We start from the raw sequence: 576,716 nt of genomic DNA, 5'->3' as shown, positions 1-576,716 counted from the left end.
CCAGCTCCCAGGCATTGGTAGGCCCAAGGCAGAGCGCACAGCCCTTCTCTCTGCCCCGCGCCACTCCCTCTCTGCCCCAGTGGTCCCAGTCTCCTGGTCCCAGGCTTCTCAGAACATTGAAGATGCCTGCATGTGTACATTTACCCCAGACCTCTCCCCTGAGCGCCAGACTCCCCCACTTAGCTCGCCCCCACGGGGGCTGGAAGGCGTGGGACAGGCTCCACACTCTCCCTGGGCTCTCCACCTCACCTCACCGCACCTGCTCTTCCCAAGGTTTCCCTGCCTCATTAAATGAGCACTTCTTCTTTTTGCTGCAAATGGGAAAAAGTGTTGCCTCCTCTTTTCTTCACACCTGATGTTCCATCTGCCAACCAGTTCTGTCCCCTCCCTCTGTAACATGCTCAGGCTCCCGAGCCTCCCCCTCGCCCTGTGACACACCTCAGACCACTGCCTGGCACCCAGGGCTGGGTCAAAGGCACCTTCATGTCACTTCTCTGCCAAATACCTTCCTGTGGCCTCTCAGTGACCCCTTAAGACCCCTCTCAGTCTTAAGAGTGACCTACATGCGAGTCCTTTCCCCTATCTGGTCTCATCCCTCTTCTTCCCCTGCTCCCGGGTCCAGAGCCCCAACATGCCTCCCTGGAAGACACTCAGAGCTCCGCACTTGCCGACCCCTCCCGAGCTCTTTTGCTGAGTCCCACAGGGTCTGTTATCTTCCTCCTCATCTGGGGCCGCCTAGGAGAAGCTCCCAGTGGCCACCAAGTCGACAGCTTCCCCCCTGCTGCCCGCCCCACCCTCCTTGCCCGACATACAGCTTACAGGGTGGCCTGTTTATTCCATCTCCCACTAAAACGGCAGCTGCGTGATGACAGGGATTTTGCCTTTACAAATAACTGCACAAAAGCTAGGCTTAGCCTTGCCGAAGCCCTCCACCTCACCACACCTTCAGGAGATGCTTTATTCATTTGGTGGCAAACAGAAGAAGGGGAGCTCAGAGGCTGGCAGGGCATTTCTCTGCCCCAGTGATCCCCCAAATAAAATATCCATATAAGAGTAGGTGAGCCCCTGCCCAGGACCATGGTTGGATCTCGGCGTGAACCTCAAGGAACTCCAGGTCCCTCCCCGCCTACCTTCTCCCTCCATCTCTTCTGCCTCGCCTCCTTTCTTTCTCCCTGCTGGTCATTCCTCTCCTGCCCCAGCCGCCAGCCTGCCGTGCACACCAGGGGCATGCCTAGCCCTGGGCCATGCTCACAGGTGGAGAGCCTGAGCGGTCCTCAGGGCACCGTGCCCCTATCCTTCAGGCCTGTTGTGTGTTCACAGCCCTCCTCACCCAGCGAGCCAACATCGCAGTTCCTGAAACTTTAGAAAGCCCAACCCAGGAGCCAAACATTTTATCCATTCAAGGACCTCTGAGCTCTGGCATTCCGAAGCCTGGGGTCCTGGGGTGTCCAGGTGGAGCAGGGACACAGAAGAGGCGCCTGCTGAGAGATGCTGCGGAGCCAAGGAGGAGACGTGGGCAGGGACCTTGGGGCGGTTCACGCCGAGCCCCTCTTGCAGGCTTGGGGCACCTCTGCAGGGGAGGCCAGCATGCCAGGCCCAGGGGCAGGAGGAGGGATGGCTTGGAACACCAGGGAACAAAGGGCGGGAGGGCGTCTGGCCACACTCCAAGACTACATCCTGCAGGCCTCGAAGGGTTTTCAGAAAGAAATGAAATATTGTCCTACGTATTTTAGAAAGAACATTGGCCAGAGGATCAGGGGAGGTGAGATAAGGAGCAGAGGGAGCAGCTAAGCGAGGCTGCTACTCAGCACAGAGCAGGAGGAGGGAGGCTGGCCAGGGCTGCGGGAGTCGAGGACATGGACATAGTCCCAGGATCCATATGCAGTTGCCTGTCTTCTGAAGTAAGGTTGGAAAATAAGGTAGACTTTGCTGAGGATCACAGGGTAATTAATGCCAAGAAAGCAGATAGCTGTTTCCACTTTGCTGGTATAAATATGTGTGCCTCACACATCTGGTAACACCTAGATGCTGCCTACATAGCCTGAGCAGGTCAGGGTCAGAGGAGCTCAGACGAACACTCACAGGAGCCTGATATGTGAGCCAGGAAGACCTTATTTCATTTCCAGTGGGGGACAATTCTTCATGGGACTGGGCTTTTCTCCCTCTCTGCTGGCCAGTCCTTTCCCATACTAAGATAATGAAAAAATCAAATTGTAGGACATTTTATAGGCTTAAAGGCGGTTTCATCTAAACTCTGGGAAGGGGTAACAAACCAGGGGTGTGAGTGAGCAGAGGTCCCGCGGTCTCCGAGGGGCTTCCCTGCTTCTGCAGGCAGGATGTCCACCGTGAAGGCATGAGGCCCACTTTGACCTGGCCTCCCCTTTGCTGGCCCCTTGCTTCCCTGCCCAGGCAAATGACCTCCTGAGGCCGAAAGGAGCACATGAAGAGTAAAAAGCTCTCGGGGGACCTTGGGACTTTTCTGACACCTGGCAGCACCGGGAGTTAGTGGGAGGGCTGTGTTCACTGCCAGGCCTTTCCATTTCCCCTTTTCTCGGAAGAGGGCTTCCAGGTTCTCCTCATTCAGAGAAGTAAGATCTTTGGACAGTGGGGTGTAAATTCTGACCACTTCCAAGGAGAGGTGGGAAAAGCCAGCAAAATCCAAGTAGCCTGCCTGGATGAAGTGGCCCACTTAGCAGACACCTCGTTAGAAAGTCTGCTGTCGTCATCCTTGCACATCCAGGCTTTGTGTTAAACCACTGAGCACAATCATTTCTTGGCCTAAAAGAATTTCTAAGTTGTGGGAGATGATCTGCAAATGGCTATTGGAGCCATGGAAAGTCTGAAAGTAGCTTATTTAATGTTGGTTAAATCTGAAAATAAAGATTCAGAGTCCTCTGATTTGTTGAGCTGGAAGGAACATTCTGAAGAAACGACCCCTAAACCCAAAATTCCATGTTACAAATGAGGCAAAGGAGGCAAGCCATGTAGCACGGCATCCAGTAGCAAGGCTTTGGAGGAGGCTTTTCCTTAGGAGGAAGAACCTTATAGATGTGCAATATGTTTAGGTTTTTAAACTGTTATCATATAGATGCAGAAATGTTAGGGACATCATACTGTTCCTCTTCTTCCTTAAGTGTAGCAGGCTTAGTTCTCCTGAGTATTTCATCCATTCAGATTTCATCACTCACATTTTTTTTTTAGATTTTTCTTTGAGTATAATTTCAAATTTATAGAAAAGGTGCGAGAATAGAAACAAGTACAAATAATGGCCATACACCCATTACCCAGATTCCTCTCTGGCTAACTTTCTACCCCCATCTGCTCTGTCACTTGCGTGTGCTCTGTTTTTTTAATCAGTTGTGAGTGAGTTATATACCTCTTGGTCCTTTACCACCAACATGCTTCAGTGTGTATTTACCAAGAATAACATCTTTTTCTTTGTATAAACACAACACTGTTGTCAATGTCAACAAATCAGCATGACTGGCACAGTCCCTTTATTGAACCTCCATCCATATTCCCCCCATCAATCCAATGTCTTTTAGAACATCTATCCTCACACCCCAAGAACAGAACCCAGTCTGGGGTCACAGATTGCATTTAATTGCCATATTTCTTAGATTCCTTCCATCCAGAACATTTCCAGCAACTTTCTTTACCTTTCATGACACAGTGATTTTGGAAGAACATAGACACCCCCCTTCCTCTATTTTTAAAAAATCTCTCTCAGGGTGTGTGTCAGATGTTTCCACACGACTAAGGTTCAGGTCATGCACTCTCAGCTGGAATACATGCTGCAGGGAGGGAGGCTGTGCCTTTCGCAGAACATTACGTCAGGAGACTCTGCTGTCCATTTGGATCTCACTGGTCATCTGCATCAGGGTCTTGTCTGATTTCTCAACTGTGTAATTACTCTTTTTGCTTCATTTGCGACCAATAAGTAGTCTGTGGGGAGACACATGCACGTGTGGTGAGCATGCCACTCCTCACTGCAGTCTGGCTGGAATCGGCTTCCACAAAGGTCCTGGCTGAGTCCTTGTGCTTGACGGCTTTGGAACTCACCAGCCCTGGCACAGCCAGGGCCTCTCCCATCCCTCACTTACTGACTTAGGAGTCTATTAATAATATTATGAATAATAAAATAGAAAATACTCATAAATTCACATTTTTAATAGTTTATAATCCATTTCCTATATGTAATTATTTCACTCATACTTAGTGCATTGAAAGGGTCAAGGAGAGCTCCTTGAAGCTGGCTCCTGCATCCTCTACTCAGGCCTCATCATTTTCTGAACTCTTCCTTACTTTCAATACAGCAAGATCTTTTAAGTTCATCTTTTACCACCTTGCTCCAGCCTGGAATCAACCATTTCTCTAAGAAACGCTGTTCCTTGTAGTGGTATTAGAAAACAATTTCTGGGTGCCAGGGTGCTCACTGCTACTGGGTGTCTTTTCTTCTTGGTCCTTGCAGCAGACAGATTGAAGCAATAACTGAACACATGCATGGACACACATGCACACCCCTAGATATATACACATATACACGTATGTAGACAAACATATGTGTGCACATACACATGCACTCAAAATTTTAGGAGGTGGGAGTCCTTCCTGCCTTTCCCCAGGGCATCTAGGTATGTCCCTTTTATCACAGCTCCAAAAACATCAACGTATTTGCCCACAGCTTGACCCTATAATGGGTCTAAAAGTTTCCCGGTGGCTTTGCCCTTACCACTACAAATACAAACTACTAAAGGAAGTCAGGATTTGTCTGTGATTCTTCCCCCAACACCTCTCACCAGATGGCACAAAATCCAGAGGATCTGTAGTCACACACTGTGTTCATGTGATATTCGGATGTGTTTTTTCTTATTTATTTCCCTTCCATTGTCTTTCACTTGAAAGATGACTGGATTCATGTGCTTAGGCACCCTTTCAATTTTAGGGGCTCTTCCACTTCCCGTATTATTGATTAAATTTGATTGTTTCAGTATGTATTTTTGCACATGCTTCTGAAAGTCAAAACTATACTTTCAGATGTGCAAAGAGATGGTCCCTCTCTTCCATAATCCTCCTACTCCCCCTCTCTTTCAGAACCCTTGGAGGAAGTCAATTTCATTGTTTTCAGGTTGATCTTAGTTCCGTTTCCTTTTGTAAAGGTGAATAGTTATGTTTGTTTTCTTATTTTCTGGAGTTTTGTCCTCCACAAAGCTTATACTATATATGATCCTTTGCAGTTTGCTGTTTTTCACCTGATTTCATCTCCTAAAAATCACCCCCCATCAGTCTTGGGGAGTGCATCACTTCGTATCAGATGCAGAGTTGTTTACTGTGTGAATGTGCCACAGTCTGCTCGGCCAGAGCAGACTGCTGGGATAGGCAGGCAATTTCCAGCACTTTAAGATCAAATAGTGCTGCAATACATCCTTCTGTACATTACATCATCATACGATCAGAGGTATAACTTTAGGGTAAATTCCTAGAACTGGGGTTGCTGGGTCACAGGGTAAGTATAAACATAGTTTGACTAGAGATACTTTCAAATTCTTCTTCAAAGGGCTTGTACCAGTTTATAATTCACAATCATTTTCTTTTTAAAAGAAGGATAAGTCAAATTTCTAGAGGGTAAACAGAACTATGTTACTGAAAACACATTTAACATGTCTTCAGAACGTGATTTGGTTCACTGAATGGGAACGGTTAGGGTCTCGGGGCCACTTCATCCTCAGGCAACTTGGGATTGTGATAGACTTAACAGGATATAACATAATGTGCACTTTTATAACCCTTGTCTGCTAAACTGAGCATATAAATATTGAGCCTGCTATCCCTCTGTATTATGTGATAAATATACTGGGAAGAAATCACTCAGAACCAGGCATGGTTTCTGTTCTTAATTCTGTTCTGTTTTTCTCTGTGAATTGGGGAAAGTCATTTGATACTACTAAGATTCTGCTTCCTTAGGGCAAATATTTTCATCCCTATTTTTACAGATGGGGATAAAAATATTAGCCCTAACCACATAATAGTTTGGTTTAAGGATCAGATGTGCGTGTCATTTACAGATGTGGATGAAGAAGTGCTATTTATCTATTCATCTATCCATCTATCAATCTGTCATCTATCTATGTATTAATCTATCTACCTAGCATTAGTCTGTCTATCTGTTGTCTCATATGTCTGCAGTCTTTGAAAAGTCTCCCATCCAAGGTAGTGAGGGGAAGGAACATTTAACTGAAATTTAAGAAACCTGTATTTTTTGTCCATTTTCATCTTCACCACTGTTCACACACTGTTTAATTCCAGAAATGTTATTTCATCTTCCAGGATCTTATCTTCCGTCTTTATACAATGAGAGTTGAACCCCTTCACCAGTAAGATTCTTTTCAGTCCTAAAACAATCTGATTCTTTAGGTAACCTCCATAAGGCTGGCAGTGAGAGCCCCAAAAGGTTTGAGGGAATGCCACACCCCCTCTTTAAAGATCTTCACTTCACTAAGAAATTAGTTCCTTGAAAATGGAACTTTTAACACTGTTCCACCCTGGAGGTGCAGGGCCAGCCAGCTTTGATCCAGGGGGTACTGGGTTTTTTTTCTCCTCTTTCTATAAGATCTGGCATAATTATTTTGAGTTTAGTTGGCTAACAAAAGAAGGCAGTAAAAAAAGAAAAAGATAGAAAGGAGAGGATAGTCTACACATCGACTCCCCCTGTCACTTCTAACACCTAATTCAGGTGACCAAGAAATAAAGGAAATCCCTCACCCGGCAGGAGGGAAGTAAAGAGAGAAGTCAGGAAGGAGAGAGAATGTATCATTATGGCTGACTGATAATTTAAAAACCCATCTTCCTCAAAGTCCTGGAGCCCTGATTCTAAAACAGCAACCTCTTCTGGAATAGGGTTCCCCTGACCGCACTGGCCAGGCCAGGGACCACTGCTCATCCCGTGAGATGGCAAGCAGCCGGCTCCTCTCTTAGAGCTCCCACTGAACGGATTTGGCTCGTTGTCCCTGTGAATTAAGACTAGACCCTGGGTGTCTCTGCCCCCAGGTATCCCTCAGGCTGCCTTCTCCCCGCTGTCCCCACCTCTCCGTCTCCACCGGCTTGGCTGAGGCCCTCATCATTTTCAGCTTAGACTTTATGGAGGTCGCCTAACATCCTCTTCATGCTCCTCCTGCCCCGTGTCAACGTATTTTCGTGAAATGATGTCTGCCAATATCGTGTCCCAGCTTAACATCGCTCTGCTCTCCTGGAAGGACAAAGCCAGCTGCCTCCCGGCCACAGGCAGCCCTGAGATCCGGCTCCTGCTCACGTCTCCAGACTCCCCTCCCCCATGGCCTCCTTGTTCTCTGAAAACACCTGATGTCCCCCAGACAAACCAACTCCTCCAGACCTCCCCACCTTGACCAGTGGCTGCTCTTCGCTCTGCCAGGACCCCCTGCCTGGATGCTTGCCCCAGGCCAAAATCTGCCAGGCAGCTGGTTCCTTCTTCAGTGCTTAGCTCAGGGGCTGCCAACCTTGGGATCCCCCCCAGCTCTGTCCTCCTCCCTGGGATGAGGTGGCATTCCATCCTCTGCATGGCCCCCGCCCCACCTGTGTGGGAGCACCCTTCACTCCAGGGCATGGCTGTGATCAGGGTGTGTGCATCGTAGGAATGCGCTCTGCTAGAAGCAAGGGACCTCTTGTCCTCACGGAACAGCGAGCCTGGAAGTGAGCAACTGCTGCTGGTCAGCAGCTCAGTGATGCCGGAGGCGCCAGCTATCCTGGCCTTTGCCTCACGGGCAAGGTAGCTGCCCAGATCCAACTGCCATTTTGTGTTCAAAGCATGCAAATGAGAGAAAAAACTGATGCCACCTGACATCTGCTTCTTTTACCAGGAAAAACAGAATCTTCCCCAGAGCTTTCAGTGGCTTGCTTGTGCCCCATTGGCCAGGACCGCGCCACAGACCATCGCCAGCCACAGCAGAGGGAAAATGACTGCTTCACCCAGGGCTGGGCACACTGCCCCCAAGACAGACCAACCTGTTAGAAAGGGAGAAGCAGGCAGGACCTAGGAGTTCAGTCAGTGTGTGCCCCACCTCTAGCCCCTAACGCAGCCCCTCGTGTACCCTGCGTGCCACCCATCCTGGCTCACGGATAATCAGGATTGGTCAGATGGGAGTCCAGGGGGTTCTGGTTTCCCCACTTAAAGAGCCTTCTGTTTTAGCACATCATTTTTCAGTGGTTACCAGGCAGGCATTTAATACAGTAGGCATTGTTCTAACATACCGAACATGTTTTAATTTGGTATAAAGTATATTTTATTTTCTCAACTTCAATTGTCTCGGGAGACTTTACTCTTGGTCCCCATTAGTGACTGCAGATGTTGGCCAGTGTGTGAAGAGAAGAACTATCATATACAAAAACATCTTGGTTTTTTAGAATAGTGACTGATAGGCCATAACAAAAGCAGTCCTCACAAATTAGAGACTGAGACTCTTAGAAGAACTGATAGAAAAGTTGGCAAAGAAATAAAAAAATAAAAGGATTGCTGCACTGAGCCAAATGCCAACATAAAATTTTTCTTTTCCTGTATATAACAAAAAAGGTGGCATTTTGTTCCTACCTTAAGTTAAATTGGGAACAAATATGTCTTTTACAATACGTAAGCAGGTACACAAGTGCCCTTGGATGGAGTCAGGGCTGTGTGGGGACATTCATACTCTTTCCTGATCAAGAGCCCTGCTTGCCAGCTCCCCTCCCACTGTCAGCAACAGCTCAACACCACGTTTTCTCACATGAAGAATAAGCTATAATGTCATGGAAAGCTGCGAGGTTGCCTCACTGAGACTGAAGACAGTCTCAACACACCAAGGTTGGAAGTGTTGGAGATTCTCTTGCAAATATGGAATTTTCCATTGAGAAATGCCAAGAATTTGACTGATGTACCAATAAAAGAACATGCTGTTGCAGCATGTAGCCCTTTACAATTTGATCTTTGATCAAAATTTTTTTCAATCACTTATTTTGGTAACCATGGCAATGTTAAAATATAAATGTATAGAATGAGTGTTGTTAAAGGGTTATTATAGTTTGTATAGCACATGTTCAACTTGCATGAAGATCAAAGAAAATTTTACACAGCCACATAGCTGAGGAAATTCTACAGAAATTAAGTAAGGATGGCAATGAACATTTCTAATTTATTTCAAATGTATCAAGGTCCGTTTTTTAAAAAGTTTCTTGTGTCTGTCAATTGTCTTATATCTTGAGACACATTTATCTTAAATACATGCTGAAAATCACTAATACAATGTTTCAACTGCAAATAATCGTGAAAGGAAATGATACAATTAGCAGAGTTCATGCACATGATGGAAAATGGGAAACATAGTGAACGTGGGAGGAAAAACGAGAAAGAATAAAGGAAATGAGAAGTTGGACTGGGGATGATAGCCTCCACAGGCACGAGGTAGACCCATCCTCCCACCACTCTCAGGCTTGCAGCAGCCATCCCTAGCAATCAAGAGCTTAAATCTGAGCACCAGCCGTACAAACCAGCACACACCTACATCTGTGCTTCAGCTCATCCCCGTCCCCACGATCTCCTCTTTCGTTCAGTCATAGAGAACATGCGTATTGAGTGTTACCCGTGTGCCAGGTACTATGCACAGCGCACAGGAGAACAGGCTGGAAATAAACCGCATGGGTGCCTGGTGGAGCTTACCACCCTGGGGCTGGTGTGCGGGGCGCTGTGAAGGGGATGACGTATCCATGTGCTACTGGAAGCTCTAGTTTGTGCTCTGGAGGAACACTAACAGTGTGTCCGTAGAGCACAGCAAAGCTATGTGTTTGTGATTGGGATGTCTTTGAGGGGTTATTTCTAGTAGGACCTCAAAGCAGAGTGCGCACTGGCCAGGAGAAAAGAGAGAGGAAGGTGGTACCGGGGGAGGTTCTGGGGAGACAGAGCTTCAAGAAGATGAGCTCAGTGCAAGAGAATGTGGGGCCTGTAATCAGCCCTCAGAATTGGGTTTGTCCTAAGGCAACAGACAAGTGGGATCCAAGGGTTTTCAACAAGCAGGCTGGAGTGTCAGGTCTGCCCTCCTTTCCCCAAGGGTCTGGCCGTTTCCCCTCCTTCCTGCCCATGTGGTCCTACTGAGATTCCAAGTATTTAAAGATAAAACTGAGGATTCGGTGCAGTCTCCCTGCTTTGTGCCAAAACCTAGAAAAGGAGAGAATGTGTTTTTAAAAACCGTTTCATTATGGCTGCACTCGGGGGGGGGGGGGCGGGGGGAAGTACAGCTAGGACCCCCTGAGAGCCAAAGCCAATGGGCTTAGGGAGGACGGCCAAGGAGAGCAGGCCCGGAGCAGGCGGGCAGATGGGGGCTGAGACCATCCACAAAATCCACCCTCCTCTCCTGCCCCATTAGGAAAATTACAGCCTGACACAGGGCCGTCCGTTTCCCAGGTTCCTCACAGTTAGACGTGGCCACACGGGATGAATTCTCCCGAGAAGCAGGAGCGGAAGCTGATGTGCACCAGCGCAGGCCACAGCCCATGAGAGAGCAGGTGTGTCTGCTCGACGCTTCCTTTTCCTTGCGGCAACCTCAGAGCCCACGAGCTGCCAGGACCCAGGACCGTGACCTGGGAGAGAAGTCCATGTGTGAGGCTCGAGTCACTTCATTGTCGGGTTGCTCGTTATAGCAGCAAAGCCTTCCGGGCTGCCTAGTGAGGGTGAGAGCTGCAGCCTGTGTGCCCCTTGCCCCCACGTAGCGCCCATTGCAGGAAACTGAAACAGTCTCCACCCACAGCAGCGCTGGGGCAGCAAGAGCCGTGCTCTGGGTGGGGAGCCGAGCTCAGAATAAAAGACCAGCTGCAGAGACTCCCAGCCAGGCGGCATATCCCGTTCACCGGCGACCGGCTGGATAAAGTCACAGGTCCCATTGCAAAATGAAAATGCAGGGACTTCTGCTCAAAAATTATACAGAATTTTTAAAATGTCACAGCCAAGTAATAACCAAGCCTGAGGCCCTCCTGAGAGCTGGGCCCTGTGTGACTGCAGGGTCTGCTCTGCACCCACCCTCTGTCCATCGAGCTCACACCGGGCAGCTACATCTGACCCCGTCCGCAGCAGGTGGCACATATGGCTGGGGACTGTCTACCAGAGGTCCCAGCTGCAAAGATGAGCTCCCAGTCAAGACTCACCACTCACGGAGGAGTAACTCAGGGGTGAGGGAGTGACAGAGCCACCAGCCCAGGTCTCTGAAATAGGTGTGAAGCCAGCCAGCTAACAGCCATGAAGGAGAACCTCAGTGCCTTTCTCCCCTAAATGTAAGTTGTGAGCAAGCTGGCCAGCACCTCTGAGCTCAAAATACTCCCTAATTTAATGTCATGAATCTAACACATGCTGGAGTGTGGTCAGCAAGATCTGGCTCTCATCCCCAGCACCTGTGACCGTGACACCTGTCCTGCAAATGGGACTTTGCAGTGTAATGAAGGGTGTGGACCCCAGATAGGGAGAGTGACCTGAGTCACCCAGATGGGCTTGGGCCAGTTCAACCACATGGTCCTTGAAAGAGGAGAACTTTCCCGCTGTGAGCAGAGGAGGAAGGGGCCAAGGGCGAGGAAGGCAGATGCCCCTGGAGGCTGGGAAAGGCAAGGACCAGACTCTGCACAGAGCCAGCAGAGGGGCACAGCCCTGACCTCTAGATCCGTAAGATGGTAAATTCCTGTTGTTTCCAGCCACTACATTTGTGACCATCTGTTACAGCAGCAATAGGAAACTAGTACCTCACAGGTTAGCAATAACCAAAATGATGCAATTATTTTTCAAAAAAAAAACACATTATATTAATGTGTGTCGTGGTAGTGTTGGGGGCAGAGCTCCATCTCAGGGTGTTTTTGGCAAAGCACTATCAAAGGAAAGTTCTAGAAGGTAAGGAATTTAGTCCACTCCCAAACATTCTCACATAGACATAACATCTTTTTGGCAAACTGCAAAAGGGCAAGAAAGCCCTTAGTGATTTTAGGGTCCTGTCTCATTTTGGTTTTAAGGCAGCAGAAGGCACGGCAAAACCTAGCAGCAGGCCCAAGGGGACATGGTTCTCAGAATCAGCAATTTGAAGAGGAAACCTGGTATTTCTAAGAGACATTCTTGTTTGTTTTCTATCGTGATAAAATACTCATAACATAAAACTTACCATTGTAACCATCTCTAAGTGTACAATTCAGTGGCATCTATTACATTCACAATGTTATGTGACCATCACCACTATCCATTCCCCCACACTTTTCATTCATCTTCCTAAACAGAAACTCAATCCCCTTTGCACACTAATTCCCTGTGCCCCCTCCCCTGCCCCTAGCACCGGCCATCCACTTCCTGTCTTTATGAGTGTGGTGACTCCAGGTCCCTCACATAAGTGGAATCACACAGTGTGTGTCCTCTTGTGCCTGGCTTATTTCACTGAGCATAATGTCCTCAGGGTCCATCCACGCAGCAGCAGGTGTCAGAACTTCATTCCTGTCTAAGGGTGAGTAAGTATTCCACTGCATAATGGACCACGTTTTGTTCATCCATTTGCCAGTTGATACACTTGGGCTGTTCCGTGTTTGGCTATTGTGAATAATGCTGCTGTGAACACTGGTGTACAAGCATCAGTCATTCGTGTTTCTAATTCAAGGCATACCTAGGGTTTACTACAGATGAGAAGGAAGTTACAACAAGAGGGCTTTCTCACTCTCCCTCCCCACTGGGGAGGATGCTGCTGGCAGCAGGTGGGCTGCAAGCTCCAAGCCACTAACACATTCTGAAAAACAGATGGCCGCGCCAATGAGAGTAGAGCAGAAACAAACGTCAGAATTTAAGGCTGGAGGCTGAATTGTGGCTGCCAAGTTCCGGCCTATCCTGTAAAATGAATTGTGCAGCACATTTAGAGAGGAAAACTGGGCAAACTTATCCGCGGGAGAATGCGAGAAGGCCACTGGTCTGGAAATCCCGATGTTAGGAGCATGCAGTCTTTTGCTTGTTTTAACAGAGAAGCAGTATTTATGTTTAAGCCACAACTGCGTCTGCTCGGGCTGTCTCAGCGCCCAGGACCCCACACCTCCTGGCCGGGAGCAGGTCTCTCCAGGCTTCCCCAAGGAGGGGGTCAGGTACAGAGTTTTCCCTGAGGAAACAGGCGTGGATACAAGGGCGCACAGAGCCCAGCACCACTAACCTTTTTTCCTGTCCTGACTTTTTTTAACAGAAAAATAACCTTGACTCCAGGAGGCTCTCAGGCCATGTACAATACACAGTTGCTGGAGAGGGAGCTGGGGGGGAGGGTGATGTCAGGGGTGGCACCAGAGAGCAAGGGGTTCCGGTGACGGGCGACCCCTGAGGTCTTGGGCATCAAGCTCCCTAGGGAAACGGTGCCTCCCAGCCCCAGACCTTCTCCCCTGGGGGCTGCGATCCACGCCCCCACCTTCTGCCCGGGTACCCCTCCCCCTCCTCCACCCTGCTGTCACGGAGGGGGTACTAGGGGTGCCGGGATCGGCGTGGGGGTGGCACGGGAGACTGCAGAGAGGGTGCGCAATGGGGAATGGCAGGGTGCGACAGGGGGATCGCGGGGTACGGCAGGGGATTTCGGGGTGCAGCAAGGGCGCGCGGCAAACCCCAGGAGAGTGCGAAGGCGGGAGGTGTGCGGTCAGGGAGGCACACAGGGGCTGCAGTGGGGGGAGCCGCGAGAGGTGCGGGGGTGCAGCGCACGGAAGCGCGCGGCGGGGAGGGCAGCGCCGGCCGTCCGTCCCTCGTGCGCCCCCCGCGGGCCGCGCGCCCCCGCCCGCTGCTGCCGTCAGAGCTGCCTGCGTCAATGCCGAGCTGACACACGCGGCTTTTTTTCTGCGGCTCCTTTTTCTCAATGAGAGGAGCCTAATGGGATTTTCATTATCAGACTCATAAATCAGCGGCTGCGGCCGCCCCTCCTGGCGCGCGCCCAGCCCCCGCGGATCCCTCCTTCTGGGGAACAGGGACACTGGGCGCGCTGGCGGCCGGGTCTGGGGCTCAGCGGGCCTCGGAGGGCTGGCGGCCCTGCAGGCGCTGCGCACCCCAGAACAGAGGGAAACGGGGGGTGCCAGGCAAATGGGGCGTTCGGAGGGGCTGCGACACAGTGGCTGAACGTCGTGCCGGGTGGGGGGTTTGCGGCGCACGGCACTGGCCTCCGCTCCCCGGCCTGCTTTGCATGGGTGTGTTGACACAAAACAGGACAGCAGCCACGACTGCACGTCGAGGGGCAAGTGCGTCAGCAGCCGCAGGGGCAGGTCTCGGTGTCCCAGTGCCCGGCGCGCGCCGCCTCCCAGCAGATAACTAGGCCGCGTCTAATTACTACCGGGCAGCGGTGCTGGCGCTGGGAGCTGCGGTCCAGGAGAACCCCAAGGGGCGCGTCCCGGGAGCCACCCCCTTCCTTCCACCGGAGGGTGAGCCAGGCAGGGAAGCCCAGCAGCCTCTCAGGGAGTTAGCCAGCGGGGCGGGGTCCCCCGGGAGGAGTCCCAGCTTCTAGGAGTCAGCCTGCCCTCGGGAGCAGCCGTGGTGGTCGGCCGGCTCATTCACAGAACTGGGGAGGCTGAGCTGGGCCCTCTGGGGCCAGGTCCCAGCCAGCGCCCCTGACAGCACCGCCCCACCTCCTGGCACTTCTCTGGGCAGCCGGCGCAGATGCAGATGAAAATGCTGTGAACTCACCTCCTTCCACTAGAAGGGGGTGCCCAGAGTACAGTGGCCTCGGAATAAAGTAGCTACAAAGAGCATGGCCTAATCTTCTGTAAATTCATAATAATTTAGCTGTCTTTTTCCCAGCCTGTGGCCTCCATTCTTCCAAATTTTTTCCATGGCCATAAATAGCACCCAGGAGCAGAGTGGTTGTGTCTGTTCTTTCAAATTCCAGACCTTTCTCATCCTGAGTCATGGTTTTCTCTGTTGCCAGTTAAAACCAGCAGAGGTCAGAGCGGGCGACCCAGGCGGCGCACGACCACGAGGGAGTGGGGGTCGGGGTGCTTGTTTGCTTGCTGGCCACTGGGATCACTGTGTGCCCAGGCCCCAAGCGGCGGCCACGCCATCCACTTCTGCATTAATACAGCAGAACCAGCTCCCTGTGTGTGTGAACTCCATCCGTTAATAGGCCAACTATTGCCATCTAAAGGAGGCAGGTCATCTATTTTAAGGGGTGATCACACCAATTCTTTACCTCCCCCATTCTTTCACTCTAGCAAGGATAGAGAGAACAGCCGAGAAGAGAGGCATGGAGAGCAGGCTCAGGAAGGCAAAAGGAGGGAGACATGGAGAAGAAAAATGACCACTTACAGCTGCGTGTCACTAGGATGTAAGCCGCAGATGCCCAGGATGGCATCCTTCATATAGAATGTGGTACCCAGCAATGCGGGGCACACGACGACAAAGGAACCTGACTCAGGGCATTGTAACCCTAGGAGTCTGCTTTCAATATAACCTCCGTCCGTCTAGGCCAATATTCCCATATGAATGATAACTGTGCTCAGCAAAAGTAGATTAGGTGCAACAAATACAAAAACCTGTATTAACATGTTGACTGATGGACTTCAGTGGACGATACCACTTTAGGCAGCTTGCATATTTCCTAAAATAAGTTAAAATTGTTCTACTGCAAAACGATTTTTTATCCAAAATTAGAGAGGCAGACAGAAGGGATAGGGATACTACCAGAGAATTATTAGCTCACATTTGGCATACAGAAATGATACACTGTGCAAATATTTGAAGATACAGATGTCAATGGATGTCAGTGACAGAAAAGGGAGGAGGCCCTCTCTTGCGGTTAAGGGGAGGAGCGGGTCCTACCCCGACATTCAGCAAGGACAGAATGCGGCCAGAGGCGCCTACCAGAGGCGGGCTCCGCCCCTGCGGCTGCGGGGCGAGTCCCGGGAGAGGCGCCGCCCTGCCCCGCCTTGCCAGCACACCAGCTCCCAGGAGCCTGGCCAGGCACCGTCCAGCTGCCGGAGAGACCCGCCGAATCAGCGCATGGCTGCGAAGCCTCCTCGCGCTGCCGCAGGACAGCAGGACTGCAGGACAGCGCTGGGGACGCGCAGGCTCTGGACGCGCGCCGCATGCGGTGGGCGTGGTCTGCGGCTCCGCCCCCGGGACGGGGAAACTCTGAGGACCGCGCTGTGCACGCGCCGCAGCAAAGCTAGCTGCCAGGTCGCTCCTTACCCTTCAGGAGGACTGTACGGTGTGCGTGCGCGAGCGTGTGTTTCTGTGTGCACGCATACACACTCCCAAAAACATGCGTAATCCTGTGTAAGGAATATGAGTATAGAAAACATGTACTGCCTGTAATTTGTTCTTCAATGCATGTGGATCTTTTAGGTAACTCAGTACACATCATTTTTCATCACGCTCCGCAGTGTGTGGAGGGAGGGCACACGGGAGCAAAAGATGTAATCTGTGCGTTAGGAGGCGTGTGGTAGCTCCGCTGACGTCCGTCCCGCGAGCTTTGTTCCGTTGCAGTCAATCCACCCAACTGAGGCTCCCCCACCGCGGCAGCACCCAGGCACGGGGAAGAAAATCCTCACCCTCGGCAGGGCTCCAGCCAGACAGTCTTGCCATGTTTTAATTTTATTAATTGAAAGAAAGGGCTAGGAGGAGAAAGGAGCAAAGGAAACATGAAAGGATTTCAGGATTTTTTTTTTAATGCCCTTTTACAAAATGAAAGACAGACACAGTAAGACTAGAGATTTCACCGCTGAAGATGTTTTTTGCTGAATGGAGAGTCAAACGGAGTTCTGTGGAATTGTGTCAGTGTTCCTTTCCTGGAAGACACACGTCTCTTGGTGGTAAAGCTTCTCTTCTCTTTGTAAATCATTGTTTAAAATTTGGAGGAAACTGTTTTTAAGATGTGATGTCAATCCACAGTTTTTATTCCTCTTAGTTATTTTTTCAGGACTTCACCACTTACATGTGATTATATTTGCTTTCTAGTGCATTTCATTGTGTAAAGGTAACAGGAGATATAATTAAGCACAAAAACAGCCATGGATGGACTGCAATGAAATAGCTCTTATATTGGGAATGCAGACATGCCAAGGCAAGCTGTCAGAGTCCCTCTGCAAGGGCTCGAGGTGGACCTGCTGGAAGTGATCATAAATCCTGCTCTGAGAGCTGGGTATTGGTCCCAGGTACCCCAGGACTAATGCTCCTGGATAAGGGGAGTCAGCAGACATTTCCTTGAACCTTGAGGAAGTTTTCAGGGGTGGATATGGGGAGACAAGCAGTTTGGCTTCTGTCCAAGGAGCCCTGAATAGGTGGCAGTGTCTGGTGCAGGTCAGATTGCTAGGGCCACAGCCTGGGAGGCCAACACAACAGGAATTCATCCACTCACAGTTCTGGGAGCTGGAAGTCCCAGATCAGGGTGTGAGCAGGGCCACACTGCCTCTGAGACTGTGCGCAGAAGCCTTCCTGCCCCTCCAGCTCCTGGCAGTGGTTGCCTTTCCTTGGCATTCCCTGCCCCGCAGCTGCACGGCTCCCATCTCTGCTCCACGGCCACATGTCCTTCTCTCTGTGTGTCTTCTGATTTCTTAGAAGGGTGCCAGTCATACTGGATGGGGATCCACCCAAATGACTTCATCTTAACTTGACCACATCTGCAAAGACCCTAAAATAAGGTCACATTCACTGGTAGCCAAATTAGGGCTTCAACATATTTTTTTAGAGGACACAATTTGACCCCAGCTGATGCTTTGGGGTTGGATCATTTGGATGGCCTCCAACTCAGTCCATAAAGAACTAGTCTTGTGTTTCTCAAAAACACAACAAAGAGTAACAGAGGGAATAAATACAGAGTTTTCACCCTGTCCAGCATTACAGCGTTTCATGCCCGATGCATTAGCAGCCTCAAGAAAAACCAGGTCAACATTAGCAGCCACGGGGATATGCTGATCCTGGGGCAGGTACTGAAGAAGGAACAGATCTGTCAGCAGTGAGGCTGGCTTCTCAGACCACCAGGAAAACACAGGGGAAGGAAGGGGTCCTGAGGGTCCTTAGGTCCCAGAGACCCCAGATGGGGCTCAGCTCCAGCAGCGCTCACTGCCTCTGCCCTCACTCCTGTGCTGCTCCAGCTGCCCAGGTCTGTGGAAGCAAGAAGAGCACCCACACACTGAGCCCCAAGTTAGCCAGACGCAGGACAGGCAGGGTCTGCACTTCATCCTGAGTATGCCCTCTGCTGTAAAGTCATGAGTGACTACGATGTGTGTTAGTTTATAAAAACAACCCTCAGGTAAGTATAGCCAGGCCAGGGATTTCCAACTGGATTCTACAAAATCCTAGATTGGGAAGAAGTTCCCCAAGGAACACAGCAAGGAAGAAGGGGATGGAGTACCGAGCCTCCCAGCTTGGAGTCAAAAATCAGCACTTCACTGTCATTAGTTCTGTATACTGAGAGTATATATGAATTCTGTGGATTGCATTTGGGAAAAGAGTTGAACAAATTAAATAAGTAATGAACACATTTATTCATTGAACAAATACATAGGGTGCCTGTGTTCCAGACTCCATTCTAGATGTACAGACAAAATAGGCAGTTCTGTTGGATGAGGGACATGCAGTTAAGGATCATAAATAAGAAAAATAGAATCATGATGGAAGATGATCTGTGCTTTGGGAAAAAACTGATACAGCAGTCTCACGGGATGGTAGGGTAGTAAGGGTAGGCTTTACCAAGAAGATGGCATCAGGGCAGAGTTGGAGCTGGTGAAGGGGTCAGTAACATGGAGTATGTGCAAAGAATGTTCCAATCAAAGGGAAGAGCCAGAGACTAGGACATGAGGTCATGACAACAACCTGGAGGTCATGCAAGGACTTCACTTTTTACTCTGAGTGAAATGGAGGGCTGGCTATTCTTGTTAGTTAGAGGAATGGAAGAATCTGACATGCTGGCTACAGGGCTGGAAATGAACCGGAGGGGACAAAGGTGGGAGTGACAAGACCAGTGGGAAGACACTGCAGAGCCCCAAGTGGGAGGTGATGCCTCTTGGAGCAACTGGGTAGTGGTGAGAATGCTAAGATGCTATCATAGTCTGAGTATACGCTGAAGATGGAGCCGACAGCATTTCCTTTCCGCTTTGATGTAGGATGTCGTAAAAGAGGAACCCAGGATGACTCTAAAGAGATAAATTTTAAGCATGAGCATTTTAGCAGGACACTGAATAGGAAATGTAACACACAATATTTGAAGAAATAACCAAAAATAAATCTGGAATTGAAAAATGCAACAATCAAAAGCAAGAAGTCAGTGGATAAGTTTAAAGAAGTCAATGGATAGACACAACTGGAGAGAAATTATTAAACAAGAAGATGCCTCAGGAGAAAGAATCCAGAATATGACACAGAGTGACAAATTATGGGGGAAATCACAAAAGGGTAAGAAATATTAAAAAGGAATAAGTGAGTTTTTCAAAGTCTCAGAAAGATAGAAGTGATCAAATGGGATAGAGGTAATAATTGAAGAGATAATGGCTGATAATTTTCCAGAACTGATGAAAGAAATGAATCCACAGATTCAGGGAGCCCAGTAAATCTCAAACAGGATAAGTAAAAGATATCCTCACTAAAGCATAAGATATGAATAGAAAATAGCCAAAGAAAAAAATTTTCAAAGGAGGGAAAGACTAACTAGTAAATTCTCAAAGACATTAGAAAGGAAACCTGAGGGCAAGAAACATCCTCAGTGGACGCACTAAAAAAAACAATGGCCAACCTGGATGATGAAAGACGTGAAGACATTTCATTCAAGCAGTAACTGAAAGTGTGTCACCACAGATCCACACTACAGGAAATTATGAAGAATATACTTTAGGCGAAGTAAAATGAACCTAGATGGAGAGGCAGAGACATCCAAAGGAATGAAGAGCAAATAATGAATATTTATTCATGTATTTATGAATGGACAGTGATAATAATGACAAAAATCTACATTAAGTGTGACTTTATAGTCCAATAATAATACTGTGTTATGGGGTTTAAATGTAGAAATAAAATTCATGAGATAATACCAGTACAGTGAGAGCAAGATAAATGTAGTTAAATTATTCTAGAGCCCATTTTATTTACTGGGGGAGGATAACGTTACTAACATTAGACTGTGATTAGATATACATGGATTCTGTCTTATCAGAGCAACATTTCAGTTCCCTCTTAAATTTCCATTTAAGTGGGAAATACAGGGAATTGCACACTTGCTCTGGCATTCGCCAGAAGTGTTATGTAAATATTACCCCATGCATCCTTAACCAATCTCAGACTTACGTTATCCACAGCTTTCTTCTTCATTTGGCATTACATCTGCATGAGGACTTGAGCAAAGTGCCAGGGCCCTGCCTCCGCTGGCCCCCAGGTCCTGGGCTCTGCCAGGCCTGCCCAGCCCCCGGCAGCAAGGATGGCTGAGTCAGCCCACCCCCACTCTGAGGCAAGCCTGCCCAGATCCCCTTTCCAGAGCAGTTGCTGTCTTAGAGCTTCGGGCAACCTTGGTTGTAGAGGCCCCAAGCCACCACAGAGCAAACACTGAAAATTCACCACATCCCACATTAAATATACATGGGTTTAGTTAAATTGCAGGGAACCAGTTGGCATGATATTGTATTTTGTGGACATTTAGCTAAACATTTACTTATTTCAAGTTTTCCATGTTTTTTCCACCCACAAATTGCAGCCAATTCTTTCTCTTTGTACTTAAAAACCCCCAACACTCCAGTACCACAGGGCCTTTGTCCCTGCCATAAAATCCTAACACCTCAAATGGCCTCTCCCCTCACACTCATGCGTTGCCTGCCTGCTCAGACTTTTTTAAAAAACTTTTATTTCATTTAAAGAGAGCACCCCATGGAGAACTGGATGGCGTGGGAAGGCATGGTGAGCTTGTTCTGTGCCAGCCCTGGTGCCACACATGGGAGGAGACAACCTGAGCATGGTGCCCGGAGCCCTGGGCCTCTGGCATCGGCCACCTGGGTGTGCACCTTATTCACCTGCCAATGCAGGTCTGCAGTCTGCCCAGAGACCCTGCATTTCCAACCAACTCCCACCGGTGCCATGGCCTTAGGCTGGGGTCCTTGCCATATAGCCTGAGTCCTCAGATTCCCATCTAAGTAGTTAGTGAGGGTCCCCAGAGGGGCTGCCAGGAGGAGAGAAGCAGTACACATCCCAGAGGAGTGGACCCGGATGTGTGGTCAGCAATACCAGCTTTGACCTGGAGTGAGCGCTCCCCTCTCCCCACGGAGCTGCTCCCCTGGGGTGGGCAGCTCCCAGCCATTCAGTATGTTCCCAGGAGCCGGGGCCCAGTAGAGGGGCCCTGGAGGACCACGCTGAGCAGAGCTCTGGTTCCCGAAGCCAGTCCGGGTCTGCGGCCTCAGCTGATGCACATCTCTCCACCACTGTGGCTGCCAGGATCTGCCCCAGGACAAAGGTCAATTCCAGGAAGCATCCCTTCCTAGGGATGCCAGCTGCAGCCAAGTATGGGACATCCAGAATTTTAGCTAGAGTTTCATTGGCTTTAGCTCTCGCCCAGCACTGAGTGTGTGCAGAGTACTTCTCCCTGTCCTCTGAGCAAGGGAACACCTAGGGTAGCCCCCACAAGGCCTGCACACCCTTTAGCACCCTTACCTGGGCGGGTGCTGCCTACCCCAGGAGACCCAGCCACACACCGGTGCCCCCGAGAGCCCCGCACCAGGGGCTTCAGTGGCCAGGAGACCTGCTCCTCCTCTGGTCATACACTGCAAAGCAGAGCTCTTTGCAACCCTGCATCAAATAGAGTTATCGGTGAGACATCCTTTTTGGTTTTTACATCATCCCCTGTTTATGGGAAGATGAAATCCTGGTAGAGGGGGAAAACAGAGTATTTTTCCGAATGATTATAATCTCAGAATGCCCCCATTCCTACACCTGTGGTGGGTAAGGACGAAGGAGCAGCTCAGTCTGTCTGGGGAAACACCTCAATCTCATGCACGTCAACTCCTGATGGTGGCCGATGCTACAGTCCCAGAAGGGCCGGCTGCTCCCGGACGGTGCCTCAGGCCCACGATGAGAGAGTGGGATTCTCATCCTGGCCATGGTGCAGGAAGCCGTCATGAGTAAATCCTTTCTTTCTCCCTCTCATGTTTTCCACCCGAAGAAACAACTTCATCTGACTTCATGAAATTTAGCAACTCTTGATTTCCAAAATCTCTTGGTTTCCCTACTCAACACAGGAAAATATTTAAGGAAAAATCATCAATATATTTGAAAACAAAAGAAGTCATAATATTTTGTATTCCTGTTGTCTTTCACAGAATTGCACAGATAGGCACATTCATTTTCCTTCTCTGTAAGAAGAGCTGAGAAGAAACTGCATTCGCTGGGTAAGTTTTGCCCAAAAGAAGGGTCTGTTCAGCCTCAGGTTCATGCCCTCATAGTATTGCTTCACCTCTGGATGTTTTATGATCTCAACACAGTTTGGAATCCTAAGGTTTTTCTCCGCTTGAGACAAGCTTCCTTCTACTTCTTCAGATTCCTGGGTCCTTTTATATTCATAGTTTTTAAAAACCAACATGGAGGAAGAAGGCAGGAGAGAAACAGGGGAAGGGCTGTATGTGTGCAGGTGTGGGCACCTGCTGCAGGAGGTCTGCTGGGCAGGTGAGGGCCTGGCTTCCCTGCGGAGCCAGGAGTTGCGAGCACTCTGTTTGCAGTATTTCAAAGCCCTCTTTCTAGAGAATTGTCTTGAATGCCCAAAGCTTGTTAAGACAATCCAATACTAGCCGACCTATTACTGCTTATATTTCTGTCCTTGAATGAGTTAGAAATTGCTCCCATCTGCCTCTCTTTTCCCGGGTCTTTATACTCTGAGAAGGAGGAACATATTCACTAACAATTAGATTGAAAACTAATACCAGAAAATTGAAAAACACCATCGAATCCTCAAGAGATAAACCCCCTCCCCCACTCTCTCATGTGAAAGTCATAGGTATTGCTTGTACGACCCTGCCTGTAGACATTCTTTACATCCTGTTGCTGTTCCTCATCTGCACACAGCCCTCCACCCTCTGGCAAGGCCCGCATATCCTCTGCTGGCTTCACAAGGATTTGATCCTCGATGTTTAGTTTCCAGAGGAGCAGATGGAGCTCTGCTTCGCGGAGGCCTCAGCCAATCCTGCAGGGAGCCCTGGAACTGGGTGGACCCTACGCAGGCCTCCAAACTGAAGTTGAGAGGTCAGCACCCCATCCTGGGCTTTGCGTTCCTCGCAGGCCAGGTGGCCCCATGCTCGCGGCCCTTGTCCAGAAAGGATGCAGCTCTGAGCCGACCACAGCTGGCATTCCCAGCACCAGGCACAAAGCGTCCACAGCATTGTCCTATTGATAGTTTTTTAGATTTTAGCTGAGAATCACTGAATTCTGACAACCTAACTGGTCATGGCCTGAGATGGGAAGACATGACCTAGCTCATGGCAGCTAGCCCCTGGCACTGCGCTTGACCCAGCTGGTGACAGCGCCACTTACAGCCCCTGCCCCCATGATGGAGACCCAACACCTTCTCTCCAGTAGCTCAGGCCAAAAACGTCCAGAGGTGCTTGGCTCCTCCTCTCCCACACCCCACGCCACTTCCCCCACACCTCCAGCCGGCTCTTGTGTCTGAGCACCGCTTCACTTCTGCTGCCCCAGAGCAAGCCTCCACACCCCCACCAAAGCAAGCCTTTGAAAATAGAAATCAGATCACATTACTCCACTCCTCTGCTCAAAACCCTCTGACTGCCCTCCGTACCATTCAGCCAAAGGCTAAGAATTGACAGAGGTGCATTAGTCCCTGTGGGGCTCCCACACCCTCTCTGAGCACATCCGCTCTGTCTCCCTGCTCGCTGCCCAGCAGCTTTACTGTTTACTGTTGCTCCAGGAACATGGACCGAGTCCAATCTCGGCCCCTTCTCCTGGAATATGCTTCCCCCTGGAATGCTCTTCCCCTGGAATGCTCTTCTCCCAGGCAATTGCATGGCCCATTCTTTCACCTTCTCCACCCCGCTGCCCAGTGACTGCCTGGGAAGAGGCCCACATCGCTACCGTTCTATCAGAAATCGCAGCCTGCCCCGCCCCTCACCAGCACCTCTTCCAAGTCCCTTTCTTTGATCTATTTTCCATAGCAGGTCCATCTCATAGCACACTAAACAATTGAAGTATTTATGTTTTATTTGTTTTGTTTTGTTTTTTCTGTCTCCCCCACCAGGCTTTCACTCCCATGAGGGCAAGGAGTCGTCTTATTCACGGATGTGTTTCAAGTGCCTAGAACCCAGCCTGGCCGGCAGTTGGTGCTCAGTAATTGCTGATGGACTCCACTGATCGTTAATGTAGAAGCCTGGGTGACTGACTTTGACTTGTCTTTTCGCCAAGCCTTACCCCCATTTTTAAAACCCAATTCTCATGCACATACTGGAATGTCACTTTCTTGAGCCTTAAAATATGAACTTACAAAGTGATTTGTTTTCTAAGGTTTTAACTCACTGATTTGCTTACCAAGTTCAAATCCTGTTTGAAATTAGAAATTTTTTCTGATTTATGTAGCTGACAGACATGAATTCAGGGCAATATCCTTTCTCATAGGAATTTTATTTCCAAGGCTTTTGCTGGCACTGAAAACAGTCTGTGATCCTAAGAGACTATTCACTGTCCATGACCATATCCAAATATTTTAACACCAAGCGCACAGCCTGCACAGTTGGGTAGCCCAGCTGGTCTGCAGGATGTGGGGGAGGCTCGTGGCAGGCTGACGTCAATTGGCAGAGCCAGTCTGAAGAAGCTCACGCTCAGCCAGCCTCCCATAGGTTTCTCTCTTTTCCATCCAGGGTTATCAGCTAACTTTTGTTTCTCAGGATTCAGATTCCTCTTCCACAGTTTTCTCAACAAGGAAATCTGTGGCTTTTCTAGATTCTTTGGTCATGTCATTCTCAACCTATGACTATGTCCGTGAAAACTAGAGGAATGGAGTATGAATTGTTACAATTAATGACACTTCTAGGTATGCATTTATTTCTCAAGATATTGTTCATTTTTAAAATACATCTGAACCTATTCTTTCAAGGGTTGACATCTTTTATCTGCAAGGTGATGCAGATTTCTGCAGAGAAGAGCTGTCAGGCAGTGCAAAGCAGCAGATTGCAGACATTATGAACACTGGTTTATCAGCTCTTTCTTTGCATGCAAAGGTCTATGAATTTATCTTTTGTTCTTCAGTTTGTGGGAAGGCCGGTAGCTGCCTGGCTTAGGCTTTTTGAAGGGGACATCTCTTTGTCACTACAGTGTACAAATACAGCAAATGGGAAAATCACATAGCAGAACTCATGATAGTGTAATGTATAATTGGGTGGAAAAAAACAAAACCAGCACAGTTCATGATATAAATAGGAAATGTTTTCTTCTGCTAACATTTACTTTCATCTGCAATTTCTTCTGCTGTGTCAGCAATCTAATTTAATTATAGGATCCTAGTGCCTAAGCTTCCAAAAATAGAAACAGGGAAAGGAGGCGTGAAGGCCGGCCAGGCTCCAGCGCCCGGATTCCTCAGCTTCTGCACTGTGTGGGCTCCGCACAGACCTCCCCCAGGATGCTCTCGCCCGCGGTCCATGGGACAGTTCGGCACCATTTCCTGTCTCCTCAACTGTCCTTGTTTTCTCCCTCTGCCACCATCTTCTGGGACTTCTGCAGGTATTTGCTGACCATTTTTGAGTCGAATAGTAAAGTTAGTAACTTGCTGGTTTCTCCTATATTTCGCTCTTCCCTATTTAATCGTGAGCTCACCTCAACTCACCTCCTGCACCTGCTTCCAGCCCCATTTTGCTCTCAACTCTGAGACTCACCACAGCGTTCATTTCTTCAGTCTTTGACTTCCACCGCCTCAATGATTCCTCTTTCTTCATTCTTTTAAATGAAGTACCAACCTCAACCCTCTCACATTTATCCACACCCACCTCGAGCCTTAATTCGAACACTATTTTTTAGGCTTGAAGATTCCAAGCAGTAAGCCAGGCCCCCTCTCACTGGCGTCCCCCCACATCCGCTCCTCCCACGTGCTCCGGGGCTCCACCAGGCTGACTGTCATTGAGATCTTCCCATGGAAACAACTCCGCAGCCCCCAGCGTCGCCTCCTCATCCAGATCTTGTCTGCATGTCTTTACACAGCTTTGTCAGAAAAAGCGTCTGTCCATGAAAGCGTGTGCACTGAGTCACACTTTCTCACTAATTTGCATTTCCATTTCAGACATGCACTCCTAGAGAAAGAAAATTACCTTAAGGCATAATAAAAATCACATAAACAATCATGGGGTTTACCTCTTACTTTATTGATGTTCCTAGTGCGCTACCCTTGTTTACTAATGGAAACCATGTCTCGGTAGGTTGGCTGACCGTAAAGATTGGTGGATCCGCAACAAGTTCAGTGAGCTGATTAGTGGAATAATGCCACGTGAGCGTCAATACAGTCTCAGAAGCATGTCTTGAAAGAAAATAGTCTGCTTGTCACATGCATTCAAAATAGAAACCTCTCATGGATTGTAAATGTCTAAAAAAGCAAATGAAACAAAAAAGTAAAACCTCAGGAATCTGAAATATTGGTCTAAATCCAAAACAACGAATTCCGTAAGTATCATACCAAGCCTTGCACTTGAATTGTGCACCAGATTAGCACTACTTAAGAGCAGTTTATCATTAAAGAATTTTAGGGTTTAGACACTCTAAAATCCCAAAGGAATTCGTGGCATAATCCACTGGCCCAAACCCCAAGTCCCTGTGTTCTAGGGCTGCATTAAAAGAGGTTCTGGAAGAAAGGGGCACATCATTCCTGAGCCAGCTCTTCTCACAGCACGTGGAAAGACGGGCAGGTGAGCTTTACAGTCTAGCACACTTCTGTAAGTCCAGGTGGGAGCCCCAGAATCCAGGGTGGGAGGGGAATAACAAAGTCAGTGTTTCTTGGGAAGGCTAAAGAAGCTGGTGATGTTCCCCTTACAGAAGAAAAAATGACGTGTGATAGTGGAGCCCTGGATTACAGCAGGTGCCTACACGATGAGCACATCCAGTCTGGTGTTGGTGGCATTTGGTGTGTACACGGTGGAGCCACTGGCACAGTCAACATCTCCATCACCCAGACCCCCCAGGGCTGCGTGGCCATCCTCACCCATGGCCAGGCCACTGCGGATGTGCTTTACACCATCATAGGTTAAGCTTTTCTTCTAGAACTGCATCTAAATGGAACTATTCCCATGCAGGCTCGTGTCTGCCTTTTGATCAAGGTAGTCCCCTTCATCCCCATCCCCCACATCCCTTCCCTGCCCTGAGATTTGACACGTGTTTGATATGTAGCCAGGAACTGATAAGAACTCCCTGAAATGTCTCCATATCTGTTGGTAAATAATATAATGATCAATATTTCAGTCTAACTTAACAACATAATGTAGTCTAAGTAAATAACATAAAAGTGGTTTACTCAATATGATGGTTAGTTTTACATGTCAACTTGACTAGGTACCCAGTTATTCGATCAAAGAAGAATCCAGGTGTTGCTGGAAGATATCTAACCATATCTGTAGTGAACATCTACAGTCAGTTGACTTTAAGCAGGAGAGAATATTCTGGCTGATGTGGGTGGGCCTCATGCAAACAGTCAAAGGCCTTAAATGCAAACGCTGAGGTTTCCTGGAAAAGAAGGATTCTGCCTCAAGACTACATAGAAATCCTGCCTGAACCCCAGCCTGCTGGATTGCCCCATAAGTTTCAGACTCACCAGCCTGCACAATCATGTGAGCCAGTCTTTAAGATAAGTAAATAACTGATAGAGAGAGATGAGAGAAAGAGATGGACCTAACCTATCCCTTGGTTCTGTTTCTCTGGAGAGCTCTGGCTGACTCACCCGGTAGGCATATATGCACTGTGGTTCTGCAGCATGGTTCTGGTGTGCGCCCTGGAGTGTTGAGCAGGGGGCAATTTTTATACTTTCATGTTTTGGGGTATTGCCTCTGGCTTCAAAAGTTCTGGAGAGAACCATTGAGGCCACACAGCTGAGCTTAAGGGGGCTTGTTCTGGAAGCTCCTCTGAGACAGATGCAACCCTGCCAGGGGGATGCTGAACACAGACCCAGCAGCAGGGGGCTGCCCCACGGGCTGTAGGCACAACCCATTGTTGGGACAGGGCACCTGCTCCCTCTGGGGGGGTTCTGTTCCCTCAGGTGGCATTGAGGACCTTTATGGCTGCTTATTCCCTTACAGGGCATAGCTGCTCCTGTGCAACATGAAGAAACCTGAGTGGACAGAATCTGTTGGAATCATTACTGGCTGCAAGGGCTCAAGGGCCCGCAGAGACCCAGGCCCCTCTCTGCTTCTCTCCCAGCGCCTATCTTCTCCCTCACGGGCGGACAGAGCCCCCAGGGAGACTCACCCAGCCTGCTGTCCTGCTCTGCCTTTCCTTCTCCCCTGCGTTTACCACCTTAGGAGCCAGGCTCAGACCAGCTGCTGCCTCAGTAGGTTGTGTCTCGTGTTGCCTGGGGGGCATAGTACCCTAGGGGGCATGGTACCCTGGGTGGGCATGGTACCCTGGGGGCATAGTACCCTGGGGGGCATGGTACCCTGCAGGGCATGGTACCCTGGGTGGGCAAGGTAAATGGCAGATGTTGGCTGTGCTGTAAGTCTGGAAATGTGGCCGGCCCTTGCCCACCCCCTCCCCTTCTCTATCTTCTTCAAGTTTGCTCCCAGCAACTACTCAAGGCATGGGGCCAGTTCCCCTCCGGTGAGACCTTGAGCAGTGGTGAGAAAAGACAGGATGGCAAGAGAGGAAAGGAAGAAAGGGCAGCAATGGTAAGAGGTTAATGCCAGGCACATGGACCCAACCCAGCGCAGACAGCATGCCATCAACCTATCACCTGACACCTCCGTGGAGAATCCTTCAAGGAGTTTGAGGCTCTTCCTACATGAAATCATGGTCGAGACAGGGAAGCCATCCAGCTGGGATGTCCACACTAACAAAAAAGATTGCTTCAACAAGTTTTCATGAATCAACAGATCACAGAATATTATTAGTAATTGGGCAAATAATTATTCCTCTCCATTGTAACCTACCACCTGGAAGGCAGTTTACAAAGATGTATAGTTGGAAGACTAAAGGGAAATGTGTTTCATTTCTTGATTTATGCATGAATTTATATTACCTTTTGGTTGTAGGTACTTTAACATGACCAATAGCTGTATGTTCTTTGCTTGTTATGTCTTCTCATGAAATGAGAATCATTGAGACGTGTGTATGTGTGTGTGTGTGTGTGTGTGTGCATGCACATGCATATTCTGATCTCCATGTGTGAGACTAGGCTACAGCTCCTGCTTCGTGTCTTCTCTTATTTTCTCAGCAGTATGTTTGTAAGACCTATTCATTTTCCTTCTATCTGGAAGGCACAGCAGTTATGGGTGCCCCACATCTGTCCATCACTGACTCCAAATTCCTGGCATGAAGACAAACGCAAAAAGGAACAACCCCGTGTATGTTCCATTGTGAATGAACACATGTGAAAATATCTTTAGGTAACCCATGTTATTTTGACTAATATTGCCAGGTTTCTCTTCACAAGTGGCTGCACCGGTCTGCACATGGAATATCCTATATCCCCAGTCTGCCAAACTTGGCACTATTCACCATATTTCTAATTTGCCAACCCAACAGGTACCAAATAATATCTCATAGTTTCTTTTTGTCATATATGTCAAGTGAGTGTGAACACTTCTTACAGCCTGTCATTCTTCGGGTTTCTCCTCTGTAAATTGCCTGTTTATGGAAGAGTGTTGTCTCCTCTTTCTGATCCTTATTTCTTTCTTTCTTTATAACATCGGTCAGGAGCTGAAGTACAAATGTCAAATAATAGCAATGATCACGGATATCTTTACCTTGCTCACAGTTTTGGAGGAAATATTAAAATATCCTTAATAAATAAAAAGTATGCTGTAACTTTCAGGGCATACAACTTTAACGATTGAAGAAGTTCCTTTATATCTTGTTAGTTATTTTCACTATGTGTTGAATTTATCAACAGTGTTCTCTGCATCAACTCAGATAATCGTGTGTTTTATACTTGAATCTTAGTTAATGTGGTGAGTCCATTGGAATGCTTCCTGACGGTGAACCATTTTGCATTTGTAAATAAGTCTTATTTAATTATCATGTCTTAGTAAAATACACCATTGGATTTTCTTAGCTGTAGCTTATTTAAGATATTTATATCCATATTCAAAATAAACTATGCTTATAATTTTCTTCTTTTTTAAACATTTTTTTAAATTTCATATTGAGGCACATACAGTAAAATGCACAAATCTGAGCACACAGCATGATGAATTTTGGTATGTGTATGTACTCACGTAACCATTCCCCAGATCAAGATATCAAATGTCCTCACTATTTTTCCCCCTTCATCCATTTCATATTTTTCTTGAATTTTTTTCTCTCCAATTGTCCTCATCTGTCTATAGAATGAAAAGTACAATTTTTGGCCATTTTTTGTATTTGGAGGAAATAACATCATAAAATAGGAATTATTTCTAAGAAGTTTAGTAGAACTTAAAGATAAAACCATCTGGGCCTTAGAATTTTGGTGAGGAGAAAGATGTTGTTTTTTAAATGTTGTATTTATAGATATGCACTGGGTGTCAACTAAAATAAGGTTATAACAGTTTCAAAGGCCCTGGTTAATGGGGTCAATGAAGCACTCTCCTTGGTATAATCTGTTCTGTACCTTTTATTCCCACAGATCATATAAAGAAACCCTTCTTTATATTCCTGCATGAGTCACACAGCTGGCACCTCGCTTGAATTGCACTGATCAAATTTGGACACCTGTCATCATTTGCCTCCTTCCTGGCCAGATGTCTAGCGGAATCTACCTGCCTTCTCTCACTTAAAATAGTCGGCATTTTTCTACCCCAAACAAATTCTCCTGTAACATCTCAATCCTCAGACATGAGAAACAGCCAGCTGAAACCACAGAAGTGGGTCTGTCATCACTTTAAGAATTTCCATCACATACTATCCCATCCAAAAAGGAAATAAAATTAGCAAGATGTGGCTTATTGCTGAACTCTGAGTGGATATGAATACACACATTACACCCACGGCCCGTCGGAGAGTTCCCGCCGAGGTCTGTCTGTCCCTTGCTGGCAGTGGACTGGACTCGCCCTCCGGCTCCCACGTCCCCACGAGCCGTGCTGATGCCAGGCTCCACTCAGGTCCTGCTCACACATGTCCCCGTCCACTGAGAGGCACGGAGTGCACATGCCGTGGGGGCAGCGGGCCACTCCCTGGCTGTGGGGGACAGAGTATCACTTAAACTGAGAACACCACCCTTTTCCAATGTTCCTCAGCCCTCCATCTCCACACGTCCCATATCAGAATTGTTTAATCTCTGTTGTGGATTTGATGTTCGTGTCTTATCCAAATCCATGTGTCGAATCTTAATCCCCCAGATGAGGGTGTTAGAAGGAGGGGCCTCCTGCAGGTGATTGGCTCATGAGAGCTGTCCCCACTTGACCAGGATTAGTGCCCTCATAAAACGGCTCCCTCCCCCTTGCAGCCGGTGAGCACAAATGGGAAGTGAACAGCCTACGACCCAGAAGAGGGTCCTCTCTCAACAGAACCCAGCCTCACTGGCACCCTGATCGCACGTGTCTGGCCTCCAGAACTGGGAGAAATAAATGTCTGTTGCTTGTAAGCCCCCACCTGTGGTGCTTTGCTGCAGCAGCCCAAACAGGAAGACAACATTGCAGCCAAAAAGCTGGCTCTGCTGTCATGCTTGTAAACCTTTATGACTGACATTCGGGTCACAGGTCCCTTGGACTTCTCTGCTCAGTGTGAGCTGGAGGCGCTCATCAGGCACCAGGAGAGGCAGGGAAAGGAGCATTGACAAGGGGTTAGTCCTGGGGGGGCCTGCCACCTTGCTCACCGCACTCTTCCGTCCGGGTTCCCTCCCGCTAAGGCAGGGGACAGCAAGACTTTTCCTCCCAGCATCGTCTTTGGGTAAAAATAGAAAGAAGAGGGAAAGGAGACAGAAAGGTAGGAAAAGGATTCTTAAAATTGTCATTGGAGAGGAACTTGACATTCCTGGCCTAATCCAACTTTTTCCAAAGACATGGAAAGAACTTTTGTATGAAGTGGGTGGAAAATTGTCTGCAACACTTGAGGAATTTTGTAAATCATGGAAAAACATGTAAATCAGCTTTTTGTTTTCAAAGTGGACAAAAGAGAAGATAATTTATGAGTAACTTGATCCCAGGCCGTTCTCTCTTGTGTTATTAATGTGTGTATTCACATACACTCCAAGCTGAGCAATAACCCACATCTTGCTAATTTCATTTCCTTTTTGGATGGGATAGTATGTGATGGAAATTCCTAAAGTGGCTGCCACTTTAATTTCTTAAGGATGCTGGAAGCAGCTAAAGATACTTCAGCTGCCACACAGATCACCATACACAACAAATTTCTACTACTTCAGAATAAAGAGTATGCTGAGTGTATATGCGTAAAAGTTAATTTTAATCTAATGCCTAGGAGGGCTTAGCTAGTAGTTAGCTAATCAACAGTCTACACTTTAGAGGTGGCTGAAGCCTGATTTTGAGGAACTGTTACATGCATTGTTCAATCTGCCATAGAAATTAACAAGCAAATTTTCCTCAATGAACTAAATGGTTTTCAAAAAATACAGTTGAATAGGAAAGTTTACAGGTTCCACTGCCCTTGCACAGACAAGATGCAAAAACCTGCTAAACCCAGTCACCTAACATGTATGAAGCATGCTCTGAATCTGGGCTCTCCACCCAGCAAAAACTAAGGACAGGCTGCCCCCGATCCAGGGAGACTGACCCTGACATGGGCACCACTGGGCTCACCATTGCATGGAGGACACACGGACAGGCATCCACAGAGACCACAAACCCAGCTTCTTCTATTTGCCCTGGGGTCTGCCTGTTAAGAAATATATGTGCAGCAGAACTGAGTCCTAGTCTTCTTCAGTTATAACAGCTCACCTGGTGCCAGGTGGCCCATCTCTAACCACCAACAATCAGCAGTGTTTCCAGAAGAATCTGAAAGCTGTTTGCTAAATCTTGCTTTATACCATGCAATCCACCGTCCGGCTATAAATGACCAGACCAAACGTAAGGGTCTGAATCTGGCAGATGTCTTCCAGAGGGCCTGGGGCCAAATTATCCCAAGGGACCTCCACTGAGGTCTTTTCTTGGGGAATATAAATACAAGTCATAGAAGACAGTGGGCCGAAAGAGACATAGCACCAGGAGAGAGAAGTCGGTGGAAAGCCCGAGACAGTGGATAGAGATGGGCAGAGGTGGTGGTTGGCAGGAGTGGTGGGGCAAGGAGGAGTCGACGGAGGAAGCAACATGGCCCTCCAAGCTGCTGGAAACCAGGGCCACTGCCAGACAGCCAGGGCCCTGCAGGGTCATGAGGTGCATCTCAGGCCATGGGGTGGGCAGAGAACACAGCAGAATGTCTGACCTCCAGACAGTGTGGTCCTGGTAGACCTGTTATCCCCATAGCCTGATGGTTGGTCCATAGGTCAAACCATTAAGCATTTTGTCAGGATATTTTTAAAACCTACAAATGCTCACATGCACATGAAAGGAGAATGATAGTCTGCTCTGAGCCTGCTGAGAGTATGTTAGCCGACCTTCCTTAGGAAATACACATTCTTCCCAAAAGGCTGTTCCTGTGTTCAGGCCTAATTAGAACTCTCCCCAGGACCCTCAGATCTGTGCTTCATCTGTAGGAAGTAAGAATCAAGTAGGAGAGAGACTTCAATTCCAACACTTAGAAGAGAGGAACGACTGGGGAGCCTGACTCTGTGCAATGTGCATGGGCTGCCTTGATCTGAAAGGCTTTTCAGGTGATTTAAAAAAATGGTACACCCCAAACAGCCAGCCTCCTTCAGAACTTTTCAGGATGAAAGACAGTGTGTGATATAGGAGAGGCATAAACAAAACATTTAAATGTAGATAAAGACATGCTGGTGTTCTCATATGAATCATTCTTTATTCAGGAAAAATATTCTTTCCTAAACCTCCATGTAATTCACCCTTCTTTCTTGCTCTAATGAAAATCTCTCCTAAACTCTTTATTTGATCAAGATTTCATAGTGATTGTCAGTGTTTCCTGTGTCTTAACCACTCATTAAATGTATACCCATTACAATAAGCAAGGTTAGAAAGGTCCAAATATGAAGTTTTGTTATTAACATGAGGACAACATTGAGTGGAAGGTTTTCAGAATAAATGTTTTCTCTTACTAATAGCATTAGGTAATGATATATGCATGAAAGGTGCCTGTCAAGGACAAAGCCAACACACAGGAAATCAAAAGCAAACGATAGAACCAGAGACAGATTCTTTACTTGATCAACCACTCCCTACAGGAAGCCAATAACCAAGGGCCAATAAACTTAGAGTGAGCTATAGTAATTTTTATTTATTCAACATTTGTCCTGTCATGGTATGAGGGCCATTCCTGCCAATATAAAACAAACAATTGGGAAGCATTCCATTATACTGGTTACATCTTGGAGTAATATATAATCCACAATAACTTTCTTTAAAATTTTGAAATTATTTTCATAAGACTATCTAAACCTGGTGACTTTGAAAAAATTTCTTCTATTGGTTATAGGTATGATGGACAAGTAATTAATTTTTCAAGGTGGAACAATTTAAACATTAAAAAGAGTGTTCACCGGATGGATGCCAAGAAAACAGACATGAAACAAGATATTCCCAGGCAAATAAGGCCATGGTGGGGGTCTCAGGAAGGGAAGGGCTCCCCGGGCTCTGTGACTCACTCCTCCTCTGGAGGAACCAAAGAAGAAAGAAAGAAAAGAGGAGGGGAGGGAATGGGAGGGGAGGGGAAGGCAAAGAAAAGAAAAACAAGAAAGAGACCCAGTCAAATTTTGGAAATGTGCTCATCAGACCTCCTCAGGATAGTCACTAGTGGAAAGGTACTGGACGGCCCGCATCCACAGAATACTTTTAGCAAGTTGCACCTGGCCTGCTTAGGTTGCATGTGATAAACATAGGATTTATAGGTTTATAACACATGGAGCCCTGAAAAATACCAATATCAAATACATAATTATTAGAATATAATACAGAAATATTTCATGACTGAAGTGGCCCCCTTAGGGAGAGCAATGCCTTTTGCGTGCCCAACTGGGAGCCTCAGACGATAAATCTCTGCAAGCAAGGACCTGAGAAGTGAGCTGCTGATCTTAGATTTCCCCCTGATTCCCCAGGATCTCATGAATACCTGTGCCTTTTGGGTCACAGTAAAGCTTAATAGTGAGAAAAATTTCTAATTCTTGAGAGTCTAATATTCTGACCATATTTCCTAATTTGTTATATAGGATTGTACAGAATGTATATTTATAATTTTCTTAATCTCTTCTCTCCTTTGACTATCTAGAATCCTCAAACCTAACATCATGTATGTGTGTCTTTTCTCTGTGTCTGGATTGCCCATGCCTTTAGAATTTTGCCTACACCTGTTCTGAACAATGCCACAGACATAACACCACTTTTACCCATTAATACTTTGGTGTGCATTTCTTAAAAAGAAGTATACGCTGTCATCTAACCAACGTGCAATGATTAAAGTCAGGAACTAACCTTGAGACAGTACTGACCCCTAACTACAGAACCTTTTTAAATTTTGCCAATTGTTCCACTACCACTCTTTATAGAGAAACAAACCAGCCAAGTCCTGGTTCTGGCTCCCGTCCAGGACCACATGCTGCCCGTGGTCACCCCATCCCCTGCCCTCCTCAATTAGGAACATCTCCTTGGTCTTTGTCCTTCACGACCTTGATTTTTTAAAGGCTGTGTGGCCTGTACAAGTTTTCAAAAGACATTTTTAAACAAGATGCTAGACTTGAGGGAGAATTTACCTCTTACCAGTTTTGTCAGAATAATTTAATCCTATTGAAAGACAGAAAATGCCTTTCAATTGACAGGGCTATATTAAAAAAATGCCAAAAAGCAAAATCCAATCAAAGAATGTATGTAAGGTTTTTATTTGTATTTGTTTATTGTTAAACATTGAGATCAAAATAACTCACTGACACATGAACAAAAAAAACTTGAATAAACATATCACTACTGAAGAAAAAGGTAAATTTTCTGAGAACCAAGTTTTCTCACCTTACTCAGGTGATGTTGATCAAAACACAAATTTTAGGGTTATTTGTTCTCATTCTGTGAGAAATGCCATTGGTATTTTGACAGGGATTGCACTGAATCTGTAGATTACTTTGGGTAAGAGGGATATTTTAGTAATATTAATTCTTTCAATCCATGAACACTATATATCTATCCATTTATTTGTGTCATCTTCAATTTCTTTCATCAGTGTCTTACAGTTAAAGATCTTTCACCTGCTTGGTTAAATTTATTCCTCGGTATTTTATTGTATTTGATGCAATTGTAAATGGGTTGTTTTTTTTAATTTCTCTTTCTGCTACAACTTAACACACACACACACACACACAAATAAATAAATAGTCCAATTTAAAAAATGGTCAGAAGACCTGAAGAGACATTTTTCCAAAGAAGACATACAGATGGCCAACAGGCACGTGAAAAGATGCTCCACATGAGTAATCATCAGGGAAATCAAATCAAAACCACGATGTCATATCACTTCACCCCAGTCAGGATAGCTAATATTAGTGACATAGGAAATAACAAGAGCTGTTAAGGATGTGGAGAAAAGGGAGCCCTCATACACTGCTGGTGGGAATGTACACTTACATAGCCACTATGGAGAACAGTATAGAGAGTTCTCAAAAAAATTTAAAATAGACATGCCATATGACCCAGTAATTCCACTTCTGAGTATTTATTCACAGAAAACAAAATTACTACTTTTCAAAAAGATATAGCCACTCCTATGTTTCTAACAACATTATTTGCAATAGTCAAGATATGTAAGCAACCTAAGTGTCCACTGATGGATAATGGATAAAGAAGATGTGGTATATATATACATTAGACACACACACACACACACACACACACACACACAATATGGAATATTACTCATCCATAGAAAAGAATGAAATCCTCCATTTATGGCAACATGGATGGACCTAGAGAGTACTATGCTCAGTGAAATGTTAGACAAAGACATATAATACCATATGATTTCATGTATGTATAGAATCTAAAGAGCAAAACAAATGAACAAACAAATAAATGAAACAGAAATAGACTCATAAACAGAACAGTCTGGCGGTTGCCACAGGGGATGCAGGTGGGGAGCTGGGCAAAATAGATGAAGTGGATAAAGAGGGACAAATTTCTAGTTATGAAATATATAACTTATGGTGAAAGCAGGGCAGGGGGAGTATAGTCAATAATATTGTAAGTAATAACTTTGAAAGTAGTAACTTTGTGTGGTGGCAGATGGTAACTATACCCATAGTGGTGACCAGTTTTGCAATGTATATAAATGTCAATCACGTTTTTTGCATGTATCATTTTGTAATGTACATAAATGTCAAATAACTATGTTGTACACCTGGAACAAATAATGTATATCAACTCCACTTCAATAAAAGAACATTGTAAGCTGTTTGGACGCCATACAAGGCCAGCTGCGCAGGGGGGATTCACAGACCTCTGAATCAGGGGCAGAAGAGAGGATGGAGCCCTGGGTCTTTCCTTTGTGAGTGGCCCTCCTCGTGAGGTAACAGCCCATCTACTTTACAATTATTAAAGACTGCTCACTGACACCAGCCATCGGTTGTCTGTTAGTTCTCACTTGGGCTGCTGGCTTTACAGCCTGTCGGGTGCCAGGTTCGCTCTGAGTCCTTTATTTGCACCTGAGTGGACAGTTCTGAAAGAGAAGAGGACAGAGAGCGAGGGAGGGAGAGGGGGAGAGAGGCATGGCGACTTCTTGGCGTTCCTTTCGCCAGACCGAGGGATGTACAGGGATAGTTGGTCAGTGTTCTTATCTCTCCTGCTCTGTTTTCTACCCCCCGTCCAAGTGCCAATGGTTTGGGCTTCCTTAAGTGGCCCAGGGACTGATGGAGACGTACCTTCCCACAGCCCACAGCCAGCCTGTTGGGGGACCATCTGGTAGCTGTTTCCAAGGGCTAGGGCTGCAGCCTCCCTGCGGCGGAGGCGGTGTGCGCTGGGCGTCCAGCCCCCAGGGGAGGCCCCGCTCCAGCGGAAGCACAGGCAGAGAGCAGACCCACCTCTGGACATGCCGGCTTCCCCCAGGATGCTGCCAATAGTCTGCATTTTCTTCCTTCGTCTGAAGAAGGACACTCAGATTTTGATCCCACCCCCTTAATGAGTGTAGTTTTTAAATTCTATTTTATTCTCAAAAGAAAGGGAAACAAAACCATCAGTTACATGATTCGTAAATAAATCCCTGGAAAGGAGTTTGATAAAGAATCTCTCAATCGAAATTCTTTTGAGAAACACATGTTGTCAGCCAGGTGACGTTTCAAACCCAGAACAAGTTCCAACACACATGGATGCAATTTCCTTTCATTGAGGAGGGAGCTGGCTTGTTGAATTGACATCTCATAGATGAGCGCCAGTGGCTGCCACTAGTAGGCGCTGTGTCATCAGGTCCCAAGGCCGCCCCTGGTGCCTGTACGAACGACTAAGTGACCCTTTGGTTAAAGCGGTTGGGGCGGCTGGGGACGATGCCCACAGACCTGTGGCTACCTATCCTTTTTTTTGCACCTTTTTTGGTTAAGGACCATTGGCACCAGCACCCAAATCTGAGGAAATGTCTATGCAACTTTCTGAATTAAACATGAACCCAGGGAGCCACCTGCTGATAGAATCCGTAGAGCGTCAAATGGAAGGCCCCGGAGACCGCGCTATTGCGGCCTTAACTGCGGCGGTCACAGTCGGGCTAGACTCAGGCGGCCAATTGCTTGCCTCATTCTTTTTCTACCAAATAATGAAACTCTTCTGTGATTTTCCCACACTATTCACGATAGAATAGTGTCTGTCTACATACTCTCCTAGAGGTCCTTCATATACATAATTTTCAAAGTTTTTGACAAACTAAAAATTCCAACAAATGCCATTATTAAAAAGCCATTTCCAAGCTATATGAAAGCACTCGTACAACTCAACACCAAAAAACATCTGATATAAAAAATGGGAAGAGGACTTGAACAGAAACTTCTCCAAAGAAGACACACAGAGGACCAATAGGCACATGAAAAGATGATCCACATCGCTAATCATCAGGGAAATGCAAACCAAAACCACAGTGAGATGTTACCTTCACACCAGTCAGAATGGCCAATACCCAAACAACAAGAAATAACAAGTGTTGGCAAGGATGTGGAGAAAAGGGAGCCCTCCTACACCATTGGTGGGAATGTCAATTGGTGCAGCCGCTGGGAGAAATAGTATGAAGGTTCCTCAAAAAACTAAAAATAGAAATACCTTATTTTTAGCTTTCTGGGGATTTACCCAAAGAAAACAAAATCACTAATTCTAAGAGATTTATGCACACCTATGTTTATAGCAGCATTATTTTCAACAGACAAAATGTGGAAGCAATCTGTGTGTCTATCAATAAGTGAATGGATAAAGGAGTTGTGGTGTATATATATAAATATACAATGGAATATTATCCAACCATAAAAAGGAATGAAATCTTGCCATTTGTGACAACATGAATGGACTTAGAGGGTATGATGCTAAGTGGAAAAAGTCAGAAAAAGACAATTGCCATGACTTCACTTATATTTGGAATCTAAACAGCAAAACAAGTGAACAAACAAAACTGAAATAGACACAGAGAACAGAATGGTGGTTGCATGGGGAAGGAGATGGGGGAAGGGTGAAATAGGTGAAGGGGAAAGAAAATCAGTGAGAATGTGTGATATCTTGATCCGCTATAGTTACATGAGTGTACACATGCCTAAATTCATCAAGCTGTACACTAAGATTTGTGTGTTTTATTGTAAATATTTCAGTATTAAAATTTTTAAATTGAAAAAATAAGTCATTTCTCTGGGCACTTTTTTCCTTTCACTATAGAGTAATCTCAGAATATACATTCGTAAGCAATTTCTAATAAGTATCCATATGTCACAACAAAGTATTGTGAAATAGGATATTTCTAAAAATCATAAATACAAAAAAGTGTGAATGCCAAAGATTTCAACCAGCAACCACTTTTTTCCACAGATTTTTCTGGACAAAAACTCCTGCAGTTAAAATAATCAGAATCATATGTACCTCCAAATTTTGTAAATATTTTCAATTCCCTGGATTTCTTCTCTTCCAGCATTTCCAAACCAATTCTTCATGAGAACACAAGGAAATGCTAATGTGGGAGGTGAGCACATGTTCTCAGCTTACATTTTGTAATCCGGATTTGATATATTTCAATGGCATGTTGAAATGACTCATTGAAAAATATCGTACATTCGACAATTTCAGCATTTATACATGAGAAGGGATCAGAACCAACTAGCTCTCAGGAAACTCATGCCTATTAAATAATTATTGTGCTGAGAGCATCCGCACAGCTGAGAACAATTTACTGAACCAAAAATCTAGACACATTTTACTGAAAGTTATCATTAATTCCTATTATAGTAGATACATTTTTAAAACTTTTTATAATTTAGCTCATTATTTTAGGGGTATACAAAGCAAATAACACAGAACCATAGCAGGCTTCTTGAGTAAGCAGGGGGCTCCCTGCTGCCATGTTGACATAGATGGAATTTCTCTGGCCCAGTCTTGGTGGGGCAGCAAGTATGGCCGGGGCCTGGCGTGGAAGGCCTCTGCATCAGTGTCCTGGGGCCACCACGACGGAGGACCACAACCTAGGTGACTTAGAACAACAGATGCCTATTCGTGCCTGGCTCGGGAGGCTCAAGTCCTAAATCAGGATGTCTGCAGGGTGAGCTTTCTGCGGACTCTGCAAGGGAGCACCTGCCTCTGCTTCTCCCAGCTTCTGGCAGGTGCCGGCGATCTTTGGCATTTCTCAACTGGACAGAGTGTGTGTCCAACGGGCCGTGTGTGCCCCGTGTGCGTTCTGGGTCTTCACATGGTGTCTCCTCTCTGTCAATCAGCATCCCAATTTCTCTCCTCTCACAAGGACACCAGCCACTGGATTAGGCCCACCCCAATCCATACAATCTCACATCAACTTGACTACTTACATCTATAAAGACCCTATTTCAAATAAATTCACATTCTGAGGTGAATTTTGGGGGACAGCTTTCAACCCAGGAGAAGCTTCAATTCCAACCGAAGGCCCTTGGATTGTTTTACACCACGTAGTTGCCCCAGGAGTGGGGGTCAAGAGAGGGATGACGGCGTGCGGACCTCCTCTGGGGATGAGTCAAAACTATGCCCCCCGGAATCACAGCCGTCTGGGCATCACTACATGACACAAGTGGCCGTGACTTCTCGGGCGACCTACATCTCTTCGCCAACATGTTGTGCAATAAATATTTTTGGCCTGGATACAGGCTTGAAAGAAGGAGTAAAAGGAACCCGGGAACAGCAAGCAGGTACTGAATGTGCCCAATGGGTCCCGCCCTGTTCCCGCATGTCTCCCTAGGCCTCATTAGACCCGCTCCAAGGCAGGGAAACTGACAGGCAGGGAAGTCCAGAGACCTGCCAAGATCACACACAATAAACAGCTCAAATGTTTTGCTTCCTTGATGGAACCTGAGCACATGCCCAACGGCCCTTCACAGGGATGGATAGGAGACAGCAAGGACCCTGTCCTGCAGGAGGGGTCAGTGTCGCCACTACCCCAGGAATTTGGCCTCCCGTAGTGTACTTTGAGGAAGGTTATTTGAGACTGGATTTCCTTCCCAATTATTTTTGGTTGCTAGACTGCGCCTTTCTAAATGCAAGTGGGCCACATGGCCACCGGAATTTAGGAGTGATGTATATAAAATGTACATTAAAACTATGCAAGAAAACACTGTTTCATGGAAACAGATCACTTTTTTCTTCCTTCTGCTTTTCTGAATCTTTTAGTAAACATCTTTGCTTCTATAATATAAATGAAGAAGCATTAAAATTAGAAAAGAGTAATTTTGACTTTGGTATTTTAGGTCAGGACCTGAATAAGTATTTCAGCATCTATTGGCTAAGTGGGGCTATGTCACTTCATGATCATCTTTGCCCATATCTATAAATACATATAAAAATAATATTTACCCCCCCCCAGAGTTATGTAGACTCAAATAAGATCTTGAAAACCCAAGTGCCTAGCATAGCACAAAACAAGAATATGTGGTGACATATATGCAGCTGCCATTTAATCCCGTCCCTGCGGGAAACAAGCCCAGTCCCAGCAAGGTGGCCACAGCTCATTCAGGCCCCCAGGGACAGCACCATTCTGGGGCATTGCCCTGGTCTCCTCGCAGAGATTAAACTTCATTAAAAGAAAATAAAATGGAGACCAGGTTTGAAAATCCCCCAAACTAAGTCAGGTCAACAAACTAAACTAACTTATATCATAAACATAAGCAAAACTTAGTTTATTTCTTATAAATGCTTCTGATAACCATAAACATAACTTAATTCACCTCCTAAAATGGCATGAGAGAATCACTTCTAACCAATGTCCAGTTGTCTGGAAACTGTCACCAAAAAGCCAACCACTATAAAGGGTCAGTGCCCTCATTTTCACTGGCTGGGCCATCGCTAACAGTGTACCCCTTAGCTCTATGTCACTTTTAGGTTTTAAAGCTCCCACGGTACTTATGTGAACAATAAACTCTTACTAAATACTATTTTACTGATCTGGTAGCTTTAATTTTGACTGTTTCTGGATTTTTGACACTTTAAGAGAAGATGCTTAGATACAAAAAAAATGTAGGGGTTCCACATATAAGTGAAATCATTGGCAGTCACCATGGGGAGGGGCTGGGATAGGATGAAATAGGTGAAGGGGATAAACAGGCACAGAATCTCAAGCATACTGTAAATTAGTCACAGGGATGGAAGTGCAGCATGGAGGATACAGCCTGTGGTCCTGCGACATCTTTCTGTGTTGACAGACAGTCACCACTAGGTGGGGTGAGTGTTTGATAACGCGGGTAACCGTCAAATCGCAATGCTGTACACCTGAAACCAATTTAATATTGTATATCAACTATACTGCAATAAAAAAAATCAAAAAATGTAGGGGAAGACATGAAAAGGGGGAAATTAATTTTGAGCCAGATATTCTACCTCCAGATAGAGTCCTGAAACACACAAAAATTGTTTTAGAGTTTAAGCTCCAATTCTCTTGGAAAACAGAGAAAGGCTCCTTCACACTACATTGTCATAAGCAGAGTTCTTAGTGTGGATTGTTGGTTTTTAAACAGCCTGTGATTAAACACCCATGCTCCGCTGTTTGCTGAAGCTTACAACCTTACTCAGAGTGGTGGGCAGGGCGATACAGAGGTGTCCACTAAAAGATAAAGCTTTGCAAATACACCAGACAAGGTCTGTATGTTTTTGATTCTTTAGCAAGTACCCATAGCCTGATGGAAATCACACTTAAAATTTTTGAATAAATCAATCTCCAAAATAGTACAGAGTAATCTAAGGATTTTAAATTTTGGCAAAGACCCCTTTTGCTTACATCAATACAGAAAAGCATGTGCTGCTGTGTCATACACTACACACTCTCAGACTTGCAAAGGCAATAAAAAGCTTTTCATTTCTAACTGCACCATATCCACTCTAATGAAAAAGAAAATCAGATTCTATACTGCTAAGTAACAATAGAGTAACACACCTATTTTCTACTTCCTTTTTAATGGTAGTTTTTACCTATATCAAGCATTTTGTAAAATCTGGATGCTAATAAACACATAAAGTATTCTGCCCATATATTTTTGAGCCACTGGGGACAGTAGCAGATCATTCAAAACCATAAACATTAAAAAAACAAGTACTTATCCAGGCTTTACTGCTTATCGATTAGACAGAAAAACTGATTATCCAGTGTAAGCCCATTTGCTCACCTATAAATTTGAAATAACAATCCCTCACTTGCAGGATGACCATTAAGGATTACAAACAGTAGTGAATATGTGAGTGGCTCCTGCATCTTAGGGGGGTGCACACACAGAGAGCACGTCCTTACAAATGTTAGTTCAGGAAAGAAGTAACAATATAATTGGTGTTTATAACATAATATTATAACAGTAACAAAATAATATGTTTGTTTTGGGACTTCCATCCCAAGTCCCTTCCTACACGCTACCTTCAGCTGAAGAGCCTCAAATGATATGTCTTCTCTAACCTTCTATTTTTCCCTTTTTCTTTCTCTTCTGCATCTGTTTTTAAGAGAAGATAAAACCTTTAAGTATCTTTAAGATACTGCTGGGATGATTAGCAGCCTCCTCTGACCAAATTAGTTGACTGTTGAAACAGCTTAGGGAGAAAAAATTGAGTTTTCGAATAAAAATCATAAACCTGACTGCCTTTCCAAAACTTTGACAGCGTGCCCACAGCCGTTATGGTGGGTGGAGAGCCAGCTTGTACCTTCCCTGCGGAAGAGGCCACATGCCTCAAGAGACGCGCCGTTAGGTTCTTCCATAAACAGGTGTTGGTTCTCCACTTGCAAATGTAAACAACCCAACTTCCCCCAAACCTATCATTTCATGATTGGTCTTTTTCACAAGCCTCCAAATATCATTCGGGGTAAGTTTAGAGACGAAAATCTGCTCTTGCTCGAATCACTTGATCACCTTTTCTTTAAAGGACCGTCAGAACAGAGAAAAGCCACTTCTGCCCCACACACAGGTGGGCAGGAGTAACCTGCCGAGGGGCCCAGGTCCTTGGGAAACATCGCACACCTGCAGCAGCTGAACAGGGAGCCAAGCGAGACGGGTGTTGTGACAACAGCCACATTTCAGGTCACTGGCAGCCAGCCTGTGGTTTCCACACTGTCCTGGGCTCTCGGGGAGAGAAGCATAATTTACACATTCCAGGCTCAAGGTGGGTCAGAGACGCACTTCAGAGAGTCAGAGCATCACATGCAACCAGGTGACGGCAAGGACTTTCAGAACACCTGACGTCTCGTGGGCCCATATATACCTATTACATACTGTCTGCACCTCTCACTCTTATATTTGAATGCATAGTGAGGGTTGCTTTAAATTTATATGGACCATACAATTGAGTAAAGTGGCAGCTGCACCTTGTTAACAGAAAAAAATCAAAGTACTTTGATTTCAGGGATAAACTCTTGCTCTTAGGAATAAATACGTTTTCTCAGTGCTTCAGTTCCTTGGTTCATAAAATGGGTGACCAGATACCAGCACTTTGTAGAGTGTTGTGAGACAGAAAAAAAAATTTAATTTTCAAATTTCATGCACATACAAATCACCTGAGAATCTTGTGAAAATGCAGATTTGGCTTCATCCAGTCTGGGGTGAGAATAGAGACTCTGTCGCTCACTGGCTCCCAGGAGGTGCTGACTGTTCACCTGGGACCACACTGGAGAGCAGCAAGGTGACAGAGCAGGAAGGCCGCTCCTGGGTGGGTGGACGGCTCTGTAAGGCTTGCTAGGGTGACCTAAGCAGGTAAGTCAGGAGAAAAGGATGGAGACGTTTTAGCCGAGATATGAAAGAAACCTAAGCATCCATCAGTAGGTGAATGGATAAAGATGTGGTACATATACACAATGGAATATTATTCAGCCATAAGAAGAAAATGAATCCTACCATTTGAAACAACATGGATGGAGCTAGAGGGTATTATGCTCAGTGAAATAAGCCAGGTGGAGAAAGACAAGTACCAAATGATTTCACTCATCTGTGGAGTATAACAACAAAGTAAAAGCAAAGGAACAAAACTCAAAAAAGCAGACTCACAGACTCCAAGAAGGGACTACTGGTTACCAAAAGAGAGAGGTGTGTAGGGGTGTGTAGGGGGGAAGAGAGGGAGGGAGAAGGGGATAGAGGGGCACCTGATGGGCAATCACAATATAGATAGGTCACAGGAAGGCAGTACAGCAGGCAGAAGAGAAGTAGTGACCCCGGCCTCTCACTACGCTGGTGGACAGTGACTGCAGTGGGTGGGGGGGACTCGATAATATGGGTGAATGTTGAAAGCACAAGGTTGTTCATGTGAAACCTTCATGAGATTGTACATCAATGATACTTTAATTAAAGAAAGAGGATGGAAACATTTAAAAACATTTTAAAGTGAAATGTAACACAAGTGTCCCGATGATTATCAGAGCCAAACCACCTGAGATTCTGTCAGAAAGAAGAGGACAGTGGGGAGGCCGCGTCCAGCTTTCTGTCCACTCCCCCCGCTTCCTGGGGCCCAGCCTCCTGCCCTTCCTTCCAGCTTACATTCAGTTCCTGAGGGTTGTGAGGCATCGCAGGGACCAGGCCTGGGGATGTGGACGTCACCACCCTGCTGGGGAGAGCCCAGTCACGTGGGTCCCCAGCTGCAGGGACTCTGGCCTCACTGTATGACCAGGAGGGAAGAAATAGCATTATCTCTGCCTTGTCACCTAATCCGTTTAAACTGTCGCTGGGTGGGTCTGAATGGTGACGATTCACTGAGCTTGAAGAGCAGGAAATGTAGCAGAAGGTGAGGCCCAGCGGGGCTCCGAGGTCTCAGGGCAGTGCCTCCTGCAGGGGAGGAGGGTGTCTGCAGACCTGCTAGCTCTGCAGAGCCAGTGAATACCAGCAGTGCAGCGTCCCAGAAAGTCAAGGGGAGGTGCAGCTGGGGAAAAGCCCTGTGCTTATGGAACGACCCTCCCAGTAGTTAGAGGTGGAGTTACAATCCTCCAAGTTAGACACACTGGGAATCAGGGAACACTGGCCGGGAAGAGGGGAGCTGGGACCCATAGCTCTGGTCCTCTCTGGGGCACACTAACAACTGACACCACTTGGGTCCTCCTGATGTGGAGGCAATTCGTCCACAAGCCTAACTAGACTGCCCAGGGGCTGAGGGTGTATATGTGTGTTTATGCAAGTCTGTGTGTGTGGTCTAAGCGTGTGTGTGCGCCATGTTTCTATGTGTGTGTGGTTGTGTGTAAAGGGTGTGTGTGTGTGTGTCCAGGAAAGATGGAAGAGGCTGGTCACAGTTAACGTGTATGTCACACTCAGGGTATAGCCACACCACCAAGGTTTCTATCCAGTTATTTTTCAAATTCTGAACATGGAAAATCTAACCACATGGAAACACTGGCTAACAACACAAAAATGTTTTTTTCATAGTTTATTGAAAGTATGTGCTACTAAGGCCGACTTAGGGCACATGATCTCCAGTTTAAATTCGAATGGAAATGACTGACCATGGTGCCAGCAGAGGTCACGCAGTGCTGCATCAGAGGTGAGTGGTCTTCATTTCTTAATTATGTTGTGAATTTTCAATTTGTGTAGTTGCATGTGTGAAATAAAAGCCCTGATATTCAGAAAGAATCACATGGGCAGGCTAACAATGACTTTATTTTCTTGGGTTTGAAAGAACTAAGCCAATGGCAAGGGAGACAAATTCCCCCTTTGGAAATTTAATTTACATCCAGAGGAAAATCCATTGCCTTTTGGAAAATCTCAGGTAACATCCAAAACATTAGCAAATGGTTTAATCACAAACAGACACCATGTGGAAATATAAGGCCAGGCCAGGCTTGGCAGCTGCCATCCTCCACATGCTCCTTTGTCCCCCCAGAACCGGCCTGGGGAACCCTCCTCACACTCCCCAGAACCTGGGAGGAAATGCAGGATACCTTAAGGCTTCACTTCACACTTGCAAATCTTTATTTGACAAAGATTCAGGGATCACCCTTTTTAAACCTGAATGTCTTGTCACAACAAATACAGCCTTAGAAAAATGTGATGGGCCAAGAGAGGCAGCGATGACAAAGTAAAGGAGAGAGTCAGTTTCCCCGAGAGGCCAGCGCGCCACCTGGCCCATCAGCTTCCAGGAGAAAGCGGGGAGGGATGGACGGTGAGCCGGGAATCACACACACAGCCAGCATCGTGGGCATGCTTACAAAACACCTTAGACTCAAGTCTGAGTAGCTGGGGGCTGGCAGGCCTGGAGGGTACTTTATGCCTTCACCCGGCTCTTTTGTTATTATAGTTTAAAGCTATTCCAGTTGAAAACTGGCCACAGCTTCCAGTCTCAAATTAGGAAAACTCCTTTCCATGAGCGGAAGGTTCTCTTGGGGTGTCTGGTTCTGGCTCCCATCAGGGCCCCGCTGAGCGGCAGGTGCTGCAGGCAGGGGCTGGGCAGGTGAGAGGGCAGTGGGCTGGCCTCCGTACCCCTCCTGTCCACGGCCATGGGACCTGCCACTTGGCCCGCAGCCACGGGCGCCTGCAGAGAGGCCTGTCATCAGCCTCCCACCACTGCCCAGGGCACAGCCATGGAGGGAACAGCCTCATGGATGACACAGTTGTGCCAGGAAGCTGCCCTGCAGGGTGAGACGCATCTGATTCCAGCATGTCTGCACCTACATGTTCCCAAAGAGGACACACAAATGGGCAACAGTACCATGTATGGAAAGGGACTCAGCATCACTAATGATCAGGGAAATGCAAATCAAACTCACACTGAGAGATCTCCCCACTCCAGTCAGAATGGCCACAATCCAAAAGACAAGAAATAACAAGTGCTGGCGATGGATGTGGAGAGAAGGGAGCCCTCCTACCCTGTTGGTGGGAATGTCAATTGGTGCAGCCACTGTGGAAAGCAGTGTGGGGGTTCCTCAAAAAAATAAAAATAGAAATACTGTATAATCCAGCAATCCCACTTCTGGGTGTATACGCAAAGAAAATGACATCCCTGTCTCAAAGAGATATATGTACTCCGTGTTCACGGCACAATTATTTACAACAGCCAAGACGTGGGAACAACTAAGCGCCCTTCAATGGATGAATGGAGAAGAAAACGTTACATATATATATCATATGTATATAACATATATATTACATATAGATATTCACACATACACACAATGGAATATTATTCAGCCATATGAAGAAAGAAATCCTGCCATTTGTGACAACTTAGATGAATCTGGAGAACTTTGTGCTAAGTGAAATAAGCCAGACAGAGAAAGGCAAACACTGTGTGGTATCGTTTATATGTGGAGCCTCAAAAAAAAAGATTCAGAGGGGGGCGGAAGATGGCGGCGTGAGTAGAGCAGCGGAAATCTCCTCCCAAAACAGCATATATCTATGAAAATATAACAAAGACAACCCTTCCTAGAATAAAGACCAGAGGACACAGGACAATATCCAGACCACATCCGCACCTGAGAGAAACCAGCGCCTCGCGAAGGGGGTAAGATACAAGCCCCGGCCCCGCGGGAGCCGAGCGCCCCTCCCCCCAGCTCCCGGCGGGAGAAGAGCAGGCAGAGCGGGAGGGAGACGGAGCCCAGGACTGCCGAACACCCAGCCCCAGCCATCCGGGCCAGAGTGTAGGGCCCTCGATACTAGGAAAACAGGGCAGAAAGAACAGTGAGCAGGCACTGGAGGCTGGGCGACAGAGGACATAAGAAAAGCGCGCGACCATTTTTTTTTTTTGCTTTTTTGCTGCTTTGTTTTGGCGAGCGCTTTTTGGAAGTCTTAAAGGGACAGGGACCCCAATATTAGGGAAACAGGGCAGAAAGACCGGTGAGCAGAGGACTGAGGCTGGCACCGGAGAATAAAGAAAAACGAACGACCACCTTTTTTTTTTTTAATTAAAAAAAATTTTTTTTTTTTTTTAATTAAAAAAAATTTTTTTTCTTGTTTTTTTTGCGGTCGTTGTTTTGTTTTGGCGGGTGCTTTTTGGAAGTCTTAAAGGGGCAGGGCGGGCCACTTAATCCAGAGGTAGGGAATCCGGGATCTCTGGGCACCCTAACCCCTGGGCTGCAGGGAGCAGGGAGGCCCCTTACGGAGATAAATAGCCTCCCAGCAGCTCCTGCTCCAACGCGACTCCACCATTTTGGAGTAGCTGCCCGAGCCAGGCCACGCCCACAGCAACAGCGGAGATTAACTCCATAGCAGCCGGGCAGGAAGCAGAAACCCTGTCTGCGCGCAGCTGCGCAGCACAAGCCACTAGAGGCCGCTGTTCTCCCAGGAGAGGAGGGCCACAAACCAACAAGAAAGGAAGTCCTTCCAGCCGTCACTCGTCCCAGTTCTGCAGACTATTCCTATCACCATGAAAAGGCAAAGCTACAGGCAGACAAAGATCACAGAGACAACACCAGAGAAGGAGACAGACCTAACCAGTCTTCCTGACAAAGAATTCAAAATAAGAATCATAAACATGCTGACAGAGATGCAGAGAAATACGCAAGAAAAATGGGATGAAGTCCGGAAAGAGATCACAGATGCCAGAAAGGAGATCGCAGAAATGAAACAAACTCTGGAAGGGTTTATAAGCAGAATGGATAGAATGCAAGAGGCCATTGATGGAATTGAAATCAGAGAACAGGAACGCATAGAAGCTGACATAGAGAGAGACAAAAGGATCTCCAGGAATGAAACAATATTAAGAGAACTGTGTGACCAATCTAAAAGGAGCAATATCCGTATTATAGGGGTCCCAGAAGAAGAAGAGAGAGGCAAAGAGATGGAAAGTATCTTAGAAGAAATAATTGCTGAAAACTTCCCCACACTGGGGGAGGAAGTAATCAAACAGACCACGGAAATACACAGAACCCCCAACAGAAAGGATCCAAGAAGGGCAACACCAAGACACATAATAATTAAAATGGCAAAGATCAAGGACAAGGAAAGAGTGTTAAAGGCAGCTAGAGAGAAAAAGGTCACCTATAAAGGGAAACCCATCAGGCTAACGTCAGATTTCTCAACAGAAACCCTACAGGCCAGAAGAGAATGGCATGATATATTTAATACAATGAAACAGAAGGGCCTTGAACCAAGGATACTGTATCCAGCACGACTATCATTCAAATATGACGGTGGGATTAAACAATTCCCAGACAAACAAAAGCTGAGGGAATTTGCTTTCCACAAACCACCTCTACAGAACATCTTACAGGGACTGCTCTAGATGGGAGCACTCCTAGAAAGAGCACAGCACAAAACACCCAACATATGAAGAATCGAGGAGGAGGAACAAGAAGGGAGAGAAGAAAAGAATCTCCAGACAGTGTATATAACAGCTCAATAAGCGAGCTAAGTTAGGCAGTAAGATACTAAAGAGGCTAACCTTGAACCTTTGGTAACCACGAATTTAAAGCCTGCAATGGCAATAAGTACATATCTTTCAATAGTCACCCTAAATGTTAATGGGTTGAATGCACCAATCAAAAGACACAGAGTAACAGAATGGATAAAAAAGCAAGACCCATCTATATGCTGCTTACAAGAAACTCACCTCAAACCCAAAGACATGTACAGACTAAAAGTCAAGGGATGGAAAAACATATTTCAAGCAAACAACAGTGAGAAGAAAGCAGGGGTTGCAGTACTAATATCAGACAAAATAGACTTCAAAACAAAGAAAGTAACAAGAGATAAAGAAGGACACTACATAATGATAAAGGGCTCAGTCAAACAAGAGGATATAACCATTCTAAATATATATGCACCCAACACAGGAGCACCAGCATATGTGAAACAAATACTAACAGAACTAAAGGGGGATATAGACTGCAATGCATTCATTCTAGGAGACTTCAACACACCACTCACCCCAAAGGATAGATCCACTGGGCAGAAAATAAGTAAGGACACGGAAGCACTGAACAACACAGTAGAGCAGATGGACCTAATAGACATCTATAGAACTCTACATCCAAAAGCAGCGGGATATACATTCTTCTCAAGTGCACATGGAACATTCTCCAGAATAGACCACATACTAGGCCACAAAAAGAGCCTCAGAAAATTCCAAAAGATTGAAATCCTACCAACCAACTTTTCAGACCACAAAGGCATAAAACTAGAAATAAACTGTACAAAGAAAGCAAAGAGGCTCACGAACACATGGAGGCTTAACAACACGCTCCTAAATAATCAATGGATCAATGACCAAATCAAAATGGAGATCCAGCAATATATGGAAACAAATGACAACAACAACACTAAGCCCCAACTTCTGTGGGACGCAGCAAAAGCAGTCTTAAGAGGAAAGTATATAGCAATCCAAGCATATTTAAAAAAGGAAGAGCAATCCCAAATGAATGGTCTAATTTCACAATTATCGAAATTGGAAAAAGAAGAACAGATGAGGCCTAAGGTCAGCAGAAGGAGGGACATAATAAAGATCAGAGAAGAAATAAATAAAATTGAGAAGAATAAAACAATAGCAAAAATCAATGAAACCAAGAGCTGGTTCTTCGAGAAAATAAACAAAATAGATAAGCCTCTAGCCAGACTTATTAAGAAGAAAAGAGAGTCAACACAAATCAACAGTATCAGAAACGAGAAAGGAAAAATCACGACGGACCCCACGGAAATGCAAAGAATTATTGGAGAATACTATGAAAACCTATATGCTAACAAGCTGGGAAACCTAGGAGAAATGGACAACTTCCTAGAAAAATATAACCTTCCAAGATTGACCCAGGAAGAAACAGAAAATCTAAACAGACCAATTACCAGCAACGAAATTGAAGAGGTAATCAAAAAACTACCAAAGAACAAAACCCCCGGGCCAGATGGATTTACCTCGGAATTTTATCAGACATACAGGGAAGACATAATACCCATTCTCCTTAAAGTTTTCCAAAAAATAGAGGAGGAGGGGATACTCCCAAACTCATTCTATGAAGCTAACATCACCCTAATACCAAAACCAGGCAAAGACCCCACCAAAAAAGAAAACTACAGACCAATATCCCTGATGAACGTAGATGCAAAAATACTCAACAAAATATTAGCAAACCGAATTCAAAAATACATCAAAAGGATCATACACCATGACCAAGTGGGATTCATTCCAGGGATGCAAGGATGGTACAACATTCGAAAGTCCATCAACATCATCCACCACATCAACAAAAAGAAAGACAAAAACCACATGATCATCTCCATAGATGCTGAAAAAGCATTTGACAAAGTTCAACATCCATTCATGTTAAAAACTCTCAGCAAAATGGGAATAGAGGGCAAGTACCTCAACATAATAAAGGCCATCTATGATAAACCCACAGCCAACATTATATTGAACAGCGAGAAGCTGAAAGCATTTCCTCTGAGATCGGGAACTAGACAGGGATGCCCACTCTCTCCACTGTTATTTAACATAGTACTGGAGGTCCTAGCCACGGCAATCAGACAAAATAAAGAAATACAAGGAATCCAGATTGGTAAAGAAGAAGTTAAACTGTCACTATTTGCAGATGACATGATACTGTACATAAAAAACCCTAAAGATTCCACCCCAAAACTACTAGAACTGATATCGGAATACAGCAAAGTTGCAGGATACAAAATCAACACACAGAAATCTGTGGCTTTCCTATATACTAACAATGAACCAACAGAGAGAGAAATCAGGAAAACAACTCCATTCACAATTGCATCAAAAAAAATAAAATACCTAGGAATAAACCTAACCAAAGAAGTGAAAGACTTATACTCTGAAAACTACAAGTCACTCTTAAGAGAAATTAAAGGGGACACTAACAGATGGAAACTCATCCCATGCTCGTGGCTAGGAAGAATTAATATCGTTAAAATGGCCATCCTGCCCAAAGCAATATACAGATTTGATGCAATCCCTATGAAACTACCAGCAACATTCTTCAATGAACTGGAACAAATAATTCAAAAATTCATATGGAAACACCAAAGACCCCGAATAGCCAAAGCAATCCTGAGAAAGAAGAATAAAGTAGGGGGGATCTCACTCCCCAACTTCAAGCTCTACTATAAAGCCATAGTAATCAAGACAATTTGGTACTGGCACAAGAGCAGAGCCACAGACCAATGGAACAGACTAGAGAATCCAGACATTAACCCAGACATATATGGTCAATTAATATTTGATAAAGGAGCCATGGACATACAATGGCGAAATGACAGTCTCTTCAACAGGTGGTGCTGGCAAAACTGGACAGCTACATGTAGGAGAATGAAACTGGACCATTGTCTAACCCCATATACAAAAGTAAACTCAAAATGGATCAAAGACCTGAATGTAAGCCATGAAACCATTAAACTCTTGGAAGAAAACATAGGCGAAAACCTCTTAGACATAAACATGAGTGACCTCTTCTTGAACATATCTCCCCGGGCAAGGAAAACAACAGCAAAAATGAGTAAGTGGGACTATATTAAGCTGAAAAGCTTCTGTACAGCAAAAGACACCATCAATAGAACAAGAAGGATCCCTACAGTATGGGAGAATATATTTGAAAATGACACATCCGATAAAGGCTTGACGTCCAGAATATATAAGGAGCTCTCACGCCTCAACAAACAAAAAACAAATAACCCAATTAAAAAATGGGCAGAGGAACTGAACAGACAGTTCTCCAAAAAAGAAATACAGATGGCCAACAGACACATGAAAAGATGCTCCACATCGCTAATTATCAGAGAAATGCAAATTAAAACTACAATGAGGTATCACCTCACACCAGTAAGGATGCCTGCCATCCAAAAGACAAACAACAACAAATGTTGGCGAGGCTGTGGAGAAAGGGGAACCCTCCTACACTGCTGGTGGGAATGTAAGTTAGTTCAACCATTGTGGAAAGCAGTATGGAGGTACATCAAAATGCTCAAAACAGACTTACCATTTGACCCAGGAATTGCACCTCTAGGAATTTACCCTAAGAATGCAGCAATCAAGTTTGAGAAAGACAGATGCACCCCTATGTTTATTGCAGCACTATTTACAATAGCCAAGAATTGGAAGCAACCTAAATGTCCATCAATAGATGAATGGATAAAGAAGATGTGGTACATATACACAATGGAATACTACTCAGCTATAAGAAAAGGGCAAATCCAATCATTTGCAGCAACATGGATGGAGCTGGAGGGTATTATGCTCAGTGAAACAAGCCAAGCGGAGAAAGAGAAATACCAAATGATTTCACTTATCTGTGGAATATAAGAACAAAGGAAAAACTGAAGGAACAAAACAGCAGCAGAATCACAGAACTCAAGAATGGACTAACAGGTACCAAAGGGAAAGGGACTGGGGAGGATGGGTGGGTAGGGAGGGATAAGGGGGGGAGAAGTAGGGGGGTATTAAGATTAACATGCATGGGGGGGTAGGAGAAAAGGGAGGGCTGTACAACACAGAGAAGGCAAGTAGTGATTCTACAACATTTTGCTATGCTGATGGACAGTGACTGTAAAGGGGTTTATAGGGGAGACCTGGTATAGGGGAGAGCCTAGTAAACATAATATTCGTCATGTAAGTGTAGATTAGTGATAGCAAAAAAAAAAAAAAGGGCAGTTCCTGTGTGGTAACCTCCAACGAGTTCTACACAAGGGTATAAAGGGTATATAAAAGTGTAGGCAAAGGGTCTGTTTGTGTTTATACAGAGGATCAAAGCCTAATTGGGCTACCCCGAAAATGAACTAAGATACGATATGAAAAAGAACTTCCAACATCTGCACCCTCTGGAAGACTCATGCCAGAAGATGATCATCAAAAAACCCCAACAAAGATCCACGCACTGCTACAGCTGTAGATGCACTCATCCCACCAGTTCCTGGACCTGCCATGGGAATGAGGAAGGAGATATCTAAGCTGGCCTGTGCATACAGTAAAACAACAAAATTGGACTGGATCTATACTGTTGGAACTCAACCAAGAATTTGGAGAAGTGCAAATTGTAGCGCTCCAAAGTCTTACAACTACAAACTATTTATTGTTAAAAGAACATATGGCATGTGAACAGTCCCCAGGAATGGGTTGTTTTAATTTGTCTGATTTCTCTCAGACTGTTCAAGTTCATTTGGACAATATTCACCATATCATAGATAAGTTTTCACAAATGCCTAAGGTGCCTAACTGGTTTTCTTGGTTTCACTGCAGATGGCTGGTAATTACAGATATGCTTTGGTTATGTAACTATACTCCTATTATGTTAATGTGTGTGTGCAATTTAAGTAGTAGCTTAAAACCTATACATGCTGAAGTTACTCTACAAGAAGATATATCAAAGAAATCATCAATCTTCCCATGTTTTCTTCCGCCTGCTACTTCTATAGCTTTTCTTCTTCCTTCCTAATTACAACCCTTAAATAGAATTCGTGCCTCATATCAAATTTACCGAGTATCATAATTCTTCCAAGTGGTAAAGATACCTCAAGACAAATGCTGGGCATAGAAGCCACAGGGCATAAATATGCAAAGAAGTAAAAAGTTAACTTTTTCAAACAATAAGGCTTCTCTCTCACTTACCAACTTCACATTTCCCTGTATGGCCCCGGAAGATGACTGGTTAGCCAGAGACGGGTAAGATTCCTCAAGGGAGGAACAACCTAAGACAGGCACAGTCGCAGGGGGGCCATCAGGTGAGAAATTGGGGATCAACAGAGGTGAGGCTTAGAACCTCACCCCCCCGTTCTGAGAGAAATCTTCTGCATACGTGGATGTTTTATTGCCCTGGTCTAGCTTGGATTAACACATAGTCTACAGGCACACACCTGATCATCTACATGTGCTCTCTTACAACACTAAACTATGTTTTCTACCTTTATCTTGTATCTACCTACCACTTCAGCATTTTATTAAAAATAATAATAATAAAGAGAGAAATGTGGTATCCACATATAAATCAAGTATAAAAACCAAATGAGTATTCATATTTGAACTGACTGTTTATAGTTCATAATGCATGAGCAAAACCGAAAGTTTCTGTGATGACTGCCCTTGTACTGTTCACTATGTAACTTATTCATTATGTAAGAATTTGTTCTACATGTAAAAACTTGTTTGTTATGCCTCAGAAGATTGGAGACTGAGAAAAATTAGGCTTGGGGTGGAATAATGATTGTGCATTGAGCATTGACTCCCCTATACAGAATTTTATTGTCGTTAACAACCATTTGATCAATAAATATGAGAGATGCCCTCACAAAAAAAAAAAAAAAAAAAAAAAAAAAAAAAGGACAGACTTCCAATGGTAAAATAAATTAGTAACCGGGATGTAAGGTATAGCATAAGGAATATAGTCAAGATATTGTAACAGCCTGGTAGGGTGATAGCTGGAACCTAGAATTATGTATATAAATGTTCTACCACTGTGTTGTACACTTGAAACTCATGTAATGTAATAGTGTGTGTCAACTACCCTTCAATAAAAAATAATTATTAAAAAAAAAAAAAAAAAAAAAAAGATTCATAGCAAAATGGGTGTCTTGCCAATGGGTTTCAGCCCCAGGCAAGTTTGCTATGGATTCAGTGTGACCAAAGAAAATTGACAGCAGAATGCTCTTTGGGGTGAAAGGGTTACACCCAACTTGATTTCCAGGTGGCAGGTCAGTCACTAGAATCCTGTTCACTCAGAGCAAGTCTGCATGCAGCAAGCTGGTCTCTACCTCTGGGACCCTCTGTCCACACAGCCGTCCTCTGGGCCTCTGTCCTCGGTGCTGCCACCGCTCCAGCCTCTGCTCTGCTCTCCGGCAGCCTTGCAGCCCTGCCACCGTGTCGTGCCCAGAGCACTGAGTGGAGCTCTTTTTATAGAGTCAACAGCCATGTAGTGCCCACAGATGTGCAGTGAGCTAGTCAACCACAGCCTTGTGAGAATCCTGGCCACAGGAACTCTCATTTTATCCACAATGGGGTTATCATGGGCCATAAATCCCTGGGTTTGGAAGCTGAGACCCTGCTTTCCGCAGGGCACATTGCACACATGATCTCATGAATCAGCATGGTTCCAAATGGTAAACCATTAACCAACATTATTCAAGGTCATTCAGAAAGATGTTACAACAGCAAATCCACAAGAGGGAGTTAGAAACCCAGAAACAGCCCCATTTCAGGGCTCCAGTATCTGAGATAAAGCGTACACTGCTCAGAATCACAGAGGCTTCTGGAAGCAAGAGTCAGTGAGACAAACGTGTTTCCCACTGTGAGCACCAGGGAGGAGGGAGCGGGCAGAGGTTAAGTCCCATCGGCTCTCAGATACAGCCGCAAGGGCTTGGGGAGTAACCTTGTGGAAAGGATGTTACATTGCCCGGATTCCAGAAGAAAACAAAACAAATATTCTTTAAAGTTGGAGGAGTAGGAGGTGAGCTCCAGGTCAGTGGTAAATTTCTTCTTTCAACCGAGGAAACGTTACCCAGTCTACTCACAGTGTGATATGGCATCACACACATTAAAACGGAGTAATGTCATTATCTTTCCTTTCTAAATGCCTTACAATAAACCTGTTGCACAGATTTTTCAAATCAATGAAATGACCCTAGAGTTCAATTAATCTCGTGGTTTCTATGGAACTTAGTTACTAGGATCACTGAGTGACATATTGACCAGACCCTGGGAGGTCATGATGCCACTATAATCATTATTGAATATATACGTTGAATATTCATTACTTTTTAACTCTTATAACAACGGAGAGGCAGACAACTAGGGAGGCCCTGTGGCCCAGTGTTTCAGGGAACTGGTCCCAGACTGACTTTGCGACGTTGGGAAATCGTTTTACCAACAGCGCGGAGTTCAGGATTCCGTGGGCGGGTGTGTGGGAAGCACTGAGCACAGAGCTGCTCTCGGTCAACACTGAACATTAACGATCACGGGATCACTGCTTGACAAGGGGAACCCAAGAGTCCTCCAGTGACATGACTTACCCAAGAGCCCTGCAACTGCCAGGGCTGAGCTCGGGTTCAAATCCAGGTCAGGTCTGGTTCTTAATTCCTAGTCGCTTCCTCTCACCTGCTTCTCAGCTGCCATTTCCTCACTGTCTCGCCGTGACGACATCCCACAGCACACCTTTCCCTTGCCCAGAATACTGGCATAATACCCCATGGTGTCACAGGCCTCTTCCTTGATAAGCTGAGCATTTTCTCCGTTACTTCGATCTTCGGTGGTCCCGTCAGTCTGCTCTGCTGGGTAGTTCCCTCTGCTCGCACAGTCCCTGACAAACAGAGCACCCGTCCCCTCCTACCTCCCTGTCACCTCCAGACCCATCTTGCCCCTTCATGGCACACGCACACTTGCAAAGTCCTCTGCTACTCACCCCATGCCAGCCCCTCTTTGGCCCCTCGCTGTCCTCCTGTTATACTGAGACAAGGGTCCCAGTGATGATCCCGATATAACCCAGAAAGCTCTCACCTTGCCCTGACTTTGCCTCAAGACCCTGAAGATTCTTCTCTCCCATGACAGCCCAGTTCCTAAAACTGCAGCTCATAAAATATGCTTTCTTATTCTCCACAGTCCACACTGAGCCCATCCCAACTCACCTACAGCTAAACTCTGAATCTCGCTTGTCTGAGAGGATCAGCACAAAACACAGGGGGCCGCTCATCCCCTCCACTTCTGGAGGGGATGCAGGCGGTCGGATGAAAAGAGGCCCCAGAAGGATGGCTATATAGAAACACAGATTCATGAAGAAAAACTAGATTCATGCACCAGAAGGAATCCAGCGTGAAGCAGCGCCTCCGTAAGCTGTTGAACCAGTGCGCGGTTTAGTAGGCGGATGCTCTACACCCACACGCAGAAGACGGTGCCCCAGCCCGGGCTTCTGAACACGGGGACCGCGGTGGCTTTGCCGATGTCGTTTCGCCACCGTGTGGCCGTGTAGACCATTGCAGATAACAGTTCACAGCAGCTAGGCATTTGCACAAATGTCCAGATGAGGATAATTCTTGCTGTTCGTCTCACTAGCTGATAGAATTAAGTCGGAAGCCAGTATGACCTACTATGCTCACCTGCTTCTCTCCTACCTCTCTGTCTGTACCTGTTTACATCCCTTCGATCTGGCATTTCCCTGGGGTCCATTTATGGCCTCTGCTTTTCTCTTGGGAAGTTTTTGCTGCCCCATTATACTTGCAGGCTGACTGAGTGCCCACCTCAGTCATAGCCCCACACTCAGACTCTCCTCTGAAGCATTTAAAGCTATAAGCTTTTCTCCAAACCCAGCACTAGCTGCAGCCCACAGACTTAGAGATGCTTTATTTTTGTTGTCTTGCAGATAAAAAATGTTTTCTAATTTCCCCTTGACTTTGTTTTCAGCCCACGAATTATTTAGAAGTGTGTTGTTGACGGAGGGGGGAGTCCTAGATACTTTATTGTTATTGATTTCTAGTTGAATTCCATTGTGTTCAGAGAACACACGTTGCAATATTTTGATCCTTTTAAATTTATGAAGACTAGTTTTATGTGCCAGCATGTTGTCTATCTTAGTGAATGTGTCACGTGCACTGGAAAATATTACGTATTCTGCAGTTGCTGGATGTAGTGTTCTATAAATATCATTTGGATAAATTGACATTTATCAACAGATAAATGAGCTGTTCAGATCATCTAGTCTTATTTTTTGTCAACTTGTTGTATCAATTGAGAAAGGGATATAATCACTCTTAACTATAATTGAGATGTCTATTTTTCCCAAATCTGTTCATTTTTGCACTATGTGTCTGCGGTTTCATTATTGAGCATAGATACATATTTAATTGCTAATCTTCCTGATGAATTGTTACTTTTATGATTGTGATATAAAATGTCTCTGGTAGTACTCTAATATTACACTAACCATTCAAGCCTTCTTCTGATTATTTTTTGCTCATGATATGTATTTTTTGTTCCATTTCTTTCAACTTATCTTTGTCTTTATATTTAAAGTGTGTCTGCTGTAGCCACCATATAGTTTGGTCTTGTTTTTTTTATCCACTCAAACAATCTCTGGCTTTTAGTGTGTTTAGACCATTAACACGTAATATGAGCATTCACATGTTGGATTCAGGTTTTCTGTTTTATTATTTATTTTCTGTTTGTCCCCTCTGTTTTTGTTCCTATGATCATCCTTTCCCCCTTTCTTTGGACAACCTGAATTTTTTAATGTTGCATTTCAATTTGTCTATGAGCTTTTCAGCATATCCCTTTGTGTTGTTAGTGGTTGATCTATGGATTAAAATATGCATACCTAACTTTTCACATCTGACTTAGAGTTAATATTACCCCACTTCAAGTAAAATATAGACTTGCTGAGTTATCAGACCCTTTACCACCATCATCCCATGGACCTTTACCTTTTGTGTCAGAGTATGATGTCCACACAGGCTGAAAACCCCACCAGACAATACCATACATTTTTCTTTCATTAATTATAAGTATTTTAAGGAACTTCAGAGGAAGACAATAGGCACATATATCATCCAAGCTATTTATCATTGCTTTTCCTTTATTAGTGAAGATTCAAGTTTCCCTTAAATGTTGTTTTCCTTCAGCATGAAGTTCTGCTAGTGATTTTTTAAAGTTTTCCTTCATCTGGATATCTTTGTTTTGCCTTCATTCCTGAGGATATTTTTGCTCCATATGGCATTCTGGACTGACAGTTTTTTGTCAGCATTTTAAATATTTTGTCCACTCTTTTGTGGCCTTTGTGGTTCCTATTGTGACATCTGTGATAATTCATATTATTGGTCCCTGATATGTAATATGCCATTTTTCTCTAGTTGTTTTAAAATTTTCTCCCTAAAAAAAATTAGAATGTTTGATGCCTTGACTAGAGTGATGGTTACATGAATGTATACACATGTGTAAATTCACTGAGCTGTATATTAAGATTTGTGCATTTTATTGTATGCATCTCAATAAAAATACATTTAAAATTTTTTCTTCATCTTTGGCTTTCAACAATGTGATTATAAAGTATCCAGGCATCGTTTTCTTTGAATTTATCATCTTTAAGTTTCACTGAGCTTTTCGAGTCTGTAAATATATAACTTTCACCAAATTTGGAAAGTGCTCAGCCATTATTTCTTCAAATATATTTTTCTCTACCAACCTCTTTTTCTGATGCTCTGGGACTCCAGCAACACATATCTTAAATGTTTTGACATTTCCATTAGCCATCTCCGTTTCCCTGAGATTCTGTCTTTTTTTTTCAATAATTTTCCCCTGTTCTTCAGATTGGATTATTTTTATTGATCTACATTTAGGTCCACTGACACTTTATTCTGTCCTCTTTATTCTGCTCTTAATCACATTCAGTGATTTCTTTTTAACTTCAATAGGTTTATTTTTCAGATCTAAAATTTCCTTTTGATTTTTTAAAAATAATTTATTTTTCTTTGCTGTGGACTTCTATTGTTCTGTTTATATCAAATGTGTTTGCCATGCTTCATGAAGCACAGTGATAATAGCTGCTTTAAAATCCTTGTCTCATAATCCCTTTATCTGAATATCTTGGGATTGACATCTATATATTATTGTTTTACTTAAGAATCAATCCTGATTCTTTTATGTTAAGTAATTTTGCATCATATCATGGACATGTGGATGTTATATTGTTTTGACTCTGAGTTCCATTATAACCTTCTGGAGAATATTGATGTTTTGTCTTATCAGATCAAATAAAGACAAGCTCTAAGAATGTGTCTTTTCCAAGGACCTAGAGATCAGACAGTGTCAATTCTCTTGTTTGCTTTCAGATTTGGAAATTATGAATAAAATTCCTGTAAGCATTTGTGTGACTTATCTCTTGAGAGGAATTCTTCACTAACAGTATATGATCACTACTGTCTGTTCTCCTGCTGAATAAAACTGATCTCTGGACAAAATATAAATGGTAACTACTTTGAATTTTGAAATGTAAACAAAAGCAGGTAGATTGTGAAGGGGAGTAAAAAGAGTTGGAGAAAATACATGAAATGGACTAAGCTTCCTGTTAATTTTTAACAAGGATACCAAGACAATACAATGGGGAAAAATACTCTTTTAAACAAATTGTGTTGGGACAACTAGCTATCCACATATAAAAGAATGAAATTGAACCCCTTTCTCACACCATACACAAAGATTAATTCAAAATGTACCTAAGATCAAAATGCAATACTTAAAAGTATAAATCTCTTAGGAGAAAACATAGGTGTCAATCTTCATGACCATGGTTGGGCAATGGTTTCTTAGATATGATGTCACAAACATAAGCAACAAAAGAAAAAAATGGATAAACTGGACTTCATAAAAATTTAAAACATTTGTGAATCAAACAACATCAAGAAAGTGGAAAGACAACCTACAGAATGGGGGAAACATTTGCAAATTGTGTATCCAACAAGGGACTTATATCAAAATATATAAGGAACTCTGACAGCAGTGAAAAGACAAATAATTCAATTTTTCTTACTAGGCAAAGGATTTGAATAGACATTTATCCAAAGAAGATGTAGAACTGACCAATATAGCACACTATCTTACTCTGGGCTGCTGTAAGAAACTACCAAGAACTGGGTGGTTTGAATGCAAACATCTGTTTCTCACAGTTCTGGAGGCTGCAAGTCCGAGATCAGGGCACTGGCAGGCTGAGCATCTGGCAAGGGCCCCTTTCCTGTTTCACAGACGACTGTCTTCTTGCTGCATCCTCATGTGGCAGGAGGGGCAAGAGAGCTCTCTGGACCCTGTGATAAGGTGTTGATCCCATTCATGAGGGTTCCACCCTTATGACTTTATGACCTAGTCATAAGGATTTGGCTATATGTATTCATACAGAATGATCTGTAAGAAATATGGTTGGACTCACAAAATTTGAAAAAAGTCTGTGGTTTAGTTAATGGTATCGTATCAATGTTCATTTCCTGATTTTGATAGTTATATATGGTTATATAAGTTTTCAGTGTCAGAGTAAGCTGGGTGAAGATGCGACTCTCTATACTATTTCTGCAACATTTTTGTAAGTCTAAAATTATTGCAAAATAAAATGTTAAAAATACCATACATAGTTTTGGAATAAATACATATGCTGTCAAATACAACTGTTTATGTGGAAAAGAACACCAAATTCAAGATACTGGTTTCTCACAGTCAGGAGTATGGAGAATACAATCAGGGAGATGTACAGAGAGGTGACTTCAACTCAAAATAGGGCAACTAAACTTGCAATATTTTGCTTTATAAGCTACATGATAGATGTTAAGGAGTCTATTCCATTATTCTTTGAAATGTTTGTGTATATGTTTTCATAAGAAATAATTAAAAGGAAAGTGCACAGGGAAAAAGAGAAGATAAAAATTGTTGCAATCCATTTCATGAGTTTATAAATGTCCCTGACTCCCTTCTCCCCCATGCAATCCAGTCTTAATGCTCTTGGTTTGAAGAATGTTATGTTGTTGGTAAATCCATTTGCTTCTCAGAGGTGCTTTTTACTCCACTGCCAGATGTGTCCAAAGAAGGAATGTTTCTCCTAGGACACCCTTCCGTCCCTGGGGAGGAAGGAAGGGGAGCGGGACAGAACAGAGAAAGAGGGAAAGCCCTCCCCAGCGCCTGGTCCATGACCAGAGCTTCCCGGTGTTTGCAGGGAGCTGCCATCTGCCCGTTCGGGAAGGTGCAGTGAGATTTTCTGCCTGGGCTCTGCACTCTAGTGTGAACTATTTTCTCGGCATCGATGATTCACAGCCTCCGCTGAAACAGCCAGTCCCTAGCAACCACGCATCATTTCCCCAGACAGTTCCAATCTCTCTGGGTCCCCGTGGAGACCGTTATTTTCTTCTTGCTTCAATCTTTGTGTGACACAAGACAAAACCTTCACAACTTTTCCACTTTCTAATCTGTGGAGTGGATGTGGATTGAGCCAAAATAATAACCAAGAAACAGTTGTGAATGCGGGTCCCTCCAGCAGCCAGCACAGCTTGGACTTTTCAGACCTCAAGGGACATCGTTGCAGGAGGAATCTCAGCATCCTCTCGGCTTTTATTACCTGTTTCTCGGCCACGCCACTCGGAGTCCGTGTGGCTCCCGATTTTGGAGGCTGATGCCGAACATCCAATAAAACACAAGTGACTAAGTGTGCAGGTGCCTAAGAATAAACAGAAAAAATGAGCTGTTTTTCTAGCGATTCTTCTACAACAGCTGGTCCTTGCCAATTCACGTCCCCCAGTCAGTCGTGTCTCATGAGCCCCTGCCCTTTGCTTGGGTCAGAGACGCCCTCCTGCTGCCTGGTCCTGTGCGCGGTGGATTGCCTCACGTCTGGCCTCTCCTCTTGCCCTTTCCGGTGGACCCACCTGGGAGTGGTGGCCTCGGATTTCCAGGGAGCCTCTGCAGGGCATGACTCCTGCTCTGCCTGAGGTTCTCAGCCAGTCCTTGCCTTCGTGAGCCCCAGCCTCCATGCCCAACCCAGGCCCCTTCGAATGGCTATGTGACAGACCCAGTAGAAAATGGCACAGACACATCAGACTATGTCTAAAATGGGCCCGTCCCCAGCGTGTCCTCCACCAGCGCTCAGAGCTCCATGCCTCCTTGTCCTAAAGCACCTGTGTGTCATTCTGCTCCCTTGTCCCTTGCCTCCGATCTCCAGCAAGTTTTGGTTACTTTCCATGGAGATCTCCCCATGGGGCCAGCATGCCAGTGCCAAGGCTCAGCCCACGAGCAGCATCTGGACCCCCAGTGTTCAAGTGGCTGGGCCAGGGAGGGCGTTTCCCCTGGCGCCACTTGAGGGGCTGTGAGAATGGCACCACACTCAGTCCTGGGTGGCTGCCAGAGTGAGGGGGGCTGGGACCTTTGCATGGAGTCCTGCAAGGGCTTCACCTGGGCGAGGGGGCAGCTGCTGCAGAGACTTCCTGGACCTTCCTCAGAGCTGGGGCAGGTGTGCTGCAGAAGGGTGCCCAGCACCACGCCCTTCCCGTCTGGGCCTGGGTGACCCTGGAAGCCAGGGATGCAGCTGTCCCTCCGCTCACTTGGGCCAACTTGCGTCTTCCTCCCCTAGGTAAAAAGTGTTTTCACAGCATGACAGCTGTGTGGAAAGTAGCACCTTCCTCAAACAGCTGAGCCCAAGCAGTCTCCTCCTGACCCCACAGCCAGCCACCCCGGTTTCTGAGGAGCGCAGCGGAGGGCAAGCAGTTTAGACACAAAATACGAAAACTCCAAGAAGCCAAGCTGCCTTCTCAGAAACACAAGCTCCTTGTGCCTCCCATCTGAGGAGCCATGTGCAATCAGCACATGGGACAACTGGCAAGCTTCTGCCCCCAGATTCCAAGGGGCACCGTGGGGCACAAGACTGGACACAGAGAAGCTGAGTCATTGCTAAGAGGGTGGTGTACGTGACACATGCCAGGTCTGATGTGGAGAAGGAGACAGGACTGCCTGGAGGCACAGGACAGGGGGCTGTAGGGACACACGAGCATGTGGCAGCCCTTACCAAGGCTCCAGCGTGAGCCCGTCAGCCCCGGGGCTGAGCAGGTGGTCCCAGGAGCCCAGGGTCAAGGGCATGGGCCACACTCTAGGACAGGCCCAGCTGTCTAAGTACTTCCCCAAAGGGAGCTCCAGACTTATAGACACGGAGATTAGGACTACAAGGTTAATTATTAGTTAACTAATATTAATTATTATTGGTATTAAGCAAATTCCTTGCTATTTTGGAAACATATTTTCCTCATTGGCAAAATGGGGATGAGAAACACTTGACAAGACTGTAATAAGGATTAAAACATATGTGTGAATGGATATGTGTGTATGCATATGAATATGTATGTTATGTATATAAATACGTTTGTGTGACAATGCATGTATGTGTATTGTATAAATGTGTATGAATACTCATATGTATTATATGAATTTGTGTGTGTGCATATATACAAATATGAGTATGCATTTATGTATATGTATGCATATGTGAATATACTGTAAGTACATATACAAATATGTATATGTGTGCATGTGTCTCTGCATTTGAGTGCATGTGTATGTATATGAGTATGCAATGTGTGTGTTTGTGTGTCTAAGTATACACACGAGTATGTATATTGTACACAAAGTGACTACCACATGTCATTCCTTGTCCCCCACCCCAGCTGGACCACTCCTCCCCCATGGCTCACAGCGCCCAGGGCAGGAGGGCCCTCCCAGAGCCCCCAGCCCTGACTGAGGGGGCAATGCCCTGAGAAGTTTGCCATGCCGGGGTGGGCACATCAGCCTTTAAAGGACCCAAGTGTTGCCAGCATGCCCAGACCATGCAGCTTCGGCTAATGACCCTGCAGCCCCACAGGTCCTTGTCCTGCACATCCTGGCCTCTTGCGTCCCAGGGGGTCCCCGCCCAGGTGCCCCACTCCCCGCTTGGTGCACTCCCCCACAGCCTCCCACTGCACATCTGGAATCTCCCTTTTGGTCTTAGGTCTGCATCACGTTACTGGTGAATAAGTGATACATAATAAACTGTACATATTAAAACTGTACCATTCAATGAGTTTTGGCATGTGTGTACCCCCATGCGGTCGTCATCACCACCAAGATCACGAGCATGTCTGTCACACCTCACATTTTCTCACACTCTGTGGAATCCATCCCTTCCTCCAACTTCCATCCTGCAGCAAACACAGATGTGTTTTCTATAACCAAATATTAGCATGTATTTTATATAATCTTATATAAATGGAATAATATGCTATGTACTTCTTACTGTCCCACTTCTTTTATGCAACATAATTATTTTGAGATTCTTATCAATAGTCTGTTCTTTTTTATTACTGAATGTACTCCATTATGTGGATTTACCAAAATGTGCTTATGCATTCTCCTGCTGATGGCCATGGGGCTGTTTCGTTCTTGGGTATTATAAACACAGCTTCTGTAAACATCATGTGTCAGTATTTCTGTAGAACAGAATCACCACTTCTCTTGGGTAAACATCCAAGAATGGAAAGCCTGGGCTGCATGGTAGACATTTCTAATTTTTTAAGAAACTGCCAAACATTTTCCAAAGTAGATGTACTATTTTACATTGCTACCACCAGTGTGTGAAAGTTCCCACATCTTTGCCAGTCTTTAATATGGTCAGTCTTTTTAATTTAAGCCATTACAGCAGGTGTGGAGTTTCACGTTGTGGTTTCAATTTACGTTTCTATAATAATTAATTATATTGAACACATTTCATTTTTTGTCATCTATATATCTTGTTTTGTGAAATATCTATTCAAATCTTCTGTCCATTTTTACTGAGTTGTTTGTTTTCCTGTAAGATAGTAGTAAGAATTCTTTGTATGCAAAAGTCCTTTATTGGATATATACTTTACAAATATTTTCTCCCAGTCTGTGACTGACTTTTCATTTTTATAGCAGTGTATTTTGAAGAGAAAAAGTTTTCATTTTGAAGAAGTCAAATTCATCAATTTCATTTCATTTCTTATAACTAGTGGCTTTGAGGTCCTTTGAAAGAAATTTTTGCTAAACTCAATCACTACAATTTTCTCTTCTGTTTTCTTCTAGAAGCTTTATAGTTTTATCCATTACATGTGGGCCTGTGAAGTATTTTAAGTTGATGCTTTACATTGTGAGAAATAAGAGTCTATATTTTTTATTTTGTTTTTATATGGCCACCAATTGTCCCAGAACCATTGTTAAGATTGTCCTTGAATTGCCTTGGCACCTTTGTCAAAAATCAATTGATTATAGATATGTGAGTCTATTTCTGCATTTTTTATTTAATTAATTTTTTTTTCTATTTAATTTATCTTTAAACCAATATCACAGAGTTCTGGCTAATGTAGTTTTATATCTTGACATACTACAGGATAAATTAGCCAAATCTGTTCTTTCTCAATGTCTTTTTTCCATATTAGGTCATGTTCTTTTCCATTTAAATTTTAGAATTAGCTTTTCAACAACTAACAAAACAAATTCTCTGAGATTTAATTGGACTTGCCTTGAATCTATAGATCAATTTAAGGAGAACTGGCATCTTATCAATTTTGAGTTTTGGCATGTGTCTACTAATCCATGAATATAGTATGTCTATTTATCTAGGTCTTCTTTTATTTTTCTCAGCAATGTTTTGCAGCAAGGCATTATAAATAAGATAAATATCCATAATAGGGTACCATAAACTATAATGCATGCATGTTTTATTAGTAAGAGACATGTACTATCAGATAAAATAGAAAACTCAGATTACAGTAGATTAAAAAGATTGTGTTTAATTATTTAATGTACACATCTTGAAGGAGGCAGTTCAAGGTCTCTATGGGAGATCCGTGATGGTCTTAGAGGCCCAGGTCCTTCTATATTTTGTCTCTATCAATCTCATCACACGACTTCCACCCATGGTCAGAGAGACCGCAAGAACTACATGCATCATAATTCAGAGAGAAGTTCAGAGGAGGAGGTGTGTGGGAAGGAAACTGCCTAAAACATAGTAGGGATGCTTAAGACACAACTAATGAAAGCAAACCAAAAAGAGTGGAAATGCATAGTAATTTAAAGAATTAAAGGTAAAAGTGATGTATTCAAATGGCACATATATGGGACACAACACAATGAGTGTCCCCAAAGGGAGAACCAAAATAACAGAACAGAATGCTAAGCTGTAAGTTATAAGCTAAAGAAATGAAAAATACATGTTTTTAGGTTGAAAAGCCCACTGCAACCATTGAAAAACAGAAACAGAGCAATCCACAACTTACTGAAAATAGTGGTAAAGAAGAAACCTTTAAACATCCAGACAAAAAAGACTAAGTTTATACTTTTATAAGAAAAATATCAGACAGTCTCCAGAATAATTCTTACCAATATTCCATCTATCAGTGGAGCAATCACTACAGATTCTCAAAGAAAGAATGTGTGACTGATGAATTTTCCAGCCAGACAAATCATGATTTAAAGCATAGGAGGATAGACTATGAAGTATAAATGGATGGGAATAAAGCAACTGCCAGAACAAAGTACGAATGTCCAGTTTACTATAAGTTCACACATAAACCAAAACAATAAAAACAAACAGATCAATTTAGTGGAAAATATGTTTAAAATAAGCAATAAAAGTAGTGAAAGTGACAAAAATCATGATGAAGTAGGTATTAAAAATATCCTCCATTAAAAATAAACATAACTGAACTAATTTCGTTTTTAAAATATAGACTCTTGAACTGGACCAAAAGGCAAAACCTAATATGTACAATATATTAAAAATGCAAAATGAAACCTGAAGTGAAGCACTCCTGATGAGAAACTGGTAACAGGGATTTCTCCGGAGGAATGGGGCCACCCTCTGAAGTGAGTCGATGTTTGTCTTCCAGGGATTACACTGTGTGTACAAGGGTCGTAAATTCAGTTTCTTCATGACCAGGAAGGTAGCCAGTGTTGAACAGGCAGTAAACAACAGCTGCCACTGATGGGACCTCTCTGGGAAAGGCATCCGAGTTCTGTGCCCAAACAAGGCATTTCTGCAGGTCACAGGAAAACAGTTTCTGATCTTGATGTTTTCACTCAAAAGAAAAAGTGTTTACATGGGAGGCAAAGTAAGGAAGTTAATTCATTGTTGTAGCAACGGGGGGCGGGAGTGGGTTCTGAATGGGGCAATCTGGGGGCTGTGTGGGAGAATGGGAGCTGAGCCATGCGGAACAGGCCAGCGGGTGGAGGTGCTGGGCTGCAGAGAGGGCAGTGAGCAGAGCAGGTGGGCATTAGCATCCTTTAAGTTCAGTCGGTATCCATCCCATTACACAGCGACCTCCATATGATTAGTTCCTTGTCTTAGAAGAGAGACAGCCTAGAGAGACGTGTGCAGTCAGATGACGGTGGGTTCCATCCCAGCCAGTCACTGCAGCCCACACTGGGGGCAGCTGTGCCGTCTGACTTGCCCCAAATACATTAAGATGCGCGATGCACCGAGAACAGTACTTCGGATTCTGATGTTTCTCCTTAGGACTTTATAGTTATCATTTCTACTTGCCAGTAAGACCCAAAGTCAGGCAAAAGCAAAGGCTTTGCCTCCCACCACCTCCGCTGGTGCTGCTGGGCATCACTGCCCAGGCCCTGCCTGGCCCATCTGGCCTCTGACTACAACTCCGCTGCCACTTTCCATCAGCTCAGGGTTGTAAAGTTTCCCTTGAGCTGGGAGAGCGTCAAGAACAAGGGGCCGAACAAGAGAACCACTATTAACTTGCGCATAGTCACCCTGGCAAGCCACTAACCCCGCTGTTTGCCTTTGGAGTGCTAAGGTCAGACCTGTTTACCTTCGTGATGACCGAGCACTCAGAAACACACAGGGATTCTGTTTGCCTCATCTGGGGGGATGTTCTCACCGTTAGCACTGCAACAAGTGGGTCATAGGTCACCCTCCGCCCCTGACATTTTTGATTCACAGCCAGCAGAGAGGCTCTGAATGGCCAGTTACAACTAATTAAAAGTTATGGGACCTAAAAGGGGTTTGGGAAACAAATGAAAATCCATCTTAAAGAACCCTAACTCACCACAGTTTCTTTCTAAAAATTTCATCAGAAATTTTCATGAGTCGTCTTCATGATGTGGGGCAAAATACCCACACCAGAGCTGCAGGCAGATTAGCTCTGATGGGAGAAATCTGTGCCCACACAACTCTCGGCTTGCTGGACAGAAAGCACTGAGTCAGCAGCCTGGGGGCTATGGCCTGCATCAGCCAACAGAGGGGCACCAGCCTTCACGTCTGGGACCCAAGGCCACCTGCTGGGCCCATCCCCTTGGCTGAGAATGCAGAGTGGCACCACGGGGTCAGAATCCCTGTGGCTTCACCTGTAACAAGTTGGAAAAGCATCTCAGTAAATATGGTTCCATCACAAATTCACGATATTTAAAATCATTTCTGTGATTTTAAATGAATAATTTAGATGAAGATATAGAGAATGACTTCAAAATTATCTGGACTAGACCAGCCATTTACAGGCAGACCTCAGACTATTTGAGTTTCAGCCCCAGATCAGAGCAATAAGGCACCTATTGTGCTGCAGTGCATCACATGAGCTTTTTTGATTCTCAGTACAGATCAGAGTTGTATTTACCTACACTGTAGTCTATTAAGTGTACAGTAATACTATGTTTTTAAAAACTATGTACAGAGCTTCATTTAAAAATACTTTATTGTTTTAAAATGCTAGCCATTATCTGAGCTTTCAGAGAGTCATGATCTTTTTGCTCGTGGAAGGTCTTGCTCCATGTTGGTGGCCTCTGACTGATCAGGGTGGCGGTCGATGAAGGCTTGGGTGACTGTGGCAATTTTTAAAAATAAAACAACAATCAAGTTTGCCACATCAGTCAACTCTCCCTTTCATGAATGATTTCTCTGTAACATGGGATGCTGTTTGATATTATTTTACCTATGGAATTTCTTTCAAACTTGGCATCAATCCTTTCAAACCTGCTTCTGCTTCAGGTTTCTAATTACACGTAAAACTCTCAGTCATTCGTGGTCATTTCAGCATCTTCCCAGCACCCTCACCAGGAGCAGATTCCGCCTCAAGCAGTCACTTTAGCTGCTCACCCATAAGAAGCAGCTCCTCATCCATTCAAGCTTTGTCATGAGAAGAAGCAATTCAGTCCCGTCTTCAGGCTCTACTTGTAATTCAGGTTCTACTGCTGTCCCCCCACGCCTGCACTGACTCCCTCCAGTGAAGTCCTGAACCTCAAAGTCCTCCAGGAGGATTGGAATCAACTTCTCCCAAACCCCTGTGAATGTTGATATTTTGACCTCTTCCCATGAATCATGAATGTTCTGAATGGCATCTAGAATAGTGAATCCTTCCCAAGAGGTTTTCAATTTATACTTTTCCCAGATCCATCAGGGGAATCTCTGTCTATGGCAGCGATGGCCTTGTAAAATGTGCTTCTTAAATATTAAGGCTTGAAAGTCTACATTGTTCCTTGGTCCATGGGCTGCAGAATGGATGGTGTGTGAGCAGGCAGGAAAACAGCGTGAATCTCATCCGTCCCCATCAGAGCTCTTGGGTGACCAGGTGCCTTGTCAGTGAGCAGTCATATTTTGGAAGGTGTTTTTTTTCTGAGAAGTATGTCTGAACAGTGGGCTTAAAATATTCAGTAAATGGATAATTTATAAATGGATGGGCTGTCATCCAGGCTTTATTGTCCCATTCACAGAGCACAGGCAGAGTACATTTAGTGTAATTCTTAGGGCCCTAGGATTTTTGGAATGCCCAGTGAGCCCGGGCTTCAACTTAAAGCCCCAGCTGCCCTCGCCCCCGACGAGAGCCAGCCTGTTCTCGGACGCTGTGGGGCCGGGCACTGACTCTCCTCTGCAGCTGTGGAGGTCCTGGATGGCGTCTTCTCCCCACAGAAGGCCGTTCCATCTGCCTGGGAAACCTGCTGGGTGGCGCAGCCACCTTCACGGAGCCCCTCAGCGGGGCCTCGGGACACCTGCTGCGGCTCCTCCACCAGCCCCTGTGGCCTCACATGCCCTCGGATGCCGTGGAGACGCGCCTTTCCTGGAGCCTCAGAGCCAGCCTCTGCCGGCCTCAGACTTTCTCCTGCGGCTTCCTCCCCTCTCGCAGCCTTCGCTGCCCTGCAGAGCCGGGGTGAGGCTTTGGCTTCAGGGGTGCTGGCTGGGCTGATCTTCCACCCAGACCACCAAGGCTTGGTCCCGCCAGCACAGGGCTGCTTCACCTCCCTGTCACTGGAGGAGCACGTACATTTCCTTCCAGACCTTCACCCTGGCTGGCTGGTGGGTGCAGGAGGCCCAGCTTTAGGCCCGTCTTGGCTGTGATGCCCTTGCTCACTCAGCCTGATCATTTGCAGCTTTCGGTTGAAATGAGAGACGTGTGCCTCTCCCTTTCACCTGAACACTCACATGCTACTGTGAGGTTATCAATCAGCCTGATTTCAATATTGTTGTGCATCAGGGAATGGGGAGGCCTGAGGGAAAGAGAGCGAGACAGGGAACTGCTGATCGGTGGGGCCCTCAGAACACATGCATTCATGGAGGGAGTCCACTGCTCTGTACGGCACCGTTTGTGGCACCCAAAAACAATTCCAATAGTAACATCAGAGATCACTGCTCACAGATACCATGACAAATATAATAAAAGTGAAAATGTTTGAAATATTGGGAGAATTACCAAAATATGATACAGAGAATTTAATGTGGCACAGAGACATGAAGTGGGCCAACGCTGTTAGAAAAATGGTGCCCATAGACCTGCTGGATGCTGGGCTACCACGAATCTGCAGTTTGTAAAAAATGCAGTATCTGTGAAACAAAGCCAAATGCAATATAGCGAGGCAATTTTAGGTCAGTCACACAAGTGGAGAGGGACCATGTTTCTTGGTGACCGTTTTGTCCCAAGGAACGAACATCCTGAGCGGGACACACTGGGAAGATCGTGGGCTGTAGAGACAGATGCAGATGCGGGCTCCCCTCTCAGTGCTGCACCAACCCTGTGAGCCCCAACAGCATCTGGAACTCCGTGCTGCGCTGAGGTCAGAAAAGCAGTTGAATGACAACTGCCCTATGGAGGCTGCTGTGGTGACAAACAGCTATGGGAAGACATCTCTCTAGCATAAAACTCATCTGCTGACTTCCCTTTTCCCTCCTCTGGTTTTCCGAAGTTCATCTGGAATTCTGGAGTGTATGACAACCTTGAGGTCCTATGGTGTCTGCTGTGTGAAGTGTGTGCAGGGACAGCCCTGGCCCCAGGAGTTAGTGTGGGGGTGAGATGATAATATGCTTTCTGGCAGAGATTAAGTCAGTCTTTAGATGTTAGCCATATGATCATGTTTTTTCAAAGTCCTGTCAGACTTTTTGAAGGGTCAGTAACTGTAACAGAAACAGACAACAGAAGTGTGGGAGAGATGCTGTGAAAAGTGTAGGAAATGAAAAATTAGAAAGGGACAACTATCGATATTATGGAAAGAAACTGATTCCGACCAAAGAAAAAGCCATGAGAGAAATAATTTTTTAAAAATTGAGTTTATATGAGTATACTTAATGTGCTTATCCATAAAGATGCTAATGCAGAAATAAAACAAGGCACATGAAACCATTCATTAAGTCTTAGGTCATTTTGCTAATATATTTCTTGCAAAACTTACACATAATATAGTAGACACATCTTCAAAACCAAAAATTGGAGCATAGACTTAAGTACTGCAACAAAATATTTTATTTCTGGAAATACAGTAAACTAAAAATTTCAACAAGTAATCGATTCATTAATGAGTGCTTACAATGTTCCTAATGAGAGATTTTTTTTAATGCAGTTCCTTCTTGCTTTTGAATACTCTCTATATAGTAGCATTCATTTGGAAAAGACAAAACTAGGTTATTTGTGATTCTAAAATAATGCTCGTGTGCTCTTTTAACGTAATTTCAATATATTGAATCACAATATGAAGTCATCTTAGAAACATTCTTAGTTCACAAATGCTGTCGTTTGGGTTTGTTCTTGAGGATAAGCAAATCCCCCAAAATGTTTGCCCTAATACAGAAGTAAATGTGCAAAACAAATCACATGAATGCCAGCTGTAGTTTTTATAAGAGACGTTTTGTAAAGAAGTCAAATGTAAGTCATGGTTTAATCACAGTTAGTTATCCATGTCAAAAACAAGTCTTTTAGATATTAATTAAGATGTGCCACTTTCTTCAAAAACATGTACCACTTAATTAGTATACACACTGCCTCCTGTTTTCTGTCCATTTCCATCAATCACTCCGACCCAAGGAATTTTCCTCAATGCTGTCTGAACTATGTGTTTTTCCTGATGAGAAGATTCTCCTACATAGGTGAGGAATGACACTCATTTCCCACACTTGGCCTCAAAGAACAGAGCACACAGAAAAAAACTGGGACAGAGACACCACTGCTGCCAGAGAGTGAGTGATACCTTCCCCAGAAGAAACACGGGCGGCCCTCATCTCAGCGAGCTGGCTTCAGGGCAGGCCTCCAACTCCTACCCAAGGGAGGTCTCAGCTCTTCCTCGGGGGAGAGCTTTCTTGTCTATGTAATATGAGTCAACAACAACTGTTTTAACAAAATCTTGATCCTCAAGGAGAAAGTAGCAAGTTCAAAGATTGCCATCGAAATGCTATTGTTTGTTGTGGGGGAGGTTGCCTAAAAAAATACCAAATAGTTAGAAATACTCTGGAAGCCCTCTCTGGACTGGAGGAAATTAGAGGAAGAGCAAAGTCATGAAAGAAATCTGCTCCTATACCTCATGTAAATTTTCAGACCATTTTTGGTTTGTCTTCTAGTGTATTATTAAGCAACATTACTAAGTAGAAAAAAGATGGAGAAACCCAGGTATCACTTCAAAGCAAGGAAAAAGGATGAGGACAGAGGCACACACACAGCACCGTCCAAGGAGAAGCAGGTAGAAGGCTCCACTGATGGTGGTGTCGTTCATGAAGAACCCCAAAAGATGCTTCCTCGCCACCATACTGTTTTTTGACATGTCAACAACCATGTGATATTGAAATTTCCATTACCTAGAGAAACTTCAATAATCTGCTGCACATGTAATTAGTTTACTCAACCCTCTTTTACCTTGTAGGCAACTGTCATGGAGGTAAGCGTTCTTTCCTCATCCTTTTTGAGCTTCCCATGGAGCCAGAAGCAGCCGCAGATACAGCTGTGGCCAATGAAACATAGACAGCTGGTAGGGGCTGCTCGGAACAGGGACTAGAAACCAGGAAATGCAGCAGCCCCCGACAAGGTGCAAACAGAAGGGTGCATTCTAACGTGGTAAAGGTGGTGGGGCAGGCGGAGAAAGGAATCTGTGTTCCTAACAGCAACATGAACCCTCATCTTATCTCCTGGACTCCCCTCACCAGTTTTTCCTTATGTAATACAAAGAAAGTCTGATTTTTACTCAGTCTTGTTTGGTGGTTTTTGCAAAACTCATACCAGACTGGAGCAGATTTCAGCAGATTTTGGAGACATACTGCTTCAGGGCTCCAGACTGATTGACACACCAAGCTGTACCCAATTGTGTGCACATGGACCTGGCCGGCCTAGCCAGTGATCTCGTACCAGCTGATTTCTACACGGCTGAAGAGCCGATGTGATGGGCTCAACCCAAGAACAAGGCCTCAAGGGTCAGAAGGAAAGAGTAATTTTTCTATGTTATAGTGCATGTCTTGATCCATACCTATATCACCCCAATGTCTGCACCTTAGGGGTTAGGTAGTTGTAAGGATTCCTCAAAGCAGAAAAAAACCATTTTACTAACTCTTTCAGTCCTTGAGTAACAAACAGACATGCTTTGGAGCTTCTCCTGGTGAGTATAAGACGGAAGTCTGGGTGGTATGTTTCCTCAGGTATGCCAATCATCTTGTGTATTTGCCACTGCAGACGCTCCACCACCAGCGTGGTGGCCCCCACGCAGGGACGGCTCCATGAAAGGCTTCCGTGTCCAGCCAGAGATGTAACACTGGACAAGCGGCGGCTGGCCAGACCCTCTGACGGAAAACCATACGAGTCTCCAGGTGCAGTCCACGAGGTCCATGCTGTGTGGAATGGTGCGGGGTGCCCACGTGGGTGCCCAGACGGAAACAGGTCACACTGAGACCCAGCTTGCTCCCCGTGCTGCCTGCCCTCCAGCATGGCCGCATCACCCAGAGCCGGCTTCTCATTCTGGTGTGACAAGGATTCCACGGGGGCTAAAGCCAGCCCTGGGGACACCTTCCGGCTGAGGAAGCACAGTGCCTGAAGACTCCTACAGTTACGTAAGAGAAGTGTTGTGTCACGTGGAATACAGCCTGAGTGCCTGAGAATGAGGCATTAGGTTATAAGTTATCTTACTGGACCCAGTAGTGTCTGGGTTATTACTCTGGTGAGGCCCCGGAAACTCGGGTTACACGGTCAATGTGACTGTAGCATGAACCACCATACACTTAATTACAAGCTAAATTACATGTTTCAGAAAGACATGCTTGAGAAGTTCAGAATTTTAAGTCATGATCATTAGGATCTTAAAAGTCAAGAAGTTCAGCTGGAAATGTGCAATACACAGACAAGTTATCTCGGGGGAATAAGTGCTTCATAAAAACAGAAGGAGGGTAACACAACATCACAGCCACTCTGCATGTGCCTGTCTCCATGGGACACACACACACCCACATCTGGGGACCAAGGCCAGTCCCTGCTAGTGTAAAGCACGGCCTTACTCTCTCCATGGCTGGCCAGGGGAAGAAATCACTTCATTGAAGGATGAGCAATGAAAAAGGAACCTCAGTATGCTTTTCAAAATGAGAAAGGAAGCTCAATTTCTAGACATTTAAATCACAAGTAAAAGGAAATCAGAGGATAGAAAAAGGAAAGCATTTGATGTACAAATGACACATCAGAAGAGTTTCTGCTATTGGTGTGAATAAAAGACAAGTTGTCTGAGACCATGGATTTCAACTTAACAAAAAGAAGGAGATAAGCTAGAAATCTGCAGCATTCGTTCAGGCTCCTGAGGTCACACAGACAGGTCCGTGGACTAAACCCTGGAAAGTAACAAGCCTCCCGTAGGAGGGAAGATGCCCAGCAATGCTCTTATTCGCGGCAGAATGACAAGAATAGGATGAGCCACCATGGATGAGGGCAAGGAGAAACGGCCAAATGTTCTACATCTGCATGTGAGTGGGAGTGACTGGCTGGAATCCTACGTGACAGGCCCAGGGACACACACCTCACTTATCTTCGCAGAGCCAGACACACACAGGTAGAGGGTGTGGCCCCCCCACTCAGGCGCCTGTGCCAGTATGTTACCCCCACACACCAGCTGTGAGGCTGTGGACCCCACAGTTCCCACTCTGCACCTCCAGTTCCTTTTCTGAAATGAAGATGGTTTCACAGCAGGTCGGATGGCACGTGCAAGGCCCTCAGCACAGTGACAGGTGCGTAACAAGCACCACGAACGACAGCAGTTACCCACTGCCCAGACTAGAAACTGGCAGTCAGATTGGCCACCTTATCCTGCGGAGGGGGGCTGGAACCGAAGTGTCTGGCTGCCGGGAAGTGAGCATCTGCCACCACGTGGCTTCTCAGTGGCATTTGCTGGGGGGAGTTTGGGGGCCTTTACGATGCCCTAGAATTGAATGATTGTCTTGTCGTTTGATGTCCAGAGGATTTCACACCTGAGTCAATGGAGGTCCTGGTCATCGGCAGTAAACCTCCCCTTTTAAGTGGAAGAACAGCCATAGTGACAGGGTGGGAACCCCCACAAGGACCTTCCTGAGCAGATCAGCTCCAAGGCAGAGCACACATGGACATGAGGGTCTGCAAACATGTGTCACCCCACATTTCACCAGAGAAAGGCACTCTGCAGAGAAAGTGGGTGGGGTGCTCCACGCTAGTCCTACCATGGGTCAGACATTCACCAACATTTACCTAAAAGGCATCTCACCCTCTCACATAGGAGGATCCAGCTCTACATTTTGTTTGGCTTTGTGTTTGTTTCCTAAGGGATTTCGCTTTCTGCATTAATAAATTTCTTTATAATCGCCTTCTTCTCCTTCCTATTTTTAGAATCGAATTTCAAGGAGAATAATGTTTATAAACACAGAATCTCTGTAAATCAGTGGTTTTGGTAATTATAGGTTAAAAATGAAGGATAAAGGGGGATAAGATTTTCTTTTACATGGACTGCTGGATAGTGTATTTTAATGACATCTGAGGTCATTTGCCAAACATATGAGGCACATGAATTAGAACTGAAACACAAATTTTTCAATAATGAACCTGAGAAACCAAAACATGCAGCTGTCACCCCATTGCACTGATGTACAGCTTGGCCATGTGGCTTGATTTGGCTAATATAACATGGGGGAAACTTAAAGCTTGCCCATCATGAGTAAAGGGTTTAAGGAGCATGGAAAATTTCTGCTGGATCTGCAATCGCCCCCATTTTCAACCGTGAGAGTGGTATACACAAGCAGTGTGCCCCCTGAGACTGGGGAAAACCCATGGACCAGATTTAGACCTTTCCTGCCTGGAGTGGAGCCACATGATACACAGACTGAGCAAGAAATAGGGATTTGTTCTGTGAGCTCCTGAGATTTTGAGATTGTTACACAGTATTATCACATCAAAAACTGATTAACACAGCGTAAGGATGGAATTAAATTCTACAGAATTGGAAGACCTAGTGATCAACATGAAACTCACTAGGAACATGGAAGCACGTGCAATTCTCTGTCAGAATGAAGTACTTGGTCCCTGCAGCCACTGGAGGAGTGTGCAGAGGCTCTGTCAGAGGCAGATGTCTGTACAGACATCAAGTACAGCACCCTAGGATCGGGGGACCCCATCCCTCTGCTCAGGTGCAAGTCTAGGCTTTGTTTTAAAGCTGGGTAGGAGAGCAAATCTACCAGTGAGTTCCTCTTTCCTTAGGGATGGATTATTTGCTCCTTCTGAGATAGTAGAAATAACAGAATAAAGTCTTTCCTGAAATAAGGCCCTGAACAAACTGATTTGGTCTTCCAGGTCCAAAAGTTATCTACTGTTAAGACGTAAGGCCCTCCATAACCCCAAACTATGCAAATGAAGACTAAAAAGAGAAACACCTCCAAGCTACTTCCCATTGAATGAGAAAGAGAATGTGGGCTGACTCACAGTTGGGGGCCAAAGACCCTATTGACCACCCCTAACTCACCAACCGGCACGAAGAGAGACTGTGATGTCTCCAGGGGGCACCCATCAGCGCATCTCTTGGAGAGGATGTAGAAGAGAAAAGGCAGTGTGTACGTCAGCAGAGGACAGAGTGCCCACACTCAACTTTTGGGGGTGACCAAAAGAGGCCCCCGGTTACTGTTATTCAAGGAAGCAGAACCAGGGCTTGGAACACAGGCAGACGATTTTTCTAGAAAACTCTGATGGCCACCTACATGCAGGCAGAGGCCAATGAGTGGGCCTCCCTTAGTCTCAGCTGTAGAAGAGCTGTTGGGTCTGTGGTCAGTGGTTGGCGGGTTGGGGTCCCACACTGAAGGGCAGAGTGGGGGAGGCACCTTCAACTAGGAAGTCTCTCAGTGGAACAATTGCATGATCAGATCTTTCTGAAACCGGGTTTCTGTCTCTGAAGTACTGTCACCTTTTATTTGTAGTGGCCTGTGGCTCCGGTAAGCAATGTGCTCCCTCTGCCCAGCAATAGCTCTTCCCTGCAGCGTGGGCAGCAGGCCAGTAATCACAGGCTCTTCCTAAAATAAATACCTGATTATTGTTAAATATCTTTTCTAAAGTTTGCTCTCCATCTTCAATTTGTCTGTTTACCTCTTACAGCTTCTGCTCTTTCCCCCCATCACAATCTTACACTCTGCTGCTTTTTGCAAAGCCAAGCCAGGTCTCTGCTCCCACAACTCCCTAAGAGACTCGGGCTTCAGGAGCGGGCATGTCCCTCCCCTTCCCAGGTGAGTATTCACCAATCAAACGGAGCAAGATTCACATGGCCCTTGCAGAATGGAAACCTTTCTTCACTGAGTTCTGGTTACTGGCTCTCTTAGCTTCTGTTTCTAATAAAGTTTTACCCAGAAAATATTTGTCAGTTTTTCTTCTTTTTCTTCTTCATTTTTATTTTCTTGCTCCAGGGATCAGCCACCTTGGTCATGAGTGAAGGGTTTAAGGAGCATGGAAAATTTCATCACTTTCTTTCTTTGCTTTATTTTTGCTCCGACCTTGAGAATCAAGATGCAGCACATCCGTTTTCATCCCCGATGGAAACAAGAGCTGTCTTGAGCCTTCCTGAGTTGTCCAGTAGTGTCTGGTCTGTTCTCCAAGCTCTGTCTGGAGCTGACTATGCTTTCTGCTCACGGTAGCAACTGCCCCATGCTTTTGTAGTCTGATATATTCTTCTGAGCCCAAAGGAATTCATATTTAACCTTCTCTTAACTCATTAAGATATTTTTATTCCTTTAGTTTTAAAGAATTCTTTGTAGAGCCTTACAACATTTCTATACATCTCTGATTTTTCAACACCATGTGTTTTTTATTAGCTGCTGATCCTTACTTTCAAATGCAGTCACACTTTTATTAGCTTCACATGGGTTCAAGTCCTCTGCTTTGTATTTCCAAAAATAAGCCAAACTGTTCCATCAGAGAGTCATGTTTGGTTTCTAGATATCTCTTGGGATTTTGTTCAGTATTTTTTTCATGTTTCGTTAATATTCTAACATTTACCATCAAGTCCTTTCCAACTTGATGGCTGTCCTCCATCTATTTTGAGGCCACCCTGTTGTCCCTAACAGCTCATGCACTCAAAGGCAGCTCCCCATCCAACTGTTTGAAATTCTCTTCAAACACTTCATTCCAATAACGCCTACTTCTGCATTCCCTGGTGGCCTCTTCCTCTGGTATGAGACAACCCTCTCTTTCCCTGTCCACTATTGATTAAAATTCCTGGTGTCTTTTACGTTGTGTTTCTTCTTGTTAAATAGATTTCACAGCATTTTTCAATTGGCCTACCAGTAGCCAATGGGACAAGTGGCTGCCTTGAAGAGTGTGTGTCCCTGGTAAAACCAACCCATGTTTTTAACACCACCCAGCTGACTGGAATCTGGCTTTATCTCTGCTAAATCTTGGGTGTGTGGCTTGGAAGAGGGAGAAGGCTGGTCTGAGACTTGGTCACAATATCCACCTGGCTCTCTCTCTTAATTAACTTCAACTTGGATTCCATGCAAGATTCCTCTTTTTGGAAGAAACGTTGGGATTCAAAATGTTCCCTGAGTTGGGTAAAGAGATGTTTCCTGCTCTTGTTCCTCCTTTCTGGGCGCCCCTGCCTTCATACCCTTTCATCGCAAGCTCAGCACAGACGTCATGCTGAAAACTGTGAAAACTCCCATTTCCTTTGATGATAGATCTCTGCTGCGCATGCCCAAACTTTTATGCTGGGAAAGTCATCTGATTTATGATGGGACACTCAGGCTACATGGTCACCTGGATATATCAGGCAGCTGTGAGACCAAGCCCCTAAGATTTCAGATCCTTGTCCAGCTGGAAGAGTTTTCGAGAATCCCCCATAATCCTTTCAAAAGTCTTAGCAAAGTTTGTGTCCACATCGACCTTGATTTGTCTTTGTCCTGAAACCATGTCCTGGTGGCATTGCTCTTGATTTGGTCTTGACACCTGGCTTCACAGACTGGACGTGAGGAATTGTTTTATTTTCCCAGCAAGTTCTGCAATCTCTAAATTCCCTCTAAGCTTCAGTTGGAAACTTGACCAGCTCCTTTGAGGTGATCTCTCTTTTTGCCCTTCACAGATGCGCTAAAAGAAGCCAGGTCACACATCCAGCGTCAACTTGCCCAAATCTTCAAGTTCATTAGACACACTTTCTGTTTTCCTGGTGATGGCAGGTAAATAGTGCTGTCCTAGTGAATACAGGCATCTATTTCCCCAAAGTTAAAAGTGTCCTTGTCTCCCATCAGGCATCCCAAAGCCAATACCACGTATTTTAGGTTTTGGCTTCAGTGGCACCCCCGAGTATGCCAATTTCTGTATCAGTTTGCCTTCCTGCATCATAAGCACCAGAAGATCTTAGGCACTTGAAACAGTGTTCATGCGTCTGCAGAGGAAGCTGTTTGGCACTGCAGGTCTGCAAGTCAGGGAGGTGGCTGTGCTCCTTGGATACCTTCTGCTCAGAATGAAAGGGCTTAGCTCCCAGGGAAGTTCTCAAGGAGACGGCAGAAGCCTGGTCTCAAAACCAGCATATTGTCACTCTGACCCACAGTCCACTGGGTAAAGAGGGTCACGTGGCTGACCTCGGGAAGTGAAGAAGTGGGGAAGGAGATTCTGCCTTTTAAGAAAGAAGCTGGAAAATTCCGTGGTAGGTAGAGAGCATGGATACCATGGATACCAAGAAGAGCAGAGATTTAGGGCCACCAGTGCCAGCTGTCACCGTCCTCCGTCTTGGAAGCAATTCCTCATAGTATCAGGATTAAAATCCTGACCGACCTGTCCCAGGCCCAGACGCAGCTCACTGGGAGCCAGAATCCTAAATAAAGGAAGGCTTCTGCCCCTACACCCTACAGTAGACATTCCCATTGGAAACCTGGAAGGATCAGAGAGGCAGCCAGTGCCAGGCCCACCCGCAGTGTCAGCGGGCCCTCTGCCCCGGGGTGGGGGCGAGCCGGGCAAGGCTGAGCTCTGTATCTGACCTGGCTCTCCATCCTGTGCCCCTCGCCCTCCTGACTCTGAAACCTGATTGTCTGCTATTGACACCAACACTCCAGCTTTGTTCTGACTGGCTCTAGCATGGTGCATCTTTTTCTATCATTTTGTTTTTAACCTGTTTGTGTCTTCCTGTTATAACTGCATTTTTTACAGGGAGTGTACAGTTAGGTCTTGCATTTTTATCCAATCTGACAGTCTGTGCCTTTTATTTGCTTAGACCATTTACTATGACAGTTGATGTGGCCAAGTTTAAAATTACCCTCTTGCTATTGGTTTTCTAATTGTCCCATCTCTGTTAATTTTCCTCTTATTCTGACTTCCTTTGAGTCAAATATTTCCTATGATTCCATTTTATTTCCTTCATTGACCTATTAGCTACATCTATTTGTTATTGTAATGGTTGGTTGGAGTTTATGGCAGTCGTCTTTAACTCACCACAGTTCATCCTCAAGTGATATTCTACTACCTTCCACAGAGTGTGAGAGCCTTATGCTATTATAGTTTTCCTCCCCTGCCACCCTAAAGCTATGTTGTTGTATGTTGGCTTAAACACATGTTATAAACACACACTGCATTATTATTTTTATATAAAATTTCCTTCATAAAAATATTGAATTTGCAGTCTAATTATATAATAGTTATATAATTATTTAATGCAAATTTGTAATTAATTTTTTTACACAGTCAGAACAAGAGGAAAGTCTTTAATCTCATCTTTTTAATGAAAAAAAATTAGAATTCTAAGCATATTTAAATATAAGGAAAAAAAGCTTTTCTACTCAGAACTATAGCCTTGGGGACAGGGGAAAAGGATTTTAATAACAAACTGCTCTTAGGTTTCCAGGTATATTACCATAATCCAAGGATAGTCTTTTTATTATGAAGCACTGTAATTTTTGAGTTTATTAATACATAACTTTTTAATAATATGATATTATGCTAAAAAATAGAATTTGGGGTTTGTATCTCTAACTTTATGTTAACTTATAGTCTTAATTATGCTATAATTGTCTCTGATTTTAATCTCATTACAGATGCCTCATGCTAATCTTGTACAGATATCCTTTATTCACTTACCCACATTCCCAGTGAGGAATATTTTCATTAAAATTTCATCTTTTAAATATACGTTTCAAAAGGTATTTTTCTTTTTTTTTTTTAACTCTCTCAAAGTAATTTTTTTTATTTTGTTATCATTAATCTACAATTACATGAAGAACATTATGTTTACTAGGCTTTCCCCTTCACCAAGTTCCCCCAACAAACCCCATTACAGTCACTATCCATCAGCAGTATTTTTCCTTTTAGAAGCCCTAATCCCTATCACACCACCAGCTCCCCCAAAAAAGAAAAAAACATATAATAAAACAATCAGGCCACACATACTAAGACAGTCACAGGGAACATTTTTCAAAAGGTTATGTTCACCTTATATACATACAGAGGGGTTGGTGGTTGGTCCCTCCTCCAACCCTAAAGACATGGAGCTCAGAGTGTCTAATTCCCTTTTTAAAATTGGGCTACATAGTTTTTGTTCACAGATAATTGCCAGCCTAACTGAATCTTAGTAGAGAAATAACTCATAGGCATTTCCCTCCAGATGTGAAAGAAATTTGCATCCCAAATCAGGACAGATGACCTAGGCTCTTGACTGCGTGTTCCACATATTCAATGTCTTATAAACTTCCTTAAATAGAGCTGGAGCTACACCTCATTTTATTGGCCCGGAACCCTAACTACGATGTCTGCGGTACACATTGCTGTTTTCACCCACTTTCCAAGATCATTATTTCTTTCATTTCTCATAACAACCCTGATGGATATGTCTTTTCTTTCCCCTGTCTTCAGATAATTAAGTTGAATTTCTGGAGTGGATAAGTAACTTTCCTGGGGGCCACAGCAAGTGAGGCAAATGAGTACTCAACTCCAGGTCCTCCGTACCCAGCTGTAGCCTCTTGCTCCACATGGCTGCCACTACCCCAGTACGTGACCAGAAAGATACTGTGGGACTCATTAAGACTGTGGTTCTTTGACTATGAACTCTGGGTCACCTTCAGAAACTCAAATGTGAGTCCACTTTCCAGCAGAACAACGGAGGAAGGGCTGTGTGACTCAGTCTCCCTCTGGCAGCCCCGGCCCAGGATGGTGTCATCCAAGAACAACTGCTCAAACCCGGGCAGGTCAGTCCTCAAATATTATCACCCAGGAAGGCCTGTGCAGGGCAGGTGCTGGGTGGACCACAGGAACACAAGATCCCGGGCCATCCTCGCTGAGCAGTCTGGGACTGGGGGACACTGAGTTCTCAGGGAGGCAGACCCAGACCCGGGGACACAGCAGGGCTACCCCGTCTCTCACAGGCCCCAGCCAGGCAGGCCCTTTGTCTGGGCTGGGGAGGGGCCAGAGTCTACACCGGGGCTGGTTTTATCTCCCAATTCTACTTGGGCAGTGGTTTATTTAAAAGATATGCTTTCAATATGTTTATGTCAGTAAGTCTTCCGATTTGGAGTATTCCTACCTGAGTAGCAATAAAACCTAGGAGTAAAAACCAAGAACTTAGAGCAGCAAATCGTTTACAAGAAGCATGTCCCACTTGGAGAGCAGGCACAAATAAACTAAAAATTCAGCGATTTATACTTAAATTCTAGGTTTACATGCAGCAAGGCAAATGAATTACTTTGTGTCCTAGAAGGACTGGGTGGAGTCAAAAGAATTCAGCCCACTGAGCAGCTGGCAGCGATGCCTGAGACGGTAAGTTAGCACTGCTGACTTTAAAAAATGACCTCTGCCCCTCATTTTCTCACTTACCCTTTACAGTCCATATCACCACATATGTCCATGGTGCCACTCTAAGCCTGCACTCGGACTGGCCATCTGTAACCTCTGGAACGCAGAGGTTCAGAATATCAAACTCAAACAAGTAGTGTCATAAGGACTCTGCCACTAGATGGAGAAACTGCCCCAGTCGATGGCAGGAGAGAGCTGACTCCCGCCTGGGAACACCTGGCGGGGAAGATAATTACAAGTGCCACACTGTTTGGGCCACAGTGGCAACTGCATTTTACCATTATTATAAACTAACTTTTTGACAATTCATTGTGTGTACTTTCGCTTGAATTGGGTGACATCCCATATTAACCTCTATAACATCGGAATGTTCAACATTCCATCATTATCTGCGTTCGTACATGATTCAGCGTTGACTATTTAAATTCCTGGAAAGTTATGAAAGATCTTTTGCATATTTGAAGCAATTAGAACTGAGTTAATATATGCAAATTTCACTTTCAGTTCTGCAGCTGATTAGACAAATATTAAAGTTCATAATAGATTAAAATGCTCCTTAGGGACAAGGTCCTTTTCAGAACAGCACAATCTCACCTCAGAATGAATGGTTTGAGTAATAACTAAAAACCAAACAAGTTTTGCATATTGCCTTTATTTTGCAGAAAACGCTTTCTGCTGATTGTCTCTGGCTACTTTTTCAAAAGAAAAATACAGTTGTCAGTTTAACAATACAAGGGATTAGCTACCTATGCTCCAAACAAACATTCTAGTGGGCAGAGCAGGCAAACTTGCATTTCAACTAAAATCTGCTGCCCTTGCCTAGGACGTCCGCCTGTCCTTCACAGCTCAGCTCCATCTACGAAACCTGCCACCACAGGGCCTGAAAACTACTGGAAAGCAACAAGGAAGAGATTTAAGGGTGTGTTTTTTATCTCCTGAAGGGAAGCTGGTGGAGTTCAGATTCTGACGTGCCAAAGCCGTCTGTGTGCTGCATGAGAAATCAAACGCTCTGGACCCTGATGAACAACTGCTCCTGTGAATCGTGGTGAAGCTGGGCCCCTGCACTGCTCCTGCACTTGAACTCGCCTGCAGCAAGAAGGGCCCAGGCACGCGGCTGCTGCAGACCACGGTTGGTGGGGCGGATCGTGATAAAGGGCAGACCATGTTTACTTCCCTTATCTTAAAGTGAGGCTTATAAGGCCTGTTCCCTGCCTGGACCCATGAGACTGCACCTGGAACCTAATAAATCAATCAGATCGACACTTGGCCACAACAGAGAAGCTGCTGTGTCTTCTGAGACGCAGGCCTTGCCTCACATGGAAGGTGGTGACACGGGGGTCCATGAGGCTATGAGGCGGGCCTGGGCCGAGGCATCGTACTGGCTGTCGGGAATGTCTGTGGCAGTGTGGGCCCCTTCATACAGAGGGGATCCCGAGGAGGAGGAAGCCGAAGCTGGGTGGGTGAGGGGCGCGGGGTGCGTAGAGGAGCTCCGGAAGAACGGGGTGCCCAGCCCGTTGGACACCCCCGCCATCTGTGCACCAGGTGTGGTGGTCCCATTGCTCACAGACCATAGGCTGGGGTACTGGCTGCAAAGGAAAAGTGGAGAGACTCAGACTGGTGGGAGACAGAGAAGAGGTGCCAGGCCCTGTGCTCTTGCACATAACCTGTCTATGAGGCATCTTTCAAACGTCCATCTCCTATTAGGAGACCACACTCAGGTGTACAGGAGTTATCATCGAATCTGTTCACAAGAAACAAAATCACCGGAAAAGCTGGTTAAAAAGGTTGTTTGCACGCACGCAGCTCCTGGCAGAGCACTGTTAAGTTTAGCTTCTAAAAACTCCTGGCCAGTACTTGAGAGCTCTGTTCAGGGTCAAAACTCCCACGACACGGAGTCACACATTTCAGAGGATGTCGGTAAGCATGTGTTAACCCCTGCAGCAGTTCCTGGGATGCAGACAACACCCTCCTGAAGCACGGGGCTGTGAGAGGCATTCTGCATGGCGACTCCAGCTAGGCACTGCCCCTGCCCTGCATGCTGTGAAGCCCTAAGTGTGTTAGCCTGACCCATTGCAGAGAAATGACTTGGGAGTCTGACCTGGAAGCAAATCTGCCCTTAACTACTTGTGTTGCCTCAGATTGGCCTGTGCCTCCTTTGGAGGCTGCTTCCAAATCTGTGAAAGGAAAAGTTAGAAATAGGTATTAAATCCTTCAGTCTAAGAACATGGGCTTGGACAGCATTAAGCTATGCTAATACTGTTTTTTAAAAAATCCCTTGTCACAGAACAGTCCTTCTATAAATAAATAATGAGACCTGTGCTGTATTGCTCTGTATCATTTACCCCACATCCTGTATTTCAGATGCATATAAACTTGCAGTAAGCCAAGGTAGGTCACCATTCCCACTTCACAGATGGAAAGAAGTGAGGCTCTGAGATCCAGTGAGACCTACCTCAGTGGGGCACCCCTGCGAGCAGGTCATACCAACTGCGTGCATGTCTCCAAGTGACCTCGGAACCCTTGAAATGTTTGCTGGTTTGCACATTGCTAACTTTATTTTAAAGAGTAGGCCATTAGACTCTTACTATAAAGGAATTGTTTCCTCGACAAAATAATTCAGATGACATTCCACATACAATAAATTGCATTACTGTTGAAGTCAAGATAACTTGTCTACAGACTCACTCTGCTGTGAGCCGACACATTTACTCTAATTTACTATCTTTGAGCCCATTTCCTTATTAAAAAATGAGTTGATGTCTAGATTTCTGTTTTTTATTATAACAATCCTATGAAGAAATGCAACGTATTTACCGGTCAGCTTGATCTTTTAAGACAATACCCCTCTACGTAATTTTCAAGTTAATAATAACATGGGCATCGTTCTTTACTAGTTACAAGCATATATGTTAAGGACTTTGGTAACTATATATGCAGAAAGCCAACAATTTTTTTTTCCTTAACAGCTCCTATCAAAATAAGTTCTTCACAATCCGTCTGCTGACCAACAAACCTGTAAAGACAGCTAAAGCCATGGTCATTTAGTGACTTTTCTTGGAGAAACAGGGCTCAGAGAGTTTATGAACCAGTAAGTGCCAGAGCCAGGATGGGGCCCTGGTTTCCCCTCATTACAGCCCAGCTCCAACCACCCTACCCTGAGAGGGGCCATGGAACCCCCTAAACCCTGGACAGGGGCTCAAGGCAGTCCTGCAACCTGGGGAACCCGGACATATCTGATTAGTGTAAAACTAAAATAAAAACCAGCCACCCACAGACAAAGGCCAATGAATGGAAATGGCATGATGTCCGGGGCACTCGGGCTCCCAGGACCATTTACGTCATGTCCCAGGTATACATTACCTGGAGCCGGTAGGTGGGCCGGTGCCGTGACTCATGGGGAGCATGCTGGTGTGGGCGGGCATTCCGAGGCTGGACCAGTTGTCATGGGACTGGAGCATGGATAAGCACGCAGATGAACTGTCAGAATAGGCTATGGGATGAAAGAAAGCATCATTGTGGTGGTGGGGGAGGGGGGGTCTTCTTCCAAGAAGCAGTGAGATACTACCAACAAGGGAGCTGATACAAATATGGGCTCTCTGAGCGTGTGTGATATTGAACACAGAACATAATCCATTAGCCTGCTTATTTGGTCATCAAAGGCAAATACTTATTGCCAGGCTTTTTATCATGAGACCAATAGATGCCCTGTAGAGACTTAATTCTCCAGTCACTTGATTGGGGATTAATTATCTTTAAAATAAAAATAAATGTAACTTTAACCAGCCTTTTCCAAAAGCATTATTTTTTAAGCACTGAAAGGGCTTTAGAAAAGATTACTCCAGGCAAAATTAAAACTATGATCTTCCAGCCCCAGTGTCCAGCCTCTGACTGAACAAGCCCAATGACTATTTCCTTGCCAAATGAGCTCCTTTCGCTTCAAATCAGCTTTAAGTGACCAATTGTTTTATGGTGTTCATTAGCTATTTTGGCTCATTTGGAGCCAGACAAAATTAAGTCTAGGTATATGTGGTATTAGAATTAGGCAAAGTATCTTAATAGTCTAGTGCAGTGTTCATAGTACTTAAGCAGCCTCAGGATCACTGGACAGCTTCTTAAAATGCGAACTGCTGAGCTGCCCCCGGGGCTTCTGACTCGTAATCTAGGGCAGTTCTCAGGGGTGTCCCTGCTGCTGGTCCAGGCACCACATGTGAAGAAGCATACTTGGTGGCCACTTGGAGAATCATACCCAGGGCTAGTCGGGCCACAAGTGCTTATGCCTAGCTGACTCAACACCATCACTTAGGAGTGGCTCATGACATGTCCAGACCTGGGCGCCTACAGGTGGACCCACAGCTCTGGAGAAAAGAAGCTTCAGCAATAACTGAGCCATGGTCAGCACCGAAGCCTGGGTGGTGACCTCCCTGTGGGCAAACCAGCATTCTGGGCATGAAATGCAGGCTCCTGGAGCTACTAGAGCTGGCCTGGGTGTGGCCCCTGGGCCCCTGCACGAGGCCTTTCCAGAAACAGTCTTCCAGCCACCCCCCAACCCCTAGCCTGCTTGGTCCCGTGACTTACTTGGAGAATTGTTCCGATGCGAGTAGGGGCTTGGGTAGGGGGACGGACGGTGGCTCCGCAAGGCAGGGTACCTTTCACAGCCATGTGCAGAGGGAAGAGGGAGGGGGCCTCCAAACTGAGGGTGGGGGTTGGCAGGTGGACACAGGGTGCTGGTTCCAGGGATAAGCCACCCCCCTGCTGTGAGGAAAGAATGCTGAGTGACTGGCATTTGCATGGCCTCCATCATTTAAAGGACAGGACTAAGGCTATCTCCTCAGGGTCCCTGAATAAGTGAGGGTAAGGACCTGACACTGAGCACCCAGCCCAGTCTGAGGTGCTGCGGCCTCGGCTCTGCACCAGAGGCCACAGCTTGACCAAGGTCTCCAAACCCACGGGGCACCACAGGAAACTGGGAGACCCCAGCGCCAGCCGGCCCGGCTGCTCCCAGCCACTCCCACTCAAACCTGCCCCAGTCCTGCCGACCTCCATGCCAGGCTGCCCAGCTTTCAGCACCCAATACGGAGCATGAATGAAAGGTTAAAAAACAGGCAAAATCCAGAACCACGCACACTGGACAGTCAGCGGTGGCCACGCAGGCTGTGCGTGCTCCTCCCCTGCACCTCCCTGGGCCCACAGCACGAGGAGGACACCTCCTTGCCATGGCTACTCGGCTCCCTTCAGGGGCTCACGTTCTCACATGTGCATCAATCAGAAACTCATTACAATTCTGTCCTGCCCTTGAAAACTCCAATTTCTTCCCCACTCTCTTTTTCAGATTGTTGGGCTTTTTTTTTCTTTTTTCTTTTAATGCAGAAAAGCAAGCTGTAGGGGGACAAATACCCTGGCTCCAATTTGCAAAGCACAAACAATTCTTCAGATATTTAAATGAGAGAACATGCTCACAGAGCTCGGTGGCCCCATCATTTGCCCCAACAGTTGCTCATATTCTACTCTTATGTGGCCACCCATGAGCCACCTTAGAACGGCTGTTTGCCTTTTTGTTAAATTAGCCCAGAAGATGATGGAAGGAAGCAAGGAAGAAAGAAGGGAGGGAAGGAGGAAGGAAGGTATAAAAGAAAACACAACTGTTTCAGGAGCATTCCATGCCGACCATCCAGCCTCTTGAAATGACCAGCAGACACTAACTTTCCTCTCCCCATAGTGTCATCACCTAAACGCATCCCCGCCTGTCTGCAGGGGTAGGCTAGACAAAGCACTTTCTCCTAACAGACGCCCCGACCTGGGCCTGCATCGCTTTACTCTGGCTCACAAAACTCCAACAGAAGCCAGACCTGAAGCAGACCTTCCCCATTCTATGCTCCACCAGTTCTACAGAAACCAGCATGAATTAGTGGACCACTCCCAGAACCGAGGTGGCTCAAACGAAAAGCCACCCTTGCTTATAGGCATCCCCCTAAAGATGATGATTCAGTTTTCAATCACTAACAAAAACAGAAACATCTCAAGGCGGATATAGCAAGCTGCATTCTCCCCCTGCCCAACCCAGAAGACTATACACCTGCCGCAATCTCAACAATCCTCCCAGCCGCTGGGACACAGGAGCCCAGGTAAATTTTCCCCAGACTTCTGCGCCAGAGTCCCACGGGCTGGGTGAGATCCACAAGCCCACTCAGACCCCCCAACACAGCTTCAACACCACAGAAGGTTAGTCTGCCCCCTCCCCAAACCTCTCCCTGCTTCATATCCAGCTCCCAGCTCTTGGCTTCTAGTCCCTAAACTAGGCACGTGGGGCAAAGCGCAACAAACCGTACATTGGGAGTACCCGGGCTGCTGGCTCTCGGCGGGCTCTTCCATCAGATCTTTGTGATCACTTCTGTCAAAAAAGTGTATTGAATTGTCAAAAGGACAACATTCAGGAAAGGCACTTGCAGCAAGGTCTCATCTTTCCCAAAGGACATATGTAGAGAATTCTCTCACCTTTCCTTTGCATCAAGGAAAGCTTTTGCAAATGGATTGTATTTAATCTTAAGAGCTGTGATCTGGAAAACAAGAAATTGCACTTACTAGTATATTGCTTATTAGCCAGAGGATTTAATTTGGCACCAAGAAACTGGGAAACATCAGTACCTCCCTTTAAATATTCAAATATAATCAGACTTCTTTCCAGGTGTGTTTTTCTATTTGGGTCTGAAGTGGCTGAGTAATTATAGTATTTCATAAAGAATAGCACATTTCTGAAAAGAATTCACAATAAATTTAACCTACTACCAACAGCATTCTGTGTGCACATATCAAACAAACATGGCTCAAAACAGAACTGGGACTGCTTGGGAAATAGCGATCTGTTTCTAGTTCGTGGTCAACACTGACAACTTAACCATAGGATCACAAAGAGTCTGTACTTTGGGGAAGGACTTACAAATTTAAGGGCACTAGACAGTGCTTTGTACCTAGTTTGGAGGGATACCCCCTTCCCTTTCAGGAGGATTTCCAAAGTAAGGTGACGCCCCCCTCTCACTTAAATCTTGTTCTTAAGAAAATCCCACAGCAATTAATCTACTAGTTTTATGCATGTTTTCGTTTTGATCATTTAGTAAATGCCTTCTAGTTTTAGACAGTTACAGAAAAATAAAGGGGGAAAATGCTAGAAAGATAACTTATTTTGAACTGTTCTCCCCTCTGTCCCAATTTTACAGTTGTGCTGAATTATTTGAAAAGGCATGGATTATCAGTCTAAAGTCCGCTCATCACAGATGAGCTCCTCCTTTGCAGAAATCTCCAAAGCAACAGCCCCCGCACCCCCACCGCTCCCTCCCGCCACCACCGCACCTCCTCGTTCTGATAAGCAGTCACAGCTATGAACTGGGTCTCTGGGAAGCAGCGGCTGGTGATCATGCGCTGCGGACCCCCGACTCTCACGATGTGGATTCGTGGCTCATACTTATGTAAGGAGTTCAACATAATCTGAAGGAGACACCAGTAAGGGAGTGATGACAAAGCCCTACCGTTAAGGCAACACAATGTCCATTTGTCCTGCTGGTGAGGAGAAAAATACATCCCTGATGCAGAAAATCCCGCAGCTTGCAAGAGAGCATCTGGACCACTGAAGTTGGTGAGTATCCCAGGACTAATTTGGAAAAAGGAGTGTGAGATGCTACACACTATTAAAGGCAATGAATGTGCATCGTGAAATCCTCTGACGGTATAGAATAAAGTTCTAAGGCTTCCAGGATGATTACGGACAGCTTTAAATGCCTGCGCTTGATTGCGCTTGCTGTACAAGTCGTATAGATGTTCTTCAGAAAAGGACAAATTTACAAATTGGTTCCGTCTTCAGGCAGTAAGTACAGTGGCATCTACACACCATCAAGGCTATTTTCTACGCCCCTAGGAAGGGTGAAGGCTAGAACGCCTAAGTTCCCCAAAATGTCCCGCACATGTCTGTCTTCAAAGGCGAGGTGTTGCGTCCTCTCCCCGCCGCACCGCCTTGGTGTTACCGTCATCAGTTTACTATAAACAACACCGAAGGCTTAATTGAGGAAGGCTGTGGCAGGGTCTCCAGGACAAATGTCGCCTCCTGTGCGAGCAGCGTCCCTAGCAAAGCTCCGCCGCGGGAAGGTGCGGCCCGCGCGCGCCCGCCCCCGGCCCGGTCACACCTACCTGCCCTCCCCCGTTGAGCTTGTTGGTGAGCTTGACTTTGCTGAAGGACACCGGCGCCTTCATCCAGTGGGCCCCGAAGTTGGGCGAGTCGGGGTGGATGTAGACGCAGCTGGGCGCCTGAGGCTCGGGCTTGCCCCCGGGCACCCACTCCCCGTTCACGTACTTCCAGCGGTGGTTGTCGGCCGCCACGAAGTCCAGCAGGAAGGAGTACATGGCGTTGGGGTCCAGGCCGGACACGTTCACCTTCAGCACGGGGAACATCCTCCTGCAAGAGGAGGAGCGCCGCAGGAGGACCCGGACCTGACCCGGCAGAGCCACCGCAGAAAGCACGGGACGGAGGCATCTGTCATTGCGGGGCGAGGAGGAGCCCCCTTCAGAGCTTACAACGGGACGCCCAAAGCCCCCCTTCCCAGAGCCCTCCTAGGTTCCCAGGCGTCCCCTACACTATGCCCGGCCTCGCAGGCAGGGGCGGAGAGGACCCAGTCAAGGGTTTCTGTCCCTGGGTCAAGCTGGGTGGGGCAAGCGTGGACAAGGTGGGGGGGCCTGGGGACCCCTCCGACTTGTCCCTCACCCCAATCGTCCGCGGGGAGAACCCCAGAAGAGTGACACTTTGAGGCCACAAGACCCCGTTCCAACCTGAACGGAAACGAGCCAGAAGACCCCCACTAGGAGAACAGTCGCTGGACGGTCGGGACCCCCGCAGCCCCGGCGCCCCGCGCCCCGAGCGCGGTCGGCGCGCTACCTGCCGTTCTTGGTCACGATCATCTCGTTGGTGAGCTCCTTGAAGCGCAGCCACAGCTCGCCCTCTTCCAGGCCCACGCGCAGCTCCCGCTCCGTGGGGTCGCCCTTCTCGCTGCCGGCCTGCAGCTCGCTCTCCACGGCGCTCAGCAGGTGGTCCACGCGATACTGCAGGCTCTTCCCCGCGCTCTCCGTGCCGGGGGAGCTCATCCTCCCGCCCGCCCCTCCCCGCCGCCCCCCGAAGCCCGACTCGCTACCCGAGAGCCACCTTCACCCCCGTGGCGGCCGCTTTTCCCGGGAAAGGGGCCGTTGGGGCCCAGACTCAGCGCGGAGCCAGGAGGAGGGCGAGGGTGGGGGAGGGGCGGGGAGGGTGGGGGAGGTTATTCCACTTGAACTCCCGCAAGGCGCAGCTAGAGTGGGTCTCTGGGGTGAGAAAACCGGGTCCCCTCTCCATAAATAGAGCCGCGGCGGCAGCCGGGGCGGACAGCGGATTGGGCCGCGCGCCCTTTGAAGCGCGGGGGCCGCTGCCCATTGGCCGCGCGCGGCCATATCAGACCCGCCGGGAGGGCCGGCAGCGGCGGCCAACAATGGGCTCCCGCGCGGGTTTCAAGTAAATCCGGGCCCCGGCCCAGCCCCTACACCTCCGCCCCCTCCAAAAGTTTGCACCTCCATCAAAGCGGTGGGGCGGGCCCCGTGGGCCGGGAGGAGGGCCGGGGGCGGGCTGGGGGTGGAGGGGCCGGGCGCCGAGCTCGTCCCGGAGCGCACGTCCCCGAGGGGCTACCGGCCGCCCGCGACGCTCCCGACGCCTGGCTCTCCCTGCGCGCCGGGGCCGGCGGCGGTGCCAGGCCCGCAGGCACACGACGGCGCCCCCCGGGGCCCGCGACGGGCGCGCACAGCCCTGCTCGAGGGCGCGTCTCTCTGCCGCGCGCACCGCGCTGGCCTCGCCGCCTGCAGGGCTCCGCGCTCCTCCGAGCCGTGCGGTCCCGACGCGTCCCTCGCCCCGCGGCTCTTCAGGGCCCTCCACTGACCCCTGAGACTGGCCAGCCCGCCGGCGATCCGCGCTCCGCGAGGCCTCCACCCTCCGAGAAAGGAAGCCCTGCGCTCGGAGTCTCTGCAGAGAGAGGGAGAGGGGCGGAAATCAATCAAGAGACCCCTTTTAGGACGTTTTCTCGCTTCCCGTACAAACACAGGAGCTCGATGACGAGGGCTGCTCGAGCCCTGGGTGGGATCCGGAGTCGTGGTTTGCTGGACGTCTGCTGGCTGGGCTTTGCGGGAGGCGGGAGGGGAGGGCTGGCCTGGGACTCCCGGCCCGCAGGGCTCGGGTGCGCTTTCCCGCCCTGCCCGGCAGCCGGGGGAGCGGGCGGTTTATTACCTCTCGGTGAGAACCTCCGCCAGGAGAGCGCAGGAAAGGTGACAATGAGCAGGAAATAGTTCAATAGGGTCTCCTTAAACAATAACATTCCTCCTAAAACGGGAGCCCAGGAAGGGGGAGGAAGCAGAAGCCCCGCGTCGAGTGCTGGCTGCGCGCCTGCAAGCCCCCTGCCGGCCTCTCCAGAAGGAGGGCGTGTGGCTCCAGCCTCAGGTCCCCGGTCTCCTTCCTTCGCACCCCCACGCCCTCTGGGAAAAGCCAGTGCCCAGGTGGGGCATCCCTTGCAGGACAGCCCTACGCCCCAGGAAGAGGTTTCTTCGGACAGGACCTCCAGGCTGCGCCCCGCGCTAGCCCTTTCCTGCCCGGCACCTGGCCGCTCCCTCCGGGGTCTGCAACTGCGTGACAAGCCACCGGAGGGATCCGGACCTGGGACATGGAGGGCCGCCCCTGCTGCGCCTTCGCAGACCAGCCGTGGGGAGGGCGTCCGCTGTGCCGCCGGAGGGCCAAGCACACCTACAGGACCGCTTCTCCTCCCCTCTCCCCATGGGACGGAGTCTGGAGCCTGGGCTACCTCGTTCCTGTCCGCGTTTCTCTGGTTCTCTTGTCGTCTACGAGCATGAATGCCCAGGGGGCTGACCCGAGGCCCACCAGAAGGACCTCATTTGCCCGCTGACACCCGGACCCTCCTGAGTCGCCTTCCACCCGACTCTTGGGGCCATGGGCTTTTTGGAGCTTGTGTTTTCCGGGGGAATAAAAATATCTAAAGGGTCATCCCTGCGGCCTTAAGACGGCCCTGTGCTCCGCACTTGGGGAAAGGTGACAGGGTGGGTGGCAGGCGGCGAACGAAGAACTCTGGGTCCCAGGCCACAGAGGATCCGTGAGATCCCCGGCGCGGGGCGAAGCTGCTCACGCCCCTTGACCCCCACGGCGGGAGCTCCCCGGGCGCTGACCGCCTCGGGGAGGGTTTCCCCGAAGTCCAGAAGAGCTCGCGGATACTGGAGGGCTGACCACGTCGCTCCAGAACCGCGGGTCTGATTGCAGTTCGGCTCCACAAACCAGAGGGAGCAAGACCGATTACGAATAAAAACCCGGCTGGGAAGACCACGACACCTCAGAACACGCGCAATGACCCGTCTACGCTTCGCAGAGAACCAGGGCAACGCTCCAGAGCAGATCGAGAACTTGCACCGCAGGAGCCGGAGGCGTAGGCGGCCACTGACCACGCGGTGGCCGGAGCGCCCCGGCTTCGCCACCGCGGCCTTGTCCTCTTCTCCCTGCGCCCGGGTTTCTGCATCTTTGTGCCCTGGCCCTCGGGACAAGCGTCTCCCACCTCTGGGCCTTTTCAGAGAAGCCTGTAGTGCATGACAGTTTACAGCCAAAAGCTTCCTCCAGCCCGGCTGTAAAGAATTCCCCGTTAATCACAATGTGCTTCCTAGCGGGGGAGGGGTCGGCGCTTCCAGCTGTTTCTGCCCCAAGGTCTGATGCCTGGGAAACCAGCCATTAGGGGCAAATAAGACCTTATGGTGGGGTCTCAGGATGCAATGGTTCCCCCAAAGAACTTATGAAGCACTTTACAAGAAACTACACACACACACTCACACACACACACACACACACACACACACACACACACACACACACCCCTCAATTCCCAGGAGGCAGTTTTCCCCAGGCCAACCCTTCTTAAGGAACAAAACCATTTGTCTTGTAGGAGCAGGTCTCCTTGGTGCAATAACAGGCTCAAGGCCAGCAGGAGCAGGGGACAGCTCTGTGGGACCCTTACCATCACTACAGCTTCCTTCTTTTCTGGAAGAAAAAAATAAATTTCTTTTGATTATATAATTTGTGCTCGTATAGGATACACTGTGTGTGTATATACATATGTGTGTGTGTGTGTGTGTGTCTGCATATACATAGTGTGTGTGAGAGAGAAGATACAAGCACTAGTCACAGCTCACTGCGGGTCTTCCTCACCTTGTCGCATTTTGTCCTGCTGAGCTCATTCTCCCAGGCTTGACAAAAGTGTTTGCAAGTCCCAGATTTAAGACAGCATATAAAGGGTGCTTAATAGCAGATCATTCCTGTCGCCAGTCAGTTTATTTGTCTCTTCTATTGAAAGAAATCCAGTGAATTTTGTTATGGTTTTTAACATTGCATAGTATAATTCTTCAGACTCATTACATTGGATTTTTACAGGCTTTTGGCTTGTCCAGGGCACCTCTGGTTTATGGGAAAGAACAAAGACGCGTGTTGTAAAGCCTGTTCTGGAGTGCGGAGGCCGGGCTGTGGACGTGGCTGGTCCATGGCTGCCAGCACCAGAGAAGGCAGTCAGGCTATGGCATGGAGCCTGGGGAAGTCTCCCCTGAACTGCCAGGTTTTGGGGGGGCCTCTGCTGCTGGCATTGGATGGCTACCCGCCGAACCTAACCCACCCTCTCCACGTGTTCTGAGCTGCCAAGCTGCGTCACACATGGCAGTGTACGGGTTTGTGACCGGCATTCACGCACTCCAAACAAACAAGCACGCCGGAGGCTTGAGCTCACGGCATTTCTCCTCAAGCCCACAGGCTGCTGCCCCAGTGCCTTTACAACCGCAGCCTGCAGAGAGGTCTGTGGGCAGCCGCAGTGGAGCAAAATGTGTGGCCCCTTGCGGTGGGCAGCCTGCCTGCTTTCCAGTGCTGGCAGTTCACCAGTTTCCTCATGATGTCTCTGTTCTGGTCTCACTTGGGAGCAGCAAGCCCTTTCCACGGCCTCTTCAGTCACAACACTGCGGTGGCTCTGTCTGTTTTGGTGTCTACCCAAACCCCAACACCCTGCCTGTCCTGAGCACCTCCGCGCTGCCTCTCTTTGCCCTCCCGCGGTGCCAGCGGCCTGCTAGGTGGATCTTCCTCACCACTGTCCAGGCGCCGCAGCGTCACGCGTCCCTTTTGTGTTTTGCTGCCTCCAAGGCAGATTCCATATGGCGCAGCTTCGGTTTCCTGTTGGCCCTTGTTCCCTGGGCCCCTGTCGTCCCACCACCACAGCCTTCCTACTCCTCCAGGCTCGGCTGCTTTTTCTTGGAAGCCAGTCTTCTGTGTCCTACTGAGAAAACCAGTTTTCTGAATTTGTCTTCAGGTTCCTCTCCTTCGTTGTTCCCCAAGGCCACTTTCCCCCCGAGTTCCGAGACCCACACTCTGTCCCTCTGCCCTTGACACTCGGCTCTGTGCTAGTGTCTTTTCCTGCTACCTGCCCTTGAATAGCGGGTCTCCCTGGCCTGTCTGGAGCCCGTTCTCTGGGGCTACGGTGCAGCCCCCACCCCCACCCCATGGCTGCACTGTGAGGACAGAGGCAGGAACTGTTCACTCCCCGTGAAACCAGCCCTCGGCTCCTGGGGGCACCTACAGGTACCTGTTGTGGGACTGTTGGCAAAACTGAAGTGCAGCTGGCACGCACATGTGTGAGGAGCAGGAGCCCCAGCTCTCTGAATCCCCCCAGGGGTGTGCTGCGGGGGCTTAAACGACAACACCAGATGAATTGTCAACTCTCAACATTTACTGAAATGCAAAAGAAGCTAGAGTCACACACTCATGGACTCAAATAGTTGATTATCTTAAAAATATTAAATTCCCTGTGGAAACTGTGTGTAACATGAGACCCAAAGAATGAGTAGAAATAACTCTTCCAAGAGAAGTGGGGACTAAGAAGCGAATGTCACCCCAGGCTTAAAATTACTCAGGAAATCATGACTGGGGACTCTGCTCAGTCATTTAATTCATGATTATATGTAAAATACCAAGGGGTCTCTTCTTTCTCCTTTCTCTATATTGTATTTTGGAACATCCCATTTTGGCAGGAAATGGACTGTGAAGTCCCAAAGTAACTCTCTTGTGGAAAGAACGTGGAGGTAAGGCAGGCTGCGGTCATCTGTGCATGCTTCTGGGCCAGCTCCTTGTCCACTTCATGTGTGGCAGGAAAGGTGGATGCTGTGTCCCAGATCACCGCAGGCTGATCACTGCCCAGAAAGGGACTGGAGCAGCAGGCTCTGGACTCAGAGGTGCGGGGACCAGACACTTGCCTGGAGGAAGCAGAGGTGGCCGGGGATGAGGGGCCTGGGGAGAGGGCAGGGTTTCAGGCCCTAGAGAGGAAGGTGGTAGGCAGTACCAATAGACAGGCTGGCGGGAGAATGTGGGGCACATGGAGCCCACGGGGTTTTACTGTGCCTGATCCAGGGCCAGAGGTGAGAGTAACTGAGGGTGCACTTCTAACGCCAGAAGAAACCCCCAAAGCATATCACCTTTTTAATAAGAACAAGTGGGATGTAAAGACTGGACAGCCAAGCCCGCGGGAAATCTCATAGGGAGACAGGCGTGCAAAGTGGAGCGAAAGATGGAAACGGAGGGCAGGGACCAAGCAGGTGGGTGTGGGCAACTGGCCCTGGAATGGCTGGGACTTCAGCATCTTCCAGGACAAGCCAGGAAGAACTCTAGACAGGGTCAACCATATACCCTAGGAACCAGGGCTGCTCCTTCTGGGGTACCCTGGAGAAATCCCCAAGATACATAGGCAAGAACAAAGATAAGAGAGGGGTCAGACTGTACGAGTATTTTGGTGAGGGCTATCTGGGGGCAGAGGAAGAAGTGGAGATGAAGCAGAGCAGCAGAAACCTGCTGGAGGGCTTGGATGGAGGAGGCTGAGGCTGGGGGGGCTGGGGAGTGACAGACAGATGGGCCTGAGGGACAGCTCGCTGACTGAAGGACCAGCGAGAGGAGCTAAGATATGTCCTCCCTACATTATCGAGTACCAGACTGATAGTAAAAATGGGACGAAGGGGAGGACTTAGCACATCTGTGAGAGGAGATTCCCGGTCAGCAGTTCCCACCTCGGGGACTCTCCCAGCTGAAAAGAAGCTGTGGAGGAGGAAATAGGCTGAGCACATTCTACAGCCTGACTTGCAGCTTCCAGGGTGCAGCCTGAACCAGCCCCAGAACACAGGGAGAGGGGTCACGTTCCCGAGGCCTGGGAGATGCCAGCCTGGGCATGCGCATCATCCCGCAGGCGCCGCTCTGCAGGGCACAGCACCCCCTTTCATCCAGGCAGACAAGGCTCGCAGAGGGAGTGAAAATGGAGCAGCATTTGGATTTCTGATTTGTCTTATTTTGAACACATCTTATTTCCACTAGACTAGGTTAAATGCATGACAAGTGGAAACAAATGTATTTTTCTTCCTCCCACCCCCTACATTCATATAATCGTCTGTGTGTTTGGAGAGGGAAACTGGTTGGCTTGAATACTTTTGAAATCTGAGCAAAAGCGTGGTAACGTAAAGAATGACAATATGCTAGGAGCTGGAGCAGGGGAATCTCGTCACTTCACCAGCCCCCGGTGGAGGGCAGATGCTGGTAATGAGACAGAACAGCACAAGCCAGGGAATACATTCTCCTAACCAGGTTTCCCGAGAAGCCTATGGAAGTCATATATATCCTTCATCCTTAAAAAGGTTCACAATAAAATACAATGTAGGTAAGAGGGGTAAAGTGTCCCCAGGGTCACACAGTCAGTGTGGAACCAGAATTTCAAGTCATGCTAGTGGACGATCCATAATTCCAGAACAGGAATGGGAAGACTCCGGTGACGTCCCTTGGCCTTTTACCAGCTCCTCACATGACTGTCAACTTGTATAACTTTCAAATATCATCACTGACTTCAGAGGCTGCCTCTAAAAAGACCATACTTGTACTATAGCCCTATCATTTGGGTTTTAGAGGGATTAGAGTATTAAAGGCACTGAAAGAAAACCCTGGGGATGCCAAGGGAACTGTGCACAGGGCTACCTGCTGGGGTTTGGATGCAGGGTGAAAATTCTCATATATTTCTCATGTTTGGGGACAGAGAAAATTGGGTTAAAAATTTTTAAGCCTAAGGATGTGGAACACTTGTTAAATTTTTTTTACAACAGGACATAATGTGAAATTCATCAAATCCAGGCCTGCAACGTCCACTTATCTGTATTTCTTGGCTGCTTGACTCTTCCTGATGATGGCACAGTGATGCAGACAACATGGAGGCTGAGCAAATGGGCTCAGTAGCTGCCTAGAGAGTAAATCATATGAGGAGCCCTGGACTCGTGAGCCGGCGTCAGCAGAGAAACCCGAGGGCAGCCCTGGGCCCCGCTCCCTCGCCCCGGTCTCCTCCTCATCCCAATAACTTTGGAGTGAATCCTAGATATCAGATCTTTTCACCCAAAAAAGAAATATTACAGCATGTGTCCCTAAAAGATAGGCTTTGTTTTGGTTGAATCTAACCATAAATACCATTCTCACAGCTAAGAAAATTAAAAGTAGTCCTTAATGTCATCAGACAGCTAATCAGTGTTCAAATTCCCCTGTTAGTCTCGTAAGTCCATGAGAAAATTCTTTTACAGATCTCTTGATGCCCATGTGCAAGAGTTCCCATAGGTGTGTTATAAGCCTAGAAAAGGAATTTCTGGATAATATCCATTTTCAGTATTTCTATAATATGCTGGTTTTCCAAAGAGGTTGGATCAATTTTATATGTCACATGCATAAGGGTCTCCTTGCTTTGCATGCTGGCAAACACTTGATATCATCAGACTTTATAATTTTTCTAGTCTGATGAGTATAAAAAGGAATGTCATGGTTTTAAGATGCATTTGCCTGTTACTAAAGATTTTGAAGTATCCTACTGAATCTTTTAAAATTCAGTTACGGAAGTTCTATTAAAATGCTGGTACTAATCATTGATTGATTTTATAAGTAGCAAAACATTCTCCCACTTTGTGACTAGTCTGTTCATATCCTTGGTGATATTCTTTTAGGGACAGAAATTCTCAACTTTAACATGTCAAATATATCACACTTCACTCCATTTAACTCTTTTTGTGCCTTTAAGAGAGTCATTCCTATACTCAAAATAGTTTCTTGTATTCTCAGGGATGTATAATTCTTTTTACTTTTAGTACTTTAGTCCACATAGAACTGACTTCTGTGCCATAAGGTGAGACAGGGACCAGGCTCAGTGCAGCAAACAAGCCTAAGAACCTTTCATTAAAACACCCCTTGTTTGGCCAAAGACAGCAGTAAGCCCACAGCACACACTTCCCCTCGGCATCTGGTTTAGGCTCTCTGACTCAGGCTCCTTGATCTAATTCACTGATTCATTTTCATAGCCTCCTAGTCCTTGCACATATTCTCAAATTTCTTTTTAAAATTTGTTTAATGACATCAACCATATTTGTATTTTCTGCACCTGATAATTTCCATTATCCTGATTCTCTGTGAGTCTGATTCTACTAACTTTTATTTAGACTGATTCTCATTCACAGTTCTGTATTTCTGTCCAAAAAATATTTCATTACTAATGAGTATAATATTTATTTGATGGCGTCATCATTGTTTACATATGTTGAATTAAAGAAAGAGAAATCTGCCATTTGATCGTTTCTTCATCTTTTTCATCTAGGTAGCATATGCCAGCTTATTCCTGGTCCATGTGGCTAGTCCAATAGGGCCTCATTGCCATAACCTCCTAGAAAGAAGAAAAAGGGGAAAACTATATAGATGAAAACTCTGATGGCAAAGAGCGCTGGGGTGTGCCACCCAGCACCTCTTACAGTTCTGATTCTTGGCCATTTGCTCTTATTCACCAGGGAGTCGGGAGAAAATTCATCCCCCCAGCTCCTGCTGTTACCCTGGGAATCTCTGTGTCCCCAGTTGCTCTCCCATCTGATTCTCCAGCCTTGAACTCCGCGTGCCCTTCGCCCCCTCTCCACCAAGACCGGGCTCTCCCTGCCTTGCCTGCGGATGGCACCCAGAGCTGCTCTGACCACAGCGTCCCATCCTGCGGTCTCCTGCTTCCCCCTGTGCCTTGACCTCCAGAGGAACCGCATCAGCCAACCCTCTGGGCAGAGGGAAGAAGGAGCCAGCCACAGTGTGGTGGGTCTGAACGGCTTGTACCAGGGTCAGGGGTGCTGGGGTTCCGGGTGCTGGGGTAGCCCCAGGAGGATCACGCTCCCCCTCCCCCATGCTCTGGAAGGTGAGTCCTAAAGGGAGAGGCTGCTCTTAAAGATTGTGTGTAAATTGTTTTTCCACACGTAAACTCTTTCAATAGTGTTAAAGCCAATGCATTTCTTTCTGCAAACATAAGTTTTTTTCCATTTCACTGAACTCCATGACATTAAGCTCTTTTTTGGATCTTAGACCTCCTTAAAAGTCTATTTTTAAAAAAAAAACAGTCTATGAATCCTTTCTCCAAGAAAATCATAAGTACATGATCATATACAACATAGTCAAGGGGTTTATAGCCCCCCAGCTCATAAATCTTAGGTTGAGCACCTCAGTCTGTTTGCCAATACACGCCCCCATTCGGTGGCCCTCTGAAGACTGTTTCACTTATAAATTGTTCACTGTGCATCCATCTCTCCCTAAAATCCTAACCTCTTTCCCTGATCATATGAACCCTCAAGGCTATATCATATCTCAAGCTGAAAATTTCGACCACTGGAGAAATCATGAAAACATTCTTCCAAATTTTGGAAATAAAGCTCATAAATTTTGGATTAGCATTTCACACTCAACAATCCTGTGTTTGGAACATGTTCTGAGAGCCACAGATATTGGCTAAGTAAAACAGTATGTGCTTCTAACAAGAAAAATTAATCTTCGCTAAAACCAGTTATCAGAGAAATGAAAACAATTGACTATTAACAAGTGTGTGAGTGTGTGCATGTGTGTGCAGGAAGAAAATAGTCTCTCCTGCACTTTGCATAGAAATCCAAATGAATGACTCACGAGTGCACATCTGCTTTATGTGCTGACTTGAAGTCAATATTCATAAAACATCTACAAGTCAATAGAATTTGCCCAGGAAAGGAGACGAAGGGGACACTTGGTGTCAGATAATCCTTTCCTGTCTTCAGTTTGGGGTCTACACCCAGGTACGCAGGAGAACAGCATCCAGGTTGTTTCTTGGAGAACAGAAAGCAAGGGCAACTTGAAATGGAGAGAACTAGCAACTCCTTTCCAGCCAGATTCCTCGGGCTTTCTAAAAATTGCCTGCCTCTGTACGAAGCTGCATTTTTATTGTTAAAAGATGGAGGTGGGTTACTCTCTCAACTGCAAGGTGCATTAATTCAAGTATTATCTCTGTTCATTTCACTCAGGCTGGAAAGGACTCCCAAACAAAAGTGGACGTTAACAAGACACCAAAGTAATGAGACCAAACCCCAGTGTCATGCCCCAAAGTCCTGCAGGCTTTACTGCATCAAACTGGACTAAGGCTGAAAACACCTGTCCCACAAGCGCAGCTGAACATAATCAGAGGCCAGGAGGCTTCTCCCTAGTTGGAGGCAGGCTCAGCAGTGCTGCTCCAGCTCTGGACCTGGAGCCCCTCTTTCCCCCTCCTTCCTGGGGTTATGGGGAACGGCTGCAAGGTGCCTGGCATGGACGGCATGTTCCATCATATACTGGACACTCATTACGACTGTTCCCTGAATGGGTATAACTCATCTGGTACCAAAAACTTGCCACTTAAAGAGCTGCTACCATGTGCCAGGTATCAGGTAACACACTTCACCTACGCCACTGAATGTAGTCCTGGCCACAGCCAGGGACAAGTCACTCCTGCACCCACTGTACAGTCTGAGTGAGACCACGAGGGCACAAAGGGACAGGCGGGTGCATCCAGCATGGTCAATGGAGTCATGTCACCTCAGAGTGAGGAGGGGAGGGGGCGCTATGTGGATTGTATAGGGGGGACTGAACCAGAAGCCCATTCATTCATTCATTCATTTATTCAAGAAAAATTAACAGAGCCAGTTACTAGATGAGCAGCAGACGCTTTGGTGAATAGGGCGGCCCAGCCACTGCTGGGTTCCAGCATGGAGGAGCGCGGGGCAGAGATAGGTAGACAGGCAAGCCAGGGCCGGCGGGCGTCCTGGGCACAAGGGCAGGAAAATGTGGGGGTGGGAGCCGGGGCTGCCCACCCTCCTAGGGGCCCCCTGGGAGGATTCCGGTCAGAGTGGTGTCTGGGCTGAGATTATGGCAGGGCTGACCTGGGCCTCACATTCAGGCTTCTTAGACCTCAGCGCCCTTCCACTGCCAAATTCTTCTCAAAAACAGCAGTTGGCTGGTTTGCAACATTGCTCACTTTGGGCATTTTTCTAGACTATTCACACGCCACATCGGCCATGTGGTGTCTCCCTGCTTTCTGACTGGAATCCTTTTTCCTACCGGCCCAGCTGCCGCATTTCAGGAGGCTGAGGGCAGGCAGCTGTGGCTGCTGACCTGCCGGCTGCCAGGCTTCTGTCCTGCTCCCCAGGCTGCCCTCTGCGAGGCCCGTGTCCCCTGGAGAGCATGTAACCCAGCTTTCAGAAGCAAACATTGCCTTCATTTTTTTGTTGTTACTGTTTTTATTACGTTCAAAATGTGAAAAATAATTTTTTAAAACAATTTGGTAAAGTTGGACTAGTAATATGTGTTCATTTGTTCTTATTTAAAATTTTTCATTCTATGTTCTTTGATATCTTAGAAGACAGTGCTGAGAAATACTGTCTGAGTCTGGGAGCCCATCCCCTCTGTGACAGCCCATCCCCTCTGTGACGGCCCATCCCCTCTGTGACGGCCCATCCTTGCGGCAGCTTGCTGGGCCTTGTGTGGCGACGGAGGGAAGGGGCAGGGGAGTTTGACCACAGACAGCAGGTGCTGCTCTGGTTTCATATTGGCATCAAGTTAGAATCAGGATATTTTTATGTCCATTAAATCAAAACGAATCTCCCTGTCCTCTGGTCACCACATCCAGATCCAGCCTGGAATGTGTCTTTGTCCTTATGTCTCAATGGTGGCCACTGCTTACAGGCAGGCCTCCTGTGGGCCTCCCACCTGTGCCAGGATGTCTCTGGAGAGTCTGCCCACAGCAGCAGGAAGGACCCGCCTCGCAGGCAAACCTCCAGGGCTGGCCCCACGTCTGCGCACCCCCAGGTCTAAGACAGAGCGTGCCTGTGTGGCTTCCAGACCCAACAAGGCTGAGCAGACCTCGGGCTCTGCCCTCTCGGCCCTGACCTGCTCGCCGCCTCCCCCGCTGGCACCCCGGTCAGGTAGCACCAGGCAGAGAAAAACAAACAGAAGCTGTCAGGCCCTGCACCCCTTCAACACACAGTGTCTCCATGTTTCCTCCTCTTGCAAGAAGCAGTGGTGAAGCACAGCCCCAACCCCAGGCACTAGGCTTCCATACATGAACGAGTTACATGTATGGATTTTGTATGGAGCATGTTGACATCCACCCATTATTACAGCCCATGAAACCACATTTTCCTTTTATACCTACAGAGTGTTAAAAATAAAGTGGGCCTAACCTGGGAAGTTGGGGGCCGATGCGGTACCCACGGCTGCAGGGGTGCCTCCTGGATTGGGGACTCCATCTCCACCAGGCTGCTTGCTGGCGTGGACCCAGGCAGCTCACTAGCCTGTGGGCCTGTTTCTGACCGCAGTACGTGATGAGAACTCCTTACTCAGAGGGACGTGCGAAGGGTCCACACCCAGCCGCGGAGAAGCTTGCCCTGCGCCTGACACAGTGGGCACTCACTAGCTACAACTTCTCTCTCATTGCTAATGGCAGATGCAACATTTGTTGCCACACTGTCCCCTCCCCTTGTGTGCATCCTGGACTGCCATGGGACTTCGGGGACAGAGGCAGGGGCACTATGCCTTGGGGGGGATTCCCTTCAGGCCTCCGCCAGCTCTGGAGGCTGGGGGCCTGCAGGCTCCCTTTGGACCCTATCCCAGCTCAAGTTGCAGACCCCACACTGGCAGTTGCAAGGAGTCCCCTCCATCTAATGAATGTGATGACAGCTGTGGACCCTACAGGCTCTCACCTGGTTCTCACAGCAGCTTAGAGAACAGGAGTAATGACTGCCACTGCAGTCGCCTCTGAGGACACAGACTCCAGGGCCAGCTGAAGAGCTCCTCAGCATCACCCTTTACCAACGGCGGCCCTGGGCTAGGCCCCAGGGGTCTCTTCTCCTGGTGAGGCCAAGCAGCTGAAGCAAAGGGCAGGGTGAGCCCCCAGCGGGGCCCTGGGGGCTCTGAGCAGGGTGGTTCACAGGCAGAGGAAGCAGGCACCACTATCCCCCTCGGGTGCCCTCTCATGTGGATGAGGCATGTGCCCCAAGTCCTGTTGCCATTCATCCCCTCACAAACGTACAACAAACACTGGGGTAGGAACAAACAGCCTGTTGGCAGCTCCTGGGGAGCAACTGCCTGACAAATTGCTTTTCTTGGAAAAGTACTCAGGCCCATGGGAGATACACAATAATTAGAAGACGTGGTACCTGAGCACTTACAGCTAAAGAATGAAACCTGAGGAAGGGCAACCTCAGTCCCAGCTGAATCCTGGAGTCCCTCCTAGAGGAGGAGATGATTAGCTGACAAGAGGGAGGAGGTAAAGGAAGTGGGTCAAACCCCATCTCAGGAGAGGGAATTCACCTGGCCTCTAAACTGGAGTGGAGGGGGAAAGGAAGCTAGCCTATGCATTAGCCAGAATAGTCAACAGAATGCAGTTCTGTGTGCATAGATGTCCTCACAAGGTGCCCTCTGCCACCCTGCACAGTCCACAGCAGTGGCTGGATCTGGTCTTGGGCCGAGCAGGGAGAAGCATCGTCCAGTTAGCTTGTGCCTCCCCTGACCTGGGCCTCGGGGTTTACACCACCTCCGGGTGCCTTTAGTGGATGCCCAGTGAGGATATTTGGCCAACCCTGCTACCCCCCATTTGGCCCAGGAACTGAAGCCCTGAAGTGCTGAAGGCACCCCCAGTGGCCCGAGGTCCTGCCCAGCGTCAGTGTGCACAGATGCAAACCTCCCTGAGCCCTGCTCTGCATTTGGCAGCAAACATGCCAACTTTGCAAAGACATTTTTTTACAAGTGGGTTTTCCTTAATCATATGTGTTTCTAAGACTCCTAAATCTTCATGTCTCTACATGTACCTTATAAGAAAATGGACCTTAAACTAACAGAAAAACATAGCAAGCTCAGCATTTCTGAAAACCTGGTTTTCCATCTTTTTAAACTTAGCATTTTGCAGTTTTTATTAACTACCAAAAGTGAACGGCATGTCCTCAGCGTGTAAACTAAGTATGATAAGGTGTTTCGAGGAAGCGGGGGGCTTTGCCCCTGGCATTCACAACGCTTTCCACTCTCCCCCTGGGACTCCACAGAGCCTTTGGCCTTAAGGAAACCCGCATCAGCCACAGAAGAGAGGCCTTTGACCACCAGCGTGTCAATCCAGTGCCTTTGTGTTTGCATAATTATTTAGACTGGTTTAATCCAAGCCAAGAGAGTATTTGGAAGACAGAGCCAGTTTCTGATTGTTAGGACAACAGACCACAGGACCCCTGCCCTCAAGGAGCTGCCACCCCAGATCAGGGGCTTCCGTGGGGAAGCCCTGGAGGGGGGCCGCATTTGCATTTCCGAGGCCAGACCACACGTTTCCTATACGTTGCCATTTCCCAACTATTTGACCTGATTAAAGGAGGATGGAAAAGGACTGAGGCCCCTAAACTGCAACACCAAAGGCTGGGATTCTCCCTTCAGTCAGAACAGCAAGGCCGCCCGATTCAAATGCTAATGGCCAGGTCTGAACCGGTCCCTAAAAGGAGATGCTTTCCCTGCAAATGACCAGAAAGTCCCTCCTCTGCCTCCAGAACCTGCAGGATTCTTCAGCCTGGACCTTCTGTTAAATGGCTGCGTGGGAGACATGGCAGCGGCAGTCGGCGTGCCCAGCCTTCCTGGGCAAGAGCAGAGGCCTTTGGCCGGGAAAGGCTCTGACTACAGAGGGCGACTCTCGGGTGACTCCCACCCCGTTACACGTCCAGGGAGACATCTGAACGCACCTGGCACAACTTGCATATTCTTTGCCAGAAAGGCCACGGTTTTAGGGTCAGTTGCCACCGCCTTAATTCCTCCTAATTGCGAGGTGGCTTTGCTTCCCTGCGCTCTGTAGGAAGGAAGGGGCTCCTCAGCAGCCTACGGCCTCATTTCCCTGTCCTCCCACGGGGCCTCTGCTTGCTAGGAGAGCTGGAGGGAGTCTGGCTTGGGGCCAGAAGGTCCAAGTTCAAGTCCTACCACTCAGGGTATGACCTCGGGCCAGGTAAAGGGCTCTGCACACCTGTGTGCCTGCTCAGTCTCAGGAGACGAGGACACTGATACCAACCTCCTCCACAGGTGAGGACAGGGCACAGACCGGAGGCCGTCATGCCTCCAGCACTGACTGACCTTGGCCAGGCGAGCCAGCAGGGGAGCCTGAGCCCCACCTGGTTACAGTCCCGCTGCTCTAACGCTGGCAGCTGCTGGGTAAGGGTGAGGTGCTAGCCTGCTGGGAGGGCTCTGGGTGGGTGTGAGGATGCAGAACGGGGGCAGGGGCAGAATCAGGGTAGGTGATGAGTGGAGGCTTTGAAGCCGGCTCTCCTTGGTCTCTGTGGCTCTCTTTTGCTATTATTCCAGTCGTTAAACCTTTTTCCTGTTAGGTTTTGTGTTAGCCTCTCAACCACGTATGCAGTCACACACATTTTGACTTTGCACCTACCCCGTGCCCAGCTGGGGGCACGCTGCTCACTGAGGGATTTGCTCTGGCATGCCTCGGTGCACTGGCGAGACTCAGTTCCCTCTGCCAGCACGTGCATGTTTGGTAGGAACAAGGCTAGTTAAAGTTCCTATGGGTGGTGCTTCACGGAGTTCTAGTCCCCAGGGAATTGGTATACAACCCTCGGAGGTAACACTCCCTCTACTCCCTCTACGTCCTGACAGTCCCGCAGCACAGGCCACTTGAGTTTGCTTTTGAAATTTGCCGCACGCCAGGTTCTCTCTTACCAGTGAGACTCCAGGTCTCCCGCAGGCCTGCCCTGGCCAAGCCGCTGTGACATAACAGGTAACTTTGGAATTCTGCTGCCAGCTCTTCATTTGAGGCCCTTCCTCTACTTCCCTTTTTGTATATGAAATGTTTACTTGTTCTTCTGTCGCTTTGAGGTAACTGAATTGCACTTACGATTCCCAATGAAAGTCTTCAAAATCTCATTGGTGCCATTCATGTTTCTGTCTCTTTTAGGCACTGAAAATCATTCCTAGTTTCAGTTTTGGAGTGTGGCTATTATTCTGAAAGACTTCATCTTTGTTGAAGTTTACGTTCTCTTGCCAAATTTCTTCTTAAAACTGAAAGTAGATTTCTCCTTTGCATTTTGAAATTATGTTTCTGGGGTATTTCAGTTCTGAAATTGGTTCAAAGTTCAATTTTATTCTTGCTTCTTATGGTAATGACTTAGGAAAGAAAAGAATTTGCAGTGTTTAAGTGCTGCTTTATGTAATACATCAAAGAACCTTTAATTTTACTGAGTACATGAGATTCCCTTCCCATTTGCACTCTGAGCTGCTCTTTACTATAATATCCTAATTAATACTGAGTATGGCCAAATATACTTGGAACTCAAGCACAGAACATTCCTCATGTTTGGATAAAGATGCCAGTGTGTTCTAAGGACTCGATAGGAATGGATACTCCATGGAGAATTTAGACAAGACCCAGTTACGGCTGGTGTGGGCAGCACATTCCCCTGCCCTGTTTGTGGTCGGCACCCCACAGCCCCACTGTGCCCATGTGCTTGTGCGTCCATCCCATCTCCTCTATGCTGACATTTATTTTCTTTGAAAAACTTCACTAAACTCTATTAACCTCTAGCAAGACTGACAAAAATAAAAAGACATACATTACCGTATCAGGATTAAAACAGGGACTATCACTACAGATCCTTCAGCTATCAAAATTATAGCATGAGGATACTACAAATTTATACTCATAAACTTGACAGCTTAGAAGAAACGGACCATTCCTCAGAACCCACAAGCTACCAAAACTGAGCCAAGATAAGAAAGATAACCTTAATAGTGCTATAACTATTTAAAAATTTGAATTTAGAAATCTCTGTACACTAGATGATTTCACAAGATAATTTTATCTCACGTTTAAGGAAGAATTAACACAAAATTTGATGCAATCTCTTGCAGAAAATACATGAGGAAGGTGTACCTCCCAGCTCATTTCATGAAGTTAGCATTACCCTGATACCAGAAGCAGAGAAAGACAACCCACCCCCAAAAAAGAAACTATAGACCTCATGATGTCAAGTCAAAATTTTTCATGAATGTCGAGTCAAGAATTCTCAGCAAAATATTAGCAAATCCAATCTAGCAATATGCAAAATTAATAATATACCACAACCAAGTAGAATTCCCAGATATGCAAAGCAGTATTCAGAAATCAATGTAAACTCCAAAATCAATAGGCAAAAAACTCAGTTTATGCAAAAAAATGCATTTGACCAAATCCTTTACCCAGTCATATAAAATCTCTCAGCCAACTAGAAATAGACAGGAACTTCTTCAAACAGCATCTATGAAAAGCCTACAGCTAGTATTCTATGTAATGGTTAAAGACTGAAGACTTTTCCTTTAAAATTGGAAATGTGGCCAGGATGTCGGCTCTCACACCTCTTATTCAACATAGAATTGGATGTCCTAGTGCAAATCTGGGGAAAAAAAAATATAAAAACCATACAGATTTGAAGAGAAGAAATAAAACTGTCTCTATTGGAGAGATATGGTTGTCTATGTAGAAAATCTCAAGCAATCTACAAAAAATCTCCCAGAACTAATAAACGAGCTCAGTAAGATTACAGGATACAAGATACACAAAAATCAATTGCACTTCTAGATTCTAAAATTGAACAAGTAGAAATATAAATAAAAAATGAAATGCCATTTGTAATTGCTCCAAAGAAAACAAAATCTTACGTATAAATCTATCAAAACATTCACAGAATCTGTTTGCTAATAATGAGAAAGTGCTGATAAAGAAATCAAAGAAGACCTAAGTAGTTGGAGAGACTTGCCATGTTCCTGGTTTATAAGGTGTCAGTTCTCCACAAATTGATCCACATGTTTAATGGAATCTCTATCAAAATCTCACCAAAATTTTTGTAAACATAGACAAGCTTATTCTAAAATTTACATGGGAAGGGAAAGGCCCTAGAGTAGTCTGAAAAAAATGGAAAAAGACTAAAGTGGGACGAATCACTCTTTCCAATATTAGCCTACCATATAGCTACAGTAGTCAACACTAAGATTGATATGATATTGGTATGATATTGGTAGGGGGTTAGAGAAGTAGATAAATGGAACAGGCCAGAGAGCCCAGAAACAGGCCTACTAAATATGGTGGACTCATTTTTGATGTGCAAAAGCAATTCAATAAAATATTAACAAAACAAACCCAATAACATGTAAAAGAATTACACTGTGACCAAGTGGGATTTATCCCAGGTATACAAGCCCGGTTCGACATTCAAAAATCAGTTAATGTAACTATTACATCAGCAGATGAAATAGATGCAAAATGTCATTTGACAAAATCCAATACCCATTTGTGATAAACACTCCCAGCAAACTAGGAACTGAAGGCAACTTGCTCATTGATCAAGAACATCCACAAAATCCCTACAGCTAACCTCATACCTATGGTGAGAAACCAGATGGTCCCCTAAGAACAGGAACAAAGCAAGAGTGTCCCCTCACCACTCATAGCCAATGCTGTTCTGGAAGTTCTAGGAAGGAAGAAAAGGTATATAGATTGGGAAGGAAGAAATAAATCTATGTTCAGAGATAACTTGATCATCTATGTAGAAAATGCCAAGAATTGTTCCAAAAAAAATGCCCAGAAGTAGGTGAATATACCAGACTTACAGAATAAAAGGAAGGTTAATAGGCAAAGTCACTCACTTTCCTATATACCAATAGTGAACAATTGGCACTTGAAGTTAAAAAGACAATACCACTTACATTAAAATACCATTTACATTACCTTAAAAAGTGCTTAGAAATAAACCTGACAAAATAGGGGTAAGATTTTTATGAGGAAAACTACGAAATTCTGATGAAATAATTCAAAGAACATCTAAATAAATGGAGAGATATTTCCTATTCATGGATAGGCAGACTCCATACTGTTAAGATGTTTTATTTTTATTACTTTAACCATAGTAAAGATATTGCATGTCACGTGGCCTGGTTCTGGATTCCCCTGATTGTGCTCGAGTTTACCAGGAGTGACGCAGTGAATTTGTTTCACATACGGTGTTAGGTCTATAGCCTCATCCCAGGATCGCTTTCTGCCAAAGCTCTCACTTGGCAGAATGACCTACTCCTGTAGTTGTACTTTCAGTGATTTTCTGTGATTTTTTTAAAGTTATTCAGTCTTGAGAATGTATTTTTATCATACACACGCATGTGGTGATTCAAAATGTTTGAAAACCGGTGTTGCGTGGGCCCCTCCCAATTGCACGGAGGCTGGAGTCATGGGGTTCCGCTGTGCACTGTGGGGTGGCCCAAGCGGTGGATGCGGGACAGGCTCCCTTGGGGCCTGGGCTGTCCCCCAACCTGCAGAGAGGTATTTTGATGTGCTCACAACCCCAGGTACTTCTCACCTCCATGTGCTGATGCCTGCATACAAAACAAAATTCTCACACTGGAAATTTGTTGAAAGACTCATTCTTCAAATCTTCACAAGGTTTCCTAAATGTCACCTGACAGCATGTGCATCAGGAATACATTCTCCTTTGTCACCTTACTGTTTTCTGTATATTATTTTGCCCATTTTAATCTCAGCTGAAAGACCAAGCTTTCGCAAATGACTCGTGCCCGTTGCATCTTTCTCTAAGGAGGCCTCTAAATGACCCTCCCCAAGTTGGTGGAACTGTCAAGTATTGGCAGCAGTGGACGTGATTTCAAATGTCTTGAGAATGTGACAGTTAATTGGAAAGTTCCCAACACTTGTTTTAAATATCTTCCTAAGTCACAAACTCATGGGGTTATCAGCTAATGCTCTGAGGGAGAGTCAGCCTGAATGGCAGTGTGGGATACAAATCCACACGTTTTGCAGGCTTTTTATAACTTTTTTTCCCTGAGTTGGTCAAGCCACCTTTTCAGGAAGCCGACCAAGAGCTCATCCCAGACCCCGAAGACAGTCCCTCTGCCATTTCCCATGGCTTCTTCTTGCTGCTTTTGGAGCATCACCAGTGCATGGAGAAGCAAAATCTGTCAGTTCACTTAACCCAACACACGAAAACTGCAGTGTGTCACAGAGCTGAAGGGGTGACGCAAGCACTGCCTGTCCCACTGGGCGGCCTCGGGACGCTTCCCTCAGCGGTATGAATTCTTCCTGATAGAGAACCCACCTCTGTCCCAAAAAGTGTATATGCTGTAGGCCCCCCAGCCCACACCCCGCCCTGGCACCGTACGACCAGCTGACACACAGGACAGTGAGCCTGCTTATTAAATATCAGCTACACTTAAATTCCTTTTCATTTTTAGAAAAAATAATATAAACAGATGTTCTCTCCCACCCCTAAGTGGGTAATTTTGAGCAGCCTATTTTGGAGAACACTGACACACACCCTTGGATTTCAGGATTTTATGTCCTTTCCCAAGGGAGGGAGTTCTTACCCAAATGCCCACGAGGGTGGCAGCCGGCCCTCTCCGAACCAGGCACTGGGGGGACCCCACAAACCCCCACCTGTGAAAAGCCTCCCAAGGGGGTGAATTCCGTCCACTAAGTGTTTCAACAAATCTGCCCCATTTTGAGGAGCTACAAAAAGAAGGTAAGTTCTCTGCCCTGCAGGGGTCTGCAAGCAGCCAGCAAGCCGGCAAAGGAACACGAAGGTGAGTGGCAATGCCAGGTGGGCCGGAGGAAAGGGGTGAGTGACGTCAGGAACTGGGGTGACTGGTCAGGGAAGCGGGGAGGCAGCGTCGAGGGGGTGGGGCTTTGCGTGGTCTTTGAAGGAAACGCTTTGAACAGGTGAGGGTGGGGGGAAGGGATAGGTGGTGGGAAAAAACGTCCTTAAACCCTGGAATGCAGACATGGAAGTCAGAGGATGGAGAAGAGCCCCCAGCCCTGGCTGGTGGCAGTCTGGCTCTGTCCCAGGGGGAGCAGAGGGTGGGCATGAGCTCCCTGTCCAGGGCCCTGACTTGGCCCTACAGGCAGCAGGGTGGAATTTTGAGCAGGATGGTAGGCTATCAAATAATCGTATTAGGGGATTAGATTCTGTGATGTGTACGCGGCGTGGGAGGAAAGGTAGTAAACTGGGGGAGGTTCTAAAAACACCCGGCTGGGGACCCCGGTCAGGGCTGAGGGGTCCTTAAGGACGAGTGAGGACCTGCCCCCGCCCCCACCACCCCTGCCCCAGGCCCTTCACATAAGAAGTTTGGAAACTATAAATAGTAAGTTCCAAATCTCCTACTAACTGTTGATACAATTAACCAGTGAATCTCTTAAACTTTCCTCCTTCAGGTACGTGTCTCCCCGCAGTGAACGCAGCAGCTGATGTAAATACGGGGGCCGGGCCCTTTCAAGGTGGGTCCCTTCATCAAGCCCAGCAGATAAATGGTGTGGAGGGCCGTGCTGAGGGCAGGCAATCCGGCCCCGGGCTTCCTGTTGTTTCAGCATTAACATATCTACTCTCGGGATCAAAGGCAGCCTAGTTCTGTCCCTGTGTGCTCCCAACAGGGGACAAAAAAGTCTAATATAATTAAAAATACGCTGCAATTTGGTATAATCTGAAACTGTGACACTTTGTTACCAAGAATCAAGGTTTATGGAGGGCGGGACCACTTTAGAATATGCCTGAAACCCCAACCTTTTCGGTAGGGAATTTTCTACCTTTGTATCAACTAAGACATTTTCTCATATCCCCCGCTTCCCATGCACGATGTCCCTTCTAAGGTGGATGCCATCTCATTTCCTTCCCACGTACAAGCAGGTGGCCCAAAGCTGGAACTTCATTTACTAAGTAACGTTATCCTATTCGGTTCACTGCAAGGATAGGAAAAAGGAAGTAAATGTGCGAAGGGGCATTTTACATATCAGACTCTGTTAGAAGGCTTACCGCATGTATTCATTCACTCCCTTATTCGTTTATTTATTTATTAACCATTTAATGAGAGTTTGCCCTGACCCAGCACCAGCCATGGGGACCTAACGGTGGGCGACAGCTGGGGATTCCGGCCCCCGAGCCCGCTGTTCACCAGGGGGTGGAAGTTAACCTAACACCACAGAAGGGCACTTGCAGCTATGGCTGGTGAGTGCCCCGGAGGACAGGACTCCGTCCCTGGGAACCCACAGCTGGAGGACAGACGTGTCCGGGGCGGGACACGGCCCTGTGGGTGTGAGGTGTGGGCCAGCACGGAGACGCAGGGAGGGGTGAGGCGGGTGGACAGCAGGGCCAGGGAGCGCATGTGCCCGACTGGGGAAGAGATGCGCCCTCCATTTCAGGAGCCCAAAGGCCAGTGAGATGGAAGCTGAGACACGGCAGGTCATTCCGGACCTTTCTGTCACGATCAGGGTTCTTGTCTTTATCTTAAGGGCACAAGAAGACATTTTTTGAAGAGGAGGCTGACATTATCCTAGAGGCATTTTTTTTTTAATTAGGGTATCATTGATATACAATCACATGAGCAACATTGTGGTTACTAGATTCCCCCCATTATCAAGGCCCCCCCCCCACATACCCCGTAACAGTCCCTGTCCAGCATAGTAAGATGCTATGGAGTCACTACCTGTCTTCTCTGGGCTATAGTGCCTTTCCCGTGCCCCCCCTACATTATGTGTGCTGATCATGATGTAGAGACATTTTGAAATCACTCCCCCAGTAATAATCGGTGTCAGAAAAGCAGGACGCAGCACAGGGAGGCCACTGGTCCAGGCGGCAGAGAATGGCGGTCCAGCCCGGGACGGGGACAGTGAGGAAGGCTGCGGGCCTACGCAACATCGGACATCCGGGACATTAGCACCAGCCTGGGGTGGGTGTGATGCAGGAGGAGGAAGAGGGTGAGACAGGGGATAATCCCCAGGCCTGCATGGTCGTCCCTTCCTAGCGCCACAGTGCTGAGCATGCACCCTCGGGGGGCACTGGCCGGTCCAGGAAAGAAGTGACCCGCCCACCGTGGGCCCCCCCGCGTGCTCAACTGCCTCTGGGCGGGGCTTGCCTCCTAACGCCATGCTGCCCCCTCTCCGGGCACCCAGGGCCTCCCTGAAACCCCGCTGGATCCGCTGCCCAGATCATCCCTTGACCCTTTTTGAAATAAACAGACGGCCCCCCAGGGCAGGCAGAGCCGAATGGCAGGCCCTCCAGGTGTGGCCGTGGGGCTCGACCCACCACCAGGTCGATGACATTGGGCGCGGTGTGTGTGTGTGTGTGTGTGTGTGTGTGTGTGTGTGTGTGTGTGTGTGTGTTCCATACAGAAGCCACGTGTAGTTATAATCCGAGTTTCAAAATTTAGTGAACTACTTCTGTAGTCTGGAAAAATATGACCATGAAAGAAGTATTTCTAAAGAAAAAACAAAACCACCTGCTAAGTGCTTTGCAAAGACCTGATAAAGGTCAAACTGCCAACACACGGGAAGGTAAGGGTGAGAGTTTGGGGGGGATTCTGCACTGGGGCTGAGCGCCAGGGGTGTCGAAGTAATCACGTGACCCGACGTCTAAAACATAGACTGCTGCATTCAAATTATAAATGATGAAAGAAAAATTATAAATGATGAAAGGTTGGATCAGCAGATCCAACCTCAGTGGAAAAGCCTTGACCCCCTCAAAAAGTCGTGTAATTAATGTATGGTTCTACATATAGCTTTGAACATATTTACATTAAATGATCTGAGGATAAACCCACTTTAAATATTAACTGACTACCTACTGATCCAAATGGCTCTATGAGTCATTTGTGATTGTTTGATCATGAATCTGTAGGTTCCCCCTACTTAATAAACCAAAATTTATGAGTGCTATTTAAAATGCAAGTTCCACATCTAGAAAAGAAACTGGGAGGCTTCTTCCTATGTGACACGGTACAGGACTGTCATGGGGATCAACTGGACAGAAGAGAAAGTACCAAACAGGACCCACATATATCTGAAAATAGAGTATGTGATAAAGATGGCAGTCCGAATGAATTGGGAGAGAGTGGACTATTTAGTGGTTTTAAGATACATGGATAAATATGTCCAAAATATGCCATATTCCCTACCTCATAATCAAATAAATGTAGAAAATGAAATTATAAAAGTACTACAAAATAAAAATCAGTGGCTTTCCAGATAGGTTGTGCTGCGGGGTTACCCAGGCAGCTGGGTTGGTCCTAAGCATTCAGATTTTTTCAAGCTCCTTAGAGGACTCCAGTGTGCAGGCAGAGTGAAGAACCACAACATAGGTCGATATTTAGAAAAGGTTTGCTTTGGGAAGAAAGCATGAAGGAAAAGATTGAAATATTTAAATACCTAAGAATTGACTCTATCTGTTGCTTCCATTAACTAAAAATATATATATATATATATATATATATATATATATATATATATATGCATTAAAAGGTAAATGACAAACTTGTAATTTTTGCAACTCTATGACTGGCATAAGGTTAATATTCTGATAATGAGATCTTACAAATCAAAAAGAAATTGGGCTATCAATACACAGGCACCCCCACACATAACAGAAGTGACTGATAATGAAAGCAACACATGAAATCTATAGTGATGAAATAATGAAAGTGTTTTCTTTCTCAATAGTCATAAAAGAAATGCAAAACTAACCATGTTTTACTTACAATATTGGTAAAAAAAATAAATTTAATCAAAACTTCCAAGTGTTGGCTAGAGTGCTAGAGTGTGGAGGACGGAGCTCTCACATCGCCCTGGAAGGACCAACTAGAACATCCGGACGCTACACCATTCCCTTAGCTCAGCAATTCCTCCTCTGAACGTTTATGTCATTGTGTTCTGACCATTGCACGCTGGCTCTTATCCCCGACTGAGGACCAGCGGTTCCCGTGGGAAGGTGACCAGCTGCTCCCCTGTCCCGCCCGATTCAGGACCCCCAGCAACCTCTGCACAGCTTTGCTCACCAGTCTCCACCCTGGGTACTGTGGAGCACAAGGTGCCCAGCCTGCAGCCACAGTGCTTGGTTATCTACACTCTCAGCCCGTCTCACAATTCCTGGCACACGGCAAGTGCTCACTGCATGTGGAATTCACCCGTGGTTCTAGGCAGAGCTGGTGTCTAACATAAATAACATCAATAACAATGACTCCAGCGACTTGCAGCAACAAGGGAGAGAAGAAGAAGGTTGAGACTGGGGCACAGCAGCCTGGTGCGGCCTGCGGGTTCTGTTTCTGGCTGTAAACTGTTGAGACACTTCAGTTGTAGAACCGTGTGCCTGGATGGGGGGCCGTCACTCTCCTCTCGGTCCGATTCAGTAACCACTAGCCCCACACAGACACTGAGCAGTTGATACATCACTGGTGCAGCTGGAGAACTGGAGTTTCAATGTTACTTCATTATATTACACTTGTAATCGCATGTGACCAGTGGCTACAGCATTGGCTACAGAAGAAGTCTAGACCAAATCACCTGTTTTTCCAAGTGGGGAAACTGAGTCTGAGGGAGTGATTGTTTTGAAGTAGTGAGAGATCAAGCACTTCAGCAATGGAACCATCAGGACCCAGCAGGGGGTTCTAGGTTAATTTCTACCATACAAGAAAGGGTGCGGCTTTAACACTTGAAGAAAAAGTGTGAGAACTGTGAGAGTCACTGTTCTCTCTAAAGTTTATGCTGGCCTCACACATCAGAGATTTGATCCATTTTGCCTACACTCCATTAAACAGAAAAGTAAGACCATTGTTAAAATGAAAGAGTTCCATCTGGAAATCACAAAGCTGTCAAATATGAGGTGTGCTGTGTAATTTGAAAAGAATCATTACGCTTTTCTCACATGCATGGTTCAAACTGGAGCTGAGCCCCCGCAGTCCTGCGAGTCTCCCAAAGAGCGATGCAACTGGATGCACACACATGCTTGCACACGCATGCACACGCATGCACACACACATCTCGGGGGCATTCATGCTCAACTGTATTAAAGGGACAGAAACGAAAATACAAGAGTCCTTTCTTAAACAGAAAGAGAAAAGTACTGAAAGCAAGTGGAAAGGAAAATCATTAATTGGAGAATAAAATTGAGATATGAAAACAAAAGGAAAGCACAAAGCCAAAACTTGAATTCAGTCCGTAGTGCTCCCTTTAAGGATAAAAGTGAGAAGAGCTGGGGGTGCTTAGGGGGCGGGGGGCAGAGCCCATGTATGGAGGACCAGGGCCAGTCCCTTTTAACCTTAAACTTGAATCCAGAGAGCTCTCTGTATAGGGGTGACTGTGTACTCCGGGGCACGTCCTTGTTACCCATTAACATACACCTTTAGCTGAAATCACACTTTCCATCTGCCCCTCACAGATGCCCCCGCCCTGGAGCCCACCCAGCACTGGATTCAACGCTGAGAATCACGCAGCCCCAAGTGTTGGGAGGAAGTGGGCCTTTCCTTGTAAAGTTAGCTGATAGTTCTCTCAACATACCTGGGACACCAATTTAAAAAGGAAAAAGGAAGTGGTCAAAGTCATGCTTTTTTGTAAACTTCAAAGGTTATCTCTCCCTCCCCCCTCTTTACATTTTACTGTCTGGTGAGCTGACTCGTCTGCAGCTGTTGGCAGAGACTGTGTTCCGTGGCGTCAAACCTGCCTCCTCACGGCCCATAAAATTACAGCAGGGAACCAGGACCGGCAGGTGTGGGAGGGAGAGGCCAGGATGCCCCTTAATGATTTCTCTGACACCCCATGCTGAGGTGCCGCGGGAGGCGCTGGGAGAGACCCGGGCCTGCTCTGCTTGTGAGGGTGCTGCCGCTAGCCATCTCTATGCAGCGAGGCTGGCGGCTTTCGGCTCCTGCGGCTGTGCCTGAGATGACCGGGTTTCACGCCCTGTGTAAGGCTAGCCTCATAACTGCCCACAGACACATCCTGCGCACACCTCCACCAAAAGCAGAGAGAAGCCACATTAAGCAAACATGGGAAAAACCAAGTTTAAAAAGATGTCTTCAACAGCACCAACTGCTATAACAAAATGCTTCTAAAAATCTACAAGCCCAAGTTCTTTTTCCTCCTAAAATTGGGAGCGATACATAAAAATCATTTATGTTTTCAAAGATGTCAGAGCTCTGTCAGAGTTTAATAGGAAGAAAGTAATACATTTTGCCCTTTTTCTCTTCTCTGAGTGATAGAAGTTAATAATCACAGACTGCCCGTTAGTCTATCACAGTGGAACTGCAAACTACAAGCTCAGTATGTCTTTTGGTTTGGTGCCAATATTTTGAAACAGAAAATCAGTTTATTTGGGAAACCTTAAATTGTTTATATATTTTTTATTTGGCAGATTGAGAAGTACACACATTTCCTTAAAGAAATGGAAAGTGAATTCATTCAGAATTGAAGTCAGCCTTTCCGTACCATAGGATTAAATGAAAATAAGAAATGCTCTTTTTGGCAAACATTTTCTGACACCCTACCATATGTCAGGCATTGGGCTAGGATCTCTGCATATAAAGATTAAACATAATAAGGTATGTGGTTTATGCAGAAGAATATAAGATCATAATGAAGGTGGCTTTGGTACTTTCAGATTCCAAAAGATGCATGACATATTTGAATTCATTTTTCTGTAATTTCAGTTCAGAAAGGAGAACCACCAAGCTAACATCCCAGATCAGAGGTCTGCAAACTCCAGCTTGTGGGCCAAGACTGCAGTTTTACCGGTTTAAATGGCATTTTAAAAAAAAAAAAAAAAAAGGAAGAAAGAAAGAAGGAAGAATATGGCACAGAGACTGAATGTAGTCTGTGAAGTCTAAAATGACTGCTATCTAGTCCTTTCCAGAAAATGTTTGCCTAGTAAAAAAGCCAAACTTTCTCCAGCACGCTATTCCTTCCTGTTCTTTGAGTTTTCTGGATTTCAGACATTTGAGGGCTCTATATTTAATTTCAGTAATTTTAACTTATTCTTGAACTCCTGGTTTAGCAATGATTATGTAATATTTTTCTTAGTGAAATCAATACATTAAACATTTAACAATATTCAAATGTTGATTTCTGAAAAATGTTGATTTCTGGACACTCCATCATGCTTAATCTGCTAACCCAGACATTTAATGTTTTGCCTTAGATTTTCCAAGATACTGGAAATGAATATTGGGGGAAAGGAATATTGAGAAGCATGCATTTTTAAGAACCATGGTTTCTAATTGCAAGTTAAATCACAAGGATTGTTTCATTTGGGGACAAAATTATCTTTCAGGTACAACTGAAGACAAGTCTTTATTTAAGCACCAAATTATGTCTTGTATTCCCTAATAAAATATCTGGTTGAAGCAAAATTTCATACTATGTTGATTTCTACAAGAGTGAACAGTGAAGCTATGTAAACTTCCACTGGCAAATTTACGTGTCGTCCTTATCACTTACTTGGTTATGGTAAACCACTCATATGCTGATGCTGGAATTTTTAGAATACTTATTTTATACATTTTATATTATTTTTAAGCATATTTGGGAGTGAATGGAAATTCATGCATTTTTGGGAAATTAAGGCAAAACAAGACAAGCTGGATTTATTCATGCTTATCTAGCATATCTAAAAAGAAAGCAAATCAGATGGGGAAATTTATTTTGGATTTTCCTCATTTTATTGACTAAATATTGGTGCAATGGAAACATAGCAAAACACATTTTCCTGTAATGAGGCAAAATAAAAGCTAGATCCTTGATCTAAGTGAAGTTCCTAAAACCAATGACTCCATTTGGCTGATGCTCGTTTGAGGTCATTAATGCCATTTGTACTACACAGAGCTGCAGTCACATTTCACAGCTGGCTGGACCCTACGGGGACAGGCACTGAGTTACATATTACAACTTACCTGCAGGTCCAGCAGGGTCTTGCTGACTACCTGTTGCCCACCACAGTTAGGCAACTGCAGGTAAAATTCCCAACTGAACCTGCAAACCAAGGGCAACACAAAGTCGTTTCAGAACCCACGTAGCAGCAAGAAGTTCTGTCGCTTCAAAAACAACTTTCCCCAAAGTTTGTGTTTTTGAACTCTCTGCATACAATGTAGTATGACACATCTTTGTGGCCCAGTGGATTCTGCCAAGCTGCAAAGTTTGGGGGGAATATGTAACAAAATGGACAGAAGTAATTATTTATGAAAGATTACTGAAATAAACTTGAGGACCAAAGACTGCCTTAATGCTCCAAGAAACTGGGGGAAAAGAAATATTGAGAAGCATGAATGTAACTTTCCTTATTAAGCAAAACCAGTAGCATTTGACCTGCCCAACAGCTATCTCCCTCAGCGAGGGCTTCTGCTGGGCCCCCAAGGACCCACCGCCCAGAGGAGGAGGGCATGAGACAGAAAAACAGAAACATTGACATCTTGTATCACGTCTGACTTGACCATGTCTATTGCCCACCAAGCACATCTTTCCATCCCTGCTCTCACAGCAAAGAGTAAAATTGTGCATTAGATCCATGTGCTAGGGAATCATTTTTTAAATTTATAAGACAATTAGAGAAAGTAGCTCTGGCATTACCTGAATATTGAATTCATTCTGAATCAGGATTAAATTAGAAGCTGAGATACAGCATAGACTACTATTCTCTTTCCATCATTTTTGACTCTTTACTTGATATCCCTATCCAAATATTTACCCGAAACAGAGGGACAGTCACCAGAATGTTGCAAACGCTCAGCAGCTGAAGGAGAACCCCACTTTCTACAGCAGCAGAGCAGCATAAAGATTCATCTCACACAACAAAGAACCTGTTCCCGAATCCTGGCTCCTTCCTAACATCATGGAGGGAGTTAGCAGGTCCATTTCCAGAAGCCACAATATGGGAGTCCTCAGTAGGCCTTTTAGGCATTAGAAAATCCCCACCGCAGGGACCCTCTGGCAGAGGAGCCCAGGTGCCAGGCTGAGTTGAGAGTGTGCATCAGTGCTGCTCATGCACCAGTCCTGGATAGATGCGGAAGGGGAAGAGCTGGTCCATTCCCTCAAGGCGCTGACAATCTATTCAAGGACTGAATTGGGCTGAAGCTGGCTTGAGAGGTGGTGACATCGGCGGGATTCACCCAGGAAGTTTGCAGAGGAGATGAAGCATGAACTTGGCCAAGGGAAAAGACTGGACAGGTGGGCAGTGGAAGCAGAGGGATAGCGTGGGCCAATGCAGGGAAGTCCCTGGGGAGATCTGGGGGATGCATGGCCCCTGGGGAGCTGGCAGCCAGACTGCCAAGGCCTAGAGCACTGGGTCTGAGCACATCTACTGCTTACAGTTCCCTTAGCCTACACTCACGGTTCAGAAACCATATGTACGTAAATGAAATGAAAAGTATTGCCAAGGAAAATAACACTTCTTAGAAAATTCCCTAATCTTTTCATTAATTCATTGAGTATTTATTGAATGTCAGGCAGTTTTTGGACACCAGAAATATATAGAAAACACTACAAAGGCAGAGAAAGATGCTCAAAAAGATAACTAAATAAAATGTCTATTGTGTTAGATGGTGATAAACACTAAGAAAGAGAACAAAAGCCCAAGGGTCATGTAATAACAGAGCAGGTGTGGCCACAGTGACCAAGAGTCAAATAGGATGGGCAGTAAAGACGTGGAGGGAGGAAGGGCATTAGTGGGGGTCTTTGGGGAAGGACATTCCTGGAAAAGAAGCCACATGTGCAAAGGCCCTGGGGTAGAGGGTTGCTCTGTATTTGAGGGTCAAGCATGCCAGAGCTCCTAGGCACAGAGCAGGAAGTGACAGCAGTGGGGCTAAAGCTCTGGAAACAGAGAGCAAAGTTTGGGGGGAATATGTAACAAAATAGACACAAGTAATTATTTATGAAAGATTACTGAAATAAACTTGAGGACCAAAGACTGCCTTAATGCTCCAAGAAACTGGGGGAAAAGAAATATTGAGAAGCATGAATGTAACTTTCCTTATTAAGCAAAACCAGTAGCATTTGACCTGCCCAACAGCTATCTCCCTCAGCGAGGGCTTCTGCTGGGCCCCCAAGGACCCACCGCCCAGAGGAGGAGGGCATGAGACAGAAAAACAGAAACATTGACATCTTGTATCACGTCTGACTTGACCATGTCTATTGCCCACCAAGCACATCTTTCCATCCCTGCTCTCACAGCAAAGAGTAAAATTGTGCATTAGATCCATGTGCTAGGGAATCATTTTTTAAATTTATAAGACAATTAGAGAAAGTAGCTCTGGCATTACCTGAATATTGAATTCATTCTGAGTCAGGATTAAATTAGAAGCTGAGATACAGCATAGACTACTATTCTCTTTCCATCATTTTTGACTCTTTACTTGATATCCCTATCCAAATATTTACCCGAAACAGAGGGACAGTCACCAGAATGTTGCAAACGCTCAGCAGCTGAAGGAGAACCCCACTTTCTACAGCAGCAGAGCAGCATAAAGATTCATCTCACACAACAAAGAACCTGTTCCCGAATCCTGGCTCCTTCCTAACATCATGGAGGGAGTTAGCAGGTCCATTTCCAGAAGCCACAATATGGGAGTCCTCAGTAGGCCTTTTAGGCATTAGAAAATCCTCACCGCAGGGACCAGAACCCCGCATGGATGTGACCCCAGCTCCATCCTGTGGGCACTAACTCAGCCGGGCGTGGAATGCCCACAATGCTGCCTGCGGGGTGCACTCCAGCCCTGCTAGGGAGGTGGGTTTCTTTTAAGAACAAACCCTAAATAAGACATTTTCTCAGATATGAGTGTGGTGTGCCCCTGTAAGTGACAAGCGGGGGCTGGGCCAGCCTGATGCGACAAGACAACCATTGAATTTGAAGCCAGTCTGAGAACACTGCTCCCAACAGAGATTCAGAGAGTGGAATGTGGACCCAAGTGGCATAGCCTGGAGTGGGTCATAAAGGGGCTAGAAAAAGTGGCCCCTGACCTCACTCACCACTGTCATCAGCAGGAGAAGTCGCCGGGTCCCAGGGGTGCCCTGAAGCTCCCTAGGACCAGCACCCCGGCTTTTTCCAGGACAGGTTGAGTCTGGGTAACAAAAATGAAGATTCTTTTTGGCACCACTGTCCACAAGTGCATTTGGCAAAATGGCATCAACTTGAAACCTGAAGTGAAATAACTGGAAGTATTTACAAGCCGAGGCAAATGTTCAAAGGGAGACGCAGACGCAGAGAACATATGGCTGATGAGGAAGCTGCCCGCATTCTGCCCACACCCACAAAATGCAGATTTGCAAGTGTTTACAGTCTGAGCACCCAGGACTCAGCCCCCGGGCTCCCTGACAGCACACGGGGGGCTTTCTTACAGCACCCACACTGCCTCCTGGGAGGAGCAGCCCACCCAGGCTCCCGAGGAGCTGGATTTTTCATGAAAACATCATCTCTATCTTGTAAAAATGAGTCTGACTCTTCCCACCTTTTATTTTACAAGGTGAAAAGGGAAGAAACTATTTGCAGTTGATGATTTGTGGGCTGAAATAGCACGAAAAACGAAACGGAAAGGCCACCCCCATCCCCTAATCTCCTGTTTCTAGGGGGTTACCCAAACCCTCAGGGATCTTGGAATTATGAACATTTCTTTAAAAGTCTAATTATAGGGTCTCCAGAAGGAGTACTGTATATTTTTTTTGTCTCTTAGGAATATCTGCAAAAATAGTTCTAAACCATTGCTTCTACATCTAATGAAGAAAGTTTAGAGTGGGTATTAAGTACAGATGGAAGTATGTCTATAGTAAAACAAAGGAAAAACAGAAACACTGAATGCCAACAGTCAATCAGGGAGAAAATAAGGAAAGAACATGTATTTTCACTGAAATTTTCCCATCAGCTGTTATTTTTGACCCCTTTAGACACTTTCTTATATTAGCATTATAAAGGAAAAAACCAGCAAAATCAAATCGTGCATACACGACCATAACCAAAAATTATTCTACCACTGCTTCTAAAACCCCAGGCAAGTTGCAGTGTAATGGATGCTAAAAATGTCCCCAAATGTCAGTCATTTAAGGAGCTAGCTCCTCCATCTCCTCACCTCTCTCAGACTCTAGTTGGTGCATTTGCAAATGTGTTTGTTTTTATTATAGATAGATGGGTGGATGGATCATGGTATTTGATGAGGATTAGAAGCAAGCACCTGATTTTTAGAGACTCATACCCTCCATATACAGAACAATAGCCTCTCCTAGTAAGAAAGACAGCCGAAAAACACAGCTAGTTTCATCTTCACAGGGAAAGGCTTTCACAAATACAATCTCCTTGTCACACATACCCAAACTTAGAGATTCTACCATTAATGTCCTCGGAACGAAGACCATTTTTCACCACACCCAGTCCTGGTTTAATTATCAGGTTGATAAGTAACCTTAAGATGTCAAGGCCACACTGAAGATTCTCATGTAGGTTAGCCGAGGAGGGGAAGCTTAGGTCCTCACGTTTGAGACAGGGAGGCAACTGGTTCTGAGGACTGTCTGGATCTGTAAAGAACATTAAATGTTCAATACCAATGAGGAAATACCTCATTGCACAAAGGCATTTCACAAAAACAAAACACCTCCTATTTGGAGCTATTACTACGTATTTCAATACTTCTGGGATGAAACACATATTCTTACATATGTATTTGGTACCTGGCATAACTTTTCCCCACTCAGAAAAATATAGTCTTTTATATCTGTCTGGATTCTCAACATACAACAAATGTCTGCATATACCAAGATGTCCATATGTGCTATTTACCATTATTTTGTATCCTTTTTTAGAGGAAAATGATCTTTGGTTCTTGAAATTTTCCTTATATGTGAATATTAGTGATTGACAATATATGTGAAACAGCACCCAGTATCCAGAAGCTGTATTACTTTTTGCTCCTCAGAACATCTAGTTATGCTTTCAGCTCAGTTTTCTGGTCAAAATAAGGGTGGGCAGACAGGCTGTCAAGAAAAATCTTACAATTGGGAAAATTGAAATAGTATTTTTTTTTGCAATTTCATATGCATTAAAAGTGGTAAAAATCAAATCAGTCTAAGTTTAACATAAGGAAAATTGTTTTGTCTTTTCATTTTGAAGCTCTCAGTGTTTGCAGGGTTCTTCCTTCACGCCCGACACTGCTCTGGGCCTTGAGGACAACAGTAAACAAATGGGTAGAAATGCCTGCCACCAGTGAATTCAAGTGAAAGGAGACAGACACACAGACAACCAAATAAACAAAGCGCCCCTGTGGGTCCTGACAGCCAGGACCTTGGCGTTTGCTGGCTTACATCCGTGGGGGCTACTCTCCGAATGGAGCCCCAGCTAGCCCATCTTCATACCAATATGTGGCTGCTCCTATCGGGAGGTGAGAATTCCCTGCCCTGGGCAGCTGTGTGTCCCACTTTGATTCCTGGAATGTGACAGAGTGAAATTCTGGGACTTCCAAACCCAGGCCTGAAGAGGATGACCAGTTTCTGCTTCCCTTTCTTAGAAGACAGCCGCCATTCAGGAAACATACTACCCTGTCAGAGAGAGAAAGAGACAGACACAAACCAGAGACAGAAACAGAGAGGGTGAGAGAGGAAACACACACACAGACCCAGGAAGACAGGCAGAGAGCCAAGTCCAAAGCCATCTCAGAGGTAGTAGACTCAGCAGCTCCGCATGGCCACTGACTGAGCCTTGGGGGGACTGACCAGAGAAGCCTCCACCTGGGCCCCAAGTGGCCCTCAGAAATGATGCAGAGCTGTTGTTTGAGGCCACTAAACTTCGGGGCATTTTGTTACACAGCAATAGCTAACTGAACCCCAGCACAGAATTACTCTGGCTCTCCGACTAAGCCTAGACTACGTGGGGGTGTGTTGGAGCTACACGGCAGCAAGACCAATGAATTTGGCTGGAGGAGAGCCTGACGTGGACCTGGATGGTCTCAAATCATAGATGTGGTCAGAAGTGGTCTGATTCTGGAGAATGATTCCATTTACATGGCGTTTAAATATAGGCTAAACTAATGTGTGGCTTCCTCTGGATGCAGTCTGAGAGAAGGGCCAGCATGGCCGCAGACAGACGGAGTGTGAGGCACGACAGAAGGCGAGTCGGGGACGCCTGACAAGACAAGTTGACCTCACCCCCTGACACCTCATTCTTCCTTGAAAGCATCAGGCACACAAACCCCTCCAAATTCTTCCTCGGCAGGTGCACGGTCTCACGGTTACAAGGACAACCATCCCCGAGAGGGGCGGTGCGGGAGGTTCTTGCACTCAGCAGCTAAAGTGTGCAGGAGCTGGCAGTGAGCAGAGCTGGCAGGAGCCCCCGCCCCTGTGAACACACAGGTGATCAGGAATTCCTTACGGCTCCACGCACAGGTGCTGGGACCATGAGGTGGGCAGAAGCGAGGCTGATCACCTAAGACGGCCAGTCATCAGCACTTGCTTGGAGATAAGTAGGGACCTCAGTTTCTCTCTGAAAGCTGAACAGTGGCCCGGGTCCCTTCTCGTTCTCAAGAAGCAAGTCCCGTTTATGTGCTCACAGAGGGGACACAGCATCGAAAGAGAGAGGAGCCGTCAGGGAGAATGGGTCATGCATGGAAGCCTGGTGTCACTGGGACTTCAATCTGTAAACAGCTGTCACGCCCTCAGCCTGCTTCTCCCTGGACTTGACCCCAAGAGAACAGCCTCAGCCCTCTGGCGCAGCCAGGGGTGCTGTGCCCGGGCAGGCCAGTCAGAAGGCAAGAGACACAGGCTGCTGCAGACTTGGGTTCGTGGTTCCCGACCACACCCTGGGCCCAGAACCACTGTGCCCGTCCCCAGGGGGTCCCGCAGCACCCCGCCGGCCTGGCTGGGGAACAGGCTCCTACATTCTGTTGGTTTTCCCTGTGAGTCAGTCCCTGACTCTTCACAGGGTGCCTACCATGTGCACCTACTATGTGCCTGGCAGCATTCTGCTTACTAGTTATCTGAAAGAATTCTTCATAAAGATCAGAACACAGGAGTTCAAATCTGGCTCTTTGAAGAGTGTGAAAAACAAGGTCTATGTACATAACTATTTGTAATATAGAAAAATCAGTAAGGTGATAATGAAATAAAGTATCAAGGGATCAATCAAAGGTGCCCTCCCAATGTATTCTAACCAGCAGTCCAAAGTTTGACTGTCAAGGAGGCAGCTCCCCCAGGGACCGGCACTTATTTTTTCGTGGTCAACCAAATCCTTAATTCTCTCCTTAAAATGCCACCGAGGACAACAGTGTCTGAGTTTCTGGGAGGTGACATGTTGGTGTGCAAATGGGACCTATGGCAATGTGGGCCCGGCCTGTCCACGGTCCATGTGACCCAGTTTCAGTATTTCAAGGACATTGTTTCCAGGGTTTTTGAAGTTCAAGTAATTAAACAGATGCGAGCTTCAGTGGTTAAATTTCACCAAGCCTGTCAGTGCAGTGACCACAGTCACATACCCACGTGAATGGCATCGGTGACAGAAACCACAACCCAGGGCAACATGGTTGGGGAAAGAAAACATGAAACTACACTGGCCAAAACTGTCACAGAAGACACAGGAGTCCACAGATACCACGACAGGTCAGCCACGTTCTACCCTTATCTTCTATTTTCCTTTTACTTTCTCCACAGTCCTTCCCCTAAAGCACAGCTTGCCAACCTGTCCTCTCTGACACAGTGTGAGAGCAACCACCTTAAATTCATTTTGATTTAATTTCAAGTGGCACTTCTCCTTTTTGTGTTGAAAGGGTCTTACCTCATTTCGCTTTTATTTTTCTCACCTTTCTGTGAACAATCTCCTCCTTCAGTCTGCTCTGGGGTAACAGTGTTGCGGCACAGATATGTTTGCCTAAATGCAGGCAAACCAAACAGTAGCTCCTTGTGGACAGAGACCCAAGGGCGACATGAAAGGCCGGGAGCTTTCTCACAGCTTGGTGTGAGCCACACCGCTGAGCTCCAAATTCACTCGAACCGTCCTTCCACCGAAAGGTTTCTGCTGAAAATCACTTGCACGCAGCAGAAACCAATAATCAGGAGGGGACTTTCGGACTTGAGAGTCACTTTTCATCATTTTTTTAAACTGGAAAATTTGGAAAGAGGCCGTTTTATTTTCAGCATATTATAAATGTTGTGTTCAATGGTTTATAGTTTTGTTTTATTGTTTTTAATGAAAACTTTATTATTTTAGACAAGTTTTAGATTCACAGCAAAACTGAGGAAGGTGCAGAAACATCATGGAGCCTCCCCACTGTCAACATCACCCACGAGAGATGCACTTGCGTCACCACGGATGGACCCACATTGACGTGAAGTCTGCAGTTTACCTCGGCACCCACTTTCGGTGGTGTACATTATACGGACAAATTGTATATAATGACATATATTCAACAATATAATTTGAACAAAGTTTTCACTGCCCTAAAAATCCTCTGTCCTCTGCCTATTCATCCCTGCCCCTTCCCCCAAATCTTAATCCCTGGCAACCTCATATTTTCACTGTCTCCATAGATTTTTGCCTTTTCCAGAATATCATTTCACTGGAATCATACAGTATGCAGCCCTTACGGACTGGTGTCTCTCACTTACTAATACATATTTAAGGTTCCTCTATGTCTTTTTCATGGCTTGAAACCTTATTTGTTTTTAACATGAATGATATTTCATTGTCTGGATGTACCACAGTTTACTTATCCACTCATCTACCGAAGGGCATCTCAGTTGCTTCCAAGTCTTAGCAATTATGACTAAAGCTGCTGTAAACATTCGTGTGCACGTTTTTATGTGAACCTAAGTTTTCAACATTTTGGGGTAAATAACAAGGAGCATGAATGCCAGATCCTGTGATTAAAAGATGTTTAGTTTTGTAAGAAACTGCCAAACCATCTTCCACAGAGGCTGTGTCACTTTGCATTCCCACCTGCACTGAATGAGAGCACCTGTTGCTCCACATCCTTGTCAGCTTTTGGTGTTTTCAGGGTTCTGAATTTTGGCCATTCTAATGGGTGTGGTTAGTTATACCCACGTATTTCATTTTAATCTTATTGTTGTTTTAATTTGTTTTTCCTTGATTATATATGCTGTGGAGCACCTTTTCATATGTTTATCTGCATCTATATATCTTCTTTGAAAAGCTGTCTGTTATAGTCCTTGGCCTGTTTTTAAAGCTAGTTGTTTTCTTATTGCTGAGTTTTATGACTTCTTTGCATATTTTGGATACCAGTCCTTTATCAAATGTGTTTTTTGCAAATATATTCTCCCAGTCTTGTGGCCTGTCTTCTAATGCTCTTGACATTGTCTTCCTTAGAGCAGAAATTTTTAGCTTTAATGAAGATGACTTTATCAATTATATCTGTCATGGATCATATCTTTGGTGTTGCACCTAAAAGTTGTATCTAAACACTAGGATCACCATACAAAGTCCATCTAGGTTTTTCCTATGTTGTCTTCTAGGAGTTTTAGTTTTGTATTTTACATTTAGATCTATGATCCATTTTTGGATTCCACTTGCTAGTATTTTGTTGAGGATTTTTATATCCATGTTCAAGATGTTGCTCTGTAATCGTTTTTTCTTGTAATTTATATCATTCTATCAATATACATTAATATTGAAATTGGTGGACTAATGTTCACTGGTTGTCAGGGTAGGTTTCTTCTGGGTGCATTCACTGTTTCTTGACTTTGTGTTGTAGCCTGGCAGGTGCGAGCCACACCGCTGAGCTCCAAATTCACTCGAAGCGTCCTTCCACCGAAAGGTTTCTGCTGAAAATCACTTGCACCCAGCAAAAACCAATGATCAGGAGGGGACTTTCGGGACATTGTTTCCAGGTATGGCTGGGTCTGTGGGCTCTGGAGACAGGTCAGCTTTGAACACAGTGTCCGTACTGTACTGATGTATATAGAAGTACTGTGCTGGGCAAATGAGTTATCGATTACCTTGTTTCCATTCCCTCATCTATAAAATGGGTTTGCTAAAAAGAAGTAAGTATATCATTTGTAAGAATTAATGTGGATAATACATATACAGTGCTTGAAATACCATATCAAATAAATATGTAGTTATTCTTTTAATCATTTGCCTAGCTCCTATCTATTGCTTTATTATAAGGTAAGAACCATTTCTCTCATTATAGTATTTTATATAGGACGCTTTTTATTTTTATTTCATCCCCCAGAAGTTTTTAGTTTATTCTTTTCCCATAGCACCACAAATATTACAGATTAATGCCTGTAAGTCATTTAAATTCAGCCATGTTTTTTTTATATGTAAAGTAATACATGTCCTAAATAGCTATAAAATGGAAATTGCATAGCAGGATTACATGTTAACAAGCACATGTGTATGGTGGTTTCTGGTTTCTGGACCAGTGTATGTACTCCAGCAGGTCTTTGAAGAGGGAGTTTCTATATAGCGTGTTTGTTTTTCACATTGTGTGTTTTTATTTTTCTAGTTTGTGTTTTCTCTGAGTTTAGGTGATTATATATTTTGAATTGGAAGGAACATTAATAGCCACCTTAGAGAATCCCTCTCAAAACTGAAACCCCTAGGTGGGGGTGAGGAGTAGGATGGGGGCAAGGGGGGGAGGCAGCGCCGGGTGAGGCCTACACACTCCCAAGTTACCAAAGTCAGCCTGGACCAAGGGTACATCTTTAGTCATTTAAAAAATTCCCTCTTACTGAGCTCACATTTACTTCTTTATGTTTACTTCCCATTGGTCCTAGTCTGGTCTCTGAAGCTACTTAGGAGAAATGTGAAATGTGCTTACTGGAATATCAAGTGAAACATGAAATCCATGAGCACCCCATGTCTGAAGCCATGTATGATCCCCTGAGATGTGTCTTCCCAGGCTCAGGTAAATCTGTTTGAGACTTTCCTTTGTAGAAGTTTCTAGTCGTACCAACCAGCCCAGATTTCTTTTTAAAAAGGAACTCCATTTTCATCCTTCATCTTGAAAACTGCACAAAATATTGTAAGTAATCTACCAAAATCTTTCCCACTCTTGCCAGTGTAAATACTTCTATACACATGTACATGCAGATGAAGAAACTGCTCTCAGTTCTTCTCTGAATACAGAGGGGTGACCACAAATCATGAACATCAAAAATACTTCTAACTTCTTCAGTTTTTGCAGATGATAAAACTTAACTTCCAGGTGCATCGTTATCTCTTTTCCAGAAGCTCCACATTTATAACATTACTGGGAAAAACCACCTTTTCTAGTTCAATATGTAAGATTCGTCTTGATTGGGAAGTGTGAATAGAACGCCCGAGTCCACAGCCGTGAGACCAAGCTGCCTCCTCTGCAGGGAATGCGGCGCACGAGTCAACTGTTGGCCTCTGCACGCACCCGCCAGTGGGTCCCAGCACCACTGCCCAGCAGCTCCAGGGTGAGCGCTCCCTCCTCGCAGCTGAGTGCGAAGGCCCAGCCCCGAGCTGGGCACAGCGCAGGGCACCCCGGGCCTGGCAGGGCAGGGGGAGACAGCAAGCCAGAACAGCCTCCTTCCTCCAGCTTTGGTGTTCATATGCACCTGAACAGTTTTCTGGTCAAGACAAAGTTCAGGACCCAACATACTGAGTTGTTCAGGAAAAGGATTTGATAAAACCACAACAAAACAAAACATATTTTAAATAGCATACATCCTTCATTTTTATCTTTACACAAATTTGTGCCAGGCAATTCCCTCTAAGATTCCCTCACAATAACCCCATAAAATGGGCATCATCACCACGTTCTAGATGAACTCGGGAGGTTGAGGACCTGCTCGAATCACCTGGGAAGGGGCAGGCTGGGGAGCCAGAGCGAGGTTCCCGCACACCGCTACTGTGCCTGAGTGCGCAAATCAGAATCCGACAATTAGGCCAAATATTATCTTAATTTTGAAATCCACCCGGTATAATGTGGCGTGAAAATACATTCCCTAACATTCTCCCTGCTGTCCGGGACCTTCTGCCTGTAGTTCCCCAGCGGTGCCATGCTAGCTTGGGGAACTCAGCGTCGGAGTCTAGGGGAAAATGCCACGTAGTGAGGGCACAGAACAGCAGAAGGAGGAAGAAGGAAGCACGAGGCCCGTCAGAAAGCCCCGTTCCCGCGTCCTAGCAGCACGCTGCAAAGCACACAACGCACCAGCTCAGAGCAGACGCCCGGGCCTGCGCGCACTGTCCTTCCTCTCCAGGAAGGAGACGCACAACCCCGCTCTCCATTGGAAACCTCCTCTGTTCACACTCACCCTGACTGTCTGTGATAAGAACAAGGATGATGTATTTTCTTTCTCTCCAAACTTGTGCTTCTCCCTGGTGATTGTGTTCTTCTCCTTGAGTCATTTTTACTGTACGTTGTGCCTCCCCAGACACTATACTCTCTTTGGAAGCAGGAGTCATGACTGTCTTCTCTTATGTCATCCTAATGAAGCCATTTGGATGATGCGAAACATTACATTGCATGCAACAGGAGTTTTAAATGCTTATTACATGAACTACTTTACTGAAATGAATATTTTAATTCTAAGTAATTAAAAAGCTTTAAACAGGCAAAAAATATTCCCTAATGGATATTTAAGTCTAGCATTAGGAAACACATTTTTCACCAGTATGAGAAATCTCGCCTGTTTCCTCTGATCAGTGTTGGCCCACAGCCTGGTTCCTGGTCTCCAAGGAGCAGAGCCTGGAAAGAGAGATTTTAGAGTTGTGAAGGACCAGTTTGCTCATGTGGTATTAGAATGTGTCATTTGATGTTATTTTTTCATTATCCTACAAATAGGGAACCATATGAATTCACATTGAGAATATACGGCTTAATACTTCAGATCAACTAACGTTTGAACAATAAATTTGGGCATAAAACTGGAAATCTACAACACTTTCAGGTATGCAGGATTTATTCTGGTATTTTAGCATTTCATAATGCTATTTATCTACATAAGTGCTGGTGGATTTTCTATTTATCCTTGTAGAAAAAATGATATCAACGTGTTTTAATTCTTAAAAGTCTGAGAAAAGTTTAACTTATGTTGTTAGACAAAAACACATCTTATATATACCATTTAAATATTCCAAAATATAGTAAACAACATTTGTAGACACTTATTTAGATCAAAGCCTTGTATTTTCTAGAGAATGGTATTATTTTTCTCTTGTGAATATGTACGCACAGCCTGCTGGCCTGGGTGCCCGGTCTCCACATTAGACACCCAGTCTAGTCTCCCCACTGGAACCCATCTTTGATGACCAAATGACCGTCAAGCCTTCTAGTCGTAATCGGAACACCTTCTTCACACGGTCCGTAATAGACACAACACAACTCCCGCCGCAGGGGAATGTTTTGAGGACGGATACTCTTCCGAGCTAATGGCAGAACTTCATATACTTCACCTTCACAAGTACAAAATTCCTTGCAGCCCTACTTTAACATGTCACGTTCTCAAACCTTAACAGTGTAAAAAGAAAGGTTTCTCGTCCCACCTCCTATCTCCAACGTAAAACTTTTATTGAGATGTACCAGCTTTCTGTATCCATTCAAGAAGATCCACAGCCTTTAGTTCCCAGGATTTAAGTCCTGTTTGTATAAACCAACAGGCAGTTCAGACTTACATGCATAAGCCATGCATTCAGTGACCAGCTCCAAACTGTGCCTCACTCCTTCCTTACCCTGGGAGTACTCTCACCTTTCCATTAATTCCCAGCTAGAGGAGCTTTCTCAGCAGGCTTTGGCACACCATTACCTCCCTTCAGGAGTTCTGCATGCACATGAAAAAGCAAATAGGCCCTTTTGCTCCAACTCACCACCCCCAAATTTGCATTTGAATTTTTCCATTCTTAAAAAAAAGCCATTCTACTAACAGTGTTTAAATCTTCCCTGGAAGACAGCTTTTCATGTTAAGTGGATTAAATGCACAAATTACTTAAGAAATCTGCAAGTCTGAACAAAATTTCTTCAGATATTTTTAGGGAAAAAATATCTGGAGTAATGGGAAAGATAATGTTGCCTATAAAAACTAAACATAGGTTAGAAGGAGAGAGCTTAGAATATTCATGCAGGATATCAATGTGAGTGCATAGTTAATAAAGGGTGATGCTCAACTGAAAGTACTTTGCTTCAGCATTTTACCCGAAGAAAAAGGTGTGAATATCAGCCTGTGTTCGCCAGCTTTGCTTAGAGCAGTATCAGGCACAGTGAACATTTAATAAATATTTATGCGAGAATCTGAAAGGACTTTGTCATACCACATGCAGACCTCGGAGACGGCATTCATCTACCAGACTCGACAATGTTCTTCTGCGGGTCACCTGAAGCATCGATTTCTCTGGAAGTGCCACAGCCTCCCATGGTATTGGTATGAGCTTCATACACTTGCAAACTTTTGAGATTTCCCACTCATTTAAAAATTCTGCTTCCATAAGCATGGATGATACTGCTGACGTGAACCCACTGCCTTATATCATTGGTCGGATGACTGGAGAAAGTAAATTTAATCTACAAAATTTCTTGCAGCCCCTACTTTAAAATGTCGTGATGTCAAACCTCAAACGCTTTTTTAGGAACACTCGTTTTTCATCGTTCAGCTATTTATCACGTCTTTTTGCGCAGTTCTTCGCAAGACGTAAATGTTCAGCACTTCCTGAAATGAACTTCTTCACCGTGGTGAGAGAGGCAGCCCAGGCAGTGCACCGGGCAGAAGGGCGTGTAAGCAGCTTTTCCTCGCTCTGAACAGGATTTTTTAATCTACTTGAGTTCCCCTGTTTTCACAGGTCTTAGTACGCTAGAGGAAAATATCAGGTTTAAGCTCTACTTTACAGCGGTTACTTTGTTTTAAAGAGTATATTAAAAATTAACATAGCTTTCTAAATAGTTTAAAAATCTTCAACAAAACAGCTCTCCTATAATATTAACCGAACTGGAAGACACAGTATATCACTCCTTCTCAGAATTAACTGCTAAAAAGTAAACGCATCTATCAATACCCAGGAGAAAGCACAGGAAAAGTACAAGCCTTTAAACTTTATATTCTGGAGCTTTGGTTTGGTGTCTCCTCCACAGGTCCCCTCCTGGGTCAGCTTCCAGATTCCTCCGAGTGGCGCATGCCCTTCAAACTTCCACATTCAGTCAATCCATTTTGCAACCCTTATAAACTTATTTTCAAAGAGAACAGATATGTGCATATTTCAGTGACTTTTTAATGGCAAATTGTAAGTCAGCAGATAGTTAGAAATCTAAAATCCCATTTCTAAGCATCAGAGAATAACATCTGGATAAGCTGCAGCTGTCTAATTATAAAAACTGACACCAAAAAAGTAACAGCCTTGAGCATCTCTGTCCCTAGACTCCAGGGTTCCTTTATATTTAAAAATTAAAGGGAACAGTTTGAAGGAAGGTAAACTGTTTTTCTTTCTTCTTTTTTAAATCCTAAATCGCAGTAGCTAGGAGTGAATATAAGGGGGATTCTTTGGGGGGGCGGTGGGGGGAGGAGGAGGGCCCGAGAACGGAAGGGGGCGGGGGAAAGACAGGGCTGAGGACAATGGCAGGAAGTAGATAAAGATGCCCTTCCCCTAAAATTCAACTTCTGATTTTCTCTCCCTTTGACATGGAGACTTTAGAATTACCTGCCCTGCCGACCAGTGTTCACATGGGAATATGCTGCTTGGGGTAATAAATTATGTATTTGCTGGTCTAGTAAAAGGCAGGCGTCAGGATTCTCACCTGTTAGTGTCAGTTCATCTCTCAGAAACGGGAGCGCATGTCATGCTGCCAAGTCCTGCGTTAGGAAGTGCACCTGGATAGATGCAACGGCTTCCTTAAAGCGGGGAACCCACCCCACCCCCGAACTCCCCGATTTACCCAGGGATCCATAACTTGAGAGTGGAATTTTACATGCTCAATTCAAGGAAAATAAAATCAGAAAGCACGGGGCTTTAAAGAGGGTGGGGGATGTTTTTGGAGGAAGCAAATGCAGCTTACATCAGCACTAATCAGACAATTTTTCAGTCTAATTCTAGAGGAATCCTCTCATACGTGACGCGCTTTTGTGGAGAGGTGGACTTCCCGGTGACCCGGGCGGTGGCCCTCGGGGCAGGTCCCACCCCCTCAGCGGGAAGGGCATCCTTCCCCCAGCTGTGCTCAGACCGAGTGACAGTGCACTGCACGGAGCCTGCCGCGGACTCATCACTAGTCCACACAGCGGCACCCCAGGCCGCCCCCGGGAAGTTGGGGGGCGGTTTGGGGCCGTGGTGTTTGCGGCTCCCCCTCTGTTCGGCTCCCAGCATTTTCCGTGTGCGGGAGGGGCAGATGGGCGCCGGCATTGCTCCCACCTAATCCTGGGCAGAGGGGCTCCCAGAACAAAGCCTGCGAGGCCCCGGACCCCCCATTTCCTAGGTCGTTTGGGCCCCGAGGCGCATTTCAGAGGGCACACGGAGAATGCGCGACCGCGGAAGCGCCGGGCCAGATGTTCTCATCCCTGCACCCCGCTGCCCAGCGTCCCACCAGGCCGGCGCCAGGGCGCGGGGTGCATGCGGGGTGTGGGAGGCGGTGCCCGGGGGGCATTGTGGGGGCGGGGTGCAGGCGGGGCTGGCGGCTGCACGCGGGGAGGAGGTGCATTGGGAGCACGCAGGGCACGGGGTACACGCGGGGTGGAGCGCCCGGGGAGTGGGGGGTGCGTGGGGGCTGGGGGTCGCCTGTCTCCTGGAGCGCGCTGCAAAGCAGGGCAAAGAGTAGAGGTCGGCCTGCGGTTCAGTAGCGGGAAACAAAGGCGAAAACAAATGACAAGTAAACACCCAGCCACAGGAAGCCATTAAGGAGAGTGGGCGCTAATGAGCGCGCAGCGGGGCCCCGCCGGGGAATCGCTGCGGGGCCCCTACAGCCCCGGATTCTCGCCGGCAGGCCGTAAACCCGCGGGGCTCCTCTATCCCCCTTCCAGCTGTGCCATTAGAAGCCGCAATTACTGGCACCCCCAGTAAGACTCCAGGAGTAAAGAGAAAATTGGGATTCTGTGATCCCGCTCATTCCCACGTCTTCCCTTAACTAGCCGCGGTGAATACGAAGGTGTATCAACCCACTTTCCAAGGGGTCTTATGAAATAGTTTCTTGTACAAATCAACATTTTTGAATAACCAAATATTCTTTTGTGCTCCCTTCCATCTTAAACCATTAGTTGTTTTGTTTTTTTTTCAAGTAGCAGTGGTTTGTCAAGCAAGGGTTAACGGCCTCACGTTAGCGTTTCTGTCTGGGTCCTAAGATATCTGACAGTAGCTCTGGTTTTGGGGGTGACGGTGCTTCCCCGGGTGGATGGGTGCGGAGAGGAAGCTCGCGGCCGGCACAGGTGGCGCCCCGGCCCTCGCGGCAGCGACACCTGGCGGCCAGCCGCCGCATCCCCGCGTCCAGGCGCCGAGCCCCCCAGGGTCTGCCCTGCGCCTGAGCAGCCGACCACACACAGAGGGGCTTATGGACTTAGGGAGCCGCGCGGGACCTTCCCAGGGAACCGCGCCTGGAACCTGTTTACCTTAAACATCGTAGGAAGTAAGTGGGAAAGTGGTTTCGGTTGCATTGCAGAGGTCGGCTCTAGGATTCGCTAAGCATTACCTAGACTTGAGAACTCCGTATGGTTTATTTATGTGTGGTAAGAAAAGGAGAGTATACTTAATCATAAATATGTCTTTACAGATGCATAGGAAGATACAGATATCGGTAAAGCTTAAGGAGAAAACAAGAAACTTTCAGTAAACCTAGGGGGAATCCCAAAGGCGGCGCGGTAGTCCCTACCAGGGCGCGCGCCTTTGTGTTTCTGTCAGTCTTTCTCAGTGAAGATTAATTCAAATATATTTTCATAGTTAGAGTTCATGTGTTGTACCCTGAATATTGAATTAGAATAGCTTGATTAAACTTGAATAATGAAATCACTCCATCCCATTCATTTTTAACGGAATTGGAAACACATGAATTCAGAATAGAATATATAGACATTCTACTATTTTTTAGTTCTAAACCAACATTTTTGGTCCTGACACTGAAACTTCTCTATAAAATGAGTTGGATTATATAGATGTTGTTTAGCACGCCTGCCCATGGATCATCTAGGAGAATATATTTGGTTGGAATCACTGTTCTGCTCATTTAATGATGTTACATGTTGAGGTATAGATTTCTGTCCATTAGAGATGCTGATTTCTGTCCAGTGGAAAAAGATAACCCCAAAGGTAATGGCTAATTGTCTTCTAGGACACTAACCAGTTTTGTATCTGATACAAATTCATTTCAGCATTTCTCTGACCCAACTAGTATATTAAACTTTGTATCTGAAATTCTCTTTTTAATCAGTCTTAACATCTTACTTATCTCTTATTAACTAATTAGGTGAATTATATCTTTGATACATTTTTTTTCACTAAAAAAGACTAGGCCCTATTCACACACTCTCATCCCCCAGCCCCCTGCTCTAGTGAGCGACCACCAACTGGTCTCTGTGAATATTTTAGGTTCCACATATAAGGAGAGCACAGGTTTTTGTCCTTCTCTGTCTAACCTGCTTCTCTTAGCATAACATCCTTGAGGTCCACCCATGTTGTCACAAATGGAAAGATTTCATTCTTTTTTATGGTGAAATAATATTCCATGATATATATCAGAATATTATATATAGACCCCTCATCATCTTTATCCATTTATCTATCAATGGACACTTAAGTTGTCTCCATATCTTGGCTTTGTAAGTAATGCCGCAGTGAACATGGAAGTGCATATATCTTGTTGAGTTAGTGTGTTTTTTTCTTCAGATAAATACCCTAAAGTGGAACTGCAGTATCATATGGTAGTCCTATTTTCAATTTTTTGAAGAACCTCCATGCTGTTTTCCATAGTAGCTACACCAATTTACATTCCCACCAACAGTGCACAAGGGTTCTCTTTTTGCCACAACACTTGTTATTTCTTGTGTTTTTGATAATAGCCATTCTACAAGAGGGGTGAGGTGCTATCTCGCTGTGGTTTTGATTTGCATTTGGTGGTGAGCGATGGTGAGCGTATCTTCCTGTTGGTCATCAGTATGTCTTCTTTGGGAAGATGGCTGTTCAGATCTCCTGCCCCTTTTGAATTGGATTGTTTGTTTTTTTGCTACTGAGTTGTATGAGTTCTTTATATGTTTTGGACATTAGCCATTATCAGATAGATGGTTTGCAATTATTTCCCCCCATTCAGTCTGAGTCTCCCATACAGGAGGTTGCACTTCCATTTTGTAGGTGGTGTCCTTTGCTGTGCAGCAGCTTTTTAGTTTGATTTCGTCACACTTGTTTTTTTTGCTTCTGTTGCTTTGCTTTTGTTGTCAGATTGAGAAAATCATTGCCAAGGCCTGTGTCAAAGAGCCTGCTGCCTATGTTTTCTTCTAGGAGTTTTATGGTTTCAGGTCTTTAACCCATTTTGAGTTAATTTTTGTGTGCAGTATAAGATCATGGTTCAGTTTCACTCTTTTGTATGTGGCCGCCCAATTTTCCCAAAAGCATTTATTGAAGACCCTATCGTATCCCCATTGTATATTCTTGACTCCTTTGTCACAGATGAACTGACTATATATATATTCGGTTCTAGTAATCTAAGCATCTTTTTATACCAATACCATAGTGTTTTAATTAGTATAGCTTTGTAATATGGTCTGAAATCAGGAGCATGGTACCTCCAGTTTTGTTCTTTTTCAAGATTGCTTTGGGTATTCAGGGTCTTTTGTGGTTCCATACATTTTAGGATTGTTTTCCCTATTTCACTGAAAAATGCCATTGGAATTTTAATAGGGATTGCATTGACTCTGTATATTGCTTTGGGTAGTATGCACATTTTAAAATTATTTTCTTCCAATCCAAGAACACAGAATAGCTTTCCATTTATTTGTGTCTTCTTCAGTGTCAACAGAATAGAGGTCCCAGAAATAAACTCATATAAAACAAAAATGTCTTATAATTTTTGGTGTACAGGTCTTTCACCTCCTTGGTATTTTATTCTTCTTGATGCAATTATAGATGAGAATGTTTTCTTGATTTCTGTTTCTGATAGTTCATTATTAGTGTATAAAAGACAACAGATATTTGTGTATTGATTTTGTATCCTGCAGCTTCACTGAATTTGTTGATCAGTTCTAACAGTTTCTTTATGGAGTCTTTAGGCTTTTTATTTATAATATCATGTCATTTGCCAATAGTGACAGTTTTACTTCTTCCTTTCCAGTTTGGTTCCCTTTTATTTCTTTCTCGTGCCTAATTTCTCTGGCTAGGACTTCCAGTACTCTGTTGAATAAAAGTGGCAAGAGTAGGCATCCTTGTCTTGTGCCTGATCTTAGAGGAAAAGCTTTCAGCTTTTCACCATTGAGTATGATGTTAGCTGTGGGTTTGTCCTATATGGCCTTGATTACGTTGAGGTACAATCCCTCTATACCCATTTTTTTGAGAGTTTTTAATCAAATTATGTTGAATTTTGTCAAGTGCTTTCTCTGCATAATTGAGATGATCATATGATTTTTATCCTTTGTTTTGTTAATGTGATGTATTACATTGACTGAGATGTGTGGATGTTGAACCATCCTTGCATCTTTGGAATAAATCCTTAATATACTGATTAATCCTTGTAGTGATACATCCTTGATTATATATTGTTAAAGTAGGTTTGCTAATATTTTGTTGAGGCTTTTTGCATCTGTGTTCTTCAGGGATATTGGCTTGTGATTTTCTTTTCTTGTGGCATCCTTGTCTGGTTTTTGTATCAAGATAATGCTGGCCTTGTGAAATGAGTTTGGAAGAGTTTCCCCTTCTGTTTTTCAGAAGAGTTTGAGAAGGATCTGTATTCACCTTTGAATGTTTGGTAGAATTCACCAGTGAAGCTATCTGGCACTGGTATTTGGCCTGTTGGAAGGTTTTTGACTACTGATTCAATCTCTTTACTAGTAATTGGTCTGTTCAGATTTTCCATGCTTCCTGCTGTCACTCCCCAGCTCCTGTCCCCCTGGAATGAGGTGGTAGGGAAAGGGTGCTCCCCTGTCCATGCTCAAAGCTCTGCTAAACTCATGGGCAGCTCTTACAAGTTTCTGAGGGCTCAGGTGGAATGCATATCAATGACATTAAATATCAGATTTCTTCTGCTGTTGATCAGTCCACTGCTCTGTCCTTCACTTCTGGGGACATCTCCAGGGTGCTCCTGGGATCCTATTGGTGCCAGAGTCCTCCTCACAGTTCCCCTGGGGGGTCTTGGCTTTCACATGCCTCATCATCTAAGAGGCCCCTGCAGGGCCTGCAGAGCCACAGACATAGGACACATTACTTGCCTCTCAGCCACACTGCAGGACCGTGGGTGACTCTTCTGTGCTTTAGTGCAGTGACAATCTCAGAGTTTACACTAACGGGCCATTCCCTCACCCGTGGTCTGTCATCCTACTGCTTTTTATGCTTCCCTTAGTGTTTTAATTCACTACTTGTAACCTGCCATAGGCTTAGAAATCAGATATGCATTCCTGTTACAACTGGAAAGAAAATAAGGGTTAAAAAAGCCTATGAGTAAAATGACTGTGTTTTATAAACAACAAAACAGGCCAACTATGTAGACAATAAGAAATAAATACCCCATAAAGTCCTGATGAATGTTTATCCTGCCTAAAAGGAAAATGCATGAGTTTACACGAATGCCTTAACCCAAGAGACCATTTGAAAGAAGCTAGAATCTAGAGTTACCTCCATTTTCCTCATCTATAAAATGGACTTGAAAATAACAGCACCACACTTATACTTCTTTTTTTTTTTTTCCCAAATTTTTTTTTTTTTATTGAAGGGTAGTTGACAACAGTATTACATTACATTAGTTTCAGGTGTACAACACAGTGATTCAACATTTATATACATGATAATTCTAGGTACCAGCTATCACCATACCAAGTTGTTACAATATTTTGACTATATTCCTTATGCTATATATTACATCCCGGTTACTTATTTATTTTACAATTGGAAGTGTGTTTATATATATATATATATATATATATATATATATATATATATTTTTGTGAGGGCATCTCTCATATTTATTGATCAAATAGTTGTTAACAACAATAAATTTCTGTATAGGGGGGTCAATGCTCAATGCACAATCATTAATCCACCCCAAGCCTAATTTTCGTCAGTCTCCAATCTTCTGATGCATAATGAACAAATTCTTACGTGGAGTACAAATTCTTACATAGTGAATAAGTTACATGGTGAACAGTGCAAGGGCAGTCATCACAGAAGCTTTCGGTTTTGTTCATGCATTATGAACTATAAACAGTTCAAATATGAATATTCATTTGATTTTTAAACTTGATTTATATGTGGATATCACATTTCTCTATTATTATTATTTTTAATAAAATGCTGAAGTGGTAGGTAGATATGAGATAAAGGTAGAAAACAGAGTTTAGTGTTGTAAGAGAGCAAATGTAGATGATCAGGTGTGTGCCTGTAGACTATGTGTTAATCCGAGCTAGACGAGAGCAATAAACATCCATGTATGCAGAAAATTTCTCTCAGAACATGAGGGGGGAGGTTCTAAGCCTCACCTCTGCTGCTCCCCATTTTCTCACCAGATGGCCCCCTGCGACTGTGCCTGTCTTAGGTTGTTCCTCCCTTGAGGAATCTTGCCCGTCTCTGGCTAACCAGTCATCTTCCGGGGCCATACAGGGAAATGTTAAGTTAGTAAGTGAGAGAGAAGCCTTATTGTTTGAAAAGGTTAGCTTTTTACTTCTTTGCATATTTATGCCCTGTGGCTTCTATGCCCAGCATTTGTCTTGAGGTGTCTTTACCACTTGGAAGAATTATGATACTCGGTAAATTCGACATGTGGCACGAGTTCTATTTAAAAGTTGTGATTAGGTAGGAAGAAGAAAAGCTATAGAAGTAGCAGGCAGAAGAAAACCTGGGAAGATTGATTATTTCTTTGACATATCTTCTTGTAGAGTAACTTCAGCATGGATAGGTTTTAAACTACTAATTAAATTGTGCACACACATTAAAATAGTCACTTATACTTCTTTTGCAAGAACCAAGTTAGTTGGTACACAGTCCATCAATGCAAGCCAGCTGCAGTAAATCCCATGTAAGTCCTTTGCTGTTACTGTATTTTTATCAGGATGTCAACAATTATGATTATGTAGAGCATAGACTCTGCAATATCTGTTTTGATTCTTTAAGGTCACCTAGCTTATTTCCTGCTGTCACCAAAGTTTCGGATGGCTAAGGGTGCTGGATGGTTAGGTTCTGTAGAGGACAGCAATCACTGCAAATGCTTCAGTGATGCATTAATGCTGGATCCCTTTTCAGGCCTAAAACTGGGGGCCCTAAAATCCCAAATCAGGTTCCTCTTTTCTGGGCGTGGAGGTCAGGCTGGGGCTGCTATCCTTCCTCTGGGCTCCGGAGCACTGGCCGTGCTGGGCTCTATGTGGCATGACTATCGAGCTCGTTTAAAGGAGCCCTGACATCACAGTCCTTCCAGAGTGGATAGGCATTTGCCATGGCCAGCTCTTTCTATAATACCTCTCTGCACTTGTCTAGCGCTTCCCTCTAAACTGGAGGCTTCCTGCTCTTAACAGCTGATGCCTTCAGCAGTACGCTATGGATGGGAAATCAGTGGCACACATGCTAATAGCTCCTTGGAAAGAGCGGGCTTCAAATTCTCCTCCCACAGATAGTGGTGCCCAGGCAATGCACTGGCAGGCCTGGTCTGGAATAACCCAGTATGGGCCCTCCGTCTTAGGGACTTCAGGGGACTGAGGAGACAGCGGGCGGGAGGTGCGGCCTGCTCCCACTCAGCATGCTGATTCTTGCAACTACACTTGTTTGCTTTGCTATTTCCAGTCTGCTTATTGTCAATATCTATTAATTTGGTTAAATGTGAAAGTCTAGGTCCTTTAAATGAAGGAAAAATCAAAACCTGGGAAAAGTGAAAACTTCAAATTCAAATTCAGCCATTTGGCAAATGTAGCACAATAAAACTCATAATTACTAACCACTTCATTACATCCTACGTCTCTGGCAAAGAACTTCAGATGGAAACACTGAATGAAGAAGTGTTTCTTTATTCATGCAATCAAGAGAATAATCCATCTTTAAATTTCAACTAATTCAAACCAACATACATTTTACTAAGAGCATGAGATATATTCCTGTCATTAGTGTAACTAAGTAATGAAATTAACACGTATTTTGATATCGTTGTCAGACTACCAGGATAGCAACCCCAAAGCACGCCCACACTATCTTATGAGGTCTCTCCAGCTTTCCAGGTCAGTTCCTCTACCTGAACAAGGTTGGTGTTTTCCCGAACTGATTGAAAATTTCTCCTTCCCACTTCCTCATAAGCCCTATGAACCAACCGCCTTCTCTTACTCATCTTTATGTTACACCAGCATTAACTAAGGTGAGTGACAGTGATAAAAATAATTCTATGGTCCTTCACCATACTATGAAATATGCATTTTTCTATTTCAGTGTCATACATTTAGGTTATCCACGGAAAAGCCAATGTTTTGCCTTTTGCCAAGTGACAACACATTCTGTTAGATAGGCTTTTATTGTCGATGTGACTCATTGTATAAAAGAGATGTATTCTGGAAATCTAGATGCCGTGTACATCAGATCTAAAATACATGAGCAAGGAAATGGTGGTTCATTTTCTAGGTTGGAAATTCACTCTAGTTATGTTTCTTCTAAACAAAACCATACAAAATCTGCCCAATCCCTTAAAAGTCAATTTTTAAAATGCATTTTAAAGTGAAGGTTCTGCCCATCAAAAACTGAAGCCCTTAGCTTTTGTGCCTGAGGAAATTACATGAAAATCTGGTAAGGCAGTCATGGGCTAACAAACTCCACACTACGAGGTTATGTGAAGAGCATCTGGGAATGTGACAGCAAGGGAGACCCAGGGCTCACCCTGCCCCAGCCCTCCACCCCCGCCCTCCCTGCTGCTGGCCTGTCCCATTTGCCAAGAAGGAAACCAGGGCTGAAATGGGTGGGGATGAGGAAACCTGAAACTTAGGATCCTAAAATTCAAGTGTCCTCTCCACGGTCTGATTAACACAGACTTTCAAGTCTCCAGGATGGTTTTATGAATAAGTGCAGGAACTTTTGAGATGCGTGAGCCTTGATTAGACTGGTATAAACTAGGCCCTTCCCACATGGAGGTAAATATTGCTGATAAATAAATGGGCATTCCATTCATTTCTAAGTAGTAGGGAAACAGATTCCTTTAGGGATCAAAAAATGGTAAATACTGTTGTAAAAGAATTACTTCTGAAGAATCTGGTTCAGACAGACAGCTGATTGTGGACAGAGCTTTGGTGTGGAAGCTGAGCCAGCCCAGCCTGCTGCTGCTCCCCTGCACCGCCTCTTTTACCTCCTGGGAAAATAAAAGCTTGGATGAAATGACTTCTAAGCTCTGTTTAATTCTACATTTGAACAAATTTTAAGATGTTCACATCTTTGGTCAAGAGAAAAAGAAGATAGCCCATTAAATTAAAGCCTTTAAGATCTTTAATAAACCAATCTCAGAGACAGAACTTTTTTTGTCAGAAAAAAAAACCCTATGTTGACCTCTTGAAGCAGCACAAATTTACCTACAATATTTGCTGAACTTTATTAAACCCTTTAAACCTCGGCACTAGAAGTGGGTTTTTCCCCCCTATTTTTGCTCCTGGCAGCATTTTAAAATTTACTTTAATGGTGGCATGCTATTTTCAGGGGGAAATCCATTCTTTAATGTCCATAAATATTTGATTAGAGATCCTCTTATTTTATAATTACCTCACTGGAAGGCTGCTCCAGGCCTGCTGCTTTTGGGTAATTATTTGCCCTGCGCCAAAACGTAAGCATAGCCAGGCATTGGTATAAATTCCACGCACACTGCAAGTCGTTTGTAATGATTAAATTTTCTCAGAATATTTTCTGAAGAGCCTCGCCTACAGCCTTAAAAAAAGGACAGGAAAATGCCAGCTGCAATTTGCTGGTTCTCATTAAGGGCTCCCTGTCTGAAATTGGTTAAGGAGAGGGAATAAGGGGTAATTTTCCTTTAAAATGGAGAGGTGTTTCTTTTAGGAAGGAAATTTCCTGAGGAAGTTGTTTTAAAACAAATAACTTAAGGAGGAAGCCGGCAAAAGGTGGGGAGAGCGCCTCTTTGATTTCCCAGTCTGTGTATTTGGGCTCAAACGCAGACAACATTTTATGCACATATTAATAGAATGCTAATGCGCCTCCTGCCAGGACAGTGGCATTTGACACGAAGTATTGCCAACAGCAAGGTTTTTGGAGTATTTCTTAAATCCCATCAAGGAGCCTAGGCAAGCAGCGCCGGGAGGTGGGAGTTCCCAGGGCCTGGGAATGGGTTGGTGGTTTGACGCCAGGCTGGTGGAGAGCAAAGCGATTTACGGAATTATCTCCACATCAAGAAGCCTCCCGGAAGGGCGCAAGCGCCTCCTCCAAAGCCTCCGGGGGGCTGGATTACTTACCTCACTCGGCGGGGAGCAGCCCTCAACCTTGAGTGGCGTGGGGGTCGCCTGGGGGCGCTGACGGCCCTGCAGGCTCCCCAGGGGCTCCCCGGCCTCCGCTGACTCCCAGGAAGGCTTCCCCGCCCCTAACAGGCGCAGCCCACGGGAGCTTCCACCCAGGGTGGGGAGGCGCTGCCACGCCTTCAGTGCCAAGGGGAACCTGTGGCTCCCCGGGCGGCCCCCAGGGCCGGGCCGGGGCGGGCGCCGCGGTGCCTCCTGCGCGCGGAAGCGCTCCGGGCGCGCCTGGAACAGCCGTGCGCGCAGCTGCTCTGCGCGGCGCCCGAGGACTCCAGGCTGGACGCAGGCTGCTCGCCCCTCAAGCGCCCGTTCCTTCGCCCAGGAACACGGATGAAGTGCCTGCTCTGGGGCGGGCACTGTTCTGGGCCGGGGGCTTCACAAAGCCGATGGACTCCAGCCCCCGGGGGCCGGGCTGGCAGAAGCCGCACAGAAACTCTGAGAAGGCCAGGCAGCGTGTTGGAGGCCGCCGGGCGCTTCTGACGACGAACAGGCAGCGAGGCTTGGGGGTCGGGGAGCAGCCGGGGGGCGGGCAGAGGGGTCGGCCGGGCCCGTCGGCGGGGCGGCAGGGGAACACCCACCGACCCTGATGAAGGGTGCGGCGGTCTGGGCACAGGTCCCGGCTTGGGATCTGCCCGGATTCCCAGGAGGCCACAAGGGGGCCCGGAGGCCACTGAACAGGCGGGAGCGGCCAGCGCGGGGGGCGGGCCTCGGAGGGGGCCACGTCCTGGGGCGGACGGGGCAAGGCGGCCAGGGCGACGGGGCTCGCGTCTGATGGGCCGTGAGGCTTGCGTCCGGAGACAGCTTGCTCGGGTCCCTTGGCACAGGCGCACACAGAGGCCCAGGGGCATCCTGCATGGTCCCTGGACGGTGCTCGTGTCTCAGTGCCGCCGTAACGAAGTAGCACAAACTGGACAGCTCAGCACAAACTGATGACCCTCACGGTCTGGAGGCCATGCTCTGCCCAAAGCTGCGGGAGGCGCCTCCCTTGCCTCCTCTGGCCTTTGGCCCCGTGCACAATCTTGGCGTTCCCAGGCCCGGGGAGGCGCCTAGTCTCTGCTCTGCCTCCCGTGGCCTCTTTCTGCGTGTCCCCTTTTCATGGGGACACCAGCCACAGTGGATCAGGGTCCCCTACTGCGGTGTGGCTGCGCCCTGTCACATCGACCATGACCCTGTTTCCCGAGATCACCGCCTGGCGTGCTGAGGTCGGACTTTAGCACGGCTCTGTGGAGGGGACACGGGGCTTGTTCACGGCGCCCCTGATGGAGGGTCCCTGCTCCTCTGTGGGAGCCCTCTCTCCCAGGCTCACCTGCCACGCGCCCTGTGTGGCGTCTGGCTCCCAGCGGCCCCTGGGCAGCACAGCTCATAAGTGTGAATCCAGGCTGGAGTTCTCTGCAAATGTGTCTTTCGTCACCTCACAGGTACCCTGCCCTGTCATGTTAGGGTTAGGAGCGTTTCAGACATATTCCAGCTGCTGATCACACAATGTTAAAAAGACACAGAATGCAAGCGCGCCCAAGGACACCCGCACAGCAGCAGGCAAAGACGCATGGAAGCGTGAGCCTGGACTCTCACGTCGGGAATTCCTAACAGTGCTGACAGCCTGGGCTGCCCCACTGCCAGTACCTTGCGGTGGCTCCTTTTGACCCAGAGTAAAAGGCAAAAAGCCCTCTCTGGGCCCTATAGGCATGTTGTCCCCACCCCTGTCCTCTGACTACTGCACCTCTGACTCTGTCGCCTGCCTCTCTGACCCCCAAGCACACTGGTGCCCTCACTGTTCCTGGAATGCCATGTACCTCCAGGGCCTTGGCACCCACTGTCTGTCCTGGGCAGACATACCCAGAGACCCACAGGGCTGCTTCCCTCTGCTCCTCTGGGGCCCTGCACTGGAGCCAACCCTGGTTGCCCCATTTAAAACCACAGCCTCTATCCAGGCCCCCAAGCACCCCATTTTTCATGGGACATATCCTCTCCTATCACACTATCTAATTTATTTTTCTTTTTATAATTTTTTTAAATTATTTATCTCTCATTGGTACAAAGTAAATTCCACGAAGGCTCCGAGTACGTTCATTCATGGGACCTGAGGGCTTGGCAGTAGCATTCATGGGCCCCAAAAAAGCAGTTTTGTGTGTGTTTGGGCTGTCCTGGCAGTGGATGGAAAGGTACTTTCTAAATAGGGTGGGATGGGGGTCGCCCAGCCTTGCTGATGCCAGGTGGGTGATCAGGAAGGAAGCTTGAGTGACCAAAAAGATAAGTATTAGAGCTTAAATATGTTTGAGATGTTCACACAACCTCCTTGGGGAGCCTTGAGAAGGAAACACAGCGAAGGAATTCAGAAAGGGAATCCGGAAGTTGCCAACCTCTGCATCAAAATGGGCGCCACCGGGCCCTGGGCAGGGCTGAGAGGGCCTGGGTCCTGGGGCCTTGCTTGGCCATGGCAAGGGGTGGCCCTACTGGGCTTGAGCCCGCTCCCACCCACTGTGTCCTGGTCGGTTCTCTAATCTCCCTGACCTCCAGGTTCTCGTCTGTGAAATGGGTTCACTAGAACCCAAGCAGAAGGGCTCTCGCTCTCCAGATGACAACATGAGATGAAGAGCCACTGGGCATGTGCTTGGAACAGAAAGGCTGAAGCACTTAAAGGCAGCAAACCGCAGTCGGCATGAAAGCCCAGTAACAAGATCTCTCCCTTCTTTCCCTTCTCAGGGGCCTGCTGGAGGCCACGCACTCTCACCTGCATGAGCAGCTTCTTCGTTTTCTCATGGAGCAGACTGATGAACTTCTCCCGGGTAGCATTTCCCAGTCTGGGCGTGTCCTTGAGGAACTCCAGGTTGTAAGATAAATTCCAGCCAAAATAAGCAGGCAAAGAGAGGCAACAAAGGGCCAGGTAATTTATTTGAATACCCCCAGGGGGAGGTTCTGTGGCCTTGCTGTCACAGGCCAGGGAAGTCACCCGAGGCAGTGAGTTTTTAAAGAAGGTTCGAGGAGGCAGAGCTTAGATTTACAGTGGCTCAAGGATTGGCTAGCCTAAGGCACATTTTTCAAGTTGGGAGGGGGCAGCAGCCGGGGACTCTGGCACGTCATCAGTGTCTGACATGTTCACCCCTCCCCCCAGTGCCTTCAACCTTACAAAATGAAATAGTGTTTTTAATCTAAAAGCAATCATTGCTGATCTCACCTGAGTTGGATGAAATAATCTCTCAAATCTGGTTGAGACTATGGATTAAGCCTTTAGCTTTTCCTGCTGTGTTACAAAGTAAACTTATTTTATGATACTGTTCCGTCTGCAGCCACAGAATGACTCCCCTGTTTCACCACTGAAACTGTGCTGTGGCCATTTGGTTTCGCCATCTTCTCAGTCTTTGTGTGGGGGAGGGGGGGTGTGCTCATGCATGTGCCTATGCCTGTGTCTGGCTCCTGTGTGTGTGTGCCTGTTTGTCTCATAAGTTTCAGGGTATAGTGGAGGAGCATGAGGTACTGAGGGGAAGCAAGGCCTACACTTTTTCCAATATTAACATTTTGGGTTCATAATATTTTTTTGAAATTTTTGGCTCTCCATCAGTATCTTTTAATTTATAAACAAAATAAGGGGAAATGTTAGTTTGCTTAACTGGGGATCCAACTGCCTGGAGATAATAAATGAGAAACAACAGCTGAATTAGCTGCTTTGCCCATGTTTTGTTTCAGCTGAAGCCACATGAGGACAGTGGCCGTTGTCACTGAGCTCCACTGTGTGTGTGGTTCGCTCTGCCAGCACACCCCCAGAGCCCCCTCTAGACTGTCTCTAACCCCGATGTCTCCATCATTCCCATTGTCGTCACCCTCATCTTTCCTGTAGCCTGTTGAGTGCAAGATCAGCTGTAAGTGGTTTATAGAAATAAGCTCATTAAACCTGCATGGAGACCAGAGGTGTAGGTATGAGTATGAGCCTAATTTACAGATGTTAGCACAGAGGGGTTAAGCAATGCTGCCCAAGCCACACAGCACAGAGTATGAACTGTGGACATCACATAGAGAAAGAGTAAAGGCCACAGATTCACTTTGCTGACACAGTTGCCACCTGTTCCGACAGGATCCAAATCTTTGCATTCTAGTCATGACCCCAGCCTCACCTGGGCCCCGCTCGGGCCGGTTCGTGGACTCACTCTGTGCAATGGTGTTTCCAGTGTCGTGCCTCCACCCACGCGCCTCGGCTGCAGACCTGGCCCTGCTTCACAAAGGACACAGGAGGCTTCAGGACGTCCTCAAACTCGCTCCACCAGTTCCCAGGACCTGCCCGCCCGCCCTCATGTCCTGAAAGCTCCTGTGGTCGTGAGAGGAGGGGCTATCTGCCTTCTCCAGGGGCTGGCCTCAAGGTCCAGGGTAGGGAGCAACTCCTCTGGATTTCAAGTTTCTCAACTTTAATTAAGGAGTGGATTTAGGAGACCCTGGCACTTTTACAGCCCAGAAGTTCTTGCAGCCTGAAATGTCTGCGCCCATTCACGCGGATGTTGCCAGGGCCACGTGCGGGGGCTCATCTGGTTTCTCGGGAGCACCCCTGCCCACCCCTGCCCGCCCCTGCCAGCCCCGGAGGTCCAGCCGGCCACCGCGCCGCTTCCCCTCTCCTCCTCTAGAGGGCGCCGGAAAACAAGGAGCCGCAGCTCAGGGCGCCTCCTGGTGCGGGGCCCTTAGAGTTCAGAAGGGTTTAAAGCGCAACAAGTGTATGGGTTCCCCTTACTACGGGTTGAATTCAATTTGTCATGTTCTCTTCTGTGACTGTGGATGACCAAATGCTGCGTGAATTTTTCACATGCATTCATGTCAAAGAAAACTGACCTTTTTCTAAAACCTCTGTTAGTAATGGCAACTTCAAATACTCCGAGTTTTGATTTTGCCTAGATTATAGGCTTTTAATATGCACTGTGGTATTTTTTGCCACTAATAACACCATGTTGTCAGATCTGACCTGTGAACACCAGAAAGGCAGCAATGGTCAGGACCCCGCCAGCCCCACGTGGCTCCCGCCGCCCCAGGTCTGCTGCCCCCTCTGTTCTGTTCGTCAGCAGTAGGGGAGTGTTTATCCCTGAGCTGCTTCCCATTAGCCTTTGTCAAGAATGGTTTCTCAGCCGCACCTCGCAATGTTTGTACTTTTCACGAACATCAGAAACATAATCACTAGTTGTGCAGCCCATTATTACATCTTATTTAGTGGTTTTGTAGTTCATCCATGTGGGCATTACCAAACTTGTCTAGAGCTGCATGTGTGCATGTATGTACATGGACACGCCATGTGCATGTGTGTTCGTGCATGTGTGTTCTCTTCCCACAGGACTAGATCATCTCCTGGTCGTGAGTGGTTTTGTCTGTCATTCTCACAAACCATATATATAGTTTACTTGTGCAGAATTTTAGATATAGTTTCATAAATGATTTACTTACTTACCTGGCTTCCTAGCTGTCTCCAGGGACTTGGGTGTTTTGTCCACTGTTTGTATCCCTACCACCAGAATGCGAACTGCCACACAGGAGTTTAGGAGTTTCTTGATAAATATTTGCTCAACTGGATGTATATTATGATAGTCAGAGGTAGAAAAAATAACTGATGAGCTGATAAAAGTCATGGCCATTTTAATTGGAATGATAATTTAAATTTAATTAGTGATCATTTTAATTGGAAGAAAGAAGAAAATGAAGGGTGGTACTTCAAGCCCAAGGAATACAGCACCTCAGGATGTCTTAAATGAAATTGTTTTAAATTTGATAATGAAACAATATAGTTGAAATCTCTTGACGTCAACTTGACTCCATGCTTTAAAACAATTACTCAGAGCACTTGAGATCTCAACAAACTTCTTCCTAACAACCAACCTTGGACTTTTCCATGGTAACAGAAATTGGGGAGGGCACTTTGAAAGAAGAAAATCTTAAGACAGGAGCAGATGGGAAATATTGCACATGATTAAAACATATATAGACATGAAGCTTAAGGAGCAGTGATGCATCAGATGATGTCACAAAGTTTTACAAAAAAGAAATTGTCATCATCATATTGAACCCAAACATTTCCCTCCCGGTGTTGCGTCAGAACACAATGGACTGGTCAAAGCATGGTGGCTTGACTGAGGCCTTCCAGAATCACATGTTTTAACTTCACAATTTTCACAAAGCCAGCTGCTAAAATCAGAATTAACCTTTGAAAATCAGAGGTCTTGAGCTGTGTTATGCTAAAAAGTTGCTGTTTAAAAAAGAAAGATACAACTACATTTGACCTTACCTCTCGTGGGTTGAATTGTGTCCTATGTTGATGCCTCAGCCCTGGCACCTGGAATGTGACCTTATTTGCAAATAAGGTCAGTGGAGATCTGATTAATAATGGGGGAGGGTGGGACTCTAACCTCCTATCCCTGGCATCTTAAAGATGGGGAGATCTAGACGCAGGCACACACACAGGGCGAGAGCCACATGAGGATGGAAACAGAGCTCTTGTGATGTGTCCACAAGCCAAGGAACACCAAGGAGGGCCACCTGCCACCAGAAGCCAGGGGGGTACCTGGAGCAGTTCCCCCACACCTGGTCCTAGACTTCTGGCCTCAGGTACTGAGAGACCATCAATTTCAACAAAGTTCTCAGTTTGTGGGACTTTGTTACAGCAGCTCTACCTGACTGATACAATTCCCAAGTCCAAAACCCAAGTATGTTTATCTGTTTCCCTGGGAGGGGGAAATATTTTAAAAATCATAGAATATTAGGGTCAAACATTGGCCTGAGAGTTGGTGCGATGAAAGCCACTAATCTAAGGGGGGAGAAACCTAAACTATTAAGATCTGAGGACAAAAAAGTAAGATGCCCCAACAAGAAAACTGCAGTTCCGTTTGTTAGGTGGGCCCAGGGGCACGTGCGGAGCCAGACCTGGCAGGCCCAGAGGCACATGGAAATGCTGGGTTCTGGGGACGCCACACCTGCTCTAGGCAAAGTCCCCAGGCCACTGGGCATCTCTTCCTCCTGGCGGACAGCGGACACACTCAGCACAGGAGAATCACTGTCCTGCCTGCTCAGACAGTCAGCAGCATGTAAACGTGTTCACACTCTGCCGTGGCAAAAACAGAAGGCCAAGGTGCAGAGCGGCTGCGCCGGGCCAACCTGGCTTCCTCCCGCTAGTCCGCAGGAGCGCCCCCACCCGGACCCTCGTCTCCACCCTAAAGCTGCACACCCTGGTCCGCATCCTACATGTGCGTTGGGCACCACGGTCCAGACACCACGACTGCTGCTGCTGCGCGCTGCCTGATGCCCTCCTGTCCCTGTGCCGAGGTTTCTTCTCTCAGCACCGCCCAGCGGAGGCTCATGCCTCCTGGCTGTGGCTGGCTGGCCCTCCTCCACGCCCGCAGGACACCGGGGTGTCGCCTCCCTGAGCAGCGCCTCCAGCCACACGGCAGCTCCGGCCAGGACCCCTGGGCCTACCCAACCCTCGTCCCTTCCGCGTGGGTCCAGGCCCTGCTACCCTCACTGTCCCCGCCACCCCGACATTAGGTCCATCCATGGCTCACCTCCAGCCTCCCAACCAGTCCCTACATGTCAGGGCGGTGCCTCTAGGATGCAACCCTCCTCGTATCGCCGCCCTGTGTAAGAACATCCCATGCTCTCCCGTGTCCCTGAGGATGATACCCAATACTTGGTACAACCTGCACGCTGCCTTTGGGTCTCCCCCTGATTACTCCCCAGCACCTGTCTCTGGTGCACGCCCTTCCACCCCTGGAACAGACCCCCATTTGTCGCCTCTTTGCTCCATGCCACCTTCATGGCCACCAGTCTCCCCCCAGGCCATCACCCGCTTCCTCAGGGAAGCTGTCCTCTCGATCCAGGCATCCGTGGGACCTCCAGGTTCCCAGTCACTGCACATGCCACATGCAGGGGCCTCTGCACTGGCGCCCCTGCCCCCATCAGAGCACAGATTCCACGAGTCAGGGCCCTGATCCCAGACCCCAGCCTCCGCCTTTCCTGGAAGGCCAAGTGGTTTCTGCTCTGGTTAATACCCCCTGAGTCATTTTTGTTCTCCACCACTGGGCTACCTCACATTAGCCCAACTGTGCAAAACAGTGTTATACAGTACATGGGAGAGTGACCGTGAACAGCCATCAGCTGCAGCAGGGGCCGGGGATGGCGGACAGCTTGGAGGAGGGTCACAGAGCTCAGAACTGTGCACAGATAGCCCATTTCCCAGGTTTCTGCCCACTGTGGCTGGGCTGTACCGAAATCCCCCATCCTGCCCCCGCAGGTCCTGGGAAAGCAGCACCAGAGGACGGGGCCGAGAACATCCAGGGAGACCTGGGAGGACAGCCCCTGCGGTGAAGCCAACCTTGGATGCCACTTGCCCTGGCCTCTGCGGCCAGCCTCCACCACCCTGATACAGAGAGCATTAGAATCAGAAGCAGATGGAGTCCACCTTGAAAATGCCTTGAGCAGACAAGATAAAGTTACTCATACAGAGCTTGATTTAGCTTACTTTGCAAGACTAACTTGACCCGGGTCATTTCTTGCTTATGCCCCTGGAAATGATAAGCAGAGCTTGAACTGTTGCCCAAGGTTGATAGGAGGCAACCACTGACCAGGTCCCTGTCGTCCAAGGAAGTTCCGGTATTAACGGAGCGGTAGTGAAGGATCGGTGGTCAGGGTCACCGCCTGCTCGTGTGCCCCGAGCCTCACCCCGTCTTTGCCTGAGAGCTCCTGGGGGGTCAAGCCTTTGGTGTGCATGTAAACCTTTCCTGATCACTTCTTCCACAATACATTGGTTTTACTTCTGCAATTTCTGAACATTTGACAAAACAAACGCCTGAAGATAGATGTTGGGATCCATGAGAACCCCTGAGGCGTGTCGCTGGGGCACAGGACCTAAAAGGGCTCAGAGATGCCGAGCAGCAGCTCCTGGCACCCCCGGAAAGGCCACTGGGGTCTTAGAGGGAGGTGCCCTCAGGCTAAACCTGTTCTATTCCCAGCATTTCTTGAAAGCCTGCTCCGGTTTTCTTCACGGAAGGAAGCCCCCGCCCCAGCCCACGAGTCCATTGTGCATGTCTTCAGAATTCAGTTCACAGTAACTGAGAAGTAAGACCCCGTGCAGTCATGCACCACCGTGGTGTGGGCTCAGCCATTCCCACACTTTCCTTGTCACCTCAGAGTCCTGAGTGACAGCACATGTTCCTTGAGTCCTCTGAGCCCGTGATGATGCCACACAAGCAGCTCACACAGACCCTGGCCACCGGTCCCCCTCCACATGCCTGCCCTCTGCGTGCCCGGGGCTGGCCACCTGCCCCCAGGCTCCGGCCGCCATGGTCCCTGCAGGGAAGCTCACCCTGGGCTCCATCATCACATCGATTCATTTAAGAAAACATCAGTTTTTCCTTTTCTCCCAACGAGATCCTAAGCCAGATCTACTCATCAGTCCTTACAATCTTGCTACAAACATAACGCTCAGTCGCCGCAGATACAAACCCCCAGGCAGCCTCCTCGCTAGTGCGAGTTAAATGTCACAGGCAGCCGCACGCCAGGCGGCTTGGCTGTTTCCCTTACTGCCTCCACTCTGCCAGGAAGGGCTTCCACCCTGAGCTGCTGGGGCAGAGGCGGGGGAAGGCCAGGGAGCCCCAAACCGCCGGCAGGGCAAACAGTGCCTAAATGTATGCAGGGGGCGCTTCAAAGGGAAATGACCACAGAGGCTTGGATCTAAACACACTCTGAATTTTTGCTGCTGTCTCCGCACTGAGTGAGGTTCCAGGCAATGCCTCTGAGGAGCATTAATTACTGCAGTAGCTGGATCTAAGTGACGACTTTAGATCCCTCATTACTCCAGGATTCTGGTCCTGGGCTTCCCAGGGGAGACAGGGAGCTGTGGGCAGGCTCTGTTCAAGAGGATTATCTGTGACCTTCCCCAGCGTGTCGGAGGACGTGCTGACTGGCAGCATGATGTCTGTAAACTCTCACGGCAGATTTCAAGCTTCCAGTGCAAGGCCAAACAGCTCAGGAAATGATAAACCATTAACAAAGGTCCTGCCATACCCAGATGTTGTTCCTTATCCTAAATCCCAGGACACGCTCTCTGGGGCTGGAGGGGAGCCTCTTGGGGAGGCAGGCCTGGATCACAGAGTTCACCTCTGAGGATGCACACGTGTACCCGCCTGGCCACGTGTGCAACTCTGAGTACCAACATTCCACTTCCCAAAACATTAGCACAGCAAATTTCTCAGGACTCTGCCCAGGGGACACAAAGCTCCCAGCAGGAGGAAACCAGGCTTTGAGGCCACTTTGTGCTTCTTAGGACAACGCTGCAAACTGCAGATCTGCTTCTGCCACAAGCTGCCATCTTGGGGGTTGGGGGTGGCGAGGGAGGGCAGGAGGAACTATGAGCACGTGTAAGACGTGTCACCTGTCTAAGCGGTTAGCACTCTGGGTTCCTTTGACTCTCCTAATAAAGGAGTACGTGTGTGGGTCTTTCACTGCGATTCTCCAGATTCTAAATCAAAAGCGATGGATGCCGCCTTATGGGGTTTCTCCGGGGCTCCACTTCAGGCAGGTGGCAAATTCCCAATGGTGGTGAGCATGGCCAGGCACGGGGGAGCAGGGCTCAGAGGGACCTCTCTCCCCCACCCCACCCTCCAGGAAGGTGAGCTCAGAGCCACTGCAGCTGCCCCTCACGCTCATCAGAAAGCCTTGTTCTCCCAGAGAAAGATGGCATTGTTATCCATTTTGTCGCATCGAACTCAACTTTCTCTTGCCAATCTGCCGAGCATTTTATGTCTTCATTTTAGAGGGAATCTTTGTAAATGGTGCTGTGCATCACCAACAGCCCACTCTCTCAAGGCTGGCGGGGCCAGGCTGGCTCAGCCATCCCCGCAGAGCTCCCTGAACCAGGCCCACCGGAGTGGAGGTCAGAGGACAGGAGCAGGAACTGCACTGGACCAGAGCATGCATGCCACACCGCTGTTCAGAGGGGGCCAGCACACTTAGCCTCAGGGACGCGTGCAGGCAGAGGGAGAGACAGACTCACCAGGGACTGGAGAGCAAAGGAGGGAGGGAGGGAAAGAACCAGGAAAGCACAGAACCAGGTTTTGAATTTTAGCTCTTACGCATCTTTGTGAACTCTCATAGCTCTGTGTTTCTTTGTGGAGTTTTATTTCTTCAGTAAGTTAATTGCACTAATGGCTGTGGGCCCCTCCTGGTTCACCATGTGGTCTAGTGCCCAGAATTCAAACATTTCTGGCACTAAATTCTAAAAGTAGAAAGAAAAGTTTTAAACTGTATGAACTCAAAGTTTAAAAAAAAAAAGAAAACAGAGGAATTTAGTAGCAATGCTAGAGAAAAATGCTTTGACTGTGTACAAAAACTTTCCAAACTGGAGGAAATCCTCCCAGAAATTTTTCTGAACTTTGAGGTGAATTGCTTTGGGAGATTTTGAAATCCTAAGAATGTTAATGCTTATCCCCCCAAAACACTTTTATTTTCTTTTTAGAAAGGGAGAAAAGGATACTCCTGTGCCTCCCCACATAGGTAGAGCCTTCAAGCCAAGGCCATGGCAGTTCAGTACTGGTATCCTCATCACCCCCCAGCCCAGGCAGAGACATGTGCTAATTTGCCCACGCCATGGTGATGTTCTCTTTTGAGATTCCTTCCTCCAAGGAGGCTCCTGAGGTCTCAGGTCTTGGCTCTTGCCTGGAAATGATGGGCACCCAGAAGCAACCTGTAAGTTTGCATTTTAAAAATCTGCCTGCACCCATGATAGTTAGAATTACACTAAATACATAGCCTGATTACCCCTAACTAGGCTAAATAGCTATGGAAATGGAAGTATTTTCTGTGTTTATTATTCAATCAATTGCATCATTCCATCTTTTCATGTGCTTGCAGAATCCTGGCTCCAGAAGGGAGAGAGTGTGACCTGGCCTAAGTAGGTTGGGGAAACGGTGGCTGAGTCCCTATTTGTGGGGCACATGGCCCAGTGATAAGGAAATACAACTGAAGTTACTTCCTTGTGCACTTCATTTATTTACTCCAACAGGGAGGTCAGGAGGCCCCGCCTCTGCTCGCTAGTCTAGCCTTATCCACCCAGGCCTAGGGGCCAGAGCCAGGGCAGAGTGCTGACCTGACAGGAAGAAAATAAAACAGTTTGGGATGAATTTCTTTACTGGTTGTAAAACTACAAGCCCACTTCCCCCTGTTCTTAAAGCCCTTGGCAGGTGCGTGGACAATCGTCAGGAGCCGGCCTGCCTAGGATTCATCTCAGCAACCACAAGTGCTGCTGTGTGACTTGGGGCAAGCTCATCAGCCTTTCTGGGCTCAATCTTCTCATCTGAAAAACAGTGCCTATCTCCCAAAGCTGTCAAGAGAATAAATGGGTTCATCCATGCACATTTGGTGTCAAAAATGTAATGATCCTGGCACGTGGTAAAATGGTATCGAGCACTGAAGGTGAGGGGCAAAGACTGTCACAACAGGGGAGGTCGGGGCACCTCCATGCAGAGCCGGGCCAGCCGGGGATTCAGAGCCGAGGAGCAGAGCAGGCCCGGGGCCCGGGAATCCCAGGGGAAACACCAGGCTGGGGAAGCAGTGCCCAGGGCAGCCTGGGGTGGTCGGTGTCCAGGGCGGGGAACCCCCCTTAACTGACTGACAGGATTCGTGCTACCACCAGACAGGGTAGGCCGAGGACAGGACACAGGACCAGGTGTCATCTGAAGCAGGCTCGGAGGAGCCAGTTTCCAGCTGGTCAAGGACAGTGTGTCATTGGAAACAAAGCCTAGTAGATATTAAATACTTCATAAACACTTGCAATTATTGTCATGAATCATGTGCTGAATATTTTTAAAACAGCCATGGTAAACAATTCATTAAAGAAGAAATACAAATGGTCACCCCGTGGAAATAAAAAAAAAAGTTTTTTACTATTAATCAGAACAATCCAACAAAATATATTTTTTCTTTTTTTTGGCCTTCCAAATTAACATTTTAAAAAATGATCACTATTATGTTAATGTGTGTACACAATTTAATTAGTAGTTTAAAACCTATACATGCTGAAGTTACTCTACAAGAAGGTATGTCAAAGAAATAATCAATCTTCCCAGGTTTTCTGCCACCTGCTACTTCTATAGCTTTTCTTCTTCCTTCCTAATTACAACCCTTAAATAGAATTCGTGCCTCATATCAAATTTACTGAGTATCATAATTCTTCCAAGTGGTAAAGATACCTCAAGACAAATGCTGGGCATAGAAGCCACAGGGCATAAATCTGCAAAGAAGTAAAAAGCTAACCATTTCAAACAATAAGGCTTCTCTCTCACTTACCAACTTTACATTTCCCTGTATGGCCCCGGAAGATGACTGGTTAGCCAGAGACAGGTAAGATTCCTCAAGGGAGGAACAACCTAAGACAGGCACAGTCGCAGGGGGGCCATCAGGTGAGAAAATGGGGATCAACAGAGGTGAGGCTTAGAACCTCACCCCGCCCCCCCGTTTTGAGAGAAATCTTCTGCATCCGTGGATGTTTTGTTGCCCTTGTCTAGCTTGGATTAATACTTAGTCTATAGGCACACACCTGATCATCTACATTTGCCCTCTGACAGCACTAAATTATGTTTTCTACCTTTATCTTGCATCTACCTACCACTTCAGCATTTTATTAAAAACAATAATAATAGTAATAATAATAAGGGAGAAATGTAGGATTCACATATAAATCAAGTATAAAAATCAAATAAATAATCATATCTGACTTGATTGTTTATAGTTCATGATGTGTGATCAAAACCGAAAGTTTCTGTGATGACTGCCCTTGTACTGTTCACCATGTAAGAACTTATTCACTATGTAAGAACTTGTTCGTTATACTTCAGAAGATTGGAGACTGTTGAGAATTAGGCTTGGGGTTGATTAATGACTGTTCATTGAGTCCCCTATACAGAATTTTATTGTTGTTAACAACCATTTGATCAATAAATATGAGAGATGCCCTCTCAAAAAAAAAAAAGATCATACCACATACTTACAGGGAAAAATGGAAAGGACATTCCTAGGCACCACTTTGGAGTGAACAATGGTACCATCTTTCTGGGGAGTCATCAAAATCATATCCAATATGCTCATACCCTCAGCTCCCTTTTCCAGAAGCCCATGCCAAGAAAAATAAGAGATATACAGAAAGATACCTGAACATACCTGTTCACTGGCCTGTTATTTACAGCCCATAGCTATGTGAATCTGGAAGACATAGCCATTCACTCCCGTGGTGTTTCAATGCCCCGCACCAGGGAGGGAGCAAACCAAATGTCTGTTTAGGAAATTTGTTTTTAAAATTCTGGTAATAGTGGAGAGCTACACAGCCCATAAAATCATGTGGTAGGAAAACACTCAATATGTGATAAAATTCTCATGTGAATTATTAATAACTCTCTTTGCATATGCAAACCTACTAAAAGGGAAACGCACAGAGGTGAGGGGAGAAGCGATACCCGAAGTGTGGGCTTCTGAATGATTTTTATTTTGGGATTTATGCCTCTCGGTCTTCTCCTAGGTTTTTTTTGCAGGCAGGACAAACCTAGTTATTAAAAAAGAACAAAAGTTCCTCATTGTGCTGTCGTATTTAGAAGAAACCATCAATCTATGCTAAGAGTTCCTTAGTACCAAGGATGATGGGCAGTCCCGGCATCATCCTGTCCCCTGGTGTGTGTCACACCCCTTGTCAAGTCCCTCACCTCCTAAGACATAAGGTCTTTTTACCCTCCACCCGGTACCTCTGTCGCTAGAACAATGAGACAAAACATGAAAATGCTCTGAATGCTTCTGTCCGGCAGCCAAGTGTAGGGCACTGTCACGGCTTGGGGCAGACCCTCACCCCGCTCAGAAAACAGGTGCCATGTTTAGGAGGGTCAGAGCCTCCGGGGTGGCTGGCTTGGTGCATGCTTGGCGAGCTTACTCACTTCCCCAGATGAAGGTGACAAATGAGTGACTGACATGGATAAAGCCATAGCATTTGTCTTGATAAAAAAATTAACTTATTTTTCTCTTTTCCATCCTTAACTGCTTTTTAAAAATAGTTCACCTTCCCTTAAGCTTCCCCTGAGAAAGCTTGGCAGCCTAGGCGCCAAATGAGCAGCTCGCTGGCTACCTGGAGGGCTTTACGGAGGTGGGTACGGTCCCCAGGGTTGCGGTGATGCTCACGGAGGGCTGGGGCCTTCCTCGGGGGTGGAAGGCAAAGAATTCCTTAGGTTTAACTGTCAGCTCTGCCACTTACTATCTACAGAGACTGGGGCGAGCCATGTCTCAAAACGACCGACCCTGTGCTCACAGGGCCCCACCAAGACCCACACACCCCGTGCAATCCCCACCCCTCCTCTGGGCTTGCTGTCATCCCCCGCTCAGGCTTCCTGTGGCTTCTTTTGGCCACAGAGCTGACCCCACCTGGCCACGGGCTCCAGTGCCAGAGCGGCCAGCCCCTCACCTCCTCGAGGTCTTGGCTCAGACTCACCTGCTCCAGGACACCTGCCTGGCTATCTGATCAACACCGTGACTCGCCACCACCCCTTTGCACTGGAGCTGCCTTTTCCTTTCCCATTTCCTGTGGACAGAGTCCGTCATTTCCTCATGATTTGGGGGTCCCACCAGAACACAGCCCTGTGAGGACGCGCAGGGTACACCCCAGCTCTCAGGCCAGCACCGGCCTGACTGCACATGGTTGGGGGGTGCAGGGCATCCACATAGCCCACAGCAGCAGGGCCTGGGGCCGGGAGGCGCTCCAGTGCCTGAGCTGCAGGGGCACTTAGCATCCACCAAGCACTTCCCCGCTCAAGCCCCCTCCTTTCCTGGCCCCAGTGTGCGCACCGGCAGGGAGGGAGCCCAGGAATAAGCAGGGTCTTTAGGAGCCCGACAGACTCCCCAACCTGGCAGCCGTGGGCCCCCCAAAGCTGCTCTGTCCCCACCCTCCCCAGAGCCCGCCCCTGCAGCCTTCCCTCCCGTTCTTTCCAGACCCCATTTACCTTCCCAGACTTTCCTTTTTGCTCAAGTAGAAGCAGAATTGATTTCTATTTTTAGAAATCAAAGAACCCTAAAAATAGATTTTCTTCTTCTATTTCTCTACTTAGATGCTTTTATGGGTGATGAAAACCAAGCTTAGAACATCACTTTTTTCATTAAGAACTGGACTAAGCTTCCTGACGTCCTAGTGTGTGATTCCTGTTCCCAAGCCCCCTGGAACAGTCACTTCCTGGAACGGAAACCACCCCACCCCACAGCATCCTCAGACCATCGGGTCAAGAAGCCGTCACGCAGCAAGCAGAGCTGCACATCAACCCCAGCAGAAGCTGCGAAGCGCAGACTCGAGCGTGACCACCAGCAGGAGCCGCTGCCCAGGACTTATCTCCCATGCTTCTCACAGTCCGTGGCCCCGTACATCATGATCTTGTGACAAAAAGGACATCACTCATTTGCCATTTCTGGTCGCTACTGGTCCCCCCAGTGAACCGATCTTTAGTTACCAGCGTTCTTGCTGAAGTGTCAAGAAATCACCCGATCACATATTTGGCTACTTAATAACTTTAGGTAAAGATGGATATAAAAGATAATCAAAGAGTGAACAAGGCACATTTTCAAGTATAAACTGGAGAGCTAAAGTCTGATCCCACCCAGTTAAAACAAGTGGGCAGAGAACTGGTGACCCCGGAACACGGTTTCATCCCTGATTCACCTCAAGCCTTCACTGCATCATGCCACCTGACTGTGAATTTCTCCGTGTGCTGGGGAAGCAGAGCACAAGCCCCTTTTATGGGGTTGTACTGCCCATCTCTGATTAGGGAGGATGCCTCTACCAGGAGAGAAGAAACAGGGCAAAGACAGCCCCAAGTCTAGATGGCACATGGCCCCCATCTGGGGAGTGGGAAGTCGGGGGAGCTCTGGGCAAAGGAGGGCTCCAGCTAGGTGACACCTGAGTGTGCAGGTGTGACCGTGACTTCTGCTTTTCTTAGCAAAAGCACACCCACAACAGGGGGCACCACTGGTGGCCAGAGTCTGCACAGGAAGCTGCTGGAGATGACAGTGACTTGGCAGGAGGACAAGAGGGGGCAGGACTGCCCACAGCCCTGAAGTACACAACCAGGCCATGTGCAGAGCAGCCCCCAGTGCACTCCTTACAGGGTCACCTTGCCTTCAATTGGCCACAGACCGCCAACATTGTAAAGTGTGTTTAACAGTTTAACATGATAAATGAGTTCATACAGTGATGAAGGCCAAACTGGGGCTTCAGATCTTGATTAGGGAGGAAAAAATGTCAGTAACTTTTTCTACCTTCCATGCAACGGAAACATCAAGGAAGAACCAACCCAAACTATCTCATCCTTGGAATGAAATATCGATTTAAACTTGAGCCATACCCACATTCAAGTCTGAGCTGACTTTAATTCCAAGTGCAAACCGCATGGAGTACTTTTCCTTAAGCCTTATCTCTTTGCCTGCCTGACAAAACCCAGATGTGGGAAGACGAGAGAAAATTAATCTTTTGACCAAGATTGCCATGATCGTGGGGAGCCTCCCCTTTTCCTGTGCTCCTGGGTCATCTGTTATGTTTAAAATGTACTATTATATAGCCATGACAGTTGTTGTTTTTTTTTAATGTCACTAGAGATATCGTATTTTTAATTTTTTAATTATGAATTATAAAATTTGTACTTGATTGCAACCTTTTATAAGATGCTAAGGTGTTTGAGAATGGAAAAACCAGATGTATCATGTCCTGCAGTCAAATTAGTTGCTATAGCAGTAAAACAGACTTCTTGAGAAGTCAGAGGGAACTTGTAGAAGCCAGGTGAGAAGTTTTCTTATTTATTCAACCATTTCTTGCGTGTTCGTTTTGATGGTGAATTTAAGCCCAAGAGCGCAGGTATGTACATACTGCCCTGGGCTTACTATGTGGCTTTTGTTATTTGAAGAAATGACTATTTGACCAAGAATCAGAATTCCAGATAAAGGCATGCCTTTCTTACTCTGGGCATATTGTGCATTGAAGGGCCCCTGATTTATTTTAAGCGAGCTGGGAGAAGCTACTACACAAGAATCTGGACAGCTGGTGGAGGAAAGATGCCCACCTCAGCCTCACACTGTGATGGCTCTTTCTCCCAACATGAAATTAAAATTGGCACAGGGAGAGGAATCTTAGTGAACTGGAATGTCCCTGGGAAATGTGGAATCTGTGGTTACAGCCACAGTGTGATGTTGCATTCCCCCTCCATCCAGAAACTAAGGACTCATGGAGAGACAGCTGAAGGTGTCTCTAGCCAGCCCCGGTGATGCCGGCTTCTCCCGGTCAGCAGGTGGGGGGAGGCAGGGTCTCCCCGCTGAGCCGGGAGAGAAGGGGCCACAGAGCAAGTCTGTGTTCTGAACAGGCTGACCTGGCTGGTACACACCCCTGGGTGGGGCGCTCAAACAGCCCCGTCCTGACGGTTTGTTCCCACGGGAACAATGGGCAGGTGCTCCCGGGAACACGGAACTTAACCAGTGTTGGCCTGAGTCCTCGGGGACGGCTGGTGGATGGGGCCTGGGGCCCTTTTATTCACATTGCTAATTGCCAGTCTTTTTCTGGAAAAAGGGAAGTCTTTTTCCTAATGTCAGATGAATATTTTTTTTAATGAACTTTTTTTAAAAGCATAATTTCATTTGCCTTCAGTTTTCTAAAGTACAAAACGCACAGTCTAGTCTCATGCCCAGCCAATGATCGCACACCTCGTGCTGACTGGAGAAGCTGGAAGAGCCCATCCGGAACGACACCGGCTGCACACGGAGGCGGCCTGGAGGCCACAGCCACGGGTGCTCCTTATTTTTTCTTTGTATACCTGCTATCTTTGGTCACCATGAGCATGTAGAATTTTGTAATTTTTAAAAACCTGATAAAGCTTTAGCTAAAATTATTCTACTACATGAGGCCTGTTCAGGTGCATATGGTTGGATCCTGTCGTTCCATCTGTCCCGTGTCTGAGATTATAATAATTGTGTGAGGCAGCTCCCAGTTCTCCCAGGACTACGGTAAGTAAACAGGTACCGTGTCAACACAGCCCCCTGTAAAATGCTGCCCACAGTTCATGACATCCAAGAGCCAGTCCTCAAGTTCTTGGGGGTCGCCCAGGTGTGTCCTGCCTGGCAGCACCAGTCCGTCCCTGGCATAGGCCGAGGAGGGCGTCCACGAGCCTGCGCGCCCGGACCCCATCTCCTGGTGTGCTGAGCGAGTCCGCAGCATGACCTGCAACCCGCAGCAGGCCCGTGGCCCCAGCCGAGTGAGCAAGCCCTCCTTCTCCGCAGTCCCATGTGGGGGTGTGAGCGGTTCTGCTGCGTCAAGGAACTGGCGTGGGCAGGGCAGGGAGGGCTCCGAGCCGCAGCCGCTCCGCTGCGCTGGGCTGTGGAAGGCAAGAGCCACCAGGACGTGTCCACAGAACAGAGCCACACGCAGCTGTCTACGTACAGGGCCCGTGCGCCCCAGGCTGGCACAACGCCAGCAACCTGCTCCAAGCGTTTCTGTTCGTTCGGCTCCCATGAATAGGGTCCCAAAGAGTTCACACACATGCTCATATGCAGGTTTGGACAATGAGGTAAGGAGAGTGACCCGGTTTGTTTCCTTCAAAGCTCACTCTGAAGGCGTTCATCAGAGCTATTTTAGCTCCTGGAGGGCTTGGTGGGCCTTAGAGGATGAGGGGGTTTTGGAGACCCCTGCCCAGGAAGGTGGGGCCTGGGAGGGTGAGCAGAGGGGACCCACGGGCACACTAGGGAGCTGCAGGACTCGCGCCCTCCCTCCCCCTGCCTCCAGGCAGCCGCGCCCCCTGCTCTGTGTCTGGGTGTGGGCAGTGCATCCACTCTTTTGCTTAAAGAAGTAGAAGCAGAGGGTGAGTACAGACTCATCCTCCTGGTATACAGTCTGACAAAGCACGTGACAAAATCAAATATACCTGTGCCTCGGACATCTGATTATCAGCTGTTTTGCTCTCTGACAAGCCAGATATGGGCCCCAGAAAGGAACACGGAGGAAACGCTGGTTGGTGCCTGCTCTGAGCACCTCTGCAGGCAGTAGGCTGGAAGGGAGGACCTTGGCCTCTCTCTGTCCATGGCATCATCTGATTGCCCTTCCAGATCTCCGGGGTCGTCCTCATATCCCTTCTCATATTTCTGATCTTAGCACTTTGTGAAGCTTTCTTTCTTTCTTCCTGAGCAGTCTTGTTACAGAGTGCTCAATTTAACCGATCTTTTAGAAGAACCAGCTCAGGGCTTTGCTAATTTTCTTTTTTGTTCATGTCCTATTTTGCTGATTTCTGTTGTGACCTTTATTCATGGATGGTTTTAAATCTCTGCTCCATGGAAACCTTAAGAGCCTAAAACCCACCTTGAAGGAGGTTCCTGGAAGTGAGTCTGCAAAAGTCCTTCCTGTTTGCTCACTTGTGTTGTGAAGCCCTTTGCACAAAAGTTAGGTACGTGAACTCAGGTTGACCTGGTGTAGGGCCCAGCTCTGCAGCTGGGTGGCTGTGGGGTTGGTGTGATTCACCCTCTACATCCGTAAGTAGAAGGCTGCCGTGGGGACCAGACGGCCCAAGCACAGCCCCTTGGCCCTCCTGTAGGGCAGAGGTGCCAGGCTGGTGGGGGAGCACATGGGGAGATTTGGGGAGGACACACATTCTGTCCATAGCGCACTAGCTATCTATCATCCATCTACTGATCTACAGAGTTCTGTTGTAAACGTGTGGTCACTTCTGTTCAATTTGCCACTGCTTATAGATGTAATGAAGGTCCTGCTTGATTTTCATAACATGTCACAAATAAATTCATAAAGAGTATCAGATCTTCATTGACTGATTCCACAAACTCTTAACCCTCAGCCCTCATCACATGTGAATGAAAATTCTTTCATGGCTTCAGTCTTTTGAATATTGACACCTGTCACCTAATGATATAAACATTAAAAAGTCCCAAAGATAATAATGAACATACTGCTTCATCTACAGAACCACCCAGAAGGTGTGAGGAACGGGTACGGTTTATGGTAAGCACTCGGCCTTCAGGACACCGGAGGGGAATCATGCAAGATGTCTCACGGCGACTCCTGTATGTGTTCCGCATTTTAGAGATCCTACTAGATGTGATCTGAAGTGTGTCTTAGAAGTAGATCTCACCATCTTCTGTGGAACTGCTCACCTAATTGTTCACATAGTGGTGTGTGTGTGCGGTATGTATGTGAGCAAGATTATGTATGTGTGTCCACATATGCATGTGTGTGCATCCACATCTGAGTGTCCGAGTGCATGTGAGTCCACTCATGCACACATGCCTGTGTGAGTGTAAAGATGCACATGTGTAATGGAGAGGGACGGGCCAGGGCAGCGTCAGTAAAGTCCCCACCGCAGCCCAGGCTCCCGCAGGCTCTGCCCGGGGCCTGCAGGCTCGCAGGCGTCTCCTCAGAGTTTGACAGACTCCACCAATCAGAGCAGGGAAACCAGACCCCGAGCCAACGGCTTCAAAGAAGCAACAGTAATACACAAACAGGACTTTAGAAGCCAAGACAGCAGCCAAGAAGTGGTCAGAAGAAGGACAGGGAGAAAAGGAGAGAAGAGAGGAGAAATCCAACAGACAAGCATAAAGAATACCTGCATGTACGTAACACGCACCATGAAGGGCATGGGGCGAGTGGGAGGAGCTCGTGCAAATAGAGAGACGACGCAGAGAATCAACCCAAACTGACATCTCCAAGCCAGTTGGCTTCCTCTGCCCAGGACCCGTCAACAACGACACCATCAAAACCTCAGAACAGAAGTTAACACTGAAACAGTTACAAAAAATACACAGGGGCAAAGGAAATCTTTAAAACTAGGTTCCAGCCCCAGCTTGGGTCCTGACACCCAAACATCTCACCTCCGAACCCCCATATATGGGGAAAAAGTGGTGCTAATTTTTTTCAGATTTCAATAAAAACTCTGTCCTTTCTCATGTCCTCAAGCTCCCCAAAGCTCTGTGTGTGCGTGTGCATGTGTGTGTGTGTGTGTGTGTGTGTGTGTGTGTGTGTGTGTGTCCACCTCACTGGCAGGAAGCTCATCCTTTCTTGCTGTCACATCCCATAAGGGACCTTAAAAACCATCCAAAATCCCGGATAGTGTTATGACTGGACTGCACCCCCCAAACTGACATGCTGAGGTCCTGACCCCAATGTGACTGTACTGGGGTTAGGGCTTCTAGGGAGGTGGATAAGGCTCAGTGAAATCCATGGGTGGGGCCCTCACCCCATAGGACTGGTGTCCTTTTATAAAAAGAGGGAGAGACACAGAGACCCCGTTCCATGCAGGCACAGGGAAAGGTCGTGTGAGGATACAGCAAGAAGGTGCTGTCTGCAAGCCAGCAAGAGAGCTCACAGCAGACACAGAATTTTCTAGTATGTTAAACTAGGACTTCCAGGTTCCAGACTGTGAGAAAACTGCTGCTCTTTCAGCCGCCCGGGCTGTGCATTCTATTATGGCAGCCGAACTAACACAGACCAATTGCTGTGCAAACAGCGGCTCAACAGTGACTGTCCTCCAACCCAAATCAGTGCTCTTGGCGGACAATATCCTAAATTAGTCCTTTAACAGGTCCCTCTGTGTAGTTATAGCGGGAGCAGCGTCTAATTCGTTTTGTATCTCAGGTACCCCTCATCCCAGAGAAACAGAGTAAATATTTGCTGACAGAATAAATGAATAATTCTGGTCCTATCCTGCTCGAAGTAAAATATTCCATAAATATCTATTAGAGTGGATTTGTAAGATCAGAAAATACTGAATGACATGTTCAGAGGTGGCTTTTCAATGCCTAAATGCATGTGTTTGCAGCCCCGAGAGCACAGAGATACTATGGGACAGAGCCTTAGAAGGTGATGCTTCCTAGGCATTATCAGGGAAGCAATTACATGACAGTGACAGAGGTGGACCAGGACCTGGCACACCTGTTGGTGTGGGGGGTTCTGGCAGGGGGCTGGGGCAGGGACCCCAGAAGTGGGCCATCTGCACGGCCCAGCGCCATCATCCCCATGGCCATTGCTGAGCTGGGGGCAGAGCTGGCACGGGACAGCTTTTGTTATTTCTGTCTCCGTGTTTCATTCTCTCTGTGTGTCACCTGTGGCTAGGAAGAGGGGGAAGAGGGGTGTGACACCCAGAAAAGGAGATGCTGACATTGATGTCTGGGGTCTCAGGACAGAACACAATTGCTAAGATCTTCCTCAAGGATGTTCTGAGTACCGTTCTGTTTCTTGCTTTAGAGTAGTGGCTCCCAAACCTGCCTCAGTCCGGCTCTGCCAGGGACGCATTCAAGTCTCCTGAATTAGGACCTCCAGGTCTGGGGCCTGAATCATCTGTATCTTGGACTGTGTCCCTAGTATTTCAGATGTAGCCCACTCAGCCCAGATGACAGCAAGAGGAACTGACGTATATGGTTCTCAAAGTGTGTGGCCCAAAGACATTTGAGGCCTTTTTAGCGTCTCGGCTTTTCTTTCTAATATAGGAAGTGTTGGCAGACATGGTCCCCATAAACAGCTCACTGGCTTCCCTCAATAACTTTTAAGAGTGTAAAGGAGTCTTGAGACCAGAAATGCTGGAAATTGGTGTATAACTTTCTGGGGTTTTAGGGCAGTACTCGCCAAATATATGAGTGGATCTAAAACTACTCCCTAAAGATTCTCTACCATTTTTCACAGGTTTCCATGTAATCCACCTCCCACAGGATGGGATGGCCCAGTGTGGGAGAGGATGAGACCGAACAGTGATATGAGGAACATGCATGCGTCTTCCAGAAACTGCACTAAGGATACTGTGTATTATATTATATATCATAAATATATACTTAACACAGATAATTTTCTCTAAGAAAAAGTTTTTCTCTTGTAATGGGTTAGTGTTTCTTGTTATTAGATATTGAGATTATATTACTATTTTTAATCTTGCCTTTGCTACCAGGAAGCTCAGAGCTAAACTTTGTGTTCAAGATATAAATAATAAATAAGTTTGAGATAAGAAGGTAAAACACAGTAGACATTTTTATTTTTAAACTTCTCAGGGAAATAAAAGTGTAGTACCCCCACAGTTGTGCATTAAATGGTTAGAGAGAAGACTTCAGAATACTGTAGCCAGGGAGGGTTTTGACTGTGCACATATGAAGTGCCAGAGAATGTTTTTGGAGTAGTGAAGGTTTCTTAAAGTAGTAATAATTACAGCTGACCTTGACCTGGTGACATGTAGGCACTGTAGTAAATGCACTACATATACACACCTCAGCACAATCCTTACAGGATCTGCTATGTCCTCTCATCCCCATTACACAGAAGAGGAGACAGAGATGCAGAAATTTAACAAGAGATGGCTGACACAGGACAGCATCAGTACGGAACTAAGGCTCCATGGCGACCTTTGACCTGGTGAGATGCCTCCTCCCAGACCACTTGCAGAGGGGTTCCAGTTCTGAGCTAGGGGCCAGCACCAGTGGCAGGTCCCCAGCCACTGAAGCAGCAGCCTCTTAACAAGTTAGCATCTGGACAAACGCAGTGCCAGTCTGAAAGGGGCCACCTTGGGCACCCCACAGGTTACAAAGGCATTTGTGTGCATTTCTGGTAATCGTTGTTTATTATACATAGACATGGTTCAGGGCGTGCTGTGAGTGACACATCAGTTGGCCTAAATTTCCATGCTAAAACAAAGGTACAAATGTACAACTTTGGAATAAGTGATATAACCAAATCCCACTGCTTACCCACCCTCAGGCAGATTTTGCAATTTATGGGGAAGCTACAGAACTAAACATTCTGACCTGTTGGTATCTACTTTTTCCAGAAATAAAGCAGATAGACAGAAAAACCTATCTTAAAGGGCCCTAAATATATGACATTAAGTCATATGCGCTCAACCTCTGGCATGGCACTTAATGTCTCATTACTACTACTCTAGGCACTGGGAGTTCCGCCTCCCCTGCCAGGGAAGGTCTCGCGATAGGAGATTTTGACAGTAACATCCCCACTTCTACAGTGAGAGTGAGTGTGGCTCCCAACCTTATTTCCGCAGACACCCTTTATTACTCTTTTTTCACAAACCCAAATATTCGAAAACAAACCACATTTATGAAGTGGTATCTCCCCTCTTTAGTAATCTAAGAGTCCCCGCCATTATTCAATTGACCCCCAACTTCTGATGGGTATCACCTACCAGTTTGAAATTACTTTTGGCCAAAGAAAAATGTTCCAGTGAGCATATGTAGGAACTTTTAACCTGGGGGTCCCCGAGCTTCCTGAAATACACACAAATTCTAGTTACATAGTGCATATTCTTAGGGATAGATTTGGAATATGGCTCTCATGGGGGTTTGTGACCTGAACAAAATGTTAAATAACATTGCCACATAGCCTCACTGCGATATTTGATTATCATTAGAATTCTCCGAATCCTGGTAATTGCTGACAGGAATTGAAGCCAATGAACCTTTGGCCACCCCTGGAAACCTGAGTCCCTCAGCGGGGCAGCTCTATGGGGAGATCATCTCAGACAGAGCTGAGATACCTCTGTGACCTCCTGAACAGCTTTTACACTCTCCTCAAAAAGCAATCCACAGCATTGAATTTCTCTTTTATTTGAACATTAAGAAATTGCAGTGTAAGGACTTGGAAAACTTTCTCAGAACGTCAGTAACAGCACAAACAAGACATTGTGTGTCATCTATAGAACCAGTTTTGTTTTTTATTGAGGGTCATCAACCAGAGTAACATAAACGCTCCACTCATCTTCTTTTAAAGGGAGGAAGAAGGCACACAAAACTCTGTTCAACAAATGCAGATGAGGAGAAAGGACACAGTGTCCTGTTGTGGCCTGTGAGACAGGGATGGGCTGGGGAACCCAGGGGCAGAGGGAGGAGGAGGCAGGGACCCAAACGAGGGGGCGGGCAGGGACACAGAGACCCACAGAGAGCCCCTGCCCCGTAACAGCAGCAGGATGAGATGGCACAAGGCCAGCACGGAAGGGTGCTCGTGAAGCCCCTACTTCAGGTGTTATGGTGTTATGGTGCCGGTGAGCAGAACCCTGGGCCTCTGAATTACTGGGAGGTGCTGCCCACCTTGAACACAGTCAGGCCCCTCTCCTCCCTAGCACTGGGCTCCGCAGATTCCAGGGCCACAGCTGGGGGCACACCCCTTGCCTCTCTCTATTAATGTGCTCATTTTCAATAAGAGACAATCTAGCTCTCTGTGTTCCAACTGGAGTCAGAAAAGACAAGCCCTTCCGTGGATAGGGGTTTTGTTTTTGCAACGCATCTGGTGGCTGATGTAGCTCCCACTGAATTAAATGCTTCACGTCTAACTAGATTTGTGCCCAGCAGAAACAAAGAGGGAGAGAGAGAGAGAGAGAGAGGAAAAGAGAGGGGGCAGATGAGGGCAAATGGCCACAAGAAAAATACAAAATTGGTTTCTAAAATGTAAGGCTTCAATGAAAAATATAATTAAGACTTGACACATTAAAGTTTAAGGAGATCAACATTAATCTAGTTATTGACTTTTACAAAATAAGTAAAAATTTGAGGTAATACATTGCTCTTCTGTAAGTAGCCTTACTGATTATAACATTTTTTCCTTCTCAACCTTGGAGTTAAATATACTCAGATGAATGGAGGAAATATCTAGAAATCAGCCTGGAGTTAGCAGGAAGAGTATGGCTCCTAAAAGGCAGAGGAGTTTTACCCTTTAAACAATAAATAGAAATATTCTTTTAAAAAAATCACTATGTACAACTGTATACGCCACCACGTCACTGATTTTCCCGCAGTGATTAAAAATACTGAAGCCCCTGCATCCATCCTGCACCCACGTAGGGAGTCCCTGCTTTCTCCCTCAAATAAACTGCTCTTCTGGCCCAGAACACTTTGTTCTGTGTCTGGATACAGCTTTCTGCATTTTCCCCTCTCCACTTGGTTACCCTTTCTTTCTGCTGCACAAAAGCTGTTTTGTGAGCACTTCAGATAAAAACAGTGGATTTTAGCAGAAGCTAACCCTTGCTTCTGTTCACACCTGAGCCCAGCCAATGAAAACGGTTCCTACAGCTGTGCTTCAGAAGAGACTTGTGTAAGGGTGTGTGTGAGAACATGTGTGTGAGTGTGAGGGGAAGTGTGTGCATGGGCATGTATGAGAACATGAGTGTGCATTATGAGCATGTACATGTATGTGTGCACACGTGCAGTGTGAGGGCATTGTGTTGCAGGCAGGTACAGTGTGTGAGAGCATGTGTGTGTGTGCAGGTGTATGTGCATGCGCAGGTGTGAGCACATATGTGTGCATGCATGCTTGTGTCGGCTTGCATAGCTGCAGAGCACCCAGCCTCACCGTCCCTGCAGAAACCCAAGAGCTGGGGTTGGCGGCGCGTCCACTCACCCAGTGGTGGAGATGCTGCTGATCCTCACCCTTCCAATTTCCAAAACCCGGTTAGCTTGAGTTTCCAGCCTTCCAACAGCCCTGAATTTCTATTTAGAAGAACCCAAATCGGCCATCCTTGTGGTCCCCACCCTCCACCCAGCTGTCACCCACCGCTCAGACCAGGGCACCCTACCAGAATGGCACACACAGACTGCGGTCCACCCCAAAGGCAGAGGGTCTCCAGGACCTACATGAACCCTGGGTGGGGGCGCGGCTGAAAGGCATTTCCACCGCTGCTTCCTCCCCCACGAGCCGCAAGGTCACCTGTGGGAGCCAAGAGGTGGCCAGATGGTGCAGAAGGCATACTTGTTGGGTACAGACCACCCACAGGCATGGTGAGGGAGGGTGGTCAGCTGTCCCAGGCAGGAGGTGTGCCACTGGAGTCAGGCAAGCCTGTCTCATGCGGGCCCACCTGGATCACAGGTGACCCGGAGGGGTGTGGTGGACGTCAGACAAGCCTGTGTGTCTCCCCACACACAGGGTGCACAGGTGGGGTGGCATGTCCAGGAAGCAGGCTGTGGGCATCGGCTGAGCCCACCCTGTCCCACCAGGCCCAGGCCGCTCACAGTCGCCCAGATGGAGCAGTGCGCTCGGGAGGTGGGCAGTGGCATCTCGATGCCGCGCGTACTCTGGAGCCAGGGCTCACAGCGTGCTCAGGTGCGGCAGCATGTCCACCGGCTCAGCGCGGTCGCGCGCAGCGGCCGCCGACTCCACGCCGCGCAGCCACTCAGTGCACTTGCGCACCAGGCCCTCGTCCAGGGCCTCGGCCTCCTCCTCGTACTCCACGTCGTCGTACTTGTGACGCTCGTTGAGCAGCGACACCTTGAGCACCGGGCGCAGGTCAGCCGGCCGCGGGACGGGGTCGGGGACCTGGAGGCCGCCGGGCAGCAGCGGGGCGCGGGGCGGCTGCAAGCGACGGCGGAGGCCCGGGGCCGGGGACGCCTCCAGGCCTCCCGGGGCGCCGCCCCTCCCCGGGCCCACGGCCCTGGCCCGGGGGCAGGTGGCGAGAGGGCGCCTGGGGTCGGCGTTGGGCGAGGGGAGCAGCCGGCGAGGCCGCGCCAACAGCTGCTTCTCCAGGTGGCGCCTCTGGATGACCAGGACGGCCTCGGGGGTGAGGCTCAGGGAGAAGCGCACGGCATCGTCGGGCCCGGCCCCCGCGCCGGCGGCCCGCGGCCCCGAGGCTGTGTCCCCCGCGGGGCTGTCGCCGCAGCCGGCCGGCCGGAGCGCGGAGCACGTGGCCGGGACGCGCTGGCGGCCGGGCGCGGCCTGGGGCGTGGCGCGCGGAGGGGCCGCGCCGGGGGCGCGCCGGCCGGGCGGCCGCCTCAGGGTGGCCGAGGGCCAGGAGCTGGACAGCAGGCCCTCGGACCGCTCGGGCGGCCGCCTCTTCTTCTCCCCGGCCGCGGCGGGCGGCGGGGGCCCGGGCAGGGAGCAGGCGGGCGCGGCCGCCTTCCGGGGAGCGCCGGGCCTCCGGGGCGGCGGGCGGGCGGCGGGGACTCCCGGGGCGGGGGCGGACAGCGGCGGCGGCACGGGCGGGAAGGGCATGGCGCCTCCGAGCCGGCGGATCATCGGTGCCCTGCAAGGAGAGCGTGGCTCAGCCCCGGAGGCGCGCCGCCCGGCCCTGCCCTCCCTATCGGCGGCCGGGCCCGGCCCCGCTCCCTCCGCACCCACCTCCGTGCGGCCGCGGCATCCCCGGCTCCCTCGCGTCCCGGCGCCCCCCGCCGGGGGCTCTGAGCCACGGCACCCTCCGATCCTTCCGTCCTTCCGGGCGCGGGGGCTCTCCCCTAACCGCGGGGCTCCTCGGCCCGACCCGGGGGGACAGCCGCCAGCAGCCGAGCCAGGCGCGCCCGCAGAAGCCGAGCGCGCGGGCCGCTAGGTGCCGGCGGCGCCCAGCCGGTGTCACGGCGACTGTTCGCGCGACGAGCCAGCGCGGGGGCAGCGGGAGGGCGGGGCGCTAGCCTCCCCCCGGCAGGGGCGGGGTCAGGCCCGCGGACAGGCCGCGCGGGGCGCCGGCGGTGTGCTCCGCACTAGGCGGAGTCCGTGCCCGCCGGAGGGGAGATGCCGGCGCTCAGCGCCCCGTAAGATGGTGGGGAGGCGGCGGCGGCAAATCTGGCAGACGCGCCGCAACCGGGTATCCCGGGAGAAAGCTGGCTGGGACTTCGAGGGGCAGAAAAGCCATTCCGGTGAATCAGTTTGGTTTTTTATAACATGGAGTGCTGAAACAGTCATTTTTAAATTTAAAAATCTAGTTTTCGATGAATAGGCAATACAGTCCAGTTTCATAAAGTTCTACAGTGGTGATATAGGAAATATTAGACATTATTTTAATGAATGATTAAGCAGAGCAGTGTTTTTGTTGCTATAGCAGTGGTTCGACATGAATGACACATTGTCTAGTTGTATACTAGTTGTAAACAAAAACATTTCTGGACATTTAAGTATTTGTTGAATAAATGAATGATTGAACAATTACAAAGCAATGCATCAAAAAGCGAAGGTTTCATACAAGCAGTCCCTGCATTACCTATAGAGAACTATCAATTGTTTAGAGCTCCAAAAACTATTTGCTCATAGGATATGTGTTTCAGGACTAAACAGGCTGTGCAGGCTAGGCTCGTTAGCGAAACACAGTCAAATGTGAGTGACCTCAAATGCGCCCAGTGCCGCCAGCCCCGGCAGCACGTGACCCACTCAGCTCTGGTCCTCACTGCAGCCCCGGGAGCCCCTGAGGTCACTGGCCTCAGTCCCTTCCTCTTCCTGTGTATTCCAGTTGCGGTGCTGCTGGGTAGGGCACAGGGCAAGAGCAAAACTTGGTAGGTGGCCCCACAGCTGAGGGTGCAGGGGTAGATTCGGGCCCCGCAGCCCCCACCAGCACCCCAAAGCCATGCCACGATGTATGCACTGTAAACTATGTGGGACAGCGTCAAGACAAGCCTTGCAGCCTCCCCGCTCTCCCACGGGCATTCTCCCCTCCCCACCACAGCTTCAAGGGCAGCCCCACTCAGCCCGTCCGCAGCTGTGGGTGCGTTCGAGGCAGTTTAGGTCATGTGATCTCTGTCCCAGGTACTGAAAGCACACGTGTGTTCTATTCAGGCTTCAGGATTTTGAAGGGGTGTGGAACTAGGTGTGTAAACCATGGTGGTCGGTGGGCTGTTTGATGTCAGGAAAGTGGAGGACGAGCTGAAGACACTGAAGGCAGGGGAGGGGGCAACAGAGGCAGGAGGGGTAGGTGTCAAATACCATTTCTGGTGGGCATGGCCCCGGAGGTAACGTAGGAGAAAAACCAACAAATAGCTGGGTACCCAGCGACTCGGACCCCAGCAGTACAGACGCTGCAATGGAATCAGCGCTGGGTTCTCTCTCCATCCTATTTCCTAACTCTTGGGCACTTCAGAAGTCATGACAGCTGGAGGGAGAGGACCAGGAGTGAGGGTGGGTTGGTGGTCCCGTAACTGTGAGAGCTAATATGCACTGACAGAGTGCTACATGGCAGGCACTCTGCTGGCTATTACTACCTCCAGTCGAGTGGGAAATAGGGGCTTCATGGAAACACCCCCCACGTCACACAACTCCAGTGGCATGGAGTGAGACTCAATCCCGATGATGGGATTCCAGAGCTGCATCCGAGCCATCACACACAAGAGGAGGCTTCTGTGGGCAGGGGTAATGGGATTAGGAGGCCACCACATCCCCACAGTAGCAGAGATTAGGCATTTCCCTTCAAGAAGAGAAAGCAAAACTCATCAGGCTAATATGCACATCTGAACACACTGTTCCCCGGGACTCCCCCCCACATCTTGTCCCAGCCCAGAAACTTGGCAACTTGGGGAGCAGTAAGTTTGCCTGACCTCTAAGGCAGAAAAGTAAATGCTGAGTGCCCGACCCTCTGTCACCCACCAGGTCAGAAGGGCAGTCCTCTGCCCTGTCTTCCCCAAAGCAGCAGACCTGTACCTCCTGGAGGCTGCTGGCCCCGGTGAGGGGGAGGACCTGGCATTCCGGGCAGGACTCTGGTCTTCAGACTCAACTAGAGGCTGGGAGGACCGGCGTGGGCCTGGAAGGGAATATGGGGAAGGAGGATGTTGGTCGGCCCTGTCACCAGTGTGCTGGCTGTTAAAGAATCCATTACACTTTCTATTTGGCTGACTTGAATAGCCAGTGCCAGTTACAAGTAGGGAAAGTCACAGTAGGAGAAGACAGCCAAATTTAAGTTCAGAATAGGAGATGTGGCAGGAAAGTTATCAGAGTCAAGAAAACAGTCAAATTTAACTTGTAATCTACATGGGATTTTACATAACATGCCCAGCACTCAACCACAGGAATAACTCTTCATATATTAAACAGTAAAATCTGAATATTAGAATACTGTGATCAGCTTATCAGGTACACAGCTACATTTCTGGGAATCACCAGAGTAAACAGTCGATCTCTAAAATACATGATTACATTTCATCTTGAGGTTACAAAATTTACTATTTCAAATAAGTTGGTTGATTTGAAAGGTCAATTAAGAAAAATCAAATATATGAACCCAAAATTGTCTATATATTTTATGTTTTCATTTATTTTGTTAATTAGGTTTATTTGATTTTCAAATTTCAAATAAATAACACAATAATAATCCACCATTTGGGAATTAATGGTAATTTTTTCTATTATTGTATCACATTAAGTTTATGAATAAAGACTTTTCATGTAACGACCCTTTAAAATATTTCCAGAATGAATAAAATGTATGCAGAAAATATTTCAATCACCAAAATAAAATACTAAGAAGATATCTAAGCCCAGGTATAATTATAGATGGTAACCATCCCCTAAGTTTGAACTGAACACTACGGAGGCAGTGGTTTGAGGACCCTGCTCTGCACAGAAGGGCCTTAGATCCAACCATGCTTCACTGCCTGGACCCCAAAGATGTCGTCCAACATGAAAGGCAGCTACTGCATACAGACACATGGATACATCATTACCGCTGGCTTACCAGTTAATTAAGTTAGAGCCACTAATCACACTGTAATACCAGAAAATTAGCCATTATTTTAAGAAATATTCTATTTTTCTCATTAACTTATTAATTTCTTGGTTTTGCTAGGGAATATAATACTTCCACATACATTCAGAATAATGTCAAAAAATAAAACAAATCAATGCATTGTTTTTCCTAAATTACCTCTTCTCAAATATTTTACTTCATCCCTATATTTTGATTCAAATAATTTTACTTGATATCAACCATGTAAGCAAACATCTAAAACTAAATCTGAATTTTAAAACATAGAAACTAACTTGTTTTAAAAATCTTGTTTTATGAAGGAACAAAACAGCAGCAGACTCACAGACTCCAAGAAGGGACTAGCGGTTACTAAAGGGAAGGCAGTGAGGAGGGAGGGAGGAGGTGACTAAGAGGCATTAGATTGGCACACATAATGTAGGGGGGGCATGGGGAAGGCAGTACAGCACAGAGAAGACAAGCAGTGACTCTATAACATCTCACTATGCTGATGGACAGTGACTGCAATGGGGTGTGGGGAGGACTTGATAATGGGGGGGAATCTAGTAACCACAACGTTGTTCACGTGAAACTTCCCTAAGATTGTATATCAATAATACCTTAATTTTAAAAATCCTGTTTTATTACTGAGAAATAGAGAACTTGATCAGTAACTAAAAAGTACCTCAATTTCTTCCCCTAACACTGGGCTTTTACTATGAAAGGCTCTGGGAGTAGACAGCATTTAGGAAAGTGTCCAGATGCAGTTTGCTTAGAAGCCTGTCTTGCTTCCCATCACTGTGATATGAACCCACGTGATCTGGATGACCTCACTGAAACCCCAGAGAGCCTCGGGAGGGAAGCGCCCGGAACACGGGCACCTTACTGGAGAAGAAACTAAAGTTTGCCCAAGTAGCCCCCCAACTAGCACACGGTCCAGCAATACCCCAGAGCACACTCTCGATGCTAGTGGGCTGGTCTCAAGGCCCCCTTGCGTTATTAGGTCCAAAGAGTTTGTTTTTGTGGCCTGTATCTACTGACGTTAATCTTACTAGAAGTTTAAATTGAGACTTAAAAAAAAAAAGGTTAATTTATACATTTTAAAATCACAATAAACCCATTATGTTCATGTGTTGTGAAAAATAATATTTTATAAAACAAATCAGATGTGAGTGGTGGGCTCTGCTTGGTTCTTGTACAATCACACACCTGCAGCCTTGTACCTCCACGGTGAGCCCACGGTGGTGGGAGTGAAAGGCACAGCCAGGAAGCCCTCTGGGAGCCACAGACACGGCCCCAGGCTGCACTCTGAGAACGGCTACATTGCTGGCTGTGCTGCAGCAGGAGGCCTGCGCACTGACATGGCCAGTGGGTGTGCCCTCTTGCCACATGGAAAGCAAATCTTAATACTTGGCTCTCTCGTGTAACAGCCTGGGGAAAAGTGGCTCAGGTAAGAACATGAAATCACGCATGGAGAAGTCATAAGCTCTACCATCAAAAATGATGTAGCTTACGTGTATATTATGCCTCTTTCTTACAAAGCTCAGGTTTTTAGCTACAGTAGGTACTTACAACCTCTGCAGGGCAGGGAGCAGCAGCTGTGGTCTCCTGATGATGTGCACGGGATGTGGGCCGAGCGGTCACTTACAAACGCCCACAGGACACTAACCGGAGAGTGAAGTTAGGCAGCACAAGTTGTAACACCGCTCCAATCACTGCAGAATGAAGGACAATGACGTGGGCGACAGAAACCCACACGGGCCCAGAGGCACCCAGGGGCGGCACCGCCGCGGTGAATGTGCCGAACGCACCCAGCAGCCTGTGGTGAGTGAGCTTCCCGGGGAGAACGGTCCTGCTCACCTCGATTCATTGCATTAGACATCAAATGCAGACGCTGAACACCTCCCCAGAGAAGGTGTGGGCATTAAGCTGTTCCTTAAATAATTCACTTGAGAGCAAAAGACAGTTCCCAGAGCCACGCGGCTCTGGCCGGGCACACCGGGGAGAGAGGGGGAGGTGGAGGAGCCCCCACTGCGAGCTCAGGGATTCCAGCCGGCACTGCAGTTCCAGCTTCAGAGCAGCTCAGGGGAGCGCACTGCACACACTCTCACGGCTAGTTTATCCTTCAAGAGACAGTTTGATTACCATTTAAAGACAGAAACAAAGAGCACGTTTCCTTGGGGCGCGCCAGTCTTGGGGATAAAGTCTGCCAGCGAGGGTGGGGGGCTTCCTTGCCTTTTCCCCACCCTCTGGCACTGGCCCCTCTTCAAGATCCCCATCGGTTTCCTGTGGTCAGTGTCACAGAGGTGGCATTTCCTCCAGCTCCAGGTCGTGCCACACCTGCCCAATACCCCCAAAGCCCGTTGTCACTGCTGTCACCAGCACCAGCAGCCGTCGGCGTCCTTCCTGCCAGTCTGTGCTGGAGGCAGGCTGTGCCACAGCCCCCACACGGCCCAGCTTGACACGATCAGGCTGTGCATCTGGCCACACTTCATCTGGGGCGCAGAGGACATGCCTCTCCTGCATTCCTGAGATTCCCAGGGAGCACCCAGGTACAAGTTTATGTCCCTAAGTCTCGCAGAGATGCATGTAAAGCACTTTTCAGATGCCCGTAGCATCTGTCTATGGTGCTGCATGCCAGGCACTGCTCATTCACCACTCCCAGCCATCCTAGCAGGCAAATGCCAGTAGGACCTCATTTTTAAACTTTTTCTTGAAGGAAGCACCTTGCCCAAGCATGCAGAGCTAGATGGTGACGGAGCTGCCCGCGCCCCAAAGGCAGGCTTACCTCCAATGGCAGTGGCGATCGTAGTGAGGATCACCTACACCAGCTTCAGGTCCCCCGTGACGGCTGCCACTGGCCTTAACCCAGGGCCCTGAGTGGTTTACGCCAATAGATTATATAACATGTGGGAATCCCTTAAGGAGCTGGCAATAGCAATGGAACAGAAACACTAACTTTTGCATGTGATGTGGGGAGGTCATGACACCCCCATAGCTTATCTGTGGACCCCCACTGTGAACCCTGGCACAAATTCCTTTTGGGGGGGCCGAGTGGGCCAGCCCAGATGCGAGCCCAGGCAGGGGCAGAGCAGCCACAGGGCTAGCGGGAGACAGGCAGCAGACGAGAGGAAAAACAGGTGGATGGGTCCTCATGCCAGGGGCAAAGGCCAGCCCTTGAAGCTGTCCACATGCCTGCTCCCTCCACAGCACTCTGCACAGGCCTTCCTCCTTGTCCTGCGGGTCCCCCCAACTCCTCCCACCACTCTGTATACATGGCCTCTGCCAGCAGTGAGGCCAGTGGCCCCCACACTCCCCTGAAATCCTGTGACCCTGGAACCCTCATGACTGGGGCCTCTGTAGGGTGAGGGTGCCCCAGTCACCGGCCACCGGTGCAGGTGCAGCGCCCAGGCGAGTGGCCACTCACATTTAGCACCTCGGGATGTGGCCCGGCCCTGGGAGCTCCCCACCCCACTTCCGCACCACCAGCACCCTCATATGTGCCGTTCTGGTTAAACCTCCACTCCTGCAGCCTTTCCGCCAGACACCAGCCCGCTGGAGCACTCTGCCCACGATGAGGTCACCAGGTTCACACTAAGGGCCTTCCGTCACCCCACCCCAGCCACCAGGGTCATGCACTCCACAGCAGGTGGGCAGGGAGCTGGCCTGTGCTGGCATCTAAAGCAACTAGAATCAGCCAGTGGGGTGGGGGCTGCTAGCAGGGGCTGGGGGACAGGGCCCCATCTCCTGCTCTGCCCAGCCCACGGAGCAGGCCCTCCCTGGGGGCACCGCCAGGCACCTCCTTCCCACCCTTCCCTCTGCTGCTGCCTCGGCCCCAGTTTGCCTCACCGACCAGCCCCCTACTTTCCATCTTCCTCCTGGGCCTCCTGGCACTCTCTGTTCAGGTCTGCACCCCAAACAACATGCTCATAAATGCTTCCATCCTTACAGTCCTATCATCTCTTACAAATTTGTACTCAGTAGCATTATTAGAACAGAGATGTGTCTTACTCATTTTTCTACAAATTGCATAGTCCCTAAACTAAATTTTATTGAACTGAATCAATGTATATCACCCACTTAAAACATTAAAAATTTGATCCACAAAATGTCAGTTTTCCAAATGTGGGTTTATTTCAAAACTGTAAAGCTTTATATATTATTTTCATTACATATAATAAGTAATTTCAGCTTAAAGTTAAAACCTTCACATTTTTCTTAAAGATTATATTTTAAAAACGTAGAAATTTTTAAAAAGCCATAAAAGCTGAATACATCTTGCAGCGTAGGTTTGGCCTTAAATATTCACATCTCAAATGCTGTTTAGAAAAGATTTAAAAAACTGGCTAAAAATTATTTATAATTGACAATGATTAGAATCTCCTTACCTTTGGAAGAGCACATTAATGACACATAATGAATTTAACGTTACAGCATTTAACAGTTTAATCAAGCGTACAGTTTTTGCCAGTTTACAGAATGGGCTTGAATTGTCACAGTATTGTTTCTGGAGTGATTATTACACAGGAAAGGCATCCTTCACCAAACACAGACATCAACTTTCAAAAGCCCTTTTCAAAGAGTTTCTGATTTTCAATTTAGGAGAGAAGAACAGCATTTAATTACGGCATCCCTAGTGAGGGAAAAAAAAATAGGAGAAGAAAAAAACAATATAATAATCTGCCTCAAGAGCAAACCTGCAGAAAACATTCTCGCCAAGACAAAAATGCGTAACCACCTCTCCATATACGAACTCAGGGACCACCCGACACATCTGATGAACCGGAACTCTTTGCCTATCACTTGAAATCAATTACAATACTTGGAAACAATTTTTATATTTCTGAAATGGTATTTATTCTAGGAAATCTTTACAGCACACATGCTAATCTTAATATGAAGAAATAAAATTTAATACCAAAAATAACCTAACAAAAGAACTAATTTCTAAAAAGAAGTAAAGACCCTGGATTTTGAAAAGCAAAATGTTTATAACTGTACCCTAGAAATTCAAAATGATTCATGTGACAAACTTCATTAGCCTTTCATATTTTTTTCCCCAAAACACTTAACTATTAACAATTTTATGCCTTTAAAATTATTTTTATATGAACTGTTAAAAGCATATACCAATAAACTGGAAACGTACAGATTCTATTGTTACTCTCAAGTGCTGGACCCTAAACTTCTAGGGAAGGGACTGGTCACTTTCCAGAAACCTTGCCACAGCCACGAGCTCACTTGTAGATGGCCTCCTCCCCTTGAGAGACAGCAGGAGATCTCGCAGCGCACATCCTAAGGACTGGCAGATCACCTCCAGTGCCCTGTTTCACGGCCTGCCCACCTGCCACTGACCCTGGTGTGCTTTTTCTCCTTATAGCTACTCATCAAAAAGAATCATCCATTTGAAACTGAATACAAACAGAATTTCTACCAATTTCTTCCAATGTTCATATTAGGCTTAATTTTGCTGTTTTTCATATACAACCTGTGTTCCCAAGTTTCACAAAGTAGCAAAGCTGCACCTCAAAACAATCTTTCTCTGATCAGATTTAAGATTATAATTAGTTTTTGTTCTTCTCACCATAACTAAGCACATTTCTCTGAAAAATGTAAGAAAATGGCAGTTACTTCTCGACAAAGAATAAATATGTTTCCACCAGCTTAAAAATCACTAACTTCCTTTTTTTAAAAATAGTAGAATTTGCTTTGCTGGCATCTCTACATTCTATTTACTGAATATCTGCAGTCATGGAAGGATCTGGAATCTCTTGACAAAATTTCCTAATTACAAATGTTCAGGTGGTAAAAGTGAGAGTAAATTCCCAACCTACCCATCACACATGTTTAAAATGGTTTCATTCACATGGCAACCTTCTATTCATCTTAATTATTATTTTAATAGTACTTTAAAAATAATTTCCTTTAGGAAAGAAAATCAAAGTCAACAAAAAACAGCCTTTCGAAAAATACTGCAGTGTAACAATTACTAAAATTCATGTATTTGTATAAATTAGAGGACCAGAAACCAAGATGAAATTCCAACAAGCTCACCTTGCATACGGGATGTATGACAGGCTGTACCTGCAAGAAAAATTCAAGGAGGTTGGAACGTGATCTAACATTCTTCTTTATACCAAAGGCCACAAGCCGACACCATGAACATAAAGCACCACACTGCAGGGATGCAGGGATCCTCAAGTCTGACCCCAGGCCAGCTGAAGAGCATCCCCCTGGAGCTAAACTGGTCAAACTCCCAATTATGGGGCTCACCCCAGACCTCCCAAATAAGAAACTGCATTTTGACAAACTAAGTGATTCTCACACCTGCTAAAGTTTGTGTCTGTTATAAAATAAGAAGGTTACCCATTTTAAGTTGTTAAAAAAAGAACTATAAAATAATTGAGAATAAACTGCATTCTCCTTTAGAGAATAAACCAATCATTAATCACAGATTATGCAATAAAAAGCAACATGTTACAGAGGACAACCAAGGGATTCAACTGAACTTGTCTCCCATTTCTCTGAAAAAGAGAAAAACGTCATCCTATGGCTCCTTTGTAACGTGCCAAGACCAGCCTTCACCATATGCTGTTTCATTTACCATGGGGAGGAAGGAGTCCCGACAGAGACGGACCTCAGGCTGGCGAACATCACAAAGGAGGGACTTAAACAGCAAAATCAGGGAGGGCTTTGCTACCAGAAGGTGAAACAAGACTTAGCTCTGTTTTATATGTGAAAAACACCTTCCTGGTGTAAGAGGGAAGAACTGAGGGGTGCCTTCGACTCAATCACACATTCCCCAGACCATTTATGCAGCCAGACTGGTTACAGTCCAAGACACAAAGGCTTCAGAACAGGGGAGTCTGGTCAGGAAGAACTGGTGTGACTGAGTATTTGGAAAGAGGGGAGGAAACTGCGGCCAGGAGGCCCAGGAACACCATGGACCACTTCGTCACTATCAGAGGGCAGCCCCAGATTTACAGGACCCCCCAGATAAGGACAAATTCTACTGTAGCTGTCAGCAGCATGGCGCACGAGGAGCAGTAAGCCGTGTTCCCTGGGGCTCACCCTGTGACCATGGCCTTGCCTGTATGGATTCATAGGGCATCACCTACATTTCTTACCATCTATCTTTCTTTCACATATCAGACAAGAAGCAAAGCCATCATTGTGCATCTATTAGCATCGCAACCCCCCCACCCCACCCCACCCCTGATGTGACCCCCCGCCAATAGCCCTCCCCAAGGTTGTTTTAAGTCTGTTATTTTATAACAGACTAAAACAGAGCCCTGTTTGAAGTCCCACGGGACACTCATCCTACCTCTCAGGGGGTCCATCTGCTCCACAGCACATACTTTAACCCCGGGTGTAATGCCTTTCCTAGGCTTATTGGTTCAGAGTAAAATGCTGATCACTGCTTAGGGAAATTTTAACCTAATGAGTGTAAGACTTACCAGGTCATTGACAAGAACTGCAATATGCAGAATAATAATGCCAGTCCCTTCTTATGCCACTAACAACAGCAAAAACAGAAATGAGTTAAGAAGTATAAAAATATAAAGAATTTATCACAACCAAATTAAATTCTTCCCCTTCAAAAAGTAGGTGATAGTTCCATTTATTTTATTAAATTTGAGTATGACCAAGATTCAGTAGATCTGAATTTAAATACCCATAAACTACATTTCCTTTATAAAATTACCTGTATCCATTAGTTTAATTACTGCTAAACGTATGGCATTAAATACCAGTGACTAGGGAAACTGCACAGGCTGAACACAGTAAAGCTCTTTAATGTTAGCCCTGAGATCAATGTTAACTTGCCCCAAACCAACATTTGAAACCCCACTTAGTTACTAGACATGTATCCTATGTGGAATTTACCTGTTTTACCACTCACTTGTTCCTTAAGTTATTTTTGGAAGAAAAACTGTATTTTATTGTGATTTCCAGAATAAAGCGAAATAAAGTTTCCATGGTTGTTTTAATGTGATCTATTTTTAGAATTCCTTGTCCATTTTTATTTACTTCTTTATTTTTACTCTACTGCTTATAAACAGGCTGCTAGACCACTCCAAAACCAAAGATGCATGTTCCACAGGGATATGCAAAAATTGTTTTAGAATATTCTTCCAAGTTAGCACTGGGGATGAGGTGTGAATGAATTTTCACACATATAAGTTCAGTCCTTATATCATGAAAAAAGAAAATCAAAACTTTTTTTATAGAACATTTTTGAAACACATTATATACTATCCTTTCTTCTTTAAAATGTGTAATTTTCTTGATAGCTTAAGAAGCACCTCAAACCCTTTTTGGGAAGTAGACAGGGAAAAACAACTCACTGTAATGAAAAATCGGGAGTATCAATAAGCAAACTGGATTGAGGCCTGTAACCTCCCTAGAGGCCAGAGGGCCATTCACCTCATCAGTCAGAGGGGTAAGGTTCATCTGGGATCTTCTGTCTCTTCAGTTACTTTGTTCCGGTTGCTTTCTGGCCCTTTCTACTCTTTAGGTCCCGCACCTTGTTCCTCATAAAGTACTCCCTCCTCGGCAACACCCTCCCTGCCCAGGGCCCCAGCAGCCTGCCTGCTCCGCACAGTGGCCGGGGACGCAGACCCTCAGCGAGAGCCGCTCCAAGGCCAGGGGGGCCACAGGAGCTGGTCTGACCTGAACGCAAGCACAACGCACCTCTGTCTGTTTCAGTGGCAGAACTAATCAGCAGTCTGGCCACTAACTTCATGTCACTATACACAATTTTAGGGGCCCCAGTCTTTGGTGGGCTTTTAGAAGCCAGACTTTGATCTCCTGTGAGATGATGGTGGGCACTCTCCCCAACGAGGGGCCACACAGCTAAAAGGCAGGCATGGCTGATGTAACTTACCCAAAAAGCAGCACACAGGGTACACAGGAAACACAACTACAGGGAGGGAAAGAAAAATTGCAGTTTGAGTCCTTTCAAAAGCTTAATAAAAATGCATGAACTAATCTGCATTCATCTGCATGGCTAATACACTACAGAACAAAGTTAACGGGACAGCTGAACAGCTGACTCGAGTCTTCCGTTCTGTATTATTTTACTTTGAAGTACAGAACTGAGCTAGTCCTTAGCAAACTGGAGGCACCTAGTAGGTGACCTGCTGATCAAGTCACCAGGAAGCCTGGAGAACAATCTAGCCACAGCGGCTGTTCTGGGAGTGCTATGGTCGCATTCATGAACAGAAGGCCACCGATACTGCATTAGTGCAGCTGCTCACACACAGCAAGTTTCATTTGACTTGACTTAAACATCACGCCACTTCTCTGCGTCCCCCAAGGAGGCAGGAGGTGAACAACGCACAGAGGGTGACAACGTTTGGGGGTACAGAGATACAGGTGAGATCCCACCTCTGAGGCCTACCAGCCAAGCGTGCTTGGGTAAGTTAGTTAACTGGTGTAGACCTCAGTTGTCTTCTCTTTAAAACAAAGAAAGAATCTACCCACCTGCCCTAAAGGGCTGTTGCGGTGATCAACTCAGAATCTGCCTGTAATGTGGTTGGGTCAAGGTCTGGCACTCAGAAGGTGCTAAGTGGCAGTATTTCTTTACCATCATTATTAGGCATCATCTTATGTCAGCAACAAATCAGACACAAAGCCTTCAACTGGAAACATGACTCAAGTAACTGCCAAAGTTAAATCATATAAATAACTGATAGTCGCTTTGGGGCAATATATTTCTAAATGTTTGAACAGTCTCTCAACTTTATGCTTGTTTGCATAAGGCAGAGTACATTACTAAGATAGGTTCCATTTAGGATATCCTGGAACCTATTTACATAAAATCTTCATGGAATACAAACTTCTCCTAGTCTAACAGCATAAGATAATTTCTCAGTAACCTAGACAGAGGTACATGTTAATATGTATGTTATTATACATGCTAACTTAGGAAATTCAAAATAACTGGAAAAATTAGAAAAATGGCAATAAAATATGAGGAAGTTGAGTAAAGATATAAATTAAAAATTAGGCTGAAAAGAGAGTTTTTCCTCTGGTACAGAGGTGGGAGGAGACACATCACAGTTGAAAACATTTCCGTACTTATAAATCTACCAAGATTAGCTGTGTTTGAAAAGCTAATTAACGGTTAAAAAGACCAATGCACTAATTCTGATATGCAAATTCAACAACAAGCTTTAAGAAGAAAGAAATCTGCAGGGGACCTGGAGCTAGCAAGTCAGGAAGCAGAGGCACAGTGGATAGGACCTGGGCTCCTCCGCCCAAAACAACCAAATGACAGGCGGCGGGAGCAGAGAACCCAAATGCAGACAATGAAAACTGTTCTAACTGCAAGCGTACCTATACCCCTGCTCAGAGGAGGAGAACACTGAATTTAGGAGTGACAGCCGGACAGCCATGTGCAAACCCACCAAACAATAAGCTGCACACTTAATGGCAACCTCATAGAAGCCACACTGCCGGAAGTACAAATAGTCCAATGGGCCAGAAGCCAAGTGACAGGCTACCTCAGCCAATTGCGCGAAGACACAAACAGACTCCGGAGGGACCAGTGCCCAGCCCTGCCCTCCACAGGGCGCACGCAGCAGTCTGCTAGGGAGGCTCCACCAGTTGGAAAATGAGACACATCAGCTCTAATTTTCACTTGAATACCCAAGCCACAGGTCAGATCCATGCAGGATTTCCCGAGTCACTTAGGTAATGCTGTCTACCCCAAACCCTTAAATCCACAGCTGTAAGGATATAATTCAACAAGATAAATATAACTAACAATGGCACATACAGAAAAGCAGGCAATTATCTGTAAAATAATAATGAAAAAATACTTCAATGAAACTTTTTTTTAATTTTTGTTATTTACTTACAAGCATAATAATTGTTGCAAGCAATCTTGTTGTTTCAAACATTTTCTTCAGTTGCTTCATGGGGCCCATTAGAAAGCACGTACTGTTTGAAACGAGAAAGAAGAGATGGTCTACCAATTTGTCTGGCTAAATAAAAATAAATGCTTTCAAGAAAAGAAATCCTATGTTGGTTTATTAATAAAAATCTCTCTATAAATGCTTTATTTTTCCTGAATATTAAAAGGAGACTTCAATCTTCCTGGCTTTCTATGACACGTAAATGCCTTTATACAAATTACGCATAGCATTATTTTAAAGCTACAGGGAAACACGACGGCCAAAACACCCTGACGAGGCAATGTTCCCAATTTGTGCCGACGTGGCCACAGCCACTTCCTGACTCCCATGCACATGACCCACGCAAACAGTGAGAGACCACCTCCCGGGAATCTGTCAGCAGAAAGCCTCTAGAGCAACACGACGTGAAATTGCTAACTTGGGCTTCAGTCAGAAGGCAGTCTGCGTGAGAAGCATTACAGGATGAGCCCAGGAAGCCCGACGGAGCTCGGCCTTGGCTCAGGCAGACAACTGACAATCCCAAAAATGCCTGAGGAGACAGAAGGTCCCTCTGAAAGCAAAGTGTACACAGATGCAGGCTGTGCATCTGAGAACTACCCCAAAAGACATTCACACACCCCCAGCCACACCACAGAGCCCCTAAACAGAATCTCGAACCCCAATCCAAATGCCACTGGGGCACTGGCTCAGCACCCCGTCCAACGTCTCTGCTCAGCACCACTGGTAGTGGACCTTCCAGCCACTGGGGCCAGCGGGGCCCTTCCAAAGAGCAGGGCCTGGAGCACAGTGGTAGCCAGGACCTGCACCAGCTGGTGGAAAACCTGCCTCATCACTTTACCAGCACCTCACTGGGGCAGCGACTACTCGCCCTCTCTTTAAGAGCACTACCACCCCAGCTCTAAGGTGGGTAAGAGACATAAACCCTTAAAACAGTCCCTGGCACACAGTAAGTGCACCGCTAATGCAGGCTACCCCACCATTAACACTGCCTATCATGGCAGCTGGCATGCAACAGGGGTCAGTTAGTATTTACTGAATACAAATTCTGTGGCTGAATTCATGATCTGTATAGAGTTACAGAAATATATCCTACTAGGAAAGTGCTTATTAGGAGGGAGAATTTTGATAACAATAGTAAATTAAACATTTTGAGAAGCCAAACTTCTATACATACCTGGCTAATGCAGCAATATTTCCAAGGGTATAAAATACTGCAAAAAGCTTTACACCACCAGGGAGCCACAGCAATCCAGTTCCCTGAATTAATACATTATGGTTTTTAAAAATAAGTTTACCATTGTAATGACTTAAAATATAAATGTCAATAGTAATAACAAATATTATAAAGTTTAAGGATAAATGTACTGGTATGTAGTCTCTATATAGTCTAAAAAAATCAATTTTCAATGTTATTTGCTAATTTAAATCTTCTACTTGCACAGAAGTATATACAAATAAGCCACAATATAACCTTCTGTATACATGAATAAATCTCACTCTACTTAAATATTTTTCTTAGATGGCAGGTTAAAAGTAATTAACACATCTGAATTACTGACTCTCTTAACACACATTGATTTGTCTTAATTGAAAGTATTTTAACAATCCATAAAACTCCCCACATTATCAATTTCTACATATTTTTGTATTGCTCCCTACCCCTTTATTTCAGGTGACTCAATACATCCCATCAAAAGCTTCATAGCAATTCAGATAAAGAGGACTGCTGGTTGATACTAACTGGGATTATTAGTCTGACACAAAATTATTAAGCAAAGTAAAGCCTTAACTCACAAGGATAGAGAAGCAAATGCCGCTCACGAAGCATATGGCGAACCACTTCAACCTGGTGTTGAAACTAAGAGACGAGGCATCCAGGACCTTAGGGAAGGAATCAGAACATGTTCTTCAGGCGCCACTCCAGTCTGATTCATTACACTAAATTAAGGCAGAGCTTCATTTAACCTCTACAGTGGATCTTGGTTTTCTTCTGCGTATTGTAGTCATTTAGGGATACTCAGATTCCATGGCTGGGAAGGGAAATAGGAACGGGGTCTGGGGATCAGCTGGTCTCAAGGAATCCCTGTGAACTCTGCCAGGTGTGGAAACAGCACCGTGCTCAGGGTTCGAAAAGCACTTGCCAGGCAAGGACGGCAGACGCACACTGAGGTGGATGGAATGATGCAACGTACCAACTCCAAATACTGGATGATGTTTTTAAAATGCAGGAAAGAGGAAACAAGACAGGCAAACTGTGGACACAGGCTCTGGCTGGGTCCCGGGCTCTCGGGGCTGCCCACACCTCTCAGTGTCTCTGAGACCCAGTCGGCGAGGCTCCCCAGGGCAGAGCCTGAGATGGGGGCTCTCACACACAAACTCTCAGGAGAAGCCTTGCAGGAGCAGAGGAAGGCTGGAGAGAGAAGGGGAGGAACCAACGTGCTTTCGAGTGGAGTCCAGCTCGGGCCTGCGGGGTAAGCCGAACCTCAGTACCAGACCTGCTTTGAAGCAGGGGCCCATCCTCTGCACTGCACCGCAAGGCGGCTGGTCACCGGCGGTGGGTGCAGTGGGGGCATCTCCAGAGTCTCCAGGGTGAAAAGAAAGCTACAGTGTGAGTCACCAGGGTGACGTACACCCACCTAATGATGGGATCCGGGCAGCCCCCAGGGGGGCCACCGTCAGGCACATTTGACAACTTTGGTTATAAAAAGTTCATTTAAAATCAACTCAGGAAAGCCCTGGATATCTCCTCAAGCATTATTAAAAACATATTTTTGAAATGATATTTTATTCTAGAGCAACTACACTTCCATGTTATGCAAACTCTAACCAACTCATGTGGGAAAACATAGTGCATGCTAGAAGTGCATACTTCACACAGTACAATAACCCAGCATTCAGTAATGATTAAGATGACACACTTAGATTACTAAATACACTATTACCACGGACTTTCCCAGGAAGACTGAAAGAGTGTCAACAGCTATTTCCAGGAACTAGAAATATACATTAAGAATTTAAATTTCTAACTCACATTATGACATATATTTAAAAATAGGACACATGCTTTTAATGTATTTTCAAGAACAGTTAAGCAAAAATAGAAGTTTTATATGCAAAAACTCAAAATACCTTTGATGCATTCCTTACCTCAATAGAGTAACCTGGGAATCCTTACGGAGCATGAAAAGAAAAAATAACTAAATAAAGATTCTGTCAATGTAATCTATACCACTTCTTAACACATTTTAAATGTTTTTTAAAATTTGCTTTAATTTGCAAACACTTTTATTTCCAACAATATCATCTGTTTTTAGCAAAACTGATCACTCAATTCTAAAAGAATTACCTTGCCTATAAAAACACCTAAACTTCATTGTTTCTGACCAGGAAAAGCACACATCAAGTACATCTCAGCTACACGGAACAGAATAAATCCCAAAGACTGAGTATTACATAAGAAATGATCTACTGGCTCGTAAAGAAATGACAACAGTGTTCTAAGCAAGCCTGACTTCTAAATGCCCAGCATGAGTACATCACAGTGGGAGGACGTGCAGAGAGGAGGGGCATCCATTTCACTTTACAAGTTTAAATCTCCCCATAGTTCTTAAGTTCAATTCTGGTTTTCCATAGCCAGCGGATTTTTCTCTTAGTGTGGCTATTTGTGTGATGGAAGGTATCCTCCCCTTATTACCATCTTCCATGCAATGGCCTTTACAATGAAATGTCCAAGTTGTTTCCATTTGTAAATATGGAATATTCAACCTACAAGCAAATGATTGTCAAGCCTTACAAACTGTCCAGGATACAGAAATAATCACAGATTTCCTAACCCTAACTGGGAAAATTATACAATGCTTCACCGTGCAAGACCATCTAGCGTGCATTCTCCAGAGGAGACAGAGGGACACTGACCCTACAGACCCCGTAAGCATTTGGGGGCTACGACCTTGTACAAGGATCGGGAACGAGCCCAACAAAACCAGCAACTGTATTGACTTTTTAAATGTTATCTCAGAAAAGAAACACATGGACATGGGCACCAAGCACTTTACTTCTTTGCTATCAGAGGCAGAGAAAGCAAAGCAAACCCCCAAGAGCAGGCGTTGACTCCCCCATTCTCAGGTGCCTCTTTCCTGCAATAAACAAACAGCACTGTCTGGACCTAGAACCTGACTGATCCAAAAACTAGCTGGAAAACCTAACAGAGGAAAGCAAACCTCAGAGGGAGAGAGGCCCCCCCGACCCCAAGTTACACCAAACCTCCTCCCAGGTCCACTTTACACTTCACACTCCAGAAACCAGTGGGTCACCCAGCAGGCCCTGGCTTAGAAAGAGCCAGGGCAAGCGAGGCCCAGGCAGCCAGATGAGGCGCATCCCATCTGGTGCCACCGCTAAGTCCCCAGGCAGCAACAGAAGGCCAGGTGAGCAAGAGAAAGCTGACGGAGCACATCAGCCTGGAGGAGGGTGATGGTGAAGTGGCGAGGGGGGCAGAAGCTGGGCTGTGCAGCGGTCTGGGGCACCTCGAACAGAGGCTCGGTTCTAGTGGAGTGCTCAGGAAGTCATACGATCTGACTTTAAGACCTGGCTCAGTCTCTCCCTCCTTGACATCTTCCCAGATGCCTTATAAGGAGGGGCCCCAGAGCTCTGTCCCCCCGACCACCTGAGCGGGAGGATGCGGCAGCCCCAGATGGCAGGATGCTTCCCACCAGTAGGCACCACCTCGCCCAGCTCCCTGCGCCCTCCTCCTCTGGTCCGGCAAGCCCTCCACCCCTGAGGAGTGCTGCCGCACTCCCAGGACACTCCCGCCCAGCCCGCAACACCCTGCCCTCTTCTCTGCGCACCCCACCTCCTGCTCCACCTGTAAGTTGGTCTCCCCGACACTCTTTCAAGTAGGGCCCATCTTCTCGTCCACACATTCCGTTCCACTGGGACAGGAGGTGCTCTGGGTAAACACCCCTCTTCACTGCTGGTTCCATCGCTGCCTTGACTCCAGAAACACTGGCTTTCAGGACCCTGCCAGCACTGTGCACGCCGCTGCCCCCACCCTGCAGGGCCAACCCTGCTGGGCACACCCCTCCTTCTCGGAAGGTCTGCGTGGGGCTCACTGTATCTCTCTGCTCCAGCCTCCATTCCTGCTGGTCTCACCACTGAAGGAAACAGTCCTTTCAAAGCTCCGAGACTCCTGGCTCCCTGACCTTCTCTCCCACAGCAGTCTGGCCCTAATTTCCCACCTTGCCTCCACTGCCAAAACCACATCTGCGGTCATAAGTGCACCAAAACGTCAATGATCTCTAGGATCTCAATTTCGAATGCTCCCTCCTACCCTTCATCAACACTGGTCACCCCCAGACCTACCCACAGACCCCCCACCTGGTCCCTCTCCCTTCATACCTCCATGGCCCTCATGGCCCTGCCATAACCACTCCTTATACACATTTCCCACCTTTCAAAATTAAAAAAAATATCTTCCTTATCTTGCTCCATCCTCCAGCTACTGCCCACATTTCTGCTCTATAACCAGAGTCACTGAGGTATCTATACGCACTGTCTCCACCTCTTTCTTTTTTTATTGAAGTATCACTATACAATCTTATATTGGTTTGGAATATACAACACAGTGGTTCAACAGCTATCCACAATATTAAATCCTCATCCCAACTACTGCGGTTACTATCTGTCAACATAGGAAGAGGTTACAGAATCATTAGCTATATTTCCCATGTTGTACTACCATCCCCATGACCAACCTAAATTATGATTGAGATTTTTGTGCCCCTTTATTCCTCTCACCCTCCCCACCCACCCACCCCAACTCCTCCCCCATGGTAACCACAAGTCACTTCTCAGCGTCTATGGGTCTACTGCTGCTTTGTTCATTTTGTTTTGTTTTGCTTTTATATGGTAAAACAAATAAGTGGAATCATATGGTATTTGTCTTTCCCCACCTGACTTATTTCACTGAGCATAAAACCCTCTAGATCCATCTACGTCGTTGCAAATGGATTTCTTTTTTATGGCTGAATAATATTCCATGGTGTATATGTACCACATTGTCTTTATCTATTCATCTACTGATGGACACTTTGCTTGCTTCCATACTTTGGCAAATATAATGTGGTGATAAATATGGGGGTGTATATATCTTTCTGAATTAGGGATTTTGTTTTCTTCAGGTAAATTCCTAGAAGTGGAATTACTGGGTCAAATGGTATTTCTATTTTTAGTTTTTTGAGGAACCTCCACACTGCTTTCCATAGTGGCTGCACCAATTTACATGCCTACCAACAATGTAGGAGGGTTCAATTTTCTCCACATCCTCACCAACACTTGTTAGTTCTTGTCTTTTGGATAGTGGACATTCTGACGGGGGAGAGATGGTATCTCACTGTGGTTTTGATTTGCATTTCCCTGATGATTAGCGTTTGGAACATCTTTTCATGTTGTATTGGCCATCTGTTTTTCTTTGGAAAAATGTATGTTCAGGTCCTCCACCCATTTTTTAAATTGGGTTATTCGGGGGTTTTTTGGTGTTGAAGTGTATAAGTTCTTTATATATTTTGGATGTTAGCCGCTACCAGATAAATCGTTGACAAATATATTCTCCCATACTGTATGATGCCTTTTTGTTCTACAGATGGTGTCCTTTGCTGTACAGAAGCTTTTTAGTTTGATGGAGTCCCACTTGTTCGTTTTTGGTTTGGTTTCCCTTGCCTGGGGACATATGTCCAGGAAAAAATTGCTCATGCTTATGTTCAAGAGATTTTTGCCTAGGTTTTCTCCTAAGAGTTTTATGGTTTCATGCCTTACATTCAGCTTTTTGATCCATTTTGAGTTTAGTTTTGTGTGTGGAGTTAAACAGAAATCCAGTTTCATTCTCTCGCATGAATGAATGGGGAAGCCGCCCAGCTTTCCCAACACGTTATTGAAGAAGTTGTTTTATTCCCCAGCCGCCTTCTCTCTTTCTACACTCTCTGGACCCACCTCAGTCAGGCTTTCATCCCCATCTAGCCACCAACACTTCTCCAAAGTTACCAGTGTCCTCCATTGATAAATGTAATGGTAATTTCTCAGTTCTTAAGTCCCAAGACCTATCAATAGCGTCTGATACACCCTCCTCGAAACTCTTTCCCTTTACTTTCTAGGGCATCACTTTCTAGGTGGCCGTTCCTCTCCACCTCCTGACCTCCACACTTGGGAAATGTCCACAGATAACCTTGGCCCTTATCTCTTTCCTTCTTGCACACAATCCGTTGGTGATCTCATCTATCTCACAGTATTTCCTCCCACAGACTCTAGAGTACCACGTCCAACCGCCTTCCAGCCACCTCCACTCAATGCTACCCGGCATCCCAGACTTAACATCCGGGTGATTTTCCTCCCTAAACCTGCTCCACCCACAGCTCAGCTGATGGCAACTCCATCTTTCCAGCTGATCGGTCCCAAACCACGGACATATCCTTGACAGCTTCTGCTCTTGCACATCCAGTCCATCAGCGACTCATCCTGCTGTCTTGGTATTCAAACCGTTGATGGGATCTGGCCCCTTGTATTTTACAGCACAGTACTTCCATCACCCTGATTCTGGCCCATCATCATTCCAGTCTCCTGACCAGTCCCGGGGCTGCCTCTCCCCTGGCCCCTACGTCTGTTCTCCACAGACCAGCCAGAGTGACCCTTTAACATCCAAGTCAGTCACCCTCTGCTCAAGCCCACAGCTCTGCAGTGCAATGACAGAAAACAAAACAGTAAAATACCCTAAGTAAAGAGTAAGAGTATCCATATAGGGCCTACGAGACCCTTCAGGACCTGGAGTCCCACTTCCAGCCTTCCCTTTACTCACTCTCTCTGCTCCATCCACAATGGCCTCTGTACTGGCCTGGGACATGCTGAACACTGTTCTCAGGGCCCCTCTACTGCTGTCACCTCTGCCTGGGATAGTTTTACATGCACGCTGCGCAGACAGCCCATTGGCTACTCAGATTTATGCTCTCATGTCCCCGACAGGAGGGCCTTCCATGACCATCCTACATATGTTACTCTCAACCTCCTCAACCTGCCTTAACTTTTACCACGGCACTTATCACTGGCAAACATGCCTTATACTTACTTGTTTGTTAACTGTTTCCCCCAGTTAAAATATAAGTTCCATGTTGGGGAGGTCTTTGTTTTGGTCATTGCTGTAACACCAGCATCTTGAACTGTATCAAACTGTGTAAAATATTTGTTAAGTATATTTGTTGAATGAATGATCACCTCCTCTGAACTCACAGCACCTGTCCACTCCACTCATTCACCCCAATTTCAGTCAATTACAACTCAAAACTTTCTCCCTGCAGACAAGAGGTTCAAGAAAAGTGGCTCCATCACCTTCACATCCTCAAGGCTTAGAGCGGCTCAGTCCAACAGAACTTTCTGCATTGGAATGTCCCACTCATGCACCATGGTTTGCAGCAGTCACGAACACATGTGCCTACTGAGGATCTGAAATGTAGCTGGTGTGACTCAGAAAGGAATTTTAAATTTTATTTAATTTTAAGTTTAAATAGCCACATGTGGCTGTGACAACTGCACTGTATAGGCCAGATCTCAGCATAAAGTGGGATACAAAACAGTGACTCAATAAATGAAATGGGCACGCCATTACTGCCTGACATTTCTCATACTATTTATGGGTTCCTTTATTACCAGTATGATTTGCCTAACTGCTTATAGAATTATTGAAAGCAGAGCTTTCCTTTTAGTCTAAGAACCCTCACAGACTAGCCCAAAATCCTGCCCCTAAAAGGTGCTGAATAAACAAGTCAAAGAAGGAAGTTAGGAAAGGAAAAGGGGCAGATGCAAAGGCCTTTATGGAACACGAACACCATCAGATTTTACGTTCCACTTCTCTGATAAGCCAACAAGAATTTGTCAGCATGCAAACAACAAAAACATAAAACAGACCCCGCTCCACTCCTATTTTTAACCAGAGGAAGTAACCCTTGTCAAACCTCAGGGGAAAGCAGAGACAAGGGTGTTTTCTTCTTTTTTAATCTGTTACCAGGGCTCAATGACATAATAGACAACTTTTGATCCAGTGTTATTTCACTTCTCGGGGACCTGTTCCACCCTTTCAGTCTCTCTAGTTCCAACACACACACACACACACACTTACAGGGCCTCGTTCACCTCCAGGGGCAAACAGATGCAACGTAACCAAGATCTCGGTCGACAGCAGCTCGCGGGACAAGGCGCCTGCACACCCGGGCGCTGCACAGCCCGAAAGAGGGGTTGGCCTGCACACACCGCCGCACGCCCAGAGCCCCCGCCCCGCCTGTCCCCGCTACCTGCGAGGTCAGGCCCTGCTCCTCGTCGTCCTGGCCGCTCAGGACCCGCCGCAGCTTCTCCATGTCCTGCCCCGGGGGCGCAGCGGCGCCACCAGAAGCCCGGAACTCAAGCCCTGAGAACAACCGGAAGCCCGGGCCTCTCGCGTCTGGCGCGCAGGCGCAGCTGTCCCCGCAGCGCGCATGCGCACGCGGGCCTCCGGGCCGGCCGGACTCCGCACCGCGCAACCGGCTGAGTGGAAGCGGTCACGCAGGGAGTAGAACCCCGGCGGGGTCACCGCTGCAAGGATTTCAGCAGTCGCTGCTCCCATCAGCCGCAGTCGCGACACCGCGGCCGGACAGCAGTTGCGTGTTGGGTGAATAGACCCACGGACGCAGGTCATGCCGAGTGTACGCGACCTCGTTGCCGGAGACCCACGACCGGGCCCGCAGCCCCGAGGCCAGTACTGCAGACCAAGGCCTAGTACCGCAGCCCCGAGGCACGGTACTGCAGACCAAGGCCCAGTACCGCAGCCCCGAGGCCAGTACTGCAGACCAAGGCCCAGTACCGCCGCCCCGAGGCCCAGTACTGGAGACCAAGGCCCAGTACCGCAGCCCCGAGGCCAGTACTGCAGACCCGAGGCCCAGCACTAGAGACCAAGACCCAGTACCGCAGCCCCAAGGCCCAGTACCACCGCTCCGAGGCCCAGTACTGCAGCCCCGAGGCCAGTACTGCAGACCAAGGCTCACTGTCGCAGCCCCAAGATCCATTACCACAGCCCCCATGTCCAGTGCCACAGAGCCGTGATTCAGGCCTGACACCAGGAAAAGCATCCTGGGGACCAGTTTGGGAACACTGTCAGGGAGGATGTCAGTTCTAAACTGGACATCTCTTCAGCAGGGTGCAGTTCTCAAAGCAGCCTCTCTGGGGAGGGACAAGCCAGGCACCCCGTGCCCTCCCATCCTTGCTGCTGCACTGAGGCGTGCAGGACCGGTCGGCTCCTCCCTGGTCTAATCAGAACTTAACGCCTACGGGTAAATGAGAGTAGACTACTTCGTATTACCTTAAAAATTAGCAGGAGACTGCCTTACTCCTTTTTACTTGTGAGAGGTATTTATTTACTCAGTTTATCTTCCAACTAGGAATTTGAAAGAGTGAGACCCTACTTATAAGAGGACCCGCTAATCCAACCCATCTTTCCGGCAAACCTTTGAACAAATGTTCACTGCTGCTTGGCCGTGCTAGATGAATGAACACTAGCAAATGGGGAAGTGGTTTTTTTTTCTTTTATTATCTACCATGCTAAAGAAAGATTAAAAATTAGGGCTGCCTATGCAATATGAATTATGGTGAATCTTGCAGCTTTCCATAAATACACTACTCTAAGGTCACCATATGTTTGCTTTTTGGTTTGGTAAGACTAATGAAAACATATATTACTATTTTGCTACATCACCCACTCTATTCTGTTCTAATATCTGATAATTAAAAGTGGGCCCCCTCCCAACTTTTCTATTGTCCATCCTACTGTCTTTAGTGTAGATTTTATCTAATCTCAATTAGATAAATACAGATATTATAAGATCCCTAGAAAAGTAGATCATACACTTGCTCTGATAAGACAAGGCAATGCTTAGCATTTTAGGGTCAGAAAATACTAATATTTGGCCTATTTATATGAAAGTATGCAATCTTAACCTTTTGTCTTTTAAAAGCTCAGAAAATAGATGATGAGAGTCTGCTGAAATAATAAATTTCTATGCTTTTTAATAAAGCAGTACATATATTCTTTAAAGATTTTCTTTTTGAAATATAACTTTAGTTGTCTATATGCAAAAAGATGAAATATCTCTAGGAACAGGGAGAAAGCTTTTCAAGGATATATGAGGTTGAACCATGTAAAATTAATGACATCCAACTATCTTTAACTTAAAAACGGCAATTCTTCTGTTTCAGCCTGTACGTGAGTGTAAGTTTACTTTGAAAACAATACTGAAAGTTTAAGAATGTGGTTTGGCCTTTCTTCTTCTTCCCTAAGAAGCAAGCTCAGTTTCCTGAAAAATACTGCACATTTATTGAAGGCATAACCTGTATGGAGATGATAAAATGATTAGGAGTCTAGTCTCTAGTCAGACCGCCTGGGTTGGAATCCTGACTCTCCTGTCTTGTGACTGTGGGGTTTGGGTGAGCAGCCTAGCCTGCTTGACCTTCTCCTAGGTGAAGAGCACCGTGATGATGGTTCCTGCCTTGCACGGCTGCCATGGGGATTCAGTAAAAGCATACTACGATGGGTCTTCATTATTCATGGGCTCTGTAGTTCCAAATTCACCTACTTGCCAATGTTAATTTGTGACCCTAAAATTAATATTTGCAAGCACTTTCACAGTCATTCAAGGACATGTGCAGAACAGTGACAAATTTTAGTCCCCCGCATGCAGCATGGAACAAGGGAGCACTACCTTCTTGCTCCAGCCCTCACCACAAACCAGCACCTGTTCAAGGTCTACTCAGTACCACGTTTTTCACACTTCTGTGCTTTTTGTGGGTGGTTCCACTGTGTAAAATGGCCCCAAGCCTTGTGCTGCAGCGCTGTCTAGTGTCCTCAGTGTGAGCAGGCTATGACGGGCCTGATGGAGAGAATATGCGTTAGAGGAGCTTCATCCAGGCTGAGTGCCGATGCCCGTGAGTTCCGTGTTAGTGAGGCAGCAGTATAAATAAGGTGTCTGCACGGAAGCACACATAAAGCTCACTTAGGCATTAATAGGTTGAGGAAAATGTAGCCACAGGCTGGCGGGAACTAGCCTTTGTTCCCCTCGGGTGGTGCTTCAGTATTTGCTAATCAGTGTTTGGCAATTTCATGGAATGTAACTACTGCAAATAACAAGGATTGGCTGCATGGATAAACATAGGGCCTCCCTCATGCCAGGTGCTGAACAAAGGCTGGGTTTTGTGATCATCATTCATGTTGTTTCGCCAAATATAATTTCTCTGTCTCTGCCTCCCTTTCCGTTCCCATGAACTACTGAACACAGAACAAGGAAAACATAAAGCGAGCCTTTACCTCTTGCCCATAAATCTAGAAAACTACCAAGTAGCTTTCTGCTCCTGCCCTCTCCTGCTTCTCGGTCACGTAGCCTTCCAGAGCCAAAGGTCTTCCCAAGCGCAGGGCGGCCGTGTACCCGGAGGTGAGGCGCCTCCCAGGCGTCTTTTCTCCGCCAAAGGGAGCTCAGTGGTCTCCGCACCTGAAGTCATCCTCTCCCTCCCCTCCCAGCCTCTTCTCCTTCACCAGGCCGCAGGGAAGCAGGAGTGAGCAAAGGTCAGGTCAAAGAAGAGCCCTGGGGTGGCGAGGTGGGTGTCCCCGCCGGGGAGTGGCCCCGGGAGCTGTGGGGGGTGGCCTCTTCCACTGCAAGCCCAGGCCTCACCCACACTCCGATGGACACACCATCCCTGGCAGGGCTCTGCCCCCAAGGGCCCGGGCGCAGCCCCCGCCCATCACACAGCCAGCTTGGTGGCAGGGGCTTGGTTCCCAGAGGGTTCCGCAGGAAAGGAGCCTCATGAAAGCAAGTGGGAACCTTTCCCCAATGGCAACATTTTAGGCATTTTGAAGGAAAATAATATAAAACCTTTAATTTCCTATTTCCAGCTCTAAGATTTGATATAGTACTTGGAAGAAAATGTTGAAGGTGTCAAACATTCAGTGGCAAATTCAGGTAGGAAATGATAAGTGAAATAGCAGTTGGAAATACCTTGTAAGAGTGCAGAAATCTCAAGTTTGGGGTAGATCCAGTAATATTTAAACACTGGCCTTTTACTTTCTTTCTCTGCTTGTCTTCAGCACTTCTTTGCACATGATGGCAAATCTTGGTAAAGGAGGAACATAAATACCTTTTCTTTCTGAAGGACTGAGGCCCCAGAGGGAACAGAAGCAGTTACCAATTAGCAGGCCTGTTGCCGTGGTTACCCGGGACTGCTCAGCACAGAAGCAGGAGGAAGCCAGGCGATTTCCAGGTTTGAGTAGGAGAGAAGAAATTTGGGTAAGTGCTCAGAAGGAATATGACTGAAATGCAGAAAGGTGAGATGAGCCTTCAGAAAAACACAGGGTTGGTTCTGACTATGCTTCCCGTACCACCAAAGAGACTACGGCTCTTTTCCATCACGTTTCCATGTTTCTGTCCTGACATCATCCCAAGAAACCCATGAACTGCTCTGACACCTGTTGCCAGGAAGGCCGTCCAAGGGAAGAGGGGAGTGTCTGACGGGAACAGAAAGGTAGTACCATCCCCACACTTGCCCCCAAGCCAGCAGGGACACCCTGGCCCCAAGGGAAGGCACACACGCATGAGGTTTGACCCCACCAAGGATCCTAGCATGTGCAGGGCACGGACGGCCAATGTCAGCTCCAGGTGACACTCTCCGTTGTCTCTGCCTACAGCCTCATTTTAAATCTGTGTATCTCACTCTGCTTACAAACCTCCAGTGACTCCCCCATGTCCCCAGAATAAATATAATAATAATGACAAAGGACATAACAAATTGGCACAGTACACAGAGTTGCTCATAATCCAGTCCAGGTCTTCTCTCCAGCCCCATATGTCACCACATCCTTTCTTTCCAAAATACATGTGTGCACCTGTGTGTACACGGGGGCATGCACACTGCATGAACACACATAGAGACCCACTTGTTGAGCCAGATGACCCTGCTTGTTGCCTGGGACCCCACAGTCCCCCCTACAGGCCTTTCTACACTCCTCTCTCATTGCTTGAAATCTTGCTCCCCCAAAATACCTTGACCCCTGCAACCCCCCTCCCAGCTGCTTTTCTCGGCCAGTCCCCATGTGACCTCTGGGGCTCCTCCTGGGGGAAGCCTTCCCACACCTGTTATGTTCATACCAGGTGCCCCTTAAGTGCCCCATAAATATTTTTTGCACAAATGAACGAGCAAAGAGCTGCAACTCCAACAGTTTGCTGGGGACCTGGTCTGCCCCTCCCATCCCTCTCTTGTTTGAGCAAACCAAGGATCTGGGGACATTCGGTGACATCCATGCAGTCTTGTAGCTGTTTGGGAAATGGGCAAATGACACTGAATTTACAAATCTTTCTGAATAGAGACTAACCCATTTTGATGGGCCTTGGGAGAGAAGGCGAGCACAGGCTCTCAGGCACCCTTCCTGCTGGAAAAGTCTGGTACCACCTGCGTTTCCCATTCAGGTTTATTTATAGAGGCACCGTCCAATAAGGCGTGTCTTTCATTTCTGGAGGGTTATTTTATTTTTTGCATGTTAATCACTCTTGCAAAGGGTTGGTTACAAACAAAAATAAAAGTCCTACAATCTAAAGCTCCTTTCTCTACCCCTGCCTCGCCCAGCCCAGACACTAAACCTGAGAATCTGTGAGCTTTTTGCCCTAGGTTTTGTCCTAGGAGATAAAAGGTATACTCTGATGAGGAGGATGTATGTGTTTTAAAAAGTGTTTTCATGTTCCTTACCACAAATATTAGCTGAACACTATCAACTTATCGCTCATGGCCTCAGTGTTTGAACGTTGTGAGACCACAAGATGGCGCCATTTTGCCACAAAATGGTCTCAAATGGGCTCAAATAGGCTCACGGGTTCCAGGTTCCGGCTCAAGGCTGTGGGCTCCTCAAAGCCCTGGGTGGCTCTCTTCCAGCACCGCCCAGTGACTGTGCTCCTGCGACCTCACCTTACAAATGAGAAGGTCGTCCCTGTGGGTAGGTCAAGGGCATGGGAGACTTTATGGATATGTATATTGTTTGCAAACTCAAAATAATGAATTGGTTGCTAAAACTGACAACAAACCGACAGTTCCTCCCTCCCTCCTCCCACCCCACCCTCCCTCCCTCTCCCCCGCCTCGCTGATGCAGATTTGAGGGCCCCCAGCCCCCTCACTACTCTTGACCTCTTCCTGGCAGTCCTGGCAGGGGGCCACCCACAAGAGCCACAGTAACAGGAGAAGGAGCAGCTTGGTGCCACTTTCTGGAAGGACTTGGGTACAGGGTGTGTTCCGTCCGCGTGGCATTCGCGTGCCCGGCTGTGTCCTCCCAGCCCAGGTGGGAGCCCTCCAGCAGAGGGCGGACGCCTGCGGGGCTGCTGTGGACCCTGAGCCGAGGCCGGGTGAAGGAGTAGGGGGCAGTTAGCCCGCAAGGCCCCAGCGGCGGGCAGGCAGAGCTCCTGGCCTCGGGGGTGGCCGGTGATGGGAGCCCAGAGCCCAGACAGCGTGGCTTGGAGCTGCTTGTCCTAAGAGCTGGGATCAAACGCTTGCTGATGCCGGACAGCTGTTAACTCTTTGCATCCAGCCTCCTCATCTGTGGGAGGGGACAGTGTGGTGGACCACGTGCCTGGAGCATCTTGAGGGCGTCCTAGACACCGTTGCTGTAATGTCACCACATTTACAGTGGCTCATCTTTGGCTTCAAAATAATTTGGTGGCTCTGTCCCCACAGGAGGCCCAGGCAGCCACCCACCACCCCCTGCCCAGCCCCATTCACGCTCACGCTTCTTGTGCCTGTTCTCGTGCTGTTTTTGTCTCTTTTGTTGACAATTTATTTTATTAACACGAAATCATCATCATCATACTTTTAGACTTACGAACACACTGCAAACGGCCGCACCTGTCATGCCCTCTACCCACCTTCCGCTCCCGCTCCCATCAGGCCCCCGTGGCCCTGCCCGCTCTGCCTTCTCCGGGTGGCCCGCCGCCTCTTGCTGGTTCTCAGCACCTTCACCTGTGCAAGACTGGCGGCCGGTTGCTGTGCAGGCCGTCCCTTGCTCCTGGTTAATCTGACACTTCCTCGTGGTGAAGCCAAGCCTGGGTGCTTGCAGGAAGTCGTTGTGACCCTGCCAAGGACAGGGCAGCGCCCAAGCATCATTATAGGCGCTGTGAACGCTGATCACCTGGGGAGGTACCCTCCGCCAGACTGCTTCCCCATGGAGCTGTTTCCCTCATTGCAGTGCCTTGTGGGGAGGGCACCGGGCCTGCCCCTGTCGGCTCTCACCACTCCCCCGCTGGGGCTCAGGGCCAGCAGACCATCCTGGCCTCCTCTTGTTACCCTGCAGCAAGACCCGCAGCAAGCTTTCTATTTCCATCCCCCAACCTATGTTTATCCTTCAGAATTCTACCTCAGGGAAGAGCTGTCCCTTCTCCCCCATGTGTCTAGGTATGTGCATTCACTCATTGTCATTCAGATGTTCATTTGCATGACTATGGACTCTGGGTATTTATTTTACCCCATGGATGAATAATCACTATCATTATTTATTTTGTTGCTCAAGTTGTCCCAGATTAGCCACTGGAGCGCTTCAAGCGGTGCCTGTGTTCTCTCAACGTGCGCTCATCATTTCTGAGTGTTTGTGTGATGATTTCTGGCACTGTGAGATGTGCCGAGCTCATCCCTGTGTTCTCTCTGGAGCCAACCACTTCCCACGGAGCCCTGTTTCCTTTTACTGAAATTCCCACCTAGAAACCAGTATCCGGCCTCTGTGGGCACACATCGTCCGTGGGGTGTCCTCGCATCCACGCCACCTGAGCAGCGAGCTGGCAGACGTGTGCACGTACACCATTGCTCTCTTCGTCCTTACACCCCCCACGCACTCTATCACCCCTTGCCTTTCTGCAATGTCTTTTTCTGGCAGAAGAAACCTGGTTCTCATAGTCCACGGTGTATTTACACATTTGCTCAATCCTAGATTAAACAATGTGGTTTAATTGGCCAGACTACTGTGGAAAACGCGTTTACTCAGGAAGGCAAAATGTCTGTGTAGGTCTTTCTGTGTTGAGCTATACAGTGTGTGGTCAATATGGTGTTTTCCAGACAGAGGTGAGCTCTCTCCTCCCCCTGACTTCATTCACCATGCAGTTAGATTCATCTGCGCTATTGCATTACACTGGGGTCCCCCCACATCCCAGCTGATGTTAAATATTTATTTTTGGGGGGAGTATGGAAACCATTGTTCTAAGAGTCAGAAGTATACCAAGGGATACTCAGAGGTGCCACTGTCCCTGGCCGCTTGCCTTCATTCTTTCCACGCCACCCATGCCCACAGGTGACCAATTCATTAATTTCTGATATGTCTTCTGCACAGAAGAGCAAATTCATGTACACCTTCCTTATCCCCCTTCTCTCTTACATGAGGAGGGTGTACTATACATACTCCTTTGTATTTTGCTTTTGCCACTTAACAGTATGTCCTGGAGATCAGTCCACATCAGTTCTCAGAGACCTTTCTCTTTTTTTTCTGGCTGCATAGCCCTGCACCATGTCCCATAGTGTTCTCAGTGGTCCTTAGGGTCCCTCTAACATTAATTTTATAAAAACAGTGCTTCAGTGAAGAAATTAACACATATATATACATGTACATGTATAAATTAATTGTTGGGTTGTAAGTATTGCTGTGTAACAAATTACCTACAAATGTAATAGCTTAGAACAGCCAACATTCATCGCCTTGCAGAACGTGTAGGTCAGGAATCTGCACGTGGCTCAGCTGGGCCACTGACTCAACGTCTCTCCCAGGCTGCGATCAAGGCACAGCCAGGGTTATGGTCGCATCAGAACCCACTCCCAAGCTCACTCCAGGCTGCTGGGCTGAGCTCCCAGGTCCCTCACCGGCTGGAGGTGGGAGTCTGTCCGTAGTCCCCTGGCTGTCCACAGAGCAGCTCACAGCCTGGAAGCTGGCTTCCATCAGTGTGAGCAAGACAGGGCGAGGCCGAAGCCACAGTCTTTTTGTGACATAATCTCAGAAGTGATATTCAGTCACTTTGGCTGGATTCTGTTCAGTCGGTTCAGCTAACACTCAGGAGGGGATTACATGGATTCCAGGAGATGAGAACCTGTGGCTATGTTAGAGGTTGCAGATGCAGTTCTGCTGGGTGTTGCCAGTTTCCACTCCTAGCAGGACATACAAATCCGCATTCCCACCAGTGACATATGAGGATGCGTTTGCCACAGCCTGGCCAGTGGATGTCCTGTGGGGCATTTCTGTTTACATCAATTTGACCGGTGAAAAATACTGTCTCAATGCTGTTTTAGTTGAACTTCTTCAGTTATGAGTATGAACATTCTTTTCATGCATTTAAGTGCCATTTTCAAATATTTTTCAGGTGAATTGCCTGATTGTGGATTTTTCCACATTTGCCTCACAGTTGTCTCTTGTTCTTTAGTTTTAGTTTTTTGTTTACAGAGTTATTAGCCCTTTGTGACATAAGCGGCAAACTTTTTCTCCCAGCTTGACAGTGCCTTTCAACCTTGTGTATGGCACTTTTTCCAGGAAGAACTTAAAAATAATTTTGGTGGTCAAGTTTATCGTCTTTTCTTGTATTGCCTCTGAAGTTTCAGTGACAGCTTTAAAGCCTTTCTTTACACTAAGATTAAAGAGGAATGCACCCATGTTTCTCTTTAGTATTTAAATTCCCATTTTAACTAATATCCTTGTTTCATTTGGTATTTATATAATGTAAGATACAGATCTATGTCTAGTTCCCAATGGCCACCCAGTGGTCCTGGCAACATTTATTAAAAATTCTTTTATATCTTTTGGTATTGAGAAGTCCACTATCACTGACTTACTCTTTGCCCCAGGGGTCTGAGAGGCTACCTTTCTGTTATATTTAATTTCCTTTTGTGTTTGCATCTATTTCTGGACTTTCTGCTCTATTCCACTGGTCTACTTGTCTGTTCATGCACAGTTTTAATGTAAAAACTGCAGTGTTTTAATTTAAAAGTTTTAGAGTATGTTTTAATGTCTAGTTGAGATAATCCACCATCATAGTGTTTCATTTTTAGTGTTTTCCTAACTGCATTTGCATGTCTATTTTCCGCATGAACTTTAATGTTAATTTGTCTAACACCATAAAAAGAAAAGGCTGCACACGATCCCTTCCTTGGTCTCCCTCTTTCCTCAACCCCCATAGAGTTGGTATTTTTGTTCTAGGATGATGTGGGCGTCCACGGGCTATTGCTTGTGTTGGTCCTGTAATAGACTTTACCAGGGCGATCGATCACCCTAATTTCTATGCCTCTTGTAGCAGTTTCCCAGCTTTTTCTCTGTCTTTTATCCTACTCCTTCCTTTTAAGACAATTTCCAACTTGCAGGAAAATGTTTGAGGCTTTTTATGTGTGGGACTACTGATGATATCCTCCCATCAAATGACAATGTGGATAAGCCATTTTTTAATATTCAAAGTCCTTTTCCTTTAATACTTTAAAAACACTACACCTTCATCCTCTTGTACCATTTTGCTGTTGAGAAGTCCACTGTCAGTCTCTCCGTTATTCTGTGTAGGGAGGGTGCAGGTAATTTGTCATTCAACCGGGACACTTTTGAGAATGAAGAGGCTCTGCTGGTAATGAAGCCTAGAGAGTAAGTGTGAAACAGGATGGCCCTGGGCAAACTAAGACATATGGTTCACTTATTTATAGGTCGGTTAGTCACCCTGCTTATACATGATTAATTCTTTCTCTCGGGAAGCTTTTAGAATGTTGTTTGCATTTGATATCCTTAGGTTTTACTACAATACTCTAGGTGTGAGTTTTCCATTGTTACCCGCTGCACCATCTAGAAATTCTTTCAATCTGAACCGTTTCTTTCTTCTTTCCTTCCTTCTTCCCCACCCCTTCCTTCCATCTTCCCTCCTTCCATCTCTGTTCCATTGATTCCTGCTCTCATTTCACTCCCAGACTTTTATTGTAGCCACTTACCCAGCCAACACAAGCTGTTTCGGTTCATGTAAGATGAACTTATTATGCAAATTTTTAAAAGGCATTCTGTTTCATACTCTGCCTCCACTACATTTTAATCTTTGAGGGCTTGCAGAGCCTTGGACACTGATAAAAGTCTCTGGGGCTGCATTGTCAGGAACCTGGGCCTTCTGCAAGAAGACAGTGCCCTGTAATAGCTGTAAAAGATTTCCATCAGATGCACATAGCCTCTGCTCATTTCTCAGCAGGCTTGTGGACAGGAAGACTTGGGTATTGTCCTTAGTTGCAAACAGAATCACCCTGACCAGTTCAAGCAGGAAAGCTGTTTACTCAAGGCTAGGATGTAACTCAGAGAAGTGAGCAGAATGGGAATGAGTTTTGAGACTATGCTTGCAACACCCAAATGGTCTGGGGGACTGGACAGGAGAAGGTTGCTATCGCTGCAGCCACCACAGAGTAACACCCGGCCTCTGCCTGAACAGGCGCCCCTTCTTGACGGGGAGCGCTCTGCAGGCCGCCCGCGACCTGCAGCACTGATGTCCAAACAGCAGGGGCATGAGAGGGGCCTGGGCACAGAGGAACGCCCACCCTGGCTCCAGATGCCAGAGGTAGGATGGGAGGCAGAGCTGATTCACAAGGTGTTGCGGAACTGCCGGAAATATAAAAAGGCTATTCAAATCATTATGGGCCATGATGATGACAGATGTTCTCCTCGCAGCCCCCGGGGAGCTACAGTCTAAGCAGAGGAGGGAGACACACAAACATTTTCATAACTGCCCAAGGGCAGAGGACCGAGATACACCCAGGACGGCCTATCTCATCTAAGACAGCTAATACCAACCGGGAAAAATTGACAGTTTCTTCCAGGGATTATCTAAATCTGTTTCTAAGAAAAGGAAGCCTTTTACATTTTAAATAAAGTTTGCAGAGTTCTTTCTCATATGTCCAAGAATATTTCAGGCAATTTTGAAAACATGGTAAGCATGCCTATCCAACTGAGACATGATCTCATTGATCTGGAGACCGTTCAGAACATCTGCCCAGAAAAGTGACTAAGATTTGTTCCCACCCCTCAATTGGCCTGTGTACCCCAATTGTTTTTAATGAGTTTCTCTTTGCTCTAAGCAGCGACTTTTGAAAACCACACTAAAAAACCATGAAGTTTTCATCACTCTTAATTAGAAAGGCTTTTAGAAGAAAGTAGAATGTGGCTGAATTTAAATGAAGCAAAACTTAAAACCTGGAGTCTGCTGGTTAATCCCTTACAGGTGAGCTGTGTTCTCTTATGCTTCACTTTGCAGACACAGGTTCTGTTTTTTTTTTTTTACAAACCGCAGGTTTGTGGAGGCCTGTGCCAAGCAGGCCTATGGGTGCCATGTTTCCAACATTTGTTCGCTTTGTGTGTCTGTATTACATTTGGGTAATTCCTATGATAGTTCAAACTGTTTCAATATTACTTTATTTATTGTGGTGATCTGTGGTAAGTGAGCTCTAATGCTGCTGTTGTAATTGTTTTGGGGCACCACGAATCATGAACATAAGACAACGAGCTTGATTGATAATGTGTGTGTTTTGACTGCTTCACGGACCAGCAGTTCCCGGTCTCTCCCCATCTCCTCAGGCCTCCCTAGTCCCTGAGACACACAGCATCAGAATCAGGCCAGTTAATAACCCTACAATGGCTTCTAAGTGTTCAAGTGAAATAAAGAGTCACATGTCTCTCACTTTGAATCAAAAGCTGCAAATGATTAGGCTGAGTGAGGAAGGAATGTCAAAGCCAAGACAGGCCTAAAGCGGGGCCTCCTGCACCAATCAGCCAAGTTGTGAAGGCAAAGGAAAAAGTCTTGAAGTGCTCCTCCAGTGAGTGACAGGGAGGTGAAGCAGCCCTGTGCTGACGGAGACCAAGCCTGGGTGGTCTGGATGGAAGATGAACCCAGCCAGCACCCCTGAAGCCAAAGCCTCACCCCGAGCAAGGTCCCGGCTCTGCAGGGCAGCGAAGGCTGCGAGAGGGGAGGAAGTTGCAGGAGAAAGTCTGAGGCCGACAGAGGCTGGCTCTGAGGCTCCAGGAAAGGCGCGTCTCCACGGCATCCGAGTGCAGCTGAGGCCGCAGGAGCTGGTGGAGGAGCCGCAGCAGGTGTCCCGAGGCCCCGCTGAGGGGCCCCGTGAAGGCGGCTGCGCCACCCAGCAGGTTTCCCAGGCAGACGGAACGGCCTTCTGTGGGGAGAAGACGCCATCCAGGACCTCCACAGCTGCAGAGGAGAGTCAGCGCCCGGCCCCACAGCTTCCAAGGACAGGCTGGCTCTCGTCGGGGGCGAGGGCAGCTGGGGCTTTAAGTGGAAGCCAGCGCTCACTGGGCATTCCAAAAATCCTAGGGCCCTAAGAATTACGCTGAATGTACTCTGCCTGTGCTCTGTGAATGGAGCAACGAAGCCTGGATGACAGCCCATCCGTTCACAACATGGTTTACTGAATATTTTAAGCCCACTGTTCAGACATACTTCTCAGAAAAAAAAACACCTTCCAAAATATGACTGCTCACTGACAAGGCGCCTGGTCACCCAAGAGCTCTGATGGGGTCGGACGAGATTCATGCTGTTGCCTGCTCACAACATCCATTCTGCAGCCCGTGGACCAAGGAGCAATGTAGACTTTCAAGCCTTAATATTGAAGAAATACATCTCGCAAGGCTACCACTGCCAGAGTGATTCCCCTGGTGGATCTGGGCAGTCGATTGGAAGCCTCATGGCAAGGACCCACCATTCTAGAGCCCACTCAGAACATTCATGATTCTTGGGAAGAGGTCAAAATATCAACATTCACAGTAGTTTGGGAGAAGTTGATTTCAACCCTCCCAGAGGACTTCAAGATGCCAGTGGAGGAAGTCACTGCAGGCATGGGGGAAACAAAATGAGAACTGGAATTACAAGTAGAACCTGAAGACGGGACTGGATTGCTGCATCTCATGACAAAACTTGAACGGATGAGGAATTACTTCCTGTGGACAGTAAAGTGCTTCTTGAGATGGAATCTGCTCCTGGGGAAGATGCTGTGAGGATGTTGAAATGGCAACAAAGGACTTAGAATATGACATAAACTTGATTGATGAAGCAGCAGCAGGTATGAGAGGATTGACTCCAGTTTTGAAAGAAGTCCTATTGTGGGTAAAATACTACCAAACAGCATCATATGCTACAGAGAAATTGTTTATGAAAGGAAGAGTCAGTTGATGCAGTAAACATCATGCCGCAAACTGTCCTATTTTAAGACATTGCCACAGCCACTCCAGCCTTCAGCAGCCACCCCCCTGACCAGTCAGCAGCCGTCCACATGGACGCACAAGCAGGAAAGCACCGTTTAGCTACCCTCATGGAATTGTCTGGGTGGGAAATCTCAGGTGGGCCTTCCAGAGCACCTGAAAGGACAGGGCCGCTTGGGGGGGAGCCGGGACGAACCGTGGGCTCTGTGACTGGTGCGAACACAGGAGCCATAGGGAAGTGGATCTGACCTGGGACTAGCTTCCCTGATAAAGCCATCGGGGCAGCTAGTCCCAGGCAGCCTTTCTGGGGTTCCTGTCATGTGATGCGCAGCACCACCACCAGGGCCCTGGGAGGCCTGTGGGCCGAGCTAGTCGGCTTCCAGCAGATGGGGCATTTCGAGCTTATTTTTCTCTTATCTATAAATGCACAATGCACATGACTGAGAAAACAGGAGCAACCCAAGATGAAAGATGTAAAAAGACAGCAACTGGGCCCAGCCTGAAGAGCAGCTGGGCAGAAGTCTGACCAGCGTGGGAGGCCTGCAGAGGGTAACTGTGCCAACTGCTGCCACAAGGGGTGAGGCAACACAGGCTGCTTTATTTCTTCACTATGTCCTCACATCGGCCCTCTGGGCCACCTGCACAGCCGAGCAGCCAGTACAGGGCCAGGACCCACACATCTGGGAGGGGAAGTGTGACTGTGAGGAAGCCCTCGATGTCACCTCTGCCCCACAAACGGAGCGCAGCACAGAGAGGAAACGCCCTGTGGCTGAAGCCAGCAGCACACTTTGGTGCTAACCCTATGTGGCCACTTCATCCTGGGAGTTCACCATGACCCACTGTCTTCGAAATCTGTGTTTTATGATGTGAAATGAAAACATTTTGAGCCCTTTAGTGTTATTTTAGAGAGAATGTTGTATGCAGCAATTAAACTTTTTTTTTCAAATTTTCAATTTTTATTGATGAAATAAAAAATGAAATAACTGAATATAATATTTTGTCATACCAGTCCTCTAATGAGAAAAAAGAAATTCTTTTTGGTGGGATAACATTTCACTTGAGTGGGGTTCAAAATCAGTGTTCCCTATCATCAGATCAATTGTAAATCTTTATCTGTAAAAACTATTCTTAATCTATGGCCCCAAAATAGACATTTAGCATATCTTTCCTGAGGGCCATAGTTTGCTGATCCCTGGATTACTCCATTATTGCCCAATTGGTGCAAACCCCTCAATATGGTCCCAAAAATCTTACCAGCTTTGATCATTGCTGTTGCCCTGATGACTTTTTTTTTTTTTTTTACTGATTTTCCTTGGACATTGTCTGATTTCTCCTTAAAGGCCTCATGGTCTAATAGAACAAACAGAAGTCAAGAAGATCTGAGTTGTGTCACTTTATAACATAGAGCAAGTGATTTAACCTCTCTGTGCCTCAGTTTCCTATCTGTATGTAACTAGGTTTTCAAGCCTCAACATGCTGCGGGCAAAGATGGAGTTACCAGTTTCCCTGATGCTTGTCCCCACCTTCTCATAATGGGCCTTTGGGACCTATCAAAGCCTCCCTCAGTGACTTCTGGAGTTCCCACCTGTACAGGCCCACACCTGCTCAAACACCGTGGAGTCTGATGGTGTTGCCATGGCTCCACTGGGTACCATTACTGATGCACTGGCTCCAGATCCCACCTATGACGCCAGAGCTGTTGGTCTATTGCCCAGGATGACTTGGGAGGGAGGCTGCCTGGTCCATCCTATAGTTCACCATTAGAGGAGCACCAAAATACTACTGCTAATGGCCCAATATTTAAAAGAGTTTCTGGTAAAATAATCCTTCCCATGTCAGCACCTATCCCACAGAATTCAGAGAGATCACTGGGGCCTAAGCCAGGAGAAGCCTCAAAGGCCCAGCCAGGAGACTAACGTCAAAACCACACTGTTCTTGGATGACCATAACATTCTTTTTTTTTTTTTTTTTTGAGAGGGCATGTCTCATAATTATTGATCATATGGTTGTTAACAACAATACAATTCTGTACAGGGGACTCAATGCATAATCATTAATCCACCCCAAGCCTAATTCTCATCAGTCTCCGATCTTCTGAAGCACAACGAACAAATTCTTACATGGTGAACAAATTTTTACATAGTGAATAAGTTCTTACATGGTGAACAGTACAAGAGCAGAAACTTTCGGTTTTGATCACGCATTATGAACTACAAACAATCAGGTCAGATATGAATATTCGTTTGATTTTTATACTTGATTTATATGTGAATCCCACATTTCTCCCTTATTATTATTATTATTATTTTTAATAAAATGCTGAAGTGGTAGGTAGATGCAAGATAAAGGTAGAAAACATAGTTTAGTGCTGTAAGAAAGCAAATGTAGATGATCGGGTGTGTGCCTATAGGCTAAGTATTAATCCAAGCTAGACAAGGGCAACAAAACATCCACGGATGCAGATTTCTCTCAAAACAGAGGGGGTGAGGTACTAAGCCTCACCTCTGTTGATCCCCAATTTCTCACCTGATGGCCCCCCTGCGACTGTGTCTGTCTTAGGTTGTTCCTCCCTTGAGGAATCTTACCCATCTCTGGCTAACCAGTCATCTTCCGGGGCCATACAGGGAAATGTAAAGTTGGTAAGTGAGAGAGAAGCCATATTGTTTGAAAAGGTTAGCTTTTTACTTCTTTGCAGATTTATGCCCTGTGGCTTCTATGCCCAGCATTTGTCTTGAGGTATCTTTACCACTTGGAGGAATTATGATACTCGGTAAATTTGATATGAGGCACGAATTCTATTTAAGGTTTGTAATTAGGAAGGAAAAAGAAAAGCTATAGAAGTAGCAGGCGGAACAAAACATAGGAAGATTAATTATTTCTTTGACATATCTTCTTGTAGAGTAACTTAAGCATGTATAGGTTTTTAAACTACTAATTAAATTGCGCACACACATTAACATAATAGGAATAAAGTTACATAACCAAAGCAGACCTATAATTACCAGCCATCTCCAGTGAAACCAAGAAAACCAGTTAGGCACCCTAAGCATTTGTGAAAACTTATCTATGATATGATGGATATTGTCTAACTGGATTTGAATAGTTTGAGAAAAATCAGACAATTTAAAACAACACATTCCTGGGAACTGTTCACATCCCATATGTTCTTTTAACAGTAGATAGTCTGTATCTCAAGATTTTGGAACACTGCAACTTGCACTTCTCCTAATTCTTGGTTGAGTTCCAACAGTACAGATCCAGTCAAATTTGTTGTTTTACTGTATGCACAGGCCAGCTTGGATATCTCCCCCTTCATTCCAATGGCAATTCCAGGAACCAGTGGGATGAATGCAGCTACAACTGCAACAGCGCCAGGATCTCTGTTGACATTTTTTGATGATCATCTTCTGGAATGACTCTTCCAGAGTATGTTGATGTTCGAATTTCTTCATATCGTATCTTATTTCGTTTTCTGGGTAGCCAAATTGGGCTTCGATCCTCTGTATAAACACAAACAGACCCTTTGCCCACACTTTGATATGCCCTTTATACCATTGTGAAGAACTTATTGGAGGTCACCACACAGGAACTGTTTCTTTTTTTTTTTAAGAGAAAGGAATATTATCAGAAAAATGTACTTCCATAGCTGATCATCTGACACCCTTTAAATGATCAAAATTAAGGATATTTAAAGCATGCATTAATCATTGATTTACAGTTAGTTTTATCCTATCAGGGAGTAATCCCCCTTTCTTTTTTTTTTTGTTATCATTAATCTACAATTACATGAAGAATATTATGTTTACTAGGCTCTCCCCTATACCAGGTCCCCCCTATAAACCCCTTTACAGTCACTGTCCATCAGCATAGCAAATGTTGTAGAATCACTACTTGCCTTCTCTGTGTTGTACAGCCCTCCCCTTTCTCCCACCCCCAGATGCATGTTAATCTTAATACACCCCTTCTTCTCCCCCACCTTATCCCTCCCTACCCACCCATCCTCCCTAGTCCCTTTCCCTTTGGTACCTATTAGTCCATTCTTGGGTTCTGTGATTCTGCTGCTGTTTTATTCTTTCAGTTTTTCCTTTGTTCTTATACTCCACAGATGAGTGAAATCATTTGGTATTTCTCTTTCTCCGCTTGGCTTGTTTCACTGAGCATAATACCCTCTAGCTCCATCCATGTTGCTGCAAATGGTAGGATTTGTTTTCTTCTTATGGCTGAGTAATATTCCATTGTGTATATGTACCACCTCTTCTTTATCCAATCATCTACTGATGGACACTTTGGTTGCTTCCAATTCTTGGCTATTGTAAATAGTGCTGCGATAAACATAGGGGTGCATCTGTCTTTTTCAAACTTGAGTGCTGCGTTCTTAGGGTAAATTCCTAGGAGAGGAATTCCTGGGTAAAATGGTAAGTTTATTTTGAGCATTTTGAGGAACCTCCATACTGCTTTCCACAATGGTTGAACTAACTTACATTTCCACCAGCAGTGTAGGAGGGTTCCCCTTTCTCCACAGCCTCGCCAACATTTGTTGTTGTTTGTCTTTTGGATGGCAGCCATCCTTACTGGTGTGAGGTGATATCTCATTGTAGTTTTAATTTGCATTTCTCTGATAATTAGCAATGTGGAACATCTTTTCATGTGTCTGTTGGCCATCTGTATTTCTTTTTTGGAGAACTGTCTGTTCAGTTCCTCTGCCCATTTTGTAAGTGGATTGTTTGTTTTTTGTTTGTTGAGGTAGGTGAGCTTTTTATATATTTTGGACGTCAAGCCTTTATCAAATCTGTCATTTTGAAATATATTCCCCCATACTGTAGGGTTCCTTCTTGTTCTATTGATGGTGTCTTTTGCTGTACAGAAGCTTTTCAGCTTAATATAGTCCCACTTGTTCATTTTTGCTGTTGTTTTCCTTGCCCGGGGAGATATGTTCAAGAAGAGGTCACTCATGTTTATGTCTAAAAGGTTTTTGCCTATGTTTTTTTCTAAGAGTTTTATGGTTTCATGACTTACATTCAGGTCTTTGATCCATTTTGAATTTACTTTTGTATATGGGGTTAGACAATGGTCCAGTTTCATTTTCCTACATGTAGCTGTCCAGTTTTGCCAGCACCATCTGTTGAAGAGACTGTCATTTTGCCATTGTATGTCCATGGCTCCTTTATCAAATATTAATTGACCATATATGTTTGGGCTAATGTCTGGAGTCTCTAATCTGTTCCACTGGTCTGTGGCTCTGTTCTTTTACCAGTACCAAATTGTCTTGATTACTATGGCTTTGTAGTAGAGCTTGAAGTTGGGGAGTGAGATCCCCCCTACTTTATTCTTCTTTCTCAGGATTGCTTTGGCTATTCGGGGTCTTTGGTGTTTCCATATGAATTTTTGAACTATTTGTTCCAGTTCATTGAAGAATGCTGCTGGTAATTTGAAAGGGATTGCATCAAATCTGTATATTGCTTTGGGCAGGATGGCCATTTTGACAATATTAATTCTTCCTAGCCATGAGCATGGGATGAGTTTCCATTTGTTAGTGTCCCCTTTAATTTCTCTTAAGAGTGACTTGTAGTTTTCAGGGTATAGGTCTTTCACTTCTTTGGTTAGGTTTATTCCTAGGTATTTTATTCTTTTTGATGCAATTGTGAATGGAGTTGTTTCCCTGATTTCTCTTTCTATTGGTTCATTGTTAGTGTATAGGAAAGCTACAGATTTCTGTGTGTTAATTTTGTATCCTGCAACTTTGCTGTATTCCGATATCAGTTCTAGTAGTTTTGGAGTGGAGTCTTTAGGGTTTTTTATGTATAAAATCATATCATCTGCAAATAGTGACAGTTTAACTTCTTCTTTACCAATCTGGATTCCTTGTATTTCTTTGTTTTGTCTGATTGCCGTGGCTAGGACCTCCAGTACTATGTTAAATAACAGTGGGGAGAGTGGGCATCCCTGTCTAGTTCCCGATCTCAGAGGAAAAGCTTTCAGCTTCTCGCTGTTCAGTATAATGTTGGCTGAGGGTTTATCATATATGGCCTTTATTATGTTGAGGTACTTGCCCTCTATTCCCATTTTGCTGAGAGTTTTTAACATGAATGGATGTTGAATTTTGTCATATGCTTTTTCAGCATCTATGGAGATGATCATGTGGTTTTTGTCTTTTTGTTGATGTGGTGGATGATGTTGATGGATTTTCGAATGTTGTACCATCCTTGCATCCCTGGGATGAATCCCACTTGGTCATGGTGTATGATCCTTTTAATATACTGTTGAATTCGGTTTGCTAATATTTTATTGAGTATTTTTGCATCTACATTCATCAGGGATATTGGTCTGTAATTTTCTTTTTTGGTGGGGTCTTTGCCTGGTTTTGGTATTAGGGTGATGTTGGCTTCATAGAATGAATTTGGGAGTATTCCCTCCTCTTCTATTTTTTGGAAAACTTTACGGAGAATGGGTATTATGTCTTCTCTGTGTGTCTGATAAAATTCCGAGGTAAATCCGTCCGGCCCGGGGGTTTTGCTCTTGGGTAGTTTTTCGATTACCATTTCAATTTCTTTGCTCGTAGTTGGTTTGTTTAACTTTTGTGTTTCTTCCTTGGTCAGTCTTAGAAGGTTGTATTTTTCTAGGAAGTTTTCCATTTCTTCTAGGTTTTCCAGCTTGGTGGCATATAGGTTTTCATAGTAGTCTTTAATAATTCTTTGTATTTCTGTGGAGTCTGTCATGATTTTTCTGTTCTCATTTGTGATTCTGTTGATTTGTGTTGATTCTCTTTTTCTCTTAATAAGTTTGGCTAGAGGCTTATCTATTTTGTTTATTTTCTCAAAGAATCAGCTCTCGGTTTCGTTGATTTTTGCAATTGTTTTATTCTTCTCAATTTTGTTTATTTCTTCTCTGATCTTTATTATGTCCCTCCTTCTGCTGACTTTAGGCCTCGTTTGTTCTTCTTTTTCCAGTTTCGATAATTGTGATGTTAGACTATTCATTTGGGATTGTTCTTCCTTCTTCAAGTGTGCCTGGATAGCTATATACTTTCCTCTTAAGACTGCTTTCGCTGCGTCCCACAAAAGTTGGGGCTTTGTGTTGTTGTTGTCATTTGTTTCTATATATTCCTTGATCTCTATTTTGATTTGTTCGTTGATCCATTGATTATTTAGAAGCATGTTGTTAAGCCTCCATGTGTTTGTGAGCCTTTTTGTTTTCTTTGTAGAATTTATTTCTAGTTTTATACCTGTGTGGTCTGAAAAATTGGTTGGTAGAATTTCAATATTTTGGAATTTACTGAGGCTCTTTTTGTGTTCTAGTATGTGGTCTATTCTGGAGAATGTTCCATGTGCACTTGAGAAGAATGTATATCCTGTTGCTTTTGGATGTAGAGTTCTATAGATGTCTATTAGGTCCATCTGTTCTACTGTGTTGTTCAGTGCCTCTGTGTCCTTACTTATTTTCTGCCCGGTGGATCTATCTTTTGGGGTGAGTGGTGTGTTGAAGTCTCCTAAAATGAATGCATTGCAGTCTACTTCCCCCTTTAGTTCTGTTAGTATTTGTTTCACATATGCTGGTGCTCCTGTGTTGGGTGCATATATATTTAGAATGGTTATATCCTCTTGTTGGACTGAGCCCTTTATCATTATGTAGTGTCCTTCTTTATCTCTTGTTACTTTCTTTGTTTTGAAGTCTATTTTGTCTGATATTAGTACTGCAACCCTTGCTTTCTTCTCGCTGTTGTTTGCCTGAAATATGTTTTTCCATCCCTTGACTTTTAGTCTGTACATGTCTTTGGGTTTGAGGTGAGTTTCTTGTAAGCAGCATATAGATGGGTCTTGCTTTTTTATCCATTCTATTACTCTGTGACTTTTGATTGTGCATTAAGTCCATTTACATTTAGGGTGACTATTGAGAGATATGTACTTATTGCCATTGCAGGCTTTAAATTCGTGGTTACCAAAGGTTCAAGGTTAGCCTCTTAACTGCCTAACTTGGCTCACTTATTGAGCTGTTATATACACTGTCTGGAGATTCTTTTCTTCTCCCCGTTCTTATTCCTCCTCCTCCATTCTTCATATGTTGGGTGTTTTGTTCTCTGCTCTTTCTAGGAGTGCTCCCATCTAGAGCAGTCCCTGTAAGATGTTCTGTAGTGGTGGTTTGTGGAAAGCAAATTCCCTCAGCTTTTGTTTGTCTGGGAATTGTTTAATCCCACCGTCATATTTGAATGATAGTCGTGCTGGATACAGTATCCTTGGTTCAAGGCCCTTCTGTTTCATTGTATTAAATATATCATGCCATTCTCTTCTGGCCTGTAGGGTTTCTGTTGAGAAATCTGACGTTAGCCTGATGGGTTTCCCTTTATAGGTGACCTTTTTCTCTCTAGCTGCCTTTAACACTCTTTCCTTGTCCTTGATCTTTGCCATTTTAATTATTATGTGTCTTGGTGTTGCCCTTCTTGGATCCTTTCTGTTGGGGGTTCTGTGTATTTCCGTGGTCTGTTCGATTACTTCCTCCCCCAGTGTGGGGAAGTTTTCAGCAATTATTTCTTCTAAGATTCTTTCCATCTCTTTTCCTCTCTCTTCTTCTTCTGGGACCCCTATAATACGGATATTGTTCCTTTTGGATTGGTCACACAGTTCTCTTAACATTGTTTCATTCCTGGAGATCCTTTTATCTCTCTCTCTGTCAGCTTCTGTGCATTCCTGTTCTCTGGTTTCTATTCCTTCAATGGCCTCTTGCATTCTATCCATTCTGCTTATAAATCCTTCCAGGGTTTGTTTCACTTCTGTAATCTCCTTCCTGGCATCTGTGATCTCCCTCTGGACTTCATCCCAGTGCTCTTGCATTTTTCTCTGCATCTCCGTCAGCATGTTCATGATTTTTATTTTGAATTCTTTTTCAGGAAGACTGGTTAGGTCTGTGTCCTCAGGTGTTGACTCTGTGATCTTTGTCAGCCTGTAGTTTTGCCTTTTCATGGTGATAGAGATAGTTTGCAGAGCTGGGACGAGTGACGGCTGGAAGAACGTCCCTTCTTGTTGGTTTGTGGCCCTCCTCTCCTGGGAGAACAGCGACCTCTAGTGGCTTGTGGTGGGCAGCTGCGAGCAGACAGGGTTTCTGCTTCCTGCCCGGCTGCTATGGAGTTAATCTCCGCTGTTGCTGTGAGCGTGGCCTGGCTCGGGCAGCTACTCCAAAGTGGTGGAGCCGCGTTGGAGCAGGAGCGGCTGGGAGGCTATTTATCTCCGTAAGGGGCCTGCCTGCTCCCTGCTGCCCAGGGGGTTAGAGTGGCCAGAGATCCCCAGATTCCCTGCCTCTGGATTAATGTCCCGCCCTGCCCCTTTAAGACTTCCAAAAAGCACTCGCCAAACCAAAACAACAAGAAAAAATTAAATGATTAAAAAAAAAAAAAAAACCACACGATTTTCTTTGTCCTCAGGCGCTGGCCTCAGGCATCGCCTCACCGGTCTTGCTGCCGTTTCCCTAGCATCCAGGGCCCCCTGGGCACGTACTGTGTCTGCACTCTGGCCCGGATGGCTGGGGCTGGGTGTTCGGCAGTCCTGGGCTCCGTCTCCCTCCCGCTCTGCCTGCTCTTCTCCCGCCGGGAGCTGGGGGGAGGGGCGCTCGGCTCCCGCGGGGCCGGGGCTTGTATCTTACCCCCTTCGCGAGGCGCTGGGTTCTCTCAGGTGCGGATGTGGTCTGGATATTGTCCTGTGTCCTCTGGTCTTTATTCTAGGAAGGGTTGTCTTTGTTATATTTTCATAGCTATATGTGGTTTTGGGAGGAGATTCCGCTGCTCTACCCACGCCGCCATCTTGGCTCCGCCCCCCAATTAAACATTTTGAATATGTATTACTGGACTTAGAAACTCAAGTTTTGCATCAGCCCAATCCTTGGGTTTCACCATCATGCTGCTGTTACGGCTGAATGCTGGCTCCATTTCAGGGCCACTGGGTTTAGTCGCTAGCAGCATTCCCTAGTATACCCACGAGGCTAAGACGCCGACTGCCCTGAGCGCCCCAAACGTCTAGAAGACAGCTCTGCCAGCCCCCAGGATGCGGGCGGCGACGGCCAGGCACCTGCCAAATCCGGTGAAATCTAACTGGTCGGCCCTCTTGTGATGGGCTCACAGCTGAATTCCCAGTTGTTCTAAGTGTCCCTTCTGCAGATGACAGACCTTGGTAATTTTAAAGCAACCAAGAACCTTAAATAAGAAATCCTGCTCTGGAATGCAGTTTCTCCGTTGGTGTGAATGGTGGGAAATTAGGCATCAGCTGCCAGCAGGGACAACCTTTCACACCTCTTCCTACCGCTACTAATCTGGTCTATCCTCACCTTTGTTCTTCCAAGTGCTCGGCCCGTGCAGGGCAAGCGGACCGCTAGGGACTTCCTGAGACCCCATCAGGGTGCAGGGGACCTGATCAGCCTATTGGTCTTGGCTCCTTGCACGGGGACTCCCAGCCTCCCGGCCCGCAGGGCTCTCCGCCCGCTCCTTCCTGTGCGGCTCCTCCTGTGCCCGCACCCCCTTGCCCTTGCAGGTCTAATGAGAGGCATATTTGGGGAGCAGAAATGGCCTCCTCCCACTTCCTCCTGAGGTGTAGAGCCGCTCATGGAACCAGCCTGCCAGCTGGAGCTCCCGGGAACCTCCCTGCTCGGATCCCAGCACCCCTGTGCCTGCCTCCTGGGGCCCTGGGGTCTGCAGCAGGGCTGATGCCCAGGCTTCCCCTAGCGAAGTGGGGAGACCCCTCACTCCTCAGCCCTGAAGGCAGGGAAGACGAGATTCTTCCAGTGGCAAAAGGCCAACAGTGTCTGCCCAGTGATAGGACACCTGGAGATGGGACAGAGGCAGGGGCTCAGATCAGTCACTACTCCACAGGCTGCATGTGGTTTGCTTTTCCCCAAGTATTGTTACTTGTGTGATAAAGTAGAACACAGCGTTGTAACTTCACTAAACCACTCACTCTGGGTTCCCAGCACCCGGCAGCCCTCACCTAGCCTGGGGCTGGTTACCTGCAGAGCAAGGAGTCTGAGGGGCCAAGAGGCAGTCCTGGCTGAATGCCTGCCACACGGGTCCAGCAGTGGAGGCCTGACCCCGTGGTTATGATCCCCTCCCCGATGGGTGGGGGCAGCACCAGTCCAGCGGCCCCAGGGCTGCGCTGCTGAACTTGCACAAGCTGTCAGCTGCCGAGCGCCTCTAACCAAAGCAGTGGGGAAGGCAGAGAACTATTCCGAGGGACTGGGCTGGCTGAGGGGCACCCCTGGGGGCAGACCCACCACCCTCTGCTTTAGGTCCAGCTCTCATTCAGCACTGCCAACAGGAAACGGCGCTACTATTCATGGCAAAGCCTTGGAAACCCTAACTTAACACATGAGGTGTGCTGAGCTGAGCTGAGCAGTCTGGGCGACGCTTTCAGGACCCCTCGGGTCATGTGGCCCGACTCTCTGGGGCGGCTCGGGGTTTACAGGCCCTGGCCCTGCTGAGGCCGGCCTCCTCTTGCCCAGCGTCCAGCGCAGTACTGGTGGGGAGACACCGGTGCAGCCTGTGGGACTGCGTCTCGACGGCTTCCTCCAGACAGCACAGTTCTCAGGTCACTGACTTCAGAAATCACCGCTGCAGGGAGGCTGAGCTCCAGAATGCTGCTGTGCCTGGCCTGCTCGGCTACTCAGGCATGCTTCAGGCGCAGACTTTCGGGCTGTTTTCTCTGTCCCCTGCAAGGAGGAACGCAGCCTGAGAGGCTGAGACTATGCTACTGGCCATGTTTTCCAGAAACTGGCCTCCCCCTTTCCATCTTGAAGATTTTGAAAGTGTTCCATTTTTCACCTCATTGTCTTTCCAAGGTTACAGATATGTTTCTTAACACACTTAGCAAGATATTTAATATCTCATTTGACAAATATTTAAATCACTTATTGCCATTAAGTTACAGCATTTCAATATACACACTGCCTGACACTTTCTCTGACACTGGCAACAAGTGCGGGTATGTGGCGGCTGTTAGCCGTCTCGCCGTCATTAAAGAAAAAGCCAAGAATTTTGAGTACTTGAGGTGCTAATAGCACAATATAGTCCTCTTTAGTTTTTCATTAAGTACATTTTAATAGATAATATACATATCACCGCAGATAAAACCATCACTGGGAATTACTAAGTTGATTGCATATTTTGAGTTATTCTTTACGAAGAGAAGTAAATATTCACTGGTAAGGCAGCAGAGAGCTGGTTGAGAGACTCTCAGCTACTTCTATAAAAATAGTCTGGTTAGTAAAAATAGCATTCGGCACATTTTCCTTAGCGTGATTATTCCCAACGGATCTGTGGCGCTGCAGCAGCTGGAGGAGCTGTCCCTTCATAGAGCCGGTTCTCCATTTTCCATTGTTATGCTGATGGTTTTTTAGTCATTCTGGAAATAAACACGAAGTTCAATGAGATAACTTCACTGCCAGCCTCAAAGGCCTTGGATGGCTTTAAGATGACACCTTGCAGTATTTATTTCAACTTAAATTTTACAAAGACAGCAATTTCCTATTTCATGTTCACTTCATGTTTTAGTAAGTGAAATTCCACCACGTTGTATTAGCTGCCTGATCACTGTTTCAAATTCAAGAGCCCAATTCTGCCCTGAATCGAGTTTCCCCAACTGCTACCAGATATCCAGGCACCCACACCCCCGAACCCCACTGCCTCTTGAGATTTTGTTTTCATTTTCCTTAATACTTCAACACACAAACGGTTGAATTAGATTCTGCTTACTCGTGTCTGATAAGCCGTCCTCCCTGAATGAGCTGGGCGACTTCATTTGTGGCATGGCACGCGAAGAGAAGCCAGTTTCGAGGCTGTACCTTGTAGGCAAATCTCATGAATGTCAAGGAGTAACAACAGAGGGCTGCCAAAAATACCAAAGCAGAGAGAAGCCATGACTTGCCATTTAGAAACCTTAGATTTGACAGCACCAGAGATGCCCCGGCTGCTAATCCCAAGAAGAACCTCTCCTGCTGAGACCACAGACGACAAAAGCTTATATGCTTCCATTTGAGGAGGAAGGAGGCTCACCAGATACTTTGTGCTACTCTCGGGTATCTTGTTACTTATTACTCAACTGCTTTGGGAGCACATTTTTAGGTAGAGTGGGCTGACAAGTTGTTTACAATCCATTATCTAAAAGAATTGCTATTTCATCCCCTCAACAATTTTATGGTCAAATATCAGGGTTTCAAGTAAACTTAAAGACACTACTTTCAAATAAAGTTCAAGAGGACACGTTTTTTACCTGGGTGTACTAAACTGAAAGGCAAAAAGAACCTTACTCCTTCCTAGGTAAATATTCCAAAGTAACCCTGTTCCTTCCTCCCCTCTGGAAAAGTAATGCCTTCAAAGCCACCATATTCTTCATGTGACTTTCTAATGCTGACCGTAGTGTCTGGTGCTACAAACTTGGAATGGAAGCAGGAGCTAAATTATGCTAATTATATACAGAGAAGTCCTCCCAATTATTCAAGCCTGCATCCTCACCGAATGTCATCCGCCCGCTGATGATCTCTGGAGACTTTTTCATGTCATTGATGGCAGCAATGGGAAGACCCCAATTGGCTACTGGGCCCCAGAAGTGCTATAAAAAAGGAGAGGGAAAGGAGAGAAGAAAAAGACAGAGCTGTTTCTCTTAAACAATAATGTGTAATCTGAGAAAACAAATATTCATACATACATCTTGGACTTTTCCTGGTTAGCTGATGGACGCATTTGTTCAAGAGTTTGCCTATGACTCAGCAGTTCTTGCAAGATGATGAGCCCAGGACCAGAAAAGAATTTGGCAGTTAACCAAGGTCCCCACCAACTTCCAGGTCACAACTAAGTGACCTGATTGTCCTAAGAGAACTGGTGTTAACTTCATCCCCATTTGCTCCTCACAACTTAAACTTTGTCAGAACCCTTCTCCATAATGTGAGGTTTAAATCCATCAAACTTCTTTCTCAAATTGTCCTTAAGCTATTTGTCAATACCTCTGTCAGTGCAGAGCCTGAGTTGGGTATCTTTTTGAAGGAACTTAACAGGAGAAACTGCTTCCCAGCTCATATGAGCTGACCTAAGATCAGAAAACCTCAAAATCTACACTAAGAGCCCCACACACTAAGACACTGAGGTTGAAAGATACTCTTGAGTAGCAACAGTCTATATTAAGAAATGGACTGACCTATTTTACTTCTACAACTACAACCTCCCAGGATACCCAAATCATGCTGTCCCTGTTTAGCAGCAGGGATATCTATACAATTTAATTTAATTTCTAAGGTGGAAGTCTGGCTTTTCCCATTAAGTTAAAAATTGTTTTATTAATGTACAACTTACAAATAAAACTTTTAAATATAAAAGTTTAGCCACACATTGTTGGCTAAACACCCTTTTTAGTTATCAGAATATTAAACAGTGCTTGACTAAAACAGAGCCTTTAAAATAAATTCAGACTGTGGCATACCATTCTAGACCTGCATTTTTAATACTGAACAGGAGTTATTAAAATAAAAGAATTCCATAAGAACTGGGAGACAAGGGAAATACCATAAAAATCAATGAGAATACATTTGGAATGATAGTAAGAGTATTTTGAAATGTTTACTTGACATGCTTAAACGCAAACAAGAGGCCTATGCCTTGACTAGCTATAGAATGGCAGAGCTCCTACACAGCCAGCATGGTCAAGCACGCGGCCTGAGGTAGTGCCCTGCATAGTAGAAACCGCTGGTGGAAGGCATCTCTGAGGGGCCATGGGGGATCATTTGTCCAACTGTGTTAACTGGGTGCTTCCTGAGACACTCCCTGCTGACACTTTAACATTTCTTTCATCTGGAGGAGGCACAGCCATTTTCCTTTCTTCCTTGGCCCCCAGGCCCCTGGGAAGGGTGGTTTCTACCCTCCACGACTACTTACTGCTTTTCCCACCTGTCCTTTTCTTGTGTGTCACTTCATTGTTCAGCTCTGTTATTCCATAGTGATCTTCCTTTCCTCCTTTCCTGACCCGGCCTTTCTCCAGGACTATATAGACACCTTGATTGTAAACACTGAGAGATACTTAAAATATATTTCTTAAAAAAAAATCTCAACACTAGTTCACTAAAATATCTAACCTGAGAAAGCTAACTGTGCATCCTTTTTATCTAGTGCAAGCTTCTAGTTTTCAATTCCCGTTTTTGAAGTAAGTGTTAAGCGTATGCTCTGTCAGACATTCGCCAGTCAGCATATGGGCCCTGCAGAAAAGTTAACATCTGGGTGGAGGAGCCCAGCCAGGGGCGCAGGGGGCCCTGGGCCTGAGCTTAGCAGCACAGTGGCTGGCTATGCCCTCAGGCAAAGGAAGCAGGGTCTGCTGTCTGTAACTTTGTTAATGCAGAAAGTCTGCAAGAGCCTGAAGTCATGGAGAAATGATTCTCTTACCGTACTGTTTCATGAGAAGCCACCAAGGTTCAAACGGGAGACATGGAGGGAAAAAAAACCAGATCAGATGCTTTGAAGGATTTCGGTTCCATCAGATTACTTCAACAGCAGACGCGCGTTCAATTTTCGGTAACAAGTATGCTGTGAGCAGCACACATTTTTTTTTCCTTGAGAATATCTAGTAATATTTCTAATAACAAATTTGACCTAAGGAAATTAAATTTTAATTTTATGAAAAATAACCTTAATCCTTAGAGTGCAGCTGTCCAACAGAAACACAATGCAAGCCACCACCAGGAGCCACGCAGGTGATTAAAAAATTTCTAAGCCATATTAGCAAAAGTAAAAAGAAACAACAGAAGTTACTTTTATTAAGTTTATTTATTCTAACATACCAGAACATTTTGAACATGTACTCAGTCAAAACTTGGCAAGGTATCTTTTTTTTTTTCTTACACTAAGTCTCTGAGACCTGGTGCATGCTGACCTGGCACGGTAGCCTGGACTGGACATATTTTAAGAGCTCAGCTGCCACCTGTGGTTTGTGGCTCTCAAACTGGACAGTACAGGCTTAAAGGGGGGATTTCTCTGAAAATGACAAGTTGGAGAGAAGTACAATGCTGCCGAATTCTAATAACAACAAACTTTTACTAATACGTTCACAATAGAACGTGAAGCCCTAAAATAGGCTTGTAATTTTATATTTTGTTCACTACTGAAACTGGAACCTCAAGTGGTGCCTTTCCCATTTATGAAGCATTCAAAAACTATTTGTTGAATAGTAAAAATTTTCAGTGTTAAGTGTTTTCTTGAATGTTAAACTTCATATCATTTAAAAATACATCAAAATTTTGTAATGAATGACTTTTATTTCTAAATGGCAAGTCTTTTTTCCAGGATATAGCTTAACTGTTCTGTTAAGGCAAAATCTTAAAAGTTTAGCTCCTGAAAGAGTCAGGGAAATAAAATGATAAAGCCCTTTATAAATGCACTCATACTCTAGTTGTTCTGATTTAGAGGTGGAGGAGGTTTTAATTTCCAGCATGATAATATTTGTTGACAGTGCTAATAATATGCTTCAGGTAACTTCAATATGAAATGTGAAAAGCCTAGGAAAAGCCTGTCTTTCAATGTCAGTGAATTCACAGAGAAGGGGCTGGAGTTGCCAGAGGCAGGAGTAAGGGGTAAAATAGGTGAACTGTTTTTTTTTTGTTTACATAGTAAGTAAATTTTTTTCTTTAATACAGTAATGTTGATCCCTTTAATAGTGATTTAATGGTTGTAAAAAAAATTACGGAATTAAGACTTTCTAAATATTCCTGCTAAATACTAAAATCCACAACTCAATATCCCTTAATTCCACATCAGAGTTGTCCAAAACACAAATCAACCACTCAAAAAAAAAATCTAAAAAGCATACCGGTGCACAGCCAAGCTGAGAAAAAAAAAATTCCAGTTTGTACTAGCATCTGTCCCAACAGAAGCAAAATTCATAAGCAACATACAAACTGCAATTTGAGGACAAAGTAAAACTGCATAGCAAATAGACTTGATTTTCTGTTATGCTGCCTTTATTTTATTGCAGTGAAGGTTAAACAAAACAAAACAAAACAAGCCCCCAAACACGATTTTCTTGCTCCTGTGTGACACCAACCCTCCCGGAGGGGAAACGCAATCTTCCTGGTGGAGGAGCATGGAAGCCCCAAAAGGGAGTGAACTTTACCCACCATGGGGTGAACTTTACCTTGTTTTCTCCTTAACGGGAATAGTGGCCAGTTAGTTCAAGGTTTCTTCTAAGCTCATTTTTATTTTCATGTCTCCTGGCCACTGTCAATCTCACTTTTCTTATTTTCCAAAAATTCCTCACAGTAACTCTTCTTTGAAAGTACTGTAGTTTGGGGAACTTACAACTTGCTTATAGAAATGGACCAAACTCCGGAGCATAACGGTCTATTTATAACACAACCTAAAGTAAAGCTGGGTGAGATTTTGAGATACTCCAAATTGAAATTCTCTTTCTAGGTTGAAGGTGCTCACCTGTGTTTTATTTATTCTCACCAACTTTTATCAGATTTTCTAGTTCAAGTTAAAGCGAGGGAGAGCTTTAACAATTAAAATGTGTAATACTCAACAGTACTTAGCTGGTCAAAACGAAATTGGATAACAGGCGGACCTCTGGAAACTGGACTGAACAGATATGAGACTGTTACAGCCAGTTCTGCTTCAACACTCAGCTTCATTAACTTTTTCAAGGTCAATTACACAGCAGCAAAGTTAAACCAGGAGCCGGGGATGGGAGGCCGTGCAGCAGAGAGAGGGGGCCATAGAGGGAAAGGAGGTGCACTACGCGTACCTAAGCCTTCACTGCTTTTCAACACCAGTCTTGTGCATTACTGTTCTCCTCTAAAACCTAAGTCAACATTCCTGTTTTGGCTTCACAAGTGTGGTGCCCACAGGATCTCAAATTTTCTGCTTGATCTAGATAATCAGTTTTCTATGTAGCAAGGCAAATGTTGAACTCTCTGATTTCTAAGGTCCATTCCAACTCTAATATAATTTGGGAAAGAGTTTCTGTTTTCTACTGCAAGTTCTCACCTGGGTAGTAAGTATAATTCCTTAAAGCTCTCTTGGAAGCAGAAGTTAATATTAACTCAGAATATCTTATTAACTGGAGAATATTCACACCCTCCTGATTAACTGACCTTAAAACATTCCAGGACCCAGGTTGTACTTTAGAAAACAGCCTTTGCACATATATCCAAATACATACATACATATGCATATATGTATATGTGTGTGTGTGTGGATATAGAGACACACATCTGTTCACCTCTTTCAGGACGGGAAGTAAATCTCTAAATGAACTCTGCACAGACCTTGATTAACTTAATCATCAAAATCTATGTCCTACCTCAGAGATTACCTGCTCATTCCCACTTACTCTTCTTAACCAAAATTCAGGAGGGAGAATGAGAAGAGGAAGAGTAAAAAAAAGAGCTATCACCTTTTACTACATCAAGAAGGTATGTGAGGAAACAGTTCCTTAAAAAAAAAAAATGAATAGTGATCCACAAAGTTCTTGATTCGAGATCCTTATTAAGAAGAAATCGGTAAGACAAGATGGAAGGCGCCAAAGAGAGGACCAGAGCGCAGGGGCTTGGATGTGGAACATTAATACAATACAAAATAAGCTGAACACATTATTTTTGTCAAGCATGATGTCATTAAACAGCTACCAAAGCACAAAAGCGCAGTTAACTGGCCCAGGACCACACGATTAGAAAGCAACAGAAGTAGGACTTGAATTCATCACCTAGGTTTAACAAGAGTAATTACTTGGTATTATTTACTACTGAGACCCTATTTAAATGTCCCAGCTGTCCCAGAAATTCCTTTTATGCTGTTTTTTTCCACACTAGATCCATTGATTTTGGTTAACTTTTCCCACGGAAGATAAGTAACATTTTAAAATACATTTGGAAATCCACTGTAAGAAAGGCCTCGTAATCTTGTTCACAAAATGTAATTGACAGTTTATAATCTGTGTGAAATATGACTTTAAATTTTTGCTGAAAAATTCAGCTATGTCATTAATTTTTAAAATTCTCCAACAGTTTCAGTAGGCTTTAAAAGGAATGCAGATCTTCAGCTGGTAGGAAGTGCAATGCAGGGAACAAGTTACTGAGGAAGTGAGAAGGAATAGAACCTCATTTCTGATCAGGAGAGGCAGCAAGATTTTCTTACGTTTTATTCTCCTTTGCAAACAAAAAAGGGGCAAGCAGTGAGCAAGAAACTTGGAAGAACACAGAAATCTTAACTCTAGTAGGTTCTAGGAAGAAAGGCTTCACTTACTGGGAGAAAAAGCTAAAATAGTTTCTCATGAGTTCCGAGTTCAGACCTCACTACCCTCTAGCATGGACTGGCTTCAAGAAATCTGCTGTTGCCAAGAATGGCAGGTCGTCAAGGCCAGTATGACATCTCACTTCATCCATTCAGTTCACAGAAGCAATTTCTGGTCAAAATCACAAGAGCTTCACACCTCACCCTTGAGATTTTCACTTTTTCCATTACAGTACACTTTATAACATGTTTCTGCTCACACACACAAAAAAACAGCAGGATGTAATAAAAATATATAGCGATTTGGAGTTTCCAAATATTTTCACACCCCTCATCCAGTTTACTTTTCTCAGCAACCCAACCAGATGCGGCATTATCATTCAACCCAGTTCACAGCAGAGTAACTGAAGTCCACAGGGACTGACCTGCTCCGGATCACTCAGCTAGCAGTCATTCTTCTGAAACCTATTCTGGTCCCCTCCCAGGTAGCACTGTTTTGGACCCCGTGATTCTCTTCATTTAGTCAAAGCCTAATTAAACTAAGTAACACTGGAGAAAGAAGTGTATAAACATTAAAGCTACATGAAGTTCATCTTGGAAAAAATGTTAGACCATATGTCAAGTAATCAACTGAAAAGCCTGGATTTCAGAAACCTACCTAGCAAGGAAAAAAATTAGAAAAGCAGAGCTAATGCTCTTCCTTGAAAATATGTTAAACAAATTCTTCCTATGTAACAGAACGGTAGGTAAATCATCAACATATTTCTTATATGGATAAGACATAATCACTTTACTTTTACTTTGACCAATTTTATCCTTAGCTGTACTTAACAGAAGACTCTTTATATAAAAGACAAGTCATAAGTAAAAACTAAGGTAATACCGAAGGCCACAGAGAAACTTCTCTGTAGGGACTAAGAATATCCTCAGCATTACTATTTGGCTCAGATTTTTCCAACACATCAGTCTGATAAACTGCTCTGCTCCACAGTACTGAACATCAACCTTAATCAGTCACAGTCCTATTTAAGTACAGAATCTTCTTATTTGGACAGTCAGGACTGAAGCTTTACCCTACTTCTCTGTAAAATGGTAAGTAAACAGCATTTACAATAAAATTCAGAATTTAAAATTGTTCTTTTCACATTGGTAAAGTTAAGGTGCCTTTATACTGTACCCTTCGGATGGTTATTCTGGGGTTATTTCACCGCAGCTGTCATCAGTTTGCCTCTACACACAATTAACTACCAAAAACCCACAGCCCTACACTTCCCTGAGTTTTAAAATCACACACAGCGAAAACTAAAAATTACACTCCTAAATAAACTATTGAAAACTTTCAGTAATAAAATATTTTGAAACAAAATAAGAGGTAAAAATAAAATATAGAAAGCGTGTCTTCGTGCCTGCCTTTCAGTGCTGAACGCCCTTTATTCTACAGGAAAGGAGGGGTTAATGGAAAATAATAAAAGTATGCCTTGGAGACACATTTTTTTATTTTGGTTGCCAGGATATTCTTTTATAAAAACATTTCAGATTTGTTTCTCTCCCACGCTTTAAGTCCTTAAAATGGGAAACCGAAAGGCGAATTGGACCTGGCACCCGTTATTTCGGTTTTCCGTCGCTTCCCACCGCACACCTGGCGGGCAGGTGCAACGAGGAGCCGCGGCCCCGGCACAGCCCAGCCGGGAACAGCCCCCGCCCAGCTCTCCGCGCCCGTCCGCGCAGGGGCAGGGGTCCTCCCGCCCGGGCTCCAGCCGCCTCCCCGCCGCCCCACCGCCCGGAGCCCAGCCCGCGGCCCTGCCCTTGAGCCCTCGCGACCCCTCTTGCCCGGCGGCAGTGACCGCGGTCACCTCATGAGGTAGTCCCGGAAGTCCTTGCTGCGAACATAGTCCGCCGCCTTCCGCACCAGCGCTCCCGCCATGGCTGAGCCGGACAGCAGGTCGCCCGCCGTGCCCTCGCAGCCGCTCCTCGCAGCCCAATGACCCCGGCCGAGGGGACAGCGGGACTCGGGCCGCGCCGACGCGCTAGCCTCACGACAACCGGCCCCGCCTTACGGCCGCGCCGCGCCGCCCGGCTCTCGGCCAATGGGACGGTGCATGGGGCGGGTGGGGGTGGGGAGGGGAAGAGGGGGAGGGGCGTTGCCGTAAAATAGCCCGGCGGGCACGGATTAGCCCACGGAAGCCGAGCCCGGAACCCCGGGCCAGGAGACAGTGCGCGGCGAGCGGCGTGGCCCCGGCGCGGGGTGTCGGGTCCCAGGCGCAGGCCAGCGTCCCCGCAGGCCTCCTGGGAAGGGTGTGGCCGGGGAGCGCATGAAGCCGGCTCGGCGGCCCAGCCGTGGGCAGGGGTTGTGGGCGGTTCTGTCCGACCCGTGGGCTCCCAGTCATTTAAGGCGCCTTCCGTGAGGGCGGAGGAGAGGCGACAGGAGGGCGTCTCTCGCGCCTCTCCAGAGTCGGCCGCGACGGGACTGAGCCCCGGGACAGGGACCGGCAGTCTCCGCCTCCCCCGCGGCGCGGCCGGGCCACAGCGAGCGCGTCCGCCAGGGCCCCAAGGGGAGAGAGGGCGCCAGGGGCACACTGGCTGCAGACGGGAAGGCGGGGCGGAGCGGGCAGCCTACTGACGGTGACACTGGCCACCCGCACGGGCTGCGGTGGTCCCGGGGCCCCTCTAGACGACTGTCTGCATGACTGCATGCAGGGATGTGGGGCTTCTACTTGGCTACGGCTGGCGACCTCCCCTTGTCTCTCATTCTCTGGCCCTTATGTCACTTAGGGCATTTCAGAATTTTTTCTTGTTAGGGGACAGAGACATAAATCCCATATAAACACCTGTTTTGGGGGCGATTGGGCACAGTGTATTAACAATAATGTCAGTTATTAATGTCGACCTTTTGACCTGGTGTCCATTTCTAGAGATTTTTTCTATGATAGCAAGGTTGTGCAGTTTCACCTGTACAGAATAATTTTTAATATGGAAGGATTAGGAATGATTTACATATCTATCCATAGGGAGAGAGCTGAATAAATCATGCTACATTCTTTAACTGAATAAGATTTAGAAAAAACCAAGGTGTAGAATCATGTGTAAAGTTTGCTTCTCATTTGTGCACAGGGGCAAAATACATAAATTTATATTGCCAAAGATACAGGAGAAATGTTACTAGGGTCTGCCTGAAGGCTGGCTAAGCAGAAGGGGCGGAGGAAACTAACCTCACTGTATACTCATGTTCCACTTGAATATGTAGGATGCACATATACTATAAATAAACAGGTGACATTAAAGTAGGAAAGAAATGCCTCTGAGAATTAAAATAACAAGACTTTGGCTGAATCAGAATCACTTTCTGTTAGCTCTCTGGGTCACACCAAACCTTGACTCTGAAGCTATCTCAGCACACAACAGTGCGCTCAGGAAGGAGCTACATGGTGGAGGAGGGGACATATGGCCTGAAGGAAGCAAAGGGTCTTGTTTCTTAGTAATACTCTTTTAATAGCTACTGTCTGTTGACGGCAGTGTTCATACATTTTCTCCTCATGTCAGCCCAGACATCAGTGGGCTTCTTGAATAAACCAAAGTGCTTCTGTAGGATGGGTGCAGAAGGGAGCCCACACCCTATGTGAGAAGGGGCTCCTGGATCTCACTGTGGCCGTCTTATGTCCCTCTTGAGCAGTGGGTCTGAAACGTGAGGTGTCAGAAGAATCACCTGCAAATTTCTAGACCCCCGACCTCATAGCCCCAGGCGGTCTGGAGTGGGGGCCCTAGAAGTTGTGTTAAGGAGCAGAGACGTGGTTCAGACACAGCTGGCTCAGGGCAGCACTTGGAGAAATGGTGCTCAGGGCACCTGATTACTGTTGTCAACAGTAGCCTGGCTTTGAAAAACTCTGCTTTTCACATCTGGGCCTCAAATGGGCCTTATAACCTTCTGTTAGTTTCCTGTTGGGGGAAGAACGTGAGCTCGGGAATTTAAACGGAGGAATATGTAAAGGGAACAATTGTATATTGTCCTATAAGCAGCTGACCTGGGATCTGAACCCAGTTCTCTCTTACTACGAGAAACCTGCTTTCCCCACTATTTCATGTCATAAAGAGGACTTCTCTTGTGTTAATATGCATCTTTGCTGCTTTAAATATGGAGCAGGCAATATGGTCTAATGTATAAAAGAACACAATGGGAGAGAAGAGACCCAGTTACATTATTTCATAAAACTTTAGAAAGGCCCAACCCTTCATGGTCCCTTACATGGACAGTGTGTGGGAGGTGCAAATGCAAACGTGGCTGGCCGCTCTGAATCCCAGGTTTGTGGAAGTGGCTGCAAAGGCCCGGCAGTGAGCCACAGGCTGGCATGCCCATTGAAGTTCAGAAAGAACAGTCACAGACAAGGCTGGTCTCCAAGCTGTTCTTTTGACTGTTAGAAAGATCTGTGAGCTTGGACAGATTGCTGAGTCTGGTTGGAGGGAGGCTGGCATCGGGTACAGAGCAGCCATGTGGGCCAGCGTCCTGCGGGCAGTTTACATACACATTGTTTATAAGGACAATACTTGTGCCTGTAGAAGTGTCAGGGGCCCCTGCCTGAGTGCCCCCTGGAGAGTCTCAGGCAGACAGCTCTGGGATGCCTGCTTTCTCTCGTTTTTCCGGCAACAGCTGTAGCACACAGCTGCCACTTCAGCAGACCTCCTGGGGAAAGTTGCAGGTTGTCACAGTCTCCAGCCTTCCGGGGTCTTCAGAGCCTCTCAAAACAATGGCAGCTGCCTAACTTGAGCAATCCCTGGCCCAGAGGTTGCTATGGTCTGGATGATAAGCTTCATATGATCTGAGGAACTTTCATTTCTTTTTAGAAATTGAGGAAAAAATGGTCATCTGGGAAGGATTCCTATCCCTTTCATAATTATCTGAGGGGAAATAGTTACCTGTGTGTCAAACCACTGGTTAGGATTAACGTGTCCATCATTTGCAAGAACAGAATGTATGTAGTACCAATTTGACTATAATTTTAAACAATCATTTACGTTATAAAAACACTTGCAGTCTTGCCTTTCTTGCATGGTTGTAGATTCTTTCATGTTATCTACACAGCATTTTTATAATGGTCCAACTAATTTTTGCTCATTCACTTTCCCTGAAAAAATACCTTTTCCCCATTTCAACACATAGTACTTGTGTTAGCTTTTCACGGAGGCCAACACCTTTTTCAATAGGCTGCTATTCGCTTTAAGCACGTCCACCCTTCCTTCTCTCTGTGGTTTTACAGCTCCAAACAGCTTCACATGATAGAAGACAAGCTTCCATACAGTAGTGCCTAGCTATGTTTTCCCACCTATCAAAATAGAGAAAAAAATATGCCAGTTTGGCAGGTACACATTTATTTGGTGGCTTAGTAATTTAAAGAATGTGGTAAAGGAGCAAGCCAAGAAGTGCAGGAGTTGGGTGAGACCCACTAACACTGAACTTGCTCAAAGCCAGTGCAGCCATTTTGAGTACTAATGCGTAACACTGAGTCAAGTTTGCTCTTCCCTCTGGCCTGTGTTAAAGCCCTGCGCTGCCCCAGGGCTGGTGACACCTACACAGGAGCGTCCATCCTGCCTCTGCTCTCCACCTTCGTCCTGGTCACCGTTCTCATACTGTACACAGAGGAGTTACAAAGAAACGGATTCGCAGGAAGGAACCACTCTGCTTAGCAGTTCAGCAATCTGCTAATGAATGAAGAGGCAAAAGAGTAAAGGAAATGGAAACAGCACTGTTTCACAATCCCTATTGAAACGCATGATTCAGGCCACAGGCAACAGTGCCTCCGCTAAACCCGCCCTCGGGGAGCTGAGAGGAGCTTGATTGGAAGATGCAATCCACGGATGGAGGCTGGTCCCGGGGGAAGCAGGCTGAGCACGCTTATAAATACCAGCGGCTTTCCCCAACCGCGTTATTGGGAGTTTCAGGGAATAACAATGGGCAGGTGGGGTGGGTTTCTCGGGCACATGTACTTAGGGAACATGTTGATCAGGCACGGTTATTTTTTTCTGCGGCTCTACTCAGAGCCTTTACTAAGCTCATGTGAATTGTGATGGCACAAAAGAAGCTTATTCTTCGTAGCATTTCCCAAACTTCCTTTGCCACAGAACCCTTTCAGAGGAACCATTCCGGCGGGACTGGCAGCCCAGACTGTCCATGCTTCCAGCCCTCTGGGCTCGGACCTCTGAGGCAGGTCCTGAACCCTGCTGTGGTTTAGGCTGCCTGCTTTTGGCAAGTCTGTAAAAATCCCTAGGCCTGTTCCTTAATCTATAAAATGGGAACAATAAATATCACATCATGTTGAATTTTTGTGAGGATTAAAAGGAGGATTAAATCACTGTCAAAGATTTGACATTGTCAAAATTAAAATGATTGAAATTAAAATTAAATTTTAATTAAAGATCAATTTCTCCTTCCTCCTTATTTCACTTTTGAATAGGCTCTGGCCTGCTCTTTCCTTCTTTTGGTGCTGCACAGTTTTTAAGTCTTTTTAATCCGGGAGTGATTATAAATGTACCACCCTTTAATCCTGCAACCATTACTTACTCTCTTTGAGGACAAAGGGCGAAGGGATGTTATGTGTGTGGGTTTCTGCCCTTGAAGCAAGGTCATGGCTGTCACTGGGTCCTCATCTCTGCCTCTCTTGCACAATCAGTCAGTTCTGCATGGGGTGACACCCAGAAAAGGTGGCTCACTGCACAGACACGGAGAGCCCATGGCCTGTGTCTGGCAGGGAGCCAGCCTGCCTTTGCAGCCTTCTGTGCTCCAACAGGACAGAGCTGACCTCAGGCGACACGGCCTGGGCTCCTGGGCTGGGATTGCAGGAGGACAGGAGGGGTTATGTTGACAGGCTGGGGAGCCAACCTCAGAGGGGCTCTCATGGGCTGAACCTGTTACAGAACCTGGAGTGGATCGCTGACGGAAGAACCAAGCGGCACTTGGAGGTCTTGGAGGGTGGGAGGTTTATTTCACACCAGCGGGCTCAGAGAGGGATCTCCAAAGGTCTGAGCCCCGAGCACAGGCAAGGGGAGCAATTATACATTTCTACTTCCGTATATGTGGCATTTTAGCACACACGGAAAGAAGGGTGGAAGAAGAACCCAGAGGGTCCCAAGGTGTGGGGGGCTGAGATTCTCCTGTTGGCCCTATTGGCCATGTTGCATGTTTTCCTTATCAAATCCAGGACAATTTGAGAATCAGAAAGAACAATGACTAAAACAATGGAAACACTGATCCACAAAATGACCATGAGTTCATGACTCATAGGAAAACAAAAAGACCACAGAATGGGAGAAAAGTTTTGGAAATCATGTATCTGATAAGGGACTTGCATTCAAATATTTGGAGAACACTTACAGTTCTGGAATACAAAGACAAATAGCCCAGTTAAATAATGAGCAAAGGTTTTGAAGAGGCTTTTATCCAAAAAAGACATACAAATGGCCAATAAGCACGTGAAAAGATGGTCAACCTCATTAGCCATCAGGAGATGATAATCAAAACCCTAACAAGATACCACTTCAGACCCTCTAGAAGGGCTGCCTCAAAACATGGAGAACAACAGGTGTTGGTGAGGCTGTGGGGAAACAGGAACCCTCCTGCTTGCTGGTGGGAATGTAAAATTGTGCAGCTGCCTTGGAAAATAGTCAGGAAGGTGTTCAAGTGGTTAGCCACAGTTACTACACGACTCAGTATTCCACTCCCAGGTATACAACCCAGAGAAATGAAAACATACATCCACATGAAAACTTGTACATGAATGCTCCTAGCAGCATTATAAACAGCCAAAAAGTGGAAACAACCCAAATGTTGAATCAACTGGTAAGTAGATCAATAAAGTACGAACTATTCCTATAAGATTATTTAGCAGTAAGAAGAAATGCAGGTCTGACACAGATGTGACCATACGGATGGATCTTGCAAACGCTGCGGTAAGTGGATGAGGACCATGCAGGGTGTGATTCCACTCAGGTGGTCAGAGTGGGCGGATCCACAGAGACGGTAACAGACGGGGGAGGGAAAGAAAGAGGTGCTGCCAGGTGTGAGCTCTCCTCTTGAGGTGATGAAAATGGTCCAAGCCTGGCTATAGTGATGGTTGTCTGACTCTGAGTACACTGCAAACCATCAAACTGTACACTCTCTCAAGGGGTGAATTGTATGATATGGGATTATATCCCAAAAAAGTTATTTTAAAAAACTTAACAGTAAAAAAAAAAAAGCTCAGAAAAGCAAATGAAACAAAAACCCCGAATCTCTTCTGTGCACCAACTTTTGGAGTCATCAAAGGGAAAGAAACATTCATGTGTACGAGCTGGTTCATAGAGCAAGTCCCCTAGTACATATGAAAGAATGGTAGAGTTAAAAGAACACCAGTCACAATTCTAGTGAATGACTGATTCAGACAAAAGTTGGCAAGAGATGCTAACACTGTTCAGTAAACGGATGGGAGCAGGACGCTCCCAGTGCAGCAGAGTGTCACCCCAGGGAAGGACAGGAAGACGCAACCTGACAGGGAGGGCCCCCGCTGCGCCTGTGCAGTGCCTCTGGTGGGGTGCTTCACCAAGCAGATGGCACTGCTGCTGTACGGCCCACCTGGCACCCTGAACCCGGTTCCTACCAAGCCTGTAGCTCCATGCTCCAGCTCCAGGGAATGGAAGGGTTAGAAGAACTAGTTGAAGGAAACTCAGAGGAAGTAATCAAATGCCCAGCAAGTGGGACATTGAGTAGGACATTTAATAGGACAGTAGGACAACCAGACCGCCCCTTCCACATGCCCCTGGCACAAGGGAGACTGTCTGAATCGGTGTTGTCCAATAGAAATATAATGGGAGCCACATGCAGAGTTAAGTTTTTAGAAGCCACATTAAAACTGAAAACAAGGAACAGGTTAATTTAAAAAATACAGTCCATTTAGCCCAATATATCTAAAATATTATTCCAATAGGTAATCAATATAAAAATTATTGTTGAGATATTTTATGTTCTTCTTTTCCTACTAAGTCTTCAAAATCTGGTGTGTATTTTACACTTACAATTCATCTCAGTTCAGATGCTAAATTTCCATTGGCAATACTTGCTATGTATTTAAATTTCACAAAATTTACAGTTTATAAAAGTATATTCACATATGCAACTTATTCCAAAAGAAACTGAGATTTCCAGAACTAAATTGGGTACCAAAATAATAATAATAATAATTTTCCATTACCATTTGCATTCACACCAACAAAACTAGCTCATCTTTTTTAGAAGAATTTTCCTGGGAGGAAAAGCACTTTAGTTCCAAAATTACATCAGTTCACATTAAGCAAATTCACTTGCTCTTGTTTCAACTCAGTCATGTCAGCACTGTATGAAAGTCCGTTCTCCCATAAAGTGAGAAGGGTCTCTTCAAGTTGGGGGGTACTTTTTGCAGCTAATTTACATGACACTCCATATTACTACCAAGATGTTCTGCCTATTTACTCATGTTAGAAAATTTCATAAAATCATTGATTACTGATTTGTATTCCAAGTTTCAATGGCAAATCAATTCTCCTATCTGTCTAGGCAGAAATAAGTTTTGAAATGAAATTTTTAAGCCAGTTTCAGGTTTAGCACATTCCTATGCAGGGCGACATTGGTGAGAAAACATAAATCCCACTGTCCTTTGTTTTGGCTTTTGTGGTCCAACATTTGTCAAACGTTCCTGTATTTCCAGAACTTCTTGAGTTGGGTAGAATAGGAGCAAATGTTTGTACACTCTTTCACCACTCAACCAACAAGCTAATACCTTAACATTCACCTATTTATACTTCTTTCCATAGTTCCATACACTGACGTTGGTTTACAGTATTTACACACATTTACCGAACAATGTAAAAAGCTCCATCCATGGCACTCTGCATAGTGTCTGCTTCAGAAGACCAAATAGAAGTGTTTTCTGTATGTGTCACATAATGGAACAAAGCAGTTAGAGAAACATCAGTGTCTTGTTTTAAAAATCCCAGTAAATCCTTACTTCAGCTAACAAAACTGGAGCTAGGACAGAAATTAGTTTTTCCATCTCTAGCTGACACTCTAATAGTCAAAAATACTCATGGGTTCCATTTTTCAGGCCCCAGTTGGCAACATCTTGCTACATCAGAAGTGTCGCTGGCTTGGGGGCAGCTCACAGCTGTGGACCTGCTGAGCCGACCTACATTCGTTTCATATCTTGCTCCACACTGGGGGTTGCTTAGGTGTGTTTTAGGTCACCACTTTTTTTTTGACTTGAAAAAAAATCTAAATAATGCTTGAAGCAGTTCAAAAATTTACATATATTTTGAATACAAAATATTGGCTTCGCGTGCTTTTTATGAGTACGAATTTTCTTTACCATGAACTGCTCTCCCTGCCCAATCTCCCCCATCCCAGCCACTCTCCATACCTGGGCAGTTGCTAATTGCCTCCAGACACCTGCCAGGTGGTTGCGTCTGACGCTCCAGCAGGTTCCCTCCCAGTCAGGGCGGTTGTGTCACTGTCCTCTTGTTTTACCTAAATAACCCTGGCACTCTTGCCAGCTTCCACACTCGTGCCTCCTCTTAGTGTGTTGGGAATGTGCATTCCAAGGGCCTTCCTTGTCCAGGCCTCAGGGGACAATTTCCAAATGTGATGTAAGCACAGGAGATTAAAACAGCCAGCCTTTGGAGATGCATACACTGTGAGTATAGTGCCGTTACACAGGTTATCAGAAATATTAAAACAGAGTAACATTCATCTATTTCTTCAGAAATCTTTCACCCATAAGATGCATTGAAGTTTGACTGGGTTCAGTTTATTTATTTAAGCTCTAAGAAACTTCCACGTGGACGGTGCCACTCAGATCTGGAGTGCAGGTCCAAGCAGCTTATCAGAAAGCTAATATTTGGTTTGTCCTCATCCATTATCTTTGGCCTAGTTCTAAGCTTAAAATGAGAAGATGCAGCCTCACAGACTTCTATGCTGATCAAGCAAACCGCAGAATCACTATGGACATTCCCACCAAGTGGGGGAGGGAGCTGTTCGTGGTCACAGGAGGCAGGCGCAGCCAGCACAGGACCCCACGTTCATTTCACAGAAGCTCTGAGACGTGACCGGTCCCCACGCCACTCAAAATGGCCACACCAGAATTTGAACCTGTGACTCCAGGCGCCAAAGCATATAAAAGTGCCTTTCTGCTTTCGCGCACCGTGGTAGCGTGTGCTGGAAATAAGCTCTCCAGCGACACCTGGGGTGGGATGGGGAGGAGGAGGGGAGGTGCGCGGGACCTAAGTTGGGCTCCCCCCCCCTGTCTCTGCCACAGCGAGACACACGAGGTGGCAGGTGTCACATCTGCAGGGCAGCTGAACACAAGCCGACGAGGGTTCTGCCCGCTCACCTTCCAGCTGGAGAGGCATGCAGAGAGACAGCGGCAAAGTGCCGCTGGGCGCCAGGAGCAGCCGGGCAGGCGAGGGGCGAGGGCAGCGCGCGGGCAGGGACTCCGGTGGGCAGCGGCCCTGGGGCGGGGTCCCGCGGAAAGCCTCTCCGAGAAGTGGAGGCAAGAGCCGCGCTCCAGGGCTACGCGCCTGTGCGGAGTGACGGCTGGGGGTCCCCTGCGCAGGGTGGGGTGTGTGGGCAGGCGGCCTCGGGGGGAGTCCTCCCCGAGCAGCTGAGCACCAGCGACAACTAACGGGTCCAGGGCTGTGCCGGACGCACAGCGCAGGTGCCCCTGGCCCGACAGCGCCGGGGGGTGGGGGTGGGAGGGGGTTACCCCAGTGCCTGCCGGAGTGGTAACCACGGGAGGGGCAGTGGGCTGGGTGCGGCCCCCTCAAATGCACGTGTTGGGGCCCTACCGCACCTACCCAGTGCGGTAGTATTTGGAGGGGGGCCTTTGGGAGGTGATTAGGTTTAGATGAGGTCATGCAGGTGTGGCCCCTGCCGAGAACTGATCAGGGCCGTGGATGCAGCAGGCAGCAGGTACCCGCCAGACACCAAATCGGCCGGTCTCCGGACCCTAGACAGACGTCCAGCCCCCTGACCTGAGAAGTGTGCGGGGCCGTCCACAGCATTTGGCTACAGCAGCCAGGGCCGACCTCTGCAGGCAGGAGGGAAATGGACGGGCTGCGCTCCGGGCTCTCGATGCTGCCATGCCATGTGGACTCCGCTCTCCAGGGCGGTGGAGAGGCGACTGAAGGGCAGTCACAGCACCAAAGGCAGGGAGCAGACCTTGGCTGGGCATGGACGCGGAGCCAGGCACTCTGGGGCTCTTCTCCCTTGTCAGATTTGGGGCCCAGAGGTGGAGGATGCGTGGGAGCACCCAACGACTCCCCAGCAAATAATCTTTTCTTTCCCTGTGCTTTTGGGGTCTCTGGAGGGACACTGGCCCAGGGAACACAAATGCAGCTCTGTCGAACTGGCTGGTAGGATGCCACCAGACTGTAAGCCACAGGCAGGAGGTGTCACGGTGCAGTGGCCACTCCTGATGAACAGGGGAAGCCGGCCCTCTGGCTACTGAGGGGCAGGGAGGACACGCCCCTGCTCTACTCAGCCTGCCTGCTGAGTGGGACTAAGGGAAAGGAGGCGACAGCACTCATGGAGGGCGGCCGAGGCACAGAGACCCCAGATCCAGCCCCAGAAGAAATGAAGGCGAAAATCCAGCGCCAGCTCAGACCCCGGGTAGGAGGGAGGACCCCGGGGCCAGCCGTAGACCACGCAGGCAGGACCGCCGCCAGGGCTCTGGGACCAGCTTCGGGATGCGGGTGATGGTAGCTGCGTCAGTCGGCTAGGGCTGCTGCGAACAGAGCCACAGACGAGGCTCAAATAACGGACCTATTTGCTCCCAGCCCTGGAGTTGCAGATACAAGATCGAGGTGCCCGCAGGCGGGTCCTGCTGAGGCCTCTCCGTGTGGTGTGCAGACAGCCGCCTTCTCCCTGTGTGCCCACCTGGTCCTCCCTCGGGGTGTCTCCCTGGGTCCCAGTCTCCCTTCTTGTAAGGATGCCTCCATATAGAACTGGGGCTTCCTGAGGACGTCTTACTCTCCTGGCGTCCTGACTCCCTCTCCAAACACAGTCACATTCTGAGATCCCGGGAGCCAGGATTTCCCAACATAAGAATTTTTGGTGGGGAGGTCACAGATGAACCCTTCACAGCAACTACCCATAATTTCTGCCTGGTTTTATCATGAATGATTTTTTTTCCCTTCCTCTGTCAGCACGAATGGGGTGTGCGGATGGCGGCCAGCTTTCCACGCTGCCCTTGTTCTCAGGCTGCCCCTGCACCTGGACGAGAGAGGGACCTGGAGCTATGTGGAGATGCTTGGTGTGACGCTCAGTGCCCCTGGGAGAGGGCACGTCATTTTCCTCACCTGTGAAGAAAGGCTGAGCTCTGCTCCCTGGCTCTTCTCTGCCATCCTTGGAGCTGGGTGGCTGGAAGGATGCCGAGTGGCTGCAGGCCAGAGTGGGAGGGTGGAAGAGATTGGCTCTCTGGTCCTGAAGATAAGTGAAGGCTGGAGCCTCCCCTTCACAGGCCTCTTACAGCACTGCCGGCCCCCCGACCTGGGCTTCCCTGAGCAGAACTAGGGAGCTGGGCCCGAGGTGAGAGCCGGGGAGGGCTGTCCTGTCGGGGCACACAAATGCAGACGAGTTTTGCGCAGGGCAGCTGCAGGGATCCAGCCTGAAGTCCCCAGCAGGCTAAGCTGGGCGCAGGGCCGGGGCGTTCCCACTGGCAGAACCCACACTGCCGGGACATCGTCTGGCTGTGTTGTCACCCATCTCGCAGCTTCCAGGCCTGCTCCCCCGAAAGCTCTGTGTTACCTCATGATTTTTAGTAACTCCCTTCCTGCCTATGCTTGCTAGAAGGCATTCTCTTGACTATAACTGAGACTCCTGTCTGATATACTTGAACAGCAAGGGCTAGTGGCACTTTCCACAGTCATGGACGTGTTCTGGCATCTGCACTGTCCAATGCAGGAGCCCCAGCTCTGTGCACCCCCCCCCACCCCCACATTGAGATGTGACCAGTGTGGCCACAGATACATCTCTGGATTTACCTTTTGGAAACGGTGTGTGTGGAAGTGTTTCAACTGAGATTGAGGGTCGGGGAGGAGTAGCAGGTGGGTTTGGGAGGAGATCAGCTGAAGTCAGTAGCTTCGGGCTGAAGACCGGGGCTTGTTCAGTAGTCACAGGGCCACACGCAGTGCACAGCGGCTGAGACCTTGGCCAGGAGCCACCGCGGGGGGCTCCCAGGGTTCTGAGTCACAGGTTTCAGTGATGCTTCTCTGACAGGCTGGCCCATGGACACCTGGGATGCTTTAAAGATGCAGCTATTCCAGACCCTGTCTGAGAATCTCCTGTACCTTTGATTTGCAACCATTTTCACCTTTGAAAAGCCTTTTGTGCATTTTTTTCCTAATTGTTTTAAGAAAGATTTTTATCTAATAAAGACATTTATTAAGTAATGTTTCTGTTCTGTCTGAAGAGGCATCTTAAAGGAGAAAATTTTAAATGCCTCCCATGTGTGAGATAACCCATATAAATATAACGCCAACCCAAGCTCAGACACACCTGGCTTTTCACCTGTGTAGGTTACGGCACGTAAATTTGATTCTGCAGCTTTTCAGTGTTGACACAGATCACAGCCGCCTGACTCTGCTGAGAACTCTGGGTCGACCATCCCTGAGGTGTCAGGACCTGGGGGTGCGTGTCGGGGTGCAGGAGCGGCTCTTTGCATCGCGGCTCACCTGTTCTGGGAGAGGCTTACAGGTGGGAAGGTGAGCACAGTCTTCAGCCCACGCGGCCGGAGCCACTGGATTTTCGCCCTCTGGCGGCAGGCTGTGACAATTGCAAATGCACTGCGAGCAGGCTCTTTGGGCCGGGCACTGTGGTGAAGTTTTAGGAAGAAATGAACTGAGGGGGTTCGCCTGCCATGGTCAGCAAGGCCACCTTGCTCATCTGGGGTGCCGAGACCCATGTAGAACCTCGCATGGCACCATTGTTCCATGCCTTATCTATTTATTCATTCACAAGAATGGTTTGTGCTGGTCATGGTGCCGAGCTGGGAGCAGAAGGAACACACCACCAGGTAGGTGTTTCAGGTCTGGGGAGACAGGTGTACCCAAGCCAGTTTCCCTTCCGCCTCTCACTCCTATAGGACCAGTCTAGATGCAACAGCATCTAGAGAAGGCTTATGGAGATTATGCCTGAGCCGGAATGAAAAAGCAGGCTAGATTTTGCCTGCCAGACAATATCCTGATAATTTTAAGAAACACATGTGACCAAAATCGCACTCAAACCTACCTACGCTTGGCACTAAGCAGCTGAGCAGGAAGCCTAGATATGAACAGTTACAGTTAAAGCGAGTCTGAGGTCCCTTACAGTGACCAGGCTGCCTGGGGCCTACTGGGTGTGTGGTGTGGGCCTGATGACATCTGTGACTTAGTGTGCCTGTGTGAGGCCCCGGAACAGTTCATGGCCTGTTCATTTTCTGCAAGGTAAATACAGTCCTATTGTACTGGAGTTCTCCAGAGCAACAGAACCACAGAGAGGTATCTCTATACATATCCATACCTCTGTCCATCTATCTATATACCTATCACCTGTCCATCTATCTATATACCAATCAAAGGAAAGGGAGAGATTTATTTTAAGGAACTGATTCACATGACTGTGGGGCCTAGCAAACCTGAAAGCTGTAGAGGAAGCTGGTGGCCGGATGCTCAGGTGAGAGCTGATGTCGCAGTCTCGAGTATGATGTTGGAGGTCCAGGCAGGGTCTCTGTGCTTTAGCCTGAGGAAAACTTCTTTTTCGGGAAATCACAGTCCTCGCTCTCAAGGCCTCCATCTGGTGGGTAGAGGCCCATGACATTATGGAGGGTCGTCTGCTTCACTTAACGTCAGTCAGCTGTTGTAAATGATAATCACATCTGAAAAACACCTTCAGGGACACATTTAGACCAAACAACTGGTTGCCATAGTCCAGCCAAGTTGACACAAAACTAACCATCACACTCACCTACTCTGCCTCGCTAATACGTGTGGGTTAGATGGCCACACCTCAGCATTCTTGTGTTTCTGCCCTAGGTACAAAGATGTGCTACTCAGGATAGCAGCCCCAGGGATAAACAAGAGCAGGAGACGAGCAGAGGCCTGCCCAGGCCTCAGGGGCCTGGGCAGAAGGGGTTGGGGTGAGTGGGTACAGGCAGAGGAGGTGGGGAGAGCACCCCCTCCGCACTGGGGCTGCTATTTTTCAGCCGCCACTTCCTACTGTTGGAAACTAGAAGAGGTGGGTAGAGATGAAAAGCAGTTAAGCACCTGGTGGAGGAAGTAGACACAGTCTACTACCCCTCACCCCAGAACCCTGGGACCCTGTATATTTCAGAATTCAGAATATTCTGGATTTTTGGAAGGTAGTATGGTGTGAATACTATGCATTATATTAGAGTCTCCGTGTGGTCTGGAGCTGCAGTTTATAATCCCACAAATAAGTATTTTTGCAGGAAAACGTAAATATTACACATGAAGCCTGCACATTTGCCGTTACTGTGGAGTGAGGCTATGAAGCTCGCTGGTCAGCGCTGAGGGGTTGGTCGTATCTGTTGCTGAGAAGAACCGGCCCATTTTAAGGACCGACAGATGCTTTGAGTCCCTTCCTGAGTAGAGCAGCGGCTGCCTCTCCTTGGCCTCGCCTCCCTCGGAGCACCATCCCCTGGGGACCCAGGGGGCTCTGACTCTTTACTGGTTCAGCCCCTTTCTGCCCTTGCTGGAAAACTGGCTTCACAGGATGCGCTCAGAGAACGCTTGTCTGAATGACTAAATCTCGGCATAAGGGATCAAAAGCCCGTTTAGTCCAAGTTTCCATGCATCAATTGTGACATTATGGTCATTATTTAAAAACCACTGAAAAACTGAAAAAAACTGGTGAGGGTCCCCGTGTGAAGAAGGTGTCCTCATCCCGTGTTAGCCAAGTAAGTCAGGCTGTCGGGGTGTGTGTGGCCACACCAGGCAGGCCATGGCCTCCGGATCGTGAGTCAGCTGCACTTGGAGTCACCTTTGCCAATGAGATTTACTCATTTTACCCAGAAGGTCACAGACCCAAAAATGTCAGCTATTTTTCGGGCCCTAGGATGCCGTGCCCCTGGGGCAGAGGCCCAGGTCCCTGGTCCTTCATGTGGCTTGTTTTCAGCTTGTGGTGAAGCAGATTTGGCTGTGACCAGGGCTGTGCCCTCAGGACAAGTGACAAGCTGAATGTAAGGTCATATGTGCACCATTCTGCAGGAAAGGTATCTGGAGAACTGCCTTAAGTCCTACAAAGGTGCACCTGTGGTTTAGTAAGCAGGACAGCCCCCGAGGCAGCAGCGCCTGCACAAGCCCTCCTCTCCCGGCCTCTGGGATGACACTCAGATCAGCATTTGGGGACAAAGGATACAAAAACAGAGTCGCTATGTTGGGAGGCAAACCCTCAGTTTTGTGTTTGCGTATGTGCGGCTCCTGGGCGATTTTCTCAGGGACGGTTGCCTAGTGGACAGCCTGGGGAAGCAGGACCGGGTCCTCCTCTGGGTGAAGGGCAGGCAGTTTGCTTGCAGCCCTTTATGAACTGGGGTCTCTCAAGTTGGGGTGCCCAGCTGTGACATGGCCACACCTGCGCCTGGCCCACACTCCCTCACCAGAGGCCTAGGGGCACGCTGCTTCCAGTGGGCCCTGCCCCTGAGGACCGCACCATGCTGTGCAACACCCGCAGGACCGCACCACGCTGACTCCTTAGCAAAACAGTCAGAAGTCAGTGCCCGACACCTTGTCCCCCAAACGAAAACTGAGCAGCTCTCCCCTCGGCTCAGTGTGGTGTGGCGGGCAGAATCGTGGGCCCCCAAAGATGTCATGTACCCACCCAGAACCCATGGCTGTGTCAGGTGAAGGGGAATTGAGGGGGCAGGGGAACCGGGTTGCTAGTCAGCTGACACTGAAACAGGGAGCGGGTCCTGGATTCTCCAGGTGGCCAGTGTCATCACGAGGGTCTGAGGCGCGGAAGAGGCAGCAGGAGTGGCGGGCGAGGTGCTGGGCGGACGGGGCGTGGCCCCCAGGGGGCTGTGAGGACGGAGGACGGGCAGGAGCCAAGGGGCAGGGCGCCTGGGAAACGGGAAGGGCTGGTTCACCCAAAGCCCCCGGAACAAGCGCAGCCCTGCTGATACTTTGGTTCTAGCCCCATGAGACCCATCGTGGACTCCTGGCCCCCAGAACTGTAACACGACCAATGGTTTCATGCTGCCTGTGGGAATTTGTCCCCGCAGAAATGGGATGATACACACTGACGTGGGAGATACGTCCCCCATTTGTATTTCCTTCAGTTGGATTTTTTGGGCACTCCTGGGTGTAGCAGGGGCAGAATTAATTGTGCATTTTCTGTGGGTCCTGAGATTCCTCAACAGTTTCAATGCTTTGGCCTGTGAGTCCGAAGGACTTCAGGAGTCCCCTCAGTGTGCTGGGATCAGCCTAGAATATGATGGCAGAAATTGTGTGTCTCTCTTGCTCACTAATACATGCAGGTCAGGAAATGAGAAATCAGGTTGGAGAGCCCAAGCCCAACAGCATCGCTTATCTCTATATAAAGATGGGCACGAGGAGGCCAGGGGGTGGTGTGCAGGAGACACAGGGGGTGGCCCCCCAGCAGCCCGCCCTGGCCAGCCGCTTCGCTGCGAACACCATCTGTCTCCTGCCAGCATTCCTGGTGCCATCACAGGGCTAGGCTCGATGTGGAGTGCACACACACCACACGTGCACACATGTACACCCACACAGGAACACATGCATGCTTGAACACACATACATGTGCACACACCTGTGTGCACCATACAGATGCACATGTGCACTACACCTACCACATAATGCACGTGCACCCAGTGCTCACACACAAGGCACATGTGTACAGACACAGCACACACATGATCACCCGCATACACATACACACACACATGTACACAGAGCAGATGTGATACTGCACTCCCACCCCATGAAGATGCCATGTGGTAGCAGCAGAGGCCGGCAGCAGCCTGGAGACAGTGCGAGGAGACGGGGCATCAGCAGCTCACTGGTGCAGAGTCTGGTGACAACAGAGAAAGCTCAACGATCATTGTTTGGCTAGAAAAATGTGACACTTCATAAAACCCACATTTATTCAAAAATCTATTCAGAAAGTCTGGAAAGCATAATAAATATTTGTATAGTGGCCGCCCATCCCAAACATACAATGCACAGCGTGAACATAAAGATGCCCTATAAACATAAGTGCGGGCTCGTAAACAAAGTGCTGGGCCGGTGTGGGCAGGAGGCGTGCTCAGCGCCGGCTACCGGAGCCTCCGACAGCCTCTTCCAAGCAGCTCCGGGCTCACCTCCCGCCTTCTCACCATTCAGGGGCCTGCCAGTCCTCTTCCATTCCAGAACTTTCACGACTCTTGGGGAGGTGGGGGCCACAAAACCACAATGGAAAGGAAACAGTGCAAATCAAATCGATCATGTGCTTGAGAGAATCAGGAAAGCATAGGGTAAAAATCCCGAGGTGGGGCGTGAGAAAGAACACCGCTTAATGAGCAAGGCTGGCCAAGAGTAAGCGTGTCATCACTGAAAAGGCGGAGCAACATCCACACACACCAGGTTGGATTAAAATCACGGACAGTCTGACCCAAAGGCAGATGCGAAACCTCCTTCTCGCCGGTTTGACTCGGGGTGGCACCTGGTAAAGCTCTCACACCAGTGGGCTGGGTCTGGTGCCTCTCACGGGGCCGCAGGCAGGCTGGACCCTCCTGGGTGCTTGGGCAGGACTCGGGGTCCATGATCCGGCGGCATGAGTATGTGTGGGCAGGCGCAGCCATGTAACTCCCGTGCGAACCGTGCAGAGCCTTCGCTTGGTGTGGACGGCCAGCACGGGCAGGTGAAGCACAGCCTCGCCCCCTGCCCCAGCTGTGCCTCCTTCACTTAAGACTTCTGAACGCTTCTGAAAGTTCAGTTTAAAATCATGTCGACTTCTCCAGGCTGACTCTCGGCTGAAGGGTTTCAAGTATCGCTTTGCTCTGGGTCAGGTGAGAGAGTAGAGGTATTTTATAGATGTTCAAGTAGCAGAGCAGGGGGTGGTGGGCACGGGCTGGGCGCCGGGTTGAATCCCTCAGCCGTCCCCTGGGCTCTGCGGGGTCAGGACATCGGGACCCATACCCTGGTGTGACTGGAACAGTGATGGGCTGGCAGAACGGGGACTGTCCCCTGGCCTCTCAGCCACACTTCTCATGTTTCCCCCACTTCTTTCTCTCCATCAGAACTCACAGATGTAACAAACAAAGAAACAGGGGCCAGAGGCTGGGGCAGCTGACCGACAGGCACCGTCTGCACAGCACACAGAAGGTACCACACGCCTCCCGACCCTCAGAGAGTGAGGCCTGTGGCCTGTTTTCCCTGTTTCTCATGATAAAGTAATTCAGACCTAAAGCAAAACTAGTGTGGGAGTCTTTACAGCCTTGGGAGAAAGCATTTTCTACTGAGAAAATCCGAGAAATGCGTAGCGGAGCTTTGTGGGGATGCTGCCCCGTTCTCGCTGCGGCTCTCGGACCTCCCAGGCCGACTGGAGCTCCCAAGGTATGGAACATCTGAAGGTCTGGAACCCTGAGCTTGGGCCAGGGGTCCTTCCCAGCACCACCTCTGTCCTGTTCCTGCCCGAGTCGGGTGGAGAGTGAGCTGAGATGGAGGGAGGGAACGACCGCGGCCTTCTCACAGGAAGCCACAGCCGGCGGCCTGCGGAGGGCAAGAGGGAAGGACACAGGCTCTCCCCTGCACGTCTGTCATAACTTTGTCACTTAGCAAAGGGATGCACCACCAGCCGGCTCTGCGCCCTGCCCACAGGAAACACTGCTCAGCACGCAAACACCAGGTGCACCCAGGGCTGTGCAGCAGCAACATGGAACGCAACACAAAAGCACAGTGTCTACAAAGTGTGTCATCCCCCAGCCCCTGGCATAGGGGCCACACCCTCCAGCCCCTCCCATCCCTCCCGTCCCCTGTGGAACTGAGAAAGCTGTTACGGGAGGCAGCTGAGCCCAGGGAGCTCCATGGGCCGGACAAGGGAAGCAGACAGCAACACCACGGGTCTGGGTGTGCAGGAGGCTGGCAGCAGGCCTGGCTCCAAAGCTGCGGGGCTCTGCTGGGCCTGGTGGGGGTGAGCACCTGCTGCCCGAGTGCTGCCCGCACCCCAGCCTCCTTCCTGGGGATGCACATGAGTCTTTAGAAATGTGGCTGCCAAGGCAAAGGTACAGCTCGCTGGTGCTGGGTGGCTCCTCCCCTCAGGTGTGAGACACCCGACAGCAGGCCTGGCACCCCAGGCCCAGGGGGACGTTTGGAGGGTTCCAGGTACCCGCTCGCACATGCCGTGCGCCGACCCCGCCTCGCGGCCCATGGCCAGGCCAGAACCACGGAGGCCGGCCCGCCCTGGGAGGCCCTGCGCAGACCGGCCAGGGCATCTTCTCACGGTAACTGGATTGCGAACGGCTCTGTAACTGGAAAAAATCTCTCTCCATATAAATGGGAGCTGTGATAGTGACGCTTCCGCGGAGTGTGAAGGAGCCTGCAGGCATTCACGTGGTGCTTCGCAGTGAAATGGGGCCGCTCGGTTTTGCTCAGGGTGACGAGGTGGCAAGGCTGGCACAGTGAGGTGCGGGGAGGCCTCTGGCCTGGATCCCGCCTGGGCTGCACACAGGCACGGGGAATGCATGGGGGCACCTGGGCCTCAGCGGGCTGCTACAGCCTGGTGGATGTGAGGGTCTTCATGCCCCTGCGCTGAGCCAGGCGGGACGACAGCACCGGCTCCAGCCGCGGTGCCCGGGGCATTCTGTTCAGAGCGAAGTAGGTGGCGGCCATTGCTCCCTGCAAAAGGAAGCAAGGGGCGTGACCAAGTGCCACCATGGCCGAGCAGGGACCTGGAGCCACGGACTCAGAGCCTCAGGCCCTGTGACGCCAGGGACACGGCACCTCCTGTGGCCCTGTGGGAGTGCCAAGCTCGCTGCAGCTCTGCACACCACACCTCACGGTGACGCTGTCCTGATGGCCTCGTCCATCTACCCCACCACCACCCTGCCAGCCCTCCACTGTGCTCGTGCCCCAGGGTTGAATGCTGCAGAGTTGCAGGAGCCCTGGGGCCAGCTATTCTGCGCCACCTGGGCCCCTGGGGGCACATGTGGCATGGCCGGGTCCCGGTACCCCCTCCCGCAGTGCTGTCACTTTGCTCAGGCCACAGTGGGTGCTGGACTTGTCCAGAGCAGCTCTCCGTCCTGCGGGTGGTCTAGAATGAACTGCCCCTAACTGGATACTCCAAGCCCTGCACAGCTGGGGCAGCCATCAGTTCTCAGAAGACGGGTTCCCCATGAGACAAACACCACGAGAACCTTGGCATGCTACGCCCTGCATCGGCTGGAGTGTCGTTCTGGGGCTCATGGTCTCACACATCCAACTGAGATGAAGGGAACACAGGAAAATGTTAAAGCCATGGCTTCAGAGATGAGTGGCAATGCTGTGCGAGTGGGGGCAGTGAGGGGTGTCAGTCTGTGTAGTTCCACAATAGCTGGATTTCCTGGGCGGGCTTCCACCCTCCCGGGGCCAACCCTGAGCCATAGGCATGGGTGGCCTCAGGCTCCTGACATCGCTCCAGGCAGCCACCATGCACATGAGGCGGAACCTGCTTTTCCCTGCGGTGCAGACCCCAGTCCTTTGGGGGCCTGTCAGTCTATCTGGGTCACACGAAGGGCAGCGTGTCATGGCTGCAGGGACTGGAGGCCTCGACCTTGCTGCCATCCAGGTCAGTGACACACAGCAGCTGTGACTCAGAAATAACAACTGCACCACAGGAACAAACAGGGCTGGGGAGGCTGGGCAGCAAGAGCCCCCTGGGGCATGCTGGTGTACTGAGCAGTCACATTGCTGGTCAGAGCCCAGGGAAAAGGCCCTTGTGCCGACGTGTGGTGCGAGCATTGCTGTGCGGGCCCTGATCTCAGGCCACTGAACAGCCGGTGTCTCTTTCATGGCCCACAGGCCTCGGGACACATTTAAGAGTCAAAGCCAGACTCCGTGGTGCATGAGCCATGGGGAATCTACCAGGAAAATTAATGGACAGAGCAGCGGTGTAAAGCAGGGGTCACAAGCCACTCTCGGGCCACCTTGTGGCTGCTTGTTTCTATAAGTAGAGTCCTCCTGAAATGCAGCCACACCCATCCTGTAACTTACTCAAGGTTTGCGCGTGATTGCACGTGTGAGATGAAATGTGTACAAGTACATACTGGTGCCTGTAGCTGGTTCCCCTGCTGCACCCCAATTCCTTACGTTAATTAGAGCAGCTGTTATGGGTCCCCCCAGCATCCCTGCTTTCCTGCCCACATGCCAGCACCTTCACCAGGTGGACATCTTGTCTGCTGAGCTGGTTTTGGGACAGGTGCTCTCTGTTCACAATCCACGGGTGTTTGAGGACTTGAACTGCCGTCAGGCGCTGATGAGGATCCACGTGGAGCATCTTGGATACGACGTCCTAGAGAGGAAGGGAGAGAGGTGAGGAAGAGCATGTGATTTGGTGCTAGTTCAAAGAGCCTTCCTGGTGAATTCCTTCTCTACCTCTTGCAGCAAAACTGATGATTGCCCTGGGAGTGAATCTTTGCATTTTAGGGCCAAATGTTTACTTTCAGGTTTACAGGAAGGTGAATGGTTTTAAAATTTTAACTGTCATCAACTTGGCAGTTCACCCCAGGTTTGTATTATATTAAAAATTTTAGGTCTAAAGAGAAATCAAATGTGGAAATGTTAAATGCTGCATGTAAGTTACTGAAATACTATCTTAGTAAAAATGATTTCCTTCCAAAGGGAGATACTTAAATAATGAATATCCCACAGATACAAAGCAATTCACAACAATGTATGTAGTTACATTTTTTTTATCAGGAATAGCCACAAATATTTGTAATAAATAATCATCAAGCATGGAATTGACAGTCTGTAGCCATTACGTGTGTCCAACGGGCTCATGTCCAATAGAGGAAATTTTATTTGATTATAAAACAACAATAAAAACTCCTAAAACTGGCTTAAAGACAGGTCCACTTTACATGTTGCAAAGCACATACATGAGTGTGTACACATGCACACACACACGGTTTTACAACTGTGGTTTGTATCTGAGCAAACCAGCATTCACGGTGCCTGGTGCACCTGCTTTTGCCAGTCTGCAGGCTTGTCCTGGTGAGAGGACGGCAATAATACTTTCCCTGTTTTGTAGTTGAAGACATTGAAGTCTACAGTGATAGCCAATTGCCCCAGGAGGGCCCCCAGCAAGAACCTGCTTTCCCAGCAGTCTGCCATCCTTCCATGAGTGACAACCACACTCCAAATTGAAACAAAGGGAATTCGAGTCTTTGTATAATGTAAAGAAAGTTGAATTAGTCAGCAAAAATTCTGGTCTTAAGCCATAACGAAGAAAACTACGTACCAATACAGTATCCTTTTTCTATTGGGAGGTCCCATGCCTTATTAATCTTGGTAGATTCTTGAAACAAATATTTCCTGGAAAAATTATTATTGCCATTTCCAGGTATAAAAATGAAAGCAGAGAGACCTTTACTGACTTGCTCAAGGTCTCACAGTAAAGCAGTGTGTTTTTATGTAGTACACACAGGATGAGGGTAAGACGACACAGGGAGCCGGGGGCCCTTTCAGCTTTTGGGGGCTTGGGAGTGGCGCCACACAGTGAGCACGGAGAAGGGGGTGAGAGGGAAGATGCGCGGGGAGGGGCAGGGACAGCCAACAGCCTGGGAGCTGGCGCGCCAGGTGGCAGCAGTCCTGGGAATGCATCCTGTACTCAACCCCTTTCTCGACACCTCCCTGACCACCACCTGTTTCGGAGATCACCCCCCAGAGAAACCACTAGCACCGGAGTTCCTGTCTGCGGCTCTGCTCTGAGAACCAGAACGACGACAATCCCACAGGTATCTGAGACAGAGGAGATGGAGGAGCATGGGGAGTGTCAGGGTCTGACACACGGAACATGCCCACTGAATGCCAGCTGCCGTGCCCTCTGCCACCTCCTCTGTCAGTACCTCTCTCCTCTGCACTGTCCCCTCCATCTCCCCATCTGCCACCTCCTCTGTCAGGACCTCTGTCCTCAGCACTGTCCCCTCTGTCATCTCCTCTGCCATGACCCCTGTCCTCTGCACTGCCCCCTCCACCTCCCCGTCTGCCTCCTCTGTAGGAGGTCACACAGAAATGGAAGAGAGAATTCTTCAGCAGACCGCCTTTGCACTAGACTGCAACATCAACCCTTCCCTGGACTTCCACACTGCTGGTCTGCTCTGGGGATCCTGGCCTTGCTGGCCTCCATGATCATGTGAGCCAATTCCTTAAAATTACTCTCACTATTATCCATCCATCCATCCATCCACATCCTATTAGTTCTGTTTCTCTTGAGAGCTCCAATATATTAAGACTTAGAAAATGTGAAAGTGCTATAAAATATTTTTGCAAAAAAATTTTTTAGGGGAGAGGCTTAAGAAAACCTCTGAGATAAAATATCCATATTATTTATACAAAAGGTATTCTTTAGCTTCCTCATAAACAAAATGGTGACTATAGAATTTCCATACCTAAGAAGAAAGAATCCTGGGACATTCCCTCACCTTTGCTGCGTCAGATATGGAGTCCCAGTTTCCCCCAACAAGGGCATATTCCCCACTGCCGATCCTCGCCAAAACCTCCTCGGGAGTATCATCTGGTCCATTTGCAAATGGGGTAAATCTGTGCAGTGAGAGAATTTACAGTAATGAGCGTCTATTGCATAATCTGAAATAAAGCTCACAGCTTGATACTGACTCTTTGTTGTTAAAAAACAATAGCTTTTTCTTTCCCACAAGGATCCAAATGCAGGATTCACGGCAAAGCATTTTTCCTAACGCTATGTCCATTTTCCTACATGGTCAACGCTGTAGGTCAATAAGGCAAGTGAACAGTTCTGGGGACCCAAGGATGAGCCCTCCTGGGCCGCGTCAGCTTCCCTGGTTGCTGCGTGGCACCATGGCTTGCCTGGAAATTCAGTTTCCACGGGGAGCGGGACGTAATGACTGAGAGCTTGAGATTTGTGGTCTGAGAGACCCAACCTCATCTCTTACGTTGCTGGGTTCTTTGACGAACTAATTTTTTGGGCCTCAGTTGCAAGACGGGTAGAATATCCTCACAGGGACCTATAGCAGCGGTGCGCATGAGCACACGTAACATGCATACCCTCCTTGCCCAGCTGTGAGCAACACAAAGCCATTCTGTCACCCCTTAACATAGTCCAGGCGGCTCGATATACACCTTTCCAGGAAAGGGGTCATGTGATGCTAACAGCACCTCTTCTGCAGCACGGTGTGTGCTCCTAGTCCTCAGGTGGGCAGAGTGAGTGCCAGGGATCAGGGAGCAATCCTGCGCTGGACTCCGGGAGGAGGGGGACCCTGTCACTGCAGCCCTCGGGGCACAGCCCAGGCTCGGGGCATGTGTTCCCTGTGGCACAAGTGCTGCCTTATGGCGAAGCACCTCACTGAGGTTACGGAAGAGCTGCCCACTCACTCTTGTGAGGACACGTTGCCTGTTTTGCCAAAGTAAAAAGGGTCGGTGGAGCCTGAGCTGTTTTCCCTCCACTCACGTACTTAACCAACTGAAAACACTGGGCGGCAGTGGATTTATTAGGACTGCAGCCCTTCGTGGCTGGAAGGTGCCCTGGATGTCAGGCCTGTCCTCCTCACATTCACAGCAAGGGACGGGAGACCAGCAGGGTGCAGGGCGCTCCTGCGGAGCTCAGGCTGCAGGGTGGCGGGGCAGCAGGCCCACCTCTCTGTCTCGCCAGGCGGCTCAGCTGTGGCCCCCTGACTGTGGCCCCCCAAGCCACTCACAGAGCTGCTGCTGGCCGCCTCCCTCAACGCGCTGCCTGGCGCAGTTTCACGGGGCTCCGTGGCTTGAGGGGATGTTTTCAAGGGAAGGTGTCATGGCCCCCTAGGGGGGGCGTGGTGCAGTGGGGAGGGTGGGTGCGTGGTCAGAGCCACGCTGGGGCTCTTTGCTGACAAGCTGAGTTCTATGGCCCCAGTTCACTAATTCTGGAGATACTTCTAAGGAAAACGGATGGCTGTTCTCATGCTTGCTCTTCAGTTGTCCTGAGAGGGCCAAAGAAGCCTGAGTTCACCCAAGACCTGTGGTGCTTGCTTGTGCACAGCTCGGGGACAGGCATGCCCTGGCCTCAGAGGGACAGCCACCAAGACCTCTGCCCCAGGGCCCAGCAGGGCCAACCCCGCCGCAGGCCCACGTTACCCCGCCAGCATGGTGTAGAGCAGGATCCCCAAGCTCCAGATGTCACATGCGGCGTCGTAGCCTTGCCGCTTCAGGACCTGCGTGGGGAGGAGCAGACGATGGGTCAGCACTTGGGGAAGAAAATTCAAGTTCATGGCTTGCTGTTCCATGGCCCAGGATCACATACTTCAGGAAAGGGCAATCCTCTGATACAGTAACAGTTGAGTAACAATAAAGAAAGCATATATGCTCATGGATTACTGTAGATAATTGGATTCAGCATTAAACATGTTCAATTTCCTTAGACATGAGGGCAAGGACCCCACCTTTTCATCTTTGCATGGCCGACACAGTGTGCTGGTCTGAACAAGGTAGGTGGTTAGCCAACACGTGCAGCAACCGGAATGTTCACTGCTTACGTCCCGGCTTCACAGCTCACTAGCAGCGTGATCCGAAAAACCACTTCAGCTTGCTGAGCCTGTTTCTGTTTCTCTTTTTGCATCTGTGAAGTGTGGCTAATAGTATCTACCCTGTCTGATTCAGATGGCATATGAGAATTAAGGTGAAAAATATGTGTATGTGCTTTGTAGATGGTAAAGTCATGTACCAATTTAAGGTATTCTATGACCACTAAAATCAATATTATCAATATTGATCAAATACAGCAATTATAGAGGTTTATTTATTTTTAAAGGGGCCACAGTAGCATCTGGATAACATAATAATGGCCCCAGAGCCGCCCCTCGGGCTGTATCAGTGTGTCTCTGGGCATATCTGTGGGCGCTGCCTGTGGGTATCTCTCAGCTCCTAAACCAACCACAGGGTGCCAGCACGCTCTTCTCTTAGGGCTTGCAGTGCACCCACACCAGACCCAGGCCAGCTCTGGAGCAGTGTCGTCAGGAGCCAGGGGGATCCACACAGAATCTGATGTGTTTCTACTCAGACCCCCATCCCATCCACATCAGCCTCTACCTTCCCCTATGTCTCAGGTCAGCTGCTTTTCTAAGAAGCAGGAGACTGGACTTGTCTTCATAAACACATCAGAGACTTCAGGACCTAATGGAAATGATCCCCAGGGAGGCTGAAAAGGCAGAGATGTAGAGGACGCCCCACCTCTCTGCGATGTGCCACGTGGGCAGAGCCCTTAAGATTTCCGTGGTTTTTCATCTGCAAATCACCACGGAACCCCAGTATTAAATGTGATAGCTGACTTGCTCTGCCGTGGAATACCACCTGGAGCAAGAATTCTGGCACAGAGTAAGCCTGCAAACTCCCAGCCTCCTCCTGTGCAGTCGCTGGTAGGTTTCTGACACCAGATGGCCTGTCAGTGCCCTTCCCAGCTGCATGGATGACTGAGGGTGTTATTTCTCATCATAACTCCTCACAAACACACAGGTTAGATCCAGTGGTTGCCAGCACAGTGACCATTTTACAAGTAAACATCCCCTTTAAACATTTTCCAAATACCAAGATGGTGAAATGACTCATAAGTGCTAGGCCAGTAGCTGATGCTTTTCGGACCAGTTTCTCATCTCCAGCGTCACTAAACTAAACCCAATGCTTCCAGTATGGCAATCAGTTACACTGCAGGGATGAGAGGCCTGTCCTCTGCGGGCTCAGATGTTGTCTCACCTCTGGGGCAACAAAGTTGGCTGTGTAGCACGGCGTCATCAGCAACCCGTTCTCGGCTCGCAGCTGCTTGGCAAACCCGAAGTCACAGATTCGGATGGATTCCGGGTTGCCAGACTCGTCCATATACAGTATATTGCTCGGCTTCAGGTCTCGATGAACAACCTGGAACAATGGAAGGAACTGTGCATAACTTGGGGGCCCGGGACAGAGCAGGAAAGAGAAGGGGGTGCACTGGGGAGCTGAGGGCCTGTTCTGGGACCATTCGCCCTGAGTGGTCCTGCAGGGCAAGCACCTCAGCTTGGACGCTACCTTCTTGAGAGACAGGCCCACCCTCCTCTCTCTCACACTAACCCTCAGATCTGAGTGCCGGGTGTAAACTCCTTTGATGGGGAATGGATATGGGAATGACTAAATAAGTAGCTATCCAAGATGAGGGCACGGCTTATCAGGGCTATTCAAGGAAATGTGGTGGTGAGATCAGGTAATGGGAATACAGAGATTTCTAAAGATAAACATCTGCCACATGCGTACCATGTGCCAGCATGGCTCGCTGCTGGGTACAGTGGTAGGTGACAGAGCCCAGCAGCCTCCATCACGGGCCACATGACCAGTGCACAGGTTGGCAGCAATAGCACAGAAGCTCTAAGACAGCTCCTGTGCTGAGGGATGGGCTGGGCGCTCCCAGCAGGAAGGATGGGGCCCACAGAAGAGGATGGCAGGGCCAGTGACACTCTGACGCCAGCAGCCATCTAGGGCACAATGCGGTTTCCTCCGCAGGCAACACAGGCTGATTAGCAACAGGGGCTGTGTCTGCACGCAGCTGGGGGCCTGCCTGTCTCTGTTGCCCTGTTAAACCCAAGAGAGGACAAAGAAGGGAAGTCACAGGGGCAGCTGCAGGCAGCCAGCCCAGTTCCAGGGTGCTGAAGGCAGGGGGACAGGGAGCTTGGCTCCAGTCCCATCAGGTGCTGGGTCAACAGAGGCAAGTCTACAGAAACCATTACCCAAGGGGTTTCCTCTACAGTCTGTTCTGGGAAACCCAGAAAGGCTTAATATTCCCAGACTGCCAGGTGACCACACAAAAAAGATCTGTCATCCTGGGGGGATACACTCCAGCTCAGAGATGGCAGCACTTTAGAAGCTTACGACCAAATGCACATGGCTGGCCAAGGAAGCAGTTGCTGAGAAGCGGAGGCAGGAGGAGGCTGGGGTGCACACGACTGCCCCGTGAGCAGAGTCTGGGGCCGACAGCACGGGGCCCAAAAGCAGAGTGCGGGCTGGAACCCCGGCTGCCACTCACTCCTGTGCAGCAGGGGGCAGAGTATGTAAGTATGTGACCCTTCTGTGCTCCAGTGTCCCCGCCCGGGGGATGTGTGTGCTCCAGGCCGTAGGACTGCATCCATGAAGAGCTTAAAGTGGCGCCTGTGGCATGGTGGGCTATGTGGGCCTTACCTAATACTGTCATTTTATCTGCAGGATTTCTGTGCGTTGGTTAAGGAATTCAACTTTACACAAGGCAAGTGATGGAAATTCCATTTCCCTTTATCAAGCCCAAAGTACTCTGTTGCTGACTGGTCCAGGTTCGGACGCTGACCATTCCTTACCTCACTTCTGCATATGCTGTGTGCAATGACTCTAGGCACCACAGGGACGCTGCGGTACAGAGGAAGCCAAGGACTACTTGGGTCCCAGCTCTGGAGCCGGAGCTGCTGACCCGGGCTTCCTGTTAGCACCCCGTGCACCTGGCCCAGGGGCCTCACCCCCTGTGAGTGCAGGTAGTCCAGTGTCCTGGTGATGGCGCACAGCACGTCGCTGGCCTCCCGCTCGGAGAAGAACCTCTGCCGGAGGATGCGGTCCAGCAGCTCTCCACCGCGCATCAGCTCCATCACGAGGTACACGAACTTGCCGTCATCGTAGACCTGGCAGGCGGGAAAGGAGCATGCAGACCTCAGGGGCAGCGGCCACCACCAGAGGAGGCAGCCCCAGCGGGCAGATGTCAACATGCAGGCCCCGGAGTAAACCAAGACCTTTAGAAAATGAGGGCACGGCCATTGCAGCCATGCCGGCCACGGCTCCTCTTAGGAAGAGCAGAGCTGTGATGACCGTGGCTGGCAGGGCGTCAGCCAGCCTGGAGCCAGGGCTTGCATGGATGATTTCAGCCCTGCAGGGGAGTGTTTACAGGTGCACAGTGCAGACGCTGGCCCATCGCTTGCGGTGGATCTGCAGGGCGTAATTCACCAGTTCTGACCTAGTGGGTCAGGGTGATTTCTAACCAGCCCGCAGGGGCCCCCCTGAGCCTTTGAGCCACGGACAGAATGGAGCAGCCGGACCCCAGAGTCCAGGTGGGCAGGGGAGGCAGGGACTGAGTGCACCTGCCCTTATTGGAGCTCACAAAAGCACTGGGAAGACGGAGCTTCGTGGGCACCTGCCCGTGGGGGTCCACATGGAGAGGGGCCAGGCGGAGATGTGGGCAAGGGCCTCCCTACCATCACCTGCGAGCTTGCAAATCAGTGCATTTTCAGAACAATTTGCCTGCCTCTGAGTGCAATAAAGGACAGGAAGTTAACTCTGAAGTATTTATTTCTGAGTTAATGAAGTCAGAACCTCTGTTTTTCAGGATGTATACATGACAACATGATCGGCCTGGAGTCACTCGGCCCAGACATAACAGAAGTAGTTCAAAACACTTGGGAAGTTTCAGGTTAGTTCATTTCTGTTTGTGGATCTTAACATAGAAATAAACAATGGAATGGCAGAGGGCTGACCCCGTGCAGTGGGGGGAACCCTAACCCAAGGGATAAAGCTATGCTTCCTTCCACCACTTGTTGAAATAAGGCAAGTACTTCACATTCCCTCAGGGCTGAATTGGTGCACTGAAGCCCTCTTATGCCAGGGACTCACAGGGCCCAAAGGGAAATCAAGGTGGCTTCAATATTTTGAGGTTCCTGGTTCAGGATTCTGGAATCACTCTGGAGTTTGAGGGTGAAGGTGGGGGATTGCTCCCTCCAACTGCAAACACCACAGCCCTAGGACTTAGGGGCATGATGCGGGTGCCTCCCACCTGGCTGCTTCCTTCTCCTTACCCCCCCGGGAACCAGGGCCATGAGCCACCCACTAGGCAAGCAAGGGAAGCGGTGAGCAGCCCCACGTGGAGTCTGCTCTGACCAGCCCCATCCCACCCACACCACACTCTTCATTTCTATTCTATTTGGGAACGGTGACAGGAAATAGCACATTCAAATTCACACCGATATCTCCTCCTCCACATGTGCACAGTAGGAGACATGGGAGGAGTGGGGCTATCAAGGGCACATCAGGCCGACAGGCTGGAGGCAATTCTGAGGCATGTGTGGCACCTGTTCTGGGTGTTGACAGCTTTGAACTGTGCAGAAATCATGTGCTCAGTCACCAGCTGAAGGGACAGCGCACGAGGGGCAGCGTGCAGCACAAAGACCACTTACGTCCTTGAGGGAGATGATGTTCGGATGCTGGCCATACCTCAGCAGGATCTCGATCTCTTCCGAGGGGTCTCTCTTGCTCTTATCGATGATCTGGAACAAGCAGAGCAGTGACAGGAGGCTTTCGGATGGCATCTGCTGGCTGGGGCCCTTGTTGCCTTCTCCCCTCCAGCTCATGCTCAAGCAATGTAACTCACAACGGCCTAGAGATACCTGCAGTCTTCCTCCACAACTAGCACAAGAGCACATTAAAAAAAGAGGGCACAAGCCTCCCGACACCAATTTTAGATATTATAGGGTTGGGTGGAGATGGGTAGGTTGCAGAGCTCTCTCAGGCTCCCAACAAAGGAAGGTGCTGTCAAGCCACGTGGCAGGCTCTGGGTTGGTGGCCCGTGCCCTTTGCTCTGTCCAAAATGAGCCTTCAGCTGCTGTCTCTCTCTCACCTCATCCTGTGGCTACACGCTGGCAACGAGTGAGGTCAAGTGCATGGCCCTCACCAGGGGTCACCAGGCTGGCATCTGTGCTGAGTTCGCTGTCAGGGTCAGACCCGTAAATGCCCCTCTCTGCTTCTACGCCCCCCACCACGCAGCCTTTGCAGCCCATCCTCAGGCTCACAGATAAAATCCTTTCACCCATGGAAACAGATGGCTTCCAGCACAGGTGTCATGAATCAAAGCCTACTTGAAACAGGGACTGATCTGCCAGTAGCGTGTTTACACCCTGCTTCCAGGGGGGTGGACCAGGTGGGGTAGGGTGCCCCATCCTTACAAAGTCTATATGTGTTGGAAATGACACCTGGCCTAGAAGAGTCTTTTATGTTCTTGCACATTAGTTCGACCTAAGTTTAAAACGTTTGCTCTCTGGACATTGTGCGATCATTCAGCCACTGGAGTATGAGGGAGGTTTGCTTTCGGTCCCCATCACATCAAAGACTAAGCAGAGGTTGGCGTGACTTAGCCTCTTTTCTTTAGATGAACAAAGTGCTTGGTGGCATTTGACCCACGGTTGGTCTCAGGCCCAGGTCACCCTTCCTGCGAGGAGAGGGGCCAAGATGCCAGCTCCACTCTCTCCAGCTCGGTTTGCAAGCCCACCGCCAGGCTCTGACGACATCGGTGACCCTGGATCATGACCCTAGCAACACTCACGTTGTTAAACAAGTGAAAAGTTAAGCTCCCTTTCTTGACACAACATTTTTCTCCTCTTGTTCCAGTTAATTCCACTAAAGCTTTAGCTAGGACACCAGGATTACCTCTGTTATTGAAATAAGCCGACAGATGCTGCATGTTCTAAAGGAGGGACTTTTAAAGGCTTGCTCTACAGGAAAGGAGGTTCCTTAATGGGTCGATGTGTAGTGGCCCGGGGACAGGGCAGGCCGCAGGTATGGGACCAGACGGGGTGGCGGTGCACACAGGGCATCTGGCAAAAGCTGGCCCTCCTTCCTCCCGTGGCGTCTCTCCATGGTGGGACTGACCAGAAGCCAGAGGACAAGGCAGGCTCTGTGACATGGCCCCTAAGGGCCAGCCTGTCGGGTCTGGTAGGGGTGGGGGTTAAGGAGGTGAGTCTGCAGGGGGAATGAGACACCAGCCCGGAAGGGAAGTCCCAGTAGAACCAGGACAGGAACAGGGTCTCAACCCCACCCTCCTCGCTTCCTACCTTTGCCCTGATCCCAGCAGGGCATCCCAAACCTAACCTGAGCTGGCGCGGATCCAAGACACGGCTGCCAGTTCCATTTAGGCCCAGTGTTTGATTCCCACTGTGCGCTGGCTGCTTTCATATAATGCCCTTTCCTGGGATTTTTTTGTGAAAGATGGGGAAGAGGAGTCCTGACAGGGACATGAGGGAGGTGTGGCCTTGGTCCCTGAGCACAAGGCCCGGGGCCTGGGCCGGTGGATGGCAGGGCCCAAGAGAGGTTCTGAGCCTCCTGCTCAGACTCGTTAAGGAATAAGCCTCCTCTGCGGGACGGCTCTGCAGGGCCGCTACTGCCAGACTTGCTTTCAGTTCAGGCCCTGGTGGACTGGGTTCCTTATTTTGAGTATAACATTGTTTTATGGTGTTTCTTATGCGGCAAAACCAAGGAAGGAATTATGTATGGGACACAGTATGTTACGTCCTGAGGAACAGACTGTGCATGGGTTAGGCTTCCTCTGTCGGGCTGATGCTCAAATGGTGACGGGGGACCACAGAGGGGGCGGAGGAGCAGCGCCTCCCTCTCCTCTGGCAGCAGCTGCAGAGGACAGACCTGCCCAGGGGTCGGCGCCCCTGTGGCCAGTGAGGACAGCTCCCATGGCACTGCCAATCAACAGGCTGCAAACTTCACTTTCCATGGAGGTGTGGAGTCGGCACACCCGCGAGGCAGGTCTGGCCTCTGATGGGAGGCGGGCAGCACTGACCTCCCACAGGAGGCGCAGCACCCGGGTAGGGACGTGTCAGATAGGCCTTTGTTCCTGGAGGCTGAGGACGGGAGCAGGACCTGATGAGACGTCACCATCAGCATGTGTTTTCGGCATCCGTGCTGGGTCCCTGCTTCCTCACCTCTCTCCAGGGGCACTGAGTAACCTGGGAAGTGGGATTTGGGGTGCTAACTGGACACGAGATGGGGTGAACGCACAGACTGGCAAAGCACCCTCACGGGGCAGGGCATGTCCACTGGCTTGTCCAAAGGCCCCAAAGCACGTGTGGATGGGGGTGGTTTGCAAGCACTTGCAACATTTAACAGACACCTTCTCCTGGACAATTAGTTTAAACACATGATGCAAAGGACCGCAAGTTTTCCTGCCAGAAACAATGGAAATTTCCATGCCAATCAATTTTCCTTCTAAAAATAAGTTCTATTCACGTCAAGCATCTGTCTTAATTCCATTGCTTTTCTGGCTGACAAATTACACACACAGTATGAAAGGGGGCCCAGGAGCGCTAACACTGCTGCAAATGGTCTGCCAAGAACACAGATCGGGGCTGTCTCGGGTGGGCTTCTCCCACTTCAGGCTCGTGCGTACAGCCAGCCACACTTCATCACTGAATGAATAACTGGGTGACACGTGTGCCCACACAATCGTGAGGCTCTCACTTTATTTTTACCTGAGTCTATTGCTAAAACTAAGGTATTTTTAGTAACATAACAAATCACAGGGATATTTCCAAGACATGAGGCCTGCTGTACCCCCTGAGCACTGAGGCTGACGGTGTCGTCCACCGGAGTGATGAGGTGGCCCGCGCTCCTCTCGGAAGGCCCTGCCTTGGTATTCCTGCTCCGTCCCGAGAGGGGCTGCCCTGCCCTGGAAGACGCCCACCCTGCCACTCAAAGCAGAAGTAGAAGCTAACAGGGAAGGCTGACTGCACCCGCATCTCCCGAGTACCAGCCTGCTGGAGTCGAGGTGGCCGCTCACCATCTTCTGCTCACTACTCAGTGTTGTGGGGGGTGGGGGTGCGAGAGTCACTGTGCAGAGGGGTGAGGAGGCCCGGACTGGCTCTGAATGCACTGCTTTGCAAAATAAAACAGACACCCTGCTCCATCCATGTAAGCACTTGGATAGCTGGGTTTGCAGGCTGCCTGCGTGTTTGCTAGGAGGGGCAGACTGCCCTCCAGCGACTGAGTCTCAACATGACTTTTGTTGAACCTAGATCTACCTCAGGTGTCCAGTGCTTAAAGGCCGTGCCCCCAGTTTTGCTCCAGTAGAAAGCTGAGTTCCTCCATCAGCAAGTGGGGAGCCTGTCCCCCTCAGTAAGCCAGCTGATGCGGAAGAACCCAGAGTACCTAAATTGTGCTCTACCTGGAATGTGCTGAAAGCCAGACAGGAGAGTGATGAGTAGCATTTAAAGCATTTTGGAAACAAAGAGGTCCATCCTGAAAAATGATTCTTTGCCACGACAAAGAACAGTGGTAAAATTAGATACCTTTAGGACAGAGAAGTCCTGCCATCTCTCAGCTTTGAGGGAAAAGCAACCAGGGGAGCTGGCCTTTGGCCCAATGACCTGGCCGCTGCTTGGGGTCAGGGGCACGCTGTGCGGGGAGCTGCCTCTCACTGGGAAGTCACTGCTCTTTCCTGGGCTCGGTCATTTTAGCATCCACCAGTCCATGGATGACGGCACCCTGGAGGCTCGAGAGGATGAGAGCCCTTCCCACGAGCAGCAGCTTCACCTGCCCAGGGGCAACTCCTCTGAGCTGAGGGCTGCAGTCTTGGGGGCCGTGCCACAGCGCCAGGCCTCAGGGAGACCGCTGGGAACGAGGTCTGGGCCGTGAGCGTGGCGGGCCTCAGCTGGGGCCTCTTGGGGAGCTGCACATGGGAACACGCGGGGAGAGCACGCCAGGGCCTCTACAGTGGGAGACCTACTTTCAGGGGCGCAAAGCGGCTGACCGGCCTGGGAGGCAGGCTGCTCCCTAAGGGCACGAGACCGCTGAGTCGGCCGGACAGCAGGGCCGTTTCTCCGTGTTCACTGGAAGCAGCAAGTGTTTCTAAGATGGCTGCTGCAGCCCCAAAAAAACTATAAAAAGGAATTCTGGGAGAGATTAGCCCCGCAGACAGGGTTCCCAGAGGCCCATGCCCGCTTGTGAGGTGCATGCAAAACACAGCACGAAGTGTAAATGCAACTCCCTCATCGGAGGCAGAGCACAGGCCTTGTTCCCACCACACGTCTGTGCGGGAACAGCACCTGGATGCAGACATGGCGGGCTCCACCCAGCTTCTCCCTTAAACTCTCCCAAGGATGAGGAAGAACCCCTCAGCAATCCAAATCCCAGAAGGGCACAGAACCCACCGCCCGAGCTGTGCAGGTTACCGCTCACAGCGCCTCTGGGCTGTCCTGGGCTCGTGAGCCTGCTGGGGACATTCTGACAGCAGCCCCCCGCCACGGTGCCCCCCGTCCTCCCAGGATTGTTCAGTCGGGTTATCTCTGCTCCTTTCAGTGACCCCTTGATGCGTCCAAGACCCTGGGAATCTATCAGTGGAGAATATCAGCAAAACTCAGACATTCATTGTTCCTCCAAGTTTAAACATTCCTTTTTGTTTGAGGTATTCAAGACACATTTATCAAAAAGCCATAAATTCCCAGCCCTTACTAAACCGAGGGGCCTGAGATTCCTTGGCTGTTGCCTTTGATGGGGCCAAGCACTGTCTCAGTTTGAGAAGCACTGGCCAGGCACCCCCAGCGGATGTGCTGTGTGAGGATCCTCTGTTTGAAAAGCCTGTTTTCACAAAATGGCAGTGGCGTGTTGGTGACTCAGGACGGAATGGGGTCACTTCACTGCAGTCATCATTTTGAACAATTGTTTCAGGGCTTAGGAAAATCATGATGGATGGGGTTACTCCCTTCACACTGCTGGCCACTGGACAGATTTGTCTTTCCCCAAATGTTCTTTGAAGAGCAGGTGCCATGTGCTACAGACAAGTTTACGATAAGTCAGACCTGGTCCAGTCATGACAGGGCCACAGGCCGGACCTGATTTCTCAAGAGTCCCAAGTTCAGTTTAATGGGAAAATGGTGGAGTTAGAGCACCTCTGGCTTTCTTGTAGAGAGAACGTACAATTTATCTTCTTACATAAATTAGGTTAAGGTTTTAGCAGGAGGCGTTAGCTTCAATTCACATTTGACCAACCAGAAAACTCAAGAAATTGGTATTTTGGGGATCAAATATTTAATCTAGCAACAATTACAGAAGCTATGGGAATTTGCCAAACTGGATTATAGATAATTGTTACTATTTACTGTTCTTGATGGTTGAGAGTAAAAATCAGCTCTCTGCGTAAGCTTTGCAAACACTACCCATTTATGCTTCTGTTTTATTTGCTCAGCAGCTGGTGTGCATCGCGCCCACTCAGTCACGCACTGTGCATGCACCTCTTACCTTCACGGCATACTCCGCATCGGTAGCTTTATGCACACAGCGCTTGCACACGGAGTAGGAGCCCACCCCGATGTCCTCCTTGACTTCGTAGCCATCGGTGAAGTGTATGCTGTTCCCGTGCAGCTGCTGCAGAGAGACGGCGAGCAAGGTCAGAGCCCTTGTGCAGAGGCACTGCCACTGGCCCACAGACGGTGGCTCCAGAAGGTGCAAGTGGGGACGCTGAGGCCAGGGGTTAGTGGAGCCCTCTGTTGGAGGTCACAGAGTTAGTCAGAAATGGCCCCGCTCTAAATCCCAACTTCCCTGACCTCCCGGGCTGTGACTCAGTTTTTAGACACTACAGCACACTGTCAGCTGGCCAGCCAGCTTCCCCCAGAGATCTGAGAATGTGTGTCAGGGGGAAGAAGCCCCCGCAGGGCAGGGCCTATGTGTGCCTCTGAGGGTTGAGTCCAGAGGTGCATCTGGATATCAACACCTGACCGACTATGACCCCAGGACGTCCCAGCCACAACCAGCTCTGCCCGCGTACACAATCCTGCACCCACTCGGTGCAGACAAAAGCCACCAATGACAGTCCCATCAAGTGTGCACTTTAGACAGGCCGTGTTTGTCCACAAGGCCTTGGGGAGAGAAATATGGAAATACAACACATCCAGGTTAGCCTGACTCAGTCCTTAAACCAAATTTCATTCAATTCCTTCTTAGAATTCTTTGTATCTGGTTACATTTATGAGGTGGAAGACTCCTTATAAAAATGTCACCCTCACTGACCTCTCAGAGGGTACATTTCCCAACAGGGAAATGTCACCCACAAACTGAACTCTTATCTCAGGGTGCTGGCTCGGTGGCGCGGTGAGGAGGCCCGTGTCTGAACACTGTGGGGTCAGACACACCATGGTGACTTTCTCCTTGGGACTTGTCCCTTCAGCATGGACATGAAGCAGGGGGCACACATTCAGGCAGGCACTCTGACACCGGTAGGCCAGGCAGGAGCTGGGCAAGGATGGCACACCTGGCCTCGCTGACACGGCTCCCAGTCCACGGGCAACTCTGGGCAGGCGCCTCCTACCCCACCTGCCGGAGGCCAAGAGTCATGTGGTGAGGTTACCTGCACGATGGGGTGGGCAGCGGCTCTGTGCACGTCCTGCTGTGGGGACTCCTGGGCCAGGCTCGAGGCCACAAAGCTGAATCCTCTGAACAGGTGATGGGCGTTGGCACTGGGGGGCACGCCCGGCGAGTCTGTCGGAAACAAGGAGGGGAGTCAGCCTTGCTGGGGGAACTCACTAATTTGAATTCTCTGATCAGTTTTACTTAAAGATATTTATTATGTCACACAGTTTGCCTTTGAGGCAGGTTGTGACTGAAGAGCTGAGGACACAGAAAAATCATTCTCAACGTATTTACACATTTATAAGAGTACAATTTTCTAAATGCACGAGCTGAGCCCATGGCTGTGCCAAAGGGCAGCAGCAGCGATGTGGTTCTGAAAGGGCAGATGATCCCATCCTGTGTGTTAGGCTTCTGGACACACAGTGGGAACATATTCTAGGAGCCTTACAGTCATTTTCCTCTTCTTAACTTAAGCCAATGCTAAAGCTAGTTTACGTCCCCTGACTGCACAAGCCAGCTGTCCACTGGGGCATCCCAGCGGGCAAGAGATGCCCGTCTAAGATCTAAAAACCCATCGGCTACTGCACAAGTCAGAACATTTTCATGAGATCATCAAAGGTTGTTTGTACCTGGTCTTGCATCTCCTTTTATCCAGCTCATGATTTTGCTCTCCTTTAAGTACTGTGCTAAGAACAGCATCTCCTAGATGCTATAAGGCATTTTAAATTCTATTTATGCCACCTATCACTTAGTCACCATGCAGCCACACCAATCGAATGTTTACATTCTAGATGTTTAACCTTTTGTGAATATCTGAACCCCAGCAGATCGCTCTGAGCCGACAGCCACCTCTGCTGGTTTTTGCAGGAAGCAGTGGCCCCGGAAAGTAGAAGGCATGGCCTGTACTTCACACCCATTTGTTAGTTAAAAGATGTTACTTATTTGATCTACAAATGCTCCATTCACTAATGAAACTGCATCAGTTCCAGTCCACGGGGCTGTGTCCTCCCAACCCCACCCCTAAACGCACAGTAAACAAGCCCCATCTATGCTCCACCCTTTGCCTCTGAGGGGCTCACCGAGGATGGACTAGTTCTTAAATCTAAAACGCTAAGGGAGGATGCCAGCATGCCCTGGGGCTGGAGGTTGCTTAATGGGGCTGCATCTGTCATGCCTCGTGGAGACAGTGCGGCACACAGCAGCCTGGGGGATTTTCAAGAGCAGGCTGACCTCGAAGCCAGAACTCTGCGCAGGAAAAGCAAAGAGCTCAAAGCCAGCCTGGGGGCTGAGCTGCCCCAGGGAACACTGTGGTCTTCAGAGCCACAACTGTGGTCTCACAGTGCATGATTTTCAGATTCTAAAATCTCCTCAGCTGAGCCTTGCTTTTTAATCAAACTGCTCTAGGCTAGCACATTGGTAGGTTATTTCCAACCACCAACAGCCTAAACCACAGGGAGCAAAGTGGTTCTGTTCCAACTTTATCTACTTGGTACCTGACCATCGATCTGTTTCACGATTCCCTTTAGAAATCAAAAGAAATCTCCAGACGGAAGTAGTGGGCAAAGAACCATGTATACACGTCATGCAGCTCCAGAAGTCACCAGGTGCCTGCACTTGCCTCGCCTGTATCTCCAGAAGAGGCCCAGGACACGCCACGACCGTCACACCCTGACCATCCTGGCCCTCAACGTGACTGCCCGGAGATGGGCCTTCGGCGGTGGTAATGGTTAAGAGAGCTCCTAATTGGGGTGGGGGGGGGGGGGCTGAGCCCACAGGTCTGGGGTCCTTATTAGAGGCAGGAGAGACACCAGGCTGTCTCCTCCCTGCATGCAGAGCAAGGCTGTGTGAGGGCAGAGGTGGCCGTCCCCACCAGGGAGAGGCTCACCGGACACCAGAATCAATGCCTGCTGTCTGAGTGACCCCGTCCGGCCGGGGTTACGGCAGCTGAGCGCACTGAGATGATCACCGTGAGGCTGATCAGTTCTGACCGGACTCGACAGACCGTAAGAGTGATTTCAGGCATATCATGAATGCTAAATCACACGTCCATCTGCCATGCCACACTTCCCAAACAAGTTTGTTTTCTGCATGAATCAGATGTACGGCTCACCCATCTATAGACATAACTGAGACTCCTCTTCCCATGCAAATGTACTAAATGAGAGATTTTCCTGGTCTGGAGGTGCTTTTCTCCTGTGTGTGTCCTTTTGGGAGAAAGGTTACTGGGCTGGAGACTCAACAAGGGGTGTGGGAGGGGATCTAAAGCGCACTTGGGTGATGGGTGATGTCCAGCCTAGATGTTCCCTGGTGGCAACAGGGAATGCGTTCTACCACTTTAAACCTTTATGACTTGGCAGAGAAAACAAGAAAATCAAACAGATCCCAAGTACCATCTATTCCTGTGGGTTGGGTCTGAGGACCCACCCTGGGAAGAAGCCCGGGCTCGCGGGCGCTCTGCCGGCACACACCTGTGGGCGTCCGCGCTGTGAACTCAGGGTCGAAGTGGAAGGTGTCCTCGGGCCTGCCCACTGCTGGTTTGAACGGCGGCTTGATCTCCTTCCTGTACAGCTTCTGAAAGGAGAGCAGCCCAGGCTGGGGACCACAGAAGCCCAGGAGGGCCCGCAGGGCAGGGGAGCCGCTGCCTGCAGGGAGGGGCATCTTTACTATGTCCTGCACACATCGCCATCTAAACAGCGCCTGCAAACACTCTGACACACAGACGAACATACAACATACACATTACAAGTGATATATAATTATACATTCTAGAGTCATGTGAAAGCTGCAGCTCCAGGTCTATGGGCTTGGGGATGCACTGTCCCCCACTTCCAGGGCAGTGTGAAGTCTGCATTCCGGCCCTGGGAGGCTGAGTCTTCCCTTCAAGCAGGAGGCCTGGACAGCCAGGTCTCACCCCTGACCAGCTGGCAGAGGGGAAGAGCCCCCTACTTGGTGCCCTCCTCCCTGCCCTGGTGACCTTGAGGCCAGCCCCTTGGACCCCTTGGCTCTGAGGAGACACTGAAAACTGCCACTTGGAAATGACACAGGTCTTGTCGTGCTCTGGGGGCCCGGCACCTCCCCCGGGCATCTGCTCTGGCTGGCACCAGATGCGGGCGTCCAGACCCCTCTGCTTGCATGGGGCGAGTTGTGCTTCTGGGTTCCTTCACACACTCTGGGCACTTCAACTGCATCTAGATGGAGAACGAGCCCTTCTAAGGCCACACCGGGTCCCCAGCTGACTCACCAATACCACCCTTGACCAAACGCACAGAACACCCACAAGCCACACCATTACACTGTTTTCAGTCTTACGGAGTGCAGCGATGCATTCTTTGGGACGGTTCAATTTACAGAGCAATATGGAGGCCTGTGGACTCAGGCTTGGCGGTGAGGCAGATGGTGCTGCAGGCAGTGGAGTGGTGTAAGGTCAGAAGGAAGGAAGCTGGGGGACCCGGGGGGCCTGGGCGCCCATCTGAGGGCAGCTTCTGGAGTGGGGTGGCAGTGGGCATCGAGGGTGGGGTCTGGGCCCAAGGTGCTGACCTTCTGATGGAGGCTGAGAGGGGTTTCTGCCCAGGTGGGTTTCCGGCTGGGGAGTACCTAGGTTTAGTCAAATTGCCCTGCAAAGTCGTGGCAATGGCCAGCGTGTCCAGAGGTCGTACCCCTGGCCCTGGCGCGGCAGCAGGCTTGGGAACCAGGGGGAGAACTTGCTGCAGCCATTTAGCACGAGTTTTCCCAATCCTGCCAGATCACAGGGGCACCCCCTCCAACTGAGGTGCTGGCTGGAAACACCGATTCCCAGGCCCTTCTGTTTCAACAGGTCTGGAGCCCCGCTCTGGGGACGGGGACCCGGTGGTGGGCAGCCTTAGGACATGGATGCTGGGACTCTTAGATGTGCTCCAAATCTCTTAGTGCTGAAACACAGGTATCACCCTGACTTTACAGACAAGGAAACTGATAGTAAGTTAAAGTGACACTAAGATAGATACGTTGTCCAGGGTCGACTCAGGGGCAGACAGGAGGAGGACTGGGGTCTCCTGACTCTTCTGGTTAAAGGGGTGCTCATGAGGGCAGGTCCGCCGGGAGCAGGGGCTGCGGACCCCTGCATGCAGCACACTCTTCCAGAAGCCTCTGCGGCTGCCAGAACAGCAGCTGTCCGGGGATGAGGGGCCCAGGGTGTCAGTCCTGACTGCTGCCTGCCGGGCCCCTACTTGGTTTGAGGAGCAGCAGGGGCTGGAGCCTGTGCACAGGTAGCTGAGGCTGTGCACTTGGAGCCGGTGGAGGAGACAGGAGTCAACTCCGCCCCAGTTATTTGGCCATTCCTGCCGCAGTTACTCCTTAAACCCTTCCCAGCAGCAGAAAGATGCTGCTTCCCATGGGGGTCCAGGGCTGGGCGGAAACGAACTCCCCTGCATGTGCTTGTCAGAGGAAATCTAATCAGCAGAGGCAGCTCTGCATCCTGATTAAAACACTTATCCTTCCTAAGGCAGACGGCTGGGCTCAGGCCTTCCCCCGGGCCCTGAGCTTCTCCCTCAGCGGTCTTCACGCTGCTTCATTAAACAAGTCTCTGTCCTTCTCAAGAAAAAGCACAGCCTCTCTCTAGGCAGGCATATGTTCTCCTGCTACTCTGGGGAGGAGCGGGGGAGGGGAGAGGGACAGAGGCAGGGGAGAGGGAGGGAGCAGTCTCCTCCTCAGAGCCAAGGCACCTACGTTCATTGAGAGTGAATTTGCACGTGCATGTACGCACACACACACACACCCTGGTTGTCATTTAATCCAAATGAGAGGCGCTTGCATCTGGAAGCCGAAGCTCATAGGTCTCCATTGCTCTCCCCATCCCAGTGCCAGTGGCAGAGGCCCTGGAGCAGGAAGAGGGGCCGGGCCCCAGCCTCATAGCAGCAGGCAAAACAATCTCCTTGACCTGGTGCTCCTCAACCAAGGGTGCTTCTGCCCCTCAACGGGGCAGCCGGCCACACCTGGAGATGGGGGCTGTCCCTGCCGTGAGGGCTGCCAGCACACGGTGGGCTGGGGCCAGCGTGCTGCTGGAGGTCCTGACCCCTTGCTTCTCCCCAGCCGTCACCAGTAGCAGAGCCATACCTTGTTAAGAGTGGGGCTGGGGCGCCGGGGTGGCCGACACTCCCCTGGGACCAGGTGGGAAGCGTCCAGCTCTGCTTGTCAGCTATTGCCTCTACCCTCCCTCTGACAGGGGAAATCGGTGCTTCAAGAATACAAGCTACCCAGGAAAGCACGTCACCTCTGCGCAAGCCGAGCCCTGGGATACATCATTCACCTGTATCTGCCTGTCTTTGCCCAAGAGTAGCTCAGCGGTCCAGGATGGGCTCTGGTCCCTTGTAGGGGACACACAGCGTCTGACTTTCCAAGTCTTTTCTCATCAGGAAAAAGACTTTGTAGAATCACAGTGTAGTGATACTGCTGCTGTGGACGTCACTTGATGGAGGGCACTGACTCCTTTGAAGCATTTAGTGAAAACTTGAGGGGGTTGCAGCTTCTCCACCCAGGGGTGCTGAATCATGTGGCTTCGCTCATGCTTGTCCTCATGCTGTTCTGTGCAGGGTCCCAACGTCCTCCTCTGCACTGCACACCCAGCCCTGTGGCAGAAGCCACTGGGCGCCCACCCACCGGACCCGTCAGAGGGCCCAGCAAACACACGGCATGTTTGCAGCATGTAAAAACGCTGGCTTTAGGCCATACCTTGTGCAGGCACATGGCTACTTTTCTTGCACTTCCTAAGCTTCCTCTGAAAGCTGTGCTGCAACTGAGGAGACCCTGACTGACCAGGGGGAGAGAGTGGAGAGCCCACCAAGGCTTGTGGGTGGACAGGGGCAGCAGGAGGTTTCCACGTTGACCCGTCTGCCCGGAACACTGGTCCTTGCGCTGATCATGCTGTGAGCATCATCTGGCCGCAGAATACCCCCTCTCCATCCCTGATGGGGGTGCTGCTGGTCCATCCTGGGCCCAAGCAGGCAGCAAAGGGATGCAAAGGCCACGTGGGGCATTTGGAACTAGTCACTCCACCTTCTGCACAGCTCCCTTAGGCTTGTTGCAACCTTCAAGCCCATCAATTTCTTCCTGTTACTGGATAAGCAGATAAACCTCTTTCTCTGAGGTTTTAGAAGCAAGGTTTTTTATCTTGTTTCTCATGTAAACACTGCATACGGGTAAATAGTGAGATGGCACAAGCATTTTGCATAGGGGTTTGAACTTGGAAAAATGTATTCTAATTTTGACCCAGATTCCCCCGAGTCTCTGGAGCAACCCACCCCACACTACAGACAAGAAATGGGGTCTCGTGATCACACTCACTAAGCATTGCTTTAAAGCATCTCATTTGTGCAGGGTCTTGGGACGACACGAGGTGTAGTGATGTTGCAAGGGACTCCATACTGCATGGTAAAGGCCAGGCAGCTCTGTGCAGGTGCATTCAGGTTTTATTTATACCTAGGACACCTTCAGACGACTAAGGGAAGGACAGGGGGAGTAGAGTAAACATGTACCTGGACAACGGAATCGGAAACTGCTTCTAGCTCTGGGTCCCAGACCTCACACCTGTTTTCTGAAGGCAGTCTGGCTTCAGGCATTTCAGCATTAATACTCTGATTAGCCAGGGGGCACAGCTGTAGGGGATTCCTGAAATAGCAATGCAGAAATAACGCAGAGCAAGATGTGGAGTGATGCCAGGACGGAAGGCACAGCAAGAGGAGTTTAAGGATCCCAGCGCGCCACGCGGCTCTGCCTGCATGGGTCACTCCCACTGGCAGCGACTCCCCCACATGTATCTGGATTTATAGCCTTGGAAAGGGAGGGTAACCATTCACTGCACAGAGTCCTGCCAGGCTCCTTGAAAGGGGAGCACTCCTGGCACACTTGACGCAGGAATACCTGGATGGAACTCTTCCTGCTGCGCAGAGGAAGGGTGCCGTGGGCACATGCACTGTGAGACTCTCACCAGCAGCCAGTGGCTCCTGGGAAGCGAACCTCTGAGCTCTGCCCTGCAGTCCTGCGTAACCTGAAATGCTGCCAGGGAACCCAGAGCCGGCACTCTGCTCCCGTGGCCGCCCACAAGCAGCAAGGCCAGCACGTGCTGCCGGGCCACTCGGTGACCTTCACCCATGCCTCAGTCTCCCCCAGGAGTCCGTCCCACCTCACAGCATAACAACTCATCTGCTTGGGTTTCAAATGTAAAAGTAACAATGCAAGCATAAGATGCTGGCGTTCATAAAAGCAGCAATGCTCATGAGTACTGAGCAGTGATGATGAGGGTTTAGCCAGGAACCCAGGAAGCCGATCAGCAGGCCTCCCTCCCCAGTGACCACGTGTCCATGCAAGCACCTTTCCCACTGCAAGAGTGAGGCTGAGCTGGAGGCTGGGCTCGGATGGGCTCACAAGCCTGCGGCAATTAGCTTTTAGGAAGCTTATTCTGGACTTGTGCTAAATCTGTGTTCTCAGCACTGCTCCAGCCACAGGGGAAAAGTCCATTTGGCTGATGTGGTGGACACTCCCCACCTCCTCTCAGTCTATAAGTAACTTGCAATTGTTCATTTAGCTGGTGAAACAGCAAGCTTCCAGGAAGAGAGCCTCCCCATTAACTTGCTAGTTACCCCACGGGACCAACAGGTCAATGGACTTATTCTGCACCAGTAGGTCCCCGAAGCCCCCAGGGAGAACTATTGGATGACAGGTGTTTACTTAAAAAGAAAAACACCTGGCTGGCAGTTTTGGGGTGTGGAAGGATACATAAAGGAAGTGAACACCCGTCTATTCTCCAGGTTGCATCGTGAGGCAGGCACAGGGTGGATCCCTAGGTCGGGGGACCTCTCCCTGCTCTGGGCGTCTGTGTGGCATGAGCAATGCCTCTTGGTATTCACAGTCTTTGCGAATCTGACTCTGCTGTGGTTTTCCGTTATCTTGGCTGCCAGAAATGCAATGGGTGCATCTGGACAACTGAGGAACATGGTCTGTTGGATGCCTGGGGACACCTTGCATTATTGTGGCTGTCCCCTAAAGCGTGGGTCAGTGTCCTGCCCGGCGTGACAGGGGCCTGAGGTGTGCCACAGGATGCAGTGACTCCCACCACAAGTGGCGCTCGTGGGAAGGCAGGCCAGCCTGAGAGGGGGATTACTCTTGGCCCCGGCAAGGCCGGCAGTCATAAAATAAGGTGCTGGTCCCAGTACATCTTTGCTGGGAACACCTCGCCTCTCTCTCCGTCCTCTGTGGCTGGACACCCACACTGCACGTCTTCTGTGGCTGGATGATGGTGTTCCTACAGCTTGAGGGCAGCCATGCCCTTCAGTTGCCACAGCACAGTCACCCTGCTTGCCTTGACATGGGCCAGAGCCAAGTATCATTTGTTAGATGAATGTGCATAAGTGGTGGGTCAGCACCCCCTTCCCGCTCACTAGCTGCCTCCAGTCAGCGCGTGGGCTGGAATGAGATCCGTCCATTCCTCTGGCCTTGCTTGTCACCCTCTGGCAAATGTGGAAATGATAGTAAATATGTGCAGTCCTAATAAGTCTGAAGGGCTTCTCTCAAAAACCAAACAAAAAATGAAATTAAAAGCTAAAAGCAACAAAAGAAACATCCCAACTTAATTCTTTGAAGTAATGCAGAAATGCCACCTTCTTGGTGCAGAAACCTCATGACCATGTTTGCCCTCTCAGGATCTGTGCTCCTGTGACAGGGACGGGGGGCCATGTGCAGCAGAGCTGCTCTGACGCTGGCCTGGCTCTCACTGCAGGACAGACACCGGGCTGCTGCCCACATCTTGGGCAGCCTGGGCCTCCTGGAAGGCACTCGCCAGCCTCACTTCATGTTCAGGCCTTCACACTGTTCAAATCCCAAACATCTCACGGAGTTGTCTTGGCTCCACAGGCGACATGCCCAGCTCCCTGGTGGGCACCCCTTCTTGGCTGAGATGAGCATGGCAGACATCCCCTCCTGAGCCAAGTCCAGCATGGGGCGGCCACCTGCGGCCAGGCCTGGACCTCCCCTTCTTCCCAGCTGCCGCCCCCAGGACCTCCCACCCATACCAGTCCCTTCCCTGCTGGCCTGCCACCCCAGGTCCTGCGGCCAGCCCTGCCTCCCCCACCCCAGCAATCCTGACCTCCCTCGGGGCACGGCCGTGCTGGCGGGCTGGGGGTGCTGCAGAGGGAGGAGAGGGAAGCCCCCGCCCAGGGACCCCCATGCTCGGAAAGCCCTGGTGCCGACCCCTGCACTCGTCACCCGCTCACTCAGGGTTTATTTGGGGCCGCCTCTGAGCCAGGCTGTCTGAGGCGTGCAAACAGCGCGGAGCAGGACAGACAGATTCCTGCTGTCTTGGAGCTGACGTCCCAGTGGCAGCAGACACATAACGATGAGCACAGTGAGCGAGTGGTGGCATGTAGTACACTGGAAGGTAACAAGGACACGGGCAGCTGAGCAGGGCCAGGGCAGGCAGGAGCGGCAGTTCTGGGGGTGCCGGCAAGGTGCGTCTCAGCGAGAAGACCAGAGGAAGTGGGCTGCTGGGGCGCGTGGGCGAGGGCCGAGCCTGCCAGCATAGTAGTCTCCTGGTGACACAGCGCACCCCCTCGGATCGCGGCCCCTCCCCAGCCACGTCACCATCCCCTGCAGGATTCCTGATCACACCCACGGCTCTGCCCCCATGCCTTGGTAAATGCCAACACACTCATCAAGGCTGAATGAATGGACACACGAGCAATAATCAACTACCCTGCTGGCTGTGGGTGTTGGGGAACGTCCTCCAGAAGACGTGACTGCCAGCTGACCCGAGGGCTGGACCCCAGCAGCCGGAAGCCCTCACCGCCTCCTGTCCTTGGAGTGTGGGTTCTGCCCGCCTTCCTGGCTCCCAGAGCCGCACCAAGGACACAGCCTTGACGTAGGGAAGTGGTGTCGACACCCTCTGGTCTGTGTACGCAGCTGGGCTCAGGCGAGGCTTCTATAAGCCTTTGAAGATCTAGCGGGCGGGTGTAGAGATCCACGCGTCCTGCCCAAGGCAGCCTGTGTGTAAGCTCCCTTGACTACACCCGCCACCTTCCAACCTGGGGCCTGCCTCCCTCTGCTCTCTCCCTGCCCCCTACCCAGGGGCTGTGTCGGGGCCACATCTGGGAAGCTCCCCCAGATCATGAACCAACAGTGGGAGGTGGGGGGAAGGGACACACGTGGCGGAGGAGTCCCTAGTGCACGTCCTCCTGGGAGGGGGTGTCCCCAGGGGTCAGCCAGCCCGGACAGGGCAGCAGCACAGAGCACCACCAAGCTAACCAGGCCCGTCTGAGGTCTGACTCCCTCATGCAGCAAGGTTTCCACAGGAAACTGCTCCAGTTCATAGGCAGTCAACTAAAACTGACATCCAGGTGCCCCGTGTGCTGAGGATGCACCCTCTGTGAGCCCGTGCTTTCAGGACAGCCAAGCCCAAAGGGCCTCAACAGGTGGCAGTGGAGGGCACGTCCTGAGTTCCTTGGCTGTCCATTTTTTCTGGATGCAATGTGATCTCCGTTTCATCTTTGAACAAGCTTTTTCCACCTGGCCAGGAGGTCATGTCATGGATATGATGAAATTTTCCATGCTTCTCTTTAATCTTACCTTTGAAAAAAGCCTAATCTTATAAACATTCTATAATCAGGACTATGAAACAAGGTTTCCTGGGGCTCTGTTTGGGTGAGGTGTAGATGAGGGAAGGTGGGCACTCTGAACAGCTTCATCGGGTCTTTGTGTTAAAACCTCAGGGCGGTAGGTGGGGCCGCCCTCACGGAAATCCATCGAGGCACCAGACACGTGGGGACGTGAGGACAGAGGGGGAGACAAACACACATAACACCCACAGCACCACAGAGAACTTTTGCTCTTTCTCTGCATTCTGTAAAAACACCCTGAGATTAGCCTGTTAGCGCAGGAAGGGAAAATGTAACTGTGGTTACCCTGCAGGGGGAGGGCAGGAACTGCCACAAGGATGCTTCCTTCCAACCCAAAGCACAGCCCAGGAAGTGGACTGGGCAGAAATGGGGGGCTGGACATAGACGGTGTCTAGCCCCCAGGGTGTTGAGGCGGCCAGCTTGGGGAGCTGGGCACAGGCACTTCCTCCTGTGTGGCTGGCCATGGGGCACGGCACTGCCCACCCTCCTAGGGCCCCTGCACCCTTTCCTACCAGGCGTGACATCTGGACCCCAACTTCAGCAAGAATGCTAAGGCAGTCTAGCCAGAAGCCTACCCTTCCTGCCCCAGGCGTCTGAGCACCCTGGCCTGCCTTCAACAGGATCCTGTAGGGCCGGCCCAGCCTGGCTGCCCAGCCCCCGTCCCCAGTGGCTTCGAGACACCACTGGACCCATCCTCACTGGAGCACCACAGTGCCCCACCCCCACAGCCCCCTATCCCCACCGGTGCACCTCAACGCTCCCCACAGCCCTTGCCCCGGCCCCTTCTCCACTGGCCCCCATCTCTAAACCACCCCCCCGGTCCCCAGTGGCACACTGCAGAGCTCCCTGCAGCCCTTGGCCCTTCTCCACTGGCCCCCTGTCCCCCATCCCCACGGGCACACCGCAGCCCTCACCCAGCCCTCAGACCAAGGCCTCCCTGGGTCGTCACCAAGCACCACCAAGAGCTCTGCCTCTGACACTCTGGGTGACACTGTTTCCTTAACCCCCAGGACTGTGGGGGCCTGTACCCCAGAAGACGGGGTATGATACAGAGCCTGGGACACCCAGTGCCCAGCCACCCAAGGGGGTCCACAGCCTCTTGCTGGGCCAAAGGTGATCCCTGCTCTGCCCTCGGTGGGTGGGAGCCACTGCAGGGCCACCTGAGCCAGTCTGTGAACGGCAAAGGGCTCAAGGGACCTCAGGCCAGGAGCCACGGGAGGGCCAGGCTGGTCAGGACTCCAAGTGCCCCCCTCCATGTGTAGGCCTACATCTGCCTCTTGCTTATCCCAAGCACCTTGTGGGCCCGCCCGGCGCCCAGCCGCATCCCTGTCATTGTGCAGTGGGACTATGGCGTGCAACTTACGTTCCAGTCTATGGTCCCAAAGAAAGGGTGCCGCTTGATCTCCTCCACTCCGTCGATGCCAGCACCTGCCGCGACAGGGCAGAGGGGAAGCCTCAGAACAAACGTGCCTCGGCGCAGCCCTGAGACGCAGCGGCTCTCCCCAGGAACGCACCCCTTGGCCCTGCTGCTGTGCTGGAGGCCAGGGCGGGGCGGGGGCGCCTGGATACCTGGGGGCCGGAGGTCCTCGCACCCCCTGCATTTGGGATGCCCGTTAACGCCAGCCCCTGGCTGGGCCTCCCAGAAGGGTGAGCGGGCACGGGGGATGCCCAGCACCTGCACGGCTGCTCTGGGGTTTGCAGGGAAGGGCGGGAAGCCGGGTCCTGAGGAAGCAGCTTCCGGCAAGACAGAAACCTGGGCACCAGTGCTGGCTGAGTCCAAGGCAGGGGGCGCCAGGGCCCCCCCAGACTGCTGCTTTGTCATTTCCACCAAGCCCATCTCCTCAGTCACTGCTTACATCAAGTCCTAAGCCCCATGGCGGGGGGGCAATCAGGAGCACCGGGGGCTTTGGTGAAACGTTTGCCTGCTACTGTGATGTCAGCACACATTGGCCAAAGCCCGGAACTGTCCAGCGAGCCCACAGCACCTCGGATGGACTTGGTGATGGCGGGGAACCCAGCACTTATGCCATTGGTCTCACCAGGGGACCTGTGGGGCATGAGGGTGTGCAGGGAGCTCGCTGAGCACTGCCCAAGCTTTCTGTAAACTTAGAGCTGCTCTAAAAATAAGTCCATTAAAAACACAAATCCTAAGGCCCTTAGAACTCTGCGTTTTCTCCAGACTGGGAAGGTCCAAGAGGTGCCAACTCCTTCCTGAGTCAGAGTGGGGACCAAGCAGGCAGGGCATGGGACCAGCATCACGGATACAGTGGAGGTACAGGGGTGACTCCAGCCAGAGCCTGGCCTAAGTCTGGGGAGACAGGACCTGCGTCCCCCACGGCAACCTTCTGAGAGGCCAGGGCTTCCTGATCTCGACTGGAGGCTGCTGGCCCGTCCCCACAGAGCTGGGTCCCGAGCCTACTCTGCTGCCCCCAGAGGCTGGCGGCTGGGGTGCTGGGAGCTGCAAAGACCCTTGGGAGCAGGAGGAGGTGGATGACAGAAACAGGCTGAGCCAGGTGGTCACCACGGTGCTGCTTCCCCAGCTACACTGCCTGGTCCAGGTCGGGTGGGGGTCCCGACAGGGCGCAGGGTCCAGTAGATAAAGCCCACTGTGGGCTGGATGTGGCAGCCAGGAGGCGGGCAGCTGCCCTCGGTCAGGGTCACCCCCGACCTGTGTGGGGAAGCGTGCCAGGCCAGCCTGTGGAAGGAGCCGGCCGGCATTCACACCATTTCCAGATGCGTGTTATTGGGTGACCATCACACGCCGAAGACATGAACACAGAAAGCAATGGAGCACAGTGGTCAGACTTGGGGTTTCTCCTGGAGGACAAGGGGGGCCGCTGTGGGGCAGACCCTGTATATGCACTCGCCACCTAATGCCATGCACACCTAGTACCTGTCATCATTCCTACTTTTAAGGGAGGAAATAGGCTGATGCAAGCGGGTGACATGCTCAAGGTCAAGCCAGAGCTCACGAGGACTGGGCTTTGGGGGCGTTCTGTCAAACCTGCTCCAGGGCCCCCGGCCAGCTCCCACCCTGACCTTGGATCTAATCCGGTCTTTCTTCCAAGGACCGGGGACAGTAGATGTAAAGGAAACACACAGTTCGGTCCTGGGCTTGGCTCCTGGCACCTGTGACTTCCCAAGTGCTGGAGAAAAGGTCGGAAGCATCTTGCTCTCTGCTGCAGAACTGGCTCGAGAGGTGACAGGGGCTTTCCTCACTCCTAACAAGCTGCCTTCAGAACCACAGCTGAATTTACACTGAGGTGACTGTTGGGAAGCCCCTGAGGACGGGGGCTGGTCACCAGGGGAACCCACCACTGATCAGGGACTTCAGGCCCCACCCCTGGTATCCTGGAGGGGAGTGGACTGGGGCTAGAGGTTGAATCAATCACCAGGGGCCAATGACTTAATCAATCACGCTGATATAATGGAACCTCCATAAAACCCCTAAGCAATAGGGTTCTGAGGGTTTCTGGGCTAGTGAACAGGACGGCATCCATGCACTGGAAGGGCAGCCCTTTCCACAGCCCAAGGGGACAGAGAAACACCAGCGCTCAGGACCCTTCGGGACCCTGCCCTATGCACCCCCATCCAGCCACTCACCTGTATCCTTTCAAGTATCCTTTATAATAAATTGGTGACAGCAAAATGCTTTCCTGAGTTCTGTGAGCTGGTCTAAAAAATTATCGAAGCCAAGGAGGGGGTCTTGGTTGGTCAGAAGCACACATGACAACCTGGGATTTGATTGGCACCTGCAGTGGGGGTGCCTTGCGGCACGCAGCCCCACCCCATGGCTTTGCGTGGCTCTGGGTGGTCAGGCCAGAGAGGAATTGCATCGTAGGACACCCAGTGGGTGTCTGCTGAGAACTGGAAAATCTGTTGGCATGGAAAACCCAGGCATCTGGTGTCAGAAGCCCTGGTCTAAATGCAGCATCAACTTTTCTTCTTCAAGGGCCTCACCCCGAGGACCTCTGGATTTCCATGTCTGTCCCCCACGTCCAGTAACCCCTGACCTGAACCCCCACCATCTGACTGTCCGGGATGGGTGGCCAGACTGCTGTTGTGATAAAACGTCGAGAATGAGCGAACAGTTTGACTTCCAATGCAATCCTGCCTCGTGCCCACCTGTGTGCCCGCCTCCTTTGACGAAGATCAGAATTACTGCACATCCTCTGGTCACGACAATTAAGTAAAAACTACCTTGGATTTGTACCTCTTGGTTCTTTTGTTGGTGGCTGCTTGCTGACGGGCTGACGGTGGTGGGAGATCTGGGCGCACGCTTCAGAGCCTCATGGTAGCATGCACCGTATGCAGGGAAACTTGTTGGTGTATTTCTGTGAAGACTCTACTTTGCATTTTGTACTCATTACATTGTATTCTCATTTGTCACTTGCAAATAAGGTCTGCAGGAATTGAAATGCGACCCACAGGAAATGCAGGTATTTGTAACTACATATTCTTGGCTGGTACACACCTGGTCTCCCCGGATCTTAATCAGCACATTTGTATCTGCACCTTCTTTCTCTCATTGCAGTGAGATCTGGCGCTGTGCTGTGCTCTGAGGCTTCAGTAAGCAGTAGGCAGAGCATCAGCTAATGCTCTGGCCATCACTCAGAAATTACCAGTGTTTCCAAGGGAAGCACACACAGCAAGGAGGCTGCTGTACACAGTTCTTTGAAGCCTCCTGTGTCTGCCTTCCGGGGGCAAACTGGGCACTATTTTGGATTCTAGATTTATTTATCCTCTCTTGAAATGTGTTGTATAGGCTGTTTTGTACTTGTCGACCTCTTGTAACTGAACACATGTGACAACTGAGCAAAGTTTTGTGCTAGAAGAGTCGGGAAATTTGTGCTAGTCTCTGGGACGGTGGTCAAACGCAGGGCAGCCTCTTACTGTCCCCAGAGGTGGCTGTGGTTCACCTAGATCACAAAGAACTGCAAGAGCAGGTTGTCGCGGACAGGGATGGTTAGGACAGAAGAGCAGTACTTCCTTTCTACCAGGCTTGGTAAGTTCCCATTAAGCCTCCCATGCCAGGTAAAAATGAATTAAAAAGTTCGATGGAACAGCAGATTCAAGAATTCACACTTACTTTCCGTACTGGTATTTAATTGCTTTCACTCTGTCACTGTGGTCTGTCCCCAAACTGGAACATCACTGCACGTGTTTACGCAGACCGACGCTGCAGCTGAGGGTGCCCACTCTGTAATGGGTGGGACTGTCTCATTAATGCTTCTGCTGTGACAGGGGTCTGTCTTTCTGGCACCATCATTTCTAGCTTTCTGCTCCACATGTTAACAAAGGGGGACAAAAGGCAGCCCCCGCCCCCCACATTCACCAGCTTGTGACAGAGCCACTCCAGCAAATGCAGTGTTTGAAGGGGAAAAGTGGCTCCCCAAACAAATGCTCGAATCACCGTAGGAAAGGAGCCTGATTTCTTTGACCTGCTTCAAGGAATAAGGGCACCATGTCCTTATTTCTCCAGAGTCCACTTATACCCCAGGGAGGTCAGGCAGTGACCGTGGGCAGCCGAGGCCTGGCAGAGGTTTACCTGGGCACCAGCCAAGGTTAAAGGGACACAGGAGGCAGGTGCAACGTCTGCTACTGTGGGAAGGCACATCCATGTTCGCTCATCCATTCACACGTACAGCGTCTGCATTTCATTCAAGAACGCATAGGAGGCCCGATTTTCGTAACAAAAACTTGCTATTGAAACAAAAATTTCAATCTTTGGCAAAGTTACTGGTGGAAAATTGTGTAAAGCACCCTCTGATGCTCCGCAGACTGTAAGGGCGCCTTCTCCTCCTATGCAGGACCCAGACTTGCCGGATGCCTTCCTTTCTGGGCTTTCCAGAGGCAGGCCAACGATCCCTTTTTCTCACAGATTCTTCGTTTTAGCAATGATCTTGGTAGAGGGTTTAACAATACCGGTTAAAGCATCAACAGCGAGGTTCCAGCCTCCCTCCCTTCCTGCAGGTAGGGATCCCACCTACTTCTGAGCACCTGTGTGGGTGCATCTGGAGAAAACAGTTTCTGCAGCGGATTACTTGATAGGCACGTGCTTTACACACTTTGGTATTTTCAACCGGCCTCACGGAAAGGCAGAGCGACTGCACAGCCTGACTGTGTCAGTGGCTCCTCTCCCAGGACGTCCTCATCCACCCAGGATGGTCCAGATGGCACCATTTGCCTCCGTGTGCACTTGAGGGGAAAAAATGGCCAGAACTCTTACAGATAGGAAGGCGGAGCAGTCACTGTGGAAAAGTGTGAGTGGTTTCTCAAAATTTAAAAATAGAATTACCTTTCCATCCAGCTACTCCACTTCTGGGAATTTACCCAAAGGAATTCAAGGTCTTGAACAGACACTTGTGTGCCCATACTCCGAACAGTCAGATGGTGGAGGCAATCCAAGTATCCACAGATGGATGGACAGATGAACAAAGTGTGGAAGAGCCGCTCAACGACTACTAAGCCTTAAAAAGGAAGGGAATTCGGATGGACCTTGTGGACAGCAGGCTCAGTAAAATAAGCCAGGCACAAAAATACAGATCCTGTAGGATTCCATTTATATGAGGCACCAAGAGGGGTCGAGACAGAGAGACAGAAAGTAGAAGGGTGGGGTTCAGTGGGGCAGGATGACAGAGGCTCTGGGGGTGGACGACCGGGGTGGCTGCACAGCAACGCGACTGCTTTACACTCCTGAACCCGACACCTAGGAAGTTGTTAAGATGGTGTGTTTTATATCTTATACAATTAAAAAAAGGGGATAAAATATCACAGAGAATTGTACAGGTACATTCTCACGAAGAAGTGCAGAGACACTTAGGGACAGCAAGAAGTTGCCTCCCTGAGCAGCCCCTGCATCACACAGCAAAGTCTTTAGTCACCGTGGAAACTGCTACCTGTGTGGTAAATACGGTAGTATTTTATTCCTTAAGACTATGGTTTTACATAATTATCTTTCTTCTTGTGTTTTTCTAAATTTTGATACTTTCTGTCCAATTTTTCTAAAGAATTAAAATTCCATATAAAATTCAATGAAAACAAGCTGAGATTCTTACACAATTCATTAAATCCAATTACAGTGGGACTTCCGAGAGCTCTCTGTAGGGGAAAAAAGAAAAATTACATCCTCAGCCCAAATTAAAGGAGAGTCGAGCTGTCAGTGAAGACAGTTCATTTCTCAGGTGAAATGGGCCAAGTGCTTCCTTATCATAAGTACAAGCACAGCTACAAGGGCTTCTCCTGTCAAATATTTTCAATTTCTAATTGAGACTTTGAAAAGCTAAATGTGGCCTTTGTTGTTGCAGATTAAAAATAAATAAACCATGACTGCTCAGCTCTGATTCATGGCTTTTAATCTAGATACTCATGTCTGCCTTTGTTCTAGAAACAAGCTGAAGCCGCTCTGAGTGTGAGTGGATGGGTCTCAGGGTGCCGGCTCCAGGGGGAAGCTCTGTGGGCACTTCCGTGAGTGATCACGGTGTGGACTCTCTCTGTATCCCTTTGTCTCTGCGAGTGCACACTGGGCACTGACAGCACCGTTCTCTACGCTACTGGGGTGGTCACCAGCTTCTAGCAGGTAGATATGTGCCAGCTCCTGGGGTCCCAGCACCAGACCTGGTCCAGCTAGTGAAGGGGTGAACTTCAGGGTGTGGTATCCCCTGTGACTGCTGGGGACCCAGCTGCCCTCCCCAAAGTCATGGATGGCACTTGGCGTGGAGGTTTGTCCCAGTGAGCGGGAGACTGTTGGGAAGGGGAGCATGTGGGGTTTGCAGCACTTAGGCTCTCCCTGGATCTGGAGGAAGGAAAGCGTTTTGTAAATGGTTTATGTATTTTTTTGTCTTGGGAAGCCAAAGCCTGTAGAAGTGCTACAGGTTTCATCTTAGGGCAGCCATGTGTTACCGTGGCCCTGATCCCAGGAAGTGTCAGGTGTCACTGAGCAAACAGCAAGAACAGCGTCTCTCCCAGGCAGACCCTATCACAGGGGAAAGAAGGTATTCGTCACAAGAGGAGAAAGTAAGTTAGATGAGTGAACTTCACGGAGTTCTCCAGGTTCAAAGTGAAGCCTCCTTGCGGGGAGGGGATTTCGGTGTGGACAGAAAGGAGCAGGGAGGGACGGAGAGAGCCACACCCTGCTGTACGCTTCTGAACCCCAGAGGTGGGCACACAGCCACTCCGGAGGACTCTAAACAGAAGGGCCAAATGCAGGGCCTGTTGGTAACGAGCTGCCTCCCAAAGGAGGCCAGGTCAGCCCAGAGCCTCCCAACCATCTGACAGACAGGCACGCCTGAAACACCTGCCCTGGGGTGGACACGGCGGCCCAGACCACAGGGACAGGCAGGAGGGCTGCGGGGGGCCATGCAGGGGGTGGGGGCAGGTGAACTGAGCCATCCTGGGGTGGGGGAGGGTGCTCGTGGGACCCGTGCAGCAGGGTTGGAGATGCCCGTCAGGAGCTGCCCTGTGCCCACAGACTGAGCACAGGGAGAGGAGGCATTCCCTGGGCGAGACATTTCTCCCTTCATCTGCAAGGGTGGGTGCAAATTAGACCAACTCTTCAGGGAAATTTCTGTGCAGAGCCCTGCTCAGACCCGACACGGTATATGCAGCTTCCAGCACTGTCACGAGAGCCATGGGAGACCCCGGATGCACTTTGAAAGGTACAAAATGTCAAACCAGTGCAAGATGTTGTAAGTCACTAGTGTAAGACACTTTGTAAGAGGAATGCTGGGTGCGTGCACAAAATCGCAGTGACTGTGCGTGTATAGACAGGATGTCTGTGCAGCGTGAGCTGGGCCCGGGGCACAGAGTGGGTCTCTCAAATACCACTGCTGTCTTTTCTGCTTTTCTTCACAAGGAAATGGATAGTGATGATGCAGGGACACTGACAGTCTCCAAACCAGAATCCAAGCATTTTAGAGCATCTGGAAGACACACACTATTTTTTCATTTCACCTCAGTTTAACAAATGTTCCCGGGCTCTCTGCATGGTCCAGGAGCTGAGACAGGATGAACCACAGACAACTTCTGCCTTCATGGAGCTCCTCCTCTGCCGAATACCCCCTGCAGCGGACCCTGGTGGCGGGCTAATAAAACCTTTCCCGGTTCCCTTTTCCTTCTACCCCAAGGACAAATACTTGTTCTCCAGCCTTCCTTTTAGCTAGAAGTGTCACGTGATGGTTTCTAGCCAGCGAGAAGTACAGGGAAGTCCCAGGGCTTTGAGAAATCACCTGATTGAAGGACAGATGCAGCTGGCCTCACCTACTTCCTCCCTTCAACATGAATGTGATGGCTGGAGGCATGGCAGCCATTTTATGATCACAATAAGGATGAAGAGGCAGTGCAATAAGGATGGTAAACTAAAAAGACAGGCAGATCTGGGCTTTTGGTTACTACAGTTCAGCTGCCGGGCCAATGCCAAGCCAATGGTTACAACCCTCTGTCACCACATGGCTTGTTAATGTGAGAAAAACGAGTTCAGTTCGGTAATTTAAATTAGCTGGGTTAATTTAAAATTTAAGTGCTCTGCGCTAAAAACAATTCTTATGGATACACATCTTTTCATAAGTAAATCTAGTACGTTTCCCCCTTTACCTCTGAAGCACCATAGTGAGGGTTTATATGAGGTGACTTAATTGTGCAAGAACTGTGTGCAACACTGTTAGCTCAGCATCACCACCACCCTGGGAGGAACAGGAGGTTCAGTAAGAGAAACGCCTTGTTTGCCTGGTTTGTTGAAGACCCAACCGGGCACAGGACAATGAGAGGCTGCCCGCTGCCCTCCGTGGCCCCCCTGGCCTGACTCCTGGGCTGGGTGGAGAAGCCATGCCTAGGTGGCTGGGGTAGAGCTCTCAGGATGGGGTCACAATCAAAGGTGCGGCAGGGAAACACAGCAGTTGTGAGGACCAAATATTTAGATGATCAGTGAACCCAGCTCTAGACAAGGTGGGCTTCAGGGATTTAGAAATTTCCGGAGACAGCATGCAAAGGTGTCTGTGTGCATTCTGGGTGGTCACGGCTCTGCAGACCAGGCTCTGGGACAGGAGCGCCCTGCCATGGGTTAAGATCTGCCCGCTGGATGGCAAGTTGGCCACGGAGTGGGAGGGGATGTCAGCGTCGTGCCTACACTGAGACTAACGACAGGTTAATTCACAATCCAGAAAGTCAGACCAGAAACTGCAACAATTATGACCTTTGTGTGACACTAGAGACACATTAGAGGGATGGCAGTGCACAGATTAGCTGAGGGACACATTTGTGTGTTCTGTCTCAAATTTGCAGTCACAACTGAGAAATGCTGCTTCACAGCCTCCCCAGAAACCACAGTGATGACCCTGAGGGTCTGAGCACTGGGGAGGCCCGTGCCTCTACATTTGGTAAAACGGAGGTAAGGCAGCAATTTCAGGACAAAGGGTCAGATATGGGGGCCCATGCCCTTAACCACTGTATGCACACCTGGGGCTGAGGCGACCCTCCACCTTGCTCAGTGGTGCTGTGGGGGTCTTGCCTGCAGCAGCTCTGGGTTGAACACAGGGAAGCCTTCCTCGGCTCTTCAGAACCCTGTTTGTTTATGGAGGCGTGCGCACCCAAGGAGCAGGCCAGCAGAAGTCCCGAGGGGACCACAGTACAGCCACTTACAGGAGGTGCGTGCTCAGAACCAAGGGCAGTGGCCCTTCCTGGGTCACAGCCCAGAGGAGGGGCCGTGACGATCCTTGGTCAGCGTGCTCAGATCTCAGATCTCGGATGTGCTGAGGCCCCAGTAACATGGGGCAGAAATTCTGTTCATCCCTCAAGGTTCCTCCCAATCACCAATTCAACCCCACAACCTGAGCCGGCCCTGCTATGGACACCAGGTGTGCCCCGTGCCCAGGCCTCTGGGCAACTTGCAGCCCCAATGGCACCTGGACGTGTTGGCAGCCCAGGACCAGAGCTGCTCTCTTGGGAGAGCCTCAGCCTTCCTCTCTTGACCACATGAGAGTGTCCTTCAGGGACACTCTGGCTGGCATGACCAGTCCTGGTCCCAGCCCAGCCTCTGGGCCTTTATTTGTGGCAGCCCCATGAGATGTGCAGGGTCACCACGCTGGCTAAATCTAATCCTGCTCCCTGGACCACAGCCACTAACAGGTGCCCCCACGGGTCCTGTGCGGGGGGCAGTCAGGGGTGGCTGTGTGGGTCCATCCACGCCCCTTGCAGGGTCCTGCTCTGATGGAAACAGGTACGGGTTGCACCGTGGAGTGCGGTCAGACTCTGTGGTCTGGCACCTCTGCAGCTCACACAGAGCCTGGCATCTCTCTGGCCTGTGTCTGTAGGGCTCTGAGGGCAAGTCTGGAGACAGTCTGGGCTGCAACCGCAGCAGGAAGGAGAGGCTACTGGCATCTGGGGGTGGAGACCAGGCTGCTACGCCCTACGATGCTCCAGCTGGTCTCCCATGAGGAGTTACCGAGCCGAGATGAATCGCGGCCATGGTGCAGACATCTGGCTGCAGCCCAGCGCACGTCACTGGCCGCCCGTAGGCCTCGTACAAATGGGCCGTAATGTACTCAGCGGTTTCCTTTAATGATTGACGTTTACTTTTCCTCCAGGTCTTTGATAAACAGAAAGATTGTCCATAAGTGTTTCTTATACATACAACATTAAGCTGGCATGGGCATTTTTGTTAGATAGACTTCTAGAAGTAAAATTTCTCAGTAAAAGATTGTATACAATTAAAAATTTTGGTAGGTTTTGCCAAAGTGCCAAAATGTTGCACCAATTAGCTCTCTCAATGACAGTGGACAGGAGGGTCCACACCCGGGCAACCTGGCCATACCAACGTCTACAGTATTTGCCACCATTCTGGACAGCGATGGTGCCTTATTTTAATTGCTTCTCCAGTTTCTCATGTGGGCTGGTGCCAGTCCAGGCCACCTCCTCCTGCCTCTGAGAAGTTTTGCTTCATTACTCACCACCCTTCACCATGCTTAGCACATGTACAAGGAAGGTTTCTGCCGGCTCATGTGAGGAATGTGTGCCGGGCGGGTGCACAGATTTCAGTAGATGGAATTTAAAAATATCCAAACATATTTCTACAACTTCCACTGAAATTCCCAGCTATGAGAAATCTTTCTGTAAAGAATTTTTTTGAAAATGAGTTAGTAGTTAACATTCATATAAATCCTGATTAGAATGTGTGTTGAGATTAAGAGAGATTAAACCAGAAGCAACTTTTCGATTACTCTGTCCTTAGCTCATGCTGTTCCGAAAGTAAGGGGAGTAAAACAGGTGCAAGTACCCCCATTTCTAAAAGAACTGTGACTTTCGGAAATCAGAAATCAGGTCCTTGGGCAGTGACCCTGTGCTTTGGACATCCCCGGGGCTCGGGCCGCATGCGAGAGGTTCCCACCCACCTCAGGACCCTGTGCCATTGGTGATTGGGGTGAATCGTGCAGCGGGACACCCACTGAGCTGCAGCGGGTGGGCCGCCCTGTGGTCCCTGGGCACCCAGGGCTCGCGGGCTCTTACCTAGCCGGTTGCATGGGTTCCGTTTGAAGAGGGCTCTCAGCAAGCTCTGCGCTTCCAGGCTGAGGAACTGAGGCATGCCCAGCTTGGCTCTGAAAGACAGTAACATTTCAGGATGAGGACGAGCCCAAAGTGACCGGTTCCCTCAGTACTTAGCCGTCCGCTCAGCCAGCACTGATACACACAGTGTGACCCAGATGGCAGCAGGCAGACTTTCCGGTCTAAGGGCTCTTTGATGCTTTAAAAATCATTGAGGACATCAGAAAGCTTTTGTTTATGTGGTTTGTATCTGTGATGAGGACTATATTAGAAATTAAAACTAAAATTTTTATAATAGCTATGCAAAATTCATTTAAAAAATAATACAACCACTAAAAATAAGCAAGGGCAATCTCGATAACATCAGTAACATTTTTAATGGAAATTCTGTTTTCCAAGACAATGACCACAGAGGCCTTGGCAAGAGTGGCATCATCTGTGATGTGGGAGTCTCCTCTTGGTTAGATGGGAGACAGCTCGGTCCTCCTTCCTGACTCCATCCAATCTGTTGCAATACTATGAAGAAAACCTGGGAAAGGCCCTTGCGATCCCCAGGCGGAGCTCAGGCCCCCAGTCACCCTCAGCTCACACTTTGGGAGCCATGGGACCACAGTCTGGTGCTGCCCCTTCAGAAATGCTGCCACTCCCAAGAGACAGGTCACCAGCGCACACCTGGGATTTGCCGGAGGGAATTATTCTAGCTTTAGAAAAAGTGAAGATCTCATTCCCCCTTCAAATTCAAAGGGACAGAGGTAATCAATACAAAAATAACAGACTGTTGCTACAGATGCTACCCGACGTAAGGTCACTTGATACAGGAAGACACTGAATCCTCTCGGTGGGGTCCCACCACTGACCTTTTCCCCTCTGTTTATGTAATGAGGTAATCTACAAGGACTTGAGCTTTTTAGGCACCTGAAGATTTTATAAAGGTTACGTGTCCACTTGCAGGTTGGAGAAAGCTGGCTGTTAGGACAGCAGTGTCACAACTTCATCTCCAGCTGTAGGAAGCCCACACCCTGGCTCAGCGGAGGAATCACTTGGGGCTGCCTGCCCGGCTCCCGGCCATGTCCCTGCAGCCATCCGCCCTCCGGTCAGCTTCTCCCCTCCCAGGCTGCTCCCTTCCAGCGTCTTGCTCATAGGGAGCCTGCTCACGTTTCAGATGTTACAGCAAGACTCACACTGGGTTTAGATTTCTTTCTAAGACTTTAAGAGCAAAATCCACTTGTGTGGTAAATGATTCTTTATAAGAATTAAGCAGAAAATTATGGTTGTTTCAGTCACAGGGGCAAAACAATTCCTGCCAACAATACCTGCACGAAGCGGGCCAAGAGGCAGATAAGGAAAGGAAGCCAGCTCCGGTGTTGTCCCTGGAGCCCCAAACCCTCCTGCCCTTCTGTATCTGTGCTCTGCTTCTGAAGGTCACCGATCACCACATCTAAAAACCCTGCCACTGGACAACTTAGGCTGTTTTCACTGATGGAAAACTATCTATGGTAGAAGGGTTTGTCAGAACCCGAGGGACCCCATTCAATTCATCCTCCCAGTTAACACGCCAGAAAGGATTACCACCATTACTGCTGATGCCTACTCAACAATCCCAGCTCCAGAGACCGAAGCTCTGGGTATCTAAGGGTGCTCACCGGGTGGACCCCCCGAGTGGGCATCTCCTACTCACTTAAGAATGAGGGCCATGGTCTCCTTCCTGTCCTTGCCCTGGAACGGCAGTGACCCTGTGAGCATCTCGAACTGCAGAGCAACACAGAACAGGAGAGAGTTCAGACCAGCCAGTGCAGCAGCAAAATGCACCCCAAGTCCATGTTTCCACTCAAAATCTGATCCACTGGGCAGAGGCGCCGGCAGACATGCTGGCATCCACCAGCAAACAGAACTGCCTCTGGAGCTCGCAGGTCACTGGGGAGACAGTACAGTGGACAATTCAGCTATGCTGGTGGGAAGGTGCTGAGTGCTGGGAGAGAAGAAACCAAGGTTTGGTGGGGGCTGCGCAGGGGTGGCAGTTGGGCCATATGTCCTCTCTGGACAGGTGCCATGGGGGGGGGGGTGCAGGGCAGAACAGCGACTGACTTCAGTCCATTAATAACGTGGTAAAAGCAATCCAGCACCAATAACCTCCGGAGTGCAGGCTGCCACATGCTGAAACTAGCAAGGGGATGTCTGCCAGGAAGGAGCTAGCGATGCAGACAGGACTGAGGGCCAGCCTTTCCCGAGAGCGGATTTCTTTTTCAAACAAAAAGCCCTGATTACATGGGTTCAACGCAGATGCCTAGAATCGCAAGGCATTATCAGAATATGCATGCCCATTTGACCACTTCTGCTGCAAGGAAGTGGGGGGGGAGGGGAGCAACTAGTCCTTTTCTTAAAAACGTGGTATCAATCTAACTGAAATGTGTTGGCATGGATCCTGCTCTGTGTCTTCTTGTCTGTAAATTATAAGAAAACAGCCCAGGGCAGGTGTTGACAGGGTCTTACTGCATTTGTCCTAGTCTTGATTCTTTACTGCATGTCTCTGCCCCTTTAAAATGTATCCTCAAGTATTTTTCTTTGCATTATGAAAATCTTGGGAAATACATCCAAGTAGAAAGACAAAAACATACACCCATAATCCCATTATCCAAAAATAGCCACGATTAACATTGTTATTTCCTTGCAGTACTTTCTTCAAGTTTTAAAAAAGCATAAATAAGGTTCTGTATGCTAACTTTACACAGAATACAACTTTCAATGCTTAATATAAAACCTTCCTAACATCACTTTATATGCGGATATGCCAAAATGTCCAATTTTACCTTTTGTTGGACAATTAGAATGCTTTCATTTTTCTATTATAAGTAATAATAAAACATACATAAAAGTTGTCCTAAGATTTGGAGTGATCTTTATGATTGGCCACCAGGGGTGAAATTACAAGAGTAAAGAAATGAATGTATTTTAAGACCTTCTGAACATTATTAGTTGCTTTTTCAAAGTAAAATTTTAAAATATATTTGAAAATTCCTGACTGTTCTGGTATTTGAAGTCTGCTCTGTCACATTAAGATTTGCCATCCACCCATTTAGTGAATGGCACACAGATGGCAGGTGATCAGTAATCAAGAATGAGTCCAGAAGAAAATCTAAAAATAGATAAACACAATAAAAAGATAGAATGCTCCACCTCCAGATGAGCTACTCACCTGATAAAACAGGATGAAATTTTCTAAGTTGCTCATACAAAATATGTCTTAAAATAGAATCGTATCAGCAAAGAAAATCCTCTGTTTTGGTTCTACCCTTCTTTTCCTCTCTCTTCTTCAAGTCTACTCTTAATGAAATTCTACTTCAAGGAGAAGCCTTTCTGGCCATGTGAATTGAGAAAGCTATTACTTGACTCTTGCTGCTGAATCGCTGGACAAAAATGGTGCTCATCCCGATGTGCGTCTGACACCTATTGTTACGGATCTTCCATTCATTTGCTCAGGGACTCCTTTCAGCTTTGACCCTGCTCTCAGAATCCACATTCTTTGTGTATCTCGCCCTTCACCCCCACCTTCTTCCCTGTAGCTAGCCACACAGTGGGGTCCCCAGTCATGTGCTGACACCCGACATGGGGGCATGCACAGGGGCTCAAGGACGCTTCTCGATGGAGGAGGAGGTGCTGCTGGAGCGGTTTTCTCAGCCTACATGAGCCACGGTGCTGCTTGGCTCCAGTGCCCTTTGGAGCCCCCTTCCTGTCAGGGGTGGAGGAGGGAGACGACTCCCGTGCTACCATTAGCGATGTTGCTCAGCAAGCATCTCCTGAAATCAGGGCACCGCTGCTGGGCCTCCTGGAGACGTCATTTACAAGACAACGGCGAGACTGACCCAGCTGGCAGGGCACACCGGTAAGGCCATGGCTCGCCATGGGGGCCTGCACTCGAGCCCCTGGGCTGGGGTGCACCCCAAGGGACCCATCCACAAACCCACACCCAGGCAGGCTGTGGAGATGTAGAAGGAACCTGAGGAGGTGTGGCTTTAGCTTCAGTTTGATGCAGCTAAGCAGCTGTTCTTAACTTGGGACAATTTTGCCCCCAGGGGACATTTCCCAATGTCTGGAGAGGGTCTGGATGGTCAGAACTGGGGGTGTGGGGCCGGTGGCGTCCACTGGGTGGAGGCCAGAGATACTGCTCTACATCCCTCCGTGCACAGCGCAGTCTCACGACAGCGACCTGCCCGGCCCCAAACCTCAGCAGAGCTGGGCCTGAAACCATCTGAAGGGAGTGCCAGCACTGGGCACAGGAATGACTGCACTCAGGACACCCCACTGGCACGGAAGCAGGGGTGAGATGTGCTCTGGGAGGGGGACACTCGTGAACAGGGAGCTCGCTTGGCAGAACCCAAGGTCACTTGGCTGATCAACATTAAAAAGAAAGAGCAAGTCACTATCTTGACCCGGCAAGACAAGGACACACCCACGCAGTGGCTCATTCGGTCCTTCAGGCTTAGACCCAGCACGCCCACTGCAGTGGCCCCAAGACAATTCACACGGGCACCCGTGTGGCAGCCGGGCACGTCCAGAGCCAGTGGTTAAGAAACAGAAGAACCTGAGGTGGTCTTACGTATGAATCAGGAGTGCTCAGGAGATGTTTACAAAACACCCACAAAACGCAACCCAAATGTCCTCCTAAAACTGAGTTCCAGATGCTCTGAGATGTGCTGGTCATTTACTTTCGCCGAGGAGTCCATCACTATTTGTTCAAGTTCTTTCCCACTGGAAAGTGTCTAACTTCACACATTCAGTTCTGTTCAAGGACAAGGATGTCCATCGCCATGGTGTCTGGCTTGGGGAGGGCGCTTCTGGTCATCAGGTGATATGGATGTACGTTCCTCCATGAAGAAACTGTAGGAAGATGGGCAGCAACCCTCAAGCGTGAAGAGCGCCCCCCTCATGCTTCCACCCCCACAAAGCCAGGGGAGGGCACCTCACACACACAGCATGCCCTAAGCCGACCTCTTGGCTAGGCTAAGCTACGACACTGAATGTCACACTACTCCCATCTCTTCACTGCAAACGAGGATCGGAGTCCTTCCCAGGGCTGCCGAGGAAGTGCTGAGAGCAGCAGTCCCCACCTCTGCCTGCGAGTGGCCACCCCAGGGGCCCACAGACCTGTTGGGCAGGGATAAGTGAGAGCAACTATCACAGTGTACTCAGAGAACCAGTTTCCATTCTGTAAACAGAAGGGCGGCATCTTTCCTGCACGACTTGTAGGTTTTGGGTTCTGATCAGGTGTGAAGGTGCTGTGCAAACTAAGTGCTGTGCAGATTTCCTCTGTCCTCACAGACATCCCCTACTGCTTCTTATTGGTAAAACAAAATTCTGGAACCGCTGTGACCGCTTCCCCAGCTGTTTCAAGATGGTGACTGTGTAGCCCTTTCAGCTACAATGACTGGGCAGTCCCACCAAACCAGTGAGAAATTCAGTAAGAAACGCTGTGTCCACTGAGGAAGGAGGCCAGATAATTCCCGGTGTGCCAACTATGCTGGCCAGCAGCCTCCTTCAGGAGAGCAAGGAGCCAACCTCTCCACGTCAGCTTTTCCAAACTCTGGGGGTATTCCCGTAGCTCCGGGATGGGGAAGGGCTGGGGCCCTGGGTGAGGCTGGGCCTGGGATCGGGAGGGAACCCTACTGAGGTTGGGCCTGGGACTGGTGGGGTCCCGAGAGGCTGGGCTTGGCAGGGCTGGGGAGCCCAGGTGTCACTCTGCCTTCACTGCTGAGTCAGCTCCTCGGGGTACAGACCTCACTGGGCAGGGACTCTGCGGTGACGGGGACCTCGGTGAAGGTCACATGGTGCTTAGGAAATACCCTGTGGAGACACTCCCGGTGTTGGATACTCACAATGGGTGATGGCAATTATAAGAGCAACATGTCAGAGTGCCAAGCAGATGCAAACGACAGGCTGAGGTTCCCCAGGCGACACCTCTGAACCGCTGTGCGGGATGCAGCCAGTGGTTCCGGAGCCTGTGGTGCCATGGGAGAGCGGCAGCCTGGCCACTGGGCAGAGCTGGTGGGGACGATGCACACATCATGCCTTGTGCCAGCTGAACGACCCTCCACAGCCTCAGGAGTTGGGTCTGTGCTGAGGGCTGGTGGACACAGAGGGGCCAGAGCTGGGCGCCCTGCTGGGGAGGGACAGACAGGGGAGGGGCCGAGCAGACAGCACCCTGGAGGTGACAGTGGTGGGGTATGTGTTCTGTGACCACACGATCTAAACATTTGAGCTTCTAGATGTAGCTGCAAAAACGTTTAACTCCATGTACATTGTGGCTTATGTTAATCTTATGACTAGTAGGATTTTGTGTTTGAAATAAGGAAAACATCTGTAATATGGAAATCACTGCATCCCTTAAAATCCTGTTAAACCCATAAGAGTGTAAAGCATAAAGGAGGTTAGATGCCTGTTGTGTCCTTACTGGAATCCCAGTTCTGTTTCCTGATGGTGGGAATTTGGGGCGGGCAGAGAAAGCTGCCAGGGAACACTGGGGTCAGGCATTCAGGGGCCTCCTTCTCATCCAGAGTCAGAAGGGTCATGGCTATGCACATGCCAAGCTGTTTCTGGGCTGCTCCCCATGTCTGAGCCTATGTGGGGACCACAGGTGCACTGGGTGGCTGAGCGCCAGGCCAGGCATTACCATGAGCACGCCGAACGACCACCAGTCTGCGCTCTGCGTGTGTCCCCGCCGGTTCACCACCTCGGGCGCCATGTACTCGATGGTCCCGCAGAAGGAATACGCTCTCTTGTCGTGGTCGATGGCTTCCTTGCTCAACCCGAAATCTAGACAGAAAGCAGAGCGCCCGTCAGGATCTGAGAGGTGCTGGGCTGAGCCACGGCCCAGGAGGGTCGGCGTTGCAGTGCAAATCCTGCCAGCCAGCACTCCTCTGACCACTGGGCCTGAGCCAAGGAGCCCCACAGGCCCCAGAGGCCCCCAGGTCACCTCCTCCAGGAATCTACCAACTGAGGAGCACCTTGTGCATCAGGACAGCATACTTTGTGGCGAGGGAGGACTGTTTTTAACAGGTGGCTCAAGGAGCGTGGGCGCCAAGGCTGCAGGGGACACAGACGTCTCGTGAGTATCCTGGAGCACCAGTCATGCAACGTGCACACCCCCCACGAACAACTCAGCAGGCCCCCCTCCCTGCAGCAGTGTGCGTCAATGCCTCGGAGGAGGACACAGCGGACACCTTGGCTCTGAGATGACAGTGCCTCCCGGCTTCACGCTTTTGCAGGTAAGGTATCACTCCCTTCCCGGCTGCAGGAGGGTGAACTGGACCCCACACCAGGTGAGAGTGTCAAACACCCACGTGGGGGTTCTCACTGCCTAAGGGACTTGCTTCACACATTGGAGTCTGGGGTCTGTTGGTGACTTGTGCCTGGTCAAAATTACAAATTACTATGTATATGAACTTGGGATCATGAATACGTAACAGAGACCATGATTACTACATCAGAGAAAGCCCAACCTCCTCGACCCTGTGGACAAACCCGACACAGCACACATGCACTCCAGCTGCCGCTGCACAGGTGTGATTTTTATGACATGTGCAGTTCCTCATGCAGCGGAGAAAACCTGGGAAGTATCAGCATCTTTGGAGTTGCCCTGACCAGTTGTAGGAGTTAGTTTTACTTGTCAGCTCGATAAGGGTGACTGGGAGGCACAAAGGCGCTGACTGTGGAGCAAACCAGACATGCCTCCGGGACAGCTCCCGCCGGCCGCCCAGGAGGCACGACCGACCGCGTGACACGGTGGCACTGACTGTGGCACGAGCGCGGGCCTGCGGGCCTGTACAGTCACGATCTCGTGTTGGAGTTCCCTGGAAACTTAAAATGCCTAATGCTGCCACGTTAACAAGCACTTAGGAGACTTAACATTCACCGTGAGCCACTCTGCACGCCCTGCCAGATCCTGGGACCCTTGAAGAGTGGTATCCCCTTGGGAGAAGGGTGGGTGGGTAATTAACCAGCAGTGGGACCCCCAGGGGCTGTGGGGCTGAGAGGAGGCAGCTGAATTGAAGAGGCAGTGGCCCAGGTAAGCTCTGGAAGAGAACGGGGTCAACCACGCACCCCGAGCAGCAGAAGCTTCTGAAGGTGGGGAGGAAAGCCTTGGCTCGGGAGCAGCCCATCAGTGGACACACTGGAGCAGGTGTGCACATGGAGACGAGGCCACCAGGGCAGCAGGAACCCCTGCAGCAGGGCCCCCATATATTCCCCAACCCTGGAACCTGTGAATAATCACCTCCCATGGCAAAGGGGCCCCAGCTGGTGACTAAGTCAGGGATCTTGAGTGGGGAGGTTACCCTGGATTATTTAGGTGGGCCAATAGAGCACAGGGCCCTTCTGTGGATGTGGGGCAGAGACCAGAGTCAGAGAAACGGGGAGACCTGGCCTCACTAGCTCAGAAGGTGGAGGCTGGGGCCACAGACTAAGGGACATGGGCAGCTCCTGGGAGCAGGGAAGGTCACAGAACGTTCCCCACTGGAGCTGCAGGGAAGGGACCAGCCTGTGACACGGCTGAGACCCATTTTGGGCTTCTGGCCCCACCTATGAGATAATTTTGTGCTCTTAAGCCACCAAGTTGGTACTCTGTGATGGCAGCAAGAGAAGATGAATACAGACGAGCATCATGTGCCTCGAGGGTATTCAGTAGGATTGAACTTGGGGGCAATGGGAGAGGTGTGAGGTTACAGTTAGGAGATGGGGCGGGGGGGGGGGGTGGGAGGTGCCATGGATGTGATGCAGGCGGGAGGGGAAGGACCTCAACCGGGACCCTACACTGAGAGATGTGGGTGTCTGTGATCGGTGCTGGGCGCCGTTCGACCCTCACACAAAATGTTCAGTAATGCTGAGTCTGCAGGGAAGGTGCTAGAAAGTTCCTTGGTCAGCAGGAGAGAAGGAAGCAAGGGAAGCTGGCAAGTTTGTGCAAATTTCTAGGTACCGTGAGGACACACACCCACGTAACTAATCCAATTCTAAGAAAAACTCAGCCAAATGTGTCTACCGACACTGGGCATTAAGAGGGCTTTGGCTTCGACGGGGTCCCCAAATTTACCAGGACTGAGATGCTGCCACCCGGGGAGGCTGCTGTCCTTACTGACCTGTGATCTTGATGTGTCCCTCTTCGTCCAGGAGGATGCTGCAACAGGAGAACACACGCTTTGAGAGACCCAGCCTGCCGGCGGGCGCGCACACCTTGGGGCACCGGGGTGCCTCCAGATCAGACCGCCGCATCCCTCGCCGGCAGCCTCTGCCGGGTGAGGAGTGGACCCAGACCTACGGTGTTTGGGGAGGCAAAGAGGCCCGTGTCCTTGCAGCTGGCTGGCCGGGCAAAAGCTGGGGCCGCAGGTTTGAGACCTAAGCCTGTGGAGACCTGGGGCCTCTCGGAGGGAACCCTTCTATAGCCACGCATGCCCCGGGCGCCAGAGGCCACCCCCTCCTCCCTAGGCCCGAGCCCCAGGCCCGGCTTTGGCTTTCAGGATCCAATGTTGGGAAGCCTGAGACACCCTGGGCCTCACGCCAAGGAGCCCTGGGGCTTGGTGGGCTTCACCGTTATAGTGCTTGTCCCACCGGGTCCAAACCCTCATCATGCCAGCGTTTGACACCTCGACACCCTGGAAGAGGGGTCGGCCTTGCTCTCCCGGCTCCTGCGTGGGAGGCCAGAGCACACTCTGCACTGGAGGCGGAGGGAGAGCCTGTGAGGAGCGGACACAGCTGGCACTTGGCGAGGCCCTCTGCCAGGCTGTCGGTCCTCGGGGTCCCCTGTCCTTTTTTTTTTTGCTGTAATTAAATTTTGTTCCACCAGCACTGGGGAGCCACCAGCCCAGCCCTGTAGAGACCAGGAAGTGGACTGGAGAGAAGCCATAGCAGGGCCCTGAGGCGCCACATGGCACTGGGAAAGGAATGAAGCTTTAACGGCTGCTACAGTGCGGTGGACCCTGAGGCGCTGCGCTCCGTGAGATGAGCCCGACACAGGAGGTGGCACACTACATGATTCCACTCAAGGGAGGGGCCTGGGGCAGCCAGACTGAGAGACAGAGGCAGGAGGGAGGGCGCAGGGACTGGTGGGGGGACAGGTGGGGGGAGTGGGGGTCAGATGGGGACTGAGCCCCCATTCTGCAGGCTGGGGAGAGCTCTGGAGGTGGAGGGGGGGGGATAACTGCACAGCAGTGTGAGTGTGCTTAACACCCCTGAACAGGACACTAAAAACGGTTAAGATGTTATATTTAATGTTATGTTTACTTACCACTATTAAAAAAAAAAAACCTATTTCAGGGAAACAGGAAGGAAAAAGCTATGACATATAATTAAGACAACAATTTCTAATGCAAGAGGCAAAGGATTTGTGTCTCAGTTATACTTAATCTTTGCCCAGATATGAACAACTTTCAAGATTAGGTTCCTACTAATTCTAATTGACAAGATCTTTTCTCACCAACCCTGCCATTCAGTATTACTATTTATAATTGTAAAGATCCCTCTGACCTTTAAAAAGAGTGGGAAGCAGGGTGCTACCTCAGTGGGCGCTGGGGGCTCAGCAGGGAGGGGCTTGAGCTTCGCCTCCTGCTCCCTTCCGTGAAGGAGACACAGCTTCAGCTGATAAGCTAGTGTCCTCTCTTTGGAGATAATTAAGACGACAGGGCCTTTTACGTTATTTACACATTTATTTACACGTGCAGCTCATGGTATTTTGTGCGGGTCATTAAGTCACACCTGTGCAGGGCACAAAGTCCCCTCTGGTCAAGGCAAATGGCCTCTGCATCACAGATGTGCATGTTACTGGTTTCTGGACAAAACCAGGTATGGCCTATTAATCTCCGCCATGCTGCATAAAAAAAAATGGCTTCAGAGGACAGTTTGTCTTTGCTTCCATTCAGTGTAGGTGAAACAGTAAAGGGTGCAGGCCAGGACCCCACTTCCTGCCCACAGGCTGCCTGTGTCCGAAGCTGGGTGTTCGTGTCCAGGGGCAGGGGCAGGTCCGTCTTGGTGGGTGCTCTTGACTGGCCTCCCTCAGCAGTGAACCGTGGGAAAATCAGGGACCCTGCGTGTGGGGCTCCTGTAGGCTGGCCAGCTGCACCTGCGGAGCACCTGCTCATCTCCCTGAAGGACGTCACGCCTACCCTGCTGTGGATAAAATGAAGGTTCCTGTGGCCAGGATTCTCACCTGGCCCTGGTCGGCTAGCTCACTCCGCACATGTGGCCAATACATGGCTGTTGACTCTATATAAAGAGCTTTGCCCAGTGCTCTGGGCACGACACAGGGGCGGGTCTGCAAGGCTGCCAGAGAGCAGAGCGAGGCTGGAGTGGTGGCAGCGCCAAGGACAGAGGGGCCCAGAGGCAGAGATGGGCTTGCTGCACGCAGACTTGCTCTGAGTGAACGGGATTTTAGTGACTGACCTGCCACCTGGAAATAAAGTTGGGTATGACCCTTTCACCCCAAGAACATTCTACCGTTATTTCTTTGGTCACACTGAATCCACAGTGATCTTGCCCAGGGCTGAAACTCTTTCGGCAAGACACTATGTATCAGCTCTACACAGAAAATGCAAGAAAAACATGGAAATGGAAACACTATTGTTCAGGAGGGAGGGACTGTAATCTTTTAATTTAGAATAGATTAGCAAAGTTCCCAGAAATAACATCACAGACAACTGTTGCCAAAGACTTGACTCTTAATTGAAATTTGGGCCTCGCAAATCTGGTGCCACTGTCTTCTAGAAAATCTCTCATTAGAGCTCCTGTGACTTGTCCCTAGAAAGTTTGCTGCAGTGGCTGCAGGGACTTCCTGAATCTGGAGGGCAGGGAAGACCTGGCCAGAAGAGGAAACAGTTGCCAGGTCCCACCTACCAGAGGGACACAGCCTCGCGGCAGGAAGCAGGGGCTGGCACGCCTCTGACCCGCCCAGCCTCACCTGGGCAGGGAACGGGCCCTGGCCTGCCTCCCTCAGAGAGCTGTTTGAGGACTGGGTGAGCACGGATGGGGAGTGTCCTATACCAATCAGCACAAGGCACTCCAGGCACCTTGCCCGGGGCGGGCAGGTGGGTAGGGCACTCTGCTAACCCCCTCGGAATCCCTGTGTGGGAGATGCCAGCAGGAGGAGGTCCCCAGCCTACTTCCTGGTGGGCACACAGGTGGGGATTAAGTAGAGGGCAATGGCTTGAGGTGGGCCAGCGGGAAGGGGGTGCAGGGGACCCTCCCTGATGCTCTCTTACTTCTCAGGTTTCAGATCTCTGTAGATGATGCCCAGGCTGTGCAGGTGGTCTAACGCCAGGGCCAGTTCGGCCAAGTAGAACTTGACGTCCTCCTCCGTGAACATCACCTAGCGAGAGAGGAGAGAGCAAGGCTGGTCGGCTGGTTTTGTGGCTGGAGTGTCGTGAGGACCGCTGCCAGGGGGAGCCTGCCTCCCCCCACAAAGCTCAGGCCTGGTCAGTCTCCCCAGCAAAGCTCCGCCGGCTCTTGGGAGGGAAAAGGGAGTTCTCCATGTGGTCTTAGGATCAGCGGAGGAGGAGCACCTCCCTGCAAAGATGTCATCGGCCTCGTGGGGCCTTTACTCCCTGACCTTCCACCGCAAGCCAGCCCTGGAGTGTACTTCTGAGCTTACATTTTAATATGAGTGGTTCTGATGTGAATTTGTAACATTTTAATACAAATAAATGTTAACATTTTCATACAAATAAACCACACTATGCAGGCCTTATAAGGAGCTATTGAAAATGGTCTCAAATCTCATTTCTTCTCTGATTTCAAATCTCTGCCCCTTGGGTTTATGCAAATAAGCAACCTGCTGTCTACCCAAAGTGGGATGAGTTCTACCAAAGACAACATAAATGGTGCGGGGCCAGCAGGTGAGTGCCCAGCCCGGGGAGGCTGGAGAGGGGACCTGTCAGGGCCCGGGGCCGGGCACCCTCATTGGGCTAGCTATGTTTTATCCATGACGAACCACTTTTTACATTCATCATGAGAAGTCAACGTCGCAGAGGCTGGAAGTCCATTTAGTACTGAATTATCTCTTGAAGGCAGACATGAAAAATCAACACACAATTGGAAGGCCACCTGATAGGTGAGGAATTAGAGTGACAGCAGTCGAGGGAACTGAATGGTGCCTATGTCAGGCGGACACAGAAGAGCGCATCCATGCACACAAAGGATGTTTCCAACCAGGACATGGCCCACCATCCTGGACAGTGACATATGGGTTCGGCCCTTCGGGCCTCTGGAAGTTCCTGCTCTGTCTTCCATGCTCAGCCTTTCCTGGGTGGGTGAGTTTTTCCTGAATGTCATGGTATCCCATGGGCTCACTCATAGAAACACTGTGCTGTCTGTCCAACTCTCTTTCACTGGACTTTGTACATATGACCCCCACGGCTGTGTCTGTAGTTTGGTGCTCAGAGGGGAAGCGTACTTCTGCACTCACTCAGTTCTGAGGGCACGTCTGAGTGCAGTCCCCACGCAGACATTCTCTGCACAGAAATGGACACCCTTGACGTGAGCTCCGAGGACACATGTGCCCACCTTGACAGCCTTACTGTGAAATAAAGTCTTGTGGGAGACGTGTTCCCGGTGAGCCATTACAGGGCTTCCTGCTAACTGCTGGTGCCTTTTTGGTTAAGAAGCACAACAACAGAGTGTATCATACCAGATGCTGGACAAAACCCAAGCCAAAATGTCCCGACTTCTTGAGGCTTGTTGAGGGACCAGACACCTGCTCCAAGGGCTTTTGGTGGAGCTTGGGTCCTGTTCTTCCAGCCCCAGGCTTTCCACCGGCACTGCCAGGAGCCCAAACCCAACACTTTTGCATGGCCTGAAGGACCATTAGAAAGCAGAGGGCAGAGCAGCCCAGCCCCAGGGCTCGGGGACCCAAGTCTGCTCCACCTTGATCTAGTCACTTTGCAGGTTCCTCCAAGATGGAGGGATCTCTTGCTAAAAACATGGGAGGGAGAAAAGGGAGAGCAGTTTGAACCCACTAATGTAGCCAAATAAAAACCATAGCGCTGGGCAGGGCCCCATCAGAGAGACTGGAAACCTGTGCCACACGCTGTGCCAGCACGTGGCTGTACCATTACTCCTTGTTCTGTACAGAGGAAGACCTCACATGTGAGCCCAGCGTCATCACGGCTTCAGGCAGAATGCTGGCTTCTCCCACCCCATGAAGCAGAGAGCTTCCGTGGCACCGCGTAACATTCTGGGAAGTTCCTATGTCGGCACTGTGACATCAAGGATAGGCCCTGGGACTAAGAAGCAGGGGGGTCATGGGGACAGGGGCACCTCCCGTGCAAGGACCTGACCAGCTGCTGCTCCAGCAGCTCCACGATGCATAGGCAGCTTGCTCACAGCATCTGCCTACGACGCAAAGCTCAGGTTTGTGAAGTAAAGTCCTTCGCAGCTGTTATCATCAATCAACCTGTTTCCATCTGCTCTACCCTGGGTGGCAGAGTGCAACAGAAGGTTCTAGAACTTCCCAGGAGTCTTTGGAAGAGTTCATGTCCTTAAGATCTTTCAAGGACAACAGATTTGCGTGTGACTTCTCTAAAACACGACCCCCACACATCACACACACCCTCACGCATGCACACACACCAAGTACCACACATACACCCCCCGACACACGCACACAACACACACACTTTTAGACATGCCATGCACATTACCTGCCCCCAACACATGCACTGACCTCCCCTCAGCACTCCCCACTCCTCTATGCCCCTCATGAGCAGATAGAAATGCACAGCCCACCACCCCCGCCAGGCCTTACCTCTTTGGAGAGCCTGGTGAAGAGGTCGCCTCCCCGCAGGAAGTCCAGGATCAGGTAGAGCTTGCCTTCCGTCTGAAAGGCTGTGGAAGGAGGCAAAGCTGGCCCCCGGAGCAGACAGCCCCCTTGGGCTCATGGGACACTGCACAGGCTCAAAGTTGGGCATTCCACAAAGGGCCAGGAACCGGCCACAGGCAGCTGGGTGGGGCAGAACTTAGGGATGAGGGTCCCAGGACTGAGTTCTGCCCCTCACTTTATTAGGAGTCTGGAGATTTTTCTTTTGTCTCCCTCCCTCCCTTCCCTTTTTCCTGCCTTTCTTTAATCACAAGAGGAATTAGAAGATATTCCAAGTATCCGTGTGCTCCCACGTGCTCACATGTCCGCGCTAGTATGCCGGGGCCTTTGGGTACGGCTGATCTGTGAGGCCCGCCTCGCTGTAGGGTTTGGGTGGAGCTGCAGGACGGCTCCAGCCGAGCGGGGACCTCTCTCCTCCCCTGCTACGGACGTGTATACTGTACGGCTTGGGGTTCAAGGAAATCCCTCACCTCTTCCTCCCTTCACGGCAGTGGCAGTGACTGGCTGGCCCAGCTGCCTGTCTGACGTGGCAGTGGGCTCATGCTTTAGGTTTGATCTCCGTGGGCGGTAACTTTGGGCTCACGTTTCAGCTCTTGCCCAGCACTCAGCAAGGGCTCCCTAACCAAGGGGGCTGAATGCACGTGTGAGGGTCAAGGAACGCCGTCACCTTTGCTGCGGGACAGTCAGTTCCATGCGCTGCTGAGCCAGGCTTTGGCACCCATTTCCTAGTCACAGGAAGCGCAGTGGGAGGGCTACTAATATCTGGTAAGAGCGTTTGAAAACTTTCTTTTCGTTGAGAGTAAATGCTGGAAGTTGGGGCTTTAGACACATAGAGCCTCTAACTAAAAAACCCTCTGTGCGCAGATGGCGCATCCTGGCTGGGCTGGTGGGAAGCAAGCACCTTTTGCTCAACCACAGAGGTGATGCACAGATACATTTAAAAAGCTTTGTAAGCTGCCCAGTTCTCAGCTTCTCCAGAAAAACACCCTGGGACTGGGCATGACAGGAGCACATGGGCAGCAGGAGGGATGGCAGTTAAGAGGCAGGTCAGCAGCCCGGCTGGCCGCTGGGAGACGGTGGCCTCAGGCACCTGCCTGCAGGGCTGAGGGTCCTGGTATCCACCCAGCGGGTCATTGCCTGGCTTCCAGCAAGTTCACAGCCAACTTTGCTCTTAATCTGGAAGGACAAGCCTCAGAATTTCCAAACAAGGCTGTTTTCTTAGTAATACCAGAACTTGACCAGCAGCGAGCTGGAAGTCTCGGCCCACCTACCAATGGTGCCTTTGCTCCGGGGTCATGTGCAAATGTGCTGGTCGAGCTCCCACAATCTCACCTTCCCCGGTGCCTCCGAAACCACCACCACCAGTTTTATTCCTTTCTGCACCTGGCTCACATGGACAGTTCCAGGGGAGTGACCCGCAGGCGCTCCGGCATGACTCTGGAGCCAGAGGCTCATTATCAATCTGAAGGTTTCACTTACTGCTTCGCCGAGGAGATAAAAAGGCAAAGCAGACAAGAGCAGGTGTGTGGCCTCAAAAATCACAACTAGATCTGAGTCTCTGCTTTCTCCTCTGAAAATGGAAACAATAACCTCCCTTGAAAGGAAGATGTGAGGTTTTCCATGAGCTATAACTTAAAATGCTTGGGGCAGTACTCAAAAATATAAGAGGTGCTACCACGCTGGCCTAAAGAAGTTAGTGGCCTAAGGCATCTTATTTTGAAAGGACACAAAATCTGTCATTGATCCAATCTGGGTCAGGAGACCTGTTTCTTCACCACTTTACCAATGATGATAAGCTAATAATGAACAGCAGCCCTCAAATTAGGTCTTTGAGATGAAAACAGGGCGTTGTGCCTGGCAGAGGAGGAAACAGAAGGGCCAGCGGGACTGGCGAGGAGGCGACTCCACCCAGCAGGGCCGCCACGAGACACAGGGCGCCGTTTGGACCCAGTCCTATGTGTCCCTGTCCTTTGACTGGGGGAAAGGTTGCTCTAGATCCTCTCAGAAGTAGGTTATTTTTACTCTGTTTACCATAATGAAGCTTTACGATGAAAGGGTGATTCACTTCTGCCAAGATGTCTCTCTCCATCTTCGATCTGACTCGGTCCCGAACTGCAAAACAGAAACACAAAGGTTTCCAAGAGGCAGGAGTTAGTTCTGGGGGACATGGACCTCAAAACATTGGCTATAAATAATTCTGACATTTTGTTACCAAAATTCTCAAACAGCTATAAAAGTTGGATTATTTTTAAGGCAAAAATAAATAGAGAAAGAGCACTGCTGGGAGGATGAGAGCACCCAAAGATTCCCATGAGACTGGGGCTCCCAGCATAGTGCCCGGTGACCACACGTGGCCCCAGGTGAGCCAGGACAGACCATTTCCTCAGAGGCTCACCTGTCTGTGTGACATGTAGGGCTAAAAACCACATCACTGACCAAGCTTTTATTCCAAACATGTTTTGGCCCATGTGACATGTACTTTATTTAATAAAGTCTTTCCCAAAGAACGGTCATAATAAAAAACAAAACAGAATATGACAAGGTTCTCACAAGAGATTCTCAACAGAATCTCACAAGGTGAGAACGTAAAATGGTGCAGCTGCTGTGGAAAAGTCGTTGGTTCCGTGAGTGGTAAGGGCAGAGCTGCTGCAGGACCCAGCGATTCCACATCCAGGCATTTACCCAACAGGGACTCAGACACTCATCCACCCATGTCCACAGCAGCCAACAGTGAGGCAGCCTGCGGTACATCCACAGATGGATGCACACACCACACACGGTCCACCCATACTGCTGCCTTAAAAGGAATGCAGTGCAGCACTGGCTACAGCCTGAGCCTGGAGTTCTGGGAAACCATCGCCCCAGTAACCGGCAGGGACAGGAGAGACGGTGCTGGGCATCCGGGCCGTGGCCTGTCTCCGAGCTCAGGCTCCTTCCTGCCCTCCAGGTGGAGTGATGTTGGGCTCCCCTTCTCAGGAGGCGGCTGCAGAATTCCTCTTGCCCACCCTTTATCGTTTGTGAGTGGGTAGCTTAGGCATTTTCTTATGACTGGGAGAGGCTTTCACCACCTTTTTAACTCTGAAAAACCCAGAACAAGCCAGGTGGTTGAGGAACAAAATCAGCAGGATGGAATGCCCTGGACCTTAAATGCCTCATAAGTGCCACAGAGGAGGGACACCCAAAGTGTCCACAGGAGTGCAGGGAAACCTCCTAGAGAGCCTGTCCCATCCGTCTGTCCCTGCCCTGCCCCGTGCCGCGACCAGCGAGCACAGGAAAGCGGACACCTCTTGCCAACTTCCTGCAAAGCTCAACTGTCGACTCTGTTTAAGAAAATCTAAAAATCCTCTCAAAGAGGATTGATGTTCTTAACACTGAGTTCAGATCTATCTCAACAATGTTGAGAATTGTTTAGTCACCTATCTATTGGTAATGGAAACCAAAGGCCATAACAAGCCTGGTGAAAAACTTAGAGAAAGATCTTACATTCAGATTTCCAAGGGGCTGTCTAGTTATAGTGGGAAAAAATATATATTTCTCTCTCTACATTTTATACAAAAAACAAATCTCAGATCTATTAAAGAGTTCAGTGTTAAAAAAAAATCAAGCCACAAAAATGAAATCAAAGATGAGTACCTGATGTCTGAGTGGGAAGTTTTTAAAATAAAAGCAGTGGGAGAAATAAAGGAGAGTGACAGAGTGAGTCACAAAACATCTAGAAACTGACCATCCAAGATCATAAAATTAAAAGGCAGACAAAAAATGTAGAGATTATTTGAAGCAAACAGCAAAAGGGCCTGGAGCCTAAACAAATACAGTATCTAAATACTTTCATTCTGTCTAAAATAAAAGAAAAAGAAAACTAAGAACACAGCATGACAGTGAAGGTGAAGACAGGTCAAACACGTCAGTTCTGGAAGACTTAAAAGTGTTTTGTAAGGTTGACCCATTGGGCAAACAGTGGCCAAGCACAAGCATATATTGGGTCCAGGGCAGCAGGAAACAGAGAAAGGCTGTGTTCCCTCCAGGAAATTTTACCAATCCTGACCTCCAGCTACGTAAGTGGCTGAGTTTCCATGGGCCAAACAGGCACGTGCCCAAAGGTGTTGAAGGATAGCGGCCACACACCGGCCCCCAGACATGAAACAGCCCGGATGCACCAGCTCTCCATGGCAAGGGGAGATCGCCCAGTCCTCCATTGGGCAGAGTCTGGCACCGCGCCCACGGATGCCTGTTCTCTGTGGTGCTGGCCACTCAGGCAGAGCCCAAAGGATGGAAAGGCTTGGAATTGCTGCTCTGCCATGACAGCAGCCACAGAGGGTCCCTTCACTAAGAAACCAACAGACGTCAAGAGCAAATGCATCCTTATGATGCTGGGGTGTTCCCACTGCCTCTTGGACAGCTAAGGATGGTGTCTTAGCTGAGTGGCCCTGGCGGGCAGGACAGACCTAGAGCTCCACCTTGACAGCCCGAGTTTGGGGTCAGACCCATGCTGCCATGGCCTCCGAGCTCTGCACTCTGGGGGTACCGCCTTGGTGGTGCTCACAGGGCTTCTGAGGTCCAGGGCATTCCATCCTGATTTTGTTCCTCAACTGCTTGGCTTGTTCTGGGTTTTTGTGGGGTTCAGAAGTTGGCTGAAAGCCTCTCCCCATCACAACAAAATGTCTTGATACCCACAGTCCTTGGGGATCTCCTGGCAAGTGAAAAACGGCCTGCAAGGTGGCCCTTCTGCCAGCCAGCTGAGCAGTCTGGCGCCGGGAGCAGGGAGGTCTTGAACCTTGAGGCTGCTTCTGAATATTTGTATCCCTGTGCTGGTGCAAGCCATGGAAACCATGAGACGGCCGGGGCGATCTTGTGGAGCCGGTCAGGGACGTTCTCAGGAAACTGACCGTGAAGTACTTGGCAACTGTCAGCTTAAGAATCCCAGCGGAGAGCAGTTAACTTACTTTGGCGGCTGGATTTACTTAGGAAAGCTTCATCCGCCATGGGGGTGGGCCTGAATCCTTCCCTCCATACACCACTTCCTGAATTTGCTTCTCAACTTTATATTACCTCCATCAGTATGCTTCTATAGCATACATCATATTTCATCACATTACATTAGGTATAGGTGGTTTTGCAAAAGAAAACTCAGGGTAAGATAAAAATAAACATGATTCTGTGAGTCACCATGAAGATGTGAACTGGCCAGCTAACAAACATACCTCTGAAAAACACGCGCATGGGGACAGGGAGCGCGCACCCAGGGGGCAGGGCCGGCTCCCGCACGCTCTGCACGTGGTGGTGCGGTCGGCAGATGGCTCCAGCCACAGCAGCGTGTTGACAGTTTGTGCCCAGGACAGCACAGCATTGGGGAAGCCTGGTGTGCTGCACAAAGTTGGCCTGGGACTTAGTCACTCGAGGCCACAGCTGGGCCGGGAGTGAGCCCGGGCTCTGCCTGAGTGACCACTGCTCACCCCTTCCTTATGTCATCCACAAACCCCCACCAGGACTCGTTATGTCCTGAGCCACCTCTTGGATGCAGAATAAAAACCCATCTTCTCATGGTATCTTTTAGCCTTTAAAGGTCTAATTCATGGCAAAAGGTGGCCTCCTATAACAGGCTGCGCTGCTAAACCTTTGGCAGCCAAAACACTGTGCTGTTCATTATTCCTGAGAAAAATGGAGGAAGAAAACCATAAATAAAAATTAAAAATGTTAACTGCATTTAATACAGTGATCAGGCATAGCTCTCTAAGAACTATTTCTCGATACTAAATTATTTCAAATAAGACTAGCATGGTCCCGTCACTGACTGCTTCCCTGGAGCATCCTTCCGTGGAGGGATCTTCAGCCCGTGAATCTCCTGTACTGGCAGTGCACGGGCATGAAAGACGACCAGCAGTGAAAAACGCCTCTCTCCTACTTTTTACCTATCTACAATCAAGAATTGCAATTCTGCTAGAAACAAACATATAAAGTACCCCACTGTACACAGGCAGTGTATAATAATGAGAGTGCCTATTACACAGGAATGATGCTTATCTAAGGTTCAAGGTTCACCTAAGGTTCCCAAGGGCCTGAGAGAGAAGTTGAGGGGCTTTGGGGGAGGAGCAAGAGAGTCCTTTGCATTTGACTTTTTGTCTCAGATCATCTCCTGGGAAAGTAGATGCCCTGAGCAGAATGTGCCCTAGTACACCTGCCGGGACGTGGCTTCCTGATTAGGGTAGGACACCCTGGGTGTGGCAGGATGGGTTGGATCCCAAGCACCTGTCTCACAGGAGGAGTGTGGAATCCTGACCCCAGGTGACTTTGAGCAACTGGCTTCACTGCTTTTGCCTCATTTTCTCACTTGTAGACTGAGAGTAATAATTCCTAGCAGCACTTACTACGTGTCCTTGGAATTTGCCTGGCTTTTATCCCCCTAGGGATTTGCAATCATCCTACATGAACATCATAAATGAATTAGCACAGAAATAAAATCAGCTGAAGCTTAGTTATTAAGTATTTTTAAATGAAGCACCTCAGGGTAAGAGAAAAGCAAATAATGGGATTATGCTGCAAAAACCGTTCTGCAGTTTGGGACCACCTGGCAAACCCCACTGTAGCAGAGATGACCGCGATCCACACATTTCTGTCCTGCCCCTGCATGCATGTCTGTGGCCCCTAGTGTATCTGCTGACATCCCAGCGATGGGATCGGAGCCCTGCTTCCCAAAGAAAGCAGAGGATCAGCAGAGGGTTGCTGACTGGCGTCCGGTAGCATGAGGGTGCCCGGCAGGCCCATTTCTGCCCCCTTGCACCTCGGTGACCCCCACAGCGACCAAGAAACACAAAGTGACAGCTGTTACTTAACTTGCCAAAGAGATCCTGCCAGAATGTTTTTCCCCCTTTAGAATCTACAGGACACAACCTATTTCCTTCACAGCAGGGACTGGGTACCACCTTTGGGCTTAGAAAGATGACACAGGGAGCATAATGCAAAGTCAGTGAGGCATGAAAATGCAGATGAAGTCACAGTGGGAAGTGGCCACTGCCCAGGGGCATTTCACCTGAGCGGCCTCCCATGGAGGCCGGCCTGGCCGCTGGAAGGGCCCCTCCTGCAAGGGGAGCCAGGCCGTGGCCCTTGGTGATCACTAGGATCGTAGCCCCTTGGCGCCACAGCAGCTGGGACGAAATCCCTTCCAGCCGGCCGGCGGCTAGCGCTCCACCTTCCTCCTCACCGCCCCCTGAACAGGCCCTCACCAAAACCTAGATGAGAAAAGTCCTAACATGTCTCCGAAGCCTATCTTCACAGAGAAGAGGACCAGAGAGAGTTTAAGCTGGACGAGACTCCAGAACGGAGGGTCTGTGCTTCCGGCCGTTGGCGGGTCCTCTGGTTGGGGGAGTTCCCGGGCCCCAGGTGGATTCAGAATCCTGGGCTGCAGCCCCAGGCCTCAGCGCTTGGTGGGAAGTCGCAGGTCACCCCAGCTTGCAGCAGAGGCAGGGAGCCGCTGTCTTGGGTGCGGGTGGCCGTCCCCACCTGCCTGCTCACTAATTGGGGGACGAGCTCAGGCTGAACTTCCGGCCTCCCGCTCGGGGGAGGGCAATGCGTCAATGTCCTTAAATGAAGTCACTCACAGCACAGGGCGGCCACTGCCCTCTGCGAATCCTTGTGTTTGGATCACATCACCTCCAGTTACTGCCTGTAATGACTCAGTGCCGAGTCACAGGCTCACAAACTTTGTCAATCCAAGAAGTGAACATTTTCAAAAGGTCCTGAAGTGACTCAGGGATGACCTGGGAAGGCGCGTGGGGCAGGGAGCCCGCACGCCCGCCAGCTCGGCACCTTCAGCGGCTGCAGCAGCCAACATTTCCCTAAGAAGCTTGTGCCACCTCTTTAAAGAACAGGGGTGGGGGGTGGCAGGCAGCCACCTGCCAACTCCAGACTTATTTACAGATAAAACATGCAAAAGGGCTGTCAGAAGCGATACCCTTTGTGTCAAGTTATCTGGAACCTCACGGACAGTCCTGCTTCTGCACCTGACAGCCACCCGTGTGTCTGAGAAACAGCCTGGAGTGCTATGATTATTTCCACAAGCCCTCTGTCCCTGGGTCATCCTTTCCAAGCGATGTCACTACTGCGTCCCGTGCATCTCCCTTGGGTGACTGGCTGGTCCTGGGCACTGCTGTCACAGTGAGTGTCCTGTCTCTTCAGAGTCACCAACTACCCGGCAAACTGGTGATGGGATGAAGATGGAAGCTACGTTAACTCAGTCTAATGGAGTGCAGGGTGCTGCAACTACAGCGGTTCAAATCTCCTGAGCCAACCCTCTTTCCAGGTGGGGAGACACAGGCTCAGGGCTCAGGGGGGGCAGGTGTCCTTCTGTGGGGAGCCCCTTTAGGTGTGTTCGGAGACCTGGCCTTCTATCCGGATATGCTTGGTTCCCCAGGATGGGTCCGAGGACCACCTCACTTCAACACCAGCTTGTAAACTTTTTTTAAATTTTCCCTTATGAAAATAAATTCCAAGTACATTTATTTAAAAAAAAAATCTATTTTTTAGTGATGGACCATTACAGAAAGCCCAAACAGTCAGTGGTTAAAGCAGCCTTTGCTTTTAAAGACTATTTTTCAAGCACAGAGAAAGGGACATTTTTCTGCAGCTTTCTGCTTATATGACTCATGCTCGCAGTATAAAATGATTTTGCACAAGCATATTGTCCTGGAATATTTTAGAAAATAACTTTACATTGTAAAAAGTCAAATATGTTTTATTTTGTTGCAAAGTTGAAATATAGAATATAGGGAAGAAAATAAACACTAATAATCTCATAACTACTCTCATTTTGGCAAATTTCCTACTAGAATGACATGATTATATTTAGTTTTTGTGCATATATATACATCTATATATACTGATAGACTTACATGTTTGACAACATTAGGATTGCTCTGCGTAGTTTTGTGTCCTGCATAATCTGTGTAATGCTGTATCAGGAGGACTTTCCCAAGGACACTGGGTTAGATTATACACAAACATGGAGACTCATGAATCACAGAGGGTGAATCATTGTGAGAAGTGGCTGGCACGGGAGTGGAGGTCAAGGGAGAGCAGGCTTAGCAACAAGCTAAGCAGAGAACACGTCCCAGCCCCTGGCTTGTATCTCTCCCCTCCACGGCCAGGGACCAGCCATAGAAGCCCTCACAGTGGATCCAATTTCACGTCTACCTTCTCCTCCTCTTTTCAGGGTCAGGAGATGGTGAGATCATACTTGAGGGAAAGAAGGAACAGTTGTGATTTAAGGAGAAAAGGAACAATGTAAGTTCACTGCGCACACGCTGGCGAGGTCAACACGGAATCTGCTGATGGAAAGTCAGACATCGTCAATTGGAGCAGAGGGCCCACCACACCGCTGGTCCCTGCCTTCAACCACAGGAACCTGCCCGTCCCGTGTCAGAGAGAGCACATGCCAGTGCTTAGAGGATAAAGAGTGGGCTTTAGCAAACAGCCATGTCAGTTTGCAGCTGTTTTTAAAGTGACGGCTATGCTGAGATGTGACCTACATACCATTCAGTTCATGCATTTAAAGTGCACAAGATAGTGGGTGTTAGAATAGTCATGGAGCTAAGCAAACATTACAATTTTAAATCATTTCTATCACCCTGAGAAGAAACCCCATAGCAAGAGCAGTCATCCCCTTCCCCCTGGCCCCCAGCCCTCGCTGACCTGATTGCTGCCTCTGCGAACTTGCCTATTCTGGACACTCATACAAATGCAATCACATGGGAAGCCTGGTGTCTGGCATCTTTCACTTGGCAGAATGTTTCTAAGGTTCATCCACACTGTGGCAGGCATCAATATTTCATTTCTTTTTGTTGCTGAATAACATTCCATCATATGGATGCTCCACACTTTATTTATCCATTAGTTGATGGACATTTGGGTTCTCAGTGTTTGGCTACAGTGAATTGGCTACTGCTGCTGTGAACATCTATATGTAAGTTATTGTGTAGACACGTTTTTGTTCCCGTTAGGTATCCAGGAGATTGGGTCTTACAGTAACTCTGAGCGCTTAACCTTCTGAGCAAGTGCCAGAACACCTGTTCACTTCTAAGACATTCAGATGATCCTGAACAAATGTCTAGTATTTTATTTCTATGGAACTACAGTTCAGTGCTAAGATTATTTTGTTGAAAGTTGGAGAAAGTCAAAACCTGCTTTGTTTCCTATACATTTTCCTATTCATCTTTGCTTCCTATACACCACTGAAAGAACTATTCTTTACAGTTATATTCTTATGGGAATCTTGGAATATTTGGCCAAGTTCACTTGACAGTTTTAGAAATATTATAGCTACAATAAATGTGTTCACTAAAGAGCATGGCTTATGTTATGTTGCGATTGATAATGCTGAATTAAGAACTAAATGTTTGTAATAAAGTAGAAGAATGCCTATACCAGAGGATCCAGACTTTTATGTACATATGAATTATGAGGACAACTTGTTAAAAAAAAAAAGGCAAATTCCAGGCTCTGCTCCTAAGGGACTATGATTCAGTAGGTCAGGAGGGGACCTAGGAATCTGTTTTCCACACCTTTGCCCTCCCAGGTGCACACAGGTGATTCTGATGCAGGCAGGCCATGCCGACAGGTCACCCCACTCAGGTCGTCAGCTGCACTAGCCACTCCTCCTTGAGTTTCACCTGCTCAGTTCTTGGACACCTTATTTGGAAAGACTTTCTCTCCTTTGAACCAAGATGTCTGCATCTGTATGTTTGTTCTATGCACTTACTTGCCTATATTGTTGGTTGTATGTAGTTAAAAATACATGGATCTTATCTACCAGTTAGATAGTGACTTGTGTGCAGAGAATGACATATTTTTGTACTGTACCCCTCCTTACCATGTGCTTGATGAGGACATAGTGATATAGGATAATCAAGTGCTTTCCTGACATCTTTGAGCCTCACAGACCCCAAAGGCCTAACCATGTGTTTTCCTACCCTTGGCAGATATGCCCAGTGCCCGGCAGGAAGGCCCCACACCCTGCTGGCTCCCCTACAAGCCAGGCCAGCTGCACGCCCCTCCTCTGGGTCCTCAACCTAACAGAATTGTGCAAACAAGCCCATTACATCCTTCCTGGGAACCAGGGGCCACCTCCCTCCCTTACTACTGCAAGGCCTGCCTCCCAAGCCCCTACTTCACACTGCTCCTGAGAGCAACCCTGGGCGGCCCAGGGTGGCATGTGTGCTCCCCTGCCCTGGGGGATGAGTTTCTGTGACTAATAAACCACCATCTCACCTGTCCAGTGCTGGCTGTTGGGTGTTTGGCCACTGCAGACTTTTTGGGTGGTGGATACCCCCCTCACCAACGGGGTGAATCGGAGGGGTCAGAGCACACGTGGGTGTGCACATGCACTGCTGGGCTCGGAATGCAGACTTTGGATCACAGATTTATCCTGACCCTGTGTTCAGTGCTCATGCTTTCCTGGAGGGCAGGCACAGCAGGCTGGGAATCAGCTGGACTGTATTTCCAGAACCCAGTCACCAGGACAGAAAGGAAACAGTACAGTCATGAATCACATTTTGTTTAAAACTGAGCAATCCAGTCTGACTGACAAATTCAGGCCGACGTGTCCTCCACATCCCGTCCTGACAACCTGCTCCTGCTCTTCCTCCTTGATGCCCTGTTCACCAAATGGTCTGATTCAGCAGAACGAATGTGGCATTCATGTACTACGGCTTTTCTCTGAAAACTGGACATTTTGCAGGGATATGTAAAATATTCAGGGAAATGTCTGTACTATTTATTATCAATTAGAGCAGGATGTGAGTAATATGCTCCTTTAGAGAGATCTTCAAAAAATCCCACAACAGTCAACAGATGGGTATTTACTCAACCAGCAAGCGGAGTACAAGGCAGGTAGTGCCTCAGGCAGGGCAGCCCCACAAAATCCTCACCTTTCAAGGTCGCTTTCTTAAGAACTTTCATTGCGTAGAGCTGTCCAGCATCAGACCCCTGGATCTTCCTTACCAGGAACACCTTAGAAAGAGAACACAGGCCACCTGAAATTAATGACTTTAAACTCATTGTCCTTATTTGATTGACAAGTGGATACACAAAGGAGTTTAGAAAAATTCCAATGAAATAAACACACTGTAGGAAAATTATAAATGTAAAATTTTCTGACTCTAATTCACTAAAGCCCCGTGGTGAACAGCAGGCTGTGTCTAGGAATGATCTTCATTTGTCTCTGGCAGCGCTGGCATTCGATTGAACATTTTCTACCAGAAGTAGTACCACCCTTTTTTAGAAGACAGCAATCCTTCAGAAAAACACACACTAACCAGAAGTTTAAAGGACACCATGGGGTTTACTGTAAACGCCCTCTGCCATCCCCCAGTGAACCCAGCTCCAAGGGTTACTGCCAATCACACAGAACAGACCGACTCTCAGAATAAAGTAGCTTTGCTTCTTTTGAGCTTTCTTCCCCTAGATTGTAGTTTTGGGTAGCTTAAGTTTATAGAGTTAGTCTCTAAATGGCTCTTAAATATACTCAGTGAACACTTAACACTTTCTGAAGCACATTTTTAGGTACCTCATGGAAGAAGACCAAAAAGGGAACAGTTAGAGAACTTGAGTGAGCTCAATCATATTCATGGTTATTGTTGAAGAAAGTCAGTAAATAAGCACACACACACACGGGGTACTTCATGAAAGAAAGAACACCTTCCATCAAAATGAAGAAAAGTATCTGCATTTTCTAGCAGTACTTGGAGAGGGGCAGGCCGCCGCGACAGGGCCAGCGCTCACAGACAGGGCTGACCTCTGGCAGACAGGGTGCAGCCTGCGTGGGATGAGGGAATCTCTCCTTCCCAGTGCCTCCCTCTCTGAGCCTCAGGCCAGAAAGGATGCTGGTACCCAGGCGTCTGGCGAGTCCGGTTACAGAACCTGGCCCACTAAGTGTGGGACTCTTGGGAGGGGTCCCGGTTTCACTGGCCACAGTTGGAGACGTGGCATGTGGATGAGACTGTGTGCGGGCAAGAGCCCTGGGTCAGCCCACTGGCCTGCCTCCCCCAAGGGAGACGCTGGCATCCAGTCTCAGGGCAGAGTGGAGGGCCACAGAGAGCACCCCAGCACCACATGCCCCATGAGGACCCAGCTGTCCCTCCTTCCTGACCTTGGCACCGCTCAGGTCACCATCCCCCAGACAGGGCTCCCCAGAGCAGCAGAGGTCCCTCCCCCTCTGTGGAGAGGCTGCCCGCAGCAGAGGGCCCAGGAGCCATGGGCTGCTAGAGGCAGACTAGAGGCCACTTTCTGTGGCCTCCAGGCTACACTCCCATGAGAGTATGCTTGAGAGGCATGTGACGTTTCCGAGCCCCTGTGTGTCCCACAGGTTTGTCTGCCAGCTGGCTGCCTGTGGGGCAGACCCCTGGGGGCCCAGGGGCCCAGGATGCAGGCTCGGCCCTCCTGCCGCCCACTGGCCTCTGCGGCCTGGCAGCTGCTGCAGTCCAGGGCTCTGCCTGAGGAGAGGGGGGCTGGGGCTGAGCCCCCCAAGAGGAAGGCAGAGCTGTGACAGCAGGCAGAGGGTGTGCAGAGAGCAGCTCTAGTGGTGGGCCTCGGGGCCCTGGTGAGGCCGGTGGGGAGTCATGTGCCGTGAACACCTGGTGGCTCGTTCGTGCTCCAAGTCCCCTTAGCTCTCCAGCCCTCCCATGGAGCTGGTGTGGATCTGAGTAGTTGGGGTCACTGGGGTCAGCAGGGAAGTGTGGCTGCCTGTCCCCGGGGCTGGTGGGGACGGGTGGGGGCCATGAGTGAGCGGCCCCAGGGCAAACTGCCTTTTCCTCGAGTCACTGTACAGAGACACAGCATGAACAGCTGCTCTGGTCCTCGTGGGCTTCGCCCGGGGCACAGAGCTCTCCCCACCCCATGACAGGGACACTGACTTGTCAGAAAACTAGTAACGACAGTAAAACTCCTCTGTCAAAATGGGACGATGAGTGAAGTATGAGAAAGATGTGTGTGCACGGCCAGCCTTTGGATACTTGGAAACAACCTTTCCGCTCCTTTTCTATCCCTTACTCCACCACTCCCCTAACTATAAGGAGGTGCACTCCTGAATGCATATGTCCATGCACCTGAGAGCACGGATTCAAGAATCTGTGAACACCCCGATCCCTGAGCCTAAACTGAGAACCAAGCTCACAGGCAGCCCCCAAGGAAGATTTACTTGAAATGATGCCAAACTTTGCATAGCTACACATAAAACCTTTTTGTCTACTGTATTTCAGGCTTTAAAAATGAGATCATTGATAGTAATGGCTATTTACACTTACTTTTTTTTTTTTTCAAAGTTCTATTTTTATTTTTGAAAACAGGAACAATTCCATTTCATCAGTACTTGTCAAGCTCCTGCTATGCGCTGGGTCCTGAATGTCACCCGGCACCGCTGCGGGGTCAGCCCTATGGGCAGCGGGTCCCTAACAGCAGACATGCAGCATCCTGAGAAAACCAACAGAATCTGTAAAAGTCAACTTCAAAATTGAACGTGATGATTCATGAGGAGGCTGGGCTGGTCGGCCAAAGGGCCGGCACCCCAGTACGGCTGCATCCTGCATCTGTCTCCTCCTCTTCTGTCAGGCTTGGGTGATCCGGAACATGCTTCAATGTGCTGGAATGAGTGCCCGGACAACTCTGACCATTCCCGCAAAATAGCCTGATTGTCACAGTTGATGGGGTTGGCTTTTTCTGGGCTCCCTCGTTTCATTTTTAGAACTGTCTGCTCAGCAGGTCAGTGTGGGGTGCTGCAAAGATGTCGTGAGACGATGCACAGGCGGAGGCTTGGGTCACCCTAAGCCACCCCAAGTCACCCCGAATCTTCACATATCCCTGTAGTCAGCAAAGTGGTGACCTGGTTCTCTCAGCAAAATTCTCAGCTGTCGGAACTGGAAAAGGCAATCGGTCTGCAGTGTCCGCCAACACACGGGACACCTAGGTGGCTGCCATGAACTTTTGGAGGACTTTAGGGTAACAATGTCCCCCAGAGGAAGACACTTGAAGACCAATTCTTACAATGCCACCAATTAACTGACAGCAGCAAGGACGTTTTCTCACTTGGTTTGATCCCTTCCCAGATGTGGGACTCCTACTCTGAAGAGCATCCCATAAGACATGCTCAGGGAATACTTCAGGGCGGCCCTGGTGCTCATCCACGTAAGGGCGCCTGGGGCGGCAAGGACATGGGGAGGGGGCAACAGCTTGCTTCCTGGCTCCGTGGCAGCCTGGTGCCTCTGTCTCTAACGTGCCAAAGAGCATCCAGTTAGCATCCTTCGCGCCAGTGCTAGAATGTACTCTGCCATATTTCCAAAGCACTTCGCTGCTTCCCAATTCAATATGACGGCGCTTTCCTGTCTGAGGATAAGGCTGTGTTTCTCTTGACCAGACACCACCACTACCCTCTGCTCCCTGGACAGCACCGAAACAGGATGGTTTGAACAAATGACGAATGACCAGAGACTGCCTCCACTTAGCACAGCAGGCTGCTTCAGCCCTGCCCTGCACTGTGCAGGACTGGCCCCGGGACAGGCACCCAGGCTGCAGTCTGGGTGGTCCCACAGGGGGTAAGCTGGAGGCTGCCCTCAGCCCCCGGGGAGATGCCATCTCAGCGACTTGCCCTCTGGGTTCTTGTGCCTTCTGGCTGCGAGAATACATTTTGCTCATTTCTGTGTCTCCAGCACAGAACTCCTGCCACCACAGTAATGGATGAACGAAAGAATGGAGAGACCTAGTGAGGCAAGCACAGCCTGGGATGCTGGAGCCCAGATTCATGCCAGCGCCCTGCGCTTTGCAGCAGAGCAAGGGAAATCTGCTACCAAAGCTCTCTGCACAGTGACATCTAGTTTTGACCTTCTTTTCCTTAAAGGAGATCAGGTAGGTCACTCCCACGTAAGGACACGTTATTTTTATTTAGGGAGAATGAACTAACACGGGGCATCAGAACACATGGCTTTTACTTTCCCCTCCTTGCTGACTCTGCTTTTATAAAAAATTCATAACAAGCAGCCCTGTGTGGAAAACACTATTTATACTTGTGCCTGATGTTGGCTTCAAATCATTCCCAAGGAACTTCGGAGTGAAGCTTTCCAGAATAATGCCTTCGACCAGAGTCCTGCCACCTCAAATCAGCAGCCTCGTCCACTGGGAGCCCTGAACCTCCCTCCCAACAGCCCTGGTACAGCTGACCTGGGTGACACCCAGCAGCTAGTGGGGCTGAAACACCCGAGACACTACCGCCGAGTCATCTTTTATTTCTGAACTTCACTTGTGTCCCTGTGTATGACGGTGTTAAGTGCAGACGTGCGGCTGGAGAGGCCTGGGATGGTGTGTGAGGTGGGGACCACTCCTGGGGGACAACCACTCTGCGGGGGCGACCACTCTGTGGGGACCTGCAAACACCATTACTTGACTTGTTGTGCAAAGACTTTCTTTAAAGCAAAGTTGAAATTCAAAATTTGAAATCTGGAGGAAATTGGAAATAGCTTTTTCCCCTCCTATTGTCACCCCCAGGCCTCCGAGGAGGACATTTTCAAGGGTAGTTTTTCATCTAGTTTCTGAAGGGGCACCTTGGGCCTCGGATCTGTGTTTCTGTTGCCCTCAGAGGGCACCTTCCCATCTCTGCTGCTCCCAGGCGCCGGAAGACGGGTGGTGGTGGCGGCCAGTGCCAGGGCATGACTCCTACCGCCTGGCACCACCGGCTCAGCTGCAGGCCCGCCGGGGATATGGATGAGCCGGCCAAGAACGTGTTCCACAGGGCCGACTCCTTCAAGGACACACACGCGCCGGGGTCTGTGAAGGGGGGAAAGGGAGGGGGCCTTGCTTGCCTCTACTTCAAAATTGTGATTCTTTGAGAAAGAACTATGCCACCTGCTTTTTCCCAACATTCCTAATTAATGGCAAGACATTCCATTACTGCATGAATAGGCTCTGCCTTGCTTTCAGTGATGGTTTTTCACACTGTGAGATACTGAAATCTTCATTTCCCTACTTCCATAAATACCTTCTGAGCCATATTAAATAGCCATTTTTATAGGACACAAAATTTTGAATACCGGTAATTGCATTAGGTTCAAACTATTATGTCTGTATATATGTTAATGTTTCCTCCCATATCACCATGTGGAAGAGAAAAAGAGAAAAGAAAAAGTCATTCTATTCTACAACCAGGTCAAAGATGAATTTCGCAATCAAATTTTCATGGTCTGTAAGAGATTTTCAGAACGTCACTGGCATACTATTGATCTTACATTAAATCAACAGGAGCCAGATCTCATCTTGGCAGAGTCCTACGAACAATGGAGAGATGTGGTGGATGTCCACATGCCACACAAAATAGTTATTTTAGGGCGCCAGGATTGTTCTGCTGACACTCTAGGAAAGGCTGGGTTCGTCGTTTATCCAGGCCCTCACGTCCCAGAATCATGCTGTCACGGTCTGTAGGTTCCTAACAGCAGCACCAAGGAGGCAGAGGAGTTAGCACTGACCTCGAATGACTCACAGGTCGTGACCCTGCAGTACATGGATAAGGCCCCACACAAAAAGCCAACTATTGCTCATTTTCTGAGGGGAATTGGTTCTTATCATTTGAAATATTTTTTTAGTTTTATCCTATGAGAATGTTTTATTTTTAAAAGTAAGTCATTTTTTAAAAATTATAAATTATTTGTAAAAAATGCACAAATCTTAGTGTACAGCTTGATAAACTTTGATACCCATATGCACTCATGTGCATTGGTTTTAACTGTAATTTGAATATAAAAAAAGGAAAAGCAATTCTCTGCTATGAATGATTCTTATAGTTTATATTCTGTCCTAAAACTTTCAACAGTTCAACATGTCTCAGGTAATTGCAAGATGGGATTCATATCTTATTTAATCCATAGAATAATTATTTACCCCCATTTTATAGGTGGGGAAACTGAGTCTTAGAGAGGCAAAGTAACTGCGACTGGTGCAGAGGATAAGGAGTAGAACCCGGGCTCCTGACTCCTGAGCGATGGCCGTGCAGGCCAGTCCTGAAGGGTGCTGTTTTCTGCTTTGTTTTCTTGTTCTACTTTTGATTTCTCATTCAGCATGTGCTTTCAAAGATGCACTGGCTCAAGTTCTAGAATCCTGCTCACTCTAGTGATGAACTAAATGCCCAGGCAAGCTCTAAGGAGAGGGAGCATGTGATACCCTCAAGGCACAGGCAGCCTGGCTTTGCGCGGCTCCATGGTGATGGAAAGCGTGTACCAGGCCAGCAAAGGGAGGACGCTTGCAATTTTCATTCTATCAGCCTCTGGTTCATGTGTCCTTGGTGTTCGGGGAGCACCTCTGCCATGTCTCCTGTCACCAGACATTCAAGTGTTCCTGTTGTACGACACAGAGCCAGCCACAACAGAAAGAGACGAAGAGGGACACAAAGGTCTGACTTACCTTTCCATAGGATCCTTGTCCTAAAACTTTCAAGAGTTCAAACTGGGAAGGGTCAGCCTTTTCAAATCCTTCTTTGACATGATGACTGATGTCAATCTCCTTCACAATGCCTTCTTCCTACAAGAGAGGGGAGAAATGATAAAACACACAAATCAACGGGCTCTGCTGTGCTCATCACAATTCCATCCTGCACGGAAGTCAGAAGCTGAGCCTGTTACAGATTTTTAGGACTGGAGTGTGGAAGCTGCGGCGCCGTATAGCCTCACATAACCGTTTCACTTATCTGTGCCTGCTGCTCCATTTTTAGGGCATGAGAACCTCTGATCTCTTCTCCATGGTTTTTTTCATCTCGTCTTACCATTATCTCAAGGAACTGTGGAGGGGCTCTCGACGAAACCCATTCTCTTCCTAACAGTTTCAGCAGAAGTTTGGATAGGGATGAACACGGCAGCTGGGGAACAAAATGATCCTCTAAGGACTTGTTTCGACCTCCACTGCTGAGCTCACAGGGGTCACCGATATGTTCCATTTGTGGAAGTAGTCTGTGAAATGCACATGTTTTTCTCCTTCTTATTCATACTATCCCTGACAATCATGCCACACCTAATGCAAAGAACATTTCATTGTCATCTCAGAGATTCCATCTCAGAAGCAGCAGTCAGATAAGATTTCCTGCCAGTCCAGAAAATGTATTTCCCAGTAAGAAAAAAAAGTCCTTGATCTTTAAAACACTGACAGAAATCACTACAAATTTTCATCAAAGAACTTTCTCCTCGCAGATGCACCACATCAGTTCACTTGCAGAGGAGCATGCTATCTGCCCAACATCAGGAGTTTGAAATGGAAAACCAGGGACGTAGGTATTTTTCCCAGCAGCAGAGCCCAAATGCTCCCTGAATTTATCTTTGGGCCTCTTTGAGATTCTCTTTCTGTCCCTCCACCCATCTGATCATTCATCCCTTACTAGAGCTTTGGTGGTGGGAGGTATTGAGAATAAAACCAGAAACATCAGAATGGCTGGCCGCCACGTAACTACATAAGCCCTGTGTTCTGGGCCCTCAGCCTTTGCACCCATTATTTCTTTTATTCCTGAAAAACTCCATGGTGATTTTATCTTGGCCAGAGGAGTTAGAATAGGGTTTCCAATTAAGAACAACTTTAAAGCCACATACACTTCCTTCCTAGACTTTAGTCTAAGAGCAAGTATTTTCAAATGAAATTGCAACAGCAATAAATTGCATTATAGTGGTCTCTCTTCAAAATGTATGAAAAAGTTCAGTTTCTCAAAAGTTACCAATTTCATGATCTCCATGGACCTCTAGGATTGGACACCTTCAAAAGCTTCAAAAGTAGAGAAAGGTTGTCTGTGTTATAAAATCTCACACAGCAGCTCAGTGGCCTATGCTGTTACATTTGTTTTTTAAAATTCTTATAGTTAGGGAAACACGTCAATGTCCTCACATCTGTAAGGATCATCTGCCATTTTTGTAAAACCAATGGTTTTTCTACTTGTGAAAACAATGAATAATAGTCAAAATGTATTCTGGTAGGTTCATAAGGTTTCTATGAACTCAGTCAGAAGACAAGGAATCATAATGTGGCTGCTTTGTAATAACTTCTTTAAAAAATAAGAATGCTAGGAGCACAGGCCAACCAATGGCTATCACATTTTGATGGCAGTTTAGGGTGGGGATCATGTTTACAGACATTCCAGCCTCACACCTCAGGCCTGGACTTGCAGGACCCGAGCTATGGAGAGACTGTGCACTCTTTGAGGGAAATTCCCTCCCTTTGTAATAGGGCCACTTAGAACACAAGGCCAAAGGCTGAAGTTCAAAGAAATTGTTCTCCAAGTCCCCCAGAGAAACACAGGTGTTATCTTTTCCTGCCATTGACTTGTCAGCTGACTAAAGAGATAGAAGATTGTCACTAAAGTGAGAACAAAATGCACATTTTCTATTAATAAAAAGCACCTCCCGGCAGTGGCTCTGTTACCACAGCCCGGCTCTTTCAGTCAGAATCCTGGCTTCCCTCCCAGGTAAGTCCAGCCACGTAGCAGTGTTGATGCAACACCATGTTATGACAAAGGGAACAATTCACACCTTTCTGTGACTTCATCTTGGTCACGGGACACATTAATGGCCACACTGCTGAACAGGAAGCAAAATTCAATGGCGCCCAAAGGCACGGGGAGGCGGGAGAGAACAGGGCCCAGAAACAGAGGCGGCCGAGGCTGCGGACTCTTATTTGCTCTCTTCCCCACACACACTTCATGGCCCATGTGTGCGTTTCTTCAAGATTTCTAGATCATCCCTGTTCTTCAGCAGCTTTCTGGCGGGTCAGTGGCTCACAGCCGTGATCGATGAGGTCACTTGCCCGCAGTGACACCAGCGCCCCCTCTGCCTTGAGAACGCATCCCTCAGGCGGGCGTGCCCAGAGCTGGCGGGCAGGTTCCGGCCTCGGGGCCTGCAGCACCCAGCATTGATCCTCAGGGCCCCCAGGACCCTCTGCCCCTGGTGCGCCTCCCTAAGGACAAGGGCTTGGCTCCCAGCTGCCCTCTCCCTGCCCCCCCCACAATGAGAAGGCCCGCCTCCATGGTCTTCTTCCTCTGGATTCTTGCTCAAACACAGGTTTTGGCCTCTGAATATCTTTTACTAACTTCCCAACTCATTAATGCATTTACTACTTTAAAAAAGATATTTTATCCAGAGCTTTTGTTTTTAGCAAGAAAACTTGCCACACCTCATCTGCAGTATTGCTAGAAACAGGACTTGAGGAATGCTTTCAAAGTGAAGAGAAGAGCGATCAAATAGCTTCATGTGGCTCCTCTAAAAAGCAAAGGCGAGAGCAGGTTCCCTCCCGGTCCTCTGCAGGAGGAAACACCTCCCGGGCTCACGCACCAGCTATCCACTGCTTACAGGCTTGGGTCTTCATTACAGAGAAAGCTTATGAAGCAGGGAACATATGCTGTTCACCACAAAAATTGTAGAGTAAGTGGTTTTTGTGTGTGCATATTACTAATAGAAAGTGAGTCTGATGAGACAGTTGAACCACAAACCCTAAAACCCAGGATGAGCTTCTACTATTCAGATAGGTCAGGCAGCTTCCCCCGTGGAACCCAGGGGACCGTGCTGTCAGCAGGTCTGGCTTCCCGATGCCCGCATGCACGCCTACCGGCCTCCCTTCCCACCAGGTCTAAGGAAGTCCTTGAGAAGCAGTGGTCAACGAATCCCAGTGTCTTCACTGATCTTTAAATGGCCCTTTACATGTCTCAACCAACATGTCTGCTTCTGCTGGTGTGAGCAAATGTGAAATGAAATTATAGGACCAGTGGCAAGTGTCCAATCCATTTCTCAGGGAACTATTTCTGCAAAGTTTCCTTTGCACCTAATTATAAGTTGGGCAATTTGTACAGCGGCACCACTCCCTACAAGAGTGGGAATCAAGCCGGCTCTCTGGGCACTTGCTGGGATCTCGATAAAACAAGGATGGCTTTACTTGAGTATAAGTTTTCCACAAACTCAGGAGTAAGGCAACAAGGAAGGATGGGGATGAGGAAGAAAGGAAACTGCTGGATGAAGTGTTGAGACAGTAGGTTGGAGCTCTGAAATGCCAGGGTGTGATACCTAGAACCTGAGTAGGGCAGGACCTGCTTGGCCATCGAGATCGTTTGCCAGCCCAGATAACATTCAGTGCTTGGACTACAGATACAATGGACACGATGCTCAGTGGACGCAGCAGAACCCCTGGAGGGACAAGTGTGTGCGGAGCACCTGTTCCCCACCCGCCCTGCCATGCTGATTTCCCTTTTCCTTGCCAAAGAAAGTGACTCAGCAGAGGAGCAGTAACGGAAATAACACGTGCGGTGATGACCGGCGAGCACTGGCCTGGTGCAGCCTCAGAAATCTCAAGCCCCTCAGGTTCACACAGGGCTGAGCGTGGGATTCGAGTCGTGGGGCCGAGGGGTGGATGCAGAGGGAGGACCAAAGACAAGGGTCAGCACTGATTTCCTTTCCCTTTGGTGAGGGCTTGATACTCTGGGTGAATGTTGAACCACTGTGTTGTGTATTTGAAACAATCATAAGATTGTGTATCAATGATATTTTAATTTAAAAAATTGATTGTGCCATTTACAATTGTTCCCAGAAAAATGAACTGCTCAGATGGAACAAAACATGTACAGTGTTATCTGTGTGATGAACATTACAGGATGTTACTAAAAAAAATCAAATAGGAGCTAAGTAAAATGAAGAGTCATGCCATGTTTACAGACTGGAAGATTCAACAGAGTAAATTTTTAATTCTCCAAAAACTGATCTGTAGGTATAATGCAATTTCTATAAAAATCTGAGCAGGGCTTCTTATAGATACAGACAAGATTATTCTAAAACTTATGTGGAAATGTAAAAGGCCTAGAAAAGCTAACAACAATTGGAAGAAGAATAAAGTGGGAGAAATCACTCTCACTGGGTCACTATAGCTACAACAGCCAAGACAATGCTGCACTGGTGGAAGGACAGACACACAGACCAATGAACAGAACAGAGGACCCTAGAACAGACCCATTCTAATGAACCCAGGTGATTGCTGACAGGGGTAACAAAGTAATTCAGTAGAGGAAGGGCAGTCTTTCCAACAAATGATGCTGGAGCACTGGAATCCCAAAAGCAGAAAAGAAAAAAAAGACATTTGACCCAAAACCCAGGCTTTGTAGAACAATGAGCTGAAAATGGATCCCAGACTTCAATGCAAAACTATAAAAGTATTAGGAGGAAAGCTTCAGGACCTAGGGATAGGAGAAAAAATCTTAGATGTGGCACCAAAAACATGATTCATAGAAAGCAAATTTTCATACATTGAACTTAATCAAAATTTAAAATGTTTGCTCTGCAAAGACAGCTAAGAAGATGAAAAGAGAAGCCCCAGACTGGGAGAAAATATTTGGAAACAACTTATCAGGCAAAGGTCTTGTATCTATAACAAAGAATTATCAAAACTCAACAGCATAATAAATTATCCAATTTAAAAAGTAGGCAAAAGAATCATTTCACAAAAAAAGAAATACGGATGGCAAATAAACACATGAAAGTATATTCAACATCATGGGCTGTTAGAGAGATATGTGAACCCACAATAAGTTATCACTACACCTATCAAGGACGAAAATTTTAAAAACCCAGTAACATCAAATACTGGCAAGGATGCAGAGAAACTGGATCTCTCAGGCTTGCTGGTGGGAATGTAAAACAGCACAGCCATAGGTCAGTTTCTTATAAAATGAAATGTTCAATTACCGTACAATCTGGTATTGCATATTCACTATTGATCTCAGATGAAGACTATGTTCACACAAAGACCTGTACACGGTAGTTCACAGGAGCTTTGCTTGTAATACCCAAACTGGAAATAACCCAGATGCCCTCCCAACTGGTAAATGTCAAGCAAATGGAGAGAGATCACCCTGCAGGATCAAAGAACAAGCCGATACGCACAACTTCGATGAATCTCCAGAGAATTATGCCAAGTAAAAAAGCCAATCTCAAAAGGTTATATAAACATGATTCCATTTGTATAACATTCTTGAAATGACAAAATTATAGAGAAAAAGAAAATATTAGTGGTTGCCAGATGTAAGGGGATGGGGTGTGTGTATGTGTTCATTAAGAGTACTAGGAGGCATCTTTGTAGATGGAAAAATTCTGTATCTTGATTGTGGTGATGGTTTCATGAATTTACAGGTGTGATGAAATTACACTGAACTACACACATACATTCGCAAATGAGTCATGTAAAACTAGTGAAATCTGAAGTCTGTTGACTGCATCACATGTCAAATTCCTAGTTTTAATACTGTACAATAGTTATACAAGACATAACCAGTGGGGGAAATTGAGTGAAAGGCAAACAGGAGCTGTTTAGCTTTTGTAACTTTGTTAATAATTATTTCAGAATAAAAAAAAATTAAGTGAATTTGAAGTCTATTTGGCAATGTGGAAAGACCCTTGTTATACGACTTTGAAGAATGAAGTAAATGAAGTTTATGTACATGATAATTACCATGACGATTTGTAGGAAAGGTATTTTGGGAAATAATTTGAGATACTAATGGTTGACGATATTAGAAGAATGTAAGTAATTTCTTTCCTATGTTTTCTAAATTTATTTAGAAATACAAAAATGATCAAGAAAATCCATGCTCCTATATAAGGAAATTTAAAACAATAAAGTCACCTCCCTAACCATTTACATGGGATTCCCAGGCTCACCCACTGCTATCATATTGAGCTATAACAAAAATACTCATGATACAAAGTTTAGGCAAAATTAACTGTGAGCTAATTACCCAAGTAAGATCATATGCTGCAAAAAAACCCAAAAGATGGAAGCCAATATTCAGTAATTTGGACACCATTTCTGGGTGAGAAGAATAAACCTGCCATTTGGTGAAAGAGAAAGGCTCAATATTTTTAAAGCTATTAGAATTTTCATACTCAACGTGCAAGATTCATCTTGTGGATTGACACAGAATTTCCAATCAGGGAACAGATGGTAAACATAAATATGAGCAATATGGAGGTTAACACAAACTTTCCAGCCTGGCAGGTGGCCAGGGAATTAACAGATTTTTTTTTCCTGGGCGACAGGGTGTTTGGGAGTGGGTAGCATGAATTCACTGGAAACAAAAAAACTGTTTTAAAAGTGAAATTAGAGATGTCTGTTAAGCATGACCTAAGTATGATCAATTTACTTCTCTTAAATGATTTTGTAGATGCAGATGTGAAAGGTTTTTTTTTTCTTGAATAGCAATGAGTTGTAATCAAAATCAACTGTAGTTTTGCAACGTGTGTGTGTGTGAGATTAATAACCCCTTAATCTTAGAGAGAAGGTCCCTGTGAGTGGTGCTCCCCTCAGAAGGCCAAGGACACATGCAGTACTTGGGGCAACAGAAAGGAGCTATTTCTGCCCCCACTCTTGTCCCAACTATTTTTCCAGTTTCCTGCTCAAAGTAGATCCCAAATAACCTCAGAGAAGATTGCCAATCTTAGAGAAACTGCCAGTTTCCGAACACCCATGGCATGTAGCTGGCCCTGGTGTATACACTATTTGTCCTATCCCAATGACTCTTACAGAATCCAGACCAAAAACAATCATGAATTTCAGAATGAAGCTTAAGAAAGCAGCTCACCGACTCGGCAGGTGCTTCTCAGCCCAGTCGGAGATGACGTACGGGGTAAATACAGTATCAGTTTTGTTATCAGTTAAGTCCTTCATTACCAGCTGGCCCTGGTCTGTTCTTAGTGGTACCCTCCTGCCTGGCAGCATGCCTGGCTCACAGTATTTACTCGGTAAGGGTTTGTGCAGGAATAAATGAATACCTTGGGGGGGGGGTTTGTTAGAAAGTGTATCAAATGCCCTGGTGTTTGGCATCCCCAGGATGCTGACAGCTGTGAGACGCCCTCCATGCTCCACAGCTGGGCCAGTCTGATGAGCATCACTGTAATTTATGGCATAAGACGTGGGCTTGGGAACTTCCCACACTCTTGGGGTCATTATTTGTATTATACATAATTTCTAGATTCAAAGAAATCATACAAAGAAGTTTTTAAAAGCCTATCCCAGCTTGGGGTTTTGCCAAAACACCTTGGCCATGTTCAACAGTTTCAGGCATATCTATCTTGTTGCCCATCAAGATCACACAGTTGGTCTATAAAAGACTTAAATGATGGTAGAGAAAATCCTAAAACTTCTCTGAAGCTCTAGCAGTAGTTTGCCAAAAAAGTTAACTATTTGTCCTAAAAAAAAAAAAAAGATTTGAAAAGTTGTCTACAAACCCCTGTCAGCTGAGGATATTATGTGAATCGCCAAGGAGAAGTTCTATCATTTCCTCAGTATGAAGATGACTGGGGCTTTATTCTGCAGTGGAGCGGTGATGGGCCACTCTCTACACATAAGCTCTGACCCTGGGAGGCTGGGGTCCTTGCAACAGCTGCAGGTGGTCAACAGCTGTGTCAATTCTGCAGTCAAACTAGGACATGTAACCACTGGGCCATGCTGACAGCTTATAATCTGAATGGCCCCATAACATTAGCATATGAGCACATGAATAAAATATTGAACTTAAAATTTCTACATTAGGCTGAACTCCCACATTGCAGGTACCAAGTCCCTTGGCCACTTACACTTATTCAGACTTTTGGTTAGACTCCTCGACACAAGACAAGGTTTAGAAGGAACAGGATTCATTCAGACACAATGAGACTGGTGTCTTGAGTAGCAGGCATCCTGCGCAAAGCAGGAAAGCCCCTTGGGGACAGCATAGCTAGCCCCACCCTCTCCCAATGCAAGTCCCCTCTGCCCTGCCCCACCTGACTCGTGTCACATTATCACATGATTGGAACCACTGTTGATGACACTGTTACTGAACCAAACAAGGACTGCTTTAAGCAGACTTGACTAATTTCTGTGGCAATTATACGCTTATATATTTTAAAAAGAAAACCAGCCTGCTATCACCTGTTCTGGATGCTTCCAAATTGCTCTTCTTCCCCAGAATGACAGCTTTGGAACATTAGTGCAAATCCTGCTGAGATGTGTATGGTATTCTTGGATCTTATGAAGAGCTTAGTGGCCCCCCTGAAAACACACAGGGCTAGTGTATTTTTTCATGGGAAACAAGTATGGTGTCTCAGAATGAGATCTCGCCAGCAGAGCCCCAGGGCAGTGGCTGTAGCTGCCCCAGCCTGCGTGCACATAGAGTGGACGGCACGGTTGGTCGGCTGTGGCTCACAGAGCTGCCCTCGGAAGCAGCCGACGGGCTCACCAGGTCAGCCTTCAGCTACTTTTCTCACAGACTGATCTATTTCTATTATTATCCTTCAAATGTTTCAAAAAGTGGTTACCCAGGAAATTAGTACTGCCCTTTGCCATAAGGAAGAGCTTATGATTTTCACGAGTGTGTGAACACTCTAACCTTTGTTTCAAGCCTCGTGGCTACCACATTTCAGACGGCCAGGCCTGACAGACAGCTGGACGTGAGGCCAAGCTTCGCCTGCCTCCTCTTATTGGGAGAACCGCATGCAAAGACTTAGCGAGGGCCAGAAGCTGCCACCTGAATACGATTCCACAAGGATTTCTGCCCCCTGCCATCCCCTCCAACTCCAGCATGTCCAGTCTGGGGAGGCAGAGATGCACAGAAGCGGTGAGGAGTCCCAGGCCTCACCTGAACGGGGCACAGGGCCGGCGTGCTGGGGTCAGCGAGGACACTGTCCTCGAAGGATTCACACTGCCTGAGCCATGAGATCAAGCACGAAAACCAACTGCTGATTTCTTTTTAAACAAAACAAGCATGACCTTCCATGGGGGGTGGGGGGTGGAGCCGACCTGTGAATCCCGACGTGCACCCGAGGAGCTGCTCTGCTCCAGGACTCCACCAGCAGCCTTGGCGCAAGGCTCACAAATACACAATTTACACACCAGCTCAGGACCCACCGGAGGAGAGGCAGTCATGGGCTTTAAAAAGAGGAGCTGGTTATTTATGGAACCTGATCTTGAATGAGTTTAGGGATATTTTTGCTCCTAGAATTTTTCCCTGGCAGCTAGAATACTGGTCAAGGGATGGCAGAAACATTCGGTCAACAAAAGCCACGCAAAAATTATCAATTTCTCCAGCAATCTGGACTCGATATACTAAAAGAGCTTGAACCAGGAACATCCAGCCTAAGCAAATTTGCTTTTCTCGAAGCACATGGCAGGTCCTTCATGCATCTCTTTATGAGGCATTTTCCTGTTGCTGAGATTTCCTAATGGCTGAGATTTCTTTATTCTGATGGTGGACAAAGGGTAATGATGGAGACAGCGCATCGTTTATGAAGGAAGAAGAGAGACCCAGGAGCACTGGCCTCTTGATAGGGACCTAAGTCCTGGGCCATTGCCGGGGACCGAATGTGGTGCCCTGAATCCCTATGTTGAGGCCCTGCCCCCCGTGTGCCAGTGTCAGGAAGTGGCCTTTGGGAAGTGATGAGGTCACGAGGGTGGAGGCTTCACGAGAGGGATCAGTGTCCTTGTAGGCGGCCCTAGAGAGCTCCCTGGCTCCTTCCCTCACAGAAGGACACAGCGAGAGGACAGTGTCTATGCCCCAGGAGGAGGCCTCCCCAGACACTGGCTCTGAGGGGCCTACGTATGGACGTCCAGCCCTAGAAGGTGAGAAGCAAATGTCTGTTGTCTAGAAGCCCCCGAGCATGGGGCATTTCTGTTACAACACTAATGGATCAAAACAGACAGGACAGCTGGAATGTGGGGCTCTGGAGTGGCTATCTCTGGCAATCTTGAAAGAAAAATGATTTTTGAATCTCTTCCTCCTGTAATCCAGGAGTGATGCATATGTTCTTCATCCTGATGTGGACTCACATCGGGAGAGGCAGCACCCAAACGAACATACAAATGACGCACACCTTCCTTGACAATCACAATGACGACACTCCAGAGGGGCCTGCGGGCTGTTTCCCTGGGGCATGTTAACACCTCGGTGTCGGCTGTTGGAGCTGAGCACCCGCACTCCAGGCAAGGGCTCTGCAGTGCCGGGCAGCTCCGGCAGACACCAGACTAGACGCCCTATGAGCCCTGCTCCCCAGATGCTGCCCCTCCTTCCCCAAGGCCCGCTGAGAGGCGGGCGCTTGGTGGCGGGTCTGCGCCTTGGCCGCTCCAACTGCATGCAGGCAGGCGGGTGCCCAGCAGCTCATCTGCCGACACCCGTGCCTCGGAACCCTCACCAGGGCCTGCACGTTACACCCATCTCACCACACGCACTCTCCCATCCGTGCCACGGCATCCATGCTTGGGCAGTGGGCCATGAGGCCCCTTCCCGCACCCCCCAACAGCAGACACAGGACCTGAGAGGGCAGGGTGAGCGGTCAGGTGCAGAGAGCTCTTCCCGCACGGCCTGCGGAGGTGAAGCCCTGAGCAGTCCTGGTAGTCATGCCCCTGGGGACTTGGATGGCCAGGAAGCTCGGGGGCAGAGCTGGGCAGTCCCATGCTGAGCCAACCTCACAACATCTGGCATGACTCAGGTCAAATTAACTTGGTTTGTTTATGGAGGCTGGTGGAAAAAGGAATGGATGGAATTATGCCAGTAGAGTGAGTAACACAGAGGCACTCAGGGTTTTATGTCACCCAAGCTGAATGGGAACAATCTCAGCTTCATGCGGGGTTTGCATGTCTGCCTCCAGGTTAGGGGGAAAGAAAAGTACTGTTAATGAAGATTTAATACCATGTAGTACAACTAGGGCTTTCCATGTGTAAGGAAATAATAAATTACAAAAAAGTCAAGTTACTCCTAGGCCAATATCAAGAGACCACAATAAAACTTGACATGATCCTAGTCTCCAATTTATATACAGATATCCTCCTATCTGAACACTCACCTGCCTATTGTTTCCCAAAATGACTAAAACGGTCTACCCCAATTTGGTATCCAAATAGAAAGCCTGGTACAAGCCTTGATGGGCAACCATGCACGGGTGAGAATGCAGGGATGGTGGCTACAGGGTGCTTGCCTGGGCTGGGGGCATCAAGGTCCTCTGCCACACTGTTCAAGGAAAATGTTCTCTAAGAAAATGCAAAACCTGATGAAGAAATGGGTGTGCCTAAGAGGTTTAGAGAAGCCCCCCAAAGAAGGAGAATGTGCAGTGATGACACATCTCTGGGAGGTAAGCTTGTGAAAGAGAAGGCTGGCCACTCCTGATATTAAAAACCTTACTACCCCTCCTCTCCTCACGAGGGGACTGACTTGGGGGAAGATGAAGGCTTTTGGGACTGTCCTATGGGCAGCATCAGAGATGCTGTGGGCTTGGCTCTAGACCGCTGCAGGGAAGTGAGTCAAATCAACTCTTCAGTTTCCCAGGACACAGAAGTTGTACGTACACTACACTGCAGTCTAGTGAGTGTTCAATAGTGCTACTTTTAAACAATGTACATACCTTAATTTGAAAATATTGCTGAATAACACTGACCATCCTCTGACTTTTCAGCCAGTCACATCTTTCTGCTGGGGGAGGGTCTCGCCTCCACACTGAGGGCTGCTCGCTCATGAGGGCAGTGGCTGCCGATGGCAGGGGCAGCTGGGGCAGCCGCGGTAAGACAATGGAATCTGTGGCACTGTCCACTCTTCCTTTCACGAACGATTTCTCCATTGCACGTGATGCTGTTTGATAGCATTTTACTCATGGTACCATTTCTTTCAAAATTGGAGTCAGTCCTCTCAAACCCACTTAGAAGAAGCTACTGCTTCACAACGTTGGTGATATTCTAGATTCATCTTCACTCGTAACAGATTCCATCTCAAGAAGCCACTTTCTTTGCTCTCCCCATAGGAAGCAGCTCCTCATCTGTTCAAGTTTTGTCATGAGACACAGCAGTTCAGTCCCGTCTTAAGGCTGCACTTGTGATTCCAGTTCTCCTGCTGTTTCCCCCACACCTGCAGTGACTCCCTCCACTGAAACCATAAACCCTGCATGTCCTCCATGAGGGCTGGAATCAACTTCTTCCCAACTCCTGTCAATGTTGATATTTTGACCTCTTCCCATGAACCATGAATAATCTGAATGGCACCTAGAATGGTGAATTCCTTCTAGAAGTTTTTCCAATTACTGCCCAGTTCCACCACAGGAATCCCTACCTATGAAACATGTTCTCTCAATATTAAGGCTTGAAAGTCTACATTGCTCCTTAGTCCACGGGCTGCAGAATGGATGTTGTGTGAGCAGGCAGGAAAACAGCATGAATCTTGTTTGTTCCCAGAAGAGCTCTTGGGTGACCAGGTGCCTTGTCAGTGAGCAGCCATATTCTGAGAGGAATCTTTGATTCCTGAGCAGTAGGTCTCAACACTGGACTTAAAATATCCAGTAAACCATGTTGTGAACGGATGGGCTGTCATCCAGGCTTTGTTGTCCCATTCACAGAGCACAGGCAGAGTACATTCAGCGTAATTCTTAGGGCCCTAGGATTTTCGGAATGCCCAGTGAGCGCTGGCTTCCACTTAAAGCCCCAGCTGCCCTCGCCCCCGACGAGAGCCAGCCTGTCCTTGGAAGCTGTGGGGCCGGGCGCTGACTCTCCTCTGCAGCTGTGGAGGTCCTGGATGGCATCTTCTCCCCACAGAAGGCCGTTCCGTCTGCCTGGGAAACCTGCTGGGTGGCGCAGCCACCTTCACGGGGCCCCTCAGCGGGGCCTCGGGACACCTGCTGCGGCTCCTCCACCAGCTCCTGCGGCCTCACCAGCCCTCGGATGCCGTGAAGACGTGCCTTTCCTGGAGCCTCAGAGCCAGCCTCTGCCGGCCTCAGACTTTCTCCTGCGGCTTCCTCCCCTCTCGCAGCCTTCGCTGCCCTGCAGAGCCGGGGCCTTGCTCGGGGTGAGGCTTTGGTTTCAGGGGTGCTGGCTGGGCTGATCTTCCACCCAGACCACCAAATCCTTCTCATGTGAGCAATATGGCTGTTTTGTTTTCCAATCACTCACTGGAGAAGCATTTCTAATTTCCTTCAAGAACCTTTCCTTTGCATTCACTTGGAAACTTGACCGGTGCAAGAGGCCCAGCTTTCATCCTATCTCAGGGTCAGACCTGACTTCCTCTCTGAACTTAATCATTTCTACCTTTTGAGTTCAAGTGAGAGATGTGCGACTCTTCCTGTCACTTCAACACTAGAGGACATTGTAGGGTTATTCACTGGCCTAATTTCAAGATTGTTGTGTCTCAGGGAATAGGGAGGCCCAAGCAGAGTGAGAGAGAGATGGGGAACTGCTGGTCAGTGGACTAGTCAGAACACACACAACATTTAGGAATTAGGTCTACTGTCCTATATGGGCATAGTTCATGGCACCCCAAAACAATTATAACAGTAACATCAGAGATCACTGCTCACGGACACAATAAATATAATAATCAGGAGAAAGTCTGAAATATGGCAAGAACTACCAAATGTGACACAGAGGCATGAAGTGAGTAAATGCTTTTGGGAAAATGGTGCCAGTGACTTAGAAGCAGGGATGCCCCAAACCTTCAATTGTTAAAACACAAGTGTCTGCAAAGCTCAATAAAATGAGGTCTGCCTGCAAATAAACACAATCCACTCTGCCTTAAAGCTTTGTTTCCTAAGGAAATTGCTCTTAGATAAGCAACTTTACTAACATATCCGAGGAAAAAATGCAAAATTCACTTTAGGAAGCAAGGAGGTGCACCTTTTTGCCCAATCGGCCTCCAGGTCTCTTCACTGGGAGGTCTGGGACCTCGGCAGCGTGACCAGACCAGAGAAGGCTGGAAGTCGCACACTGAGGATCATCATGCATTTGCCCGACTGGCACACAGCGCTTCTGGCCCCGTGTTTATGGGTGTGATGTGCCTGAGGCTGACTTTGGAGGCACATGGAGTAGCAGGAGGCTTGACTTCCCCGTCCCACAGCTCCCAGGGGTGAGCCCCCAGCTGACCCAGGCAGGGCACCCAGACGGTGACCAGCAGCCATTGTTCATTCGATTCATTCACCACTTAAGACATTCGCTGCCTGCCCCACATACTCCTTTTTTCTGTCTCATCGCCAATATTAAAGACTTTCTAAAGAAAATGAAAATGACAACTGACAGATTTCTAGATGAAGTCGTCTTTTTTAGGGCCACCTTTTAAGTGTCTTCTTGAATCTGTTCTTTAAGGTAAAGTGTTTTGAGTACTTCCTTTCCATTGTAGGAGTCCTCATTCTGACACTATAAAAATGGGCATTTTTATGATATACAAATGACACAGTCTAGACAGATGGAAACAAAGCCTGGGAACTTTCCAAGGAGGAAAGTTCTCCACGTTCTTCAGGTCACTTGATCAAGGTCACCACCAGAGCATCTGTTCACTGTGGCTGAGGATCGTTTTTCTTTTCTCTTCAGGTGCCACCTTCTTATGTAGCCCCAAGTGGCTGGCTTTCCTTACAGCAAACCACGTGTCCAGGAGAGGACGGAGCCTTTAGGCCATATGATCCCGTCTTGGTATCTGAGCCATCCATGTGTGGACCATGAAAATGTTTTCAAAGATGATCATTTTAATGACTTACCAAGAGGCTTTTACTGAGTTACCCATTAAGACACTAAAGTGGGGAACAAAGTAGACGACCCAAGGCTACAGGATAAAGCAGGAGGAGCTGTTTCTAGAATAATTCACTCTTTCGTAGTTGCCAGTTGAATCCTGTTTGAAGTTCATGTGAGGTAACTGGAGCCTCCTTACCCATCAGGCCTTTAATATTATGGGGTTTTAAGAAAGAGAATCTGCCTCTTGTGTAACAATGGAACTGGCTTTATGGCTCTCAAAGGCTCCTGAAGTGAATTCCTAACTCTGAAAAGGGAAATGAATGTTCTACAAAAAATCTAAGTGACTCACTTTTTCTACAGTATGAAACTATCTTAAACAATGGTGTGCTTAAGAGAAGCCAAATTTATTCTAATGCTAAAATGAATCTGAGCAGTGACTCTAGGTGAACAGTTACTCTTATTGAAAGGGGTTTTATATGGGGCTCATATAAAAAAGCTTAGAAATCCTAAGGCGGTCCTGGCGTGCCCAGGCCTGTGACAGGAGCAGATTCACAATAATGTGTCACTGGGCCACCTGCTGAGGATTACTGGCTCCCCCCAAACCATCCCTCTCCAAACAACTTAACTTACAACCAATTCCAAATCAGTGAACTCAGACTGAAAGACAGTGATGGCAACAAGAAGCAACTGGCTTTAACAGTTAAAGTCCTGCACTCCTTCTGCAACATACTTGTCTTGTTTCCAACTTCCCGCAGGAGGCATGATACGTGCCTCTCATTCTGGCTCGTCAGCCCCAGGACCCCAGTGCCTGTGCCAGCAGTCACTCATAGTGACATCAGTGGTGGTCCAGTGTCAGGGTGGTCCTATCCCGCTGCCCATCTAGGCGCTCCCTGAATGCACTGGGCCCCCAGGCATGGTGCTGCTCAGCACCCGTACTCCACCAGACCACCCTGGCCCGCCCCCATGCACTGACCACCATGCCTGCGGCTGACGCTCCACTTCTTGGCCATGCTGTGATCTTGCAGGAGATAAGAGCCAGTTCCAGACGGTTCAGACTTGAATCAGCAGTTGATGTCATGAGCCAGGAAACTATCAGCCCTGGGAGTCTAGCACCAGACTGGACAGCCAGTGTGACATCCCAGAGAGCCAGCCTGAGGAGGGTGACATTGAGCCCCCAGACAGTATCCTTGAAGATGACATACTTGAGCTATATGAGTAGACTCAGGATTCCAAATGGTGTAGGGTCACCTGGGACAACTGCAGGAGACACACCGGTGAGGGCGCGTCCTGCAGGTGGGAGGCCAGGCAGGGACACCACCGGGAGCACCATTTCCCTGTCTTGGTGTAAAGCTGCCATTAAGAGAAACCCAGGGAACTTGGGAAAGGATAAAGAAGGGAAGGTTTTCACATGAATCCAGGCTAGAATTTAGGAAATAACCTACAAGTTACACCTGAGATGGCTGACAACTTATCAGGCGTGCAAGAGAGAACGAGACTTCCTCCCCCACCTGTGGAGCCCCACACCCTAGGCCTTACACCACCCATTATTATAGGATAAGGCCACCTTCCCTTTTATAATTGTACCACACTGGGATGTCAGCATCATTTCTGGAAAATTCTCTCTGAAAGTCTTCAGGGACTGTTTCGTGGCATCTCCAGGGGGATCCTGGCACACACGTCCCAGGGTACCAGCCTGACAAGCACAAGCATCTGGCTCAGCCCTGCCCTCCCTCCTGCCCACCCACACCTGCTGCTGGAGGGGCTGACGGCAGCCATTCCTTCCCTGCCTCCAGGACCCATCAGACATCCACCTCTGGATGGCTCTGATGGGTTGGCCCTCGGGGATGCTGCTGAAGCCGAACTCCAGCCAGTGGGATGATGGCTCTCTCCTTGCCTCTATGCCAGCCCTCCTCGTCTGCACCAAGTCCTCGTCCCCGTCCTGTCTCACATCTCTGAGCACCACACTGCCCAGGTGGTAGGTCCCACCCAGCCTCTCAAGAAAAGGAGCTCTGGGCACTTGTGGCTCTCAGGCCTGCTGGCAGCCCTCCGTCCTCATGCTGCCTGCACTCTTGCCTGGCCACACCCAGAGTGGCTGGAGGGCTGCTCCCATGGCCGGTGGATGAGAGGCTGTGCAGGTCATGAGAGTACTGGCCATAGCAGGCAGAGTGAGAGACGTTTCCCTCAGGGCTCAATGACTTTAACACAGAAGACGGCAAGTGTACACTGAAGGAACTTGTTAGCCCAGAGTTGTGAGTTCACTGAAAATTCACAGCTTCTAGAATGGGTCAGAGGAATGAATGGCTGTAGAAGTCCACGATGCACTATTCAGGCAAATCAGAAAGATGCTAACCCTCACGGGTCCTCCTAGGATGCTTCCACAGAACACCCCGCTTGCTACCTGTAAAAACGGACTCTTGCATCGGGCTGACTGTGGGTCACATCCACGGTGGCACATGTGATGCTCTCTCTGAAGCAGGTCTGAGAGTCCTGCTGCCCCAGGAAGGCCCGCCCAGGCCCCGTCGCTGGGATCCCCACTCACATGGCCTTAGGCATGAGTGATTAATAAGGAGACTAGCGACCCAAAAGTCAGCAGGAAAAATGGGTGGCCAAGTTAGACAGCCAGAGATGAGCAAACACCCAAAGGGAAAATAGGTAAAAGATGACTAATTTTGGTCCATTTCCCAGGGTTCCAACTTAATGTAAGAATATAGACCTCAACAGATGAGCTGTGAAGAAATGCCGATAGGGTAAACAGTCCTCGGCTTTCAAGAAAATAATTTTTGATTAGGAAACTAGCTTAAAACAGAGATGTTTTAATGTTGCCAGTAACAATGGTTGAATTTTTGTTTCTTGTATTTCATTTTCAAAAACAATCCCCACCACCACTACAGTACTTACAAAGATCTACGGAATTACCACCATCACTTAACCCTACCCTGGAAATTCTAGAAATGCAACAGCACAGAAATAGAAAGAACCAGCAGTGTAGGTCACAGGCCGGATGCACATATATTTAGTATACAAGAGCACAAACTAAATAAATCCATTTGATCTAATAATTGAGGGTTTGGATACCAAAACAAAGTACCCAAGTCAATTCGTTCTTAGAAATCAAAATTAGTGAGACAGCAAAAGCAAAGGTGAAACCAGGTAACATTCAAAGGAGTAACAAAATATTAAAAGTAACGACTAGGGGATACACAGAAAAGGACTCAAACATTGCAGAGACAAAGTAATCTGAAACAGGAAGACATGCTGGGGACCTCGAGTGTTGTCATTTTTCCAACATAATGGATACTTAACCTAGTCTAAATCCAAATTGTAAGGGATTTAAAAATGACAAAAGTTTTCTAAACTTTACATGAAATAACAAAATGGCAGCACAGAAATTTGGGGAAAATAAAAGCGTTCTGGAGAAATCTGCCCTTGTAGGTATTGAGCTGCACTGTAAGTCCCCCTCTCCAGCAGCGGGGCGCACTCAGGAGCCACTAGATCAGTAGGAGGAGGTGGGCTCTGAGCAGATCCCTGCGGGCAGGAGAGCCTGTGCACAATGAAGGGGCCGGCTGGCAGTGACCAGGAGGCCCCCATCCACCAGCAGGAGGGGCTGGACCAAATGCCTGAGAGTCTGGGAGACCCCCCAGTTGACATCAGAGGCCAAAATACTTGCCAGCTGCTTCAGTGTGAAACGCACCCTCAACATGGAAAACGAGAAGACATGTAAGCAAAGAGGTCGCTGCTTTCAGAGTAGGGAAGGTAGAAGCCTAAACGCTTGGGCAAAGCAGAAAGACAACTAGTTAACTACATAAGAAGTTCTACAGATTAAAAGCTCCTAACACAAGGCCAGTGACAAATGGGAGCTATCTGGAAGCCAGACCATAGCTCATGCATGTGTGTTCCTGCACTGCACAAGAAAAGGCGGTCAGTGGAACGAGTCGATAGTTTGCATGTAAGGAAATTAAAAACCCAAGAAACACACTTGCTCAAGTAGCCTTACCAGCCGTTACAGAGATAAAATTAAGTAAGTAGGACACTTCTTTAAATCTCTCGTTAGCCAGGATGCAGAAAATAAAACTATGCAATGTTTCTCAGACTGGAGTCTAGTGATTAACTGCTGGCGGCCGCTGGAGCAGACACGGACGAAGCATTTCAGCTGGAAAGCAATTGGGCACCTTGGCACCAAATCTTAACCTTGAGACAATAGACTTTACATTCAGGGCTTTTGGACAGGTAGAGACAAACATTTTTAAGGATGCCATCCTAGCATTACTTATAGTGAAGACCATTAGGCAAAGACCCTAAATATTCTGTAATGTTTAAAGACATACAATAAGCTTACATATAAGATTTGCTTATGATAATATCTAATAATGTGGGAACACACTTTGTAATTTTCAGTTTATTGTTCAGACATGAATTTCCATGTCCACAACTATCACAAAAACAAGTGACAGGGACACACTGAGCCCTCTCTCCAGGGAAGATCCCAAGAGGGGGGAGGTCTGAGTTTCACGGATCATGTGGGAAACCTTTCCCGCAGCCCATGCAGCTGACACCTCCCCGAATGCCTGTCCTGCGGCTGGTCCCTTTATTGAAAGCCCCACCCATCCCTCGTGCCACAGGCCAGCATTTTGTGCTGGGGAGCAGGCGTGGGCCCAGCCTTGCCTACAAGCTGTCCCTCCTGCCTGGGTCCCCAAGCCAGCAACTTATGTGACTGGGGTGCCCTCTTCCCACATTCCCTCTGCCGTCAAATTCCATCTTTGGGCAATACCACGGCTCACCTGGAGGCAGGAGCTAGGGGATCCACCCAGGGCTGGAGGCCCCTGCATCCACCACCTCCCTGTGGGACAGCAGCATCCAGGAACCACAGAGCAAATGTCCCTCCCTCTGGATGGGAGCTGCCTGCCAGGCGTGAAGTGGCACCAACTGCAGAAAGTTATCTCAGAGACAACGCCAGCCCTACTCTTATTCCTTCACGTGGGCACCTCCCGGGGCACAGCAGTGCCTCGCCTCTGGCTGGGCTGCTTTGAGCTGCGTGTCCTATGAGCACTCCGCACCCAGACAGGATGACTGCTGAGCAGCCACCAGCTGACGGGGAGCAGCGTCTTCCTCTGGATTCAGGATGGCAGGCCATGTGCACTAAAAGGCCAGGGGCAGACTGCTCTTCATTCACAGTATGGGACAGAAAACCCTGGAAAGAGATCCCGCCGGGAATGGGGTCAGGTGCCTGCGCAGGGTAGCCTCTGCAGCGCCTGCAATCGACTGCCCACCAGGTGAGCTCATCTCTAGAAGCCCTGTGGATCTTAGGGCTTCGCCATTCTGGGGCTGCTGGCAGTCCTGGTGCAATTACTTCCTAAGATCCCACGGCCGTTATAGTGACACTATCCCAGAGCCTGAGAGTCAGAGTTAGTAAAGTCAGTAAAGTAGTCTGGGATTTTGCCAATTTTCAAATAGAGTAAAAAAGAAAGAGTTTAGAGGTACAATATTTTCAGTTCTAATAAACTCAAAACAATTTCTATTCAGTCCAGTGAAGATCCGCTGTTGTGGCTGATGTGTACCTCGGCCACATGACCACACAAAATGAGACACCTCACTTGTCCCCAGCTCATCAGCTGACCCCAGAGTATATATATATTTTTGGTATCATTAACCTACAATTACATGAACATTATGTTTGCTAGACTCCCAGATCACCAAGTCCCCCCCACATACCCCATTACAGACACTGTCCATCAGCATAGTAAGATGCTCAGAGTCACTACTTGTCTTCTCTGTGTTGTACAGCCCTCCCCATACACCCCCCCGAGACATTATACATGGGGGCTAATGTTAATGCCCCCATCCCCCCCCCCTTATCCCTCCCTTCCGACCCATCCTCCCAGTCCCTTTCCCTTTGGTAACTGTTAGTCCATTCTTGGGTTCTGTGATTCTGCTGCTGTTTTGTTCCTTCAGCTTTTTCTTTGTTCTTATACTGCACAGATGAGTGAAATCATTTGATACCTGTCTTTCTCCACCTGGCTTATTTCACTGAGCATAATACCCTCTAGCTCCATCCATGTTGTTGCAAATGGTAGGATTTGTTTTCTTATGGTTGAATAATATTCCATTGTGTATATGTAACATCTTCTTTATCCATTCATCTACTGATGGACACTTAGGTTGCTTCCATTTCTTGGCTATTGTAAATAGTGCTGCAATAAAGATAGGGGTGCATGTTTTTTTCAAACTGGGCTGCTGCATTCTTAGGATAAGTTCCTAGGAGTGGAATTCCTGGGTCAAATGGTATTTCTATTTTGAGTTTTTGGAGGAACCTCCATACTGCTTTCCAGTAAATGGTTGAACTAATTTACATTCCCACCAGCAGTGTAGGAGGGTTTCCCTTTCTCCACAATTTCACCAACATTTGTTGTTGTTTGTCTTTTGGATGTGGTGATCCTTACTGGTGTGAGGTGATATCTCATTGTGGTTTTAATTTACATTTCTCTGATGATTAGCAATGTGGAGCATCTTTTCATGTGCCTGTTGGCCATCTGAATTTCTTCTTCAGAGAAGTGTCTGTTCAGATCCTGTGCCCATTCTTTAATTGGATTATTTGCTTTTTGTTTGTTGAGGTGCATGAGCTCTTTATATATTTTGGATGTCAACCCTTTATCAGATCTGTCATTTATGAATATATTCTCCCATACTGGGATAATGCCTTTTTGTTCTATTGGTGGTATCCTTTGCTGTACAGAAGCTTTTCAGCTTGATATAGTCCCACTTGTTCATTTTTGCTTTTGTTTCCCTTGCCTGGGGAGATATGTTCATGAAGAAGTTGCTCATGTTTATGTCTAAGAGATTTTTGCCTATGTTTTTTTCTAAGAGTTTTATGGTTTCACGACTTACATTCAGGGCTTTGATCCATTTCGAATTTACTTTTGTGTATGGGGTTAGACAATAATCCAGTTTCATTCTCTTACATGTAGCTGTCCAGTTTTGCCAACACCAGCTGTTGAAGAGTCTGTCATTTCCCCATTGTATGTCCATGGCTCCTTTACCATATATTAATTGACCATATATGTTTGGGTTAATATCTGGACACCCTATTCTGTTCCACTGGTCTGTGGGTCTGTTCTTGTGCCAATACCAAATTGTCGTGATTACTGTGGCTTTGTAGTAGAGCTTGAAGTTGGGAAGTGAGATCCCCCCTGCTTTATTCTTCCTTCTCAGGATGCTTTGGCTATTCGGGGTCTTTGGTGGTTCCATATGAATTTTAAAACTATTTGTTCCAGTTTGCTGAAAAATGCTGTTGCTATTTTGATAGGGATTGCAATGAATCTGTAGATTGCTTTAGGCAGGATGGCCATTTTGACGATATTAATTCTTCCTAGCCAAGAGCATGGGATAAGTTTCCATTTGTTAGTGTCCTCTTTAATTTCTCTTAAGAGTGTCTTGTAGTTTTCAGGGTATATATCTTTCACTTCCTTGGTTAGGTTTATTCCTAGGTATTTTATTCTTTTTGATGCAATTGTGAATGGAACTGTTTTCCTGATTTCTCTTTCTGCTAGTTCATCGTTAGCGTATAGGAAAGCAACAGATTTCTGGGTATTGATTTTGTATCCTGCAACTTTGCTGAATTCCTGTATTAGTTCTAGTAGTTTTGGAGTGGAGTCATTAGGGTTTTTTATGTACAATATCATGTCATCTGCAAATAGTGACAATATGATGACTTCTTTACCAATCTGGATTCCTTGTATTTCTTTGTCTGATTGCCGTGGCTAGGACCTCCAGTACTATGTTGAATAACAGTGGGGAGATTGGGCATCCCTGTCTTGTACCCGATCTTAGAGGAAAAGCTTTCAGCTTCTTGCTGTTAAGTGTGAAGTTGGCTGTGGGTTTGTCATATACGGCCTTTATTATGTTGAGGTACTTGCCCTCTATACCCATTTTGTTGAGAGTTTTTATCATGAATGGATGTTGGATTTTGTCAAATGCATTTTCAGTGTCTATGGAGATGATCATGTGGTTTTTGTCCTTGTTTTTGTTGATGTGGTGGATGATGTTGATGGATTTTCCAATGTTGTACCAATCCTTGCATCCCTGATATGAATCCCACTTGATCATGGTGTATGATCCTCTTGACATATTTTTGAATTTGGTTTGCTAATATATTGTTGAGTATTTTTGCATCTATGTTCATCAGGGATACTGATCTGTAATTTTCTTTTTTTGGTGGGGTCTTTCCCTGTTTTTGGTATTAGAGTGATGCTGGCTTTGTAGAATGAGTTTGGAAGTATTCCCTCCTCTTCTATTTTTTGGAAAACTTTAAGGAGAATGGGTATTATGCCTTCCCTATACGTCTGATAAAATTCAGCGGTGAATCCATCTGGACCAGGGGTTTTGTTCTTGGGTAGTTTTTTGATTACCGATTCAATTTCATTGTTGGTAGTTGGTCTGTTTAGATTTTCTGTTTCTTCCTTGGTCAGTCTTGGAAGGTTGTATTTTTCTAGGAAGTTGTCCATTTCTTCTAGGTTTTCCAGCTGGTTAGCATATAGATTCTCATAATATTCTCTAATAATTCTTTGTATTTCTGTGGGGTCTGTCATGATTTTTCCTTTCCCATTTCTGATTCTGTTGATGTGTGTAGATTCTCTTTTTCTCTTAATAAGTCTGGCTAGGGACTTATCTGTTTTGTTTATTTTCTCAAAAAACCAGCTCTTGGTCTCATTGTTTTTTTCTATTGTTTTATTCTTCTCAATTTTACTTATTTCCTCTGTGATCTTTATTTGTCCCTTCTTCTGCTGACTTTAGGCCTCATTTATTCTTCTTTTTCCAGTTTCGATAATTGTGACTTATGCTATTCATTTGGGATTGTTCTTCTTTCTTTAAATAGGCCTGGATTCTATATAATTTCCTCTTAGAACTGCCTTCGCTGTGTCCCACAGAAGTTGGGGCTTTGTGTTATTGTTGTCATTTGTTTCCATATATTCCTTGATCTCTATTTTAATTTGGTCATTGATCCATTGATTATTTAGGAGCGTGTTGTTAAGCCTCCATGTGTTTGTGAGCCTTTTTGTTTTCTTTGTACAATTTAATTCTAGTTTTATACCTTTGTGGTCTGAGAAGTTGGTTGGTACAATTTCAATCTTTTTGAATTTACTGAGGCTATTTTGTGGCCTCGTATGTGGTCTATTCTGGAAAATGTTCCATGTGCACTTGAGAAGAATGTGTATCCTGCTGCTTTTGGGTATAGAGTTCTATAGATGTCTGTTAGGTCCATCTGTTCTAGTGTGTTGTTCAGTGCCTCTGTGTCCTTATTTTCTGTCTGGTGGATCTGTCCTTTGGAGTGAATGGTATGTTGAAGCCTCCTAAAATGAATGTATTGCATTCTATTTCCTCCTTTAATTCTGTTAGTATTTGTTTCACATATGTTGGTGCTCCTGTATTGGGTGCATATATATTTATAATGGTTATATCCTCTTGTTGGATTGACCCCTTTATCATTATGTAATGTCCTTCTTTATCTCTTGTTACTTTTTTTATTTTGAAGTCTATTTTGTCTGATACAAGTACTGCAACACCTGCTTTTTTCTCCCTATTGTTTGCATGAAATACCCTTTTCCATCCCTTCACTTTTAGTCTGTGCATGTCTTTGGGTTTGAGGTGAGTCTCTTGTAAGCAGCATATAGATGGGTCTTGCTTTTTTATCCATTCTATTACTTTGTGTCTTTTGATTGGTGCATTCAGTCCATTTACATTTAGGGTGATTATTCAAAGATATGTACTTATTGCCATTGCAGGCTTTAGATTCATGGTTACCAAAGGCTCAAGGGTAGCTTCTTTACTATCTAACCATCTAACTTAACTCACTTATTAAGCTATTATAAACACACAGTGATGATTCTTTATTTCTCTCCCTTCTTCTTCCTCCTGCATTCTTTATATGTTGGGTGTTTTATTCTGTACTCTTTTGTGTTTCCTTTGATTGCTTTTGTGAATAGTTGACTTTATTTTTTGCATTTAGTTAGTATTTGGTTGGTCTTCTTTCTTTGCTGTGATTTTATTTTCTCTGGTGACATCTATTTAGCCTTAGGAGTGCTTCCATCTAGAGCAGTTCCTTTAAAATATCCTGTAGAGGTGGTTTGTGGGAGGCAAATTCCCTCAACTTTTGTTTGTCTGAGAATTGTTTAATCCCTCCTTCATATTTAAATGATAATCATGCTGGATACAGTATTCTTGGTTCAAGGCCCTTCTGTTTCATTGCATTAAATATATCATGCCATTCTCTTCTGGCCTGTAGGGTTTCTGTTGAGAAGTCTGACGATAGCCTGATGGGTTTTCCTTTGTACGTGGTCATTTTTTTCTCTCGGGCTGCCTTTAATACTCTGTCCTTGTCTTTACTCTTTGCCATTTCAATTATTATATGTCTTGGGGTTGTCCTCCTTGGGTTCCTTGTGTTGGGAGATCTGTGGGCTTCCATAGTCTGAGAGACTATTTCCTCCTCCAGTTTGGGGAAGTTTTCAGCAATTACTTCTTCAAAGATACTTTCTATCCCTTTTCCCTTCTTTTTCTTCTTCTAGTACCCCTATAATACAAATATTGTTCTGTTTGGATTGGTCACACAGTTCTCTTAATATTCTTTCATTCCTGGAGATCCTTTTCTCTCTCTCTGCATCAGCTTCTCTGCGTTCCTGTTCTGATTTCTATTCCATTAACGGCCTTTGCACCTCATCCAGTCTGCTCTTAAGTCCTTCCAGAGATTGTTTCATTTCTGTAATCTCCCTACTGACTTCATCCCTTAGCTCTTGCATATTTCTCTGCAGGTCCATCAGCATGGTTATGACCTTTATTTTGAATTCTTTTTCAGGAAGATTGAGTATATCTATCTCCCCAGGCCCCCTCTCAGGGTTTCTCTGGGTGATTCTCGACTGGACCAAATTCTTCTGCCTTTTCATGATGATAGAGGTAGTTATAGGCAGGTGGCATGTGTGTTAGCTGGGAGAACAAAGTCCCTTCCTGCTTGCTGGTCGCCTTGCCCTTCTCAGCTGCCTGTGCCGGTTACCCGCACACCGGGAGCAGCCTCCAGGTTCATCCCCTGAGCTGCCGCGGGCAGGGCAGCCCTTGGGGCAGTCCAGAGCCCTACGGGGAGTGGCAGGCGTGCTGCGTGTGCTCTCCTGTGAGAATGGCGCCCCTTCGCGCCTTGCCCTGGCTTCCACTGCCTGCACCAGGCAGCTGCGTGCAGGTGGCAGCCTCTGGGTCTGGCCTGGATGGCTCTGTGCTGGGAAGAGACTCTGGGCAGCTGCTGTGGGTGCGGCCGCTCTCTGGCAGCTGGGCCACTGTGGCAGGGTCGTGCCAGCTGGGGAAATGACCAGCAGGCTGCTTATCACTGTGAGGGGCTTCAGGGCTGCGTTGCCACCCAGGGGGTTGGGGAGCCTCAAGTTCCTCAGGATTCCCAGCCTGCTGGGCTGAGTGTGCCAGGATGACTCCATCCAGCTGTGAGGCCCCTGTCCCTTTAAGACTTTCAAAAAGCACTCACTTTTCTTTTGTCCCAGGGGAGTTGGCTGTGGGGACCCGCTTGCAGATTTTACTTTTTGGTTTCCCTAATATCCAGCACACTGTGCAATGTGTGTCTGCGCTCCCGGTGCGGATGGCTGGGGCTGGGTATTTAAGGAGTCCTGGGCTCCCTCTCCCTCCGACTCCTCTCCTCCCACCAGGGAGATGGGGTTGGAGGAGTGCTCAGGTCCCGCCAGGCCACAGCTTGTATCTTACCCCCTTCGTGAGATGCTGAGTTCTCGCAGATGTGGGTGTAGCCTGGCTGTTGTACTGTACCTTCTGGTCTCTCTGTTAGGTGTAGTTGTATTTGTTGTATTTTCAAAAGTATATATGGTTTTGGGAGATTTCCACTGCCCTCCTCACACTACCATCTCAGCTCCTCCCCCAAAGTATTTTAAATACAACCGTAGATAAACATAAGGGTAATGGAAATAGGAACCATACAAATAATTACAGGAAAACCACACTAACTCATCAGGCAGCTTGAAAAGCAGGACTTTCTGAAGTGGTAAAATATCTGAAGAATAGACTTTTAAAAATAAAACTTTTATTACCTTTAAATATAACGGTTCTGTTAAGGAAGAGCTCTGCAGGGTCCTATTTTTTCCCAATAGCTAAGAATGATTTTAAACGAAGTCCAGAAGGGCAAGTATGCTAAAAGCAGCCCATGGTTTCCACACTCGCCGTCACTGGCTGGGTAGCACCCACCCTCCCACTCAGTTACTGCCACAGTCCACGCCCGAAAGGCAGAGCTGGGCTCTCCGACGTGCCTCCCTGTCCATAAAGTGAACGTGGATAAAAGCTATACAACTTCCCACAGCACAGTGGACATTTTAAAAATAGTAAATGATGAAGCTAAACTTTGAAGAACTGTAATGGTTTATGTGATTCTTTTTGCCTTTGCATAAAAATTCAGAATCATGGCACCAGGTTGTGTGTTAGGTCGGGACCCATGCAACCTCTCCAGAATGGACCAAGAAGTGTTTTCAGCACCAGTGTCTGCCTGGAGTCCAGATGTGCCACATGCAGCCAAGAGTAGGCACTGTATTGCTGGGATGGAAAGCGCTTTGCGATGGCCAGGTTGCTTATTCACCACTTATTTTTGTCTATGGTGATTACGGGCTTTTCTGCTTATAATAACAATGCGCTGATTAGCCGATGAGTGCTGCTGCTTTTGTTTATTCGCTGTACATCTGGAAATACTTCACCATTTGACCTCCATGGAAGCAGAATGACTTTCTTTCTCCCCTCCTCCAGGCTTTCCTTTATTAAACAGTTTATCTGAGAAGAGTTCAGAGCTCAGACTGACATCCACCACCAGGTTCCAAACCCGATTCAACCTACGTGTGTGTGGGAGGGGTCTTACCAAGAACCAAGCAATTGTCAAACGCCAGCAGGGTGTCCAAGAACTCAACTCAATTCTGATTCTATCTGCCCAGAGACAGCCCCACATTCCCAAGGGGAAGGGCTGTCACGCACCGACCTCCACCCCCAACTCCAGATGCCAGGCGCAAGCCCCAGGCTGTTCCCTGTGCTTCTGACCACCAGCTGCAGACTGGAGGTTCCCACGACCCCCTCCTCAGGCTCCATAACTCAGGAGAACACCTACGTTTGCACATATAATAAAGGATACAAGTTAACATCCAGATGAAGAGACCCAGAGGGTAAAGTCTCGAATCTGTTGTGGAGCTTGGGGCCTGGGCCAGCAGCAGGTGGTGTGTCTCTCCAACAGAGGAGACGCAAAAGGAAGCTTTTCTTGGGCCATTTTGTGAGGCTTCACTGCATAGTCCTGCCTAAGTCGTTGACTGCTGGCTGGTTCACCCTCCAGCCCCGCCCTTGGCTGGGGTCCAAATGTCCCTCATTAACATGACAAAACACCCATTGCACCTTTAAAGCTCTGAAGTGTTTTCAGGAACTATGGATAAACACTAAGTATACCTGAGAAATATACTTTTGGTCATATGAATGACCAAAAACATACTTGCTGTAACTCATTATATTGCGCCCCCAGATGAACCAAGCCCTAACTGCTGTGTCGGTTGCCTCTTTAACAGTAAGTATCGCCATCCCTTAACCAACAGAAATCCCATGAACTAACTTGGGAGAGTAAATCATCAGGTGGAAGGGAGCTCGTCACAACCACATTCATTCCTGATGAAGAGGTGGATTCCGTGAACAGCCTGAAGTCATGAACAGGACCAGCTGAGGTCAGAAGCCAGGATCCTGACCCCTGGTGCTCAGCCTCGTGCTGTCAGAAAGCATATGCCCGGACCCCTCATCCCTGACTGATATGTGGCTACCATGCACATGCAGAATGCGCCATGTGATAAAAGGAGCTTACAACTGAGCATTCTTAGGAAACAGGGGGCTCCCAGATCAGTGAAAGGTACACCTCATGACAGCAATGCAGGCCGCCAGCATTTAGAGCATGGACACCAGGGGTGGGCCACCCGGATTCAAATCCTGGTGTGGTTTTATGAGAGTGTGTGACTCCCGCAAGTCCCTTAGCCCTGTGTACCTTTCCTGGCTCTTCTGTAAGCAGAGACGAGCCCTTGAACAGTGAAGGTCAAGTGTTAGATTAGGTAGAAGAAAGCATTTGAAGAATCTTGGCTTTTACTCTACTGTAGTCCTCTCTCTTCTTTCTTAAAAAATTACAGCTTAAAACTTTCCCTTGAGCCAAGAGCTCTAATGTGGAGGTTTTGCACAGCTGGTTCTCAGAGAACAGCCGGCATCCAAACCAGCCGCGGTGCTTCCTGAAGTGTGGTGCTGGGTCCTGCAAAGTGAACTTGCACCAGGTGTCATGTTGGTTTTTTTATTTTATTTTTATTTTTAGTGAAAAGCTTAAGACTGCTGATCCAGGTGTCACAAGGTTTGTGCAGAAATAAGTCAGGTACCAGGTGCAACAGCTTAAAAATGCAGTTTGAGCTTCTCATGAGCCTCCAAACTCCACTCAAGAGCGTCCATGATGATGAAAAGCCCCCCTCTGTATTTCGCATTCAGTGTGTGGTGAGAAAGCCTGGGGAGCAGGCAGCAGCAGGTCTGGCGGGCAGCGGCACGGAACTGTGAACCGCGTCAAACAAGATGGAGAAGCCGGGTGGTCAGGCCGGTCCTGAGCGGGGACCTTGGGCAGGCCTGCAGAAGGACTTTGTGAACATATGTATTTGTTTATGCTGTTTAGTAAACTGTTTATCGTTCTGTTCTGTATCCTGGGGTCACCCCTTTCTGAGTATCATTCGTCATTTTAAAGTGACTATATGATGCATGGACTTAAGAGGCAGTGATGGCTTTTGTAAAGAATGGGCAGGGAGGCCCTCCCAGGAGGCCACCTCAAGGCCGGACTCTATTTGGTTATCTGACAGTTTGCAGACTTCTGGGAGGAGGAAGAAACGTGAGAAAATTATGCCTCTGGGGGCTTTGGTGACAGTAATTCTACCGCGGCTATTAGTACATCATCATTGGGCGGGCTAGTTACACGAGGAATGCAGTAAAGAGAAGTGAGCGAGAAACTGAAATAGAAATGTTGCTAAATGCAAAATCGTTTTTGGAGAAGATGGGCACCATGTGTCACTGTGAAATTCCAACATTTAAGATCATCAGGTCCTCAGGAAATGGGCTACATTACGGGAAAGAAGCCGGCCTGTAAAATGCATGTACAGTTCACTCGGCACAAAAAAACCAGTGCTGTGATTTCACATTAACTGAACTTCACCATTTAGTATTCCCTATGGTTTTTGTTTTCTATGGCCTAAAGGTCATGATAATCTTATTTCTACATTAAGAATGGGACTTCTAAAAAGTCTTTCATGATTATGCAAATAAATACTATTTGAGAAGAAAAAACCCAAATAATTGGGCAGATTCTCTGATCTGCCATCCAGAGAGAAGGCGGAACCCACAATTACAATGTGCTCTGACCTGTACAATCATGGAATTTTATCAATTTGGAGCATTTAAGGTGTGTAGGAGAATCACAGCAGTCCCCATCATCACACAGCCTGCTGCTGCCCTCACAACCGAGAGCTCCTCACCTACCCCAGCCCCTGAGCCCAGGCCAGCCCACTGGGAACGGAGCACCAGGAGAAGGGGGGCGACAGGCAAGGCAGGGCAGGGCCCCGCCTGCAGTTAGCCTGCCTGTGGGTGCCCGAAGGCCAAGGCTTCCCCAGGGCTGCAGGGGCCCTGGTGTGGAGCTAAGCAGGAAGGCACGGCGCGATCACCGAATGTGGCCAGGGTTTGCGGTGTGCTCCCCGCCCCCATGTCCCCTTCCCACCCCCAGAGGTGGGGGGTGACAGCATCACCACAGCCCAGGCCTCCCCTAGACTCGGGATAGCTGTGGGGCATGGGGTGTGACTGGGGTGCAGGGAAAGGGGAGGGGAGACGGGCTCCAGGGGTTCTTCCCCATGACAGACAGGAGCTCCCGGCCAGGGTGTGACGGGGGAGGTGGGGACTGGGAACCGTGAGGTGTTATAAATCAGAAAGAACTGCCAGCCACCCATGGTTCCCCAGGTCCACCCGTGTTCCCTGGTAATGTTTCCACCGGGAGAGCCGCACAGGTCAGCGGCAGAGAACACCTAAGCTCCCTTTCCACCCGGTCGCTCCGAGCAGTCACCCCACCCTGGGACGGGGAGGCCCTGGGACTGGGCGCAGACTGGACATCATACATGCTGCGGGGAGAAGAAATGGGAACATTAAACCTTTGAGTGGTTAAAGGCACAAAACTCATTGCAATTATAACACCCCCACCCCTGCATATGCACAATGTCCAACCTCTATACTGAGCTGTCCCTGTGGGCCCAGCCCCGACCCCGAGGCTTCCCGTGCAGGCAGGGGGCACCTCACCCCCAGGAGGGAGCCAGGGCCCCTCTCAGAATTTTTACCCCTCCGGGGCTTCAGCATGTCCTGCACACCCAGGAAGAGACCGATGAAGAGGGCGGCTGGCCTCTGTGTGGCGGGGCTCGTGTGCTGCCTGAAGGGCGAGGCTTTAGATGCACGCTAGCCTGGCTCCAGAAGCCCTAGAAATGGCCACAGACCTGGCTGGGCAGGTACAGCCCCGAGAGGGGTTCACAGCCAACAGGACAGCGGAGCACGAGGCTCACTGTCCCCTTAACTACTGTGCCATCAAGGTCATTTGGATACTGGTTGGCTTCTGCGACACCAGCTTTTTGAAATGAAGGACCATGTCCAATAAAACCAAACTTTCCGGGAGAAAGATTTTGAAATTACCATCTGTTAACCCCGTGCTTGGACCATTCACAGCAGCTTGGTGACCTCGTTAATGGGTTGTTGATGAATATGCACAAATGATATCTGACAACTTCAGTGTGTCATGGACCAATGAGTTATTTTTTATCATAAGTTTTATAGTATGCAATTAATTTTAACCCAATTCATGACATAAACACATATAAAATTTAGGAGGCATTTGTTTTCCCAATGGGAGAATGCCAAAAAAACAGACAGTAATAAAATTTTCATTAACAATGTTAGATGTGAGGGGCAGAAGATGGCGGCGTGAGTAGAGCAGCGGAAATCTCCTCCCAAAACAACATATATCTATGAAAATATAACAAAGACAACCCTTCCTAGAATAAAGACCAGAGGACACAGGACAATATCCAGACCACATCCGCACCTGAGAGAACCCAGCGCCTCGCGAAGGGGGTAAGATACAAGCCCCGGCCCGGCAGGACCCGAGCTCCCATCCCCCTAGCTCCCGGCGGGAGAAGAGCAGGCAGAGCAGGAGGGAGACGGAGCCCAGGACTGCCGAGCACCCAGCCCCCGCCATCCGGGCCAGAGCGCAGGGCGCTCGATACTAGGAAAACAGGGCAGCAAGAACAGTGAGCAGGCACTGGAGGCTGGGCGACAGAGGGCATAAGAAAAGCGCGCGACAATTTTTTTTTTGCTTTTTTGCTGTTTTGTTTTGGCGAGCGCTTTTTGGAAGTCTTAAAGGGATAGGGACCCCAATACTAGGGAAACAGGGCAGAAAGACTGGTGAGCAGAGGCCTGAGGCTGGCACCGGAGAAGAAAGAAAAACGAACGACCACCTTTTTTTTTTTTTTTTTTAATTAAAAAAATTTTTTTTTTCTTTTTTTTTTGGTGGGCGTTGTTTTGTTTTGGAGGGTGCTTTTTGGAAGTCTTAAAGGGGCAGGGCGGGTCACTTAATCCAGAGGTAGGGAATCCGGGATCTCTGGGCACCCTAACCCCTGGACTGCAGGGAGCAGGGAGGCCCCTTACGGAGATAAATAGCCTCCCAGCAGCTCCTGCTCCAACGCGACTCCACCACTTTGGAGTAGCTGCCCGAGCCAGGCCACGCCCACAGCAACAGCGGAGATTAACTCCATAGCAGCCGGGCAGGAAGCAGAAACCCTGTCTGCGCGCAGCTGCGCAGCACAAGCCACTAGAGGCCGCTGTTCTCCCAGGAGAGGAGGGCCACAAACCAACAAGAAAGGAAGTCCTTCCAGCCGTCACTCGTCCCAGTTCTGCAGACTATTCCTATCACCATGAAAAGGCATAGCTACAGGCCGACAAAGATCACAGAGACAACACCAGAGAAGGAGACAGACCTAACCAGTCTCCCTGAAAAAGAATTCAAAATAAGAATCATAAACATGCTGACAGAGATGCAGAGAAATACGCAAGAGAAATGGGATGAAGTCCGGAAGGAGATCACAGATGCCAGAAAGGAGATCGCAGAAATGAAACAAACTCTGGAAGGGTTTATAAGCAGAATGGATAGAATGCAAGAGGCCATTGATGGAATTGAAATCAGAGAACAGGAACGCATAGAAGCTGACATAGAGAGAGACAAAAGGATCTCCAGGAATGAAACAATATTAAGAGAACTGTGTGACCAATCCAAAAGGAACAATATCCGTATTATAGGGGTCCCAGAAGAAGAAGAGAGAGGAAAAGAGATGGAAAGTATCTTAGAAGAAATAATTGCTGAAAACTTCCCCACACTGGGGGAGGAAGTAATCGAACAGACCACGGAAATACACAGAACCCCCAACAGAAAGGATCCAAGAAGGGCAACACCAAGACACATAATAATTAAAATGGCAAAGATCAAGGACAAGGAAAGAGTGTTAAAGGCAGCTAGAGAGAAAAAGGTCACCTATAAAGGGAAACCCATCAGGCTAACGTCAGATTTCTCAACAGAAACCCTACAGGCCAGAAGAGAATGGCATGATATATTTAATACAATGAAACAGAAGGGCCTTGAACCAAGGATACTGTATCCAGCACGACTATCATTCAAATATGACGGTGGGATTAAACAATTCCCAGACAAACAAAAGCTGAGGGAATTTGCTTTCCACAAACCACCTCTACAGAACATCTTACAGGGACTGCTCTAGATGGGAGCACTCCTAGAAAGAGCACAGCACAAAACACCCAACATATGAAGAATCGAGGAGGAGGAACAAGAAGGGAGAGAAGAAAAGAATCTCCAGGTAGTGTATATAACAGCTCAATAAGCGAGCTAAGTTAGGCAGTAAGATACTAAAGAGGCTAACCTTGAACCTTTGGTAACCACGAATTTAAAGCCTGCAATGGCAATAAGTACATATCTTTCAATAGTCACCCTAAATGTTAATGGGTTGAATGCACCAATCAAAAGACACAGAGTAACAGAATGGATAAAAAAGCAAGACCCATCTATATGCTGCTTACAAGAAACTCACCTCAAACCCAAAGACATGTACAGACTAAAAGTCAAGGGATGGAAAAACATATTTCAAGCAAACAACAGTGAGAAGAAAGCAGGGGTTGCAGTACTAATATCAGACAAAATAGACTTCAAAACAAAGAAAGTAACAAGAGATAAAGAAGGACACTACATAATGATAAAGGGCTCAGTCAAACAAGAGGATATAACCATTCTAAATATATATGCACCCAACACAGGAGCACCAGCATATGTGAAACAAATACTAACAGAACTAAAGGGGGATATAGACTGCAATGCATTCATTCTAGGAGACTTCAACACACCACTCACCCCAAAGGATAGATCCACTGGGCAGAAAATAAGTAAGGACACGGAAGCACTGAACAACACAGTAGAGCAGATGGACCTAATAGACATCTATAGAACTCTACATCCAAAAGCAGCAGGATATACATTCTTCTCAAGTGCACATGGAACATTCTCCAGAATAGACCACATACTAGGCCACAAAAAGAGCCTCAGAAAATTCCAAAAGATTGAAATCCTACCAACCAACTTTTCAGACCACAAAGGCATAAAACTAGAAATAAACTGTACAAAGAAAGCAAAGAGGCTCACAAACACATGGAGGCTTAACAACACGCTCCTAAATAATCAATGGATCAATGACCAAATCAAAATGGAGATCCAGCAATATATGGAAACAAATGACAACAACAACACTAAGCCCCAACTTCTGTGGGACACAGCAAAAGCAGTCTTAAGAGGAAAGTATATAGCAATCCAAGCATATTTAAAAAAGGAAGAGCAATCCCAAATGAATGGTCTAATGTCACAATTATCGAAATTGGAAAAAGAAGAACAGATGAGGCCTAAGGTCAGCAGAAGGAGGGACATAATAAAGATCAGAGAAGAAATAAATAAAATTGAGAAGAATAAAACAATAGCAAAAATCAATGAAACCAAGAGCTGGTTCTTGGAGAAAATAAACAAAATAGATAAGCCTCTAGCCAGACTTATTAAGAAGAAAAGAGAGTCAACACAAATCAACAGTATCAGAAACGAGAAAGGAAAAATCACGACGGACCCCACGGAAATGCAAAGAATTATTGGAGAATACTATGAAAACCTATATGCTAACAAGCTGGGAAACCTAGGAGAAATGGACAACTTCCTAGAAAAATATAACCTTCCAAGATTGACCCAGGAAGAAACAGAAAATCTAAACAGACCAATTACCAGCAACGAAATTGAAGCGGTAATCAAAAAACTACCAAAGAACAAAACCCCTGGGCCAGATGGATTTACCTCGGAATTTTATCAGACATACAGGGAAGACATAATACCCATTCTCCTTAAAGTTTTCCAAAAAATAGAGGAGGAGGGGATACTCCCAAACTCATTCTATGAAGCTAACATCACCCTAATACCAAAACCAGGCAAAGACCCCACCAAAAAAGAAAACTACAGACCAATATCCCTGATGAACGTAGATGCAAAAATACTCAACAAAATATTAGCAAACCGAATTCAAAAATACATCAAAAGGATCATACACCATGACCAAGTGGGATTCATCCCAGGGATGCAAGGATGGTACAACATTCGAAAGTCCATCAACATCATCCACCACATCAACAAAAAGAAAGACAAAAACCACATGATCATCTCCATAGATGCTGAAAAAGCATTTGACAAAGTTCAACATCCATTCATGTTAAAAACTCTCAGCAAAATGGGAATAGAGGGCAAGTACCTCAACATAATAAAGGCCATCTATGATAAACCCACAGCCAACATTATATTGAACAGCGAGAAGCTGAAAGCATTTCCTCTGAGATCGGGAACTAGACAGGGATGCCCACTCTCTCCACTGTTATTTAACATAGTACTGGAGGTCCTAGCCACGGCAATCAGACAAAATAAAGAAATACAAGGAATCCAGATTGGTAAAGAAGAAGTTAAACTGTCACTATTTGCAGATGACATGATACTGTACATAAAAAACCCTAAAGACTCCACCCCAAAACTACTAGAACTGATATCGGAATACAGCAAAGTTGCAGGATACAAAATCAACACACAGAAATCTGTAGCTTTCCTATATACTAACAATGAACCAACAGAAAGAGAAATCAGGAAAACAACTCCATTCACAATTGCATCAAAAAAAATAAAATACCTAGGAATAAACCTAACCAAAGAAGTGAAAGATTTATACTCTGAAAACTACAAGTCACTCTTAAGAGAAATTAAAGGGGACACTAACAGATGGAAACTCATCCCATGCTCGTGGCTAGGAAGAATTAATATCGTCAAAATGGCCATCCTGCCCAAAGCAATATACAGATTTGATGCAATCCCTATGAAACTACCAGCAACATTCTTCAATGAACTGGAACAAATAATTCAAATATTCATATGGAAACACAAAAGACCCCGAATAGCCAAAGCAATCCTGAGAAAGAAGAATAAAGTAGGGGGGATCTCACTCCCCAACTTCAAGCTCTACTATAAAGCCATAGTAATCAAGACAATTTGGTACTGGCACAAGAGCAGAGCCACAGACCAATGGAACAGACTAGAGAATCCAGACATTAACCCAGACATATATGGTCAATTAATATTTGATAAAGGAGCCATGGACATACAATGGCGAAATGACAGTCTCTTCAACAGGTGGTGCTGGCAAAACTGGACAGCTACATGTAGGAGAATGAAACTGGACCATTGTCTAACCCCATATGCAAAAGTAAACTCAAAATGGATCAAAGACCTGAATGTAAGCCATGAAACCATTAAACTCTTGGAAGAAAACATAGGCGAAAACCTCTTTGACATAAACATGAGTGACCTCTTCTTGAACATATCTCCCCGGGCAAGGAAAACAACAGCAAAAATGAGTAAGTGGGACTATATTAAGCTGAAAAGCTTCTGTACAGCAAAAGACACCATCAGTAGAACAAGAAGGATCCCTACAGTATGGGAGAATATATTTGAAAATGACACATCCGATAAAGGCTTGACGTCCAGAATATATAAGGAGCTCACACGCCTCAACAAACAAAAAACAAATAACCCAATTAAAAAATGGGCAGAGGAACTGAACAGACAGTTCTCCAAAAAAGAAATACAGATGGCCAACAGACACATGAAAAGATGCTCCACATCGCTAATTATCAGAGAAATGCAAATTAAAACTACAATGAGGTATCACCTCACACCAGTGAGGATGCCTGCCATCCAAAAGACAAACAACAACAAATGTTGGCGAGGCTGTGGAGAAAGAGGAACCCTCCTACACTGCTGCTGGGAATGTAAACTAGTTCAACCATTGTGGAAAGCAGTATGGAGGTATATCAAAATGCTCAAAACAGACTTACCATTTGACCCAGGAATTCCACTCCTAGGAATTTACCCTAAGAACGCAGCAATCAAGTTTGAGAAAGACAGATGCACCCCTATGTTTATTGCAGCACTATTTACAATAGCCAAGAATTGGAAGCAACCTAAATGTCCATCAATAGATGAATGGATAAAGAAGATGTGGTACATATACACAATGGAATACTACTCAGCCATAAGAAAAGGGCAAATCCAATCATTTGCAGCAACATGGATGGAGCTGGAAGGTATTATGCTCAGTGAAACAAGCCAAGCGGAGAAAGAGAAATACCAAATGATTTCACTTATCTGTGGAATATAAGAACAAAGGAAAAACTGAAGGAACAAAACAGCAGCAGAATCACAGAACTCAAGAATGGACTAACAGGTACCAAAGGGAAAGGGACTGGGGAGGATGGGTGGGTAGGGAGGGATAAGGGGGGGAAAAGTAGGGGGGTATTAAGATTAACATACATGGGGGGGTAGGAGAAAAGGGAGGGCTGTACAACACAGAGAAGCCAAGTAGTGATTCTACAACATTTTGCTATGCTGATGGACAGTGACTGTAAAGGGGTTTATAGGGGAGACCTGGTATAGGGGAGAGCCTAGTAAACATAATATTCGTCATGTAAGTGTAGATTAGTGATACCAAAAACAAAGCAAAAAAAAAATAATAATAAGGGCAGTTCCTGTGTGGTAACCTCCAACGAGTTCTACACAATGGTATAAAGGGCATATAAAAGTGTAGGCAAAGTGTCTGTTTGTGTTTATACAGAGGATCAAAGCCTAATTGGGCTACCCTGAAAATGAACTAAGATACGATATGAAAAAGAACTTCCAACATCTGCACCCTCTGGAAGACTCATGCCAGAAGATGATCATCAAAAAACCCCAACAAAGATCCACGCACTGCTACAGCTGTAGATGCACTCATCCCACCAGTTCCTGGACTTGCCATGGGAATGAGGAAGGAGATATCTAAGCTGGCCTGTGCATACAGTAAAACAACAAATTTGACTGGATCTATACTGTTGGAACTCAACCAAGAATTTGGAGAAGTGCAAATTGTAGCGCTCCAAACTCTTACAACTACAGACTATTTACTGTTAAAAGAACATATGGCATGTGAGCAGTCCCCAGGAATGGGTTGTTTTAATTTGTCTGATTTCTCTCAGACTGTTCAAGTTCAGTTGGACAATATCCACCATATCATAGATAAGTTTTCACAAATGCCTAAGGTGCCTTAATGGTTTTCTTGGTTTCACTGGAGATGGCTGGTAATTACAGATATGCTTTGGTTATGTAACTATACTCCTATTATGTTAATGTGTGTGCACAATTTAAGTAGTAGCTTAAAACCTATATATGCTGAAGTTACTCTACAAGAAGATATGTCAAAGAAATAATCAATCTTCCCATGTTTTCTTCCGTCTGCTACTTCTATAGCTTTTCTTCTTCCTTCCTAATTACAACCCTTAAATAGAATTCGTGCCTCATATCAAATTTACCGAGTATCATAACTCCTCCAAGTGGTAAAGATACCTCAAGATAAATGTTGGGCATAGAAGCCACAGAGCTTAAATATGCAAAGAAGTAAAAAGCTAACCTTTTCAAACAATAAGGCTTCCCTCTCACTTACCAACTTCACATTTCCCTGTATGGCCCCGGAAGATGACTGGTTAGCCAGAGACGGGTAAGATTCCTCAAGGGAGGAACAACCTAAGACAGGCACAGTCGCAGGGGGGCCATCAGGTGAGAAATTGGGGATCAACAGAGGTGAGGCTTAGATAGAACCTCACCCCCCCTGTTCTGAGAGAAATCTTCTGCATACGTGGATGTTTTATTGCCCTGGTCTAGCTTGGATTAACACATAGTCTACAGGCACACACCTGATTATCTACATTTGCTCTCTTACAACACTAAACTATGTTTTCTACCTTTATCTTGTATCTACCTACCACTTCAGCATTTTATTAAAAATAATAATAATAAAGAGAGAAATGTGGTATCCACATATAAATCAAGTATAAAAACCAAATGTGTATTCATATTTGAACTGACTGTTTAGAGTTCATAATGCATGAGCAAAACCGAAAGTTTCTGTGATGACTGCCCTTGTACTGTTCACTATGTAACTTATTCATTATGTAAGAATTTGTTCTACATGTAAGAACTTGTTTGTTATGCCTCAGAAGATTGGAGACTGACGAAAATTATGCTTGGGGTGGATTAATGATTGTGCATTGAGCATTGACTCCCCTATACAGAATTTTATTGTCGTTAACAACCATTTGATCAATAAATATGAGAGATGCCCTCACAAAAAAAAAAAAAAAAAAAGGACAGACTTCCAATGGTAAAATAAATAAGTAACCGGGATGTAATGTATAGCATAAGGAATATAGTCAAGATATTGTAACAGCTTGGTAGGGTGATAGCTGGAACCTAGAATTATGTATATAAATGTTCTACCACTGTGTTGTACACTTGAAACTCATGTAATGTAATACTGTGCGTCAACTACCCTTCAATAAAAAATAATTATTTAAAAAAAAAAAAAAACAATGTTAGATGTGATTTCCATCTTAACTGAAAAAGCCAACATACTTTGAAATAACTTTTTACATGCTTTTATGTAAAAAAATTGCCATTATGCATCCAATTTACCAAGTAGGAAAAAGTCTCTTGAATGGTAAAAGCTGTAAAATACAGCAGTGTGACGATATGCTGGTTTTAAGATGAATTTTTTTTCCTAGTTTGATGCAGTTATGTCACCATTAATAAATAAGAAATACCCAGGAATTCTATGGAAACTACAGACCTCCAGTATGGAAATGACATACTGTGCCACACAGTGTACCCCAATTTGCTCTTTTTTATATGTGAGTGTGATTGTATTTGTCATTCTTTTCCACCTTAAAGTAATTTCAACTGAAAGTTTAAATAAGACAAAACAGTTACACTGCCATGGCAAGTTTTCAGTAAGTAAATTCTTTGAAGAGCTGTAAAGAGAAACCACTCCAACAGGACTCATCTCCCACTGAGATCATGAATGATCTATTTGAAATGTGGTATTGGTCCAGAAACTCAAACATTTGGCAGAACTTGGGGTTTACATGAATACCAGTGACTAAAGATTCAATCTAGGGATATTTTAAGATCATCAGAGGGGGTGGCACATCAGAGTGTCTCAAAAACACAGATTTCTACTATGGCAACTGATGAGAGAAAACCCACAGGCTTCCGGGCTTCTCTGCCCCTCTGGAAGCCAGGCGCACATGCAGATCACCTGCAAAGGTGCGGGCTCTGAGCCCGGCTTCCAAGAGCAGCTTGTGAGGAGCCCATTTTCCACCCCCACCCCCACCCAGAATGTCCTGAACTACAGGCTAGTGGATACAGCCCAGTGCATGCAAGGTGGTGAGCTCCCGGGGATGGGAGACAGGGCATCCACCCCACAGGCACAGTCTGCCCTGCACGCTCTGGGTGGGTGTCTCTGTCAGGCTCCTTGCCTCTGGAGGAGGAGGAACTGAGGGTGCTCACACGCCTGTGTTGATTATCACAGCTCTCCATTATGTCCAGCGGCCAATCAAGTGCAGAACCCAATTTTGAAATTTGTTAACATCAAAGACTCAAACACAATATCAAAAGATTTTTTAACAAGACCAAAGAACTACTCCATAGAATTACCAAGATTTTTCCTGAGGTAATTACAGATTTAATGCGAATCGGTTACACACCAAGTCAAATGCCCTCTATAGCACTGTGAGCAGAAATCCACGTCCTCCACCTTGGGTGGACGGTGAGGACGGCCCAGAACCACAGTTCCCCACCCTCCTGAGGCAGGGGGGACCAGGCCGGCCATGGGAGGAGAGCACGTGCACTCTCCACAGCGAGGCCTCTGCCCCTCCCGGGGGATGCAGGGGCTCCAGGCCCTGGGCGGGGGAGGGTGGAGGGGCCTGGAACTCAACTCACCAACAGGAAGAACACGCCTCTGACCAGGAACACTGACACAGCTAACACTTGAGCAACAAGTGACTTTTTCTTGTATCAGCTCATGACCACATCACACACAACATGGCACTAAAACACCCACTGACAAGGCCCGGGCCCTGGGTAACTGCACATCCCAGAAATGCTGGGTCAGCCTGGCTTCTAAGCTCACACCTGGCATGGGGCGAAGCTCCTGAAGAGTAGATGAGCACAAGCTAGAGTCACATCTGCTTCTGCAAGGGAGGCACACCACCTAAATCGGGTCTCCTTACCACCCAGCCTTCTAAGCATGTGACATGAGGAAAGCGCCTGTGTCCCTGCCTGTGTAGAAGAGCCGAGCCCACCTTAACTGGCTTCTGCGAGCGGTACACGAGCTGACGCATGTACAACACTAGCTCTGCCTGGCACATGGCAGGCAGGCCCCTCAAGCATCACTTGTGATGAACATGATCATTACTCCTGAATATCTGATACAATATGGACGTTTTCCTCAAAATAAACTGTGCTTCTGTAGCCAAAGATTAAGAAAGCAAATAATAAAATAAGCATAATGTATGAACAAACTCAGAATTATAAATGGAGAGCCTGCATCACTGAAAACATCAAGCTGGAGATGACAGAACTAGAGGTGTGTTCTTACGGGGCTCTTCAGTAGTCTTTCTCCCAGCTCTCATGGTGATGAGAAGTGTCATATATGGTACAGTTTCACAAATTCTCATTTCCCTGTGTGTTGGGACCCGCACCCTGCCCCAAGTGGGTGTCCTGAGCGGGAAGACCTGCAGAGCTCACCACACTTCTTACAGCATGTCAGTAAGCGTGGCCTTGTCCTAAAGAAACAGGAGGCACCTCCATTTTTCTTCATTTGCTCCCCAGTCTGAAACCCTAGTGGAGATCTGAAGCAAGCCAGGTGCCCCAGGGAGATGGCAGGAACTCAGCCCCATTCCATTCACCTTCCACCCAGGGTTGCTTTGGGGTGAGGTTTGAGAAGAGGGACAGAGCCCTCCAGAAGGCTTGCTCCACGTCCAGAGGGAAGCAACAGAATCAAGCCTTTCCATGGAGAAAGCGTGTGTGAGTGTACGTGCATCCGTGCATGTGCACCACCTTCCCTGACACCACTCGTCCCGGAGGCGTGTCACTCTGTGGAGAACACTAGTCTTTGAATCAAACATGTCTCAGCTGAATTCCATCACCTCTACCACCTGCCAGCCATGGAAACTTAAATAAACGGTGAACCTCTCTCAGCTTACTTTCTTCCTTATTAGGGCAACGTGGATGATGACACTTACAGTGAGATAGTTTTGACGACTAAAAATTAGGGCTTTAAGGAGATATTCAAAGCCCCACTTATAAGGCTTGCCACAGGGTAGCTCTCAGAGAGATTTCCAGTGAAGAAACAGCAAGTCCCTGAGGTTCTGGGTGGGTGACTGGACCCCGCTGTACCCTGCTGGCACAGACACCCCTTGCTGTCCCCTCTCCACAGAGAACCCCAAGCTGTGGCCCTCCATCAGGTGGCCAAGATGTTCCACCCTCCCTGGCAGCTGGGGTGATGGCTCAGCACGCGAGCAACTTTCCCTCTGTGGCCTGCAGCTCTGTGTACATGGGTCATAGCCCTGCAGAAAACACCAGAAAGCAGTTGGATCCTGAGGTCTCACTTCCCACAGCTGGCCACCTTGTTGTGGGGAGATTGAGGGGACACCCTGTAGCCTGGGGTCTCCACTGTGGCCCTGATAATGGACCTGGGGTTCCTGGATGCCCAGGCCCCCAAGCCTGGTGAAAACGGGCTGTGTACTCAGCCGAGGGCTGGCAGAGCCCTGCTCACCATGACCTTGGCCGCGCAGGCACCTAGAGCTACATGCTGGCTGCTTCCTGGGACTCATGGCCAGGTGGGAGCAGCACGGAGTGGCTGAGGGAGCCTAGAACGGTGCCCTGTGCAGGTCGGGAGGAACAAAGCCCAAAGCCTTTGATGAATCATGACCGGAACTAGCAATGTGCCTCTCAAGGATGCTGGTTGTCATACTTGCTCATAAGTTAAGGCTTTAAAAAAGTGCCCAGGCTTTCTGGAAACAGATGGTCAGATTGAAATGAAAATGCTGGGAATGGGGCTGATGGCCTTTTACCACATGCAAAAACCCGTTATGTCTCACAGGCAGGAGACAACTCAACAGGAGCTGGGTGACCCCCAAACCCCCGCCCCACACACCTCTGCTCATTTCACAGGAAGAAATCAAGAGAATGGGCAGGATGAGTCTGCATAGCTGGTCAACTAAGTGGGTGGCTTTGTGAACAGTGTTCTAAATTAATTCCATTACACAACACTCTGGACCCGAACCGGCCACCAGCCTGGCTCCCTGGCCCAAGGATGCAGCCTCCGCCATCAGAATCTACTCTAGTCCCAACAGGGGCTGTGCCTGTACACGAGACATCAGTGAAATTAGTCATGTTTCATGGGAAAGCTGGAAACAATGCTGTTCTATGCTTGGGTCTTTCATTTGATCCTCACTGTTTTTAAAGTCACAGGTAATAAGGCCTAAAGGTCCATTAGATGTGAAATTCTGGACCTGCAGCTCTCAGTACCGGCCCCCGTGCTGACGCTCAGCAGGATGGAGGGGAGATCAGGCTGTGCAGAGGTGCATCACAGTGTCACCGGGTCTCTTCACTGACAGCAGGGCGTGTCCCACCAGCCTCCCCCAGACTTGCAGCAGATGCTAGACCCATGCAGACTGTATTTGTTAGAAACGTTTTCAAAATGCTAACTGGTATGTATTACCGGTTGAACTTTGTCCCCCCCAAAAATTTCATGTTGAAGTCCTACCCCCCCCAGTCCCTGAGAATGTGACCTTATTTGGCAATAGGGTCACTGCAGATGGCATTAGTTAAGATGAGGCTGAATCAGTTAGGCGGGCCCTGATCCCGCATGACTGGTGGACTCGTAAACAGGGATGTGAAGGCAGACACACGTGAGGCCGGTACTTCACAAGCCAAGGCACACCCAGCACCACCGGAAGCTGGAGGAGCAGGAAGGACCCTCCGAGAGGGTCTGGAGTGAGCACAACCCTGCTGATACCTGGATTTCAGGCTTCTGGCCCCAGAGCCATGAGCACAGATGTCTGTTTAAGCTGCCCATCTGGGGCAGTCTGCTGTGACAGCCACAGGACACCACGCCAGCATGTACAAACACTGACTTTCAGCAAAACGTCATCAGTCGACCGACATCCCACAGTGACCCATCATGACTGCTTTTGAGTTTGTCTACACAGTAAATGAATCCCACAAAAAATAACCACAACGAAACCCAACCCAAACGGACTGATGATCCTCACACTACAAGGCCCAGAGCATCATTGCACAGAACAGTCCAGAGCTCAGAAAATGGGAAAATGGTGGAAGGCTTACTTAATTAAAATAAAAAATAATGACCCCACACACTACCCTTGCAGGACAAGCAGTTGGGATGGTGCAGTGGGCCAGGAGGTCAGAGATCCTGGAAGGTGGGAAACACATGGTGGTGCCAGCTGGTCAGGGAAATGGATGCTATGTATCTGCAGAAAAAGAACTATTTCCCAGGGCACCAAAGGGTCAGAGATTACAATCAGCAGGCTGGGTCACAGGGAATCAACAGGATAACTGATTAGCAACACACAGCATCAGGAGGGGCTGCCTCCAGCTGAAACGGGAGCCTGCTCATCAGGGAAAGAAGGGCGAGGTGTGGGTGCCGTGGCGTACCACAGGGACAGCAACCTTCATGGGCCCCTACATGTTTCCCACACACTCACACCTCTGAGTGAACCCGTTTGCTCACCTTGCCTTGCATCAGGGAACAGAAGCCTGCAGTTCCTCACCTCACTAGTACACGGGCAGCTGAATCTGAGCCCAGGACCCAGAGTCAGTGCTCCTGACCACCCCACCACAGCGCCTGGTACACCAGGAGGAAGCAGGTCGGAAGGGTAACGCGTCCCTGCATCTGAGAAGACAGGCAAGAAAGGGGGGGTGAGGGGTGCAGCAGGCAGCAGCCATGGGTACAGATCTGCATCCAAGCGTTTGCCTTCAGGCGAGGTGTTCTTTCCCGCGACCTGGGGAGCCCCAGCCACCTGCTGCTGGCCTTGCGCTCTACGAGAACAGTGCCCTTGGACAGAGCAGGCTTGCTGGGAGAACAGACCATACCAACAACCTCTCTTAATTATATTCATTTATGCATGAGTATGAACCAGTAACAAAGGACCGTTAGATATCTGAAACAAGCAACACACCCACAAATCTCCAAGGAAAGTATTTTGAACCTAAGTCAACACCTAGCTGCAATAATAATCACATGAGAGGGCAAAACAACTGGGTTTAGTCACTCAGGGTCTCAGAGCTGATCACTGGCAAGCCTGAGAAAGCAGCCAGGTGGAAGGGCAGCAGGGGGTGGGCGCTGTCCGTGGGCGGGCGGAGGAAAGCTGCAGACTCAACGTCAGGACTCCAGCCGCAGATGGGAATCTGGAGAATCCACTGGGCCCGCACTACTCGTTTTCCTGAATAACTAATGGGTTTATTTTAACTCCAATCCAATCCAAGGTGTGTTTTTAGATCCTGAAAGAGAATTCTAAGTGTTCAGAAGAAAAATACTTTAAAAGTTAGACCAGTGCTAAAAGAGAAAGATGAATACAACAGAATAGAAAGTGAAGTAAAATTGAGACTATGAAAAAAGCATGTGACAAAGGCACTTAAAATTATGGGTACATGTAAACATAGTTCCAGAAAAAGATGCAGTCTCGCATTACCCTACACAACCACCTGGAATCATAGTGATAAAGGGTTAAAAGAGCAAAATTATAACTAATGTAAATGTAAGGGACATCTCCCTAAATCTCAGAGTAATGTAATCTTTCTCATTTAGGTATAAAAGCAAAGGGAGAAGTTGTAAAGGAAATTATTTATAGATTTGGTAACATTAAAATTTGAAACTGACCTATATCAACACATTCCACAAAAGGAGGCAAAAGGCAATCTGGTCTTTAAAAAAAAATGCTAGCAAAAGGCAAACTGTTAGCATTCTTAATTGTAACAAGTTCTTACAAATTAATAAGAAAATAGCTCAATTAAAAATGGCAAAGGCTAAACAATAGAGGAACAAATTTCAAGTTCACTGATGATTAAAGAATGTATCATTTTTAATGTATCAAACTGTCACAAGTAATAAAATGAGGTATTAAATGTTCTGAAAGTACAGAAAGGTAAAAATTTCAGAAAACACTATTGGAAATGTAACTATCTGTGTACAACTGAGCATTCTACTTCTGAGAACTAATCCTATGAAAATACAAGATGTATGGACAATTCATGTTCAAGATGGTTTACCATGGTGTCTTAAATGATAAAATAGAGATCAATTCAATGCTAAAAGTGGAAAATTAAATAAAGCCTACTTTACTGATGTGTGATCATTATTTTTGACTGTAGGGGATATTTATTGAGAGAGAAAATGCTGAAAACATACTGGTAAGGGGCAAAAGCAAATTATGAAGCAGTTTCTAGAATGTGTGATACATTTTTTGACAACTGTACAAATATGTATACAGACCAGTGGAGCTTCACCAAAAATTAAACAGTGGTTATTTTGAAGCAAGAGATTTCAGATTTAGTTTTTCTTTTATTCTATTTTTTTTCCTATCAACATGTGTTATTTTAGAAACCAGAAAAAAATCTTACAAAAAACTGTCAAATGAAAAAAAAAAAATCTTCCATTACAGACACATGGATTTTTCAAAAATCTGTTGTTAAAATCTGCTTCTATATTGGCTTTCTGTTAAGACCAGCACATGGCTCTCAGAACACCGTTATTCCTACTCAATATTTAGTGAGCTACACAAACAAAAGGAATACAGAACTAAAAGAGGCAAAGCCTGTAAACTGGGTCCAGGAATTTAGTCCTAGTTTTAAAATTAACTAGTTCTGTGACCTCAGCCGAAGTTCCTGGTCTTGATTTTCTCACCTGGGACACAAAGAGGTTGCATTCTGGAGTATAACCTTCTGTGACACTGGGTCCTGAGTCCAAAAGCACTGGGTTTAAGGACAGGTTGTGTCTGGGGTGGGGTGCCTACAGCTGAGGCCTCTCTTTGGAACGTCACGCCCCAGATAAATGTTCAATTATAAGGCCCTCCTCTCTGAAACACAGAAAAGTGGGCTGGTCACAGCAGGGCTTGTTTCGCTGTTGATGTGTAGGCACATATTTCTGCACATTAGTACCTCTAGGAATCTTAGTAAGCTCACAAAAGCCTGTCTGTCTGACTACCTACACTGAGACCCACACTTCTCTGAAGCCATCTCCTTAGGGAACCCGCCCCCCGGGTCCCAGGGAGCACCTAACATGATCTCAAGAGAGCGTTCTGCACTCCTGCAATCTGCACTTTGAAGACGACAGGCAGGAGAATATAAAAGAAGGAGATAAATATATAGATATATATATATATAAGAGCTCATGACTAATTGGAGGGAATTCCCTTCAATTGGTTGTTGCCAATCAATGACTGGGGCCCTGGAGGCCGGTCCAATGCCAATGGCACAGACAAACTCAAGCCAACGGCAGACCGAGACCTCCAGAGGGCCACTCAGCATTTATAGAAATAGTATTCAATCAATTTAAAAAAGCTTTAAAAAACAGGCTGGATGTGTGGGCCAGGGTCCAGATGCAGAAATCCTCCCACAGTCAGTGGTCTCGGACCTTACAGGACCTTAAAATAAGCGAACAGCACCGCCAGGCCAGGGACACGGCTCTGGAGACAGCAGGCAAGAACAGCCTGGAGGAGGAACGGCCTCCCAGCTGCAGCACGGCCAGGGGAAGGGCGGAAACAAGGTCAGCCTAGAGAGTGACACAGAACATGGGGGTCTGAGCTCTCTGGTAAATGCCTGTGAGCCAACACTGGGCTGGATGTGGGGTAATGGCAGGGAGGGTGCCCGCTGTGATGCTCTCTCCGCCAAGGAGGATGGCTGCACCCACAGCAGGCACACGGGGGCAGGGAGGTCTGGGACTGAGTAAATTCTCCACAGATGCGTGCGGTGTGAAGGTAGAGGTGGATGCATGCAGGACAGCTGCTTTAGGTACCAGGGTGCTCACCCCTGTCCCCAAACCAAGGATACACAGGTGAGGACCAGACAGAGGAAGATCCCAGAGACAGAGGAGAACCGGGGCCATCTGCCCCGAGGAAGCGAGGGCAGGGGCCGAGGTGGGTCCAGGTCAGGTCTAGGCACCAACAAGTCAGGACAAGTGTGACCTCTGAGGCAAGGGCAGCCACACATGGGTCCAGAGAAGGGCTCGGGTAAGGGATGGCCAAGCAGCGGAGGCACGGGCTGGGCTGCCCAGGAGGGAGCAGGGTGCAGGGGCAAAGAGAAACTAACTGGCAGCCCTAGCACTGTTTTTGGGTATCTAGGGCCATGAGCTCCTGCTTGACTGTGGAGCACCCGGCCCCCAGCTGAGCCTCGGCCATCACACAGCCGCCAGGGCCTTTGTGCAAATAGTACCTTTCTCCCTCTTAAACAGTCCCACTCAGCTCCCATCTAAATGGGCTCAGAAGTCCCAGAGACAGCTGCTGTCGTGGTGGGTGATGGTGGGCCACCTCTACAGGGGCACACAGCCATAATCACAGCTGTAACTGTTACTATTATTTCTCCTTACAGCTCACCTCTAAGCACAGTACACAAAACACTTCTCGGGAGGGAGGGAGGGAGCACAGGGGAAGGCAGGCTCCTGGGCCTCATGGGGGCTCCCTGAGACCTGGGCCCTGCTGCTGGAGGCAAACCGTCCTCCCTGCAAGATGCAGTGGGGGCAGGCCAAGCGGTTTTTCTTTTCTTGGAGGCACTGATGCTCTTACAGGAACAATTCTGAGATGCTTATGGAGAGGTTAAATGGTTTGCAAAGTTAAGACTGGCTTCTCAACAAGGAAGACCGGCCGGGGAAACCAAGGGAGGAAAGTCAGGCTGACCCCGAAGCTACTACATTCTCAAAGCCCACTCTGGACCGAGAGCTGGGGTGAGATGACCCTCTGACCCTCAAGACTTACAGTTAAACAACCTGGAACCTGCTCATTATGAACTGAATCACGGGTGGTTTGTGCGAGCTAAAACTCTAAACATTTGGCTCTCGGCGTCTCTGTTTATACAGCATTTTCCTCGTGCATCAGGGAAGGACAGCCTGTTTTCTCTGGGAGAGTGGAGGCAGGGAAGGGAGGCCATGCCCCAGTCCTGCTGGACTCCGTGGCATCGGGAAACGAAGGGGGCCTTCAGAGGGTAAGCACCCGGCGTTCCTTGTGTCTGTGCCCCTCCGTCCCGCACTCGCTCCCGGCCACCCGGGCACACTCCCAGGTGGCAGGATCTGTGGGGAGGGGCAGTTGCGGGCAGGTGTACGGGCATGGCCCTGGTCTCCCACTCACCCGGGGGCTGTGGCTGCTCAGCGACGGGCACGTGAAGACACCCTCCCTGTGATCTTGAAGCAGCCAAATGGATACCAGGGACTGAAAACAGGCCAAGGGTTTAGAAAGGTGGATTCTGTGAACTGCAGGCCTGGAGCCTCGAGGGTAGTCGGGACATGTTACATGGGAAGCTGGTGTCCAAGGTGACAGTGACAGGTTTTAGCCCAATATTAGTCCAACAGTGCAGTAACAATAGCGACTATTAAATGAAACAGGCTGGTGACAGCTTGAGTCTCCCCTGGGCAGGTCAGGCCACATCTAAGAAGCTGCCTCTCCTCCTCTTCCTCCAAGGCACACTCCCTTCCCACATCAGCGTCTGCTGGTCTCATCAGTCTCTCCTCCCATACAGCGTCGGCCTGCTGCCTGTCACTCACTTGCCGAGCCCGGGAGCAACTGGCACTCCCTCCAGGAGGCCCTCCTGGCCACCCGGTACACAGATCCCTTGGTACATGCACCATGGCACTGTCCGTGCTGCCTCACCCTCCCAGGGTTCAGATCGCTGGTTCAGTGCCAGTCTTCCAGAGCAGACCATGTGCTCCCAGGCCAGAGACTGTTTCTGTCTCATCCTGTCGGTTTCCCCAAAGCAGTGCTTGGCACATTGTAGAAGCTCAACAGCGACTTGTGTGATGATGGGATGAATGAGTCCCTCCATGCAGGTGTGACTTTCCAGTCCCAATCCATCTAACACTTCCTCTTTGACATTCTGCCTCAGGAGTGGGGGCATCTTACTCTTGGAGCTAAGATCTGTGGTGCCTGGAACATGCCTAATTAATCTTTGAATAAGCACCTACAAGAATATCCTGCCCAAAGGTCGGGTGAATAAATGAGAGTAAAATTATAATTTTAGCAAAAAAAGCTGCTGTACTTAGCCCATTTTCAGAAGCAAACAATAAAGCTTCATGTAGACTTTTTAAAGTGAAGCAAAATTTCTAATGTGCAGAAATCAGTGCAAAAGCTACTTCACAAAGTCAATAGAAATGCGTTCTTATCAAAGTAAGTAGGAAATTAAATTTCAAACTTGAAGCCATTTATATCCTTCCTATTGAAAACTGTCTGGCTTTTGCCTAGTAGATATTAGGAGCAATTTATAAAAATATGCTGTGCATCCAGTACTTCTTCAAAGAAAAAAAAAAAGCAATAAAACTTTTGTCCTCTCCTCAAAAAGATATTGATAAATAAAGGATTAGAAATAAGAAAAACAACAAACCAGCTAACTGGTCTACCTTGAGCCTGACTGATAATTCCATTCAGATAATATTTATTGAGCACCCACAGGCTATAGGACACTACAAAGAGAAAGTAATAAAAAGTCAAGCCATATTTGTCCACCTGTAAGTTATATACTAGCAGATATGTGTAATAAATAAGATGTTCTTAACACCATGTAAATCCCAACATTTCATAATGTAAATATCTACAACTCAAACCTATATAACATTCCACTGCTTATTAAACACTCCCAAATAAAACATTCTTTTTAATTTGGAAGTTAACCCAACTAGGTTAAAGAGTTGTGTTAATGACAAGCTATCTCAAAGCACCAGGAATATCAAGCTGGTATCGAAGAGCAACAATGAGAAGGTAGTAAACACGTGAATTTGATATAGGACTTATTTTAAATTGGTAGTAAATAAGACAGCATGGTTTTGACAAAGGTTAGATGGAACGGAAATAGACCTGATCCTTCCAAGGAATCTTGCAATGTGCCAGTGGCCAGGCAGGCCAGTGGAGAAAGGCTGAACACTTAAATAAGTGGGGCTGAGAAAATCAGTTATCTTATTTAAAAAGATGCACAAAAGATGAGCTCCATATCTTAGATTATACAAAGAATTTACCTCAAGTAGTTAAAGGCCAAAATGTTAGAAATAAAACTTTTAAAATTATTAGATGAAAATGGATTATCTTTCTGACCTCAGCATAAGGACAGATTTCTTAACACAGAAAACACTAACCATGAAGAAAAAGACTGATAGATTCAGCTACATTTGTAAAACTTCTGCATAAAAAGGCTGAAAGATAGGTCACATACTACATGCTATTTATAGTACATGTAACTGATGTAGAATTATTTTCCAGAATTCATAATAAACTCCTGAAATCAATTAAAGAGAGAGTTAAGGTGACCAGGAAAGTTACACAAATGGGCAATAAACTAGAAACACCAAGGGCCAAGGTCACGACAGTACCAGCCACACCGGTCACGGGGCAGTGTGAGCGGGAGCTGCAGGAGAGACCAGCTCACATGCACCAGGTGGGCAGAAACCTAACTTCTGACACCCCGCAGAAGGTAAGGATGAGAAGCCCAGGACTGTGAGTCTATTGCTAGTCGGGTGTACAGCACAACCAATCTGGAGGGAAACTTGGTGATATTTAGTAAAGTTGAAGATTGTTTGCTGTACAACCCTGGAACCTCATTCCCAGGTACGTATGCAAGAAACCCTTTCCCCCAATGCACGAGGAGAGACTAGCAAGATAGAGCAGCACTGCAGAGAGAAACAGAAGGAAACGGTGCCCACCCACAGGAGAACCCACAAATGAATATTTGTAGTTGATTGCGAATACCACACAGCAGCAGATGTACAAACTAAGCCATACTGATTGCCAGGGATGCATCTCATCAGTGTAACAGACAGCAAGTTGCACTACAATACACACAATGTGATTCCAAACACAAAAACATATATAGTGACTCTATTCATGTAACACATAAGCCATGAAAGCAACATTACAGTTTTTAGTATAGATATGAGAAAATATGAATACATAGGGATGACGACATCAAACCCAGGACAGTGGTACCCTCTGGGGGAGAGGAACGGGAATGAGATCCTGGAATTGTAGATGGGTGTTCAGCTAAATAGATGTTTTATTTCCTAAGTATTTCATAAAAAAAAAAATTTGAGAAGGAGTCAAGCCGATCTTTCCATTTCTTGAATTGAGGGTTTTCTTTAGAGCAATGGGCTAGCCAGAGTGTGGAAGCCTGGAGAGAAAGGTGCTGCTCTGGGGTACGGAGGACCTCCCTGGGAGAGTTCTCAGAGACGGAGAGATCTCAGTGTCTGTAGAGGCAAACGTTCCCTCTCATCTACTCAGGTTGCTGTTATTCAGCTCTTCTGATGTAAGCCCCTAGCAGGAAAAGGTACCAGGATATCATGAAGTGAACATTCTAGATCCAAAGAGAGCCTTCCTTTGCCCGGCATCTCTCTCTATGACCCACAGTATGGTTTCTGAGGGACAAAGCTGTGCTGACATCTGGCACCTCTGTCCCTGTCTCACGTGGGCCATGGCCCTTGAAAAGATTGCGTTCCTCAGTCCAAGTCCTGGAGAACTGAATGTACTCAGAGCACAGGGTGGGGGCACAGGTAACAGAGGTGGGTGGGACCCTCCTGCCAGTTCATCAGCCACCAGGAACACCTGGGGTTGGTGTCAATGGGGGATCAGCACTGGGACAGCTACAGTCCAAATTCCCTTCAGCTTAGCCTGAGACAGCCCGGCTCCTGAGATGCTGTGGGAGGATTTATCAATGGGTCTTCCCATTGTCCTACACCTGTAATGGGAAGGGCACCTTGGAAGATGGCAGGCAAGTTGAAGTGGACCCTCAGTGTGGTGGAGGCTGGGACAGGCAGGCCCAGATTACCCAGTGAACTCCCCTCACCCTGCTGTTTAGGATGTAATGCCAGGATGACGGAGGATGCACAGACCACCCCACCCCCCAACACCCACCAAACTGGCAACCAATGGTATTGTGGTAAAAATGGGGTGACCGCTGCCATGCACATCTGGTGGAAGGGGGAGGCTGGAGCTGAGAATTTCTCCAACTGTCCCTACACATCCCCCTTCAGAAGGTTGTGAAGGGGAAGGACCACAGAGTGAGTGGAAGGAGACGCCAAGACATGCAGTGGTGGAGGAAGTGATTATGAGAAAGAAAAGTTACATTCTTCCTACCCCTCTATGAAAACATTGAAAACCTGGAGCTTTAACTGTTTGCAGTGCTATTTAAAACTCATGTACACTAATACTTACCCCTCACAGACAGCTCTGGCTTTTAGATGTGGTTTGCAGAAATGGTCTAGGAAACAATTGCTTTAAAGTCACTGATCGTGTTTGGACGTTTCAGAGTTGACTTAAATGGGAACATCACAATTCACTAATAATGAGTAAGAAAAATATCTTTCTTTAAAAATTTCTCCCCAAACAGTATTGTTTATGTGACCTACCTGGGGGTTTAGAGTGAGCCTGTGAGGAGGGAAGAAAGGGAGGAAAATAAAGAGCAATGAAGCTGCGTGGCTGACAGCGTCTGGAGGGGTGCACAGCTCCATGGTGGCAACGGCTGCAGGTGATGTGAGCCAGTTCTGAGACCCTGGGCTTGCATGGGGGGGGGACCTGCTGAGAGGTGGGGTGAGGCCGGCTGTTCTGCAAGCCAGGACACCCCTGGGAAGTCCCTTCACCATCTGTGCTTCCCTCAGGGCTAAGGCCAGCTCCTGAGTCGTTCCGGGGGTGGCTGTGAGGACACACAGGACATGGAGGGTGTGTGAGGTCTGGGGCAGCAGAGCGCATTTACCACAGTCATTACTGTGCACAGCTGTTCACACGCCTTGAGCCCGCAGGTGAGGCAGCCCTCCCCACGGCCTCGGACTGGGCTGCACCCTCCTGCCATGGGCTTCACCAGCTCAGTGCCCCTCACATGGTGCGCCCCTCCGTTCCTGCATTCATGGTCCTCCTCCTCTGCCTCTCCTAGAACCACCTCCAATCAGGCTTTCTCAGAAGATCCCAGCCAGGTAGATGCTGCAAGGGGCAGCCGAGCCATCTGCACCTGGGTCCTGCTCCCAAGGGGCACCGGTGTGGCTGGGGGACATCTGTCCATTGTATCAACAGACAATCCAGCCCTCAGAGACTTCCCTTTCTTCAAAAACCCTGTGGATTTACAGGTTTATAGTAGGTTCCTACTGTAATCTATGCCACACACGTATCATAAAATCTTACCACATTCACTACTATTTCAAAATATTATTCTTGTCTCCTTAGAGTATGTATTCCTTGAAAGGTAACCCTTAGGCCATCAATTAGCCTAAGAGAAGATTAAATATGGGGTCCTAAAGTTCTGGCTTGGAATTTAAAATTGCTTGTTAAGGCTTAATCCAATTAGAATATCAGAATTTTTAAGTCTCTGGTAGACGTTCCCATTTAAGTTTTAAAATATCATGCTATCAAGGCATTTAAAATGTGATATGCCATTATAGCAAAAAGTAACACACAGACTCTGGCCCAAACTGTAAAGGGCTGTGTGGGCGTGGCCTTTCAGACAGAAATGCATGCTGGGAACACTCCTCACTCTTTAGGCATTCAACTGAGATGTTTCAAAGGTGCCATAAAAAAATACCATATAAATTTTGCTGAGAAAACCAAACCAAAAGATTGCTTTCTGTGGTAATAAGACCTGAAATGAAAGTATATGGTCAATGGCTGAGATAGATAGGTATTATCCTGCCCAAGACAGGAGAGCGCCAATTGAAAGCTTTTTACTCTGTAGGCCAAGTGAATGTAGCCTGAGGTGCAGTTCCGCTCCTGCTATCAAGGCCCCTGGCCTCCAGGTCCTGACTCCCCACTGCCAGCTCAGAACCTCCAGGAGCATCTGCAGGAAAGCAAAGTCAGCCCAAGGTCACCCCAAGAATTGGAGCAAGGGGGGTGCCCTGCTGTAGATTCTTCATTACTCTTTTGTTCTGGCTGCAGCCCAGGATTGTAGTTTCAACAATTCTTGCCCATTTTTAAAAATAAAATGGTGGACACAGCACAAGACTATTTCAGCAGATCACATTTCAGCCATCTGTGCCTTATTTCTTTTGAGACCCATAAACCTGAGGCTTCCAGAGAGTTAAAATTTATTCTGTTGAAATACACCTACCTGCTCAAGTGGGGGAACGAACTTAGAGACCCCTCGCCTTCCTTGCTCTATTAGACAAAAAAAAGCAGACAAGCGGCACTATTAACTCAGTTCTGCCCAACATCCTGAACACAGTGCCCTGCTGGAAATCTGGGTGCCTAAGCAGGGCTGTGAGGAGCTTCCAAAGTGACTGTAAACCCTGGTAGAACGCTACAGTTGACACAAAAGTTATGGCACTTACACTGCAAACAATCCAATCAAGAAAGCAAAAAGACAACCCACAAAATGAGAAAAACATTTGCAGATAATGTATCTGATAAGGGACTTATGTCCTGAATACAAAAATAATTTGTACAACTCAATAATAGAAACATAAATCACCTAATATCTAACAATGGTCAAATGATCTAAACAGACCTTTCCCCAAAGAGGACATGGCCAGTGAATACATGAAGAGATGCCCAACACCACTAGTCATTAAGGAAAACCCCCACAACAAGCTGTCCCCTCACACCCACCAGCACGGCTGTCACCAAAAAGGTGAGCAAGAGTTGGTGAGAACCTGGGCTCCTCGCTCACTGCTGGTGGGAAGGTCAAATCCTCAGCCCCTTTGGAAAAAGCTTAAGCACAGAGCTACCATCTGACCGGCAATTCTGGTTCCAGGTATACCCAAGAGGTTGGACAGCCCACGCCCATGAGAAAGCTTATCCCCAAGTGCTCACAGCAGCATTAGTCACAACGGCCCAAGAGCGGGAACGGCCTAAGCGTGTGTCACCTGACACTGGCAGACAGCCGTGCTATGCATGTCAGCTACCATGCTATGAACCATGGAGCCAAACACCATGTGCTGTGGCCCTGTTTACACAACACACCGGGAGAGTCCCACATACAGAGGGATGCAGCCCAAGTTCAGTGGCCCTCACAGTGTCACAGCCCAGGGGAGCAGCTCTGACCATGCTGGGGACAACCCTAGGCAGCATGTAAGTGTGCATTCTGGGTAAACTGTGTGGTATGTGAATTAGCTTTGATAAAATTGCTTATAAGAACATGGAAGATGCCATGGCATTCAGGGAACATAAAATGAAATATCTACCAAGACGATTTAAGGGAGCAACATCGTGGAGCCTTTCTGATGGCCCATCTTAGAAACAGGGCTCACTCAAATAATCCAATTAAAAAATGGGTGGAGAAACTGAACAGACACTTCTCCAAGGAAGAAATTAAGATGGCCAACAGGCACATGAAAAGATGCTCCACATCGCTAGTCATCAGGGAAATGCAAATTAAAACCACAATGAGATATCACCTCACCCCAGTTAGGATTGCCACATTGAAAAGACTCGGAACAAATGCTGGCGAGGAGGCGCAGGAAGGGGAACTCTCCCACACTGCTGGTAGGAATGTAAACTAGTTCAACCATTGTGGAAAGCAGTATGAAGGTTCCTCAAAAAACTAAAATTAGAAATACCATTTGACCCAAGAACTCCACTCTTAGGAATTTACCAGAAGAAAACAGGATCACAGATTCAAAAAGACATATGCACCCCTGTGTTTATGGCAGTAGTATTTACAATGACCAAGACATGGAAGCAACCTAATGTCCATCAACAGATGAATGGATAAAGAAGATGTAGCACATATACACAACAGAATATTATTCAGTCATAAGAAAACAAACCCTACCATTTACAACAACATGAATGGAGCTAGAGAGCATTATGCTCAGTGAAATATAACAAGGAAGCAAAACTAAAGGAATAAAATAGCAGCAGACTCAGAGACTCCAAGAAGGGACTAGCGGTTGGGGAGAGTTGGTGGGAAGGGAGGGAGAAGGGGCATTATGATTAGCACACATAATATGGGGGGGGGCATGGGGAAGGGAGTACAGCACAGAGAAGTTGTGATCTATAGCATCTGACTACACTGATGGACAGTGACCACAATGGCATGTGTGTGGGGGGACTCGATAATACGGGCGAATGTTGGAACCACAATGTTGCTTATGTGAAACCTTCATAAGATTGTGTATCAATGATACCTTAATAACATATATGTAAAGAAATGGGGCTTGCTACCTTCTTCTCACGTCTAACTGCAATTGAGTTAATTCTCAGGAAAAAAACTGGAATTTTCCACCACATCCCCAGGAGGCCTTGGCAGAATGTGTGGCAGGGGATCCCGTGGGCTGGGTGCGGTCACAGGGTCGGAAGGTGTCCAGGGGGTGGCGAAACACTCCCAGAGCTGGGGTGTCAAATGACCACTTGCAGCTCCTGAGAGGGTGACCTTATTGGCATGGTGGCCACATCTCTGTATCGACGTAACTTCAGCCGAGTTGGTGCTGCAAAGTCAAAAAGGCCCGACTCAAAATTCTCACATGGAATTTAACAGTCCATGAGTGTTCTTTCTCTCTGTGCAGGAGACTTCATCAGGAGTAACTTTGGGGGCTCAGGGAAAATACGACGTTTTGACTATTTTTTTGGATCTAAAAAGCATATTAAAGCAAACGTGCCTGGAAACCACAGACAGAGGCAGTGTTTCAGAAATTGGCAAAAGGCTCTAATAGCTGTAAAGGCTCACAGAACTTTCCCCACTCGCTTCCTAGTTCTGTTCTTCTTCAAGGAAAACAGAACTTTCTCAACTTTGTTAGTCCTCCACCTCGGCCACTCACAGATGTGGAATTATCCTTTGTTTATTCTGTTGCTCCTACAGTTAGCACATATTTAGAACAAAGTCATGTTTATTCCCAAATCTAAACAACCGAGAAGCTACGGGTATGTTTTAAAAATAGAAAAATGAACTAAACAGGAATAATTACATTTAAGATTGGGACTTTACTTGGAAGCACAATTTCTGAAATTTAAAATAGGGTCGAGCCCAAATTCAGCCTGGTGTCCGGTGGCGTTTGGAAAACTGTCAGGGGGGAGAGCGGGGGATTTTGTTTCCTTCACTCCAGGACCAATGGGTGGAGGTGATAAAAATAAGGAGACTGATATTTAGTTCCTCCCTGTGCATAAATGTTTGTCTTGATTGGTTGTTTTCAAACTGGGATTCTCTGGGACCCTAGGGCCCTGTGACCTGGCCTCAGACACATGGGGGAAAGGAGGTGCACCAGGGGGTCAAGACAGTCCCGTCCCCAGGCAGAGCAGCCTGTTCCATGCACCGCAGTTCTGCATAAGATGTCTGGAAACGGTGGTCCAGCATATGAGACGAATGGAAAATCCCTGATGTAAGTCTACTGTCAGGGTTACCAAAAAAAGGACCGCTAGGCTGTTGGATGGGCCAGTCCCACCACCCCACAGTATAATATTGTCAGAGCTGCAGTGGTGACCAGTTTTTTATGTTTATACTGATGACCTAGGAACACTGAAACAATGCATATTCTGAATAATCAAGAGCTTTATTTTATGTAGAAGAGCTTTAGTGTCAAGTTTACTTTATTCATGTGGTTATTTGAAAATGGGAGTCCACAACTGGAATATTCACATGATCAGAAAATTTTCTTCTGCACTTATTTCAAGATAATTTATTAGCCTTGGGCACTAATTCTTGCCCTTTTACCTTTCTCTAATCATTCTTACTTTCTTTTTTTCTTTACACCAAACTCATTATATTTCTTGCTATTGCAACATAATCTTTTACTATGAAACAATAATACTCAATGGTAAATGGCATGTAAAAAAGGTATCCGGAAGCGGTTATATGAGCACACAAGGCCTCTACGCCAATGTGCGGCACCTCATTTAATAAACGTATAGAAAGCAAGTGATCTTTTCAAACGCAAGCAGCATGACATCAGGGAAGGTAAATGCAGATGGTGGCGGCTTCCCTGTGAATGAACCAAGGGCCCAACCAACACAGACCACGGGGGCAGCGGGAGAGGCAGGGAGTCAGTGTGAATTCCCTGAGGGCTGAAAGACTTAGCTGCCCACGATGGGCACAAATCAAGGACACAATTCAAAGAACTCATGATAGTTAAAATCCTACACAGGTGTGTTACATTTTTCATGATGCCACACACTTGGAAATGCACTTAACACAGTTCACGGATGCCTCCAGGGTAGAAAAGGCTGCCTGCTCCTGAGTCTATCTTGTATGTTACAGTTTTGTACATTGTTTTACATAACCAATTTTTTCATATTATGTAATTTATCAAAATACAATCACTATAGTTAAAAGACAATGCTGGCAAAACTTTGGCCATAAAAGCATATGAAAGATAACAGCAAAGAGAACAATGTTATCTTCATAACATTTATCCTCTAAGATGAAATACACACACCCATTTGTTATAGTTATTTATAACTGAATTTTAAGAAGTGGGAAGCTAATATATACCTTTTCTAGAATCAGTACTCATATCTAGTTTTGAATCCTTTTTCACATTATTATTTACGTATTCTAGATTAGAATGAAGATTACTATAAAGAAGTAGACAGAAAAAAGAAGAAAAAATACCCTCAGACCCACTAATCACGCTCAAAGAACAATGATTACAAACATAAAATACATTGTTTTTTTCAACAAATGAAAATCTAATTTTAATTTTGCCAATGTACCACCCCAATTGGAAGATCTGAAAAAGTGTCTGTTTTGAAACATAAATTTTAAAATATATTTTCCAAATACACATCCTATTAAGGTATGTCCCTCCCTGTTATTCATAGGTAGCCATTTGGCAGAATTCTATTAACATTTCCAAAACCATTAAACATACCATGTATGTCTGTTTAGCATAATCAATGGATAACACGGCGCACTAGGGAGTCGGGCCTTCCCCTCAGAGCACATCAGGAGGCTGTAATTACCCCTGGGAATCTGCTCAGCCTCATTTGGGCTTCTCGGAATGACTCAGTCTGCCATGTCTTTATCACTGTGACACAAAACCTGAACAAAAAGGGGAAAATTAAGGTCCATTGGCAGACACCTTTCTTCAAATCCACTATGATTTAAAGGAATGATCGGTTCTCCAGGGTCCGGAACCCTGCATGAAGGGCCTGAAACCTCCTGAAGGGCCAGGACCCACTAACCTTGGTCCCCGTCGGGGGAGGGCTGGGAGGCATCCACACACCCCTTCCTTCACTAGGTATTAACTGAGCACTTTATGTTTGAGGCATCAGCTACTAGGGAGTCTGAAATCTAAACACAACATGTAACTCATGAGAAATCTCTTCTTGATATTTTTAGAAAGAAAACATCTTTAGGATGGCATTTTCCAGGCCAGTATGAGTAAAACAGGTAATCTGGTCTAAACCTGTTGTTTTGGGTCTAATATACATCTTAGTGGTTAAGGGCACAAGCTTTGGAGGCAGTAGAACCAAGTTTGATTCTGGATTCCCCACTTAGTATCGACCATTCATGTGTGACCTTGGTCAAGCTATCTGACCTTCCAATATTCAGTTTCCTCATCTGTGAAAAGGATACAATTGCAGTTAATTTTTAGGGTTCACATAAAGAGTTAATTAGATCATGTGCATACCTGGATGATTCTCCTATGTAAGAAAAAGCACCGAACTGGCTTAAGCAATAAAAGGAATAAGCTGGATCACATGGCTAAATGTTCCACAATAATAACGACTTCAGGCCTGGACTGATCAGGGCTCTAGTCTCGTTTCTCTTTGGGTTTTCTTGGCTCTGCCCTCCGGTGTTGGCTCCATCTACAGGCTGCATTACCTCATGGTCACAGAAGGCTGCCAAGCCCCATGCCTCCTCTTTCCTCCACAGTAAATTAACAAGGTCCAAAGGTATACACTATTTCTGATTGTCATGGGTCACATGCTCAACTCTGAGCTAATCATGTGGTGAAGAAAATGCCACATGTAGGGCATACACCACATATATACATGCATACACTTAGATATTTAGAGAGATCTTATCAATTCTAAGGCTGAAATACAGAATATTTCATACTCATTTTTGCTGAGAAGGAAAATTATTTAATTTTCAAATGACTCAACCTCCTTCACCTTAACTGTAAAATGCATTAACGACTTGTTAGCAAGGACTCTCCTCGGGGCGTGAGGGGAGGGCAGCCAGCCACTTACATGCGAGACATCCTCTGAAGACTCGGCAGCCTGGCTCTCTCCACCTGCCACATTCTCTGATCTCAGAAGAACACTGCCAGTCAGGCAGGTGGCTTGCTCTCCAAGTTCCCTCTCCAAGTCTTATTTTTTGCCCTCCAATTTTTCTTTGGTGCAGCCACCCCATGGTGCCAGGAGTCTGCTCCCCAGTCTCGGGGTGGGCTCAGGGCAGCAGGAGAGAACTTGGCTGTCCTTCAAGAGGAGCCCGGAGGAGACCCCTGGGTGTGGCTGGGGAAGCCCAGAGCTCACCATGTCCCCGTCCCTGAGTCTGCCAGGGTTGGCAGAAGTCAGGCAAGTGTGACTCCAGGATTTCTGGCATCGCGGCCATTGGCTGGCAGACACCTGCCTTCCTTGGGACCAGTGTACTGCGGACTCCAGAATTCCCAGCTCTTCCTCCTCAGATCTCCCACTCCTGGGCCCCATGGAATCCACCCGCAGGCATGCTCAGGTCAGCCTGGGTGTGCATGCTGGCACTGTCCTCTGTGCTGGACCACAGGCCAGGGTGAGGGGATGGAAGTGAGGAACGCTGCCCTCATCCCCGCCAGCTGCCCTTTGCTCTCGGCGCCCCCATGTCTGTGACTCGGCACTAGGAGACAGATGGCTGTGGGGTCCCCGGGGACACTGGAGTCCCCATAGCACCGGAAGCAGGCTGCTTTCAGGCTCAGACCCTGCTGTTTCCATTCTGACCTCTTCCCACCTGCTGGTGCTTCTCCCATGAGCTCACCACCGAGTCCCCTCCCAGTCAGTGTTCCCCCCTTCCTGGGACACCCCTGCGGACCACACCTGGCCGCTTCCTCCTCCGCCCTTCCCTCGGCCCAGCCTCTCCTCTCCTCCACGCCCACCCCTTTGCTCTTTCTTTCTAAAGGTAGCTGTTCAGCGTTAACGGACTCACCCGGAAGGTTTAGCCAGAGACGACCGTCCACGTGTTAAACTTCAGGACCCTTCCTTGCATCTCAAGTATGTGGTGAGAGCACACGTCTGAGTTTTCTGAGTCGAAAAGTTTGATCTTAAGTAACCAGGAAGAAGGCCATCGGGACACGTGACCGCCTCTGCCTGGCATCCTGCACCTTCAGTGGTGCCTGCAACTTGTCCCCCAATGCCGGACCCACTGAGGCTGTCAGAGCAGCGCTGGGAGCAGGCAAGCCAGCGCTGCCTTCTCAAAGCTGACTGGCTCGCTGCTTTAACTTGCAGAGTGAATGGCTACTCGGGGCATCTGGGAACCTGCAGGGGCAGCCCCCCATCCACAGGCTGCTCTTGGGCCCTGCTGGCTGCCTTTAGTAGGTGGCCCTGGGGAGGCCCGGAGTCACCGTGACCCCTCTCGTTCAGGTCCCAGCCAGCTGCTGACCCCTGATAAAGGGCAGCTTTCTGCTTCGGCTCCCGTTCCTCTCCTGCCACGAGGGTCCAGCTCACACACTCCAGCTGAAAGGGACTGTTCCCTGCACATGGGACCTGCAGCTCCTGCTGTGAACCTTCAGCTCCGCAAGCCTCAGGCTGAAGCCTGACTCACCAGCCCTCAAGAGGTTGGCCTGGGCCCTGCCCCTCAGGCCCGCTTCTCCTCAAACACGGGCACTGCCCTCCACTTCATTCCTCTCTGCTGGGGACTGCAAGATGCTGTCCTGGGCCACCACATCAAAAACGTTCCCCGGTCTGCCACCTGGACTCCCCCCTTCACTTGGGGTTCCCCCAACACTGGTTACTACTAGAAACTGCACCTTTTTCTCTGTACACCTGGCTGTTTTGTCTTCCCCACCAGGATATTAGCCTTGGGGGAGTGCGCCCTTTACCCTTCCATGGGTGCCTGGCAGATATATACAGAAGAATTTCCTGGAACGATGGAGGCCGGGACACCAGGCAAGACCCCAGCACGTGGTGGGGACAGGGACCATGGGATCCAGCACGAGCCTGGGCGCCACAAGGACCCCTGTGCACTCTGCTGACCCCCACAGGCCTGGGACACCCCCACCTGGCATCTGAGCCTGAGGCCCGGCTCCGGCTTCCAGACCTGCCCATCGCACAGAGACCCCAGGCCAGCCCTTCCCTGCTCTCCCCTCCCACGGACTAGGAGCTTCCTTAATTAAAACCAGACTGACCCAATCTGTCCGCCCCTTTGCTACTGTAACAAGTCACCACAGACTTCGTGGCCTGGAAGTTCCTGGAGGTCCAAGACCCCAAATCAGTCTCACCGGGGCTGGGTCTTTCTGGAGGCTCCGGGGAGAACCCGGTCCTTGCCTGTCCAATGGCCCCTTCTTCGGTCACCACATCCCCTGCTCTTCTGAGGTCCAGCTCCCTGTCCCCTGCCACCCTTGGAGGGACATGTGACCATGGGTAGGGCCCACCCAGGGAGTTCAGGGCTATCTCAAGACCCTTAATTTCCCCAAATCTGCAAAATACCCTGCACCCTATACAGCAGCGTCCATGGCTTCTGGGGATTAGTTTGTGGGGCTGTTTGAGGCTATCACTTAGCCTCCCATACTGCCAGGATGCCAGGGGCTACCCTGGAGCACCGGGCTGAGCTCACTGCTGGGTCTGGGCCCTCGGACACTGCAGGGGCCAGCTGCCGGGGCTCAGAGAGGACCCCTCACCAGACGAAGCCTCGAGGCTGGGCCTCAGCTCCTCCTACTTGATCTGGGTGTCCTGCGTGAGAATCCCAGCAGGAAATGCTGGCATTTGTCATCTTTCCCCAGGACTCCAGTCCTGACAGATGAACGTTCCATCTCAGTGACTCACCTGACCAGGAAACAAGCATGTGGGTCCCGCTGGGAATCCAGCCATTGGGCTGCAAAGAACACGATGTTTCCGAGCTCACAGGAGGAGTAAGAGTCAGTAAGGAAAGCGTGTGAGGGTTGCTGAAATACTCATGATGCCTTTTTTCTTTCTAACCTAGGAGAGTCCTGGATGCAGCACAAGATGCACTGCCAGGTCATATCTGAGTTACTGACCACCCGGGACTTTAGAGAAGCCATAACTTTCCTAAAACATGAAGTAGCGACATAAAGTTGCCTCTGAACTCAATCAGTGAGCACCAAGCCCCAGGATTTGCAGGGTGGCATCAGGGCCATCCATAGAAGATCCCCTGGACACACCGACCTCCTCCCAGGAGGTGTGCCACCACTCTGTTCACGGGCCAGATGCCATCTTGGGCTTCTAAGCTTCAAGGGGAAATTATCTAGCACAAAAAAATCAGCATTAAGAACTTGAAAGTTTTCAATGTGGACCAGAAATTGCCACTAGAGATGCTACAAGAGTCATCTTCCCAGAATTAAACTTATTTTAAAAGTGCCATCTTTTAAAATGAAAAGCACATTGACTTTTATTGTTTCTCAGTTTCTAAAGATTGCTAGTGTTAGTACACTTTGAAATTTCTGAATTTGCTTTAAAAATGCTGATAATTTCTCAATCTTTTAAGATATTACAGCTTTTAAAAATCTAAAGTGATAAAACCAATCTGCTTTCTCCACAATCTTTACTGCAAGGTGACACTATACTGGCCATAGTGTGAATGCCTATTAGACACCGTTTTTATGGAAAAGTTTTGAATGCCAAACAGCAGCCTTATTGTTTGCACCGCCCAACATGAATACTGAGTCAAGGTGATCTGCAGTCTGGTGATGGGTACTCAGTTATTTCACAGACACAGGGCTTTAATCCCCCTGCCCCCACCAGCCCCCAGCTTATTAGTCGTAGGTCATGACCATCTTTCCTACATTATAATCCCCTAAACCCAAGTCCTATAGACAATTTTACGTACACAGTGAATATTCTTACTCCCTGTAGAAGTTCCTATAGGGTTCACATGTATTAATCCAGAGAATCCATGTGTAGATGCATAAGATCCACACAGGATGGCAGGGACGCAGTCCTGCGCTGCTCGAGGCTGCCCAGGGACATAGAGCCATCTGCAATCCAGCCCAATGTGCGCCAGGTTGGCCACAAGGTGGCTCGGGATGGTTTTATGTGAATTCACTCCTGGCGATAGGGCGCAGGGCTGGCAGAGGAGCTGGGTCCACACTGAGACACCAGTACAGGTGTGCCCTCCCGAAAGCTGAGGTGTGCAGCTCAACATATAGAACTCTTCAGGCTAGGACTCAGATGAATGGCACACACTGCATCCTCGGCCATGCAGCAACCTGCACAGACCTTCCTCGTCCAAATCCCAGGGTTCCAGGGTCCCCCAAAGCAAGAGACAGCCCTGCCTCCAAGTCACAGCTGAGCTCAGAGCAAAGGGGGGCCTGGGTGTGCAGGAGAGCTGAGTGGGCAGGGGCTGCAGGGGGAGGGCTCGTGGGGCAGGGAGGTGACCTAGAGTGGGGGTCCGAGGACAGGGCAGGCCAGGTGGAGCCCAAGGAGGAATGGCGGCAGGCAGATCTCCCAGAGCGCTGGCAGCGCAGTATCCACTTGCTCTGGTTGGGTGGGAAATGGAGAGAGAGGGAGGTACCAGGAAACACAGGCTCTGCTCCGCAAGGCCCACGACGATGTGGGCAAGTGGCCATCACCCCTGTCGGGCATGAGCCCTGCTGAGGGGAGATGGCATCTCCACTTTACACCTCTTCTCCCACCTCCTGCGCACCAACAACTGCTCTGCTCATCCCATGGATCACTCACTCTCACATCAACCGCTGGGACTCTTTCGTTAACAAACTTCAACAACACGGTGTGTCAAAGAACAAAGAAAGGTGTGCTGATGAAGATAAAGACCGAAGTCCACCTACTGATGCTTGTGGAAGGACCCTGAGCATGTACCTGAGGCCCTGAATACCAGCTGACACATACACACCCAGTCAGGCTGGACATTTTTGTTCACTTCGCCGGTGGGTGGATGCTACAAAGTCTTGCTTAAGTCACCCATCAGAATTCATGCATTCTCTTTCTGCTGAGATCTAGAAATATAAAAGTCATGCACAGCCTCATGCTGACTCCTGGGGCTCCTGGGCTGGGGCAAACTGCAGTAACTGCTGCTCTATTCCAGCTGTGCAGCTGCCCATCCCCTAATGTGACTCCAGACTAAATAAGAAAGCAAGAGGCCCAAAGTGTTCTAAAACTAAGCGCTCTTTTCTGCTTTGTTTTCCTTTATCTTCAGAGTCAACCAGAGTCACTTTAGCAAGTGACCAGACAGAAGCACTGCCCGGGGTACCCTGCGTGCTTGCTGCACGGTGTGCAGTGGGGCGAGTGGCACCACTGCTTCCCCGATGTCCCGCCATTGGCAGCTATGGACTGATAGGGCGCCTCCCAGGCAGGGCAGAGTGCCCACCGTGGCCCAGGCCCTGCCACGCCCCCAAGAGCCTCCCTCCCTCCCGTCTCCTGAGCGTACCAAGGCTCTGCAGGCAGCCTCTCCACCCGTGTGTTGTAGGCACATTCCAGAGGAAGGAGCTTTCTTTTCCTCCTTTGAATGCCACACTGTGCTTTGAACATAAAAACACAACTGGAAGTTATTATCTACAAAAAATAGAGTTGGAAGCTAATTATATCTAACCTGAGATGTAGAAAGTTTGTCATTATTGTAGGCCAAAGTGTTAAAATTGGGACTTGAATGGGCAATTTCTTAGTCACTTCTACCATAACCATTTCAGAATATGGTCTTCCTCCATCCTTTTCCCTTATAAATTCGGCTACACATTTTAACAAGTAGAAACTGCAAGCCTGTGGGCTTTGGGGAGGATATTGCAGCCAGTGTCTCACAACAAGGAATGTCACAGCTCACACCGACTGCGGAGACACGCCGAGGCCGGCCCCGGACTCACATGCTGGCTGATGTCCGACTGAAAACATGGATCATTCCAGGGGTGTGAAGCATATTTTTCTTAGTTTGTTTTATCTTATTCAGAACCTTTTCTCTGGCAATAGGAGGAAACACACTTGCCAATAGCCTAAATACTCAGTCTCTGATTCATGCTTTTGAATCTTACTAACTTCACATAGGAGAACAGTAAAAAAAAATTCTTTTCTGTAAGAAGCTGGATAATCTCTACGAGCTCCTCTCCCCCTATCCCAGCACCCAGGCCTCAGCCGTTCTGTGTCAGCCGGTGAGCCAGGGGGCAACACCAGCAACAGAGTGAATGTGCCTCTCCGCTTTACAGGAGCTGCTGCTCCCACAAATCACATCTGAAGCAGTGGCCAGGTGGATGAGGCCGTCACTCCAAGCGTACCGGCCACAGCTGCCCCCCGGGGAGGGCCAGCTCCATGGCAATGACACTACCTTGAAGCATTCAGAAGGCAGGGAGGGGAGATGGGCAAGAGACAGGCAACTTCTGTTTCCACATGTAGAGCAGAACCTTTACCACAGGGTCCGACCAAAGTCAGCTTTGTGTGACACCACAGAATGTCCGGGGCACACTCCCTCCCCTTTCCATGTCCACAGGGCACACGCCACTTTTCAAGCACTTAATAACTTGAAAGTAGCCATCAGTGTGAAGTTGCTATCCCTGCTTTGTAGCTGAGGGAACAGGAGCTCAAAAGGATGGAGGAGCCTGGTGCAGCAACAGGAGTGCCGGAGATGGCCAGCCAGCAAGACCGGGGCGGGTCCAGGGGCAGGAGCATTGTGCAGGGGCAGCCCAGTGCCTGTGCAGGGGACAGGAACGCTGCCTGCCAATCCGAGGGACCTGTGTTCATGGAGGAGGAGTGGCTGCTGTGTATCTGCTGGTGGGGATCAAGTACAGCTCTCTGATCAGTGGTGTCCCTGGGCCACCCCAAAATGGTCTCGGGGAACACATGCAAAATACTGATAAGGAACAGGCATGGTTCAAGAAAAATTCTTGTATACTTGTTAAAGACAGGAAGGAAGACTTCATGCAAGGGGCCAGGGCAGTGGGGTTCGCAGTAAGGGAGCAGACTGAGCCCCACTCAGTAGAACCACAGGGAAGAGGGGCTCACAGGCAGGCAAGGAGCAGGACTGGGGGGTGGGCAGGTGGAGAATTACTAGCATGGTAGCAGGATTCTTTCTAACCTGACCTAGAGGATTTGGGAGGCAGCCCAGGGTGATCAAACACTATCTAGGGGATGGAGAGGACAGGGACTTAGATCGGATCCTGATCGTAATCTAATACTGACAGTGGGGGTTCTCTCTAAACCCACTCAGCGGGATTCTTGCTAAAACAGCACTGGAGGCCCAACAGGGACGACAGAAGCGCATGGTCAGGCCCGTAGGGAAGAGGACTGGGCCCGACTGGAGTTTGGGGGAAGAGGGCTGCCAGCACATGCCGCTCTTGGTTCCCACACCTCACAGGCATGTGGCTACTGCCCCGACTCCCTGCACAGCCCCGCGGGCAGGGTCCTCAGGTTTATTACAGCAGGTCCACGATTACATCTCCTTGGCTGACTCGCCAGCATGAAAGCCTTCTCACACAGCGGCAGGGCAGGTGCACTGAACCATGTTTCATACTGAATATATATGGGCGTCTGATCCATTTGCTTGATTAAGTCACACTCTACCTTAACAGGCTATTTGTTGATAATTCCTACTGAGTTTAATTTAACAGCTTTCACCAGTGCAAATAAATCAGCAAACACATGATGCTAGGGAGTGGGGCATTACGAGGCCACATGGCCCAGCAGCATGAGAACTGTGAGCAGAGCGCCTAGAGAGCGCTTTTACTGGCAGCCCAGCTTTGCTCGACAAGCACAAACCCTTGGGGCAAAAGATGAAGAGGCTTCTGGCTAAACCGGCGGGTGCCAACTCCACTCCACACGAACTCATCCTCAGTTTCCCTACATGTCACAGGAGCACTTCCAGGCCTGTTTCCCTCAAGTACTGAATCATCCCCCAACCCTGGAGCACGTGACATGCTCTTCATCCTCCTGCTCGGGCCCTAAAGCCTCTCCCTGTCGGCCTCTGAGTTCAGATGTTTCCTACCCACTCACTCACTCCTTTGCCACATCAAGGAAAGTGCTTGCCCGGCGCCCAGGAAACAGTGGAAGCTGGGGTAACCGGGAAGTTGAGGATGGGAGGGATGCCGCATCTATTCCATGTTAGTGCGCCTTCATTCCGTTCCTCCATTTCTGGGTGCATAAAAAAGGTACCGAAGCAATCTTTGCTGCTTCAGGATGTGCAGGAAGGACAGTAGGCACAGGGATTTATGTAAAGGACAAGAAGAGAGGTGAAGAAAGGACAGGTGACATCAAGTGTGCATTGGCCCATCACGTGGCTCTCAATCAGCAACAGTGCTTTGGGGAGTTTCCTGGACGTTAAGAAGAGAAAGCATGTAATGAAATGCAAAATCAGACACACCACGGGAGGAGTGGCCACAGATAAGAAATTAGTTCTGTGTCTTTAAGAAACAGTGAGGCATAAATAAGCAAAAACTTTAAGCAAATTAAGTGTCACTAATACAAATGATTGTTGTGGCCTTCTCTGATTTTTTGTTATTGTTGCTTGAAAGCCCAATAAATCAGGATTAATGTAGAATTTCTTTGGATGTGTTTATTGAAAGTACCTGAAAATTATTTTAATTAGAAATGGTTTTCCTGGAAACCATCCAAGATCTGGGAAAAGAGCTTACCTATCAAGCCCCAGGAATAAACCTTAATGTTTAACTTTCCAGGAAGCTTTTTTCCCCGTGTCTGGAGCCAGCACTGCTCACAATATTTGCTAACAGTCCCTTAATGTTTACTTTACTAGGACACGTTTCCCTTAATGAGGAGTAACAATTATAATATATTCATAGGCACACATAGATAATGCTTGGTTATCTGCGACCATGGGAAATCTAAATGAATGGACAACTGAATAATCAGACCATTTAAGGCCAGTGAAGACAGTAAGTTCCCAGGACTTAGGTCGTGCACAGCAGGCTGCCATTTACATGCTTTCCTCTCCTGCTCAACGTTTGTTTGTTTCTGTGAGGGCAGGGACCATACGAAGATCCTATCTGTGTACCCTAGTTGCTGAGCACAATGCACATGGCATAAGCCAAAACTGTTCAAGTGTGTAAGCCACTGAGCAAGTAAATAAATGAAATTCTTCCTCCGAGAACTTATCACTATCAGCACTGAGTGAAAGGGCTTGCATTATCCTTCCGACTCCCCCACAACTTCCTTTCAGTAAAAATGCCAAAGACAGGATTAGATGATAGGTAATCAAAGAAAGCCAAGGTCTTGGCTGCAGTAAGCCCAACAAAACAATCATTGCCTAAGTGAACCAACTCCAAGCATTGCTACCTTTAGCAAGTTGATGGGTACATCTTACCCCAAGCATGTAATACCACTTTTCATTAATTTGAAACTGTACTCCCTCCAAGCCCTTCCTAGCTATCCCCCTTTCAACCTTCCACACTGGGGGGCTTGCAGAGGACACCTCAGGAAGCTCTCCTAGGCTACCGAAGGTGTAGTACGGAGATTCTGTCCCGAAGCTTGGCATCTGGTGATTCTGGAAGCCACCTTAGCTCACAAGGCCATGGCTTCGGGACCTGCACTGGCAATGCACGCAGGGACTGGGGCAGCTCGCTCACCAAGAGACATGCAAGATACGAAAGAGGAATACGGTCCTCCCAGCTCTCCCAAATGGGACCAGTCCTGCTCAACGAAACAGTCTGGAACACAGCCTGGGAGAACCTCTCTCTGGCCTTTTTTTCCCTGGACATTCGGGAGGGGCGTCAAAACTATTCAGTACCAGATGAGAGTTTACTAAGGGAGCGTAGCACAAGCCATGATTTCTGCAGGCCAGGGGCAATCTCAGGTTCAGAGAGAAGCGGCAGACACTGACCACTCAGAAAAACTTCAACCAACCCAGAAAGACTCTATCAATATCCACAGCTGACTACTAAGCAGCAATGTTATCCTCCAGATGCCCTGTTAAGTTCTTTACATACCATAGCTCATAATCATTGTATTAACTCTATAAGGTAGAAACTATCATCCCATCTCCCAGGAGAGGAAAATGAGGCTTTGAGGGTTCAGGGACTGCCCTGCTGTGAAAAGCAGAGGGCATCCCATTTAAGTGAATCTGATATAAAGCCCAATTTCACGTAGAACTTCCTAAGTGCCAGAAAAGGTTCTCCAGAGAAAATTTTAGATTGTGGAGTACATTCCAAAATATCCCTTGGAGTGATTTCCTTTAAAAAAAAAAAAAAACCTACAACAGTCCTCCTTCAGGCCTCATCTAACGTATGACAAACTCCAAATACCCGCACACCTGAAGTGCTTAAGATTAGTAGCAGACAGCACGTGCTGGTGGAATAAAACTTCCTTAAAACATTTTAGGGACATAAGCAAGTCATTTTGCTTCCCTACCCCTGGTTTTCTCATCTATCAAAAGGACCCTTGAATGAAGCAATGGTCACACTTTCCAGGGAGGCGCTGAGGTTCTCAGGCAATATTGCCAATAACCGATATGAGAGCTCTCCCACAGGTGAGGGGCTGGAAGACGCTGAAACCTGGTACCTTTCTAGGGCTGACCACTGAAGTCTGTGCAAGATGCCCAATTTCCCTTTTTGCCAGAGTCAATTATCTGGCCATCTCAGTTGTTACAATACTGATTCACTGTAAACATATTTGAGATGTAATTTGTAAACCGTTTCCAAATCTGATGAAGCAACTTGGCTTCTCTGTTGGTTTGAGTTTACCAAGTGCTGTATTCTAGATATAAAGTTAAATTTAAAAGTATGAAAATATGACTAAGTCTCTTCCTGAAGCCCTTTCTAATAAAGATATTCTTTTAAGTTTAAACTATTGCTACTCTCCTGTTTATGCTGCTAGATTTTGAATTGTAAAAACAAAATTTTTCATTCTCTGTATTTTAAAATACAAATTCACAAAAGCATTTTTAAAAAACACTATTTTTTTTTTAAACAAGTTACCGTTTTCATTAGTCCAGACAGAGGAAATATTCGTCTGGATTAAGGGCTTCAGATGTGTCCTACTTCTCAAACTATTGACAGTCCTCCACTTCTAAATTTTACACTTTTTGATGTGTGTTTCTTAACCTGTAGTCTGCTGTGAATACACAAACGAATAGGCAGGCTTCCCTGGAGAAAGATGGGAAGGTAGCTGGGCAGAAATATGGAATTCACTGGGCTGAACTACAGGGTCAGCTGTTTAGTAGATCCCCCACTAGGTACAGGCCCATGAGATCAAGACTTCTGTGACCTGTATTTTTTGGGTTTAGAGTACCCAGAAAAGGGCTGAACACACACAGGTTCCCAATAGACACTTGCAGAATGAATTAGGAAGCTTTCAGCAAGCTTTTCTTAACGTTTTCTCAATTTGTTAGAGTACTCATTTCTAGTCCACTCCTCCTTTCCAATTACATCCCTTTCTGAGACACTTCCAAACCCAGTTCTCCTAGTTGATAGGATTCCTGATCCTCCATGGAATGGGTTCAACCTGGTATCTACTGGTAGACTTCCTGAACAACCCTGGGAGTTTGGACATACGTGTACCGCCCTTTGGCAAGGACAGAAGTGGAAGGAGATGATAAGCTGTTTAATAAACTTGACATTTGATGAAAAAAAGCCTATTAGGTATAAAGGTAACTTCTGCTCTGAGCTTGTCAACCTCGGCTTTGTGAAGTGCCTGAGACCCAGAAGAATGACTTATTTCACCGAGTTTGTATTTAATTTCTCCAATAGGAAGTTACAAGCAAGCTTTCCTCCGTTATTTAATAGTTGTACTTACTCAAAAGATGTTTTACCTTCAGAAACCAGCCACAAAGATCCTATCTTGTACTTCAAATTTTGATATGCTGACACACTAATAAAAACTTTTTAAACAATTCCCTGTTGTTTTTATGTCTATTCCCGAGCTTTATTGAAAGACTCCTTAGCTGCCAAGGCCCACACCTGCCTCTACTACTCTCCCGGCGGGAGGGACAAAGAAACCCAAGATGAGAGACGTAACATTGCTCCAAGCGATCCGACTTCATCAGAACACAGCTCGAAGGGTGGCTGGGTGGGAGCCTCGTGACACAGGTGACGGCCTTGCCCGGAGACGATCCTAAGGCTGTGCCATTAGCACCCCCCTCACAATGTCTTTTTTTTACTTAAATATGTTTCACCTTTTAGTCCTCCATAGATTGAACAATGTAATCTGGACACTGGGATGAACAAAATGAAATTTGTTGAAGTAAAAAGCGTGTTGGAGACTCACCCACAGACGACTCTGGAAACCCGAAGACAAGATGAGGGACATGCGGGAAGGGCATGATCGTCAGGGTCCTCTGGGCTCCGGGACGACCCATGCCAAACCCGGCGCGGCGAGAACATTGCATCAGGCACTTACTACGGAAACGCTACCCACCGGCCGAGGAGGTAGTGTCGCTGTCTTTTAAAAAAATTTTTTTGTTGGTACACGGATTTCAAACGCACGACCGACGAGCACTGTGGCAGCACTTGAGCGGCTCGGGCGGCTGTGAACGCGCCCACGGCCAAGCGGCTCCGCACTCGGGACCGGCGCGCTGCCCCCGCGCAGCCCAGCCGCTCGGACCGACCCCTTCGCCGGACGCCCGTGCGGGCCGGGCCGCCACCACCCCCACCCCGCGGAACCCAACAGTCGGAGTGCACAGAGAGGTCTAGCCCCGCTGAGGTCCTGGGGGCCGCCCGGTCCAGTCATCGCAGCCCAACAACAACGTCTGATTTCCGGCACGCCAGACCAGCGACAGGCACCCAGCATGCACGAGAAAGCGCGGGGCCGACCCCGAAGCCGCGGCAGCGCCCAGGGCGCGGCGGTGCCCGGAGACCCGCGCCGAAGCACCCACCTCGAGGCGACTCAGGCTGGAGCTCTTAGAGCGCGACTTCCTGCGCAGGTACACCGAGAAGAACCTGCGCACGGTGAACTTCTTCATGCCCAGATCCATCGCCCCGCGCACAGCCCGAGCAGCCGCAGGGCCGGAGCCCGCGCATCCCCGGCACTGCCCGGCGGTGGGGTCAGGGCCGGTTGCGGGCGCGCGCAGCGGGGGAACGCGGCGCGGCGGCCATGGGTGCGGCTGCAGGCACAAAGGGCAGGCCGGCCACCGGGCCCGCGCTCCCTCCTTCCGCGCGTCCCGCGCCGCGGGCGAGCTCCAGACCCCGACAGCCCCGGCCCGCCCCGCCCCCAGCCGCTCCCGTCAACCGGGGCCCGCCTTCCCGCCCCGCCCTTTACCACTACAGCCAACCAGCGCCCTCCGCCCCAGGCGCTCCCTCCTCCTCCGCGCCGCTGGACCAGCTCCGGACAGCCCCGCCCCTGTCCCCCCACTATTGCCAATCAGCGACCACCGCCGCTCCCAGCCACTCCCACCTCCTTGTTCTCCGCCACTATCACCAATCAGCGCCCGCAGCCCCAGGCTCTCCCTCCTCCTCGCTCGGAGGATTCTCTTCTGTAGCCCCACCCCCTTCTCACTGCCAATCAGTGCCCTCGGCAGCGCATGCCTAATGAGCCCACGGAGGACCCCGCGGGGCAACGTGGTGCGCTGCTCAGCCGCTCTCCTTGCTCGGCCCTTTTCTAGCTTGCGGATGTCGCTACTCTCTTTCCTTAAAACGCTTATACAGACTTTTGTATATGCTCTCCTGTGCCGAACAAATCTTTGAATGATTGGCAAGCACTTCTAGTAGCAGGAACAAAACCGGGGGCACCGGGCTTCACGCCCCCCGCCCCCCCACAGGGCGTGATGACCCCTCGACTGCGTCTCTGCAGCCCCGCGCGCCGGGGCCCACCAGACACTCCCCGGGCCAGGCATGGATGTGATCGGGGCGCGGCAGCCGTTGGGGAAGTGATGGGAGAACAAAGACGCATCCGTTTTCCGTGACCTTCGACTCCATATATAGAAAATTATCCAAACGGATGGCTTGTCAGTCTGCACGGGTGCCCCGAGGCTGGTTGCCGGCTGCAGGGCTAAGGGGGGGTTGCCTTAAAGGGGTACATTTTTTTTCCCTAGAAATGCTCAACAGAGGGCTGTAGGCAGCTTCAGATCTGTGAGCTCAAGACTCTGTCCTTTTCCTGTTTTACTGCAGCGCAGTTTCTATACTTGGAGTTTATGTTCAAAACAGGGTGAATCTCATCCCTCCAGCCCCTCACAAAAAGTCCAGGAGCACTCATGCACGCGGTAATGTGTGACAAGTGCTACCCATGTGCCCAGTAGATTTAAAATTCACATTGTGTCACCCCATTTGGTGCAATCAAAGGTCGCATTAATACCTGTGGAGACTATCTTTGCTAGACCACGTTATCAAAGTGGATGCCCCCAAATAAGAACTGGCACGTTCCTGCTGCACCTGAGTCGAGAGTAGGGTCAGATGAGCTCTCCAGGGTTAAAGGATGCTACAGGCTGTCAGAGGCTTGCAGTTTAGCGTCAGGAAGCTGCCACACGCTCTCCCTTCCTTGGTGTGCTTAAGCAAACTTACTCGTTTTGTGTTCCCATCTCATGTCGCTGAGATGCAAATACTCTTGTCAAAACTGTTCCTGCTCCCCTCATTGGGAAGACCATCCGCACCCTGGGAACCAACTTCCTACCACCTGGTGTCTCCCCCACCAAGCACCACCACCACCACCCAGGCAGGCATCCAGGCTCTAAGGAAATGCAAAGACAGGTGGGAGCTATGCCATGTTGCTCTGGCAGAGAGGGCAGCTGATGAACAGGCTGGCCACCAGCCCCCAGGACAGGAGACAGCGGTCAGCTTGACCAGTCTGCACTGTGAAGAGCAGGGGCAAGTGTCAGAGACGGGAGTATGATACACCAGCTTCACCAGCTCAGGGGCATCCTGCTTGGAAAAGAAGCCTTTAGGTAGGCCTATCAGAGCTCATTTCACCAAAAAGAGCATTTTGACCTAGTGTAACAGGACTGAAAAAGAAACATCTTACAGGACATTCATGATCCTCTTACATTTAAGTTCAATATAAACTGCTCTACTGGACTTGCACATCTCAAAAAAAATCTTTCATATTTCAGTTGTGGAATTCATTTCATCACTAGAACAAATCTGTTTGCCTTTGTCCTGGTAAAACAAGTCTATAAAAATTTCTAGCAATTATTTACTTATACATGCAAATCTTCCAGACAACCAAATCTGAGGTAGGTATCAGGGCCTAGTTTAATCTGGGTCCAAAGATGCCCACCAAATACTGGAAAAGAAAAGGTGAGCTTCATAAAGGTCGTGCCCAGACGATGGGTGAGGCGGCCTGGAGGGGACAGTGCTCAGCAGCCCCCGGGCATCTCGAGTTCGCCTGTGGTATGCACAGTAAGTCTGGGACTGGATTCCACATGCCTGCTGCTGCTTCCAAGGGGGGACTGGACTGGCCAGCACACACACAGTTCAGTTCAGCTGCACTGTGCTTGGAATGGGGATGCGAACATGCATGGCTCCCAACCTCCAGAAGTTCAGTCATGCAGAAAAGAAGTGAACAGAAATACGATGCAGTTTTCACATAATGAGGAAGAAGGTAAGAAAATGCTGCGTGAACAGAGATAAATGAGAGAAGCCAAACTGAAGAAGCCAAGGAGGAGGTGGCATTCGGTGTAACCCCTGGGGACATGGTGACATTTCATGGGACAGGGCAGACAGAAGGAGCAGGGTCCCAGGCTATGAAGAACAAGGTTACTGAGAACTTAGAACAAACAGGATTTCATGACTGATAATGAAAACCGAAGTTGCTACCAAGCCCCCAAAGATACACGAGGTGTACAATTTCAAAAGATCAGCACAGTGAGCGCCTGAAATGGCCTGGTCTGTGAGAGACAAAATGCCCTGAACTGGCAGGAAACGGAGGCTTTTATAAGGAAGGTAACTTCGGCAAACCTGCGCTGCGGCACCTGCCTTCCCCTCCACCCAAAGGCCTGGGACTGGACAAGATGCTGCCCTCTTTATTTCAAGCCCCACTGGGAGAGCTGTGATTTGTGGGGACATGGAAGCCTGGGTTTGGCTTCCAGAGGTGAGGGCTAGGAGGGCCATCCATTGAGTGGACCTGTCTTTGCAAGACTCATGGGGGGAAAGGGCAAAGGGAAGTTTCTTGCAGGTCAGATGCAAGTTTGGAGGCCTGAGACCCTGCTCTGAGCAGAAGTATGGTACACCCATCTCAGGGCTGAGGGGGGACCTCCAAGTAACCCCAAACCCAGAGGCCTTTGCCCTCTAAGTGGACTGCAGAATAGGGAGAGGTAAGAGGACAGGACAGCTCAGAGAGAGAGAAAATCAGGCAGGGCCCAGGGAGCAAGGCCTGCTGGTCAGAAACAATTGATGTCCTTTCTCCCTCCCTCTCTCCTCTCCTGCTCTGACTGCCGGCTTCCAGCATGACAGAAATTCAAGATGAGCAAAGAGTTTCTGAGTTTGAGCAATTCTTAAAATCTGAAATACTAATTTCCTAACCAAGGACTTAAAATTTAAAGCAAACATGGCTGTCTATTGTCTGAGTGGGAAGAGCAGCTGTGGAAATGGACAGGCTCCTCCTGTGATTCACTCTGAGGGATGCTGAAAGGGGTACTGTGATCCAATCACAAGCCAGGCTGGTCCAACAAACCCATCACGACTAGATGCGGTGAGGAGGAGGAGGAGGAGTCAGAAGGACTCCCCCCACACACCTCCTGCCCAGTGTTGGGGGTCTAGCAGGCCTCTGTCCTCAGCATGAGAGCTAACAAAAATAACCCCCTTTGCAGAGCAGGACTGTGACTGAACATCAGCGCTACATGGAGGGTGGGCAGGGCGCGACCCAGCCCTTGAGCACACACAGCAATCTCCATGAGATCTGGGCTTCAAAGGATTCCCTTGAACACAGTTCCCAGGGACATTTGTCTAGGCACTGAACACCAAGTGTGTAGGGGCCAGTCAGTCAGCCCAGCCAGAGCGCCAGCGGACCTCCACGTCACACACAGGAACTTGGCCTACAGAACGCACCAGAGGCAGCATACAAAATTATCACGTCTAATGTGCTCAAGGAAATAAAAGAACTGAAAATACAACTAAAGCCAGTGAGAGTCTCAAAGTGATGGAGCAGATAGAAAAATGAACAAAATACTTCTGGAAATGAGAGGATGCAGTACCAGACACAAATTCCAGTGGCACATGAGTGTACTCTTTGTTAGAGCAAATTTGACAGCTGAGACAGACGTGCTCTCAGAATGCTCAGGACACTGAGCCATGGAACACGCATCACACAGCAAAACACCGTGCGTTAAATTTCCATCCACCGTCCTGACTCTGCCTTGACCTTTGCAGAAACTCACTGGGCCTCGGGAACATGGGTTCTCAACTGAGGGTGACCCTGTGCTCCAGCAGGACATTCGGCAATGTCTGGAGACATGTTTGGGTGTCACAACGCAGGATAGGTGGCAGGAGGGTTCTAGTGGCATCTACTGGGCAGCAGAGATGCTAATGACACCCCACAGTGCAGCCCCTCAAGGGACAACGATGCCATCCCCAAGGCTGAGTGCCGAGCCACCACACTGTGATTGGAGGTTGGGGGGTAGTGAATTGGGCATCCTTTCCTCACAAGGCTGTTACCCACAGAATGGCAATGTCATGCACTTAAACCAGTATGTGGAAGTGCTCTGTGAACTGTGAAGTGCTCAACACAGTTGATGTTTATTAAAATTGTAGACTTTCACACAAAAAAATTAATAGTGTCACTGGTTTAGGAATAGACCTCCAATTCTAGGAATTATCTGAAAGCCCCACTAAATCCCATTGTCTTATGCAGGGCACAGCCACCCACCAGCTGCCCAGACCAGAAGGCAGGACTCACTGCTCCTGTCACTTCATTCCCCACATTGCACGACAAGACTTGTCAGCGAAGCTCCCTAAATATGGCTCATGCCTCCCTTCCTTCCAGTCCTGTCAGGAACATGGTTTGGTCCCTCAGCAGTTCCAGCCAGAATATGGTCATTACTGGCTAAATGCTGCCCCCACAACTCACCTGCAACCCTGGCACCAAACTGATCTTCCTAGAAGCAGATGGGGTCACACGGCACCCTTGCACCACAGCTCATGTCTGCCAGGAGGAAGTGCCTCCAGCAGAGCTGGGCAGCCCCCACACTGCACCCTTCACCTCTCCTCCCTCTGACAGGGAGCACAGCTGCACCTTCCTCTCTGGCCTGCTGGGTGAGGCTGGACGTCTCAACCTCTCCTCCTCACGACACTGCGCCCCATGATCTCTGCCCACCTGCCTCCCACCACTGGCCACACCCCCTTCCCAGTCCCACATGATTCAGTGCAGTTCTACTCCTAGGAAACTACCCAAATCCCTCCACACCATGGGCTGTTCGGGGTCCTCCCTGGGGCTTCCCCATCACACTGGGTTACACCTGCCTGCCTCTCCCATCCTGGAAATATGCAGCATGGCCACTGTCTGCAGTACCGCATGTGTGTTTAAAGGGATCTGTGATGATTATCACCCAGGATCTTTGCCGGTTAGGAAGAGCTGGACCTCCACTAGGATTTAATCTCTAGGGCACACTTGCAGAACCTATGAATTGGACTCGATAAAGTCTGTTTTAAGAGGTAAAAGGAGAGGCCCAAGGTGCTGCACCAACTGTGGAAACCTACACACCGAGATGAAAGGGTTCAAACAATGTCGTTGACATGAATTCACAAGTTCTTACCGGCAACAGGAGAGTGACAGGCTGGGACCTCATCTCCCTAGATGCTTACACTAGTCAAGAAATGCCAGGAGGCCAAGATCCAGGGTGGAGCATCTCATGGAATGAAGCCCGGGCCCGTCTGGCTTGGCGATGGACACTGTGGGTGCCCCTGACAGGCGTGCTGTGCCCTCCAGTGGGAATGGCTCGGTGCTCTTGCTGAAGGTCAGTTTACTCGTGAGACGGCAGAGGGACATCAAAGGGTGGCCTATTATGTGCAACAGCCTGAGAGCAAGGGGCTCAAGGGTGTGCCGACAGTTAGGCAGCAGACACTTCACGGAGCTGCTGTAACCTGCTTGGTCTTTTCCAATCATTGATATTTTAAGAGGGGAGGGGAGGGGATGAAGGAATGGTTCACTGGGAAGTGACAGCGTCCGTGACACTTCTGGGCTCGAGTGTTACAGCTGTTTACATATTACAGGTTGAACTGTGTCCCTGAGAGGATGTGCTGGAGTCTGACCCCCAGGACCTCAGGATGGGACCTTATTTGAAACCAGGCTGTTGCAAATGTAATTAGTTAGGATGAGGTCCTACTGGAGTAGAATGGGCTCTAATCCAGTGTGGCTGGCGTCCTCATAAGGCCATGTGAAGGCAGAGTCAGGGAAAGCCCTGGGACAACACAGGCCGAGTGGAGCCACCAGCCAAGAGCATCACCGCCCCCGCCAGCAACAAGAGGCAAGGCAGACCCCCCGTGTGTCTCTAGAACCGGAGACAATGAATTTCTGTTGTTTTAAAGCCCCTGGTGTGTGCTGCTTTGCTCTGCCTTGGAGTGAGGAGACTAGCACACACTCCTGGCCCCATGAGGTCACACCGACCCTCTGTGACAGGGATGGCCGGAGAGGAGGCTCCCTGCTGAGTGGAGCCCTTGGTCTGCCCGCCAGTCGGAGAATAGAGAAATAGGGGCTGTTCTTGTCGGTCCAACCCTCTCCACACATAACAGAGGAGTTTAAAGGAAGGGAGTGCACAGGAAAGAGGAAACAGGTTAAAACTGTAGCAGGAAGGATTTCTGTAACTTAAAAAGGAAAAACTCCCTCATGACAGAAGGGTCTTTCAAGACCTGGAAAGGGTACAAAGGAGAATGTAAAATCCTTGCCAGATTTTTTTTTTTTTTTAGTAAAAAATGTTCATCTTTTAAGAAATATTTCATAGACTCTCCAGCATTTCAGGCACTAAGTACTTATACTACAGATGGGAACCAAATGAATGCATTGAAGAAATACTTAGACACTGAAACTATGGCGGCTAAGCCCCGCATGCAGTACGGAGGGTCTTGAGCTCCATGTGCTCACCTGCCCCACTGCAAGGCCACCGGGGGAGGCAGGGCGGGAGGCCCTTTGTGGCAGTATGATGGATGACATCCGAGGCAGGAGCCTTCCCAAGATACACAAACATACTGCATAAAACAAGGGGGAATTTGTTTTTTAAAGCACAGTTGATCCACTGGTAAGTAGGGGAAACAAATGTGGGCCAAAAAAGCAGATAAGATGTCCCCTAAGAGGAAGCATGTTTGAGCAGCCTTCATCCTGGGGTACTGTGTCAATTGCTGCAGTCCAGACCTGCCGTTTTAACGGTCTGGAGAACCAGCAGACCTGGAGAAAGCCTGGGGCCACGCAGGGGGGGCAGTTGCAGGATCCCCACTGAGCGGACTGTCCTGAGCGAGCCAGGAAAACCCTGCTCTGGAAGGACACTTGCTTGTCCAGTGTGAGCACCAGAAGGAGCAAAGAAAGACATTTCTCCTATGGCTCATACTTATGCCAGTTTGAGGCCAAAATTCATACAACTAGTGTGGCCTGAGAAACTCCAAGCCAAAAATTCACTTTTTAAAGGTCCCAGATGGTAGCATCCCAAAGACAAGGCAGAAGAAAATGTCTCGAAGCTTAAACACAGAGGAAACGCTAAGGCACATAATTTATAATCCTAAACCACGAGAGAACCATGAAAGGACTCAGCAGCGAGAACTGCAGCATCAGACACGCAAAGACTGGAGGCTTAAAGTTTTGTATAAATAATATAAAGTATGTTTAATGTGTTTAGAAAACAGAAAGGGGGAATTTAGGAGCATTACAAGGAAAGGCTTATTTACAAGATCGTAAAAGGATTGAGATTTGTAAACATAAGTAGAACTTTAAAAATTAAACTCTAATAATTTAAAAACAGCAGTTTAGACAAAGTCCAAGAAATAGTTAATCAAGGAAAAGTTAGATATAGTAATTGACAGAATGCCAACCAGAAAAATAAAAAAGACAGGAAATATGAGAGGCAGATTAAAAGACGGAGACAGAGGGAGAAAAACCCAGCATGCCCCCGAGTCTTGGAATGAGAGAGAAAGAAAAGGGGACAAGCACTAATCAAATAAATGAATCAGTAACTGGGAGTTTTTCCGAGTTGATAATACACACCAATCCTTATGTTTATTAAGCCGCCCAAATTCCAACGAGGATTAATAAAAGAAATCCATACCTAAATACATATTCGACCTGCAGAATGCCAATCCCCGAACAGAAAAAAAATCTCTCCAAAGCAACCAGGAAAGAAAGGACAGGTTTTCTACAACTGTTAGTTATGATGTCAACTAACACCTCCACAGCAATACTGGAAGCCAAACAAGGGTGGAATAATATATGCAAGGTACAACAGAAGAAAATAGCTTCACCTTCTAGTTCTCCAGTTGGCAAAAAATCTTTCAAGAACAAGGACAAAATAAAGACACTTCTGGGTAAACAACATGAGCAATTTTACATTTAATGAAAACTTACAGGTAAAGCTAAACACATACGGACTGCATTAAACAATAAAAGTATTGCACAAATTGTGGGCTTAAGTCAGAAATGCCATCTTAATTTTAAAAAGAGCATATACAGAAGAATGGTGATCAGAATTAAAATCTAATGCCCTGTTGGGAGTGGCAACCTTCGCAGGCCCTGTAGTCTCTGCGTTCTTTTCTCATTCTTGCTGGGTATGTGACCTTCAGGTGCCACCCCTCAACCCAGGCCATATGTCAGGACTGTATTTGCAGCAAGCAACCTTGAGGGGTAAGGCTTGCTCAAGACAAGAGCAGGCTTGCATGCCACTTACTATAAAACATACAGTCCCCGAAGCTTAGGCTCTTTGGCTGGGACGCAGTCTCACTCTGAACATAGTGTCCATCTGGCTCCATTCACCCCCCTGGAATATGGGGAGCACAGGAACCCAAAGCAGATATGGTCCTTCTGTCACTTTCTGTTCCTTGAGTAATATAGGCTTTTGTGGTCCTTGAAGCTTATGTTTCCCTCCAGCATCCACGAAACAGTAACTGGCTAATTACTAGTTTGTAAGTAAAGCAACATCAAATTCTAGACCTTAAAAACAAAAAGGGCAGAAGTCAGTCAAAATATACCAAAAAATATACTTAATTGGGTAGACTCTCCAGTTAAAAGACAAAGAGTGCCAAACTGATATAAAATAAAGTTTATATCTAGATAGAAATAGCTATATGTAGACAGATAAAAAGCAAAATACTAGCAACTTGAGGGCAACAACATATGAAGGGTGATTTATCATTGCAAATTTTAATATTTGATAAGAGAAAAACTATCATTCATAGATTGTTTGCCTATATGGAAAAATCTACAAGGATCTTGGACAAATTATTCAAATTAAGAATTTAGTAAAGTTGCTATCAAGTAAGATGAACAAAACTTACTGGATTTTTACATGCTAGCAAAAGTTTGAAATGCAGTTTTAGAAAGATGCCATTTAAAATGCAACTAGAATAAATTTTAAAGTATTCCTAAATATTTAACAAACTAGTGAGTGATATTAAAGAAAACAAAATGCAGACACAAGCAATACTGAAGGAAAGAAAACTAAACTATCCACAAAATTCTGAGTAGGTAAATTCTCTCTGGGTTGATTCACACTCTGATTCCAGTGAAAATCCTGGGATTTCCTGGTACACCTCAACAAAGTAACACCACCGGTTTTGTGGGATCACAGAAGACCAAGAATAACCATAGTCTTGAAGAATAACCAGTTGGCTTTCCCTGCCAGATGTCAAGGTTTAGCACAAACCTTAGTCCAGCCGTCAGTCACTTGGCCCAGGAATTAACAGTGTGGCCCTGGCGAGGCAAGTAAGTGGAACAGAACAGGTCCGCCCTTGTGGAGCAGACACTGGTGTTCCTCAGACACATCACGGAAGAAAAGCAAAGCTTTGACATAAATCTGGGACCTCTCTCTCCAGATCAATGCCTTGGGTTACCTTTTCCTACAAACCCACGCAAGGCTGCCATCCTCATCCGGTTCTGCAGCTGACCTGTGTAAACACCTAGACTGAACTCTCCAAGCTTCCCCGTCCACTCTCCCCTCCTCTGGCTGCCTGGGCCCCAGGCCACTCACATGCTGTCAGTGTCTCAGGCCATGCTACATCCAGTACCCCAGCTGAACCATGCTGTACCCCACTCTCCTTCCCCCAAATTGGGATCCTCCTCCAGCTGTCACCTCCAATGCCAGTCCTTCAGGGATACATTCCATGAACCTCAGAATCAGCCAGGCCCCCAGGTAGATGCTCAAAAGGTCACAGCAATTATTTAGATTGGAAGACTTAGGTGACCTGTGTGACCACCTGATGAATGCTTTTATTTCCATGGCCTGCAGACTCTACGAGGGCAGGAATTCGGTCTAGTTTGACAAACGACCACAGTGCCTGCTAAGATGCTTGACACACACAATATTTGCTGACTGGACAGATGAGTGGGAGCAGGAGCAGACGCGCCGCCGGATGGCCACCACTGCTTCTCAGACTCAGTGTGCTTTGGGACACAGCAGAGACAGGAGGAGGACTGACTTGGAAATGACAGACCCCTTCCTTCCCCTTTCATCCAGTGACCAGCACATCACCTCGGCTGAGGGGCCATGTCAGAAACCATAAATAATGCTTTCAGGTTTGCTAAGGATGTGTGACATGTGCCCTTAGAAAAATAGAATTCTTCGGTAGGGAACAGATGTCAGATTCACAATGGCTCTTCCTGAAGTCCAACCCGGTGCCCAGCCCACATCCCTGAGCCAGTGTGCGCCTGTTTCCCGGGCCTGCTCCCCACCCCCAGCCTGTGACGTCCCTGCTTGCGGGTCCCAGCCTTCTTCTCAGGAAGACACGGGGAGCTCGGCGGCTTTCCCGGGGGTCTGAGGCTCTGAGCTGGTACCATCTGCTGGAGCACCTGCTGTAATGAAACCTCCCTGTCTTCTGAAGATCAGACTGTAGCAAACATAAAAGCATATTGCAAAAGTACTTTAGCTCAGAATGCTTTAAATAATGGCCTAAAAATATGAAAAGCCAAGAAAGAAATTAAGGTCTGTGAATGCATCATTTTTATGTAGTATTAATGAGACTGGGGTTGTGGTTTGGGTCCCCTAAAAGATGTTAAAGTCCCAACCCCAAACCCATAAACATGACCTTATTTGGAAATAGGGTTTTTGCCAATGTAATCACATTAAAATGAGGTCATAATTGGATCAGGCTGGGCCCTAAATCCAGTATGGCTGGTGTCCTTATGAGTAGAGACACCCTCACAAAAAGCCATGTGAAGACACAGACTGGAGTGAGGTGCCTCCAGGCCAAGGATCCCCGGCCAGACCCGACGCCGGGAAGGCCTGGGGCAGAACCTCTAGTGCCTCGAGCAAGTGCGGCCCTGCCCGTACCAGGGTTCGGGAGGTGGCAGGGGCAGTAGAGTGAGAGCCGCGGGGCTCACAGCAGTGCATTCCCTGGGGTGGGCACTGGGGCAAGACATGCCCCCGCCCACCCCCCAAAGAAGAGCAAGGGTCCCCGGAGATGGTGCCCACAGGAGGGATGGGCTGGGCCCTCCCAGCACCTCTTCCCCGTACTTTCTCTTCATCTTTTAAGGCCAAACTCAAATAGGGCCTTTATTCATGAGTTTCCTTTTTCTCAGTGGGAGAAAACGTCTCCTATGAAAGCTACCTACCCACGCTGCAGCCGTCCTACTGACCTTGACATTCTAACCTGTGCTCCCTTCACTGCTGCGTTACTGTGTCTGGCCCACCTCCTGCTAGGCATGGACAGGACTCTCCTCCTGTGCTGCCACCTTCACTGCCAGGACCGCATCTTGCACATTGTGGGTGGCCAGTGAGGCCTGTGACTTGGCTTGGCTTGCAGATGCCCTGGAGGGCCAAGGAGGAAAAATACGATGCTCGGGGATCCCTGTACCTCATCAGGGGTGGGTGGCAGGGACCACGGTGGCCCTGGAGGGCAGTGGTGCCTGTGTGGTGGCCGCTGCAGCCCTGACCAGGCCTGTCTGGAGCCGGGCCTTCCTGCCGACCTCACAACAGCAGGGTGCACTGGCACAGACCTCAGAATCGCATGTCAGACTTTACACGGACAGGTGGCAGGTTACCATCGAGGGTAGGAAGATGACAATGATAAAAATCATCTTTGCTGCCCTTAAAATAACTCCGGCCTCTGGCTGGAGCACAGGTGGGTCAACGGGGCAAGCTCCTGCTGCTCAAAAACAGAGGTGTGGGCGCCATGGGAAGGGCTCATCCAGCATCGTGTCCTTTGCTCGCTGGACAGTTTACCCCCAAGGCCGCTGGGTGAGGGGCTTCCTGGGGTTTGTCTGGGGCCTCCACAGGAACCATCATGACCACACTGCTGCCCACAGAAAAGAGTGCAGGACCCACAGCTTTGGGAACTGGGGGAGGGGACACAGCGGGCCGCCAGAGGTGTGGGTGGCACTGGGGAGGAGTGGATTTTCCTTCACTGTACTGTTGTCACCTGAGGTCTGAGAAATGAGTTTATTTCAGGCCCGTGTGCTCCACCCACTACAGCTAGTCTCAGATAGAGGGCAGAGGCCCCACACTCCATGAGGTCATGCGTAAACATAAACTGAGTCAGGCACGTAAGCAGAGGGGACATGCATGGGATCAGGAAAGCTCAGTCTGTTTGCTCCATGCTTACTTAATTCTGATATCCCAGAATTGGGACCATTATAAATGATTTTGACTCTTGGAGGAATCTGTAGCAAGGTCCCCCTGGGACCCCAGACATATCCGTGTCTGGGAAGCTTAGTGGGACTTGAGGCAGCTGTGCAGAGGCAGTGAGACCCAGGCTGGCCCGGACCTGACACCTGGACAGGCCATCGTTTGTCTTCAGCGCCTAGCATCATGGCCATGGACAGCTCCAAGCAAAGGTGCCCTGCCTACTGGGACTGCACGGGATGTGGCCCCAGCTCACTATGGCTTCAGACACTGATGATCAGGACGTGCCAGCGCTTTGCTCAGAATCACTAGCCAAGTGAGGACCACAGTTTGCATCAGAGCCACGGTCACTTGGCTTAACACTGACGCTGTCTCATAGCTACATCTTAACTTTTTTGTGTGTGTGCTAAAAGCAGAACATATCTTCTCATTAACCATATGCAACCATTTGTACAACTCAGCAAGTGTGGAAAAGTGTTCTACCATGTGAGTAGCAATTCAAAGGTTTTTTTAAACCAGATCATGCAACCACCTCAGTGCACAGCATTATGTAATTGCACCCGAAAACAGGTTGTCACAGGAATAAAACTAGAGATTTGCAGTTGGTTCCCTTCTTAAGTATTTCTAAACTCTCAAAGGATTTGGAATATTCACTAGGCTAATTTTCTTGCTTAGCTTAACATTTTACAGAGAGCAGACAATTCATAGAAAGACAAAGGAAACCCAAGGGAAGCTATGAATGCTTTTATCTTGAGAAAAAATTCCTTGAAGCACTCGATGCTGTCACTTTGAAATATTGGTGACAGTGACCAAATATTCCACTATTACTAAGTTTTCTTAGAATCCAAAGAGATGACAACAGCCTTTTTGCCAGTTCTTAAATATTATGTCTGACTGGCTGGTGAATTATGATATTTACAGTGATGTATGGCTTGCTGGGCATGCATATAACATGCTATTAGCCGACTATTCAGTTTAATACATCATAAGAGCTTTCCTATGAGCCCATCTGGAAAACCATATAACTCCAGAGGAATTAGCAGTGTAAGCTCTTGCTCTATTATTTCAGGTGCTATTGTTGCCAGGCCCAGTGGTCCCACACCCTGGGCTTTGCCCTGGATGCTGACAGCAAACATGGAATCCAGGGGCAGACATGGACCATTCAAAGTATGCTCATATTACTGCTACACTTTGACCAGACCATTGTTTATTTCTGCTATTGGGTTTTCAAACCACTGAATGCTAAAAGAATTTTAGAACGTTAAAGAATGTTAAAAGACTCCTTGAGAATATTTTTCTTTGAACATCTTTGCTACATGAAGTCTGGAAGACTAGAGGTGGGGATTGTCTCAGAAAGAAAATACCTTCAATTATGTGTGGCAAAGGCCATTTACGGGTATTACATCCTCCTTATCTCTATTGGCTATTCTTGTAACAAAATTTCACCAGGAGCTTATCTCCATGTGCATTTTCATTCTAATTTTTTTTCCCTACTTCAAACATTTATTCACTAAACTAACCTTTCTTGGGAAATGTGCAGGGACTGGCTTTACCCAAAGGATGGTTGAAAATATGTACTCTTCAACCTAAAAGCAGCCTGCTTTCAAGGGATCCCCATGCAGAGTTTGATCATTTTCACTTTGTTCTCGTGGCGGAATTCAGCAAAAGGCACATGGAGCTTGCTTTCAGATGATGCAAATGCAGACCCAAGACCATTTCCTGACTTAACCAAGTTATTTTCTACTATTGCTCATAATGAACTTCTTTATTTTGTTGAAAAACAACTTATACTTGGCAGAGTGTAAAATAATCAAATGCAACACTAATACCTAGTTGCTAACATCTTGGAGTCACACACTTGGGTTCCCAGGGTTGAGGACACCAAGGGCCTGATCCCAGGCAGGCCTGGATGTCATGTCGGTTGCTAGGAGTCGTACTGGGGTTTCCACGGATGGTCCTAATGCACGGAGAGTGACAGAACTTTCACTGAACATGCAAGCACATGACTGACGGCACCACCACTGGCACCAGAGTGCCCTGCCTGCCGGCCCAGCTGTTCTGACTCCCCATCACACTTGGGTCCACACTGGCTGGATTTAGCCCCAACACCAGGCTGTGGACGCTCTGCCTTCCTGGAGTAGCCTGAACCTCAGAACCTGTGTTATCCATACACCACTTTTTCTCCTCACTGTTTTTTGAGGAGGTAAATAATTCCTGCCGAGTCAGGCTCATTTTTGCTATGAGCTCCACGAAGCTGGGCCCCCAAGTTCTCAAATCATGCACAACAGAAACATTCCTTTCACTGGTCTTCCTGGAACTCAGAACGGTGCCCGCACAGGTAGACAGAACATCAGGACATAAGTGCTAGAGACGTGCATTCATCAGGCTGTCTGAGCCCAGCACCTTCCCACTGTGCTACACAGCTTCCCTCACAGTGCTAAGCCAGCATGTCCTTTTCTGTGTGATGTTAACAGTTGACTGGCAGCAGAATCCATGATGAGAACCACCGTTAGGCCAAAAGTTGGAATGGCGCAAGTGACAGAGTTGAGCACGGAGAGCAGGGAGCTTCCAGGCCAGGGCAGGGCTGGGCTTTTACTGTGAGAGAAGCAGAGCCACGGCAGATGCTGCTCTGCGAGGGCCGGCACTGCTGGGGCTCCCGGAGGGCCTCTGGCTGTTCCAGCAGAACAGGCTACAGTTGAGCCATCCCACCAGGAGCCAGCAGGCACACAAGCTCCTCGAATTTAAATGGCCTAAGAAGAATCGCAATTTAACACTTAGCTCCATTAAGGAAAACTTGGTGAAATCCAAATACAGCCAGAAGTTAACAGTAAGCATAGAGCAATGTTGGTTTCTTGGCTTTGACACACGTACTGTGGCAATCTGAGGGCAAGTGGGAGGCCTGGGTGGGGGCATACACGAACCTGCGGTACTGCCTTAGAAACTTTTCTGTAAATCTAACAGTATTCCAAAATAAAAAGCAAAAAACTCAGAACAAAATTTCACTCCTCAGTCACACAAATGATGTTTCTAGAAGTTGCAGACCAGGGGCATTTCCTTCATCATAGGAAGCTCTATTATTACTCAGAGAGAGCAGGAAAGGAAGAGGCAGGAAGGCTGATTCAGAAGTCCCCCACCTCCCACCAATAATCCAGGGACAAGGCATAGGGGTGCTAAGATGTCACATTTGCTTGAGGCCATACTTTGAGCACATTGTAATTAAGCTACCCCTCGAATCTCTAAATGTGAGACCATCTAGACTGCAAATTCTGGGTCTGCAAATTCTGGGTTCAGTTACATAAGAGGCAGCGCTCACAGTCCTGAGGCACAGCTTGAGTTTCCAGCTTCACGGGGTCACCGTGACAGATACCAGCAGCCTGGAAAGCACTGTGGTGGCTGCACTGCAACCTGAGTGCACCTGTTCTCACCATGATTTCTTCTGTATTTGTCCTGGCTCCCAACGAGTCATGGCCAGCAGTGAATCAGGATGTGGGATGGGTTGATTATATAAGGAAATCATGAAAAAGAGCAATTCCCAAAATATACTATTTTAACTTAAATCACCTAACTGCAATTATTTGCCCATTGATTTAGGTAGGGCTGAGGACTTCTTTGAATGTGGGTCTACTTCTTTCTTTGCTTAAACCATGCCTTTGCCTGTGGGGCTGTATGTGGGTATTTCCAGTTGCAAGTGATTCAGACTGACGCATGTACTGGTGAGTCAATTATCCAACAAGAGCTACAAGAGTTAGTCCCGGCCTCTGAGCGGCTGACCAGCCAGCCAGTCCGCGGCAGGAGCAAGGTCCTGGCTAGTTCTGACTTTCCTCTGCAACCCGCATATTAGCTAACGTGCAAACTGTGCCTCCTCAGAGTCATAGGTGAACCATGGCTATGTACATTTGGCTGGTCTGTAGTGAGAGTGTGCCCCCGCTATGGAATCCTATACTTGGTCTCATCTGAGACACATTCCAATGTCAGTAGTATCTTAGCATCCAGGAGATGGGGAAATTTTGCCCTTAGCTTACTGGGTTAGTTCAGTTCACAGGCTTGCCCCCAGACAAGCACCACCCTACAAGATGGCAGAGGATGCCTGCCATAGGGATGTGGCCTGATGTGATCAGCCAGGAGCCCACCCTGGGGCTGAGAGGAAGCCAAGTCTCCTCCCACTCGGGGGCACAGGGATGAGGGGGGATAACCTGAATCAAGCAGGCCTTCAAGCAGGGACAAAGCATGGGGGAGAATGTAAATTAGCTTTGCAAAGCACCCTGAGGGTGGACTCCCTCCAGACAGTGACCCCTGCCCTGCAAATGTGCAATTATTTCCCCCTGCCCAGTTCTCAGCTATGTTTGTATATACAGAATATCTCCCAAGTATTTGATTTACCTTCCATAGAAATGGCTTTCTTTTTTCTTACTCAAAGTTCACCCATTTATAGTAATTCATTATCATACCTATGACTCTCAGGAAACATGATAGCAAGGTGCACTGTTATTCGCATCCCACAAGGAAAGGAACCCCAACATGCTGCCAACTCTGTATGACATGCCACCACTGTGAGAAGCATCCTGATTTCAGTGACACAAGAGTTTGTAGTTAGAGACAGCAGTAAATGATGCCACATGCAGAGAGAAGCACGGACAGGTGAGGACAACTATACAGGTGGCTCTGTAACCCCTGCAGCTCCATGGGAGCAGCTGACCCCACAGACCTGCTGCAGCAGCTGCCGAGGAAGTAGGCTGCCTGCCCCGCAGGGGGACTGAAAACTGGGTGAGACAGTGTGTGGGTGACTGGAGGTCAGACGACAGAGTCTACCTGTTAAGTTCATATAAGATAGCAAATACAAAACTCTCCCAGACTAAGATCCATATTCCTTTGTTATAATTCATAATATTTCACAGCTATTAAAATCTTGCTATTAAAGGTTGGCAGCTATGCAGAGCACCTAGGACTTTCAAGGCTGGCTAACAAGAACGTAAACTGGTGCAACCCGTTTAGAAAACAAAGCTCAGCCTGGTTGGGTTGCAGGTGGCTCAGGACTACGAACTACGTCCACCGGGTAGACATGTGGCACATACGCTCTCAGAGACACAGCAGAGAAAGCAGCAGTCCAGTGTGGTGCGGGCAGGTGTGCCATAGTGGAAGCCCGGAAACCCTCTCCAACAGTGAGAACGGCCGAAGGCCACACTGCACACTGATAGTGGATGAGACGCAGCAGAGAGTGCACACATGATTCTTTCTGCATAAACTTCATAAACACTTAATGCTTAGGAAGCACTGCATGGGTAAGACCCTAAGGAAAACAAGGTGGTCCACACAGCCATCTCCCCTCGGGCAGGTCGGGAGGGCTGGCAGGGCTGTTTCTGGGCTGAGCAAGGTGCTTATGAGGCCCTCTTGTAAGTCTCATGGCACCATGTGCTCACCTTCCCGGCACTCTGAGACCTTATTTCAGAGCCACAGGCAATGCTTCTCCTCCTGGCCCAGCTCAAAGGGCACCTCCCTGCAGCCAGGAGTACGGGTGCACCTTTACCAGGCATGCCTTCTGTGGGTGACTCAGACACATCGTGGGCCTCCTGAGTCAGAGACGGCAAGCTGCCCAAAATAGAGCGACTCAAAGTGGGGTGCACTTAGCAAATGTGTATTGATTGGTGCAAAGCAGGGCAGTTTGGTAAATGCTTACATAATGCTTCCTCCACTGCCAGCAAACAGGTTCTGTGTACTCAGAAAGATAAAAGATAGTATGACATGGCTTCTGATTTCAAAGAACTCCCAATTTGGGATGGGAAAAAAATTCATTCCCACACAAAACAGGGGGCCTAGCACACCTACAGTGTATATGACAGGCACAGGGAGCAGCAATCTCTGTCACTGGCCACAATTCAGTGGGAAGTGATCAGTGCGGGCAATAGATGGCCTGACCCAAAACACAGGCTCCGGCACAGGCCCAACCGTTCCAGAGCCTGTCAACCCCCTTCATCCAAGAAGATACCGCCCCAGACCTGCTGACCCACAATGGTACAGGTAGCACCCTGGGAAGCAGAAGGTACTCAGAGCCACTCTGTCATCATTCGCATTTTGTGAGACCCAGTCTCACTGTAAAGAAAGAGGAGACAACGCTGCTCTGTTCCTGGGGCCCCGGGACCAGGATGTGAGTCACTGATTCTCTCCCTAACTTCTGGCAAGACCCTTACACCTTCTGAGTTTTAGCTTCCTCCATCACCAAATGGGAATAACTACCCGGCAGGGGGAGGTGAGGAGCCCACGAGACAATAGACAAGCAGGCTGGAGGCCATAGAGCATCACCCATGGGTACATGTGCTGGACTGTCACCAGGCCCCAGGAGCCAGACAATGAGAATCAGATCATGGAACACAAAACCCCTGCATGGTTGAGAATGGTGAGCTGGACCATGGGACATGTATTGTGCGGAGTAAGTGTTGGATGATAAATAATTGTCCCAATATTTTGATTTTCTGGAAAAAAAATCTTTAAGAAAGCTTTAGATAAACACTAAGAGAAAAATTCCTTTCAACAACAAAAAATGTAAATTCACCACATGATGCATAGATGAGGATCAAATGTGCACAATATTCCTCTTCATCTCTAATAAATAACACACAACTGGGGCTTTCCGCAGATGATCTCAAGGTCAGGATCCAGAGAGCCGTGTGACACCTATGACAAGGTGTGCTGAGAAAACAGCAAGAGGGTACATGGAGAGGGCGAGGGCCCTGTCCTAGACGTGTAGGGTTTGTCCACTAGAGGACATGGGGAGTGAGGGTCTGAGGCATGAAATCATGCATGTATGTGAGGTCTCAGCAGAACACTGTACCAGTGGGGGCTCGGGGAGCCCCACACACAGGCGAGTGGGGCTCGCTCTGCTGTCCCCAAGGAAGAGTTGATTTCTGATGCAAGCATAATTTGTGACAGTAGGGGAGCAGTAAGGGCGACCCAGTTAACCACAGGGGTCAACACACTGTTGGCTACATGGTGTGACTCTGCTGGGGCTCCAGCAGATTTGCATGGCATCCTCCCACCAGCCCGTCACATGCCTGGCAGGGGTCTTGGAGGCCACTTGCCTTGTCCAGTGCCTGGCCTGTGCATCCTGCAGACCACCACTGCATGCCGCCTCCATGGATGACACGCACAGGATGGGTCAGATCCACGGGTCAGAGGTAACTTTGAAATCACATGCTGAAGAGTTTTCAGACAGAAGCCAAATTACTCAGTAAGTCTTCCTCGGCCCGAGGATGCAGCAGCTCAAAGCCTGGACAGAATCCTCCCAGGGACCGGGGTGCACAGGCCGGTCATGACCAAGACACCCATCAAGTGGGGGCTCCCAGCTTTCCCACTGGCAGTTCTGGCACCTCCACCTCAAGGGAACTCGGGGAACCAAGTGCTGAGCCAGTCGTGGCCCCCAGCACCGCAGAGAAGGCACCCAAGTTGTGAAGATATTAAAGACACTGAAGATAGCAGAGGAGCTTACGCAGATGCCGTAACAGTTGTGGACTTGTCGTTGGGGCACCGGAGGGGCAGGCTCCGACCTCCCGTGACCCTGGAAATGCGCTGGCGGTGTGGGTTCTGGGAGGGGAGGCTGCAACCCAAGGTGCAGATTCATGAAGACACCGCCGCGGCAAGCAAGCCCTGTGCACAGACCAGCCTGACTCTCCGGGTGCCCCCCCGCTGTCAGCTGTGCACACAAGCGCCTGGGGCGAGGAGTCCAATGCGCAGGGAGCACAGCTCACGGGCCAGCACGGGGGCCCCAACTCCGGACTGAATGACTAAACGCCACGGAGCCAAGGCATGGAACCCTCCCCAACCCCGACAAGCACGGGACGGCCCTTCGGGAACTACATACGAAGCACACAACCTTCACGCGACGCACCCGGTCCCCATCCCTGCCCCCGTTGCACGTGTCCATAAACCCACTCCACTTATCCGAGGCCCTTCGCAGCACTCACATGGGGCCACAGAATCATCAGCTGACATACAAACTGGACAGATGTCCCAATGAAGCACTAATGAGGCAGGGAGAAAAACAAGTCAAATATGCTCAATATATTAGTACAAAGAGTGCCATTTCCCCATTTCAGCCCTATTAATTAAAAAAAACTAAAATTACATAGGATCACTCATTAAGTCTTTGATTTAAACACAGGCTGACAAAACTAATTGCACTAAAAATCCACCCCCACCCCCAGCTGTTCACTGCTGGTCCCTTGGCACAGTTCTGGAAGGACTCCTGGGATGGCACAGAGGGGCAAACTGTCCACTGAACGGGCACACACGCTGTGCTGTGGACTGGCTGCGGGGCACACCTGAACTTACTCAGAGGTAGTGGGCTTCTTTTTCTTCACTACCCTGGAAAGCATGCTTCCTAATTTTATTCTTTCCTACACAGGGGCTGGACTAATATGCATTTTACTGAAGGGCAGTTCTGGGCAAGTGCAGCAGATTATTAACCCCAGGGATTAATTCCAGACATGCGGGCATAAGGAGGGTGGCTCCATGCCACAGGTCCCAAGGACAGTGGCTGGAGCTGCCCCAGGCTGAGCATCCACACCCGGGCCCTCGGGCTCCAGTGCCAACAGCATGAACAGGACAGCGCCTCATGGACCCCAGCCCCCGAGGAGGAAGATGGGAACGTTTGCTCTTATCTTACTGGGGGAATCAAAGGAAGAATATTCAGAAAGTAACTTCATTAATGGGAAAAGCACCCACTAAGGGCAAGGCATTAATAATTCCCAGTACAAGAACTGGGGAACCTCCAACTGTTGCATTTCTTTACAGATCTTATATGTAATAAATAGGTAATTGTTTCATAAATTAAGGGGAAACATAATGCCATTTTTACAAAGAATCTTACCTATATAATCAGTGCTATTATTTTGGTATATTCTCTTCCAGTGCATCAGTGTGCCTGCTTCTTGTGTGTGTGTGCATGTGGTGTGTGTGTTTGAGACAGAGATAGAGTACTGAACAAATACTTGAGTGCCTGCCTAACATAGCAAGCCAGGAATATTCTCACTGGGGGCACAGGGCCAAACAAGATAAAGGCAGTTTCCAGTTCAGGTGCACACATTCTATCTAGAACACAGACAACTATTTACACAGCTAATGGCTTAATCACAAAAAGTATTGCAAAGAAAAATTTGGGTGACATGTGTATAATAGAACATCTACCACACAGGGACTGTACAGTACACATACCATTTAAGCCTGATTTCTTCACCTCACTTTACCTAATAGGCTTTCTGATAGTGCATAGTACCCTTGTCATGTGGGGTAATACACTTTTTGACCATTCCTGTTAGATTTTTTTTTTAAGCATAAAATAACACACAAAGGGCATTCTTGATCATAAATTACTAATGTGTTATTTCCTCGGAATATACAAATTGAGATAGAGTTAAAAGTCACAAGCATTTCAAGATTATATGTATGTCAAGTTGTTCTCCAAAAGCTTAAATCATACAACTTCCTTCAACATAGTTAAAGCACATCGCTCACAGAACACCTACTATTTACTGCCCTTAAAAAAGTGCCCATTTGCATGGCCAAAAATCATTTAGTTTCAATTTGTATTTACTTAATTAGTAATATTTAGAAATTATTGGTTGTTGTGTTATTTTTCAACTTTGTAAAGTACATCTGGTCCTTTGTGTATTTTATTCTACTGCAGTTAGGATTTTGCTTATTTTCTGTGAGCTCTTTATATACTAAGGAGTCCTTTATATTAATTGGTCCTTATCAAAGTTTATTTTCCTCATTACTTTATTTATAAATTTTGACCTACAGTTTTCAGTATTTCAGTAAGTCAAATCAAATGATTTACTCTTGTGACATTTTCTTTGCATGTATGCTTAGAAAGCCTTTACCCACCCACCCCTCACCCCCCCGATTAAACATTAAGCTGTACTTTCTTTCATTTCTTAGGATTTATTTTTAACTCTGCTCCATCTGGATTTGTTTTGTAGTACAACAGACGTGTCACCCAATTTCGCAAAATAATTTATTGAGCCATTACGTCTCCCCCGTTAGTGTGGTTCCTCGTAACATACTAAGTGGTAACGAGCTACTCCAGCCTGTGTCACTCCTGTTGGGCACCTCAAACATGAATCCTTAATGATTCTTATGGGAATCCTGGCTTTGCTGCAGACTTAAAGGGGGGCAGTAAATGACTGAAGATAGAAATAAATATTCCTAAGATGAAGAAAACCTAAGTATTTCCTATCTTAAAATCAGAAATAGTGTTTCATCAAATTACTTTTTTCTCTTAGGATTGTCATTAGGCACAGAAGTCCCTGCCTCACATAATTCACTGGTCCTCCTCTTTCCAGGATATTCCTGTAATGGTGAGGTGACAGCCTTTTCGGTAAGGTGACTCAGCTCTGTTTAATAGCCAAGGGGCACGTGCCACACTGGGGTGGTAGGGAGAAATACAGAAATTCCAGGCAGTGCATACCCACCATGGGGACATGAGGCAGCTCTGCCTGCAAGCCTGACCCATGTCACAGGACTATGTTCTCACATTCGGAGTCCCTCAGGGTCTTGATGAAGGGTCACTTATGTATCAACACCGACTAGTTAGAAGCAGCCCAGGGATGCAGGATTATGGAAAAGTGATAAATGAAATACGAAAGAGAAGAGTGATTTCTTACTTTAAGTGCATCAAGTGAACAAACATCTCCTCTGGAAGAACCAGCCCACGGCAGAGCAGGGCCATCTGCGCCTCCTGGCCCAGGGCACCCAGCATGAACGTGGAAACAAGCTGAACACAGTGACAGGATTCAGGGCGTGCGGATGTGCTCAGACACTGTGCTGGGGGCGTGTAAGGTTGATTGTGTAACATCCATCTGGACTCTGATTTAACTTTTACAGCCAGTGTTTCATTATAATCCATTAAACCAAACTAACTATATAGGCTTAATTATACCCACCTTCCAAATTCATATGTTGAAGTCCTAACCCCCACAGAATCTGACTATTTGGAGATGGGGCTTTTAAGTAGCGATCTACTTAAAACGAAGTGGTTAGAGTGGGTCCTGATGCAGTCTGATTGATGTCCTCAGAGGGAATTTGAACACACAAACACCAGGGATTGGTGCGCATGGGGGAGGACAAGGCAAGGACAGAGGGAGAAGGCGGCCGTCTACAAAGGCCACAGGAGGACCCGACCCTGCTGACACTTTGAACTTGGCCTTCGAGCCTCCAGAGCCGAGAGACAATGTTGTTTCAGCTGTAGGTCTGTGGCACCTTGTGAGGACAGCCTGGATGAATCAAGTACAGAAAACTGAGCATATCTCCCCCTTCCCCTATGACCCAGACTACAAGACTGTGAAGAAACGAAACCAATGGACAGTCACCCTACCCCAACTCTCAGCACACAACGACGGAACCTTCACTCAGATCAGCTCTGCTCAACGGGGAGTGATTGCAGTTTGGAAAGACAACTCTAGGCAGGAGAAGGGAAACCCAGCCAGAGCTCCCTGTGGCCCACCCCCACCCCGTCTGCACTCTGAAGAGGCAGAAAGCACAGCAGTGTCACCGCTGGGGTGGCCTCTCCCCACGGCTGAGGTGTTCTCAGGGCTGCATCGAAAGATGGGGCATAAAAATGGTATTCCCCTCTTTGTGTGGTCTGGCCCCTTCTCCAAAAGGAGTTCATCTTCCACATTGCCTTGTGGGGTGGCAGGGAAAGTTCCCACCATCCCTCAAAGAGCTGGAACTCCTTGAACAGCATGCCTGGAGGAGCAGGGGCTCGAGGCTTTGGGGGAGGCCCTGCTGACAGGTGACAGGCAGGGAGAGGCTGGCATCTGGCCTGAGTGCCCAAGAGGCAGGCAGGGAGGACGGAGGGCAGAGCCACCCCCAGACCCCAGGTGAGATGGGCTGAAGCTCTATCTCCTGGCCAGGGGATGTCACACAAACTATGTAGCTCTGTGGTGTTTGTTTCACTACCAATGATCAGGACTGTACTACCCGTCTTGTGGGTTTTCTGGAAAGTTCCATAATGGTTGAAAGTGCTTTGTAAACTTCACATTTATAGAGGAATTGTGCTAGAACCATTACTGATGTGTTGTCTGTCTGCATGTTGTGAGCAGCACAGGCCACCCGGGTTCACGTGCAATTAATTTCCCTTGTTCTGATCCGCTTCCAGACCAAATCAACGTCACCGTGGTGTCTGTGTCGTCCCCACTGGCCTTCACCCTGAGGGGGCCCTGGAGCCCAAGCGGGCATCCACCCTCTTCCTATGAGGCCCTGCGCTCCCCACATGGAGGAAGTGAACACACCACATGGGACAGGCGTCCAAGGTCGGGGTACTCAAGAAGAGTGCTCCTTGAGCCACTCATCAGAGCATGTACGCCCCGAAGGTGAGCTTACAGGGCAGCTGGGGGCTCTGCCCAGATGAAACCTGTCCGCCCTGCAGGGTCTGAGGCACACGCACCTTCACACACACACACACCCTTTGTTTCATGTCCCTTCATTGTGTTTACCCAAGAGCAGGAATTGCAGAGCTGTAAAGAATCTTGAATGATAAATTACTAGGCTGAGCCACATAAAACTAAGATTTTGACCATTTTTCAATAAAAATTACAACTTTATACATTAGATATTAGAACCCACAGAACTAGAAAAGAGTTTGTAACAGGTGGCATTTACCAGACCTGTTACGGTAGGAAGCTGAACTAGGAAGAGAGGAGACACGGCAGCGGGAGAAAGGAGCTCTCTGCCCCCCAACCCACCAGGCTCTCCCGCGCCCACCAGTCCTCACAGCTGCGGCTCCACGGTCCGGATGCAGACTTGGAGTCCACAGCACAAAGTCTGAATTCAAACCCTGATTTTAAAGCCAGAATCTCTGTAAAGGACTGAAGTTATTTCCAGCTTCTCTCCCCCAGTGGCCTCTGAAGACGAGCAGGATCAGGAGGGTCATCAGGGAAAGCATCACTGACCGGAGGATGTGGTCACAGTCGCTCTGTTAGACCCGGACTGTTCTTCTGGAGTCCCCACAGTCAGGGACGCTGGGGCGGGTTCCCCCAGCCTCGGCCCTCACTGAAGTGCCTGCCGCATCTCTGGGACTCACAGGAACGGAGGAGGGGGCAGACAGCCCTGGGTTCCATCCACGACTCTCCTTCCGTGACTTCTTAGGTGGGTCACTTCATTGTTCTTCCCTCCCTGAAGAGTGGACTATTTTTAGGAGCACATACTTCCTGCCCGACAGGAGTATCGGGGAGATCAAACCTCCTCAGTGGCGAGGCATCTTTACACCCCTCCGGGGCAGCACCGGGTGTCTGAGCTGCACATCTGCCTTCAGCCTCTGAACAGCCTGTGGCTTCAGCTAACTCACCACAGGCCAGGACCCTTGTGATTTTATCTTTGTATTTAGGGTAAAGTGGGTCTGTAGGAAGATTTCTGAACCTTACTTATGACAGGTCATCAGCTCTGGGCACTTCCTTACTGATGAGAAGGATGCCCTGTAGACGGATCTCCCCCCATGCCAGCCCTGGGCCCTCCCCGGCTTCCCCTGCCTCGCAAAGGGCACCCCTCCCACCCCCAGGCACACCAGCTCCACCTCACCCACACCCTTCCCCCTGCCCGACTTCAGGGAACCGCACCATCCCCCAACTGCTTGCCTCTGGGTCCACTGTTTCTCGGGTTCCTACTGCTCTCTGAGCACAGCCACGTGGTCCTGTCCCTCTACATCTCTTCTCCACTCAGACCTCCAGAACCTCCGCACTTGAGCCCTTACCTGGTCTGCTATTTACGAGGCCCTCCCAGACTCACTCCTCTTCGTGCTCTGTGCTCTGGAAAGGCTGAATTCTCTCCTTTCTTCAAAATCACCATGTTTTCCCAGAACTGGAGAACTCTAAGAACCCTTCCTGTGGGCTGTGTTAGGACACAGCGTGCCCCCTGGGAAGCACCACTTGCCAGCAGGTGTACAGACCACAATCTCACACTTGCCATGGGCGCCCCATTCATTCTCTTCAGTTATTTCCAGCTTCTCTCCCCTTGGACTATCCTGACCAGTCCAGAGCATTATGGACCAGACTGACCATGCCAAGGACCAGTGGCAATGCAGTTTCCTCCACCCTCTTCCCTTCTGTGCTCACCACCTGATTCGCAGTGGGAAAGGCACAGGAAGCCGTGTGCAGACTGCGCCCAAGGGCTCTGAGCTTCCGGTTGGGTCTAGGATGACCCAGAACAGCAGCGGCCCTTGCTTTCCCAAGCGTCTGGGTGCCCCAGTGCTCAGGATGTGCAAAGTGGTTTGTGACTCATCCTGGCATTTGTACCTTCTCTGGACCACACATACCAGGCTGTGTGGGCAGGTCAAGGCAAGAGGGCCACCCCCGCACGGCCATGCCCCAGACTGAGTGACGGCAGCTCTAAGGAATCACCTTCATACAGACCTTTAGGGCTCTGGGGTCTGTGGGGGGAGCCAGGTCCAACACCAGCATTTGGTCAAAGAAAAAAGTGGTAAAGAGCAAGTGAATGTTACAAAATCGCTCAGTAATTACTGGTTGGCAGGCACTAATCCCAGCAAGCTGGGCCGAAGTTTGCAAATCAGTATTTCACTCCAGGCAATCACCCGGTCCTTCTGGCTAAAGTGTGCATACTGGCAATTAGCTGCTAATGTTTCCAAGTGCCCTGTCCAGGGGCCTGCTGATGCCTGGAGCACGAGCTCTCCCTTCTCAACACCCGACTATATGCAAAAAATAATTCCATCAAGTCTAGCTTCTCAGCTAGCTCTTGTATTGTAGCAAATATAAATTATAACCAGTTGCCCGGGCCCGTCCTGCTCCAGGCGCAGAGCTGTGGGATCTTGGTGAGCCCTGGACTTTTCTGAACCTTCCCAGTTGTATGCGGGAGGAAGGGGTCACCCTACCTCACACATGTAATGTTTCTACAAATGTAGCTCTGGGATTTCATACCCAGTAAAGAATGGCTCTATTTTAATCCTTTGTTTAATAAATCTTAGCTAGAAGGCCAAGTATTTCTATGCAATATACTACTCAATCTCTACATTTCTCTTAAATAATCCTTAAATTCCTCAAGGTCTTTTCCCCATCCTGTCACACTGAGTCACTAAGTATTATGGTGGTCTTGTTATATGGCCTCCTTCCTTCGAATATGCCTGTGAACCTGAGCATGTCCCTCACCCCACCTGTCCTATTCCCACAACATTGTCTTAGTTATGTATGTCCCCCACACACAGCACTTTGTGGATATTAATTTATCTAACATTCCAGCTTCTGTTTTTACCACCATCTCCCCCAACACCTGCCTTCCAGGCTTAAGGAACAACCAGTCGGCCTCCCTAAGGGCCACTTTTCCTCGGGGCCTTTGTTCACACTGTCACACTGCCCGCTGGTCTTCTCTCCACATGCCCACCCTCAGACCACCACCCCTGCCCCAGGCAGGCCCTCCCAGAGGTCAGGCAGCTTGTCCCGTTGGCACACAGTACTTTGTACGCTTTTTACCACAGCATGGAACACAGAGCCTCAGCAATCGCCCATGTGACAGCCCCCCTGTGCAGCCTATACAAGCCAGTCGTGTTCTACTGAGTTCTGAGTTGACCACAGTACGTGGCTCCCCGGACCACGGCACAGGACCAGTAAATGTGAGGAATAAAGGAATGGCTCTACAGCAGCATTTATTACCAAATGTGGTATGGTCAGCTGTACTTGAACTGTATTTGTACAGATTTTTTTGTTTACAGAAAGATGAGTTCTAGGTCGCCAGAACGGGGGTGGGGGGTGGAGGTCGAAGTCACCAAAATGCTGAACATAGTCATTTATGGGGCTCTCAAGGAAGGAAAAGCGATCATACTTTAAATACACCTATTTAAGCTCTGCTCAGAGGAATCGGCAGAAAATAAACAGCCTGCAGTCTCGTAGATGTTCGCTAGTTCAGATGGGTTCTGCTTTCCAGGCAGGATGAAATCATAGGGCATCTGTACCCAGAAATGGCCCCAAAGATGCTCACCCAGGGAAGGAGGGTGCCAGGGATCTGTTGTCAGGGTTAATTTGAAGAGTACTCCACTTATGTACTATTCAGTGTCCCTAAACTGGTGTTTAAGAATATAAAGGATTAAATGACTCGAAGTATGCTTATCAATCTCTTTACAGCTGCCACTGGGCTTTCCCACGTGATGTGTGTCTACAGGCACTGCCATGAAACCCAGAGGGCTCGACTGCAGCTCTGTTTGGACAGATCTTTCAGCAAAGAATGCAGGACCTCAGGCCCTCCCTCTCCCCTGAAAAGAAGCCGTATGGCTTCCCAGTTGCTGCAGAGCATCATTCAGAGCATGCACGAGAGGACGCAGGTGTGGACATCAAGTGCAAGTGCAGATTACTGTAGGAAACATTTCCAGAGCTGGCCTCACCCTCACTTAAAACAAAGACCAGAGGCGTGAAGCCTCAGGTCACGCAGCACGCTCCAGGCAGACCCCGACCAAATCCACGGGAAAATGAAGACCCCTGGCCACAGAACATTTCTGAACCTCGTTCAGGGTAGGAATTTGGTTGTTCTGTTCCCCCCATCCCCAAGAAGGAAGCTAGCTGAGTAAGAGGGAAGTGGCCTTGGCAGAGATGGGACTGGTCAGGGCAGAGCGCACACCCGGTTTAGCTCACGCTGCCCAGCTTGCCTGGGCAAGGAATACCGATGATAAACACACAGTCCTGAGAGTCCGCCTTCCACCGTGATGAACCCTATTAAACATTTACAACCAATTCAAAGTGTAAAACATCAAGAGGGTTCATCACCCAGTTCCTCCCCCTGGGGCCCTGTGATCTGGAACAAGCAGCGAGCGATGGAGGATCCCGAAATAGAACGTTCTTGAGAGGTAATTTTCTTCTGGCTGATTGACCCGGAAATGATGGAAGGAAAAGCCAACTCTCATCAGTTCTGTATGAAATTGGTGCACATGCTCTGCAAGGCCGGCATGTCACCACAGGGCTGGGTGGTGGGGATGGTGGCACAACACAAACATACGTAATGCCACTGAGCGGCACACTCAGAAGTGGTTAAATGACTGTCACATGGGCTACAATCACCTTTCTTCTGTGGCGCTCGTAACCCCAGCCTTTTCAGTCCCTGCAGATGCACATGCACTCCGAGGGGCTCACTCACCAGGCCCACAGCCTGTCGATCAAGGTGTCTATGCCTTAGTTTAGAGAACATACATTTCCAGTCGCATCCGTGACCCAGGCAGGCTTCCCACTGTCAGACCGATGGGGAGGGGGTGTGAAGCGCACTATGGCTCCCATCCCACCACGGCCTCTGCCAGGTAACATGCAGGCTCTGCCCCTGGCCACAGAGGCCAGCCCGTGACCTGCCCTGGCCCAGGACACTGGCTGTTAGGCACAGGCATGATAGGCTCCTCCCCCACATGCCCAGGTGACCCTGCTCACAGGAGCACACGAGGCAAAGGCAACATGCATCCTGGTGGGGAGAGCCGGCCACCCCTCCACACCACAGACCATCTGGCCAAGAGGGGCAGTCCCAGGCCAGTGACATGGGAGCTGTAGCACTGTTGTAAGCCACTGGGTTTGCAGAGGCACCTTACACAGCCCAGAACCGGCTCCCTGGGAATCCACACTGATTATGAAGAAGTTTCTTGGGGAACAAGAAAACCAGAGGAGGAGAGAGAGAGAACTTTAGTTATCCTGCTCAGCTTCCCTGAGGAGACACTTTGACTGGCCAGGGGGCCCCCCCTTGAGCTCCTGTTCCCCACACAGCACCCTTTGGGGGTCACTACATGACAGCTGAGTTCGATCGCACTGGCCCGGCCAAGTCACCGTGTGTGGTAGGGAAGGCATGGCGCCGCCTCAGGTGCGAGCCAGCAGGCCACGGGGACAGGGGCCCATCGGTCAGCAGCCTTTTTCCCTGTGCTCTGGGACTGGCAGAGTGAAGGGGGAGGCAGTTAGGGGGAGATGCCAGGCTGAAGGAAGCCCAGAGGTCAGTGGCTTCTCCAGTCACCCACCCCTGAGCCTTGGTGATCAAGTCAGGTGTCACAAGGTCACCAGGTTCCCACCACAGGGAAGATGGGCCAGGATCTGAAGGACCAGCTCTCAGTGGACAGGAGGTGCCAGGGGGTCTAAGACCCCTGGTCGCTGCAGTTGCCCTATCCCATCCAGCTCTGGTTTACAAGTTAGGGCCGGTGTGCACAGCCCCACTGGTCCTCCCAAAGGCCCGCCAACTGATGAACTAGAGGTTGTGGGCTTATTCTAAAGTCTCCTTGGGAAAAACAATACAGAAAAGAAACTTAAAATGTTACCAGTGGAGGTTAAAGAGAAACAGGTTGGTTATGAGGAAGCTCCCTGTGCAGGAGGGACATCTGGACTAAAGACAGGGTGTGGAAACAAACAACTCCTGGGCACCTGCTGCACAGCCCTGCCAATCCTGACCCCCACACATTTGCCCCAAGACCCCAAAAATCAGGGAAGATAAAAGCTTGCTAATGCATCCAGAGCTTTAACAGCTGATGATAAGCATAGTTAATCAGTTAATGCACAGGTACTAGTAAGGTACTAAATCCTATTATTTCCTGAATTCCCCCTCTGAGCACTAAGCTATTCACAGGCAGAAATTATCTTGGTTCTGGGCGTGCAGAAGAGCCGTAGTAACCATCCGTTCATTTACAGAAAACTAATCAACGGGATATCCCCAAACCTTACTCTTGATCTCAGGTCAGAATAACGTAAAGATGTGTTCACTCCTCTGAGAGATATGTGGGGGTGGGCACAGTGCCCACTTCATGGGAAACCCGGCACTTTGCCATGTACGAAGTGCTCTCAGAACCGAGTCCAGGAGTATGCAGCTCCCGCAGAGGGTCGGAGTGCCGGCCTCTCCAAGGCAGCCTTCTCGTGGAGAGGGAACCGCCTGCCCTGAGCCCAGCCTTGGGGCTCAGCTCCACACCCCGGCCCCAAAGCTCTGGCTGGGGGCACACGGGCCAGCACTGCCTGCTCACAACCAGGTGCACCCAAGGCTCTCCGAGGCAGCAGTCTCCTGACCACCTGTGGCTAAAAGTAGCCTTGATTTGTCACATAGACCTAATGTGTCCCCATCAAGGACACAGAACTAAAGAGCCTGGTGACTCTCTGCTGGTGGCCACACAGCTCAGGGCAGTGGGCCCTGAGGACAGGCTCACGCCAGGCGAGCTCTGGCCAACGGCCAGTTCTTCGTGCTGACACACAGGGTCATGCCAGGGCTCTCACAGGCCCCAGCCCAGAGGAACGCAGGAAGCCCTGGTGCTCCTCACCAACACAACTCCCTGCGGTCATCTGTGCCAATAAATAGGTTAGTTTTTAAAGAGTACTATAGTGCATTCAGGAGGTTATGTACGGGAAACAGGAAAGTCTAAATTGAGAGTTGCTGGCTTTGATTAGAGACAACAGTGCTTTGACCATGGCGGGCGGGCTCTCAGCAGAGACATGGCCAGGCTGGGGACAGGGTGAGCACGAGCACAGACAGGTCCCTCTGGCCCAGGGGAAGGGGCACGGCTGCACCAGGGAGGGAGGCCGCTGGCCAGGTGTCTGCTGGTGCAGCCTGAGGGGCGGCAGGATGGGAAGCCCACCAGCCTCCTGGAACAATGGCTGAGGTCTTTGGAGGGAGACCAGGAGGAGACGATCTGGAAACTAGGAAGCCCTGAATAGGAAACTTAGGAATGTGCTCAGGAGTTATTTATGGAAATAACAGAACTCCTACTTGAAAGAGAGAGGAAGTGAACCAGAAATAAGCATCATGATCACAAAGAAAAATTTTTGAATTTGTGTTTCTACAGAATATTTCTGACACTGATACAAATACATGAAAAGTGAACCACAGCCAATAAACCAGGTCCAGAGGTTCCCGTGCGTCTCCTCCCAGCCCCCAGCCTGGGCTCTGCACAGGCCCCTCCCTCCCAGCTCGCTGAGATCACCCAGGTCTGCGAATGGACACAGGGGAAAGGCAGGGCAGGGAGCCAGGGGCGGGCCCTCTGACCGTGCCCCCAGCCCCTCCCGCCCCTCCTTACCCCTGAGCTTGCCCAGCCCTGCTCCCACCCCGGCTTCACCCCGTGGCTCTCCTCTCCTGTGTCCATAAGCTACCTTTAAAGACATTTGCGGCAGAGCCCGCATGCCAAGTCACTCACTTAACAGATCAGGAAGGTGTGCGACACCCAGCAAGTCCCAGGCGCCCCTTCTCCCGGGATCTGCAGGCCCCCAACCCCAGCCCCCCGGGGGTTTGGTTGCATTTTCGGTGTCTGCTTTTCAGTTCTACTTCCTGGAAGGATTTCTCAGCATCCCTCACTGTTCTACTAGCACTCCTACCTTAAATCTGTGGGGCCCCTCTTCCCCCATCATCCCTCCATCCTCTGCGCAGGTTCACGGCTGCCAGGCCTACTTCCTCAGACCTCTCCAGGCTCTGAAAGGTCTCATTACTCCCTGAGCCACATGCTGCTTCTGACTCAGAGTTTGTGCTTCCCTGTACAGGTAAGGAAGCTGTCGTGATAGTAACAGAGACCTGAGCGCAAAGCGGCTTCGCCACGATACGGGGCTGACTGGCTCATGACTGGGACTCCAGGGGGCCCAGCTCTGACGCAGCCTGGTTCACACACTCTGTCCTGAGGTTCCAAACGGCCTTTTCCTGGTCCTCCTCTAAGATCTGAAAGACGAATCCCCTTACGTGCAATTCTCTGTCCTCACTTAGCTCCCTGCCCCCCATTAGATTTTCTGATCCCTCACTCTACCACTCAGGGTGATGCACAGTAAAATTTCATCTGACTCTGTAGGACCAGATCCCAGATTGTTTCTACTCCCACCTCCCTGGCTTCCCCTCCCTCTCAGCTCTCCGGGATGTCCCTGAGCCGAGCTCACCTGCAGGAGACCTCCTAGACCCCCACCTGCCAAGACTGTCCTGTGAACTCTGTCATGGCCTGTGCTTCGTACTTTGATGCTGTGACCACCCTGAAAATCCACATTAATATTTCACCTGATGGAAACTCCTTTCAATTTATACCTTTGTGTGTATGCACATCACCAAGCACACTAAAGAGGCTGATCATTGCCACTGAGCTACTTCTCTCGTCATCTTGAGTTTCAACTGATTAATCACTGTCCACACCAGACTCCAGGAAGCCTTCTTCATAACCCAGCACATAAGGAAGCTACAAAGTTCAGTGAACTTGGAGGAGGGGGGAATCCATTTCAAATGTACTCAATTTTACCAAACATAGGTGAGTTTCCATAAACCCGTTCATATATTTTGAGAATGGATAGCCTGGCCCAGAGAAAGGACTTCTGGATATGTCAACAACCCTGGGGGAGCTGGGACAAGATGGCCAGCTGGCTGTCCTCCAGGCAGACCAGACAAAAGGACACGGATGTGGGCGAGGGGCAGAGCCTCCTGGTACTGAGCACTGGGGGGCATCAAGGCACAAATGGAAGGAGGTACGAGATCTCACTGCTGAGAACGCAGAATTAATGAACCTGCTCATATTGGTTTACTGACTGTAAGTGTAGGTGCTGCCCCAGTTTTGCTCTTTAAAAGGGGTACGTGCATCTTTGGGTTAAATTATATGATCAGGGTCTGCCTCAAGGTAATCTGGATGTGGGGGACAGAGGAGACAAAAGGCCTTCACTTGATGCCCTCTGAAAGCACGCATCTGTGACAGGCATGGGGGCTCACCATACTCCTTCCCGTATGTGCTCACAGCTTTTATAACGAAGTGCATTTTTTTTAAAGAATCTTTTTGAGATTTAACCTCTCAAGCGAATGAGTGTGTGCTTGTAGATTACTGGTAGAGATTAAGACTTTTAAAATGCTTTTGATACTAAAATCACTCCCACAGCAGCATGAAATAAGTCATTTTTAAAGCTTTTTTCTGATGTAGCTGTAACCCTGGGCAGATATAAAACTAATTTATGTCAATCCACACTTGAGTTATATTCACCCAGACAGCGCAGCACCAGCTGACACAAGGCAAGTCTCTGTGATATCTCAGCACAGTTCCTGCCCAGCCCAGACCTCGCCTAGGGGTCAAGTCCGGTACCCTCTTCACCTCATGCCCCACTCCCCCACTTCCTAGCAGTGCTCCCTGCTCCTTGCATGGCTGCCCCACCGTGCAGAACATCTCCTTGTCCCTCCTAACGTGTCTCCAGCCTCCTAGTGTGGAATCAAGGCCTTCGAAAGCCGGTTTCTTCAAGGCGCACGGCAAGTCTGCCGACCACAGGAAGGTGTACTCCACAATGATTCAGCTCAAAGTGTTCTCTCCTCCAACTGCTTCATTTTATATAAATGCAACATAAATAAAGGCCCGATTTTCTGCCTTTTTCTCTCCTTTATTTCACATAAGAAACTTCAGTTCCCTTAAGTAAAACTTAAGATCTACAAGAGAGGGATGATGTTTTAATGTCTTTCCCCATCGGTGAGGACACTTATGCAGACTTTACAGTTTACCGTGAGCTCTGATACGTCACCCACAGGCAGGAATTACTACAGGAATCCCACAGGTAGGAACTACTATGATTGGTGATTCAAGCCCAGGGGACTGGGGGCAACAAGGTGTGAAAAAAGCTTCAAAGGAGACCACTTTGAACTACAGCTAGCAAGCGGCCCGAAGGAGTCTGTACCTGTCCACGTTTCAGTTCCTGGGTCGCCTGCCGACCTCCAGCTCGCTGCCCCCAGCAATGTCCGACACTCAAGCATGCACAGTTGGTCACTGCCGGTGGATTTCTGATGGTCAGCAGCGAGGTGACTCCAGGATGTGTACATATTCAGGTGCACTTAGGTCGTGGGCATTATTTGGAATTAGTAGATTTACCACAAACACTAATTCTATAGAATTTAGTGCCCATTATACAACCCGGCTGACCGACCACCAGCACAAAGAATTAACAGAGTGAGTCTGGAGAATAAAACAAAGACAAGGGATGTTGCTAAGTCACAACAGAAAGTAATAAATATTCTCACTAATATTTGCCATTTAAATAAGTCAGTGCAAATCTAGAAAACATAAGACAACGCCTACGAGCACAGACAGAAAGAGGATGTAAAACAAGACGGTCTGCGCCCAGCAACTCGGCTCCAGCCTTGGCCCATGTAGAATCAGCCCGCCTGCCACGTGTCCAGGGCAAACCCCTCAGGGCCTGCCCGAGGCCCCGGTCGCCCTAGGAGCGTGGTTCCTTCCCATCAGCTCCTCGTCTCTCTGCCCCTTCTCGTCGTTTCTGCTCCAAGTATCAGTCTTTGTTCCAGAGTTAAGAGCAAACAAGAGAGTTAAGTGCAAAAACTCAGAGAAAGAAAAGGGTTAAAATTAGAACAAAAGAGTCTATTTCCATATCAACCTTGAAAAATATCATCTGGAAAATATAAAGACATGTAAACAGCCCCACAGCTGAAGGCACTGCACTGTGGGAGAACCACCTGAGCATGGGCAGCAGACGCCACACTCCAAAGCAAAGGGTCAGTGGCTGCACATTTGACTTATGCCACTTTTAACACCGTGAGCCTCGTCTGCCAAGCAATGTAAGGCAGGCACGATAGCAGGATTGCAAACCACGCCATGGCCCCCAGTAGCTCTGGGACCAGGCGCCACCCTGACACTGGGCTGAGCCCCTCCCTGGGCTCTGCTCTCAGGCCTCCCACCTGGGCAGACTGCCCCCAGTTCCTCTCAACCTGCCACCCAGTGCTGGCCCAGACCCCAGGAAGGCTGGGCCTTCCAACCTGCGTTGTGGGTATGCCTGGGGTTCTAGTCTCAGCCCCTCCCTCCTCCAGGTCCCAGGACTGGGGCCCTGACACCCCCCCACCAGGCCTCCCAGGATGGCAATGCTGTGTCCCTCCACTGACCAGCAGTATGCCCCGTCAGCCCTCCTGCAAGGGGACCCCACATTGAATTCCTCCCTCCCGTCTCTCGCCCCTGCTGTGCCTCTCTCTCCTAGGATGGTGGGCTACGATAACCAATAAAAACATAAGAATAATAGCCTACTACACAATATTCTGTTTAATTGTAAAATTTTACTCACCCTAAGAGGGTTAAAAGCCATTTTTGTGTTCAACCTACAGGCAATTCACCCAAGGAATACATTTCAAAACAAACTTCCACTGGAGTAATCATAGGTAATAAAAAGTACCAGCTTTCTCCTTTTTTCTTCCAAAATGAATTGGGAACATAAATGCTCAATTAAAAGCAAAGCCCCAGGCACTGCTTAGCTCTGCCTTCAGCCCCATCAGCCCGATAAAGCCTCAGTGTGGAGGCACCGTGCATGGAGATGGGGTACCATCTCTGCCTTTCTCAGTCACCATTCACACTCAGCTCACATCCTAAGTGCCAGGGGCCCTGCTCACCTGCTCTTTTCAAAACCCAGCCTGTGGACAGTGTGGGCAGTCAGAGCAGGGACAGTGACTGGGGACAGGAGGGCAGAGTGTGGAGGGTGGGCGCCAGGGGCCACATCGCAGCCTGAGCTCTGCAGGTGCCTGGCTGCAGGGCTCCGGCCCCCAGGTTGGCCCCAGGGCTGCATGTGCCCCTCCCACAGAGGCCCTGAGCCCCGCAAGGTGCAGCAAAGGCTCCTGACTCGCCATCCTGTCTTGGACTGTATTCCCCTCCCACATGTCAGAAAGACTTGTCATCAGTTGTCGTGGGAACAGAGGCTCAGGTCACCAGGTTGATAACAGAGCAGGTAACTGGCTCCAGGCAGAGACGGGGCCTGTGCAGACACAGCCACGCTCTGCTCGGAGGGCCCAGGAGCCCCACCGCCGCCCTGGGGGCATCCGCAAGCCTGCGGCCCTTGTTACTCACAACTCCTACCTCCAGCGTGAACACGTCAGACCCCTTTCCCCCAAACGACTCCGCGCAGTTCCCAAGGGAAAGTCTGGACCTAATCACTGAGTGTGGACTACATGTTCTACCTCTGTAGTTTGGGGTGACAATACTATAAAAGTCCGAAGGGTCAGACCTGGGTGCCTGAGACTTTGTAACGGAGCAGTGACAGCAGGAAGTCCCCAGGAGAAAGCACCGCACGGATGCCTGTGCAGCAGGTGGCTGCGGGAGGGGTGCGGCACCCGGCTCTCCTGGAGGGCGCTCTGCGCAGGTCCCTTGGCAGCCACAGCACTGGGGCCGGAAGGCTCTCAGGGAGGGTGTCGCGGACCCCCATAGAGTCGTGGGCCGGGGAACAGGGGCACTCAGGGCTCTGGCTGTGACCATCCCGGGGTCATTTCTATCACTGCCCTCCCGCCTACTTGAAGCAGACCCCCCACTTCTGACCTCCTCCCCCTCTAAGCCCCTTCGGGAGATTTGATGGGAGTCAGAGGCTCCTTAGGAGTTGCTAGGAAGACAACTGCATCTAGGACGAGGGAAGTTCAGGAGCTCAAACCCACAGACTTTCTTGAGGTCCTACTAGGTAGGTATCAGGCTTTGTAAAAACTGCTTCCCTTTTATCACTTTGGATCCTCATTTCTGTAGGCATTTTGTTTCTTATTACAAATTTGAGACTGAGAAACCAAGGATGTGGCAGGAGGGAGGTTCAAATGGTGTCGAGATGGCCACGCACCAGATGCTCTTTGCAGGGCCACATGGGCCTCCTGACATCCACAGGAAACACCGACATGACAGCCCAGCCGGCTGGTGCTGGGGCAGGGCACACAGGGGCCGGGGTGGGGAGGGCAGCCTGCACAGCTCCGCAGCTACAACCCAGGCACAGGGACTAATGGGAACAAACCACTGAGGAAGTCGGAGCCTTTCCAGACCCTATGGAAATGGCACATTTTATCGAGTGAGACACAAGCCCTAAAGAGGCGGTCCCAGCCATCCTGGCGCCTGTCACTGGAACTCAGAGCTGGTGTTGGTTCCCAGCAGTGGGGGTGTGAAGGCCCCACAAGGCAGCGTGCTCCTCCCCTGCCATGGGAACACCTGGAGAAGGCTGCTGTCCCCACCCCCCATGGACTCCTGAGCAGCCTTTGAGCTGACTGGAATCCAGATGCAGCCTGGCGAGATGACTGGAACAAGCTCGGAGATGGACGCACGGCATCAGGTCCCTCAACCCCCCCAGTGCAGCCCAGCACGCGTCACCTCTGCTCGCCGACTTGGTGTCCCCACGGCTCGCTGTGTCCTGGCTCTCCTCAGGCCCCACCCCTCCCCTCCCCACTCAGCCCATCCTCTTTATCCAGGAGACTTGCCACTTCTTCCACGAAGCCTGCCTTGACAGCCCAGCCGGATTGCTCTTCTGTTCTGTATCTCCACAACACCTGTGTCTTCTATGTCGTTTCCACAAAATCCACATTTCAACCCCACAGCATGAGTCCCCACGGCTGGCTCCTCCGCACCAGCCAAGAGCCCCCTTAGTATCCACTGGCTGACAGTTGCTGAGGCTGGCGCCAGGGAGGCCAGCGCACACACAAGAACAGCGCCATTACCTTCGCTGGTGGTTTGGAGGAAGGGAAGCAGGAGTATCAGGTGGGGAGGACGGAGTCCACGGAGAGCCCGGGACATGGTTCGTGGAGTGTGGTCAGAGCCCCCAGCCAAGACCCACCGAGAAAGTGGGCCTGAGCTCTGCACCGCCTGCGCTTCTGCCCACAGATTGCGGGCTCGGCTACCCCGGGGCTCCAGCTCCTGCTCCCACTGCCTCTCGTCCTGACTGCAGCAGTGCAGCCCAGCCACAGGCCCCCCAGGGCCGTGTGCCCCCCGTGCAGCTGGAGCAACGGAGGTGCTTCCCCTGCCGTCTCATCTGGGCCACAAGCGAGGCACTCCAACCGTGCTTTCAGACAAGGGAAATGGTGGTGAACCGTGGGGGAGCTATGTGCTCGAGCGTCTGATTGTACAAGGCACTGTGACTGCATGTAAACTGAGGCTAAACGCTCACGGCTGGAGAACAGCAGGGGCACCTTCCCAGCTTTGGCATCCGTCTTGCGGCTGGTACAGAGGCCAGTGGGCTTCCCTGCCACGGAAGCTGAAGGGAATGAGGCAGTTTGGAGGAAAAAGAATTAAAGAAATCCTGTGAAGCTGTTGGTGTCCATCTGACTTCATGATTATTTTTGCATTAAGGTGGTTTATAAGATTACTTGAATCGAGTAATTTTTATTTATCAGATGTGGCTTGTTAAACTAATTTTCTGTGAAGAGCAAACACAGAATATTCAAACAAACTAAATTTGGGAACGTTAAATAAGGTCCAGGATCGCCTTTGAGCAAGGTGGGAGGGTGTGCGCTGCGCTGCAGGGGATGCCCTGGATGAGGAGCGGCTGGCTGGGATTTCTGGGTTCCCTGTGAGATGGCTGGTGTGAACTTTCTCCTCTGCCTGCTCCTCAAATCTTCAGGCACGTCTGCCTGACTCACTAAAGCTTGTGTGCCAGGGGCCCTTAGACCCGTGAGCCCAGGGACACAGCAGCCAGAGGATGGGGGCAGCTGAGATCGGCCTACCAGCCCCAGCTCGGCCGCCGCCTGCCAGGGTAACCCCACGGCTAGCAGCAGAAAGTGTCTGGGGATGCATCATGCCCACAGGAACCACCTTAAAGGTGATGAGGAAACCCTTGCATCTACTCCACACTAAGCTGTCCCACCAGGTCCACCAACAGGCACTGGGCAGAGCAGGCCTGTGAGGTGGGCGGCCCCTCTGGCTTTCAAGGGGCACATGGTGCTGCGCACAAGGAGGCCTGGGCAGGTGGAGGGCACGCAGAAGCGGCGCACACACTTGCTATCGCCTAGGGCCTAGGCGAGGCCCTGGGCAGTGCCTAGAGGGCAGGCTTGGGCGGGGTCTGCGTGCACAGCAATGCGCTCACACAGAACACCTCGGCCTTCTCGCACCTTGGTTTTCTCAGCTGACAAATGGGATGATTGTGCCCTCTCCCGGGAATTGTGATTAAGTGAATTATGATGCACAGAGCCCTGCACGTGGCCAACAGTCATCCTTAAACAGGGAATCAGAAGTTCGGATCTCCAAAGAGCCTTGGATTCCCCCCAGGTACTACACTCTCCATAAAACCTGAGGTCCAAAGAGCTAGACTGGCTCTGCTGACATCACTGAGTCGGTTCACTGGGAGGAGAGCATATTTGTCATGACTGCTGTGGGACAGGAAACTGGAAAAGGTGGCAGGAAAATAGGCCAGCTCAGGAATCAGGGGATCCTGGGAGCCAGCCCCCATGCACACACACACACCTGACCCCACAGAAGGCAGCAGCAGGAAGAGGAGCCGCGTATAACCTTGGGTTACCAGCTAGGGGATCATGATGCAGAGGAACACCTTCAGGGTGGAGGCCAAAAGACAAAGACGTCGTGGACCCACGCCTCCAGGTGCGCAGGACCCTGGACAGCACACTCGCCCTCCAGCACAGAAGATAGTCTGGCTCCTCAGCCACCCCTCCAGGCTTCAGAACCTTCCCTCCCTCCTCACAGCACAGCTTCCCCCTGCCTGGAAGAGCTCAGTCACCCAGGAGCAGAGGCCCGGCCTACTGTTCCTTTGACAAGAGCAGTTCCAGCAGTGCCTGTTGCCCGCACCCACCCAGAGGAGCGCGTCCCCATGACCACACGACACGCAGCCCCATGCAAGCCCCACAGCACAGCGCCCAGTGCTGACTGCGCTCAGCTCCTTTTGGGGAGGGGAGGCCCTCTGCCCCTGGCCACGGACAGCATCGAGGGGTCCAGGCCCCAACTGGCTCTTACCTCAGCACATCTTTCAAGTGACCCACACTTCCTGAGGAAGGGGGTCCACCCCAGTTTTCCTCTTTGCACATCATAGGGAAGGCAGCAAAGTGCTTGCTGAGTAAAAACACATTTCACTTTCCGTGGCGACAACTGACAGTGCAAACAGCCGACACCACATGAGCCTGGCCAGCCCCCCGCCAGGGCCTCCCACACCATGGGGTGGGCCCCAGCCCTGAACTGGCACTGCTGTGCAAATGTCACTCCTGTAGAGAACGCTTGTCCACAGCCCCGTGGCCCTCAGGTGCTGCAGGAAGCTATAGTCCCCGTATCTGTGGGACGGAGACTCCCTTTCCTCAACAGCAGTCATGCCCGAATTAGCCCAAGAAACAGGCCCAGGAGCCTAGGGTGAGGCCCCAGTGGGGAGGCGCTCCTGGTACGTTTACAGGGACACCCCGAGGGCAGCTCTGAGTGTGCCTGCTGTGGATGCATGGTGTCCCCACGATCTGACAAGAGGGGAGTAAGAACACGTACACGGTGGGAAAGTGAACGTCACTTGGAAGAACAAAGGCAGCTACAGAGAAGGGTCAGGTGGGCGAGCACAGCCAAGCCCACCTTGTCCGGGGTGCTGTCCTTCTAGCTGTACCTGCAGACCCATGGGCCCCTCTGCCTGGTGCACATAACAACCCCAGGTGAGGCTGGGGGGCGCCCAGAGAAGGCCACCCTCTCAGCTAGCTGTTGGGGCCTTGTGTATTTAAACTTCCCATAGTCTAAGGGCAACACCTAGCACCTCTGAACAGAACTGTCCCCCTGCTAGGCAGAACACCTGGCTGCAGGAGGGTGCTGTGACCAGGGGGCCAGCCTCCAGGTGGGCTGACAGCTGGTCTTGCTGTGCAGCCCCAGTGTCCTGACAGGTCCCCCCCCAGAGAGATCCTGACGGCCCTGGGAAGAGGGGGTGTAGGGAGGTCCACGGCACAGTGTAGGTGGGTGGGGGGCAGTAAAGAGACACTTCTAGCTCTGCATCACTGATGTGACAGTTCCCACACATGCTCACACCTCTGCCCTCAATTCTATCGCCAGCCCTTCTCCGGTGGCTCTCTCGCAAGCCTACTGCTGGGGGAATGTGCGTCCAAACACACAGAAGAACCCATGACAGCCACTAACCATGCCTTTCCACCGGGCAGAAGACAAAGCCAGTCTGTCCCGACACACAGCATCTGAGCCCTGGGGCTGACACGGAAACAGACACGTCAACTCACAAGGCCAGCAGCTTCCTGCTGGGGAACCAGACACTGATGTGCCTTTGCTGCCAAATTATGTCTTGATGGCCACTAAGTTTGACACAGGCTTCAGGATGCTAGAGAGAGCACACCTGCTAGGTGTTGGAGACACGCTCCACATCCCCAGCTCAGCCCCTTTCCAGGGTGGCCCAGCAGCTCCTTGGCCTCAGTGCCTTCTGCAAACAGGTAGAAGGTGGCTGTGGCTGCAGCCTGCACAGGGGCTCCAGCCTCCCCAGTAACTGGGCAGGTCACCCCATCCACATAGGTATCACTCGCCGCCTCTATAAAATGGGCACAAACACCTCTCCTCTCTGTGGCCAGACCTAGAAGTGCCTTGTTTCAGCCTTATGCAGTCACATGGATGAATACAGTTACCACATGAAGTAAGATGCCTCTTCAGGGAAGTCTGAGGATGGAGACAATGGTGTCTATGAAGGTGACTATATGGCATGTGCATCTCTATTATTGTTTCATGAAGAACATTAAGGAAAACAAAACATTGCATAATTGGTTACCCTGGTCACAGTGCACAGTGCCTGTGACAACATATAGTTTTATGTAATACATTTCTGATGGTTTAAAAAATAATAATGAAAGTAAAAAGAACCTTTAGGTTCTAGGAGATTCAGGCAGTCAGTTCACCTGGGAGACCTGCATGCTTCCGTGACATTCAGACACACACACAGCCGAGACATGTGACAATCACGAAGTCACGGAGAGCGAGCCCCAGGCCGCTGTCTCCTGGAGTGTCAGGACCCACCGGGCATCGCACCCCAGTCCTTCACCGCTCTGGGGCCGGCTCAGGCCTTCCTCAACCTACAGCCCACTCACCATAACAACCTCCAAAAGATTTCCTGGTTCCAACCTCCTCCTAATCCAGCATGAGACCTGCCAGGCTGGTAATAGCCCTGCTCCTGTGCGCCTCCCCATCCCACCCCTGCTGTCCCTGCTCCCACACCTGCCCCCTCGCCTGCAGGCTCTGGGAGCACAGAGCCGGCCCCCTATGTCCCAGGTGGAAGTCTGCATCCCACAGGCCCGGTGGGTCTGCGCCTCTCCATACTTTAACCACTCCACACACTTCATGCCACATTTTGTCTGCACCCTATCAGTGGTACCACCATGTGCATGATATACAAGGTGTGTGACATTTCCTAAGGATGCCTATCTAAACAGTTTATCTCCAAAGGGATTGGAGGCCCCTTTGGTTTGAAGCAAAGTCACATTACAAATAACAGGGCTGAGTAGCTTCAGGCATTTATGAGATACCTGTTTATCCAAAGATCAGTGTAGAAAATCAAGAATCATGGGAGGCTATAAAAGAAGCTAATGCACTCTCCACCATGTAAGAACTTATTCACTACGTAAAAACTTGTTTGTTATGCTTCAGAAGATTGGAGACTGTTGAGAATTAGGCTTGGGGTTGATTAATGACTGTGCATTGAGTCCCCTATACAGAATTTTATTGTTGTTAACAACCATATGATCAATAAATATGAGAGATGCCCTCTCAAAAAAAAAAGAAGCTAACCGAACAGGGCTCAGGCCCCCTGCAGCCATTCATCATGCCCAATGAATAGCTGCAGATCCACTGAAACTCATCGCCTTTATCCAGGACCACTGTGCCGGGAAAAGAAGTAGTTTAGCAAGTGTGTACTTAAGTCAGAGCACATTTATGAGGAAGAAGTAGAGAGATGGGTGTGAGGGTTCTAGTGACAAAGTCCCAGAGAGCAAGCCTAGAACCAGGACCCCCTCCCAGCACCTACCATCTTCAGGGAGGAGGCAGCATAGGGAGGAATAGGAGCAGAAACATGGGGTAACAGAGGATAAGGGGAAAAACAAGAAAATGAGAAGTATAAGAAGAAAAGCTAAAGGAAGTGAGCACAGCTCACCCCCACTGGTGCTCAAGCTCTAACTAAAACCAGCCCTTACTCACGGCACACCCTGGGGAAGGCTTAGCACTCCCCCCAGGGGCCAGCACGTGTGTGGACATGGAGCAAACCAACTTAGCAAACTCAAGAACGAGATCAAACACCACTGGACAGAGAACAGATGCTACTCAGAACCGGAAACGTTCACAAGCCAAAATTTAAAGAAAAGTAGAAATAAAGGAGAACATGTTTGTACCTGAAACTAAAAATGAAAGGAATATTTTTAAAAATCTTACTCTAAGTTTCCTATTAAGTAAAATATTAATAAGTGAGGGGGGGAAGGTTACAAATGTCATGCATGACCTTGAAGATGCAATCATGCTGCACCGACGTGTGGCTTCCAAGCAGGACTGCGGGCCATCCGGAGAAGACACCACACCCACGGAGTGCTTCCAGACACAGATGCAGGTACTTACTAACCACGCCCCACAGAACTCAGAGAAGGCCTGGCGGCAGCGGGAGAGCATGCTCCCGGGTGAGGAACGACGGCCGGGGAACCACGCAGTCCCCCTCTGCTGCATGGAGCACCGACTGCCCCGCATGTCAGAGAGCACACCTCCAAGTGAAGCCTGTGAACATTCGGGCTGACGCCTCCTGGGGCATCACGTGAAAGTCAGAAGACGCCCACTCCTGGCAGTGGAGGTAAATCAGAACCACTTTTAGTAACTGACCTAAGCAAACACCGCGGGGTCATCTACTTAATACAGGGACTGCGGTTCCCACTGGGTGGCAAGTTAGCCAGGTTGGCCACCTGTTCTGTTGCAACTCTGCCAGCCCTGAGCAGAGCCCAGATCAGCACAAGCCACTACCGTGCGGCCCCAACACTGGGGCCAAATCCAGATGCTCTCTGCCCCCCCCACACCTGGAAGCCTCCATGCCAGGTCACCGAGAGTTTGTTGTTCTTGGCATTGTTTCCATGCATTTCTTCTAGAGGCTGTTTTGTCACTTGAAAGCTCTGATCTCCTTATGCCCTTGATTGGACCTCTGCTAAGGAAACTTAAAACCAGGAGAATTGGCCGTGCACCAGGGGCCATGCAGCTGAACTGCAGAGCCAAGATGATGCACTGTTCCCATGTCCCACCCGCTCTCCTCAGTCCCTTGAATCAGAAGCTCCTCCGATCTGCAGCCACAGGTACGTACACTCAGATTGTTCATAAAATGTCCCCAGCAGTTTTGTAATGGTGTAGTATTAAAAGAAAGACTATACCATTAATATCCTACCCCAGGCTCCTTGAAAGAAGTGGTGGTTAATTCAACATGTTCTCCATTCCTTATTAACACAGTCCCACCAGTTTGAACTTTAACTGTACCCACTAGGTTACACTGCCAAACAGCAGCTTAATTGGTGTTAGCAGTTTGGGGGAGAAAGCCAATAAAAGCAATTCTTGCAGAGGTTCCAGTGAGCACGCTCTGGCTCAGACACACCTCTTGGCCAAGACTGATTCCCGCTTTGTGGAGGGAAGGGACCAACACCTCCCCACCCCGCCGCCCCCGACAGCTCCTCCTGGCTATTGGCTTCTCTCTCTCCCCCTGCAAGGAAATTCCTCTCAATTAGGATCCTCACCATTCTGTTGACAAAATTAATGACCTAGCATGCATTGTGTGGTGTTGCTGTTTGTGAGAGTGTGTGTGTCATTTTTAACAAGAAGGAATATCTTTATGCCCATAAATCTCCATGAAGGCGTGGCCCATGCAAATGCCCTTTGCCACCCACAGGTGGTTTATTCGCCCTGGCAAGACCTAGACACTTGGGAAGTAACTTACTTGGCTGAGAATTTGACCTACACAGAAACCACCTGCTTTGTTTCATGTCGAGGTGACCACCGGGGTCAGAGGAGAATTTCCTCTTGGGGAGTTCGCTGAGTTTCCCGTGTGGTTCAGAAACACCACCGTCTGCCAGAGGACTCCCAGCGACTGCTGACTCATTCCCTGGTTACTGCGTGGAGAGCTTTCAACCTGTGCTAAATTGTTGATCAAATGAAAACCTATTTGAGGCTGCCAGGTGCCCAGCCTGGCCTCACAGGGGTTCCTCTCCCATTTTCTGAGGATGCACCCAGCTGAGGTGACTTTCAGGTGACACAGGTACTGTCACAAGTCACAATTCCTAGACCCAGGAATAGGGGCTGTTTCCACCCACATGGTGGGAACCCTTTGCCTTCCTGTGGCTTTATCCATCACAGCTGGCCAAATCCAGGCTGTGTCACTAGCTGACATCTGTCCCTGAGCTCCAAAGACCAGCACTGGCCACCCGCTGCGGGAACCCTGGGCGTGCTCAGCAGGCAGCCCCAACATCCCACACGTACTCATGCTGTGCCTGCCATGCCCGTCACAGAGCACATGCTCCACCAGGCTTCTCACACCAAACACGAGCAGCTGATTTGCTCCTTTTTGTCCCTGGTGACTCAGTCTCCCAGGGAATCTTAAATCCTTCAGGACCCATGTCATGCTTAGGAAAGAGCCCCAGCGGGCCACCACCAGCTGTTCCCTCTGCTTGGAGCCATTCCTGGACTCCAGGGGCTCTCACCTGGCCAACCGCTCTCGCCCCCAGCTCTCTGAGCAAACAGGACTAGCCCACAGCCCTCGCTGACCACCTGGGATGGCCAGGGCCTGGGCAGAGGGCTTCCACAGCACCCCAAGTGCAAAAAGCTGTGTCCTGGCCTGTGCCCTCGCTCTGGGCCCCAAGGCCAGGGAGAACATCTCACTCACCACATGAACAACCCCACCGCCAGACCCAGGAAGGAGGGTGGGGCCCTGGGCCATACTTGGAGAACTTAGCATTTCACACACTCAACGAGTCATTACAGAACGTGGTCCACCCTGCAGGCTCACTGATCCACTCTGCTCAGAACCCAAGAAAAGCTGCTCCAAACTCACTCTGCACCTTCAGAGTCAAGAAGGTGAGCACAATACTGGCCTCAGAGATGAACAGGCTCCAGGCCGCAGCAGGCTTGACACGCAGAAGCACTCAGGCAGGAGGAAGGTAGATTAGCGATCGAGCCCCCCTGTGGGGGTCACAGACTCAGAAATAACATTTCCCAATGGGGCAAGTGCAGCTTTCCTGCTTCCCTTCATGGCTTATGTGCTCAGGAACCACTGTGGGTTCTGCAAATATTGTGCATGGCAGCAGAGTGATGTTTTGCAATATTAAACATTAAACAATTCACATAACTCTCAAATTTGTACATGTAGCCCTAAGCACACCCCCTGCAAGAGCATGTAGACTCTTTACCAGAGCATGGAACTAGATTATGGACTAACTAGATTATGAAACTAACGCTTCACTAGATTATGAAACTAACGCTAGTGTGGAACTAGATGCTGCTTTAAGAAATAGGGAAAACATTATGGGCAATTTATATGATGAAATGTTTTGTAATACTTCCTCTGTTAAGTTTTGGGACATGTTTAGCATGTTATGCATAGTTTGAGTTTGATATGCAAAATTCACAGTTTATATCTGAATCTATTCTTTAAGGAATTTTATGGATAATTTCAGTTGCTTTTGTTTGAGTTAAAGTTCTCTAAAATTAAATGAATAGACGTTTTTACTACCCTGACTCATGAAAAGTTATCTCATTTGGCATTACTGTTCATAAAACAATTTATGTGAAAAACTTTTCTGCTGAATTCAAGGCAGGAAAAATAAAATGTATGAAATGACGTATTTTGTTATGTTTTAATTTTTATTACTTATTGCAGTGTCACTACCTATCAACAGGCAGACATATGCAAGAATGATAAAATTTAATCATTGATATTATAATGATTTTCAATCATAGAAAAGGCCAGAATCTCACACTTAAAAAAAAATTTTGGTGAGCAACTCTATTCATTAGGGTAGGAATAGATAACACATTTATAACCTCAAAGTGTTTTTAAAATGTGATACAAGGTGCCTCCATGTATACAATTCCTAGGCCCTGCTCACGATAGTGATAATTCTGATTATATATGCCACTGGGTAGCCTGTGTACTCAAATATTCCTAAAATGAAATGCATGTGTATAAATGCATAGGACTATGCAAATTTAAGAGTCATGTGAATTGTTTACTTTTGCAGTAATATTTCCGAAACGAATGCATAATGCCCTTTCTCTATCATGACAGAAGAATACAGAGTAGATTAATTCACACTAACAGGTCAAGTCGTTCAGAAAGTCATAGCTTTGGTGTCCCCTTAACGGCTGAGGCTGTGGGTCGCTGGGAGAGTACGCTGTGGATGATTTCATCACTGAATAGTTAACATGCCTCTCAGCTTGGTTTTAGCTGTGACATGATGAGCATGTTCTGTGTTTACACAGTTCTGTTTATAATATTCATTTCTTCACCTGGTATGTATTAACCACTTAGGCCGTGAAATAAACTGGAAAGGCAGTGGTGAATAAGAGATGCTAGCATGACGGAGCTAACGTCCTGGTGGGGGACTGGTCACTGACCAAATGACTAGTTACACGGGCACATAGCTGGGACCAAGCAAGTTCCTAAAGGAAGAAGTACGCAGGCCATACAGCTGGGATCAGGGAGGGGATGTGCGTGGCTTCCTCTCAAAAAGGTTTTGTACTAAGTGCAACAGGGCCATAAAGGCTGTAAGTAGAATGTTTTCCCTTCTGGACTCTATGTAGGGACTGACTCTGATCAGAGAGTAACTCCCCAGGACTCAGACAGTGCGGCTTGGACAAGCAGACACCTCTCAAAGTGTCACCAAAGCTGAAAACCAAAGGTGAGAATTTCCTTGGCAAAGAAAGGCAAAAAGAGCTACCGACACCATAGAGCGCCAAACAGAACACGAACACACACATGCCACCCTCCACCAGAACAGCCCGAGTCAGACCCACGCAGGCCACACGGCTGGGATCAGGGAGGGGATGTGCGTGGCTTCCTCTCAAAAAGGTTTTGTACTAAGTGCAACAGGGCCATAAAGGCTGTAAGTAGAATGTTTTCCCTTCTGGACTCTGTGTAGGGACTGACTCTGATCAGAGAGTAACTCCCCAGGACTCGGATAGTGCGACTTGGACAAGCAGACTCACTTGAACAGCAGACTCGTTTGAGATCTCGTGGGTAGGAACGTCAGCTGGATTGAAGATTGATTAGATGCAAGGTGGACAAATATGAGAGGTCAAGGATTGTCAGAAACCTGACCAGGTAGCTGGAGACACACTTATATTAAGATAACATCTCCATCCCAGACCTGTCTTCCAAGCCTCAGGGTAATCCAGCTCCTCTCTGCTGGAAACCAACTCCACTGTTTCCCAGAAAACACAACACATCCAGTGTGACATCTGTCTCCCGAACCACCCATTTAAAGGGCTCCTCCTCCATCTTTCCTTATAATAGCAAATATTCCTACCACTTGCTAATCTTGGAGGATTAATTTTCCATGTCATCTGACTGGGCCAAGGGGTGCCCAGGCATTTGGTCAAACACTATTCCGGGCATGTCTGTGAGGGTGTCTGTGCATCAGAGGAACCTCTGAATCCAGGCAAAGCAGTTTCTGGTGGGACTCGTCCAATCAGCCAGAGGCTGACTCTCCCTTAGAGGGAGCCCCCACCCCCAACCCCCGCCTGCTTGCTTCAGCGCTGGGACGCTGGTTCTTTTCCTGCCTTCAGACTCAACTTGAAACATCAGCTCTTCTGGGTCTCAAGCCTGCTGGTTTTCAGACTAGAACTTACACCTGGGCTACACTGAGCCTCCAACTTGTGAAGTGCAGACATAGGGACTTGTCAGCCAATTCTTTATAATCATTCTCCTCTCCTCGCTATATCCTAGTGGCTATGTTTTTCTGGAGAAACCTAACTAGTACGTCAGTCAAACGAGGGATGATATTACCTAGGAAGAATTAAATTAAAAGCAGTGTGCGGCTTTGGGGATGTACTTCATGTGGCCCTGATGAAAAGGGACATAGAGAAATTGCTTTTACAAAGTCTAGTATCCACCTGTGGTTTCCTAGGGACATTTTGGGAAAGGTCAGGTGTGAAAGGGTGTAAGCAAACACCAGGGCTGTAAACAGACCTCTGTCCCATCAAAGAATCAGCCGGGGTGAAAGGTGTTTCAAAGCACATGTCATCTTAGTTCTTGGAACAGTGAGAAGTCAGATTTCCGCCTGAGGGCCACGATGCTGTGCCGTATCTCCCAGGGACAGCCGACGGCCTTGGGCTGACATTCTACCTTTACACAAGGTTCAGTTCACATCAGCTGAGACCAGTGTTTAAACTCAGATGAGACATATTAATTACACTAGGAAGCACAGACTGATTTAACCAAATTGCCAAACTACTCAAATAAAGACACGGCCTTGAAGGGGAATTAATTATGATCAGAGCTGAAGCACATCAAGAAAGGCTGGCTGGCTTTGAGAGGGGCATCATTTCTCTCATATCCTACATCATGAAAAACACATCTTATCTTTGACTCCTCTCTTGGTTGCTCTAAATTTCTTCAAAAAATCTGAAGGAAAAAAGCGATTCATACTGTGAGGTCAAAGTACCAAGTTCTGTTTAGAAGACTGCAAAGTTGCCTTTATTGTAATTATAATTCAGAAGAGCTGGCAGCTTCCAATTTCTTTTCTGCAATTCAATTAACCTTATGCATACCTTTCAGCTTTAAGGCATTAAATTTTTTCCACTTGAGAAAAAAGAAATGGAAGAAATTATGAGACTATGAAATGTAATTGATAAAGAAACGGAATAATTTGGCACATTCTCCTCAGGTAACAATTGTTTTATGGGTCTACTTTCAATTCATCTGTTGCCTTCAGAAGCACTTAAATTGATTCTGGATATTATTTGCGGTTTTTTTTTGGAAGAAATCAGCTCCCATTTCTCACAGACAGTTGAGGAATTGGAACTTGATTTTGCGTAAGAGGAGAGGGTTACATATGGAAAAGAAATGCCCATCCCCCAAATAATTGGGATAAACTCAGCTGGATCATAAAAAACAGACACTTAAAAACCCCTCACACTTAAAGAGAATCTTAACAGTAATAAGGCAGGTGTTGATAACGTACAGTATGCAGCCAAGGTGACTCAAGGTCAGCTTCTTTTTCTAGAAGCATCTGCAGAAAGTATCTCCCCACCACCCACCTGGCCCTCATGAATACAACGCCCGGACATTTACAGCTACTGAGGAGCAGCGTGGTTTGCAAGGGGTGTATGCTTCATAAAATGCATCTGTAGCTGGGGAGGCTGGTGCAGAGTAGGGGGGAATGTAATGTAAAAGTTGCAGTGGGCGAAGCAAATTTCTCCAGCATGCCAGCGTTCTAAGACGCGACGCTGGACACAAAGGATTCAAATAGCCCGGAACCCGGCAAGGCACAGAAGAGCACTCTTCTATAAAGGACGCCCTCTGACCCCATGCTTCTCTTCCTCATCCCGCTTGGCCACGTGTTCAGTCTCAAGCGAGTGCATGTTGCACAGCCCCCCCGGGATCTTTGTCTAAACAAGCAAGTATAGACACTACCACCATTGTCGGCTTCATGGAGTTCTGTGCAAAGCCTGCAACCATCTCTGTCCTTGTCTCCAACTCAGCCACCCCATCCATCCTCACCTGTTCTTTCACCACTGCCCTTATTGAAGGTCCATGTGTATTATATGATCTTTCATTCTTTAGCAATTTAATAAATTTTCTGTGCAAGGAATTTTAAAAAGGATTATTTTTTTTAGTTAGTGATTTGAATACACAATCTCTCGGGTTTTTGGTGTTCCATCCAGCCCAACGCAACATTCTCACAAGCCCTTGCTAAGACCAGCTGGGGGCTTTGCTCAGGAACATGTGTTCCTTTATGGTCCACATACCCGCACTGCTAATCCCTCGGCAAAAACCTCCACGGCAGAATCTCTCACTGTATCAAGGGGTCCCTAACTTTTATTCCAGTTAGGCTGTTGATATATGGAGTTACAATTCTTATACTTAAAATGTATCCGTTTAACATTTCATGTTTATTACTGAAACTTTGAGTTTATAATTGCTCATATTTATCCAGACATTTAGGTACAATTGCTATAATCTGTGGAGTAGCCTGTAGGCCTGTGAACAACCTTTCTGCCTGGCTGTCTCCCCAGTCTCCCCGGCAACACATGACCTCTTCAACTGGGTACTCTGACCTTTTCCCAGATAAGGGTATTTTCAACAGTCTCTGAATATTGTTGTTCTGCTGGCGCACCTTGTCCCCAAGGAGCATCTGAAACCCTGAGGTTCATACTGGTTTCCTGTGTTCCATACCCACCAGAGGTAATTATGTTCAAATCTAGGCTGAACCCTCACTCTTGTTGCTCCAGGTCCTCTATCAATACTTCTCAATGTCTTACTTTGAATGTGTGGAAAGCATGGAGGTGTCAGCATGCACAGAGTGGGTACTGCTGGCGGATTCCCTAACGCAGCATGCGTCGTCCACCCAGTGATGCAAACCGGGAACTGGAGTCATCTTTGACATTTCCCTCTCCCTCTACCACCATGGCCCATCAATGCTACCCTGAAGCAGTTTGAAAATCATCCACTTCTCTCAGTTTCCACTAACCGCCCTCCTGACGGGAGCCGCTACCTCCTGGGGCTGTGCCACGGAGGCAGGGAAGCCCCTCCCTGGCCACCAGACCGTGGCGGCCAAAGCGCTCCTTGTAAAACACAAATCTGAGCATATCACCACCCTCTGCATAAACTCTTCTAGAAAACTAGATGAAAACATCTTCAACTTAGTAAAAGCTATATTGCCAAAACATTTGGTAAACACACTTAGAAGAGGACCTAAGATCAGAAGCAAGGATAACCATTAACTCTTAAACAGCATACCGGCTGTCCTTGCCAAGATAATGAGATGGAAGAAGTGGAGGAAGAGAAGAGAGGACAGAGAAAGAAATGAGTAAAAGGTTTGGAAAGGGAAAAATGAAGGAATATTCTTATTGACCAATGATACGATCCTATACATAGAAATCCCAACAGAATAGAGGGACATAATACTAATGAGAGTTCAAAAATCTTAATGGATCTAAAATCAACAGCATTTTGCTGGCCTACATTAACAGGTTTTTACCAAACTTATGTGATGAAACTTTATCAAATGCTTTCTCTGTCAATAGAGATAATTACATAGTCCATGTGGTTTATCAATGTGAAAAGGCAGGAACCTGATCAAAAATAGGAAAATTATGGAAAGTCTGGAGCATGAAAAATATACATGACTGGCAAGTTTATGACTATACAAAACTCACAAGCATCATGAGAAAAAAATGAGAGGAGATGTCACTTTACAACTGTATTTATAAAGTTCTAAAAGTATGATAGAACCAAGAGTTAGTGAGCATGAGAAGGAATAAGGACCCTTGGGCAGCTCTTCTGGGGATGGAAACTGCTCCAGAGAACATTCCAGAGTAATAAAAATGAAGTATTAGCATAGCCTGATCTGTTCATCTCACACTGTGTGGCCTGGAGATCCAAACCCTGTGACCGTAGAGGCCGTGGACAAGGGGACACCTATGTAGGTGGGTGAAGCACAGGGCAGAAGGCTGTGCCAACTCCCAGCGGGACTGACAGATCACACGCACGGCCCAGTCCTCTGCATTGTAAAGGGCACACACACACACATCTAAGATTAGAGCACAGCAGAATGTGTCCCCATGAGCAGGAGGGCCAGGGGAAAAATAAAGTTACATTCAACAAGAGGTGCCTGGTTTCAGAAAAACGTGAGGCAGTGCCCTGAACAGTAATGTGACTCTGTATATGGGTTTTCTAACAAGGGCTTAAGACAAATGGCAGTCTTCAGAATTACTGGCAGTGGTGACAGCCAGTCAAATGGATAAGTTCCATTCAGGGAATGAGTCCTAGCAAATTAGACAAGGTCCAAAATATCTGGAATGTGTGTTCTGGAAGAAGAAAGCTATCTAAGAAGTTGGGAATCAAGGATGTGCAGAGCAGAGTGTGGGAAAAGGGGAGGAAACCAGCGTCTAGAGGGGTCCACGCTGCGGCAGGTGCCGACATGTATCACAGAACGTTCTCAGGACTGCAAACAGCAGTCTCGGCTCTTTATGAATGGAGGCAGCGTCCCGGAAACGACACAGGAATGGAATCCTGTGAGCTGCATCTCACTCGCCAAGCACAGGGTTCAGAGAGCATGGCAGACAGGCTTTCAGGAATGAGAGTTTCCAACATACAGCATTATTCTTAATAAGAAAATGTTGATTTACTAAGAGCAAGGTAAACAGGAACCTTCTAGAAAGAATTTCAGTGGTGTGGTGAGGAACAAAGCCAGATTATAGGTAAAGTGCAGGGGGAAGGTAACAGAAGAATTAAAATGTCTTGACTTACCTTTAAGGGCAGTAAATATCTGAGTACATTTAAAATGATGGAATATAGAATAAAGATGCTAACAAGATAAGGACAATTATGAGACAGCAATGCCAGAGAGGTAGAGAGAAATAAGATTGAGAAGTTGACTAAAGGATTATCTATTTTACTATTGCTTGTTCTTACAAATTTTCTTGCTAATATTCTATAGCCACGAAAAAAAGTAGAATGTTCTTTAGTATAATTAAGTCTACATATTATTCCTATTTAAATAAGTTCCTATTTAGTTCATTAAGATGTTTGTGGTTTTTTTCGGGTCTGCAAAAAACTCCCTAGTTCTTGCTCTGCAATCATTCTGTTGGAAACCTAATAGGATTGAGCTTGGTATCAAGTAACAGCAAAATCCCTTGTAAAATAGTCACCAATAAGTCATACCCAAGATTAAAATGTAGGAACTTCTGAGGATTAAGTTGAGCTCATCAGGCAGACACTGGGGGAGAAGAAACAGAGGCAGTGTGCTCGGGATGTCAATATTCAAAGAAGAAAAACAGGAGCCACGAACCTAGACATTGGCTATTCCTGACTCTGCCACTTGCATTGCTGGCCCCTGGGCATCACCTATCCTGGGGCTCAGCTATTCTGACTTATAATTGGGCAGTAATTCCTGCCACTCACCTCGCCCGGTTTTAAGGGTGTAAAGGGATGATGCATGGGGATGCTCTCTAAACAAATGTCACCAACCACCACTTTTATTAACAGCAGAGTAAGAACGATAGTCTCAGAAGCCAGGAATAAAGATAGGATGAATTCATGGCAGAAACAGGGAACGACTTAATAGTATTTGGTGTTTTAATCTCAAATCACATTCTATTTCTAACCATCAGTAACCTTTACACCACCTTTTTCTCATGAAAGTCAGAATCTCAAATGAAATTGGTAGGGAACCTGATGTGTTTTAGTAAATGTCAAATAAAAAGGAAGAGATGATGAAATTGAATCCTGGTGCATTCTTCAGTCAGCTGTATTTAATCTTTCTAGTCCCTGACATCTCCCGGACTTATAGGTGCATAGATGTACTCTCTATTCTCCAGGATGGATTTAATTACCATCAAGAAGTATTTTTCAAATAAACACTTCAGTTTCTGTGCCTGCCTCTGACTCATCACAGCCAAAAGCAAATTAGAGGTTGAAAAGGTCCATATCGTGTTCAGAACTGATTTTCTAAATGGGAAGACAGATTTAAAAATTTGAGAAGGCTTCTGTTGTCACACACACCATATTTAACCAGAACCTGAAATATAAAATAATGTTCAAAATTCCAATGGAATACTGATCAAATCAATGCAACTAGTTTAATTGTATTCACATCTCAAATCATCACACAACATCTTTTTCTCCTTTCCTTATCAATCTCCTTATTGCTATAGACATACTCTCACAGTGTCATGAGCATGTCAAGTAAAGGATGTGTAACTCAAATCTCAGCATCCAAAAGATTCAGTTCTGCTTTTTACACTAAGCCTCATTTCAACCTGGAGGAACAAAGGTAAGCTTCAGCCATAATCCCTGCAGTGGGCCGGGCTTTGAATCAGTAACAGCCGATTCCAGTCATCTCCTCACACGTTGCTCTCAGCGCTGTGACTGCTTCCCCAGCACCGCGTATGCTGTTCTGTCTCTGGCATACATGCTGCACTCGTGGGTGTGGGAGGCTATGCGTGTGAGTGTGAGCATGAGCATGAGCATGTGGTCAAACACCATCCCTCTTTATTACATCCCAGAAGTGAAAACTTTATGTATTCATCTCCGTTTCCAGGAAGATGGAATCCATGCTCTTGTCGCTATTCCTCTTATTAAGAACAAAAACATCTTGGACATTTCATATAAAACAAACATAAGACAAAGATGGAAAGAAGGTGGCAGGTTGGCTAAGGGCTTCAGGGCCTGAAGTCTGGCATGGTGGTTAGTGCCCTGTAGATAGATCCCAGACTTGGAACTGAAGAAACCAGGTGCCAAAAAATACCGATAGGCACAGGCCAAAAAAGAGGCATGGCCTCCACAGCCCAGTGGGCACAAGGGCTCCACCCACTGCCCAGCAGCAATGAAGCCACCCCTGCCCTCGGTTTCACCATGCAGCAGCCCCCCCAACTGGAGAGAAAGCTCAGGCAACGGGAGCTGGGATCTCTCCCAGCCCTCCCTTCATAATGAGGTAGCACAGCCACTTCCTCTGGTGGAGGGATGTCAGTGTACACCTGTTAAGTCAGAGCCTTAGGTAAGATCCAGGGCCTCATAGCATAATGCTCAAGAAGTCCAGGTTTAAAATATATCACGCATCACACTAAGAACCAGGAGCATCTCCAACAGAATGAAAAAAGACAACCAATAAATGCCAAACCAAGATGAGAGATCTTAAAATTATCTGACAAGTTTAAAAGCAGCCATGGAGAAAAATGCTTCAACAAGCAACTGCAAAGAGGCTGGAAATGAAGAAAACAGAAAACCTCAGCAAAGAAACCAACAGAAAGAAGAGCTAGATGGAAATATGGAATCTGCAAAGTACAAGAACCGAAATAAAAGCTTGCAGGTTGGGCTCAATGGCTGAATAGAGGCAATAGAGGAAGGAATCAGTGAAATTGGAGGATAAAGAATAGAAATCCCTCACCTCAAAAACCTAGAGAAAAAGCAACCGACCCAAAGCAAGCACAAGGAAGGACATAAATATAAGGAAACGAATATAAACAAAGATCATAAATCAATGAAATTGAAAACAAAAATAGAGAAAAATTGATAAAAGAGCTGTGTATTTTTAAAGACCAATAAAATTGGTAAACCTCTAACATGACCCACAAGAAAAAAGGTTAAGTACAGATCAGCAATATAAGGAATGAAAGGGACATCACTATAGGTCCTACAGATCAAAAAGCTAATAAGGGAATCCTAGGAACAACTCAGCACACATTCCACAGTGTAGATGTCCACAATGTCAGTATGTCCACCACAGATTGATGGCCCTCCATCGGACGCTCATGTGGGCTCCAGGAGGAGGCTAGCAGTCACCAGCCAGGCACCTGGGCGTGGTCTAGAAGTGTGGGTGTGGAATCTGGAAGTGCCTATCTTCTACTGAGGGACGTGGCCAGACTCAGACTGGAGGAGCAGGGAGGTCTAATTCTCAGAGCCCAGGACAGGAGCTCCTTTTGTCCGGGTCTAAATACTGCACTGATTGGATTTTTCTCTCCCCTGCCACCCACTGTTGATAAGGGGATGACACTCATAGATCCGGATGACTACTAAGTACTTGAGGCCAGAGTTAATGGCCGTGATGTAGATTTATACGACAGCTTGCAGCTGTACCATTCATTATTAAACTAGTACTTACGGGGTACCTGCTGTGAGCTAGGAGCTGGGCTAAGCTTATCATTTGGTGGGAGAAACATACAAGAGGGACCATGGGAGCTGGAGGAAAAGGGTACCACACCTGCACTGGAGTGGGGTCCGTGCACCCTGGGGTGGTCGGTGCTCTCCCTGCTCAGTCACAATGTGGTCCCACCAAGGTTGCCGTGTTCCTAGATGTCTAGGAAATGCATGTAAGCCACAGGGCTCTGCCTTCTCAATTCTTTGCCATATATGTTGGATAGACAAACATTACCTGGGTAGCCACTCTGACGAAGTTTACCTTATAGCAAGCTAGTCAGTGTCTGAGGTGGGTTCATTAGAACATACTAGTCCATACTTAGGAGCAGACCACCAGATTTTCCACCTTGCAGTTCTCTTCAATAGCTTTTGAGTTGAATTACTTGCTCCTCTGCCCTCAGGCAGGGTCCAGGGCTCTGCTGAGCAGAGTGCACTCGCTGAAGGAGGTCTGGGCTCCTGACAGCGCATTTAGAAATTTAGCCAAAAAACACAGGCACAGATTAAGAAAACAGAGTCATCTGAGCACCAGAAATGATCCATCTTCCCACCAAAGCTGCACCACCTGCCTCGTTCTCTGGGGCTCATCCCCACGCTGAGTCTGTGATGAGCCTCCACAGTCTCCCCAGCGCATGTCACCTCTGCTGCAGCACCTACAGTTCCCACTGGGTTTGACTCACTGCCCTATTCCAAAAACACAGCTTGCATTTTGCTTCTCCTCGAAGCATAGGGACCCCCCCCAGCTCTACAGCTTGACCTCGTGGCTAGTTGAATTCCCATAAATAAGACAAGAACAAATCTGTCTGGTTTCACATTTGAGAAAGTGTCAGGGATTTTGTTTTTGTTTTTTTTAATCCTACTTGAGTGAATAAAATGAGAAAAATAAATCTAAGGGATGCAGAAGCAGCTCAAAGTTTTATGAAAAATTGGTGAGGCAACTGTGCAGAAAAAATACAAGGAACAGTGACTACTTTTTGTTAAGTAACCAAGGTCTGGAAATCTGGGTCATAGCCCTGAGCAAAATTACAAAAACATTCATGCATGTTATGGAGAGAAAACAGAATAGGAATCTCTAGGGATGGCTGAAAACATATAACAAGGAGTAAATAAACTGTGCGTCCTAGAAGCAAAATCATTCCTGACCCACTCGGTCATTTGTTCAGATTTTCTATAGCATGAAAAACAACAAAACTGAGTCTTGAAAAAAATTCAGAGTGAGCCAGAGACAATATAAATGAGCCCTGTCTGTGACACCCTGGAGGCCAGTGGCCATGTGATTTGTAGAGATGATTTATGTCACTGGCACCATGTCCTAAATATAGTGCAAGTTGAACAGCTCATTAGTGCACCAATCAGTCTGCCCATCACCAGATCCTATAGGTTCCTCCACAAGGTCATTCCATCATCACCCCAACTAACCCATCGCTGTCGCTATCGCCATCGCTCAGTTCAAAGCCTGCTTCCTGCCTCGAGTCCACTGTAGCGTGTCGGGTCCTGCCTCTCCCTGCTGGTCTACTGCCAGGACTGCAGCAGGCTAGTCTTCCTGACACCCACTCCAACCGTGCTGATCCCTATGAGTCGTGTAAGATGCGCCCTTCCTTCCCACTGTGTCAGGTCTCATACCAGCCCCCACGAGGCCAGAGAGGTGATCCCCACCACCCTACAGTGGACAGGCCGGGAGGGGCTTGCACTCCCAACTGTGTGTGGTGGATACCACGTTCAGTTTCTCCCAAGCCAAGAGCCATTTAGCTCAGAGCTGAGCCCCAGCACCCCAGCTCCGGCTGTGAGGAGGCAGCCTGAAGACAGATGAACAAAGTCTTATTTACTGGTCTGTCATGAGCTGAACTGCCCCCTGCCACCAAAGATTCGGTGGAGCCCTAACTTCAGGAACCTGTGAACATGAACTTCCCTGGAAAGAAGGTCTTTGCAGATGTATAACATGCAGATGAGTTCATGGGGGTGGGGGGCTGACCCAGTGAGGCTGGTCTCCTTATGAGATGAGAAGACAGATACCCAGAGAAAGAAGCCCGATGAAAATAGAGCAGAGATCAGGTAGCGTCTGTCAGCCAAGTAACGTCAAGGACGGCTCCAGCACTGGAAAAGCAAAAAGCCTGGAACAGCCCTTCAGAGCTCTTAGGAGGAACCATCTTGCCTTCATACCTCTGGCTTCCAGACTGTGACAGAACGAATGTCTGTTGTTTGACTCCCTATCTGGGGGCGGAGGTGGGGGTGGGGGGGCCGTTCTTACAGCAGTCTTAGGAAACGAATGCCCTGCCCTGGGCAAATATTTTGTCAAGGGCACAATTTGGCATCAGCGCCCTGTATTCTAGATTGTTCTTTCTGCCCCAAGGACCTGGGCATCGCTGCCCTCGGCATGGTGCAGCAGCTTTCTGGGTCCTGCCATGTGCTTCTCTCTCTTCGAATCCAGCTGAGGGACTTGGTAACACAAAACGCCACACCACACACCGGTTTAGGCAGGAGCCTGGACATAGCCTCTGCATGGGACGGTGAGGACTGGGGGCAGGACCTCACGGAGGGCAGCACTTGGGCACAGCAGGGGGCCTCCTCCAGGCTCCCTCAGGGCCCTTCTCTCCACCATGGCTCAGAGGTTAGGTAAGCTCTGCTTGGGGAGGGAGTGGGCAGTGGAGCACCTTCCTGCACTGCAGCCCTGGGGTGCTCAGTGCTCATCCCAGGCCAGCCCTGCGTCAGCTGCCTTTTCAAAAGGAGGGCCTGGTGGGGACGTGGGGGGTGGAGCAGGCAAAACAGGCAGAGGTCAAAAGGTACACACTTCCAGTTATGAGGTAATTAAGTCATGGAGGTATAACGCAGAGCATGCCGACTACGGGCCACAAGACACATTGTATATTTGAAAGTTGCTAAGGAAGCAGGTCTTTAAGTTCTCACAAAAAAAAGTTTTGTAACTATGTGTGATGAATGTTTAAATAGGCTTCTTGTAGTGATCATTTTGCAATGTAAATATCAAATCATGTACACCTGAAACTAGTATGTCAATTATATCTCAAAAAATTTTTTTTAAATAAATGGATTATATTTAGCCAGGAGACTAAATTTGTGAGAATAGCCCAGAAATTATTGGAAAAGAGACAGCTTATCCTAGCAAATATTAAAATGTTAAAAATAGTATGGAAATTGGCAAATGATTTTAGGGCATGACCCCAAAAACATAAGAGGAAAAATTAGTAAGTGGGACGACAAGCTAAAAACCTTCCGTGCAGTAGAGACCAAAAAACAGACAGGCAACATACTGAACATGAGACAGTATTTGCAAACCATATTATCAAATAAGGGGTTAATATCCAACATATATAAAGAATTCACGCAACTCAATAGCAGAAAAAAGCACATCTGATAGAAAAATAGGTAGAGAAACTAAATACTTTTTCAAAGAAGATATCTAAATGGCCAATAGGTGCAGGAAAATGTGCTCAACATCACCAATCATCAGAGAAACGCAAAGCAAACCCACCATGCAATCACCTCCCACCTATCAGAATGGCCGTCCTCAAAAAGACGAGAGAGAACGTGTGTTGGTGAGGTTGTGCAGGAAAGGGAGCCCTTGTGCACTGCTGGTGGGAATGTAAACTTGTTCAGCCACTGCGGAGGACAGCGGGCAGATTCCTCAAACACTTAGAACTACCATCTGATGCAAGAATCTAACTTGTGGATATTTACCCAGCAGAAATGAAAACAAGATCTTAAGGACATATATGTACCCCACGTTCACGGCAACAGTATTCACCATAGCCCAGATGTGGAAACAACCTGTGCTATTACCTATAACTGTGTGCGTGCACACACACAATGGAATTTTATCCAAAGGGAAGGACATCCTATTTGCAACATGAACAAACCTTGAGGACATTATGCCAAGTGCAGTAAGTCATACAAAGCCACATATCGCATGATCTTGTTTGTATGTGGAGTCTAAAAACGCCAAGCTTACAGAAATGGAACTGTGGTTGCCAGTGGCTGGCACTGGGGGGCAGGGGGCAATAGGCAGGTGTTGATCAAAGGGCTCAGATTTCCAGTTGCAGGATGAGTGCGTTCTGGGATCTAATACACAGCATGGTGACTGCAGTTGACAGGACTGTGTTATATACTTGAAAGTTAAGGGAGTAGAACTTAAATGTTCTTAACAGAAAGTGATGGTAATCATGTGCTGATGGGCATTAGCTAAAGCTATAGCAGTAGTCATTTTGCATATGTAAGTGTATCAAACTGACATTAGCTAACACCAACTTACTTCAGCTTCCACAATATTACTTTTCAATAAAACTAGAAAAAAATAGTATGAAACAGCAGATTAACAGAAGAGAAAAACCCAGAACAAATCCAGGCATATGTAAGAGCAGGACAGAGGTGACACCTGAAGCCAAATAGAAAGGAGTATTTAGCCTAACAAGTGATGGAGAAGAACAGAAGACCAGTTTGCAATAGGTGAATCCCCAGGATACACCTCACCATTCCAAATAAAAGAACAATTAACACCAAGCACTAGAATAAAACAAGGCAGAGCATTTCTGTCATCTCTGGATGGATACAAATTTTCCAAGAAATCAAGACTAAATTCAAAACTTCTGAATGTCAGAACAGCCACCAAAATTTAAACTGAAAAAAAATTTTTTTGTTGCACCATGTATAACAAAGGGTTAACATGCCACATAAAAGAGCTTACACAGATTTCTAATAACAATGGCTCCGTTTGTAAACTGAGCAGGACCCGGAAAGTGGGAGGGAGTGGAACCAGGACAGAGAGGGGTGGGTGGGACAAGCCTGGAAGGAGACACTGAAGGGGGCAGAGGTGGAAGTTCACAGTGTGGCCAGAAGGGGCGGGCTAGACACATGTACCATATTTGAGTTCCAAATGTTCCAATGATATTAGAATGTTGGAAATGCTCCAGAATTGTCACCAGTAATTCTTTTCATGATTAGCTTGTACTTGGAGCAGGTACACTCCATAAAGACTTTATAATGGTGATTCTTTTACTGATTTACTAGCCATTTTTTTATTAAGGTATCATTGACATACACCCTTCTGAAGGTTTCACAAGAAAAACAATGTGGTTACTACATTTACCATTATCGAGTCCTCCCCCCCCACCATACCCCATTACTACACTGACAGTGACTGCAAGACGACAGAGTCCCTACTTGTCTTCTCTGAGCTACACTGTCTTCCCCGTGACTCCACACATACCATGTGCACTAATCATGATATCCCACAATCCTCTTCTCCCACCCTCCCCACCCACCCTCCCTCACCCCTCCCCTTTGGTAACCACTAGTCCCTTCTTGGAGTCTGTGAGTCTGCTGCCATTTTGTTCCTTCAGTTTTGCTTCATTGTTATATTCCACAAATGAGAGAAATCATTTGATACTTGTCTTTCTCCACCTGGCTTATTTCAGAGTGTAATGTCCTCCAGCTCCATCCATGTTGTTGCAAATGGTAGGGTTTGTTTCTTTCTTATGAATGAATAGTATTCTATTGTGTATATGTACCACATCTTTATTCCATTCATCTACTGATGGACACTTAGGTTGCTTCCATATCTTGGCTATTGTAAATAGTGCTGCAGTAAACATAGGCATGCATATGTCTTTTTGACTGAGAAGTTGTTTTCTTTGGGTAAATTTCTAGGAGTGGAACTCCTGGGTCAAATGGCATTTCTATTTTTAGTTTTTTGAGGAACTTCCATACTGCTTTCCACAATGGTTGAACTAGTTTACATTTCCACCAGCAGTGTAGGAGGGGTTGTCCCCTTTCTCCACATCTCAGCAGCGTTTGCGGCTCCTAGTCTTTTCAGTGTTGGCCATCCGACTGGTGTGAGGTGATATGTCATCGTGGTTTTAATTTGCATTTCCCTGATAATTAGTGATGTGGAGCATCTTTTCATGTGCCTGTTGATTTACTAAACATTTTCATACAAACAACTTTATGAGTCTACTTTCACTTCCCCTTAATTCCTTAGTTACAAGCATAAAGGAAACGAGTGAAAATCTTACCTACACAGGCTGCCATTCAGACTGGCAGACAGCAGCTGTCAGAGGCGGGCCTGGGGAGGAAGTTAATGCCCTCGGTCCCTCAGCAAACAGCTGAGCCTTGCTCGCCAGCTTATTTCAGTTTGCAAGAGGACACTGAAATCAATTAACCAGGAAAAATTTAAAGAGAAAAAAAGATTCAGCATTCCATGTTTACTGAATAAAAGTAACAGCCTTAAGGCCAGATCAAAATCTAAACCAGTGTGTATTGACTTTTTAATCATACACTGAAATGCAAATATATCTGAAAACACAAGACAAAAGCGTCCTTTTAAAACAGTCAAAGTAACTTGACCACAAAATCTGGATTAGAAGGTATTTCCAAGAAAATAACTAGCAAATACTTCAGTACAGACATACCTCCAAACCTCACTGGGGGCCCTGAGACATCTGACCCCACACACAAAGGCAGTGCAAACTGGGGGGACACTTGGCAGTCAGCGATGCCTTAATAACCAACCTTGAGTTCACGAGAAACGAGATTTCAGTATTTCCAAACACACTTGTTACTAAGAAGGGGAAGGATAAGTTTGGAACCTAACCATTAGATTTCTTCCTACTTGGGTGTCTGTGTACACGGGCCTGTGTGTAGGGACAATGGAACATTTGAAAGTTACTAAGAATCGCTAGGAGCCAAACGCCTGAGGATCGTTTTCTCACCCCAGGGAAGAAACCTGCACATTTTGACCTAAGGCAGACTCTGAAAAAGCCAACAATGCAAGCGGCAGGCAACAGAGGGCTGGACAGTAAACACTCCAAGGCCTGCGTGGGCGCAGCCCCAACCACTCACTGTCGCTGTGGTGGGAAAACAGCCAGAGCAGCAGGAAAAGGGCTGAGCGTGGCTAAGTTCCTGCAACACTAGTTAGGACACTGAAATTTGAATTTCATATGATTTTCATGTGTCATGAGATTTTTTTTACTTTTTTCCCATTTAGAAATGTAAAAGTCATTCTTAGCTCAAGGCCCTTACAAAGATGGGCAGTGGGCAGTGCTTGGCGTGGCAACGATGGGGCCCCATCCCTGAAGTCCAACAAAGGGCCATCTCCACGAGGAGAGTGAGCCACAGCCAGCCTGGGAAGAACGCCAGTGACAACCAGGGGAGGGCACCGGCCGCCTTGGGGATGCAGGGGGAGGGCACCGGCTGCCCTGGGGTGCAGGGCAGAGCGCTGGCCTCTGAGGTGCTCCCACTGCCAGGGGGCGGGTGGTGCACCCCCTTTTCCAACCAGGTCTTTATTTCTGCGTGATCACTAGGTGCCACATGCTAAAATGACCCCGACACTCAGTTCCTTCTCCACTCACATAATCAGGACACACTCAAGGTTTGATACAAGAACTGTGAGTCTACACTGGGTTCAAAGTCACGTACCTGTTCCCTCACTGCCACCTCTCCCGCCCACCACATGAATGACACAGGTTTGTCTACAGTGATTTCCCTGTGAACCCATGTATACTTTGATTTTCCTAAACCCCATGATGGATATTATAGAGACTAGTCCAGTACTTGATAACACACAGTTAAACATATCAATGATTACATGAATGTATCTCGAATTCTGTTCACTTATTATCAAAACATTGATCAATAGAGCACCTCACCATTTCTCAAATCAGAAACTACTACTTTCTGCCAGGAAGTATATGGGGTATGATTATTAATCTTGCATTCTTTCTAATAAACTGCTAATCCTGTTGGTTATGGCATACCTAGAAGATCTTATGAGGAATGTTCATATTATAATTTGCAAATTCCATGTCCCAACACTCAACCATGCTCTGCAGAAGGGAATTCATGTCCAATTTTTTTTTTTTAAATAATTATTTTTTATTGAAGGGTAGTTGACGCACAGTATTACATTACATTAGTTTCAAGTGTACAACACAGTGGTAGAACATTTATATACATAATTCTAGGTTCCAGCTATCACCCTACCAGGCTGTTACAATATCTTGACTATATTCCTTATGCTATACATTACATCCCGGTTACTTATTTATTTTACCATTGGAAGTCTGTCCTTTTTTTTTTTTTTTTTTTGTGAGGGCATCTCTCATATTTATTAATCAAATGGTTGTTAACGACAATAAAATTCTGTATAGGGGAGTCAATGCTCAATGCACAATCATTAATCCACCCCAAGCCTAATTTTCGTCAGTCTCCAATCTTCTGAGGCATAACAAACAAGTTCTTACATGTAGAACAAATTCTTACATAATGAATAAGTTACATAGTGAACAGTACAAGGGGAGTCATCACAGAAACTTTCGGTTTTGCTCATGCATTATGAACTCTAAACAGTCAGTTCAAATATGAATACTCATTTGGTTTTTATACTTGATTTATATGTGGATACCACATTTCTCTCTTTATTATTATTATTTTTAATAAAATGCTGAAGTGGTAGGTAGATACAAGATAAAGGTAGAAAACATAGTTTAGTGTTGTAAGAGAGCAAACGTAGATGATCAGGTGTGTGCCTGTAGACTATGTGTTAATCCAAGCTAGACCAGGGCAATAAAACATCCACGTATGCAGATTTCTCTCAGAACAGGGGGGGTGAGGTTCTAAGCCTCACCTCTGTTGATCCCCAATTTCTCACCTGATGGCCCCCCTGCGACTGTGCCTGTCTTAGGTTGTTCCTCCCTTGAGGAATCTTACCCGTCTCTGGCTAACCAGTCATCTTCCGGGGCCATACAGGGAAATGTGAAGTTGGTAAGTGAGAGGGAAGCCTTATTGTTTGAAAAGGTTAGCTTTTTACTTCTTTGCATATTTATGCCCTGTGGCTTCTATGCCCAGCATTTGTCTTGAGGTATCTTTACCACTTGGAGGAGTTATGATACTCGGTAAATTTGATATGAGGCGCGAATTCTATTTAAGGGTTGTAATTAGGAAGGAAGAAGAAAAGCTATAGAAGTAGCAGACGGAAGAAAACATGGGAAGATTGATTATTTCTTTGACATATCTTCTTGTAGAGTAACTTCAGCATGTATAGGTTTTAAGCTACTACTTAAATTGCACACACACATTAACATAATAGGAGTATAGTTACATAACCAAAGCATACCTGTAATTACCAGCCATCTCCAGTGAAACCAAGAAAACCATTAAGGCACCTTAGGCATTTGTGAAAACTTATCTATGATATGGTGGATATTGTCCAACTGAACTTGAACAGTCTGAGAGAAATCAGACAAATTAAAACAACCCATTCCTGGGGACTGTTCACATGCCATATGTTCTTTTAACAGTAAATAGTCTGTAGTTGTAAGAGTTTGGAGCGCTACAATTTGCACTTCTCCAGATTCTTGGTTGAGTTCCAACAGTATAGATCCAGTCAAATTTGTTGTTTTACTGTATGCACAGGCCAGCTTAGATATCTCCTTCCTCATTCCCATGGCAAGTCCAGGAACTGGTGGGATGAGTGCATCTACAGCTGTAGCAGTGCGTGGAATTTTGTTGGGGTTTTTTGATGATCATCTTCTGGCATGAGTCTTCCAGAGAGTGCAGATGTTGGAAGTTCTTTTTCATATCGTATCTTAGTTCATTTTCGGGGTAGCCCAATTAGGCTTTGATCCTCTGTATAAACACAAACAGACCCTTTGCCTACACTTTTATATGCCCTTTATACCCTTGTGTAGAACTCGGAGGTTACCACACAGGAACTGCCCTTTTTTTTTTTTTTTTTGCTTTGTTTTTGGTATCACTAATCTACACTTACATGACGAATATTATGTTTACTAGGCTCTCCCCTATACCAGGTCTCCCCTATAAACCCCTTTACAGTCACTGTCCATCAGCATAGCAAAATGTTGTAGAATCACTACTTGCCTTCTCTGTGTTGTACAGCCCTCCCTTTTCTCCTACCCCCCCATGTATGTTAATCTTAATACCCCCCTACTTCTCAACCCCCTTATCCCTCCCTACCCACCCATCCTCCCCAGTCCCTTTCCCTTTGGTACCTGTTAGTCCATTCTTGAATTCTGTGATTCTGCTGCTGTTTTGTTCCTTCAGTTTTTCCTTTGTTCTTATATTCCACAGATAAGTGAAATCATTTGGTATTTCTCTTTCTCCGCTTGGCTTGTTTCACTGAGCATAATACCCTCCAGCTCCATCCATGTTGCTGCAAATGGTTGGATTTGCCCTTTTCTTATGGCTGAGTAGTATTCCATTGTGTATATGTACCACATCTTCTTTATCCATTCATCTATTGATGGACATTTAGGTTGCTTCCAATTCTTGGCTATTGTAAATAGTGCTGCAATAAACATAGGGGTGCATCTGTCTTTCTCAAACTTGATTGCTGCGTTCTTAGGGTAAATTCCTAGGAGTGCAATTCCTGGGTCAAATGGTAAGTCTGTTTTGAGCATTTTGATATACCTCCATACTGCTTTCCACAATGGTTGAACTAACTTACATTCCCACCAGCAGTGTAGGAGGGTTCCCCTTTCTCCACAGCCTCGCCAACATTTGTTGTTGTTTGTCTTTTGGATGGCAGCCATCCTCACTGGTGTGAGGTGATACCTCATTGTAGTTTTAATTTGCATTTCTCTGATAATTAGCGATGTGGAGCATCTTTTCATGTGTCTGTTGGCCATCTGTATTTCTTTTTTGGAGAACTGTCTGTTCAGATCCTCTGCCCATTTTTTAATTGGGTTATTTGTTTTTTGTTTGTTGAGGCATGTGAGCTCCTTATATATTCTGGATGTCAAGCCTTTATTGGATGTGTCATTTTCAAATATATTCTCCCATACTGTAGGGATCCTTCTTGTTCTATTGATGGTGTCTTTTGCTGTACAGAAGCTTTTCAGCTTAATATAGTCCCACTTACTCATTTTTGCTGTTGTTTTCCTTGCCCGGGGAGATCTGTTCAAGAAGAGGTCACTCATGTTTATGTCTAAGAGGTTTTCGCCTATGTTTTCTTCCAAGAGTTTAATGGTTTCATGGCTTATATTCAGGTCTTTGATCCATTTTGAGTTTACTTTTGTATATGGGGTTAGACAATGGTCCAGTTTCATTCTCCTACATGTAGCTGTCCAGTTTTGCCAGCACCACCTGTTGAAGAGACTGTCATTTCGCCATTGTATGTCCATGGCTTTTATCAAATATTAATTGACCATATATGTCTGGGTTAATGTCTGGATTCTCTAGTCTGTTCCATTGGTCTGTGGCTCTGTTCTTGTGCCAGTACCAAATTGTCTTGATTACTATGGCTTTATAGTAGAGCTTGAAGTTGGGGACTGAGATCCCCCCTACTTTATTCTTCTTTCTCAGGATTGCTTTGGCTATTCGGGGTCTTTGCTGTTTCCATATGAATTTTTGAATTATTTGTTCCAGTTCATTGAAGAATGTTGCTGGTAGTTTCATAGGGCTTGCATCAAATCTGTATATTGCTTTGGGCAGGATGGCCATTTTGACGATATTAATTCTTCCTAGCCACGAGCATGGGATGAGTTTCCATCTGTTAGTGTCCCCTTTAATTTCTCTTAAGAGTGACTTGTAGTTTTCAGAGTATAAGTCTTTCACTTCTTTGGTTAGGTTTATTCCTAGGTATTTTATTTTTTTTGATGCAATTGTGAATGGAGTTGTTTTCCTGATTTCTCTTTCTGTTGGTTCATTGTTAGTATATAGGAAAGCCACAGATTTCTGTGTGTTGATTTTGTATCCTGCAACTTTGCTGTATTCCGATATCAGTTCCAGTAGTTTTGGGGTGGAGTCTTTAGGGTTTTTTATGTACAGTATCATGTCATCTGCAAATAGTGACAGTTTAACTTCTTCTTTACCAATCTGGATTCCTTGTATTTCATTTTGTCTGATTGCCGTGGCTAGAACCTCCAGTACTATGTTAAATAACAGTGGAGAGAGTGGGCATCCCTGTCTAGTTCCCGATCTCAGAGGAAATGCTTTCAGCTTCTCGCTGTTCAATATAATGTTGGCTGTGGGTTTATCATAGATGGCCTTTATTATGTTGAGGTACTTGCCCTCTATTCCCATTTTGCTGAGAGTTTTTAACATGAATGGATGTTGAACTTTGTCAAATGCTTTTTCAGCATCTATGGAGATGATCATGTGGTTTTTGTCTTTCTTTTTGTTGATGTAGTGGATGATGTTGATGGACTTTCGAATGTTGTACCATCCTTGCATCCCTGGGATGAATCTCACTTGGTCATGGTGTATGATCCTTTTGATGTATTTTTGAATTCGGTTTGCTAATATTTTGTTGAGTATTTTTGCATCTACGTTCATCAGGGATATTGGTCTGTAGTTTTCTTTTTTGGTGGGGTCTTTGCCTGGTTTTGATATTAGGGTGATGTTAGCTTCATAGAATGAGTTTGGGAGTATCCCCTCCTCCTCTATTTTTTGGAAAACTTTAAGGAGAATGGGTATTATGTCTTCCCTGTATGTCTGATAAAATTCCGAGGTAAATCCATCTGGCCCAGGGGTTTTGTTCTTTGGTAGTTTTTTGATTACCGCTTCAATTTCGTTGCTGGTAATTGGTCTGTTTAGATTTTCTGTTTCTTCCTGGGTCAATCTTGGAAGGTTATATTTTTCTAGGAAGTTGTCCATTTCTCCTAGGTTTCCCAGCTTGTTAGCATATAGGTTTTCATAGTATTCTCCAATAATTCTTTGCATTTCCGTGGGGTCCGTCGTGATTTTTCCTTTCTCGTTTCTGATACTGTTGATTTGTGTTGACTCTCTTTTCTTCTTAATAAGTCTGGCTAGAGGCTTATCTATTTTGTTTATTTTCTCCAAGAACCAGCTCTTGGTTTCATTGATTTTTGCTATTGTTTTATTCTTCTCAATTTTATTTATTTCTTCTCTGATCTTTATTATGTCCCTCCTTCTGCTGACCTTAGGCCTCATCTGTTCTTCTTTTTCCAATTTCGATAATTGTGACATTAGACCATTCATTTGGGATTGCTCTTCCTTTTTTAAATATGCTTGGATTGCTATATACTTTCCTCTTAAGACTGCTTTTGCTGTGTCCCACAGAAGTTGGGGCTTAGTGTTGTTGTTGTCATTTGTTTCCATATATTGCTGGATCTCCATTTTGATTTGGTCATTGATCCATTGATTATTTAGGAGCGTGTTGTTAAGCCTCCATGTGTTTGTGAGCCTCTTTGCTTTCTTTGTACAGTTTATTTCTAGTTTTATGCCTTTGTGGTCTGAAAAGTTGGTTGGTAGGATTTCAATCTTTTGGAATTTTCTGAGGCTCTTTTTGTGGCCTAGTATGTGGTCTATTCTGGAGAATGTTCCATGTGCACTTGAGAAGAATGTATATCCTGCTGCTTTTGGATGTAGAGTTCTATAGATGTCTATTAGGTCCATCTGCTCTACTGTGTTGTTCAGTGCTTCCGTGTCCTTACTTATTTTCTGCCCAGTGGATCTATCCTTTGGGGTGAGTGGTGTGTTGAAGTCTCCTAGAATGAATGCATTGCAGTCTATATCCCCCTTTAGTTCTGTTAGTATTTGTTTCACATATGCTGGTGCTCCTGTGTTGGGTGCATATATATTTAGAATGGTTATATCCTCTTGTTGGACTGAGCCCTTTATCATTATGTAGTGTCCTTCTTTATCTCTTGTTACTTTCTTTGTTTTGAAGTCTATTTTGTCTGATATTAGTACTGCAACCCCTGCTTTCTTCTCACTGTTGTTTGCTTGAAATATGTTTTTCCATCCCTTGACTTTTAGTCTGTACATGTCTTTGGGTTTGAGGTGAGTTTCTTGTAAGCAGCATATAGATGGGACTTGCTTTTTTATCCATTCTGTTACTCTGTGTCTTTTGATTGGTGCATTCAACCCATTAACATTTAGGGTGACTATTGAAAGATATGTACTTATTGCCATTGCAGGCTTTAAATTCGTGGTTACCAAAGGTTCAAGGTTAGCCTCTTTAGTATCTTACTGCCTAACTTAGCTCGCTTATTGAGCTGTTATATACACTACCTGGAGATTCTTTTCTTCTCTCCCTTCTTGTTCCTCCTCCTCGATTCTTCATATGTTGGGTGTTTTGTGCTGTGCTCTTTCTAGGAGTGCTCCCATCTAGAGCAGTCCCTGTAAGATGTTCTGTAGAGGTGGTTTGTGGAAAGCAAATTCCCTCAGCTTTTGTTTGTCTGGGAATTGTTTAATCCCACCGTCATATTTGAATGATAGTCGTGCTGGATACAGTATCCTTGGTTCAAGGCCCTTCTGTTTCATTGTATTAAATATATCATGCCATTCTCTTCTGGCCTGTAGGGTTTCTGTTGAGAAATCTGATGTTAGCCTGATGGGTTTCCCTTTATAGGTGACCTTTTTCTCTCTAGCTGCCTTTAACACTCTTTCCTTGTCCTTGATCTTTGCCATTTTAATTATTATGTGTCTTGGTGTTGCCCTTCTTGGATCCTTTCTGTTGGGGGTTCTGTGTATTTCCGTGGTCTGTTCGATTACTTCCTCCCCCAATGTGGGGAAGTTTTCAGCAATTATTTCTTCTAAGATACTTTCCATCTCTTTTCCTCTCCTCTTCTTCTTCTGGGACCCCTATAATACGGATATTGTTCCTTTTGGATTGGTCACACAGTTCTCTTAATATTGTTTCATTCCTGGAGATCCTTTTGTCTCTCTCTATGTCAGCTTCTATGCGTTCCTGTTCTCTGATTTCAATTCCATCAATGGCCTCTTGCATTCTATCCATTCTGCTTATAAACCCTTCCAGAGTTTGTTTCATTTCTGCGATCTCCTTTCTGGCATCTGTGATCTCCCTCCAGACTTCATCCCATTTCTCTTGCGTATTTCTCTGCATCTCTGTCAGCATGTTTATGATTCTTATTTTGAATTCTTTTTCAGGGAGACTGGTTAGGTCTGTCTCCTTCTCTGGTGTTGTCTCTGTGATCTTTGTCGGCCTGTAGCTTTGCCTTTTCATGGTGATAGGAATAGTCTGCAGAACTGGGACCAGTGACGGCTGGAAGGACTTCCTTTCTTGTTGGTTTGTGGCCCTCCTCTCCTGGGAGAACAGCGGCCTCTAGTGGCTTGTGCTGCGCAGCTGCGCGCAGACAGGGTTTCTGCTTCCTGCCCGGCTGCTATGGAGTTAATCTCCGCTGTTGCTGTGGGCATGGCCTGGCTCGGGCAGCTACTCCGAAGTGGTGGAGTCGCGTTGGAGCAGGAGCTGCTGGGAGGCTATTTATCTCCGTAAGGGGCCTCCCTGCTCCCTGCAGCCCAGGGGTTAGGGTGCCCAGAGATCCCGGATTCCCTACCTCTGGATTAAGTGACCCGCCCTGCCCCTTTAAGACTTCCAAAAAGCACCCGCCAAAACAAAACAACGCCCACCAAAAAAAAAAGAAAAAAATTTTTTTAATTAAAAAAAAAAAAAAAAGGTGGTCGTTCGTTTTTCTTTATTCTCCGGTGCCAGCCTCAGGCCTCTGCTCACCAGTCTTTCTGCCCTGTTTCCCTAGTATTGGGGTCCCTATCCCTTTAAGACTTCCAAAAAGCGCTCGCCAAAACAAAACAGCAAAAAAGCAAAAAAAAAAATTGTCGCGCGCTTTTCTTATGCCCTCTGTCGCCCAGCCTCCAGTGCCTGCTCACTGTTCTTGCTGCCCTGTTTTCCTAGTATCGAGCGCCCTGCGCTCTGGCCCGGATGGCGGGGGCTGGGTGCTCGGCAGTCCTGGGCTCCGTCTCCCTCCCGCTCTGCCTGCTCTTCTCCCGCCGGGAGCTGGGGGGATGGGAGCTCGGGTCCTGCCGGGCCGGGGCTTGTATCTTACCCCCTTCGTGAGGCGCTGGGTTCTCTCAGGTGCGGATGTGGTCTGGATATTGTCCTGTGTCCTCTGGTCTTTATTCTAGGAAGGGTTGTCTTTGTTATATTTTCATAGATATATGTTGTTTTGGGAGGAGATTTCCGCTGCTCTACTCACGCCGCCATCTTCTGCCCCTCTCCAATTTTTTTTTTAAATGATAGCTTTGGGAAGAAATAACTTTGATCTGAATACATAGCTAGCTTAAATTCCTAACCTAAAAATCTTCACACACTCAAATTTTAAGAGCTGTTTCGTATTCTTAATGACTTTTATGTAAGCACTTCTCACTATAATAATACATATTTTAAACATTTTAAGAAAGTCATCTTTTCATAAATGACCATTGTTTTAAGGAACAAGTATTCAAATGTTTGATGAGCCCTATACAGTAAGCACCATTTAGTGAATTCCTATCATGTGGTAAGAACATGGTAGGCACTTTATAAACTTGAGATGGGACATATTCATTACAAGTGCACAGATGCATTACCTAAACAAAAGAACTCATCTTCCCATAATCGACGGGCAGCCCTGGAAGCTGGTTACCACCAAGCCCTCTGTTCCCCAAAGCCAGCCAGCAAGGTGGGGCCCAGGGCCGGCTGACCCGGAATCAGAGCCACCACACACAGGAGCTGCCCCTCAAAAAAAAGTGTAAGACACACAAAGCAATGAAGCCCTCTGTGAGAAACTAGCATTAATTAAGTAACTAGCTTTCTGGGACAGTGTGAGCATGTTCCTAACTCAAAGTAAGAGGAAAGCTTGATAATTAAAAAATGGCCACCATTTATCAAACATCTCTTCTGTGCCAAGTCCATTTACATCACCTCAAATTATTATTGGAGCCCTGCTAGCTCGCTGTCATCACCCTCATTTACCTGAGGAGGATGGGGCACAGCTGTCATCTGTACATGGCAACCAGCCCCACCTTCTTGCCATTGAACCACAGGGTACTTCACATCAACCAGAGTGCCCAACGGCCTACACAGGCAACTCCCATCGTTAACATAGAGTATTTCAGGAGAAGATACTTTTTTGAGAAGTTGCACACTTAATATCAGAGGGTATTTCACTAAAACTCCAGCTGTACAAATTTACAGAAGATGGGTGACTTTCCCAGCTGACATATTTGGTAACACCTAAGTTCATATGCATCCTCCACTGTTTCATGAAAAGAGTAATTGCTTACAGACTTGAGGATCTCAACTCAAAACTGAAGCTGGTGAGACTAATGAAAGGGTTTGCTGTTGAAGCAATTATAGGCTTAGGCAAATTAAACCACCAAAGTGTCAATCCTGGAGACACTGATGGTGCCCCTTGGAGTCCCTTCTGCAGTCTTCTGAGGCTTGCAGCCAGCAACAAGGCAGGATGAGCACAGAGAGGAAGCGCAGCGACGGACGTGCCTAGGAAAGAGTCTTCTGGCCAGGCCCTTAGCGTGGAAGGCCACTTGGGGCATTCCTTGTTTCCAGCACACGTACCAGACCTCAATTCCACCTCATGGGACTGGCATGAAAGGAATGCGCTGCTGGGGAAGCTGAACCAAGGCCACGGGTTTCAGGTGCAGCTGGGGGAAGTCAGTCTTGCTTCTGTGTAGATGTGGTCACTTCTCCAAGCCTGAACTTCCTCATTCTTAAAATGGGGAAGTTCGAGCTGATAACTGCCAGGGTCCCTCCCAGCTCTGAAATGCCAGTGTTGTGACCTCTAAGGCAGGAGACTTGTTTGGGCCCCTAGGGCTGGCCCCAGGAAGGCAGGCTGCAGAAGAGGGGCCCTGAGACACTCATGCACTGTTGTATATAACAGAAAAACACCAAAGCCCCAAATGCTCACCTATAAGGAAATGACTTAAGCTATGGCACTTGCCTGCTACTGTTCAAAAGGGAGATTTACCTCCAAGCTATGCTGTTGAGCAGAAAAAGCAAGTTGCAGTTACCCTTTCAAAATACTATTCCATGTTTTACATAACCAAATAGAAGTTTCCGTAAGAAAACACCCAAAGACAAGTACTTTGGTAGGACAGAAATTGGGGGGGAATATACTTAATAGTCTTGTAACCTTTTGCCTTATTTTTTTTACAAGAACCTTATATTCAAATACTGATGACGAATAAGCAGTGTCTGGGGCGTTTGTCACCTGACTGTAACTGACCTGCGGCTGCAGTGGCTCAGGGCTAGTTGGCGAGCTGGGCCTGTGGAACTGGCCTCTCCCTGGGACCCACAGGGCCCTGATTAAGTAATGAACAGACACATCACCAGGTAGGTGCTATCTCGGGCCCATGTGTGCTTCTATCAAACCTCTCCCCCTGTCCTTGGGGAGAGTGCTTCACTTCCTGGCAGCTGACCCACTGCAGCCTTGGGTCACCCAGTGAAGGCAACAGAGGGAGCTATCCCTGCAACCCGCCGTGCGCACCACCCCACCCAAAGCCCCTGCTGCTCTGTCCACTCACCAGTCCCCCCTCACCAGGGATTTTTCTAAGGGCGTTTGGTTTTTAAAACACTTCTAGAAGGGTTCTAAAATCCATATGGAACCACAAAAGACCCCGAATAGCCAAAGCAATCCTGAGAAGGAAGAATAAAGCAGGGGGAATTACACTCCCCAACTTCAAGCTCTACTACAAAGCCACAGTAATCAAGACAACTTGGTACTGGCACAAGAACAGACCCATGGACTAGTGGAACAAAATAGAGAGTCCAGATATAAACCCAAGCACATATGGTAAATTAATATACAATAAAAGAGCCATGGACATACAAGGGAGAAATGACAGCCTCTTCAACAGCTGGTGTTGGGAAAATTGGACAGCTACATGTAAGGGAATGAAACTGGATTATTTTCTAACCCCATACACAAAAGTAAACGCAAAATCGATCAAAGACCTGAATGTAAGCCATGAAATGATAAAACTCTTAGAAGAAAACATAGGCAAAAATCTCTTGAATATAAACATGAGCAACTTTTCCCTGAACACATCTCCTCAGGCAAGGGAAACAAAATAAAAAATTAAATGGGACTACATCATGCTAAAAAGCTTCTGTACAGCAGAAGACACCATCAGCAGAACAAAAAGGCATCCTACAGTATGGGAGAATATATTCATAAAGGACAGATCTGATAAAGGGTTGAGATCCAAAATATATAAAGAGCTCACACACCTCAACAAAAAGCAAATAATCCAATTTAAAAATGGACAGAGGATCTGAACACCTCTCCAAAAAAGAAATTCAGATGGCCAACAGGCACATGAAAGATGCTCCACATCGCTAATCATCAGAGAATTGCAAATTAAAACCACAATGAGATATCACCTCACACCAGTCAGGATGGCCAACATCCAAAAGACAAACAAATGTTGGCAAGGATGTGGAGAAAGGAGAACCCTCATACACTGCTGGTGGGAATGTAAACTAGTTCAACATTTGTGGAAAGCAGTATTGAGGTTCCTCAAAAACTCAAAATAGAAATACCATTTGACCCAGGAATTCCACTCCTAGGAATTTACCCTAAGAATGCAGGAGCCCAGTTTGAAGACATATGCACCCCTATGTTTATCACAGTACTGTTTACAGTAGCCAAGAAATGGAAGCAACCTAAGTGTCCACCAATAGATGAATGGATAAAGATGAGTGGATACACAATGGAATATTATTCAGTCATAAGAAAACAGATCCTACCATTTGCAACAACATGGATGGAGCTAGAGGGTATTATGCTCAGTGAAATAAGCCAGGCATAGAAAGGCAAGTATCAGATGATTTTACTCATCTGTGGAGTATAAGAACAAAGAAAAAACTGAAGGAACAAAACAGCAGCAGACTCACAGAACCCAAGAATGGACTAACAGGGAAAGGGACTGGGGAGGATGGGTGGGAAGGGAGGGCTAAGGGGGGAAGAAAAGGGGGCATTAGTATTAGCAGACATAATGTAGTGGGGGGGAGCACAGGGAAGGCAGTACAACACAGAGAAGACAAGTAGTGATTCTACAGCATCTTACTATGCTGAAGGACAGTGACACTAATGGGGCACTTGGGGGGGGGACTTGATGATGGGGGGAGTCTAGTAACCATAATGTTGCTCATGTAACTGAAACATTAGTGATACAAAAAAAAAGATCTGTGGGGTAAAAAAGCACTGATCTGTTGAGATATCTCCAGAGTCAGATGAAGCCATTCAGGAAGCACACACAGTAACTGTGTATTGCTTGCACACTATTCTCAGGTGATTCCCAAATTATGACTATTTCTGCCACTCTTGCCATTTGGCATTTCAATGGAGTGAACAGACTGGATTCTGTAATGTTTGCCTTTAAATTCCTTTTTCTTGTCTCCAATAAAGTTAATCCAAACTCAAGGGGCAAAGTATCAAGGTTGCATGTACCGAGGAAGGTCACAGCCACTATTTCCTGGCTACAAGGAAACCCACCCAAAATCTGTAACTCAAGAACTCTGAAGTACTATCCACAGGTCCTCCTGTCAAAGCAGTCTCGTCTCTCTGCTCATCACTCCTCCACACCCCCACTCCCTATGACTTCTGTGGATCACCAGCGTGTTAGGAACATGACAGGGATGGAGTGGCTGCTGGTGGGAGCTGCAGAGGGACAGGGGAGGCCCTTTTCTTCCCATTATAAAGTTCATGAACCACAGCCCAGCTCACTATTACAAAGGCGACAGGAAATGAAAATAACTCCCTGGCCCAACTGAAGGACCGCAGGCCTGTATCTCGGATCCGTGCCTGACTGGGGAGGGCAGAGGATGTTGGAAAGGCAGAGAGTGCAGGGCTTAGAGACCTACATCTTCCAACAGAGGCAAGAGGACAGACATCAAGGTCTGACATGCTTTTGTCGCCTGTTGCAAGGAAGGTTCTAGATTTTTATCTAAAATCCTGAATGATACAAAATTCAGATTTCTCATCAGTTGCCAAATAATGATTATTCTGTGCTTTACACACAAAGAAAGGAACTGCACTTGTAAAATTATTCAGAAAAAAATAGTTCCACAAAGCAGTCAGGTTCTCATTACCTAATACGTCACGCTTGGCTGTGACCCTTCATTGCAGCTGCAGCCTGGTGTTAACAACTGGCACATATCCACAGCTTGCTTTTTGCTTCAAAAAGAGCCTAATTACCACCCTTAGGTTCCTGGATGTGTGTATCCAGACACCTTGTGAAATGACTCATACCTTCCCCATTCCACTTATCAGCATGGTGCAGAGAGAAACCTTAAATTAGTAAGCTGCACACTCCAGAGATAGTAAAAAGAATTCTAAACTTCCTCTTTCCAACTTGTTAATTTAAAAACAATGAGCTTTTGGACACTACTAGTGACTCCTTTAAATCTACTGAGAAAACACCTACATGTGGTGCTCCTGTGAGCACACCCCACCACCAGGAGAGCCTTCCCCAGGTGGGAGCCCCGGTCTGGCTCCTGGTGGCAACAACAGGACCGCTGACAGTTGTGAGCTTGAAAGATGCTGCATCCAGGGCACGGAAAGCTCTCCGGGGCGGTTTGAAGAAGTGATGGAGTCTTTGACTTTAAATGTTATTCAGATGCCAGCATTTATTCCCTTCATATAATGACCTTGATGTCCAAAAAGCTTGCCAAAGACTAGAGAAAACCCGTCATTCCTCTGAGGAAGGAAAAGCAAAGTACTGAGAAAAGAATGCGCTTTCTGTGAAAGGGCAGTGAGCAGAGCCACATTTCTAGAATTAGGGTCCCTGCTTTTGCCCCCACGAAATGTGCATATACAACACACCATGTGTCCAGCAGCCTTCGAGGTGGCCCTGTGGGCAGAGGGCTCCGGCGGGGAGGCCCCTGGAGGCGGCCACAGCTGCACCTTCCATGCTGCCCTGGAACCAGGTGCTACTTCGCACCTCGGAGTGACTGACTTTCAGGCTTGACTCCTCCCATTGTTCCTCTAGCCCTAGAAGTAGTTCCCAGTATCGGTGCCATTTTACAGATGAAAGGAATACAGCTTTCTTAGGTTAAAACACATCTATGTGACTGGATGCAGTGAGATCTCTGAGGCAGGTAGCTGACTTGTACACAGACCTTGGGAGGTACCAATCCATGGGGTTTGGGAAGAGTTATTAAGAAATGTTTAATTCCATTGGAATCTGCCAAGACAATACCCAAAAGGCTGGAGAGGTTATTCATCCTCTTACCTACCAATGGTTTCCATTTTCAAGCCACACACAACAGGTGTTCAGTTGGAGCCCAGACACATCAGTTTGTATGTTTGCAAAAGTGTTTGTGAAAACACAGATAGGTTTGTATAGGGGAAGTCTCATACAAATGCCAGCAATATTGCTTCCATGGAGACTGTAGAAAAACTGACTTATTTTTAAATGGGGGGGGGAACCCTAACATCAGGAATAAAATCTACAAGAGTTAGCAGGTATTTATAAAACTCATGACAGGCTTTGCACCTGCAGGGACTCATTCAGATTTAACTTGTCTAAATTCACCATCTTCAACGATCTTAAAACAGTTCCTCCTTGATTATATTTCATGGTGCAGTTCCATATTTAAACAGTTCTAAATCTGAAAATCACTTAAAGCTGTAACTTGAAAGCAAAAGAACTTTCAGCAAACTTAGAAGTGTGACCCCAAAAAACCCTCTAGGTCTACAGATCCCCAAGAGAATTGCTTGAACACCACTGCTGGGTCAAAAGTACAGCGCAATGTTTGTGAAGATGCTCTAGCTCCCTATTAAGGCAGTCTTACTCTCTAGAAGGCCCCTCAGCCCAGACAGGGAGCCCAGCAGTTTCCTCTGCTAAGGCTTCGCCTGTGGCAGGTGACAAATGTGTAGCTCAGACCCTGGCCTGTTCCATGAAGGACAAAGAAAGCTTACTGTCCCCGAATCGGGGCCCCATGGTCATGGAGGACCACCTCCCTTGCACACAGCCCCCTTCGGGCCAGTACAGCCCCATGCAAAACCCCCAGCAACCGGGCACACTGCCACTTGGGCAAGTCTTGCATCCTTGGAAGGTTCCAGATCTGAGAGGAGCTGAGTATGACCCAAACCCACCTCCTTACAGCTTTCACCCATTGGTCAGGGCATCTGGGGCCCCTCCACGAAATGGCCAAGAATCCGGGAACCTACCCCCTTTCTGCTGTGTTCTTTGCTTCACGATGACACGCCAGCCCTCTGGTTGTTTCCCACAGGGCATGCTTTCAGATAAGATGTTCACTAAACATTTAGGGGGTGCCTACCAGGGCCCAGCCCTGCTCCAAGCGCTGAGATTCACGTCAGGGCCCTGCATTCCAGTGTGAGGGGAGGGGTGTCCCTAATACAACTGTGAACACGTGTCTGGCTGTTTCCATTCCTTACAGCACAGAGGGTGTGGCCGCCCTCCTGCAGGGTCTAGACTCCTGCCTGTCCTGCACCCTAAGAAACAATCTGGCCTAAGTCCAACACTGCTGGCAACGATAGTTCAGAATGAAGCTGTCCTGGGGCTCGTTTCAGAAATAATGTTCAGCCTAATAATCCGTTTACATTACTGGTTGCTGAGGGACTCATAGAGCCTAAAATGTACATTTGAAACCATTGAAAAAAGTATGTACACAGACACGGCAGCAATAGACTAGCCTAGGATGGACTCAATTGGTCCACAGAGAGAATGATCTTTCTAAAGGAAAAATAGATTCCTATGTCACCACATACGAGATCTATTCAGAATTAGGAAAGAGCCTATGTCTTTAAGAACTTAACACAAGAAAGTCAGAAATATTGGTTTGAAAAGCTCAGAACTTCCTTACTGTGAAGGACACCACATACAGAGATAGAGACAAAGCCTGGAAGGCACCTGCAGCATGTGTGATAACAGATTGACGTCCAGATTCTCAGGAACGTCAGGGATCACTGTGAAGGCAGCTGGGTCAACAGCAGTGACAAAGGATGTGAATAGGCAACTTACATGTGCAAGGAAACCAAACGGCCAACAAGGTATTTCATAAACGCCCATCTCCACCAGCAACAGGGAGGCGCAAATTAAAACACTTCATGCATTAGGTTGGCAAAACGTCAAGTCATCTCACTTAGTAAAAATCCAAACAGAGCATGATCGGTGGTACCTGAAATTGAGAATGTACAGCCTCTATGATGCAAGGTGACTTTCACATATGTCACTGTGAGAAACTCAGGGCGCCCGGCAGCAGCAGCCAACATTTGGACATAATGTGACTGTCCGTCCAGACAAGGAAAATGAGTAACTCTGGGAATAGGGCTGGCTGTGGAAAATATGCACACTAATACCATTGGTGAACCTTTCAAGTCGCATCAGACAATCCCACCTATTGCCTGTACTGCTAGCGCTCACGCAACGCTGTAACGCGAGGACACAGCCGGAGGGGCTACATGCCAGGCCTGAGGGGGCGGCTGCCTCTGGGGGCAGGGTGGGAAGCAGGTGCTCAATGGGCCTGCGGCCTGACTTGACCAGAGCTTAAAGCAAACGTGCTTGACGTGATTCTGGTGTGGTGGGGATTCGAGGGTTATATCTCAATTTTGGATGCTGAACATCAAGTCATCCTTCGCAATTTCCTAAATTTAATTTACTCCCAAATGAAAAAAAGGACAAAAATAAACACAAGCTGGCACTTGAGTGGGTGACTTAACAGCCCCTAATTAGCCCAGCACCTAATTAGATTAGGAAATTAGAAACCTCTCATTAATGACATGGTGACTCACCAGCGGCTCAAACACACCTAAGTGTGCAAGCGAGGAAGGGCCCAACCCAGCGTGAGGGTCACAGCAGCTTCCCGTGCCGCTTGCAGACAAGAGGGGCTTCTACGCCAGCCGTGCTCATGTGCCTGCTCCCCACCCTCCCTCCCAGCTGTCTCTGCAGCATGCATCGCTGCCCCACGCCATGTACTTTTATTACTTACACTGTTTATGTACTTGTTTAAGCAAACTAAGTCCCACGTGGGCAGGGGTTTGACGCTTTGCTGACTGCTGGACAAGCCCCAGGGACGAGAGGACAGGGTACACGTGTTCCAGGCCATGCCTGGGCCCACACTAAGGGGCCGAAGCACAGGCCCCAGCACAGTGAGCACAGTGACAGTCCCCGGAACGAAGGACCCACTCCGGATCAAGGCTGTGACTGGCACCTCAGCAGAGAGCCAGGACTCTGGCCAGGACATCTGTTACAGAGCCCGAAGGACTGGTATGAGAAAAGCTGACATGTTGCCCTCTTAAGAGGGCAAGAAAGATCTGTTTACACTGTACCCACACTGGCTTTTCTGTGCTTTATTTCTGCACATTTCTCCAGAGATGTGCTGCAGCCCACAGTGGGCAGTCTAGGCCCCCCACCAGCCAGCCTTAGGTCCTGCACTGGGCAGAGCTGTCAGCCCTAGACCAGGACTCATAAGGGGAGCGTGGGGTAAGCTCCTAAGGAGGACCAGCACCACACCAGGGACAGCTAACTGCAGGTTGTGGGGCCAGGTGGCAGGTCACGGAAAGGGCAGCAGGGGCAGGGCAGGCCGGGCCTCAGGACCCCATGCTGGTAAATGAGCTGACCAGGGGCTCAGCCTGGCAGAGATGAACAAACCTAAGTCCATGCATCCTGTAAACTCCAGCAGCTTAGCCATGTCACACATCTTCATACACGTGGTAAAAAATAACGGGGACGCACAGTACCGCACATGCACGGACTTCCACAGAAACTGTGGCATCAGTCGCCATAGCGACAGAGCTCGTTAGTGTGCCCACCCCAGGGAGCCTCCACCCAGGGACGAGGCACAGAGTTTTACACTAATTCCTATGCCTTCAGCACAGGGAGCTCTGAGGGGTCCTTCCGCTCCCCCTCCTTACCCCTCTTACGCTGTGACCCTGACTGCAAACCAGGCCCACTTTGGCAGGCCTGGGGCTCCCCACCAGGGCTCAGCCCATACCCCGCTCAGCAGAAACTGGACAATACAGGGCCACCTCCCTTCTCACACCAGCTTTGGCACCGTCAGAAGGCCCATCTCTGCCACAGCCACCTAGTGTCAGCTCTGGGACCCTAGGACATCATAGCAAGTACGAGTCTACCCCTGAGCACCCGGATTCTGCGAAGCACTCCCCTATCCCACATCCAGAACTGAAGGGTAAACCTGCCCCATGGCCATGCACTCCCACACTGCACCCTGCATTCATGAAATCCATCCACCGACCTGCATTTTCCTCCTTAAAAGGTCTGTGAGGACACCCACCCCTGCAGAGGTGGTGGCTTCCCAAGGCCTGGGGCAGGGTCCCCAGCCCTCGACCAGGGAGGTAGAGGCCTCTGGGCACAGACAGCCCCCCATCTGCTGCACTGCCGGCAGGCCGTGGGCCATGGTGGCCACCAGCGTGGACACAGAAGCTCGGCAACTCGGCCCGGGAAAGGAGCTGTGCAGCCAGCAGAGGGCCCTCTGGTGTCATTAGGATCCCAGGGGCATTTCCCTGCTTTCAAAACACTGCCTCTATGGCAACAGGCAGAGGGAAGAACAAGGCTGTTCTCCCACCCAGGGCAGCTACAGCAGCAGGGCCAGAGCAGAGCCCACAGCCGGAGTGACCACCAGCCCACAGGTGCAGGAGCCAAGTCCAGAGGGGCTGGGGTGTGCCCTCCTGAGCCACCAAGCCCAGCTCAGACAAGCCTGCACCCCTTAGGGAATGTGGGGGCCCAGGTCTTTATCCTCTGCACCCTGCCAGCTGTGCCCTGTCCCCACCTCAGGGTGTGGAAGCACCCACCCAGATTTGGCCAAAGTGCTGCATGGGGCTCCAGCTGGAGATTTGGAGCCACCCAACCTGGAGCTCCAGGGCCACAGTGTCCTGGCACTGGTCCACCTGTGCTGCCGCCTCAGTGCATTTCCCTGCATGAGTCAGCGGGACAGACCAGACTGGGCAGCTCCTGCAGCACTGAACTCCCACAGGCTGGAGCTGAGATCCAGGTGTGGACAGGGCTGGTCCTCCAGCAGCCTTCCTCCCTGGCCGTCTCCCCTAGCCCTCACACCGTCATCCCTGTGTCCTGCTCCCGTTATAAGGATTTCAGTCATGTGGGATCAGGGTCCACCCACATGTCATTTCAATGAGATCACCTCTCCAAATACTCACATTCTGAGGTCCTGGGGTCAGGACTCCAACATGTGGATTTTGGAGGATGCAATTCAGTCCCTAATGTTGATGGAATCCCAAATGCTATTTCTTGGCACATTTGTTCAGAGAACACCTGGGTACTGTGGTAGCCCAAGGGCTGGTACTGTAGATGCTGCAAGTTTGCAGCACAATTCAGTCTACGCAGCTGCTTAAGGCCTCCAGGCCTGCCCAGAGCTCTCTAGAGTGTCCCTGCTTAGCATGACCTACCAAACTGTGGAGGTGATAGGCCATTGCCTCCATGATATCTGGTGACTCTGAAGATGGAGGCTAACTTGGAGAGATCCTGGGGCGGGGCAGTCACATGGCACCTCCCAGCGAGGCCAAGAACCACGTGTGGAGATTCTCGCCTGCATCCCGCTCCCACCAATCCCTGCAAGGAGCCAGCCATCCACTACAAGACTCTGCTGACTTGCAGCTATTGGTAAGCATTTCTCTCACCCTGACTTCTGCCTCTACTTTTCTTTAGACAGCCCTTCAGTCAAGAAGCCACACGCATTGAATACAGCTGTTATTTCGTTGCATTTACCCCACACCACACCCGGCTGAGCAGCTTGCACGTGTGGCCCCATAGGCTCCCCCGGATGCTTGCCACCCTACCCCTCTATGAGCAAGGGTCTCCCTGGAATGCAGTGACGCTCCCATGGCAGCTCCATCCACCCTCGGCAGAAGCCTAACAGGCAGCTGCGTGTGCCATTCGCGGCCGCCTCACTGGGAGCACCCATCTGAAGACCACCCTGCAGCCTCCCAAGTCACCTTTGCAGGTAGAGGCCCGAGCCTGGTGGAACATTCAGTGGGAAAAATGAAGAGGTGGGTGTCAGACAGGGTTGGGAGCAGACAAGCACAGAGGGCAGGAGGGAGGGCAGGAGGGAGGGCAGGAGGGAGGGGCCCTCAAGAGGTGACTAAATGGGGTGAGGGGCTTGGCGGAGCCCGGCTTTCTGCGACTGCAGGCAGCACTTCCTTCTACCTCAGGCTTGTGAGGTGCACATGGAGAGAGGCAGGGCCCCATGCACTCAGGTCACTTCCCTTGTATCCCCCTGCGGCCTCTCCCCTGGCAGGTGCCCACCCCTCCAGGTCCTGGGCCTACACACCTGTGGCCTCCCCCGCATTCTCTCTCCAACCCTACACCTGCCCCCTCTTACTCGGGGCTCTGCTCCTCCCCCTTCCCGTCCCCCCCCCCCACCAAACAGTGCTTCCCATCCTTGGCCCATGTGATGACACGTGCTCACACATGTGGCCATCTCCCTACCTGGACTGTCAGCTAAAGTGAGCAGCCAGACACCCGTGCCCCCAGCATGTCCTTTGGACCTGGAGCAGGCCGGGCCTCTGGCGTGAAGGGCAGTATCACTGTCCAGGGCCCGTACTAGTGGGTCTGACTTGGGCTGTGATTTGGTGCAAAGCAATAAAGCAGGAAATTCCATAAACCTAAACTCTTCCCCCTTGGGAGGGAGGCTCCCCATCGTGTGGCACTGATTGTGGTCTCAGAAAAGCACAGCTCTCTGAAAACTGAGTTACATTTGCCTTGGAAAGGTGGGCGCTTCCTGCCACTCAGAAGCATGCAGCGTCCCTCTGCCCTGCCTCGCACCCCACAGCTGTCAGAGCTGAGGGCTGGGAATGCCCCCAAGGCCCTGCGGCCGCCTGGGAGGCAGCCTCCTCAGGTCAGCAGGGGCACAGAGATAAGACATCCCAGCTTTCCCGTCTGCATGGGCAGGAGGTTTTGCCAAGCCCACACTGCTTCCTGAAACCTCAGACTGTGACCTGAGCTGCCTGCTTATTCTTCACGAGGTGACAAGGGACCAGCACCCTCTGGTGGGTCTCCAGGAATTCCAAGGAAGGGAAATGCCCACTGCCCGAGTCACCCACACTAAGCACGGGCACTTCCCTAGGCTCCTGGGGCAGCATGTTCTGTGGGGGCAGCTAGGCACCTGCCCTTAACCCCACAGTGGGAGACCTGTGGAGGGTCCAAGGGGGTAGGGATGAGGCTCCGCCTCCTGCTGGATCAGTCCGGAAGGGCCAGGCAGCCACACAGAGCCCAGAATGAACCTGCCCAGGCAGAGGGGCCTGGGTGGTAAAGACCTGAACCACAGCACCGCTCAATCTTCAGTTTGTGAACCCCTAAGTTCCCACATTTTGCTCAAGCAAGTCGTTTGGACTTATCACTAGCAGATTCTAACACTTACCCAATTTGGGGATTTTAGGCAAAGCCAAACAGACACAGACTCCTGGAACTCCATGGGAAAGAGCATTCGTGCCTATTCATAGTTGAGTCCTCCAGAGCAAAGGAAATGCTGAAAGGCAGAAGCTAGTCTTCCACAGAGACTAGGATCACTTGTTTCCTGTCCAGTCAAAAGAATATAATCTGTACCTGAGTGCTGACATTTATAAAATCTTGCTCTAAAGGCTGTATCAATGGCTCATGTGCAGATATTAGAAACTAGATAACTTGGATGATTAGTTTGAATAAAGACTTAGTTTCTAACAATTTTCATTAATCTGTGATCCTCCAGACAGGGGCCAGCCTAGCAAACTGAGCAGTAGCGTCACCCCGAGGCCAGTGGGTTGCTATGGTGGAAACTTCATGCAGCCAGCCAGTCTCGCAGGTGTGAGTCTGACACACCCCCACAGCTGCTGAAAAAGGAGCACAGACCGATTCTCGGGAAACCCTCAGATCCCGCAGCTGGGGTTTAAAGAGAATTTAGAATAAACTGGAAGGGAAATCTTACACATTAGCCAAATCATAGGGAGATAATTACTTCAAAAGATGGCATTAGCTCAGGATATTGATGGGTTATTAAATATTCATTCAGGACAACAGATCAATAAGGAGTGATTAAGGTCTATACAAATGGACAGCTCCTGGTCTGACACCATTTACCCAAACCCTGACGCTTTCTCGGAAAGCCTGAGGCTGCAGAGACTCCCTCCCACCTCCCCCTGCACCATGTGCTGGGGTACCCCCATGACCTGCCCACAGTTGGGTGGCATTGGGTTGCTCCTGGGGGAAGCCCGGATCAGATGGACAGGTGCTCTTGGGGCTGTTTCCCTCAGTGGTCACCGCAGCCCCATCCCTGGCCCTGTGGTAAGCCTCATGTATTCTGTGGGGAGCAAAACATTCACTCCCTGGAGGCCTGGCAGGGATACAATGGGGCCGTTCCTGCACCATGAGTTTATTCACCAGAGCAAACTGCAGTCACTGCAAAGGCAGAAACACACCATTCCTGTCATGCAACATTAAACACAAAGTCCTCCCTTCTGTAGCTACTGTTCACCAAAGACCAGGGGCTCACACCTGCCAGAGTAAGCTGCCCCCCTGCCTTGTTCAAGGCTGTGCCCCCAGAACCCAGCTGGTGCCATCCAGGCTGAGAACTAAGGAGACGTGTCCTCAGGTGGAGAAGCACAGTCTCTGGCTACCCATAGGTTCTCACCTGACTTTGTCCATTTTGAAATAACCTTTTGCAAATGAAATTTCAACCATAACTTCAAAAAATTAATCTCTGTAAGGCTCAATAATATGCCTTAAACCCGTTATATTTTCCAACATAAGCAGCCTTGATCTCGCCTGGGGCCATCCTGACAATTTCTCAACACTCACTACCTTTAACAGAGACCTCTCCCCGCCATTTAAAAGCACGCCTTTTTCACTTATCACGTGCACTGTCACCATGAGAACTAGACCTTCGCCATGAGGGGAAAATACTCTCCCGTAAGCAGGGTGATGAGGTCCAGACCTGTGACCACGCAGACCTGAGAACAAGGGGCTGAAGTGCCATGCAGATGACCTAGAACGGCAGGGGCCACGCAGACACACCGATTCGTCTCACACCCTCCCCTCGGACTCTAGCCGCTTACGTCTTGAAGCTACTTCAGTTTCTCCGAGGCTTCCACTGCTACCACTTCCTTGGAAGAGAAGTTGTCTTTGATAGTTGGGAACAGATCCAATAAATTCCAGATGGTTATTGAGTGATACTTGATACAAGACTGTCCCAGCCATTATATTCCTGCAATCACATTTTATAATTCAAATTGTGACTGTTTTAGATTAGCTGTCCTGAATAATCTTCAATATAAACTGCTTTTAAAAACTTCATACTTAAAGTATCTTAAATCTGTCAGAAGTCCTCAATTTTGTTTTTAAAGCAATGTAATTACATTTTCCTTAATTCCAAGCAAGTCAAAATCTTGTTGCTTACGCTCTGTATTACAGAACAGCTGTATATAATGCCATCAGATTTTTCCTTGTGCTATCTTAAACACAACGTCCCATGTTTATACTAAAATCACTGTTTGTATTGACCTTGTTAAACATTCCCCAGCTAACATTACAACCAAGTCAAAAAACAAACATCTATTCAGATGAGTTTAAAATCACATTGCAGTTTAGAACCGCATCCACAGGGAACAGATTAACTTATTATGAAAGTTTATCCTGCCATCTGGAGATCGTGTTAATGGATGTGTTATAAGGGAACTAACTCATTGTTACATACAACATGGCTTTTAGTCACCAATACCAATAAAACTAGGAAAACATGCAATGATTTGCCCATGGACTACCAAAGGTTAACCATGAGAAAAAGGATCAAAGCTTGGAGATCCGCTATCTGAAGATGCTCACTTTTGAAATTTTGAAACAGGTATCAGAAACCTAACAATCCAGCCTAATGATGAGGAACCAAAATCGTAGAAAATGCCTTTGCTCCTGCTGGGAACTCCTCTGTAATGCCCGCCCGTCACCCGTGTTGACAGGCCTCAGCCCCTGCCGGGCAGTGGGCCAGGTGGCCGTGCTGCTCTCGGTGGCTCTGCCCATCACCAACCTGAGCCACACTCACTCCTGGAGCGTTTCTCAAATACAGACATAGTCTTCTCATTTCCCAAAACACGTTACAGGTTTTAAAAACTAATAAAGCCTGCATTTTAAAACACTGAGTTTTTATGTTTAAGTATGATCAGGAGACAACTGCTACTAGAGGGCTGCCCCTGAGCTCCCCAGGGGGGGCTCGGCCCACCAGGCAGGGCTGCACAGGGCGCATGGATGGTCAGTAGGCAGAGGGGGCGGGGGCACGGGGAAAGGGCCTCCCCTGAAGTCTCCATGGGAAGGATTGGGTGAGGCGGTTTGGCAGGCTCAGGACAGGCTAGTCTGAATGAGCTCAGCGGGCTCTGGCACAAGGGGGCTGCTCTCTTTGTTAGGGTGGGGGACAGCTGTCCCTCGGGGGGGTGGCTAGGATGTGGGTCCGGCTGACTGATCCGCAGTGAAAGGGGTGCTGCTGAGCAGGTGGTCTCCTCTGTAGGAACTGGCTAACCCTGGGAGGGGCAGTCTTCCCAGGGTCCACATGCCCCAGATGCCATGCATCAGATACAGGAAGTAAAGACGTGGTTAACCCAGGGGTGGGGGTCTGCATTGCTGTCCCTGCACTCCACAGAGGCTGCCGGCTCACTGCCCCCCCACCGCCGGGGCCCTCTTGCAGACCCGTGGCAGACACTTCTCTCTGGGCCCAGGGACACAAGGTGCACTCACCTGAACAGCTAGCTGTGGGAGGTTTATGGCTATTGAAGCTCACTCTGCCAGGGTTCCCGTCCTTGGGAAGCCAGCCAATCTCAGAATCAAGTCTGTGGTCTGCTGTGCCCTTGACCTCCATTTGCGCCTAGCTTCAGATTTTTTTTGTTTACCTTATTTCCTTTACCTCAAAATATGCAACTACTCATTTTTCAATCTCACTGAAAATATCTGTCACCTCCATTAAAGCCTCTGGGCCTAAGAGGCATCCATAAGGCAGTACTCCCAGAAACATGCTCTTCACTTTGATGGCGCCGACAGGAGGGACACGGGTAAAGCCGTAGACATGAGGCAGGGGGCTGGGGCCAGGCAGCAGCTTTCCCATGAGGGCCTGTCTGTGCTCAAGAGTACACAGGCCCCTGCTGCCCACGGCCTCCAACTTCCTAACCCCAGTAGTACAAGGAAACAACTTTCATTCACCTTATAAAATCATTAACATTAATTTAGAAGTTAATTAGGTGAAACATGAGTTTACCTTAAAATTATGTGCATGCATAAACACCTACAAAAACTAAACTTGCATATAACCAAGCACGTGCACAGATTTACTAAAATGAGAACATTCCTTACCCAACTTAAACTGGCATGTATAGTTGAAGTGTCACGTTTTCTTCAAAAAAAAAAAAGCAGTAAGACTCACAAATGCTATGCAGTGATTTTTAAAATCCTGTAAACTTTTAAAAGAGCATTAAATGAGAATTTAAAGTAATTTCTCTAATAAATCCAATAACCAGATTGTAGGACCTGTTCTGCATGCCTGGTTTGGGATCCGATGCACACTTACTGTAGATGACTAACACCTTTGAGTTACTGAACTTAGAAATGAGCAAACCCGGGGTGGGGAGGTAGGAAAAATGGGGGATTACAGTTAAATCAGGACAGTTTCAGTTCGGGGAGATAAAAGCACCCTGGAGATGATGCTGGTGATGGGTGCATGTGACATGAATGCGCCTCATGCCACTAAACTGTACACTTGAAATGGCTAAACTGTTAAATTTTATTATAGTAAAATATGTCTAAAAAAAAAAGCCTTGAAGGGCAAACTGCTAAATCTGATTCTCTACCTAGAACTTTACCTTCAAGTTTCAATAAACTAACTTTGTGACATTCTCTTCCCTTTGCTTCTAACATTGCAGGAAAATGACCAAGTGGTCCCATTTACCCTAATTATGAATATATGACTATTAAATCCCTTTGGGCTGTGACATACCCTCAAAACCAAGACAATCACAGATGAGGATGCTTTAATCAGTTGCTGACCTGCCCTTTGCATCCAGCTTGACCTCTGACACTTTTTCACATTCATTCTGCCCCCAAAGTTTTGAACTTACCCGACTGGCCAAGATCACATTAGTAACACCTCCAAGTGTAAATAAAAATGTCACAGGGTCACCAGGCTTCACACCTCAAGTACAGGACCCAGCAGCCCCTAGCCCGCTGAGAAGTCCCCGCGACCCCCTGCAGGGCAGCCGGCAGGTCACTTGTCCTGCAGCCCAGGGGCCTATGGCACAGGGCAGGCGGAGCCGTCCCTCCGCTCAGTTACCAGCTCCCTCCCATGTCCCCCTCCCGGGCAGGGGGAGAGCAGGGCTGGGCTTCCCCTAAACCCCACCAGGCCAGAGCGTGGCTTCAGCAGGGCAAGCCTGTGCCTCACCACAGGGCAGAGGGGAAGAGGAGGAACTCCCGTTTCTTCTGATGTAAATGCAAAGCTGCCTGCGTGGCTCTGAGTCCCAACAGGCTGGAACACACAGGTCTGGCCAAGACCGTCAAAGCTGGAGCTTCACCTCGGGGCGGGGGGGGGGGGCAGGCTGTGGACCCCTCCCCACAGCACATGTCCAACCACCAAAGCCTATGAAAAGGCTCCCATTCTCGTCATGTGCAGAGAGGAGACCGAGTGGAGAGAGGGTAATAAAGTGGGCCTTGTTTTTAGGCAGCACTGCGTGATGCAGGGGAAAGGCTTTCATTATCCACGTGTTGCTCTGAATAGTACTCCTGCCACACGTGCACACTGCTGCCGTGCACGCACTTTCCTCCTCAGCTAACTACCACAGGCTAACTTAGAAGATGTCCTGTGTAATAGAAAAATCTGCTTTTCCTTCTTTGGGCAAACAGCTCCCACTTCCTCGAGAACAAGCAGCCCCTTCATGGCCGCCCCCTGCATCAAGCCTCGCCTTGGTACAGCCAGAAGACGTGGGCAACCGTGTGGAGCAGAGAGCAGCAGGGTGACCTGAGACACTGTCTAGGCACTTTTTTTTGTTAAAGCTTCTTGTTAGTACAAAAACAGGCTCCTCCTCTGAAGACCTGAAGATGCAGTATAAAAAAACTACCAACAACAGGCTTTTAAGTGACATACAGAAGAGGTCATTGTTAAGGCTGTGGGTGTGGAGATAAACTGGCACAAAAATACAGGGCAGGAAAAGAAATCAAAGACAAAGACGAAATTCAAGACTGAAATGGAAAGAAATTGCCCTGATTTAGGGTAGGACACACAGTGTCCATCCCTTCCCCACACTAAAATGCTGGAATAATGTCCAGACCAGCCCCCTTGAAGGGACAATCCCAGGTAGACCTTTTACTAATCACACTGCCCATTACAAAAACTATCAGGTACCTGTAATATAGGACTTTTAACATCATATGCTATTACATATGCACTTTTCTATGATGGAGCCGCTGACAATCTGCACTCTGAGCAGAGCTGTCACATTCAGTTACCATGAGAATAAAGCATTACAGCATGGTTTGCTCATAGGTCACTTTACAGCAATAAAGGAAAATGCCCGTTTTTAAAAATCTCTCCTTTTATACTGAAAGGTGGCACAACACAGCAAGATAGGGGAATTAGTAGAGACTAGTGTTCTCCCTCTGCTTAAAAGATTTCCCATCCCTCACTTGGTTTGGCCTAGGAATCAGTCTTCAGTTCTCCCTTTGTCAAATCAAGAGCTTGAGTAGAACTCCAGTTCTATTCCTTTTCCCCCAAATTAATCTACATTCTGCCCTTTAAAGCCACAGGCAGTCTTCCACAGGAGTAAGAGGGCTTTCTTGGGAGCACCACTCACCACCGGCAGAGGGCACAGCTAGCACTGCAGCCCGGCAGCCACTGAGAACATTGCTGCTGCTCCGAGCCCACTCCACAGTGTTTGAGTGTTGGAGGATAAAAAAAAAAAAGAAAAACATTTTCCTTAAAACCTGGGCTCTTCTGGTCCTCCATAGATATTTTAATTATTTTAGTCCTTTGCTTTAGCAAAAGAATATTGAACCCAGGCTCGATTGGAACTTAGCATTTTAAAGTGAATTTTTGTTTGCAGGGGTGTGTTGAGCCACTAGTATTACCATAAACACAGAAATACTAAAGGAAAGTATTTCAGATTCTGTAACCTAGTCAACCCTTGAAAAAGATGCTTATCTCACACACAGAACACTTGCTGTATGGCCAACGTCAGCGCCATCCTGGGGTAGGGCTACCTGCAGAAGGAGTAGGCTTACTGGGGGGAAAGTTTCTCATTCCCACACAGAATAAACTAAGGCTTAGAAAGAAACTGCTCAAACACCTACACCTAGGGGTGTACCCATGCGGGCTACCACACAAGCAGCCCCAATAGTTAGCAAGAAGCATCACAGCAACATTAAAAATAAGGTCGCCAAAACTCTCCAAGCATGTGGGTGTGAGGACTGCTCAGAATGGAGCCCCTGCACCTGGGGTGACTGTAGGTTATGAGGATTATGGGGTCTGCTGCTCTTGCCTGGGAAATGAGCCCCACTCGGATCAGTGTGAGCCATGGGAGAGCTCCACAAGCTCAGCTGTCTTTCCTGCACCACACACTTCTCCCCAGGCACTTGTAACAGTCTGACAATTCTTGCTGTCTTCATCTGGTGGCAGCATGCCCGGGTACCGAAAGAGAACAGAGTGGGAGGGATGGAGAAGCATCTGAATAGCCCTGACCTGAAATTATTAAGGCTTTTTGAAGCAGTGTTTTCACTTGTCCTAAAGGTAAGTTGACTCAACCTTCCGAAAGAATAGTCAAGTAATTACCTAAGGCCGAGTACTTTTGAAAATGTAATAGCAATGATTACAGCATCTCACTACACTGATAGACAGTGACTGCAATAGAGGGAGTAATGACTTAACACGGGTTAATGTTGAAACCAGTGTTAAGTGAAACCATCATAAGACTATGTACAAATAACACTTTAAAATTGATGCACCCCAACATTTACAAATAAAACCAAACACAAATAGGAACAATGTCCATATCAAACTATTTTATAACTAGTAAAAAATAAATGTATTAACAAAATAAATCAAGTCTTTGGTCTCTGGCTAAGTAGCAGTCATGTTACATCTAATGTCTTTGCAATAGGAACCTATCATTTTTATAGAACTTAACTGCAGATATATGTACGTATATGAACTGAATGTTGTTGAGACTATGGCCAGAAATTGCATTTTAAGCCAGGGGACGTCGCCGTGACACTGCACACTGCATCTTCCAAACATGTTTTGCAAGGGAATTTTGCAAAGCAGCTCTCACCGTTTACCGGCCACTGCTTTACAGGAATTGCTATATCCTTCCACCAAACACTTGCCCAATCAGGCCCAAGGAATACACCAGCACCCCACACAGCCTTGGGTTCCTGTCTTCCTCAGACACCACGCCACCAGCCTAGAAGCAGCAGCCTTTTTCCTGTCACTTCTCTGGACCCACCCAGAACCAGGCCATCTTAGTGTCCGAGACTGCACGGTGCTCCCCACCATGCCTCGCCCAGGTCGGGGAAGTAGTCAGGGTGCCGGCAGGTGGGACCACGTGGCTGCATCCTGGCCTCTGGGATTGGGAATGAAAGCCGAGAAGGTGCCAGTTAGCCCCAGCCATTAGTTCTCACTCTTCCCCTTGGACAGGGGAGTCCACCTTTGCCCACCCTGAAGCTGCCTCGGGTGGCACCCCACAGGGATCAGGGATGGCCACACTACCTGCACTGGCCAGCAGGAACAACTGTTTTACCAAAGCCCCACTAGACCACAGCCGAGAGGTACCCCTGCAAAGGGCACACTCGCTCCTTCCAGGGCAGTGAGGAGGGGGCCCCACGGCCCGCGAGGGCAGCCACTGCTCTAAGGCTCTGTTACGGACAGAAGACAGCCTCCCGTGAAATTTTAACCGTGTTTCCTTTTAAAGTTTATGAAATTAAATGAGTAGAATGAGCAGAGAACAGAGAGAACGTTCAATGAGGTAGTAGACTGGAGGCGCTTGCAGGCTCATCAGGCAAAATGCAGATGGCCCACTGCCGGTCCCCACATTCTTAGAATATAATTCCTGCCCAAATTGTCATCACTTCTTACACTTGAGCAGCTAAATCTACATATTAAACAGAAGACTCCCCCCCCTCGGTGCCTCCACCTGCCGACCACAGGCTCTGGGCAGCGAGGTTAGCAGCGGGAAGTGAGCTGGTTCCCCGCGTGGGGATCTCACCACCCACGCAGATTTGAAGCTCCTGGGGACAGCGTGTCAGGTCTTATGCTGAACACGAGGGACTGCAGCCTGTGCTAGGCAAGGTGGGTCTGAAAACACGGCAAGTGCCAGGGGTGGTGGAGGGAGGGGAACCAGGCTGGCCCCCCCCCCCACCTTGGCCCAGGATGTGATCCAGAGGCAGGGCACCCACAGGAACAACCGCTCTCTGGAAAGCTGTCCCATTCCAACATGGCCTGGACAGGTAACAGCTGTGTGGGGCTTTCTGAGGGGATGGCTCACAAGGGGCATGGCCTGTCTCACACCCCCAGCACTCAGCTCCTCTCCCCTCCCCTGGGCCTGTTCCCTGTGCCCGCTTTGTTTCTGTGGCCAAGGGAAACGCAGTGTTTCATTTTCCCTCAATGCAGCCAGTCTAAAGGTGGACTGCAATGTTATGCAGAATGAAACTTCTTCCCAAATCAGTTGCCTATACCCCCATATAACGCCAAATAAAGTCTTGCTAAGCATCACCAACTAGAGCTGGACTACTTTTCTTCTTGAGATTATAAACTAGTCTGAGGAAAAAGAAGACCCACCCCCACCTCAACATGTCTTGTGAGTTTATTTCAATTCAGGTGCAAGTCAGTAGTATTCAGACATTCATCCAGTCATTTAGCTGATAATTAGAACCACTTTGAGATGCTGGAATTGAAAGCAAATGCAACTGACCTTTATGTCTCATCAGGAACCTTAATTCATACACGAGAATGGCCCTGAACTTTCCAACCAAATTCCTAGTGTTAGGCTGTTAATAACATTCAGACCCAAACAGGAGTACTATGAGCAAAGTGAAGAGGTGGAATCCAGCTGTGAGCACTGTCAGCCATCAGACACTACGTGGATCCTTTGCATGGAAGCAGCTCCTTCAGGACTGCAGGCTCCTGGCCAGCCAAGACTTCCCCCCCACCACCAGGAGGGTGCTTACAGGCCTGGGTTCTCTGCACGGGTCCCTATCTGCACAGGCAACCGGGCAGCCCACCCCCTTGACACAGCCTGTGAAATAGGGCTCTTAAAAAATTAAGCATTTAGCAGCTTTATAAGTATGTGTTTAGGATAAGCCAGAAGGGAGCTTTGCACATTCACAATAAGGCAACCGGAACTCTGGTTTCAAAGGCTCTGCTCGGGGCCTCTAAGGAGCCGCTGTACCGAACATTCCCTCTGTGACTATTCAGTGCAGGGACTGACACTGGGCTTTGCCAGCACGGGCTCTTACTAATACTATGGCAGCCAAAAGGAAAACTCATGAAAACCCCTCAGTTTCTTATTTATGATGTTACCATCCCAACCGCATAGCTGCTTGAAACACCATGAGGCATCTACCTCCATCCAAAATGGTCCATTTTAGGCCTAATTCCTAGAAAAGCTGCTGCGGAGACCCTGAGCTGCACAGGTGGTATAGGCCCCCAGAGCCGCAGGCCCCAGCCCCACCTTACCTTGAAGACTTGAGCTGTTTGAATTTCAGCTTAGTTTGAAAGCACAGTGTTGAAAGGAATGCTGCACAGAATCGTGCGACTCACACTCCTAAAGATCTGAAGCTCAGAATAAAAGCTTGCAGCCTCCACAGCAAACAGACAGCCTTCCCGGTTCCACACGCAAGGCAGACCCCTGCTGTCCAAAGGCACCACTGCACAAGCCCAGACGGCTGTTTCTCTGTGCAGGGCCCTTCCCACAGGCAGCCAAGGACACCTGAGAAGGCTGCAGGTGCAAATTCTCTAAGAGGATAGCCCATACTCTCACGCAGACAGCCGGGCGAGTGTCTTACCTCTGCTGACGCCTCCAACGTGGTCTCCGGCAAGGCAGAGTCACATTTGCCCTGCAAAGCAGGAAGAGAGGAAAAGGGCCCATCAGTCTCAGACCATATCCCACGGGCAGCTCGCTTCCTGAAACAAGGAAGCAGACACTCACCGAACCCAGAAATTTTTTGCTTCTGAACATTAATCTCCACATGGTCTTAGAGAATTTGTGGGGTTCCTCTAGCTTTCAAGAAGCCCTTCAGTAAACACCACAAGGAGGGAACTTGCAAACTTTTACGCAACTTTAACAATTTAGCCAAAGGAAGTGGTGTTCCCTTTACCAACCTCAAAACTCAGCCCCCACCCCACCAGCTCTTGTTTAACCTCCTGACACACAGTATTAATCAGCCATGACCATCGCTCATGGCACCAGGCGAACTCTTAAAGGTGACTTCTGCACAGTCCACTCCCGAGAAAATACGCTTTCCAGCTTCAGCGAGACAAAAAACTGATGTATAAACATGCTTACACCTAATCAAAATTCCAACCACGCTCAGTCATAGGGGTTCAAGCCCAGAAACACACACCTAGGACCCCCTCCCCCTGGCTAGAATAAGATTTTGAAACAACCTGAGGATTTTGTTTTGCACCGTAGCTCTGAGGAGCCCGAGAACAGGAACCCGGGCAGCCTCACTGCCCGCCCAACAGCGGAGGGCTCAGCTACCACCTTCCGCTCGGTGCCCCGTTTCTCTCCTGTCAAGTTAATATTTCGCTCCTTACAAGCAGCTGCAGCAGCAGAGGAAAGGATGGGCACCTCAACGTGGAACACGCTCCCCTAAAAGCGCTCAGGAGGAGCTGGGGATCCCGGGAGAAGCCACAGCTCTCAGACCTGCCCCGCAATGCTTCAGAGGCTCCTGCCGGACAGCCGCTGTCTCGGGCCTATTTACCGCCCTTGCCTCGGGGCTCCCCATGTTGATGGCGTACTGGAAACACCTGAGGGTTTCCAAACTCCTGGACCAATCAGAGCACCGGGAGCCCGGGCGTCACGCCCCACCTGCCGTCCAGGTGATGCTCACGTGCGACCCGTTGAGTCCTTGCCTCCCGTGTTTCGTCTTGGTTTTACATCCCCCACCTGGACGGCAATTACTAAGTGGCCCACGCACACTTTCTACTATCGTTTTCGAGGCTGGGGGAAGCTGGAAGCCAGCGTGGCGGCCCGGGGCGGTACAGCGCACCTGTGGGCCCTTCTCCCTGACAGCCCGTCTGCCTTGGTGAACAAAACCTCTCTGCAGCAAAGGAATGCCATGTGGTCCTGGCCAGAGCACCTGGCCACCGTGCCCCACCGCGCAGGCACGGAAAGCTGGGGGCGTAAGGGGGCACAGCAAGCACCCGCTTCCCCAGGACGCCTCCACGGGTCTCCGCCCGCAGGGGAGGCAGGTCCCGCGAGAAATCCTGTGCGGCTGGCGCCCGCCTCCACCCTAGTGCACTCAGGCGCCCCGTGCAAACACCCAGCCCGGTTCCCACATCCCTGCAGCTCCCCGGGGGAATCGCAGGTGGAGATGACAGGAGCAAACGGATTGTTCTGCAAGCGGACTCCGTGAAGACGCCCTGGTCAAACTTGTTTGTGGAAAATAAGTGTACATGGGAAAACAGACATTTTTGAGTTTGTGGATTTGTAAAAGAAATATAAGAAATATCTAGACCTTAAATGATGAATAACCATTTGGAAAGAAAATATGGTTTGACTTTTTGTAAAGCTCTAGAAAGCAATGTTGTGCCACAGGGCAAATGTGAAACACATACAGTGTTCATGGCAAGTGGCATTTCTGGTCTGGACGACCAAGCTTTATTTGATTCTTGTGGGTCTGTTAATTTGACCATTAAGTATGTAAAGCTGACAGCCACTTTTCTAACGCAAAAGGGGTCTGCCTTGCTCCCAGAGTCCCTGTTTTCTGGACAATGGAATATCTCGCAGATTTTGTGCTCACTCTTCAAAACCCACAGTTAGACAGGTAAGCTGTTGAGAGACTGATCCATGATTTTGAGCCATGATTTGGCTGCTGTTTTTAAGAAACGTGCACAGAACTGACCCTGTTGGTCTTGGGGAGAGCTGTGGTTCCCCTGCCCCAATTCCTCCCCCTCCTCGACCCGCCCTGAGATGAGCTGGAGGACTTTCAGGAGGAGCACCTGCAGCCAGGGTGGGGCTCAGGCTCCGGAGAGGCTGGCCAGCCCAGGCAGCAGACGTTCATCAAGTCACTTAACCACTTGGTCTCAGTTTCCCCATTTACAAAACTCATGGGGAGCTGGAAGAAAGAGCTGGGTACATTCTGGGCACCCAGCATGCCACAGACCTCAGTCAACTCTGGCCATGCCAGGGAGGTAGGACATGAAGGGGTTCCCCAAACTGGAGTAGTGCAGAGGGCCCCAAAGACAGCTTGCCCTGCTTTGAGAGCGCTGGCATGTGTGACGCAGACTGCGACCGACCGCCTAGGAGTCGCCCCTCGGGCGCCAGAGCAGGTCAGGCTGCCCTCGTTTCTGGCTCAGGTGGTCTGGGGAGCGGGGAGGAGCGCAGGTGGCGCCCGAGGAGTTTGTCTACCAGACTCAGCCCCTGAGCTGAGGACACTGTGATTGCCTCCACCTGAATCCTCCTTTTTATAAACAATTAGGCAATAAATCAGTTCAGGAATCTGTTGTCTTGGAGCCATTTAGAAATCACCAAAATGGCTCATTTAAGCTGTTGGATTGATCCAGCGTATTCTGCATAGTGTTGACTCTTCAATGTCTTTGGCTGGTGGGAGGCTTGGCTGCACACCGCCACCCCCCACCCCCCGGGGGCTCGCAGGGTGGTCCTGGGCACTGTTCTGGAGTCTGCAGCCCAAGCCCCAACTGCTGGCCACAGCGGGGCTCCTCCCTCCAACCTGCCCGAGCAGGAGAAGGTGGACGCAGGGGCCTCTGCTCTAGGCCTCACAGGTGTGCTCCCCGGAGTAAACACCGCCAGGGGACCGTGCTGTAAGGAGGCCAGGCTTGTCCTCCGTATCCCTATAGCCCTCCTCTCCCTCTGCCCTGCGGACCCAAAGCTCCTAGATCTTTTAGCTACACTTAAACTTTTACTGACTCTAAAAAGGTCAGGTAGGTGGTGTTACAGCCGCAACCCAGAAATGCACCCTGCTCAGCCCTTTGTGGCCCCTGGATGATGACCTGGGTCTTCCCAGAGAAAGCAGGCCAGGTGGGTGCGTGGGGGAGGCCGGTGGTAGCCAGGCCATGACTAGAACGGGGTTCTGGACGTGGCTCACTGCTGCTCCCCACGGGTTCCACGGTCAGGTCCGCGGGGAAGGGCAGGAGGGAAGCACCCAAAGGCTATATCCTTCCAGCCGCACGGCAGGTAAAACCACTGAAAACCATCCCTCTGTGGTCATGGAGTGGCGGCGGACGGATCAAACGGCCACGCTGCAGGGGAGGAGACCCCACGGGGGCTGAGCCACCCCCAAGGCTGCCAGGTGGTGGGGTTCGGTTTCTGTAAGTTTTAAATTGAAATTTAAAAACGTTTTTTTAATTGAGATGAATTTCACATAAAATTAACATTCCAAAATAATTCAGAAGCAGTCAGTACATTCCCGATGTTGTGTAACATTACCACTAATTCCACAGTATTTTCATCATCCTGGAGAAAACCCCACTCTCGTGAGGCAGAGCCTCTGCTTCCCTCCCTGGACTCGCCACTTGGGGACTTCAGGGGTGGAGCGAGGTGATGCCTGGCCTCCTGCATCCGGCTCCCGTGCCTACACAGTGTATGAAGTCCCCCCACGCCGTGTGGCAGCACGTGGCACTGCTTCCCTCCTGGCAGCGGCGAGCATGCCATAGTGTGTACACACCACTGTTTGCCCTGCCACATGTCTGCTGATGTCCATGTGGGTTGCTTCCACCTTTGGCTACTATGATCATGCAAGTACATAAGGGTCAGGCATGTACATGGGCTTGAGTTCCTGTTTTCAACCATCTGCGGTGCATCTGTACAAGTGGAATTGCTGAGTCATATGGTGACTCTGTTGATCTTCTTTGAGAAACTGCCAGATTTTTTCCACAACAGCAGAACCACTTCACTTTCCCACCAGCAGTGTACAAAAGGTTCCAGTATCTCCACATTCTCACTTAAATTTGTTATTTTCCATTTCTCTTTCATTATTATTATAGCCATCCTGGTGGCTCTGAAGTGATATCTCACTATGGTTTTGATTCACATATTCCTAATGATTAGCGATGTGAAGCATCATTTGATGTACTTTTCAGCCCTCTTTAAGTCTTCTTTGAACAAATGTCAATTCCTTTGCCCCTCTTAAAATTGAGTTGCTTTGGTTCTTCAGGCTTAGGTTTTAATATTCCTACAAAGCCTGGCCCTTGTGGGGTGAGGACAGGAATGCTGCACAAGGCTGGAACCCTAAGGCCTCAGCCTCGTGGAGGAGCAAACCAGGGGAAAATTGCTAATCAGCTCACTAAAAAATAAGGAAACTTGTCCAAGGCTCAGCTTAAAAATATTTCTTAAAAAACATCCCCGAGGGTGGAGCCAAGATGGCGGCATGAGTAGAGCAGTGGAAATATCCTCCCAAAACCACATATATTTATGAAAATATAACAAAGACAACTCTTCCTAGAATAGAGACCAGAGGACACAGGACAACATCCAGACCACATCCACACCTGCGAGAACCCAGCACCTTGCGAAGGGGCTGCCCAGCACAAGCCACTAGAGGCCGCTGTTCTCCCAGGAGAGGAGGGCCACAAACCAACAAGAAAGGAAGTCCTTCCAGCCGTCACTCGTCCCAGTTCTGCAGACTATTCCTATCACCATGAAAAGGCAAAGCTACAGGCAGAGAAAGATCACAGAGACAACACCAGAGAAGGAGACAGACCTAACCAGTCTTCCTGAAAAAGAATTCAAAATAAAAATCATAAACATGCTGATGGAGATGCAGAGAAATATACAAGAGCTAAGGGATGAAGTCCGGAGAGAGATCACAGATGCCAGGAAGGAGATTACAGAAGTGAAACAAACACTGGAAGAATTTATGAGCAGAATGGATAAGATGCAAGAGGCCATTGAAGGAATAGAAACCAGAGAACAGGAACGCACAGAAGCTGACAGAGAGATAAAAGGATCTACAGGAATGAAACAATATTAAGAGAACTGTGTGACCAATCCAAAAGGAACAATATTCACATTATAGGGGTACCAGAAGAAGAAGAGAGAGGAAAAGAGATATAAAGTGTCTTTGAAGAAATAATTGCTGAAAACTTCCCCAAACTGGGGGAGGAAATAATCCAACAGACCACGGAAATACACAGAACTCCCAACAGAAAGGACCCAATGAGGACAACACCAAGACACATAATAATTAAAATGGCATAGAACAAGGACAAGGAAAGAGTTTTAAAGGCAGCTAGAGAGAAAAAGGTCACCTATAAAGGAAAACCCATCAGGCTATCATCAGACTTCTCGACAGAAACCTTACAGGCCAGAAGAGAATGGCATGATATATTTAATGCAATGAAACAGAAGGGCCTTGAACCAAGGATACTGTATCCAGCACGATTATCATTTAAATATGATGGAGGGATTAAACAATTCCCAGACAAGCAAAAGTTGAGGGAATTTGCCTCCCACAAACCACCTCTACAGGGTATTTTACAGGGACTGTTCTAGACGGGAGCACTCCTAAAACTAAACAGATGTCACCAGAGAAAATAAAATCACAGCAAAGAAAGCAGACCAACCAAATACTAACTAAAGGCAAAAAAATAAAATCAACCACCCACTAAAAGCAGTTAAAGGAAACACAAAAGAGCACAGAATAAAACAACCAACATATAAAGAATGGAGGAGGAGGAATAAGAAGGGAGAGAAGAAAAGAATCTCCAAACAGTGAATATAACAGCTCAATAAGCGAGCTAAGTTAGGCAGTAAGATACTAAAGAGGCTAACCTTGAATCTTTGGTAACTACGAATCTAAAGCCTGCAATGGCAATAAGTACATATCTTTCAATAGTCACCCTAAATGTAAATGGACGGAATGCACCAATCAAAAGACACAGAGTAATAGAAAGGATAAAAAAGCAAGACCCATCTATATGCTGCTTACAAGAAACTCACCTCAAACCCAAAGACATGCACAGACCAAAAGTCAAGGGATGGAAAAACATATTTCAGGCAAACAACAGAGAGAAGAAAGCAAGGGTTGCAGTACTAATATCAGACAAAATAGACTTCAAAACAAAGAAAGTAACAAGAGATAAAGAAGGACATTACATAATGATAAAGGGCTCAGTCCATCAAGAGGATATAACCATTCTAAATATATATGCACCCAACACAGGAGCACCAGCATATGTGAAACAAATACTAACAGAACTAAAGGGGGAAATAGACTGCAATGCATTCATTTTAGGAGACTTCAACACACCACTCACCCCAAAGGATAGATCCACCGGGCAGAAAATAAGTAAGGACACGGAGGCACTGAACAACACAGTAGAACAGATGGACCTAATAGACATCTATAGAACTCTACATCCAAAAGCAACAGGATATACATTCTTCTCAAGTGCACATGGAACATTCTCCAGAATAGATCACATACTAGCTCACAAAAAGAGCCTCAGTAAATTCCAAAATATTGAAATTCTACCAACCAACTTTTCAGACCACAAAGGTATAAAACTAGAAATAAATTCTACAAAGAAAACAAAAAGGCTCACAAACACACAGAGGCTTAACAACATGCTCCTAAATAATCAATAGATCAATGAACAAATTAAAATAGAGATCAAGGAATATATGGAAACAAAAGACAACAACAACACAAAGCCCCAATTTCTGTGGGACGCAGCGAAAGCAGTCTTAAGAGGAAAGTATATAGCGATCCAGGCACACTTGAAGAAGGAAGAACAATCCCAAATGAATAGTCTAACATCACAATTATCGAAACTGGAAAAAGAAGAACAAATGAGGCCTAAAGTCAGCAGAAGGAGGGACATAATAAAGATCAGAGAAGAAATAAACAAAATTGAGAAGAATAAAACAATAGCAAAAATCAACGAAACCAAGCACTGGTTCTTTGAGAAAATAAAGAAAATAGAAAAGCCTCTAGCCAAACTTATTAAGAGAAAAAGAGAATCAACACAAATCAACAGAATCAGAAATGAGAACGGAAAAATCATGACAGACTCCACAGAAATACAAAGAATTATTAAAGACTACTATGAAAACCTATATGCCAACAAGCTGGAAAACCTAGAAGAAATGGACAACTTCCTAGAAAAATACAACCTTCCAAGACTGACCAAGGAAGAAACACAAAAGTTAAACAAACCAATTATGAGCAAAGAAATTGAAATGGTAATCAAAAAACTACCCAAGAACAAAACCCCAGGGCCGGACGGATTTACCTAGTAATTTTATCAGACACACAGAGAAGACATAATACCCATTCTCCTTAAAGTTTTCCAAAAAATAGAAGAGGAGGGAATACTCCCAAACTCATTCTATGAAGCCAACATCACCCTAATACCAAAACCAGGTAAAGACCCCACCAAAAAAGAAAATTACAGACCAATATCCCTGATGAATGTAGATGCAAAATTACTCAATAAAATATTAGCAAACCAAATTCAAAAATATATCAAAAGGATCATACACCATGACCAAGTGGGATTCATCCCAGGGATGCAAGGATGGTACAACATTAGAAAATCCATCAACAAAAAGAAAGACAAAAACTACATGATCATCTCCATAGATGCTGAAAAAGCATATGACAAAATTCAACATCCATTCATGATAAAAACTCTCAGCAAAATGGGTATAGAGGGCAAGTACCTCAACATAATAAAGGCCATATATGATAAACCCACAGCCAACATCATACTGAACAGTGAAAAGCTGAAAGCTTTTCCTCTGAGATTGGGAACAAGACAGGGATGCCCACTCTCCCCACTGTTATTTAACATAGTACTGGAGGTCCTAGCCACGGCAATCAGACAAAATAAAGAAATACAAGGAATCCAGATTGGTAAAGAAGAAGTTAAACTGTCACTATTTGCAGATGACATGATATTGTACATAAAAAACCCTAAAGACTCCACTCCAAAACTACTAGAACTGATATCGGAATACAGCAAAGTTGCAGGATACAAAATTAACACACAGAAATCTGTGGCTTTCCTATACACTAACAATGAACCAATAGAAAGAGAAATCAGGAAGACAACTCCATTCACAATTGCATCAAAAAAAATAAAATACCTAGGAATAAACCTAACCAAAGAAGTGAAAGACCTATCCCCTGAAAACTACAAGTCACTCTTAAGAGTAATTAAAGGGGACACTAACAAATGGAAACTCATCCCATTCTCGTGGCTAGGAAGAATTAATATCATCAAAATGGCCATCCTGCCCAAAGCAATATACAGATTTGATGCAATCCCTATCAAATTACCAGCAACATTCTTCAACGAACTGGAATAGTTCAAAAATTCATATGGAAACACCAAAGACCCCGAATAGTGAAAGCAATCCTGAGAAAGAAGAATAAAGTAGTGCGGATCTCACTCCCCAACTTCAAGCTCTACTACAAAGCCATAGTAATCAAGACAATTTGGTACTGGCACAAGAACAGAGCCAGAGACCGGTGGAACAGATTAGAGACTCCAGACATTAACCCAAACATATATGGTCAATTAATATTTGAAAAAGGAGCCATGGACATACAATGGCGAAATGACAGTCTCTTCAAAAGATGGTGCTGGCAAAACTGGACAGCTACATGTAGGAGAATGAAACTGGACCATTGTCTAACCCCATACACAAAAGTAAATTCAAAATGGATCAAAGACCTAAATGTAAGTCATGAAACCATAAAACTCTTAGAAAAAAACATAGGCAAAAACCTCTTAGACATAAACATGAGTGACCTCTTCTTGAACATATCTCCCCGGGCAAGGAAAACAACAGCAAAAATGAACAAGTGGGACTATATTAAGCTGAAAAGCTTCTGTACACCAAAATACACCATCAACAGAACAAAAAGGTACCCTACAGTATGGGAGAATATATTTCAAAATGACAGATCTGATAAAGGCTTGACGTCCAAAATATATAAAGAGCTCACCCACCTCAACAAACAAAAAACAAATAAATCAATTAAAAAATGGGCAGAGGAACTGAACAGACAGTTCTCCAAAAAAGAAATACAGATGGCCAACAGACACATGAAAAGATGCTCCACATCGCTAATTATCAGAGAAATGCAAATTAAAACCACAATGAGATATCACCTCACACCAGTAAGGATGGCTACCATCCAAAAGACAAACAACAACAAATGTTGGTGAGGTTGTGGAGAAAGGGGAACCCTCCTACACTGCTGGTGGAAATGTAAGTTAGTTCAACCATTGTGGAAAGCAGTATGGAGGTTCCTCAAAATGCTCAAAATAGACTTACCATTTGACCCAGGAATTCCACTCCTAGGAATTTACCCTAATAATGCAGCACTCAAGTTTGAAAAAGAAAAATGCACCCCTATGTTTATCGCAGCACTATTTACAATAGCCAAGAATTGGAAGCAACCTAAGTGTCCATCAGTAGATGAATGGATAAAGAAGATGTGGTACATATACACAATGGAATATTATTCAGCCATAAGAAGGAAACAAATCCTACCATTTGCAACAACATGGATGGAGCTAGAGGGTATTATGCTCAGTGAAATAAGCCAAGCGGAGAAAGAGAAATACCAAATGATTTCACTCATCTGTGGAGTATAAGAACAAAGGAAAAACTGAAGGAAAAAAACAGCAGCAGAATCACAGAACCCAAGAATGGACTAACAGTTCCTGTATGGTGATCTCCAATAAGTTCTTTACAATGGTATAAAGGGCATATCAAAGTGTGGGCAAAGGGTTTGTTTGTGTTTATACAGAAGATCAAAGCCTAATTTGGCTACCCAGAAAATGAATTAAAATACGATATGAAGAAGAACTTCCAACATCAACATTCTCTGGAAGAGTCATTCCAGAAGATGATCATCAAAAAACTTCAACAAAGATCCTGGTGCTGTTGCAGTTGTAGCTGCATTCATCCCACTGGTTCCTGGACTTGCCATGGGAATGAAGAAGGAGATATCTAAGCTGGCCTGTGCATACAGTAAAACAACAAATTTGACTGGATCTATACTGTCGGAACTCAACCAAGAATTAGGAGAAGTGCAAGTTGCAGCGCTCCAAAATCTTGCGACTATAGACTATCTACTGTTAAAAGAACATATGGGATGTGAACAGTTCCCAGGAATGTGTTTTAATTTGTCTGATTTTTCTCAAAATATTCAAATTCAGTTAGACAATATCCATCATATCATTGATAAGTTTTCACAAATGCCTAGGGTGCCTAACTGGTTTTCTTGGTTTCACTGGAGATGGCTGGTAATTGTAGGTCTGCTTTGGTTATGTAGCTGTATTCCTATTATGTTAATGTGTGCACACAATTTAATTAGTAATTTAAAACCTATACACGCTGATGTTACACTACAAGAAGATATGTCAAAGAAATAATCAATCTTCCCATGTTTTCTTCCATCTGCTACTTCTATAGCTTCTCTTCTTCCTTCATAATTACAACCCCTAAGTAGAATTCGTGCCTCATATCGAAATTACCGAGTATCATAATTCTTCCAAGTGGTAAAGATACCTCAAGACAAATGCTAGGCATAGAAGCCACAGGGTATAAATCTGAAAAAAAGTAAAAAGCTAACCTTTTCAAACAATATTGCTTCTCTCTCACTTACCCACTTTACATTTCCCTGTATGGCTCCGGAAGATAACTGGTTAGCCAGAGACGGGTAAGATTCCTCAAGGGAGGAACAACCTAAGACAGGCACAGTCGCAGGGGGGCCATCAGGTGAGAAATTGGGGATCAACAGAGGTGAGGCTTAGAACCTCACCCCCACTGTTTTGAGAGAAATCTTCTGCATCCGTGGATGTTTTGTTGCCCTTGTCTAGCTTGGATTAATACTTAGTCTATAGGCACACACCTGATCATCTACATTTGTCCTCTTACAGCACTAAACTATGTTTTCTACCTTTATCTTGCATCTACCTACCACTTCAGCATTTTATTAAAAATAATAATAATAATAATAATAATAATAAGGGAGAAATGTGGGATTCACATATAAATCAAGTATAAAAATCAAACGAATAATCATAATTGACCTGATTGTTTATAGTTCATGATGCGTGATCAAAACCGAAAGTTTCTGTGATATGACTGCCCTTGCACTGTTCACCATGTAAGAACTTATTCACTATGTAAGAACATGTTCGTTATGCTTCAGAAGATTGGAGACTGTTGAGAATTAGGCTTGGGGTTGATTAATGATTGTGCATTGAGTCCCCTATACAGAATTTTATTGTTGTTAACAACCATATGATCAATAAATATGAGAGATGCCCTCTCAAAAAAAAAAAAACTCCCAATAATGGAACGCTCCAGAACTATGCCTTCTGGTAGATGGGGTGAGCTAATAATGGCAGTTAGGTTCAACTGAAGTTTAACACAGAAGTTGGTCTTAGGCCAGGAATACACCTGAGTTGCCCAGCAGATGCAGGCATGGACTCCTCTGGAGGGACACGATCTGAAATCAGGCCACAGGGAATTTGCACAGACAGACCAAAGCCTCTAAAGTATACTCACTATCAAAAATTTCAAAATCCCAAGGAAACAACTGGCCCTGAGGAAAAGAGAGCAGACACACAAAAACCAAGAGTTGATAAAGAGTTCAGACAGGGAAGGACAACATAAGGAGAATATAAAGTATTTTTAAACTCATAAAAGACATAGTAAAAGAAATAATTGTAAATAAGTTAGGAAAATAAAACTGTTATGGTTCACAGGCATTATAATTCTCTATAAAATCCAAGAGAATATACTGATAGTTTATTAATTCTGAGTATGAAAAGTTTACTGGATACTAGAGTAATATCCGAAAGTTAATAGTGCCTTCATACGTCAGCAGAAGCAATTTAAAGAGATGGCACTTACAACTGCAAAAAAGGAGGAGAAAGGGGAAGACAAAGCAAGAAAAGCTGAAGTATAAAAGGATAACCCTTAACAAAAATGCATAAGGACGTCACAGAGCATATAAACATCACTGAAAGAAATAAAACCAGAAGAAATGAAGATAAATGTCACTTTCAAGAAAGAAACTCTTAATATGGTAAAAAATGCCAATTTTACCAAAATCAATCTATATTTTAATGGAATGAAAATCATAATTCAAGCAGGATGACTTCTGCCTGAAGTTCCAATCAATTAGCCATGGCTGAAGAATAGGCAACCCTGTTGTGGAAAGGGAACAAGAGACACACACCACCAGACAGACACCAGCACTTATCTGACGTTAGAGTGACAAAATCTGTGCAAGAAGCAAAACAGAGCCCGTGAGACCCTCCCCCTGCCAAATGTGGGAGCTCAATGACAGGCAGACCTGATGTTGAAGGACAGAGCGAAGAAGGGGGTCCCTTCAGTGAAAGACGCTGGCCAGCTGACAGCTCACACCATGTGCAAAAATGCATTCAAGACCAAAATGGGAAAAAGCTCAACCACCCAATTTTAAGAAAGACATTCAGGAGATGGTATATTTACTTGTACCACTAAAGGCTTTTTCAAACAAGTCAAAAATCCAATTTGAAAATCAATAGATTTGACTACATTTAAATAAGAAATATTTTGCATGGCAGAAGATACCACAAAGTCAAAACAGGCCACAGACCGGATAAATTTACTGGTAACCCACGTGACTCACAAAGAATTAGCATCAGAGGTATGTTCAGATGTGAAGATTAGTACATGCAGTAGAGAAATACATTTCCTCTTCATCAGCTCGGCCAATTCTTTACTCCTACAAAGAGTGGATGTGTCAAATTGTACCTAATAAGAGCTGGTGAGTATTTGGAAAAATAGGAACTTGGATACACTGCTAGAGGGAGAATAAGTGAGTTCAACCACTTTGGAGGGGAATTTATCCATACCAAGTCAGTTTGAAAATATATGTATCTTGCAGCCCATTAATTTCATTTTTAAGTATCCAGACCAGGGGGGAAAAAGCTCTTCTATATGTTTATGGGGAGACATACAAGGTTTTCCACTAAGGACCACTTAAAAGACAAAAAATAAAATAATCTAACATGGCTGCTTGTAAGGGAATGGGAAAATTAACTAGTATTTTTCATACTGTGAAGTATTACACAGTGCTCAAAATGAATGAAATAGAATCAAGTGATGAACATGAATAAATCTAAAATATCATAGGGTTTTTTAGAAGTTTCAAAAGGAAACACAGAGTATGATTCCAACCATGTAAAAATTTAAAACATACCCATCATTTATAGGTACAGGCTGATATGGGCAGAACTGTGTCCCCTCAAAAATTCATGTTTTGTCAGGACCCAGGCCCTCAGAATGTGATCACATTGGAGAGCGGGTCTTTACAGAGGTCATCAAGTTAAGTGAGGTCATGTGGGTGGCCCTGGCCCCATAGGACTGGTGTCCTTATAAGAGGAGATGCAGATACAGACACACAGAGATGGCCGTGTGTGGACCCGGAGAACAGCCAGCCAGCTGTGCACCACGGAGAGGACTCAGGAGAAGCCCATTCTGCCAACAGCTGGATCTCAGGCATCCAGCCTCCAGAACCATAATAACTGTCTGTTGGTTAAGCCTGTGGCATTTGTGACACAGCTTTAGCTGCCTAACACAGCCAGGAAGGTCAGAGGATTCCTTTGTGGGCCAACCCAGAGTAGCTAGAGAAACAAGTCAAAATGTCCACTGAGTGTTTAAACAATTGCAACTGGGCCTGAAATACGAGACAATTCCAGACACTGAGGAGCTGTTGTGGCCGCTTTATGGGCACTTAACTCGCTATTTACAGTCTTTCTCTGCATCAGTGGAATATGTGTACTCTTCTCAAATAGAGTCCAGCTAAACATTGCTCTGCAGAACAGCCTGACTGGGTTGCAGAGCTGGGCCGGGCCTCCTTCCGCCTCTGGAACACCCTGAACCCAGTGACCAGCACTGCTTGGCCATCGCAGTCCAAGGAGCCCAGGTGACAGCCACTCAGACGTGCTGGATTACTTTGCCACTGTAAGAAGGCTCTGGACTCCCTGTTAACAATCTTACCGGATTTGTCCCTCAAGGCCTCAGCCGTGCTCTCAGGAGCTGTTCAGGGGCTGCACTCCTAGGACTGCAGTCATGGTTAGAGCCACCAGGAAGAAGTGGACCACGACCCCAAGGCCCAGGGAGCTGGGCCAGGCCCCCTCAAGCCTCCTGAGCCCACAGGACCCTTGAAGCCTGACCTGTGGTGAGTCACACGGCTTCAGCTGTGCTCCGGGGAGAAGTGGCTGGGGACTGTCTGCACCGCCACAGCCCATGTACAACAGGAGGGGAGCACGTTCACAGCGTGCTCATGAGTTCTGATGGGTCTGTGACCTTCTTCAGCGGTGCCTCTTCTTCAGCCCCAGACGGAGCAGCAAGGCCCCCACCCCCAGGACTCTGCTCACCCCGAGCCAGCAGTGGGCCATTGGCTCCTGGGACAGCTAACTTGTATGGACTTGGCCAGCCACGGTGCCCGGGGATTCAGGCAGACACCAGTCTAACGTTGCCGTGAGGGTACTTTGGAAGGGATTAACCTTTCAATCAATGGCGTCTGTGTAAAGCAAGTGACCCTCCTCAGTGCGGGTGGACTGCATCCATCAGTTGAAGGCCTTAAGAACGAAGGACTATGTTTCCCAAGGACCAAGGAATGGTCCTCCAGACGGCCTTTGGACAACAATACCACGTCCCACTGGGTGTCCAGCCTGCAGCCTGCCCACATGCAACAGACTTGCCAGCCCCACAATCACTGGACAATTCCTTAAAATAAGCACCCGCTCCCGCCGTGTGTGTGTGTGTGTGCGTGCGCACACAGACACGTGTGTAACTACACATTTATGCATGTAAATAAACAATATTTAAGAATTTGGGGGAAGTTATAAAATATTAAGGGAGTATAAAAAGTATGATCTTATATGGGTCAACTGCATACAGTGCAGAGCTGGACATATAGAAACATACAGATGCGGATTCTAGAAAAAGACAAAGATGTGTGAGTAGATACAGAGATAGGAAGGCCCCCCAAGAAAGGTCATGGGATGAGGACATAGACCCACTATTATGAGACACTCTCTCTGCTTTGTTCCATTGCAGTGGTTTAAAAAGTTTTATGTACATTTTTCTAAGTTTTCCACATTTTATATGAGGCAATATATTCCTTTTAAATTCAGGGAGAAAATAAATACATAATGTGTATTTATAAAACAAAAACAAAAGCCAGTTGACCTGTCAATGTTTTAAAATAATGAAACCAAACCCACTGGGATGGACTGAAATCGTAGTTCAAGGGATTCTACACATCCCAAGTGTGTTTTTATTTATTTGCTATTTCCATTTTATAAACATAATAGAAAAAATAAGGAAAACAGTCTTTAAAAGAACAGGACAGATTCGCACCCACAAAATTGCCTTTACCCTCAAGCCCTTGAATGGCAAATCACTGCAACTGGTCACAAAGGGGGATGGAAACAACCTCGTGGCACTCGAGAACCAGAACCAGCAAGGACCCCTGCCCAAGGCCTGCTCCCTGTTGGCCACGAGTCAGACACAGCAGCACCTCATCCTGAGGCGCCATCCTCGCATACGGTAGTCACCACAAGTGGATGCCCTCCTGGTCCCTGACACCAGCAAAGTGCCGAGGGCTCACTGGGGGAGCTCAGCATTCACAGAGAGTCTGGCAGCAGCATGGACACCACAGGAGCAAACAGGTGTGGGGCGATGGGATGGGGTTTCCCCAAGATGGCAAGGGGGGGCTTTTCCCTCCAGCAGCTGCCTGGTCCGGGCTGGCCAAGCCGACTGGAGCAGTGCCAGGGTCCCGACAAGGGAGGAGAGCAGTGCACACGGCTGTGGGACATGGGCCAGGTTCATGTTTTATGGACTGGAAATCAAAGATGACACAGAATGTGAGAACAGCCTCCAGCGGCCACGGGCCACTCAGAACCCCAGGGTGGACATAAAGATTATTTTAAGGTGAAGACATCTGACATTCAACAAATGCAGAAAGAAACCTTCTTAGAGTTTCCCTTACTTGATTAAAAGCAGCAACTTCTGAGAAATCAGGACTGCCGTGAACTCCCTCTTCAGCACTGTTTTTATCCCAGGAGAAAGGCTAAGCATAAACCCGCCATAAATCCTCTGTACGGGAGTTTCACGGCCCTGAAGAAGAGGAAGAGCTATCACAGACTTCCGCCAGAAAACCTATTTATCTTTCCTAAAGAAAACTATTTGTTCTTCCCATAGGAGCCCTTTCTCCCCATCCCTTTCCCTACTAAGTTAGGTATAGAAGCCACTAATTTTAACCACCTCTTAGAGTTACTGAGCATTGTATACCCCTACGTGTATGCTCATGGCATTCGTAAATAAACCTTTTCTTTTCTCTTGCCAATCTGTCTTTTGTCCCTTTAATTCACAGGTCCCCGGTCATTGCGCTCAAGAGGGTGGAGGAAAGGTTTGTCCCCCGACAGGGCATTCCCTTCCCTTCTCCAGGGCAGCTTGAGTACAATCGTGGAGGGTGGGTCTTGAGCTGAAGCTAACTAGTCACAGCCCTGGTTTGTTGACCTGAACAAAGCTGAGGATGAAGGATGAAGAGAGGAACAATCCATGAGTTGAAAAACATCAGTTTCTCTGATCCTAGGCCGCCCTGTGCCTGTCTCCTGCGCAGGCACGCTCTGTGTCCCAGGGGAGGGCGGCCCTGTGGAGCCCTGTAGATCGCGGAGGGTGGCAGAGGCAGGGTGGACTCACAGAAGGTGTGGATGCTATTTAAGGAGATTAAATTTTATTCATAAAGTTTTAAAAAATCAGTTGCATGATTCATTTATTTCATTTTAGGAAATAAAATCAATGTGAAGAGGCTCTTGAAGGATTTTAAGCACCAAAATGATTAAAAGTTGTCATCGCCTGGTTAAGGTGGGACAAGATCTTGACTCCCGGCTGTGTGGAGACAGAGGATGGAGTGTGGGCAGTGCACACACCCAGGCTCGGTGACCAGCTGGATGTTGGGGTAAAGGACAGGCTGGTGAGAAAACAGAATCCCCAATTTGTTACGTGGTGAAAAGCAAGAGGAAATGACACCCACTGACTTTCCGAGTAGGCCAGGTGAGCTGAGGGAAGCACAAACTATGGGCTAAACAGAATTTGGGGTGACTTTTAAACTTCTACCTGGCCACATGGTCTGTCATCACCAAGAGCTAATCAAAGCCAGCTGTCACTGTTGAGCAATCAAGTGTGACTGGCACGCTCCTCAGACCATTTCATGGGCCTCATCGAGGAAACAATTCTAAAACCAACAAGGGACCAATCTCAAGACTAAATAAAGATAACCTGTAAGTCCAAAGAGAGAGACAGGAATTCAAACATACAAGTGGGCCAAGGATATGGACAGGCAGTTCTCAGAAAACTCCAAGTCGATATCAAACCCACGAGGAGGTAGTTAAGATCGTTAATTTAGACAGGAGGCAACAAGATATAACTACACACGTGTGGGACTGGCAAACTTAGGATGATGGACTGTGCCAAGGGGCGGTGGAGACGTGAGGACCCAGGACTTCATGAACTGTGTCAGGCTGGACTGGCACAGCCCTGCTGGGCAGCATTCTAGCAACACGCACTCACACAGGAAGCCCATGTAGCCATGAACCAGAAGCTTCACTCCTAAGTGCCCACCCACACGGGTGCAGAAGGGCTTGTTTGTGGCAACACAGGTCACCAAAATACATAATAATGAACACAAACAGCATGGCAAGGGTCTCCCCACAGCATCCCACCAGTTGAGATGGCTGAAGGTCTCGGACCACACGACCCTATCTTCTCTCGGGCTAGACCTGGACGAGGTAAGTGCTCAGGGCTTGGGGGGCTGCTAAGTGATTGGTGGAGTCTCAGACAGACTGTATCTTAAGGACCCAGACTACGACAACAGCTAAGTCAAGAAGATAGAGTGAGATCTTGAAAACTGCATCACGGTGTAGGTCAGATACCCATGAGTGAGCCCGGGAGATGGTCAAATCGCTGTTATTGACAGAATGTTCAATGCTAATGAATCAACTGCATATTGTCAATAAGGTGTTATTATTTAGAAACACACATAAAACCGGGTTATGTATTGATTAGCTGATGAAAATACTGTGACCAGAGGCTCACAGGAATTTGACCCTATATTTCTCCGGAGCAGTCACTTTACAGAAAAGAACTGCCTCCAATGATGTGAAGTGACTGTACCCACCCCACAGAGCTTAGGACCACCACTCATTTGGAAACAGACACAGCCCAGCTTGCATGGTTCTGGGAATTCCTCTCTGCCAGTGTTCCCAACACACCTACAATTGGTTGTAAAATAAACCAGTCACTCCTAAACGGCACAGGGTAACCGTGAACAGTGGCTGTATCAGTTTTGCCAAGGAAAACACACTGTGTGACCACCATGGCATAGAGGATGTAGGATCAAGGGGGGACAGTGCCAGGGCTGAGCTTAGATTGTTTCGGTACATGAACGGGACAGGAAGAGTGGCTACAGAACTCCTCTCCTAGGCACCCCCTTGCCAGGTCACTTACAGGAACAAGCCCCATCACCTGTGCGGGAAAAGCAGCTTCTTGGCACCGGCTTGCGTGGCTGCTACACCACGGGTGGTGGGCTAGCCCCAGGCACCTGCCCCTTGGCCAGGCCATTGTCCAATTCTTTCTCTGTGCAAATAAACATGTCTGCTCACTGGTCAAAGGGGGCTCATGCAGGTGCAAGGAGCTTCCCCAGTTGAGCAGCATGAAGTCAGAACGATTACCTGCATCTATAAAACAACTGTTCATATTGTAAATGGATGGAAGCAGTTATGCAAATTTCCTGATACTCCATCCTGCCTGCACAGAGGTAGTGCTGACGGTAGCTGTGCACAGCAGGAGCCCAGGATGAGTCTGTGTGGAGAAGCAGGCCTTCCGTTAATGCCCCAAAATCAAACCCCAGAACTCCTGAGATTGAAGGATGTTCGCATGAACTTTTGACTCCTTAAAAGCACAACATTCTTAGCATAATAGAATCAGTATTTACTAATTTAAAAAAACGTTTTACATGCACAAAAATTCTTTTAAATCCTTTGAGCAAGCAACTCTGACCTTTTAAAGTAAATCCAAAAGAGCATTTTTGTGAGTCTAAGTACTGCCCGGTTTCTGCTACAGCCGCATGGCCAAGGAGTGAAGTGTCCTGGTGAATCACCCGTTCTTCACAAAATACCTTATATACAATTCTGGGAATAATAGACCTCCAAAAATAAAGTTAACTTAATATGAAAATTATACTGAACATAATGCATTCTTTCTCTAGAGATTCTGAAGTCATTCGAGGATATTTCAGTCCCTCGTTCAGGATGTTAATCGTGAAGCTGAACAATAGTTACCAGTTCACTGTAGACTTTTAATTGTGTAGTGGGAACTTCTCACAAAACCATGTCATCACCACCTCCCCGTGGAGGACAAAGGGATGAAAGCAAGTGTCAGGGACTCACTGATGTTTGCGATCCACCCCAGCACCTGCCCCCCCTACTCACAGCCCTTTCCCTTCCTTTCAGTTCTCAGCTTAAATATCATTTCCTCAGAGAGGCCTTCCCAGGTATGCTGGAGGAGGGGAGACGTCCCTTTTAGACCTTCAGAACCTGCAGATCCTCTCCTCTGCTCTCCTGGCATTTAACACCATGGCAATCCACACCGTGTGCATGTTGAATGCCAGGCCCCCTCCCCTTCCACCCAGCTGTAAACAGGGCAAAGCTCAGACATGTGCTTCCAGCACCTTCTCAGGCAGGTCGGAGGCCCTGCTCCCTGGAACCTCACACCTCATCTCATGAATAATTTTAAGCTAAAAACTTATCTTAAAAGACTCTACTTATTTGCATATTTTCAAGAGTCTAACAAGCAGATCAAATTAACAGCTTCACATACTTTCCATCTTTTAGGCTTCACCATTACTTCACCGAGAAATATGAAAAGGAGCGTTTGATGGGCAGGAGTAAGAAACCATATGTCCTGACAAAGGGGCGCCCTCCCTGCTTCCTGCTCCTTCTGGCCAAGCCCGGTGGTTATCTCCACAACGAGCTTCCTAGAACAGGCTGAACCTACTAAGTGATTCTGTCCAAACTCTGGAATTGATTATGTTTAACTCTAATAAAACCAAAGGGAATTCATTCTGTATTTTATATTTTGTTTTCCAAGTTCACGTGTAACATCCTGTGTTAGTATCCCAGGGCTGCCGTAATGAGCACCACAAACTGGGTGGCTTAAAACCACACAAATTCTTGTCCCCCAGTTTTGCAAGACGGAAGTTCCCCATCACGCTGTCAGCAGGGCCGTGCTCCCTCCTCGCAGCCCCCAGCACCTGGCGGCTGTCGGGCCCCTTGGTGCTGCTCGGCCTGTATCTGTGTCACTCGGCTCTGCCTCCATGGCCTTCTCCTGTGGGCTCTGCATTTCTGCTTTTCTACGAGGGACTCCAGTCCCATGTGACTAGGGCCCACCCCAATGGCCGCCTCTTCACTTGTTTACGTCTGTGAATTCTCTTATTTCCAAATCGTCACATTCACAGGTACTGGGGGTTAGGGCTACAACCTATCTTTTGGTGGAGGATTCAACCTATAACACATAGTATAGGAGCACTTACTCTGGCCATAAAGAAAACTCTTTGGACATTACTGTTTTTTCCTAAAGGAAGTATATTAAAATTATAGTTTAACATAGAGTACTTCACAGAGTAATAACACTGGACATGGTCAAGGCTTCTCCTCCTTCCTCCAGCATATTTATGTTGGGTATTTAGGTCAGACTGTCTTATAAGTTTAATGATAGCTGGTACCTACTATTTTATCTGGCACATAGCAGGTATTAAATATGTATTCCTTGGTTGATTATTACAATAAACATTTTGCAATAATAAGCATAAAATATATCCATTGTTTTTCAAAGATACATATAGATTTATGCCTAAAATTTGTATTGCACTAGGATCATTGTATTGAGACACCACATAGAAGACAAAATTTTTTTTTTAATGATCATCTGTAAAACCAATTATAATCAAGAACCATTCTTAAACACTGGCTATATTAACTAGTAAAAGCAAAGAGAAAATATTTTAAAAATCTGATCTTAAAGTCCTATGAGCTCTTTCATTTTGGGGCATAGTAGAGCAAAGACAAATATCTTTCTTTTAACTTGCTCATTATTATTTAGAAGCGAATGAAAACCATCTTGGCAATAGGTGCTAATGCTGTCTTATGAGTCCTTTAAAGCTAGAAACATCTTACCCTGGCATTTCAGATATGGTATTCTATGGAGAGACAAAGAAGAAGAGAGAAACTCTAAGGGACATGCTATTTCTTGAGCACAATCTATTAAAGAAGCAATGATCAAAAATCACTTTTTATGAATATGAAACACGAATTTAAAAATTAATCCTGTAGTCGCCATTACATATAGTCTAGAGAAATGTCTACCCCTCCATTCCCCTCTGAATGATGTGGGGGACCGAGGCCTATGAAGTGCACCAGGTCACAGTGGGGCTACTAGATTAAAGGCCCAGCTCACTGCACACAAAGGCTGCCCACCAAATACTTATTGGATGTGATGTGGGGAAGGGATGAACATTCATTTCTTCAAATTGCTAAGCTATTGGGAAAGTTTGTTATAGCTTTTAGCTCACTTTGATTTATAGTTGCAAATATACAATAATAAATGCCCTTAAGATTCAAATACTATTGAAACTTAAATTCAAACTAACACACTCTACTCAAGTTGTATCATCTAGCCTATAACTTAAGACCTATGGGTACCAATTAATTTAAGAAATAGTCCAGGGCACAAAAGGAGAAACCCTCAGAGCTGACAGTGACTTGACTTGGACATTCCATCCCCATCTCTTTTCTGCATTACAGGGCTATTCCACTAATGGGTTGGCATTTCAGGAAGTCAGTGAGGGCCTGAAATATATCCATGGCAACAGGACTAGATAGGAAGAGACCATAAAAAGAGAAAATCAAAAGAATTGTTGATTGAATATGTAAGGAATGACAGCTGCATTTTCTTTTGCATGAGGGATGTTTCAGTACCATGGACAGAAACCTTGACCGCACCACTTTCCTGTTTCTCACCTGTACTGGCCTAATTCATTTACAAATAAAAAGGGGTGAATTCAAAGCCCTGTGGCTCATAGAGGGTAGTGGCTGTACTGTTTATTTCCACAACCCTATAAGAGAGCTTCCAGTAATTAAAATATAATAATGTTGTTGAAAATGATGCAAAAATTAAGTGCAAAACTGACACCTGAATTTTTACAACATGAATATGGGTGACGGATGATTGAGAGGCTTTCCCTGAGATCTCAAGATAAGGTAAGAATTCTTCTATAACTTACACAGCAAAACCCTGGTTTGTTCTCCACCACATGGCCTTCGTAACCACACATCCACATACCAGGTTCTTGAAGGGTCTATTTTCTTAGCACACACATAGGGTTTACTTTAAAAAACTATTGAACTGAATTGGAAGATGGTAAAGGCTTCTTCCATTGCTTGTTCTTTGAGGAAAATAAACAAGTGAATTTATCATGACTTAGTCTTATTTCTAAATACTTTAAGCAAAACTTCTGTGTTACTTTTATATATAAGGTACTTCTGAAGATGAGAAGCCTTCAAAAATCACAGACAAACTACCTCTCAGGAGGTTATCAAATGGTCAGCTGGGAAAAACAGCAAACTGTAAATTTCATGCATACTCATGTGCTGCCCTCCTAAGACACGAACTGTTTAAGAGAAACCACACGATGCGCTGCCCTGCACAGCGGCAATCACCTGCCACACTGAACATGGGACATAGTCACCAGGGCCGAGCACGCCCAGAGGTCCACACCCAAGTACAGACATAGGCTCCTCGGGACGGAGCTGTAGTTAAGGGCTTTCTCTTCACATCTTTCTTTCTTTCAGCATCACAACTGATCCATTGATTAGTTTTTTCAAGGTTTTATAATTCATTGCCATGATTCTTTTTAGTGCACAATTTTTCAAAGTTTGGCCTACAGGAGCCTCTTAGAACCAGCTCGAGTCCTTTCTACATGTTCCCACCAAGTCTGGGTCACATCCACAAAGAGCTCCAGGCTCATCTTATGCTTCGCCTGCTCCAGACCTGGAACTGGCTCCTACCCTCCTACCCCAAGGATCCTTGACTCCTTTTAGTGGGAATGTGACTCAGAAACCAAGATTGGGTGCAAGTTTCCTCATGGCTACCCAGTGTCCTCCTTGAAAGCCCCTTCAGTGTGTAGAGCTGGGAATTAATGGCTTTTAATATATAAACACACTGTTCAAAAGCCATATATATATATTTTTAAGTATAAATTGAGAAGTCTCAATCCACCCCTTATTCTTCTGTGAAAATACATAAAAGGAAACATTGCTGACAGGGCATCAAGAGGCCTGCAGGGGAAGCCCTCCCACCCAACCCCCCTCCTAAATCTCAGACCCACGGGAAGAGATGACGCCTTAGCTACTTTACTCCCCAGTAAGGAAGGTTTCAGCATCCCCCGCACCAACAGCCCAGACAGTGAGAGATGGCTACAATTCAGCCAATGAGAAGCCATGATACAGGGACTCCAAGGCGCTCCGTTGGACACTGTGCTTGGACAGCCTTCCCAGCTCCCCTCTGTCCTCCTCTCTTTGGCTCTGCAGACTTGCCTATGGTTTTCCCTGGCTTGAACATCCCAAACTGCAGTTCTCTACTATTGCTGGATAATGAGTTTCCCTCTACAAGAGGGGCACCATTTTGCACTCCCATGGGCAATGTATGAGGTGGCTTGTTTCAGTAACAGGGTGTAGTATCAAATTCTGCATTTTTGCAAATACAATAGATGAAAAGGGGTATATCAGAGTAGTGTTGCCCCATGAAGATGCTGAAAGTCCTTTGCTTCTGTTTTATATGAGTTATCTGTATGCATCTCTGTCTTCTTTCTATGGGGCATATCCATATAATTGAAAAGAACATCCTTTTCTCTTTGCCCCCTGTGTTCTGAGCCTCTTCCCTTCTAGACTCTGAATGTGCTGTTGCCTTTGTATGTAACACTGCCCACTCTGTTCCCACTTGCTGCCACATTGCTCCATCTCCAGTGCCTGGCCAACTCGTAACCATCCTGAAGACCCCCACTTTGATGCCCTGTTCTCCTTAAAGATGTCCCTGAGTCCCTTCCTCTACTTCAACCTGAGATTGAGTTAAGTGCCTCTCCCTTGAGTCCAAAATATCTGACTCAGCCTTGGTTAAAATTATGTTTAGATTCACAGATCATGTCAATAGAATTCAAAGAGCAACCTTGAACAAGCAAAGGGCTTTTGCTTGGGAATGTGAAGCCCTGGGTTGGTTAAAAAGATAGGAGAACAGGTTAGAAACCATGCTACTATTCAAAGTGCTCTGTTTTGATAGTATAAAGTTGGGTGACTGTATATGCCTCTTTTATTATAACAAAAGCCTTTCTTATATTTGTTCCAGTGATTCCAAGATTGACTTGTAACCTTGAATTGTATATGTATGTACATTTGTATGAGTTCTCTGCGTGCATCTCTGTCTTCTTTCATTACAACATGAATATGGGTGCACTTTTTTGTCCTGGGGGATGTTTCAGCACCATGGACAGAGGCCTTCACTGTGCTGCTCTGTTTCTCACCTGTAACTGTGCTATTTACAGCAGATTTGTAGTAAAGAGTCATGCTTGTGAAATTTTAAACCACATTTGTCTTAAAAGGGTAAATTGCCCCCCTAAGAAATAATTAACTCACTTACCATAGCCTCAGATTATTTTGCTTAATTATGATTAACCAATTACAGACCTTCCTCAACTTATGATGGAGTTACATCCTGATAAATGCATGTAAACTGAAAATATCATAAGTCAAAAATGCACCTAATAGACCTACCAAAAATCACAGCTTATCTAATCCACCTTAAATGTACTCAAAACACTCATATTAGCCCACAGTTGAGCAAAATCACCTAACACAAAGCCAATTTGATAAGAGTGCCTACTACCTCATTTAATTGATTGAATACTGTACTGAAAGTGAAAACCCGTCGTGTGGGAACAGGACAGTTGTCCCACATGTCATTGGCTCAAGAAAGGATCCAAAGTCCAAATTAAGTACTGTTTCTTCAGAATGCATATTGCTTTTGCACCATTGTGAAGTCAGAAAATCGTAAGTCAAACATCGTCAGTCAAGGACTGTCTGAACTATTTTTTGTTTTTGACAGTTATCCAGCTATTGCCATCCCTCTAAGATACTACCGACACTGCAGGAAACACCAGAACCATACAAGGATGTCTCATTGTAAGAAAAGGTAGAAGACGTAAATCCTTGGGTTTGGAAGCTGAGACCCTGCTTTCCGCAAGGCACATTGTATGTGTGATCTCATAAATTAGCGTGGGTCCAACTGGTAAACAACCATTAACAAACAGCAGAATCTATTTAAGGTCATTCAAAAAGATGGTACAATGGCAAATCCACAAGAGGGAGTAAGAAACCCAAAAACAGTCCCATTTCAGGGCTGCAGTATCTGAGATAATGCGTACACTGCTCAGAATCAGAGAGGCTCCTGGAAGCAAGAGTCAGTGAGACAGACGTGTTCCCCACTGTGAGCACCAGGGAGGAGGGAGCAGGCAGAGGTTAAGTCCCATCGGCTCTCAGATACAGCCGCAAGGGCTTGGGGAGTAACCTTAGTGGGAAAGATATTACATTGCCCGGATTCCAGAACAAAACAAAACAAATATTCTTTAAAGTTGGAGGAGTAGGAGGTGAGCTCCAGGTCAGTGGTAAATTTCTTCTTTCAACCGAGGGCACGTTACCCAGTCTACTCAGTGTGAAATGGCATCACACACATTAAAACAGAGTAATTTCATTATCTTTCCTTTCTAAATGCCTTACAATAAACCTGTTGCACAGATTTTTCAGATCAATGAAATGACCCTAGAGTTCAATTAATCTCGTGGTTTCTATGAAACTTAGTTACTAGGATCACTGAGTGACATATTGACCAGACCCTGGGAGGTCATGATGCCACTATAATCATTATTGAATATATACGTTGAATATTCATTACTTTTTAACTCTTAGAAAGACTGGAAGAGGCAGACAACTAGGGAGGCCCTGTGGCCCAGTGTTTGGGGGAACTGGCCCCAGACTGGCTTTGCGACGTTGGGAAATCGTTTTACCAACAGCGCGGAGTTCAGGATTCCATGGGCGGGTGTGTGGGAAGCACTGAGCACAGAGCTGCTCTCGGTCAACACTGAACAGTAACAATCACGGGATCACTGCTTGACAAGGGGAACCCAAGAGTCCTCCAGTGACATGACTTACCCAAGAGCCCTGCAACTGCCAGGGCTGAGCTCGGGTTCAAATCCAGGTCAGGTCTGGTTCTTAATTCCTAGTCGCTTCCTCTCACCTGCTTCTCAGCTGCCATTTCCTCACTGTCTCGCCGTGACGACATCCCACAGCACACCTTTCCCTTGCCCAGAATACTGGCATAATACCCCATGGTGTCACAGGCCTCTTCCTTGATAAGCTGAGCATTTTCTCCGTTACTTCAATCTTCGGTGGTCCCCTGTCAGTCTGCTCTGCTGGGTAGTTCCCTCTGCTCGCACAGTCCCTGACAAACAAACAAAAACACCCTTCCCCCTTCCTGCCTGTAATCACCTCCAGGCCACCTGTGCTCACAGAGGCCGCTGCTATCTACTCCCCGGGCCAGCCCCGCTCTTTGGCCCCTTGCAGTCCGGCTGCAGTCCTCCTGTTACACTGAAATGCGTAAGTTCCGCAATCACTATGGCACGCCTCTTAGTGGATGAGCAGCTGTAGGCAACGGCCAACAATGGTGGATGATGTCACAAAGAGAGACAGAATTATGTGCCTCCTGATGAAAGCATGCACCCCATTTGGGAGGTATTCTTGACAAAAGAAAAAAATCATAGAACCTGAATAAAAGTAAGATTCTAGATCCAACTTACAGATTACAGAAAACACGCTCAGTGTCACAATAGGAGGCAAGTAAAATTCAGAACTTGGCAAACATTACAGGTCAAACGATCCAGTTTAACAAACAAAAGTCCAAGAAATACAAAAGATGGGGAAGGAAACCCAAATTTGGTGAGACCAAGAGAATCACCCACCAGCTGCAAGGTACAAACCTTGTATGGCTCCTGATTCAATTACTAAAAATCAGAGAACTGTGAAAAGTTGAAGACTTGACAACATTAACAAATTACTAAGTTTATGTTTTGTGATCATTTTGTGTCATGTGTGTGTGTGTATGTGTGTTTAAAGAGAGATCATACCCTTAGAGACACCTCTTGAAAGAATTGTAGCTGAAATGGTGTGACAGTGAATTTCTTCAAATTAATCTGGTGAAGGTGGGCTTGGGGAAAAGGCTGGGGAACTGGAACAAGACTCCTGAGTGGTCCTCGTCAAAGCAGCAGTGGGGAAGGGGAGGGCATCATGCTAGTCCCCTAACCTGTGCAGCTGCTTAAAATTTTCCAAAGTAAAGTCATACGTAAGAACAGAACATATGCAGCATAGAGAGCATGAAAAGCCAAATCACAGGACAGAAATCAAATATGGCCACTAAAAATATAAAACAATGGGAACTTCATTTCATCAGGGAAGTGTAATTTATACCCATTCAATTAGCAAAAAACTTAAAGTCTGACTGTACCAAGCATGGAAGAGGATGCAGAGCCCCAGAATTTCGTATTTGGCTGTAGGGAGTATAAACTGTCACAGCTGATTAGGAAAACAGCTTGGCATTCCCTCCTAGAACTGAACATTTACATGTTCTCGGTGAATTCCACTCAACAGTTCCATGTCAGGTAGTGTGTGTGTATACACGTACATGTTTATGTATACATATACTACGTGTATGTGCAGATATGTACATATTTATGCACTGTACACACACATTAACATATCCAGAAGAAACTCTTGCATATGCGCTCCGGTACTGTGTATAAGCATGTCCACAGAAAATAAGTAGGCCAAAGGTGTTGTAGGCCAGTGATAAAGGGGTGGTGTGACCCAAACCCATGTTAGAACTAGCGCAGTTCTCCACGTGAAGAACACTAAGCACAACAGCCCTCTCTGTGGGTGGCCCTTCTGGCCTGGAGCCCTGTCCGATATCAGCAAGGAGAACTTGAGATTTCACTTTCTACGATGCTCCAGGGACACAGTGCCCAGTGGCACTTGAAATGAATCTTGAATATTTAATCTGGCCTCAAGTCAAGTCTTTCTGCGTGTGACTGTGTGCGTGCTTGAACCTGTCACATCAAGAGAGTTAAATGCCAAACCATCACCCTGCTGCCTGGGATCCCTCTGAGAGGCCAGCCACGGAGTAGTGGGACCACAGCCCCCGCAGGGGCACCCTCCTTCTGTGTGGCCTCTATGGGACAGGAACATCCTTCAAGTTCCACTCACATGGCTACACTTTAGAATGCTGTTTTTCCACAAATGAATAAAAAGAGCTTTGAGAATCCTCCTATGAATGTCAGCTGACTTCATGATCAGGAATGCATTTCCAAGTGAGTGCAATGGCGAGTCTGCAGAGGAACGGAGAAGTCTGGGCTGGAGGTTCTGGGCCACACAATGGGAAAGAGGGTGTGCACTGCAGACCGGTGGGGAAACAGGGAGAGGGCAAACCCCTGGGAATGGAAACCAAGGTTAAGTGCACTGCTCCTCCAAGCAGCCCGTGACAGCTGTGCCTGAGGGGCTGGGGGCGGCGAGAGAAGGTGGCTGTTTCTAAGAAGAAATAACTTGGAACTTTTATTTGCAGATGATTCTATGGACAGAGACCCCGGACCAGGCTGGACTTCAGCCCAGTGTGGAACTTTGCCCTGGCGTGCGGAGCCTGGGGCCTGCAAATGAAACTTCAGCAGGGCAGACCAGGCCCCTCAGCATGACTGTCACCTTACTACCCTGCCTTCCTCATCAACAATATTGAGTAGAAAATAAAGAAAATGGGATTAACTTACCTTGAAAGAATGGAGCAAGATAAAAAAAACAAACAAACAAACAATGAGTCATTAAATAACACTTTGGACATAAATAGATGTTCTCTTTTGGCAAATTTTCTGGGTTGATGGGTATTTTAAGGTGAACCGAGGAAAACAGATACAGATTTTATTAAGAGGCTGGAACAACTGGAGCCCAGAGAATGTTTTCCCACATCTTTCTCTTTATACTCCAAATCAACTCTCAGTTGACATTTATTTATATATTTTTTTTATTTTGGTATATCATTAATCTACAATTACATGAGGAACATTATGGTTACTAGACTCCCCCCATCATCAAGTATATACTTTATATTTGTGACCTAAAAATTAACGTCATCTTATTCATTCTGCAGAAATGGAAAGGAGTGATATGTGATGAGCATTTCATTTTTGTTACCTTTAAAATGTTAAGTTCTATTGTACAATCCACCCCGAGCACTGTGCCAACACCAGGAAGGTCCAGGACCTAAGACAGGTGCACAGCAAGGCACTCCTGCTCCCTGCACATACAGAACTCTGATGTGCCTCTTACAAACGCTTGATGGGCAAATCACTTTCATTGAAGATTGCCAGAAGAATGTTCTACCCATGCACTTATCTACAAATTATAAAACTGACCCCTGGATCAACAGAGGTGAGGCTTAGAACCTCACCCCTGCTGTTCTGAGAGAAATCTTCTACATACGTGGATGTTTTATTGCCCTTGTCTAGCTTGGATTAACACATAGTCTACAGGCACACACCTGATCATCTACATTTGCTCTCTTACAACACTAAACTATGTTTTCTACCTTTATCTTGTATCAACCTACCACTTCAGCATTTTATTAAAAATAATAATAATGAGAGAAATGTGATATCCACATATAAATCAAGTATAAAAATCGAATGAGTATACATATTTGAACTGATTGTTTATAGTTCATAATGCATGAGCAAAACCGAAAGTTTCTGTGATGACTGCCCTTGTACTGTTCACCATGTAACTTATTCACTATGTAAGAATTTGTTCTCCATGTAAGAACTTGTTCGTTATGCTTCAGAAGATTGGAGACTGACGAAAATTAGGCTTGGGGTGGATTGATGATTGTGCATTGAGCATTGACTCCCCTATACAGAATTTTATTGTTGTTAACAACCATTTGATCAATAAATATGAGAGATGCCCTCACCAAAAAAAAAAAAGAAGGACAGACTTCCAATGGTAAAATAAATTAGTAACCGGGATGTAATGTATAGCATAAGGTATATAGTCAAAATATTGTAACAACTTGGTATGGTGATAGCTGGTACCTAGAATTATCATGTATATAAATGTTGAATCACTGTGTTGTACACCTGAAACTAATGTAATACTGTGTGTCAACTACCCTTCAATAAAAAATAATTATCTACAAAAAAAAAACAAAAAAAACTGACCCCTGAATTAAGTGAGAGTTATCGCAGGCTCCACCTAGTTCCACATGGCCTCCTCTCACATGACACTGTTTTCAATGACATCTATTTGCCATTACATTCTCAGATTATATCTACAGATACTATATGAGAGATGTATAGGAAATTCAGTACTAAATCCACTTGGAGGATACCCTTGATGGGCAAATAAAGGAAAAATTAACCTCAGACCTGCTAAGAAAGACTATATTCTTGGTTACTCTCATGTTTTAATGCAAGATGCTGTGAATTGTATAACTGTTTCCCTTTTTGCCTCAACCTCTAGGGAGCTCAGAGTTGAATTCTAAGCCCCCCTTACCCACTGGGAGGATGGCCTGGGACATATTTGTCTTTCAGTTTATTCTTCTGCCTTCATTTCCCGTTTCCTTGATCTGGTTTCTAGTTTCAGTTGATTGTGTTGGGAACATTTTTAATGAGGTGTCTCAAATTTCTCTTGGACTGTAGGTTAGACACAAATACATTTAAAACCATACAAATGCACACATTCTATAGGAGATGTCAATCGGGACGTCTACCTGGCAGACTTTGGAACCTCAAACCACAGAAACACGCTGGTGGAAAAAAAAAATTATCATGGATAAAACCTCAAGAATGGAGATGGTGAGCACCTGGGAGCCAGCACATGACACCGAGTACTCACCCTGTACCTTCCAGATGTAGTCCGGGGCTGTTGCTGTGACCCCTTCGATGGCTACAGTCAGAGGAGCAGAATCCCTGCTCAATAGCCAGAATGTCATGGACAGTGATTCCAATCAGCCTTCCCTTCCACCCCACTCCCTCCTGGGCCCCACACCCCCACCATTCTGGGACAGAATCTAAGCCAGACAGTGTAATACCACAATCTCCAGGGCAACATGACAGGCCATTTCGGACTCACTCCATACTCTGCCTTTTCCTTGACCTTTCCTTCCAGAATTCTTTTTGCTTTCACTATTTTCATGGTAAAAGTGAAGTGAGTGCTTCACTTAAAAGAATAAATTTATTACATAAAAGTTTAGGGAAGCCAGAGACAAACATATACTCAATGTACCTTAAAAAAAGAAATCACTGATTCAACAGGAGGTGCTGGGAAAACTAAATATCCACATACAAAAGGGAAGTTGGAACCTTATCTCACCCCATTTTTTAAAAATCGACTCAAAGCAGATCAAAGACATAAACCTAAAACCATAAAACTCTTAGAAGAAAACAGGGGGAAAGCTTCATGACATCCCATTTGGCAATGATTTCTTGGATATGACAAAATAACAGCAACAAAAAAGAAAAACTAAATTGGACTACACCAAATGTAAAACTTCTGAGTATCAATGGACACAATCAACACAGTGAAAAGGCAACCCACGGAATGGGGGGAAAATGAGTGCATATCATACATCAGGTAAGAGATTAATATCCAAAATGTTTAAAGAATTTTTACAACACAACAACAATAGTCCAACAAAATGGGCAAAGGACGTGAATAGACATTTCTCCAAAAAGGATACACGAATGGTCAATAAGCACATGAAAACCTGCTAAACATCACCCAATCATTACAGAAATGAAAATCCAACCCCAAAGAGACACCACCTCACACCCATTAGCACAGCTACTATCAAAAACCCCCAGAAAACAGCAAATGTTGGTGAGGACGTAGAGAAACTGGAATGCTTGTGCACTGTTGGTGGGAACGTGACATGGTGCAGCTGCAGTGGAAAACAGGATGGAGGTTCTTCAAAAAGTTTAAAATAGAATTACTATATGGCCCAGCAATTCTACTTCTAGGTATATACACAAAAGAAGTGAAAACAGAGATTTGAACAAATATTTGCATACCTGTATCCACAGCAGCATTATTCACCAAAACCAAAAGATGGAAGCAACCGAAGTGTGTATCAACAGATTAATAAACAAAATGTGGTATTCTCATAAAATAGAATATTATTCAGCCTTAAAAAGGAAGGAAATTCTGACACATGCTTCAACATGGATGAACCTTGAAGACATTATGCTCAGTGCTAAGACAGTCACAAAGGGACACATACTGTGTGATTCTGCTTACATGAGGCACCTAGAGTGGTCCAAATCATAGACAGAAAGTAGAAGGGTGTCTATCTCTGTGGGGCGGAGGGCTGAAGGGCAGGGATAGAGAGTTATTGTGTAATGGGTACAAAGTTTCAATTTTGCCAAAAAAAAATGTTCTCTGGATGGTTGGTGATGATGGTTGTAATGTGAATGTCTTTAATGCCACTGAACTGTACCCTTAAAAATGGTTAAGATAATGCATTTTATGCATATTTTATTATAATTTAAAAGCTATCCCTCCCAAAGAATGGCATCATTGATTCAAAGTATAAAGCATCTCTCTGGATACGTGCACAAGAAGTAATATACCAAGTTCATGGACACCTTTCTGCGGGGCCAGTGAAATAATGACTGTGATCTTAGGCCCAATTTACTGAATTCACACCAGGACACACTCCTACAGGTGAGCTTTGGTTGTGGGGTCTCCCACTCAAAGTTACTCTGAAACCTTTTTTGTGTTTCTACACAACCCTCACACCTCCCCCATCCCCTGCTCCCAGAAAAGGGCCAACTCTAAGGAAAAGGAGAACTTTCTGAGTGGACTTTCTGACCTTCTCTGCACCTCTGTACAGGGGGTGTTCCTTCTACAGAGGAAGGGTTTCCAAATCTTCCTAAGATGAGTTCATCCTCACCCTGTGCCTGGTCATAGTAGCAAAAGACTATAGAGAGAAAGTCCAAAACTGAGAATGGAAACTACAGCAGGAAATATTTCAAACAAACTATATTCTACTACACATATATACATGTTATATACACACAAATCTCATAATTACATACCATACATAGGTAGGTAGACTAGATAGCAGATGGATGATAGACAATATAGAGAGTAGATAACAGACAACAGATAGATGATGATGATGATAAATAGCTAGACAGACTTGGGAATTGTGTACATAACAGTGGGTTAGATGCAAGCTATGACAGAATTCTAGTCTGACCTTAAGAGAGACTTGGGAATACTTTTAGTGATTTAAAGAAAGAGAGTAAACAGGAAGAAAATAGTCAGTGCTGATGGCATTGCCATGCCTAGGGAAGACAGGAAGGGTGAGCTGAGGCCAAGATGAGCCAGATTTGGACATGTCGAATGTGGTACTTGGGCAACACCCAGTGGGGCTGGGATACAGATCTGGGCTGTTGGTACAGATCTAGATTTATTCAAGGACACATAGATAGTAGAGGCCAAGCCAGGGTTTGCATTCAGATGACAGAGCCCAGGCCTGGTACCATGGGGCAATAGTTCCCTTGTACACCTTTATGCTGCCTCTACAGACACAAATATAATACATAGGAATGGCACAGCTCTTAAATGGAATAGCCCAAGAGTGGGACTTAGGTGGGTGTTTTCTCTATGCAGTCAACTTACCTCAAGAAAAACTAATTTCACCTTGAAAACAAATTTTCCTGAATCCATTTCTCAAGAAGTGTGCCAGGAAAGTCAAGTGTCCACAATTTAAATGTTAAAACATGTATAAGTTCCAGAAAATGACAAGTGTGTTACTAAACTGCTGTCTTTTGATGTCTTCTGTTATTAATTTGAACTCTCTGGGGAAACAGACTTGAATTAATGAAAACTGTGAATCACATATTTTCTAAATGTATGTGTATTACCTTTAAGCCCTCCAAGTCAAAGAAACTAAATGCTGGAAAAGCTCTGTTGAGCCAAAGCTTTCTCCACAATGCCTTAAAGAGCAGAATGTATTTATAATTTTCACACTAAAATGTCTCATTGTAAACAGAGCTTGCCAATGTATTTGAAAACAGCTTGTCTGCTTATGTAAGAGCAATTTAATTTGCCTAATTAAGATGTTTAGCAAGGTTTTTCTTCCACGAGGCGAACAATCGTGATAGTGAACTCTTCCCCAGTGCTCACTGTGCGCTGGCAGTTACCCAAGCACTTGAACCGTGTCGCCTCATTTAATCCTCACAACCACGCAGTGGATACCGATGTTCTTCCTTACAAATGACAAAACTGGAGCACACAGAAGGTCACACAGCTAAGAAGGTGAAAAAGATTCACCAAAGGGCACTGAAGATTTTTCGAGCAGCAAACCTGCTCTGTATGCTACACACTGATAGCTGCATGTCACACATTTTCCAGACAACGCCAAGAGTGAACTACGGATTTGGTGATGATGTGTCAATGTAGGTTTCTCAGTTGTAATAAATGTACCACTCTGGTGGGGGATGCTGACAATGGGGGAGGGAGGTTGTGTGTGTGCAGTGGGGGCAGTGGGTATTTGGGAAATCTCTATACTTTCAACTCCATTTCTATAATCCTAAATCTGTTCTAAAAAATAAAATATATTTTAAAGGGAAAAATCTGCTGGGATTTCAGTTGGTATTGCACTGAATGACAAAATCAGTTTGGAATATGAACACCTTTATAATATTGAGTCTTCTTATCTATGAACATAGTATATGTCTTCATTAATTTAAGTCATCTTTAATTTCTCAGCACTTTTATAGTTTTTACTGTACAAACTTTGCATATATTTTGTTAGACATTTCCCTGTGTGTTATAGTTTGGGGATGCTATTGTATATAACTTTAATTTCAATTTCCAATTCTTATCGCTCAAATACAGAAGAACACTTGGAGAAGTTATTTCTAAGCCTCTCTCAGAGTGGTTGGCTTTAGCTTCTGCATCTTTCCCACAGGCAGGGTGTCCTGAGGTGGGAGGGGTCCTCCCCCGTCTCCTCCCAGTGACTTTTGCATCATGTGAGGAAAATGCCAGGAGTGGGTGGGGTTTTGTGCCTGTGTACCACTGAGAGTTACCCCTCAAGTCAGTGACTAGCCCAAGTCTTTCTCATGTACCTGCAGTGAAACCCAAGGAGAGGAGGTGCACGGTGGTGTCAGCTCCCTGTGCCTGGACCCCAGGTTCCAGGCTGGGGCACAAGCTCACATCAGCTGCTTTCTGCTGACACACCTTCATGGGGCTGTTTTTGCCACAGGGGAAACAGATTGCATCCCAGGCCTCCTTGAAGGGGCTTGCCGTCCTAGAACGTGGAGTCTACCTGATCGCCTTGCTGTCCGATGGGTTCAAGGACAGGTGTGACTTTGTAGACTTCCCAGCTTTTCCTCACCATTGGCCATGTCCTCTATGGCTCTCTACACCCTAAGTGGAACCAGAGTGCCCACGTCCTTTGCTGCTATCATTTGCTTGCTTGCTTCCTCTTTACCAGTAACCTATCCAAGTATTTTTCCTTTCAGAATTAAGTAAAACTTCCACATGACAGTCAAGAAGAATTTGTCCTAATGCACAATTAGCTTAAGAGTTAGTATTTACTCATGCTTTCAAGGCACACAAAAGCAATGTTGATTCTGTGCGTGAGCAGCACAGATTGGCAAAGACTCCAGGTCACAAACCCCAAATCCTTGCATGGTAGACACGGAATGCCTACCTTACAGGCTGAGCACCTCACTCTTTAAAAGGCTTGAATAAGGAAGTTAGCAGCTAACGCTCTTTGTTAAAATTAACAGCTAGAAACCAATGCCCTGTCCAACAGGGCACAATTTAGCTGTAATTGATCTTTTCCAAGGAAGTAAAATAAAAAGGGTGAGTCACTTTTAACTTAGAGACAGCCAAATGCTTTCCACCTCCCAAGCTCAATGGTTTGGGGATGGCAGCATGAAGGCACCCACCTACCATTGTATGGGGCATTCGGCTTATGCTAGAAAATGTTCTTTTTTTGAAAGAGGCATATTAAAATATTTAGGAGTGAAATATATAGTTCACCTAAAAATACTTTAGCAAAAAATATTAATAAAAATATCAACAAAAATGTGACCTAGTCCACATTCAAAATCTTCCAACTGCCCTGAGAAATCTCACAGTTGGTTTCCTCCAATCAGGAGCCACCCTAGTGTTCAGCACCCCAATTTGTGTTCATGTCCCCTCCTCACCGCTGGAATCTGCAGCCGTCCTTTTCTGCCTTTTGTTTCAGACTTGTGAGACCAGACCAGTGGTCCCGCGGACGGTCCCACTGTGTGGGCAGAATACGGCCCCCAAACACCTCCATGTGCTTGGCCCTAGAGCCTGCAAACATGTCCCCTTCCAGGACAGAGGCATCTTGGCAGTGTGTTTAGGTTAAGGATGTGGAGACAGTAAGATTATCCTGGGTCACATGGATGGGTTTAATGTCATCACAAGGATCCTTACAAGAGGGAGGCAGAAGGGTCAGTCAGAACAAGATGTGGGGATGGAAGTAGAGACTGGAGGGAGGTCACTGCCGAAAGACAATGAGCCACGGGTGCCAGGGGCCTCCAGGGGCTGCCAAAGCAGGAAATCTGGTTGTGGAATGCACACAGTCCTGCCCACACCGATTCTAGGACCTCGGCCTCCAGAAGTGTAACATAACAGATGTGCATCACTTCAAGCCACTGACGTTGTGGTCATTCATTGGAGCAGCCACTGGAAACTGATAGAACTGTGTCCTTGCGTGTAGGTGCTAAGTCTGCACCCTTTGACTCCTCTCTCCACTCGTGCGTCCCCTATAACTTGGTAGCTATGGGTAAAGCCACTGTCTGCATTATTTTATGAACTTACCACTCTGTACTTTGTACTGGAGTTATCACTTCTCCCAGACAACAAGCACCTGAACCCGGGAACACATGTCATTCATCATTATGTCTTCAAACTGCCTTTATCAGGATAGATGCTGAAGAACTGCTTCTTAGATGAGTAAGTGGATAAATGTGTACTATTCACTTAGGGTAACTCCCATAAAGTCCCATGCTGGGCCCTACTCCTTCTAAGGCAGCCACGAAAGACAGGCATGGGGAAAGAGCCATGGGAGGCCAGGGGCAGAGATCTGGCCATGTGTCCACGAGCCAAGGAGCTCCGAAGCCGGCTGGCCACCAACCGAGGCCACGGGAGGGGCCTGGGGCAGCCCACGGCAGACACGTGCTCCCAGAAGCTAGCCTCCAGAAGTGCGAGAACACATCTGTGGAACTTGGTTCAGGCGGCTGAGGAAAGTTGCTGAGCCCGGTGCTGGCGGGGGCGCCTCGCTGACAGCAGGACCTGACAGACTCGCACTTGGCTGCAGACACCCGGCCAGGCTCCCTGGTTTTACTCATATCCCATGAATCACATGCTTCGTAGTCTGACCACCAGAGTGGCTGAGTTCACAAAACACTGTGAGAACATGGTTTCCTGCTTGGAAGTTCCTAGGGTAACCCAAAGCCTGACCCTGGTGTCCACTCCCTCCGCCACGCTCCCTCCCCCAGCTTCCTCGGGGCACCATTCGGTCCTCAGCCTGGAACCACCTGCCCCCAGATGTTGCCGGAGCATCAAGTCCCAGAGCAAACTCCACCTGCTGGGGGAGACCTTCCCCAATGGCTTTGCTAAAAGCCCCCCAGAACTGTGTCCCTATGTTCTTTCTCCACAGCACTTCCCACTTTATGGACTGATCTGATCCGTTAGCTGTTTATTGAGGGAACACTGCGATGCAAGGTCCCCGCTGCAGAGACCTGCCTGCCTCGTCTGCCTACGGGGACCAGGGGCCTAGCACAGAGCCATCCCTCAGCAGACACGTGCTGAGAGAACTGAGAAGGCTAGGCGGGGAGGGGAGGGGAAGACAGGGGCCTAGGACCCCCAAGGCCACCCGCTGTGTGTGCCGGGGGGGGGGGGGGGGGGGGGGGGGATAGCTGTGCACCATCCGAGAGTCCAAGAAGGATGCCAGAAATCACCCTCTGGTATTTATCCTACCACTGCGGAAATATGCATTTATGTCTCTGGCTCTGCAGAGGGACTGTGATTCCCCACAGAACGGCGGTATGTGTTATTCATGTTTCCTTGAAGCTAAAATAGACACTCAGTAAATGTTTCCAGAACTGTTTCTTCAGGGAGACTCTGAATCCTCCCCTTATCCTCTCTGGACAGGGTCACACATGGTTTTCTGCGTTCGATCTGAGACAGCAGGTGCAGCTCAGGCCCAGGCCTGCGGGAACGGCCCCACCAGGGCTCCCACGGGGGCCAGTCGTGGACACGGGAGACGCCCCCTCCGCGGTGCGAGCTGGTAACTCCATCTGCACTTGGCTTGTGGGGTGTTAAGGCACCACATTTTAGAAAAAAGATGTTTTAATGATTCCCTAGAGATTTTTATGACTCATAAATTGCAAAGTCATTGTCTCCACACCCAGCTCCCAGCTGCATCGATGTTATGAGAATGTGGGGTTTTTCTTTACTTCAAAATATCTGGTGGATAATAAACTACACAATTTTCTATTGGATACTTTGAATCTTACCCACACACACATGGCATTACCATTGAGGGAAATCTACCCGGTATATATATATGTATGTACATATGTGTATGTACATATAAATAAATACCCAATTAAGATTAATAAAATATAAGCAACTTCTGTAATTCCTGTAAGCCAGGTTTATATCCCACCCATGACAGAGATACAAGCCGAGTTGGGGGGTGCGTATAATTCCCAACAGTATTTCCAGCTGAAGCTCCCCTGGATTGTTTTGTACACGTAAAAAAGGGACAAATTTATTTTCCCAGTTTGAAGAGAGAAGGAAAGAATTCTGAAGGAAAAAAAATAGGAAGAATCAGTGTGACAGCGCAAAGTCTGCGAGTCCCACACGGCCCTCGGACACACGGCCCGGCTGCCACCTGCCTCCAGGGTCTCTGGTGTGGCCACAGGGGTGACACAGTGGCAGCAGGGCGGGCATAGCAGCACAGGGGCCTGGAGCGCTGTGTTAAACCCAGAGGAAAGGACAGAGCCCTAGCATTTGACCCTGGGCCCTGGGCCCATGAACCAGAAATCCCCCTTCCAGCACCAGGTGCCTTGGGGGAAATCAGGTTCTAGGAAGAGAAATGGTGTCAGTAGGAAAGGTTTTGGTTTAAAGTTCCCGTATTCACTGGTCCTCTGTTGTACTTAGAAAACTCATCATCTTTGATGCCACAATTTTACCACCAGAAAAACAGAGGGAAAGCAAGAGGCTGCCTCCCTCTTCCCGGGGCTGAGGCAGGACGGAAGGTGCATCAATCAGAAATACCTTCGCAGGCAGGATCCTTACTGCAACGCGTCCTCAGGCCTCCCCTGCAGACAGGACTGCTGCACCGTCACACCTAAGGGGTTCGGGCACAGGAGGCCCTAGAGGAAACTGCGAACTCAGTTCTCCACCCGACGCCTTACAGGACAGGGAAAGTGCAGCGTTCCTTACGTGTTTTGCTTCATGAGTTAGCAGCCTTTTCAACACAAAAGGTTATTCTGGCTGGGAAGGACGAGCCCCACTTCCTGGAAAAACCCATATTTTCTTCAGAGGACCACCCATGACAACCCTGTCCTGGCTGGGACTGCCCCACCAGCCTCTGCCCTGCCCCCAGGGACCCTGCTGCCGGCCACTGGCCTGTGCACACAGGCATCAGCCAGGACAGTAAGATGTGAACATCGCTCTGCTGGCCCCAGATGGGGCAGTGTTGACACCTGATGTGTCCTCAAACAGAAGGACGGGGTCCCCAGTGGGAGCCCAAGTTTCAGGGGATGTTCTGGCCATCCCTGAACAGCCCTTTTATCCTCACACAGAAAGCGCTCCTGGAAACGGGCTGGCTGCTGACTATTGCAGCAGAAGGATGAGGATGGCAGGGACGGAAAACAGCCATAAACTATCTCCATGCATCCAGCAGGGATCAACGGCGGACACTCAGGTGATAACAGATGACCGAGTGACAGATGTCCGCAGGTGATAAGCCAGGCTTCTTGTCTTGATCCTTGCAAATAGCACAGACATCAAGTACTATGCTGTACTGATTTTCATTACAAAATCATATATTTTCCCTCATTTCTGCCTCCATAAATGCTAATATTTCATGAGGCCAGGGTCTTTGTTACCCACCCTGCAGAGCACTTACACACCCAAGGGATTTTCAAGAGCTTGACCACATTACTCTTTCTCCAATATGCCTTATGTTTGTTCATGCAACCCTTTTCTAGAATTTCTGTAAGGGCTGAAGTGATTTCTGTCTTTTGCTGGACAAAAAAGTAAGAAATGCAAATATAAGTGGACTCACACAGTGGGTATGAAATGAAACCAGCTTTCAGAGATGTGTTAAAGGTAAATTGCCAGAAGATAATAAGCAGGGCTTGGTAGACCGTTTCATCAATCTCTTTTCAAAACCATTAACTGCCTCTGAAGCCAGAATTGCGTTGTTCTTAATTGCTCTCTTAGCTCCCAGGCTTCATTATTCCTCTTGTCTCATTTCTATTCAGATCAGTTTGGATAGAAAGGTTTTTCTCTTTTTTTTTTTTTTTTTTTTACAGGAACAATAAGCCTGTCTAGATCCCCAGAATGGGACAGGTGAGAGGAAATATGATGGAATCTGCAGGTGGTCTGGGTCCAGGTGGCAAAGCCCGGACCTGAGTAACATCCCACTGTTACTGTGACTTTAGCCCTGGGCTTTCAGACCACACTCTTGGGGTGCTCCCTCCTCCAAGTGAGCACGATCCTCCATGCTCCCCAAACCTCTTCTCTGTTCTTGCTCTGCTCCTCTCCCCACAAGCAGAAAAATCCAGGGCATCCAAGCTGTAGCCACTCTGGGTCAGGTTACTGATCATGCAAGATCATGTTAAGAGACACTCAGGACTCACAGAACGTTCCCCCCAGGAGCTCCCACGTTCCACCTGACCCCCCGAGAGGCATCTAGGCCTGCATCTTCATGCATCCTCACACAGCCACAGCCACAGTGCCCCATCTTCCCTCTGAGGCCAAGACCCCTGGGTCAGGGGGCAGGTCCCCCAGGAGCCTCCAGTGCTCCCTGCTGACAGATGGCTCACATCAGGAGGTGCCACCCTCCCCATACTCCATTCTACCTTAGAGGTGGCAGAATCTCTATCAAAACTAAGAGCAGAATTTTAGGGAAGAGAGGGAACCGCCCTACCCATTAGTCACGGGGAAAAAAGGTAAAACATGCTGATGTTGTGAAGAGTTTATCTGGACCTGGGTTTTTTACATTGACCAAACAAGACAGTGGTCTTTACTTATTAATAAAAATAAATAAATCTAAGTACTTTAAAAAATACATGCAAAGAGGGCAGGAAGGCTTCCATCTCCTGAGGAAAAGGCAAACTTCGCAGGGCACCCTCTCCTCACCCAGGTTGCCTGCTTGAGGTCGTTTAAACCTCCTAAGAGCTTTGTTACAAATAAATTAGAATCTCTTTTAAAGATGAAGCACTTGAAGTTCATAGATCTCCAGGGATTCGCTCACACAGCCAGCAAGCGCAAAACCAGTATTTGAAGCCATGACTGTCTGATTCTAACACCCAAGATACCCTCCACGTCTGAAGACACCTCCAAGGTGAACTAAAGATGGACAACTAGTATTAAGACAGCAGCATGAGAAGTGAGACAGAAACTTCCTTCAAAACCACATACAATATGAAAATACAGCAAATACAACTAATCCTGAAAGAGCGAAAGGAAAGAAGACTAGGACAGACTGCCTACATCTGGGGAAAAGAGAAGATCTCACAGAAAAGGGTGAAGTAGCAAAGCTGTGATCTGGTGGGACCCAAGCCCTTCCCCCACCCAGCTCAGGAGGGAGGAAGAGAAATGGAGCAGGGAGGGGGTGGAGACCTAAGACTGCTGAACACCCAGCCCTGGTGATCTGCTCTGGGAGCACGAACCTACATTACATGATGCTCTGGAAATTAGTGGGGTTGGAAAGCTAAGACAGGAGGAATACTTGGAAAGACTGAGATTCCAGGCACTTGTGGAGAACAACTATCCACAACTGGCTGCTCTGGGACAAAAGAAAGTCAGGCACTTTGAGAAACTTCCCAATGGTGAGAGGGCTACTAAAGAGGCAAGGATTGCACAGAGCTTGCTGCTCAGGAGAAAGGTCAGGTAGACAAAATTTTCCTGGTGCAGTCAGCCCAGCAAGTTGGGAACTTTCAGGGGCTTCAGGCACTCCATCCACCTGGCTGGCAATGCAGCCCTGAGGCCCTCCACCACACGTGATACACAACTTGCCACTCCTTCCTCCCAGCTGGCACCGGCTCACAGACCTGCTGCCCCCACCATTGCACTAGGCCAGTCAGAGGGTGGGCCTGCCTATGGCAACTACCTGTGCATAGCATAGAGGCTCCACCCTGTGCACTCAGCCCACTGGCCCTGGCAATGGAGGCAGGCAGTGCAGCTGAGAAGCAGGAAAGAGCTCTTCCCTCCTGGCAGGCACGAGCACTGCTCACCTGCAACCCCTGCCATCACTCAGGTGCTGAGCAGCTCGAGAGAGTAAAGCTTCTGGACACTAAAGGGTACCACCTACACAAAGTTATTATTCATATTATTTATTACAAATATGAAACATCGAAAGAACCTTTTACAAATCAAAATTCCACAAAGACCAGAAAGAGATGCCAAGTGAAACTGAATTCACCAATCTTCCTGAGAGAGATTTTAAAATAAAAATCATAAACATGTTCATGGAGGTACAGAAAAAGACCTCAGGGAGGAACAAGAAAGAGATAGAAACTTTGAAAACTACAGTATTGGAAATGAAACATACAATGGGGGGTTTTAAAAGCAGATTTAGATGAGGTAGAGGAAACAGTAAATGAAATAAAAACTAGAGAACAGGAATACAAAGAAACTGAGAGAAAAAGGATCTCTAGAGAGATCTTTAAAGAGAGAAAAAAGGATTTCTAGGAATGAAAGAATATTAAGAGAACTGTGTAGTCAATCCAAATGGAAATATATTCACATTATAGGGGTACCAGAAGAAGAGAGATAAAAAGGGACAGAAAGTGTCTTAGAGGAAACAATTGCTGAAACTTCCTCAATCTGGGGAAGGAGATAGTCTCTCAGGCCATGGAGGTGCACAGACCTGCCAACACAAGGGACCCAAGGAAGACAACACCAAGACATATAATAATTAAAATGGCAAGGATCAAGGATAAGGACAGAGTGTTAAAAGCAACCAGAGAGAGAAAAAAAGATCACATACAAAGGAAAGCCCATCAGGCTATCATCAGACTTCTCAGCAGAAACCTTACAGGCCAGAAGGGAGTGGCATGATATATTTGATGGAATGAAACAGAAGGGCCCTGAAGCAAGAATACTCTACCCAGAAATATTATCATTTAAATTTGAAGGAGGGATTAAACAATTTCCAGATAAGCTGAAGTTGAGGGAAATTACCTCCCACAAACCATCTCTACACTGCATTTTGGAGGGACTGCTCTGGATGGCAGTGCTCCTAAGGTTAAAGAGCTGTCACCAGAGAAAATAAAACCACAGTAAAGAAAGTACATCAACTAATTACTAAGAAAATGCAAAATTATATCAACAATCCCAAAGGTCAGTCCAGGGATACTCAAAGAGTACAGAATATGACACCTAATATATAAAGAATGGAGGAGGAAAAAGAAGAACCTTTATATTGTGTTTGTAATAGCATACTAAGTGAGTTAAGTTAGACAGATAGTAAAGAAGCTACCCTTGAACTTTTGGTAACTACAAATCTAAAGCCTGCAATGGCAATAACTACATATCTATCGATAATCACCCTAAATGTATATGGTCTGCATGCACCAATCAAAACACAGAGTCACTGAGTGGATAAAAAAAAACAAGACGCATCTATATGCTGCCTACAAGAGACTCACTTCAAACCCAAAGACATATACAGACTGAAAGTGAAGGTATGGAAAAAGATATTTCATGCAAATAATAGGGAGAAAAAAGAAGGAAGTGCAATACTTGTGACAGACAAAATAGACTTCACAACAAAGAAAGTAACAAGATACAAAGAAGGACATTACATAATGATAAAGGAGTCAATCCAACAAGAGGATATAACCATTATAAATATCTATGCACGCAACACCAGAGCACCTACATATGTGAAACAAATACTAACAGAATTAAAGGGGGAAATCGAATGCAGTGCATTCATTTTAGGAGACTTCAACACATCACTCACTCCAAAGGACAGACCAGCCAGATAGAAAATAAGAAAGGAGACAGAGGCACTGAACAACACATTAGAACAGATGGACCTAACAGACTCTATAGAACACTCCACCCAAAAGCAGCAGGATACATATTCTTCTCAAGTGCACATGGAACATTTTCAAGACTAGATCATATACTAGGCCACAAAAAGAGTCTCAGTAAATTCAAAAACATTGAAATTGTACCAACTAGCTTCTCAGACCACAAAGGTATGAAACTAGAAATAAATTACACAAGAAAACAAAAAGCCCACAAAAACTTGGAGGCTTAACAACATGCTCCTAAATAATCAATGGATCAATTACCAAATAAAAACAGAGATGAAACAATATGAGGAGACAAATGAAAACAATAACTCAACACCGCAAAATCTGTGGAACGCAGTGAAGGCCATGCTAAGAAGGAAGTATAGTGCAAGACAGGCCTACCTCAGGAAAGAAGAACAATCCTACATGAACAGTCTAAACTCACAATTAACAAAACTAGAAGAAGAAGAACAAATGAGGCCCAAAGTCAGTAGTAGGAGGGACATAATAAAGATTAAAGAAGAAATAAATAAAATTGAGAAGAATAAAACACTAGAAAGAACCAATGAAAGCAGGAGTTGGTTCTCTGAGAAAATAAAATAAACCCCTATTCACACTTATCAAGAAAAAAAGAGTCTACACACATAAACAGAGTCAGAAGTGAGAAAGGAAAATCACTACAGAGACCACAGTAATACAAAGAATTATTAGAGAATACTATGAAAAATTATATGCCAACAAACTTGATAACCTAGAAGAAATGGACAACTTTCTAAAAAAAATACAACCTTCCGAAGCTGACCCAGGAAGAAAGAGAAAATCTGAACAGACCAATTACCAGCAACAAAATTGAATTGTAATCAAAAAACTACCTAAGAACAAAACCCCTGGACCAAATCTTCACAGATGAGTTTTTTCAAACATTTAGTGAAGACCTAATACCCATCCTCCTTATAATTTTCCAAAAAGTAGAAGAGGAAAGAATACTTCCAAACTCATTTTATGAAGCCAGCACTGCTCTAATACCAAAAACAGGCAAAGATACCACAAAAAAAGAAAATTACAGACCAATATCCCTGATGAACATAGATGCAAAAATACTCAACAAAATATTAGCAACCCAAATTCAAAAATACATCAAAAAGATCATCCATCATGATCAAGTAGAATTTATTCCAGGGATGCAAGGATGGTACAATATTTAAAAAATCCATCAACATCATCCACATCAACAAAAAGGACAAAAATCACATGATCATCTCCATAGATGATGAAAAAGCATTTGACAAAATTCAACACCCATTCATGATGAACACTCTCAACAAAATGGGTATAGAGGGCAAGTACCTCAACATAATAAAGGCCATGTATGACAAACCCACAGCCAACATCATACTTAACAGCAAAAAGCTGAAAGCTTTTCCTTTAAGATTGGGAACAAGACAAGGACGCCCACTCTCCCCACTTTTATTCAACATAGTTCTGGAGGTCCTAGCCATGGCAATCAGGCAACACAAAGAAATAAAAGGCACCCAGATTGGTAAGGCAGAAGTTAAACTGCCATTGTTTGCAGATGACATGATATTGTAAATAAAAAACCCTAAAGAATCTACCCCAGAATTACCAGAACTAATAACTGAATTCAGCAGAATTGCAGGATACAAAATTCACACACAGAAATCTGCTGCATTCCTATATACTAATGATAAACTAACAGAAGTAGAAATCAGGAAAAAAATTCCATTCACAATTGCATCTAAAAGAATAAAATACCTAGGAATAAACCTAACCAAGGAGCTGAAAGACCTATACCCCGAAAACTACAAGACACTCAAGGGAGAAATTAAAGAAGACACCAATAACTGGAAATCTATCCCATGCTCATGGATAGGAAGAATTATTATTGTCAAAATGGCCATCCTGCATAAAGCAATCTACAGATTAAATGCAATCCCTATCAAAATAAGAACAGCATTCTTCAACAAAATAGAACAAATAGTTCTAAAATTAATATGGAACCACAAAAGACCCCAAATAGCCAAAACAATCCTGAGAAGGAAGAATAAAGCTTGGGGGATTATGCTCCCCAACTTCAAGCTCTGCTACAAAGCCATAGTAATCAAGACAATTTGGTACTGGCACAAGAACAGACCCATAGATCAATGGAACAGAATAGAGAGCCCAGATATAAACCCAAGCATATATGGTCAATTAATATTCGATAAAGGAGCCATGGATATACAATGGGAAAATGACAGCCTCTTCAACAACTGGTGTTGGCAAAACTGGACAGCTACATGTAAGAGAATGAAACTGGATCATTGTCTAACCCCATACACAAAAGGAAACTCTAAATGGATCAAAGACCTGAATGCAAGTCATGAAACCATAAAACTTTTAGAAGAAAACATAGGCTAAAATCTCTTGAATATAAATATGAGCAACTTTTTTCTGAACACTTCTCCTTGTGCAAGGGAAACAAAAGCAAAAATGAACAAACGGGACTACATCAAACTAAAAAGCTTCTGTACGGCAAAGGACACCATCAGCAGAACAAGATGGCATCCTACAGTATAGGAGAATATATTTGTAAATGACATATCAGACAAGGGGTTAACATCCAAAATATATAAAGAACTCACATGCCTCAACACCCAAAGAGCAAATAACCCAATTAAAAAATGGGCAGAGGATCTGGACACTTCTCCAAAAAAATCCAGATAGCCAAAGAGGCATATGAAAAGATGCTCCACATCACTAAATATCAGGCAAAGGCAAATTAAAACCACAATGAGCTATCACCTCACACAGTTAGGATTACCAACATCTGAAAGACTAGGAACAACAAATGCTGGCAAGGATGCAGAGAAAGGGGAACCCTCCTACACTGCTGATGGGAATATAAATTAGTTCAACAACTGTAGAAAGCAATATGGAGAGTCCTCAAAAAACTAAAAATAGAAATACCATTTGACTCAGGAATTCCACTCCTAGGAATTTACCAAAAGAAAACAAGATCCCAGATTCAAAAAGACATACATACTCCTATGTTTATCACAGCACTATTTACAATAGCCAAGACATGGAAGCAACCTAAGTGTCCATCAGTAGATGAATGGATAAAGAAGATGTGGTGGTACATATACACAAGGGAATATTATTCATCCATAAGAAGAAAACAAATCCTACCATTTGCAACAACATGGATGGAGCTAGAGGGTATTATGCTCAGTGAAATAAGCCAGGTGGAGAAAGACAAGTACCAAATGATTAATTTCCCTCGTTTGTGGAGTATAACAACTAAGTAAAACTGAAGGAACAAACAGCAGCAGAATCACGGACTCCAGAAAGGGACTAGAGGTTACCAAAGGGGAGGGGTGGGGGAAGAAGGGGATTGAGGGGCATTATGATTGGCACACATGGTGTTGGGGGAGGATGGGGAAGACAGTGTAGCACAAAGAAAACAAGTAGTGACTCTGTGGCATCCTACTAAGCTGATGGACAGTGACTGCAAAGGGGTGTGGGGGGGACTTGATAATAATATGGGTGAATGTAGTAACCACAATGTTGATCATGTGAAACCTTCATAAGAGTGTATATCAATGATACCTTCATAAAAAATTTAAAAATAAAAATACATACAATCCTGTATTTTTCCCACACTGTTCTGTAAAATTAGAGACTTGCCTAAAAGGCACCTATGCATCTGAAATACAGACAAAAGGTCTGTGGTGCTGCACAGGTGCAGGAGTTCAGGGTTGGCCTGTGGAGGCTTAGTACCTACACTGCAGAAATGCCCGGAGCCGCTGGAAACGTCCTCTGGCCCTGCTCCTGCCCACCTGCCCAAGGGGCTCCACATCCCGAGATTAGTGAAGGGCTCCTGTGTGCTGAGGCAGCCCCCAGAGTCTTCCCAGACACCAGGCTGCTGTCACCCCTGGAGGAGGCCCCCACTCTGCACCAGTGTCCACCAAGTGAGCCATGTGTTTCTGTGTTAAACTTTAAAATTGGGCAGGTGTGCTAATTCCCAGCATTCCAGTTGGCTGTGCTAAGCTTCATCTGCACAAAGAAGTTGGGGACAGGACCACAAAACCTCACAAAGTAGGTGCCTGAGATGCTCCTGCGTAAACTTGGCTTCCAGATTCTCCTCCCACAACTGTGATCTCATGGCTGAAGAAGTATTTCCTAATGGGCTCTGCACTTCTGTGCTGGGAGGAGATTTCAAAGTAGGAAGGCTGCCTTCCTCCATGTCCAGTGAACTGGACTAAGAGTCTGCCCCTCCTGGGACTTCACGTGCCGCCCTGCACCGACTCTGACTTCCTGGGAGAGGAAGCCCTCCTCTCGGCAGCAGGAAGAAGGGCATGCCGCAGTGCCAGCCAGCTCCCAGCACCCACTTCCTGGCTTATTTTCACACTTTACTCTAGACCTTCACTACAGTTCCTTCCCCAGAAGCTGGACAGAGCCACAACAGAGACACAACTGGGCAAGAACCACACACTGAGGCATTTATACAGAAAGTTCCCCAATGTGTCCTCCGTTGTCACACCCACACAGACTGCTCAGCACCCACAGCAGCCGTTAGCTGAAGGGCAAGTCTGCAGTGATTGGTATGTCCCCTCCAGCCTGCCACTGAGATAAGCCCCCATCCCTTTTCATCCTTGATGTTGATACGATGTTCTGCCCACCAGTTATCAATAAATACTCTTGACTGGCCAGGTGAATGAGTGAACAAACTGTTGGAGATTTGAGTGGATTCTTTTTCCTAAGATTTTAGTCATCATGCACATTCAGACTGGGATGAAGTGTCTATCACCTGCTCACACTCGGTTCATATGCCATGTCACTGTCCCCATGTATCTGGGCCTTCCCCCTTGTTCGTCTGCAGGGAGGGTGCGTTTTCCTCATTTACCCTGCTACTGGGCAGGTGTCAGCTGAATGCCCATCTTTTCAGGAAAGCCACTGGATCACATGTCTATGTACCCTTTGACCTCCGTGGCATTGCCAAAAGCAGGGCTATGCCTGCCCTCCTAGGGAATGCCAAGGTACACCAGGCCGATGCTTTTTTCAGTGCAGGAGGAGCACTGCAAAGCCAAGCACAGAGCTGGTCTCTACTCTCCCACCATCGACAACAAAGCACAGAAGTGAAAGGCAGCCAGCCAAAGATGGGGCAGCCTTGGGGTGCTCTGCGTTGATCCATCATATTGTCATGTGACATATAACAGCTGCAAATTGTACAGCTCTCACGGTTCCCAGCAGTGCGTGGCTGAGCAACCCAGGCTGCTGTCTTTCTAACAGCCTCATCAGCATCCCATGGTTCCAGCTGCCCTGAGAAGTTTCTTACAAGTGGGAGAAATGCGGCTGCTGAAACAGGATTCCTCCAGTACAGGGGCAGTTCGCCTCGGGCACTTGTCTCCCTCACCCAAAGTCCCTCACAGAAGGCTTGCTGCTCCCACAACCCGGTTCCCGATGGGGTCAGGAACCCACTCACAGAAACCCAAGAAGCACAGTTAGCAACAGCCAATGTCCTCTGCCCTTTTGTGCCCGCCTCTGGACACCATCTTCTCAGCAACACCCCCTCTCCCTCCCAGCGCACTCAGGCCTCCCCTTGGCCCAGCCTGGGCTCTGCAGCTGCAAAGGCTGCTCCCTCACAAAGGCACTCACTCACCTCCCAAAGCTGGTGACACTTCACCAAACAGGCTAAGGGGCGACCCTCCCTGACTCCCAGCGGGGACAGTTATTTACCCCTCCTCCTGTACTTCAGCTGGCTGTTCTTCATGCCCATCTTTACTGCTAATAATACGCTGTTCCCCTAAAAAAGTCCACATGAGAAGACTGAATTTTACCTGGTCTGTAGCTTTTCTTCCTGTGTTCTAAATATCCCTTCTGAGGGAATTAAAGATTATAATGTGCACTAACATATACGTGCATACCTACATGTTTGTATATATATGCATATTTCACTAAAATCACAACTCATGGGCTATTAATTCCAATCTTCCATCCCCCCACCACCTTCCCCTGCAAATCATCAGGCTGTAATAAAGCATGCATAGTTACTTCTTCCACGGTATCTTCTATGGTGGGCTCGGAGTCCAGGTTAAGATCCTCCTCGGTGGTCTGGCAACAAAGATAAACGTTACCTAGAGTTAGCACAAGAATACTCTTGAAAAGAGCATCATGCAGGTGGTCGATACAAAGACTGACTATGTATTCAATATTAGTACCGGAGAACGTGGGAACTGCACCACGGTGTCTCTGCACCTGGATTTACTTGTAGCTATGAAACCTCATGCCAGAGTCAGATCCTTTACCTAATGGGGCAAAGAAGACCATGAGTGTTTATATCCACAATTACAAATTACTAATCACCAAGTGAGTGCAGCTTGTACCACCACAGAAAGGGGAAGCAGGTGATGGATGTAACTTCCTGATGAGCAAGAAAGGCGGTGTTTATATGGGGCCAAAGGCTGATGTTGTGAAGATAGAAGTAGAGCGGTGTTGGCAACCACTCCTGTCTGAATGGAACAGAATCACAGGCTTGGGCTAAAGCTCAGAGAATGAATTAAGTCAAGTCCTGGCCTGTAGAGCAGATAGAGCAGAAAGCCCATGTTTCTGCAGGGTAAGGCTTGGACAGAAGGGCTGGGGCTGAGTCTTGGCTTACTCCTGCTAACCTGGGCCTCAGTTTCACCACACCTAAATGAGGAACACAACAGTAGCTGCCACGGAAAGATGTGGAGAGGTCAGAGAAATGAGGCCTACTCAGCACGGGCTGTCAGCAGGAGACCCTCAGAGGCAGCTGTCTTCATTACTATTTCGAGTTCCACCTTCTCACCTACTAGCCGGAAGGAAGCCTTCATTACATGCGCCAGACTCCAAGACTTCAGGGAGTCATGTTTGATCTGCACTGTTTAAAAAGGGGGCTTTCCTTTCTCTCATCCATGCTGACATTCCAGAAAGAAAACTCATGCTTACTCCTGGGAAAGAACCCACATTAAATGGAGTCAGCTGGATCTGCGGGCTGGCTCCTGCACTGCCTTGCCCATCGCTGCCGTCGTCTTCTTCTCACCACCCCCAACAGCACACCCTTGGCCGCTGTGAACGTGCTGATAGCAATGACTGAACAGTCCTGCTGCAAGACGGGCATGCAACTCGCTAAAACATGATCCACACAATACTGCACGCTTCTATTTCAGGCCATGGCCTTCAGGGATTGCACAGATGACCCAGCTTTTAATTAGCACACGTTTCCTTGTCAACACAGCTCATTAACAGATAAAACAGACCATCCGAAACATTGCAAAACAATTCATAAAGTCACAAATACTCTCCCTAGACAGCCAAACGAATTTCCCTGGGTGCATGTTTGGAAGGATATGCAGGATTCTCTAGTCCGGTTCCCTCAGACTACAGAGGAGAAAGCAAGTCAGAGAGAAACTCACAAAAGATGGAATAAAAGGGGCATCCAAGAGTGTGGACTGCTTAGCCGCTGGAAAACAGGCAGTCACGTGCAATCTGTGTAAAAGCAAATAATTCGAACACTAACATCACACAGCAGATCTTGTCACAAGGAAGCATGCAATGCTTTTCAGGCAAGAATTTTATGACACTGAACGTGCTACAAGTTCAAACCCAAATGTACTCCAGTTTCTCGATATGTGAGTTATTTTAACCTCATACGACATAAAACATGGGCAAAACGGGAAAGAAATCAGCCCCTGAGTTCCAAAACAGATTGTTTTCACATCTTTGTGGACTCAGAAGTTTCCTCAGACCTTGCAGTATCTCAGGATCAATATTTCAGGTTTAATCTTTCAGTAGAAAGAGCTCTGATTTTCTAGGTTCCAAGTAAATAGGGCTCACGTGCTCTCTCTCTTAATATGCATGCTCCATAGGGTATACTTGTCTAAAACATTTACCCCAGAAGGCCGGAGAAAAATCTCTTCTGCTTTAGGACCATCCAGTTTATCCAGTTTTCACGATTTGTCGTTGCATATACATCAACCTCAAAAACTTCACATTTGCTCCCTAAATGAGAGGCCAGGCAGTATAGCCTGTCAGGTCTGCTTCAAATTCTCCCAGCCTGCAAATTATTTCCACAATGGTGACATTTTTTTTAAACAATGTGAATATATCCATTACTGGCCCATTTCCAATCAATACTAGAAACATTTTAAACACCAGCTGCTCTAATATTAGAGCTGTGGACAGGGGCAATAATGTAGCATCCAGAGTCCCTAGAGAGATTTTGCAAAGCCTCCTTGGCTTCCCTACCGGAATCCTTCTCTCTAAGCCCACAGCCAGTTCCTCCCCAGCAGAGGAGCTCCCTTCCTGGGTCCAGCTGTGCAGGGACTGACAGCCGGACCTCTAGCACAACAAACGCAGTGAAGATAGCCAAGAGGACTTCAGAAGATACCAAGAAACAGAGAAGAATTTGTGTTGTTATTCACTCAATTCACTGATGCAATTTTTTTAAACCTCAAATCTCTTTCAAAAGGAAAACAAAACCCAACAACGAGAATTGGCAGCCCTGGGAAGTGACAAGATCTTTCTACGGGACTGTCTCAACACCAAGAATGGCATCACCTACAAACAGAAAATCAAGGACAGTAAGAGCTGTGTGGTCATCTTTCTCCCAACTTGGAGCTTCTCGTCGGCAACAATGCCTTATGCTTTTCCATATGAGAAATAGGCTTAATACCTATGCAACGCTGGACAGTCTCTAGTGAACACCAGCACATATTCCAATCATTAAGTTTGGCTTCCAAAGAAAAGTATTAAATATACAAGATTAAGTCAGTTCTCTTCTAAAACAGAATCTGTTATTCAATTTAAAATTACGTTACATGAATGTCTCAAAATACAGCATGTACATATAAAACCAGTGTTTAAAATAGTAAGAATTTAATTTATAAATATGCTGGAATAGGAGACAAAACAAAAAATGAAACTTGGACTTTGCAAAGATTCAATAAGCTATTAAAATTTGCCATTTGTAAATGCAATTTGAGCTGCTAGACACAGCACAGATAGTAGCTGTTAATAACTTTGGGGAACTTTCTCTTCTAGGAAAAATACACGTTGGGTATCTGGAACCCACACTAAGCAAATCCAATTCAATGGAACAGAGCTCCCGCTCCCAGGGAAGCCTATGGTTTATCAGCAGTGCGCCCTGCACTCCAGCCCGCGGGGATTAGCCCCCAGGCACTTTCATTTCATTATCTTTTCTCTTTATCCTCCTTAGTTGAGCACAGACCCTAGTGAGATCAAATAACTTAATGCCTCTGTTAAAAAGGAACGCAGGGCTTATCCAGTCTCCTGGCTCCATCCTTGACTCTAGCAAATAAGAGTTCTTATAATTCAAAGACATTTGTTGAAGGGAAATCAAACTGATGTAGATTAGTTTAGTTGCATATGAATACTTTAAGATATATACACTTTACGAAGCATCCTAAAGTTTGTTTTCAAGAGCAACAGTTTTTTCCTTCAACTCATTCGTTTCCATTCCTGTATTTGCCCTCACACAATGCTGTGTGCACAGTGTTTGTATATACGTATGCACACACACGTAACACAACATGTACACAGACACACATGAAATACCCAAGTCTGCCACAGTCACCCAATAAATGCGAACAGGTTATTGAACCAACATTCAGTTTGCTCAGAGGTGGGAGTTTCCGGATACATCCTTTCTTTCTTGGACTCACCTCTGTTTCCATGGGCTCCACCTCTATCTTCTTCCATAGCTCCAGCAGCTGTGCAATCGGCATTTTTAAAAACTTTCCTTTTCGTCTGATCAAGTATTGATAGTAAACCAGAAAACAGCCAGAAGCAGCGAGCAGCGCAGAGCCGGCGCGAAGTCAGGGCGGCAGGAGGCGGCGGCGGGGTCCGCGGGAGGCCCGGGTCTGAGCCGCTGCGGGCGCGGCCTCCGCCTGCCGCCGGGGCTCCGCCGAGAGCTGGGGCTGTCCGCGGGCTGCGGGCTAGGAGGCGCGGCGCGGAGGCGGCGGCCGCGGGGACCGGTCCCCGCCCGGCCACGCCCCCGGCCACGCCCCCCGCCCCCGCGGCTCTGACTGGCGGGCGCGAGTGGCGCTGCGGTGGCGCTGCCATGGAAACGACGCGGCACCCGTGGCTGCGGGGCGGGGACGGGGCGCGCGCACTCACACCAGCCGGCCGGGACGCGCGGGGCAGGCCGGGAGTCCGACGCGGCGCAGCACCCCCGCCGCCCCTCTGCTCCGGCGGCGCCCAGGTCGCAGGACCCGCCCGGGAGGCGCGGGGAGCGGCGGGGCTGCTTTGCCACCCGCAGCCCGTGGCCGGGCACCTGCCCGCGTCCTGAGTCCGAGCTCGGGCCTCGGCGCGTCGGGGCCGCCGCTCCCGGGACTGAGAGGAGAGGGGCGGGCCGTTCACCCTCCCCAGTTACAGGCTCTGTTTAAGCGGGGCGGGGACTGGGATTCCGAAACCCCGCGCCCCGGTAGAACTCCGCAGGCGTCGCCCACACGTTCTCATTTAATTTTCCGTCTAATGGGGATTTTGCGATCCCATTTCACAGATGAGGAAACCCTGCGTCGCGGAGAGCAGGAACCCGCCCGAGGACCACGCCACGCGGTGGAGCCGCACCTGTGCCCATGGGGCCGACTCAGCCGCGGGCGGAGCCCAGCGTGCTGCAAGGGGCGTCACTCCGAGGGGCTTTCCGGGGAACATGTCCATCAATCCTTTCCTGTTTCCCAGTCTTCTTTCTTACTCCGTTTCTGTCTTAGAACAAAAGACGTGCATATGAAAATACATTCATCGCCCCAGACTTCTGGGTGCTAATCTGAATTTTCCCTCTTTGGGGAAAGAGTGCTCAAGTCTGACACAATTGAATGTTGCTTCTGGAGTACACCTGTTCATTTCTGTAGCATATTCCTTTCCCTTTAAGGAAGAAACATCTAAGACTATGGCTTCTGCTTCCAAAAATTATCAATCCCTTTGTCTTTTTAATCTTTATAAAACCACTAAGAAATCCAGTTCACTAGCAAAAAACCAAAACCAAAAACAATTCGCCCAGATCCCAGACACTTCACATTTCAGAGAACAAATAGTTAACAGAAGCGGTTCCCTTCCTGGTGTTGATTTATGAGTCACTTCATCTTCCTACAAAAGGAGGTTAAAAGGATCTTGAAAATTAATTCCACTCAAAATAAAAATAATACCAGCATTGTTCACTGCCAAGGTGAACATTCACTGTGATGTGTTTGTTCACTGCAATGAGGTAATTTGGGGCAGAATGTAAAAGACCGGATCAACAGCAGATGAAATGCTTCTTATGTAATCAAGACAGAGAATAGTTGCTTTAGAAGATGGTGCTGAAAAGATGTCAGGATCTTTCAATCTGAAGCGCTGGGCACATGGAGCTCCCGAAGGCCGTGGGGCTGGTTGTGAGTCGAGAGCCCTACTTGGGTTCTCAAACTTCCCCTTTCTGGAATTTTTCACAAGTGCTGTAGATGGGCAGACAAGGGGGAATACCGGGCCTTTCATCTGCGGAAGGAATATGGAGGAAAAGAAAGAGGGGTGGCCCTCGGTTCTGGCCTCACCCTGCTGAGGAGCCCCCGCTCCCCAGAGTCAGCTGTCCTGGCCCACAGAAGACTTGACAGTAAAGGCAGATCTAAGGAATCGCTGAGAATATGGTTCACAATTGAGCATGATGTCTCTTGTTAAACTGTACAAATATGACTCCAGCAAAGGGCCTGAGCATCACTCAGCGATTCACAGGTGAAGCTGCAGACCCTGGAGCACAACACCTCCCACCCAGCCAGCCAGCCAGCCAGTCCCCAAGGCAGGGGCTCTGCCTCATTCTCTCTGCATCGTTGCCTCCTAGAAAACCAAAGGTTATTGAAAAGCGAACCACCATGTCAGTGCCCACCTCCACAGCACCGTTTGAACGGCCAGGGCCCACGGGGGCTGCCTGCTGAGGCGGTGGCAGGGGCTGTAGAGCACAGAAGGACGGGAAACCAGAGCACCTGGAAGCAGAAAAGTGAGGTAAAATAAGACAACCCTCAGAAACTCTATCACTCCTGGAAAAGAGCCCCGTTTGCAAAGCTTTCCCTAGGAAACAGGAACATTTAGAGGAGGACGACTTTCCTGAAAGGGGATAATGATTGTATCTAAGCACCTCAAAGGATAAAACTTCAAATAAAAGGCCGAAGAAATCACGTGCAGAGAAGAGTGCTCAACTAAGTTCCAAGAAAATGTGAACAACCTTTTCAGCAGGAACACCTGGAAAGCTCATTTCTAAGAATCCACACGCAAGCATCAGCTCCTTGAAGCAGTGGCTGGGGAAGCTGCAGGCAGAGCTGGGCCTCTCAGGACGCCAGCCCTGCCGGCTGAGCTCAGGGGAGATTTTCAAGAGGCCCTCAACCTGTCATGGTAAAAGGAGAGCTGGGAGTTGTCCCCAAACTCACTAAGCCTGGCCCCCAGGACAGTGGCCCCTCCTGAGCAGGTGGGCATAGAGCCCAGAAAGGGCATGGCGGCCAACACCAGGCCTCCTGCTTCTCTCGGACCGCTTTCCTGCCACCGAGACCTGGCTTCTCGACGTTTCCCCACTTGTGTCATGGAGAGGACAGCTGCTGTGACCCTGCAGCCTGGATGGCCACATGGAGATGTGTATCTATGGGTTCCTGATCTGAGAAGAGGCCCAGCTACCGCTGAGTTACCTGGTACTCCCACTGGCAAGACCAGCCGGCCGGCCATGCCACTGTCTCATACCTTTTCAGTGACCCAGATGGTCTGTCCTGGGCTATTCTGTCTGCATGTAGATCTGTGCAAAGGATGTGGAGAAGCAAAGAGACTGATTCCAGGGAGTGGTCACCGGCCGTGGTATTTCCACTCTCTGGAGTGTCACAAAATTCTCCAAAAACCTCAAAAACCTAATTCATTTTAATTTATAGAAAGGCATGTTATGCATGATTATGGTGAGTTGTGTGTCCCCAAACTGCCCCCCAAGTCACATGTTGACATCCTCCCCCCACCAGCAGGATGCAGCCTGATTTGGACATGGGCCTTTGCAGTTGTGATTGGGTGAGATGACGTCATACCAGAGTAGGGTGGGCCCTGAGCCCATACCACCATGTCCTTATGAAGGGGACACAGGGAGGGCACTGCATGCAGACAAGCTCTGCTGCTACCTGTACAGGGACCCCCGAGAGCCGGCAGACCCCTGACCTCAGACCTCCCGCTGGCAGGACTATGCAGGCAGCTTTCTGTTGCCCAAGCCCCCATCCCCGTCTGCAGTTCTCTCTCATGGTAGCCCAAGCAAACATCCCCTGGGAGATGAGAAAAGAAAATAACAAGAAATCCAGAAGCATCATAATGCTCCAGGTCTGCACTACAAACCAGTGCATAAGGACCCCATTTACCTCCTCCTTCCTCAGGCTGGCCAGGGCACAGGTGACATCATTTTAGGTGGCAGCCTTTAATGAAGACGCTAACAGGCTTCCATGCTAACATTCTGCAGTTTGGTGCAGAAAGACACGAAAGGTCGATGGAATCCAAACCAGCCACTTTTACAGGATTGACCCAACACCCATTTCCAAATAACAGAGTCGTGACATGCAAACCATAACAGCAGTTTTTTTCTAAAAGAAATTATTCACAAGGAAGAAAAAGAGGCTGAGATCAGAGTAAACAGTGTCTCTATGCTATGAGAAGTAAATTATAAGCTAGGAGAGAGCTTCAAAGAAGGAGCTCTTGTCTGTAATCTTTTCAACAAATATTTCGCATTCTTGGTGAGAAAATCACCAGGCCCAGGCCCACGGGGCCCTCAGCCACCTTGAGCAAGGCCCCAGGGCTTCCTGTGTGTTCTGCGCTGTCTCCTCTCTGGGGCAGAAACACGGCCTGGGCAAATACTTATTGGCTCCAGTTTCAAGAACACACACACACACAGAGGGAAGTAAAAATGATGGAGTGCCTATATCTACCTTTTCCATTCTATTATCTCGTCTGCCCACATACAGTACTTCCCAGAAGTCAGCACAACCTTGTCAAAAGAGACCACATGTTGTTCAACAGCCTTCCTGGTCGGGAGTCCTGCTGACTTTCTGGTCCTGCAGAGACGGTAAGACCAAAGCTGTACTCTTCTAAGTCGGCATTGTCTGCAGTAACTGTCAATTAAGTAATTTTCAGGGATTTATCTGATTTAGCCTCAAGCCAAACATATTTGTTCCAAAATTTATTTCAGCCTTCATAAGGTCGGTCATACAACACTTCAACCAACACAACACGAACAAAAATCATTTGGAAGCTGCAGCACTTACCGTTCCCTCTAAGCCACACCAGACGTTAGCATTGTACAGGTGTTTCTCCTGGAATTCACGTGACTAATCATGCCTCCAAGAAAGATTTTTGAAGGAAAATAAACACATATCTGAATTTCTTTTTAAACAGCGTTCCCTGTTGGATCAATTCAAGTTCCTTTTGAAAACAAAAATATGAATATTGATATCTATAAGCTGAATATGTAAAACGCCTTTAAAAAAAAAGAAATGTAGGCACAGCAGCCAGCCTTGAAGAGAAGCCAGGGTGTCAGCAGCCAGCCCAGGCCAGTGGCGCGGGGAACGTTCGCTGAGCTGTGCTTCAGTATCCTTCCTTTCTTGGCTGGCAGCACCCAGTTTATTATTATTATTACTAACTTAAGTTTTAATAATGGTTGAGTCTCTTTACAAGGGAAGAAATGACTATCGGTTATCAGGTGAAGAACGGAATAAGGCAAGAAATGAAACCATAAAAATGACAAGGATAGTAAAGAGTAAAACTTAGAAGACTGCTCTGTGCTAGACTCTCTAACAGAGGCTTCCACACTATCTGCAGTTTGGTGCAGAAAGACACGACAGGTCACTGGAGTCCAAACCAGCCACTTCTGCAGGATCGACCCAAAGCCCAGTTCCTTTGGAAGGAACTGAAACCAGTCATAATTTGTATTGACATTAGAAAATTAGGCCTATGCATGCATGGTTCTTGATGAATTCTTAAAACCACGCAAGTTACTTTCTTAGAATATAAACAACCACTAAAATCACACTTTTTTTTTGAATATTTGTTTGATTTTTATACTTGATTTATATGTGAATCCCACATTTCTCCCTTATTATTATTATTATTATTATTTTTAATAAAATGCTGAAGTGGTAGGTAGATGCAAGATAAAGGTAGAAAACATAGTTTAGTGCTGTAAGAAAGCAAATGTAGATGATCAGGTGTGTGCCTAAAGGCTAAGTATTAATCCAAGCTAGACAAGGGCAACAAAATAAAATCACACTTTTTATAGGAATCTTCCAAATAACCTATGGATCAAATATTCCACTCCTAGTGAAAGTATATGAAGTACATTATAATATTCACAATTATAAACTAAAGACTATAGTGGTATGGAATCTCTTTTATAAATGTAAAGGAGAAGTTTGAAATGTGGTGTACAACATGAATCCACAAATGAATTTGGCTCCTTGAGAGAAGAAACTGTGGACAGGAGAATTTCCAGTAGGAAATAGAAACTTCCAAGTATACAAAGAAATTCAAATTCCAGGCGCCAAAGCCCCACCTCTGGTTCTTCTCATGCATGGACTAGTTTTTTCATGCTCTTGACAATAATTTATACATCTGATTTTTTTTTAAAGATTAATGCTTCTTATCTTGTTAGGAAAATGTTAGAACAGGATGGACCAGCTAACCTTGACATATGGTCTTAGAGCCAGAAGAAACAGTTTTTCATGAAGTCTTTAGCTTTCAAGAATGACTAGAACAGTAAAAAATAAGCATGGCCATTTCTGTATCAATGTTTGAGATATGAAAAGAATTATACGAAGCAAAATTATGGGAAGATACTCTTTAGAATAATAAGATAATTAAAGAAAAGACTGCCACTGTCAACAAACCAAATCCTTTATTGGCATTTGCCCTGACTCATCTGAAAGAATGCAGTGACATCGCATCTGTGTCCAAGGTGGGTGGGAGGCATAGGCACAGAACATATGAGAGAAACCACATGTCTGGGCAGCAGGCAGAACCAGAGAGGTGTCCGTTTGGGCTGCGATGTCAGAAGTTCATAAGACAAATGCCCTGGCTGAAAGAGAGGCTTGGCCAAAGGTCACACTCATGAACCAAAGGGTGGTCCTCTCCTGGCCGAGAATGGAGGTGCCCTGTGTGCAGGCACCACACAGCCAGTTGCTGTCATGCCCTTGTGAACGGTGTTTATGTTTATTCACATAAAGGAAAGCATTAGTAGATCTTAGAAGACAAGCTGTTCTGCATTCACAGCACACACAACTCAGTGCTGAATATGTTCAGCGCTTAATAAATGATAATTGATTAGTTGCTAAGCAATTTTTCTCAGGTATCAACAGAATTGTGTATATGCATGTACATGTCCCCCACTGATTTCCTGGAAACAGTAAAGTCACACAATTGCCAGCACCATCTACCCCTTTTGACTTGGTTCTTCAGTCACCCAAGAAGAGAGCTTGCTGGCAGTGACTCCTCTGTGGTTTGCTCCGTCAGGACAGGACCCTCGGCCGGCCCTGATGTCTCCCTCTACAAGCAAAGCACTTGGTTCCCAGTTAGTCTTTGGACGAGTCTTGCTAAATAAAGGGATATTTGAGGCTCTGCAGGGCTGGGAGTAGAAGAGGGAGGACATTCCACCAATGGCCAGGACCCAGCAGAACCATCTCCCAGGATGAGGGCACTGACTGTTGACTTTGCCAAAGCCATATAAGGGTAGAAGAGTGGTATTTTTTCCTTGTTTTACATGTAAATTCTGTAAGATGAATATTGACTGTATTAATAAGAACACTGGTAAAGGAATCATCATAGCAGGACTTGTTTTAAAGCAAATGTCACTTTTGTATTACTAGGTTAGTTCTTGAGAGTAATTTATCCTAACGTGAATTCTCAGACTAATGTAGGGGGGAGGGTGGCCTCTCAGCCTGACAGGACCGTGTCAGGGTTCAACGCGCCAGGAGCCCCTTGGTGCGCCTGCCTTCACTCCTACCGGCCCCATGCTCCCAGCCAGGCCTTCTGCGCCTCCTATCTGTGTGTGAGGATCCGCGGAGGAGCAGATGCCCAGAGGAGCAGCTGGACCTGGAAGGAGCAGGTGGGCAGGCAGTGGGTGACCAGAGCAGACCCGTGCTATACGGTCATGGCCTAACTGGGAGGATCTCTAGCTCCCAGGGGCCTGGAGTGATTGGGGTTGGTCTCAGAATTCATCACATTAAAGAAAAAGACACATGACGGTTTCTGCACAACTGTGTTTATGGGCTGAGTTTTCTGCCCTTCAGGAAGGAACCCAAGCTGGGTGTTCCTCAGGTGGGACAGGTCAGCCTCACCTTGCATGAGATCTCACAGCAGTCAGACATTGTGGGCTGATGGAATGACATGATGAAGTGGCGCTGGGCAAGCTCAAACACCCTTGAAAATGAAAGGGAATTGCTTTGTGCCGTTTTCCCAGCTATTATATTTGATCGCCAGCATGTAGTATCTACGATGTGGTTAGAATTGAGGTGGTCATTCAAATTAGTGTCCCCCCACCATGGGCCTGCTCCTGTAAGCTGGACCCCCCTGGAGCCATGAACGATGGAGCAAGCACATTCCCAATTTCTGCGGATGACTGCATGTCATTCATTATGTGTCTTCAAAGACCTGGATTTCTTTCCTACAAAAATACCGAAGCCTTGGGTACTTCAAACAAGCCAAAGAGCTTTCTGGTTTATTTCATCCAGCTTTTTTGTTATCTGGCTTGATTTTCTTTAAAAGCAGCCTTTTGTCTTGTGTTTTGAATATGTTTTTCTTACACACAGCTGATTACCATAGCCTTTTGGATAGCACTTCCATCAGCTGAGAAGGCTCGGCTACACTTTTTTCTTTTTCAGGAAAAATAGATGTTTTCTGATTGAAGCTTAGAGAATTTTCTTTGCACTGTACATGCCGATCCCTCACCAATATAAATCTTTGCTCTCTCTTAAGAAATATTTTCTAAGTGAACTTTTGAAGAGCCAAGAGAGAGGGACGATCATTTTGCTTGCCCTCTAGATCATGTGTCATTGATTATCTGGCAGACCAGACTTGGGGGTGGGGTTAATGTGTGTATAGGACAGGATGCCTGCAGGTCAGACCCGCCTTCCTTTGGGAAGTGCAGCAGAGGGCGCTGTGTCAGGCCAGGTGATGAACGTGCACACAGGGTGTGGTGCCCTGACCTCTTCTCTCCATATGTGCCTTCACCTTCCCGGACCAAAGCAGGCATCAGCCCCCGGGGGTCAGGCGTGACCTGGTAGGGACCACTGTCATAGGCAACTGGTACCCCAGAGGAGCACACGCACCTGAAACCAAGACTTTCTCCTCCTGCCCCTGCCCATCGCAATCCAGAGTAGAGGCAGGGAGGCACTGGGGAGGGCACCTGCTTTCCCACCGTTCCATGGACAGGACTTGTCCGTCCACGCCTCACCCAGGGGACCCTCCAGAAACTGGGGAGAGCTGCTCCTGTCCCCCACCCAGTGTTGTCCTCTATTCAATTTCCTCAGCAATGGATAAAGATAGGCAGGCAAATCTGCTGCTAGTATGAGCCGACATGGTCCTTTTTCACCATTACTGATAAAAGGAAACTACTAGCATGACATCCGCAGGCCCTCCATCATTTTAAAATTTGTTCACCTTGTTTATGTGCCCAGCTGCCTTTGCATACGGCCTAGGTACACAAACCTGACCAGACAACCTTCCCCATCCAGTTCCCATGTTTGGTTGGAGAAGCACAAGAAACAAACACAAAGTCATGTGTACTCAGTCACATGCTGATCAGAAGGTGGGCAGGGAATGCCAGGCAGGGCGAGGTTCTGGAAAGGGCTGTCAGGGAGGCCTGCAGGGAGGAAAACACGCGCACGAGGACTTGGAGGCTGTGAGCTTGGCCCCCAGCTGTTTGGGCGGAGGCGGCCCATGAAGAGCCCAGGGCAGAGCTGCTGGTGGGGCGCTGGGTACCACTGGCAAGGCAGGGAAACAGCAAGGAGGCAGGCTGGCGGGTGGCGTGGGCCACAGTGAGAGAAGTAGGCTGCCCCAGAGAAAGCGCTCAAGGCAAATACACCTTCCTGGGGTCACCTTCCAGGTGACTTTCCCAACATCATTACATCCTCAAAATCATTTTAAATTTCTGGGTGACATTCTGTTTTGCTGGCACACTCTAATTTATGGACTCATTCCCCATAGATGAACATTTTTGCTTCAGGGAACATCTCTGCCTTGAGTTTTTGCACTCTGCTTAGGGAAATCCCCACATGGGGCCTTGCTAGGAAATAGATATGAGCATTTTTATGCCCCTAGTTATATACTACCATAAAATATTTTAATGCACGTTTTGTCTTAACAAATATGTAAAAGGGGCTTTGCATATGTGGGTGGTTTTAAAAGTGGACTGAAAGGTCTTCAAGACTCATACTTTTTGGCCTATTTGCTTGAAAGCAGATATGGGTGCATTAAGGGATTGACTTGATGACATAAGTAAAGAAATATGCTGTCTTCCTGGCCAGGAAAACTGATAAATGTAAACATGCATATTCTATAAAAATTAATTTTAATTTTACTGTGACTAAGTCAAAATCCAATTGTGATGTATCACTTAAGAAAATAGAATTTAAGTGAAAACTTTTAAGAACAAAAAGAGAAAAATAAGAAAAATATCTGGTATGTCAAATATAACATATATTCTAGAGGCACATTAACTAAACCAGAGTGGTACTAGGACAAAAAAATACATATACGTCAGTGGAAAAGAACAGTTTAACTCACAACTGCAGAAAATACATATGGTTTAAAATATGATAGAAAAATACTGAACAGCAATTACAAAGGGAAGAATTACTTCCTGACTACTGTGGAGAAAATAACCAATGGAAAAATAAAATAATTTAAAGTCTCACTTCCCAAATAGGCACTATTAGTTAGGGGTGATTAAAATCTTTAATGTAAAATATGAAAACATACAACAAAAAGAAAACAAAGGTGAATATTTTTCTTAGTTGGGGAATAAAATTTTAAGCATTAAAAAATGGAATAAATCACAAAGGAATAGACTAGTAGGTTTGTCAACAGAATTTAAAGACTGTACTCAGTATCCTAATGTGGGCAGTCAAGGTTTGCAATGGTGCCTTTTCCGTAACGCATGTTATTACAAGCTTTGAAGTAGATGAACGAATCCAAATCTTCATTAACATGAACATACTTATGAAATCCCTTTCCTTTTTGCTTAGAAACAAAAATTGCCTTTCTTCCTACTTGGGGGAGGGAGTCCTTTTAAACCTGAAATTAAAACATGTTTTTCATTATGTATCTGTAACACTTTTGATGTTTTCTACTACACTTTAATGAACCATCTGTCCAAAAATTATTTTCAAAATTTGAGAAATTAGTAATCGGGTAAATTATAGACTTGTTTATGCTTATATTCCTGCTGGTGACTTCACAGTTACCATCCAAGCTCAATGTTCTGAGAAATGAGTAGGCAACTGTAGGTTTGGAAGTGAGATCCCAGACAGGCAGCTCAAGATGATCAGGTCGGATGTCCAAGTGTGTCCTGAAATCCACAGCTCTGAGTAAGAAAATAGGAACATACATTACTGTGTACCCTTGAAGCAAATTTTCAAGTGGATTAAAAACAAAACAAACAAGAAAAGAAGCTGGATTCATTTGGGCCAGATCAGGACAAAAGCAGAGTGGTACGGGATGTTCACTGAATAAAATACGGAATCAGGAAGCTAGGGAGACCACTGACCAGCATTTGAGCAGATGCCCCAGCAGGTGAGTATGTATAATGAGAAGGTATTAAATCGTTTATGGAAAGAACATGGGTTTGGGTAAAAAGACCACAAGATCTGTGCCTGGGCCCCATTGTTAATTATTTCATGACCTGGGTTGATGGCTTCCCTTCTCCGAGCTTCAGTCTCTTCCAGAGAAGCGAGAATACTGGCATGATCAGCAACAATGTTGACTACCCAACTGAACTGCACGGTCCCAGGGTGAGAGGTGAGCGTCCCTTGATCCGGGACTGGCAGAAGGGGCATCTCCCACTTGTGCTGCAAGCATGATCAACGATACAAATATTAATTTATTTTCTCACTGTTGGCAAATAATTATTCATCCTTCAAGTCTTTCTTCAAAATTTCTCTTTCCTTGAGGCGTTCCTGTATTCTTCCAAGGCCACTGTGGACTGTTGTCCAGGTTTCACACTGGACAACTTGGTGGTGGGACTGGAATATCAGTGGGGCTGCAGCATTGCCCTGTGCCTACACAGCTGTATGCAGTGCCCCTGATCCCCCAGGCTGATTTGTATAATACTTTTCTTAATCCACACTGGACTTCATTAAGAACTTTATGACAATTACCTAAGTGCATTATTCTTACTTTCACACCCACTCCCTTAGGCTTTATGCCCACCTGTTCACTATTCTCACTTAGAATCAAATGATTTGAAAACACACACCTTGATTTTTCATTATCTCTAATACCTACTGAGTGCCTGGGAATTTGCTTAATGAATTAGTAATGTGAATTAATATTATTGTATATAACTTGAAAGTTGCTTCCATCACAGAATGATCAAACCTCCTTTCAGGTGGGACTATGTGCCCCATGGCCCAAGGGCTAGTGTAGGTCAGAAAGAAATATGCAGTTGGCCAGATGGTGGGAAGGAGGGAATCATGGGTTCACTGGGAGAGTTTGCAGATTGGGTGCAGCTTAGAAAGAACCGCAGCATGAAGCAGAGGGGTAAGAGGGCTCATGGTGATTGACAGCATCGATGGGGACAGTGTTAAGGATTAAGTAGATTGCATATTCTTTAAAGAAAAGATAAAGTTTGCTTTCATCTCTTAGCAAACCAGCCTCCTGAAAGTAACCATCAATGATGTTGTATGAAATACAAAAAGAACTACCAGAAGACTCAGAGAGTAAAGCAGGAAGATTCTGGAAGGGTGAAAACACTTGAAAGAAAGAAATACCACAAGGTGAGTGCGATAAGTTTTAGCCATAGTCACAGTATGGTGCAGCTAAAACTTCAGATAAAAAACCCACAGAGATTTCTGTTTCCAGAATGGAGTGACAGGGGCTGGATTTACCTTCCTATCTAAACAAAAAGATATACAAAACTGATATATTTTTTCAAAATATGTGAAACAATGCTCATGAGTCATATCTTCCTGTTTCTCTGCATGGCTGATAATTTTGATAAGACACTGAGCATTTAAAATTTTGACTCAGGACAGAGATCCCATTGACCATTTGTTTAAGAGAAAGGAAGAGATAAGGCGAGCCCTAAAACTTCCCCACATTACTCTTAGAGAGTGGTTCCAGATGAAGGAACTGGAATCAGTCCAAACAGAGCACCGAGGAGACAGAATTTGGGGATTTAGGAAAATCAAGACAGCTAGAATACTGGCTTTAAAACCAGTGAAGATGGAGCTCCAGAAATATGAGGAAAAGCACCCTTGAAAACGTGGCTGCTGTTGATCTGTGTACATATATGAGGACAGTACCAGAAGCAGCGAAAGAATCATTGTAAAGGAGTCGGTGGAACCATCCCTGGAGCTTGCACAGGGCTCTGAATAGGTTATGGTTTCCCCAGCCTGAGCGGAAAGACCTCCTAATGTGTGGGCATCAGTAAAGTCCCCAAAAGGCTATTGCCTTAGTAATAGGAATGAATTAGCCCTAGACTAAAGTCTGTCCTGAACCCATGTTAGAGAGTTTTGAAGAAAGCTTTGAAGGGATTAGGCTAATTATTAGTAACCAAACTGTATCCCAAACACTCAACGATATCTAAATAATATAACAAAATTCAGCAACTACAAAGAAGAAATGAGAAACCTGATCCTGGAGAATCTGAGACCCCAACTGGACAGGATGTGGGGAAACTGGGGTGAGAGGGCACTGGAAGCACGTGGAGAGCAGCAGGGCCTGAGGAGACCTGGGCAGAGCCACGTGCCACAGGCTGCAGACTAAGCTGTCTGTGGTATCGTGTCGCAGGAGTCCTGCAGAATGTCCCGATGGAAGAGGCCAGTGGGCAGGGCTGCTCAGTGCAGGCCGCTCCAAGGCCTGTGGGAGCACCTGGCAGAGGTTGATGAGGTCCCCGCTCTGGGCGGCCCGGGAGTCGCAGGGCCACTTACCTGACGCAGGCCGCTGCACCATGAGGATGCAAGAGAATGTCCTTCTGGCAGAAAATGCCCCAAACGTTTGGGGGCATTGGGCACTGTGGTGGCAACTTCTCTCAGAGGCTTCCGGGGGAAAAACATTCTTTGCACCATTCTTGCAACTTTCCTGTAAACTTAAAACTCTTCAGAAAGAGGAAGAGATATGGCATCAGGTGTCCAAAGTATCTGAGTGACTGAGGGGCTGGATGGGGGGGCAGGTCACTGGCCACCACACACTTCGGCTCTGTATTTTCTGCTTCTGCCCCTTCTAGTGTTGGTCGCAGCTGTGTAGTCGGCTCTCCAGAGAAGCCTAGAGGTTTACTGGACAGATACACAGCAGAGGGGATTTGCTATGGAAATTGGCTCACATGGTTGCGGAGGCTTCAAGTCCCATGATCACCGTCTGCCAACTGGAGACCAGGAAAGCTGGTGGCGCATTCAGTCTGAGGCTGAAGGCCTGAGGACCCTGAGCTCCGATGTCAGACACAGGAGAAAATGGACATCCCAGCTCACGAGAGGAATTCACCTGCCTCAACCAGGTCCCCCGGGGCGTAGACCTCACTCATCTCCACTAGGTGTCCCCACTGGCATGGAACCTGCCGGGGACCTGCCTGCACTCAGAGGCACACCCTTGTGTGCCTTTCGGTTCTATTCAGGCCCCCAGGGGGTTGGATGATGCCCCCCACCCCCACTGCAGCCATCTCTTCCAGAAATAATGTTTACCAGCTCTCTGGGCATCCGTTAGACCCACCAAGCTGATGTGTAAATGAGCCATTGCACTCTGTGCCTGTGTGTGCTCATTCTTTCTCGGCAGTGGAAAGTCCCCCAGAAGCCCTGCATGGAGGCAGGATGTCATCTCTTCATTTACCCCTAGAAAGCAGAGCTCCAGAAAGTCAGCCTGGAGACACAGGGGCTTACTGTGCAGGTGCCTTACCTGAGGCAAACAGAGGTGCCACCGTCTCTCAAAGCGTGTGTATCAGTCAGGGTTCTCCAGAGAAACAGAACCCGTAGAGTGTGTGTGTGCATGTGTGCATGTGTGCGTGTGTGTGGAGAGAAAGGCTGACCAATTTTGTTTAAGGATTGGCACACATAACTGTGGATGCTAGCAAATCAAAACGTGCAGTTCAAGTGAAGGGCTGCTGGAGAATTCCCTCTTGCTGGGAAGGTCAACCTTCTGTTCTAGTCAGGTCTCTGACAGATTGGATGAAGCCCAGCCCCTTAGGACAGGAAATTGGCTTTACTCAAAATCCATGCATTCAGAAATTACTCACATCCAAGACGCCTCACAGAAACATCCAGAATAAGGTTTGACCACGTATCTGGGCACCATAGACCAGCCTGGCTGACCCATAAAAAAAATCACAGTGAATCAAGATACTGTTGAATAGAAAGACCAAAAGGAAATGATTTTTCCATTCTTCTAGTCCACATTTTCATGTTATAGATTTATCATTTTAATATGAAAGCAGTAGGGTGCCTGAACTCACAGCTATGGTCTAATGTAAGGGCAATGGCATATTCCAAACGCCCATGTTACTGATCCCCTGTGTGTCATAAATACCATAGTAACCTACAGTAGCATTAAAGGGGACACAAAGGCAGGACAGTCCTGAACTCAGCTTAAAAATTAGTTACCATCTGGAGATTACAAGCTGAAGGTGGACCACATTTGTAAGAGGTTCAGAGGCTGTTTCCCAGAGAGACTGTCAGCCAAAGTCCCTGATGAAGGGGCAGGAATCCCTTCAGACGGGGGACAAGCAGATGGTGAACAGGGAACGCGGGTGCAGGTGCCTTTCCACACAGTCTCTGTTGATCTGTACTGATAATCCCCCCTTTTCTGACCGCTAAGGGCAGGGAGAAGTGACAGCCGCCTGGCGACAGAGCTCGGGAGGAGGAACCCAGAACTCCTAACCTGATACCCGTGCACATTCCCACCTGAGCAGGAACCGAACTGCGGCTGCCTCCTGGTCGTGACCTTAGGACACTGCTATCCATGGTTTTAATCTGCGAGTAGGGCCTGTGCCTGGGAAAGGCGCTTCTGGAACGGCACGCGCACTACCCCGCTCCCTGCCGTCTGTGATGCCGAGGACCGCGAGGACAGGCAGCCGCGGCCCACATGCCTTCTCAGCCCAGGTCACCTTGTGGGCTCAGGCTCCTCCTTGGCACATGCCACTGCTCGAGGCTGACTCAGCCGCGAGACCCCTGAAGGGCGCCCGAGGCCATCGGGGCACAGCCAGGAAGCAGTCTGCCTCTTCAGAGCGCTTACCCACAAAAGTGACAGTGAGCCTTCCCAGGCTTTCAGCACCACGGAGGCCACGGCCCGTCCTGCCCTCACTCCCCGGGGCCGGGAAATGGCTGGCCCTGTGCCAGCTGCGTGTGAGGGACATGGAGCAGACGTTACAAGGCCTGAGTCAGCCCTGCCGCCCTGAGCTCAGGAAGAACATGGAGAAAAAGGCATCCCTGCAAACCAGATTTGCTCTACTGGGAAGAAGAGTTACTGTAATGAATTGCATTCCCGGCCAGCGGCAGGCCCGAGAGCAGCCTGCCTTCTCCCCGCAGGACAGATGGCCAGGTTTCCTGGCATTCCCAGAGGGGATGCTTGGCACACGGTGGCCACTACCCTCCCTGTCCCCAATGAGGATTGGGCACTGTGGATGAAATGAAGGTTTCTGTGGCCAGGACTCTCACCTGGCCCTGGTCGGCTACCTCACTGCACACGTGTGGGCAACACGTTGTTATTGACTCTGTATAAAGAGCTCTGCCCAGTGCTCTGGGCGATACGGTGGCAGGGCTGCAAGGCTGCAGGAGAGCAGAGCAGAAGCTGGAGTAGTGGCAGCACCGAGGACAGAGACTGGGACTGCTGTGCGGGCAGAGAGGCCCAGAGGCAGAGACCAGCTTGCTGCATGCAG

General features: G+C 47.6%; 5 protein-coding genes across 12 annotated transcripts; all 5 read right to left on the bottom strand.

Moving 5' to 3' along the window:
• Positions 1 to 87,444: 87,444 nt before the first annotated feature.
• On the bottom strand, positions 87,445 to 95,873 carry TBXT (T-box transcription factor T). 3 transcript variants are annotated; one of them, XM_036926509.2, is made up of 8 exons: positions 95,668 to 95,873; positions 94,926 to 95,190; positions 94,095 to 94,229; positions 93,243 to 93,304; positions 93,077 to 93,138; positions 91,326 to 91,502; positions 90,111 to 90,240; positions 87,445 to 88,336 (listed from the first exon to the last, which is right to left on the bottom strand). In XM_036926509.2, the coding sequence occupies exons 1-8, from the start codon at positions 95,871 to 95,873 to the stop codon at positions 88,063 to 88,065; spliced, it is 1,311 nt and encodes a 436-aa protein (XP_036782404.1). In that variant the 3' UTR covers positions 87,445 to 88,062. The 3 variants fall into 3 exon arrangements, with proteins under 3 accessions (XP_036782404.1, XP_057345504.1, XP_057345505.1); XM_057489521.1 differs by having other exon boundaries at positions 91,326 to 91,499; XM_057489522.1 differs by lacking the exon at positions 91,326 to 91,502.
• Positions 95,874 to 178,277: 82,404 nt separating this feature from the next.
• PRR18 (proline rich 18) lies at positions 178,278 to 180,951 on the bottom strand. Its single transcript, XM_036926518.2, has 2 exons — positions 180,642 to 180,951; positions 178,278 to 180,546 (listed from the first exon to the last, which is right to left on the bottom strand). The coding sequence occupies exon 2, from the start codon at positions 180,537 to 180,539 to the stop codon at positions 179,616 to 179,618; it is 924 nt and encodes a 307-aa protein (XP_036782413.2). The 5' UTR covers positions 180,540 to 180,546; positions 180,642 to 180,951; the 3' UTR covers positions 178,278 to 179,615.
• A 7,120-nt stretch (positions 180,952 to 188,071) lies between these two features.
• Positions 188,072 to 204,366, bottom strand: SFT2D1 (SFT2 domain containing 1). 2 transcript variants are annotated; one of them, XM_036926504.2, is made up of 8 exons: positions 204,212 to 204,366; positions 196,677 to 196,763; positions 196,057 to 196,139; positions 194,826 to 194,907; positions 192,848 to 192,883; positions 191,418 to 191,476; positions 190,015 to 190,044; positions 188,072 to 188,593 (listed from the first exon to the last, which is right to left on the bottom strand). In XM_036926504.2, exons 1-8 carry the CDS (start codon positions 204,272 to 204,274, stop codon positions 188,554 to 188,556), a joined length of 480 nt encoding a protein of 159 aa, XP_036782399.1. In that variant the 5' UTR covers positions 204,275 to 204,366; the 3' UTR covers positions 188,072 to 188,553. The 2 variants fall into 2 exon arrangements, with proteins under 2 accessions (XP_036782399.1, XP_057346274.1); XM_057490291.1 differs by lacking the exon at positions 192,848 to 192,883.
• A 25,839-nt stretch (positions 204,367 to 230,205) lies between these two features.
• Positions 230,206 to 239,431, bottom strand: MPC1 (mitochondrial pyruvate carrier 1). 2 transcript variants are annotated; one of them, XM_057490290.1, is made up of 5 exons: positions 239,251 to 239,431; positions 238,387 to 238,390; positions 231,644 to 231,740; positions 230,885 to 231,017; positions 230,206 to 230,534 (listed from the first exon to the last, which is right to left on the bottom strand). In XM_057490290.1, the coding sequence occupies exons 1-5, from the start codon at positions 239,319 to 239,321 to the stop codon at positions 230,510 to 230,512; spliced, it is 330 nt and encodes a 109-aa protein (XP_057346273.1). In that variant the 5' UTR covers positions 239,322 to 239,431; the 3' UTR covers positions 230,206 to 230,509. The 2 variants fall into 2 exon arrangements, with proteins under 2 accessions (XP_057346273.1, XP_057346272.1); XM_057490289.1 differs by lacking the exon at positions 238,387 to 238,390 and having other exon boundaries at positions 239,251 to 239,420.
• A 17,093-nt stretch (positions 239,432 to 256,524) lies between these two features.
• RPS6KA2 (ribosomal protein S6 kinase A2) lies at positions 256,525 to 560,505 on the bottom strand. Of its 4 annotated transcripts, XM_036926492.2 has the most exons (23): positions 560,329 to 560,505; positions 556,679 to 556,738; positions 505,907 to 505,957; positions 333,185 to 333,301; positions 326,677 to 326,758; positions 316,790 to 316,870; positions 314,687 to 314,766; positions 312,147 to 312,253; positions 309,036 to 309,073; positions 306,575 to 306,717; positions 301,589 to 301,659; positions 299,875 to 299,963; positions 288,740 to 288,804; positions 279,205 to 279,307; positions 276,735 to 276,865; positions 275,630 to 275,755; positions 269,791 to 269,880; positions 268,090 to 268,248; positions 266,333 to 266,494; positions 264,722 to 264,798; positions 263,059 to 263,176; positions 260,787 to 260,924; positions 256,525 to 259,273 (listed from the first exon to the last, which is right to left on the bottom strand). In XM_036926492.2, exons 1-23 carry the CDS (start codon positions 560,389 to 560,391, stop codon positions 259,148 to 259,150), a joined length of 2,277 nt encoding a protein of 758 aa, XP_036782387.2. In that variant the 5' UTR covers positions 560,392 to 560,505; the 3' UTR covers positions 256,525 to 259,147. The 4 variants fall into 4 exon arrangements, with proteins under 4 accessions (XP_036782387.2, XP_057346270.1, XP_036782389.2 ...); XM_057490287.1 differs by lacking the exons at positions 505,907 to 505,957; positions 556,679 to 556,738; positions 560,329 to 560,505 and adding an exon at positions 452,911 to 452,929; XM_036926494.2 differs by lacking the exons at positions 505,907 to 505,957; positions 556,679 to 556,738; positions 560,329 to 560,505 and adding an exon at positions 407,889 to 408,215.
• Between the last annotated feature and the right edge of the window lie 16,211 nt (positions 560,506 to 576,716).

This window comes from Manis pentadactyla, chromosome 12 (assembly GCF_030020395.1).
Source record: "Manis pentadactyla isolate mManPen7 chromosome 12, mManPen7.hap1, whole genome shotgun sequence".
NCBI lineage: Eukaryota > Metazoa > Chordata > Mammalia > Pholidota > Manidae > Manis > Manis pentadactyla.
This window is presented reverse-complemented; position numbering and strand designations above follow the sequence as displayed.

Bases quoted from the DNA above. Each gene is read 5' to 3' on its own strand.
- TBXT (XM_036926509.2), bottom strand. From the start codon at position 95,873: ATGAGCTCCCCCGGCACGGAGAGCGCGGGGAAGAGCCTGCAGTATCGC. The intron at 94,230-94,925 runs GTAGGTGTGACC...TGTCTCCTTCAG, and splicing joins AGCTCAACGGGGGAGGGCAG to ATTATGTTGAACTCCTTACA. The intron at 93,305-94,094 runs GTGCGGTGGTGG...CTTGTTTTCCAG, and splicing joins CTGCTTATCAGAACGAGGAG to ATCACAGCTCTTAAGATTAA.
- PRR18 (XM_036926518.2), bottom strand. From the start codon at position 180,539: ATGATCCGCCGGCTCGGAGGCGCCATGCCCTTCCCGCCCGTGCCGCCG.
- SFT2D1 (XM_036926504.2), bottom strand. From the start codon at position 204,274: ATGGAGAAGCTGCGGCGGGTCCTGAGCGGCCAGGACGACGAGGAGCAG. The intron at 190,045-191,417 runs GTAAGTCTTACA...TTTTTCTTGCAG, and splicing joins CAGTTCTTGTCAATGACCTG to GTACAGCCTGTCATACATCC. The intron at 188,594-190,014 runs GTGAGCTTGTTG...TTCCCTCACTAG, and splicing joins TCATACATCCCGTATGCAAG to GGATGCCGTAATTAAATGCT.
- MPC1 (XM_057490290.1), bottom strand. From the start codon at position 239,321: ATGGCGGGAGCGCTGGTGCGGAAGGCGGCGGACTATGTTCGCAGCAAG. The intron at 231,018-231,643 runs GTGAGGATGCAG...TATTTTTGGCAG, and splicing joins CAGCGGGCGGATGACATTCG to CCCTCTGTTGTTACTCCTTG. The intron at 230,535-230,884 runs GTAAGCAGAATC...GTTTATTTCCAG, and splicing joins GGACGGCTTATCAGACACGA to AATGACTAAAAAACCATCAG.
- RPS6KA2 (XM_036926492.2), bottom strand. From the start codon at position 560,391: ATGCCGATTGCACAGCTGCTGGAGCTATGGAAGAAGATAGAGGTGGAG. The intron at 306,718-309,035 runs GTCAGTAAGGAC...CTTTCTGTCTAG, and splicing joins GGGACACATCAAGATCACAG to ATTTCGGGTTGAGCAAGGAA. The intron at 259,274-260,786 runs GTGCTGGCATGT...TTCCTTTTGCAG, and splicing joins AAGATGTCCACCTGGTGAAG to GGAGCAATGGCCGCCACCTA.